Source organism: Argiope bruennichi, chromosome 7, assembly GCF_947563725.1.
Source record: "Argiope bruennichi chromosome 7, qqArgBrue1.1, whole genome shotgun sequence".
NCBI classification, from domain to species: domain Eukaryota; kingdom Metazoa; phylum Arthropoda; class Arachnida; order Araneae; family Araneidae; genus Argiope; species Argiope bruennichi.
The window spans coordinates 61,435,197-62,011,912 of record NC_079157.1 but is presented as its reverse complement, the minus strand read 5'-3'; the positions used below and the strand labels follow the sequence as shown (position 1 = coordinate 62,011,912).

Genomic DNA, 576,716 nt, shown 5'->3' with positions numbered 1-576,716 from the left:
TGAAAAGTATATTGCATAACCCTTTCTTGGGCTATAGGAAGTGTGCTTCGTACCAAATTCCTCAATGTTTGTTTGAAGTTATGCAAGTTCGATTACGTTCTGACAATTTTTATATAAGACAAAAACTTAGATGCTTAATTTACATATCTCTGACAAAATGGTTTGTCTTGATTTTTTACTTAATTGTTAATTAAACGAATTAATTAATTAATAAAATTAAATTTATCGAATTAATTAAATGAATCACTTTTCTGAAATAAATCACAATTCTAAAAATATTTTAATATATCATGACAAGTAAACGATTGCCTTTTAAAGGGTTAAAAGACTAAACGCCTTGATTCGACCATGGATATCGATGATAATTTAGTTTAATTTATTATATGATTAGAATTAGAATATAAAACAGCGCTGCGTTATTTTTGTAATATCTGCAATTTAATATAACTCTCTAAACTACATATACCAATTTATGAAAGGAATTTATATAATCTTCATTTTTTTTTCACATTTTTAAGGTATTTAGTGATCAAGTCCGGCTGGTAACCTTTAAAATGTAATCTCTATATCAGTTTTCTTCAAATCTCATAGAATTTTTATTTAAAAAATTACGAACCATTTATTGATGATGAAAAATTTCATAAAATACATATATAAATACCTTTCTAATAACATGTTCTCATTGTGTACTTAAGGTAATTTTGTGAGCAGTCTAAATACTGAACAGACTAAATTCATTAATGCTCAAGCCCCAGATGTAAATTTAATACCAATATGAGATTACAGATATTACATTGTCATGGAGCATGCTTGATTTAATTCATGTTTAAAATGGCGCAAAATGCAATTAAAATGAGAAGTCATCTTCAATTGTTAATAAAGCAGATTGCAATTCAATGCATGGAATTGTTCTACACAAATACAGCAGATTTCGGTATCTAAATGGAGATAATACTATCATTATGGTCTTTTGTTAAGGAGTACAATACATCATCAATTGGAATTGTAACACAGAATTAGATAGAATCCTGTAAAATATAATTACATCTGCAGTGAAAATGTCATATTGCCTTATTTATGCTCTCTCCATAGAATTTTGGTTCCCCGATTGCTTTTATTAGCCGTCAATACCACGTTTGCCGACGTCCTGGCTTAAGGGTAGCGCTCTTCCCCGTGATCTAGGCGTTCCGGGTTTGAGTCATGGTTCGGGCATGGTTGTTGTCTTCCTTTTTTTCTATCTCTGAGGTGCGTGAATGAGCTACGCCCCCCCCCCCTGTAAAAATGGGCTGTGCAAGTGAGTGTGCGTGTGCTATCTTCATTTGAGCTAGAAGTCAGATTTCTGCCCTCGGGTACTCAGAGGTCTTTACCCTCAGAAGCTACTGCGCAAAATTTGGCTTAAAATAGTCACACGACAAAACAAAATGCCACGTTTTTAATTGCAGGTGGAAAATTAAGCTGCCATTTTCTTTGCTATTTTTTTTTCAAACAAGATTAAAACTAGAATTATCGATGTTAAGTGCATATCTACATCCATCAAAGTGACGGGGTATTGATCATCATGGCTTTCATTGTAACTTTTGGATTAATTTATGTAAACAAAAGAATATAGTTTAACAAAAACAGTATTTAATATAATAATTCATTAATTATTAATTTTTAAAAAACCAAGAAAAACTGTTTGCCTTTTTATTTATAGGATATCAGTTACAGCTTTTAGTTCCGAGTTGAATTATAATAGGAATAAAACTGATCTCGTTATAACGACTGCCGAACACTTTGGATCAATCGATACAATTTCATATGAAAAATGTTATTCAAATATTTCCAAGAAATGGTTGAAACCAATGTATAAAGGAATGTAAATACAAATTTATGTTCATTATTGCATAGATGATCCATAAAATATTATAAACTTAGAAATTCTGTCTAAAACTGTCATTTTGTCAAGTCTTATCATAAATAGATATAGGTCATATGGATTACTGAAGTTAAAATGTCAGAGTGAAAATTGAATAGGAATATGTAGTTGTCCTTATATTTCATTAAAAGTCCTTATAAATTTCTAGAAATACATAAATTATATCAACATTTTTAAGGATGAAATTTCAAAATTATCAAAATGATTGTATTGATATTTATAGTGTTAACATGTAATGCAATTTTTAATATAATTTGTGTAATCTGCAAACAAGTTTTAATTCAGTTAAAGAACGATTGAATGTACTAAGTCAAGTGCATGTAATGTGTTTCCTAATTAACTCAAAAAATAATCCCATATTACAATTATCCCATATTACAATCCCATATTACAATTTCTTATAGCCCTATGACCTATAAGAAATAAGAATTATATGATAACAAAAGGAAACATTTTAATTATTTAGGAAACGGACGTATTTGTCAGACATCGTCTGATTCTTCAAATCATAATCAGTATTAAAATGATCTTCGCTGATTCTTCTTCTATATAAAAATTAAATATATATATATATATATATATATATATATATATATATATATGTTAAAATTAATCGTATTTATGACAACTCTATTATAGTTCTGCTCTCTGTTTCATGCTTTTCTTTCTCTTAGCAAATGTAGTTGTTCAACTGCGCTGATATGTCGTCCACAAACTCGTCAGAGTCAAACTGTCGATTAAGTCAGAAACATTGAAGCTCTTACACATTCACGGCATAATATATCTTATTGTAAAAATATTTCTAGCAATGTTCATGTTTTCTTATTTTCTTCTTTTTCACGGTTTTTCAAATTCTGCATCGGTCTGATTTTTCAATAGGTCAATATAACGCTGTAACTGATATCCTTTAAAGTATACGCTGTAACTGATATCCTATGGATGGTCCATATATTCTACTTATCCTAAAATCCATATATTCTACTTATCCTAAAATCCATATATTCTACTTATCCTAAAATCCATATATTCTACTTATCCAAAAATCTATATATTCTACTTACTCTAAAAAGTCCATAGAGTAGACTGCATATATTAGAGTAGAATATACTGGATGTAACAAATTACGCTTGTTATATAAAAAAAAATCAGTGGGAAGGGTCTCCCGAAATTTTTCTCGCATACACTTTAATGAAGGTGTTATCACAGAGCACACTGGCGTACAATAGTCAGGAAATATTAATTTTTGGGGATAATTTATCATTTTTACTGAATCTATCGTGTCACCATTGGCGACTTATTTGGAGATTAATCCCCGATATGCGTTAATAGTATGCAAGAAACGAATTTATGTTTCAGACACGTTTTGCCTCAACTAATTGAAAAAAAGTTAACACAAAACTACGCTTATATTCACAAAATCTCCTACCAAATTTGATATATTCAAGTCAATGCGTTTTTTATTTATCGCGTTTACATGTTTCTAAAACTTCAGACCGACAATTAGTCAATCCGTTGTTGGATTTGGCTCAAAATTCGACAGTGTAGTCTACTCTATGACAGTCTACAGTCTACTGTCTCTACAGTCTACTCTATGGTTGTTAAATCTACGAATCGAATTTTTTGTAATTCGTTTTGTAATTATCATTTTAGCTTATTTTCGAACAACCGGACAGACGAATTTCTTCAAGACAGATTTTATTCGATTTTTTTTTAGAAATATGCAACTGTGGTGTCAAGATCGTATACCAAATACCAACCGTCTAGTTCAAAACATTTTTGAGTTATTTTCGTCACAGACTGACAAACATACGGACATTTTGCAAACATACTTTTTTCGAACTCAGAGATGTCTAAAGCTTTGTGATTCTTCAAAATCTCGATTTCGAATTTCTTGAAGATTTTTATACTTTCTCTATACTACTTATACGAGAGAATAAAAAATCAGTGTCTGATATAATATTTAACATAAGCCATTTTCTTTCTTTTTACTTACTAACAATAAATATGAAAAAATATTGCCTGATAAAAAGGAGAAATAATTATATTAAAGTACCTGCTAAAATAAGACGGCTACTTCAGACTCGTGACAATGACATTCATGCTATTTCAAATGTATGTTTATCATAAATCCAAATCTTGATACAATGCAGGTATAAAATAAAAGCTTCATTTCTTTTAATGTGGTATTCATTATACTCCTCTTTCTTCTTCATATGCACTGCAGTGGCGACAAAATTAAATGAAATCTTTATTTCTTCTTGGCACAAAGACTCACGCAAGGATTAATTGCCTACACAAACGGGAAAATGACTGACAAATAAAATTTAAAAAAAGGAAAGCGTCACGAATAGCCATGCGTTCAAACATTTCTATTTCACTTACTTGATTATCTCAATGAGCTCTCTTGCACACGAACTGTAGAATTGTTTTCTTAATGTTCATTATTATAAAACTTAATAAATGTCAGTAAACGTCTAACCAATATAGTCATCCAAAAATAATTTTAATTAATTTTATCAATTTAATAATTTAATTAATTTAATTTTATACCCAAATAATAAGTCAAATTCACAGTCACAAAGCTGAATGAAAATGCCAATTTATATTCTTCAATTTCATCTCTTTCCGAAAGTTATTAAAATAAGTTCCAAAAATAATATATGCAGAAATATTATATACATACCTAAAGGGAATGTTTGCATCAAAGTTTAGTAGGAAACAATGTTAAAATTAGGGAATATTTTAATGAACTATGGTATAGTTCGTTTTAGAATATATGAAATTATTTTATAAAATTTAGTAGAAAATCATGTCAGAAATTGCATCAAGTATATATGTGGTGCTTTTTTTATTATAATTTCTAAGGAATATTTTGAGCATTTCAATGATTTATTTTTTGTTCAGGAATGGTAGAAGTTATACTTCGATAATAATATCTTGTATTATCTTCAAAAGGTAAAGAAAATCATTGAATTCTAAAATGAAAGCCATTGTAGTTAATAATATATTAAATGAAGTATTCTGAAAAACTAGAGTTACTGAAATAAATATGTCTCTGACCAAAACTATATAAAAATGCTTTTGAAAATTAGTTTGATATTGACATGTGATTGTTTTTCAGGAAAGTATAGTCAAAAAGGGAAATTTTATTTTATATTTGTGAAGAAAACTCGAGTCTAATAATATCGGAATTTAGGTTCCGAAGAATTAAAAAAATTCAAAATAATGTAGTTCTTTATTTTACCCTCCTGTTAATACTATTTCTTATCTCTATCTCTACAAATAAGAAATTTGAATGAGCCTGTGGTTTATCTCTGCGTGTATATGTGTTGGGCTATATAGGATACTGCTTATTCTATAATTTTGAAAATTGACACATAAATAACTTGGAAGATGAAAATATGTAATTTAAAGAGAGTTTTTTTTGATATTTTAATCAATTAAATATTAAATAGAATATTACTAATTTTCGCAATAATTTCAGAAAATATTGTTACACAAAACTGAATTTTGCACCTTCAAAATTTTAATTTTTTTATTACAATTTTAAAGGCAAGAAAATATTTCCTGAGTTTCGGAAATTATTTTGAAATTATTCTTTGAATAATTTTTAACAATAGATTAGATTATTGCTCTGCAGTTCAAGCCATCCCTTTATAATGTTTCATAAAAATATTTAATCTCTCGATTTTTTTTCCATTATTGAAATCTAAAGAAGAGGAATACTATTTAATATCTGTGTAATTTCCAAGACAAATAAAAAATAAATTTGTTTGATCGCAAATTTTAAAAGATAAATTATTCAAACATTTATGTTCTAAAAGGCTCTATGACGCCATGGGACTGGCTTGCAAAACGGTTCCTGTGAGCAATGAACAAAATATTTCTAAGACAATTAAAATGACACACCTTTAATACCTGTTAATTATAAAGTATCTTGATATGAAATTTCATCTATTCAACTAAAATTTAATGTAACGAGTACCACCAGCGAATCAGTTAATAACAAAAAAATTAATATGATAAGGGAGACTTGCGTACTTAGGACCATTATACAGCGATGGCCGCAGCTCTTTAAATAAATAAATAATGTTTAAGTTTTATTATAAGTTTTATTACTGAGTTGTAAGAGTGGTAATACTAATTGTTACTTTCGAAACCATTTCGAAATCTCGAAGGAAAAAGTTGTGGCAAGTTATAAATAAAAAAAAAATTAAATGTTCTGAAATAATATTCTGCAACTCATCCCTCCTATTGGTTCACGAATTAGTAAATCAAATACTATTTCTTCAATTTTTGTACATACTTTTATTTGTAACATTAAGTATTAATTGAAATATTAAATAAGTCTTTTCACATGTGGGTTTTTTAGTAGAAGATATTTTTATAAGTAATTGCATAGTTCTGTACTTAGGGCCACATATTTTCAATGTACCAAGGGCCATGTATTCTAAATACAATAGTAATAATTTATTTTATGTTGTTAGTTGTGTTATTTAATTATCTTTTTTCATAATAGATGGAAGAAAAGCATTAATTTTCTAAATACCTTTCGAATGAGCAAAATGTTTGTTGACTGCTTTTTAATGGAATGATATCTTTTCAAGAACTTTCAATGTGCTTGACTTATAGAAAAATACGTTTGCTAATATTATTTTTTCATAATATCCATTTATTAAAAATAAAGATAATTATTTTTTTTTAGAAACAAAAATATGATTTTATATAAGTTATGTATCATATTTTAAAACAGACTTTCAGCCTTTGTCTCACTTTTGTACGAAGCATTTCTAACTTATCAGCATAAATCCCAGGAAGTACAACATGTTACACAATATTGTGAGATATTATATAACCTTTCCGATATTTAAAGATGTCATATAGTATTGAGAAGGCGGTTTAATATCATGCAATATTATAGTCTGATTCTTAAAGAAGTCTGCACTTTCTAGACAGTAGTGCAGGTAAAATAGTAACGAACAACGATGCGCACCACTTCACTAAACCGCAGAAGAAAAACTTTTAAAGTTTGTGTCACAGAAATGTCGCAGGCAATACCATTTGTGCCATGCGACCAGTCAGTCGAAATGATGGCGTCTGCATTGGAGAAGGCATTTTGTGTTAATAAAACGGAATCCATAACTGTTGTGTAATTGGATTTTCGATCAATATTCGGAAAAGCAGCTCCAACAGAAAATCCATTTATCAATGGCACGAAGAATTTAAAACTACAGGTAGTTAATGCAAATAAATGTACAAGTCCTGGACAACTCACTGTATCGTAAGAAGTTGCAGATCACTTATATTGCACCGATGAAGCTACATTTCAAGCCAGAGGGAAGGCACGTAAGCACAATGTTCACTTCTGCGGAAGAGAGAATCTTAAATTCCCTCTACAATATGTTCGAGACACTTCTAAGGTAAAAATGCTCTGTGCAGTGTCCAGAAACCAAGTGCATGGTCCCTTCTTTTTTCTTGAGAAAATTACCACGGGAGACACTTTTTTGAACATGTTAACTTTCTAGTCGAGGCCACAGTTGAAGAACGACACTGACAACTTCATTTTCCAATTAGATGGTGCACCACCACAATGGTGGGCCTACGTGCAAGATAACCTCGATAAATATTTCCCTCATCGATGGATTGGACGAGCTGTCGACTGAAACATGCCGCTTACCTAATAGCCACCTTTTGTGATCCTCTATGGGGCTAAATATTGAACAAGGTATTTTTCCCTCCCCTTTCTGTTGTTCTAACGGAGCTGAAACAGCATATCACCGTCACTATCGATGAAACATGATCTCGATACCTTAACATGCGTTAGGATGAAAATGGATTACCGGCTCGATGCGTGTCATGTGATTAAGAGATGACCCATAGAGTATCTGTGATTGATTCTAACAAAACTTAAAATAAACTCATACAATTCAGATACAGATAACATATAATATCGTGCACTGTTCTTGATTTATAGTACCTGTAAACTATATACTTCTTTATGAATCATCCTGTATGATGTATTTGCGTACTACATAAGAGTACTGTTCACACTATCATATTGCTACTTAACATAAATTAACATTCCAACAGTTTAACATAGTTTTTAAAGCTTTTATTGGGTTCCAAAGACAGTAAAATACATGTAGAGAAGAAGTTCTTATTATTTATTGAATTGAAAACCTCCGACATAACTGAAATATCAAAACTGCTGTTTGAAGGATTTTTTTTCATGCGATTTATAATGGCTTGGTGTGCTAGTAATATCTACTTCAGGCATTATAATATAAACAATGATATTTCTTTGTATTTTATTAATATCTTATTAAGGATTTAATGTCATATTAAAGAAAAATAACGTAATGATTTATATCTGGCGAAATTGAAAGCCATGCAAACCGTTTAGGAATCCACTTTTAGTCACATCAAGTTCCATGCAGAGATGGATACAGAAACGTTGAACTTCTTATCTTTCAGGAATGAGAATTGCTTGGAAAAATGTGCCCCATTCCATGTTTATTCAGCTAGTTTTATAATAACAATTCCCTCAGGTCTCAGGCATTCAGTTATGGTTTCATTTTTGTTCCTTCTTCAAAACTGTAAAATAACCCTGCATAAGTGAAGATTGCTCCCAGTGTGGCTAAAATGAAACTTCTTCTAATAGGTGTTATCTTCCAAATAGTAAGGCAGATATCACTTTCAGAATTGCAGCAAAATCTGCTTGAAATTTCAGATTTGAAAGGCATGTTTCGAGCTTTCACGATGAAATTGTGTCCAGCTTCGCCCACAGATATAGCAGAAATCATTGTGAGTGTGAAAGGTATAAAAGTACAAAGAAACAAAAGTGCATTCTGCATTTTATAAGACACATCGATATACGGTTCGAGAAAAACGTGCAAAATCAAATACATAGTAATGGAGTGATGTAAAATAATTAAAAATATTAGAAATCCTACATTCTCATCAAATATTTCCACCTTCGATCGTATGCGGGAATAGAGTTGGAGAATTTCCTTATATATTGTATTATTTCTTGAGCATAATCGTTTTTGTAGTATCGTAATTTCCGATCTTAGTTGCATACAAATCACGACATAAAAACATGAAAACACAATCAATGGCAAAGCAAATGTTTGAAAGAATAAAATAAAAATTGCCACTTCAACAACCAAACTGCCACCACGATAGGGAATGCAATTATATACAGACAAGTTAATGAAAGCCAAAAGAATTCGAATGATTTCGGCACTGAAACTTATACAAATATATCCATGAATAATAGTAACTACTTTTCTGTTCCTTACACTCTTTTCGACAAAGCATTCGAGTATCCTCTTTAGAATGTTTATTTTAAGACAAAGATTACTGCGGTAGCTAATTTGTATGATCATTGTAATCCAGAGTGCAATTATTTTCACCGGATATTCAACGGAAATTGCACAAAATAGAGAGGGTATTATAAATATGAGAATGTTGAAAATCATTAATGATATTTTCATTACCTTTTTCAGCAAATTATCACTCTGTTGTATTTTAGTGAAAAATATAAAACTTATTTTAAAGGACAGAATTAGGAACTTTTGAATAAACAACATTTTCACATCCAATAGTCTTATATAGTAACCACCTTGCGAAATCACCAATTAATTATATTAATAGCTGGTATCTGGCACGTTGCTGCCACAGAAGAAATAATTTTGGAAATACCGTTTGAAATTTGAAACAGGTATCTTGTTTAATTAGGAATAACAGAAAAAGCAATATTTATTTTCAAGTCGACAATGAATACATTCACTGAAATTAAATGAGATATAATGGAGAAGTATAAATAATATTTATTGTATTTTTTTTACTCTATTATTCAAGTATACTTTTGGGAGACTATATATTTTTTCTTTTTACATCTTCAGCAAAAACAAATAAATTTCTTGGTTGTCCAACTCATAAGCAACCAAATTACAAATTTCCATGTGAAATGTATGAATATTCTACGTTCAAAGCAATAAGTTGACAAAGTTTTATCGCCATCGGAAGAACATTTCGACAGCGCATAAAATACGAACAATCAAAAATTCATCTTTATATATTAGATTACCAACACTAAATTCTTATATTTGAGAATTAAATGATTTTCTGAATTTCAAATTATAATAAGAATTTTTTCATCAAGATTGTAAAATATTCTATTCGGAAAACGTTCTAAACTCTGCTAGAAATCACAATCGGTTGAGTCACTCAGAAGTTTTTAACGCCACACTTGCTGAAAGCCCATTTCTTGACCACTTTATGCCTAATATTTTCATCAATAATGAAAAGAATAGCAACTAAATTAATATATCCTATTGGTTTTAATACTGATTTTGATTATATTTACATACATAATATTGAATGAAGTAAATATTTAATATTATATTGATCTTTTGTTTAGGCATCATATTTTTATAAATTTTGAAATGAACTGCACTCAGGTAAATCAACATATTCAATTTTTTTAACATAAACTTGTACTGATTTTTGATTCAAATTATTGCGTGCAGTCTATATTTACTATGGTATTTATAATTATTTCGGAATTTTAATTTTTTGAAGTTTTATTTTGAAATCAATTAACTTCAATTTCTAATATGCAATTATTAAATATTCATAATTCATTTTAGTGAAAAAAGTTTTAGTTTTAAAAATACAATGCAATTTTAATAACTTAGTGTCTTCTCAATGGATTTTCACGAAGTATTTATGCATTATTCATAACTCATATTCATGAAATAATTGTTTCGCTAGACAACTTATATACATGCTTGGCAAGTTTATTTATGTTAATATTCAAAACCGGTATATAAAATAAATGATCTTGGATGTATATCATTGAAAAATATAATTGAGCATTTTATCACAAAAAAAGTTTAAAATAATTTTTTTTGTTAGTTTCTTTGAAAGATATGGTTCAATTTGATTTGAATAATCAATTTTGCAATCTAATCTTGATTAAAAATGTTAGAACAATAATAACTAATTTATTTTTTCGAGACTTTTCTATGCAGTTGCCGTACTTATTACACGATCTGAAAATTTTATCAGTAGAAAAGGGCAAAAACTATATTTGTTGTGGCAAAATAAAGATAACTTGAATTTAAAGGAATAAATGACATGATTAAAATATAAAACAAATGTTCAATTTTAATTCTACGCAAATAATAAGTCAAATTCCCAATCACAAAACTGAATGAAAAGGTCATTTTATATTTTGATTTCTTCAATTTCATTTCTTTACGAAAGTTATTAAAATATGTTCCAAAACTAAAATATGAAGAAAATATAATATACATACCCATAGAAAACGCTTGCAGCAAATTTTAATAAGAAACAATGTTAAAATAATAGAATAATTTATTAAACTTTGGCATAGTTCGTCTTAAAATATATGAAATTATTATATAAAATCGAGTGGAAAATCATTGCTCATCAAATATATGGTGTTCTTTTGATTATAATTTCTGAGGAATATTTTCATCATTGCAAAGATTTATTTTTGTTCACGAATGGCAGTAAATATTACCATAATATATCTTGTATTATTTCCAAAAAGGTAAAGAAAATCACTTAATTCTAAAATAGAAGTATTGTAGTTAATAATATAACAGATGAAGTATTCTGGAAACTAGAGTTACTGAAAAAATATATGCCTCCGACAAAAACTATATAAAACTGCTTTTTAAAATTAGTTTGATATTGATAGGTGATAATAAAATAAGTGTAGCGAAGAAATTCATGTTATTTCTTGAAGTGAAAATTTCAAGACATCACTGACATATGAAAATTGCTGTTTGACGGATTTTTTTTTCATGCGATTTTTGATAGCTTGGTGTGCTGCTAATATCTAATGCCGATATTATAATATATACAATGACATTTCTAAGTATTTTATCAATATCTTATAAAGGATTTAATATCACCTAAGAGAGAAGCAACGTAATGATTTAGATCTGGTGAACTTAAAAGCCATGCAAACCGTTCAACATTAGGAATACACTTTTAGTTATAGTAAATTTCGTGCAGAGCTGGATACAGAAACATTGAATTTTCTTATCTCTAAGGAATGAGAATTGCTTGGAAAAGTACACCCCATTCCTTTTTTAATCAGTTAGGTTTCTATTAATAAGTCTCTCACGTATCAGGCATTATTTTCTGGTTTCATTTTGTGTTCCTTCTTCAAAACTGTAAAATAATCCTGCATAAGTGAAGATTGCTCCCAATGTGCCTAAAATGAAACTTCTTCTGATAGGCGTTATCTTCCAAATAGTAAGGCAGATATCACTTTCAGAATTGCAGCAAAATCTGCGGGAAATTTCTGATTTGAAAGGCAAGTTTCGGGCTTTAACGATGAAATTGTTTCCAGCTTCTCCCACAGATATAGCAGAAATCATTGTCAGCGTGAAAGGTATAAAAGTACAAAGAAACAGAAGTGCATTCTGCATTTTATAAGACAAATCGATATACGGTTCTAGAAAAACGTGCAAAATCAAATACATAGAAATGGAGTGATATAAAATAATTAAAAATATCAGAAAACCTACATTATTATCAAATGCCTCCACTTTTGAACGTATGCGGAAATAGGTTTGGAGAATTTCCTTATATATTGTATTATTTCTTGAGCATAATCGTTTTTGTAGCATCGTAATTTCCGATCTTATTTGGATACAAATCAATGCATAATAACATGAAAATACAATGAGTGGTAAAGTAAACATTTGAAAGAATAAGATTACAATTATCACGTGGATAACCAAACTGCTACCATGACATGGCGTGCAATAAAATACAGACGAATTAAGGAATGCCAAAAGAATTCGAATGATTTCGGAAATGAAACTTATGCAAATGTATCCATAAATAAGTAACTTCTCTTTTCTGTTCCATACATCTTTTGTAACAAAACATTCGAGTATTCTTTTTAGAAAGTTAATTTTCAGACAAAGATTACTGCGGTAGCTAATTTGTATGATTATTGTTACCCCATGCGCAATTGCCTTAACCGGATAATCAAGTGAAATTCCAGAAAATAGAAAAATGATTAAAATGACGAGAATGTTGAAAATCATTAACGTTATTTTCGTTATTTTCTTAAACACACTGTCTTTTTGCTGCATTTTAGAAGAAAATATAAAACTTATTTTAAAGGACATAATTAAGAACTTTTGAATACACAGCATTTTCACATAATATAGTCCTATCCAGTAATAACTATGCGAAATCACTAATTTATTACATTATTATCTATACTAAATTCTCCTATTTGAGAATTCATAATTTTTGTTTTGATACTTAAATGTATTGAAAGGATTCTTTTTTTTCCATCAGGATTGTGAAATAATCTATTTGGAAAACGTTCTAAACTCTTAATAGAAATCGCAATCGGTTGAGTAACTCAGAAGTCCTTGATGTTGCACTTGCTGAAAGCTCTATTTTTTAACCTCTATGCATCATATTTTCACATGAATAGAAACGAATAAAAACTAAATTAAAATACCCATTGATTTTAATATTGATTTAGATTGTACTTCCATATATAATGTTGAATGAAGTATATATTTTATCTTGGTCTTTTGTTTATGCATCATATTTTTATAAGTTTTGAAATGAACTGCACTCAGGAAAATCAAGTTATTCAATTCATTTTAACATACATTTGTATGGGTTATTGATTCAAATAGTTGCGTGCAATGTATATTTAGCATTTTATTTGTAATTATTTCAGAATTTTTATTTTGGGAAGTTTTTATTTGAAAAGACTTAACTTCAATTTCCAATATGCAACTATTAAATATTCATAGCTCGTATTAGTGAAAAGAGTTTTGATTTAAAAAATGTTATACATCCTCTTTAATGAATTACTGTCTTTTGTAAAAATAAATTCAGAATAAATAATTCTCCATGGATTTTCACTTCAGATTTATGTATTATTCAGAACTCCTATTCATGAAATAATTGTTTCGCTAGACAACTTATATGCACGCTTAGTAATTTTTTTCATGTTAACATTCGAAACCGATATTTAAAATGGGTAATCTTGAATGGATATTATTTAAAAAAATATAATTGATCACTTTTTCACAAAAAGAAGTTTAAAATATTTTTTCGAAACTTTTCTGAAAGATATGATACACTCATATTTCAATAATCAATTTTGCTATTTAATTTAAAAATGTTAGTTAAAAAATAATAATATTTTTTAATAAAAATAATTATTATTAAAAAAAATGTTAGAACAAAAATAATTCATTGATTTTTTCGTGACTTTTCTATGTATTTGTCAAACTTATTGCAAGCGCTGAAAATCTTATCAACAGAAAATGACTAAAATTATATTTGTTGAGGCGAGATAAAGGGAATTTTGATTTTAATCCTTAACTAGGGAAGTGCAAATTTAGGACTTAAGTGAGGAAGTGCAGTCTACCAGGCAGCATTTTCTTCACACTCAAATTAAATTTTCTAATGAAAATATTAGTATGAAATTCTGCAAATTCTGCAGATATTTTTCTTGATGTATAAATATGTTTTAGAAATTTATCATTGAAAAAAGTAACTGCGTTTGAACGTGCAATTTCTTCTCAAATTGCATGTTATAACAAATAATATTCTTAAAAAAAACATAATACTCCTTACTTTTTAAACCATATTTAATTTTCGAGTAAACAAAGGCATGTAGGAAACTATAAAGGAAAATTGAACAATGATACGAAAAATAAAAAGAAATGACAAGGGATAAAATTGATTCTTTTTTTAATCGGCACCTATTCTACGCAGAACGGTTTTAGAGGGCAATATAACATAAAGTTAAGTACAGTAAAATCCAGCCTGCAAATTCTGCAGATATTTCTCTTGATATATTAATATATTTAAGAAATTTTTCAAAATATATTATCAGTAGAAAAATTTAATTATGTTTGAACGTACGTATCAGAGACAGTCGAACGCGAACTGTTATCGAAAAATATCTTCTGTATAATTATCCTCATTATTAAAATCAATTTCTGCTTCATTTCAAAGTTTCTGAAGTTCTGCTATATAAAGGGAATTAGTCGGTTGGTTGATATTTCTAGGAACAAGTTTTAGAGCCGTCTGCTAAGCCTTGTATAATACTGGAACATTAAAAGAGAGGTGACGTTTCACAGGTGTTGCTCAAAGAAATAACTGAAATATTTTTTAAAAATTATCAGGCGCGTGTAATGAAGGTCACCAAACAAAAAGCCACAAGCTCAATACATTCGATTGAGTTAAAAATGGAATAGGTGTGATCGAAAGTTCATCATTAGCGGTCTGTGAAACTTCAATTCCACCGTTAAGGGTTAAGTTCTATCTCAGAGACAAAATATTATTGCAACGTTATGAAGACCATAAAATCTACTCATAATCTGTCTATTCTCGGAATGCGAATGTTGGGCAACTACAGATCAATATTTCTTTCTGACTGAATTGAATGGCAGAAGAGATAAACAGACAGGACGAAGAGCAGACGGAAATATAAAAAGACACTGAATTTAATTTTGTTTCCTTTAAAATGAAGAGGTGCCAACTCTGTTCTTTCACATATTATTACTTCTCAATTCTGTATAAATTTCAGAGTAAATGCATTGTAGGAATAAATATGAGAGTCAAAACAAAGCGCCGACGTTTAATTAATAAATCGTGATCGTGAATTATAAGCACCAGCCAAATAAGTGACTATGAAAGATAAAGAAGAAATAATAAAATAATTCGTTCAAGAAAGATATCAGAAAAAATTTTAAACTTGTAAGGACACTTATGATTTGTTAGTAAACGTGATCAATTTAAAAAGTAGAGGACGATGACCTTCGTTTATATCATTAAGAATTTGTTTAATAATTATTCCTCTGTTGATGGTTGCATTTTAGATACGGTGTTAATATATTTTCTGTTTACAGGTTATCTTCCATTTCTGGATATTAAAGCAGTTTATTCGAATTATTTCCACACCTACGCCTAGATAGTCTGATGAGAATGCGCATTCAATCTTAGATTCAACCTGTTCTCTGTTGTTGACATCGGTCGTTTGGCAACTCTGTTACAAATGCCTTTACTGAAGTTACATATGTCAGAGGGACGGGATAAGCTGGTTGGTAGAGCGTTGGATTCGCGTCCCTGAGGTTGCGAATTCGAACCCCGCCGGCTGAAAATTCTCCGCGTGCTTGGTGACTGAAGCGCGTATAAACCTGTCGTGGTCACAAAGTTCTCCATATCGAGAGTAATACCACTAGGAGTACTAGATCAGGCGTGATCGTTCTCTGATTCAGGTCTAAATTAAGATCTGTGGATGTATAAATGAAATGCGAGAATGAAGTCTACCGAGTAAAAAGTGTGTAGTTAAGTCGTATTCTTGGCCCTAGTTGGCTCTACAACAAGCAATAAAACAAGAGGCGCTCTCCCTTAGGCTTAAACCGGCTGTCTTCGAACAGCGGGTTTGACCGTGGCAAGTGCCATAAGTAACAACAACAACTTATGTCAGAAAAAATTCATCTTATAACATTTCACATGATCTGATCTGGAAAATGCTAATTTGAACTATATATTCTACTTAAAAAATTTATTATTATGAGTCCTTCTATAATTTGTATTATTTGGACAGATGTATTCTGTAATTATAGAGCAAGTGTAATGCATTCTATATCTCTTTAGTTTCGAACATCAGATGGGTTTTTTTCTATGATATTGCAGATATCAATGCAATATTGAATAAATTAGTTATGTAAAAGGTAAATATAGTAGAAACCAACATTACCTTTCGATTTTAAGGAATAGTTTCTCAGAATGTACTTGAATTTTTTGTCATTATATTTATTTTGAGACTAAACTCTAACAATTGAATACAGACAATGATGTAACAATGTAAAATTATTTTTTACAAGATTATATTTTAAATAAATTTTTTTTACAAAATTATATATGTTATGGCTTAAATTAGTTCCTTTATTTACCATTACTTACGATTCCCCAAAATCAGTATTAAAAAAAATGAATACCCCGATAATTTCCACCTCTAAATTGTCAAAGCTATATAATAGATATAGATAAAAAAAATAAATAAGGAATAAATAACAAAAATAAGTAATAAGTAATAAAAAAAGGAAATACATTATAAATAATGTAAAAGGTATGAAATAATCTGATAGTCATAATTCTTCAACACCAGAGGTATATCTTTGATCAAAAAGAACAACTGTTTTCAAATACTGAAATCAAAACATAAACATCAATGTACAGGATTATGAGCAAAGAATTATCTGGTAAAAAACTGATATTTTCAAAATTACAAATAAAAATATATCACATCACTGCAAAGGTAAAATTTTTAATTTTTCCTCACCGGGGTTGCTTTTTTTTTATTCACCCGCATATAGCTATGCTATATATACCAGTTCTTTACAAACGCGTTGAAATATTTCAATATTAATTTATCGCAATTAAAGGTGTAAAATGCGTATTTTAGTTCTGGAAAACCTCAAGATAAAAGTAGTATGAATACGAAATCTGTGATATATCCCAATGAAAGAAATCACTTAAGGTCAACTCAGGTGATCCAGAAGTTTAGCTGTATAGGACCAAATCGTTGATAGCAACTGATTGTAACACACACTAATACACCAAACTATCAGTAATTTACAAACTGTCAGTATCTTCTCCTAAATTCAAGCTGACAATGATTATTGGTTGACTACTTACAAATGGAAGCACCCACAAAAAGTTCTGCTAAGACGTCATTTTCACTTCTGTCTAAAATTATCCTGTTAAGCTTCATGGGAACAATACTGCCACCTATAGAGAAAAGAAAATGTTAAAATTGAAGAATTTCCCTTTACACTGACACAGTTATTATAATTTTCTGTTTGTAATTATAAAAAAAAATATTAAATTTTGTAATTGGAGGATTCTTTCCTAATAATCCTGTATAAATTCTAGTTAATAATATATGGGAAATACCTTTGTACCCCAGGGAGCACAGCCTGTTGCACAATATTATACAATATTGTCGGTATTATATGATATTAATCAATATACATTCATATAATATAATATTGCAAATATTGATCAATGATAATACAATATATGCAATATTTATGTGACATAGGGATATATATATGGTTCATTTTTCAAACTTAAAAATGATATGTCTTTGAACTGAATGATATATTTCTGATATATCTGAAAAGAGCATGCAAAACATTAAAAGATAAATAAGTTTTTTTTAACTTTAAAGCCATTTAAAAAAAACCACCGTCAAATGTTGTAAGTAGAAACGAATGATTCCTTATAAAGACAAATGGTCTCTTTGTACCAAAGTATAATAAAACATTTTAAAAGCAATTTCTAACATTTTTTTTCTTTATTTTGTGAAAATGGAATTAATTCTTTCATATGGATTTGAATGTCCTTTATTTTCTGTCAATTTATAACACTAGTAACAAAGGTTACCATAGTAAAGTAATTGTACAGAAAATTTAAAATCAAAACTAATGACTTCAAAATTCTAAATTTGCAAAATTGATTGATTCAAATACGATTTGACAGGTTCTAAATTCGTAAAAAATATCCGCATATATTTCAAAAGAAATCTAACAAAGCATTAAAGTTGAATTTAAAAAACAGAGACTTCTAATAGTCACTAAATTATTATAACTAATTTGAATAAGTGATTGATTTGAAATAAAAAAGAATGTGATATTGATAGAATTAGAATTGTTTATAATACAGAGAAGTTACAGTTGTGATATCACTTGTTGTTCCTCTATGGTAACGAGTTTTGCACTGTATTCAGAAATTTCTTCTTCATCAGATGAAAATAATTTGCAAATTCAGTTATGCTTTAGCATAAACCTATCACATGAGAAAGAATCCTTAAAGCTCTGAAACAGACCTGGAGTGGCTATTTACAACAAATTAAAGTATCTTAATCGGCTCTCTACACTGACGCAGAACGGAATAAAATATTTACGACAAATCATCGGATCCTAATCATAGGAAATATAGAATCTTCATGTTGAGTTCAAAGTGGTACTTGGAATTTAAGTTACTTTAAATAACGGCCAGTGTTCTTATTGGGAGTGCATTGATTGTAACAACATGAAAGCTCAAAAATCGCTTATTTATGATTGCATAATATTGCTTTTCAATATCAGTTTGATCTTTTCCACAAACATGCAGAAAAAAGATGGCATTTTAAAGAAGTCAATGAAATTTTTGCTGATGATTTTCAATTCGATAGTAGGGTTTATGTTGGTTTCGCAATTAAAAGTTGCCCATGAATCTACAGTTATGTTAACAGCTTGTGCTATAGTTATAATCGTAACAATTGGTTACCGTTTTGTTTTGTGTAAAAAAATAAGCATCTTCAAGAAGATTCTTAGACATTCAACAAGTAAAGGCTTAATAAACATTAAAGACAAACTGTTGTTGCATTGTTTTATAATTCTCAGTTTCTTGGCGGAAAGCACCATGATCATCATGAATATTCAACATTTTTTACGTATTGGCAAAGACGTTTCTTCACTTTATCTAGAAATCTTCTCGTTTTGGATGTAATATGTTTCATATTAATATATGAAGCTTGCTATATCCCCGTGATTGCCTTTGCTTTGTTCTACGTTGCGTTCTGTATACAAGTTCGATCAAAGCTTTTATGCATTCTGAAACAATCATATTCCACAAACATTAACGTTTGCAAGCTTATGCTGCAAAAATATTTCTCTATAAAATCGAAAGTAGAGTTTTTTGATTCCAATGTCGGTTTTCTGATGTTTCTGATGACTCTGAATAATTCCATAAACATGTATTTAATCTTACTGGCTCTTTTAGAACTTCACATGGAATTCCGTTTTAAATTGCATCATATGTTCTTATTTCTTGGTTCTTTCTTGCCTTTCATTGGTACAACAGTATCAGCCATATCTGTGAGGGAGACTGCACAGAAATTTATAGATAATGCAAGAACATGGCCTTCATCTGCTTTATCAGAATTTCTACAAAGGCTTAATGCTACTTCCAGTAGCGAAATCTGCCTGACTCTCTGGAAAATTACTCCCATTAAAAGAAGCGTTATTATCAGTACAGTTGGAGTAATATTTACTTACGTTGCTTTATTTCAAAATTTTTGAAATCTAAATATTTTATTCTGCATAAAAATTAGTCACTTCCCTATTTTGCTCAAACATACTTACACGATTCAAGAACATTAATAATATCTAAACCTATGAATATCGTTACAAAAATATTAGCATTATATGTGAGCGAGACTGTACAGAATTTTATAGAAAAGGCAAGAACATGACCTTCACCTGTTATATCAGAATTTCTGCAAAGGTTTAATGCCACTTCCAGTAGCGAAATTTGCCTGACTCTCTGGAAAATTACACCATTAAACGAAACGTTTTTATCTGCACTGTGGTAGTAATATTTACCTTTATTTCAAACTTTTTGAAGGTTAAATATTTATTTCTTTTCAAAAACTAGTCACTCCACACTTTTTCCAAGATATACTTAAAAGATTCTACAACATTAATAAAATATAAAACAATAACCATTCTTACAACAATATTAACAATATCTGTGAGCGAATGTGTACAAAATTTTATTAGAGAAAACATGGCCTTTCTCTGCTATATCAGAATTTTTGCAAAGGTTTAATGTCAATCCCCTAGTGGAATATTACTAATTCTCTGAAAAATTACTTCCACAGTGGGAGTAATATTTATTTACGCTTTTTTATTTCAAAAATTTGAAAGCTAAATATTTTATTTTACTGAAAATTATTTACTCACAGTTTTGCTCAAATGTCCTTATATACTTATAACTTCTGTAGATTTCAGTATATTAATAATATTTAAATCTATAAAAACGTATGGGGGAAATTAAATGACCATCTGCAAATGAATTGCTACCTTTTATGGAATAAATACACAAAACGTCTTGCTTGCCCTACTCCTCCAGTGTTATGAAATTTTGACATTTATTAAGTACTTATTAATACTTTTTTTTCTTAGTTTGGAAATTAAATGTCCCTTTATTGTTGAATTCTTGCTGTGAAATGATGCATGACTACCTAAGTTTGCCTTAAACATCAACTGCTCAGTAAAAATTTCAAGCGTTACGTATTTGTCAGCTATTAATAATAAGTTGATTGTTGCCCAACAAGTTGTTCCTAAAATATTATATCTACGCTTGATATCAGTGGAATACAGTCTGGAATAAAAATTATTTATATTCAGAATCGACAACTGTTTCGTTTGATATTAAATCAAGTTGCCCAAGTGTAAAGAATATTGAAATATCTATATAGCTTAGACAACTTCTTCCTCGAATTTTATCATTAAAGTCAAAACTCCTACATCAATCAATAAAATGAATGACACTTATAACATGTATCATGCAATTTAGTGCTTATTTTTGAATTATTTATCATTATCTAAACGTTATCTAAAAAGTTTGAAATAAAAGAAAAGCACATTTGGATAAAATTATAACTTCTAACAATTCATTCATTGCGAAAACATAATGATATCTAACAATGATGTCGGATAATATTTTCTAACAAATGTGAAATAAAAGTCGATATTTGGAGGAAATTACAACTTCTAACTGCTCATTACATTGCAGAAAAATAAATATGTCTAATAATATTATCTAACAAGTGAGAAGTAAAAGTCGATATTTCGATGAAATTACAACTTTTGACGACGCATTCATTATGGAAACATAATGATTCAAATAAAACAAATAAAAGCATTGATAATACAGATAAAATTCGGTATTATCAATGTTTTAATTTAATTCGGTATTATCAATACTAGTAAGTTATGTAGGAAATTAGGAAGTATTAAAATTATTTTTTATTGAAATCAAAGAAAACGATATTAATGATGTATATTATCTGTCATTATGATAAATAAATACCTAAACTTGTTCTTCAATTAACTTTGAACACTTTTTCGTGTGCTAAAACTTTTATTTTATAATGCGACTTTAGTTTATAATTTTTGTATATTTTACTATTCGTAATTGATTTGTAAAAAATTGTAAGAATTAGTGCAAAAAATATTACATTTACATAATTAAAGATACATCAATCAACTTATTTTTAAATTATAATCAGTGTCGATGCAAATGGCTGGAGCTACCTATTAAAGATTCTTTCAAATAAAAAAAATTACGACTTACAGCAGTTGGCAATACAGAAATAACAGATTTCAATAATATAAATTGACAAACATTCATCAGGATATGCTGGTAATCCAAAAATTTAGTTCATACAAGAGTCGTTCAACATAAAAATCATAATTTTTCAAACGAAATTAAAAAATCATGAAAAAATTAAATTAAATTCATATATATATATATATAGCCGGATAAGTGAAGATTCAATGGCGCTTGTTGCAAGATTATGATGTTTTTGCTTTTACGTTAACAGCCGAACATATTCACTTTGTTTCACTTCCATGTTCACCAAAAAGGTAATGTGATCCTGAAATTCGTTTTCACCTTAAAACTGTCAACTGCAGTCTGTACGGTGCCATCGAAAAATTATGAGCAATCACTACTTTACTATAACACAGTTAAAAAAGTGTTTAAAGTGGAAAACCAATCGATATCAGAGGTAGTGAATCCGATACTGACGTGATGGTTTAACCAATGTTAACACCAACACCAGTATTGTGGTTGTGTTATCGAATCACAATAAGATAACTATTAGAATGGCTATATTTAGTTGTGTGCCTCTTACATGTAATTCAAAGTAAAAATGTTCTATCACGTGTTTGTACTATGTAGGTTCCCAGATTGCTAAAATCAAAATTACTTATCTATCCTTATCCCTCATATAGTGCTGATTTAGTAGCATGTGATTTTTTTCTTTCCAAAAATTTGAAGACTCGTCTTCGGTTTTAACGTTTCCAATTATCAGAAACAGTATTAAAAGCAATGGAGGTTATTTTGAATAGCCTGACAAAAAAATAGTTTACAGGATTACTTGCTCAAAAGTTGTACAAACCAAATGTGGAATAATAGCAACGCATGTAATAAAGAATATTTTCAGGAAAGCCATCAAAACTGAAAGGATAATTACTGGTACTTATATTTTATTCTTTATTAAACTACCTACGGAGATTTCAACACGTTTAGAATAATACAGTAATAGAAAAGGAATAATGGAAAAATAATAATACAATAATAGAAGAAGGTTAGAATAATAGAAAAGGAATAATGGAAAAATAATAATACAATAATAGAAAAAGGTTAGAATAATAGAAAAGGAATAATGGAAAAATAATAATACAATAATAGAAAAAGGTTAGAATAATAGAAAAGGAATAATGGAAAAATAATAATAGAATAAAGAAGAATAATAGAAACAGAATAAAGGAAAAAAAATAATAAAATTAAGAAGAATCTTAGGATAATAGAAACTGAATAAGGGAAATATTTCGTTCAATAATCAGAATTAAGGTAACAATAATTTGAAATAAAATTCGAAAGAAAAATGTAATGAGTTTTAACTAAATAATTTTTGAATAAAAATAATTTAAAAGCATTAGAAATATTTTAAATTTTTCTATTGATAAATGTTAAAACAGAATTTTAAAATATAGTACATTATTAATTTTTTTTTCTTTTTATTATTTCTTCAATTACCTCGAAAATATCACAAACAAAAAGAAAAAAAAATTAAATTGGTATTCAAAATAAGGCTAATTGATGGTATTTCTTAGTGAAGGATGGAATTCACTACGAAATTTAGTCTCATTGATGTCTTAGACGAAGCAAAAAAAGAAGAAAAACAAGGAAATATATTCGGTATATCTATAGAAGTGAAATGAAATTGTCTTTCATTTCACTTGTCATTGTCTTGTCTTTCATTTCATTTTCTGAATTGTCAATTCAGAAAATGATTAATCATAACTCCGAGGGAAAGTTATCAGTTGACAAGAGCTATTTCTACAAAATATTTAAAAAATATATAAAGGACACAGTACACTTCTAAAGCTTGGAAAAAGAAAATATTATTTTTAAAGGAAGAAATTTGAAGAGAGAGAGAGAGACAAAAAGTCCATGGATTCACGAACTGAAATAGATATTAGGAAACCATCGAAATGAGAGAAATTTTGTTGCATCTAAAAATTTGTTTTAACACGTTGATTGCCACGTAGGATTTCTCACAATATAATTCATTTGAACCTGCCTATCACGAGTGATCTCCAAGGCAGTCAGAAAGTGTTAATAATTTATCGATGTATTCTATACTAAATGCTTTTTTCTAAGCAACTGCTTCCAGATTCCCTGCTTCAATTGATTGAAAGTCTTGTAAATTTATGTTATATTAAGTCAGACCATCTTTTTCATCGGTCTGCCCTTCATGTAACTTTGATGCTTTAATTACATTTTCTTTTTAATTCAAATAAAGATTACAATTAAATCGATAATTTTATTTTGTTTATTGAATATTCAAAAACCCGTTTGCTTTTATTTTTGTAAAACGAAAGAGCTTGTTGCAATATAACGGGAGGGCTCCAATTTTTGAAACATTTTGGAAGTCATGAAAAAATGTGAGAAATATTTTTTTCGATAAATTTCCTTAATTCGTCTTACATTACACAGCATTAATGCCCCTTATTATGAACTAGAAGTCACTATTTTGATCAAATTTTTTCAGTCGATGAAGCTTTCTTAAAGTTCATAATAAACAATATTTTTTTCTGAAAAAAATATTTAAAAAAATTCAAATGACGTTCTGAATTATCTTATTTAGATAATTGTGAAGTGCGATCACCTAAGCACTAAGAAATAATTTTTTTTCTTTTTCTGAAATAACGCTTATTACAACGGAGTTTTTTTTTTTTTTTTTGTAACTGCCTCGATATTTGTAATGTAACCGGAATTTTTTTGATATGATTGAATGAGGTTAATAGTCATGAGGTATTAAATATTCTGCAAAAAAGATAAAAATACTAAAATATTCTAATTCTAAAGCATATTCTAATTATTGCTGACTTTTTCTTTTCTTTTTTTTTTCTTTTTTTTTTTGATAATTTTAAAGCAATCTTATTTTTTGATTACTTTAAGATTTACAAACAAAGTCAAATGATATAATTTTATTATTTTGATATTAAATCATATCAGCATGAAAAATCTTCTGATCATATGATATATATATTACAATTACACTGCTAGCACACAAAACTTATTCAAGTACAATTTACTGATATTTTAATTAGAAATATATTTTAGAGACATGGCAGAGCTTTCAGTAATTCCTCATGATGTTTTTTTTTAAAAAAAATTAAGAGATCAGATCACTAGAGATCACTAGTTTTTTAACAAATTCAACTTCTTTGTAACCCAAATTTAGCGGAAGAATTTATCAAACGACTGGAATTATAATTTTGTCACGCTGACATGATTCCCTAATTATAAAAATCTCTTTCAAGAAAATATCTGCAAACTAATATGAGTCTTCTTCAAAAGTACAATAAGTGCAGAAACGTTTATTACTTTGAATTTAAACTGAGGAAAAATATAAGATTTCAGGATCTTTTTTTCTCTTTCAGGAGTTTTTTTTTATGAATTGAAATATTACGCTAAAGCATTTAAAGTAAATTGAACTTTTTTTTTATCATTATTATTTATTAATATTTTATTATTTTTATTAGCTTATTTTATCTAGTCTTTAGTTGATACAGGAAAATCATATTAAAATGAAACTAAGCACTCAAATTTTAATTATTATTTATTTAAATTCTTCATAATCATACTAATATTTTCAATTTGTCACTTATGGAAACCTTGAATTTGGACGTCCACTTTCCTGACTGTTAACAGATTTAAAATGAGAATTAATCAGTTAAAAATTTCAACTTGTTATTTGATTAGAAAGAGCAATATGGATTTAAAGTTGCCAATATATAACAAATTAAGGAGAGTACAAATTCAGTATTGTACATATTGCCAAATAAAACTGGAAATGGGCATTCCATTTTGTAATTATTGTTCGAATTTTGTGATTTTTAATCTTTATTTTAACATTGTCAAAGACATGATTTCGAATGATTGATAGAACAATGTAACTTATTTGATATTTTTTCAGATTTCAAATCATATTAGATTAAAAAGAACTTCAAGATATAAATAAGAGAAAATCATTATTCAAAAAAGAAATTGATATCATTAAAAGTTACATATTTGTGAGTTTTAGACAGAGTAAAAATGATTTGTGTGTGATAATATTTTTGACATATGTAACTAAAAAATAAAAATAAAAACTAAATAAATTTTTAATTGATTTAAATTTGGTTAATTTGAGAATATTGAAAATTTTTAATGGCCTTTTGCTTTATGTGAAGAGTTCTTATATCAAATTTCATCAACATAGGACAAAATCGGCAATTTTGTATAAAAGATATATTCAGATTTATTTATAGAGATGGCAAAAATGCTAAACCACTTCAAAAATGTATAGTAAAATTAAAAAGCACAGTTAAAAAGTATTTAAAAAATTGTATTTTTTTTTTGTTAAAATGAGCTTTAATTCTGTTGGAAATCAATATAACATAATGTAATTTTGGATTCCTTTTTATTAGAACTTCTCTTTAATTTATTTTTTACACAAATGCATTTAAAGTACTTTATTGTGTTAAAAAATAACATGAAATACTAAATATAATATCTAAAAAATATATGCTGAAATTATTTTATCATATAAATCAGAAAAATATCTAGGAATTCCATCTAAACAATATCCACTATACACAAATAAATTAAGTTTTTAAATAAAGATTTGTTTCATTAAAAGCATACACAAATAAATATTTAATATCAGATATCCAGAGAAACAAAACTGCCATGTTGTCGGAAAATATATAGACATTATAAAAATGCAAATCTGGATGCTTTCCCCCCAAAAAAAATTAAAAACTGTAATAATAATATCAAAGAAGGCTTGTTAAATTTTATTCCATAATTACGACACAATATACTCGAGTTTACAACTGCACAAAAAAATAAGAAAAAAGTGATAACGTAATTACTGATATCGGATTGCATGAAAAACATGACCGTCATTGCATATTAAAAAACGAATTTAGAAGGATCCTTTCATGCGATTTAAGACAATTTAGCGTTTTGTTGATATAGAAGTAAGAATTAGAAAATGTAGAAGGAAATATTTTACATTACAATTCAGATTTTAAGGGCAATTGAACATTCTTTTTAGAGATACAAATACGTATGAATCAGTTGTGACCAATTTGAGTTCTAGGCAGCAATTTCAGGTATTCCAAAAGATCTTTGTCCTTCGTAGCGCAAAGGAAGAGATCATCAAGTGGATTCAGACATCAAGCGGCATCTTCAGGTCTTCTAAATTTCAGTCATTACAAATTTACATAAATTTGAGATTTTAGGCAATAACTATCACTTGCAATGATGTCCCAATACAATTCTAATTCTTCTAAATATTTTCAAACAAGTGTTTTAGCTTGTTATTGCGCATTAACTAACGCTTATAGCTAACGATTTAATTTCAATCTGATTATTCAAAACTGTGAAATAAACCTACATAAGTAAAGATTGCCCCAACTACGCCAACAAGGAAATTTCTTTTGATAGGGGTTATCTTCCAAACAGTAAGGGAAATATCGCATTCACAAATACAGTGAAATTCACGAGAAATTTCTGATTTCAAAGATTCACCTGATTTTTTCGCCTTAGATATGAAACTCTGTCCAGCTTCACCTACAGATGCGGCGCAAATCATTGTAAGCATAAAAGACACAAAAGGACAAATAAATAAAACTGTATTTGCCAATTTTAGAGACAAATCGGAATACCGGACTAGTAGAGAGTGTAACACCAAATATGTAGTTATAAAATGTTGAGTAGTCATTAAAAACATAAGAAATCCTACATTATTATCAAATGTTTCAATCTTTGACTTTAAACAGGAGAAAGTTTGAAGCGTATTTTTGCACAGTTTACTGTTTTTAGAACTTAATTTTTTCTGTAGCACGGTAATTTCTGATCGAAATTGCATACAAACTGCGACGTACAAACATGAAAATACAGTTATTGGGAGATAATTCATTCCAAAAAGTAAGATTAAATATGTCACATTGAGAACTACAGAGCCGAGACATATTATGTCACAATCCATGCTGAAATTTTGTGGTGACAAATAAAAAATAAGAAAAATAATCCGAATTATTTCGGAACAAAAACATATACAAATATGGCTGTAAAGAAATAATTTTGCTTTTCTATTAATTGCTCCACTGTTAACATAGTTTCTGATTATCCTTTTATAAATGCTTAAGTTCATGCAAAGATTACACCTGAAACTGATCCGTACGATTGTCGCTATTCCTTGTACCATTGCCATAATGGGATAATGTAACGGAATTCTGAACATTGACGTTAGCAGCACAGCTATGACAACGTTGAAAACCATCAGTGAAATTTTTATTGATTTCTTAAAGCAATTACATTTATGTTGCATTTCAGTAGAAAATATCAAACTAATTTTAAAAAGCAGAAGTAGATAGTTGGATATATTAGACATTTTTACTTTCAATGGTTCCAATTTTCAATAAGCATTAATTTAATGATACTATAAACCACACTTAATATTTTCATAATATTTTCTCAAATAAGAATGAAGATTCCTTGAGAAAAAATGTAATACTTTTCACTAATTTTAATACAAAATATATAGTCATTCGAAGTTTTTCATATAAATAACATTCGATTGAAAAACGATCGTAACCTTAATGTGGTGATTGCAGTTAATGCTTTGCATTAATGTAGATTTGTATCATATTTTCACAAATTTCGAAGCGAACACCATTTTAATAAATTATATATCCAATTCATCTTAATATTGATTATTTTTTATGATACTTCAATCAGGTGGATGCGTGAAGTATGTTTTCTAAATCGTCTATTCACACATGGTACTTTCATAAATTTTGAAACAAACTGCACTTAAGTAAATTAAAATATTGAATTTATTTTAACAAAATCTTTTATGAAGTTCGATTTATAGTATTGAATAAATTGTATATTTATTTTCCTTTAAGAATTTTACTCATTCTAATTTTATTTGAAAAAAATTAATATCAATTTCTAATATGCAAGAGTAGACAATTTATAATTCACAATATTGAAATGATTTTTTTCATTTTGAAAGCAGCTCGCATCTGATAACTTAATACCGTTTATATCAGTGTTTTAATAGAAAATTCAGATTAAGCGATCTTGGATGCATGTTATTAAAATTTTATATTTATACATTATTTATATAAATTCATATAAGTAATTTATATATATTCAATAAATAATTATTCTTTAATTTTAAAGCTTCTGTGCATGGTTCGTAACTGTTTATAATAATACTGAAATCACATAAAAAATAATATTTTATGATATAAAATATGTTTAAAATGTGTATTCAAAAATATTGTAAAATATGAAGTTATTCAGGTTTAAACAATCAACTTAACATAATGCAAAATATTTACCAAATGATTTTTTGAAACCTTCGTGTTAATATGTTTTATATGTAATAATAAAAATTATGCCCTAAAAAAATAACAGAATACATATTTCGGAATAGGATATTAAATCGAGATAGAGAGAGCAAAGAGATTAAAATATAATTCATAGAGATACGTTCAAGCCTTATCAATTGGAATAATGATGTTGGAAAATGTAGGAAAAATTTCTGGAGGACTTTTGAGAATTGCCAGTGAACTTGGACTTCTAAAAGTAAAAGAAGTGATTAGAAATTTTATTGTGACTTTGGTTTTAAATATCAGTAGGATTTCTCCTAACCACTTATGTCGTAGTCAAATAGTTCTTTAAAAAATAATAAAACGTTCGTTGATATAGAAAAAAAATAAAATTAAAGGAAAGAGTAGTATCACAGGAATACTTAACGTGCTGCTGTAAATGTTAATTATATATATAGGATACAGATTAAGTTTCAGTTTTCGAGTGAATGTATAAATGAAGAAATGAACTGCGGAACAGATAATATGGCCTTCCAGGAAGAAAAATATAAAGATATTAGAAGAAATAGATTCAGATAATAGTATGTGAATATAAATATTATACCTGTTAAGTTCTGTACAAAGCGTTTTCACTTATCTGTGTAAATTTCAGATAAATTAATAAACATTGGAATGCCAAATATGGGTGTGTGAGCTGTAGATTACTTAGATTTAAAAGCATTAAGAGATTTGAATTTGTGTTGAACCTACTCTCTATCTCTAAGAGTACTTACCAGGGAACTTGGAGAGAAATAAATGGATGAATGTCCCATTTGCTTGCGAAGCTTAAAGTTTTATGCGTATAATTTATTTGTTAATTAGTAAATTACCAATAAATGAGACATAAAACAGAAGAAGTCACATTTTACGGTCAAAATGAAAATTAAGTTAATGCAAATGCAATATTAATGGATAAAACATCAACTACCATACGTATAATGTCTAAGCAATGGTATTTGTCAAACACTAACATTTTTGGGAAATGTGATGCTAAAAGAAAGACAATACTAAGTCCAATAATCAGCATTTTAAACACTTGTCCCTGTTATGCAAAGCCGACCACCTTGCCACCACTGAACGGAACAGTATCGACGGTATTACATGTTAGGCACTAAATAAATTCTAATTTCATTTAATGCGGTGCCAACTGATGTCAAGAATGGTTTATGTTCAAGTGCTTTATATAGAAGTGCAACTGCACTCTAAGCCTGATTGCTTGTAGATCATATTTCAACGAAATGAGGATATCATAGTAAATAAAATTAAAAAGCATATACCGGAATAAAGCAAATTAACAATGGCATGTAGCTGAGTGCCGTGGTGCAGTATTATTAAATAGATTAGATATATTTCAAAGACATTGTTCCCGAATCATCAGAAAGTTTGGACATATTCATCAGAGGAGAATGAGGAGAGCGTTTTGACGTATTGGAAGATCGGTCATTAGTTTTGATCTCAGATGCATGTCTACAATAAGAGAAATACTATGAGCTTACATCCTGATGGGCTGATGTAATTCCTTATATGAACATTTTCTAAGGAAGGATATTCTTACTGATTGTCCTTCAGTTACAATATTCGTCATACCGATTTCAATAATAACAATTGTCCTGTCCAAGGCTCCACTTTAACAGAACATGCATATCATGTACAATAACTCACTTTGGCAGTAAATTCATCTGACCGTAACATCATTCAGAAATGCTGTCTAAAAGCTAATAAGCATTCCTAATTATTAGTGGAATTTACAGTCGAATTAATAGATCGAGTAATTCCAAGCCAATGTTTCAGCTATGATTACAATATGTATTGTCAGATGAAAGCTTCATTTAAAGCGCATGTTAAAGTAAACAAATACAGGGTAATTCAAAATAAATATAGCGTTTACAAACGGCTATAACTATTTAATGAAAAAGAATTTGTCAATAAGATTAACACAGAATGTAGATGGAACTTCAAAATTTCTTTACGTAAGGCGCAGGTGCAGTGAAGCAAAAGCTTACGCATGCGCGAGTTGAAACTTCGTTACGACAAGAAACTGGTCCATTGGGAGCTCATTAATGAAAATGGCGAGTCTCATGCAGAAAGCATTCTGCATGTTAGAATTTAACAATTGTCATTCTGCAGAAAAGATTTCTGTAATTGTCATTCTGCAGAAATTATCATAGTGCAGAGATGATTTCATTAAATGCTGAAAACTTCAAGAACCCCAAGATTTTTATCTATGAGGTTATGTGAAAGACAGGGAGTATGTGTTTCCCATACCCAATTTCCCATACCAATTGAAGAACTCAAAGAAAGCATTTATAATGCTCTTGCGTCGGTGATTGCAGACATGCTGCTACAAATAGACTACGACCTAGGTATTGTCCGTGTGACCATGGAAAGTCATATAGAATATTTATGACATATGTATACAAAACTTTGAATCTCCGTATAAATTATGTGCTAACTTATCAATAAATTCTTTTTCAATAAATATTTATAGTCGTTTGTTATCGCTGTATTTATTTTGAGTTACCCTGTATAATTGGCTCAAATACTAACTGTGTATGAGACGCTCTTTAACAAAATAAATAGACATATAACAGAACTAAACTTCAGTATTTAACATATTGATATCTCCAATAAAGCTTTACTTCTTCTTATAAAAATAGTCAGTGGTATTTTAGCTTCACAAGAAATCTTAAAATTTTAAAGAATCTGTTCAAAAAATCACTATAAGTTAAATTGCTCAGCTGAAAATATACTCCTTCTGAATTGGAAAGAGAAAATTATCTCACATACGATCATGAATCTTTCATCATGATCATTGACAATCAGCTTCCCTTAGATGATATCATTTCAAAAGTGCAAGGAAACGAAAAATCTTTAAAAAAAAAAAAAGAAAAAAAGAACTACTTGTTCATCATCTCAGCATAAAAATATATTTATCTCCTCGATTTTCCATCAGCTATATGATTCACAAATGGAAGAAGCTAAATGGAACGAAAATGGGCTTGGTAAAAGTATATGCAAAAAGTAAAGACTCAAAACTTAGTCTTCCCCCTCAAAGTGGGAAGCAATAAATACGATTAAATTCGTTAAGATGCATAACCTCCTTTAACACTGCCTTAAGACATACGATTTAAAGACGGATACGAAAGTTGTTAAAAATTCTAGTTTAGATCATTTGTGAAGAAAACTTATTTGAAAAGAGCTGAAAAATTTAGGAAAATGTTTGACGCGAGAAAGAGTCTTGTGTTTGAAATTGAGAATCGAAAGAATTCATTTCAGTAAGTTTGATAGAGCTTGTTCAGATTATTTTTTATGAGACAGGCAATATGCTCCTCGACTTAATTTAAAGGAAGTTTCCAAAATATGTGTTTCAGAGGATTTAAAATTCTTGTATTTCAGCATTTATTCATTCTTAAAGTGCATCATTTTTTTGTCAAAGTTTGGAAATTTATACTACAAATTTATCATTCGAATAGTCATTATGAAATCTTATATAAATATAAGATTCCATGATTTATATATCTCAGAAAATCAGATTCAAAGAATTTTTATCTCACATTCTGAATTATTTTGACACTAATATAGTCAATACTAAATAATGTTAGCTAATTTACAGAGGATTCTATATATACTTTACTTTTTTAAGATATTGTAATTTCACTAACAATAAAAGAGGATGCATACGTGCGTGTGCATGTTTTGGCTCTTTACAAGTCATAATATTAAAAGAAAAGTTTTAAATTTTTTTCCAGAAAATATTAATGAACAAAATTTGTTTTTACTCGACTTTAGGATTCGAAAACTTATTTTCCTAATAATATTTATATCATTGCTATACAATAAGAATGGATAATGAGAGAACGATCATACAATGTTAACGGACCCCCATCATGCCCTAACCCGTCAAAAAAAATCAGAAATACCTATTATTAAAATATTCACTAATCCTAGAAATATATAAAAGAATCAAGATTTACAGATTGATTTTTTTAAGTTTGTGTTATAAATTTATTTTAGCTATAAAATATATTTTAATTCATTTAAATAGTTGGTTGAAAAAGAACGTCTTAAACTTTTATGCGCGTTGGAAGAAAGTTTGATACAATATTTAAAAAAAAAATGATTTATTTAGTAGCAATTAAAATTCTTAAAATTATATTATAAATTTATTAAAATCTTCTAAGATAAATATCTTCTAACTTCGATTCCCAAACGCGAAAAAAATATCTTTTCTGTAATTATAATCCTAACTAATTGCCTCATTCATATTTTCCTACCTCTTGCTAAGCAATGAATATTGCTTGCTTTTTCCAGTTAAATCTGAGCATGCGCATTCCTATTCAGAAAAAAATTGTCCGTTAACACTGCATAATCATTCTCTCTCTATCCGTTTCTCAGTACAAAGTCAATAATATCTTCCTTCGTTTCAAAGATTTATTAAAAATATTTTTGCATAATATTCAACAATAATTTTAACTGTTCCAATAAAATTCATACAGTTTTCATTTATCCGTCAAATATTTAATCGCATGAATTTCGCCCTTTATTGGAAGCTAAAGAAGAAAGAAACAGTTCATTATCTACGAAGATTACATAGGGATTTACGGAAGTGAAGTTAGAGCACCGTAGAAGAAAGCATGCAATTAGAAAATAAATTATGCAAACAATTTTACTTTTATGTGAAGAAAATTAATTCGTTTAACATACTGAACATTTAAACTTCGCTTAATATACTGTGCACACTAAATAGAAAAGGTAGGTTTAGGTATAACAGAATTTGATGCCAGAAAATACCCTGTTGAAGAAACAATAAGGCTGCTCATGAGAAATTGAATTGCAATCAATAATAAATCCGTAGGCGTTCGACGTACACAACGCAACAGGTACGTGGGTGCGAAATGGTATATCTAATGCTTCAGGTGAATTAGACATTAAGCCAAGAAATCACAAAAATACCCAAAGCGAAAAACGTGATTACGAGGATATGAATTAGTAGATCCTTATACAAAGTTAAAAAATAATGTTTGTATATCATCAATATTCTCTAAAACGTAATGTTGGTATATCATCAATAATCTCTAAAAAGTAATGTTTGTTTATCATCAATATTCTCTAAAAGGTAAATGTGGTTTATCATCAATATTCTCTATAAAATAATGGTGGTATATCCTCAATATTCTCTAAAAAGTAATGGTGGTTTAGCATCAATATTCTCTAAAACGTAATAGTGGTATACCCTCAATATTCTCTAAAAAGTTAAGGTGTTTTATCATCAATATTCTCTAAAAAGTAAAGGTGTTTTATCATCAATATTCTCTATAAAGTAATGTTGGTATATCATCAATATTCTCTAAATAGTAATGTTGGTTTATCATCGATATACTCTAAAAAAGTAATGTTGGTTTATCATCGATATTCTCTAAAAGGTAAATGTGGTTTATCATCAATATTCCCTATAAAATAATGGTGGTATATCCTCAATATTCTCTAAAAAGTAATGGTGGTTTAGCATCAATATTCTCTAAAAGGTAATGTTGGTATATCATAAGTGTTCTCTGAATGGAGGAAGTTAAAGAAATTTAGTTTTTACAGCAGCAGTCAATCTAGTGAACGGAAGTGTAGATTCACCACAACCATTATTCTAGACACTCCCCCATGCTTATTTCTCTCAGACAATCAAGTCATTCGAATCTATATAACCATTTATCCGATTGCACACATCTATTCCAATCCCATCATAGCCGAATAGGCTACGGATCAGAAGAGATCACAACTACCCCCCGAGAAGAGGACATTACCATTCTTCTACAACATAGCATATACGCTTTGGTGAGGATTAAAAGATGCAAGAAGCCATCGGGATAAAAGCTAATTGAGTCTAATCTCTAGGGAAGGTAATATCCAACGTAGAGTGTCTGCTGGAATTTATCTGAGTAGCGTGGAATATGACGCTCAGCTTAGGAAACAGTTTGGGAGATTTAAGGTTGGCTTAGCTTGGATATATATGATGGCTAAATGGACTACAGTCCACTCTAATAGAAAGAAATTTCAGGAAGTGGCATAAAATGATGAATGAATTTAATGAAATGAAGGTCAGGTTTATATACCATGAATCAAACTTACTATAAACAAATTTTGTCTAATTTTAAAGTTCTTTGTATAGACTAAACAAGTTTTAAATAATGTTTAGTCTAATAAATTATAAAGAAAATAGGAAGGGCATAATGTGAAAGGTATTTAAATTATTTTGAAATTTTATTTCTTAACAAAAATAAATATTTAGGAGAAAGATGCTTAATTTTATTTTGAAACTAAACAAGTTTTAATGTTTAATTTTATTTTTGAGAGCTAATTTACTAGGTAGTATATTAATTATAACGTATTCCTCTATTTATATAGTAATGACAAAAATTATGGAAATTTGCAGGGAAGAATAAATTTTGGAGATTTAATTGTTTACAATAGATATATTATTTACATTAATGCCCTAATATTGTAAATCATTTGAAAGATAATTTAAACAGAAATATAATTTAGTGGGGTATGTTCAATTACCATTATTTTTTTTAAATTATATCTGAATGACTAAAACAAAGAAGAACATATTGTTTATGTTGACAAGACTAGCTTTTCTTTATTCAAATTGAGACATTAAACATGAGTTTTTTTTAAAAAAAATATATTGAATTTTTATGATTGCTACTGTGTTTTTCATATTCATCCATTTTTTGAGTTGTCAAACCGTTAAAAAAATAAAAGTAGAGCACGGGAAATTGACTGATCACTCAAAAAAGGATGAAAATTTACTATTGTATTAATAAAGTCCTTAATTATTCTGAAATTAGTCAAAAAATCAGTAGAAATATAATTAAATGCTGTATTTTAAATTTTTAAAAAAGTATAAAGGATCTCAGCCACAAGGAAACCAAATAGTTAAAAACAGGAAATAATGCACAGCAACAAGTGATGATACAGTAATTAAAGACTGCGTCTTCGTGATAGAAGAAAAAAATCTTTGACTATACTAAATTTTGACTGCATGAATACACTTAATTTTAAGAACTGTTCATTTGGAAGCTTAAAAGACATCAGGAACGAATATGCATTTTATATGTATAATAAAATACAATATATACAATACAATAATAATATAAAATAATAATATACAATAATAATATAAAATAATAATATACAATAATAATATAATATACAATTTATGCAATAAAATTTTATGGTTTTCTGCATTTAAAAAAATAAACCAAAGTCGTCTTTTTCTTCAATGGTGTAATAACCACGGATCAACCCCGGTCTTTCTCAGAATTCCATTACATACCATTCTTTTCTTGGCAAAAGTTCGCCAATTTGTCACTTGAATAGTCTTGAAATCTTTCTACAGATAATGGGTAAGCCTAAGTTTTTGTTTTCTTTTTCTGGTACCACTCTTATTGTCCTGCCCATTTAATCCTATGTTGCTATAAATTTAATAATATGTAGCTCTTTAAATAATTTAAATAAATCATAATAGGGAGTTCCAATTTTTTTTTCTTTTTTTTTGTAATTTCAAGTCTATCTATTATCACAAATGTTTAAAATATAATTTTATTTTAGAAAGAAAACCCACTTTTAAACGAAAGAGAAATGTGAAAGACATTACATAATATGCTATTCTTATAATATAATAAATTCAATAATAAATAATAAATCAATTTTTTATTATATTTATTAATAAATAACAACATCGTGTAATTTTAATTCATGTTGATGAATATTGCAGCTATTTTTCCCTCACCTTGTATAAGGCATCTGAAGCATTTACAAAAGTTGGAAAATGCTTTTTGGAAAAGCACATTTTTGAAATCTTAAGGCTCATTTTATCAATTTCATTAAGATAAATACTATAACGTTATGCATCATTTTCAAGATAATTTAACCAAAAAGGCAAAACAATAATTTTTACGATGGATATTTGTTTTCTAAGAGCAAATTTGATGAAGTAAAAGGAAGCCTAGAAATAATGACCTATATAAAAATTCCAACTAAATAAAACAGCTATAATAGTGACATATTACAGCCGTAGATATTTTGTTAGGTAGTATTTTGCATCAATTATGGTCTTAAAAATCATTTTATGAAGTGGACCAATGTTTTCGATTCCTCATTTGTTATAATGTGACACCTTGATGGAATTGTTGTTTCATTAAATTGGGTCTTATTATTAGGTTGCTTTTGTGTAACAATGTTTTAAATCATGATACAAAGATTTTTTTTTTCATTTAGTTCGGGGTTACTTTAAGGCCATTCCAGTATTGAAATGCAGTTATCTTTTTGTACAATTGCAAATTGACCTGAATCGCATTCATGAAAACTGCAAATTCTTTATTCCTTGAGAATAAAGAACTGCCAATGGCTTAATTTATTTACTTTTACGGAATAATGAATGCTGTTCGCAAAAATGAAATCCAACTTTTAAAGTTATTATTAACACTTAATATTACCCTACTGATGAGAGCAGGGAGCACCTCGAAATTAGGATGAAAAAACTGGTGGTTGGTTCTTGCCACCCTGGAGGGTACACGAAAATGTGGGAGTCTGGCTCCTCCCATCGATGACGGGACATACTTCCTTAGGGAAAGATTTTACCGTGGCCGGTGATGGCCCTTAGGACTCAATGACAGTTCCCGCCAGTGTTGCTGTTGCGATGGTCTGGTCATTCAGTATTATTTATCCGTGTGCCTTCGGGCGGGTCGAAGAGTCAGCGATATGACTTAGCACTTAATCTTTTTTTTTTTTCAAATACTTAGCTGATAATTTATTACTGTTTTGTGAACATTATATAAAGAATTTTGTACGCTGTTTCATCTCTCCTTATTTACTTTTGAATAAAATATATTTAAATCAAAATGGATGTCCGCTCTGCCGGCCATTCCGACTCAGTGCATGTTTCGAGCAACTTTAATGCCGCTAAGCTGCAAACTGAATTCTTTTTATTCTATTCAACCCTTTTTTAACTTAAAGTAATGAATTCTGACGGTGTAAAGTGTCATTATTGTGTTAATATCGCTATTTTTCATTTTTTTAGAACATCCTTATATTTAAAATTTTTCAATCCCTTATGATCAAGTTTTGATTTATCAAATTCTTGAAAATATGATATTTTTTTATTTGAGTAAAGATGCAAAATATTATCAAATATTTGAATTACACTGGATACTTACATCTATACAAATTCTAAAATCATTTCAAAAATTTCCCCCCAAAAAATACAGTGTACTTCACATAATGCTTCGCAATAATTATTTAATTTCTTTTCTTGGAATTTAAATAAATTTTTCACATTCTGTGATGATTTTCCAAATTTATTTTTTCTAATTCAAATGTTTCAAATATCTTGAATAACAACTTACAAATATGTACTAAATTCTCAAGACAAATTCTAAAAGTTGAAAATTATACATTTTGCTTTTTCAAATTAGAAAAAAAAAGAATCTACATCTTTCTTTTTGATGTGCTGCATTTTTTTTATTAAAATAATAAAGTAGAAATTAAAAAACTATTAATAAAAGCAATTTAAATTGTCAAACTTTTTATTTACCAGTATTATATACTTCACAATAATATAGAATGCATATGAATTTTCCGGTTTTAAATATTCTATTGTAAATCTCCTAAATTATTTTATTAATCTTCTATAGTCGCTTTACTATAATTTATTTCCCTGGCTATACGAAGCACCATTTTGAATATAAAAGTTTTTAAAAGACTTTATAGATTCTTATATATGTATATAAAAGATTCTAAAACTTAAAAAAAATCTAATTTTTATTAGTTTTTGAATACATTTAACCACTAAATACACACTGAACAAATTTAAATTCTAATAGTTAAATTACAATTTCTTAATTAATTTTCACATCTAAAATCTACGGCAGCTATAGAAAATTATTGATTATATCTTTTACATTCAAGTACACATTAAAATAAATTAATCATTTTATTATAGTACTTATAAATTGAATTTCAACTTAATATTTCTGACTGAATAAAATGAATAAATAATAATTTGCCTCTGTTGTCAACTACTCGCAATCTTGAATATTTTCAAGTTTTCCTTTTTCATAGACCAAACTCTCAGTGCTATTAACGCATATTGACTGATTCTGAGCTAAATTATACGAATTCGATACTGATAGACGAATTTGTCTATCAGTACGAAATTCGATAGAGAACATTTTCCCTCATTAGGTATCACGAATTTCCAACAAATATTTCAAAAATGAACTCTTCCGTACATATCTTTTCAATAAGAGCTTAACAAATTGGGAATTTCTTAAGATAAACTATATCTTTTTTTCATCAGTTCGGTACAAAAATCGATGGCTCTTTTTTATTATGTGAGAACATGATGTTGTTTTACTTAGGGGGTTTTGAACCTCGAAATCGCGTTGGCAACGAATAATTGAAGTTCGAAATCGTGTAGGCAATGAATAAATCATAAATGCCAATTTTCATCATTATGTGTTTTATCTTTTATATATCTATCGTTATCTTTTATATATATTTTTACCTGCTTTTACCAGTATTGCATTATTATTTTTTTTTCAAACTGCTTGATTCACTAATGGAGTCTAAATGGAAAGAAAATTAGCCTCACGGTCAAAGTGTATGAAACAAGTAATGATTCATGCTTGAAGTTGAAAAGCGGAGAACTAGATTAAATTCATTAAATTGTATAAATTCGTTTAATACTACCTTATAATTCACGAGAGAAAAATAGAAATGTTGGTTAAATCTCTAAAATTAGTTAGCTTATTCAGACTATTTGTTTGTAAAGATCTGAGATATTTCGAAACTTGGCATGATAGCGATAAAAGGTTGACATGAGAAAGAATCTTTAGTTTGAAATTGAGAATCGAGATATTACGTTTCGGCAAACTTGGATAAAGTTTGATCATACTTTTTTATTTTTGTAAGAGTTCGGCAATAACTATTATAATTGAAGCATTTTAATTGAAAAGATTTTACCGAAACAGACGCTTCGGAAAACAGATGCTATTTAACTATTAGAATTTACTCGTTCTAAAAAACACTTTTCTTTGAAGTCATGTAGCTCTCTATGAAAGATTTAACTTTACCGTACTCATTCCGAAATCTCTAAAGGATCTATCGCAAGAATAATTATGAGATATTTTGACAAAAGGGAAATTAATTTACAAAGAAGTTTATGTGCATTTTTGCACCAAAACTATCTTTAAAATATTGTTTGGATTTTTAAAATACTGTACTATCTCTATAAAATGAAAGAGTTTTTTTTTTTTTTTTTTTTTTTTTTTTGACTACAGCTAACAAATTTAGTATAAATATGTTTTGTTTAAAGTAAAGTGCATTCCGAAAAATGTTTATGAAATTTTAAAGGGAATTTATATAAATAAAAATGAGGGGATATTTTGAAATCTTTATATATATATATACATATATATATATATGGTGTGTATGCAGTACATGGGTAATTAAACGATTTTTGGACATGGCTGTGGGAATGGTCCATAAAAGTTTACCCAATATACTGCATTGCTATCCATATAAAATTAGCCATGTTCAGGTGTTTATTGGCCTGCCAGTAAAATAAACTTTACTCTAGAATTTCTTGCTCACATGGAAGTAGACAATGAATGGCCATGGAATATTTTTAGACAGACAAAAACCATTTTTACATCTAAGGCTTTATCAATACACAAAATTGCAGAATATGGGCAAATGAAAATCCATTCTCACACCAGTACCTCTTTACTCTGCAAAGGTAACCGTGTGGGGGTGGTTGGCACCATCGTTTACTTTAAGGCCATATTTTCCGAAGAGATGGCTCCTGTGGGTCGTGTTACTTACATCGTCAGTTGTAAATGCTTTGAGGGTCTTTTGCGCAACCATGTCATTCCAACTATCCAACAACAACGTACCTGGGTAAAATCATTTTCATTCAAGGTGAAGATCCTCTGTACATTGCAAAGACAATGATGCAACTCCTTAAGAGGCCTTTCGGAAATGATAGAATTATAAGCAATGATTTTCCAACTACTTGATCTTCAATATCACTGGATATCAGTTCTTGTGACTTCGAACTGTGGGGCTATTTTAAACACTCTGCGTTCTGTGGCTCGATTGTAAATTTAGCTGGATTGAAGGCATAGATTAAGCAACCCATTCACAACGTAACTCCAGCGATCTGTTGTGGATCATTCTGTTTATCAGTTTCAATTTCCGTCGGGAAATGGTGGACAACCTATAGAACAATATTGAGAAAATCTAGCAATAATTAACAGGTGTTTTCATTGTTGATTTTTCTGCGAATTTTGGCCGATGGACTGTTAAAAACCGAATTATTATGTACTTTTCATACGGGCTTTGCCTAAGGGCAGTCACAAACTAAATCAATATAAGCTTTTTATGCGTTTTTCGGTTCAAGATTAATTTTTCCCTTCCAATGTGGTAGGATCTTGCCGTGGTAGATGGGCTTTCCACTAACAGTGCCACAACTGTTGAATGATTTGAGAGTCATTTTTCTCGTGAAAAAAACGAAACAGTCATTCACATTGAGCAATATAATCAGTTTAATGTGCAACTAATGCTACAACCGATTCATTTAGATTTAAAATGTCACTTGTAGCTTAAAATGTACACTTTTACTTCGTTAGGCCACTTATAGTGCCATCTATTGATACACTTTGGAACTTTTTATGCTATATCTCTCTCCATTTTTTACAACATTTTGAAACTGAGAGTTTTATTATAATTAAACTGTATTCAAACTTGGCTAATTCAACAAAGCAATTTTAATTTGAAATCGGGATAAAATTTAACAGCATTATTTTAGCCGTTTTATCCTTCCCTCTTCTTTCTGCATGTACATTTTTAATATTAGCGAATAAAGCATCAAGATCATATGGAAACTGTAAGGAGTTTCATTATTTTACATCTAGTTACACTGTGTTTTCTTTTTCTTCCGTTCTTTCAGTCAATCCTAAAGTATAAATGCTATTAAATTAATGGAATGTAGATAGCCATATTACTACTCTCCGAACCGCCCGAATGTACACGGATAAAGAAAACTGTATGACCGGAACCGCAGCAACAGCAACACTGGTGGGAACTGTGATTGAATCTTAAGGGCCATCCCCGGCTACGGTAGAACCCTTCCCGAAGGCAGTACGGCCCATCACCGATGGGAGGATCCAGATCTCCCAACTATTTATGTACCCACCAGGATAGCGAGATCCAACCACCATACCGGAAGCATCTCATCCTCTTTTCGAGGTGTTCCCTTGGGGATCATGAAACGAGACTATTGAGATTACGTTTAGAAGCGTTCTAGTTGGATTAAAAATGCTGAGAATAACATTAAAAATCATTTAAAAAATCATTCAAAATTCCCATTGTCATTCAACAAGCTATATTAATGTCAAGTTTGGTTAGTAACTTTACACGAATCATTAACCCTTAACTGGGGTGGTGAAATTTTAGGAATTAACTGGGGAAGTGCGGTCTACGAGACCGCATTTCATTTACACTCAAAATTGAATTTTCTAATGAATGCATTAGTATGAAAAACTGCCAATCTATTTTGCAGATATTTTTCTTCATATATAGATATGTTTTAGAAATTTTTTGAAATAGATTATCATTGAAAAAAATAAATGCGTTGGAACATACATTTTCTTCTCAAATTACATGTTACAATAAATAATATTCTTGAAAAAACTTATTACGTTTTACTTTTTAAGTCATGTTTATTTTTACAGTATATGAAGATATATAGAAGACAATATAATGTAAAATTCAACAATTATATGAAAAATAAAAAAAAAATTGACCATGGGTAAAATTGACCCTTTTTTTATCGGTTTGTGTGACTTTCATAGCACGGTTTTTTAGGGCATTTTAAACATACAGGTTAAGAACTAGTATAAAAATCAACCTATAAATTATGCATATATATATCTGGGTATATTAATATATTTAATAAATTTTTCAAAATACATTATCATTAGAAAAATTCATTATGTTTGAACATACATATCAGAATCAGCTGAATGCAAACTTTCATCGCAAAACTCTTCTGTACAATTATCCTTAACACTAAAATCACTTTCAGCTTCATTTAAAAGTGTCTGGAGCACTGCTTCATAATAGGATCATTAAATTGGGTGATAATTCAATTTCCAAGGTTTAGCGCTATCCGCTAAGCCTTGTTCATCATTGGGACACTAACAGGGAGGGACGGTCTTAGAGACCGCGCTAAAAGAAATAACATAATTATTTTAAAAAGCATCCACTGAAATCTGTTAAAAAAGTGCGCATGTATTGAAGGTCACAAAACAGGAAGCTACAAGGCCAATCCATTCAATTGAGCTAAAAATAAAATAGGAGTGACCGAAAATCCATCGCTAGCTATCTCACAGACCTCACGTTCCCAATTAAGGGTTAATAGTTTGCTAAATGTAGAGATATATTTTGAAAACTTTTAAGAAATTCGATCACATGGTTACCAAAAATTTTCATTATAAATTTAATTTTAAATTTATTGAGGCTTGTATGCGTTTTTTCTTTGCACATGCAATTAAATTCTTCTATAGTACGCACCAATGTTGTACATTATTACATTTTTGGATGAAAAAATTTAATAATTTATGAAAGCGTTTCATTAAACTAAGAAATAAGTAACAAAAAAGTATCCCCAAGACAGTTCGGCTTTAATATTAATGAAGCTATTAATGTGTTATGACATCTGTTTTTAAAGAATGTTTAAATAAAAAATTGTAGATTTGTCTCGAATTTTGTGTCCAGTGTATGAATGGAAAGAGGTTTAAAATGCGAATACCTTTTTATTCACTACGCAGCAATATTAAATACAGGAAGTTACTAAATTTTTTAGTTAATATTAAAAATTTAAGGAAGAGCATTCCTGCTAAAATGTATTAACCGTGACAAAAGGGGTGTTTATTACTGTAAAAAGAAATTTGCTTAAAACTGAGCGTCACGTCTCAAATAAGGATATTTTTCATTTTACAGCCACGAAATGGTTATTTTTAAGGAATATTTTAATGGCTAAGTAAAGAATTATAATACAAAATATTCTGAGTGCATGTTTAGTACCATTATACATAAGTAGTAAGTACTATTTACTTTTGCATAATGTGGAATTTTTATTTTTGAAGTTTCGAAATTGCATGTTTGAATGTGTCACATAGACATGAACGTTTCTCAGACATATTTCTTTTTCTTTCCCTTATGTAATTATTTATTCTATGTTAATATTTGAAGGCTTTCAAGTAACAATTCCAGAAAAAAAAAAGAATGAATAGAAGTTACTTTAAATGTATTTAAATTTTAAAATGTATTAAGTTTGACAGAAATTCTTGCCTTTTTCTGCAAGTACTTTTGAATTTTATTCAGAGTATTATTGTGAGATGTTACATTGTAATACCTTGTTTTTTGTGACTGTTTATCAAGAGCTATTGCATGATAATTTTGGAGCGCTTACATTTGGACAATCGTTGGCCACAATCGAAAGACACATGAAATTGACATTGTCGTGAGGTACTCAATCGCCATGTTCTTTATTTATTTTTGACGTAATTTGAACAAAAGATTGCAAGCAAGAGATTTTTTTATAACTCGTCGTTTTGGCATGCACACATTTTACACGATAAGGATTGGCTGTTCTTTTAAAGTAAACTTTTAATTGAATAATTTCTCTTAAATTTTCAAAGATGGAATTCTATGACTGATTTTTCACTATCACCTTTTTTATTTGGAAGTTTTTCATTTTTGTATGCATGAGTGCTCTTGATTACAATACGTTATTTTAATGATTTCAAAACCTAATTATCTGGGAATTGATTCATAAATTCGAGTGATGAGGCATAATTGTAAATTTCAAAATAAAATTAATTTTTTATGGATTTCTGCTGGAAAATTAGAAACTAGATGCTGCATTAATTATTTTAATATCCCAATTAATTACATTAATTGGGGTATTAAAATAATTACTCCATATGTGAATTTAGCAAACGCTTTGAAAATAGTAGTTGATTGTTTGCACAAATAATAAATGTGGCAAATCAATGATAATTATTCGATAAAATAGGACTGAAATTACTCAAACAGTCAAAGTGTAATAGTACATTTAAAAAAATCACTAAGTAGTTAGTCTTTTTAAGTATATCGACAAACAAAAATGACTTTAATCTCAAATTAATTTTATAAAACTAGCAACGTGAAGCGTGAAAAGTGTTTCTGCATTTCTCAAAACTTTTAATTTGGAAAAAAACACAGAAAATGAAGTAGCTAAAAACAATTATACCTTTATTTTACTTTTATGATGCACTTAATCTTCATCAATTACAACTATCATTATTTGATATAAATATACTGCATTAACCTTTATTAGGACTACATCTATTAACTTAATATTATTCGACTAACATCCATAATATTTACTGTTAATTTAGAGATATATGATACATTTACTAACATTTCATATAAATGTTCTCTTTAGAAGAAATTCAATACTTTTCATGCAGTACTGAATTTCTTCTTTTAATAATCAAACTCCATTCAAAGACAATATGTATTTTTATGGATATCAACTTAATGTTCATCCAAATTATTTTAAAAATTTAGGGAAAAATAATGGAAAAAGATAAAATTTAAAAAATAAATGGTACACACAAAATTCCTGGTGACATATTTTTCGCCTGATTTGATTTTCATATTAAAAGTCAGAAATCGAAAGTATATTCCTTCAAAATTTTCAGCAGCCTTTAATTTACTTTTTACTTACGCTATTGAACTGAAAAATTGTTGCTGCGCAACGTATTCCTGTTCCTTCACTTCAATTAAAAAATCTAATTTTCTTCATCAGTCAAACAAAAGATCATTACTGATGTCCCTCAAGCATAAATAATTTTAAATAAATATAAAACACACTCTAAGATATTTCATGTTGTTTCAATTTTCGAAAGCAATTTAAATCGTATTAGTTTCAGATGAAATGAGCATCCCTTTCGTTTTCGAATAGAAGGAAATATGATCCTTCGGAAATTCATTCATACGAACGAAAATTCAAGGACATAGTTTTATTTAACTAGGTTCTTTCTTACGAAAAAATAAATAAAAAAAGGAGGATGAAAGCTTAAACAAGAGCATTTCAAACAAAATCTCACACTAACAAAGTTTGCAATGCATAAAGTTCTATAACCTATATTTAAGTTATCACTCCTATGTTTTCACTAGTATAAATTGTTTTAAATTTAACCACGCATAAACAGCTTATTTGCAATTGCAAAAGCCATTGTTTTCTGTTCTTTAAAATTTATTTCCTAAAACAAGTTTGGTTCTCATGTTGAAACTTCTGAAAGAGAAACTTCTTATTTCTAAAATTTAATCGCATCTGTATTCTGACTCAAAGATGTTTAACATATAAACAAACTTTATCGCTTTGTAAAGTGATATTTGTTTATAATATTTTCGGATGTTATGTGACATTCTACTTATATTTGAAGAGAAATATGAGATTATTATTATATTTTAAAAGGAAAATGCATTTTATTGCATTAAGTTTAGAATTTCTACAAAGGCTTTTAATTTATACATTGTGACTGAAATCATCCGCAGTGGATATACGATGCAACAAATCTAACAAGCATGACACCGTATAACAACGCTTTATTTGATATCTTCAACAACAAAAAAAATGCAAAAACACAGTGCTGGTCCACACAAAGAAAGCACTTGTAGACACTAGCAAAACAGACAACAAATCGCTAATTAGTTCTGCACAAATGACTAAACTCACTTTGCAGTCAAAACGGATCTTTACTGCCATGGGAGAGCTTCGCCGTTTTATACTTGTCACAACGAGCTTTGCAATTTTCAGGAAAAATCTTCAAATCTCGGCTCCTAAAACAAATGTCATCATAACTCTTGTATTTTATTGAGCCTTCATTTTTGCTTTTGAAGTTGCAAAACTCTTCACCAAATGGTCATCAAGTTTGTCTAAATTCAAGTGAATCATATATTCGGCACTCATTCTTTATTTATTAAGAATAACTAAAATTCTCATTTCTTGTAATAAAATTATTACAAATTTTAATAATATTTTAAATTTTTAAATATATTACAAATTATTACGTAAACATTATTACAAATTTTTAACAATACTTTTTCATTGATAACAACAAGAACCGCTTAAGCTGAGTGGATATTGCTACCTGATAATATGAAAAAAGATTACTCCACTTAATAAGAAGTTTATCCATGCGCTTGGTATAAATGCGAGTTCAAAAAAAAATTATGATTTTCGAAATAGAAAAAAAGTGTGGCATGTTTTTCTTTCACAGGTGTTTTTTCAATTCTTCTTTACTCAGACATTTAAAAATATAACAATTGCAGAGTGTTTTTAAATAAATTCAACACTTACATAGTCATATACGTTTACATAAAACATGCCATGCCTTGTTAGCGTACAGAAATGTTTGCAGGGGAGAACGGCCCACTTGATGTCTGATAATAATATGTTTTAGAAATAAAAAGAACGGTCTAAATAGACATGAAACAACACATTTTATGAAAAGCGTTTTAAAAACAATGTATTACAAAGAAAGGTTTAAATAGACATGAAACAACACATTTTATGAAAAGCGTTTTAAAAACAATGTATTACAAAGAAAGGTTTAAATAGACATGAAACAACACATTTTATGAAAGGCGTTTTAAAAACAATGTATTACAAAGAACGGTCTAAATAGACATAAAACAACACATTTTATGAAAAGCGTTTTAAAAACAATGTATTACAAAGAAAGGTTTAAATAGACATAAAACAACACATTTTATGAAAAGCGTTTTAAAAACAATGTATTACAAAGAAAGGTTTAAATAGACATAAAACAACACATTTTATGAAAAGCGTTTTAAAAACAATGTATTACAAGTTATGTATGTTTAATATTATTCTGTGCGTAAAATTGATTCCATACTTTTTAATCGAAATAAAACTGGTATGATATAAAAATTACAGATATAAAAAATTTTCAATCATATTTCAGTCTTAGAAACTACAATATTTATCCATTTATTGGCTGAAAAGGAATTCTGCGAAGAAAAAAGATTAATGGTTTAGATCCAGTTATCAAGACAATGTTTGATATATGTGAGGAAATTGAGCCTCTCTCCTGAAATAGATCGAAACAAATAGTAGTCTGAGGGAGCAATAACTGGTGAATATAGCAGAGGGAAGGCAACAAATTTGGCGACGTGATTCTAACGCTTCTTTCACAGATCTTTCTGTATTTGTGCGATCATTGTTGAGTTGGTAATTCACCTTGCTAGGTCTTTCGCCCAGCATAGGCGTTACTGCTTCAATCATTCTTTGAAATTACCGCTGCTGTATGTATCGTTCACCATCAATATTTCTATCAAGTAGTGCTTCCAAGCAGAAAACAGTCTAATGGAAGAACACTGGTTGTATAAAAAATAATTATTTTCTCATTAATTAGATCTTTTACATCAAATTAATATTTTAAAGTACGAATTTTCGCCATACCGGATATACTTTATGTCTTAAGGCAAATAATTTGTCAGTCACAAGTTGGATTAGAAGTTATCTATTATTTTCTGTACATGAATGGTTTTGTTAGAGTTTGAAGTTCAATAGCAAAAGGGTTAATCGGGTGAATTGCTACTTGTGCGCTTATGGCATATCCATTTAACTAAATTATGTATACCAATGGCTCATATTGTTAAGTTATTGTGAGCATAAAAACATGAGTTAGAAGGAAAGGAAATGGACTTTAGCTTTTAGCTATATTGTCAGCATTATCCCAAAAGTGGTATGCTGATTTGCGTTTTAGAAATAGATTACAAACTGCAATTGGATTGCATGCTGAACCCTTCTTAGTTTCCTCCCAGATAAAAAGGAATACAGAAAAATACTAAAATACTCCCAGCAGACAAACATTTCAGCTTAATTGAGTTTTACCTCGGATGTTAAATAGTTTCCTCATGTTAATTTCGTCCAATGCCTCTCTTATCTTTTTCTGCGAGACACTAAATATAAGATTAGCACGATACCGTGATATCGTAGATGGAATTAGATATGACATCAATTCACTAAGCATATCTGCATAAATTCTAAAGTGATATAAAATGCAGTAAGTTGAATTTAAATCATAAACAAATTAGTTTCACTTAATTACTAAGGGCAAAAAAATTGAATTAAATGCAAAAAAATAAATGTTTTTGAAAATTATTTTCAGGGTACTTTATTTTAAGCCGAACAGAATGGGAATTTTAAATTAAAAATAAATATTTTGATTGAATATCGTTGATGCTAAATTTCACATAACCCAAAAATACGGCAAAACTCTATCTACGATGTTGTGTTAAATTAAATAATTACGGTAATAAGATCAACATGATATAAAATTATATATGTTTAAGTAAACAAGATAATGTATTTAATGTCAGCATTAATATAAAATGAGAAACTGCGAGTTGAAAGAGTGATAATGGTTTTGAATCGAAAGATCTTTAAGCAAATGGAAAAAGTACATATATTACCATAACATCTATAAAGAAATATTTATCAAAAATTCAGTTACCGAAGCAACATACAATCCACTGAACAGCAGCATGGATTCTCCGCAACCATCATACTATATATACTCTCCCAAGCTTATCCACCCCAAACAAATCAAGCCGCAACGAATACACCCAACTATTTATCCGCCTGCACACATCTATTCCAATTCCACCAAAGCTAAGTAGGAAAGGGATCAGGAGATATCACAACCACGTCGAGAGCGGACGTTGTCATTCTCCAACCACTTAGCGTCTGCGCTTTGCGGAGGATTAAAAGATGCAAGATGCCATCTGGATGGAAGCTAATTGAGCTTAATCTCCAGGGAATGTACCATCCAACTGCCTATTCCTTGAGAAGGGTTGATGGAATTTATTTGAATGGCGTGGAATCGGATGGTCAGTTTAGGGTAACAGTTAAGGAGATTTAAGAGTGGATCAGCCTTGATACATATGACTGTTGAAATAGGTTGCCACCGATGCTGAAAGAGATTTGATATTTCAATTTATCTTACTATGCTTTTATATATATATATATATATATATATATATATATATATATATATATATTTCTATGGTTTTTATATATTATTTCTAACATATTCTTTTATATGCATCACATTCCTCAGTACCCAGCTTAATGTGGCAGAAGGGTTGGCCCTGGATAGCCCCTCCTCCTTACAAAACCCGGATAGACCGGAGTTCTATGAACTCATTCTTTTTTTGTCCAACATTAAGAGAAAACGAAGTTTTTATTCTAAATATCCATTGTTATAATACGTATTTTCTTACTTCTGATTGAGTACTACGCCATCCTTTTATCTCAAGCCACGTAGAATGTGAATGAGACCGTGGCCCGGTGCCGATAGCTTGTCGAGTTCAAATTAAAGGCTTTGTACTGGTAGTTTATATATGTTTATAAGCTGCACTTCACATTTCAAAAATTTAATTAGAGAAAAAGTGAGTTAAAGGATATAAACACTTCACATTTTAACATAAATTCTGTAATCTTCAATGCGATACATTTAAGAAAAATATTAAGCATACCTCAAGCACAATTTACGAATAGTGTACGTACTGTGCAGTAGTTATTATCAGGAGTAGCTGTAAAAATTGAGGTTCCTTTACGCAGCGACGAAACAATGAACTACGAGCAGAACGCTGCTCTTTTCCTGTCACAACTTGTATTTTGCGTAGGAGAATCGTAGCAGACGCTCTGCTCCAATGCTTTAGCAATATTCCTAATGCAATACCTTACCTTCCCCACTTAATTATGATAAAAGGAAACTAAGCCAAATAGTAGAAAGCCGGATCCGTGAACCGAATTTTTGGGAAAGTTTGGTATATTTATCTTAAAGTCAAGTTTATATATTATTATATTAATATAAGATTTATATATTGGGGTCAATCAAGAAATAGTGAAAAAAAAATTTCTCGAATATAATGAACACAAAAGTAATGTTAGGGATAAAAAAAATCAACAATGTAACGGAAATGAAATAATATAATGGAATTTACATTTTCTTAAACTCTTACTGCATGGCAGAAAATGAAGATGTGTAAGCAAAACTTAATATTTCATCCTTGAAAGCATTCCCTGTATTTTACTATTCGTAGTAAAATATATAAAATGCTTACAAGATGTATTTTCTTCATAGAGAAAGTACAGAATATTTGAAACTATATAGCACATTATATAGAGGATATGTTTATAGTGGAAATAGAGAAATATATGAAACTATATAGCGCATTATATAGAGCATTTTTTAAAGAGGAAAGACAGAAATATTTGGAACTACATAGCCCTTTATAGAACATCTCTACATATAGAAAATACATAAATATTTGAAACTAGCAACAACATGTACTGCAAAAAAATGTGGCTAGAGGAAATACAGATATATTTGAAACTATATAGCCCATTATAGAGCATCTATACATAGAGGAAATATATAAATATTTGAAACTAACAACAACATTTACTGCGAAAAATTGTGACTAAAGGAAATATAGAAATATTTGAAACTATATAGGCCATTATAAAGCATCTCTACATAGACAAACTACATAAATATTTGAAACTGTATAGCCCATTATAAAGCATCTATACATGGAGAAAATACATAAATATTTGAAACTAGCAACAACATATATTGCGATAAAATGTGACTGATTTAAAAAAAGGTGATGCTATTATACTTGAGTAAACATAGTAATAAATTGAATAGACATATTACGTTACCAAGTTAAATGCTATGACTTAAAATCAAATTATATTAAGAAGATAGACATAACTAAATTTGCGACCATAGACAAAATAGACCAAATATGTAGACATCTCCATGTTTTGATACATCAGTACAAAATAAAATTGAGTTCTGCATATTTTTTTTTTTTTTTTGTATAAAAATATTATAAAATGCATACATCTCTTTCAGCTTATAAAAATGGTCATTGTTTAGTTATCATTATTTTTCTTATAACAGACAAAAATAAAATAAAATATTTGGCAAAAGGAGAGTTTCAAAATACATTTTTCTATCCTTTGAAAAACTTCAAAACATTTCGGAAGGAATACTGAATTCAAAAGATTTTCACAACACAAACAAATTGATTGTCATATCTTGACAATTGTTATCTGAATAAGAGCCGTCGTTTTGAATTCAGACACAAAAGATAAAAACATATTCCTGCGAAATTAAGCATTCAAACGTACAAAAGACAGATATATTATTTAAACTCCTATTGTTGTGTAAAACACAATCTTAAAGTTCCAGGAATTTAATTTGTTTACTATCTGGTATACTTTGAAGCACAAGCAGACAAATGATAAAAAAACGATAATGCTAACAATACTACGTGTCACAAAATAATTTAATAACTGTGACCGACAGTGGATAACAAAAGAGTAGCAGCTACTTATTCAGGCCGGTTTTAGTTTCGTCTCGTTATCGAAGGAAGGATAGTAATTGTGTTATTTCCTAGTATTATTATTTTGTTTGCAAGAAATGATGGATAAACTATTTTATTTGTTCACATTCATGTTAATTAGAGGGAATTTTGCAATTCGGATGGTAAACAATTTGAAATGAATACAATGAAGTTATATTATCATTTTTTTTTTTTTTGCCTTGACAATTTTCAATGACTTATTGTCGTTAATTTGCTTTACGGGGTTGAATCTATTCATTTTCCAGAAGAATTCCTTGTGAAAATTCTGTCACTCATAATTTATGTGATCTTTTAAAGAAAGGTTAAGATATAGGAATTTAATAAATTTTGTGATTAGTTAAGGAACGGAACCAATTTATACTAACGTAATGAGAAAAAAAGAAAAGAAGTAACAAAAAAAAACAGCGGGAGTGTACTTTGCAAAGCTTTCTAATATACTCACTAATAAACTTATGCCAGAGAATAACTTACATGTCATTGACAAACCACTGTTACAAAATATTAACAATTGGTGCGAATTTAGCATTTTTACTGAATCTATAGTGCAGTCCTTGGCAAGTAAATTGGCGATTAATCCCTTGAATCCCTACCCAAATTCCTAATTTGTGCTTTATACACATTTTTCTGAAATGATTGAAACACAAATTTGACACAAAACTGCACTACTAGTCCCGAAATCCTATACAAAATTTGATATATTTAAATATCTGAGTTTTTGAAATATCGTGTTTATATATTTCTGAAACAACAGACTGACAAACTTTCAACCAGTTGTTGAATTTGGCTTATAATTTGACAAGTATATAGACTATAGATATTAAATATATGTGCCGAATTTTATCTATCTAGTTTTCTTCGAATTTTTGTGTTGATTTATATTTGAGCAGTTAGACAGAAAAGCTTTTTATGAACATAACTTATTCGAAATTTCATTGAAATAGGCAAGTTTGGGGCAAAGACAGTATACAAAATATCAGCTGTCCAGCTCAAATTGTTTTTGAGTTATATTTATCACGGACAGACAGACGGGCAGTTTTCAAAAATGTGTTTTTCGAACTCAGAAAAATCTAAAACGTGGATATTCTACAAAATCTCGAGTTTGAATTTTTTTACCATACTAAATTTTCTAACTACATTACACTACTACTACAAAATTTCGAGTTCGATTTTTTTTTTTTTTTTGCAAAAACTATTCTTTCTCTATCTGGTCCGGTCCCCATCCATACCTGCAGAATAAAAGAAACAATAGATCATAATAGCAAACAGATATTTTTAACATGGTGTTCAGATTGAATAATGAAATGTAATAAGATGAAGTTAGGGGGTGGGAGGAAATAGTTAACACAACAAGTGATTAAATAATACTTAAATTAAAAACACTTAATTATTTTTAAGCCTAAAAATTGAAATATACCACCTTTCTCCAGGAACAGGCTGAAATAAAGTCGTAGTCATAATTAAATTACATCTATAAAAGACATAGTAATTATAAAGCAGAAAGTATCTAGAAAATTATAGATCTATATCTATCTATCTAGAAAAGTCTAGAATCTATAGAAATCTAGCATTACAATTGTCCATTACTTGTTAGTAAAAACAGCGCCATGGGATGTGTCCTGCAAGGTCCTCCACGGCCCGCCTTTTTCTTGTGTGTGTTTGTGTTTTTTATAAAAATATCAATGTACTCTTGCCCAGTAACGGGCCTTATATGTACTTACTCTCCACATTAGTGGGTTGATACAATATAAAATAATATATATAATGTACCAAAAGTGCATGTAATTAAATACTGTCTTTGTTCTGGCCAATGAATGTAAACATGAAGTTTCTAAATAAATCTGTTCGAGAGACTGTGCTGACTCTGGAATACTTGGCGTACTGGGATGGAACTCATACCCGTTCCTCTTATTGTAGGTTTGACACCCAACTGTGGTAATTCGGGAGGTCACGTGGGCATCAACTATAGTTTCTCTATACTATGTATACGAGAAAGTACAAATGTGGACCATGGCATCGAATTTTAGATTTAATTGCGATTCATCAAATGCTGTACATAATACTAAGGAAAGAGTTTTTCAGTTTAATAAAAATTTATTTTCAGCTTCATAATTTCTATGAAAATATGATTCAGATCCTTTCATTCCAACATGCGAACTTCTTAATTCTACTTCTTATATTTTTAATTTACATCAAAAAGGTCATGCTAATGTTTTAAAAATAAATTGTCACTAGGCTATCAGTTTTTGATTTAATTGTGATACGCCAAATTTTTGTTCATTGTGTTATGGGTCGTTTTTTTTTTTTTTTTTTTTTTTTTTTTTTGCAGTTGTGAATAACTTTGTGTTTTCCGTTTAATACTTTTCTTGGAAAATATATCTTACATTCGAACTTCAAATCATGCTATAGGTCCGTAGTTACGTAGCGGTATGGGCTCGACATCGGGTTCGTAGAATTCTAAGGCGGAAACTCGATTCCATTAAATATATGAGTGTACAATGTTATTTCCACCAGAACTGTCATATATGAGGGCTAACTGCATGCCAAATCTGACGTTGGTTGGTAATGTAGAGTATGGTTGTATATATTGGTAATGCCTTATCAATGGTTTTGTAAAGAAATTTTGAGAGGTGATGATAACTCAGGCGACATTATCATGACTAATAATCCAGCCAAAACTCAAACCAATGAAATATTTCTAAAGATTTAAAGTTATTTACACATGCAAGCGATTCAAAATACTTTACATATTCCTAAAAGTACAGACCAACAGACGGTCATTAATTATATGGGTGTATTATGTCGACCAGAATTGTCATATTTGAGGCCCTAGTGCATGCAAAATCTGACGTTGGTTGTTAATGTAAAGTATATTTAAAGTATATTAATAGTTTTTTTAATGTAAAGTATCGGCAATGACCTGCCAATGGTTTTGTAAAAAAATTCGAGAGGTGATGATAACTCAGGTGACATTATCATGACTAATAATCCAGCCAAAACTCAAACCAATGAAATATTACTAAAGATTTAAAGTTATTTACACATGCAAGTGATTCAAAATACTTTACATATTCCTAAAAGTACAGACAAACAGACGGTCATTAATTATATGGGTGTATAATGCCGACCAGGATTGTCATATTTGAGGCCCTAGTGCATGCAAAATCTGACGTTGGTTGTTAATGTAAAGTATATTAATAGTTTTTTTCAATGTAAAGTATCGGCAATGTTCTGCCAATGGTTTTGTAAAAAAATTCGAGAGGTGATGATAACTCAGGTGACTTTATCATGACCAATAATTCAGCCAAAACTCAAACCAATTAAATTTTGCTAAAAGTTTAAAAGTAAATTTGCCTACGCTATTCAACTTACTTTACATATTTCTAAGAGTACAGATCAAATTACTTTAATTAATTATATGTGTGTTTAATGTTATTTCCACCAGAATTTTCATATATGAGGGACTAGTGCATGCTATATCTGACATTGGTTGGTAATGTAAAGTATGGTTGTATGTGTTGGTAATACCTTACCAATGGTTTTGTAAAGAAATTTCGAGAAGTGATAATAACTCAGGTGACATTATCATGACCAACAATCCAACCAAAATTCAAATTAATTAAATATTGCCAAAGTTTAAAGTTATTTACACATGTACGCGATTCAAAATACTTTACATATTTCTAAAAGTTCGATTCGTAAAAGTTTCAGACAACAGACAGTCATTAATTATATAGGTGCATAATGTCTACCAGAACTGTCATATGTGAGGGTTTTGCGCGTGCCAAATCTGACGTTGGTTGGTAATGTAAAGTATGGTTGTATAAATTGTTAATACCCTACCAATCGTTTTGTAAAGAAATTTCGATAGGTGATGGTAAATCAGGTGACTTTATCATGACCAATAATTCAGCCAAAACTCAAACTAATTAAATCTTGCTAAAGATTTAAAAGTAAATTTGTCCAAGCCCTTCAAATTACTTTACATATTTCTAAAAGTACAAACCAACAGACGGTCAACCCCTTATTGTATTTGGATCAAAATTTGATACATGTCTATACAATAGATTCTGTGTATTCTGTATCGGATTTTATAAATTTCTCGGTATTGTGGTTATCGTGTGGAATTATATGCGAACAACTGGACGGACATACTTTCTCTGAGCGGAGTTTGCTCAAAATTTGATATAAAATTTCCGATTTGGTGTAAAGTCATATACCAAATTTCATCAGTCTACATCAAATCGTTTTTAAGTTATTTTTGGCACAGATGGACAGACATTTTCCAAAAATGTGTTTTTCGAAACCAGGGTAGTCTAAAACGTGGAGATTCGTCAAAATCTCGAGTTCCAATTTCTTGATGATTTCGGTACTTTATATCTCGCATGCGAGAAAGTAAAAATTAGCGATGGTTTATCTTACATATTATTACTTTTTTAAAAATACGATTATTGATTTCAGCAATAGAATTCAGAAACTTCCGAGAAATTAGAAATTTTGAAAATCATTGTTTGACTCATACCTCCATGATTATTTATAACCTTAACAAATTAAGTCTCCTGAATGCTGCCATCTAGTAATTTGCTAGTACACATCTATTTCCACCCTTCCAAAATTAGATAGAAGAGGAATTAGCAGAGATCTTGACCATGTAGAGAATGGAATCTGTCTTCCTCTCACCATTTAACTTCCTCGCTTTGAATAGGATTAAAAGATGCAAGCGACCCGTCAGTTGGAAACTAATTCAGTTTAATCTGCAGGTAATGTACCATTTACCTGTCAGTTTCTGTCATATGAATTGTCTAGAACGAGATTTCCCTTTAGGAAGCAATTAAGGCAGTTTAAACCTGAGTGGAAATAACTGAAATCACTACAATGTCGTCGCTGAACAGAGCCGCATACTAGTGAGGCTTAGGTTTATTGAAGAAAGTGGCAGAAATAGAAAATTTGAAATAAACCAGGGAATATAATTCTAAATTTGCAAAATCGATATTCATAACAATATTGGAAATAAATTGACACTAATAGAGAGACAATGGGATAAACACAGGTAAAGATTTATAATTTAACAATTGAAACTTGCATACTCTCAGACTGATAAAACAATTTCGAAATATCTTATAACTTAAAACGAGCAACTGAAAATGACGTCGGGTCCACATTACAGCGGAAAGGGGGTGCAGTAGCTTCTGATGGTAAAGACCCCCGAGCTCCAGAGCTCATATGAAGATGACACTCACACTTGCACAAACCCTTTTCACAGGCGGGGGGGGGGGAGGCTCTTTCACACACATCACAGATAGAACACAGAGGAAAGATCAACCATGCCCGAACCAGAACTCGAACCGGGGACGCCCAGATCACGTGGAAGATGCTCAACCCCTATGCCAGGACGCTGGCAACCGAACACCTCTTGTACATAACATAAATTTACTTCGTCTATCTCGAAAACTGCTCTGCCGATTTGGATGAAATTTTATTTTTAGGAAACATTTTGTTTTTTAACTTTATCTATTTAGGTGTCTTTCATGAAAAGCGCATTTTTTTTTTATAACTATTAAAACTTTTTTTTTCGATCTGTTTTTATGTTGACAATGTAATATAGGGCCATCTCTTAATTTTTTTTGTGGTGCTTGCATTGTTGTTATGCTAGGATAACTCACTGGTACCTTAAAATTTTGTGAGATGGTACTACTATACGACATTTTCCGAATACGAATAGCTCATCTTGTAGCCAATAACAACAATGTAATTATTATGTTAACCAATTCGAATAACATGTTAAACTAAATGAATTCATTATTATTTTTTTTTTTATTTAAATCACCAGTCCATATGTAGGTTTGAAAAATATTCATATATAATCAGTTCGATTCGTATTTCTCCATAAAGACACGATTAAAAAAAAAAGCCCTTCTAAGCAATACTTAGTTTTTCTGTTACTAATATCATAAATTTAAAGCTAAACAAAGTTGCTATTAAAAAGCCAAGTATGTATGCAAAATTTCGAGCTACTTTCAGGTCAAGAATAAGTAAAGCATTACTGATGAAATCTTAAAGACGCATAAAATTAAATTACAGTATAAACTTGAACAGAGTAAACTTAAAATTTAAATCTCAAACGTGATTTGAAATGGAAATAAACATAGATCTGCAAAGAATATGTTATTAACACAGAGCTTAGAGCAAACAGAAGTTTAAAAAGAATGAAAGAAAATGAATTATCGAAAAGTTAAGTAAAAAAATCTATCAATACTGTAGACATTAACCATTGTATTTCTAAAATAATTTTAAATCAGTTATCAGAGTATTGGAGCACCCTAGATTATAGTTAAAATTCAACAAGGATTCTTTTTTTCCCTTCAAAACCCGCAAAGATAGCTCATGCTTTTTAGATGTTGTTATAGAAAAGAAATCTCCTCCAGCTAACTCGGTTGGACGAGCGTCTCAAGCAAACAAAGTAAGCACCACGAATGTTCAATCAATTATACTTAACAAGGGAGGTAGAGAATTTGACAATGATACCCAGAAGACTCAGGACGGGCGTTATAGCTTCGTGAAATGTGCATTTGTATTCTTTTCACATACAGAGAATTCAAATAATAATCAATGCTTATATTAGGAAAAAAGTTACGATATTAGGTAGAATTATTAATAAAAAATATATTTATTACATAAAATTCTGAATATGCTGATGTATTGGAATTCTTTTGTTAGAATTAATAATTATTTTCAATATTTCTAACAAAACTATCAATATATATATAATCTTGCACCATAATAAGTTACTTATTGAAATGTTCTGGAAAAATAATCAGCGCAAATGTTTTTATTACTGTGACAACCTTTATTACTGGGACAATTTCTTTTTAATTAAAAATATGTATAATTTGTTACTAAATTACTCTGATTCAAAATTGCAGCAAAATATTTTTCTGATAAGTCAATGGAAAAATTTTAATGAAAAGCCCGTTTTTAGTAAATTAAATATAAATAATTTTAAAATTTATTTCCGAAATATGGAAAATGCCATAAAGTTACCAAACCATACAAAAAATACCATAATAAATTATGCGTAACAAATTTTAAATCTGATATTTAGATATAGTAACTTCAATCAGATCAAACGAATTTCCAACTTTTGAATTGCGATTGGATAAAACTGATTATTGATGCCATCTCTATCTCTGAATTTTTGGACGATGAAAGCATTTAAATCATGTTAAATCAACACAAAAGATAAGGGGCAAATATTTATACACTTGGTGGAATTTAATTCAATCAAATCTTGGTTCCATAATTGTCTAATAAAGGAATTGTTTATCTGCAGATAGATGGTCATTATATCTATACACTCTCTTTATAAACTAGTGGCATTGTTTTATACTCCCCTTTAATCTGCGATTTCGCATATTTCCATAATACAATAGGTTTTGGGCTTAACTTCGACATAGTGAATACAATGAAGATACAAATTTGCAGTTTTGATCATAAAGCTACTACCTATCCCTCCCTTTTCAGCCACATTTTTGTATATTTTCATCATACAGTATATTTTGAGCTTCATTTTGTCATATAATAAAGATAAATGAGACAGAAATTTGAGTCACAAATTTAAATGAGACAAAAAAATTTGCTGATAAGGCGGCATCCCAGATTTCGTCTATCTAACTGACTGTAAGTTTAATTTATCATGTTCATCAGCACACAGATGCATGTACTTTACTACAAAAAATTTCATCTAAAGCTTTCTAAATATATATAATTTCAGTATCAAAACAGCGATTTTTTTTCTTCTTCACTCAGATATATAGTTGTAAATTCACAGTCAAATATTTTTTTTTTTTCATTTATGATTGTATAAATTTTTTTCAGCTTTCTAATGAATTTTCCTTCTATAGTTTCTTTTTTTTTAAATTACAGATTTTGTTAACTACCACTGTTGTTTATATACGATTTACTTTTAATGAGGGGGTAGTAGGTTTTGCATTTGTATGGTACGGAAATGAACAAGAAAATGAATATAGAAAATTTAGATCAAAATGCAACTCAGCTGCCTTTCTGGCAGAAGTGGTGGCAATCAGAAATGCCTTGGAGTTTGTCGCTCAACGTAATATAAAATGGGCATTAATGACCCTAGATTTCGTTGGTAAAACAAAAAATTAATTTTGGATATATAATAAAAAGCTGGTGAACTTGGTGTTGAAATGATCTAGATCAAAGCTAATCAGGGATGTAATGGAAATGAAAAAGCAGATACACTAGCTAAGGAAGCTTTAAAGTTAGAAATCCATTTCCATGAGTCCAAAATCCAACTCAGAAATGAGACAAAAAAACTAACAATTAAGAATTGAATAATAATTCCATCAAGAGACGAACAACCTATCAACATTTTAAAAACGTTTCAGTCAACTGAATTGAGGGCGATTTTTATTTTAACCAAGTATACACTGGTCATGGTGCATTTTCCGTGCATTAAAGTTGTTTCTTTGATCAAAGTTCGACTTGTCAGTGTGGCACCGAAGAAGAATCTATAAATCAAAGCCTGTGCACTATGGCTGCACAAGTGATTAAAGCCTATGCACTATGGCGCGAACGTAGACTCAGATGGCCAAGAAATTGAATGTCTCTTGAAGTCGAAGAGCTCATAAAAATTCCAGTCATTAAATCTTCTATTAGTGACATTTTGTCAAAGCTTTTGTCTTTAGCTCTCTCCTGACGTAAAAAGTTAACGCTCATTTAATGTATTTTATGCAATTCTAATGTGTCACAACTTAATATAAGGTAAAATGTAATTTTTTTCTGTATCAATATGCATTTTCTTTATAAGATTCTTTATTATTTACAAGGGTCCAATGTCATCAAGTATAGTTTGTTCCTTTGTACTATGTGGGGTTGCTCTTCGTTGGCCCAATCAAGTTTCCCGCATGGCCCCCGTCTAGGTTGGGGTATCGCAAAATATGTGATTTGCTTAATCTATTCTTTAATTACTCTTCATATACATAAGGTTTTCCAAAATACCTCAGTTAAATTTGTGACTAGCTGGGAATTTTTTCACGCTATTTTAGAATGTGATTAATGGGACTTGAATAAGTTCTCACATGGATTAACTTCAAGCATTAAAACATGAAAGGGGGTGTTACTGTAAGAGTGATAGTAGATGATTGGCTTAAAAAAATGACTACTGGGGAGGGAATCTAATAACATTTCATCACCAATTAAACAATCTTGTAACATTTCATCACCAATTAAACAATCACATAGTTCAAAGTTCAAAAGTTATTTGATAAGGATAGCAATGAAATTTGAACTTTAAATATTAAACATTTGAAATCTGTTTGCTTTAAACAAAACAAAATGACATTTACCGACAGATGCAATTTAATCTATTGCCATTATAAAAATTCATAAGATACATATCATATATTTTCCAATTTGCTATTTTCAAATTCTTGGGGTCTTTTCATCAAATCCCAACAAAAAAAAAATCAATTTTCTCTTCATCTCAAAAATATCAATCACTGAAGGAGAATTTTTCATCAGTGTCCCTCGACTGCTTATTCATCTACTCTTCATGTTCTACGAGATCTCCAGAAATGATTAGTTAAACATGCATTTCCTCTTCAAGGATATCTACTGATGATCATCAACGTTTCATCATCATTGCTTGAGCGGCTTTAGCAGAAAACTCATTACTACGGCCGAGGTTCGTTTGAAACTCATACAATGCTCTCAGAATGGATCAATCAGTGACGGGAATAGGCCACCAATATCGCCGTCATTATACCCCAGGGGATAGCTTGATTGCAACACGGATCTGATAAGGGCCAATCGGTATCATTCAATCTAGCGGTTACACTAGTTCGAATTTCCTGGTTTTGTGTATTCGCCTCGTGTCTATTCTTCGGCGCCTAATAGTTCCTCCTTCAAATAGATGGCATTGAACTTCCAGTTAAAGATGTATTTAAATTGGTTTTCAGGATGATGAAAGTAAATGACATATAAAATACAAAATTTCGGAAATAAAAAAAAAACAATCTTATTAATGCATTTGAATAAGATAAGTGACGATAAATTGTATCTTTAAGAAAGATAACTAATAATTAATTGTATGAAAAATCTACAGAAGCAATTAAAAATTACAAATTGCAAAGCCATTAAAATTTACAAATCAAAAAATAAAGTAAAATTACAAACTACAATGCCAGTAACAAATTAAAAATTACAAAATTTTTCTGATATGATTCGTTTAATGTTTGTAGAAAACAGTTAATAATCAAACCACAAGTCTTTAAATGTCCATCTATTTTACTTATTAAGCTATGTTTTAATAACTTCATTACTCATAAGGAATTCTGATAAGCAGATTAAACAAAATTTATAATTATCAAATGAATTATCCTAGAATTTATACTGGTGCTTATAATAAGAGTTATGCAGCTTTGCCAAGAATCCTATAATAATCAAATCGTATGAAAAGTTCAATCTAGAAATTTAAATTCTTATATTTCAAATTGCAATAAGTTTCTTGGTTAGTTAATTAAATGAAAATTAATTAAATTATTTAATGAATTCAGTTAATTTTCTATAATGACATTTCTATAATTTCTTTTCTTAAAATGATCCGATATTTCCCAAAATATTTCGATTTATCAATACTAGAAAAAATAATCTATAAATGAAAAATGTTTTTTTCATTAATACCTATTCAATTAAACGTGAATGTTATCAACTGTAAACTGAATGTTATCAACTGTTATTCAATTAAACGTGAATGTTTAGTCTTTATATATTTAATATTAATAAATTAAAATTTAATAATTTCAAAAAAAATTAAAATTTAATCTACATTAAAATGTTATTTTAAAATAATAATTTTATTAAGAATTAAGAATGAAATCTTATTTTAATCATATAAAAATTTACTTTAAAAAATCGCATTTATTTTTTTAAAATACATTAAATTACATAGAAATACTTACTAAAATCAAATCTCTCATCATGATGATTCATACAATTTGTTCGACATAATATGGTCAATTCTTTTATGAATGAATGATCTGAATGAATATCCTGTTATGAATATCTTAATATTTATTGTTTTTCTTTACACTAAACATTTTTGTAAAAAATTATCATTTAATAATATGAATAATTGCAGTAATTTTTGATAATGATTATTTCTTACTTGTTTTGAAGTCTTTTTTTATTTCATGTACTAACGCTTTTTGACATCCAAGTCATGGTTAATTAAATAATTTTATTTTATTTATTCACAATAAAATTTGACTTTCTTTGTATTCTTTATAGCCTATTTTGGAAGAGTAAAATATAAATTTAACTAAAGAAAGCATGTTACTTTAAAGTGAAGGATGTATTATATCACTTAATCTTTAGTGATAATCTTTTAATCTAGATAACCAGAGGGCAAAAACTGACATTGCAGAACATATACCATATAATGTAGTATTTAATTTTATTACTTATATGTTTGTTTAAATGCACATCTGTTGATTTTGAAGTTGTTGTTCCTTATGGCACTAGCCATAGACAAGCCCGCTGACGATGGCAGCGATTTTTAAGCCGAGAGAGAGTCTATTATTTCAGCAGCGTCATCTAAGACTAAGCGTACGTCTCAGCTACTCACGCATCACATTCGCATGCGCAACCCCTTTTTACAAGAGGCGGAGGGGCATTCACACTAATCACAGAGAGAACATAAATGAAGAACAACCACGCCCGAACCGGGACTCGAACCCGAGATGCCCAGATCACGGAAAACACGCACTACTCCTATGGCAGGACACCGGTTGATTTGGAAGTAAATAGTTTTAACATTAAATATTCATTTATAAATATTTTAAATTTTAAGTATCTAAGAACGATTAAAAATATTTTTAAAAAGCACTACAAATAAAGCTTTCAATATCAAAACCAAATCATACAAAAAAGTGCTATCAATGAAAAAAATAATCTGGCAATAGATAAAAATCTTTCATTTGATGGAGTGACGAATTTCCCTCAGTGTACATAAGAATTTCGAGAATGATCGATTAAAATAATCTCTTGGCGCCCAACAACCCCCAAGTGGCCAATGAAGCTGGATATTTATTAGGGGTCCCTCGATAGAAATATCATTTTAAAGTTCCTCCTGGGTATTGCTTCGCAAATACAAGAAAACACGAGAAAATGGTAGCATTATTTAGTTGATTATTGAAAGAACTGCCGACTCTTTGGTGACCACAAACATTATTTAGAACAGATTAATGGTTTTTATCATTATTATTTTAATAGTAAAAAGAAAATTAATCATATTTCATGATGTAAAATTTTTTCAAAAAATGATCGAGAGGCTTTATTAAATACAATGGAAAAGGAAGGGAACTGAAAAGATTTCTATACAAGGCGAGAGCCTAGGAAGGCTTGGAATTTACCACAATTATTGATTTTGCTACATACGTAGTGTGATGTTTTGTTATTAAATCTTAGCATTGAAACGACATTGTTAAGGAGTGTTTCTATTATTTTTATGGTCAAATAGTGGTTTTAAATGGTAACATCAGCTAAACAATAGGGTTGTGGTGAATTGCATATAAGCCAGTAACAGCGCTTCTACCCGAACAGCTGTTTTGGTAAAATCGGATCGTTATTGGATTGCTAACCATAAGGTCCCAGGTTCTATCCTTCCGCGCATCCAATATCGCCTCAGGGTTTCCATCATTTAGTATTGGTCTATAAATCTGATGAATGATTTTGATTATAAATAATTTAACCAGCATATAAATTTTGCTTTTCTTCGATTTAGATCTTTGCACTCCTTAGTTTTTCCAGTTCCTGCCATTGAGACAGACAGACAGTTATCCTCTACATGGACGTAGCCAAAAATTAAATAGTAGTCTACAAATTTGGTGTTATGGCAACAAACGAAATCACCTCTGAACTTTATGATTCATCTGAACATATTAGTTGCCTTAATCACCGACAAACAAGCAAACGGTCATAATACTAAAAATGGATTAAGAGGTTGAGAGAAGTTCAAACATGGAAATTCATCAAACAAATGAGATAGAATTACTCGTTCTCTTTGAACAAGAGAAAATAAAACAATTTACTTCTTCTAAAATTTCTAAACACAGGCGATCAATTTGTTGGGATTGAAGCACGACCCGGAAGGATTACAGTGAGATCATTTCCTTTACCCTAAAAGAAAGCGAAATTTCCAACGAAGAAACTCCATCGCCTCCCCTCCCCCTCCTCCCCACCCAGCGTCATGGATGAGCAACTAATGGAATTCAGATGGAATTCTTTTCTTAAATAGTCTCAAGAAAGATGGTTCTCTTAAGAAGGAGAGCGGAAATGACAAATTTAGAACCTTGACAGCTGAACAAGATTCTTTAACAAAAGCAGGATAAAGAATCTTGTCTTTTTCAGAATAAAATAGAAGAAGGATCGGCACAAATTGAGGCCGGAATAAATACTGATTGCTCTTCCGCCAGATTCTGGTTAAGAGAGAAATTGAGAATTTCCATAAGAAATGAAATTACACTTTCATCTTTCACAAGGCATTCAAATTTCAAAGTAGAGCGAATAAATCTTATAGCATTGAGGGAAGAAATTCGATTTGTTCTTTGAGTCCAGTTGAAAATGCATTGCCATTATATATGAAGTGATGCGTTTGATACACATCAATGTTCTTTTACTAGAACAATCCAGTTTTTAACATCCTTAAAATGTATTGCTTTACATTTCATGTTCACTTTTATCTTTATTTTTAGGATTTTATTTTATTATTTATCAATTTAATATATTTTTCCGCTGCTGCTTATCTTATTACATTCAACAGCTACTTCGCAGGAATGTTGGCTGGTCTTAAGAATTCTTGTTCTTGTCTAAGGTTTTGCAATTTGTTACAGATATGTAACTACATTCTGGGCGAATTATTTGAAAAGCGTTCGAAATGAATTATATTTTGATTATTTATATAAAAAGGATTAAAAAATATCTAGGAAACCAAAATATATCAGTTAAGAAACTAAAATTTCTTAAAAATGGGAAAAAAGTATTATTTTTTTGGCTATAAAAAGAACATAAAGCAAAAATCTTTCACTTTAGAGATTTATCAAATGATACTCTTAAAAATTTTGTAAGCAGCATAAGAAGAATATTATCTAGTTTCTGAACAAAAAAAAAATAAATGATATTTCTACTAAATTTTAAATATTGGTGTTCGAAATGAAAGAACATTCGAAGAAATGAAAATTCGAAAACGAAATTTTCATTTCTTCACATTGTGAAGCACTAAGAAAAAACTATAAAATATTTCCAAAAGAATAAATTATTTATTCTCCCGTTCAAGAATTGCAGAACATATTGAGAAATTATTACACCAAATTTCAACAAAAAATGTGCTTTAAATTTTAATTTATTAGGTTTTTCTTAAGAAAATTCTATCAAAGATTCAAATTTGTGGTAAAAGCATCTAACAATGTAAAATATCATTAAAACGTATTTAAACGTAAATATATAAAAAAAAAAACATTTTAACTATAAAAAAATAGAAATCAAATTCTATTGGTTTTATAAAGAAATCTGTTCAAACATTTAGAATCTTTAAAAAAAAGTGAGTAATTTCGTCAAAACTGAACTGTTTCTCGTAGTCACCTACCTATAGTTTTCAAGTCCTTGTCGTGGGAGTCAATCCACTAAAGTTTGGTCTCTCTATTTTCCGATTACCAGTTGCTTTAGCCAAAAAGATCTTTTTAGTGACTCGATTGTCATCCAATCTTATTAAGAATCCTATTCATTTAATCTTTTGTATTGCAATAAATTTAATAATATGAGTTTTTTTAAACAGTTCGATTAAAAGTTCTAAATTCGTTCTTCTTCTCCAATAATTATCACATTTAAATTCTAATAAATATGCGTCTTAAAATCTCTCTCTTTGAAATATATCAAATTTCTTTCTTTCTTTTTCTTTTTGACATTGCTCAGTCAGTTCAAAATTGATAAAAAAAATCTATATTTTAGATGTTAAACATGTGTATAAAAATTTATCTATTTGTAGGGTCGACTACCCCCTGCCGATGACAGGACTTTCCACCTCAGGGGGAGCTGTACAATTGCCTGTGGTGAGCCATATATTACCATAGCTTGTTGAGCCCATGGTTCTCATCAATGCTGTCGCAATGTACCGATCATTCAAATTCTTTTTCATGTACTTCAGGAAGGGTCTGTGTGATCATTTGTGAATCGAAGATAGAAAGGTGGTACCATTCAGTATTTCGTATAATGCCGTAATATATGAAAGGATCAATTATTACAACACAAGCTATAAGAAATTTTAGGTAAAGGTAGTAAAAAGTATTTCCAGATTAGAAATAAAAATTGTGATTTTTTTTATTATTTCAGTTCTATGCAAAGGTCCAAAATATTCTTTTCCACTCAGAATGCAAATATTTCACTCTAGTATACAGTCCAGAATCTTTTTAATAATAATCAATTAAATCTCTTTCTCCTCTAAGAATCGAAAAATTTGCATAAATTTCACTTATTTTATTAAATCTGGAAAACATTGACTAATTTTGGCAGCACAATAAATCAGTTGTAATTTGCTACTATTTTTTTTTTTTTGGAATTTAATAATTTTAAAACATCACATTTCTGATTTGGAAAAATAGTATTCAAAATTAATATAAGGATATTATTTATTACTACCTTAATAAAATATTAATTAATTAGACAGACAAAAAGTTTAGAACTTTAAGACTTTAAAAATCTATAATTAAATCTTATTCGAAAAAATAAATTAAAAAGCTTCATCAAACTGCCGTATAAAATGAATCAAAATCTTCATCAAATTTCTGCATCGTAAATATAACATCATTCTTCAAAACAACATTGTCTTTCCATCGAACCTAGAACGTTTGATGTATCTTTCCACATCGTCTAAATCACAAGCCATGGAAAACATTTCGTTTGACTTCCAGCAAAGAAAAATTCCAAAACTTTCCTTCGAGTTACATTACTCTTTTAGAACCACGATTCCTTATAAGAATAGATGCCAAACCATATGTCTAGAAAGCAGAGTTATGTCACTATATTAAAATGCTCGGAGACCTTCACAATGCCATTAGAAATGGGAGATACTCGGTATAAACAGGGAAAAGTTGTGAGACGAAACTATGCAGGAGATCCAAATGTTTCCCAATAACTTAACTTGGAGGATTCAAAAGCCTTTTGTCTCTTGGAAAGGTATTCGTGATCATAACATTCGATTGTGGGGGTGGATTCTTTTTCGACTTAATCCTGTTGTTATTCGCCTTGGGATATCCTTCTCTAGAAAGGAATACCGTCGTTGCAGCATTTTGACAAAATTGAGAAAGTAGTATTTTCTTCATTGGAACTCGAGTTGATGTCTGTAAATCTCCGATTGCTTTGAAGGAATATATTTTGAATTAAGTTTACCTTGTTACAGATGATATTGTAGAATGTTTCCACAAGAATATATATTTTAAATGCATTTATATATCAAGAATACGCATTGTGATAATATTGTGGTGTTTTTTGTTTTTTTAGCTCTTTTAAAAATAGATAATCATATATCTATAGAATAAACTACTCTATACGAGAAAAAAAATACCGAGTTTTAAATTTTTTTAGTAATAAAAATCGTTAAAATTCGAGCTGACGTCTGTAAATCTTTGAGTGATTTGGAGAAATATAGTTCGAATTAAATAATAAATATTTATTCTGAAGTAGGTAATCTACGACATTTCATGAGAACTATTACAGAAGATAATGTTGTATATTTCCACAATTTTATTATATATATATTCTAGATGCATTTATATATCAAGAAGGCAAATTATAATAATATTATAGGGCTTTTTTTAGTTCTTATGAAAAAAATGCATATATCTTTAAAATAAATCCCTTCACACGAGAAAAAGAAATTGTATTTTAAATTTTGTTATTTATAGAAAATAATCTTTTTAAGCAAAATCCCTTTTTTTTTTATTTATTGAATAGTACTGTAAACATCTAAAATTTGGGAATTCTCTCAAGGAGAAAATTTTGTACTATCTAATTTATAGATTCAGGTATTTTCCCTGAAGGATTGTACTGCAAGTGAATATGCAGCATGCGCCAAAATATACAGTACTGAACCTCGCGCATCTCAAATACGTGGTTACGTTTGTCGACGATTCATAACTCCAGCTACACGTGTTCGCAGTAGTGAAAAGGAAGTTGTGTTATGCAGTTGTTGTTGGAAATGGGTTTCTCGACGGAGGAAAAAGTATTTATAGTTGAGCATTATTTCCGCTCATACAGAAGCGATCGTGACCGAGGTAGACCGAGTTTGAAAAAGATGGCAGAATAATTCCAAGGGAAGTGTAATACGACAGCAGCAGTTAACATTGATATGCTGTCTATTGTTGCGAAATTTCGCTGTTCTGGCAGTGTACTATGTCAACAGAAGGAGATGCCTACTTGTGGGGAATGTTAAAGGAGAGTATGTTCAACTGTGAAGATCCACCAATAACTGTGCCTGCATTACGTGAGAAATCATCTCTTTTTTTGCAAGGGTCGCAAGCAACCTTTGTTTCATGATATGTTTGAGAATTTGCATGAACGATATGAACTTCACCTACAGCGAGGCGATGCACACTTTGAACACTCGTTGTACGCATACCGTGGTACATAAACACTCTAATAGTGTATATGTATGCATGTTAATTTCTTTTGAGGGAAAATAGACTCACGATAGACAATAATGAATTTTGTTCACCTTTTTATTTCAGTATTGTATATTTTGGTGCATACTGTATTATAACCAACTGGTTCTAACGGAAATATAATACACAGAAGTAGCATAATCCATTAATAATAATTCATTGATGAAATCTTAATCTATTCAAATTCAAATGGATGATTTTTGAAAAGAATTCTGACAAAGCAATAAATATTGATTATTCATTCAAATAGCTAACGAGCTGAGAAAAAAAATCAATCTCTTAAAAATCAAAATAGAGAATGGGATTTAAACTTCTTTTACTTCTGTTTGCCGTACGTAATAACAACACCACATTTTATTTCTTTCGTAATGATTCAGAAAGAGTATTTTCATTCAATAATGAGATTTATCGTTGCCAATCACACAATGCTCAATAGAGCGAAAAGATTTCTTTTCTAGACGAACAAATGATTTTTCATGCATTTTCTAGTTTTTCCGTTCATTTGTGTTTTTAATTTTTCGTCTATTTTTTATTCTTTAAAACAACATCTAATTTGCTATTAGCTTATTGTTTAAATTTTCTATAGCTAGTTCTTGAAATGACTAGTTTTTAGAATCTCCAATTACTTAATCAACTTGTTTTATTTTTAATTAACAATACACGATAATAATATTAATAACACCGATAATTTTAAGGCATAAAATGTTCAATCTGAACTCATGCAATTCTGGGGGTAAGAATAGTTAGCTTATATATTTAAATTAACCAGAATCAGTACCACTGCTGAGGCCGGGATAACCTGTTTGGTAGATCGCTGGACTCGTACCCCTTAGGTTGTGAATTCGAACCTTGCCGGCCGAAGATTCTTCATGTGTGTGGTGACTGGTGCTCATATAAAACTGTCGTGGTCACAAAGTCCTCCATGTCAAGAGTAATATTTCTGGGGGCACTGGTTCAGAAGTAATTGTTCTCTGATTCAGGTCGAAATTACAATCTGTGGATGAGTGAATGAAATGCATGAATGAAGTCCACCCCGTAAAACGGGTTGTGACGCGTGAGTATCTAAGTCGTTCTCTTTGTGCAACTGAAAAAAACAAGAGACGCTTACGGGGATTAAATAGCTTACAGATAACTGTCAGTCTGCTTGTAAAATGCCTCAAGTCACAACAACAACAACAGTACCACAGCTACTGGTTTGATTTCCTGCTAACATATCCTTCCTTTTCTTAAGATACGACAAAATATTACACGAGTCGATGCAACTGGACATATTTTTTTCAAATTATTCCGAAAATTTTGAGTACAAAGTAAACTAATTAGGAATGGTTTTTGTTTCTTGTGTAATTATAATTTTAAAAAATGTTTCAATTTAATGTGCTAAATATTGGTTAATTAAAATTGGGAGATTTTATTAAAAAAGTTTTATAATATAATGTGCGAGAATCTTGGAATAAACAGCATTAATTTAATCAAATTAATTTGCCTCATATTTCCATGCAATTATTTCCTATTATATTGCTTCTTAGACAAAGTTCACTAATTACTTTCCAACAAAATCCGATTTTAGATTTGTATTACTGGATTTAATCTTCAAATATGACAAATTAACTTTCCTGTTTTGCTCGTTGATCTTAAAATTAAACTATTCATATTTATTTAAAGATTTTCTGAAGATTTCACATGTAAAATATTCATGACGTTTTAAAACTTAGCCTTCATATTAAATAGTATGATAAAATGATGACAAAATAATTCCTCTTGGAGACTTAATAAACAGAATCTGTGTATATCAAAGCAAGGATGAGAGAAATTGTATTAAAAAATAATTTAACTATAATGTTAATTTTTCAATAATTTCTTTCAATAATAATTTATTCATATTAAATATTATGATAAAATGATGACAAAATGTTTCCTCTTGGAGACTTAATAAAGAAAATCTGTGTATATCAAAGCAAGGATGAGAGAAAATGTATTAAAAAATAATTTAACTATAATGTGAATTTTTCAATAATTTCTTTCAATAATAATTTATTCATATTAAATATTATGATAAAGTGATGACAAAACATTTCCTCTTGGAGACTTAATAAAGAAAATATGTGTATATCAAAGCAAGGATGAGAGAAATTGTATTAAAAAATAATTTAACTATAATGTGAATTTTTCAATAATTTCTTTCAATAATAATTTATTCATATTAAATAGTATGATAAAATGATGACAAAATAATTCCTCTTGGAGACTTAATAAACAGAATCTGTGTATATCAAAGCAAGGATGAGAGAAATTGTATTAAAAAATAATTTAACTATAATGTGAATTTTTCAATAATTTCTTTCAATAATAATTTATTCGTATTAAATAGTATGATAAAATGATGACAAAATAATTCCTCTTGGAGACTTAATAAACAGAATCTGTGTATATCAAAGCAAGGATGAGAGAAATTGTATTAAAAAATAATTTAACTATAATGTGAATTTTTCAATAATTTCTTTCAATAATAATTTATTCATATTAAATAGTTTGATAAAATGATGACAAAATAATTCCTCTTGGAGACTTAATAAACAGAATCTGTGTATATCAAAGCAAGGATGAGAGAAATTGTATTAAAAAATACTTTAACTATAATGTGAATTTTTCAATAATTTCTTTCAATAATAATTTATTCATATTAAATAGTATGATAAAATGATGACAAAATAATTCCTCTTGGAGACTTAATAAACAGAATCTGTGTATATCAAAGCAAGGATGAGAGAAATTGTATTAAAAAATAATTTAACTATAATGTGAATTTTTCAATAATTTCTTTCAATAATAATTTATTCATATTAAATAGTATGATAAAATGATGACAAAATAATTCCTCTTGGAGACTTAATAAACAGAATCTGTGTATATCAAAGCAAGGATGAGAGAAATTGTATTAAAAAATAATTTAACTATAATGTGAATTTTTCAATAATTTCTTTCAATAATAATTTATTCATATTAAATAGTATGATAAAATGATGACAAAATAATTCCTCTTGGAGACTTAATAAACAGAATCTGTGTATATCAAAGCAAGGATGAGAGAAATTGTATTAAAAAATAATTTAACTATAATGTGAATTTTTCAATAATTTCTTTCAATAATAATTTATTCATATTAAATAGTATGATAAAATGATGACAAAATAATTCCTCTTGGAGACTTAATAAACAGAATCTGTGTATATCAAAGCAAGGATGAGAGAAATTGTATTAAAAAATAATTTAACTATAATGTGAATTTTTCAATAATTTCTTTCAATAATAATTTATTCATATTAAATAGTATGATAAAATGATGACAAAATAATTCCTCTTGGAGACTTAATAAACAGAATCTGTGTATATCAAAGCAAGGATGAGAGAAATTGTATTAAAAAATAATTTAACTATAATGTGAATTTTTCAATAATTTCTTTCAATAATAATTTATTCATATTAAATAGTATGATAAAATGATGACAAAATAATTCCTCTTGGAGACTTAATAAACAGAATCTGTGTATATCAAAGCAAGGATGAGAGAAATTGTATTAAAAAATAATTTAATCCAACTCTGCAATTAGAGTGTGATTTTTTTCAATAATTTGAAGCTCCGACAAGATAATATAATTCCATTAGAGGTTTTCTAGAAAATTCAATTTTGTAATTAAAATTTTTGTCCAAAATATAGTGAAGAAAGTGTGCATATTTTACAATTTATAAAATGCATCATAATAGCATAATACATTAGGAATAATTTTATTTAAAAAATAAAAATATTCATTAAGTTGAAATTTAGCTTAGTTAAAATTAGTGCGATAAACCGATTTTATTCATAATAAACAGAGTAATGATTAATCCATTTGTAACATTGACCGTTATTATCAATACTATTGACTTTCACATATATACATAACAATTATTTTACACAATTTATTTTATGTTATATATTTTATATAATAAAACAATATATTATATATATTATTAAATATACATGGATTATTTTGAAAAAGCAGAAACTGTGATACATATTTTTAAATACAGATCAGCATAAGACAAAGTCTAAAATTTTTGACATTTGTTCCAAAAACTAAATTGAAATTATTGGAGTAAATAGTTCATTAGATGTTATTCGCAACCATTATAATGTTACAATTTAATTCTTGAACTTACGTTGACGTTTAAGAGAGTAAAAACAATGCGCGTTTAAGTGGTCGATGGCACGCCCAGGAAAAACAGTTGGCGATTTTTGCAAGTCATTTGATCTTATTCTATAATGAATATTAAGTATTTAATTTACATATCTCTGAAAAAGCTACTCGCACTCAAATATTAATTTTTAACGAGTACGATTTTTCTCTTTTAATATATAGTTATTGTTGCAGCCATAAAATATAGCTGGACATGAAAAAAAAAAATTCTTTCTGTGACAATAACTGACGTTTGAAAAAAAAATCCATCTTTGATAAGACTGAAGAAAGCAATCAATTTCAATTTGGAAATAAGTGTTTTTCTGTTACTTTGCTAATTCCTATATGAAAAGTTCATTTTTTTTTCTAAATTTTCTTTCACTGCCATTATTTTATTGTTATCTTTTCTATTATTTTTTGCTTATCTTTCTCCAGATAGCGAATGATTTCGAAAAACTGAAGAACAAAAATAAAATAGAATTAAATAATTGTTTTTGCTTTCACATTTTTTTCTTTTGATCCCTTCCTGCAAATCTAAAAATGGAAAACCTCTTTTCTTTGAAAACAATTACGGGTTTAAAAAAATTTCATCTGATTTTGAAACTCTCAAGAATGCTCAAATATTATCGGATTTTTTGTAGAATTTATTTCAATTTCTATTTTATTTACAATTTAGAATATATTAATACATTTCAAAATAAGATATTTGTTATGTTTTCAATTTGAATATTTCAAAACTGAAGTAGTTTTGCAGGGTTTCTTTTATTCTTTTGTTCCGAAAGATAAAAGACTAAAACAAAACAAAAAATTATTATGATGATTAAAATATAGTTTTAAATGAATTCTGACATTTTATTTGAATTTCTTATCAATCATCATATTATGTATTTCTTAGACAAGGATAATATTTTAAATTTAAGAATAAATGTACTCCTTTTACTAAAAAATAGAACTGAAAAATCATGATAAAAGAATGCTCAAATATCATCAGAGATTTTATAGAATTTATTATTTTTTTTATATTTTGTTTCCACTTTAGAATATATTAATAAATTTATAAATAACACATTTAGTGTATTTCCAATTTGAATATTCCAAAATTGATCTGATTTTGGATTTTTTTTTTTTTTTGTTTTTATTCTTTTGATTTAAATGATAAGCTTTGTAATCTCACATAAAATTATTTTTTATGATCAAAATATATTTTTAAACAAGTTATTGTTTCTTATGGCACTTGCCATGGACAAGCCCGCTGTTCGAAGACAGCCGATTTAAGCCTGAGGGGGAGAGCCTCCTGTTTCTATAGTAGCGCCATCTAGGATCAAGACAACGGCTTTAGCTACACACAGTTCACAACCCTTTTTACGGGGCGGACTTCATTCACGCATTTCATTCACAGATCGTAATTTAGACCTGATTCAGAATACAATCACCCCTGATCCAGTACCCCCAGTGGTATTACTCTCCACATGGAGGACTTTGTGACCACGACAGATTTATACGCGCGTCAGTCACCAAGCACGCGGGGAATCTTCGGCCGGCGGGGTTCGGACTCACAACCTCAGGGACGCGAATCCAACGCTCTACCAACCAGGCTATCCCGGCCTTTTAAACAAGCTTTGACACTTACTTTCAATTTCTTATCAATAATACTATTATTAGTTTCTTACCAAAAGATCATATATTATTCTATATTTAAGAATAAATGTTCATCATTAGCTAGAAAATGGAAATGAAATGTCAGAATGAAAGATATTTTTCTTCCTTTACATTTAAATAATACTTCCCGACTTTAACACTCAACTTTCCTCTTTCCATCATAATATGGATAACCAAGTATTATCAGGCAATTTTGATGAAATATTTTTACTACACCTAATGAAAATACAGTATAAAATGATATTTACGCAAAAAGAAATAGTATTCTTATTAGTCAATTAGTCAAAGTATAACATTCTAATTAGTCAATTACGCTTACAAATTGTCGAAATCGGTCCAATTATGAAGTTTGAGTCAAGATTTTATTGAGAGAAATTTCTAAAAAATTGGTAGATAGAAAGTAGGTCCCCAATAATGTCTGATTTCATGAGCTTTCAAATGAAATACAAGTTCACGGAATTGGTACATTTGATGCACCTTTAATGCTTTCTCTTTTTTCAATATTGCTTAAACTACTATCGAAAATGTGGTATATTCTGAAGCAAGAGCTTACTGGAGATATCTCTAAAGGCCATTAGTTTTCATTTCAAATAGAAATTGTCAAAACTGGATAAATAATTGTGTCTTGTTGACAGTTTTGCTAGTTTTTCCAATCATGTTAAAAGTATCGATCGTATTGTTAGCTTTATGTCATGACTGGCATCCAGCATGTTTTGTATCACGAAATATATAAATCATATGAAGAAAAGGTTTTGTAAAACAAATTGTCAGTGAAGAAAATAAACGTTTATTGAAACCAGATAAATAAAAACAAGTCCTTAGTAGTTGTTATGTAAATCACTTAAATTGCTGTTGTGCCAATTGAATTATATATGTATTTTTTTCCATGTCGAAGTTCAATTCAATTGGTTTGTAAAGATACTAAAGATCATTGCAGTGAGTTACTTTCTTAAATCTATTAAGGAAATATGCAGTGCATATTATTTATCTATTGCATTCTGAAAATGAATATTTATTATAAGTTCTAGTGCTCTATGTTGCCTACTTTGTTAATGCTATACCATTATGGATACATGGTATAGCATAGTTGTCTCTGAATTCTTTTTTTTTTTTTTTTCTATTTTACAATCTTTACCTATATAAAACGTCTAATTCATTTGTTTGTTTAAAAGGACATTTAAAAAATAATGTTTTTGCATCCAATATTGAAAATGACAAACAAAAAACATTAGATGATTGTATTCTGGTACCAAATATTCTGCACAAAAAGGTAATGTAAATTGTAAATACGTTTAAATCAATAAACTATATATGTTATTTTATGAATACTCTTTTGGCGTATTTGATTTCAAAACTCAAAAAAAAAATCGTTTGCAAGTAAGAAAAAGGAAGAAGATTCAATGTGAGAAATTTTGTATTGGGATAAAAAATCCTTTTTACTTTAATAAAAATTTTAAAAAATCATAAAATAAACAAAGATTATCATTTTTTATTTTAATAATAATAATAGCAATAATAAGTCATATGAATGCCATTTTAAAGTTTGTAATGAAAAGCTTCGGCAAGACAATTTTCATTGAGAAAGAACTTACAAATATACACGATTCTTTTTCTCTTCAAAACAATGTTTATAGTAATTTACAAATTATTTTCGGATTTTAAAAACAATTAAATCCGAAACTAACTTTGAGATTACATAATTGCAGACTTTATTTATTTTTTAAAAATGAAATCCTATCTATAACCCTTTTTTTCTGTTGTTATTAGACTATATATTATCAATGTCAAGAAAGTTACAAAGAAAGGCTCAAAATAGGATGCGTCTTATATATAACTATCACGATTTATTAATTTCTGTGATAAATGGCTGAGGTGGAGAAATGAAGATGAAAAATGCCGTGAATTACTGTGACAGAGGAATCATGGGAACTTTCAGAAAAGAAAACAATGCCTTCATTTCTGAAAGGGAAAGAAATTTGTGAATTGAATAAAAATGAAAAATAGAATAAGAATTTCATATATATATATATATATATATATTTTACATTAAAAAATTATTTACTTTTACTTGAATCTTTAGTGATATAAAGGATTTGAACTTAGAGGTCTGAATTTTAAAGAATATTTTCTTTCTTTCTTTCTTTCTTTTTTTTTTATATTTCTTCAGTTTTTTAATTTTTTAATTTTTTAATTTATTTTTTAAAAACTTTTTTTTTATTTTAAAAATAAGGAAAGATTTTGGAAACATTTTGGCATAAAATATAAGAATTAAAAAAAATATGTAATACATCAGAATTTGAAAAAACCGTTTTGAATCTTTGATGATCAAATTGAATTTCATTCTATTCTTGGTTAGAAAGAGAATTGGAACAGTAAAATATTAGTTTGATTGTTTTCACTTTACTAAAATTGCATTCTCCTTAAAGTTAACTTTAGTCAAAAGATAAATCATCTGTAGTTGATAATTGCTGGGACAACTATCATATATAAAAGACATCATTCGTGAAGTAATCTGTTTAATTTATTCTTATCTACGCTAATGTCTTAAAATAATTAAAATATATGAAATAGTTCAGAACAACCAATCAGATAATAATTTCTCAAAAACCACTATAATTTTTAGTTTAAAAAATCATTTGTGGAACGACTAAGTACTGAAAATCAAATGCTGCATGTATTTTGGATGTTTATTTAAAATGTTACGAACTTAAAATCTGAATTATCTAAAAAAATTTGGAAACGAACTGGATCCAACTTATCGAAACGAAACAGCTCAATTCTCAATTTCATATAGAAAATTGCCTCTCGCATAAAATATTTATCGCTGTCTTGGAAAAATTCCAAACATTCCAACGCTTTGCAAATAAATCGTTTGGATGAATAAATTAATTTAAATTACAATTACAATTACAAACTTGAGCTGATACTTACCATGAGCATTTATCTCTTACTTCTATTTAAAAAATCACGCAAAAAATTGTCAAAATTCAGAAACAAACTATACAAGAAATATTATGTTATTATTAAAAACATTTATTTGAATTTTAAAATGACATCAACATATTAATTGTGTGGTAATATATTATGAGATAACAAAAACAAAAAACAAAAAACAAAAAAACGAAAAAAGATGTTTTAATTTTAACAGATTAAAATTACATAAAAAAATTCTGAAACATTGCTCTGGTGTACATTTTTAAACTCCAAATTTCATTCGTAAATTGAGAAAGTCTGGTCTGTAGAACTCTAATACTCATGCATATATTATATTATAAATAAAGATATTGTATTGTTTTATTTTTACGATTTTTTTTTTATTTAGGCTTCCTTCTTACTGTAACTTACAGCAAAATGATATCTTGAATACAACTTATTAGCTATTAAATATATTCAAGGAGTTGATTGATTTTGTCACATATAATACAAAATATTGAGTAATAATCTCAATAACTAGTACTCTGATTTAAAAAATCGTTTTTCCATTATAAGGACACAAAACAAATAATGAATTGATTGTTCCTCACAGTAACGAATAAAATCAGAGTAGTCATCAAAATATGTTGTGATATTAAATACAGGACCTTCAGATAAATGTAAACTTAAATCCCAAAACTCAAAATATCAGTAATAATAAACTGATTTGTGTGGAAAAAAAGTGCTTAGACATTTATTTTTATCATCTAAACTTTAAAACATTTTTCATGTCTTATAAACTTTCATCATCATTATAATTGTCACCGGGATGGCACCGACATGGTAAATGATAGCAAAATTTAAGAAAATCATCATGCAACAATGAAAACAACAGATATCATTACTACAAATTGAGCTGACAATGAAATAATAAATGGAAAGTGAAAAAAATATCATTTAAATTTTTTTTTATCCAGATGCAAGCTTCATTAGACTAACTAGCAAAATAAGTGTTGAAAGATGATTTAAATTTCATAATTCTGAAATGAAACAGCATAAGTTAATATTTCTCCAAATGTCTCCAAAACGAAGTTTCTTCGTATGGCAACAATCTTCCATACAATGAAACATATGTCATTGACCAAAGTAAATTGAAACACACGCACAGTTGATGTCAGTGAAGTTTCAGATAAGCTTCCAGCTTTTGCAATGAAACTCGATGAGATTTCGCTGACAGAAATTGCAGATGCCAGTGTAACTGGCAAAATGAGTGCTGAATTACGATTTACTATTCAAAACTGCGAAATAAAGCAGAGTAAGTTAAAATTGCTCCAAATGTCCAAACACAAAACTTCTTCGTATGGGAACAATTTTCCACACAGTGAAACATATGTCAGTGGTCAAAGTAAACTGAAACACACGCACAGTTGATGTCAGTGAAGTTTCAGATAACCTTCTAGCTTTTGCAATGAAACTCGATGAGCTTTCGCTGATAGAAATTGCAGATGCCAGTGTAACTGGCAAAATGAGTGCTGAATTACGATTTACTATTCAAAACTGCGAAATAAAGCAGAGTAAGTTAAAATTGCTCCAAATGTCCAAACACAAAACTTCTTCGTATGGGAACAATTTTCCACACAGTGAAACATATGTCAGTGGTCAAAGTAAATTGAAACACACGCACAGTTGATGTCAGTGAAGTTTCAGATAAGCTTCCAGCTTTTGCAATGAAACTCGATGAGATTTCGCTGACAGAAATTGCAGATGCCAGTGTAACAGAAAAGGGAAAGAAAGATAAAACAAAGTAAAAGCTTCGTCTGATTTGGAGATCTGAATGTGAAGAGGAATTTATAAATAAAAACAAACTTTTATATATATTTAAAGAATTAAAGACTATCATCAGAAAGAGTAAGAAAGCAACAATGTTATCGAGTACCTCAACTTTATGCTTTATGAAAGAATAACTTTGCAGGATATATTTCACATTTTTACGATTTCTTGAACACAATTCCTTTTCGAGAAACTTAATTTCCGATCGAATTTGCATACACAAAGTGACGAAAAGTATAGAAAATGCAATTATTGGCACTGAACTTAGATTATTTATTATAATAATGTATATTGCATGGGCCAGTGGAGTACATCGAATTCTAAATCCAAATATACTGATGTTATTATCCGAGACCCAAACTGTCAAAATCACTCGACTTATTTCTACCCATACACTAACAAAGATATAACAATATAAACATAAAGTTAATTTCTTGTCTTTCAAGAAACTCAGATTACCTATTTGTTTTTAAGTATGTTTAATCTTTCACAAAGAATCCATCGATTGCCAACAAGTCCAATAATCAAAATTACATTGCCAATAGCCACAACAGATGATTTTTCTTTATTTCGGAGAACAGAAAACAATAACAATCCTGTAAATACATTGAGAATTATGATTAGACATTTCATTGTCTTTTTAAGAACTCCATCTTTTTTATGCAGTTTTGTCGATGCTATGAAACTTAAATTAAAAAGGAAGAATATACAGTTATAAATACACGATGCTGTTTCTTAATTTGTTGCATAATCTCAAGCCATAAAGCACTTGTCAACGCTTCAAATATTTTTGTTTGGCCACTGAATATTCTTAATTCAGGATAATATTTTTTTTCGGAATATTACTCTGTTCTTATTAAAGAAACTATTATTCAGTATTTATATTTCAACTATAGCAAAAATGTCACTAAAATCTCTGATATATGTTTAGTATATTTTTTGCACTTTTTAATTTGAAATTTAATGATAGAAATAGATCTCCAAGAAGAACTTAACCTCAATGATGTGTGCTGAGTATTTTCAAAAGAAATTTATCTGATTGCGTAAATTATTTTATTCGTTGCTTCGTGTTTTTGTTTTTTAAGCTGGTATCTAATGCTTACGTGATATATATATTTCGTGCTATAAATATTTTAATACATAATTTTTCTGGCTATCACAAGAAGAAATATAAATCGGTATTGAGAATTTAATAATGTGGGTTTGAATTCATTTCCACGATCATAAAGTACTTTTTGAATTAAATTGCATGTTATTTCCTCTCATCAACAAATAAAAAAAAATACAATAAAACCTTTTGATGGATTATGGAGACAAAATTTATTCTCTCAATAAAAGATGAAAAGGAAACTTCTATTATAGAAAAATTCTATGGTTTAAATATGCTATGGATAATAATTTCAATAGGAAATAAAATATTCATCACCTCACTGTAGTACGGTAAGGCACTATTGTTTTGATATTGTTTTGTATCTCCTATGATTAATTTTAACTGTAGAGGAATACGATTTTATCATTGATCAAGGTAGCAAGGTAGCTATTTACCTTGCTACCTTGAAGATATTAACCTTAATCAATGATTATTAATATTATTCTAAATTGTTGTTTTTACTATCCCTAAGCCGGCGTCCTAGAATAGGGATAGCGCGTCTTCCCCATGATCTTGGCGTCCCGGTTTGGACATGGTTGTTCTTCCGTTGTTCTATCTGTGAGATGTGTGAATGTGCCCTCCTGTAAAAAGAGGTTGTGCAAGCGAATGAATGATGCGTGATTAGCTAAGCTTGGCTCTAGTTGGTGCTACTATAAAAACAAGAGATGCTCCCCTCAGGCTTAAATCGGTTGTCTTGGAACAGCGGGCTTGTCCGTGGCAAGTGCCATAAGAAACACAATAACAACAACTATTCCTAAAAAGTTATTTGATTATCTTTTCCTTGTAATGAAAACCTGGTTTCCTGTTTTCACCGAAAATATTTTCATTTCTAATGTAAAACATTGAGTTTATTCAATGTCTTGAATTTTACAAGTTTATTTTGATAATAAAATAAAATACGTTCCAGAATGTTTTGGGTGTTCTTAACTTTGTTTTGGACGACATTAGTTTCTTCCAAAAAAAAAAAAAATGCGTCGTCCATGCTCCAATTTATAGATTTTAAATATACTGGAAATTCCCAGAAATATCTCTAACTTTACTCGCAAAATGCATTATTCCTGCCCCAATGAATATCTTTTAAATTTCATTGGAGACTTTCAGTAACATCTCCCGATTAGCCAAACTTGCGCACCAATATTTCTGAACTGCTGGGGGGGCATATTTCAATGTTGTTAAAGAATATATTTACATGGTTTCTCGTTTCTGAAATTTTAAACTTTTTTGGTATTACCTTTTATTTTGTTATAGTTAAAAGATATGGAATATCAACTTATCCTTTGCAAGACTTTTTGTAACATTATTTTCATACTGCGACATTTCTTTATTTGTTTATTTAAACAAAATATAGTTAGCATAATTAGTAATAATTGTGTTTAAGGAATTAAATATTTCTAAGAAAAGCATTAAATTACTGAACTGAAACTTTTGAATCAAGCTTCATACAGTAATTTCCCGTCTCTTGAAGAGTGTATATTTTCAAAAGTACCATCACCATATTTCTAGATGCTAATTGTTATACAAAACTAAAACTTGTTATAATTTTATGTGATTTCCTGTCAGTGCAAGTTTTAAACTACATTTTTTGTCTGTATGATGTGTCCAAAAATAAAACCGTAAGTGTATAATGTAAATCGATAGATGTGACGCGGATTTTCTTCATTTAGAAGACTTCATTAGACTACATATTTGCCTTATTACAGATCTAATTAATTACTTTTCAGAAAACAAAAATTGTGATTATGAAAGAAAATATTTTGTCTATGATTCACAGAATATATATTGCCGCATTGAAAAACGGACAATCGAAACTCCATGGTATAGCACTGGTCTCATAATCAAGAGACCCTAACTTTGAATCCCGTTGAAAACAATGCGATTCATAGTATGTGTAAATATTTAACCCCCTTGATTTTATGTTTTCCTTTATTTCATATTCCAGAAGATTCTGGACATTTCTTTCGTTTACCAGACAAGTGTTCTGGATTTTTCTTACTGTCTCCAGAAAAGTATTCTGAAACTTTCTCTGCTAGTATAAAAGCAGAAGATTTGTCAGTTTCTGAGTTCAGAGTTCAGTCAATAAATTGGTTTAGCTCTACTTCTTGTGTGTGTCATTGAGTTCCACACTAACGAACCTACGTGACATTATTAAAATCTAACTGAAGATGAACAAATTTCTTTCCATTCACCACAGTGCAGATCACAAATAACAAGTGCAATTTATAAATTCTTGGACTAATTCAAATTTGACGGGTATATTGCAGATACTCGCTATCGCAAGTACCATCTTTCCAACGAGTCTGATATTCGAGGCTACATTTTACTCACAGAAGAGGAAATCCAGGGAAGATCAGATGTCTTAGAAATAAACTGGAAGGCTTCTGACCATCAGTCAATAAGGAAAAGTTATAACAAAGTAACCCCGTACACATCTGCCCATTTTGAACAGGTTCTACAATATATGCATTGATGATGGGAATCCTATTATCTATAAATGAAAGGAGCTTTCTGGGTCTTTTATAATACCCTCTTGAATTTTTCTTTCGTATGAAAAATTAAATTTGATTTTTTGTTAATAAATCCATGGTAACATCACAATAACCTGACAATAAATGTTCTTTTATTTTTGCGACAGTATATAATAGTAATATTTCTTTGGAAATGCACATTATTGATGTTCGCGAAGCTTGTAAAATGTGGTTGTACCATTTGGGTATTATATGTAAATATTCTGTCTCTAGTCTTTGTAATAATGAATCATCTGGTATATGTCCCATTTCTATCAATGGGCCATGTAATAATTCATAAACAACAGCTAATTGGCGAATTAAAGAGATTTTAAGATTGAGATTTTGATTATTTTATTATGCTCTTTTTCCTTGGACGATCTTAAAGGGAGAAGAATTTGCAATTCAAAGATCCTTGCTTCCTTGGAGGATATAAAAATACTGGGGAGCAAGTTAGCACCAACCCAATGAAGGAATGTTCCTTTCACAGAAAGTATTCTTCCATGTAGTCCAGTTGAATTGTACTTTAACAGGGAAAAATATATAGAACATTTTTATTGACTTAAGATATTGAGTTGACCATCAAAAAAATACCTCTTTGTTTGTGGCCTAGATATATTATCAGATAAGGAAAGGAAAGTGTGAAAGTTGAAATATCAATTTTTAAATGTCTAGCAGTAATTTTATTAGTTTAAGGTATTGAATTGAGGATTCACAACAAATTTTCCAAGTTTACATTGCATACATGGTCGAATAAAGGAGGGAGCAGAAAGGGGTATGTGTGGAAGATGATGAGCCAGTTTCTAAAGTCAAAACAAAACTCTATTCACTAAGTGGAAATAAAAAAAAAATGTTTTAGGTACTCTCATTTTTAAGATCTGTAATAATAAATGCAAATACGATGTAAATTTAAATACGACTTTATTAGATATATTTTCGCTATTATTATTACAAATGGAATTTAAACTTCTTAAAGAATTTCAAATATCAAAAAAAAATACCAAAAAGTTTTAAGGTAATTGGTTTTTACAGAACATTGAAAATTGCATAGTACTTGTATATAAACTTTTACTCGAAGTTAAATTTAATGAAAATAAATATGATCAAACAACAAGAAACAGCATTTCTCTAGCCTAAATAAAAGTTTTGAAACCTTATGCACAGTGAACACACTTATTTCTTGCTAATATTTTACATATTCTATTTTTTTTTCTTTTCATATTTCATATTTACGTTTATTCAAAAACGCTTAGCAGACTTCATAACGTAAAAGAATGTTTTGATAAAAATAAAGAATGATTCTACCGAAGTTGTCGAACTTTTATTCGAATGGAGGAATTTTAAAAGAATCGCATTTTCTTTTGATCGAAGAGAAATGCGATGTTCATTTGAACTGGAACTAATGCGATTCAAATTGCATTTCAAAAATGAAATAAAAATAAAAGTTTTGAATCTATTTAATTTCGTTTCGAAAAGATATTTATATTCATAAAATAGCGAGACAAGATACTTTTCGTTTCTTTAATTTACAAAATATAATTATATTTTGAACTTTATGTTGAAAAAATTTTTAATGTATCGTGCATCAGAGTTACTGTGTAATTTCATAAAAGGCATGAAAAATAAATTAGAATTTTAAAATTATTTATCGTTGAATAGACTTTCTACAGTCTTTTGATATTTTTAAGTCAACTGATGCGAAGAAATGATTTTTTAAAATTTATTTAAATTTCCTTTTTTTCTTTGATTCCGGATACATTTATTTAGGTTATAATCTGTTTATACTTATAATAAAGAAGCCTACTGTATGTGTATTAGTGCTTCTACAAACCATAGTGTTAGACTAAGAGCTACGAAATTTAGTGTAAATATACTTTCGAGGATAGGAATCAGAGTACTTTATAAATTTCGTTTAGAATTTTACTTAAATGAGTATTAAGACATTTTCTTCCAAAAATATCATAGTGCAAAGATTATATATTCTCAACTAATATTCATAGAGAAACAATTGGTATTTATTTATTGCTTATATGAATTTTCCTTTATGGTCACATGATGTCATAGTTCCAGGCAGAATTCCACACCATCTAACATCGGAATTTTCTTAGTTTTATGCAGTAAATTCATTCCATATTCTACAGAACATAATAACAAATCAAGGCCATATATATTATTGAAAATATTTACAATTGTAATTTTATTAGAAGGTTTTACTTTAAGTTTACTCAAAAAATATGATGCCTTAAAAATGAAACCAAATTCCATTACCAAAGAATACGAAAATGGATGCACAATTTATTTTTCTCAATTTTGTACAATGGGTAAAAAAAAATTAAATGTGTATTCACAATGAAAACTTAATTTCTTTTCAACATTGAGAAATATTGTTGCACATAACGTGTAAAAATACAGAGAAAATTTTTGAAAAAATTAGGTAAAAAAACTGGACAATAGTTAAATTAGTATTTTTTGAAATAAGCATTTTAATTTTTATGGCCATGTAAAAATCATATTTGTACAATATTATCTCCTGAGTGTGCCTTTTGAAAGCGTTAAAAGAATTACTTAAATCGTGATGAATCGAAACTCTCATATCGAATTCATCAAAAGAAATTTCTCTTATCATAATTCTAGGTCCTGCTCGTAACTTTATATAAAGATCACCCAGAGATTGAGGAAGAAAAAGACAAATTACTTTTTATCATATCTGACTTCCTTTAATGATCAAGAAATTCGCAAATGATATTGTTTTTTTTTATTAATTTTAATTAAATTTTTTACATATAACTTTCAGTTTTCATGATCTCCATAAAAATTATTTTTAGACGTAAAATTGTGATGGAATGTTATTAATATCAGCATATTTTCCTCTTAGAATGAATAAACCTTTTTAAACGATACAGCTCCATGATTTCAGTAAACACTTCGAATGTTATATTTTATGAATAAATAATTCCACTATTTTGCAGCTTAATTTATCTTATTTATCATGAAATTTGATGGCATTAGAAATAATTTCTTCTTTACTTTTAAATAATATTTCAAATTCACACGATTAATTATTCAAATTCACATTTGTAATTATAGTGTCTTCTTTAGTTTTAAATAATATTTCAAATCCACACGATTAATTATCTGATGAAACAGTGAAATCGGTTTGAATTTTGAATGCAAAATTGAAATGGAATGTTAAAATGTATGTAAAATTATTTTAAAAAAAACATTTATCAAAGTAATCAAAGCAATTGTACCGCCAATTCATTGAAAAAATATATTAGATATGTCTCTAAAAATATGTATTTAAAAGATATGTTGAATTCAAATCAATAAAAATATATTTTTTAAATGATTTAAAATTTATTTTTGCTTAGTACCTATATTTTTACAATTTTTTGCAACAAACTTCAAAATTTTTCTTAAATTAATATTTTATTAAACTTTCAAAAAAAATCAACCCGAGCATCTTATTTCGATTCTCAAAAATGTATTTACAGCTTGATGACAACTATACGTCTTAGCGGAAAGTTCTGACCTATTGAGAATCAAAGCAATTATTTGTTTAATTAAATGAGATTAATCTGGTATTAATATGCATTTACATTATTCCCATTACCTCATTACCTCGCATATTATATACTTTTTATAATATTATAACCAAATTGTCGCTTTGGATTGGTTAGGTTTCTCTACTTAGGATAATTAATGGTGGTTATTCATAATCACTATTAAATTTATTGATGAATATGAGTATTCACCAATTATAAATAAACACTAGTAAATATACATAGGCATAAGTTTATTACATTTACAGCAATATATATATATATATATTTCTCTGAAGAACGGATATTCCAAACTATAATTGATATCCTTTCAATAAAGTTATTATAAAATGTAGAATTCAACAATTAAACTAATAGTAAATCAAGAGATTGTAATAGTTGCATAATATAACGCAGCGTTTTTCAATGCTCCTTGACAACTGAGACAGAGTTCTCCCGATATCGTACTATTTATCAAATTTATCTTTACATTAACAGACACAGTTTTCTGTTGCACATATTTAAACCTTAATTATTACCTTTTCTATGATTGAAACCTGTTTCTTTTGTCAGCTGGATATATTAAATTTAGTGAACTTACATTCATTGATTGAAATATTTAAGCAAAAGAATGTAGCCCCTATAAAAATCATACTTTATATATCTTTTTAAGGCCATGTTAAAATTTCCTCACGTTATCATATTTAGAGTAATTGAAACTAATAGAAAAATATATAAATGGTAGAGGGCACTTTAAAATTCCTTTCACTTTTCAATAAAATCCTTAATATTTCATTTTTAAGAAATTTCCTAACATTCGTAAGAAATTTCCGATTCTAAATGAATTTTTTAGAAAATTTGTATTACTTCAAAAAGATTATAAATCACAAATATGAAGCTAATAGTTGAACTCAAACAATTGAAAGCGATTTTATAAGGCTTCTTTCTTTTATAATTTAGGTAAAAATTGGAATTATAGGAAATTAATTTAAATCAGCAATTTAAGTCTTACATTTTTTTGGGTCTATTTTTGGAGAAAGAAATATAGTAAAAGTCCCACTTCATGACCAATTATAACATTGTAAGTATTCGTCAGAAAGGAAATAAGAAGAAAACACCAAACATGTTTGAAACTGGTCGAGAACACATGTCAAAATTTCTGATAATACAGACAAGGTACTCAGACATTATTTTCCCTTATGTCGTTTGCATCGTACTGTATGCATGAGTATATTAACATATTTATATGAGAATTTTTGCCTCGTAGTGTGGTGACGTTCATTCAGAGACGATAAAGAAGAAAAATTCTTTGATGAATTCTCAATTCCTGCTTTCTTCTTGGTAAATTACGAGAAAGAGATTAGCAATTAGACGAGAAAGAGAATTTTTGCCTTGTAGTGTTGTGACGTTCATTCAGAGACGATAAAGGAGAACAATTCTTTGATGAATTCTCATTTCCCGTTTTCTTTATGAAATATATTACGAGAAAGAGAATAACAATGTCATCCTATTATAAATAAAGACTTAACAGTATCAGAAACTATTACTGCAGAATTTGCACTGTCAAGCATGGATATGGTGGTGAAAACTATCATTACATAAAATACTTTTGTGTATCTTATAATTTGATGCAGCACAGACACAATTTAAAAGCAGAAATATGAATTGATGCACAATAAGCAATTCAATCAATGCATTTACACCATTAATTTTAGTAAAGAACGAAGATAAAGGGAAGATAATGCATATTAATGCAATTTCCAAAAATATGAATTCTACAATTCGATTCAAACAGGATTGAAAGATACAACAGGTAAAGTTTTTATCTTAAATATTTTTAAATAATCTGTCAATGAAATTATATATCATGACATTTAAAATTCAAGCTACTTATACATTTATGAAAATAACTTTTACAATTTGAAATCGTTTATTAGTTTCAATGTGGGGATACAACACGTACATATTATAAAATAAGCATCTTTAGATAATCTGACACTCAAATTTTATATCATGGTATTTAGGGGATTAGCTTATACATTATTTTGAAAAGACTCCGAAAGATAAAAACCATATATAGTTTATAAATCTCCAATAATTTCCATCTCATGTGAATGGTTTGCAAAATTCCAAACCAGAAAATAGTTTAAAATGAATTATTGGTAAAATTTATCATAATTTGTTTAATATTTTTAAAACTTCATTTATTACATCAACATAAAAGAATTCGCAGATGAAAAATAAAAATAATAATTTTTTTTAAAAATTCTGATAGGTGGGTATTTCAAAGATTTCTGTAAGAGAATACTGAGAATTACAAAATTAGAAATTTCAGTATCTAGTAAATTTTCAGATTCATTTCCAATATCTAAATTCAATTCATAATTTGATAAGAAAATAATTTTCATGTGATGTTTCTCAAAATATTTGACGAGAAACATTTTTATTGAAAAATAACCATTAAAGAATATGAATAAATTCAACCCGTTAAAGAGCAGTTAACATGCACTTTAATGATTAATAATTTCATATTCTCATGAGAAATTCCATTATATTTTTCTGTTTTGAAAAATAAATTTTACTATATATATAACAAACAAATAATGAAACATGGAATCAAGTATCTGGAATGACATGATCTTCACTTTTCAAAATCAATTTCACCTTTTCATCTATTTCAAAGAAAGCAAGATACTCCAATTTTCATAATAATAAAGTCACAAAATGTTTTCCTCTAATAATTCAAAAGGCGAAAATCATAATATGTTTTTAACAATTTGATATTCAGTCAATTGTGACAATTTCTAATGAAATAGCATTGAAGAATGATTGCAAAGTGATTGATGCTTTGTGCCCATCAAAGAATATACATCACACGTGTGATAGAAATAAAAATGATAGGAAAAACAAGAAGATGGAAATGCTTTTAAATTGACACTTTTTATTTGAAATCATTCGAGTACGTCTAACATTAGAATTGAATATGTTATTGCTGACAGATTCATATATAGAGAGAGTGATAATCCTACAATATAGAAGCAAGATACTTTAGTGGCAAATCTGATGCATGTTGATTGGACTGGATAGATTTTAAATTCTAAATTATTAAATGCATTTTTAATTTCTCAAAAATATAATATTTTCAAAAGAAATTTTGCTTAGAATGTATTCATGCACGATAATCCTACAATATAGAAGCAAGATACTTTAGTGGCGAATCTGATGCATGTTGATTGGACTGGATAGGTTTTAAATTCTAAATTATTAAATGCATTTTTAATTTTTCAAAAATATAATATTTTCAAAAGAAATTTTGCTTAGAATGTATTCATGCACGTAAATTTCTTAAAAGAAATAAAGGAAATAAAAAGAAATTCCTTTTTATAAGTATACAAATGTTTTATATTTATGTTAGAGATCTAACAACAAATTCAAGATATTTAATATTAGATGAAATTATACTGCGATATTAAAAACTTTCTATAAATCAAATTAGGAATATTTTTAAGTTACTATGTGCATTTTTTATTTCTCTGACATGACATATTTTTTCCCCAAGAGGAATTTTGCTTAAGATGTATTCGTAGAAGATAACATTTGACGTTGAACACTTAAATTCTTTAAAAGAAATAAAGAAAATTAGAAGAACTTTAATATAAATATTCAAATGTTTGATATATATCTCAGAGATGTGATAACAAATTCAAAATATATAATTTTTGATGAAAATATATACAATAATTGAAAAAAAAAAATCTTTCTACTAACTAGACTATGGCTATTTTTTTCTCATTGTTAAACTCATCGTAAGAGGTTGTTTATTTAACTGACGAGTATTGATATATAATTAATACTTATAAATTTAAGTTATAATTAATACTATTGACATTTCCTCCTGAGCGGAACTAAGTTCAATATACAAACAAAAGAAGAAAGCATTTTCCTCTAAGTTAACATTTTGCAATACATTATTTATGGTGATATGGTTCAAAGATACTGTGATTATGGTGATATTTAACAGAAAGTAAATTGCAATTCATCATGAAAGGCCTGAAAGGGTAAGAAAGAATTATAATATATAGTTTTCGTTTTCAAAATAAGATTTTGTGAAGAATTATCTCGTGAGTGGATCTTTGTTCAATATACGAGCAAAAGAACTTAAAATTTTCATCTAACATTCCGTGATACATATTTTATGGCTATATAGTATAAAGACACTGTAATTATGGTCAGAACTACTATAAAGCCTATTGTAATTCATCAAGAAAGGGATAAAAGGATAAGAAAAATTTATAATTTTATATTTTTCATCTTCAAAGTAAGTTTGATTTTGTCGATACAGTTGAAGAAAAATAATAATTGTATATGGAAAATATTAAAATATTTATTTATGATGCTTAATGCATTGCTAGTTTTGCCTTTAAACAAAACAAGGTATCCAACTATTATAATTGTTGTTAATTTAATGATTTTTATAACTGCGAGTGCATATCGCTGTATGCTTTGCTTAAAAGTGCATAAATTTAGAAAAATAGCATCAAAGCTATGTGTTTCACATGGAGATGAACGAGAAATAATACCTTGGGATTACATCTGGTTAATAACGAGTAACGTTATACTATTTCTTCATAGTGTTTGGAGCATTTCATTTGAATTATATGTAGAAAATTCCAAATCTGGAGCCGTCATTCTAATATGTATTATTAATGCTGTACTCACAGCACTGCATGTATTGCCGAGGAATGCATTTTCCACATTTTATGTTGCAGCTTGTTTACAATATCGGTCTGATATAAAACAATTGCATAAAAAGATAACCCTAACAAAAGATTTGAATTTCAATGATTTTCTGCACTCATATTCCTCTATAAAATCTGATGTAGAGGCTTTTGATGATAATGCTTCTCTCTTCATATTCTTTTCAAATATGCTTCATTTTTTCTCTGTGTATAACTGGCTGCATCTATACTTAAATCCTATAACTTCAAAAAACAGTTTGCTCATTCTGAAATTCTACACGTTTTATTTTTTAAATACTTTTCTGACTTTTGTCGTCACAATGATATCGGCAACATCTGTCAATGAAGATTCAAGGAATTTACTGACCGCAGCTAGAAGATTAAACCCATCTATAGAACAATCTCCATTGCAAAGATTTACCATAATTTCTGGGAAAGACGTTTGTCTTACTGTCTGGAAAATAGCGCCTATTAGAAGAAGTTTTCTTTTTGGAACAATTGGAATAATCCTGGCATACGTTGGTTTATATTGTAGCCTTGTCAGCAAAGAACAAGCATCACACGTTCTATACGATACAAGTAACATCACACTATGTGAATATAATACTTTTCTACACCACATTGGTACCAAGAACCTTTAGGAAACTAATAACTTTATACTTTCAATAACCAAAGTTAACTTTTTGGAACAATTGGAATAATCCTGACATACGTTGGTTCATATTATAGCGTTGTCAGCAAAAACAACCATCGCACATCCATATCAGGCTAGTACCATCGTTTCATATGAATGTAATACTTTTCCGCACCACATTGGTACCAAGAAACCTTAGAAAACTAATAACTTTATACTTTCAATAACCAAAGTTATCTTTTCGGAACAATTGGAATAATCCTGACATTCGTTGGTTCATATTATAGCGTTGTCAGCAGAAACAACCATCGCACATCCATATCAGGTTAGTACCATCGTTTCATATGAATCTAATACTTTTCCGCACCACACTGGTACTAAGAAACCTTAGCAAACTAATAACTTTATACTTTCAATAACCAAAATTTACTTTTTGGAACAAGTTTAATACTCCTGGCATTGGTTTATATTATAGCGTTGTCAGCAAAAACATTCATCGCACATCCATATCAGGTTATCCATCGTTTCTTATGAATCTAATACTTTTACAAACCACATTGGTACCAAGAAACATTAGGAAACTAATAACCTTATACTTTCAATAACCAAAGTTATCTTTTCTGAACAATTGGAATAATCCTGGCATACGGTGGTTTATATTATAGTGTTTTCAGCAAATACAATCATCGCACATCCATATCAGGTTATCCATCGTTTCTTATGAATCTAATACTTTTACAAACCATATTGGTACCAAGAAACATTAGGAAACTAATAACCTTATACTTTCAATAACCAAAGTTATCTTTTCGGAACAATCGGAATAATCCTGGCATACGTTGGTTCATATTATAGCGTTGTCAGCAGAAACAACCATCGCACATCCATATCAGGTTAGTACCATCGTTTCATATGAATCTAATATTTTTCCACACCACATTGGTACCAAGAAACCTTAGAAAACTAATAACTTTATACTTTCAATAACCAAAGTTATCTTTTCGGAACAATTGGAATAATCCTGGCATACGGTGGTTTATATTATAGTGTTTTCAGCAAAAACAATCTTCGCACATCCATATCAGGTTATCCGTCGTTTCTTATGAATCTAATACTTTTCCGCACCACATTGGAAGCAAGAAACCTTAGGAAACCAATAACTTTATACTTTCAATAACCAAAGTTTTCTTTTTGGAACAATTGGAATAATCTTGGCAAACAATGGTTTATATTATAGCGTAGTCAGCAAAAACAACCATCGCACGTCCATATCAGGCTCGTAACATCGTTTCATATAAAACTAATACTTTCCCGCAGCGCATTGGTACCATCAAAGCTTACGAATCTGATACATTTTGATTTTCAATAGCTATTTTCATCATCTCCATATAGCAAGTCTTATGCAATTAGGAATATATTGTTGGCTGTAGAAATGTTTACCATCTACTTGCACAGAAATCACAAAAGTCTTTGTCGACGCACTTTATCAAATCCCACCTTTTCAATTTTAAATCACGAAAGTAAAATAAAAAATTTAAACATATAAAAGAACAAAGGTATATAGAAATTTATAACTTGCACCAATTTCCTTGGAATATATGACTGCAAATTCTTTTTTTTATATTAATAATTATATCTTATTTGATTGTTATTAGTGAATTTTATGATGGTGTTTTATCTTCTCAATAAAACTATTTTTTTCACAAAAATTACGGAAAGATAAACTTTGAGTTGACATGATTTGCCTTTTTTTTTGTTTTTGTTTTTTTGTACAGTCTATAATGCACTGAGTGGCACACAAATAAAGAATTTATCACTTTCGTTTTTCAACTTCATTTGATCCTTTGCCGGTGGAATGTAATATCTGCTCTGCAAGAAAAGCCTTTTATTTCAATACACTAATTAAAAATTTTCTTTAAGGACTTTTTCAATTCAAAACGATGTACGATTGATCGGATGTACAATTTTCTTTGTTAGATTTTCCTGGGTGCAAATCCAAAAACAAATTATTTTCTGTTATAGGTTTAATTCTAATATTTATAGACATGATCGCTTGAAGATATCGATTACATCATAAATGAAAATAATAAACAAATATTGTGATTTCAAATTTAAATGTTATAATTTTGTTAAATTGTATGGTATATTCATGGCTTCAATGATTATTTCTTTTTCAAGATATATATATATATATATATATATATATATATATACAATCGAATCGAATTGTATAGAAATGTTTAAAATCTTCGTCGTCCGTAACGCGTCCAGAACGTTTAAGAGAAATTTCTGTAGGACGACCGTAATGCGCTTCAAACATTCTTTGACAATTTAACACTTTTAAACATTTTGTAAATGTTTACGTTTTTGATTTTTTTTATATTTTGTTTGTTCTAATGTGACGAAAACAACAAAAGAAAAAAAAACAGAAATTTTCGCTGACAGAAAAGGACGGCGAAAGGGATAATATTAAATAACGCAAATATTGTTCTAGCTGCCATCAGGCAAATTTAATAATACCTTATCTATTTTATCAGCTTTTGAATGATCCTTCAATGAGCTATAATTGTGTTCTGTGTAACAGAAGGAATTCAATTTGTCGTTTTGTAATTATTTTTATGAATTTTAATTTGAAATACTGATAATAATAGAATAAATGATTCTCGGAATATAAATTCTGATATTCCATGGTTGGAATACACCTGTATCTGAAATTTGATACAGAAATATAGTATAACTCTCTCTGGTAGACGAAATGCACAATAGAATAGAAGGTCTCATTTGCGAAATAATTAACTTAGTATTCTTAAATATTAATCATAAAGTTTAAAAAGCTCAGAATAATATCACTACAAAAATAGCCATTTCGACAAGTGTTTTCCCTATATTGTTGCACATTTTCGTGAAAGAGAAATATTTATGGATCTGCTAAATTCTTAAAATTAAAGTTTATATGCATTTGGTAAGTTTCTAATAAGTTGCATACTTCCAAATTAAATTAATTCAAACTGAAAAATTATTGCCTCAATCGTCTAAAAAATTTAGAATAAAACTGACTAAATTCAACTATGCTGAACCAAAGTAGTTTGGTTTCCAATTCCAAATTAAAAACTGTTGCTCACGTCAAGAACCTAACTTTGACGTACCGAAATCTAAATATTCCAGAACTTTGCAAATAATTCCTCTGAATGAGTGAGTTACTTTTAGAAACTTAACACATCTAAAAAAGTACAAAATGAACTGAATAATTTTTCAGAAACGAAACAACTCCATTCTCAATTTTAAAAGGGAACATGCTACTTAAGACGCCCATTTATCTTCTGCCTGTCAAGTGCCATACATTCCTATACTTTTCAAATATATCGTCTGGTTAATTGAGCTAATTTTAGAGACTTTAACTGCTTTTCTTATAATCTCTTAAAAGCAATGTTAAAAGAAATTATGCATTTCATTGAAATACGTTTGAAATTTATTCATTATACAACCAAGAGAGACAGCTTAACATAAGAGAAAAAAAAGAGCGGATTTTATAGGAAATTTGAAAATGAAAACTGTGAATTATTAAAAGAAGTAATATATAAAGAAACAAGTATAGAGATACACAACATAAAAAATTTCATATACAAAATTGAATGTTTGATGCCATAAAAATTTAGTGCAAAACACAGAGTTAAACAAATTTGAAGTATATTATGGATAAGGGTAAAACAAAATTATATACAAATTTCAATTTATATTTTCCTGTATACGAAGTAAAGAGAAATTATTCAATGTTCAGAAAATTTGAATTCGAAATTTTGACGAATCTTTAAGTTTCTGACCATAATCGTATTTTTTAACTATATTCAATAAATACAATTTTAACATTATGTGATATATCAGTCTGCTTGCCTCAAAAACATTTTGAGTTATTCAAAAACATATTGAGTTATAAATTTGGTATTTGGTATTATGTCCAAATTTGTAAATTTTATCAAATTTTGATCGAAATATTTTATCAGAAAATATGCCTATCTGCGGACCAAAATTGTGTTGTTTTTTTAACTGATTTCAAAAAACACAATTTTGACATTATGTGGTATGTCTATCAAATTAATTCAATAACTTCAAAAAACAAATAGCTAATAAAGCTAAAATTCTATTCACAGGGTCTGACATCTAAAATATATATTTTATCACGTTTTTTACCGCCTCTGTTCAAAAGGTTAAATGTCTATTCTTCTATATTTTCGAATGCAATAAACCATAAATTTAATGACTTAAATCAAAAACATTTGGTATATTTTCTTGTGACTACATATCTAGGTATCAATAAAATTTTTTCCTTTGGTCATCAAAATGTTATTCGAAACAGACATTCGAACTATAGATACAGTAAAAATGTTAGACTTGCACCAAATATTTGCATTTTATAACTATTGCTCCCTATTTTGAATGTATTAGATATTCTAAAAAGAATTGTATTTGATAGAATAAACCACTTGAAATTACTTGCCACGTCTTCTGTTATATAATCATGCTACATGATTGAATGATGCAAATGTTTAGTTTGATCCATATTTTAATATATTTCGTTTTTCGCTCTCAAAAACAACCGAAAATCAATATTGAAATTTAATAATTTGGATTTAATTATTTTTTATATTCATAATTCAATTCTCAAATACATTATATGTTTTATTGTCTGAGAGGAAAAGAAAATAATAACAAAAACAAACAAAAAAATTATTAAAGCATATTATGGTTAATGAAGCCAACATTTATCCGAGGTGACCTGCTTTTTAGAAGAAAACGTTAGCTTGAATTTGGTACTGTTGATAATTTCAATGAGAAATGAAATACTCATAATTGCTATTGTTAATCAAATCTATGATATTTGGCTATCATATTCATTATTTGTTGTAGTGTTTTTAAAAAATTATTTTGCATATAAATTATTTATATTAACTGCAGATGAAATCAATTTTATTATCGATCAAAATAGCTATTTACATATACATTATTTATAATAATTGGAGATAAAAAGAAATTTTATTATTGTTCAATATAGCCATTTTTTTGTGTAAAGAATTATTTTTATTACTAAAGAAATTGCACTTCATTTATCATTTTAAGTATTGAATTAAATACTCATAAATACGCATTTCTCATTTGCATCCAAAAATAACAGATATATGCATTGTCAAATGTTGTAAAATGTTTTATAATACATTTATACTTTGAAAATACAAAAATACGTTCCAGAATTTTCTGGAACATTCAAGTCACTGTATATCTAGATTTTTCCGAAACAGTTCATCTCCCCCGCCCGTCTGTATAAATTCGAATTTTACCAGATTGTATGGCTCACTCGTAACCAATTATTGATGCCGGTTTGAATTCATACTGTTGCCTATCACTACGATATAACATGCAAATAAACAAGTCTACAGTTAAGTTAAAAATATTTAAATTATTAAAAAAAAAATTTGGTTGTGTATATAGAGGTAAAACCCATGGCAATACCATGGAAGATTTTAACATTTCATTCTATCTGTCACTATATAGGTTTCACAATTCGAAGCAAGGACTTTTGAATACGATAAAAAAATTTCAGATGTATACTTGCAGTAGCGGTGCCTACCTCGATATGGTATATCATTATCGATTGATTGGAAGAAAAATAGGAGTTGCTTCTGCTTTATAAACACATATATTCTCATTTAAACGTGCTTGCTACTAAGGCAATATAGAATGTCAAGGGCATATAATCCATCCCTCGCTGATTATCCTCAGAGCATCAGTCATTCATTTGCCTGTTAAATTTAAAAAGATCCTAGAATCTATGCATGGATGTTCTGATATATATATATATATATATATATATATATATATATATATATATATATATATATATATATTATTTTAAAGCATTTTGTGATGGAAATCATGAATATGAAGTTCTACATAACACCTTCAATTGAAATTAAACACAACATACATTCTAAGTGCACCAGTAGATTAAAGCTATTAGAAAAGAATAAAAATTATTGCTCTCGATTTCATTTTCAAAATTGAAACGTATCCGCTTGAGTTATCAGTCTGATCTGTCAGAAATAATTTTGTTCTGACATCTTAATCATCCATTCAACCATCCTAATTCCTCCATTCATAACTGATATTTATGTTTCGGATCACAGAACTATATTAACTCTATCAAGACGGAAATGCCACAAACACGCATTCAGTGAAACTACAGCGGTCACCCGAGTCGCCTTGTATGACTGCCAAATTCCTTAGTGTTTCTTTAAGTATGATTGACAGTATCTGTATTTTGCTCGTTAGAGACATACCACCGAGATGAGTTTCATGAATAGAAAGATTTCTGTTAGAACTCGTCCGAGCATACACTTGTGTCCCAGAAAATGTTATTTATATATTCCTAAAGAAATATGGTAAGAAAAAGTCAAGCAAAAATCCTTATATTCCTAAAGAAATATGGTAAGAAAAAGTCAAGCAAAATTCCTTATATTCCTACCGAATATGAAGAAATATGCAGAACTTAATTGTTCCAGTTTAAGAAATACTAGAGACTAATGCAATCAATATTTGTTAAATAATGAAAGCAGTTTAAATTTCATAGCTACAATGAAAAGTATCATTACAAATTATGGATAAAAAATTGGTTTAATTATGGAAAAAATTACATGAGAGTGAAATAAGTATCATTTAATAATAATTGTTTTGAATTCTTTGATATTATAAAAAATTATTCATTCAACATTATTTCGGATGTTTTTGTCTAAAATTACCAAAATAACTATTTAATTTAACTATTAATTAATAACTATTTAATGAAAATTCTGTTTCAGAAAAAATTAATCTGTTGTTAAGATTCTCAGCCTTTTCATCTATATTGACTGTTTTGACTATATTGCCATATATATATTGACTGTTTCATCTATATTGCCAATATTTTATATCCTATGGTCTGTCCAGTACAGCGCATATATGTTTCATATCCTGGTGTCTCTACGATTGTTTAAACAGTATCGTGAATATGATATGAAAGAGTAACCGGAAGGTTCTGACAGTCTGCCCAACTGTCCGAATAATGGTCACGCTTTCTAGGCAAAAGGGAAGGAAGATACTTTAAAAACAATGTCCAACAGTCTCGACCACTTTAAAAAGCATAGTAGTTGTTATTGTTTTTAAACTGTACAAACATCATTTTTTTGTAAAACAATGTATAAAAGATGCATAAATAAAAATATTTGACATGAGAATTGATATACAAAAATGCAACTACAGGAGAAAAAAAATTCAGATTGACGATAATTTAAAAAATGCAGAAAAAAAGAAAAACACATTTGTAACTGCAAAAATCAAGCATATGAAAATGAAAAACTTTCTTACTTTATAATAAAGCAAGAAAGATATTTTGCATTTTCATTGCAAAAGCAATCATTTAACTATACGACTATATATATATATATATATATATATATATATATATATATATATATATATATATATATATTTCTGTTTAGGATTTATAATTTAATAAAAGAATCTTAATCCTAATTCTTTTGGTGAGGAAATTCAGAGGAGAATTCAATATGGACAGTATCGATCAAAGATAATTCAATATTTCAGTAAAGATGACTGAAATATAGTGCAAATTAATCTATGTAATTTAAATTATGATGCTGTTGCCTACTTGTTAAAAAAACATGCCATTTATATCTACGGCCAATCTATTTAGCATCTCCTATGAAAAATTTAAACGTTGAATTACAACCATATTTTTTGTAGTTGCTATCCTGAATATGTGGTTATAATTTCGGAAAAAAACAGGTCTAATCTATAATTCATTGTCTAACCAATAGTCTAGAAATAGCGCGAAGGTGCCTGTAATATACATATATAGTACATCTCTTATGTAGTATAATACATAGTACATCTCTTATGTATTAGTACATACATCTTATGTAATAGTACCAGTCTTTTTTCATTAAACAAAGAATTTAATAACTATAACAATAGCTATCCAGATCAAGCATTCCATTTGGGGCTCCTAAATTTGGGGATTAAAAATAAAGTCGTATATTCAGTGGTAATTTTTCGCTGCCTTGTTGCATTTAACAATAATACTATTGCTCTTAGAATCTTTCGTCATTGGGAATACTTTACGTCGATTCTACAACACGAAATTAATAACTTCCACATTAATTCCACCCGGATGCTAAGAGGTTGGTTGTAAATCTGTGTGATTTACCATATTTAAGCGTCGCTTATCACTTTTTCATTAGATAACGCTTTTACCACTCAAAAGTGTTTCAACAGATTAACCAAAAGACATTCATATTATCAGCATTAAAAAAATGGTTTTGTACTTTAAAGTGATTAAAACGTTGCAAGTAAATCTGGGCAAATCTTTAAATCAAACAAAACTAAAGTAAAAGGAAAACATTTATATGCTATTGCTGAACAACAAAGGTCAAATGTGATATAAACATAAGTGCTTGCAAATTTATTTACTCCACATATTATTTTAAAACAAAAATTGATTCTAACGTAATTCTAAAACAAATAATTATTTGCACAACTGTTCCACTTCCAATTTTGGACAAAACATGTATTACCTTTTTTTTCTATAAAATCAGAATCATGGTCCTCAGAAGAATACGTTTGTAAATTTGATAGGACCCCGATCAATGATTTCGGGATAGAAGTTAACCTAAACTCTTCCATTTATATTTTGGTCACTTTGTATATCCGCATAATATTACTTTAAACATCCACAATCATTTAATTACATGCTTTTATGCTATGAAAATAATGAAAAGAGATTTACTAGGTTTGAAAAGTATTGCTGGTTTTTCAACTGTTTTGACATAGGTGTAGAATCAATTTAAAATGCAACTATGAAACTTCTGCATTTATTCAAAAGGTGTCTGTGTCTGTATTCATTAAATTAAATCAATTGGACTGACTTGTTAATTAGAAATCTATTTAAAAATAATCTTCGATTCTTGAACATGCTTTCATTACTATTAAAGGACAATAAAGGTAAACAATTCAAGAGAAATGAAATAAAAATATGAAAGAATTGTATTTATATTCACATTAAGAGCATAAAAAGTAAATCGAAGCACTTAAACACATTACTCGATTTAAATTGAAAGGACTTGTATTCTGGATTACGAAAAAATAAATAAATAAACTATTAGTTTTTTCCCAAAAGAGGAAAATAGATGTTTACTTCGGGTTGGTGAAAATACAGCAAACAGGAATCCCGAGTGGTTTGAAGGAAGTAATTCGTGTAAAGCACAAATAATTGAAAGATTGCTGAATTTTTAAAAGATCTCGAGGCACCTTTCCTAATCCCATTTTTACTCTTGCCATGTGTGGATTTCAACAATGGGTGAGTCAGTCGGCATTAAAAAGGAAGACAAACTATTCAATTCTTTTAAAATTTCTCTAATCTGTGCTTTCTAACACCGAAACTAGAAAAATGAATGTATTGTTTGCGTAGGAAATCCTTAGAAGCTGATTTTAAAAGTAGAATTTTTAAATGTTGCTTGAGCAAAATTAAAGTATGGCTATTAAATGACGTTTTACATTTCACTGGTCTTTATTTTTAATTTTTTCGAATTAAACAAAAGAGAAAATATCACAACTGTCAAATAAAAATCGACTACGAATTTTTTATGAATTACCACATTTCAAATTTTTTCATCGGAAAAATGTATTTTTGAAGTCTCGTGTATATCTTTTTTATGGATTCTTGGAAGTCCGAATTTTTGATGAACTTCCACGTTTCAAATCTTTCTCCACCCGAAAAATACATTTTTGGAGTATATCTTTTGGAGTATATCATATATATCTTTTCGTGAATCCGAATTTTTGATTATATTTCTTGTTTCAAATCTTTCTTCATCCGAAAAATATTTTTTTTTTTTTTTTGTGAAAATGCTAACTCAAAATGTCTTTGAACTAGAGAAATTAAATTTGATATATTGTCTTTATGGCAAATTTGTAAATTTGTAAATTTTGAATTGTATCCAATGAATGATATTGATGTAAATATCTAGATTAATTTACTTTAATGAGAGGTTTCAATATCTAAAGGATACATTCGTGTCAATTTTTAAACAAAATTCGTCAACGACTTGCTCGTATGAATGTACGCATTATAACGCAAAAGGGCAAAGATTTAGATAAAGAAACATTACTATGTGAAGTTATTACTAAAATTGCAATTTCGAGTGAAATTAGGCTTCCTATTAATTGTAAAATAATTCATTACCGGTATAATTCACTATATTAGGAAGTATGAAAAGTTCGTTTGTGAAATCTGCTTTCCTAGCATGCACTGTTTACTCTATTTTTTGTGTGTTTCCCCCCGGGGGGAGCACCTCGAAATGATAATGATGGTTTGTGGCATGGTGGTTCTTCTCGCCACCCTGGAGGGTTTATAAATATGTGGGGGATATGATTCCTCCCATCGATGACGATACGTACTTCCTTCGGGGATGGTTGTACCGTGGCCGGTAATGGCCCTTAGGATTCAACCACAGTTCCGGCCAGTGTTTGCTGTTGCGGCGGTTCGATCATTCTCCCTTATGTTTTATATCCCTGCTCCTTCGTGGCGGGTCGGAGAGTCAGTTAGCTGACTTTCCCTAGGGTACTCTATTTTTATATGGGAAAAGGAAATAGTAGACACCTTAAAGTGTGTGTAAGAGAGTTTTAGAAAAATCATTGTTACTTGTCTTTATCTTTGTTTTATATTTGTTTCATAACGTATGATGTGAAAATGCTTCAGAATTTCTTTACATAAAACTTACATTTAATAAAATTTTCTTAAGAATAATTAATTTATTAATTAGCACACTAATACAATCATATTAATACACACGAATTCCTTATACTAGTAGAAATGAAGAAATCGTCTGAAAAGATGCCAAATAGAATTTTAAGATTTCTGAAAGAGATATATTCGAATGCGTGACTTTCACGATGTGTTTCTTTTGTACTAACGATAATTGCCCAGTTCCTTCCTATTTGTGTCCGGTCACTTGCTCTTGCGTGAGACTTTCGTTCGCGATTGGGACGAAGATTTCATGCCGTCTTAGCGTCACGGAAGTATAGATATTAACGAAAGGAAGAATTAAAATCGCATTAGAAGGAGTTAATATTTTATTCAGTACCTTTAGGCAGTCGGAGTGTCAGATTTGTAATTCATTGGAGTTTTGAATGGCGTGTATATCATTCGAAGAACTGCAGGTCTAATAAATACATATGTCTTGATTTTCGTGTATCCTTAAATTTAATTATCTTTCCTTATGATTATGTGTGAGTGTCATCTTCATATGATTTAGAAGTCAGACTAGCCTCGGAGCTCAGGGGTTTTTACCCTCTGACGCTACTGCACCCCTTCAAATGGTAACGCGGACAAGACGCCATCATCAACAATTCTACAATTTTAAATCGTTTATTAGTATCAATATGAGGATACAGCACGCATATATTATAAAATATGAGTCTTTATTTAATCTGACGTTCAAATTTTATATCTATATATTCAGGATATTAGCTTATATATATTATTTTTAAAAGACTCCAAAAGTTAAAAACACACTAATTTTGAAAATCTGCAATAATTTTCATCTCATTTGAATAATTTCACAACAGGAAATAATTAAAAATGAATTATTTGTTAAGTTTATCATAATTAGAAAAATCTGTTAAAAATCTCATTCATTATATCCACATTTAAAAAAATTCGCAGATGAGAAATAAAAACTTTAAAAAAATATAAAAAAACTATTTTTTTTTAAAATTTTGATACGCGGATATTTCAAAGAATTTTACAAGAAAATATTGAGTATTAGAAAATGAGAAATTTCAGTATCTAGTAAATTTTCAAATACATTTCCAATATATTAAATTCATTGATCAAAGCATAATATTCTTGAGATGTTTGTCAAAAAAATTTTGCGAGAAACATTTTTATTGGAAAATAACCATTAAAGAATACGAATAAATTAATGAGAATATTTACCTCTAAATTGATTTTAACGTATTAAAGTATTCGAAGCTATCCATTTAGTTTATTGAAGATTATTCTTTCAAGGACTTTAACATGCACTTTAATAATTAATAATTTGATATTCTCATGAGCAATCTCATTGTCATTTTCCGTTTTGCAAAATAACTTTTATTACATGTACAACAGTCGAACAATGAAACGTTCAAATATCTCGAATGACATCATCATTACGTTTCAAAACCAATTTCATCTTTTCTTCCTTTTTAAATAAAACATGATGTACTAATTACCATAATAATAAAGTCACATTTTCTTTCAATAATTGAAAATGCGAAAATCATAATTATTTTTAACAATTTGATATTCAGTCAATTGTGTCAATTTCTAACGAAATATCATTGAAGTGCGGTTGCAAAGTGATCGATGCTTTGTGTTTTTCAAAAAATATGCACCACGCATGCAATGGAAACAAAAATAAGGCAGAAACAGAAAGATGGATATGCTTTTGAATTGACACTAGTTTTAGTAGCAACTCTTCGATTAAATCTAACATTAGAAATGAATATGTTATTGCCAACATATTCATATATATACTTAGTGAGTATTATATGTAAATAAAGCACGACATTTTAGTGGCGAATATGACTTGACAAGAGCAGTCTCTCTAAATTTCAAGTTACTAAATGCATTTTTATATGCTCTGAAGAACCTTATTTTTAATAGGATTTCTGCTAAGAATGAATTCATAGAAGGTGAAATTTCGTTTTAAACAAGCCAAATATTTAAAAGAAATAATAGATATTTACTTTCTTGACAGTTCAAAAGTTTGATGTATATCTTAATAACCTAACAAAAAATTAAAACTATACAATTTTAGATGGGCTTATACTAAATTTAAAAAAAAAACAAACTAGTTATAAAGCTTAAAAGTAGGAAATTTTAGTGGTGAATATGATTTATGTGAAATGGATTGGACAGATCTTCTTAAATTTTAGGTCAGTAAATAAATTTTAAGAAATATAGTATTTTCAAGAGGAATTATACTTAAAATGCATTCTTAGAAGTTTAAACACTAAAATCCTTAAAAGAAATTCTTTTTTTGAGAATTCAACTGTTTGATTCATACATTGTCTGAATAACATGAATTTGCAATAAGAAGGCAAATGTCTGATACAAAGCATCTGATACAATACTTAATACTTACAAATTTAAGTTATATTTAATATTATCAACATCTTCTGTTGAATGGAACTAAGTTCAAGATACGAAAAAAAGAATGACACATTTTCATCTAAAAATATGTTATACATTTTTTATGGTGATATAGTTTACAGAAAAGTTGATTATGTTAAGAATTAATACAAACCCTATTGTAATTCAAGACCGGGAAAAGAGGATGAGAAAAATTTATAAATATATATTTTACGTTTTCAACATAAGTTTTATTTTCTCTACGCAGTTGAAGAAGAGTGATAATTGTATTCGTAAAACATTAAAATATTTATTTATGATGTGTAATGCATTGCCAGTTTTTTACCTTTTTTCTCTAATCTATGCAAGTTATCCAACCATAATAATTGTTGTTAATGCAGTGATATTTATAACTTCGAATGCATATCGCTGGATGCTTTGCTTAAAGTTGCATAGATTTAGGAAAATAGCTTTGCAGTTAAGTACTTTACGAGAAGAAAAAAGAGAAAGAATAGCATGGGATTTCATCTGGTTAATAACGAGTAACTTTACACTATTTCTTCATTGTGTTTGGACCATTTCATTTGCATTATATGTTGAATATTGCAACTCTGGAGCCGTGGAAGGAAATTTTATTCTTATATGTATTATTGATGCTGCACTCACAGCACTGTATGTATTGCCGAGGAATGCATTTTCCACATTTTACGTTGCAGTTTGTTTAAAATATCGGTCTGAAATAAATCAATTGCATAAAAAGATATCCTTAACGAACGATTTGAATTTTGATGATTTTTTACATTCATATTCTTCTATAAAATCTGATGTAGATTCGTTTGATGATAATGCTTCTCTCTTCATATTCTTTTCAAATATGCTTCATTTTTTCTCTGTGTATTACTGGCTGCATCTATATTTAAATCCTATAACTTCAAAATAACTCTGCATCTATATTTAAATCCTATAACTTCAAAATACAGTTTGCTCATTCTGAAATTCTATACGGTTTATTTTTTAAATACTTTTCTGACTTTTGTCGTCACAATGATATCGGCAACATCTCTCAATGAAGATTCAAGGAATTTTCTGACTGCTGCTAGAAGATTAAATGCATCTATACAACAATCTCCATTGCAAAGATTTACCATCATTTCTGGGAAAGACATTTGTCTTACTGTCTGGAAAATAGTACCGTTTAGAAGAAGTTTTCCTTTTGGAACAATCGGAATAATCCTGGCATACGTTGGTTTATATTATAGCCTTGTCACCAAAGAACAAGCAGCACACGTTCTGTACCAGGCCAGTATTATCACACCAAATGAATCTAATACTTTTCCATACCACACTGGTATGAACAACAATTACGAATCTACTTATTTTTGACTTTTAACAAAGTTTTCTTTTGTTACCACATAGGTTCATCAAATCATATGAATCTAACAACTTTTGAATTTCAACAACCAAAGTTTCCATTTTGGAACAATCGGAATAACCCTTGTATATGTTGGTTTATATTATAGCCCTATCAGCAAAGAACAAACATTGCATATCCATACCAGGCAAGTATCATCGTATCATATGAATCTAATACTTTTCCACATTACGCTAGTACCATCCATACTTACAAATCTAATGCCTTTTGATTTTCAATAGAAATTTTCATCAGTTCCATAGAGCAAATTTTATACAAGAATGGATATATTGCTGGTTGTAGAAAAGATTATTATCTACTTGCATAGAAATCACAAAAGTCCTTTTCGACGCACTTTATCAAATCCCACCTTTTGAATTTTAAAACTCTAAAATAGAATAAAAAATTAAAATATATCAAAGATATATAAAAATTTATAACTTTCACCAATTTTCTTGGAATATATGCCTGGAAATTACGTTTTTTATATTAATAATTATATCTTAATATATTGTTATTAGTGTATTTTATGATGGGGTTTTATCTTTTCAATTAAATTATTTTATTTCTGTCAAATTACGGAAAGATAAATGTTGAGTTGACATAATTTGGTTTTTTTTGTGTATAATAAATGAGACACGAATAAATAATTTATCACTGACGTTTTTAACTTCATTTGATCATTTGCCAGTCTAATGCAATATCTGCTCTAGAATCAAAGACATTTTTTTCAATACATTCATTAAAATTTTTATGGCGCATATATATATATATATATATATATATAACTGTGTTCGTGTTCAGAAGAAGTTCAGTCTGCCGTTTCTTAATTATTTTTATGAATTTTAATACAAGACATTGTTAATAATAGAAAAAAGGATTTTCGAAATATAGATTCTGATTTTCCATGTTTGGAATACATCTGTATCCAAAATTCGATACATAAATAGGGCATAACTCTCTCTGGCAGACGAAATGGCCAAGAGAATATAACGTCTCATTTGCGAAATAATTATCTTAAGAATTTTAAATTATTTATCCTAAAAGATTAAAATACTCAGAATAATATTACTAGAAAAATAACCTTTTAGACAATTGTTTTCCATGTACTGTTACACATTTTCGTGAAAAAGAAATATTTATGGATGTGCCAAATTCTTAAAATTAAAGAATACATGCGTCTTGTAACTTTATAAAAAGATGCATACTTCCAAATTAAATTAATTCAAACCATTAATTTAGAATTCAAACTGAAAAATTATTGCCTCAATCGTTAAAAAAAATTTGAAGTGAATTGTTTCATTACAACTTTCCTGAACCAAAGTAGTTCGGTTTCCAATTTCAAATTAAAAACTATTGTTCACTTCAAGAACTTAACTTTGACGTGCCGAATTCTAAATATTCCACAATTTTGCAAACAATTCGTATGAATGAATTTGTTACTTCCAAAAACTTAACACGACTAAAAAAGTACAAAATGAACTGAATAATTTTTCAGAAACGAAACAACTCCATTCTCAATTTTAAAGGGGAACTTACTCCTTTTGACACCCATTTATCTTCTGCCTGTCAAATGCAATACATTCCTGCACTTTTCAAATATATCGTCTGGTTAAATGAGCTAATATCGTTTGGTTAAAAGAGATAATTTTCGAGACTTTTACTGGTTTTCTTATAATCTCACTAAAGCGTGATCTCAAGCAATGCTAAAAGAAATTATTCATTTCTTTGAAACAACGGTTGAAATTATTTCATTTTATAACCAAGAGAGCTAAACATTATAGAAAAAATTAGTGGATTTTTGACAATGAAAACTCCGAATTATTAAAACAAGTAATGTATCAAGTAAGTAAGTATAAATATATATATATATATATATATATATATATATATATATATATATATATATATATATATATATATATATTGAATTAAAGAGTCATTTTGCCAATTTAAATTACTCGATTAAATTTGTAACCTTTGTATTTATCAATTAAATTCAATTTTTATACTGAATTTGAATAAAGATGACCACCAATAATATCATATTAAAATGTTTTTTGCCCAATTTAACACACACACACACACACACACACACATACATACATACATACATACATACATACATATATATATATATATATATATATATATATATATATATATATATATATATATATATATATATATATATATATATATATATATATATATATATATATATATATATATATATATATATATATATATGTATATATATCAAATTTCTTCAGTGCGGCCGCAACGCGTTTCAAGCAGTCTTCTAAAATGAATGCTTCGTGTATTCATTTTAAAACTTTTAAGCATTTAAAATGCTTTGCAAAGGTTTACATGTTTGAGTTTTTATTTCATGTTATATATATTTGAGTTTTTATTTCATGTTATATATATTTGAGTTTTTATTTATTCTAATGTGGCAAAAAAAAGAAAAACATAAATTTTCGCTGACCGGAGAGGACGTCGAAAGGGTTAATATTAAATACCGCAAACATTGTTCTAGCTGCCATAAGACAAACTTAATAATATCTTATCCATTTTATTAGCCTTTCACTATTATTAGCCATAACTGTGTTCTAGTTCAGAAGAATTTCAGTCTGTGGTTTTGCAATAAGTTTTATAAATTTTCATTTGAAATACTGATACTAATAGAATAAATGATTCTCGAAATATAGACTCTGTTATTCCACGTTTCGAATATATCTGTATCCAAAATTTGATACAGATATATGGTATAACTCTCTCTTGTAGACGAAATACCCAATAGAATACAAGGTCTCATTTGCGAAATAATTAACTTAAATATTCTTAAGTATAAATCCTAAAAGTTTTAAAAACTCAGAATAATATCACAAGAAAAATAGCCATTTAGTCAATAATTTTCCATATACTGTTATACATTTTCGTGAAAGAGAAATATTCATGGATCAGCTAAATTCTTAAAATAAAAAATTATATGCATCTTGTAAGTTTCTAATAAGATGCATACTTCCAAATTAAAATAATTCAAACTGAAAAATTATTGCCTCAATCGTCTAAAAAAATTTGGAATGAACTGACTCAATTCAACTTCGCAGAACAAAAGCAGTTTGGTTTCCAATTTCAAATTAAAAACTGTTGCTCACGTCAAGAACTTAACTTTGACTTGCCGAATTCTAAATATCCCAGAACTTTTCAAACAATTCGTCTGAATGAATGAGTTACTTTTAAAAACTTAACACGGCAAAAAAAGTACAAAATGAGTAATTTTAAAGAAACGAAACAACTCCATTCTCAATTTTAACCGGGAACATGCTTCTTGCGACACCCATTTATAATCTGCCTGTCAAATACCATATATTGCTGTACTTTTCAAATATATCATCGGTTTAAATGAATTAAAATCGTTTGTATCAATGAGCTAATATCGTCTTGTTAAATGAGCTAATTTTAGATACTTTAACTGCTTTTCCTTTAATCTCTTGTAAGCATGACCTCCAGTAATATTAAAATAAACTGTGCGTTTTAATGAAACACGTTTAAAATTATTCATTTTACAACCAAGATAGACAGCGTAACATTAGAGAAAAAAATTAGTCGATTTTATATGAATTTTGATAATGAAAACTCTGAATTATTAGAACAATTATTGTATCAAGAAACAAATATAGAGTTACAAAACATGAAAAATCCCATTTACAAAATTGAATGTTTGGTACAATAAAAATCAGTGCAAACACAAAATTAAACAAATTCTGAAGTATATTATGGATAAGGAAAAAATAAAATTAATAGCAATTTCAATTTTCACTTTCTTATATACGAAGTATAGTGAAAGTATTTGAATGGTCAGAAAATTGAATTCGAAATTTTGACGAATCATTAAATTTGTGACCAAAATAGTGTTTTTTAACAAAGTTCAATAAATACAATTTTGATATTGCGTGATATATCAGTCTGTCTGTCTCAAAAAAATTTTTGAGTTATTCCGCTTAAATTTGGCATATATACTTATGTACAAAATTGTAATTTTTATCCAGTTTTGAACGAAATCCTTTTTTAGAATGTATGCCTATTTTCAGACCAAAATTGTATCTTTAAATTGAGTTCAAAAAACACAATTTTGACATTTTGTGGTATGTCTATCAAATGAACTCAATAACTTCAAAAAGCAAATAGCTAATAAAACTAAAATTCTGTATACAGGTTCTGACATGTAAAATATATAATTTTATCACATTTTTTTTGCCTTTGTTAAAAGCATATTCTATTCGTCTGTATTTTCGAATTTTGCGGCAGCCATACAACTCGAAATTACTTGTCTTAGTAACTTGCTATTAATTTCACCCAGATGCTAAGAGGTTGATACTAAATCTGTTTCATTTACCAAGTTTAAGTACCGCTTATCAATTTTTCATCTGAGATCACTTTCAAAGCATTATAATAGATTAGTCAAAATGGCTTCATATTATTAACCTTTTAAGACTGGTTATGACCTTTAAAGTGATTAAAACTTTTGCAAGTAAATCTAGGCAGATATTTATATCAAATAAAATTAAAATAAAATGCTAAAGTTTACATGTAGTTGCTGAAAAAGCAACGATAAATATGATATAAACGTCAATGCTTGCAAATTTAATTAATCCACATATTATTTTAAAACAAAAATTGATGCTAGTGCATTTCAAAAACAAATAATTATTTCCCCAGCGGTACCATTTCCCTTTTTGGTAACATATAATAACTTTTTTTTTTCTATGTAATCAGAACCACGGTCTTCAGAAGAATAGATTTGTAAATTTGATAGGGCCCCGATCAATGATTTCGGGATAGAAGTTAATCTAAACACTTCCATTTATATTTTGGTCACTTTGTATATCCGCATAATATTACTTTAAATATCTACTATCATGCAAATACATGCTTTTATCAAATGAAAATAATGAAAAGATTTTTGTTGGCATTGAAAAATATTGCTGTTTTACATCCGTTTTCAAATAGGTGTAGAAACAATTTAAAATGCAACTTTGAAACTTCTGCACATATTTGAAAGTAGTCAATGTCGGTATTCATTAGCATCTGCGCAATTAAATAATTCTATGAAATGCTAATTAGTACTTACGTAAACAAAGAATTGCCTGAAATAATATTGAGAATAAGTGACACGCCCTTTGTGCCGTTTCATAAATGACTGCAAATAAGGCTCCATATAGATACCAAATATGAGGATACAAATAAAACTTTATAATAATCCTTGGGTGAATAGTTTATTACCGACTTTCAAAGAAAGAGATTAGAAAGTTACATGTGAATGCTTTAAATTTTATTGAGTGTAAGTGAAGATTGTTTTTCAGAACTATTTGCAATTTTATTCTTAAATATTTTAAGATACAGTGATCCTATTTTATTGGTCTTAAAAGCCTTTATAATACTGAGCCATATCTCTTTCAAATCACTTATTTCGCTTTTGATATTTAGAAAAATTTGTGGAAATAATACTTTTGGTAAACACGAGATCTTTTTCCATGTTGCCACATGAGCATTTAGCACAAATTAATTACAACATTCATCTACATATCTATGAATTGTGCATGAAGATTCTTCATGGGTAATGAGAGAATGATGAATAAAATATGATGGTTTATATAACTCCGGATATTTCAAGGATAAATTGTAATATTGTAATTTTAACCGTGTATCATTTTTATGAATTTTGACTCTGCTGTTCTTAAAACAACAGAAATAATTTTAAGCACTGAAAATATTATGTTTCAAAAAATGTATTATGACGATAATTATAAGCGAATAATAAAAGTTTCTTTTATAAAATTAATTTCATTATTTTAGAATATTTCAATGTGTCTTAGATGAAATGTAAAAATAAAATAACTATTATTAGTTAGCAAGAATTCGTTAACCCCAAAGACTTTCCAAATTAGTACGAATAGTTTCCCCAAAAGTCTCACGCGTAATCTTTAATAGAGGCTTTACCTTTCACCTAATCCTGCGTTGATTTCTGATAAATATTTAAAATTTTAATAAAAGAAAGGAGAATCACTCCTAAAATATTATATTGCTAAGACATTTTAGACTAGATGTTTAGATTCATTTCAAATTTTTGAGGTTGTATCATAAAAGCAATTCGCATTTTACTTAAAATACAGTTCAAGTTATTTAGATTGAATTCTTAATTAGAAATCTATTTAAAAATAATCTTCGATTCTTGAACATGCCTGCACTACTGATAAAGGACAATAAAGGTAAACAATTCAAGTGAAATGAAATAAAAATATGAAAAATTGTATTTATATTCACATTAAGAGCAGAAAAAGTAAATCGAAACACCTAAACACATTACTCGACTTAAATCGAAAGAACTTGTATTCTGGATTACAAAAAAATAAATAAATAAACAATTCGTTTTTTTCGAAAGTGGAAAATAGATGTTTACTTCGGTTTGGTGAAAATACAGCAAACCGGATTCCCGAGTGGTTTGAAGGAAGCAATTCGTGTAAAGCACAAATAATTGAAAGATTGCTGAATTTTTAAAAGATCTCGAGACACCTTTCCTAGTCCCATTTTTACTCTTGTCATGTGTGACTTTCAACAATGGGTGAGTGAGTTGGCATTAAAAAGAAAAAAAATATTCAATTCTTTTAAAATCTCTCTAATCTATGCCTTCTGACACCGAAGTTTGGAAAATAAAATAGAACACTAAACGTATTGTTTGCGTTGGAAATCCGAAGAACCGGATTTTAAAAGCAGAATGGTTAAATAGAGATTGAGCAAAATTAAAGTAGGGCTGCTAAATGACGTGTTACATTTCACTGGTCTTGATTTTTAATTTTTTTCGATTTAAACAAAAGAGAAAATATCACAACTGTCAAATAAAAATCGACTACAGATTTTTTTATGAATTACCACATTTCAAATCTCGTATTTATCTTTTTAAGAATTCCAAATTTTGATGAATTTCCACATTTCAAATCCTTATCATAAAAATAAAATTTTGGATTCATATATATGTTTTTGTGAATCTGAATTTTTGATAAATTTCTACGATTCAGATCTTTCTACATCCGAAAAATACAGTTTTGAATTCATATATATTTTTTCTAAATTCGAATTTTCGATTATTTTCCATATTTTAAATTTTTCTTCATCTGAAAAATGTTTTTTTTTTCTGTGAACACCTAACTAAAAAGGACTTTGAACTAGACAAATCATTGTCCTTTTAAAGGAAAATTTGAAAATTTGTAACTTTTAAATAATATCCAAACTCAGGAAATTCGCCTGTCTGAAAGCAAACTGATGTTTTTAACTACAAGACGTAAACTTTAATGAGAGGTTTCGATATCTAAAGGGTATATTCCTGTCAAACATTAATCAAAATTCGTCAACGAGATGCTCGAAACATTGTCAGCATGGTAACTCGAAAACGCAAGGATTTAGATAAAGCAACATTACTATTCGATTTTTCTACTAAAATTGCAATTTCGAGTGAAATTAGGCTTTCAATTTATTGTAAATTAATTCATTCCCTGTATTATTCAATATATTAGGAAGCATGAAACGCTCGTTTGTGAAATGTGCTTTCCTAGCATGCGCTGTTTACCCTAGTGTACTCGATTTTTATATGAGAGAAGGGAATAGTAAAATCTTTAAAAAGTATGTAAGAAAGTTTTAGAAAAATCATTTTTACTTGTCTTTATCTTTGTTTTCTATTTGCCTCATAATGCATGATGTGGCAAGGCTGCAGAATTTCTATTCAACAAAATTGAATTTAATAAAATTTTCTTAAGAATAATTAATTAATTAAATATCACACTAATACAATCATATTAATACACACGAATTCCTTATACTAGTAAAATGAAGGCAATACTAAATCGTCTGAAAAGATGCCAATTAGAATTATAATATTTCTGAAAGAGAAATATTCGAATGCGTGACTTTCATGATGCGTTTCTTTTGCCCTAACTATAATTGCCCAGTTCCTTCCTATTTGTGTCGGTCACTTGTTCTTGCTTGAGACTTCGTTCGCAATTGGGACGAAGATTTCATGCCGCCTTAGCGTCACGGAAGTCCAGATATTAACGAAAGGAAGAATTAAAATCGCATTAGAAGGAGTTAATATTTTATTCAGTAACTTTAGTCTGTCGGAGTGTCAGATTAGTAATTCATTGGAGTTTTGAATGGCGTGTACATCACTCGAAGAACTGTACGTCTAATAAATACATATATCTTGATTTTCGTGTATTCTTAAATTTAATTATCTTTCCTTATGGTTATATATTATATAACTAATTTTCTTTAATGGAAGCTATAAAAAAGAAATGTGTATGTTTCAATTTTTTAAATAATATGTCGGTGAAATTATATATTATGGCATTTAAAATTCAAGCAACTTATACATTTATGAAAACAACTTATACGTCGGCGTCTTGGCCTAGCACATCTCTCCCATGATCTGAGTGTCCTGAGTTTGAGTTCTGGTTTCAGGCAGGGTTTTTCTTCCTCTGTTTTTCACCTGTGAGGTGTGTGAAAGAGCCCCCTCATAAAAAGAGATTATGCAAACGAGGGTGTGAGTGTCATCTCCATATGATCAAGAAGTCAGACTAGCTTCGGTGCTTATGGGCCTTTACCCTTTGAAGCTACTGCACCCTTTTCCGTGGTAACGCGGACGCGACACCATCATCAACAACTTCTATAATTTTAAATCGTTTATTTGTTTCGACGTGAGGACACAGCACGTACATATTATAAAATAAGAGTCTTTAGATAATCTGACACTTAAATTTTATGTCACGATATTTAGGGGGGTAGATTATAGATTATTTTTAAAAGACTCCGAAAATAAAAACCTTACATAGTTTAAAAATCTCAAATAATTTGCATTTCATGTCAAACATTCCCATAATTTCAAACCAGAAAATGGTCAAAAAAATTAATTTGTTAAGTTTATCATAATTTGAAAAATTTGTTAAAAGTCTCATTCATTATATCAACATTTAAAAAAATTCGCAGATAAAAAATAATTTTTTTCTTAAATATAAAAAAAATAGAAAATTAAATCTTTTTTTTAAATTTAAATTCTGATAGGCGGATAATTTAAAGAATACTACAGACAAATACTGAGAATTACAAAATGAGAAATTTCAATATCTAGAAAATTTTCAAACACATTTCCAATATCTTAAATTAAATTCACAATTTGATCAGAGAATATTATTCTTGTGATGTTCCTACAAAGAAATATTGTTAGAGACATTTTAAATAAAAATAACCATTAAAGAATGTAATAAATTTGTTGAGAATATTTACCTCCAAATTGATTTTAATGTTTTAAATTATTCGAAGATATCCATTTATTCTTTCGGACATTAACATGTCATTTAATAATTAATAATTTGATATTCTCATGAGCATTCTGATTGTATTTTACTGTTTTGCAAATTAACTTTTATTATATGTACAACAGTTAAACAATGAAACGAGAAATCAAAATCTCGAATGACATGGTCATTATGTTTCAAAATCAATTTTATCTATTTTAAATAAAGCAAGATATCCTAATTTCCATAATAATAAAGTTCACATTATCTTCTAACAATTCAAAAGGCGAAATTCATAATATATTTTCATCAATCTGATATTCAGTCAACTGTGTCAATTTCTAACGAAATATCATTAAAGTGCGGTTGCAAAGTGATCGATGTTTTGTGTCTGTCAAACAATATGCACCACATATGCGATGGAAAAAAAAATAAGGCAAAAAGAGAAAGATGGATATGCTTTTGAATTGGCACTAGTTTTAGTTGCAACTGTTCGATTACATCTTACGATTCATTTAACATTAGAAATGAATATGTTATTGCCGACAGATTCATATATATACTCAGTGAGGATTCTATATCATAAAAGCACGAGATTTTAGTAGCGAATATGATTTGAGTGGATTGGACTGGAGAAGTCTTTCTAAATTTTAAGTTATTAAATGCATTATTAATTGTTATAAAGTATCATAATTTTAAGAAAAATGGTGCTAAGAATGTATTCATAGAACGAGAAATTTCGTTTTTAAAAAAATATTTAAAAGAAATAACAGATATTAAAAGTATTTGCTTTCATTACAGTTCAAAAGTTTGATGTATATCTTAGTAACCTAAAAACAAATTCAAGCTATATAATTTTAGATAGGATTATACTAAAATAAAAAAAAATAGATATAAAGCTTAAAAGTATGACATTTTAGTGGTGAATATGATTTATGTGGTTTGGAGGAAACAGATCTTCTTAAATTTTTGGTTACTAAATGCATTTTCATTTGCTTTGAAATATCATATTTTCAAGAGGAATTCTACTTCAAATGGATTCTTTGAAGGTTAAACACTCAAATTTCTTTTAAAAAAATATTTTTTTTAAGAATTCAAATTTTTGATACATATATTATCAGAATAATATGAATTTCTTGTAAGAATGCAAATGTCTGATACATAGCGATCCAACAACAAATTTCAGACATATAATTTTAGATAAAATTATACTTTATTAAAATATGCTATAAAAAAGATTATGGATATTTATTTTCTCATTGTGAAACTTATCGTGAGAGATTCGGTTTTTTGACAAGTATAAATATATAAATCGTACTTATAAATTTAAGTTATAATTAATACTATTAACATTTTTTGGTGAGCGGAACTATGTTCAATTTACAAACAAAACAGTTTCTTCTGACTTAACATTCTGCAATACATAATTTATGGTGATATAATTTCAAGATACTGTCATTATGGTAAGAATTAATATAAAGCCTATTGTAATTCATCCACACAGGGAAGAAAGAATGAGAAAAATTTATAATTATATATTTTACGTTTTCAAAATAAGTTTGATTTTCTCGACTCATATGAAGAAGAGTGATAATTGCATGCATAAAATATTAAAATATTTATTTATGATGTTTAATGCATTGCCAGTTTTGGCTCTAATCAATGCAAGTCATTCAACCATAATAACTGTTGTTAATGCAGCGATATTTCTAACTTTGAGTGCATATCGCTGCATGCTTTGCTTAAAAATGCATAGATTTGAGAAAATAGCTTTGCAGTTAAGTATTTTACAAGGAGAAAAAAAAGAAAGAATACCATGGGAGTTCATCTGGTTAATAACGAGTAACGTTACACTAATTCTTCCTTGTGTTTGGAGCGTTTCATTTGCATTATATGTAGAATATTGCATCTCTGGAGTTTTGACAAGAGACTTCATTCTTATGTGGGTTGTTGATGCTGCACGCACAGTACTATATGTATTACCGATGAATACATTTTCCGCATTTTACGTTGCAGTTTGTTTACAATATCGGTCTGAAATAAAACAATTGCATAAAAAGATAACCTTAACAAACGATTTGAATTTTGATGATTTTCTACATTCCTATTCCTCTATAATATCTTACGTGGAAACTTTTGATGATAGTGTTTCACTCTTCCTATTCTTTTCAAATATGCTTCATTTTTTCTCTGTGTATGACTGGCTGCATCTTTTTTTAAATCTTATTCCTACAGAATACAGTTTTGTCATTCTGAAATGGTATATGTTTTATTTTTTACATACTTTTCTGACTTTTATCGTCACAATGATGCCGGCAATATCTGTCAATGAAGATTCACGGAATTTACTGACCGCAGCAAGAAGATTAAACTCATCTATAGAACAATCTCCATTGCAAAGATTTACCATCATTTCTGGGAAAGACGTCTGTCTTACTGTCTGGAAAATAGCACCGATTAGAAGAAGTTTTCTTTTTGGTACCATCGGAATAATCCTGGCATATGTTGGTTTATATTATAGCCTTGTCAGCAAAGAACAAGCATCAGACGTTTTATACCAGGCTAGTACCATCACACCATATGAATCTAATATCAAACCTTACGAATCTAATATCTTTTGATTTTCAACAACCAAATAATTCATTTTGGGACAATCGGAATAATTCTGGCATATGTTGGTTTCTATTATAGCCTTGTCAGCAAATAACAACCGTCGCACATCCATACCAGGCTGGTATCATCACACCATATGAATCTAATACTTTTCCACACCACACTGGTCCATCAAACCTTACGAATCTAATAACTTTTGTTCAACAATCAAAGTTTTCTGTTTGGGTCAATCGGAATAATCCTGACACATGTTGGTTTATATTATAGCCTTGTCAGCAAATAACAACCATCGCACATCCATACCAGGCAGGTATCATCACACCATATGAATCTAATACTTTTCCACACCACACTGGTCCATCAAACCTTACGAATCTAATAACTTTTGTTCAACAATCAAAGTTTTCTGTTTGGGTCAATCGGAATAATCCTGACATATGTTGGTTTATATTATAGCCTTGTCAGCAAATAACAACCATCGCACATCCATACCAGGCTGGTATCACCACACCATATAAATCTAATACTTTTCCTCACCACACTGGTCCATCAAACCTTACGAATATAATAACTTTTGTTCAACAATCAAAGTTTTCTGTTTGGGTCAATCGGAATAATCCTGACATATGTTGGTTTATATTATAGCCTTGTCAGCAAATAACAACCATCGCACATCCATACCAGGCTGGTATCATCACACCATATGAATCTAATACTTTTCCACACCACACTGGTCCATCAAACCTTACGAATCTAATAACTTTTGTTCAACAATCAAAGTTTTCTGTTTGGGTCAATCGGAATAATCCTGACATATGTTGGTTTATATTATAGCCTTGTCAGCAAATAACAACCATCGCACATCCATACCAGGCTGGTATCATCACACCATATGAATCTAATACTTTTCCACACCACACTGGCCCATCAAACCTTACGAATCTAATAACTTTTGTTCAACAATCAAAGTTTTCTGTTTGGGTCAATCGGAATAATCCTGACATATGTTGGTTTATATTATAGCCTTGTCAGCAAATAACAACCATCGCACATCCATACCAGGCTGGTATCATCACACCATATGAATCTAATACTTTTCCACACCACACTGGTCCATCAAACCTTACGAATCTAATAACTTTTGTTCAACAATCAAAGTTTTCTGTTTGGGTCAATCGGAATAATCCTGACATATGTTGGTTTATATTATAGCCTTGTCAGCAAATAACAACCATCGCACATCCATACCAGGCTGGTATCATCACACCATATAAATCTAATACTTTTCCACACCACACTGGTCCATCAAACCTTACGAATATAATAACTTTTGTTCAACAATCAAAGTTTTCTGTTTGGGTCAATCGGAATAATCCTGACATATGTTGGTTTATATTATAGCCTTGTCAGCAAATAACAACCATCGCACATCCATACCAGGCTGGTATCATCACACCATATGAATCTAATACTTTTCCACATCACGCGGGTACAATCCCTACTTGCGAATCTAATACCTTTTTATCCAATAGCTATTTCCATCAGCTACATTTTTATTCAGTAATGGATTTATTTTTATAGAAACGTTTATCATCTACTTGCACAGAAATCACAAAAGTCCTTGTCGGCGCTCTTTATCAAATCCACCTTTTGAATTTTAAATCACGAAAATAGTATAAAATATTAATATATATCAAAGATATATAGAAATGTAAAACTTTCATGAATTTCCTTGCAATATATGACTGGAAATTACGTTTTTTATATCAATAATTATACCTTATTTAATTGTTATTAGTGTATTTTATGGTAGGGGTTTATGTACTCAATAAAACTATTTTATTTCAGACAAATTACAGAAAAATAAATGTTGACATATTTTTTTGTGTGTGCATGCACTCTATATGTAATAACTAAGACACGAATAAAAAATTTATCATTGTAGCCTTTTTATTACATTTGATCATTTGCCGTGGAATGAAGTACCTGCTCTAGAAGCAAAGTCATTTTTCTTAATAAACTAATTAAAATTTTCCTTTAAGGACTTTTTCAATTCAATACTATGTACAGTTGATCGGATGCACATCATTTCTTTGATAGATTTCCCTGTGCGCAAATCCAAAAAGAAATGATTTTCTATTATAGGTTTAATCCTAATATTCGTCGCTTTTTCTCTCTGTGTAGCAAACAACATGTCTCCGATACCGTTAATGAAAATGATCGCTTGAAGATATCGATTACATCATAAACGAAAATAATGGACAACTATTCTGATTTGAAATTTAAATTTTATAATCGTGAAAAATTTTTGGAATATTCATGGCTACAATGATGATTTCTTTGCAAGCAAGTGTAACATTATATAATCATATAAATTAGAGTTTGTTGACTCTTCAAACAGATTCTACTAATTGCCCACAAAGAAACATATGTCAACAGTGTTCTGCTGTCGAGGGAGAAAAAATCGAATTAATTCAAAGCAAAGGTCTTCAAAGCATCTATCTTATAATCCTTCGCAGATACACGTTTACTGCTATGTCTCATCATTATCTCTTTCCCAGAGCGTATCATCCACCCAGGACTCATCTCTGATAAGTCCTGGGTGGATGATAATGAAAATGTAAAAATCTAATTTATAAAAAAAATATGTATGTACTGAAAGTAAAAACAATCGTTAAAATTGTATAAAATAAGACTTAAAAGGAAGAAATTGTTTTTACATTTTATATATTCCGATAAATAAAACAGCAAAATTTTGATAATGACACATATCACATAATATCTTTGCTTCTCATAGAATGTCGCCAAAAGAATCGAGAAGTAACAGTTGTGATATTATTGCATAAATTGAGTTTTAATGCACAGATATTAGGCACAGCGAGAAAATTCAATCGCAATTCAAGGTGAATTTGACCTAAAATGAAAAACAAAATTGGATAATAGTGTGAATTATAACTTTACTCACCATGTTCTCTCTATTACCGTTAATAGGAAAAGGAGAAAAAAAATGATTATGCTATCAGTCGGAAAAGTGAACATTCAAAAAAATTCTGACAGACATTAGTGTAAAATAAGAATCAATTTTCAAAGATTTAAGAAATGCCTATAATACGATACCACTTTCAACAAGTTACATGGATTGAGCAATAAGCAAAACGTCTACGGAATGTAAAATTTATCCAAATGATTAACCTCTTCATTCGTAACGTGTCTAGCGCGTTGAAGTGAAATTTCTGCAGGGTGTTCGTAACGCGCTTCAACCGTTCTCCTACATTTTTAAACGTTTAAAACGCTTTGTAAATGTCTACTTGTTTGAGTTCTTATTTTTATTTGTTCTGAAGCGGCTGAAAAAAGAGGAAAAACAGAAATTTTCACTGAAAGGAGAGGACGGCAAAGGGTTAATATTAAATACAACAAACATCGTTCTAGTTACGATAAGTCAAACTTAATAATACTTTATATATTTTATTTGCTTTTGAATGATGTTACAATGAGTCATTACTGTGTTCTAGTTGAGAAGAAGTTCAGTCTGTCGTTTCGTAATTATTTTTATGAATTTCCATTTGAAACACTGCCAATAATAGAATAAATGATTCTCGAAATATAGATTCTGATATTCCATGGTTGGAATTCATCTGTATTAAAAATTCGATACGTAAATATGGTATTACTCTGTCTGGTAAATGAAATGACCAATATAATAGAAGGTCGCTTTTGCGCAATAAATGACTTAAGTATTCTTAATTATTAATCCTAAAAGTTTAAAAAGCTCAGAATAATATCACTTGAAAAATAACCATTTAGACAATTGTTTTCCATATACTGTTACACATTTTCGTGAAAAAGAAATATTTATGGATATTCTAAATTCTTAAAATTAAAGATTATATGCGTCTTGTAAGTTTATAATAAGATGCATACTTCCAAATTAAATTAATTCAAACTGAAAAGTTATTGCTTCAATAGTCTAAAAAAAAATTAGAATAAACTGGCTCAATTCAACTTTGCTGAACCAAAGCAGTTTGGTTTCCAATTCCAAATTAAAAACCGTTGCTCACGTCAAGAACTTAACTTTGACGTACCGAATTCTAAATATTCCGGAATTTTGCAAACAATTCGTCTCAATGAGTGAGTTACTTTCAGAAACTTAACACGACTAAAAAAGTACAAAGTGACCTGAATAATTTTTCGGAAACGAAACAACCCCATTCTCAATTTTAAACAGGGAACTGGTACTTGCGACGCCCATTTATCTTCTGCTTGTCAAATGCCATACTTTACTGTACTTTTCAAATATATCGTCTGGTAAAATGAGCTAATTTTAGAGACTTTAACTGTTTTTCTTATAATCTCGTAAAAGTGTGACCTCAAGCAATGTTAAAAGAAATTATGCATTTCACTGAAACACGTTTGAAATGTTTTTCATTTTACAACCAAGAGAGCTGAACGTTAGAGAAAAATTAGTGGATTTAATAGAAATTTCGACAAAGAAAACACTCAATTATTAAAACAAGTAATGTATCAAGAAACAAATATTGAGATAGAAAAATTAAAAATTCTTTTTGCAACATTGAATGATTGGTGCAATAACAATCAAGTGCAAAACACAAAATTAAACAAATTCTGAAGTGTATTATGGATAAGGGAAAAACAATATTATATATCAATTTCAATTTTTACTTTCTTGTATACGAAGTAAAGTGAAAGCATTTAAATGCTCAGAAAATTTAAATTCAAAATTTTGACGAATCTTGAAGTTTCTGACCAAAATGGTGCTTTTTAACTAAGTTTAATAAATACAATTTTGATTTTAAGTCATATATCAGTGTGCCTGTCTCAAAACCATTTTGAGATATTCCGCTTAAACTTGGCATATGGACTTTTGGCCAAATTTAAGAATATAGGAAATAGTTGAGTAATTGAAGGAAAAAAAAACTTTTGTATATTGTAAAAACAAGTATTTGGACACAGTGATAATAGAGGGCAGCTTCATAACTGTCAGGGGTGTAATAATTTCCTGACGTATTTATTACCTTAGTCTAATTATCATGTGCCATTAATTATTAAATATATAAGAATCTTGGTACGTTACTTTTTCGTTCACAAGGTTTGTATGCATAACTTTTAAATAATAGATTAGAAAAAAATTTAAAAAACTCAATATTTTAAACTAAAACATATGATATTTTGAATAATAATATAAAAAGATTATTTGCAATTATATTATAATAGAAAAATGAATTCAAAATAAAAACAAAAGTACAGAATCTTGAATTTAATCCGTTGAGTCAGTTGATGGAGGGTTTTTTTTAAACACTAATTACTCTTTGATGAATCATGGCACACTAGGAGTTAGAACTTTTTGAAATTAAGGAGCATAAACACAAGTGGAAATGGAGCACAAACATGTCGGACAGCTGGAACGTCGGATGAGGTCACAGGTTAGGCACGGTACCATCGACGATGCGGTAACAGGACGGAATGCAGGGGATATTGCATCCGTTGGTATGGAGCTTTGTCATGGAACGACGTAGACGAAAGTGCTTCGCCATCGGAGCCAAGCGTGGGTGGCCGAACCAACTTCGATGCACGGCGTATAAAGGAGCCGTACCGTAACATCAAATTGCCTCTCATCCCGGGGATTAATTCTTTTAAAAATTTTTATCACAGGAAACTATCCTTCTCGACTAAATAATATGTAAAGATTTCAAATCCTGTCGATTAAATAATATGTAAAGATTTCGAATCCTGTCGACTAAATAATATGTAATATTAATTTGGTTGAAGCAGAAAGCAGGTTTGAAGATATAGACGAGACGTTGTATTTTTAATTCTCTTTAATATCCATATCGGGAAAGCAATTTATTTACATTGAGACACAGAGTGGCACAGAAGCAGAAGTAAGAAAGAAGAAAAAAAAGAGACTAACAAATGATCACAATATAAGAGGGGATTTCCGGCCACGCGCAGCCAATTCAATACACGTGGTGACCTCTGACACCTTTCAATGGGCAAGGAAATACAACTTTCATTTGATACGTAGTACTGATGGCGCATTGTTTTTACAGAGGAATTAATTAAACAGAAAGTGGAATTGTATCAAGAAATAAGAGAATATTTTAGAATGAAGTTACGATGGGCTAAATAGGGATAAAGTTTTGAAAATTAATTTGGATCAAATTAAGAGTTTAAAATAACATCTCATACATATATCTTGATTTTCGTGTATTCTTAAATGTAATTATGTTTCTTTATAATCATTTATTATAATAACTCATTTTCCGTAATAGCAGTTATAAAAAAGAAATTTATATCTTTAAATTTTTTAAACAATCTCTAGGTGAAATATGTATATAATGGCTTTTAAAATTCAAGCAACTTATACATTTATAAAAACAACTTATACACAGGCGTCCCGGGTTTGAGTTCTGGTTTTGCCCATGGTTTTTCTTCCCCTGTGTTCTGCCTGTGAGGTATGTGAAAGAACTCCCTCGTAAAAAACGGGTGCGCAAGACAGTGTATGAGTGTCATCTTCTAGAAGTGAGACTAGCTTCGTGCTTAGGGGTTTTTACCCCCTGAAGCTACTGCACCCATTTCCGTGGTAACGCGGACACGACACCATCATGAACAACTTTTAATATTTAAAATAGTTTATTAGTTTCAATGTGAAGATACAGCAGCTATATATTATAAAATAAGCGTCTTTAGATAATCTGACACTCAAATTTTATATCATGATATTTAGGGGAGTAGCTTACACATTATTTTGAAAAGACTCCAAAAGTTCAAAATTTTACAAAGTTTCAAAATCTCCAATAATTTGCATCTTATGTGAATAATTTTCATAATTTCAAACCAGAAAATAGTTAAAAATGAATTTTTTGTTAAGTTTATCATAATTTGACAAATCTATTTAAAATTTAATTCATTTCATCAACATTAAAAAAGTATTCGCAGATGAATAATAAAAACAATCATTTTTTAAATATTTCTGATAGGTGGCAATTTCAAAGATTTCTGCAGGAAATTACTCAGAATTACAAAATGAAAAAGTTCAGTATCTAGTAAATTTTCAAATACATTTTCAAAATATTAAATTAAATTCATAATTTGATCAGAGCATAATATTCTTGTGATGTTCCACAAAAAAATATTGCGAGAAACATTTTTATTGAAAAATAACCATTAAAGAATATGAATAAATTTCATGAGAATTTTTACCACTAAATTGATTTTAATGTTTTAAAGTATTCGAAGCAATCCATTTGTTCTTACCGACTTAACATGCACTTCAAAAATTAATAATTTGATATTGTCATGAGCTATCTCATTGTATTTTACTGCTTTGAAAAATAACTTTTATTATATCTACAACAGTCAAACAATGAAACGTCAAATTAAATATCTCGAATGACATGATCATTACGTTTGAAAACCAATTTCATATTTTCGTCTATTTTAAATAAAGCAAGATTTTTTAATTACCATAATAATAAAGTCACATTTTCTTCTAATAATTCAAAAGGCGAAATTCATCATCTATTTTCATCAATCTGATATTCAGTCAATTGTGTCAATTTCTAACGAAATATCATTAAAGTGCGGTTGCAAAGTTATGGATGTTTTGTGTCTGTCAAAGTATATACACCACGCATGCGATGGAAACAAAAATAATAATGCAAAAACAGAGAGATGTGTTCTCTTGAAATGACACTAGTTTTAAATGCAACTATTCGATTACATCTAAAATTAGAAATGAATATTTTATTACTGAAAGATTCATATATATACTCAGTGAGGAATCTATATCATAAAAACACGATATTTTAGTGTCGAATCTGATTTGAGTGGATTAGACTGGAAAAGTTTTTCTAAATTTTAAGTGACTAAATGCATTTTTATTTGCTATGAAGTATCATATTTTTAAGAAGAATTCTGCTGAGAATGTATTTATAGAAGGAGAAATTTCGTTTTAAACAAGCAAAATATGTAAAAGAAATAATCGATTTTAGAAGTCCTTACTTTTATGAGCATTCAAATCTTTGACGTATATCTGTGGAGCCTAATAACAAATCCAAGCTATATAATTTTAGATGGCATATTTTAGTGGGGAATCTGATTTATGTGAATTCGATTTGACAGATCTTCTTACATTTGTGGTTACTAAATGCACCTTCATGGCTTAGAAATATCATAGTTTCAAGAGGATTTCTACTTAAAATGCACTTTTAGAAGGTTGAACACTCAAATCCTTCAAAGAAATTCTTTTTTTAAGAATTCAAGTGTTTGATACATATATTGATACATATTATGTATTTGTTATAAGAATGCAAATGTCTGATACATAAGGAACCGACATCAAGTTTAAGACATATAATTTTAGATAAAATTATACTTCATTAAAAACTTGCTATAAAGATTATGGATATTTATTTTCTCATTGTGAAACTTATCATTAGAAATTTGTTTTTTTGTTGACAAGTGCAAATATATACTTAATACTTATAAATTTATGTTATAATTAATATTATCAACATCATCTACTGAGTGTAACAGAATTCAATATACGAACAAAAGAAGAAAACATTTTCATATAACAATTTGTTATACATTATTTATATTGATATAGTTTACAGATAAGTTGATTATGGTAAGAGTTAATATAAAGCCTATTGTAATTCATCAAGACAGGGAAGAAAAGATGAGAAAAATTTATAATTATATATTTTACGTTTTCAAAATAAGTTTGATTTTGTCGACTCATATGAATTTTAGTGATAATCGTACCCGAAAAACATTAAAATATTTATTTATGATGTTTAATGCATTGCCAGTTTTTTACCTTTTGTCTCTAATCTATGCAAATTATCCAACCATAATAATTGTTGTTAATGCAGTGATATTTATAACTTCGAGTGCATATCGCTGCATGCTTTGCTTAAAGTTGCATAGATTTAAGAAAATAGCTTTGCAGTTAAGTACATTACAAGGAGAAAAAAGAGAAAGTATAGCATGGGATTTCATCTGGTTAATAACGAGTAACGTTACACTATTTCTTCATTGTATTTGGAGCATTTCATTTGCATTATATGTAGAATATTGCAACTCTGGTGTCTTGACAAGAGACTTCATTCTTAAGTGTGTTGTTGATGCTGCACACACAGCACTATATGTATTACCGATTAATGCATTTTCCACATTTTACGTTGCAGTTTGTTTAAAATATCGGTCTGAAATAAATCAATTGCATAAAAAGATAACCTTAACAAACAATTTGAATTTTGATGATTTTTTACATTCATATTCCTCTATAATATCTGAAGTGGAAACTTTTGATGATAGTGTTTCACTCTTCATATACTTTTCAAATATGCTTTATTTTTTCTGTGTGTATTACTGGCTGCATCTTTACTTAAATCCTTTTACTTCAAAATACAATTTGCTTATTCTGAAATGCTATAAGTTTTACTTTTTAAATATATTTCTGACTTTTATCGTCATAATGATGTCAGCAATATCTGTCCATGAAGATTCAAGGAATTTACTGACTGCAGCTAGAAGATTAAACGCATCTATAGAACAATCTCCATTGCAAAGATTTACCATAATTTCTGGGAAAATCGTTTGTCTTACTGTCTGGAAAATAGCACCGATTAGAAGAAGTTTCCTTTTTGGAACAATCGGAATAATCCTGGCATACGTTGTTTTATATTGTAGCCTTGTCAGCAAAGAACAAGCATCACTCGTTGTAGACCAGGCTATATATTAGATCCAGGCACCATATGGATCTAATACTTTTCCATACCACATTGGTACCAACAAACCTTACGAATCTACTTATGTTTGACTTTCAACAAAGTTTCCTTTTGGGAACAATTGGAATAATCCTCGCATACGTTGATATATATTATAGCCTTGTAAGCAAAAAACAACCATCGCACATCCATACCAAGCTAGTATCATCACACCATATGAATCTATTACTTTTCCACATCACGCTGGTTCCATCCCTACTTACGAATCTAATACCTTTTGATTTCCAATAGCTATTTTCATCAGCTCCATAGAGCAAATTTTATACAGTAAAGGATACATTGCTGGTTGTAGAAAAGTTAATCATCTACTTGCACAGAAATCACAAAAGTCCTTTTCGACGCACTTTATTAAATCCCACCATGTGAATTTTGAATCTCTAAAATAGAATAAAAAATTAAAATATATCAAAAGTATGTAGAAATTTATAACTTTCAAAAATGTCCTTGGAATATATGACTGGAAATTACGTTTTTTATATTAATAATTATATCTTAATTCATTGTTATTTTATGATGGGGTTTTATCTTTTCAATTAAATTATTTTATTTATCTCAAATTATATAAAGATAAACGTTGAGTTGATATTATTTGGTTTGGTTTGTGTGTATGCTGTCAGTATGTAATAAATGAGACACGAATAAAGAATTTATCACTGTTGTTGTTTAACTTCACTTGAGAATCAAAGACATTTTTTTTTCTATACACCATACACTATACATTTTCAATACATTAATTAAATTTTTTTTATATATTTATGAGCCGTAACTGTGTTCTAGTTCAGAAGTTCAGTCTGCCGTTTCGTAATTACTTTTATGAATTTTAATAAGAAACTCTGATACTAATAGAATAAATGATTTTCGAAATATAGATTCTGATATTCCATGTTTGGAATACATCTGTATCCAAAATTCGATACATAAATAGGGTATATCTTTCTCTGGTAGACGAAATGACAAATGGCCAAGATAATATAACGACTCATTTGCGAAATACTTAAATAAGTATTTTTAATTATTAATTCTAAAAGTTTAAAAAGCTCAGAATAATATCACTTGAAAAATAACCATTTAGACAATTGTTTTCCATATATTGTTACACATTTTCGTGAAAAAGAAATATTTATGGATGTGCTAAATTCTTAAAATCAAAGAATACATGCGTCTTGTAACTTTATAATAAGATGCATACTTCCAAATTAAATTAATTCAAACTAAAAAGTTATTGCCTCAATCGTTTAAAACATTTTTGTAATGAACTGTTTCAATTCAACTTTGCTTAACCAAAACAGTTTTCTTTCCAATTTCAAATTAAAAAATGTTGTTCACGTCAAGAACTTAACTTTGATGAACCAAATTCTAAGTATTTTAGAATTTTGCCCACAATTCGTATGAATGAATTTGTTACTTTTAAAAACTTAACACGACTAAAAAATTACAAAACGAAATGAATAATTTTTCAGAAGCGAAACAACTCCATTTTCAATTTTAAACAGGAATTTGCTCCTTGCGACACCCATTTATCTTCTGCCTGTCAAATGCCATACATTCCTGCACTTTTCAAATATATAGTCTGGTTAAATGAGCTAATATCGTCAGGATAAATGAATTAATATCGTCAGGTTAAATTAGCTAATTTTAGAGACTTTTACTGCTTTCTTATAATCTCATAAAAGTGTTACCTCAAGCAATGCTAAAAGAAATTATGCATTTCATTGAAACAACGGTTGAAATTTATTCATTTTACAACAAAGAAAGCTTAGCATTAGAGAAAAACTTAGTGGATGTTATAGGAATTTTGACAATGAAAACTCTGAATTATTAAAACAAGTAAGCAATTTGTGAAAAGCACAAATAATTGAACGATTGCTAATTTTTTAAAAGATCTCGAGGCACCTTTACTAATCCCATTTCTACTCTTGCCATGTGTGGCTTTCAACAATGGGTGAGTGAGTCGGCGTTAAAAAGAAAAAAAAATATTCAATTCTTTTAAAATGTCTCTTATCTGTGCTTTCTAACACCGAAAGTGGGAAAATAAAAAGAAAACTAAATATTTTGTTTGCGTTCGAAATCCGAAGAACTGGATTTTAGAAGCAGAATGCTTAAATAGAGATTGAGCCAAAATTAAACTAGGGCTGCTAAATGATGTGTTACATTTCACTGATTTCTATCTGGTTTTGATTTTTAATATTTTTCGAATGACACAAAAGAGAAAATATCATAACTGTAAAAAAAAAATCGAGTACATATTTTTTATGAATTACGATTTTTTATGAATAACCAAGTTTCAAATCTTTCCATCCGAAAAATACATTTCTGGAGTCTCGTATATATCTTTTTCTAAATTTGTATTTTTGATAAATTTCCACGATTTAAATCTTTCTCCATCCGAAAAATACAGTTTTGAAGTAATATATATCCATTTGTAACTTCGAATTTTTCATTATTTTCTATATTTCAAATCTTACTTCATCCGAAAAATGTTTTTTTTTCTGTGAACATGCAAACTCAAAACGACTTTGAACAAAACAAATGAAATTTGATACATTGTCTTTAAGGCAAATTTTTAAATTTTAAATGATATCCAAATTTAGAAGATTTCTCCGTCTGAAAGCAATCGGTTGTTGCTAACTACAAGACGTAAATAACTAGATCAATAAACTTTAATGAGACTTTTCAATATCCAAAGGATATATTCGTGTCAAATTTGAAACAAAATACATTTCCAATATCTTAAATTAAATTCATAATTTGATTAGAGCATAATATTCTTGTGATGTTCCTCAAAAGAAATATTGAGAGAAACATTTTTATTGAAAATTAACCATTAAAGAATATGAATAAATTTGATGAAAATTTTTACCACTAAATTGATTTTAATTTTTAAAAATATTTGAAGCAATCCCTTTATTTTTTCGCACTTTAACATGCACTTTAATAATTGATATTATCATGAGCAATCTCATTGTATTTTACTATTTTGCAAAATTATTTTTACTATATGTACAACACTCAAAGAATGAAACGTGATATCAAATATCTCGAATGACAGGATCATTACGTTGCAAAATCAATTGCATCTTTTCGTCTATTTTAAATAAAACATGATATCCTAATCACCATAATAATAAAGTCACATTTTCTTCTAATAATTCAAAAGGCGAAATTCATAATATATTTTTAACCATCTGATATTCAGTCAATTCTGTCAGTTTCTAATGAAATATCATTAAAGTGCGGTTGCAAAGTAATCGATGCTTTGTGTCTGTCAAAGAATATGCACCACGCATGCGATGGAAACAAAATTAAGGCAAAAACAGAACATGGATATGCTTTTGAATTGACACTGTTTTAGTTGCAACTGTTCGATTACATCTTACATTAGAAATGAATATGTTATTGCCGACAGATTCATATATATACTCAGTGAAGATTCTATATCATAAAAGCACGATATTTTAGTGGATAATCTGATTTGAGTGGATTGGACTGTAGAAGCCTTTCTAATTTTTAAGTTACTAAATGCATTATTATTTGCTATGAAGTGTCATATTTTTTAAGAAGAATTATGCTAAGAATGTATTCCTAGAAGAAGAAATTTCGTTTTAAAAAAGAAAAATATTTTTTAATAAAAACGGATAATAAAAGTATTTACTTTCATGCCAGTTCAAAAGTTCCATGCATATCTTAACAACCTAACAACAAATTAAAACTATATAATTTTTGATGGGATTATACTAAATAAAAAAAACTAGCTATAAAGCATAAAAGTAGGATATTTTACTGGTAAATATGATTTATGTGAATTGGATTAAAGAGATCGTCTTAAATTTCTGTCGTTTCGTAATTATTTTTTTGAAATTTTATTTGAAAAACTGATAATAATAGAATAAGTGATTCTCGAAACATAGATTCTGATATTCCATGGTCGTAATACATATGTATCCAAAATTCGTTACATAAATATGGTAATTTTCTCTGGTAGACGAAACGTCAAAGAAAATTGAAGGTCTCATTTGCGAAATAATTAACTTAAGTATTCTTAACTATTAATCCTAAAAGCTCAGAATAATATCATTAGAAAAATAACCATTTAGACAATTGTTTTCCATATCTCGTCTTTCAGCTTTTGCATCATCTTCGGACTCGGTTTTGGATCTCTTCTTCGCTGTAACGCTTGAATTAGTATGCGACTGTTCAGGAAATTTGAAGGATTACAGACCTGTTAATAATAAATTAAATTTTCAATAAAACATAAATTTGTAAGAAATCTTAGATTTTTAGATAAGATCGAGACATTTTGCATGTCCCATATTATGTCTAAAATTTGCTAACAAAATTTTGCGTTCTACTGGAGCACACTACGAAATTTTCGAAATAATAAAGATTAACGAAATTAATTAACACAACTAATGCACCTCAAATTTTATTGAATTGAATTATTGAATTAATTGAATCTACCTATAATTTCTGCCAAGCAAATTGACTTGAAAACGTATCAACAGTTTTTCAGAAATCTTTTCTTTGCATTGATTTCTGATAAATATTTAAAGTTTTAGTTGAAGACAGAAGAATCACTCCTAAAATATTATAATGCTATGACATTTTGGACTAGAAGTTTAGATTCCTTTTAAATCTTTGAGGTTGTGTCCCCAAAGAAATTCGCATTATACTTGATAAATTAATAGGATTGACTTATTAGAGAAATCTATTTTAAAATAACCTTCGGTTCTTGAACATGCATTACTATTAAACGACAATAAAGGTAAACAATTTATGTGAAGTGAAATAAAAATAGGAAAAAATTGTATTTGTATTCATATTAAGAGCAGAAAAAGTCAATCGAAACACCTAAACACATTACTTCATTTAAATCGAAAGGACTTGTATTCTGGATTACAAAATAAATAAATAAACAATTCGTTTTTACCAAAAGAAGAAAATAGATGTTTACTTCGGGTTATTGGAAATACAGCAAACAGGATTCCCAAGTGGTTTAAAGGAAGAAATTCGTGTAAAGCACAAATAATTGAAAGATTGCTGAATTTTTAAAAGATCTCGAGACACCTTTCCTAGTCCCATTTTTACTCTTGTCATGTGTGACTTTCAACAATGGGTGAGTTAGTCGGCATTAAAAAGAAAAAAAAATAATTCTTTTAAAATGTCTCTAATCTGTACCTTCTAACACCGAAACTGGGAAAATAAAATAGAAAACTAAACGTATTGTTTGCGTTGGATAAAATTTTTTTTAAAGGATTTTAAAAGCAGAATGCTTAAATAGAGATTCAGCAAAATTAAACTAGGCCTGTTAAATGCCGTGTGACATTTCACTGATTTCAATCTGGTTTTGATTTTCAATTTTTTTCCGAGTGACACAATAGAGAAATTATCACAACTGTCAAATAAAAGTCGACTACGAATTTTGTATGAATTACCATATTTCAAATCTTTCCATCTGAAAAATACATTTTTGGAGTCTCTTACATATCTTTTTTATGAATCCGCATTTTCGATGAATTTCCACGATTCAAATCTTTATCATCTGAAAAATATATTTTTGGTTTCATATATATATGTTTCTTTGAGTCAGAATTTTTGATGAACTTCCATGTTTCAAATCTTTCTCCACCCGAAAAATACACTTTTGGAGTCATGTATATCTTTTTCTGAAACTGAATTTTTGATGAATTTCCACGTTTCAAATCTTTATCATCTGAAAAAATATTTTTGGATTCATATATTTGTTTTTCTGAAACTGAATTTTTGATGAATTTAAACTTTTCAAATCTTTATAATCTGAAAAATATTTTTTTATTATTAATATATATGTTTTTGTAAGTGCAATATTTTGATGAACTTCCACGTTTCAAATCTTTCTCCGCCCAAAAAATACATTTTTGGAGTCATAGATATCTTTTTGTGAATTTTTGATTCTTTTCCATATTTCAAATCTTTCTTCATATGAAAAATATTTTTTTTCTATGAGCATGCTAACTCAAAATGTCTTTGAACTAGACAAATTAAATTTGATATCTTGTCTTTATGGCAAATTTGTAAATTTTGAATTATATCCAGTGAATGATATTGACGTAAATATCTAGATTAATAAACTTTAATAAGAGGTTTCAATATCTAAAGGATGTATTCAAGTCAAACATTGAACAAAATTCGTCAGCGACTTGCTCGTATGATTGTAAGCTTGGTAACTCAAAAGCGCAAAGATTTAGATAAAGAAACATTATTATGGGATTTTTTTACTACAATTGCAATTTCGAGTGAAATTATGCTTTGTATTGATTGTAAAATAATTCATTCCCGGTATTATTCACTATATTAGAAAGTATAAAACGCTCATTTGTGAAATGTGCTTTCCTAGTATGCACTGTTCACCCTATTTTTTTGTGTTACCCCCAGGGAGTAGCCTGGAAATGAGGATGAGATGTTTCCGGCACGGTGGTCGGATCTCTCCACCCTGGAGGGTACACTAATAGGTGGGGGATCTGTCTCCTCCCCTCGATGACGGGATGTACTTCATTCAGGGAGGGTTGTACCGTAGCTTGTGATGGCCCTTAAGACTCGACCACAGTTCCGGCCAGTGTTGCTGATGCGGCGGTCCGGTCATTCAGCTTTATGGTTTAAATCCGTGTGCCTTCGTGGAGGGTCGGATAGTCAGTTGGTTCACTTTTCCTAGGGTACTCGATTTTTATAGGGGAGAAAGGAATAGTAAAACCTTTAAAGAATATGTAAGAAAGTTTCGGAAAAAGCATTTTTACTTGTCTTTACCTTTGTTTTCTATTTGCCTCATAACGCATGATGTGAAAATCCTGCAGAATTTCTATTCAATGAACTTATATTTAATAAAATTTACTTAATAACAATTAATTAATTAAATAGCACAATAATACAAACATATTAATACAAACGAATTCCGTATACTAGCAGAAATGAAGGAAAATTAAATCGTCTGAAAAGATGCCAAGTAGAATTATAAGATTTTTGAAAGAGATATATTCGAATGCGTGACTTTCATGGTGTTTTTCTTTTGTCCTTACGTTAATTGCCTAGTTCCATCCTATTTGTGTCGGTCACTAGTTCTTGCGTGAGGCTTCCGTTCGCGTTTGGGACGAAGATTTCATGCCGCCTTAGCGTCATGAAAGTCCAGATTTTAACGAAAGGAAGAATTAAAATCGCATTAGGAGTTAACATTTTATTCAGTAACTTTAGGTTGTCGGGATGTCAGATTTGTAATTCATTGGAGTTTTGAATGGCGTGTACATCACTCGAAGAACTGCATGTCTGATATATATATCTATTGCTTTTTGTGTTTTCTGGAGACTAATTATCTTTTCTTGTAATTATTTATTATATCAACTTATTTTCCTTAATAGCAGCTATAAAAAAGAAATTTGTTATAAGTTTTAAGAATGGTATGTCAAACAGATATTTCCTTACCTGCATTGTTAATATTCCAAAATAATACATTTTTTTCTTCATTTAAGTTGATGATGTGGAATTACTGAAAATCTCTGCTGTAAAATAAGGCTAGTGGGGCTTGATGGTAAAGTCTCTGCTTCGGAACTATGGGGTTTCAAGTTCGAGATCATATTTAATCAAAGAGCTGTTTTGTAAGTGGCTCTGGTGCACGCTAAATTCGTCGAGGTCGAACTTTCTAACGCTGGGGTACTGTGGAAGTTTATAGTGGGTGTGCCAACTCAAGTTTTGTCCTAGACATCTGACCGTATTTCTAAATTACGAGGTCCGTCCGAATATAGTTCTAGTGTTTTTTTTAAACGGGTCTTTAATATAAAACAAACAAAAACAATCCTATCATATAATCTGGCAAGAGTCACGATGAAAACATTAAAAAAATTGAAAAAGAAACCATTTTAGGCTGCGTCTTTGACAGAGCACTATTTATCTGTGTAAGTATGCAAACGAGTTGAAATAAAATGCAGATTGGGACAACATATATTATTATTTTCCCTCCTGATTGATTTTACATTATGATTCAAGGTTAAAAGCAAACTTTGATTAAATCCCCATGAACTATAGAAATAATATATTCAATAGTATATTATTCAATATTTTTACTTCATAATGATTGAATATTCCTCAGAAGAAAAAGACAAGAAATCTTAAGATAAAAAATTCAATAGAATTTTTTTTTATTTCATTACCTTGGGATGTTCTCTGCCATTATTTTCATGAACATTCAAATTAAGACTTATCAAAAGAATGGCATTCAAACAAATACTTATCAACTAACAAGAAAAAAATGAGCTATCAAGTATAAAATAAAAAAAAAACACTGAAAGAAAATAATAAAAAAACAAGTTGCAAGTATCACGTGGATATATATATATATATATATATATATATATATATAGAGAGAGAGAGAGAGAGAGAGATTAAACAATTTTTCAGCGCTTTAAAAATAAAAATATATGAATTAAATAAGCTGCATCTAAAGGAATAAAATATTTATCAAAACAATCGAATTCAAAAGAATTAATTTTTCGAGTCTTTTCTGAATAATGTCATAAAATGTTACTAATAATTTCTTATTCTTTAGAGATACTAACGGCAATTCGTAAGCGAATAAAGAGTTGATATTCTTTTTTTGAACACAAAGAGGCATATTTCCTTTTGTTCAAGATTGCATTTTTTGAAAATTTGCTTTGATTACTGAGAAAAGTAATTACAAAAATCATTCAACCTGATCATAAGTATGAAACAATTCTATAGTGGGTAATATATAGTCTGCTATCCTGAAGGACAGATTAGACTGTTCTCTGTCTTATACATTATTAAGAATTCCACATATGATGTAGCATTTCAAGATGATTTAAGGGAAGAAAATCTTTCTTTAAGCAGTAATTGAAAATTTGTGTTTCGAAGAGATTTTCTCTTACTACATATGCGAGTCAAACAACTATATGTTGTAGTTGTTATTATTTCATTTCATTTCATTTCATTTCATTTCATTTCCTGCCCAGCATTCAACTTACATATATAAATATTTATATATATAAGTCAGAATAGACCCTTCCACAACCATTTTTTAAACTAAAATATGCGTCATAATAGAGTGGTAGAAAAGAAGTCTTCCTTTATTCAAAATTAGAATCACTTAAAAGTAGTTCAATAGCTCTAAATTAGATAATAAAATTTCCAAAACGGTTCATTTTCATTGTTATTAAATAAATAGGTTTTTTCTTGTTCAATTTAGAAAGGAAAATTGGGGTTGTTGTCAGTGGGCTTGTAAAGTGCCATAAGTAACAACAACAATAACAAATTGGGGGTGTTACATTCCGGCTATCACGAGATGGCATCTGATATTCAATTTGCGTCAATCTTAAACCTGAAACCGCTGCTCCGCCCCGCCCGAAGACACGCGGTAAAGACTGAATGACGGGACTGCCACATCACCAACACTAGTGGGAACCGTGGTCAAATCCTAACGGACATCGCCAGCCAGGGTACAACTCTTCTCTTCGGAAGTACGTCCCATCACCGATGGGAGGCAGCCGACCACACCTTTTTCTGTACGCCCCAGGATGGTGAGAACCAACCGTCATACCGGAAGACTATCATCGTCAATTATAAGGTTCCTCCCAGTGGGAGACGATTTGCGGCAAACAAGTTCATTTACTAAGTGGAAAAAGTGTACAAAATAAAGAATAAGTAGCGGAGAAATAACAGGATTGTAATAAATATAACTACGCAATCAAATTTATCAAAATTGACTTCTCTGGTAGCTCTCAGCCATTTTTCTGAGCCAGGTTCAGCTGGAAAAATGAACCTGGTTTCCTCATACCATGTCAAAAAACACTTTTATTATAGGTTCTTAATTATTTTTCTTTTTACTTGCAAAATCTATTCATTTCCTGGTGTTTCTTATCGGAAAAAATATTAAGTTAAGCGTTTTTATATACGTTCATACCAGACAGTAAGTAAAATAAAACTCTTCAACCGAAAGGGAAAAGAAAATCTTCATTTTGCTTCGTAAATTACTGTTGTCGATAATTCATAATTTCCTCGCTTTAATTATCATTGACTGAATTAAGTTCATATTTTATGAATGATTTCGCAAGTACTCAGAAATTCAGCTTTTTCTCCAACAAAGGGAAATAAATTATTTTTATAACAAAACTTGATCCCCCTGGAGGGTGCATCTCGAAATCAGGATGGCATGCTTCCGACATGTTGGTTGGATCCCGCCACCCTGGTGGGTACATGAAAAAGTAGGGGTCTGGCTCCTCCCATCGATGACGGGACGTACTTCCTTCGGGAAGGGTTGTTCAGTGGCCGGTGATGGCCCTTAGGACTCAACCACAGTTCCTGCCAGTGTTGCTGTTGTGGTGGTCCGGTCATTCAGTACTTATTATCCGTATGCTTTCGGGTGGGTCGGAGAATCAGTGATATGACAAAACTTAAGCTAAATTATATAATTGAAAGAAATCTAGATGCTGAATTTTAACCCGTTTACTGCCATGATACACGTTTATTTCCCGGATTTATATGCATTTGATGTTTTTATAGTATATTTCAGAGAGAAGGAGGTCAATTAATTAAATGGTAGGTGTTAATTAAAGTATTGTATCAAATTACGTCAACGTCTGCCAAAATGTTAAGAAAAAAAGATGCATATATTTCAGTCATTTGATATGCGTATTGAATAAGGAATCACTTTTATTTAAGCTGTGAAACATATGTAAATAATAGGCTTTTAATTTATTAGTGTCTAATAAAAAATTGACAGTGAAAAATTGTTAGTGAGCAAAATTCGCTCGAATACAATATTTGTTGAAAAATATTTCTACAAATCCATCAAGAGGGATGGAAGTTTGATTAAATTGTTTGAAAACTCAAATACATTAATGCATTTGTATTAATTCCTTAATACTTTTCTTTTAAATGCAATGATAATAATATCTAGTTCTTGTTTGATTTCTGCAAAGATTAAAATTCTACAATGTTTACTCCTTTAATTCTTAGAGGAAATCTTCGAAAAGCATCTGTAAAAACTCTCAAAAGTTCAAAAAGAAAATGAAATTCCGAAAACTTTGAAATAAATAATTTGTTTCTAGGAATCGATACGGAGATGGTTACATTTTTATTCACTGCCGAATTTCAAACTAATTTATGTCTTCATCTGTTTATCTAGAGAGTTTACTGCTTCCCTTTCAACCCTTTGGTATCTCAATCTTAAATTGCGTCGTCAATACCAACATAAAAATGCAGTTCTACAAATCTCGTCGTTCCCTGTAATGCTTGTTCAGTGAAGTGTTTTTTTTTTCAATATAAACAATAGATTTCGACAATTTCCGCTCTTATAATTGCTTATTAACCTATAAAAACTGTTTACGCGTTACTAAAATTAACAGGTAAATATATTAATAAGTTTGGAAATATTTTAAAACACTCTACCGTTATGTGAACTATAAAAAATCCTTATCTCCGTAGACACTTTGGAAAAATCAAGATATTGTTCCTTTGCATTCTTATTTTCCTTTACAATGCGTTCAGGCCTCCTTTTTGGTGAGAAATACATTGTATAATGTGGTTATTTTCCTTTAGATGAATGGAATTTAAGCTTTAAAAAAGTTCAACAATTTTGGTTGCAACATATTATAATATACTTTAGCTTATAATACTGATTATTCAGATAACTGTTCCTTTGCAATGCGTTTAGACCTATTTTTATGAGAGAAATAAACTATTGTAGCACCTCTTTTTCCCCTTCTGCTGTTTTACAGAAACCCCTTATGATGTTTACAGACAAGCAGTTGAACGGGAGACCTGCATCCTGAGGCTGACTTTTTCCTGTGCGCAATCCTTGCGCTAACGCCGAATGCTTTCGGTTGGAAACGGTGGAATCTCTCCACCATACTGCTTACTTTAACTTACTTGTCTATGTGTGTTTAACTTTTGTAGTGCAGCTGTGTTTGTATAGATAAAAATATTATATTTAAAACCGGGCAGTACAGTAGAAAATCGCAACACACTCACTATACTATAAATTTTGGTTAATTTCTCTTATACGAGTTGGGTTTAACTCCTATAAAGTTCTTTAATTTTGATTGTAAGATATTATAATGTATTTTGGCTTTGTGTCAATTTGTTCATTTATCCATGATTAGACAAATTGGTAGACAGGAGCTAAAACTTTGATGGATATAAAATTTTTCCAATCACCAAACCGTGCTTTTGTTTTAATTCACTACAGGCTTTATTGCGACAATGCCCACATGCTTTACCATCCCAATAATTCATGTATATATCCATATATATTTTTTCACCAATTTGATAGATTTCTATAAATCGGTTTAAAATATGAATGGAAAATTTCACATGTCACTCTCTTACTACTTTCTTGAATCACTATGTTTTCAGGCAGACAGATGAAATTCTAAACAGTAAAGAATGCTACACATGTGTTCATATTTATTATTAAATTTCGAAAAACTATAAAAGAGAAAAATCACTATAAAAGCAATGACATATTTAAAAGAAAAAAATATGCTCTCTCTCAATAAAATATTATCGATTCAAATAACTCCACCATTGCCTTTAGCATGGATTTGTAAATTTAATTTCCTTCACAAAACAAATACAAGAATTTCTATTACATCATTTCCTTTTTTCTAGTAAGTTTTCTAAAAACATTAAACATTTCATTACGTATCAACTGCATTCATTAGCATATCCGGAAGACTTTTCAAAGTAAATATTATGAAATGCATCTCCAAAGAAAGTAAATCTTCTAAATTAATTCATTTATTGAATATGAAACGAAGTTAATTTGATAAATCGAGAAAGAAAGTCAATTATGGAATTCTCTGATACTGCAATATCGAATTCAGATCTTTCAATACCTGGATATTTAAGAGCAACAACGAATTTCTTATATAGAATCCTTAAACCTCTGAATTAATATACTCGATAATGGATTACTTCGAAAAAGGTAAAGGCATAAGATGCAACAGATCTGACAGAAATCCAAAAATCAATATTTACTCATCAATATTCATAAATTCATAAAATTTGCATTTCATTCCAAGGTTAAAATCCTAAAATCAACTAAATTTCACCACATCTCAAATTTAAACAAGCTAATGCATTTAGAATTAAATGAAATAATATTCCTTAGATTTTAAGGAATTTATTGATTCGTTAACATTTTATTACTGGGAAAAGTATGTTTTTTTAATAAGATTGACTAAATATTTTATTTGTTATTAAAATTATGATAATAAGGAAAGGTTTCATTTTTAATCAAATCTGCTTTATTTATATTTTATTGAAAAACCAGATTTTACTTTCCAAGCGGCTTATCCAATTTCACCCTTTTTTTACATGCAGCTCAAAAACATATAAAATTTTATTTGTGTATTTTTTTTTTAAATTCCATCCAAGAATCATTCTTTAGATTTTGAAGTTTGGATTATTCATCAAAAGGTATGGAGATAATAAAGCGTTTAGAAAGTTAATATAATTTGTTTTTTTTTGCTGTTTTTTTTTTAAATTTTAATATATTGCAGCATTTTCAACACATGTTCCGTATTGGATTATAAATAAAAACGTCTTAAAATTAAATTCGGTTTAAAGTAAGGACTTTTGAATTCAAAATTTAATCTCGTTAATTTTGATTAGATGTATTTTTTTGCCATTTACATGTGTTTTTTCATTATATTATTATATTATTTCAACATTAGTTTCTTAAAAACAATTATTATTAAAAATATATCGCAAGTATTATTACAAATACTATATCGCTTTTGCATTATTTTCAATATTCAGATCAGAATTCAATATTCAAAAACTATTTTCCGATGTTACATTCTTATGGCACATAATTTTTGCATTCAAATTTTATGAGCAATTCCATTACTTCTTTTTTTAATTCTATATTATATTGGTTTGATTTAGAAGTGCAATCTCAGCGATTTTCACCCGTTTCGAAATATTACATGAATTAGTCATTTATGCAATCATATTATTGTATTATACATACATATTATTGGATGTATTATAGGTAATTATTGTATTATTACTAATTATATTCTATCTATAATATAATTACCTAATTATTTTTTTAGATACAATACTGCCTTGAAAATCTCCTCTCTAATGCTACTCAACGATTTATTTACAATACATATAATTTATGCTCCTTTATTAATTGATACATTTATTGAATTTTTTGTCAATGTATTGCTATTACTTGCATTCTCAAAGTAAAATACCTTACCATGCAAACAAGAATCTTGTCCTAATCAAAAGCAAAAGATTTTTTTAAAAAATTCAGTGAATTAGTGGTATTAATGATAACTTTTGTGTAATGAGAAGAACCGAATTTAAAGAAGGATTTTTCTTTTTCGCACCACAAATATGTCAACAAACACTACATTAAATGTAACATCATGCTAACTTTTGCATTTAATGAAGATAGCAATTACTAGAATTATTAATGAGTATAATATTTTATGACATGGATAAGTCTCAAATGAATCCTTTAAATTTAGTTTCAAATACAGGGTGATCAGGAAATAACAGTAGGTATTCGTTCTGTAGCGTTTTATATACTGGACAAAATATAACAAAATATGGCCACTATGCACATTAAAGTACGCGGTTTCGATTTATCAAGAAAAAAAAACTTAGTACCAAAAAACGTGGATAGGAGAAATCCTGGCTCTGCAAGCACATAATGTGAGAAAAAAGAATACGTAGCTCTCAATAGAAACAATAAATCACAACATACCAAATGCCAATGAAAAACGTTTATTATATCAACTTACAAATTTCACTGAAGGTGACCACCAGCCTGATGTTCCAGTAATTAATTGCATATGATACACGAGGTTTTTGGCCGTGGCTCACAGTATATTGGCATTTATTCGTCTGATATGAAAAATCATCTGTTCTTTTAAAATAGGAATGTCAGGGACATGTCCTTGATACACAACGTCCTTCAGGGACATGTCCTTGATACATTTTAAGCATTCAAGTAGCCCCACAACCAAAAAAAATCCTCGGCCTGGTTGCACACCAATAATTCTACCATTCTTCTTAAGATAGGTATGGTCATCGGTCCTCTACTTAATTGTTTTAACCACCAATATTCACGAAGAGCGGCACTGGCATTTTCATCTCGCTGATAAAACAGCTTGACTAATAAGGCACGTTCACGTAGTGACAACGCAGAATGACTTAAATTTCTACAAACCTTCGTTTTATCTTCGAGGTCATGTCACAAACTACCCGTATGAGCAAATTACATAGTAAGGTTTTCGATCTCAGAACCAGGATTTCTCCTATAGGCAGTTTTTAGTACTATTTTTTTTCTTAATGAATCGAAACCGCATACTTTAATTTGTATGGTGGCCAAATTTTGTTATATTTCGTTCAGTACATAACACGGTATAGGGCTCTGAACACCTCCAGTTATTTCTTCATCACCCTGTATATATATATATAAAATAAAAACTGAATGGTTATAATTTCTATGGATGAACAGTGAGTGATAACAGCTTCCAATTTCTTGGAAAACAGTCTATACGTCTGTGATATCATGATGTACAGGATCACAGAAGGATATGCGCTGTTGTATTTAAAAAAGTATGTTAATATGCCACTAACGCAATCAGCAATCGACCTCATCTGACTGATGCAAGTATCAAAGCCATATTTCGATGTCAGCTAATTCTAGAAAAATAATGCAGCATCGAAGAATAAAACTATCCGGTATCAGTCTAGTATACACGCCACCAAAATAAAAGCTTATGCTGAATATGATTACGATGAGATACCCGAAAAAAAAAGGAACTAGAGAATCTAGAAACCCATAGCCTCCTAAAATGTTATCATAATTATTTCTGGAATCATTTCTATGAAAATTATACAGGAATACTGGCTGACCCAGTGGTGTGATTGTGATATAAGAAGACTTTATGATAATATGCTGCATAAAATCAACTTCAAATAAGCTAAATGGAAATGGAATAGTATAATCATCATCCAGTTTATAGCACAGTGAATGAGCATGTCTTCTTTACATGTTAGAAAGCCAATGTCGGAATTTCAGCTATTTTTTATTCAACTTCAGAAATCTTTTTTTAGAACCAATTCTAATAGTAATATCCAATGTATACAATGTAATAGCCATCTTTTTAAGAGTGGTTGGAAATTTAACAAGCTCCCAGACTTTTTTATTTTTGATTAAATGCCAATATTATTCTATTTGCTTATGATTTATTACCATCCCTTATATTTTTGAGTAATATTATTTTTTGAGCGATTTTCTTTAGTATATAATGCATAATATGTTCGCTTGGAGTTGATATTTTACCTTCGTGATGATTTGCTTTAATATAAACGTTTCATTTTTTTAATCAAAGACATAATACCTTAGCTTTGCATGAATTTCCTTTTGTAGAAAAAAAGCATCATACTAAAACTAATTCAGCAAATACTTTTAAATTGATATATATATATATATATATATATATATATATATATATATATATATATATATATATATATATATATATATATATATATATATATATTGATAACAATCCAAGCAAGTATCGATTAATTCTTTTATTCCAGGGCAATTTTCAGAGAATTAAAGATATTTGTTCTTATTTTTGATTTTTTCTTGATCTTTGTTTATTTTCCTGATTTAAAATTGTCATATATTTTAGAATTACTAAACTGTTATTATTTTAAAGAAATACAACAGATGGAAAATAAAATACTGAAGTCTTTTTTTTTTTCAAATATTTCAGATTCACAAAAGTACCAGATGGTGCCTATGCAGATGGTGTCGGTTTTGATCGTTAAGAATTCGTTGCAGATTTCAAATACACAAATTGTCATACAGACATCAGTTTACAAAATACAGCCAAATACACTCCTTGTATATAGTTCTGAACTTGTAAAACATTTTTTTCTTTTTGTTTCATTATTATTATATCTTTACAAACTCCCATACAGACACCACTTTACTCAATGCATCCAAACACATTCCGCGTATAAGGTTAGAGATTTGTAAACTTTTTTTTTCTGTTAAATCTTTTTAATTGCAGTAGTAAAACCACTAAATTGCAGCGTTGAAATTCCAGAGGGAACAAAGAGAAATCATTTTTCTCCTTCATTTCTGCGACATCATTTGGTTATATGGAATCGCATGAGATAGAGAGTGATTAGAGTATGTGGTTCAATCAATTGTCAAAAATAAACTGAAATCATTTGTTTCAAATCTAAATATAAGATTCGTGTGGTATGGTGGTATTGGTGTGGTAACGCATTTGTGATATCTTAGTTGTGCCAGTAAGATTAAAATAAGCCAACGTAAGTAAGTACCATTCCTATTGATCCAAAAATAAAGCCTTTCTTAATCGGTGTTACTTTCCAGACAGTAAGACAAATGTCTTTCTCAGACTTTAAGCTCAACTTTTCTAATAATGACTGCTCCATAGAGGATTTTAGTCTTCTGGCTGCAGCCAGTACGTTTCTTGAATCTTCATTGACAGACGTTGCCGATATCATTGTGACGATGAAAGTCAGAAAAGTATTTAAAAAATAAAACATATAACTTTTAATAAAGTCCATGCTGTCCAAGTCAGGATCCGGATGCAAGAAAATATTCATGTAGTGATAGACGAAGAAAAAAGTAAGCGTATTTGAAAAAAATATGAAGATAGAAACATTATCATCAAATACTTCTACTTTGGATTTTATAGAAGAAAAAGAACGCTGAAAATAATCGAAAGAAATATTATTTTTTGAGGATATATTCCTAAGTAAATGTTTTAATTCAGACCAATATTGCAAACAAGCTGCAATATAAAATGAAGAGAATACATTCTTTGGCAGTACATATAGAGCCATGTGTACAGCATAATTAGCATATATCACAATCTTACTTCGTGAAACAAATCCAGGAGTGCTATATTCAGAGTTGAGTGAAAATAAAAGACCCCAAATATTATGAAGCAGTTCTATAGCGTTGCTTGTTATTAACCATAAGTAAGCCCACGGCATTCTTTCTGTTTTCTTTCTACGTGAAATGCTTAATTGCATGGACATCTTCCTAAGTTGATGCAACTTCAAACAAAGTGCCCAGCGATATGCTATGGCAGTTATGGAAATCATTACATTGATGGCAGTTATGAAAGTTGGGGTGTTTGTTTTGATTTGAATCAAAAGAAAAATTGCTGACAAAGCATTAAACATCATAAACAAATATTTTAAGATTTTTCGACTAGTACTGTCTCTTCGACTCAAATGAGTCGAAAAAATCAAACTTATTTTGAAAACAAAAAATATGCACTTATAAATCTTTTTCATCGACTGATTTTTTTCTTTGTCGATTCCATAAGTTTTATCCATTATCCTTTGTCGATTCCATAAGTTATAAATAATAATCACGATTATTTATTATCATGATGATAGTATCATTAAAATACAGCACAATAATGTAGTATTGCGAAACGTTTACGTTGATGAAAACAGAGTATTGATAAAAGTACACCATTCTTTTATTCATCTATTGTATAGAGCTCCTTAAGAGAGGAAATATTTAAATTGTTACGCATACATTAAAATATACATTTTATAAAATATTATCTTCTATCTTTAATACTCTATCTCTTACAGTTAACCAATTATCAAAATTTTTGGAAAAAATTTAACAGTTAATAATTTTTTGATGACATTAAACAGTTCAATCCAATAATATATGTCCAAATTTTTTTCTTAAATTTCACTTGATAATCATTCAAATGCTTCTAAAAAAGAATTTCCCAAAATTAACTTTATTTTACTTGAAGATTTAACGTTGCTTTTTATATGATAATATTATTTAATTTTCATGAATTTATTCAAAATATATATCCACTTGAAAATACATGAATATACTTTAAAGGTATTAGATAATTCCGTTGCATAATTTAGGCCCAGAAATGTTTCTTACATATAAAAATAACACTTGTTAATCATTCGAAGCGAATGCTTCTGAAAAATAATTTCTCGAAATTAACCTTATTCCACTTGAAGAGTTGACGATGCTTTTTATATGGTAGTATTATTTATTTTTCAGTAATTTACTCAAAGCATATATAGTATTTGAAAATATATAAATAGGCGTTAAATGAAAAAGAACAATCGCAAATGCATTAAGTGACATAAAATGTAGTTCACACCAGTTCACAAAAATATAAATGAGCAATAAAATACGGTGTTTTTATGTTCACGTTATTAAAAATGAATCTGATGCTATAATATATCATTTTTTCCTATTTTCTCTTTTTTCAAATTTACTACACTCGTGCGGTTTCATTTATTCATTTCAAATATATTCATTAAATTTTACATTTATCATAAAGAATCAATCATTTTGTATTCATCACATTTAAGATGTTAGATGTCGCCGTCATAGACCGATTGTTTAGTTGTCACTAAAAAATTAACGACCTCTTTATTATTACTATTATTCAAATATTTTGAGGAAAATTGAAATGATGTAAATTATGATGAAAAGGAAAATACATCATTTTGAAATTTCGTTTTATTATTTGGCTGTCTACTAAAATAAAAAATATTTAGAAAATCGATAAAATAAATTATAATTGTACACGAGGATTATCTAGGTGGTCACATTTGCAGCAAAAAAAGAATAAATGATTGATTTAATCCACTTTAAATAGTAAAAAATATTACATCTAAATTATTTTTTCGAATTATTTTATATTGTTCATTGTTAAAATGTCAATCAAAAGTACATTTTCACATAAATAACTTTCATAATAACATTGTTTTTCTTCAATTATAGTATTGTTTTTTATATTTTATGCCTTTTTTGAATATACGAAATCCATATACTGAAAAAAAAACTGAGAACGTAAATTCTCCATAAATTCTTGATCCGATAACATCGACATATTTTCAGAAATCATTTATTTACGAGTCGTAAGGATTGAGAACTTGAATGGTTTATCTTTAATTTCAGCAGAAAATTCTCAATAGTAATGCTGTGATGTAATTTTTCATGACATTTTTTTTTTAATTCTGAAAATATTAATGGTGCATATAGTCTCATACTTTAGTTTAAAATTTACAATACCACTTAAAATACAGGGACATTTAGAATTCTCAAGCACTGTTTTATTATATTGTTGCTCATATTTTTTTCAAGAACTTTTAACTTTCTTGACCGACCTAAAGATTTTCGTCTAGAGTTCCACTGATGAATGTTCTAATGGTTATTAGTAAATTAAAAAAAAATAATTTCTGAAATACTTATTGTAAACTTCCATCATGCTAGGCCTTCCAAATGGAGAAGTACAACTTCTGAATAGGTTCACTTACATATAGTTGCTATGCGTAATTTTTATAATTCATCAGTACTCTGGGCATTTCATGTATTAAAATGCATGATGGGTAAAATGAGAATTGTGATTAATTGAATCTCTGAACACGTTCTGTGTTCTATAAAGATTCTCTCCCAGATGATTTTGTGAGACGCAAAGATTTTCTAAAAACACTCTAAGGATGTGTGAGTATGCATTTGCTTAATAGCCATCAACCAAGGAAGGACGGGGGACGTGCATCTTTTCTATATCAATTCCTTAAGAAAATGGTCTGTCATTTCAGTTTTTGTAGGAGGTAGGAAATTTTTCTTTTTTTTAGAGACACTTTGACATTCCAGTATTCAGAAGTATTTAAACATGGTATCTGTTCTGTAGAATTTTCAAAATAATAGTTTTTTCTGACGTATATTGGCATCATCTGACGTATCTGACAAATCTGGCATCATCTTGGCTTATTGAATGATTCACTTAAAAAGGAAAGTTCAAGATTGATCAATAGAAAAGGTGTAGTATTCCACCAAGATAATACGAGACTTCATAAAAATTTGGTAACTGCTAAAAGCTTTTAATACTTTGATGGGATATACTACCAACTATCACACCTACCATATTCACCAGATCTGGCACCTTCTGATTATTATTTGTTCCGATCTCTATACAATTTTTTAGATGGTAAAACCTTTACTTCAAATGAAGAATTCAAAAATTCAAAATCACCAAATCAGTTTTTTGTCTGAAAAGAACCAAAACTTTTATGGCCGTGGAATAATCTACTGCCAAAAAAATGGCAAAAGGTATTGGATCCGAATGGACAATATATAATTCAATCAAATATTTACTCCCTATAAGAAACTCCTCTCTCATTTTCGTAAAAAAATAAAATTTCTTTCCAAACAAATTAATATAACCCTCAGGTAGCCTTTGGAATGATATCTACTCCGGTCTAGTAGCGAAGAGTTTGTCATTTGAATAAAGTCAGAAAAAATCAGAAAATACCATTGCTGAATTGAAAATAGCCAACTTAAATGTGACATTTTCATCTATGAATAGGATTATCAAATTAGATACATAAAGCTAGCAATAAAGATCATTTCCCTAAGACAATTATGTTCCTAATTTAAATAATTTAAGGGGAAAAGTGTTGTATCTAGTTGCTTACTTATGAGATAAACACTTGATAGGGGTGGCGCGTCTTCCCTGTGACCTGGCCGTCCCCGGTTGGTTGTTCTTTTTCTGTGTTCTATCTCTGAGGTTTGTGAATGTCCTCCCCCCCCCCCGTATAAAGGGGTTATGCAAGCGAATTTGACTCATGAAATAGCTAAGTCGTATTCTTGGCCTAGTTTAAAAATCAAGAGACGCTCATTCGGCTTAAATCACTGACAGATTCGGCTTAAATCAATGTCAGAGGGCTTGTAAAGTGCCATAAGTAACAACAACACTTAATATGATCTCCAATCAAGCACTTTTTCCTTCATCACGAATCACAAGGCTAAAATGGGTAACAGATAACTCCTTTAATTAAAACGCCAACAGTAAGAAGAAAGTCATAAATAGGGAAGAATAAACTAATTGTATCTACTCGAATACACCAGTACTCCAGCACTAGTGTATAGTATGGAACATTGCTTTCAAATCATGATCACCACCGACTTGTACTTTTTAGATGGAAAGTATAAGCTTCTTCCAGGACAGTTTAAGAATTGTAGATTGTAGAGAAGTTCCAAAAAAATTCACTAGAATGCATTTTGAGAAAAAAATTAGCTGAAATTCGAATATCTTATATAAAGGACTTAAAAACATTCCTCAAATTCACCTCCTTTAGGAGAACAAGTCTTTTCACATCTACCAGAATCTTTTTATGATCGGTAGTAGAAGAATTATAAGAAAATGAAAAAAAATTCCTACTCTCTGAGCTGGATGTACCATATAAGAATTCACCCAAGGTTTTTTAGTATGCTTAAATAAGTCTGAGGAAATGCAACGGAGAAACCAACGAAAAAAATAATGAGGTTAAAAAAGAGACAAACTTTATTAAAACCTTTAACACTAATGATTTTTTGTTAACTTTTAGCTTTCTGAATTTGTCTAATAAATCAACTTACCTCTATCATTTATCTTATCTTATTTCATTTTTTTACTAACGTCCAGGCATTCGTAAGAGAAAAATCTCTAAGAAATTATAAGTAATTAACATATTACTGTTCTATAATTTGTTATGGTAGCCTATTTGCTAAAGTTCTAAATGTATTTCAGAATAATCATCTAGAACGAACCAGAACACTCATTTTTCCTTTCAAATTAAGTTAATTTTAGTTAATCAATTCTAAAAAATAAGGTTTTAAGATAATAAGCTAATCTTAGACCATAAATAAATAATAATACAAAATATTATTCTAAAGTGAAATAATAATCAATATCCAGGGTTGAATTTTAGCTGATTCAATCCATTGCATCCAACTAGGCCCAGTCCTAATGCCTACGACATCAGAGATCAGTTTAACTCTTGTCTTGGTTCAGTACCTTAACTAGGGAAATACAAGCGGTATGGGCTCTTTTACAATAGGTTAAAATGTAAGAATTTAATAATAATAAGGCTACGTATGTAGGTTTTTTTCTTACCACAAAATCCTTACAATTTTTACTAAAAAATGGTATCAATAAAATCTGGGCAAAATTTATTCAAAATATTTTTATCTGTTACACAATTATCTTGAGTACCTATTGGTTAGATCAACCTTTTAAAGCATGTTTATCTCTATTCCTTGCAATTAATAAAAAAAATCAAAATTCGATCCGCATTGTTTTTCTTTTTCAAGTCCCTAAATTATGTTTCTTTTTGTTTATTCACTCCAAAATTGTAAATATAAAAAGATGATAGGAAAAAAAACACACTCCACTGGAGATTTTCTCGAAACCAAGATAGTTAATTTTTATTGTTTTCAAGTGGACCCCGCGCTTTCTAAAGGCGCTTCCTAAAATCGACCTCGTGAAAACGGCACTTTTGAAAAAGTTCCAACTTGAACTCATCTTGTCAAATTCAACTGAAAGCGAAAATTTCAGTTATAATTTATAATTTGTCTTCCAAAAAAAAATGAATCGTAAACATGATTAAATTTCTAGATAACCATGGAGAGGTATTCCGATAAGATTAATCCTAATAATTTTTCCACGAAACATTTTAATACTCCTCGCATTTTATTCATAGTATATCCTTAAGCCTCTTCAAGTACCTAATTTTTAAAATTGCTTTATTTTTTCACTTATACTGTACATAATCAATTTCTTTCATCCAGTTTTACTGTAATTTCCAGATATTTTTTATTCTACTTTTTACTATTTTTTGTTATGTTGTATGTATTCGTATTTTGTCATTTGTATGTTTCTCTCCAATTGACTGCAATGGAATTTTTTTAAATAAAGTTCCACCTACATCTAAATCAAACTGGAAAGAGTCCACATGAGCTCTAGAACTGGAAGTGTGGTGTGGTTTTGAGTGTTAAAATCTTTAACCGTCAGTATTTAAAAGCCCATGAGAATTCACCTTCTTCAAATCATCATAAATCTATAGTGTGTAATTCACACACAGCCACATATATCTTACCGGTAACATAAATAATTCATTCTTAGCTAATAACTGAATGGCAGTCAACAATGTTAAATATATTCTTCCTTCACGGAATTTTAAATATCTTTCTACTATTCGCGGTATAAACTCCTCATGTCTCGTAGTTTGACAAGGTAAATGAAACATTAAAAGTTAATAAAGAGATTCATGTCTTGTCGGATTTCATGAATTAGGTTAGATCTCCTGCGTCGCTTAGAAACCTGATTCCTGAGCCGATAATCTACTTATTTCTAACCTGAGTGGCGTCGCGGGTGCTGATCGAAATTGAGTCATTTCATTGCATGCTGATAGAGGGGAATTTTAATTGAAAGGAATTCGAGTAATGATTTCAGGAAGTCAGAATATTCTGATTCGATGGGAACTGGATATGAGGTTAGATAATAAGTTTCTGTGCGGCTTTCAAGGCTTCTGGAAATAACTACAAACCTTACTATAGTATTAAATCAAAATTTATTGTAATTTATTTTACACGAAAGTAAAAATATTGAAATTGTTCAAAACTTAGACTTCGAGATATGAATCACGAAATTTTAAATATACTGTTACGAAATTTCCGGTGGTTCGTTTGGATAATGGGAGTTATATGGTGTGGAGAACGCTCAATCAGCAGGCGGCAGTAGAAAATAAAACAATGATGTTTATTTATACGAAGACACACAGGACAGCACAAAGACGACAACTGTATACAGCACAAAAGACGATTATCTTCAGCCGAGATGTGCAGCATACAACAGTCTCTACTGCAGACAGTAGCGCACAGCTTAGTTCAGCACTAGCTTCACTCCGTCGCTTCTCCGCTTAGCTCTGGAGGGCCAGTTCTTTATCGTCGATCCCGACTACTCTTCGACTCCACTGGTCCACGACTACTCTCTCTGGAAGACTCGTTCTTCCCCGTCGATCCCGACGATTCTCGACTACTACTCAATTCACGACCACGCCCCGGGAGCCGCAATTCCTTTTATAGGTCTCAGGAGGCGGGACTAGAAGCCTCTCAACCAACCAGGAACGTTCGAGGCTTAACTCGGTTCCTACTGGAAGGATCGGGAAAATTCTCGATGTTTCGAGTATAATCTATTTTGGCTCCAAAGTCGCCAAATTCGTCGCCAAGTTTATCGCCAAGCTCTGCGGCCTTCTATGGAACCAACTATGCTGGGAAGCCGCATCACAAGTTCGTAACAATACTTTACCAAGAATGAAGCATGATAACCCGAAACAAATCGAATGTTTTGAAATTTTAATCAAAACTTTAATTAATCACACTGAATTTTGACATTTTTTCTGCTATAACTGTAAAAGTATTATTGGGTAAAAATTAATTTTCCTCAGTTCGAAAATTTCACGTGTATGATAATCAAGAACATGCAAATATTCTTCATTGTTAAATTATTTGAAAATTTATTTTATCGGCGAAATGGCTCAAGTATTCTTTTTAAAATACTTTATTTAAAACTGAAATATTCTGTTAGTGATATTAGTAGCACTTTTATAATAAATATTTTTTAATAATCTTAAGATACACAAGTTACTATATTGCAAAATGTTTTTTTTTTATTTCTCATATGCAAATTATAGAGAAAGTATTGTAATCGTTAAAAACTTCAATCGCAAGGTTTTTTTTTTTTTACTTTAGTTTGAATTTCAACGTTTCAGACAACCTGAATTCGAAAAACACACTTTTGGTATTATGTTCGTTTCTTTCTCTCTGTCTTTATCAGTCAGTTTGGCTCTAAGCACGATAAAAATTCTTTAAGCTAGGCGTAGGAAATTTAGTAAGTCGACTTTCAATCAAGTTTCTATATTTGAACAAAATACATTCACAAAAAATCAAATACAATGTAATTCGATGGCTCCAAAATTCTAAAGAAGTAAAGAACTAGGTAAATAATATTTGATACATTGATTTAACATTTGAAATATAGATTCTTCTCAAATTTTGAGCCAAATCTGATAAACGCATTGATCGTCTGTCGGTCTGTACTTTTATATGAATGTAAACACAATAAAACGTAATCACAATTATTTAAATCAATGGAATTAGATATGTTGTCTTGTGACTACAACGGTAATTACGTGTTAAGTTTTAGCTTAAATTGATCAACCAGAAATACGACCGAAATAATATTCTAATGATAGATTAAAATTAGAGATCTCTGTTTTGTAACTATCGTTCACCAATGCCACCCATATTATCAGGTGACCTCCCGAAGACCTACGATTTTAAGTGCATTGGTTTAGTTATATTGCTGCATTGAAAAGAGGCAGTCGACTCTTCATGGCCGAATGGTCATAGTACTGGTCTCTTAATCAAGAGATCGTAAGTAAAAATCCCGCTAGAGACAATGCGATTCGGAGTCTGTGTAAATATTTAATTCCTTGATTTTATGTTTTCCTTTATTTCATGTTCCAGAAGATTCTTGACATTTTTTTTAGTTTACCAGACAAGTGTTCTGGACTTTTCTTACTGTCTCCAGAAAAGTATTCTGGAACTTTCCCTGATAGTATAAAAGCAAAAGAACTGTCAGTGACTGTGTTCTCAGTTCAGAGTTGAATTAATAAATTGGTTTAGCTCTACTTCTTGTGTGTGTCATTGAGTTGCACACTAAAGAACCTACGTGACAATATCAACGTCCCATTTTTTTTAAAGCAACACTTGGGCTATTTCGGGACCAACATCTTAATTTTGAATCGTGGTCAAACGACGTGGACGATACCTGAGCCGGAACCATTCCTGCAGGGGGATATTTGGTACTGTCGGATTTAACGCTCACGCAGCCCTTTTGCACGACAGCTCGTCGGCGTAATAGGGTCTCGAACCTAAAACCCTCCGGTCCTAAAGCCGGGACCTCATCACCAGTTCATCTCGGCAGAATTTCATGCTAAAGGATAGGGATAAAAAAATTATCTCACAGAATTGTTGAAAATCTCGGGAATATCACTTCCTCTGATGGTTTCAATAATAAACATTAAAAAGTTAAACATAGATATTTCCTCTAAAAATACCGATTTATACAAAAAAAGCAATAACTAGCTTGTTTCAGAATAATATAAATGAAATATGAGCTTTTTACTTCTAGATATATTATAGCAATTAATGGCCTTCATCCGAAAAGGCTTAGAGATAATTATATTTCTAAAATTGCATTTTTAAAACTGAATCAAAAAGGAAATTATGGAATACAGACGATTGTTTTATCGTTTTGATTGTTTTTATCGTTTTGATCTCATTGCTTTCATTTGTTGAGTCAAACGACTATATAACGGATTGGGAATTTTAGATGGTCTTTCCTTTTCCATTTCTTCCTGAATGCAATATAATAAACATTGCAATTCAGTGCAAACGCAAACATTGCGTTTCCTTAACAGTGACCTTGTGGTAAGATCATTGCTTCGGAACTACCAAGTTTTAAGTTCGAGGCCGATTCCACCGAAGAACCGTCGTCTTAGCGGGTATTGTAAGCTTTAAATCCCTCAGGGTCAAGCAACTCCCACTGGTATGGTATTGAAGTTTGAAGAGGGGGTGCCAGTTCAGGTGTCGTCGTCAACTGACCATGGTTCAAATTTATGAGGTCCGTTTCCAAATAGCTCTATTGTTCTTTAAAACGGCACATTAATGTAATTAAACTGAACTCAAAATGTTAGCTACATTTAAAATTTTTCTCCAATTTCTAATCAAAATTTAAAAAATTTTCTCAATGTATTTAGATGATATTGTGGCAAAGAAATTATTTTTACATGATTTTGAGATTAAAAAAATGGGGTTGTCTCTAGCGCCAATCGTTTCCTTAACAGTTCTTTTAATTTTAATTATAATAAATGTACTTTTAATTGTATATTATATAATTCTATTATTAAGTTTAGGTACATCCACGTTATGACAATTACTTTTTAATATATTTTTGTTTGAATGTTTTCTGAATATAAGAGTAAATTTTTAAAAAAAATATGAAAATATTAGTCATACTATTAGTCATGAATCTCAAAATCATATTTTCAGAAGTTTCGGTCATTTCCCTCTAAAATGTCGGTATATTTTATTCATAGCTAATGTTATTTGCATTTTTATAAGCATAAAATAGTATTATGACACAACAATAAATATTTAAGAATTTTTTCACCTATATTTTCACAAATATATTCATATAATTTTAACCGAATAAAGCAAAAAAAAATCCTTCAATAGAACGTTAATTATGGTAAGAGTTGCATTAATACGTTATGCCGGAAATAGTAAATAATTCAGTCGAATATTATACAGTTGTATGATTTTTATAATTGTTAAGTTTTATTGACATTTAAAAGGATTTGCTATCTTGAGTGTATCATAAAAGTACAAATTTAACATACGATGTGGCAATTCAAATATTGAAAAGATTAAATATTTAAGTCAGCAGTAGCTGAAATTATGCATTTGGAAAAGATTTAAAGAATTTAGCATTCACGTATGTGAATCACAAAATAAGAGCACGTATGTGAATCACAAAATAAGAGCACGTATGTGAATCACAAAATAAGAGCACTTATGCGAATCACAAAATAAGAGCACTTATGTGAATCACAAAATAAGAGCACTTATGCGAATCACAAAATAAGAGCACTTATGTGAATCACAAAATAAGAGCACTTATGTGAATCACAAAATAAGAGCACTTATGTGAATCACAAAATGAGAGCACTTATGGGAATCACAAAATAAGAGCACTTATGGGAATCACAAAATAAGAGCACTTATGGGAATCACAAAATAAGAGCACTTATGGGAATCACAAAATAAGAGCACTTTGGTCTATCAAGTATTCAATTTGCATTTAAGAATGTTAAAATTTAAACTGGACTAAGCCGAAACTTTCATTTTACGAAAAAAGTCATTAAAAACTGAGTGGCAAATTATTTTTGATGATTTTTTTCAAAGCCAGGTCGAATTAAAAATACTTTAATGGTTCTAAAAGAGACTATAACATTTATAAAAGAGTTCATTTTCAGAGCTTAAAAATAATTCGATTTAATCTAATCAATTTAGCGAAAACCTAGAATTGGTATTTTCATGCTCTCAAAAAAAGACGGATAATCCTCGATCTTAGTGAAATAACGTTATTTCCTAATAGGCAGAAATGTACAAAGTAAAGAGGAAATAAAAATTAAACAAATAATTTCAAATAAATGAAACTACGTTGCCATTCATAATTTATGAAAATCAAATCTTCTGATATTTCATGGCGCTTTTTTCTTAGCCGATTTCTCCTGAGAGCTTGGGAATACAGACGATTACTTCATATGACGTCGAAGCAAATCATTAACAAACTTTCTTTGCTAATCTTTTGACTTCAATATCTTTACATTAGAGCCGTACTTTTGAAAAAAAAATCTCAAATAATCTTATAATTTTTCCTCATTCCTCTGAGTAATCTAACAATAAAAAAATATAAAATTCTTAAGCCGATAATGAGCAGAAACTCTTCATGATCCTTAGTAAATTATTGTTGTAGTTAATGCATAATTTGATCGCTTTAATTATCTTTAACTGCATTTAAGCTGTTGGGCTCATATTTTATGAACGATTCGATAAATGGTAGGAAATTATGCTTTTCATCTATAAAGGATAAAAAGCTAGTAAATTAAGGGAAAAGTTTCTATTTAAACTTTTGAATCTAAATGAACGATGGAAAAAGTTTCTCAAGCTGGTTATTAGCTAAAATAACAGATACTTATTTTACAGTTATTTAATATTAGATTACTTATATTTCCATTCTTAACACTTTCAGCGCTACAGACGATAAAAACTCCATGAAAAGACAAATATCAATTCTTTCGGATGTTGACATTTTTTATACAAAAAAAAATAAATTAAAAAAGTAAAGGTATGCTTCAGATACGTATTAGAAAGTTCAACCTATATAAACTATCATAAAAGACAAATATTAGCCCACAGAAACCTGTAATTGGAAGTATCTGAAAGATGATATATCTTATCGGGAGCATTGAAAGTGTTAAACGAACATAAATAATGGTTGATTGGCCTTTAAATTTATTGCTAGTTGATAAAAAAAGTAGAAAAGTTGATTTGTTAACAAATACAATTCTTTTGAATTGGACATTTATTATTGAATATTTTTCGTAAACCGAATATGAACATTTGATTAAATCTTCTGGGAAGCGTAGTACAAATATTAGAATTGTATAAAGTTTCTAAAATAGTGTGGGAACTGTTAACGGATCTCATCTCCTGTATGGCGCCATGTTGGCCATGTTGCGTCACGTCATTAATCATGGGATGCTTTCCCGCCATTATTGGCAGACGAGAGTTGGGTAGTGAGACTGCAAGACGTACAGATCACGCTCACGTATCTTTATATGTTCTATGTTAGTAATGTTTGTCCTTTAATCTTAATAAATATATTTCACATATTAATGCTGGTCGTTGCCTTTCCCCACATTTTTGAGGGCTTGGCCTTTCTCGTGAATACCCCTAACAAATCCCGCTAAAATTGTTGAAAAAGCTGTGGACCTTAGTACAATTTAAGACGCTGAATTGATGCTAAAAATTTTGATAAGAGTGTATTTTTGCTGTGGATGATTTACTGGACTGGTGAATGGACGTTAGTCCATGTTTTTCATGAAAAAGTGAAAACTTTCAAGATTCGAGTTATTGTGCAACTGTGCTGACTGTTAACAGATCCCATCTCCTGTATGAAACCATGTTGACCATCTTGCGTCATTAATCACGTGATGCTTTCCCGCCATTATTGGCAGACGAGAGTTGGGTAGTGAGACTGCAAGACGTACAGATCACGCTCACGTATCTTTATATGTTCTATGTTAGTAATGTTTGTCCTTTAATCTTAATAAATATATTTCACATATTAATGCTGGTCGTTGCCTTTCCCCACAATAGTTTGAGTTAAATATTTGTTAAAAGTGAAAGTTTAAAAATATGTTGCTGTGAAGCAATTTCACTAACTGTTGATTCCAAGAAACCACCCGCTCGTCAAAGGCTGCTAACTAGAAATAATTTTGTTCTGAAAAAGTTTATTTCTAACACCCACGTATCTTTTTATTATCTATTAGACTCATTTATTTTAGGGTTATTTTAAGTTCATATAACGTTGCAAATTGCATTTTCTAAGCTAAATCTTCAAACAGTTTGTCGTAACTCAAAATCTTTAACATAAACTTCTGCTAATTAAGGCATCAAAATATAAATTTCATATCAAAAGCCGCATCGAATTTCGTAAAAGTTGTACTATCGATTAACATAGTTGGAGTTGTTTTTCTTGCCAAGAAAATGGGTTTTTTCGTACTAAGCCTTATGGAATAAATAACATTTTGAATGAGATTAACAGCATCATTGGTCATTAGCTTTGATCCATGTAGGTGGCTTCTAACCTTTAATGCTGAAACTACTTTGAGGTTTTAATTTAATTCATTATAATTACGTGCATTAAACGCTAATTATTTAATTAATAAAATAATTAGTTAAATATTAAATTAATTATACAATTAATTCTGCCAAATACCGAACTAGAATTTTACCGATATTACACATAATACATAAATTACATGATAAGGAAGCTCCTTCGAGATGCTGGAACTTTCGTATCGTATGGTTATGCATAATATCTAACGAATATTAAATGCAATATATGAGCCGTTTATTTTGAAAGTGGGGCAAGTCCATTTTTTGAAAGAAAATGGAGATAATGGTAGTTATAGATAAAACTTGTTATGATCTTTTTATGCTTAAACATTGCAAATTGCATCTTCCAAGTTAAATCTTCTAAGGAAAAAAAATCAGAATCTAGTATTTTGGAGATGGAAAATTTAGCTGTTAACTGTATTGAAAATCTGTCTATTTTGAAAGTGGTGCAAATTCATCTTAGATTAAAATTATTTTTGACCGAATATATTACGGCAAAATTTAGCTCCGGTTGCTCTATGGTGAAGCAAATGTGGCCGTTTGATATCATGTCTGAAATCTAGGGTGTTTCTATCTATCTATCTTTGATAATGAAAATCGGTGGTTGTACAGTATTTCATAAATAATAAACAGTGTATCTTAATTTTGTGTTTCGATGATAATATTTTTATTTCCAACACCGATTGATCAGTCCAGTGACAATGAAATAAATATTATTGACCACATATTTTGGTTGTCAGGACATTCAATTTTACGGAACGATGGTGATTTTGGAGTGCTAGAACTAGCAAACAAGTACCTTGTATATTCCCGAGGATTACTATAAAGTAATACGAAATTTTCGAAAATATAATAAATGTTTAATACATGAAAATAAACGCGGATATTTATTTTCAACCCAACACTTGGAGAAAGCGGTTTTAAAAAGAAATACAAATGGCGATGGAGAAACGGTGAATTGTTTTACTATATGCTGAATCAGATTTACAAGGGTTGCACCATACAAAAGGTTCTACAAAACTTCGATAGGACGAGATGCTGAATTTAAAATGATCGATTTGCCATCACAACGAGGAAGACCTAAAATTATCTTTTATGTATGTAAAAAAGGATATCTATTACATCTGAAAAATGCAAGGACATGATGGATTTATTACGCTTTATATATTTTAATATTTTTATCCTCCTCCTATCTATTAAAATTTTTAAAATTATTGAAATGCTAAACTTTAAATATCTCGCAATAACAAAAAATGCACTTGTCCCGTTCCAAAGCAAACGGCTCATATATAAATAGATCAACATCAGGTGTGCATCTCTGACCAGATCTGCATCAATGAGGCCCGAATGTAAATAGATCTGCATCTAATTATATCTCAAGCAGGTTTGCATATAATTAGCCCCGCATCACACCACCATCTAATTACATCTGCATCTATTTAGACCAGCGAGTAACTAGATATATTTAAATTTGCATCTAATAAGGCCCGCTTCAGATTTGCATCAAATTAGATCCGCTTCTAAATAGAACTGCATCTAATTAGGCCTATTTCACATTTACATTTGATTACATCCATATCTAAATAGATCTGTATCAGGTGCATCTAATGAGAATTGCTTCAAATTACTACACCTAATTACATGTGCATCTAATTAGCTCCGCATCTAAATAGAACTGCATCTAATTAGAACTGTAAGAAGTCTGCATCTTATTTGGCTTCTATGAGGTCTGCATCTAATTAGGCCGGCATCAGATCTGCATGTAATAACGCCGCCTCCAAATAGATCTGCATCTAATTAGATCTGAATTAGATCTGCATTTAATTAGGCAACCCTCAGACCTGCATCTAATTAGTCCCGAACGTACTCAGATCTGAATTAGGTCTGCATCTAAATAGAACTGCATCTGATTAGGCCTGAATCAAACGTGCATGCTATTAGATCTGCATCTAATTAGAACTGCATGTAACTTGATCTAATTAGATCTGCATCTTACTAGGCCCGCATTAGATCTGCATCTAAATGGAATTGCATCTAATTAGATCGAATCAAGTTCGCATTTAATTAGGCTAGCATCAGACATGCATCTAATTAAGCGTGCATCAGATCTGCATCTAAATAGAACAACTAATTTGGCCCGCATCTAAATAGATCTTCATCTAATTATATTTGAATCAGGTCTGCATTTTATTAGGCAGGCATCAGAACGGCATCTAATTACATCTGCATCTGTTTAAACTTGCAAGTAACTAGACCTATTTAAATCTGCATCTAATAACGCCTACATCAGATCTGCATCAAATTAGATACACTTCTAAATATAACTGCATCTAATTAGTCCTGCTTCAGATCTGCATTTGATTAGATCCATATGTCAATAGATCTGTATCAGGTGTGCATCTAATAATAATTTCATCAAATTAGGAACGCATATAATTAGATCTGAATCAGATCAAAATTGTATTTGATTACAGCTGCGTGTAGCTACATCTAATTAGATCTGCATCTATTTAGCTCCGCATCGGATCTGAATCTAATTAGATCCGCATCTAATAGGCTGCATCTAATTAGGCGCGTAGCAAGTCTGCATCTAATAAGATCCATATCGAAATAGATCTGTATTATGTATGCATCTAACTATGCCCTCATGAGACCTGCATCTAATTAGGCCGGCATCAGATCTGCATCTAATAACACCCGCATCTAAATAGATCTGCATCTAATTATTAGGCCCGCATCCGACCTGCTCTAAATAGAACTGCATCTAATTAGGCCCGAACCTAATCAGATCTGCATCTAATTAGATCCGCATCTTCATAAAATTGTATCTGATTAGATTTGAATCAGGTCTGCATCTGATTAGCCCCGAATCAGACCTGTATCTAATTAGAATTGCATGTAATTAGATCTATTTATATCTGCATCTAATTAGGTCTGCATCTAAGTAGAACTGCATATAACTCGGCCTAATTAGACATGCATCTTATTAGCTCCGCATCAGATCTGCATCTAATTAGATACGCATCTAAATAAAACGGCATCTAATTAGGCCTGCATCCAGTATGCACCTAATTAAGCCGCCATCAGATCTAAATCTAATTAGATCCATACCTAAATTTGCATCAGGTCTGCATCTAATTAGATCGGAATCAGGTCTACATCTAATTAGGCGAGCATCAGACATACATATAATTAAGCGCACATCAGATCTACATCTAATAGGCCCGCATCTCAATAGATCTTCATCTCATTATACCTGAATCAGGTCTGCATTTTATTTGGCCCGCATCACAACTGCATTAAAATACATCTGCATCTATTTAGAGCTGCAAGTAACTAGATGTATTCAAATCTCATCTAAGGCCCGCATTAGATCTGCATCTAATTAGATCCGCATCTAAATATAACTGCATCTTATTAGGCCTGGAACAAGTCTGTATCTAATGAGACTCGTATCAGATCTGCATCTAATTAGATCCATATGAGCCGTTGATTTTGAAAATGGGTCAAGTCCATTTTTGAAAAAAACATTTGGAGATGACAGTTTTAGCCCTTAACAGTATTGAAAATCTGTTTATTTTGAAAGTGGTGAAAGTCCATCTTAGACTGAAATTATTTTTGACAGAATATATTATAGCAAAATTTAGCTCCGGCTGTTCTATGGTGAAACAAATGTGACCGTTTGATATCATGTCTGAAATCTAGGGTGTTTCTATCTATCTATCTTTGATAATGAAAATCGGTGGTTGTGCTTCGATATCTTTCCCAATTAAATGACTAATTAAATTAATTTAATTTAAATTACAATATTTAATTAATTTCCCAATTAAATTACAATATTTCATTAATTTTGAAAGTGAGGCAAGTCCATTTAATTGTAATAAAACTCTTATTGATTTAGTCAGCACTGTAAACATTATTGGACTATAAACTTACATTACCTGGTACCACAAAATAAAAAAAAAATATGTATCTATTAACACTTACTAATATTTTTAAATTTATTGAAATTCAAACCTTTAAATATCTATCAATAACAAAAAATGGATTTGCTCTATTTTCAAAATAAATGGCTCATATAATTATATGGTGCTGAAGCTATTCATTTCTTGATGATAATAATTGGCTTTATGTGGCTTCTATCCTTTGATCCTGAGAGTGTGCTGTGTTTAATTCTTCTAAGGGAGCTAAATACCCAACAATCATTTAATGAATATTAAATACAATGCATAATCATATAATACGGAAGTTATTCATTCAAGGCTTCATTCCACTGATGAATTTCTGTAGAAGAGCTCTTTTTAGTGACGTTCATATCCAAACTAATGATTGTTTAAAAAGTTTTGGAAACTCAGTCAACATTGGGAATTTTGCATTTAAACCCCATAATTTCCAAAAGGTTTAGTTAAAAAGTCACAAAAATTATTTTTAATACTTTAAAGAAAGTAAAACAAATCAGATGAAAGAATAATAGAAACTTGGAAAAAATATAAATTGGGTTAATTAATTAGATCAATTAAGTCTTCCGTCGTTTTTAAAAGATCACCTTTAGTTATTTGGAGTGCCATTTCATTTATTATTGGAAAATAGACATGGAAACGAAATCTAAATATTTTATGGCATTATATGAAGTTAAAATTCTTGGAGTGATTGCAGTGGTGTCCGATGGTTCTTTTTAAGAAATAATGGAGTTGCAATTTACAATAAATATCCATCTTAGTACTCCTTTAGATTCTTCAAATATTACATATTTGGCTAATTTAAAATGGTAGCAATTTAGAGCAATCCCGTGTATATCTACACACTGATATACACGTGATAATAAAAGGATAAAATTAGTTTATCTGATACCTGAGACATAAGTTGGACTACACCTCTAACATGAACCTTTTGAACCATGGTCAAATGATGAAATGGCACCACAATAAGCATCTAAAAACACAATATTAAAGTGGAGTTTATTTATTGATGACAGAAGGTTTAAAATTCTCCATGCCTATATAAAGTAAAGAATATTAAAGAAACCGTGTCTAGAAAAAGGGATCTTCTATTATCGAAACGTGACTTTACCCGCCAAGCCGTCAAGGCACCGAAACAAATGGAGAGGAATTAATAAGGAATTATGTAAATTAACTCCAAATGCTAAAGCAGAAAAAATATCAGTAGGATCATTTTGATTGGTTAGGAAGTGTACAAGATACTTTATAAAACACTAATCTTCGCAGTTTTACTTCTTGCAGTATTGTTTAGTCGATGTGATTTTTGTTATTGTGGGGATATGTATTAATTAATATGTTATTAAGTTGACGAAACATCTGATGGCGGAGCTGCGTTCTCATTTCTTAGTAAGTCATTTTTCAATGTTCTTATTCTAATAAAGTATGTAATTTTTGAGTACCGCAAGTAGTGGGCATAATCTTTATTTGTTGTTATATCGGTATTGAAACATCTCGGGTAGTTACGAATTCGAAATTATTTTCAACTAGTTTCTTAAGTAATATTCCTTTAATATTTGATTCGAATGTATGAAATACTTGCTTCTATAAATATAGTAATGAATTAACTGCTGTTGAAAAGTTATTGAAAATGCATCGATTCGGGAACAGTTGTTACCTTTGCAAAGAACCATAATCAAACATGTAAAGTACTCTTCTCAAAGCAAATTGAAGATGTTTTGAATAAGCAAAGTAATCGAAGTCTGCCCTATTAAGAGTCCTTCAAAGAAGGGTCCAAATATGTTGCATTCAGCACTTGTAGATTTAAGATGAGAGACCACTTTGTTTGTTTGTAAAATTCTTAATCACAGTTAGTTTAACAAATGGATCTCCTGAACAAATTAAACACTGCTCCAGGATACTTTAAGAAAAATGCCGTATCGAAATGAAAAAAGTGAAGTACTGATTTTCCTTTCAATGTTTCCAAATACATAAAGGCATTTGGGTAACTTTTTTAATAAATATATTTGTTGCAATTTGAGTTGTTCACTTTTTCAACCATGTATCTCTACGGATGCTGTGGATAATAGTGAAATAAGAGTGTGCAAAACAATGTGTATTTAAGTTGACTATCATGTGACTTTAAAAGCAAGTTATCGCCGACAAAAGGCGATCTAGTATATTGTATTCTTGTATTTCACCTCTGCAAAGTAATTAGATGTATAATTAAAGTAAATGTGACTTATTTTATTTCTTCCGGAGGTAAACTCGGTTCAGAAAAACTACCATATTACCTGTCAGGTGAGGTCGAGAAATATCGATGTAACTTCAAAACTGGTTCCCATCCTTTTGATCCGAATGCAAAGGTTAATAAGAATTGTATGTTGGGCAAAGACTTTAAATCTCTTGGAGAAGCTTTCAATAAACGGATTTAAGATGCTGCTCAATACAAATTGAATAGCAATTGATAGGCAACCACTTCATATCAAATCCGAACCACCTTTACCTTTACTACCTTTAGGCAATTTAATTATTAAAAAGAGAATTCTAAAACGTCTCGCCCTTGAAATGTTCTACATAAGTAAGGTATTTGAATTTTTTCCAAGATTAAATATTGAGAAGAGGTCTTCATTTTGCTGTTTAACACACTAAAAGCCATATCAGACGCTTCTTATACTTGTAATTCAGACTGAATCATTATTGACTGATAATTTTCCTTCAAGTTGCTTAAATCAGTAACGACTGACAGATTTAGAAACTTATCGATAATGTAATTTATCTGGAGGTGAAAATAATACAAGTAAATGTTTTATAGCACGGGTCACTCGTTGTCAGCATATGAATCGTATTTCGACGTCAAGAGACCAAAATACGTTTCAAGTTAAGTGCGATAAGAGAAATTTAATTTATAGATTCAAGAACTTACATTTTCACGATGTTTTGCCTATTCCGGGATGAATTTCTTGAGTGCTTTGAAAATTAAAGTGATTTAATAATTTACCTGGGACAACTTCCAGATATTCGCTTCTATATGTCTATATTCTTCAATAGATTCTATTGCCAAAAATAGTCTTCGTTTGGGCGTACATCTAATGAATAGGGTATTGCAGAAAATTATTAAATTATTTCCCAATTTTTAAGAGTATCTTACAGAACTTGATTCTTAAAATTTTATCCCCTGAAATTTGGTTACCAGAACGGGCATCCTTTTTATTCCTGTTAAAAGGTTCAAGTCGTCCAGTTTTATGGGAATGCATATTAGTCTTTTCGTATTTAGTCTTTAGAAATTTTCCCTGGGATGACTATCTGAACTCTCGTTTTTCAGTTGAGATAAAGTAGCGGAATAAATTTGATGTCGGTTAGTGGAATAATATCAAATCTACGAAATTCTTGAAAAGAGCCTCGGAAACTGTATAAATACACCGATGTAAAAAGATTAAATAATTGTACACGAAGCTCCATTTTTATTCTAAGCAAAGCTACTCATTTTCTAAATGTCCTTCACCGAAAGCTTTTGTTGCTCACATTATCTTATTCGATTCGTATGAGTTGGTCATGTTATAACCTGGTCCAAAAGAATCGATCTGATATTATGAACTTGAAATTATTATATTTAGTAACTTTTTGGTGTCTTAGTGATAAACATTTTTCTTTATAGGTTGTACCCTTCAGACTCAAAGTACCTACAGATGAATGACGATTTTCATCAATGGGACTTCCAAGTGTTTCGACCACAACTTGGAGTAGAAGATTGCAATGGTAAGTTTCGGAAATTTTCAGATTTGATTAAATTTCTTCCGCAATTAGTGATGTGTTCACCTGATATTTGAACCCGACTGAATCAGTAAAATTTAGTAATATACATCGTTTGAATTAAATATAAAGGGTATCGGTTTCCTAAGTAACGATCTCTAATCTTTGATATTATAAAATGAAAATAAAGATTAGACATTTCATGCTTTTGGCTTATTTGTTGTAACTAAGAACGTGACGTACAAACGCAAGATTTAGTTTATCAATAGTAAATTTCTTGCATGACTTCTGTAGGAAAGTCTCTTAATCTTAATGAGAATATTCATCCATGAATAAATCTAATAGTTTTGCTAATCCTGTGGGTTGTATTTACTAACGTATAATATATGGAGTATTGTATGTCAGCAAGTACACATTCACATTAAACCTCTAATTTACGTTATTTCCTCGCCTAAAGGATTCTAAACATTAGAAGGTGGCGTAGATGAACAAAAATGGGTTTTGTGCCATAAAATGCAAATTCTAAAAGTGGATATACTTTATATTCGAGTGAGTTTTATAGGCGAAAGGAGAAGGAATTTAAATTTAGAAGCGTTACGAGATAAAATGGATAAAGTGGCAACGTATAATCCAGGAAAAATGCTTCTATCGGAACCAAATATAAATACTACTTTGTAGAATCGGCTTGTTAATGCTGCTAAAACGTAGTAAAAAAATTCAGTTATGCGTAATTCTTATTCATGACAGTTGCAAAATTGTCTTTTAGTAAAATAAAGGGCATTATTGCAGTGTAAATGGTAATCTTAGAAATACATTTAAGAGTTGAAACGTTAATATCAGATGTGAAAAGACAAATTTCGCAATGAATCATCGATTAAGCTAGGTTCGTCCATTTATTCCAGCACATAATGCTCCATTTCATAACTATGAATGCATTTGGTATTGTATTTGATTTATTGTATAGTAAACCAAATACAGTTCATGCTTCGTGCAATGATCCTTATTAGCAGGGATTCAAAATTCCCCATAGGAATTTTACACCGTTGTTAATCTAAGAATAGCAGTACTTGATTTCTATCGACTTATCTTGGAAAGCATTGACTGGTATGTTCAAATTGCTCCCACACTGATATTTTAACAGCATTCTAAACCATTTAAAGCAATTCAAATACGTCTTCTGGTTTGGAATTCGAATCAAATGGTATCTCGGTAAATATTACTGTTGTATTTCAAATTTGTAATTCTATACAATCTTTTCTACGCCTTACATACTGTTAACTTCTAGAAATTTTTGATTCATATTTTACTTCGCTTAACGCGGCTGAATCGGAAAAATGTGCAAAAATCTCCAAGTTTTATTTTATATCAATATGATCATTCCCCCGAGGGGACTTGGAAAAATCGTCAAATTTGATGCATTGTTTGCTATACGTTGCCTGTAATACCATTGCCTGTAATTTGAACCTATTCCATTACACTAAATTAAATAAAATGTAGCTCCGTTTCTATACTTTATGACTTCTTTGCCATCGATTAAATAATTAAATGGTCAGAATGTAAATTGTAGAGCTGAATGTATTATAAAGTTAAACTGAGCTGTAGATATCTTTAAAAAAATGAAACTTGCGATTGGATATTTAACAAGTATCACTTTATTATATCTAAATTTCTAAGAAATTCTTCCGAGAAGAGATTCAATTTTATAGTAGGATTGTATTTAGCCTTTACTAATGTTGATTTATAACTTTATGAATGGCTATCCTTGCTTTAAATATACTTTAAAATATCTCAAATATTGGATACATTCTTCGAATTCATGAAATTCAATTTCTTTCAGGACTCTGTAATATCCGATCATTGAGTTTCTAGAAAGAATCTAGACGCTGATCTTTAATATTAGCAGTGTATCTTGCCAATTCAAGATCCTGGAATCCTACTCATCAACTAGATGGTAAAACTTTCAATACTGAAGTACTTCCATATTCTTGGCTGAACTTGGAGACAAACTTGACATTTCAACTTATTCCATGCGATTCGGCTTAAATACTGAATTTGTACTTTTTAAGTTAATTTGTTATAGGAAATGTTTTCCTTTAAAGAATACTGTTCAACTTTAAATTAGATTTAAGTAATACTGAATGGTTTTCAACCATTAAGCAGGGAAACTTCAATGCATCTAGTAAAAGCTTTATCAAATTTATTAAACTTAATTAAAATTTCTATGCATATAGTTCTATTTCGAATGAAACGGACAAATCTACCTAAAGTTATACCTTTCAAACGTTGTTGTTTCTTATGGCACTTGCCACGGACAAGCCCGCTGGTCAAACACAGCCGCTAGTGGCTAGTGATAAAACGATACAGAAACTGCGTGAACGATCCTGTTCAAAATTTGTATTAGAAGCTATCGATCTTTTGAGGTCTAGACATCCTTCGAATAATGCTTTACTTGCTTCGTCATAATGCCAAATTCCGATTATATATCTTATTAAAAACTTTGTTTAAAGTAGTTAAAGTATTTCTATATTAGCCTCACTCGACTAGTGCTCCGAACTGAAATGCTTAAAGCAATAACTTGCAATAGGCATCCCTGGTAATGATGGCCGTTTTCCAGAAAAATATTTTGATAATTAGGGATTCTTAAAATGAAGGCTCTTCAAAATCCTTCATATTAATTCCCTCTCAAGTTGTAAAAGCTGAAATTTTAATGTCGGTGAATCAAATGTCCTTTTCCCATGCTTGGTTAGAATGGCAAGTTTAATCGACATTTAAGTTTGCTAGGTAATGAATTTCCCTTCTAAGGTTTCATTCTAATTCTTAATGATCATGGAAATGCCTTTTTGAATCCTTTGTTAAAAATCTTCTGAAATCAACTGGAAAATTGATAATAAGCTTTCTAAAAACGTTGACAAATCATTGGATCAGTAAGGAGCGAAATTTTAAGTTCATCCCCTTATTTTTATTTGTCAGTCTGAAACCTTGTAATGATATTCCTACTTTTTTTATTTAGAACAAAAGTACGCCGATAAAAAGCGTATGAATTTCAAATATAAAGAAAAGCTAACTATAATAATATGTACATTGAGTACAAGATTTCAACCGGAACGATAAGAATTTAAAAATAGCTTAAAAATATGCAGATACCAATATTGAAAGTAGAAATTGCGCCTCACTGGCTCATTATAGATAGTGGAATAATTGAACGAGGTGAGGAGTTCGGATAAATAGGAAGGGATGTTAACACGTTAATGCTGGCTCCTGTTTACTTTCCGTCTAGACTGTTAGGGACCGGCGGTCTAAACGGAAAGTTACGGTCCCCAGGATAACGGTACTTAATGTGTTATCACGTTATAATAGTTTAAACCATCGTTAAGTGGGGTTAAAACTACCTTAATTGATTGGACGTCAGTAAAATGGGGAGCAGCTGGAACCTATGAAGTGCAATTTTTATATTTCCGATATTGGTTATGAAAGTTAGGAATTAGTGTTCAGGGTAGGTTGAAAATCTTATACTATAAATTGTAGAGCTGTTTTTCATAGAAACCTTTTCTTAAATCTTGGATTCGAAACGGTGAATCCCAACTTTAAATTTAAACGTAATGCAGTGAAGTTTAAAAGCGACGTCTTTAAAATTGTTTATCAAAAGCAAACTCTAAATTTCTAACTTTCAATTACCTTCCGCTTAGAAATGAAGAATGATTATGAATATCACTTCTCATTTTTTTTTTTTTTTTTTGCTGAATTTAAAGTTAGACATTCCATTTCCAGTCGTAATTTCAATCGCCAAACCGAACATCCAGTTTAAATCATTGATTTAATTTCCCTTTAGCTGCAAAATTTTCGATAAATTCTAAATAGTGTTTTGAAAGCTATATCTCATCTTATGAAATTTAAGAATGAAGAATTTAGGTATTTTAACGGTATTTCTGTCGTTTCCTTCAATTCTTTCTTTTAAATTAACTCGAGGAGCGTTTCGTTTAAGCTGAATTTTAGTTGACGGATCTCTTAATTAAAACCCCATACTAAAATTTTAAACAATTTTCTGCAATACTTTTCATCCATGCATCCTTTGTTGGAGTTGATGTAGTTGCTTCGACTTACGAGAATTCTTTCTTGTCAGGGATCTGATGTTCCTTCCAATTTCCCAAGAATTATAAGCTGAATATTTTGGTAAAATTTAAATCGTGAATTGTCATTACTGGAGTCGAGTACAGTTCCATAAATGGGACACAAGATTTGAATCTTCAGTAAACTCTTATACAACTAGCTTCATTCCTTAACAGTTACAAATTAGCTGTAATTGTAAATGCAATTGCATTCGTCCGTTTCATTTGAGTAAAATTCATTTAATCTCTTGTTTAGTTTCTTTATGTATTCTTTTTATTATTCTTTTCGAGTTGATAGTAATGTCTAGCTTACGTTAAATCGTAATTTTTCGGATAACCAAACTTAAATGATACATGTTCAGATCTTTTCAAATTTGCCACAAATTCATATTGCGTTCTTGCATGTGAATATCCGTAATTCAAGCTTTTCCTGCAGTTTTAAGCAGCGAATTTCGAAACATTTTGCCTTTTATTGAAGTTTCCCTGCATTTTTGAACACTTAATTTCAAACATAAAAATATATTTCAATATATTCTATGAATTTAATGTTGCTTGTTTAATATTTTAGAACTATGAATTGTCTTAAGGGACGATGGCTCAATTGCCTTGTCTGTAACCGTTGGTTATATTCGGATATTTACTGCATGAAATACTTCAAATATTCTAAAAGGAATAGTTTCTCTTTAATGTTATCAGAATTAATAATATAATTACAATTAATGAATATCCATCTAAAGGCTGAACGGTGTATAATTAAAATCTATGCTGTGAAATTTCATTTCAGTGTATTTTTATTCATTGAATTCCAGATATTTAACAGGTTAGAGAATGCTTCAAATGATAGTTCAAATTCAATTTTGAATTGAACGGTTTGTTTCTAGATGTTTCTTAATCTTTAATTTTGAATTCTTCATATTAGTTGCATTTTCCAAAATGTATACTTTTTTACGGAAAAAGAAATTTAACTCGAATTAAATATATCGGATTATTTCCTTAACTAAAAGTATAAGAATTCAAATTTAACAAACGATTCCCATTTTACACACTTTTATAGCAAAGGAATCTACCTAGTAATACGAATATGTAATTTCCAGAGGCAATTCTCTTCTACCCGAACTCCATAAACGGTTTAAAAAGTAGTTTTCAAATCGATACGAACGTCGAAATCTTAATATACTTAAACTGTCTGAAATCAAGGGATTAATTCTAAATCGGTCCAATAAAATGTTATTTTAGAGCAGTTATTGGTGCAATTAATCATACGATTGGCTTTCTTTAATACTCGGTCAGCATTTATTCAGTCTCGAATTCGTAAGCCTTCAGCTTTCGTGCATGCGTAGAATCTTTTTTTTTTTCGAATTAACTAGGGAGAAAGGGTCAATTCGGATTATTAGAGGAATCGGGAGACATAATATCTTCATGGTTCTGCGTACCATCCTTTAGTGAAATATAATCTTCGGTAAGGGTTCCTCGGTATCCTGAATTGAACAATATGTTTAATGTTTTATTGAATTTCAGTTTTTAAATATTACATTAAATAACCCAGTCGTATTTAAATGTAGTTCTTCCAAGTAAACTTCAATATCTTAACTTCATTTAATTACATTTTGTATTTAATTTTTTTATTCCAAGCAAAACTGCCCTAACTTAGTTTGCTTCAATATTTTGCGTGCATACTATAATCTCAATCTATAAATCGAGTTGAGATCTATAACCAATCAATGTGTTTAGTTGTAGCTATTGTGAAGCAAGCATTGATGCAGCAATGTTTCTTCTAATTCCTGATAGCCAATCCAACTTTCCATTCGCCATCTGACAGCGATTCAAAATTACGAGGTCCGTCCCAAAATAGCCCTAGTGTTCCTTTAAAACGGGACGTTAATATAACTAAACCAAACCAACGACCCATTTAAAATGTGTGATCCAGATAAGTCCATTATACCTTTAAGCAGAATTCTAATTAAACTTCATCAGCTTCAGGACTTCTCGCAAAGTTTCTAAAAAGTCTAAAGATAGACTTTTCTGTCCCACGATTTTAACCTTAATCAACCAAATGAAAAGGATTAAGTCATTAAAGTTAATAACCCACTTCAGCCGAAGGTGGCACATGGCTTGCCGGCGAAGCTAATGGGCCGCCTTCTACTTAAAAAAAATACTCGAAGCATTTTGATTCTGATGCTTGGCCAACATCGGATCAAAATATTTCAAACAAATAGAATAGATCGTTTTAAGAAACGATTGCTGTAGTTTAACAATGAAATATCGCTGTTTTTCCAAATTCGAAAATTATTATAATTCTCGAAACATTTAAATTTTTATATTTGTTAAATTGTAGAAATTTACAGAAATAATGACTTGTTCTGAATTTAAACCGATTAGGAATTGATACGTTATCGTATGTTTTGACAAATTCAAAACTGTAGGATTCTGCCGAGATGAGAGATTCTTCCCCCATTTTCAATAGCTGGTCTTGTCTGGTTAACACGTTAGAAAAGTCCTTAAAATAGTTTAGTCTCATGCCCAGTTCCATTTCGTATAGAATTACTTGATCCGATTCTTAGGCAAGATGTTTCTAGAATGTGCCTGGAGAAGATTAGTTTCCTCAGTTGCATGCAAAATACTTGTAGTTCTATTTCAAAAACTTTCTAGATCGGCAGGTTTTCGTACATTTAAATCGGTATGAAACAAATGGTTCTTAATTTGGAAATTGCTAGTTAAAGTCGTTTGATGCGACAGCTACAATTTCTATTGGCCAACTTAAAGTATTTTAATTTCAGCCACATTCTAAGTCGCCTTAAAAATCGTTCATTCAGAACTTTTTGTGTTTAAGAAATTAAATGCTGAAATTTCAAGAAAACTATAAATACTTCTGACAAACTTTGAGTTTAAGAAAATTGTATCAAGTAGGTAAACTAATTCCGGTTGCAATTTGGTTTGAACTGGCATTAAATCGGGAACGAATGCAAGATACAGGTTTCTGTAATACTTTGTGCGTTCAGAAAAACAATGCAATTGCTATAAACGGTAAATTTTTAGTTTGAATACATAGAAGAAATCGGCTATTGAGATATGGAAATAATTCATTTTATGAATCTGTTTCACAGTCGGTTGCAAGCAAAAATGAAAGATAAATATTCAGTCGATATTTCTATTTAGCATTAAGTTTCAAATTTTTCAGAATAAATTCTAAAATAGAACTGAAGTTCCTCACAGAATTTTCGACTTCAAAATTTAATCTAGTAAATGACTGTCGGTGACTGTGCTAGCCAGTTACACGATAGTTGGGAATTCCAGAAGGCTTTTTTGAATTCGATGACTGATCACCATCGAAGTCGAAAGTGTCTTGGAATTTGAAATTCTATTGTGAATAGGTAGCATATATTCGATCAGAAACTCTATGTGTATCTTGATAACGTTCAAAAATTTCTACAGTGCATATCTACTACTTGCATTTTGAGAATTTAACGAAATCGATTATTTGGTAATTAATCGCACCTATTGTATCTTGGTAATTAAACTATACTAAAACTTGGACAGGGTTAAAATTCCATCGTTTATGCTGGTGTCCAAGAATCCTGAATCTTTTTATAAAATGAAAGTATTTTCAGCGCATTTATCTAGAAATTTAAATCGCAATTGAACCAACTAATTGATAATTGAGATAATCCATTCAAAAAGTACGAATAATCCACCTCTTTTCATTAACATATTTCCCTATGGCTTAGCATTAAGTTAATATCATAATTAGGGAAGTGTATATATTGGATCTACATCGTATTGCATTTTGTCTGCTAGCACTTTGTATTCTCATGCGCTTATTTCTCATTCGTATGCGTCTGCTTCTGATGTCAAAAATTATTGCAATCTCACCTTTGAGGATAATAAACTTCAGAAGGTTTTTAGCTTCAATTTCGGTGAAGAAGTCCATACGTACAGTTTACTTAAATATATGTTTATCACCAAAACTTAAGGTTATTCTCAAATTCCACTATTCTAATACTTAGAAACGGTTTACTTAAAGGCAAACTAGCAATTAATCTTTTTACATCGAGGTAATCGCATTCTTGTGTAAATTTTAATCGAAACAAATTCCCAGTGAAACGTAGGATCCGAATAAATCGACTGAAATCAACGTTAGCCCTAAATTGTGATAAATGTTTAAAATGCAACTTCCATTTGCTTTGCAAGTCCAACCGGTAGCGCTTATGTTAATCTGTTCGAGAATTCCTTTGCAATAGCAGAAAATATCTCTGCTATTATGCTTCAGGATAGTTACGGAGTAAGTGAAGATTTTTATTAACAAAATGCATCGTTCAGCCTTTCTCAACTGTTAAATACATAATAGAATTTAAGTTGAGGTGTTCTAAATCTTAAAGCGCGTGTACTTAGCGTCTAATGCTATCAACTTTAAGTAGAAGTGTTCATGCATTTAGTTAAGAAATGCATAATGTCTAATCTGTTACTTTAGCACTCCAGCAATGTTAATCTTGACATTCTGGTTGTGCGGGAGTTTAATAAATTTAGCAATTTAATAGTCTATTTTCTGTACTAAGTAGCATCATTAGCCAAATGAAGTCCTAGTGGATTTCTTCCTAATCCCCATTTACTCAAATTGTTTAATATAAAAATACAGAAGTTTTGTGGAAATAAGAAATTTCAAATCCAAAAAAAATTAAATTATTTCTACTTTGAATTCGAATTTACTCTTAGAGATTAAAAATCGCTTAACATGCAAATATTCACATTTATGTGTATTCGAATGGCAATCATAAGAAGCATAAAAATTGAGCAAAAAAAATCGGTCTCTGTTTTTGCATAATGGATATACATTTTAAATCAATTCATTCGTAAGGACTTGGATGTATGCGCGATTTGTTCTGTTCGTTCCGCTATTGAATGAATTCTATTGAGCTTTTCATGTTAAGTAGACGGCAAGTTTCCATCTACGAATATATTTTAACTATATTCTATATTTTAACATGCTATATTTTAACTTTTGAAATCTAAATGGCATTCTTGTGTAAGGGTGAACTCTTACTTGATTTATTTAATAAAATATTATCGTTTTATGCTCTTGTATGCAATGTATAACTTTTTATTGTATCATTTATGGTCGTATTCAATTTTCTTTAATTAGCGCATTTATGTTTCACTAATTGATTGTAGCCACTTTCGCTTGTTTCTGTAATTCTTGCTTTAATATTCAATGCTATTTGTTTCGTTTGGATTTTGATTAGATTTTAAGTAATGGTAACATTGTAAATTTTATGGCTGGATTTCTGTGAAACGTGTGTAATTAAATTGCTGCATTTCTTTTCCATGTATTTAATTATGTAAAATTGCTTAATGTTGCAAAATTCATTAATAGACTTGATTCCTCATAATTTCGAGTATTTTTTGACTAAGATCCACTTTTTCAGTCTTAATAGTGGGAATATCCACTGCTGCAATTGACATTTAAATTTTCTGCTTATATATTTTTTATATAACTTGCAGAAGATTCCAGAATTTAAGACTTTAATCTAATAACTTCTTAAAATTTAATTCTCTGAAATTGAAGTACAGTGTTTTCAAAGAAAACCGAGTGAAATGCACCAACAGTCGCCGAATTAAATGGCGGAAGCTTCAAGCAACCGTATTCAATTACTTCCTCGTTTCAAGACGCGTCCTTATCTAGTAAATCCCGATACAAGTTTAGTCCAAGTTCACAAGGTAAAGAGAAATTCGGTGTACCATTACCAAATGATTTAGACATTGGTTTCTTTTTAGAGCATAATTTTAAAATTATACTACCTTTTGAGTTAACAAGCATATTGCGAACTATTTAGTTGACGGATTTGGTGTTGTACAAATTTATTCCCTTCCTGGTAAGTGTTAAAATTTGCTTCCCTAAAAATTTGTGGAAGTGTCGCTTCAATATTTGTTCAGAGCCGGTGTTAAGCGATTTTCTGTAAAATTAGTTTCCAAATTTCCAAGTTTTAAATACTTAATAGCGAAAAATATTAAACTATTCAATTCATTTAAGAAAGTTGATGTTGATAACGTTTCTTTCCAATAAACCGAATTCATTTAAAGTTCCGCCGAACCGCTTTATATCGTCCTGAACTGTAACTTCCTAGAAGCGCACAAACGGTTTTTGCCGCCTTTGAATTTTAAAGAATTTTTAAATTCAAATGATCTTAGTACCCCCGTTTAATTGTTCTTCTAGAATGCAAAATTTATAGATTAGTTGATGTTAATTTCATTATCTATTATACAGTTCTTATAAATGTGAATTTTTTTTTCTTAAATAATGAATTTAACTTTCGATATGAACTAAAAAAATATTTAGGGGTATTTTTAATCGAAATGTAACTTTCTTAACTGAATGCTGTGAAACGCCTTCTGAATATTCACAAGCGAGTTTTATTAAATGCATCTTCGGTTTTTGATATTTTATCTCCTCGTCGTACCTTTCTAAATCGTCTTCAAGATAATAAAATTAAGGTTCCGATATTGGTACTTGAATTTTTTTTTGTAAAATATTTCCTCAAATACATTTTTAATATTTCTTAATTTTTTTCCTTTTTGCTTAGAATAAAATTACAGAAACTAATATTCTTCAGTAATGTATGTTAAATGCTTTTAAAATGTTTAACTAACGGAGTTTTTAAAAAGTGTGATGTCGGAATAATGTTATGCTGAATATAAATTATTCTAGAATAAAGAAAAAATTGCGCAATTTTAAGGAAGTTAATTTTTATCATTCATATTATGTTAGGCGTATCTTAAAATTTGTAAAAGTATTATGAGGATTTTTTCCTCTTGCATAATATATTTTTATTTGGAAAAGTTCTAGAAGTTTGCAGAAAGGTATCCAAGAAAGTATGATAATAAAAAAGCAGTTTATGTTTGTGTGAAAACCAAATATCTGCACTAATTGCACAACGGTATATAAAATACCTACAGGGGGTAGTTTTAAATGAATACATTGTTCATGCAATTAGGTATTGCAAATAACCGGCTTTCTTAAATTGACTGTGCAATAAAACTACCTAAAAACTGGAAATTAAGCAGTAGTAAGTTGCTGAAAGCAGTAATTTCTATAGGCTCTTTTGAATACCCTTTCCAGTTTTATTCTTCTGTGTCTGTATCGAGTTTAATCTCTGAATTGATTTCAGAGATGATATATGTACTGTACATAGCGATTTAAAAAAAGGAAGAGAAATTTAGTTAAACATGAATTCTGTGGCTGAACCTATTAAACGAGCACTGTTGGTGTACTGCTGAAACGGAAAGTGAGAAATTATGCAAACGTGTTCCATTTCAATACGTTGGGGGGGGATTTCGTAAATTTTAAGATAAACAATTTAACGAAACCAAGTTTGCTGTCTATATAATACGAACCCTCGGGGGGAGGGCACCTCAAAAAGAGGATGAGATGCTTCTGGCATGGTGGTTGGATCTCTCCACCCTGAAGGGTACACTAATAGGTGGGGGATCTGACTCCTCCCATCGATGACGGGACGTACTTCCTTCGGGGAGGGTTGTACCGTGGCCGGTGACGGTCCTTAGGACTCAACCACAGTTCCCACCAATGTTGCTGTTGCGGCGGTCTGGTCATTCAGTTTTTGATTTAAATCCGTGTGCCTCCGTGGCGGGTCGGAGAGTTAGATGGTCGACTTACCTATATAATACGGTTATTAAAAAATTTGAAATGGCAATTATTAATTCACAAATCTACTTAAATGTCTGAAATCATAACAAAAGTTATAACAAAATATTGCGGCATTTGTAACAAGCGTTTCCCTTGTGTCTTTATGTGCAATCAAATTCCTGCATTAATTGATATCATGCCAATTACTTTAACAACCAGAGAGTGGTCGCCTCCAAACTGTCTGGCATACTCCCAAATAAAGGCGCAAACTCCTTTCATAGCATTGGCGTGCAATAGTTACGAAATATTAACCTTTGGCGAGAATACAGTATTTTTAATTAATAGATCGTGTCATCTTTGGCGAGTTATGTGGCGATTAATCCCTGGCATGCGTGTAATAGTATTCGAAAATCGAATTTTTTACCAAACCGATTCAGATGAGAAAAAAATGGAATCGGAACTACACTTGTAGTCACAAACTTCCATACCAAATCTGATATATTTAAGTCATTGTATCCTTCAATTACCATGTTAACATGTTTTTGAAAGTACAGACCGATAGATGGTCGGTCAATCCCTTGTTGGGTTAGGGTCAAAATTTGGAATGTTCTATTCACTATAGATATCGATCCTGTGTATAGAATATTATCTATCTATCTAGGTCTGTTCATTTTGTAGTTATCGGGATAAATTATATTCGAATAGACTGACTTTCTGATTAGATTTTAATCAAAATTTGATATAAATCTGCAAATTTGGTTTAAATTTGCAGATTTGATATGCAGAATTTCAACCCTCTAGCTCAAAGCTTTTTTGAGTTATTTTTGTCAGACTGACAAACGGACATTCTTCAAAAATGTGTTTTTCGAACTCGGAGAGGTCTGAAATGTTTCTTGAATAACCTTCTCTGACGAGAAAGTAAACTATAAATTTGAATCATTCTCAAATTTTCGCCAAAAATTGGCGAATAGAGGACAAGAAAACAGGGAAACAAAAAAAATATTCAGTGTCTTTAATCTATCCATATTATGTAAAAAAATCAATGCAGTGGCAACATTATTCTCTCACCAATACAAGTGAGTCAATATAATAGAACATACGATATTAATAAGAGAATAGGAATCTTATTTAAATAGTATCTTTTCTACTTTTTTTGTATTTAATTAAGGAATTTTGTGTATATATCTAAATTCTGAATGAGTTTTAATTAAAACTGCTTCATTAGAACATGAATTCCAGTGAATTATTTACTGTTGTCCGCATACAATTTATCAGAAAGCTAAGTTAGTCAGTGACTTATTTGATACGCTTTGACATTCTGAACTCATATTCACAAAAAACACATTTCTTGACTACTGCAGCTGACATGGTTGTAGCAATCCTGCAGCAGTTGCTATTTTAGTTCGCAAATGGTCAGAAGCACAATTCTTTTTTGCTATTATTTTGTGGGTTAAGTAAGCAGAAAGTTTATTAGATTCTACCGGGGAATGAATCTAAGAATTTGAACGATAACAATAAAAGAATCTTTCATCGACTAGCAGTTAGCTCAGTGATTGAAACATGAGAATGTATAGATATGAATTCAGGCAGTTTTTTTTTAATAAAATCTAATTTTTAAGTTTCTGGCAATTAGAAAAATATATGCAGCAAATAACATTTTTATCATCAAATGTACAAATAGGTAATTTTAAAATGTAAAATTAACAAGGTCGAGAAAGGAAAATTGATAGTTTTCAGTCATTTATTCCAGGGAAAATTGATGGAAATTATAATTGCAGAATTATTAAAAATGAAGACGACGATTTAAAATATTTAGTCCTAATGTACCTCAGAACATACGTGCTACGTATCATTGGGGGAAAAAAAGTTCAAAGTTGTATATATGCATTTAACTTAAATTTTGTATGTTATGCTACGAGAGTCAAATTGCAAGTCCATTTCTGGCCACACCTGAAGTAATTTGTTTCTGACTATTAAACTCCCTACTATTCACGCACGGTTCGATTTCGAAGATCTTAAAGCAAAATAAAAGAAGGCATAAATTTTAAGCTAGTATCACACCGTTGGATCCAAGTCTCCCCTTTCATTGCTTGTGAATTTTCTCTATACGTTTCTAAAGTGGTTCGAATAAAATCAACATTTTCATTTGACGTACGAGGATGACTGATGTTCTTCTCTTTACATATGCAACCATCTTCTGCAAATGCTTTATGCTAAATGTCTGTTTTTAACGTGGTTGCTGTTTGTTGAAGTTGAAAGGAAATGCGTATTGCAATGCAAAATGAATTCCCTCTTTACATAATATAATACACAAAACGACAGAGTCATCGCATGTTCTAGTAAAGCCGTTTTTACTGGGATTATAGGAAAGCAAAAAGTAAGCCATAGTATTTCACTGGTACATTATATCTTTTGTGTCTCCTTAGAAATAAATATTTTGAGTCTAATCTGCTTCTTCTTAAATAACTTTATATTTATTTTTCATCCATCGATGAATTTTCATTTTATTCTGAAATTTCTGTATATTTTATTATTATAAAATCGTTGGAATTTTAAAGAAATAAAAGACAAATTTTGAAAAATCAAAGGCATTTCTTACATGACTTAGTTTCAAAAAGTACATGAATTATGACAGGGGATTTTGGTAGATTCTGACTATGCACTAAGGACACAGATAATTATATAAACGATAATACATCTAAAACAACTAAAGGTATGGGACTACGTCCGGGATGAATTTTTCGAAAAATACTCTAAAAAAATTATATCTTGGAATTTTTGCATTAAAAAAACACTGAAAAAAATGCATATGAAATCAAAACATAGTGACAAACGGTCTTTAGAAATTGGAAAAGTTACTTTTTTGCCAAAAAGAGGTATAAATCAAGTCTTCTAGATAACAGATATTCATCAAACGATTTGCTTAACATTTTGCAAAGAGTTGAAGAAAAATGTGATCTATAAATATTGGCGTTCGAATGATCCTAAATTTTTCAATCACTTCCTGAAATATTGAAAGGATAAAATATTTATAATTGAATAAATTACTTATTATCTCGCTCAGGAATAGAAGAACATATTGAGAAATTGTTCTCAATATGTTCTAATATGTTTGTTATACCAAATTTTGGCAAGCATTATGCATTAGATTTTAATTTCTGAGGTTTCTCGTAAGAAAATCCTACCAAAGAATAGAATTTAAGAAAAATAGCATCTAAAGATCTGAAATAACATTAAACCATATTCAACTGAAAATAGAGTAATTAATGTAACTTCCATTCAAAAAAAAGATTTAGAAACGCCATTAAAACGGTTTTTATAAATAAGCCTGTTCGAGAATTAATATCAAACAAAAAAAAATACTTAATTTTGGAAAAAATCGACTTTTTTTATGTGGTCATCTACCTTAAAACTGATCATATTGTGATTGAGAGCAAATAAAATATGTTGTTGGAATTTAAAAGGATTGTCAGGCCGTGACGTTATTGCTTTGGTATGGCTCATGTGATTGTTCTTCATTACCAGTAAGGCTATAAAATAAGCCAATATAAGTAAAGATCATTCCCATTGTTCCAAAAATTAAACCTCTTTTGATAGGCGTAAATTTCCAGACTGTCAAGAAAATGTCTTTTTCCAATTTCAGAGTCAATCTTTCTAATAAGGACTGCTCAGTAGATAATTTTATTCTTGCTGCTTCTAGAACGGTGCTTGAAGCTTCATTGACAGATGTTGCTGATATCATTGTGGCTACGAATGCCAAAAAAGTATTTAAAAACCAAAAAGAATACAATTTTATAAAGTTCAAATTAAAGGATTCGAGATTGTAGTCTAAGAAAAATTGTAGGTAATAATACACAGAGAAAAAGTACAGTGTATTTGAAAAGAGTATGAAGAGAGAAACATCATCATCAAAAGCTTCTACCTTGGATTTTATAGATGAATACGATCGCAAAACATAATCGAAAGTCAAATTACTATTTGTGCATATTTCCTTTTGTAACTGCTTTAATTCTGACCGATACTGCAAACAAGCTGCAATATAAAATGCGGAAAATGCATTCCTCGGCAAAACATACATCGCAATATGTGCAGAATAAATAAAATAAAACGCAACGGAGTTTCTTGACACTAGGCCAGGGGTGCTATGTCCAACCTTTAATATAAATAAAACGCTCCAAATACTGTGGACACTCAGTATTACGGTACTTGTTAATAACCATATGTGAGCCCAAGGTAATATTTCTCTGCTTCTTACATTTGAAGTACTCAGTTGCCGAGCCATTTTTCGAATTCGCTGCAACTTCATGCAAAGTGTCCATCGAAATGCACTCGCAGTTATAAACATCATTGCATTGGCGACAATTATTATACATGAAGCATCTGTCTTGATTTGTAGCATAAAAAACGATGCTGACATAACATTGAGCAACGTCAGTAAATACTTGAAGAATTTTCGCATGCAGTTATCCTTATGATCCACATGAGTCGAAAAAACCATGCTTATTTTGAAACAGAAAAATATATATCCGTATATCCCTGTTAATATCTTATGACTTTCTTTTTCAGCTACTACAGGCATTCTACTGTTTCTAACGATAATCGTGGAATCTTTGGACCACGTCGCCATAAATATTATTGCGGAATGTTGAATTAGATGAAAATTGAAAAAAAAAGATGAAAATTATTTGTTCTTTTATTACTATATTGTTTATAATTTTACACGTGAGAATGGATGGATAGTATAAACCCTTAATTTAAAGCCAGAAATCTACGCATTGACGCTTTTCTATAAGGAACAAATTCTAAAGATACATTGTTTGTAGCAATGATTTTGAAATCTTGAAAGATATCAATCATATCAAATCCTTTAAGCTAGATATAGTCTAATTTAAAGTTTTATAAGTTCTTGAGCTAATTATTTTCTTAAAATATATGTAATATACACTGGAATACTTCCACAAAATATTCTCATCATTCTGAATTTGTCAGTTAAAGATTTGACGTACCGTAAACATAAAGCTCTTAATTATATCAAATCCTTTGAGCTACAGATAGTCTAATCTAAAGTTTTATAAGTTCTTGAGCTAATTATTTTCTTAAAATATATGTATTATAAGGTGGAATACTTCCACAAAAAATTCTCACCATTCCCACTTCGTCACTTAAAGGTTTGACTTATCGTAAAATTAAAGTTCTTAATTACATCAAATCCTTTGAGCTACAGATAGTCTAATCTAAAGTTTCATGAGTTCTCGAACTAATTATTTTCTTAAAATATATGTATTATACGCTGGAATAGTTCCACAAAAAATTCTCATCATTCCCACTTTCTCACTTAAAGGTTTGACGTACCGTAAAATTAAAGTTCTTCATTACATCAAATCCTTTGAGCTACAGATAGTCTATTCTAAATTTTTATGAGTTCTTCAGCTAATTATTTTCTTAAAATATATATTATACACTTCCATAACAAATTCTCACCATTCTCGCTTTGCCACTTAAAGGTTTGACACACTATAAACTTAAAGCTCTTAATTATATCAAATCCTTTGAGCTGCAAATAGTCTAATTTAAAGTTGTATGAGTTCTTGAGAAAAATAATTTCTTAAAATATATGCATTATACATTTGAATATTTCCACAAACATTTCTGATCATTCTGTGTTTGTCACTTTAAGGTTTGACATACCGTATGGTTAGAATTAATTCTTACCTGCTACGAATATATTTCTAGCATAGATCCTCTTGTAATGATATGATTAATTAAGAAGCAACCATGCATCGTGTGCCATAAAATGTAGCATATCCTGTCCAAGCCATTTCACATAAATCAGAGTTGCCAATAAAATATAATGCATTTATGCTGTAGTAAGTTCAAAACATTAGTTATTTTATGACGATATATTGATTTTCATATCTATGAAATGTTAAAAGTACTTGAATCACTAGCATTAAAAATTATATTAATCCATTAACATAACAAATTGTTTTTCTCTTATTTATGTACGCAATTGTAACATTTATGAGTACTTTGCATCAATAGACTTTCGGCTATTATATTAACAAGCCATTAGGAATATCCAAAATTGTCTGTTTCTAAAGAAGAACGTTTACTACATGTTCATGTTTATTATTATTAAAATTTGCTGTCTTATGCTTTGTTAAAAAGATAAAACTGATTATGAAGAAAGAAAATACTTCAATTCAAAAATTACAAAATAATGTTTTATTATGAGACTCTCAAATAAAATCATGATTATTTCGCAATGATAAGAAATAAAATCAATTCGTTCATAAAAGCATCAAATTAACTATTTCAAAAGACATATTATAACAAAAATGAATAAAGGATTTCATACATCTGTGAATATCGAAATAATTCATAGCTAAACTATTTTTTAAGCATATTATTATTTTTTAATTCTCTTTCATTTCTAACTTTTAAACCAATTATATATATATATATATATATATATGTTTTTCATTTTTTCTTAACTATAACATTGTGTGTGATCTTTCAATGAATGCTCTGTGTATTTCAAACTAAGAAAAAGAAAACAATATTGAAGAAGAATATCTCTTTCATAATGTTTTGAATTTTAAGTAATAAAAATTCTTATATTGAAGCATCAAACAACCTCCTTAAAAATTTAATTAAAAATGAATTTCCTAGAAATTACTGTAATGTCAATTTTTTAATTAAACAAGGTATGGTTTCGGATTAATCCTTTGGCTTAAATAAAAATAGAACTTTCCTTGCATATTGGATCACTCAATAGATGGCGCTGGGAGCCTACATCTATTTACATAATTTACCGTTAGTTTATTAAAAACAGGGAATCACAATCGATAGTTTAAAGTTTCCTTGACTGTTGATGGTATGTACTGGCCTTTTCGTTTTTAATTTTTAATTTTAGTGCTATTTTTTGTTTTTATTGTTATTTTTACTTTGTTGTGGTTAATTTCTTCTAATTTGTTGTTTTGTATTTCCTTTCTGTTAAAATGGTATATCTCTTGAGCATAATTTCAGGGTTTTTCGGGTCACGAGGAATCATTATTAGACAATGTCTGTATTTCCTCACAGAAAAAATCCCTTTCTTTGAATCCCTGCCTTGAGGGTGACCCTTGAAAAAGTCTTCAGGCCGGATTCTTTTTTTATATTTTTTATAATTTTTTCGGTTTAATTTTTATTTGATTTTTTGTTTTTCCTATTAACTTGATTTTAATACTTTTGTGTATATATATATATATATATATATATATATATATATATATATATATATATATATATATATATATATAAATTCATGTATTGTTTTATGGAATTAACATTCAAATGATTCAGTCGTCGCCATTGTTTTATAATGAGTTTTGCTCTGAAATTTAGCATACCAACCATATGGTGGAAATAATTAGAGTGATCAAGCTACCTATAACCTTTTAAGCTGCAGATTTCTTTCAGAACATTACATAACATTCATGACTTAAAGACGCAGAATCTATAATTTCAGTGATGGGAAATATTGAGATAATCATTTCATTAAAAAAGAATCTCTACAATGCATGTTTTACTGTCATACCAGTTTCATTTTGCGCATCGAAGAGTTTATTAGAGACAGAGCGCATCGAACTTTTTAATACTACCCCTAAAATGCTTTTTTATCTATAGTTTTTACAATCTACTATGGATCCATGGATTAAAAAATGCAATTTCGTTATTACTCATTTTGAAATGAGTAATATCGAATAGGGATTTTTTAAATCGGTTTCATATTTTGCACCAATTTGCCGGATAAACGGCGACTAAATAATTTCTTTAAAAATTGCCACATCGCCTCATTTAAACTTACAATTTATTTTAGTATTTTGTCATCTTCTTGTTAATGAATATTTATCAATATTCGTCATAATTTTGTTCCTTGCACTGCATTTGGTCACAATGATTATCTGAAAATCGAAATTTATCTTGGATTTTTCTTTCACTATTTTTATTTTCTCGTCTACGAAATATAGAAAAAGTGTAAGCGACAAAAAATTCGAGTTCAAAGCTTTGCACTTTAGACTGTCTGAGTTTCACAAACACACTTTTAATATTACGTCTCTATGTCTATCTTTCAATAAGATATAGAAAAGGATGTAAAAAGTTTCGGAGAGATCTTAGTTTTATTTTGAGGCGAACCTCGCAAGAGTACGATTTTATAAAACTCAAAACTCACATAAACATAGACACAATAACAATAAAAAACAACGAAATCTAGAAAAATCTAGAAAGTAATATGATAACGAATCAAGAAATACTTTGTCTACATCACCAGCATTCTTCAATTTTAATTTATTTCACTACTTACCCGATAACAACTAACTCATAGATTCTTGTTTTAGCTCTAACGAACACTCTCGGTCTCTTGTTTTTCTTTATAATTACGGCTGTTCGTTTACCAGATAGCACGTTCTTACGTCTTGTAGAAAAATAAAGAAAGTATAAAATCTAAATTGCAGGTTTAAACTTTATTTCTTGTAATTTCAATCTGATGATTGATAGAGAATCTTGTAAAATTCTATTTTTTTTTAATACTCGTATTTAATTATTTCTTTCTCGTATTTGAAGAGTAAAAAAAATATTGAAATTATCAAAAACTTCAATTTCGAGAGTTTGAGAAATCTCCATGTTTCGAAAATCCATGATTTAGAGAAACACAATTTTGGTTTTATGATTCTATGCCTGTCTATCTATGGACACTGCAATCCATAAACGTTTTAAGTTAGATGATAAAAACTTTATAAATGTAAATACAACCAAAAATGTGTAGATTTTTGTCAAATTTTGAAAGAAATTAATTCTTACGAAGTCTGTCACACTGTTCCAGTAGAGTTAAACTCGAAAGTTGCAAAATGCAAAGAGTTAGGTAAGAAGAAATTTGGTTCACAGGTTTCACATCTAAAATGTAGACATCTTTTGAAATTTGAACCAAACCCATCAAGCTGTTGAACGTCTGACAGTTTGTAGTTACGCATGAATGTAAACGAAGTAAAACGAAAAGGTAATTCTTAAATCAATGAAATTTAGTGTGTTACCATATGATTACCGCTATAGTTTTGTATCTACTTTCCGAAGAGCAATTAAAATAAATATTATCGCTATTGTTTCAATACAGATACTAAATTCAAGCCATGTGTCTATATTTCGTAACTAACTGTTCATCAATGTCAATGAAGGTCGCATCATTATTGAATGTCCTCAATTTTATGAAGAAGAAGGGATATAAAATCTTTATCGGAGAGTATATGAGAAAACTTCGGGAAGACTACAATCGTTTTTTTTTGGGGGGGGGGTCAATTTTTGCTAGTAGCTATAAAAGTATATTGGAAACTTTATTATATTCAAAAATAGTATTCATTGAAACAGCAGAATACTAAGAATTTTACTTAAATAAGAAGAAGTTACTTAATTTTACTTAATTATGAAATATAAAATTCTTCTATATATCAATTTTATGATTTTCCAAAAGTTAAACTTTCAATAAATAACTCAATACAGAAAAAAAAAAATTTCAAATAATCAGAGTTCATTTTAAAATTATTCAAATATTCATTCACTTTTGTATAAAGTTTCAACACCAGATTATAAATTAAATTTTGTTTAATAATAATTTTTTGTGGTTATCTTGCTGCTTCTAAATTACAGAATCAAGTGACATACCAAACAAAACTAATACAACTATTTTCTTCCTTTTTGTTTTATATACTAATAGATTATCTCCAAAAAAAAAGCTAAAATTTCTGTTTTATCTTTACGATACGAAAATTTACTTTTTGAAAAAGGAATCAAATTTGTTTGGACGAATTTTAAATATTTGTCATATCGGCTTATTCTATTGGTTGTTCCTTTTATCTTTTAATCTACACAGATATCAAGCAGAATCCTTCTTAAACTTTCCACAATGGAAGAAAATTACGCGATTAAATACTTAATGAAACAATGAAGGTTTGATTTTCAGTAAACAATTTATTGTACCTTTGAAAATTTGGCAAAATAAATAATTTTAAAAAGTTAACAAAATTCAGATAAAACTTGTCAGGCTGTTAAATTTGTATCAATAAATATAAATACTTTTAAATTTTGAAAACGGTGTGAAATTCATTTTTATGTAATAATATTTTCGGAATTTATCAAAAAAGAACGGGAAATTTCAGATTTTTTTTAATTAATAAAAATTCTAAATAATTAATTTCTTTAAAAAAATCCCTCTAAGGTACACAGTCCTACCCCCCAAGATATATATGTGCCAAATTTTCCAGAAACGGAATAATTTGCTTCTAGAGTACAAAGTTAATCAGAAGCCTTTATATTAATTATTTATCGAGATAATGGAATATAAAGCAGAGAATAGAAACCAAAATCTGAATTAATTTAAAATAATGTTACATTTTGTTCAGAAATGGGCTTTGAAATGCTTTTTATTTGGCTTCCTCTTAGTAAATTATACATATCTGATGTAAACAAACAGTTTAAAATGAACGTGCCAGCTAACCAAAATATTTATACTAAGATTCCATTTTGGTGTAGAATTTAAATCTTTTAAATACATTACACCAGGGATAATAATAATTTTTTCATAACTAAAATATAACGGTAAAATGAAATAGTTTTTAATTGAATTTTAAAATTATCATATCGAGTGGAAAAAAATCTTCCATAATCCCTAATAACAATTATTATTATTTTTATCATTTAACTTTCAATAAATATTTAAGATATCTAGTGTTAAAGATGACATATATTTAAAATTTAAGCTTTCTAGTATTTTATTGGTAAATTCCTCTGAAATAATTAAATTATGAGTTTAATTATAATTTGCATTAGTCAGATAATTGTGCACTGCCGTTATGCTTGTTTGAATTCCTTCATCTATATGACTCATCAATTTTATGAATTATAATTCAAAATTATGAAGTACAATTTTTAAAAAAGTCGAAAAGTAGAAATGATCAAATAAATGAATATCGAAACAACAGATGCATAAAATATCTGATTTAATTCAAATAAAAGAAATCGTAATGACATTTTTTGCTCCAACTGTTTCATAAAATTAAAGAAAGAGATCGAACATATATTCATTTCCAAATCGTTTGCACTCTTTAATTTATTTTTTGATTACACTATCAAAGTAAAGAATCGTTTGCAACAAATGTAATATTTTCCTCTTCTTCAATTATAAAAACTAATTTTCTTTTGACGTCAAGCAAAAGAATACATTTTTCGATATTCTTTGAACAAAAATATCTTTTCGAAACAAAGATAAGACAGATTCAAAAATGTTTCTTTTTTATTTTTAGTGCAATTTAATTCGCATTACTTACAGATGGAATGACTATCGTTATTCTTTCGGAAGGATGGAAACTATGATCCTTCAAAAATTCGCTCATACGAATAAAATTTCGAAAGTTTCGTTCGCATCGTCTCTGTTTTATGATTTTTTTTTTCGTGTTACAAAATCATTCTTTGCCTTTGAGAGAATAGCATACATAAGCATTAAACAAGAAAAATTTAAATATGCTAAACAGCAACACACAATAACAATGTTCACGGTTCATTAAGTTTTAAAACTGCTGTTCAAACTACCAATTCAAAATTGTTTTCAGTATCGGTGTTTACTTTCTTTCACATCAAACCTGCATAAAAAAAGCTTATTTTAAATCTTGTTCTACTTTCTTTAAAGCGCCATTATTTAAAACCATAATATTGCTGCTTTTTGTAATGAAACTCAGTAAAAAGTTCAATTTATTATACAAAAGATTTTGCTGAATATGTAATATTAAATATTTTTTTGTTTTCATTTATATCTGAATTTTTATTATATTCATCACTTCAGGACACTTGACTTCGATTATAATTTTTTAAAATCTTTTTACCTTTATTCAATCTGCTTTTTAGAACAATTGGATTTTGCAACCTTTAATCTGGTATATTAAATCACTGAAATATAAGATAATTAATGCAATTTATTGTTTTAGCGTTACATCTATGATATCATAATGATTACATTTCAACACATTCATGAGGCCGCAATGACCTGGTGATAATGTCTCGGCTTCGAAGTCTACTGGTTTCAGGTTCGGGACTCTATTTCACTGAAGAATCGTCGTGTAAGCGGGTCTGGTGCATTGTAAATATCCGGGCCAAACGTCCTCCCGCTGGTGTGAAGAGGGGGTGCCAGCTCAGGTGTCGTCCTCGTCATCTAACCGCTATTCAAAATTAAGAGGTTCGTCCCAAAATAGACCTAGTGCTGCTCTAAAACAGGACGGTAGTATAACTAAACTAAACACAATCATATGGAATGCCAAATATTTGTATTATCTTAATATTATATGATTATTACTACTGATAGCAATCACATTAAAGCTTTGAATATAACAATCATATGTCATGTTATTAAAATGATGAGATCTCAATCCATTCTCTGAGAGTGTTCTGTAGTCCTGGCTTCTGGTTGCAGACTTACAACATGTCATGTTAAGGGATAAAATCGCTTTAGAAATCATTTTTCATCTGGGATGAAAATGAGAAATGAAGACAATAAAGCAAAGTGCCAAAATGTTTTAAACTGTGTTATAAAGAATGAAACAGGTGTATTGTAAAATGGAGGTGGGGAAAAAAAGCATCAGACATTTAGAGATGAAAAGGGAGTGGAAGTTGTAGTATTTAGCATTTACATGGGTTAAAATACTTGTTGTTATAAGAATTTCTTTTCTCCTCCTTGCTATTCGTATTCTTTTGTTGTTGTTGTTGTTGTATAAGTTCTCTGAAAAAAAAATTGTGATAAAGTGAAAAGCTATTAGTAAAGTTTTCGAAAAATATAATAGATTAAAAATTCAAGTTGACAATCTAAAAGAAAAGAGAATATATGACATATTTCGAATTCATCTTCAAGAATATTAAAATCTATACAGCAAATTGGATTTTTCAAAAAAACTTACGATCTAACGCATTACTGAATAACATTTTGGTTTTCAAAAAAAAAAAATTTATACGTATTGAAAATGATGTCTGATCAGTAGAAAATACATTAGAAAATTATTTAATTAAAATTTTTTTATTAAATTTAAAAAAAATAAATACCTTTAAAAAAGACGCAATAAGGGATTTAGTTTTAGAAAAAAAATCAGCCAGCTAATTTATATGATTCAGAAATTATTTTATTAATTTAAGTAAAAAAGAATATTTAACATAATAAAATAATAAAGTTAAAAAACATGCAAAAAATTCTAAAAAATTAGTTTTTATGAAAATCAACAATTTATCAGGTGAGCCTACATTGTACTTCTTATACAATTTTTTCTTTGTAATGCTCATCTTTTAATTGAGTTTGCTTTATAGCTATATAATGTTTTTTTCCTATCACAAATAAATAAATCTAATACACTTTCAGAATTTACATGTTTTAAATTACATTTTAGAGTAAGCCAAACATATTTCTGAAAATAAACTAAACATATTTCGAATCGAAGTTGTAGTAACTGCCAGCCTTGTATTGGATGAGAGCATTAACAATATAATTATCGTGCATTTTACACAGCAATCTCTATTTCAAATATTAAAAGAGGACACCAGCAATTTTTGGATAGGGTGATATAATAATAATTCCAATATTCTGATCCATTTTATCTATATCCCCTACACAACGGAGCATCATGCAACATTTGATTGAAAAATGTCATTATTTACTTTTTTAAACAGTGCTACATTTCTCAATGAGTATTTTTAGTTCAATTTGGGCCCATTTTTCTAGTGACATTATACACTTTTTTTTTGTGGATAAACATTAAGTTGAAAAAAAATAAGAAAAGAAGGCCTATAACCTTTATCCGAGTTTACATTAATATCCACACTTTTAAATTTTCATTTAAAAAAATATCAATATTTTTTTAGTTGAAAAATCATTCTAAAACTTCTTTTGAGCTAAATATAGAATTATAGATGCAAACTAGAAAATGACAGAAATTTGAGGGGTCTTTCGTGCTTAGCTTCCCTAAAAAGAGATGATCATAAATTGTTAAAAGAATCCCTAAAAAAAAGTAAACATATATGCAATGTCAAAAATACATAAACTAAATATTTGTTCACGGTAGTGAATAACAACAAATGCAAATCAAATTATCCATCAAAAAGTTTTAAAAATTCCTTTTTCAAACCAAATTTTTTACATCACAATCAGCTTAATTCTTGAAAAACATAAAAAATGGAGTTATAACACATTATATATAATTTAGGGGATGTCATCTATCAATAACAAATTAAAACAAAAGCATAAGAATGGATTAGTACAAATTTAAAGTTGAAATACTTATTTTTGTAAAATTGAGGAGCATTTTTCGAACCGCCCTAAAAAGGGACGCAAGGCATTAATGAATTAATTCCGAAATTAAAAACCGTATTTGTTTTAAGATGTAAATTATAAAGTAAAGTAAAAAATATATTATTATAATTAAATACAGATAACTTATCTTTTAAGTTTTACATATTTAAACTAAATCGTCATTTTTATATGCATCTAATTATTCAGCACCTTCAAATTAGTAATATACGGTCACATTTTCTCATCATATTTTTAGTTACAGCAGTTTAATAAGTATGCCACAAGTGTCAAAAAATTTCGAATTCTCCTTTAATTCTTAAAGCCTATTGTGAATCTTTAAATTTATATTTTAAACGAATAAAGTAATCGATATTAAAAATCTGATAGTACTTTTTGTTTGTTAACCTTTTTAATTCTTTAATTTCATGTATGGACAGTCAAATAAACGTAATTGAAACCAATGACAATCCATCCTAAATGTGACTGAAAGATTTCATTTATTAACTATTTTAAAGCTAATTTTTAATTCCCAGAACATTAAAAATCCATCTACCATTTCATCCAATTCTCATTATTAAGAAAATGATAGTTCGTAGGGCGATGAAATAAATGAAACGATCGAGCCTAAATGAGGAAATAGATGTGTGGCTAGTTGGATTTCATGTACTGCATTAAAGCTTTCACGTCGCTTCGAAACCCGATTTCAGGGCAGATAATCTGTTTATGTCTATCTGATTGGCGCCGACGGTGGCTGATCCAAATTACGAAATTCCATCATGTGTTGATCGGATGGAATTTTAATCGAAAGGAGGTCTTGCAATGATTCCTGATAGAATTATGCAGAATATTCTGATTCTATATGAATATGAATTGGATTTTGCAGATGATAAGGAGGGAGAAATTCGGCGCAGAATTTGTGGTTTCTAGGGATAAACATTAAAGATTTCAAGAAGTGAGTTATAATTTTGTAAATGGAAAGGATTGGTTTGGTTTGGTTTGGTTTGGTTATATAAACGTCCCGTTTGAAGCAGCACTAGGGTTATTTTGGGATGGACCTCGTAATTTTGAACCGCGGTCAGATGACGAGGACGACACCTGAGCTGACACCCCCGTCTCCTCACCACACCACACCAGCGGGAGGAGTAAATGGAAAGGAAGAGGGCAGAAAAGAACTGGATTTCTGGATTTCGGTGAAACTCTCAGCTTAAGATCTATTCTGCTAAAAGAAAAAAATTTCATTGTAATTTGTATCGTAATTTTTTATAGCAATGTGATGATTTCTTTTACTTTCTTAATGATGATGATGTCATGTTCGCTGAACAACAGAAAGAGGGGTGCAGTAGCTTCTGAGAGCAAATACCCCTGAGCACCCAGTCCAACTTCTAGCTCATATGAAGATGACGCTCACATACTCGCTTGCACAACGCCTTTTTACGAGGGGAAGGGTTCTTTCACACACCTCATAGATAGAACACAGGAGTAAGAAAAACCAGACCCAACCAGGACTCGAACCCGGGAGGCCCAGCTCATGGGGAAGATTTTAATTTCTTGTATACAAAATATAGCTTGAAATCCAAATGGAAATTTTGACGCATCTCTACGTTTTAGATCTCCCTGAATTAAAAAAAAAGCCTTTTTGCCAATATATTTGTCAGCGTGTCTTTACAACAGTAGTTATATGCATTTTTACTTCATTATTTTAACTTTTATGCATTGAACTCATTTGTTTGTATATTTTTATTTTCATTTTTGTATTTGACTTCATCATTTTTTTATATCTGTCCTCATTCTTGGAAGCCTTATTTTAGTTATACATATACCATGCATAACAAAAGAAATGCTTGAAAATTTTATTCCACAAAATTTGTCGAATATTTTAAAATTTAAATTGCAATAAAATTTCTAGGAAATACTTAAAATGGTGTTCGCAGTCTTAAGTCTGTCCTAGAACTATACTGCACACAGCCTATTAAACGGGTTTTATATACTTTATTTCTGGGAATTATATCTAAAAATAGGAATTATATATGAATTTTTGAGAGTTTTGATTAACGAGAAACAAAATCTATTCATATTATTTCAAGCAATATTTTGTTATGAATTTGTAACGCTGCTTATATTTCCATCGAAAAAAGACAACTTTATATACAGTTCTGTTAGATGCTGACCGGATGCCAGATAAATGATACCCGGGCTTGCCGAGAAATTTGACAACCATTTTATAACTCGGATATAAATTTGGCGACAAAATGAAGATTCTGAGATTTTCAAGAATTTTGGTGATAGGTCCATTCGATAGTAATTTATGTTATCTTTCTAGAGACTTTCCTGTCCTGCCTACTAGGAAGCTGTAAAAAGTCGGAAGTCCGAACTAGAATCAGTAAAATGCGTTAAACGAAGCTCAAGTGTTGAGCCAGTTGAGTGAATCTCAAGCGATTAGTGAATTGAAGATTGAGCTGAGGGTTGCGTCTTAAGGTTAAGCATTGAATCAACATTAAATCGGAACTCGCGTACTGAGTAGTCAGCCGTATAATTGAGTCAGTAGTGAATCGATATGAAATATAGCTAAAGTGACGAGATAGTGGAGAATAGTAGACGTTTGAGGAACGTGAATAAATGTATGAAATCTCTCTATTTCCTGAATTCTTTCTGCTTGCTTTATAAGGCTGCAGTTGTTAATTACTATTAAGCTAAGGATGTTTTTTATTATAAGTGCTGGTATTGTGCACATATATTTCGACTGCGTTTTTGTAATTCATGTGTTCGACTGTTCAAATTGAATATACGTGTTTATTCGTATTTGAACCTGTCGAATTGTTTCATCACACAGCCACTATACCGAACCCGCTTGATTGTCATTGATTTTGCGAAATTTTGTGGAATTTTCCGTAACACTATTACATTTAAGAATAAAATGAGAAACAGAGTAATATTAGAAAATAAAACTATTTTAATTCGCATCTTAATAAAAACATGCTTCGTTTATGCCAATTCCGCAGAAATGCAGATCTCTTTTAAATGCTTAGAATCTAACGATAGAAGTAAATTTCATTCCTATTTTGTACTTACAAAAGGAAATGGCTTTAAGATTTCTAAAAGATCCAACACAGTTCATTTCATCTATGCACTCCGCCTAATTTTTCCATTGATTAAAGCCTCCTGGTTTCCTCGGAAAAAAATTAAGTATTTGTATGTCCCAGGAAGCCTTTTAGAAATTCATTTGTCTTTTAACTACCTATACTTTCTTCCAACTGTTTCCTATAAATCACGTGGGAATCAATTCTGCTGCATCTTTGCTCCTAAGAGGTAAACATTTTCTTTTTGTAGGAGGAAAGGAAGTGTTTGTTTAGATGGAATTCTAGAATACAACTACTTTCAATTCAAATCAAGTAATGTGGTTAGGTTCAAAGTTGTTCTTTTATTAGATTTTATTCTGAAGAATTCATTTGTTAAAGCTGTCTTTATTTTTCGCTTAAAAACAATATATGAAGTAGAAAAAGAGAGCAATAAAGTCAAAGGGCCATTATCTCTTAACTAAAAGTACCGGATATTTCGTGTTCAGATTTTTATTTTGAATACTGGTTAAAAGAAAACATTCAGCCAAAAAAAAGTTTGATTTTTCTTTAAAAATAAAATCATTAAAGTAACTCTTATAGCTAGTAAAGTGATATTTATAAGCGTATATATATATATATATATATATATATATATATATATATATATATATATATATATATATATATATATATATATATATATATATATATATATATATATATATATATATATATTCACTTAATTATCTAGTACTCTGAATAATTATCAAGATTATCATCAGAAGATATTGTGCTGCAAATATATCTTTATGGAAAAGAATAGAGTAAATAATCTCTGCGTAATTCCGTTTAATTGAATTTTACATTGTACTCTTTGAGAAATAATTATCTAAATAGTTTTATTGATTAAAATTTAAGGATGAATTAATACAAATTGCTAATTTATCTCTCAGGTTCGCACAATTTCAGCATACCTTCCTTTTCGTATATTTCTTGAATAATTTTTGAATATCTTGGAAAACCATATTAATCACCGTGAAATTCGGTGTAAACCTATTAACACCCCAAGATGATTTAATACATATATTCAATGAAAAGATTTTTCATATTTTGAAACACTGAAAATTAAATTAACTGTGAGATAAACTTCCTTTTTTAAAAAATATTTTTACATGAATCTTTTAGAAAAAAAATATTGATAAGAAATAATTTAAAGAAATCTTTTATTCATACATATCATATAAACTTCTTTATATATACCGGGCAATTATGACAAAACTATCCCGATATATGAGATCATAATTATCATAACATTGGGAAGAAAAAAAAATTTGCAGAAAAAAATCATAATTATCAAGCATTTACAGAATAAAATTTTGCTTCAAGGTGCTCTGAGATTTGCGCTTAAAAACCATGTGTAAAATAACAGTTAAAATAACAATTGTAGTTACAAAGGCAAAATTTCAACATTTTCAAATAGCAATACCAACTTTTATTTTTTGGAATGTGTTCTCCGTAGCAAAAATAATAATATACAGCCCCTGCTGCCTGAAAATTACCAGTGCTAGATAGACAAAGAAGAAAAGAGAAGACTGTGATGTGCCTACCAGAGTCGTAAGGTACAACAGATTCCTCTCGGCCTGGCACTTTGGGTCTAGGTACCATAGGCTGCATGCAAAGTGTTATCGTGGTTGAAGTAGGTCAAGTGGAAAATTTTTGAAACACAAGCAAACTATGTTTTTACAACAAAGCTTTCTGTTTCTTCTCTGCTTAACTGGTTGTTTTCTCCTTTTATTTAGTATGTCTACCGTTGATGATTTTGTGGAACTACAGGTACCATTCCAACGCTATATATTGTTTAACGCTATGGAGAAGACATTCCAATAAAAATAAATTGGTGTTGTCATTTATATATATAGTGGCTCAAAAAATTGAGAGTACACCTTACTTTTACTTGATCAATTCGATCAATTCAATATAAATAACTCATTACCGGGAAGTGCAAACATGTTTTTATTTATACACATAACAAATGGTTTAATTTAGAGTAAATATAAAGAAAAATTAACGAAAAACTTCTAAATTGAAAAGTTTCAGAAGCATTTTAAATAAACATACGCAGTATTTTGCCTAAAAAAATTGAGAATACACCAATAAAATTCTTGTAATATCTCGTATAGAAAGAACGTATCAGTATTTAGTTGCATGTCTTTTGGCTTTTATAATGGCCTCTAGACGTCGTGGTACCAATTCGACTAAATTGTGATGGTATCTGAAGATACTTTACCCCATTCTTCTTGCACCACTTATTTTAAATGGGTTTTGTTTCTAATTTTGTGTTTTTGGACCACTGCTTCGAGTGTGGTCCACAGATATTCAATGATATTGATATCGGGGTACTGTGGTAGTGTGTGTAACTACTGTTTACAATGAAAAAGACACCATATTTTGACGTTACGTGCATTCTGTTTGGGGTCTTTGCTCTACTGGAAAATGAAATTTCCATATAAACCCAAATTTTTAGCACTAATCTTTAGACTGCTGCGAAGTATATCCAAGTAAACCATATCGTTTATAATGACATCTATAAAAGTTAAATTTCCTACCCCGGATGAAGCCATGCAATCTCAAATTATGACGGTGTCACCATCATATTTAACTGTAGGACGAAAAAATTTTGGATCCAAAGCAGTATTAGGCTTTCTCCGTACCGTACGATGGCTGTCACTGCCAAAAAATTTGAGTTTTCTTTCGTTACTAAATATAGCTTCCTTCCAAAGGTTATTAGTCTTCAATTAAGGATTTTTACAAACTTCAAATGCTTTTGATGAATTTGCAAGCTAATGAACGGTTTCTCTCTAACAATACGACTTTTATATCCAGCCTGTCTAATGTCATTTCGCACAGTTTCAGCACTTACACTTCTGTCTGTGATTTGAAAAGTTTCTGCAACAAGTTGGATGAACCATATGGTCGCAGCAATCTAAAGGAAAGTGTTAAACATTTGGGTTTAGATGGAAATTCCATTTTCCAGCAAGACAACGACCCCAAACAGAAAGCATGTAACGTAAAAATATGGTGTCTTTTTCATTGTAAACAGCAGTTACACACACCATAACAGTACCCCGACATCAATGCCATTGAATATTCGTGGGCCATACTCGAAAAAGTGGTTCAAAAGCACAAAATTAGAAACAAAACCCTTTTAAAACAAGTGATGCAAGAAGAATGGGGTAAAATATCTTCAGATACCCCCAAAATTGCTCGAATCGGTACCATGACGTTTAGAGGCCATTATAAAAGCCAAAAGACATGCAACTAAATACTGATACGTTCTTTCTATACGAGATATTACAAGAATTTCATTGGTGTATTCTCAATTTTTTTAGTCAAAATACTACGTATGGTTATTTAAAGTGCTTCTGAAACTTTTCAATTTAGAAGTTTTTCGTTGATATTTCTTTATTTTTACTCTAAATTAAACCATTCGTTATGTGTAAAAATAAAAACATGTTCGCACTTCTCTGTAATATGTTATTTATATTGAAAGTCGGATTTATCAAGTAAAAGTGAGGTGTATTCTCAATTTTTTTGTGCCCCTGTATATATATAGGATTTAAAAATATGATTAAATATGAAAAATCAATTTAATTTTTAAAAAATAATAAAGATTTCCTTTATTTCAATGCAGATTTCCAGTTGACCAACAAACATTAGTAAGTGATTACAAATTTTATTCCATCATGAAAAATATATCATATAGAAGAAAATTTTGATTGCAAATTATAAAATATTTAGTGTTAAAGGCTTCGCTTCTCGAATTATTATACTCTCGTTATATTGTTATCAAACAAGTATAATATTTATTTGTGTAAATTTTTATTCCATTTAAAATATAATTTTTTTATCTGTAACAGATTTTTTTCGTTTTATTTAATTATCTAGAAAAGAGATCCCACGATCTGAAGAAAAAAAATAATTTATTCTTGAAGTTTGTCTCATAATTTTAGAAACATCCTGCATTTCCGCTGCGTCCAGATACTTCACTTCTTTTAAATTTCCTTTATATACTATGAATATCACCCGAAATGAGGATTGTAATATATTGTATTTATTACCAAGGTCTTTTTGCTGTAACGTCTGTAGAGTTTAAATTTGGTTCCAACAATGTCAATTCTGTAGTCCCATAATAAAATAAATTCGTAATAAATGTTTCTCTCCATCCACGACGAAAATAAAAAAAAAATGGAAAAAAACAAAAATTTTAAAAAGCATGACTAAATTTCTAAACAGTATAACGATAAAAGAAACGAATTTTATGAAGAATAAAAAAAATAAAAGCTGAAGAGAGATATTTGCAACGTAGGCTCTAAAAATGTCCAGAAAAAAAAATTCGTCTGCTGGCCCATTTTCTGTTCCTTTTCCTCTTTCACCATTTTCAGTTCCGGAACTTACCGATTTATTATAAAATGCAAAAAAGAAATGTATATAACGTTTTTGAAAGAATTTGTGAGCACTATTCAAGTACACAAATAGAGAAAAGGAAGCATGTATATATCTTCACAATTGCACAGAAATCTAAAAAATAGAAAACATATCTGAGATTTTAGGCTATCCAAACTTCTATATCCTTTGTCTTTAGAATAATGTAAAAATCGTTTGACAAATACTATACTACACACTCATGAAAAACAATTATTCTCTAAAGTCGACAAAATTGTAACTACCAAAAAGAATTGCTTTACCATATTTAGAACAATTTCAGTGTTAGTTTGTGCTTAGTATGCATGAATCCTAAATGATGAAATATTTTACGAAGAAATTATCCGTCTATAATTTCGTACAAAATATGTTCTACTGATTTTTTTTAAATGTACAAAAATGGACGCAGAAAGTGTAGTAAAACGAAATAAATATACTAGAACACATGAGAGTAATTAATACAAATATGGCAAGACATCATAGTTGCGTAAACAGTTTAATTTAGAATGTCACAGAATCTTACATTTGCAATTAATACTTAATGTCTCTCATTAACATCTGCCACTTTATTTACATTTTATACAGTCTTCATTAATAGAAAAGCTTCGATACCTTCTGGGGGTTAACAGTCGTATTATGAAATAAAACAACAGCAAACAATTTTCGTAAAGGACATAAAACAATGCTAAATTAATAGACGACGTTCATTTATTTTTTCTTACAACATATTAAAACTTCTATATATGAGCCGGAATAATTTATTGAATTAAATGTGAAACAAAACTAATGTCATTAGTTAAATAATTATTCTTATCATTGCTCGTAACAATTAATGATGATGAAAAGCAGATAAAATATTTTTAATGACTCTGGTTACTTTCCATTAATTATAAGAGCAATAATTGACATCATTAAAAAGACAAATGATTTTCAAATATGAAATGCAAAATGAGCGCACTTCTATAAATATAATAATATAACATTAAAAAGATTCGAATAATTAAGGATATATATTGTTAAAAATGACACATTAATGAATACAGTAATTTTAATCCTATTTGTATTTCTTGTTTCATTTTAACTCCATTGTAAACTTATAATATGAATCTAATTAAAATTCTTGTATATCAGATTATTACAAGCCGCAGTACATTACACGTGTTTGAAGCATCTTCATAGTATGGCGTTAACATAAATGAATAATCAGATGGTAACCCCTTCAATCGCAATTTTTAAAAAATAAAATATTTTTATTTCGTATACTGGTCAGTACTATATAGAATATCTGATAATTTTTTTTAAATAAGTGGTTAAAAAATAAAAAAGTTGCTTCATGTCTGCATACCCAACATCCCACCACAACAGTTGCAGAAAGCGTAATATGGCGAAAGGGTAAATAATTGTTATTTAGGAAAATATTTTATTATTCCTGTTTATAATTTAATATGTTGATTGAAAGATTTATTCACTATATTAATATTTCAAATTGATTTTGTTGATACTATTATTTAAAACTAAAATAAAAATTTATTTACGATAGAAAGTTCTAAAACTGAAAACTCAATTACATTATATCTTATTGTGCAATGTATAAGATTGGCCGATATAATTCTTAATAACGTCTGCTGCTTTAATTAGTATTTCTCATTCTTTATTTTATTCTTTTTTTTCCTAAAAATTGTTATGCTATAAAAAGAAAAATGTTGATTTTTTTTTCAAACATGTAAGTGAAAATTGTATAATTTATAACTTTCAGAAAAATTTTGCTTCTATTTTCTGAATATAGTAAGTATGTTGTTACACTATAAATTCGACAAAAACAATCACAAAATGTGAATTTTCTACGTAATCATCTGAAAAATAAATGAAATGATCACTTCAGAATGAATATGTAAAGTGCATTGTGTAATTTTTCATGAATGTTCTTGAAACGTTTTCTGATTCTTTTTTAGAGACAACTACATTCTGAATTTCAGACATATGATGTTAGGTTTACCTCATTATTCATTTCGGAAATATCACTATTTTCTAGAAATTCTTTCTCAGTGGTTTGAAAAAATCTAATAAAGGTCAACATTCGAGAAAATAATTTTCAAAATATAGTAGTACCAATGTTATAATAACGTTTTAAGTGCAAGAATTTATTATATACAAATAAGTCTTCAATATTTTTTTTAAAAAAAAATACAACATATCGACATTACAACAATTTGAAACATGGACCGAAACGGAATATCCGCTATAACAGACATGCAGATTGATTTAAATATTTCTACTAAAATCATTCAAAACATTATTTATCATTATATTACTATAGTTCACCAAACAGTAATAAATTATTATATATGCATTTAAAATACCAAATAATAGAATAAATGCTAATAATAACTATAAAAAATAACTATAATTCTGTGAACAGAATTCGTGTTTTGAAAAATAAGTAAATGAATCAATTGCAAGAAACCAACGAGAAATTTTTACACAGAAAATAGTAGTATGAAAGCAGAGAATCAACTTAAATAGTTAACATGCAATTTCATCAATTATTAAATAAATAGCAAGTTTTCAAAGTGTATATCCTGTACACAGGACAAAAGATCTGAATATGTATAATAGTCTTAGGAAATTTAAATTTTCATAACTTATTATACGTATTAAAATCACTAATCTATAAAAATAAATAAAAGGAATTCATTTTTTTATTACTTACTAATGTTTGATGTGTGAATCTTCCATTACAAAAACAAGTATTGAATATATATACAAGTTCGTTCCATGAATTTTGAAGTTTTACATTGAGAGTACTTCTTGATGAAACACTGACGCTCCCTTGAATTCAATACTGTTTTTAGAAAAGGGGCTTATAAGTAAGTTCCTTTTTCCCATAAATCACGTTAATTAAGATTACGGGATCTAGGTGGTCATGTGGCGAAGAGTAATTTAGTATTACTTGCACTTCCAATCCAGGGTTGGGGTAGTTGCTCGCTTAGGCATGCTACAAAATTCCTAACCCCTAAGGGAATGGGACTGAATCTTGCTGATATAATTCGTATTATTCACGCGTCGTTGTGGAAATAATCGTATTTCTGGTAAGTCCAGATAACTGTCATCTGTTGAGGGGAATTAAAAACAGAATTTGAGACATTTTACTTAACTTTCACTTATCATAATCTGTATTGTGTATAACAACTTTGAAAATAAAAATTATTAAATTCGGTTATCTATTTGTGCTAACCTTGTTGAAAGGATAAAGAAACTGCGGCGGAACATAAATTTAGACTGCAGCATCTACTTCAGCATTTATAATTACGAAAACGGTATCTAAATATTGTAAAATAAAAATCCTTTAAGTATCAGGATTGTTTACAGCGTCCCCTGGTGGGAAGCTTTCATGATAGTACTGTTAAGTGTTAATACGTGTTAGGAAAAGTCAGTTACATACTTGTAGAGCGTTAGTGATTTGGTTCCAAAAACATTATATGATCATTAATAGTAAAAAGAGAACGTTTAAAATATATATCTGTTTGTTCGCCTTTTCCAAAATAGTGACATCACAACACATTGATAAAAGTATAAAATATTTATTTTTGGACAAAATAAAATTAATTCATTTCATTTTCTTTGTAATACATGGCAAAGAAAGGCACCTGGTGCACATTAAACCCTTTGAGGCATAGTGGCTAGTCCAAAAAACTAGAGAAAAAAAGTTTTCTTCTCAGCCGTGTATGCCGTTAAAATTTGACACAATGGCTTCAAATGAAGACATCCCTAATTTGTAAGCAAATGTACGAAAAAAATTAATAAATTGTCATTTCCATTCCCTTATTGTGTATTTGATTTAATTTAATCACTTTCCACCTGAAATTCAGTAGTTTTATGTTTTGTAACCGAAACAGCTAACAGAAAGAAATATAATCAAATTCATAGGGCAATACATTCAAACGTATATTTGTTTGCTTGCGAATTTTGAAAATGTGATGTCACAAAGCGATTAAAAAGGAAAAAAATTACTAGTAATTACAAGACGCCTTTATTTTTATTTTACAGATTAAGCACTCTCATCCATAACACAGATTTGGACCATTATTATTATGTTATTATTTTGATCATTACTCTATGTCTTTTAAAGCGTATTAGTGGGTATGCAAGCCTGAGAAGTAGTTATATGTTATCGACATTCTTGTAATGGTGGCCGAAAGATCTCATATACTTTTCTGTTTGAATTATTCTTATAGCTATAAGTAGATTATAGTCACTTTTTATCTAACAAATAGCATTTTTTTACTTTTATATATGTCTTGTGATGTCTTAGTTTCAGAAAATGCGACCGAAAACAAAGGAGCATTTTAAACTAACCGTTCTTAATATTAATGAGCCCAAAATATCATTTATACAAAAGTGATAACCTTCAGAAAATTTGACATTTTCTCCCAATTTTTGTTTCATTTTAGAGATAGGAACGCTATCTCTGAAATTTTCCACTAGATGGCGATGTAAGCGGTCTCAAAGCGTAATGCAGAGCTATTCTACTACACCTAGAAACCACTGTCATGACTGTATTTATTGTCTTTCAGAAGTTAAAAGGGGGTTGGGGGGGTCTATAAGGAATATAAGCCAGCATCTTGCATATTTCAAAAGTATATTTCTTCCAACATTATACCTATTTAATGCACATTAAATTGCTTCGCTTTATTTTATTCTCAATTTTTTAATTATCTTTCAAATGCTGTATTTCATATTGTAGAGAAAATTGTTCCTTCCTCTAAGCACCGATGGCTCAGTCGGCTGAATGAAACATCTCATAGCGGAGTGGAAGGTTGCGGGTTCGAATACAAGCGAGGCGAACTGTCAAAAATTGGTTTTTAATTTTAATTTGCTTTATGTCAAATCTATGTTAATTATTCTAATCTGTTATTTATGTAAATTCCCAATTTCCTGCGGGCCTTCAAATTCTAGAAGGTTTTTCAACTGTATATAATTAGTTTCTCAATCAGTTAGATTGGTAATAAAATCTTCAGTTGATCTTGAGTGTGTTCATTTCTATTGGACTTACTACATTCACCTCATCTACGTAACAATATTAATCAAATTTTGTTTTGCAAATCAATATTGAGAGTTGAATCAATTTTCTTCTCAGATTTTAAATCATTTTGTACTTGTAGTAATTGCAGTATTAAATTTCCCTTTACTCTGCAATTTAACTGCCTGCCAAGCTTCTATAAAACATTTCAAAGAATCTTTCCGTGTAAATCTCCGATTCACTCCTTCCTATAAAATCTCAATGTTTATAAAATTAATCATGAAATTTGTGAACTAAACTCTTTACACGATTCGCGTTTTAAAAGTCACTACCGAATTAAAAATGCATCCCCTTCCAGCTATAAATCATCATACATCTTCGAAATCCGTCTATTTGAAAACTAAGTTTCAGTTTTCTGTGAAAGAAAGTACTTTGGGGCAATGTTAAACTCCTATTTGGTTGACTCTTCTGTTTCTACCTAACTTGGCAATATATCACTGTCAAAACGTGCAAAGTAAATCTCCAACACCTAAATAGCCATTAATTACAGCTCCAAAATTTAAGTTCCAGAATGGGAATATTTTAGAATCTAAAAATAATTTGTGTTCTATGCCATCTTTAGTCGGTGGTTTTCTTGCTAGATGTAAGTGAGACTCAGGTGATTGCAAAGCGAAAATAAGTAAGTGATTTTGTTTGAAGGAATAAAAGACAATATTATTTAATGATTCTTAAAACATTTGAAGTTTTATTACCAGTTTACAAAGGAAGATAAATAGCGATACATTTTAATAAAACAGTCTAGCTTACAATTTTTGGTTTTCAATAATTTTTCGACCTGGATTAATCAGCATCTTTTCAGATTTCTCAAATTTTCAAGACTCCGGGTAATTTTTTTTTTATTTTCAAATGCTGGAACTGTATGAAAGTAAGATGAATTAAGTTCTCTTTATATATTTTAATTCACTTCATTAAAAGAATTAAGTTTTTTTATAAGATTTAATGTTAGTCCCCATTTAATCTCTCTTCGATAAAATGATTGTACAAAATGATCAATTTTAACTCATTTAAGATGTGAAAGTTTTAAATTGTTTAAGACAATCTTAATTATCTCTAAACATAATGCTTCAAATGTATGAGACAGTTTAAATTATCTCTAAACCGAATTCTTAGTTTTTTTGAGGCAATTTTAATTACCTTCAAACAGAACTCTTAGATTTTTTTAAGACAATTATCTCTAAACAGAATTCTTAGATTGTTTCAGTCAATCTTAATTAACTCTAATCAGAGTTCTTAGATTTTTTGAGACAATCTTATTTATCTCCAAATAGGTTTCCTAGAATGTTTGAGACAGTTTAAATTGTCTCTAAACTAATTTCTTAGATTCTTATAGGCAAGTTTAATTATCTCTCACCAGAATTCATGTGTTGTTTCAGACAATCTTAATTATCTCTAAAAAGAATTGTTTGAATCCAGAATCACAATTTTCAACGTTCAAATAAATCCAATCTGAATACAAAAAGCATATTCTTTTCCAATTATATCAAGTGTCATTGCAATATCAATACAATACATTAATATCAATGCAATATTATTACAAAAAAAATTATAATTACTTTCAAAAATATTTAAAAACGTATTTTAAATAATTTGCAGATGTCTTGTTAAAATAAAATCATGCCTATTTAAGTTGCAAAATTCATTGAAGAATCCCACAAGAAAATGTTAATGTTCAAAGTTGTAAAATAAACAAATATAAGTAAGAATTATTCGAATGTTTCCAAAAATAAAACTTCTGTTAATCGGTATAATATTCCAGACAGTAAAACAAATGTCATTCTAACCATCTAAAGTCAACCTTTGCAAAACTGATTTCTCCATTGTTGTATCCAGTTTCTTCGCTGCACATATTATTCTATGTGAAGATTCACTTACTCTTGGGGCTGAAGCCATTGTGATTATGTAAAACAGAAATGTACTGCAAAAGTAAAATATACAGACATCGTTATATAAATAAGAACTCGAATGTATAAAAATATTTAATATATAGTATATATTCACGGAATTTATCATATTAAAGATATCAAGAAGGAAACTTTACCATCAATAGCTTCGAATTTGGATTCTACAAAGGAGGAAGCTCTCAAAGATTCATCAAAAGTCATATCTCCTTTAGAGAATTCTCTGTATAAAAATTTCAACCAAAATTTTCATTCCAAACAGCTAGTAACGTAAAATACTGAAGATATATTCAGTGGTAATAAAAAAAAAGGACGTGATTATTAGATGCAGGATTTTTGAATCAATCAATTGATCAATCTGGAAACTGATTTAGAAGTGGTGAGTTCATCATCTGCAATATATTTAATGCTCCAAAGACAGAAGATTATGCCTATAAAGAAACTTCAATCACCATATATATATATACATATTTTTATTTTGCTATATTCTATCCATAAAACACTCTGTTGTTTCGCATTAATACAATCTTGCGCAATGCATCCAGCGGCATGAACATAACAATATTGTTACAAAAAAATTTCTACTGCAAAAATACCGCCAATAAATCGCAGCACATTTAATTACTAGTTCAGCAGCTTCTTGCTGTCTAATCCTCCAAGACCTCTCTGTCTAAATGACTACGATTAACGGAGTTCCCGCCCGAGATGGGCTACCTCCAACTGCTTGCTTTTTTTATAGCCTTCCCACAGGAAGTGATGTCATTTACAGGAAGTGACGTAATCTTGGGAAAGTCCCAGAACTTTCTTCAAGTTTCAAGGAGAAACTGGTCTCGGTGATATAATGTTGGGACCATCTGGAGTCTTCTAGAAGATTCTTTTCGACGCCAAGGTCGCCAAGACCGCCAAATTTCCCGCCAAGTCGCCAACTTTTGTCGCCAAGTTCGGCATGTCAGGGATACGTTTTTATCACTTCGTAACAATATGAAACAAATTACGTTAGACATAAATATGACTGTGATTTTTTTTCGAAATTAGGTGCATGGCATCAGAAACATAATTAAGAATCCATTAAGATTCATAAACAAATGCAGCATTATTTTTGGGCAGCATTATCCTTTTGTTTCAGTTGAGTAGAAAAGATCAGACTTCGGTTGAAAACAAGTAAAATAAAGTTATAAGTGTTTGACATTTTTTTCATAATCTTTCTTTGTCTGATATTATGAAGTTTTTTAATTCTCCCTAAATGTTAATAGTAAATTCAATTCCACAGTAGTTAAATATTTTTTTGTCAAACGCCTTTATGACTTGAGAAATCTAACTTTGCATCAACAGGCATAAATCAAAATATCAAAACTTTGTGTGAAATAGCTGTTTTTTGAAGTTGGTTTTTCATGTTTATAACTTCATCTTGTTTGGCGATTTACGTTCGTGCTATCATAATATATATTAGAGAGTCAATAATTTATTATTTTTATTTTAAACATAATAATTTTAATCTTCCATATGCCTTCCAGTTCCTGTCTGAAGATTGATCACATAAATATTTTAAATCAAATCTTCCATGATTACATCCTGTATGTATTTACTTTTATTTTACTTATGTTATTACTTACATCTTATATGTATTATGCTTTCCAGTTTCTGTCTGAAGATTGATCACATAAATATTTTAAATCAAATCTTCCATGATTACATCCTGTATGTATTTACTTTTATTTTACTTATGTTATTACTTACATCCTATATGTATTATTCTTTCCAGTTTCTGTCTGAAGATTGATCACATAAATATTTTAAATACAATCTTCCATGATTACATCCTATATGTATTTACTTTTATTTTACCATGATTCCCTCCTGTATGTATTTACTTTTATTTTACTTATGTAATTACTTACATCCTGTATGTATTATGCTTTCCAGTTTCTGTCTGAAGATTGATCACATAAATATTTTAAATAAAATCTTCCATGATTCCATCCTGTATGTATTTACTTTTATTTTACTTATGTTATTACTTACATCCTGTATGTATTATGCTTTCCAGTTTCTGTCTGAAGATTGATCACATAAATATTTTAAATAAAATCTTCCATGATTTCATCCCGTATGTATTTACTTTTATTTTACTTAAGTTATTCTTACATCCTGTATGTATTAGGTTTTCCAGTTTCTATCTGAAGATTGATCACATAAATATTTTAAACAAAATCTTCAATGATCACATCATATATGTATTTACTTTTATTTTACTTATGTCATTACTTACATCCTGTATGTATTATTCTTTCCAGTTTCTGTCTGAAGATTGGTCACATAAATATTTTAAATAAAATCTTCCATGATTCCATCCCGTATGTATTTACTTTTCCCGAACATATTTAAAACTCAAAAAATAAATATTTATGTAAAATTGGTTCGCATTTCTCATTTATAATTTAAATATTATATTTCATGCAAAAGTTCTGCCTTCTGATTAAATTCAGATGAATACTTTGTTCTGAAATTACAATGTTCTATAAAGAGACAAAAAGTCATTTCGAATCTTTCGAATGATCAATTCGATGCAATTATCTTCTACTGTATTGATTTCTTTTCTAAACATGCCGAATATTCTTTATAAATAATATATCATTGAATAATAGTTTTTGATTTATTGTCTTTACTCAAAAATTAATGAATTATTGTATGTTTCTAGGAGAATAAATAATAAATGTGACATTTTATTGGCTGTGCTATTGAAAAAAAATATATTGAACGACGATTTTGAATGAATTTTTTTCATTGCATTGCATCATTTGTAAATGCTATCAATTATTTGCGTTATATTTTGTAAAGATGAATGTATCCATTTGGCATAGTTGGAAAATACTTCGCTATGAACTTACTTCTTCCAATTAAACTTCTTATTTGTTTTCAATGAACTTTTTTCACACAAATTCTTTTTTTTTATTATTTTAGAAAACGAATAATGCAGCCGCTGTATTTAACATCGAACGATCAGTTCTAAGTTTATTCCACAATATATTTTAATTTAATAGGGCAAATATCTTCATTTATAAGAATTTATAAATTAAATCTCAACCTCAATGGCAATATATATTTCGATTAATCAAGAAAAACTATGATTAATTAATGACTACTCAAGTGAAACTATGATTAATCTATGACAAATCAAGAAAAACTATGATTAATCTAAGACTACTCAAGTGAAATTATGATTAATCTATGATTAATCAAGAAAAACAATGATTAATATATGACTAATCAAGAGAAACTATAATTAATCTATGACTGATCAAGAGAAACTATGATTAATCAAAGAAATACTCAAGAGAAAATTGAATATTTACACTTACACCAAGACATAAGAAACGTAGTATCGTCAGTTATGGTTCTTAATGCCAAAACAATTTCAACAAACATAAAAAATGCGGGCAGAAGACATTGTAAAATAATGCTTATTTTTCAAGCCAATATATGTTTTTTTTCTCCCAATCGGTGTCCTGTTTTGTTTGAGCACTGTGAATTAATGCTTATTTTTCAAGCCACATATATGTTTTTTTTTTCTCCCAATCGATGTCCTGTTTTGTTTGAGCACTGTGAAATAATGCTTATTTTTCAAGCCACATACATGTTTTTTTTCTCCCAATCGGTGTCCTGTTTTGTTTGAGTACTGTGAAATAATGATTATTTTTCAAGTCACATTTATGTTTTTTTCTCCCAATCGGTGTCCTGTTTTGTTTCGAATTAAGGTACAAAACTGTTTTTAAGTCTCAAGAAGCCATAATATCGTTATGAATGCAGTATGTGCTAACAAAATATTATTGCTACTAATATGTACGGTTGAATTTCCAAATCAATGACCAGAAACTTCATCGAAATATAACTATATGCATTACTATTTGATGCTAAATAATTAATGCATTGTTATTCCCTATATAGAGCCTGCTATTTTCTTAGAATAAAAACAAGTATGAAATTATAATATTGTACTCATTTATTTCCAGTTGCAGTAATTTGCTTTTTTTTTTTGCTTTTATTTATAGATATAAATTCATGATTTATAAATGTTCCAGTTTAACTGCTTTGATTGCTATGTTTAATTCAAATAATTATTCTTTACACTTGACTGGCATATATAACTGAATAAAGTCTATCTGTGCTAATAATAAAGATGAATGTGTGTGTTTTAGATTTTATTTAATTTATATTACCGTGATTAGTGTTTCATTTTAATTTTAAAAAATTGCGAAATTGTCATTTTACTGAAATAATTTCTCCATATATTATTGCAGATAAGAAAGATTTTTACATCGTTTAAAAGTTTTAAAAAAATGTCCTTTTTAATAAATACACCTTTATTAATCGTTGAAATTTTTGCTGAATTTTAGCATTTTTTTAAAAATATTTTTCGAACATTAAATTCTAAATTTAGATCACATTGTTTCGCTGAATTTCAAATCATTTTCATTCTATCTCCAAAAATAAATCAGGGATTTTTTTCCAAAGCTAAAGGTTCCGAGTGATATTGTACAATGATATTATTTAATTAGTGGTTTGCTGTCTTCTTGCGTGTTGTTGATTATTTCAAGTACTACTGCTTGTCCACACCTCGGATGCCTTTTGCTATCTGTAATTTATGTTTTCTTGCAGAATGAAGTGCTATTTTCCGTTATACAGTGTGTTTGATACCTTTCACCAAGTATAAAACATACGACTTCTACATTTATATATAGATATGCAGGATGTCAGTGAACTCATGGGCCAAACTTTAAACGAGTGAGTAAATTTCATGTAAAGAAGGTTTTTTTTATTATTATTATAAGAATATGGGGTTGGAATTGAAAAGTGTAGATGGAAATAAGAAGAAATACTGAGGATGGAGTGGCCCGCATCGTGTACCTTGACATGAAATTAAATGCTCTCACAAGGCTAGTGGTGTAAACATGGAAGAATTTTGTGATCCGGTTTTCTCTTATAGCGGAAACGTTCATACTATAAAACCTTAACGCTCTCTTCTATTCCAATCCCGAACAATGTATATAAGATGCATTTCTACTTTTCCACAGAGCGTAAATCATTGCTTCATGTAAAGATATACTCTAACACCAAAGAATCGTTTAAATCTCGCTTAATGCCGTTCAGATTCAGTAAAAAATGTTTTAAAGAAAATTTTGATTTAAGAAACTAAATTAACCTCTATAACTATTCCATCTTTTTCTTCCCGTCTGCTTTAAAAATAATATGTAAATAAACAACTTTTATTTTATTTCTTTGGCATTTATTGATTTTTACATCTACACTTTTCATTTCTTAACCCATAATGATATACAAAAAGTGATTCTTTTTATGTATTTTACTTAAAGTGTTTATACTTACTTTATCCTTAAATTTGACTCATGAATTTGCAGACATTCTTTATATAATCATTAAACTTCTAACTTTCTAAATAAATCGTTACAGATATTTTGACTTCATTTGAATTAATTGGTTTCACATAATTCTCATTTCATTAAAGAAAGAAACATGCTTTAAATAAATAGTAATTAAAAAAAAGTTAATGCTTCATGGTGACGAGCTAATTTTAAGATTTTTAAAGTTTTCTAACAACCTTAGTAAATTATAAGCAAATATTTTTCTCCTCCATAAGAATTTTAGAATATACTTTTACGTTTCATAGATCTCATCTATTCTAGTTTCATATCAATGCTCTCAAAATGGAAAACGACTAATTTTTAATTAGTGAAAATGAAAACGCTTTTATTAGGCGATGATGGGAACTTAAAAATGAAATTTCTTAATCAGTGAATGGATTAATACTGGATTTCAAGTATTTCTGCAATTTTATCCAAAAGAATGAAGGATAGTTCATTCTTTTACAACTGTGACAGTTCAGTTAATACAATTCAACAAATATTACCATTTCCAATTTGAAATATTCTCTATTTCTACTTCCTTTAATAAAACATATTAACATATAATTGAAATAATTATATGAACTAATTTTTTAAATAAAAATTATAACTGAGAAATAAATAATAAAAATTTATTTAAAAGAAAATACATAAATATTTAAATGGACATTTAAAAAAAGAATTAAATATAATATAATTATTTCTAAATGTCATTTGGAACAATATCTAAACGATTTAGAACGTTTTTTAACAAACATAGTTATCAGTTCTCTTTAAATTCTTATAATTATCATTTCATGTTTTAAAATTCTCGTAACAATTCTAAACGAAACGTATCAATGTTCAAAACTATGAAACAAACCAATATAAGTAAGAATTATTCCAATGTTTCCAAAAATAAAACTTCTGTTAACCGGCATTATCTTCCAGACAGTAAAACAGATGTCTTTTTCAACATTTAAAGTCAGCCTTCGCAAAACACCTTTCTGAGTTGTTGTATCCAGTTTCTTCGCTACACATATTATGCTTTGTGATGTTTCACTCACTCTTGCAGCTGATGTCATTGAGATTATGTAAAACAGAAATGTAATGAAACAGTAAAATATACTGATATCATTATATAAATAAGAACTCGGAAGTAAAATAATTTTCAAAATATAATACAAGTTTGTGGAATTGATAATATTAAACAAAAATATCAAGAAAGAAACTTTATCATCAATAGCTTCTACTTTCGATTCTATAAAGGAGTAAACTCTCAAAGCTTCATCAAAAGTCATATCTCCTTTCGAGAATTTTCTGCATAAAATATCCAACTCTGATTGGATTTCCAAACAAATAATAATGTAAAATGCAGAAAATATATTCATCGGTATAATATTAAGAAGTGACATCATAACATTTTGAAAAATATATAATCGGACGGCCATTTTTGAAACCGAATCGGAGATGGTAGTTTCATTTTTTAAAACAAATATAATGACCCAAATAAGGCGGATTATTTCTGTTAAAATACTCATAATAATTATGATATAGATACACAATTTCACTTTGTAACTTTTTATACAAGATACTTTCTGCTGTCGGACTATTATCCTGAAATAGTTAATTTTAGCACAAAGTATGCAACGGTATGAAGATAATGTCAAAAAGCTAGTTACAGAAACAATAGTCGTTACTGACATATTTGTATACTTTGAGTATGAGATTAGAAATATTATTACCAATGCATTAAACAACATGAGCCCATATTTCAATATTTTCTTGAGAATGTTATCATTTTCCTTCATTTGAGTCGAAAAAATCAAACTCATGTTGAAAATACAGAAAATGAAGTTATAAATTCTTGGCATTTTTTAAAATCTTTCCTTGTCTGATGGTGCAAGATTTTTTTTATTATTTCTTTATAAATATTAAATTATTATTTCTTCATATTAATCTAATACCAATCACAAGCTTATGTAATTTCATATGTCAAACATTTTAATGACAATAAATTGCTTCCATACGTATGGACAAATTTACAACATCGAAACTTTGAAAGTCCGGAATAAAAAAGTTTGTTTGTTTCTGTAGAACTATTATCTGATTGCTAACAAACCAACATGTATCTTCTTTTGTTTCATTCAGTTTTTTCCAACTGGTTTTCCAAAAAAGGATTTGCATATATTACGAAATGCACGTGACAAATTCAAATCACAATTTCATAATCACAAATCTTTATTCCCAGTTTCCTTAATAAATTAATTAGCAAGATGTTATGTATAAAATCCTCCGTGATTTTGGATCCTGTATATTTAAAGCTGAAACAGTTTATAACTTCGAGACAGAAATATATTTAAAGACTGTTTATTTCTTCTCTCCTGTTAGAGTTTAAACACATTTATATGTGAAAACGTTGTCTATTCCATTCAATTCAATGCTTTATTCCAATATCGAATTCGTTTATGCGTTATTCTATGAATACAAATTGATAATTTCATATTTTTGAGTTATGGATTCAATGTAATTATTTCTTAATAAATTGAATTTCATTTAAATCGTTTCGAATAATAATAGCATTTCGTTAATGTATCATATTTCTAATATATTATCATTTCCATCAATACTATTTTCAAATTCATTGTGTGTGTTTTTTATATAAAAATGGATGTATAATATTCCATTCTCTAGAAGAAAATAATTTGCTACTAAGGAAATAAATAATAAGTAAATGGAATTTTATTGGAAGTTTCATTTACATACATTTATTTTATTTTATTTATTTGTAAGAATTTTCTAATTCATTTATAATAAAATGTGTTTGCAATATTTTATGGTTATTTTTAATATTTAATTTTACAGAAAAACAAAATTAATTTAATAATTTTTGAGAAGTCAATATTTTTACAAAATGAAGTATCATTTTAGGGTAATCATAATATCTGAAAGTAGATCGATAATGCTTTATTCATGTGTGAGAAGTTTACGCAAAATATAAGCATAGCCAAATCAATTATGATCTAAATAATTTGAGTGTTTATAATCCAAATTATGCATACCTTAAAAAATAGTTTAGAATTTTTAAGAAAAATTACTTTTTTTATTAACATATGTGCTTGTTCAATAATTAATTAATTTTATTTACTTAATTTTAAATTAATATTCCAGAAAATTCGAATTTTATTCTATAAAACTTTCATTTAAAAATAGAAAACACGATATTCGTTATACTGTTTTTCACTATCAAAACATTTAGAGATTATTGCTTACAAAATGTAAACAAATACAACACGCAGATGCTGTATTTTCGTTGCGTTAACTAATTGTTTCAGCTCTATGTAACCTGTGTCTTTTAAACAATAAAAATCTACCAGTGACAAGATCCAAGTTTATTTTTTCTTTTTCTAATTTCCATCCAGCTTCGTCTAAAAGGAAGTCATTTTGACATACCTAGCAGGAACAATACAATTAGATCTCTACACTGTTCTTTTCCAGAATAGAAAAGTTAGTAAGTCATCAGTGATTAGAAGATCTTCTGAAAGAGCCAATCATTCTATTTTACCTTCGTAATGTAACTAATTTATCCAAATTTAAAAGCCCTTCAGGGGTTTTTGGAAAGGTTTGAGTTGCAGAATGTACCTGAAAATCTTTAAAAACTTCGTTTATTTTTTCAGAACTTGCGTTGTTTCCGAATTGTTTCTATCAAATCAATTCGGTATACCTTTAGCTACTTTCATTTTAATGCCAAGTCAATATCCTTTCTTCCATAGAAAAGAAATTATTTTATTTTTTTAGAAGTCTAGAATACAAGGCGATTTAATTTAAATTGAATAATGTTGTTGTTAGTTTCAAGAATTTCCTTTCTTGGTGCTCAGTTCTACTGTGTTCATTCGTAATAAGGGGTCTTTTTATTCACTTAGAAAGTATCACATATATATGTTCATTAAGAAAATGAAGTAAATATTTAAGTTACATCTAAACAAGCAAGATCAGTTTTTTACATTCATAATATAATCAGGAAAATAAATACAAATATAGAAAAAAATATGCTTCAAAAATCAGAAAGATTCCTTTTTCTCAGATTCTCAATCCTCTTATTCATTCATTTCATTAATTAGCTTATTCATCAAAAGTTATATTATGAGATAGAGGTTACAAAAAACGGCAAATAATAATTTTACTTCGTTTCCTTATCTATACTAATAATAAGGTCTCTCGCTCTCTCTCTCTTTCTCTCTCTCTCTCTCTCTGTCTGTGTGTGTGTGTGTGTGTGTGTGTGTGTGTGTGTGTGTGCGCGCGTGTGTTGAACAGTTCTACGGGCCAGATCGTTTGACTCACTGCTATCAAATATGGTATAACTATTTCTTGAAGAAATGGAATGTGAACATCAGAGCGATTTTCTGAAATTTTTTATCAAAATTTCGATTCATTGAAAATTAAGCAGAATTTTCGCACTTCCACGCGCGGTAAGCTCTAAAAATATTACTGAACAAAAATGAAGATTTGAACGTTTCAAAATTTATAATGTTGTCTTTTTAAAGATTTTAATTTGATAGTGATGCAAATCTTTCCTGAATGTTGACATGTTTTTAAAAATATCTTTAGGCCTAATTTTTAAAAATGAAGTACATTGCTTCCCTGAATTATAACTTTTTCATTGTTTCATCAAATAATAGCATGATTTTCTTTTATTGTTGAAAGCTAAAGAACAAGGCCTTTATTTAATATCAGTGTAGTTTACGAGACCTACGAGACTTGACGCCATGATGTCATGGGACTAATCTCTAGTAGAAAGGTTAACGGATACAGTGAACGGCATATATGTAAGAGACAATTAAAATAATATGACTTTAATGGCTGGTAATTTAAAGGAATCATGGGCACAAAACTTCACAGGATTTTAAAGTAAACTAATTATAGCCAATATTCCTAGCAACTCGTCCTGAAAGGAAGTTTTGGATAAAATGTTCCACTATTTTGCTAATAATAGGTTAAATAATTCGGTCCTATAAAAATGTTCGATTTTAGACGAATTCATCTTTACCTCTCAAAGACATTACACCAATCACCATTCAGAATATCTCCAAAGCTGATTGATTGAAGGTTCTGAAAATGATTTTTTTTTAATTGCTCTGTACAAAAGCATCCTAATTCGTTAAAATTTAATTGCAGGAGATAAAGACGTATTTTTTTAAAGTTCAAATTTAAATTGTCAAGAATAATTCGAAGAATATGATTCCTTAGGTATTTCTGTATAAATTTAGGCTTCAAAATTTTTTGTAGTATATTTATTGCTGGAAACAAAATAAAATATGATTATTTAGGATACATAAACACTTTTGATTAAATACTGAATTTTATGATGTTATCTAGAAAATTTTATTAAATATTTTGTGAGGATTGAATAAAGTATGAAAATATTATGTTGTTTATGAGGATGTAGACTTCAATGCCGAACTATTCTTTTTTTCTATACTCAAAGTAAAAATCACACTTAATTTCAAGAGCAATTATTTGTGTTTATTAATATTTAATCATTTCCACTGTAATTTAAAGTTTAAATTTTAAGGGAGCTGCAATATAATAAGAAAGATACATAATATAATTAACAGAATGTCTTAAGTCAACTATAATAGCAGGAGTTACGTTGCTATCAAAATAAGTATTTTTTTGCTGAAGCTACTATTAAGGGACCGTTTTATGCATTAATGTGATTTTGTATTAATGAGATTTTGTTATTTTTTCGAGTTAACTTTTAAAAATATCACAGCGGAAAAATGATTTTTACAAATTTTTTATCTTAAGGTTTAAAATATCATACTTTCACTGATATTTGACAAATGTTATGACATAAATTAAGTTTCTATTTTTAATGTATTTTTAAATATATTGTAACTTTATTTTTCAACAACTTATTTTCCACAAATGAAAAACTGAATTTTACTTGCACGAACATTTTCCTGCGTACTTAGGAAAAATTAGTAATGTGGTGACGCTTTATAAGCCAGATAACAGGTACGAAACATGAGAAATTTCTTTTGTTTTGTGGTCATGTTACTCGTCTACGAACAATAAGGTTGCGAGTTCGATCCTCACTATCACTAATAGCAACAGATGCAAGAATATTTTTATGTGACCTTTTGAATTAACAATATTGTCCATTATATATTTTAGTTTATTTAAGGCAAACATATTTTAATATTTACTGGATATCCACTAGCTGCTGATCCCATGAGGGACCAGCAGCTAATTTCTAAAACTACAATATTCGACATTTATATTTATTAAGAAATACTCTGAATGATGTAAATTATCTTATTTATGTAGTTTGTATCAGTAAATGTTCTGATAAATTAAGAATTTTAAAATTTATAGACATTCTATGTTCTTTTCGTCGTAATTAATAAAATATTCCTGAGACGCAAATTTTTTTAATTAAAAACATTCCAATCATTTGTGATGATATTTGTATTCTAAAAAGACACGCTATTTTATACCTCTCCATCGATCATCTCGAAGTCAGAGACTGGAGTTTCCCCAAGTGGTTGCTTAAAATATTGAAACTGTTGATTGCCCTCAATTAATAATATTCAAGACTTCATAACTCGGTCAGATTTGGCCGCAGAAAATTGACGCGTTACATTGCCAAAATTATTTTACTGAATATGCTTCACAGAATTGAATGACGGTATTAAATTTAATTTTCGTAGTTATTTCAAAATTATATTTATTGATTGAAATAAAATAATATTTTATTATCCTGCGTGATTTCATTCTATGGGCCCTGGCCGCCCAATATCTCTCAGTTCAACAGGGGCCTGACTCAGGCGCATGGGGGCGGTTAATTAGTTTAAATGAGCGTTCGTCGAGAAATACCTTTCATCCCTAAAACTCATTTAACCACCCCAAAGCATCTGAGTTAGGCCCCTGTCGAACGGGGCGATATGTCGGGCAGGGCTGATAGGGTTAAATGACTTTGAAAGTAAAATTAGAAATTAATATTGAACTTTGACATTAAATGTTTTTCAAACTGCATTTTATTGACTGCTTTTCTTAGCTAATTATTGGAGTTGCAAGAAATATCTGATGAATATTTGTCATTTCAACAAAAATTCAAATTAGACTAAAGAAAAAAGACGGAAAAAAGCAAGATAATAGAAATAAGACACGTCATGTAGTTTTAAAAGAAAAGGTGGCATGAATTTTAATCGAAATCAAAAATGAGCTTAACTATACCCTTATGCCTAATCACTATGACTTGTTTATGGAAATTGATTTTTATATCTTTCAAAATAATTACCTCAAAAGACTGATTTTTTCATTAGCGCCAAACTCAAAGACTTACTATTTTATAAAATCGTTTCATTTGTATACAATTTTTTTATATTGAATATTTTTAAAATTTAATAGGATACACAATCTATAGTAGTGATTTTAATAATATGTTAAAACTCAAAACCATCCATCAAAACTTTTAATCGCAAGTTTTTGCAAATATTAAAATTAAAATAAAAGTATTACATTCTTTGAACAATAATTCCGAACTACAATTTTCACTTTCGCTTTAATTTCATAATATACACCCCTTTTTACATTTATTTTATTTGCACACGAAATAATTTGATTCAATTAAAATCATATTTTTCAATCGTAACAAAAAAAAAGTAATATTTAAAAAATGCATAATATATAAATTGTGTTTGTCAGCAATGTGAGTGAGCAAGCTGGTTACTGGAATATGAGATTCTAGCGGCTTGTCGTCCAGTATAGCGAGAATCATTTATGTTGGAACAAAGCAAATTGATCTAAATATTGATTATCGAAAAGAATATGTTCCGAAGATCAAAGGAGAATCATAATCAACCAATTTCCCATGTTAATATTTCACGAAAATAGGTCGATTTAAGTAGGTTAATTTATTTGAATATTCAGCCCAAAGGAATTTTAGCAAAACTTTTACTACTCGCCAGCTCTTCCGCTGGATTTTCATTAATCATGAAGTTCGAAATTTTCACTGAAGGAATTTTTCTGAGAACTGATTAATTACACACTTTAATCCCTGGAGAACGCGATAGAATGATTGATAGGAAAGCGGCAAATTTGATAATTTTCCTTCTTTTGGAATTTTGACCCTTTCTACGTTGAATATTAAAATAAGCTGGATGAGCTTTTGATATAAATTTAAGTAAATGAAGTTAAATTATTTCTTTGGTATAGAAGTAAAAGCTTTTGTAGCTCCATTTGTAATACAGTAATTTAAATTGTATGAATGGATAGTTTGAATGTCAAATAAAATGTAGAAGATGCCGTCGCAACTAAAGAAAATATCAATCTGAAGATAAAATATTATCTGAGCATTGAACAAACAGTATTTATGTTAATGCAAACAAATGTCTCCTTGCAGTACTTAGAGAATATTGCTTAGAAACACAAGAACTATTTATCACTTAAAAACAGGAATTATGTAGTTGGTCATTATATTGCATTAATTTTCATTTTTTAAATGCATGATTAAATTTGTCCCATGGGGTGCCCCGCGTAATTGAGAATGGGAAGCTTCCGGGAAAGTGGTTGCTTCTCGCCAACGTGATGGGTACATGAAAAGAAGAAAGGATGGGATCTGGCATCTTCCAGCGAATATGGGACATACTTCCTTCGGGAAGGATTATACCGTAGCCGGTGATGCCTCTTAGGCCTCAGTCCTTAGGTCAATCAGTGGTGATCGTTCTCTGATTCAGGTCTAAAGTACGATGAGTAAATGAAATGCGTGAATAAAGTCAGCCCGGTAAAAAGGGTTGTGAGGTGTGTGTAGCTAAGTCTTTCTCTTGGTCCTAGATGGCGCTACTATAGAAACAGGAGACACTCCACCACAGGGCTAAAATCGCTGTCTTCGTAACAGCGGGTTTGCTCATGGCAAGTGCCGTAAGAAACAACAACAATATATTTATATATCGATATGCAGGACGTCAGTGAACTCATGGGCCAAACTGTAAGAGTGAGTAAAATACATGTAAAGAAGGGATTATTTATATTTTTACATTTTATTATAGCAATATGGGGGTTGATCGCATCCTGTACCCTTACCTGAAATGAACCGCTCTCGCAAAGATGGTGGTGTAAACATGGAAGAATTTTGTGATCCTGATTTTTTTTATAGCGGAAGCGTTCATACAATACAACCTTAAAGATCTCCTCTTTTCCAATCCCGAACCCTGTATATAAGATGCATTCCTACCATCCTACAGAGCGTAAATCATTGCTTCATGTAAAGATATATTCTAACACCAAAGAATCGTTTAAATCTCGCGTAATGTCGTTCAAATTCAATAAAAAATGTTTTAAAGAAAAATTTGATATAACAAACTAGATTAACCTCCATAATTATTCGATATTTTTCTTCCCGTCTGCTTTAAAAATAATATGTAAATAAACAGCTTTTATTTCATTTCCTCGGCATTTATTGCTTTTTACGTCTACACCCCATTCTGATATACAAAAAGTGAATCTTTATATGTATTTTACTTAATGGGTTTTTACTTACTTTATCCTTAAATTTGACTCATGAATTTGCAGACATTCTTTATATAATCATTAAGCTTCTAAATTTCTGAATAAATCGTTACAGAAATTTTGATTTCATTTGAATTAATGGGGTTCACATAATTCTCATTTTATTGAAGCAAAAAACGCTTTAAATAAATAGTAAGTTTTTTTGAAAAAAAGTAATGCTTCATGGGGATGTGCCATTTTTAAGGTTTACTAACAACCTTAGTAATTTCTAAGCAAATATTTCTCTCCTCCATAAAAATGTCAAAATATAATTTTACGTTTCATAGATCTCATCTATTCTAGTTTCATATCAATGCTCTCAAAATGTCAAACGACAAATTTTTTCTTCAATACAAAACATTTACCTTTTTTTTATCAATACAATTGTACATATGGATATATCTAAATTAACGATGCAAAAGAAAAAATAAAAAGTAAACTCATTGAATAAGGAATTGGAATAACGATTTTGTAAGTGTTTACTTCTGTTTCTTTTAAGGATCTTAGTGACTTGAAAACTCGGAAGTTTTTCATTAGATAGTCACGAGTGAAAACGCTTTTATGACAAATGACATTACTTAATTATTAAAAATGAAAACGCTTTTATAAGGCGATGATTTGAAATTACAAATGAAATTTCTTATTCAGTGAATGCATTAATACTGGATTTCAAGGATTTCTGCAATTTTATCAAAAAGAATGAAGGATAGTTCATATAGTTTATTCTTTTACAACTATGATAGTTCAGTTAATAGAATTCAACAAATATTACCATTTACAATTTGAAATATTCTCTATTTCTTCTTCCTTTTATAAAACATATTAACATATAATTTATATGATTATATCAACTAATTTTTAAAGTAAAAATTATAACTAAGAAATAAATAATAAAAATTCATTTAAAAGAAAATACATAAATATTTAAATGGACATTTAGAAAAAAGAATTAAAATATTATATAATTATTTCTAAATGTCATTTGGAATATCTAAACGATTATAACGTTTTTTAACAAATATAATTAGCAGTTCTCTTTAAATTTTTATAATTATCATTTCCGGTTTTAAAAGTCTCATCACAATTCTAAACGAAACGTATCAATGTTCAAAACCATGAAACAAACCAATATAAGTAAGAATTATTCCAATGTTTCCAAAAATGAAATTTCTGTTTACCGGCATAATTTTCCAGACAGTAAAACATATGTCTTTTTCAACATTTAAAGTCAGCCTTCTTAAAACACCTTTCTGAGTTGTTCTATCCAGTCTCTTCGCTACACATATTATGCTTTGTGATGTTTCACTCACTCTTGCAGCTGATGCCATTGAGATTATGTAAAACAGAAATGTAATGAAACTGTAAAATATGCTGATATCAGAATATAAAAAAGAACTCGGACGTAAAATAATTTTCAATATATAGTACATGTTTGTGGAATTGATAATATTAATCAAAAATATTAAGAAAGAAACTTTATCATCAATAGCTTCTACTTTCGATTCTATAAAGGAGTAAGCTCTCAAAGCTTCATCAAAAGTCATATCTCCTTTCGAGAATTTTCTGCATAAAATATCCAACTCTGATTGGATTTCCAAACAGATAATAATGTAAAATGCAGAAAATATATTCATCGGTATAATATTAAGAAGTGGCATCATAAAATTTTGCAACATTTTTAAACGGACGGTCATTTTTGAAACCGAATCAGAGATGGTAGTTTCATTTTTTAAAACAAATATAATGACCCAAATAAGGCGGATTATTTCTGTTAAAATACTCATAATAATTATGATATAGATACACAATTTCCCTTTGTAACTTTTTATACAAGATACTTTCTGCTGTCGGACTATTATCCTGAAATAGTTAATTTTAGCACAAAGTATGCAACGGTATGAAGATAATGTCAAAAAGCTAGTTACAGAAACAATAGTCGTTACTGACATATTTGTATACTTTGAGTATGAGATTAGAAATATTATTACCAATGCATTAAACAACATGAGCCCATATTTCAATATTTTCTTGAGAATGTTATCATTTTCCTTCATTTGAGTCGAAAAAATCAAACTCATGTTGAAAATACAGAAAATGAAGTTATAAATTCTTGGCATTTTTTAAAATCTTTCCTTGTCTGATGGTGCAAGATTTTTTTTTTATTATTATTTCTTTATAAATAATAAATTATTATTTCTTCATATTCATCTAGTACCAATCACAAGCTTATACAATTTCATCTGTCAAACATTTTAATGACAATAAATTGCATCCATGCGTATGGACAAAGTTAGAACATCGAAACTTTGAAAGTCCGGAATAAAAAAGTTTGTTGGTTTCTGTAGAACTATTATCTGTATTATCTGATTGCTAACAAACCAACATGTATCTTCTTTTGTTTCATTCAGTTCTTTCCAACTGGTTTTCCAAAAAAGTATTTGCATATATTACGAAATGCACGTGACAAATTCAAATCACAATTTCATAATCACAAATCTTTATTCCCAGTTTCCTTAATAAATTAATTAGCAAGATGTTATGCATAAAATCCTCCGTGATTTTGGATCCTGTATATTTAAAGCTGAAACAGTTTATAACTTCGAGACAGAAATATATTTAAAGACTGTTTATTTCTTCTCTCCTGTTAGAGTTTAAACACATTTATATGTGAAAACGTTTTCTATTCCATTGAATTGAATGCTTTATTCCAATATCGAATTCGTTTATGCGGGATTCTATGAATACAAATTGATAATTTCATATTTTTGAATTATGGATTCAATGTAATTATTTCTTAATAAATTGAATTTCATTCAAATCGTTTCGAATAATAATAGCATTTCGTTAATGTATCATATTTCTAATATATTATCATTTCCATCAATACTATTTTCAAATTCATTGTGTGTGTGTTTTTATATAAAAATGTATGTAAAATATTCCATTCTCTAGAAGAAAATAATTTGCTACTAAGGAAATAAATAATAAGTAAATGGCATTTTATTGGAAGTTTCATTTAAATACATTTATTTTATTTTATTTATTTGTAAGAATTTTTTAATTCATTTATAATAAAATGTGTTTGCAATATTTTATGGTTATTTTTAATATTTAATTTTACAGAAAAACAAAATTAATTTAATAATTTTTGAGAAGTCAATATTTTTACAAAATAAAGTATCATTTTAGTGTAATCATAATATCTGAAAGTAGATCGATAACGCTTTATTCATGTGTGAGAAGTTTACGCAAAATATAAGCATAGCCAAATCAATTATGATCTAAATAATTTGAGTGTTTATAATCCAAATTATGCATACCTTAAAAAATAGTTTAGAATTTTTAAGAAAAATTACTTTTTTTATTAACATATGTTCTTGTTCAATAATTAATTAATTTTCCTTACTTAATTTTAAATTAATATTCCAGAAAATTCGAATTTTATTCTATAAATTTTCATTTAAAAATAGAAAACACGATATTCGTTATACTGTTTTTCACTATCAAAACATTTAGAGATTATTGCTTACAAAATGTAAACAAATACAACACGCAGATGCTGTATTTTCGTTGCGTTAACTAATTGTTTCAGCTCTATGTAACCTGTGTCTTGGAAACAATAAAAATCTACCAGTGACAAGATCCAAGTTTATTTTTTCTTTTTCTAATTTCCATCCAGCTTCGTCTAAAAGGAAGTCATTTTCACATACCTAGCAGGAACAATACAATTAGATCTCTACACTGTTCTTTTCCAGAATAGAAAAGTTAGTAAGTCATCAGTGATTAGAAGATCTTCTGAAAGAGCCAATCATTCTATTTTACCTTCGTAATGTAACTAATTTATCCAAATTTAAAAGCCCTTCAGGGGTTTTTGGAAAGATTTGAGTTGTAGAATGTACCTGAAAATCTTTAAAAACTTCGTTTATTTTTTCAGAACTTGCGTTGTTTCCGAATTGTTTCTATCAAATCAATTCGGTATACCTTTAGCTACATTCATTTTAATGCCAAGTCAATATCCTTTCTTCCATAGAAAAGAAATTATTTTATTTTTTTAGAAGTCTAGAATACAAGGCGATTTAATTTAAATTGAATAATGTTGTTGTTAGTTTCAAGAATTTCCTTTCTTGGTGCTCAGTTCTACTGTGTTCATTCGTAATAAGGGGTCTATTTATTCACTTAGAAAGTATCACATATGTATGTTCATTAAGAAAATGAAGTAAGTATTTAAGTTACATCTAAACATACAAGATGAGTTTTTTGCATTCATAATATAATCAGGAAAATAAATACAAATATAGAAAAAAATATGCTTCAAAAATCAGAAATATTCCTTTTTCTCAGATTCTCAATCCTCTTATTCATTCATTTCATTAATTAGCTTATTCATCAAAAGTTATATTATGAGATAGAGGTTACAAAAAACGGCAAATAATAATTTTACTTCGTTTCCTTTATCTATACTAATAATAAGGTCTCTCTCTCTTTCTCTCTCTCTCTCTGTGTGTGTGTGTGTTCAACAGTTCTACAGGCCAGATCGTTTGACTCATTGCTATCAAATATGGTATAACTATTTCTTGAAGAAATGAAATGTGAACTTCAGAACGATTTTCTGAAATTTTTTATCATAATTTCGATTCATTGAAAATTAAGCAGAATTTTCGCACTTCCACGCGCGGTAAGCTCTAAAAATATTACTGAACAAAAATGAAGATTCGAACGTTTCAAAATTTATAATGTTGTCTTTTTAAAGATTTTAATTTAATAGCGATGCAAATTTTTCCTGAATGTTGACAATTTTAAAAAAATATCTTTGTGCCTAATCTTTAAAAATGAAGTACATTGTTGTCCTGAAATTATAACTTTTTCATTGTTTCATCAAATAATAGCATGATTTTCTTTTATTGTTGAAAGCTAAAAAACAAGGCCTTTATTTAATATCAGTGTAGTTTACGAGACTTATACAAATTTGAAGTTACAGTACAGCGAAATTTAAAAGAAAAATGAACCATATATTTTAGGTATTAATAGCACTGTGATGTCATAGGACTAATCTCTATTAGACAGGTTAACGGATACAGTGAACGGCATATATGTAGGAGACAATTAAAATAATATGACTTTAATGTCTGGTAATTTAAATGAATCATGGGCATGAAACTTCACAGGATTTAAAGTAAACTAATTGTAGCCAATATTCCTAGCAACTCGTCCTGAAATTCAGTTTTAGATAAAATGTTCACCATTTTGTTAATAATAATTTGAATAATTCTGTCCTATAAAGACGTGGGATTTTTGACCATTTCTTCTCAAAAACGTTACGTCAATCAGCATTCAGAATTTCACCAAAGCTAATTGATTGAAAGTTATGAAAATGTTTATTTTTTTTTGTAATTGCTCTGTACAAAAACGTCATAATTCGGCAAAATTTAATTGCAGGAGATAAAGACGTATTTTTTTAAATTTCAAATTTAAATTGTCAAGAATAATTCAAAAAATATTATTCCTTAGGTATTTCTGTATAAATTTAGACTTCAAAATTTTTTGAAGTATATTTATTGCCCGAAAAAAAAATATGATTATTTAAGACACATAAATCCTTTTGAAAATAAAATTAAATACTGAATTTTATGATGTATCTGGGAAATTGTATTAAATATTTTGTGAGGATTGAATAAACTATGGAAATATTATGTAGTTCATGAAGATGTAGACTTCAATGCCGAACAATTCTTTTTTTCTATACTCAAAGTAAAAATCATACTTAATTTCAAGAGCAATTATTTGTGTTTATTAATATTTAATCATTTCCACTGTAATTTAAAGTTTAAATTTTAAGGGAGCTGCAATATAATAAGAAAGATACATAATATAATTAACAGAATGTCTTAAGTCAACTATAATAGCAGGAGTTACGTTGCTATCAAAATAAGTATTTTTTTGCTGAAGCTACTATTAAGGGACCGTTTTATGCATTAATGTGATTTTGTATTAATGAGATTTTGTTATTTTTTCCGAGTTAACTTTTAAAAATATCACAGCGGAAAAATGATTTTTACAAATTTTTTATCTTAAGGTTTAAAATATCATACTTTCACTGATATTTGACAAATGTTACGACATAAATTAAGTTTCTATTTTTAATGTATTTTTAAATATATTGTAACTTTATTTTTCAACAACTTATTTTCCACAAATGAAAAACTGAATTTTACTTGCACGAACATTCTCCTGCGTACTTAGGAAAAATTAGTAATGTGGTGACGCTTTATAAGCCAGATAACAAACAGGTACGAAACATGAGAAATTTCTTTTGTCTTGTGGTCATGTTACTCGGCTACGAGCCATAAGGTTGCGAGTTCGATCCTCACTATCACTAATAGCAACAGATGCAAGAATATTTTTATGTGACCTTTTGAATTAACAATATTGACCATTATATATTTTAGTTTATTTAAGGCAAACATATTTTAATATTTACTGGATATCCACTAGCTGCTGGTCCCATGAGGGACCAGCAGCTAATTTCTAAAACTACAATATTCGGCATTTATATTTATTAAGAAATACTCTGAATGATGTAAATTATCTTATTTATGTAGTTTGTATCAGTAAATGTTCTGATGAATTAAGAATTTTAAAATTTATAGACATTCTATGTTCTTTTCGTCGTAATTAATAAAATATTCTTGAGACACAAATTTTTTTAATAAAAAACATTCCACTCATTTGTGATGATATTTCTATTCTAAAAAGACACGCTATTTTATACCTCTTCATCGATCATCTAGAAGTCAGAGACTGGATTTTCCCCAAGTGGTTGCTTAAAATATTGAAACTGTTGATTATCCTCAATTAATAATATTCAAGACTTCATAACTCGGTCAGATTTGGCCGCAGAAAATTGACGCGTTACATTGCCAAAATTATTTTACTGAATATGATTCACAGAATTGAATGACTGTATTAAATTTAATTTTCGTAGTTATTTCAAAATTATATTTATTGATTGAAATAAAATAATATTTTATTATCTGCGTGATTTCATTCTATGGGCCTTAGCCGCCCGATATCGCTCAGTTCGACAGGGGCCTGACTCAGGCGCATGGGGGCGGTTAAATGAGTTTAATGAGCGTTCGTCGAGAAATACCTTTCATCCCTAAAACTCATTTTACCACCCCCACAGCATCTGAGTTAGGCCCCTGTCGAACGGGGCGATATGTCGGGCAGGGTTGATAGGGTTAAATGACTTTGAAAGTGAAATTAGAAATTAATATTGAACTTTTACATTAAACATTTTTCAAACTGCATTTTATTGACTGCTTTTCTTAGCTAATTATTGGAGTTGCAAAAAATATCTGAAGAATATTTGTAATTTCAACAAAAATTCAAATTAGACAAAAAGAAAACAAATGTTAAAAAGCAAGATAACAGAAATAAGACAAGTCATGTAGTTTTAAAAGAACAAGGTGACATGAATTTTAATCGAAATCAAAAATCAGCTTAACCCTTATGCCTAATCACTATGACTTGTTTATAGAAATTGATGTTTATATCTTTCAAAATAATTACCTCAAAAGCATGATTTTTTCATTAGCGCAAAACTCAAAGACTTACTATTTTATAAAATCGTTTCATTTGTATACAATTTTTTTATATTGAATATTTTTAAAATTTAATAGGATACACAATTTATAGTAGTGATTTTAATAATATGTTAAAACTCAAAACCGTCTATCAAAACTTTTAATCGTATGTTTTTGCAAATAAAATTAAATAATTAAATTAAATTAATAATTAATAAATTAATTTAATTAATAAATTTTTAAAAAAGTATTACATTCTTTGAACAATAATTCCGAAGTACAATTTTCACTTCCGCTTTAATTTCGTAATATACACCCTTTTTACATTTATTTTATTTGCACACGAAATAATTTAACACGTAACGTAACAAAAAACAAAGTAATATTTAAAAAATGCATAATATATAAATTGTGTTTATCAGTAATCTTGGGGAGCAATCTGGTCACTAAACTCTGAGAATCTAGTGGCTGGTCGCCTAGTAAAGCGAGAATCATTTATTTGGAACAAAGCAAATTGATCTAAATATTGATTATCGAAAAGAATATGTTCCGAAGATCAAAGGAGAATCATAATCAACCTATTTCCCATGTTAATATTTCACGAAAATACGATCAATTTTAGTAGGTTAATTTAAGTTTATTTGATTCAGCCCAAAGGAAATTTAGCAAAACTTTTCCTACTCGCAAGCTCTTGCGCTAGAGTTTCATTAATCATGACGTTCGAAATTTTCACTGAAGGACTTTTTCTGAGAACTTATTAATTATCCACTTTAATCCCTGAAGGCCACGATAGAATGATTGATAGGAAAGCGGCAAATTTGATAGCTTTCCTTCTTTTGGAATTTTGACCCTTTCTATACTTGAATATTAATATAAGCTGGCAGGATATTTTAATATGAATTTAAGTAAATGAAGTTAAATTATTTCTTGGTATAGAAGTAAAAGGTTTTGTAGCTCCATTTGTAATACAAGTAATTCAAATTGCATGAATGGATAGTTGAATGTCACATAAAATATGGAAGATGTCGTCAACAACTAAAGAAAATATCAATCTGAAGATAAAATATCATCTGAGCATTGAACTAGCAGTATTTATGTTAAAGCAAGCAAATGTCTTCTTGCAGTACTTAGAGAATATTGCTTAGAAACACAAGAACTATTTATTGCTTAGAAAGAGGAATTTTAAAGTTGGTCGTTATATGGCTGTAATTTTCATTTTTTAAATGTATAATTAAATTTGTCCCACTGGGTGGGCCTCGGAATTGAGGATGAGAAGCCTCCGGGATGGTGGTTGCTTCTCACCAACATGATGGGTACATGAAAAGGTGGGGATCTGGGTTCTTCCAGCGTAGATGGGACATACTTCCTTCGGGAAGGATTATACCGTAGCCGGTGATGGCCCTTAGGCCTCAACCACAGTTCTTGCCAGTGTTACTGTTGAAGTGATCCGGTCATTTCAGTTTTTTCGTGTGTCTTCCGGCGGGTAGTAATAGCCAGTTTGTGGTAGTGGTTATAATTAAATTAATTATTTAAGGATCCTTCAATACTTCTCGACTGAGTAGTTTATAATTGCTTAAGAAGATGTAATTATTAATGCACTAAAAATCTCAATACTTTATGCAGTTCCAGAACTGCAGAATAAATATCAATTGATTTAAAAATGCTTTTTGGTTTTTATTAACGCTACCTAATTCCAAAAATTATTTAAAATTCCATCTTCATTAACCGAACACCAGTATTAAAAATAACATATCTTCAGGCAGGAAGTATTATATTGAGGTAAGTATTATATTTCTTATCCTCAAAATTTTGAACAAGTCTAAACTAGAAGGCTAGATCTTCTTAACTAGATGGCTTTTACTTTGCATAAATGTTTAGATAAAGGAAAGGAATTAAAAGAAAATTAATATTTCTTTTCATTTAAAAAAAAAACTTTATCTTTCAACTAATAAACTTATATTTCATTGGAGGTTATACAATCTATTGTGTGCAGAAATTGAAAGGATAAAACAGTTTTCAAAAATTCACCCTTAAACGTAATCTTTAAACTTAGATATAATAGATAGATATTTTACCCATGATTCGTAGATTAGATAGATACATTCGTAAATTAGATATTCTACGTCCTATGCCGAGAATGTCGAAAACGATCTAAATTTTGGCGAGATGACTTTTCAAGCCAAATAAATTGATTTTTCATAGTGGCATTAAATGTGTTGTTTTATTTTTTTAAATACAATAAGTGGCTTGATAAGCTCTATATTGCACCTTAGTAGTCTTTTCTTATTTTTTTTATGATCAGAGTGCATTTTCGTGATCATAATTTTGGATCTTTTTATAGTAAAAAAACGAAAATTTGCCATGAACTTTGCAGACATTTCATAAAAAGGATTTTTGAAGCACATTTTGTTCATGGAAAGATTATTGTAAATACATTGCGGCTCGAGAAGATTACTTGGAAAAAGATAAAAGAAATCTTCAATTATTATTTGAATTATATTAATCATCCGATATTTATTTATCACTGTAGTAATTTATTAAAAATAAATATAATTAATCAAATTACGTTAGTTTTGCATTTTTTTTTATACTCTACATCAAATATCAAAAAATGAGTATCAAACTAAAAACAGTTTATTTTGAAAATCAATGAAAATAAGAGGAAATTCAAATGATATTTTCTTCTATAGATAACAAACTATTTTAATTTCGCATTGAAATAACAACCAAAAATAAGTACTTATTCTGTTTTAAAACTTCTCAGTTGGTCTGGGACTTTCAAAACCACCAAAATAGGAAAATTTTTACGAGACATTTTTATAAGACCACCGCTTTACTCCATAAAATATCCAATCTTCATAAAAATAAATCTGAAAAGCTAACACTTAAAGCCTCTACACGAAAACACGTTTTAAATTTCGCCGCCAGTATTAAAAATTCACCTCCGTTACGGTCATGAATCATCACCCACCTTCAAAACGCTACCTCTTTCAAAATTGAGTTTTAACGTTCTCTGCAATAAAGCGCTTTAGTGTAATGTTAAACGTCTATTTCTTTGTTTCTGATTCTTTAAGGGAACTCGCTGTTTATGCTACAGTCCATTACGTGTCAGTATCAGAGCTCAGCTTAACCCTGTTGCGGGGAAGTAGCCATTAATTACGGCTCCTGAATTCAAGTCACGGAAGGGAATATTTTAGAATCACATTTCAAAAGACAAATGGGTTTCACCAGGATTCTTGGTTTTTATTTGTTTCCCGGATATAAGTGGAAATTAGTTTATTCTAGTTAGAAATTAATGAAATGCTTTGCCCTGTGAATTAAGGTAAATATTTTCTGAAATTGTTGAGGTTCTACATTGAGCTAAATTTGAACAAAAGAATTTCAGGTTTCATTTTACTTATATTTATGATATTTTGTAAGATTTGTAGATGGTGACGTTTATTAAATTTGCATTTTCTTAATATAAGGAATTATGCTTCTGCTACAATTTAAAACTGTTTCTTAAATATTGCTGAAGTTGGAATTTGGTTTTCGAGTTTAGCTTAGTTTAGTTGTATTAACGTCCCGTTTAAAGCAACACAAGGGCTATTATGGAACGAACCTCGTAATTTTGAACCACGGGCAGATGACGAGGACGACATCTGAGCTGGCACCCCCCTCTCCACACCACGCCACACCAGCGGGAGGACGTTTGGTCATGACGAATTTGACGTGCAACAGACCCCCTTACACGACGGTTCTTCGGTGGAATCGGGACATGAACCTGAAACCCTCCGGTTCCGAAGCCGAGATCTTACCACCAGGCGACCGCGGCCCCATTTGATTTTCGAATTATATTTTAATAGAATGGAGCATTCCAATTTATTTAAGATTCACTTTTTTGGAATGAAATGAAAGGTTTCCCAAGTAAAGTGTTTTTTCTTTTTTTTTTATCATTAGTATTGGTAGCAGTAGTTTTACCTTTCGTATTCTTAGTATAAAGAAAATACAGTAATAGTCAAAAAATTCTAAATCGAAATATTCACGAATCTCCACTTTCTTCCCTAAGTTCGAGAAGCACATTTTTTGGGGGAAATATCTGCCTATATGTGTTAAAGATAATTCAAGAAGTCTTTGAGCTAGACTGATGAAATTCAGTGTATGGTCTTTAAAAACACATTTGCAGATTTCTATCACATTTTGAATAAAATTTGTTCAGAGGACATCAGTCTTCCCGGCTTTTAGAATATAAATGGAAACGATTATTACAAAATGAAGAGAGCTATATTTTAAAAATACAATAAAAAAATTTAACATCATAGTGTAGACATCAAATTTTCAGCCAAATTCAATGACGGGTTGACTGTCTAGGTCTGTACTTTTAGAAACATGTAAATGCGATATTTAAAAATGCAATGATTTAAATGTTTCAAATTTGGTACGGAATTGTGGGACTTCAAGGATATCTTTGCGACAAATATTTGTTTCAATCGGTGGAGAAAGCGTGTAGAAATGCTTTATTCACGCCAAAGTTAATATTTCGGAACTAATATACTCCAATGTATAATCCAATGTAGAATGTAAGACGTTGTCCGGCACGGCAATTTATTAGATACTATGCAACAACGTTTAGGTTAATTTACAGCGTTCAATTAATCCCAATCTCATTACAAAAAGCGTTTTCTATTCCAGTTGTATCATCTATAACGTTGGAATATTTTTTTTATAATTACTCTCAAAAAATCTTTAAAAACGTGTTTTAAATAATTTTTCAATGTTTTGTTAAGAAAAATTCATACCTATTTCAATAGAAACACATATCTTTCGTTTATTGCAAAATTCACGGAAGAATCGTACAAGAAAATATTAGTGTTGAAAGTTGCAAAATAAACAAATATAAGTAAGAAATTTCCAATGTTTCCCAAAATAAAACTTTTGTTCTTTGGCATAATCTTCCAGACAGTAAAACATATGTCTTCTTCAACATTTAAAGCCAACCTTCGTAAAGCAGCTTTCTCAGTTGTTGTATCTAGTTTCTTTGCTGCACATATTATGCTTTGTGATGTTTCACTCACTCTTGTGACTGATGCCGTTGTGATTATATAAAACCGAAATGTACTGCGACAGTAAAATATATTGACATTTTTATATAAATAATTACTCGAATGTAGAAAAACATTCGAGTAATTATTTATATAAATATAGTACATATTCATGGAATTGATCATATTAGATAAAAATATTAAGAAAGAAATTTTATCATCAATAGCTTCTACTTTGGATTCTACAAAGTAGTAAGCTCTCAAAGCTTGTTCAAAAGTCATATCTCCTTTCGAGAATTTTCTGCATAAAATGTCCAACTCTGATTGGATTTTGAAATAGGTAGTAACATAAAATACTGAAAATATATTCAGTGGTATTAAAATCAAGAAGAGCGTAATTATAAGACGCCCGATGTTTGGCACAATGCTCAATCTAAAAATTGATGAAGAGGTTTTAAGATCATCATCTGTAATATATTTAATGTTCCAAAGACAAAAAATTACGCCTGTTAAGATACTTGAAATAATCATCTTATATATATACATATTTTGATGTTGCTATCTTTTATCCATGAAGCACTCTGCTGTTTCACTATTGCCTTGAAATAATGCAATTTTGAGCAAATCATCCACAGGTATGAACATAATAATATGAATAAAGTTACGTAAACAACAAATGTGACTGTGAATTTTTTGGAAATTAGGTGTATGACGTCAGAAACATAGTTAAGAATCCATTAAGGATCATAATTGAAAACTTCATTATTTTTAGAGCAGCATTATCTTTCTGTTTCAGTTGAGCTGAAAAGATCAGAACTGAGGTTGAAAACAAAGAAAATGAAGTCATAAATTCTTGACATTTTTTTATAATCTTTCTTTTTCTGATAAAACGAAGTTTTTTAAAATTATTATTATTCATCTCTTGTAAATAGGAAATTCGATTTTACATTGGTTAAAAAAAGTTTGTCAAACAGCTTTATGAATTCAGAAACATATTTTTGCATTAACGAACGTAATCGAAACATCAAAAATTTATATGAATTCACTGCTTTTTCCTGTTGTTTTATTATGCTTAATGTCTTCATCTTGTTTCGAAATTTACATTCTTTCGTTCAGGATATAAATTATAGGATCAAACATAATAGATTCTTTATTCTTACAGATATATTTCAATTTTCGTCTGAAGACTGGTCACGTAAAAATATTTTATATAAAATCCTCCATGATTCCACCTTTTATGCACTTATTTTTCGCCACATATATTAAAGCCTCGAAAAAAAAGATTTGTGTAAAATTGGTTATCATTTCTCTTTTCATAATCTAAATTTCATATGCTTCATTTCGTGCAAAAGTTCTATCGTCCGATTAAATATAGTACACTGCTTTGTTCTGAAATTGCAACATTCTATAAAGAGAAAGAAATGTATTCTGAATCTTTGAAATGTTGCATTCATTGCAGTAGTTTTCTGAATTGAATTTCTTTCAAAACATGCCGGATATTCTTTATTAATAATAGTTCATTCAATAACAATTTTTGATTTTTTGCTTGTACGCAAAAATTGATGTGTTATTGTATGTTTCTCGGAGAATAAATAATAAATGTGACATTTTATTCATTGTGCTATTGAAAAGAACATATTGAGTGAGGTTTTTGTATTTGTTTTTTATATTATTCCTTATGTTCCTTATATGAAGGATGATTTCTAAAAACATTGCGAAATAATGCTTATTTTCCAAGCCACAGTATTTTTTTCTCCCAATCGGTATCCTGTATCGTTTCGAATTAGTGTGCAAAATTGACAAATCAAGAGAAACTATGATTAATCGAAGTGCTACTCAAGGAAAAAATTGATTATTTATACTTACACCTAGACATAAGAAACGCAGTATGGTCAATTATGGATAAAACAATTTCACCAAACATAAGAAATGTGGGCAGAAGACATTGTGAAATAATGCTTATTTTCCAAGCCACAGTATTTTTTTTTCTTCCAATCGGTATCCTGTATGGTTTCGACTTAGTGTGCAAATTGACAAATCAAGAGAAACTATGATTAATCGAAGTGCTATTCAAGGAAAAAATTGATTATTTATACTTACACCTAGACATAAGAAACGCAGTATGGTCAATTATGGATAAAACAATTTCACCAAACATAAGAAATGTGGGCAGAAGACATTGCGAAATAATGCTTATTTTCCAAGCCACAGTATTTTTATTCTCCCAATCGGTATCCTGTATCGTTTCGAATTAGTGTGCAAAATTGACAAATCAAGAGAAACTATGATTAATCGAAGTGCTACTCAAGGAAAAAATTGATTATTTATACTTACACCTAGACATAAGAAATGCAGTATGGTCAATTATGGATAAAACAATTTCACCAAACATAAGAAATGTGGGCAGAAGACATTGTGAAATAATGCTTATTTTCCAATCCACAGTATTTTTTTTTCTTCCAATCGGTATCCTGTATGGTTTCGACTTAGTGTGCAAAATTGACAAATCAAGAGAAACTATGATTAATCGAAGTGCTACTCAAGGAAAAAATTGATTATTTATACTTACACCTAGACATAAGAAACGCAGTATGGTCAATTATGGATAAAACAATTTCACCAAACATAAGAAATGTGGGCAGAAGACATTGTGAAATAATGCTTATTTTCCAAGCCACAGTATTTTTATTCTCCCAATCGGTATCCTGTATCGTTTTGAATTAGTGTGCAAAATTGACAAATCAAGAGAAACTATGATTAATCGAAGTGCTACTCAAGGAAAAAATTGATTATTTATACTTACACCTAGACATAAGAAACGCAGTATGGTCAATTATGGATAAAACAATTTCACCAAACATAAGAAATGTGGGCAGAAGACATTGTGAAATAATGCTTATTTTCCAAGCCACAGTATTTTTATTCTCCCAATCGGTATCCTGTATCGTTTCGAATTAGTGTGCAAAATTGACAAATCAAGAGAAACTATGATAATTCGAAGTGCTATTCAAGGAAAAAATTGATTATTTATACTTACACCTAGACATAAGAAACGCAGTATGGTCAATTATGGATAAAACAATTTCACCAAACATAAGAAATGTGGGCAGAAGACATTGCGAAATAATGCTTATTTTCCAAGCCACAGTATTTTTATTCTCCCAATCGGTATCCTGTGTCGTTTCGAATTAGTGTGCAAAATTGACAAATGAAGAGAAACTATGATTAATCGAAGTGCTATTCAAGGAAAAAATTGATTATTTATACTTACACCTAGACATAAGAAACGCAGTATGGTCAATTATGGATAAAACAATTTCACCAAACATAAGAAATGTGGGCAGAAGACATTGCGAAATAATGCTTATTTTCCAAGCCACAGTATTTTTTTTTCTCCCAATCGGTATCCTGTATCGTTTCGAATAAGTGTGCAAAATTGACAAATCAAGAGAAACTATGATTAATCGAAGTTCTACTCAAGGAAAAAATTGATTATTTATACTTACACCTAGACATAAGAAACGCAGTATGGTCAATTATGGATAAAAAAATTTCACCAAACATAAGAAATGTGGGCAGAAGACATTGTGAAATAATGCTTATTTTCCAAGCCACAGTATTTTTTTTTTTCCCAATCGGTATCCTGTATCGTTTCGAATTAGTGTGCAAAATTGACAAATCAAGAGAAACTATGATTAATCGAAGTGCTATTCAAGGAAAAAATTGATTATTTATACTTACACCTAGACATAAGAAACGCAGTATGGTCAATTATGGATAAAACAATTTCACCAAACATAAGAAATGTGGTCAGAAGACATTGCGAAATAATGCTTATTTTCCAAGCCACAGTATTTTTATTCTCCCAATCGGTATCCTGTATCGTTTCGAATTAGTGTGCAAAATTGACAAATCAAGAGAAACTATGATTAATCGAAGTGCTACTCAAGGAAAAAATTGATTATTTATACTTACACCTAGACATAAGAAACGCAGTATGGTCAATTATGGATAAAACAATTTCACCAAACATAAGAAATGTGGGCAGAAGACATTGTGAAATAATGCTTATTTTCCAAGCCACAGTATTTTTTTTTCTTCCAATCGGTATCCTGTATGGTTTCGACTTAGTGTGCAAATTGACAAATCAAGAGAAACTATGATTAATCGAAGTGCTATTCAAGGAAAAAATTGATTATTTATACTTACACCTAGACATAAGAAACGCAGTATGGTCAATTATGGATAAAACAATTTCACCAAACATAAGAAATGTGGGCAGAAGACATTGCGAAATAATGCTTATTTTCCAAGCCACAGTATTTTTATTCTCCCAATCGGTATCCTGTATCGTTTCGAATTAGTGTGCAAAATTGACAAATCAAGAGAAACTATGATTAATCGAAGTGCTACTCAAGGAAAAAATTGATTATTTATACTTACACCTAGACATAAGAAACGCAGTATGGTCAATTATGGATAAAACAATTTCACCAAACATAAGAAATGTGGGCAGAAGACATTGTGAAATAATGCTTATTTTCCAAGCCACAGTATTTTTTTTTTCTTCCAATCGGTATCCTGTATGGTTTCGACTTAGTGTGCAAATTGACAAATCAAGAGAAACTATGATTAATCGAAGTGCTATTCAAGGAAAAAATTGATTATTTATACTTACACCTAGACATAAGAAACGCAGTATGGTCAATTATGGATAAAACAATTTCACCAAACATAAGAAATGTGGGCAGAAGACATTGCGAAATAAAGCTTATTTTCCAAGCCACAGTATTTTTATTCTCCCAATCGGTATCCTGTATCGTTTCGAATTAGTGTGCAAAATTGACAAATCAAGAGAAACTATGATTAATCGAAGTGCTACTCAAGGAAAAAATTGATTATTTATACTTACACCTAGACATAAGAAATGCAGTATGGTCAATTATGGATAAAACAATTTCACCAAACATAAGAAATGTGGGCAGAAGACATTGTGAAATAATGCTTATTTTCCAATCCACAGTATTTTTTTTTCTTCCAATCGGTATCCTGTATGGTTTCGACTTAGTGTGCAAAATTGACAAATCAAGAGAAACTATGATTAATCGAAGTGCTACTCAAGGAAAAAATTGATTATTTATACTTACACCTAGACATAAGAAACGCAGTATGGTCAATTATGGATAAAACAATTTCACCAAACATAAGAAATGTGGGCAGAAGACATTGTGAAATAATGCTTATTTTCCAAGCCACAGTATTTTTATTCTCCCAATCGGTATCCTGTATCGTTTCGAATTAGTGTGCAAAATTGACAAATCAAGAGAAACTATGATTAATCGAAGTGCTACTCAAGGAAAAAATTGATTTTTTATACTTACACCTAGACATAAGAAACGCAGTATGGTCAATTATGGATAAAACAATTTCACCAAACATAAGAAATGTGGGCAGAAGACATTGTGAAATAATGCTTATTTTCCAAGCCACAGTATTTTTATTCTCCCAATCGGTATCCTGTATCGTTTCGAATTAGTGTGCAAAATTGACAAATCAAGAGAAACTATGATTAATCGAAGTGCTATTCAAGGAAAAAATTGATTATTTATACTTACACCTAGACATAAGAAGCGCAGTATGGTCAATTATGGATAAAACAATTTCACCAAACATAAGAAATGTGGGCAGAAGACATTGCGAAATAATGCTTATTTTCCAAGCCACAGTATTTTTTTCTCCCAATCGGTATCCTGTATCGTTTCGAATTAGTGTGCAAAATTGACAAATGAAGAGAAACTATGATTAATCGAAGTGCTACTCAAGGAAAAAATTGATTATTTATACTTACACCTAGACATAAGAAACGCAGTATGGTCAATTATGGATAAAACAATTTCACCAAACATAAGAAATGTGGGCAAAGGACATTGTGAAATAATGCTTATTTTCCAAGCCACAGTATTTTTTTTTCTTCCAATCGGTATCCTGTATGGTTTCGACTTAGTGTGCAAATTGACAAATCAAGAGAAACTATGATTAATCGAAGTGCTATTCAAGGAAAAAATTGATTATTTATACTTACACCTAGACATAAGAAACGCAGTATGGTCAATTATGGATAAAACAATTTCACCAAACATAAGAAATGTGGGCAGAAGACATTGCGAAATAATGCTTATTTTCCAAGCCACAGTATTTTTATTCTCCCAATCGGTATCCTGTATCGTTTCGAATTAGTGTGCAAAATTGACAAATCAAGAGAAACTATGATTAATCGAAGTGCTACTCAAGGAAAAAATTGATTATTTATACTTACACCTAGACATAAGAAATGCAGTATGGTCAATTATGGATAAAACAATTTCACCAAACATAAGAAATGTGGGCAGAAGACATTGTGAAATAATGCTTATTTTCCAATCCACAGTATTTTTTTTTCTTCCAATCGGTATCCTGTATGGTTTCGACTTAGTGTGCAAAATTGACAAATCAAGAGAAACTATGATTAATCGAAGTGCTACTCAAGGAAAAAATTGATTATTTATACTTACACCTAGACATAAGAAACGCAGTATGGTCAATTATGGATAAAACAATTTCACCAAACATAAGAAATGTGGGCAGAAGACATTGTGAAATAATGCTTATTTTCCAAGCCACAGTATTTTTATTCTCCCAATCGGTATCCTGTATCGTTTCGAATTAGTGTGCAAAATTGACAAATCAAGAGAAACTATGATTAATCGAAGTGCTACTCAAGGAAAAAATTGATTATTTATACTTACACCTAGACATAAGAAACGCAGTATGGTCAATTATGGATAAAACAATTTCACCAAACATAAGAAATGTGGGCAGAAGACATTGTGAAATAATGCTTATTTTCCAAGCCACAGTATTTTTATTCTCCCAATCGGTATCCTGTATCGTTTCGAATTAGTGTGCAAAATTGACAAATCAAGAGAAACTATGATTAATCGAAGTGCTATTCAAGGAAAAAATTGATTATTTATACTTACACCTAGACATAAGAAACGCAGTATGGTCAATTATAGATAAAACAATTTCACCAAACATAAGAAATGTGGGCAGAAGACATTGCGAAATAATGCTTATTTTCCAAGCCACAGTATTTTTATTCTCCCAATCGGTATCCTGTGTCGTTTCGAATTAGTGTGCAAAATTGACAAATGAAGAGAAACTATGATTAATCGAAGTGCTATTCAAGGAAAAAATTGATTATTTATACTTACACCTAGACATAAGAAACGCAGTATGGTCAATTATGGATAAAACAATTTCACCAAACATAAGAAATGTGGGCAGAAGACATTGCGAAATAATGCTTATTTTCCAAGCCACAGTATTTTTTTCTCCAATCGGTATCCTGTATCGTTTCGAATTAGTGTGCAAAATTGACAAATGAAGAGAAACTATGATTAATCGAAGTGCTATTCAAGGAAAAAATTGATTATTTATACTTACACCTAGACATAAGAAACGCAGTATGGTCAATTATGGATAAAACAATTTCACCAAACATAAGAAATGTGGGCAGAAGACATTGCAAAATAATGCTTATTTTCCAAGCCACAGTATTTTTTTCTCCCAATCGGTATCCTGTATCGTTTCGAATTAGTGTGCAAAATTGACAAATGAAGAGAAACTATGATTAATCGAAGTGCTATTCAAGGAAAAAATTGATTATTTATACTTACACCTAGACATAAGAAACGCAGTATGGTCAATTATGGATAAAACAATTTCACCAAACATAAGAAATGTGGGCAGAAGACATTGTGAAATAATGCTTATTTTCCAATCCACAGTTTTTTTTTTTTCTTCCAATCGGTATCCTGTATGGTTTCGACTTAGTGTGCAAAATTGACAAATCAAGAGAAACTATGATTAATCGAAGTGCTACTCAAGGAAAAAATTGATTATTTATACTTACACCTAGACATAAGAAACGCAGTATGGTCAATTATGGATAAAACAATTTCACCAAACATAAGAAATGTGGGCAGAAGACATTGTGAAATAAAGCTTATTTTCCAATCCACAGTATTTTTTTTTCTTCCAATCGGTATCCTGTATGGTTTCGACTTAGTGTGCAAATTGACAAATCAAGAGAAACTATGATTAATCGAAGTGCTATTCAAGGAAAAAATTGATTATTTATACTTACACCTAGACATAAGAAACGCAGTATTGTCAATTATGGATAAAAAAATTTCACCAAACATAAGAAATGTGGGCAGAAGACATTGTGAAATAATGCTTATTTTCCAATCCACAGTATTTTTTTTTCTTCCAATCGGTATCCTGTATGGTTTCGACTTAGTGTGCAAAATTGACAAATCAAGAGAAACTATGATTAATCGAAGTGCTACTCATAAAAAAATTGATTATTTATACTTACACCTAGACATAAGAAACGCAGTATGGTCAATTATGTATAAAAAAATTTCACCAAACATAAGAAATGTGGGCAGAAGACATTGTGAAATAATGCTTATTTTCCAAGCCACAGTATTTTTTTTTCTCCCAATCGGTATCCTGTATCGTTTCGAATAAGTGTGCAAAATTGACAAATGAAGAGAAACTATGATTAATCGAAGTGCTATTCAAGGAAAAAATTGATTATTTATACTTACACCTAGACATAAGAAACGCAGTATGGTCAATTATGGATAAAACAATTTCACCAAACATAAGAAATGTGGGCAGAAGACATTGTGAAATAATGCTTATTTTCCAAGCCACAGTATTTTTATTCTCCCAATCGGTATCCTGTATCGTTTCGAATTAGTGTGCAAAATTGACAAATCAAGAGAAACTATGATTAATCGAAGTGCTATTCAAGGAAAAAATTGATTATTTATACTTACACCTAGACATAAGAAGCGCAGTATGGTCAATTATGGATAAAACAATTTCACCAAACATAAGAAATGTGGGCAGAAGACATTGCGAAATAATGCTTATTTTCCAAGCCACAGTATTTTTATTCTCCCAATCGGTATCCTGTGTCGTTTCGAATTAGTGTGCAAAATTGACAAATGAAGAGAAACTATGATTAATCGAAGTGCTATTCAAGGAAAAAATTGATTATTTATACTTACACCTAGACATAAGAAACGCAGTATGGTCAATTATGGATAAAACAATTTCACCAAACATAAGAAATGTGGGCAGAAGACATTGCGAAATAATGCTTATTTTCCAAGCCACAGTATTTTTTTCTCCCATTCGGTATCCTGTATCGTTTCGAATTAGTGTGCAAAATTGACAAATGAAGAGAAACTATGATTAATCGAAGTGCTATTCAAGGAAAAAATTGATTATTTATACTTACACCTAGACATAAGAAACGCAGTATGGTCAATTATGGATAAAACAATTTCACCAAACATAAGAAATGTGGGCAGAAGACATTGCAAAATAAGGCTTATTTTCCAAGCCACAGTATTTTTTTCTCCCAATCGGTATCCTGTATCGTTTCGAATTAGTGTGCAAAATTGACAAATGAAGAGAAACTATGATTAATCGAAGTGCTACTCAAGGAAAAAATTGATTATTTATACTTACACCTAGACATAAGAAACGCAGTATGGTCAATTATGGATAAAACAATTTCACCAAACATAAGAAATGTGGGCAAAAGACATTGTGAAATAATGCTTATTTTCCAAGCCACAGTATTTTTTTTTCTTCCAATCGGTATCCTGTATGGTTTCGACTTAGTGTGCAAATTGACAAATCAAGAGAAACTATGATTAATCGAAGTGCTATTCAAGGAAAAAATTGATTATTTATACTTACACCTAGACATAAGAAACGCAGTATGGTCAATTATGGATAAAACAATTTCACCAAACATAAGAAATGTGGGCAGAAGACATTGCGAAATAATGCTTATTTTCCAAGCCACAGTATTTTTATTCTCCCAATCGGTATCCTGTATCGTTTCGAATTAGTGTGCAAAATTGACAAATCAAGAGAAACTATGATTAATCGAAGTGCTACTCAAGGAAAAAATTGATTATTTATACTTACACCTAGACATAAGAAACGCAGTATGGTCAATTATGGATAAAACAATTTCACCAAACATAAGAAATGTGGGCAGAAGACATTGTGAAATAATGCTTATTTTCCAAGCCACAGTATTTTTATTCTCCCAATCGGTATCCTGTATCGTTTCGAATTAGTGTGCAAAATTGACAAATCAAGAGAAACTATGATTAATCGAAGTGCTATTCAAGGAAAAAATTGATTATTTATACTTACACCTAGACATAAGAAACGCAGTATGGTCAATTATGGATAAAACCATTTCACCAAACATAAGAAATGTGGGCAGAAGACATTGCGAAATAATGCTTATTTTCCAAGCCACAGTATTTTTATTCTCCCAATCGGTATCCTGTGTCGTTTCGAATTAGTGTGCAAAATTGACAAATGAAGAGAAACTATGATTAATCGAAGTGCTATTCAAGGAAAAAATTGATTATTTATACTTACACCTAGACATAAGAAACGCAGTATGGTCAATTATGGATAAAACAATTTCACCAAACATAAGAAATGTGGGCAGAAGACATTGCGAAATAATGCTTATTTTCCAAGCCACAGTATTTTTTTCTCCCAATCGGTATCCTGTATCGTTTCGAATTAGTGTGCAAAATTGACAAATGAAGAGAAACTATGATTAATCGAAGTGCTATTCAAGGAAAAAATTGATTATTTATACTTACACCTAGACATAAGAAACGCAGTATGGTCAATTATGGATAAAACAATTTCACCAAACATAAGAAATGTGGGCAGAAGACATTGCAAAATAATGCTTATTTTCCAAGCCACAGTATTTTTTTCTCCCAATCGGTATCCTGTATCGTTTCGAATTAGTGTGCAAAATTGACAAATGAAGAGAAACTATGATTAATCGAAGTGCTATTCAAGGAAAAAATTGATTATTTATACTTACACCTAGACATAAGAAACGCAGTATGGTCAATTATGGATAAAACAATTTCACCAAACATAAGAAATGTGGGCAGAAGACATTGTGAAATAATGCTTATTTTCCAATCCACAGTTGTTTTTTTTTCTTCCAATCGGTATCCTGTATGGTTTCGACTTAGTGTGCAAAATTGACAAATCAAGAGAAACTATGATTAATCGAAGTGCTACTCAAGGAAAAAATTGATTATTTATACTTACACCTAGACATAAGAAACGCAGTATGGTCAATTATGGATAAAACAATTTCACCAAACATAAGAAATGTGGGCAGAAGACATTGTGAAATAAAGCTTATTTTCCAATCCACAGTATTTTTTTTTTCTTTAAATCGGTATCCTGTATGGTTTCGACTTAGTGTGCAAATTGACAAATCAAGAGAAACTATGATTAATCGAAGTGCTATTCAAGGAAAAAATTGATTATTTATACTTACACCTAGACATAAGAAACGCAGTATGGTCAATTATGGATAAAAAAATTTCACCAAACATAAGAAATGTGGGCAGAAGACATTGTGAAATAATGCTTATTTTCCAATCCACAGTATTTTTTTTTCTTCCAATCGGTATCCTGTATGGTTTCGACTTAGTGTGCAAAATTGACAAATCAAGAGAAACTATGATTAATCGAAGTGCTACTCAAGGAAAAAATTGATTATTTATACTTACACCTAGACATAAGAAACGCAGTATGGTCAATTATGTATAAAAAAATTTCACCAAACATAAGAAATGTGGGCAGAAGACATTGTGAAATAATGCTTATTTTCCAAGCCACAGCATTTTTTTTTCTCCCAATCGGTATCCTGTATCGTTTCGAATAAGTGTGCAAAATTGACAAATCAAGAGAAACTATGATTAATCGAAGTGCTACTCAAGGAAAAAATTGATTATTTATACTTACACCTAGACATAAGAAACGCAGTATGGTCAATTATGGATAAAAAAATTTCACCAAACATAAGAAATGTGGGCAGAAGACATTGTGAAATAATGCTTATTTTCCAAGCCACAGTATTTTTTTTTTCTCCCAATCGGTATCCTGTATCGTTTCGAATTAGTGTGCAAAATTGACAAATCAAGAGAAACTATGATTAATCGAAGTGCTATTCAAGGAAAAAATTGATTATTTATACTTACACCTAGACATAAGAAACGCAGTATGGTCAATTATGGATAAAACAATTTCACCAAACATAAGAAATGTGGGCAGAAGACATTGTGAAATAATGCTTATTTTCCAAGCCACAGTATTTTTATTCTCCCAATCGGTATCCTGTATCGTTTCGAATTAGTGTGCAAAATTGACAAATCAAGAGAAACTATGATTAATCGAAGTGCTACTCAAGGAAAAAATTGATTATTTATACTTACACCTAGACATAAGAAACGCAGTATGGTCAATTATGGATAAAACAATTTCACCAAACATAAGAAATGTGGGCAGAAGACATTGTGAAATAATGCTTATTTTCCAAGCCACAGTATTTTTATTCTCCCAATCGGTATCCTGTATCGTTTCGAATTAGTGTGCAAAATTGACAAATCAAGAGAAACTATGATTAATCGAAGTGCTATTCAAGAAAAAATTGATTATTTATACTTACACCTAGACATAAGAAACGCAGTATGGTCAATTATGGATAAAACAATTTCACCAAACATAAGAAATGTGGGCAGAAGACATTGCGAAATAATGCTTATTTTCCAAGCCACAGTATTTTTATTCTCCCAATCGGTATCCTGTGTCGTTTCGAATTAGTGTGCAAAATTGACAAATGAAGAGAAACTATGATTAATCGAAGTGCTATTCAAGGAAAAAAATTGATTATTTATACTTACACCTAGACATAAGAAACGCAGTATGGTCAATTATGGATAAAACAATTTCACCAAACATAAGAAATGTGGGCAGAAGACATTGCGAAATAATGCTTATTTTCCAAGCCACAGTATTTTTTTCTCCCAATCGGTATCCTGTATCGTTTCGAATTAGTGTGCAAAATTGACAAATGAAGAGAAACTATGATTAATCGAAGTGCTATTCAAGGAAAAAATTGATTATTTATACTTACACCTAGACATAAGAAACGCAGTATGGTCAATTATGGATAAAACAATTTCACCAAACATAAGAAATGTGGGCAGAAGACATTGCAAAATAATGCTTATTTTCCAAGCCACAGTATTTTTTTCTCCCAATCGGTATCCTGTATCGTTTCGAATTAGTGTGCAAAATTGACAAATGAAGAGAAACTATGATTAATCGAAGTGCTACTCAAGGAAAAAATTGATTATTTATACTTACACCTAGACATAAGAAACGCAGTATGGTCAATTATGGATAAAACAATTTCACCAAACATAAGAAATGTGGGCAGAAGACATTGTGAAATAATGCTTATTTTCCAAGCCACAGTATTTTTTTTTCTTCCAATCGGTATCCTGTATGGTTTCGACTTAGTGTGCAAATTGACAAATCAAGAGAAACTATGATTAATCGAAGTGCTATTCAAGGAAAAAATTGATTATTTATACTTACACCTAGACATAAGAAACGCAGTATAGTCAATTATGGATAAAACAATTTCACCAAACATAAGAAATGTGGGCAGAAGACATTGCGAAATAATGCTTATTTTCCAAGCCACAGTATTTTTATTCTCCCAATCGGTATCCTGTATCGTTTCGAATTAGTGTGCAAAATTGACAAATCAAGAGAAACTATGATTAATCGAAGTGCTACTCAAGGAAAAAATTGATTATTTATACTTACACCTAGACATAAGAAATGCAGTATGGTCAATTATGGATAAAACAACTTCACCAAACATAAGAAATGTGGGCAGAAGACATTGTGAAATAATGCTTATTTTCCAATCCACAGTATTTTTTTTTCTTCCAATCGGTATCCTGTATGGTTTCGACTTAGTGTGCAAAATTGACAAATCAAGAGAAACTATGATTAATCGAAGTGCTACTCAAGGAAAAAATTGATTATTTATACTTACACCTAGACATAAGAAACGCAGTATGCTCAATTATGGATAAAACAATTTCACCAAACATAAGAAATGTGGGCAGAAGACATTGTGAAATAATGCTTATTTTCCAAGCCACAGTATTTTTATTCTCCCAATCGGTATCCTGTATCGTTTCGAATTAGTGTGCAAAATTGACAAATCAAGAGAAACTATGATTAATCGAAGTGCTATTCAAGGAAAAAATTGATTATTTATACTTACACCTAGACATAAGAAACGCAGTATGGTCAATTATGGATAAAACAATTTCACCAAACATAAGAAATGTGGGCAGAAGACATTGCGAAATAATGCTTATTTTCCAAGCCACAGTATTTTTATTCTCCCAATCGGTATCCTGTGTTGTTTCGAATTAGTGTGCAAAATTGACAAATGAAGAGAAACTATGATTAATCGAAGTGCTATTCAAGGAAAAAATTGATTATTTATACTTACACCTAGACATAAGAAACGCAGTATGGTCAATTATGGATAAAACAATTTCACCAAACATAAGAAATGTGGGCAGAAGACATTGCGAAATAATGCTTATTTTCCAAGCCACAGTATTTTTTTCTCCCAATCGGTATCCTGTATCGTTTCGAATTAGTGTGCAAAATTGACAAATGAAGAGAAACTATGATTAATCGAAGTGCTATTCAAGGAAAAAATTGATTATTTATACTTACACCTAGACATAAGAAACGCAGTATGGTCAATTATGGATAAAACAATTTCACCAAACATAAGAAATGTGGGCAGAAGACATTGTGAAATAATGCTTATTTTCCAAGCCACAGTATTTTTTTCTCCCAATCGGTATCCTGTATCGTTTCGAATTAGTGTGCAAAATTGACAAATGAAGAGAAACTATGATTAATCGAAGTGCTATTCAAGGAAAAAATTGATTATTTATACTTACACCTAGACATAAGATACGCAGTATGGTCAATTATGGATAAAACAATTTCACCAAACATAAGAAATGTGGGCAGAAGACATTGTGAAATAATGCTTTTTTTCCAATCCACAGTTTTTTTTTTCTTCCAATCGGTATCCTGTATGGTTTCGACTTAGTGTGCAAAATTGACAAATCAAGAGAAACTATGATTAATCGAAGTGCTACTCAAGGAAAAAATTGATTATTTATACTTACACCTAGACATAAGAAACGCAGTATGGTCAATTATGGATAAAACAATTTCACCAAACATAAGAAATGTGGGCAGAAGACATTGTGAAATAAAGCTTATTTTCCAATCCACAGTATTTTTTTTTCTTCCAATCGGTATCCTGTATGGTTTCGACTTAGTGTGCAGATTGACAAATCAAGAGAAACTATGATTAATCGAAGTGCTATTCAAGGAAAAAATTGATTATTTATACTTACACCTAGACATAAGAAACGCAGTATGGTCAATTATGGATAAAAAATTTTCACCAAACATAAGAAATGTGGGCAGAAGACATTGTGAAATAATGCTTATTTTCCAATCCACAGTATTTTTTTTTCTTCCAATCGGTATCCTGTATGGTTTCGACTTAGTGTGCAAAATTGACAAATCAAGAGAAACTATGATTAATCGAAGTGCTACTCAAGGAAAAAATTGATTATTTATACTTACACCTAGACATAAGAAACGCAGTATGGTCAATTATGTATAAAAAAATTTCACCAAACATAAGAAATGTGGGCAGAAGACATTGTGAAATAATGCTTATTTTCCAAGCCACAGTATTTTTTTTTCTCCCAATCGGTATCCTGTATCGTTTCGAATAAGTGTGCAAAATTGACAAATCAAGAGAAACTATGATTAATCGAAGTGCTACTCAAGGAAAAAATTGATTATTTATACTTACACCTAGACATAAGAAACGCAGTATGGTCAATTATGGATAAAAAAATTTCACCAAACATAAGAAATGTGGGCAGAAGACATTGTGAAATAATGCTTATTTTCCAAGCCACAGTATTTTTTTTCTCCCAATCGGTATCCTGTATCGTTTCGAATTAGTGTGCAAAATTGACAAATCAAGAGAAACTATGATTAATTGAAGTGCTATTCAAGGAAAAAATTGATTATTTATACTTACACCTAGACATAAGAAACGCAGTATGGTCAATTATGGATAAAACAATTTCACCAAACATAAGAAATGTGGGCAGAAGACATTGCGAAATAATGCTTATTTTCCAAGCCACAGTATTTTTATTCTCCCAATCGGTATCCTGTATCGTTTCGAATTAGTGTGCAAAATTGACAAATCAAGAGAAACTATGATTAATCGAAGTGCTACTCAAGGAAAAAATTGATTATTTATACTTACACCTAGACATAAGAAACGCAATATGGTCAATTATGGATAAAACAATTTCACCAAACATAAGAAATGTGGGCAGAAGACATTGTGAAATAATGCTTATTTTCCAATCCACAGTATTTTTTTTTCTTCCAATCGGTATCCTGTATGGTTTCGACTTAGTGTGCAAAATTGACAAATCAAGAGAAACTATGATTAATCGAAGTGCTACTCAAGGAAAAAATTGATTATTTATACTTACACCTAGACATAAGAAACGCAGTATGGTCAATTATGGATAAAACAATTTCACCAAACATAAGAAATGTGGGCAGAAGGCATTGTGAAATAATGCTTATTTTCCAAGCCACAGTATTTTTTTTCTCCCAATCGGTATCCTGTATCGTTTCGAATAAGTGTGCAAAATTGACAAATCAAGAGAAACTATGATTAATCGAAGTGCTACTCAAGGAAAAAATTGATTATTTATACTTACACCTAGACATAAGAAACGCAGTATGGTCAATTATGGATAAAACAATTTCACCAAACATAAGAAATGTGGGCAGAAGACATTGTGAAATAATGCTTATTTTCCAAGCCACAGTATTTTTTTTTCTCCCAATCGGTATCCTGTATCGTTTCGAATTAGTGTGCAAAATTGACAAATCAAGAGAAACTATGATTAATCGAAGTGCTACTCAAGGAAAAAATTGATTATTTATACTTACACCTAGACATAAGAAACGCAGTATGGTCAATTATGGATAAAACAATTTCACCAAACATAAGAAATGTGGGCAGAAGACATTGTGAAATAATGCTTATTTTCCAAGCCACAGTATTTTTTTTTCTTCCAATCGGTATCCTGTATGGTTTCGACTTAGTGTGCAAAATTGACAAATCAAGAGAAACTATGATTAATCGTGCTACTCAAGGAAAAAATTGATTATTTATACTTACACCTAGACATAAGAAACGCAGTATGGTCAATTATGGATAAAACAATTTCACCAAACATAAGAAATGTGGGCAGAAGACATTGTGAAATAATGCTTATTTTCCAAGCCACAGTATTTTTATTCTACCAATCGGTATCCTGTATCGTTTCGAATTAGTGTGCAAAATTGACAAATCAAGAGAAACTATGATTAATCGAAATGCTACTCAAGGAAAAAATTGATTATTTATACTTACACCTAGACATAAGAAACGCAGTATGGTCAATTATGGATAAAACAATTTCACCAAACATAAGAAATGTGGGTAGAAGACATTGTGAAATAATGCTTATTTTCCAAGCCACAGTATTTTTATTCTCCCAATCGGTATCCTGTATCGTTTCGAATTAGTGTGCAAAATTGACAAATCAAGAGAAACTATGATTAATCGAAGTGCTATTCAAGGAAAAAATTGATTATTTATACTTACACCTAGACATAAGAAACGCAGTATGGTCAATTATGGATAAAACAATTTCACCAAACATAAGAAATGTGGGCAGAAGACATTGCGAAATAATGCTTATTTTCCAAGCCACAGTATTTTTATTCTCCCAATCGGTATCCTGTGTCGTTTCGAATTAGTGTGCAAAATTGACAAATGAAGAGAAACTATGATTAATCGAAGTGCTATTCAAGGAAAAAATTGATTATTTATACTTACACCTAGACATAAGAAACGCAGTATGGTCAATTATGGATAAAACAATTTCACCAAACATAAGAAATGTGGGCAGAAGACTTTGCGAAATAATGCTTATTTTCCAAGCCACAGTATTTTTTTCTCCCAATCGGTATCCTGTATCGTTTCGAATTAGTGTGCAAAATTGACAAATGAAGAGAAACTATGATTAATCGAAGTGCTATTCAAGGAAAAAATTGATTATTTATACTTACACCTAGACATAAGAAACGCAGTATGGTCAATTATGGATAAAACAATTTCACCAAACATAAGAAATGTGGGCAGAAGACATTGTGAAATAATGCTTATTTTCCAATCCACAGTATTTTTTTTTCTTCCAATCGGTATCCTGTATGGTTTCGACTTAGTGTGCAAAATTGACAAATCAAGAGAAACTATGATTAATCGAAGTGCTACTCAAGGAAAAAATTGATTATTTATACTTACACCTAGACATAAGAAACGCAGTATGGTCAATTATGGATAAAACAATTTCACCAAACATAAGAAATGTGGGCAGAAGACATTGTGAAATAATGCTTATTTTCCAATCCACAGTATTTTTTTTTCTTCCAATCGGTATCCTGTATGGTTTCGACTTAGTGTGCAAAATTGACAAATCAAGAGAAACTATGATTAATCGAAGTGCTACTCAAGGAAAAAATTGATTATTTATACTTACACCTAGACATAAGAAACGCAGTATGGTCAATTATGGATAAAAAAATTTCACCAAACATAAGAAATGTGGGCAGAAGACATTGTGAAATAATGCTTATTTTCCAAGCCACAGTATTTTTTTTCTCCCAATCGGTATCCTGTATCGTTTCGAATTAGTGTGCAAAATTGACAAATCAAGAGAAACTATGATTAATCGAAGTGCTACTCAAGGAAAAAATTGATTATTTATACTTACACCTAGACATAAGAAACGCAGTATGGTCAATTATGGATAAAACAATTTCACCAAACATAAGAAATGTGGGCAGAAGACATTGTGAAATAATGCTTATTTTCCAAGCCACAGTATTTTTATTCTACCAATCGGTATCCTGTATCGTTTCGAATTAGTGTGCAAAATTGACAAATCAAGAGAAACTATGATTAATCGAAGTGCTACTCAAGGAAAAAATTGATTATTTATACTTACACCTAGACATAAGAAACGCAGTATGGTCAATTATGGATAAAACAATTTCACCAAACATAAGAAATGTGGGTAGAAGACATTGTGAAATAATGCTTATTTTCCAAGCCACAATATTTTTATTCTCCCAATCGGTATCCTGTATCGTTTCGAATTAGTGTGCAAAATTGACAAATCAAGAGAAACTATGATTAATCGAAGTGCTATTCAAGGAAAAAATTGATTATTTATACTTACACCTAGACATAAGAAACGCAGTATGGTCAATTATGGATAAAACAATTTCACCAAACATAAGAAATGTGGGCAGAAGACATTGCGAAATAATGCTTATTTTCCAAGCCACAGTATTTTTATTCTCCCAATCGGTATCCTGTGTCGTTTCGAATTAGTGTGCAAAATTGACAAATGAAGAGAAACTATGATTAATCGAAGTGCTATTCAAGGAAAAAATTGATTATTTATACTTACACCTAGACATAAGAAACGCAGTATGGTCAATTATGGATAAAACAATTTTACAAAACATAAGAAATGTGGGCAGAAGACATTGTGAAATAATGCTTATTTTCCAATCCACAGTATTTTTTTTTCTTCCAATCGGTATCCTGTATGGTTTCGACTTAGTGTGCAAAATTGACAAATCAAGAGAAACTATGATTAATCGAAGTGCTACTCAAAGAAAAAATTGATTATTTATACTTACACCTAGACATATGAAACGCAGTATGGTCAATTATGGATAAAACAATTTCACCAAACATAAGAAATGTGGGCAGAAGACATTGTGAAATAATGCTTATTTTCCAATCCACAGTATTTTTTTTTCTTCCAATCGGTATCCTGTATGGTTTCGACTTAGTGTGCAAAATTGACAAATCAAGAGAAACTATGATTAATCGAAGTGCTACTCAAGGAAAAAATTGATTATTTATACTTACACCTAGACATAAGAAACGCAGTATGGTCAATTATGGATAAAAAAATTTCACCAAACATAAGAAATGTGGGCAGAAGACATTGTGAAATAATGCTTATTTTCCAAGCCACAGTATTTTTTTTTCTCCCAATCGGTATCCTGTATCGTTTCGAATTAGTGTGCAAAATTGACAAATCAAGAGAAACTATGATTAATCGAAGTGCTACTCAAGGAAAAAATTGATTATTTATACTTACACCTAGACATAAGAAACGCAGTATGGTCAATTATGGATAAAACAATTTCACCAAACATAAGAAATGTGGGCAGAAGACATTGTGAAATAATGCTTATTTTCCAAGCCACAGTATTTTTTTCTCCCAATCGGTATCCTGTATCGTTTCGAATTAGTGTGCAAATTGTCAAATCAAGAGAAACTATGATTAATCGAAGTGCTACTCAAGGAAAAAATTGATTATTTATACTTACACCTAGACATAAGAAACGCAGTATGGTCAATTATGGATAAAACAATTTCACCAAACATAAGAAATGTGGGCAGAAGACATTGTGAAATAATGCTTATTTTCCAAGCCACAGTATTTTTTTCTCCCAATCGGTATCCTGTATCGTTTCGAATTAGTGTGCAAATTGACAAATCAAGAGAAACTATGATTAATCGAAGTGCTATTCAAGGAAAAAATTTATTATTTATACTTACACCTAGACATAAGAAACGCAGTATGGTCAATTATGGATAAAACAATTTCACCAAACATAAGAAATGTGGGCAGAAGACATTGTGAAATAATGCTTATTTTCCAAGCCACAGTATTTTTTTTTCTCCCAATCGGTATCCTGTATCGTTTCGAATTAGTGTGCAAAATTGACAAATCAAGAGAAACTATGATTAATCGAAGTGCTACTCAAGGAAAAAATTGATTATTTATACTTACACCTAGACATAAGAAACGCAGTATGGTCAATTATGGATAAAACAATTTCACCAAACATAAGAAATGTGGGCAGAAGACATTGTGAAATAATGCTTATTTTCCAAGCCACAGTATTTTTTTCTCCCAATCGGTATCCTGTATCGTTTCGAATTAGTGTGCAAAATTGACAAATCAAGAGAAACTATGATTAATCGAAGTGCTACTCAAGGAAAAAATTGATTATTTATACTTACACCTAGACATAAGAAACGCAGTGTGGTCAATTATGGATAAAACAATTTCACCAAACATAAGAAATGTGGGCAGAAGACATTGTGAAATAATGCTTATTTTTGAAGCGCCATATATGATTTTTTTTCCTCTCAATCTTTATCTTGTGTCGTTTCGAATTAGTGTACAAAACTTCTTTCAAGCCACAATACGCCATAATATCGTTTTAAATGTAGTTTAATCTACCAAAACATTATTGCAATTTACATATATTGTTTGAATTCCAAATCAATGACCTGGCACTTTATTGAAATAGAACCATTTACTTTACTATTTGAAGCTAAATAATTAATGCATTAGTATCCCTTATATGAAGGATGCTATTTTCTTAGAAAGGAAAGAAGCATTAAAGCAGCGTTTCTCAATCTTTCAGTATTCACGGCCCAGTTTTCAATCATAATTTTTATCGCCCCCCACCCCGCTTACAATAAAATCTATACAACAATAATGCATAATGAGTGTTTTTTTTTCTGTTTTTAAATAATTTTTAACTAACTGCCAAAACAAGAGTAAAAGCGAGCCAACGTTGGCGAGAAACCACATTTGGCAATTTGCCAAGCGGATGGTGAATAGATGAAGCGAATGAAAGCGGGAAAAATTTCAATATTATATTTGAAATGAAAGCCAATAGGGGGATAACGTTAAAAGAAAATGAAAGTAGAAAAATTCGTTAATGAAAGTTAACCTAGACGGGGTGAGCTAAATTTAGAAACTGGGAATACATTTTTTCGAATAATAAAAGAAATAGAACAGAAGCACGACTAAATAAAAAAGAAAAAAAAGTTATGTTTGTGGAAGGAAATCCACACGACCGATGCCGTCTCCAGCAGGCGCAGAGCAAATGTTTTCTCATAGGAAAAAGGAAAATGTTCGATAACGCAAGTTTCAATTCTTGCCAGTCTCATTCGAGTCTGTCCTTCTATCGCTATCGAATTATATCGCGACTGTGTATGTTATATGTTTTCGTGTTAATTCCATTATTAAATATTCACAACAGTAGATTTATGCAGATTCGTGGATAAATGTTTAAGCGGAAGTAAGCGAGAATTAGACGACAGTCAGGCACCAACAAATACACAGACGGGCGTGGTTCCAAAAATAAAATCAATAAAATATTTTCAAGAATACTTAAATTTTGAGTTTATCAGTACTGAAGTAAATAAAGAAAGGCCCATGTGTATCATTTGCTCAAAAATGTTGGCCGCAGATAGCATGAAACCTAATAAACTTAAACGACGACATTTGGAAATGCTTCATAGTGAGTACAACAAACCCAGATAATTATTCGAATTAAAATTAAAATCATATAAAAAGCAAAAATTACTTTTTAAAGAAACTTTGTGAATACAAGAGCTTTAATTGCATCTAACAAAATTTCATATAAAATAGCCAGATGTAAAAACCCTCACACCATTGGTGAAGAGCTTATTCTGCCAGCAGCAATTGAGATTGCAGAAACTATGTTTGGAGATAATTTTTCAAAACAATTGCAGTCCCTACCTCTTTCAAATGATACTGTTGCTCGTCGAATTGGTGATATAGCTGAAGGAGTACAGTGACAGCTTTTCTCGAAGTTGCGTGACAAATTTTTTTCAGTACAGCTTGATGAAGCAACAGATCGTAATAAAGATGCTCATTTAATTGTCCCACAGGTTGAGAATCGGTGCATTAAAGTTTAAAACTGTACTCATTTGTTTCCATTTGCAATATTTTGCTTATTTTTGTTTTTTGTTTTTATTTACACATATTAATTTATTATTTGTAAAATGTTTCACTTTTTTTTTCTATGTTTAGTTCAAATTATTTTTCTTTATACTTGACTGGCATATATAACTAAATATAGTCTATCTGTGCTAATAATAAAGAGGAGTGTGTGCGTTTAATTTTAATTAATAAAAATTTGGGTGAATTTGTCATTTTTCTGCAATAATTTCTGAATATACTATTGCACAAGAAAGATTTTTATACCTTATAAAAATTTTTAAGATATGACTTTTTAATGATCACACATTTAATAATCATTGAAATTTTAGCTAAATTTTAGGAAATTGAAAAAAAAAAATATTTTTCGAACATTAAATTCTAAATTTAGATTACATTATTTCTTTGAATTTCAAATCGTTTTCATTCTTTCTCCAAAATTTAATCACGGATTTTCTTCCACAGCTAAATGCCCCGAGTGTTATTGTTCAGTGCTGTTATTCAATTAGAAATTTGCTGCAGGCTTGTACATTGTTAATTATTTCAAGTTCATTGTTAATTATTTATTTTCTTGTACATTGTTAATTGTTTACTGCCGAAGCGTCTAATGACACTTCGACTGTGGTTTGCTATCTGTACTTTTTGTCTACATGCGGAGTGATGCATAATCGTCACTTGGGTTGCGAGTTCGTACAGAAGACTCCCGCGTGTGTGGTGGCTGACGCGCATATAAATCTGTCGTGGTCACAAAGTCCTACATGTCGAGAGTAATACCACTTGGGGTACTAGATCAGGGGGGATCGTTCTCTGATTCAGGTCTAAATTACAATCTGTGGGTGAGTGAATGAATTGCATGAATGAAGTCCGAACCGTAAAAAGGCTTGTGAAGGGTGTGTAGCTAAGTCGTTTTCTTGTCCCTAGAGGGCGCTCCTGAAAAAAACAAGAGACGTAACCTTGGCTTAAATCCAAAATTGACTTCTTAAAGTCAGTGGGCTTGTCTAGACAAGAGCCATTAGAAACAACAACACATGATGCCTAATTTGTCTTTATCCAGTGTGTTTGACATCTTTCACCAAATATACAACGTATGACTTCCGTATTTATATATAGATATGAAGAATGTCAATCAACTCGTGGACCAAACTTTAAGGATAAGTAAAATGCATATAAATAAGCAATTTTTGTACAGCAGAATGGGTTGAAAATTAAAATTGTAGGCGGAAATAGCAAGAGTTTCTGAGGACCGATAGATCCAAATCCGATAACTGGACATGAAACTAAATACTCTAGCAAAGCTGGAACCGTAAACATAAAAAATTATAGTTATATCTTTTTGAGAAGCGTTCATGGTACAATCTTCGCGCCTCTCGTTGTTACAGTTCGCTACCTCGTAAATACGATGCACTTTAATTTTCTCAGCGAGCGTAAATCGTTCCATCACACAAAAATATTCTCAAACAGCAAAGAATCGTTTGAAGCTCGCTCAATGCCATCCTTATCCATCCTTAAAATAAAACTGTTTTAAAAAGAGTTTCATGAAGGAAACTAAATAAACCTCTATAACTATTCAATATTTTTCTTCTCAAAATTTCATCTTTATTTGAATTATATCAACAAATTTATACATCGTCTGCTTTAAAAAATCTGTAAATGAAGAACTTTTTTTCTTCAGATTTTCCTAATTTTTTAAGTCTACATGTTTGTTTTCCGTTTCCATATTGTTGTATAAAAATTATGTATGTCTTTTTTTATATGCATTTTATCTTCCTCAAGAATTCAGAGACATCCTGTATTTACACATTAAACTTTTTATTTTCAGAAGAAATCGTTACAGAAATTTTGATTTCATTAGAACTAACGGGCTTACATAATTCTCATTTTATTGAAGAAACCAACATGTTTTAAATAAATAGCATGTGTTTTTTTTAATTTACGGCTTCATGATGAAGAGCATCTATGTGTTATTTTTTAAGGTTTACTGAAAAAAATAATTTATAATCAAATATTTCTCTCCTTCATAAAAAAAATCAGAATACTCTTTTACGTTTCATAGCTCTTATTTTCTCAAGTTTCAGATCATTACTCTCAGAATGACAACTTTTTCTACAATACAAAACTTTTAATTACCTTTACCAATACAGTTGTACTTATTAATATATCTAAATTAACAATGCTAAAAAAGAAATAAAAAGTAAACGCATTGAATTAAAAATAGGAATAACTATTTTGTAACTTTTATTTTTGTTGCTTTTAAGGATCTTAATGACTAAAAAACTCGAATGATTCTCATTGAATAAGCACGAATGAAAACGCTTTTATGACAAATGACATTTCTTAATTAGTTATAATAGAAACGCTTTTATAAGGTGATGATGAAAAATTAGGAATGAAATTTCTTAATCAGTTAATGGATTAATACTGGATTTCAAAGATTTCTGCAATTTTATCAAAAAGATTGAAGCATAATTCATTCTTTTACAAATATCATAGTTCAGCTAATACAATTCAGTAAGCATTAGTTTTCTTTATGAAATATTCGACTATTTTCTTCTTCCTTTTAGAAAATATATTAATATATTATTTATATGAAGATTTGAACTAATTTTTTTAATATATAAAATAAAAAATATGTAGCTAAGAAATAAATAATAAAGATTTAATTAAAAGAACTGATACTTATGATTACTTATATTATTATATAAATAAGATATCTTATAAAATACATAACTTTCAATATATAGCACATATTTATGGAATTCATAACAATGAACAAAAATATTAAGAAAGAAACTTTATCATTAATAGCTTCTACTTTCAATTCTATAAAGGAATAAGCTCTCAAAGCTTCATTATAAAGCTTCATATCTCCTTTCTAGAATTTTCTGCTTAAAATATCCAACTCTAATTGGATTTTCAAACAGATAATATATAAAATATAGAAAATATATTCATCGGCATAATATTAAGCACTGACATTATAATACTTTGCAAAATTTTTAATAGGATGGTCATTTTTTCAACCAATTCAGAGACGGCAGTTTCATTTTTTAAAACATATATAATGATCCAAATAACGCGGATTATTTCTGTTAAAATACTCATAATAATTATAACAGATAACAGTTTCACTTTGTAACTTTTTATCCAAGGTACTTTTAGCTATCTGACTATTATTCTGAAATAGTGGAATCTGGCACAAAGTAGGAACATAATACAAAAAGGCTACTTACAAAAGCAATAGCCGTTGCTGACATAGTATTTGCATACTCTGAGTATGAGATTAGAAATATTATTACCAATGCATTAAACAACAAGAGCACATATTTCCATATTTTCTTAAGAATATTATCATTTTTCTTTATTTGAGTGAAAAGAATCAAATTCATGTTAGAAAATAAAATTATAAATTCTTGGCATTTTTTAAAAATATTTTGTCGTCTGGTGGTATGAGGTTTTTTATTATTTCTTCATAAATTATGTAAAACCAACAAAAGCAGATATAGTATCATTTGTCAAATTTATTTATGATGATGAATTTCGTTCCTACATGGACAAAGTGACGGCATAGAAACTTTGAAAATCCTGAATCAAAACATTTGTTGGTTTTCGTAATTACTATGAAACTAATATTTATCCAGTTTCGTTTCATTCAGTTTTTCCAATTTGTTTTCCATATAAATATTTACATACTTTACAAAGGAAATATTCAAGAATTTGTAATATTAATAACTTATGATTTTTTTCTTTAAAGATATTTCATAATCGAAAATCCTTATTCCCATTTTCATCAATAAATTTATCACCAAAATGTTATATATAAAATCCTTCGTGATTTTGTTTCCTGTACACTTACTCCAAGAGAGTCAAGATCTCAAAAATCCGAAATATTTATAAAAGCTGTTTATTGATTTTTTCCTGTTACAGTTTAAACACATTTTTATGAGAAAAAGTTTTCTTTTCGACTGAATTAAATGCTTTATTCTAATATCGAATTCTTTTATGAGGTGTTCTATCGATACAAAAAAAAATTATTTCCCACTAATTACATTGAATTATGGATTCAATGTAATTATTTCTTAATGAATTGAATTTCGTTCAAAACGTCTCGAATAATAATAGCATTTCGTCAATCCATCTTATTTTCTTGAATACTATCATTTCAATCAATACTACTTTGAAACTCATTGTATTTCTTACTAAAATGGATGTATTCATTCCTTTTCCTGGTAGTAAATAAATTACCAATTTAAAAATAAATAATAAGTAAAAGGGGAAAAATTGAAAGTTCCATTGAAATGTAATTATTTTATTTTATTTATTTATCATAATTTTTCAATTCATTTACGAAAACACGTGTTTAAAATGTTTTAGGGTTTTTTTTCATACTTTTTTGTAGAAGAAACAAAATTAATTTAATAAATTTTGCGAAGGCTGTATTTTATAGGATAATCATAGCATACAAAATTAGAAGATAAATAGCACTTTAATCAAGCGTTTAAAATTTTCACAAAATATAAACTCAGCCTCATTAGTTATACTTACACTATAAGGTAGTTTGTAATTTTAAGAAAATTACATTTTCTGTTTAACTTATCTGTCTGTTCAATACGATCTTGCAAGCAAATTTTTTCATTCCTTACTCCATTTTACGCTTTTTTTCCACAGTAATTTTAAAAGTTGTATTGAATGAAATAAAGGGAGATTCCGATATCTCGTACAAAGCAAAATCGTATGTTGAAAGTTGATTCATCTATTTTTATTTTATTTTTATACTTATTCATACAGCAAGTATAACATGCACTCACACAAAAATTATTTAATGGATCACAAGGTTCATGAATAGAAATTTAGTAACCAAAGAAGTGATAAATGTAATTATATAATATAATTAATAATATTTTGAAAAATTTACTCAAATTAAAACAATTGACTGATATAGATTTTTCCTTACTAGCAGACCAATTTTTCGAATTTTAAAATATTCATATGCAACAATATACTTTTAAGTTATTGAAGAAATGTCGCTTGACATTTTATATATATAATTAAAAAATTTATTAATGTGACAGAAATAAGATAATAAAAAATTAGAACAGACGATTTTCCTTAATATAAACATCTACTTTTCTACAAGTAACTAGGTCCTAGTAAATAATCTGATAGGATTAAATCCTACGGTCATCCTATAAGGAGTTTTTGATTAATTTCCCATATTTTATTTTATATTTTATCACAAATTCCCAATTTACGAATGTTATGCCAACCTAAGCATGATGCTGTCACTATGAATTTTACTTGTACTTGGATGTCAGCTATTCATCCATGCACTGTCCATAAATGTACAATACCTCTGTAGCTATTAAGTCTGAAAAGCACTCTATATTACCTTTGCCGTACATAATGCATCAAACAACTCATATAAACACAAAATTCTCAACAATAACGTTGAGATATCTTACAATAATTTATATAGTTTTTCTTAAATATCGGAAAATCAAGCTGTTAGCTATTCCACCTCAGCAAAGAAACAATGAATATCTAAATCATCATCAATATTCTAAAAAAATGAAGTGTCCTAGAGAAAGAAACTCAAACCTATAAAGCTGCACATTTTACCACTTGATTGACTTACTGATTTCACCACTTGACTGACTTTGATTTAAATTCAAATTTAGCCTTAAAACAAAAGTAATTCAATTCCCAATTCATGATCAAGTTGTAATTACTCTGATTAGTAGCCATCATTAGAACTGTGATCTCAGTAAATATTTGCCTACATTATTGAGATAAACTGATTAATGATTGATGATTTTAAACTGAATTACATGAATTTCAAGTTTAAATAGGTCATACAATCCAATGTCATCATAGCGTTGTCAGTCAAGTGCTAGGAGTTAAATTTTTACATATCTCTAAATATCTCTAGAAAATTTTAATTCTATACTATAAAATTCTCATTTAGAAATAGAAGACAGTAATATAGAGGAATATTTAGAAAATGTAAATAATATATTAATTGTCATGTCACTAATCTAGGCGAGCGGACTGATAGCTCGATTATGACACACTTGCCGATGGTTGGCTAGTATAGAGAGAATCATTTATGTTGGAACAAAGCAAATTGATCGAAATATTGATTATGGAAAATAATATGTTCCGAAGATCAAAGGCGAATCGTAATCAACCCATGCCCCCTGTTAATATTTCACAAAATTACGGTTAACAGTCAACGGGACGAAATTTTTACTACTTAAAAGCAATAGGTTAATTTAAGTTTACTCGAATATAATGCCCGAAGAAAATTTAGCAGAACTTTTCCGAGCTACAAGCCCCTGTGCTGGCGTTTCATTAATCATGTCGTTGGAAATTTTCGTTGAAGTGCTTTTTCTGAGAACTGATTAATTATCCACTTTAATCCCTGGAGGTACCGATGGAATAACTGATTGGAAAACGCCAAAGTTGATAGTTTTCCTTCTTATGTAATTTTGACCCTTTCAACATTGAGTATTAAAATAAGATGACTGGAGGTTTCGATATGAATTTAAGTAAATGAAGTTCAGTTATTTTCTTTGGTTTGAAATTAGAAAGAATTGTAGCTCCATTTGTAATATCAGTAATTTGAAATGCATGAAGGGACAACCACGTAAAATATAAAACATATGATCAAAAAATAAACAAGGTATAAATTTGAATCTAAAATATCTATTGATTAGGCAATAAACTGTATTCCTGTTAACGCAAACAAATGCCTTCTTGCTATGCTCCTAGAATATTGTTTAGAAGCGCATGAACTACTTTATAATTTAGAAACCGAAATCGCGTAGTTGTCCGTTATATTGCGTGAATTTTAATTTTTTTCTATTTGTAATTAAATTAGTTATTTAAGAATCTTCTAATATTTTTCGATTGCATAGCTGATAATTGCTTGAGAAATTATTATTATTACTATAGTGATTTTTAAATCCTTTATGTAGATAAAAACAAATAAAAGTTAGCTCGATAGTTCATATAAAAGCAATACATCAGCAAGAACTTTAACAACTCAGTTTGTACATAAGAAAATATGTAGGGAGACCTTGGCAAAATAAAGAATGACAATTTATAAATATCAAATTTCACCAAATAACTGCTAGTACTGCTAATCTTACACATTGCTCGATACTAAAAATTCACACATTGAATTTATTGTCGCTTTTTCATTGTTTGTTAGATGATGTTCTTGTATTTTGACTACGGTACTGTACGGTACTCTAGGTTTGCAAAATAAGAACTCATTGACTACTAGAGAATCTAATCGGTCATTCTTTGACACACTTTACTGTTGATACAGTCTTTGATATACATACTTCTGTTTTAATGGTGTTTGTACAATCTATTGTGTGCAAAAATTAAGAAAATATATAAGTATTTTTATAAAACTTTTCAAAAATTCACCTTAAACATTACAGACATTATTGATTTTAAGTCCCACTTCGAGAACGTCGAAAATGACTTTAATTTTGGCGAGATGTCTTTCCAAATCAAATAATACGTCTTTTCGTAGTGGCATTATTATTTCCAAGTTTTATTTTTAAAATGGAATTATTTGGCTTAATAGCATTCTAATTACAAATTATTACATTTGAGGATATTTTTTTTTATGTTCATAGAGCTTTTTGGTGATCATTGTTTTGGATCCATTCGTACAATAAATGAAACTTTGAAATGAACTCTGAAAAAGTTTCACAAGACGATTTTTAAACACCATTTTGTGATCGAATGTTTGTTGCAAATATAACAAACTTCTTCAAACGTTGAAGAAGTTTACTTTCAAAAATATGTAATAAATCTCGAATTGGCATTTGGTTTATATTAATAATCCTAATACGTTTTATCACTGTAATGTTCTTAAAAATCTAGAATGTTTAAGCATTTACATGAGCTTAGTATGTATTTTTATAATCTACATCAAATTTAAAAAAAAAATGAATTTCAAACTAAAAACAGTTTACTTTGAAAATCAATGAAAATAAGAGGACATTGAATCGATATTTTCTTTTATAAATAACGAACTATTTTAATTTCGCATTGAAACAACGACCAAAACCTAAGTACGTAACTCTGTTTTAAAATTTCGTAGTTGCTCTGGCAATTTCAAAACAACCAAAATTGAAAAAATTCTACAAGCCATTTTTATAAGCGAACTGCTTCACTCCATAAAGTCTCCATCTTCATAAAAATAAATCTGAAAAGCTCCCACTTAAAGCCTCTACACGAAAACATGTTTTAAATCTCGCCACCAGTATTAAAAATTCACCTCCGCTACGGTCATGAATCATCACCCACCTTCAAAAGGCTGCCTCTTTCAAAATTGAGTTTTAACGTTCTCTGCAATAAAGCGCTTTAGCGTAATGTTAAACGTCTATTTCTTTGTTTCTGATTCTTCAGGGAATTCGCTGTTTATGCTACAGTCCATTACGTGTCAGCATCAGAGCACAGCTTAACCCTGTTGCGGGGAAGTAGCCATTAATTACGGCTCTTGAATTTAAGTCAAGGAAGAGAATATTTTAGAATCACATTTCAAAAGACAAATGGGTTTCAACAGGATTCTTAGTTTTTATTTGTTTACTGGATAAAAGTGGGAATGAACTGATTCTAGTTAGAAATTAATGAAGGGCTTTGCTCTGAGAATTAAGAGAAATATTTTCTGAAATTGTTGAGGTTCTACATTCAGCTAAATTTGTACAAAAGAATTTAAGTTTTCATTTTAATTATATTTATGATATTTTGTAGGATTTGTAGACAGCGACGTTTATTAGATTTGCAAAGATAATGATATAACGAATTATGTTTATCCTGCAATTTCAAGCTATTATTAATAAATTATTTCTCAAATAAAGTTGAAGTGCGAATTTTGCATTTAAACTAGTTTTTTCTTCACATATTTCAGAATTCCAAACTTACTTACTTGATATATAGCTTATATAATAAGTACCAAAAGAGCCGTGCAGATTTCCGTCATATTTACTTCATGTGATCAGTCTAGGAGCCTACATCGTCATTTCTATAATATTCTTTACATGTATATAAAATAATTATCAAAATCAAAGAACAAGTCTCCAGCTATATTTCATTTAATAAAACTATACACTTAAATGTATATTTATACAAATTACACTTCATGTTTATAAAATAATTGGCTAAATTACCTAATATATCTTGATATGGCTAAATTATCTTATATATTGATATGGCTAAATTACCTTATATATTGATATAGCTAAATTACATAATATATCTTGATATGGCTAAATTACATAATATATCTTGATATGGCTTAATTACATAATATATCTTGATATGGCTAAATTACCTAATATATCTTTATATGGCTAAATTAACTAATATATCTTTATATGGCTAAATTACCTAATATATCTTTATATGGCTAAATTACCTAATATATCTTAATATGGCTAAATTACCTAATATATCTTGATATGGCTAAATTAACTAATATATCTTGATATGGATAAATTACCTAATGTATCTTGATATGGCTAAATTACCTAAATCAACGCGCTAGACCCTAGCAACAAACACTTTGGTGATTTTGACCATGCTTATTCCATATGTAAAATTATCATACCTCAATATGTTATGAAGGGTCGGTTGTCCCCCAAAACTCTCCAGTTTTTGAAGTATTTCAATAAACACTATTTCACACTACATTTCTTATGCTGGTAAAAAGCTTCAACAGAATCTTTCAGCTACAATTATTGTATAAATTTTGCCAATCTGTATCCCCATTAAGTATGCTAATCTCACGCCTCCACTACTCTAAATATTCGAGAGATACTGAAAAACATTCTTCTCATCAGCAATAACTAAAGTTATTTCAGCATTTAATTTCGCCATTTTATTATCATAACAAATCAGAATAATCTGTTTATTGAAGAAATATTAATTGCAATAACACTCTCTTTTGTTATAATAAAATGCCATTCCTAAAAACTGATGCCTATGGCTAAATTATCAATACTGATTTAGCGGAAGAGAAGCTGGTTGTCAAGAGCAATTAGTATACATGAAATTAAACAACAGTTACTACAACCCATAAAAATCGAATCATCGAGTGATTACATTTGAACTAATGAGGCTTTATTTTCTCAGAAACTGCATCAATAATACTCACTAATTTACAGCCAAATATATGCTATTTATCAAATCCAAACACTTACATCTTTATTGCAAACTATTAATAACATTTTATATTTTTCCTTTTTCTCAATCCTTTTTTATTGTCAATTATGTTGCTTCATATAAAGAAACACTTGAATAATTTACTCTTTCCACATTTCCCATCATATTCTGAAAGAGATGTAAATACAGAAGAACAAAGCCACTGAAAGATTTGGGAAATGAATTTAACCCAATGCATTGTAAAAGCTGGAATAATAAATCACCTTCGCTGACAGTCTCATTCTTGAAAGAAGTCCAAACTTTAATGAAACTTCTCTTGTTTGAAGAAGCATAGAAACATAGATTCAATGAAAAAAAATTATTTTCAGCTAGAAAACTCGAGATACTTAGGCCATGTGGGTCTCATTAACGGCTCCAAATGAATTGTTTTCGGTTTTCTAATTGAATAATAATTGCGGCACTTTGAACGTCATCACGTTTTTGTGTAGTCACTTAAACGAAGTAAAGATGCTTTGGCAGTGGGTTGTAAAAGTTGTTGGGGTAAATTATTGTGCTTAGTGTTGAATCTGAAAGAAGTTTCACTATGAGATATCGAAACAGAACTGAATTTTCTGAATTATGAACAACAATAATTACTGCCTGAAACGCTCACTGCGCTCAAGGTATTTTATAACAACAATTTAAATAATTTTTGGCGTTAAATGATTTACAATGAATTAAATTTTTTTCTAAATTGTTTTTTCGTGAAATAGATCAATCTACCAAATGGTTTTAAGTTTTTGACTAGTTCATTTGTAATGAAGAACATAATAAGGCTATTTCAATGAAACTGTTTATCCATGTCCAGTGAAATATATAATAAAAAATCAACTTTGATTATTTAATATTAAAATGCCATTACTACTTCGGGCTAAATAAAAGAATATAATAGTTCGGCTTAGAACAGATGATAATATTATCTCCATGAAATTAAGCTTCATTATGGAGATAAATGCTTTTATTTTCGAAGTTAGCTGTGTTATTAGACATGCTGATTTTCAAAATAATGAGTCTTTCTTATATTTATAAAATCATTAAAAATGGAATTATTTGAAGCAGTGCTTTATCTTTAACTAAATCTTTCTAATTAAATGTTCCAGTAATACCCAAAAAGAGCCTACAATGCCGATTAGTAATTTGATTAGCTCAACAATTTTCACGGAAAACTACATTGGAAAACTTCTATAAGCCATTTGTAAACATCATTCTTTGTATTGTTGCGATTCATAAAATTTGTATTTTCGTAAAATTGATTTTGAAAAGTACTTATTTAGAATCCCAATAGGAGAACAACTGGATGGCAATGCAATTTTAACTCGTTTTTTTTTTTTTTTTTTTTTGTTACTTAGCACAATTTTTGTCGTCGTATGTAGTTCATTGGGAAATCGGTTTATAACCGATTGCAAAATCTTAAGAACACACAAATCTAAAGAGCAGAAACTAATTATTTAAGATATGAAAGAGTTTGATATGCCACGTCTTTAAAGCGAACTAAAAAGTATAAAATAATGTTTCCTGGTTCCTTACAATTTGCTCTGGAAATCTACGATAGTTATTTTTTTTAATTCTGAATCTTAAAATTTCAGGACAATATTTATAAAACTAAGAGAAACTATTAGAAAATAATAACTAATTTTATTAAATTTTGTGTTTAAAAATAATTATCATTGTGTTATATTCTTTAAGATATCTATAAAACTAACTAAATATAAATGTAGTAAAAAAGGGAATTCGCATAAAAGTGATTTTTTTTTTACTTTTAAAAATACCATAACATGGACATGCACTTCATTTGATAGTTTTTTGCATTTGAAAAGATAAATCTATGACTGACGGTTTCACTATGTATATAACCTGCGTAACCTAGGAGTGTATAAAAATTAAAAAGATACGTGTAATTTTACGCAAGCTAAATTTACAATTCATGCTACAATATTCAGATTACACACCATTAACATAACAGAAAGCCTTTTGATGAATGTCACGTTCTTAAAAGTAAAAATAAGCTCATTTATTAACACGCATCTTGACAAACATTCAACAAAAGCTTGTTCACTCAGTTCCACAGACACTATAAAAACCCGAATTTAGTCCAAGAGTACCAGTTATAATTTAATTATACAACCGAAAACAATTCATTAGGAGTTGTTAATGAGATATCCACTCGACTTAAGTGTCTCAAGTTTCCTCAACCGAAAATAAAAATGTTCTATTGAATTTAAGGTACAAGAGAGGTTTCATTCAATTTAAGGTTTTTTTCGACAAGAAAAGTGTCAGGCTAAGATGATAAATGTGATTTATTATTCGAACTTTCACAATACATTTGTTAAATGAATCTCTTGAATTTTTAAGCAGCTTTGTTCTGTTTGGTGAAATAACTTGCCTTTCTCATAACAGGATGAAAAATGTAAGGAAAATAAATTACTGGGACTTATTTTGTTCGTTTGAGGAACTAAAACTGATGATGTCAGAGGATGAAAGAAAGGAAATATTTATTAATACCGAAGAATGGTTAATCAATTTCATTCAAACATTATTTGCCTTATTTATAAGAATTATTATTTTAAAATTCTTGGAAAACAAAACATTATACAGAAAGTAATGCATATTTATTTCTGTTCTTTTTAAAATAATTTAATTTCCTTTTAAATAGTTGTCGTTGTTGCTATTTCTTATGGCACTTGCCACGGACAAGCTCGCTATTACGAAAACAGCGATTTTAAGCCGGTGGAAGAGCTTCTCTTGTTTTTATAGTAGCGCCAACTAGGGCCAAGAGTACGACTTTGCTACTCACGCATCACTCATTCGCTTGCACAACCCCTTTTTACAGGAGGGCACATTTACACATCTCACAGATAGAACAACGCAAGAACAATCATGCCCAAACCGGGAATCGAACCCAGGACACCCAGATCACGTGAAAGACGCGCTACCCCTATGCCAGGCGCCGGCCTTTTAAATAGTTATATGAATTGAAGAATGAGATATTTCTGCCTTTAAGCATTCAATTCATCGTTTTCGTCTGTTGAGAATTCTTTTATATTAAAATAAGTGCATTTTAAATGCAATATAAATAGATTTCGCTGTAGTTATAAAGATTTATCATAGAAACTAGTGAGAGGGGTCTCGCCTAAGCTTTCTCGCATCTCTCTAATAAAGGTGTTATCTCAGAAAACGCCTTGAAAGGCAATGGCGTACAATAGTTGCGAAATATTATCTTTGGTGTGAATTCGGCAATTTTAGTGAATCTATCATATTGGCCTTGGCAAGTGTTTTGGTGTTACACCTTGGCAAGTTTTTTGGCGATTACACCTTGGCAAGTTTTTTGGCGATTACACCTTGGCAAGTTTTTTGGCGATTACACCTTGGCAAGTTTTTTGGCGATTACACCTTGGATGCGGTTAATAGTATCCAAAAATCGAATATGAGTTTTAAATGCGTTTTCCCACTCGATAGAATCAAAAATTTCTCCCAAAATTAAACTTGTGATCATAAGATCCCATACCGAATTTGAAATATTTAAATCATTACGTTTTTGAGTTTACATATTTCTGAAAGTACAGACCAACAGTTGTCAACCCTTAGCTGGATTTGGCTCAATCGTTTATTGGTATTTACACTATAGATCTGGAACCCATTTTTATCCATCTTGCACTCTTCGTTTTATAATTATCGTGTTCACTTATATTCGAACAGCCTACTGACAGACTTCTAGACCGTATACCAAATTTCATCCATCTAGCTCAAAGTGGATTTGAGTTATCTTTTTCACATGCAGATACACAGACGGGCATTTTCCATATTCTCAATAGTACTTATACTTTTTTGAACATATATACTTTCTATAAACAATCAGTGCAATACAATTTTTGTACGGCAGAGACATTATTTAGCTAGATTTAGATGAATGTTTACATTACGGACGAATTATTATCTATGTGGTTGTGTGTGTGTGTGCGTGTGCGTGTGCGTGTGTGTGTGTGTGTGTGTGTGTGTGTGTGTGTGTGTGTGTGTGTGTGTGTGTGTGTGTGTGTGTGTGTGTGTGTGTGTGTGTGTGTGTGTGTGTGTGTGTGTGTGTGTGTGTGTGTGTGTGTGTGTTAAAAACATTAACCCTAAAATTGTACATCATTTATACATCTAATAGAAATATGAAAGTTAATAGCATCAAATAACATTGAACATTGAAACTCGCCTTTCTATAAAATACATTATTCATTGACCATATGTTAAACTACAAAAAAATGTATATAATCCAACCTCCATGTCTTTTTTTAAAAGGTGAAGTAAATGATACCTAATTTTCCAAAATATCGACACCAACAAAAATTACTTACTTTATATTTGCTAGCATAACGTTTCTCCATCTCAACGACATGCATCTTCAATCATTATATTAAACACGTCTCATAATTTTCTCTCTTTTTTTTTTTTAGTTCACCCACATCATCAGTTTACTTCTATGAAACAAAGAAAACTTCCAGGTAATTTATTCTCACTACATTTTTCCCCTTTTTCTGAAAAAAGTAGGCAAAAGAATGCGGAAAAACAAAGTTTCAGGAAAATTCTGAAGATTAATTTGGCAATTGCATTGTAAACCAATGTAAACACAGGAATAATATATCACATTTATCATCTTGGCTGACACTTTCCTTTGTAAAAGAAACCTTAAATTGAATGAAATTTCTACCTTTGAAAAAAGTAGAAAGAATAAATTAAATTCAATGGGTAGGTTTTATTTTCTCTCGGAAAATTCCAGCTACTTAAGCCGAATGGATCTCATTAACAACTCCAGAAGAATTATTTCCTGCGGACTTAAAAATGGTAGTTGATGCACTTTTTCCATTTTTATTCGCTATGCAGGATGCAGTGAAATTGCAAAATTGCGTATTGTATCCTCAAATTACTACTGGTAATTCTATTATTCATTTCAGAATCACGGGATTATCATTTTGGGCCGAGTTTATAAAAAATAGGGGTGATTTGAAACATGATGAGCACGTTTCGTGAGTACTTTCTTAGCCTTTATTCTTCGTCTTATTAATAATAATCTTATTTTCTCATATAAAAATTTTACAAAGAAAAAGTAAACTCCAAACTCATGATTTTGCTGAATCCCCAAGTTACAGAATTCCCTGAATCCGTAAAAAACATTTTTGGCATTATGTCTGTCTGTCTGTGAATGCGGTAACTCAAATGAAACAGCGGAGGAAATCTGATATATGGTTTTTCTCATCAAATCTATAGATTTATATTAAATTTTAAAGAGATTTATTATGAGGAAGTTATTCCAGCTTTAGGAATATGATAACAACAACACGTAAAGAGCTAGATAGATAAAATATATCTAACTCTCATTCGTTTACAGTTTTAGTACTTAATATTTTGTTTCTTATGGCACTTGCCATGGACAAGCCTGCTGTTACGAAAACAGCGATTTAAGCCTGTGGGGGAACGCCTCGTGTTTTTAAAGTAGCGCCAACTAGAGCCAAGAGTACGACTTTGCTACTCACGCATCACTCATTCGTTTGCACATCCCCTTTTTACAGGTGGGCACATTCACACATAGAACAACGAAAGAACAATCATGCTCTAACCGGGACTCGAGCCCAAGATGCCCAGATCACAGGGAAGAAGCGCTACCCCTATGCCAGGACGCCGTCAGTACCTAATATGTACAGAGTTATCATATTTTGTCTGAAATCTGTTCAAAGGAGTTTTCATTTGCATGTCAAAACTATCGCATGCAAATACACAAATCAAAAACGTCAAGACTTAAACAAATGAAATTTGGTGTTTAATCTTGAGGCTACAATTGCAGTTCTGTGTTAAATTTTAGTTTTCATTTTACGAAAAGATATTTTCAAAATCCATAATAGATTTTCTGGCACTCATGTAATAAATGCATGCAAGCGATTAATTGCTCCCCAAAATCACCAGCGACTACATTAGCTCTTTCTTCACAATAATACAAAGAACACAATTATTATGTGTGAAACTACGAAAACAATAATTTTAGCACTCATCGTATTCACGGTCTTGCTAAATACTCACAATTTTATGAGGGTGTAGAAAGATAATATTTTATAAAGAAAATGTGTGTCTGCGCCCGCGCGAGTGTCTGTGTGCATGGTGCACGCTTCAATCACATACTCCCTCGATCTCGTATTTTCAGAATGAAGGTGGCAAACTATAATCATAAAATTAGTAGCTAGTTGTAATGAAATTATTATGTGCTACTCGTTGAAACCATTTACAACCCATTCTTGTGGTAAACAAAGAAATCACTTCTCCTATCTCGGAAACAATACAAGATGGTATTGAGAATGGCAATTACAAAACTGTAGAACAATATCGATTTCAGGGGAAAAAAATCACCTTTCGCACATTAATGCTAAGAACGATCATTTAAAAAACGCATTTGTTTATTTGCATTTTGAGAAATTGTGCAGTAATAAGATATGGTGAGCAGAAAAAAAAAATTTTTTTTCCACCAAAGCAATGGTACTTGTCTCCTTTTTCCTATGAGAAATATTCAAACAGCAAGTATATTGGACTTTTCCCGACAACATTGTATTTTATTAAACCGACTTTTAACTTGTGGTCTGTTGTCTCGGTTAGAGGGGAAGATATCAAATCAACCAAACAGCACATTGGTTACACTCGTCTTACCTACAAATATCTTTTGTTTGGTCAAAGGGCACCAATCTTCTCAGATTGCAGTGTTCATCTTACAGTTGTATACATTTTAATTCATTGTCCGAAATTTCATTCACATCCTATGCGATTTTTTAATTCATTAACATTGGAGATGCATGAATTGGTGGGAAAACACACTCACAAAAATATTTTGTAATTTTTATGAGCTAAAAATGTTATCCATTTTATATGAATAAATACCATAAGAAATTTAAACATTTTCTTGGAATTTTTTCCGTAATTGGAGTTAGAATTTTAAGCTCTTTGTCCTTTAAACTTATTGTGATTTGTTTTCATAAATGTAAAATGATGTTTGTATTTTAACCTTGCATAAAAGTTTTCTTTAATAGATCATATGGCAATATACATATATCACTTGTTTTGGCGCAGCATGGTCATCTTTGGTCCTTGCGGCATAAAAATCCGAAAATCGAATCCAATACATCCGAAAACATTGCAGGCTCTTCCTTTTTTAGTTATTGTATTAACTTCAAAGTTAATGTTAACTTTAAGTCGAAGTTATTGTATTAATTTTTAGTTATTGTATTATATTCGAAATGCCGTGCATACAAATTTTCTCTTAACAGATTTTTTTCTCAAAATTTAAAAAAATTATAAAATTTGGTGTAAAGAACATGTACCGAAATTCGTACAATGCATTTTTGAGTCACTTTATCACAGAGAGACAAAAGTTTTTTAAAAATGTGTTTTTTTTTTTATCTCAGAGCTCTGAAACTTGTACATTCGTTAAAACCTCGAATTCGAATATTTTGATGATTACAATACTTTCTCTGTACTTCGTTTACTACAAAGTAAAAATTGCATTACAAAACAAGAAATGACACAGAGGATAAATGTAAGTACAGTTAAATAGTGAAAAAGATAACTATGCATTTAAATAAGTTAAATAAATTACGCATTAAAATAAGCAATGATTTTAAATAAAATTTACATACAGTAAGCTCTATGGTGATGGTGTCGTGTCCACGTTACCACGGAAAGGGGTTGCAGTAGCTTCTGAGGGTAAAGACCCCTGAGCACTCGAGAGCAGAAGTCTGACTTCTAGCTTATGAAACTCACACACATTCGCTTGCACAACCCCTTTTTACAGGGAGGCACATTCACACACCTCGCAGATAGATCACAGAGGAAGAACAACCATGCCCGAACCGGGATTCGAACCCGGAACGCAAAGAACATGGGGAATACACGCTACCCCTATGCCAAGAGGCCGGCTAAGCTCTTTGGTAGGATTTAATATAGACAGAAGCATATTTAATATGCTACTGATTAGTAGCTCGCATCACAGAAAAATAAAAACTTCTGTAAATCGTGCATGGCAACTACAAGCACGCTCTGGGTGATAGTGAAATTTCAAATAATTAATTTGAAAAATGATCTTTATCTTTTTAAAGTAAATTTTGAATTTAAAGGCTGTCAAAAGTGCATTTATAGCGCTCCAAGTTGATCTTTTAATTAATCTTCAATTTGTCTGCTTTACTAATTCAAAAGGTAATTAAAATGACCGAACCCGTTAATCAAATCGAGGTGTCTGCATGTAATCCTGTTGAGAGAATCGACAAACAAGATGAACTGACTTCTGAACGGGCTGATTCGAAACCAGTTCCTGCAAGCAAAGTTGACTCTGAGCAGAAAGTTCACAGGCACAAAAATATAAAGAAAACAACAAAATCAGGGAAGAAATCGTTTAATTCTATGGCTAATAAGCTTAGTGTCGGCAAAATTTTAAAGTCATCCATCAGTGCAGCCAAAAATGTTGTCCAATCTAAAGCCAAAAAATATAAAAGCCCGATTTAAAAGAAAGCAGCGATAAATGAAGATAAGAAACCTAGAAAATATCCAAAGGAAGCTGCTCTAAAGAAGTCAGTTGCAAGAGGCAACAGAAAATAGAAGAGATACAAATGTGTCAAATTTTCTAAAGGACCAAAAATGCAAGATAGTTAAATTGTCATTGTATGTAAAAATTGGAAATTAATTTAAATTATATAAAAATTAATCATTTTTTCATTAAAATATATTTTTTTTGCAGACTTTGGCTAAGCTTTGATATGCAGTCATTTGACGCCTTGCGAGGTTGGCAATTTTCCGGTGGCGCTTTCGATACTGTTACGCTATTGCTGCCCTTCGAGCCACATTTGGCCATTTCACTAAGATTTGGCGATAAACTATTTTTTTTTGGCGAAAATACCTGTATATCGAAGTTGTTCACAGACTTTTTTTTCCTTTCTTTTTTTCTCAAATTTTGGCAATGAAAGGAAAATTGGTTGAAATTTAGGTACTTATTAATAAACGGTGAAGGGTTGGTGATTCGTTGACAAAACAAACAATATGAAAAGTATGATTCTCTTCCTGTAAATTTTGCGTAAATATTTACTTGTTTTTGGTCGTAAGATAGAAGCGCGTTCATAGCATTACAATGTCAATTTCTTTTTGGTGCTACATTTGGCACGTTTTAGTTCTTTTACAGATAATTAATGCGAAATCTACTTATTGTGCCCTATTATATCGCTAAAGATGTCAAATTGAAATTACTAGTAGATTTCATGAGTGTATAGTTTTGAAATCTATTCTAAAGCTCCTTTCGAGTTTTGGGTACTAGTCGGTTTAACTTGACCAAAAAGAGAAAAGAAAAATTTTCATCAATTTGGCAGTTTCAATTCTCAAGCTATATAACATGTGACTTGCATGTTCGAAATTTTTTGTAAATAATGATACACTTGACTACATTTTTATTATTTGGCAAAAATTTTTCTTGCCGCTTTTTGGTCGCCGCTAAAACCGACTAGTACCAAAAACTCGAAAGGAGCATTAGAATAAATTTCAAAACTATACACTCATGAAATTTCAATTTGACATCTTTAGCGATATAATAGGGCACATTAAGTAGATTTCGTATTAATTATCGGTAAAAGAATCAAAACGTGCCAAATGTAGCTCCAAAAAGAAATTGACAGTACCGATGTTTTTACCAATATGGTGACTGAAACAGTGAAGCGAAGTAATTTCGTTAGCAATCTTTCTATGACAGTTTCACTGCACCATTCGCCTTATCTCTTAGGTCATTTGAAGGTCAATTTGAATTATGTTTTTGAAATAGTAGCAATTAGTAAAATTTAAAATGAATTACCATCTTTTGAAATTTTATAACATTGATTATATTATCAGTGTTAGAAAAAAGTACATTTCCAAAGATTCATTTAAATGATTTTTAAAACCAGCGCAAGTGATTATATGTCAAAATTCTCTCACTTATTCCTTAAAACAGACAATATCCCAGAAAACCCCTTCCAGGGTATCGGCGTACACTAGTTATGAAATATTTTTTGGCGCGAATTTAGCATTTTTACTGAATCTATCGATTGATCCTTAGCGAGTGTTTTGGTGATTAATTCCTGACATGCTGTTTTAGACACTTTCTTCCCAACCGACAGAAATAAAAACTTGATAAATAATTAGACTTGTAGTCATAGAATCACATGCATAATTCATTGCTCTTTTAAGGTAAGTTTATATACTAGTTGTTGTTTCTTATGGCACTTGCCACGGACAAGTCCGCTGTTACGAAGACAGCGATTTTTAGCAGGAGGGGGAGCGTCTCTTGTTTTTATAGTAGCGCCAACTAGCGCCAAGAGTATGACTTGACTACTCACTCATCACTAGGGATTGCAATACCGGACCAAAATTTCAATACCGGTATTCGATATTTTTTAGATCTTAATACCGGGATACCGGTTTTAATACCGGTATTAGAAATTTTAGAAAAAGAAAGAAAACACAGATGTTTCTTTGTTTTATTTGCCAGTTTTATAAGAGAGTGTAAATATCACAAAAAATAATATGTAACTTATAAATTATAACAATATATAAAGAATCACAAAAAAAGTAAAGGAACAACTTATTTATTTAAATAAAAAAAGTGTAAATATCACTATTCAGTCTGGGGTACTATTACACATTTTTGAAATGTGATCTTAAAAAACATAATGCATCAATTGTTCTGTCATTAAGCCTGGAACGTAATTTTGTGCAAAAATTACCAGTTGTCGAAAACGCTCTTTCGGCTAGTTGGTGGTATTGTTAGCAATGCGCGATATACTTTTTCCAAATATTTACCTCTAAATCCCTCATCCTCAAATAAATCGATTTCTCGTCGGATGGTTTTGGATATAGCTGATTTCTGTATTTTACTTTGGTTTGTTGAATTTTTTTTTCTCTAATTTTAATTTTTGTTCAAGAGACAATTCCTTTTTCACTATCGACATTAGCGTCATCATAATCTTCAAAACTGTGCCGAATTCTTCTGAAAGTAAGTAGGTTTCTGGGTAAAAAAATTAAAGAAAATTTACTATAAACTTGATCAAATTTAAATTGGTTAGTCTCTTTTTTTTTCATTTTTAAAATCATTATAATTATGTAAATACAGTAAGACATTCTGTATTACTAATTATCTGTAATGTTTACTTCTCATAAAACCGTGAGTCTTCATTGTTAAATGTAAACGTCTCCTCCTTTCATCTTTTCTCTTACCCCTATTTTACCGAATTAAACCCATCCTAACGCATGCTCAAAAGCCTGGAGGGTTTTACAATCCGTTGCCAAACAGTATTTTATCACTTCTCTTGATTGTATGATGCAACTTGGTATTCACAGTCTAATTAATTTCGCCCGTTTAAAGACAGATTAAAAGATTTCTAGTAAATACCGAAAAACCGGTATTTAAACTTGTGAATACCGGTATTACAAAATTGTACAAATGACTCAAAATACCGGTATTCGGTATCCCGGTATTGCAATCCCAACTCATCACACATTCGTTTGCACCTTTTTCGCACCTTTTTGCACCTCATTCGTTGCAACCCTTTTTACAGAAGGGCACATTCACACATGAAACAACGGAAAAACAACCATACCCAAACAGGAACTCGAACCCGGGTGCCCAGATCACGGGCGCTACCCCTATGCCAGGACGTCGGTTTATATGCTAGTTAATGTACAGATCGGCAAAAAAAAAAAAAAAAACAATGCCTTGACGGAATTGCTTCCAAATTTGATATATATCTACACTTTAGACTTTAAATATGGGTACCAATTTTATTCATTTTTCTCTTTTCATTTTGTAGTTTACCTGGTAAATTATGCTCGGACAAACAATTTTCCTCTGAATAGATGTCCTTTAAAATTTCAGAGTAATCTATTATTTTTATGGAAAAACCATATTCTAATTTCATCAGTATAACTCAAATCGCTTTTTATTATCTTTACTAACTGGTCCCCGGCGCGTTGCTGCCGCAGAAGAAATAATTTTGGAAATATCGTTTGAAATTTAAAATAGCTGTCTTGCTTAATTAGGAATGATAGAATGATATTTATTTTCTTATCGGCAGTGGATACATTCATTGAAACTGAATGATATATAAAGGAAAAGTGCAAATAATATTTTTTTTTTTTTTTTACTTCTACACTTATTTTTTTTTTTTACTTACACTTTTATTCAAGTGCTTTAGGGTAGACAATATTTTTTTTATTTTTCTGTCTTCAGCAAAAATAATCAAATCAAATAAATCAAATAAATTTCTTGGCTGTCCGACTCATAAACATCCAGCATGCAATTGGCCAAGTGAAAAACATGGAGTTCAATCTGCATACTTGAAGTGATTAACATTGCGCCTTGTTGATTGTCATCGAGAATGCAAATCGAATGGGGGAATGCAGTCGTTTGAAATCAGAAGGCATGCCGGTGGGAATAATGGGAATGCGTGGAATGATTATATATGACTTTCCGTTAAGAATAGTTGCCTCTCTTCTTGATGTATATTGGTCTTTGGATTCTGATACGTGTGATCAGGTAGGATATAAACGTTCGATTTCGATTCTTGATCATGTTGATCTTGAGATTCTGAAGCACGTGAATCGGTTTCATTGCTGGCTTGTTTGCTGATTCGTTTGTTTGAGAAGCTTGAATTGGTTTATTTCTACTTGCTGAGTTGATAGATTTACTAAGTGACAAATTTTTAGGGATATATTTTTTGCCGAAGCAATCAACACGATATACGCTTGTATAACCGAAATATCGTTTGTTGATTCACTAAATAAATAGAAAAATGACTGTTTGCACTGGAAAATTTGTATTATATATAGCTTAACTTGATCGTCATCAATAATAATAATTCTACTTTGTATGTGTGAGTTAAACTCTGAATAATAAGTGCTGTTTGCCGCAGACAAAATATTGTGCAGGCTGAATGACGTCATCCTATGTAGATGACTGTGCATAATTGAGAAGAATAAAATTAGCGTTTGCATTAAATAGTTTCGATTTCATTTCACTCATATTGATTTCCATCAATCATAATAATTTTTTTTGTTTGATATATGTGCGATCAACTCCGAATGACATGTGCCGTGTGCCGTTAATTGTTTGCCTTTTGTCAATTATCCATTTTAAAATATAACCTTCGCCTACGTGTAAGCAAAAGATTGTCACAGTTTCATCACAATTGATTGAAGGGGATGGCAGCGCATAGGGTACGAACAAACAAAAATTCATTTTTGTATATTAGATTACAGATAAAAATTTCCAAAAAATGTATGTTTCGAATATAGGGAGGTCTAAAACTTGAACATTCTTCAAAATCTCGAGTTAGATTTTTTTAAATTTTTGACAATAGATACAATTCGGTACACAGATTTAAAATCTATAGTGCAGAGATTTATCAAATTAGCAAGGAGTTAGCTATACTCTCAGAAATATGCAAATGCGATAACTGAAAACCACAATGAAAAATATATCAAATTTATTTGGGGAATTTGTGACTACAAGCCTAATTTTGAATTTAATTTTGTGTTTCAATAGATTAATAAAAAGGCGTTTGAAACACAAATTTGATTTTAAGATAATATTAATCGAATGACAAGGATTAATCTGCCGGCGTCCTGGCATTGGGATAGCGCGTCTTCCCCGTGATCTAGGCGTCCTGAGTTCGAGTCCCGGCTTGGGCATGATTGTTCTGTCTGTGAGATGTGTGAATGTGCCCTCCTGTAAAAAGGGGTTGTGCAAGCGACTGAGTGATGCGTACGTAGCAAAGTGAGTACTCTTGGCCCTAGTTGGCGCTACTATAAAAACTAGAGACGCTCCCCCACCAGCTTAAATTGCTGTTTTCGTAACAGTGGGCTTGTCCGTGGTAAGTGCCATAAGAAACAACAACAGGATTAATCTCCAAGGATGGTATAATAGATTCAGCAAAAATGCTAAAATTCATACAAAAGTTATTATTACGTAACTATTGTATGACAATGGCATGCAGGTCTTTCTTTGGGATTAATACCTTTATTACAGAGTATTTGAGAAAGTTTTGGGGTGACCATTCCAGCTCGTTTAACATGATAATAATACTTAAAGGCTTGCAAACTATTCGTAATTGCGCCTTGCCATATACGATCAAAACAGTTTATAAGAAAAACCGTTGAACCTGGAATTACCAAAATTAGCATTAGACACTTGTGTTAATGTCCATTAAGAAAGAGTATTTCAAAATTCTAATATATCTGCATTACATTCCTAACTAAAAATCATAAAAATTTAAGGTATATTTCTTTATTTAGTTTTTGTACTTATGTCCATCTAAGGTGCAATAGCATTGAAATAAATTATCTTTAAATGCACTTTTCCTCTTTTATATAATTAAGAGTAAATTTTGATGATAAAGATTGGCGAACCTAACCTACAGCATTATTAAGATATTATGTTTCAGCCTAAAAGTTCAAATTTTCATTTACAAGTATTTCTTGTTATTTTCTTATATAAACGCAATGAAAACAGTATTAACGATTTTTTTTTCTGACAAGCACAGTTTTCAGATGCTATACACATGTATATGATGCATTAAATGGGGTTTATCAGAATTATGTAAAAATAAAAACAGGTAGCATTAATAATGTTACAAACCTGTAATGTATCTTCTCAGCAGGGTTAGTTCAATCACTAGAAAAACCGTTTTACGAGCAGGTCTGTTGGGTGCTGATCGGGTTCCGCGTCAGTGATCTCATAGCTTGGCGACAAACCTGGCGACCATTTTGCGACTTTGGCGACAAAATAGAATAGCCAATAGGAATAGAAAATCCAATAGAAAATTCAGCCAATTGGAATCTATATATGCTTGAATCGTCCAGAAATTGCCGGCCTTTTCAAGCTGCAGTAATCGTAGTGAAGATATCGAGTCGTCGAGAGGATAACGAAACAATGGCGAAATAGTCCAGTGAAGAACAAGTGTTCTGTGGAGCTCAGGCAATTGCTGAACTGAGCTGTGTGCCGAGTCATGATGTTTATTGTGAAAGCAGCATCGAGTCGTGTGTGGAGTAGCCAATCATGTAATAGTAAGTAGGCAGTTGGATGCAGTTAAAGCGAGGAGACAGTGGTGAATTGCAGACGTTTGGAGATGCCGTAGAGTGAAGTTATAAAGATTTCCTCCTGCTGAATTTTATATGGCCGCTTTGTGTACTGTGGTTGTTATTACTACCGATTACTACTTGTGGGCTACTGTCCGTTGTATTGTGCTGCTGTGTGTTGCCTGAGTTCGTCTCAGCTGTATATATTTGTCGTCTCTGTGTATTAGCGTCTTCGTGTTAATAAAAGTCGTGGTCTGTCACTAAAGGACTGCTTATTTCATTGACCAAAAAATCTTGAAACGAACCCCGACGGAATCCGTAACAATAATAAACAGTAATTGTTAATACTTGACGAATTTAAAAATCTATCATAATTATTAATAATAATCGCGGTTAGTATGTTGTTAGTTATTAGAATCCATCGTCTCAGATAATGAATTATTCTTTAATCTTTATAAGACATGAAAAGGTAAGAGATAATGAAGAATATACTGAAAACGAAAATGTACGAAAAGAAAATATGAAATAGCCTGCATTTTTTACAATGAAAGGAGAAGACTAGAAAAACTATTTCAGGTAACTTAAATTCCTTTAATTAAAAGACCAAGTGCATGAATGAATAGAAAATGAAAAGTACTAAGAGAAAATATGAAACACCCTGTATTCTTTATAAGAGAAGAAAAAGACTAGAAATAATGATTACCTAAATTCACTCAGTCTTCTCAGTTAAAAGAAAGAAATCATGAATTCATTGAAAATGAAAACAAACTAAAAAAGATAAAATTATAAATAAGGAACAATAATAAAAATAATTATTTAAAAAAACATTTCTAATGTTTAAGATTATTTATAATATTAAAGGGAAGGAATTGATTGTATATGATTACAGATAAATGTGACATATTTAATGTTGGAACCTCACATGTAGCTACATCGCTAATAATAATGGATTATAAAGAAAATTAAAAAAAAAAAGAATCTGAAAAAAATTATGAAATTTCAAACAAACGAATAATAAGAAATGATTTAAAACAAACTTTTATGGAATAAGATTTCCTTATCTTTAATTTTACCCCTTATTTTTTATTGCAGTTTTCTTTTCTGCTCAGTATACGTGATTGGTTTCTTTGTACTAAAGAAAAATTTGAACATTATAAAAAAATTAGTCGAACAATGAATAGCAGTATATAAAAACTGGCACTTTTTCCTTTTTATTTTTTTTCTTTGGAACAATACTGATACTTTATTAATTTAATCTGCATTATTCTTAAAGGCTTTGTTACAAAATTTCTTAGCATGACAAGAGTTAATCCTTTGTATAGGTCAGTCAAAGCAATAGTGAAATGAACCGATATTTAGCTAGAAAATACAGTTAAAGCGACGAAAAAATGGTATCATATCACATTCTATTTAGAGATTAATATTACCTTGACCATTCCACTTCATGGTTGTGATTATGTTACCCATAAGGAAGAATGACTTTTTTCCCTTCTTTCTACATTGTCTCTTGTTTTTGATTAACTTCTATTTTTATCCCTTGTTTTCTCTCCACAATTTGTATTACTTGAAGAAATATAAAAATAATTAGCCGGGATGAATATTTTGATTTTCTTTTTCTTCTGGAATCCTTTATTAAAAGTTTGGAGATGCCGCCATTATTTATCCTTTCTTTTATTACTTAAGATTTAAGCACGATGATTGAAGATGAACATTTAAATAAAAGGACATGGATTCGAGGATTCATTTCAAGTGCCAACATGAATAATATCTAGTTGTTGGAAAACAAATATTATAAATGCGGTCCATGTAAAATATGAGAATGTTAAATTACGAATTGTTCGTAATTATTGTTGGAAACAAAAAAGTCATCTTATGTGTGATATATTTTTGTGGTTGTTGCTGTTTTATTGTGAAGAAACTGCTATGAATTTACTTGTATGTATAATTTATTTCTAATAAATGGGGCCCATGAAAACAAAAGAACGGTTTCTTTTGGAATCGGAATAAAGTTTTTTTTAAATACGATATAATGAAATTCAACAAGGATTTCCCGTATATTCAAACCTGAATGCAACAAATATTTTAACTCACGTTTTTTACTGCAGGGAAATTCTTGATTACGTTGGCAAGACGAAATGTCACCTTGAAAAGAAAGAAAGTCAAACACTTCTCACGCACAATCGTTTAGTCTCTGATCTAAAATCAGAGCTCTGATCAATAGAACCTGCTCTGAGAAGAACAAAAGTACCAGCTGCTCTTATATTACTGAAAGACATAATTATAGAGAATAAGGCATAATACAAGGAAAGCGTTATAGACATAATTATAGAGCGAGACATTATAGACATAATTATAGAATACATACAGCCCGATAAAGCGAGCTCGTGAACGAAAAATCTTGAATAGAAGGAGAAGCTTTATGAAAGAAGCAGAACAGGTATTGAAACGGACTTTAATGTATAAAAGAAAAAACGACAATCAAAGCGAACGCAAAGCTCAATCAGCATCTGGGATATCCAGTGTCATAATTACAGCTAGGAGACACCTTCAGAAGTAGAACATTTACAGCTGAGCAGCAATTCCTCCACCATTTATCACATAAGTTATTGCGAAAGCTTGTATGGATTTTAATATCTTTTAATAACATTTTTTTCAATTCGCAATACCTTACAACATAATACCTTTATGTTGGAAAGAAGAGGCAAATTTCTCATTTTATTTATATTCATTTTATGCTGGATCATAGCAAAAGTTAATAACCTGAGGTCTGCTTATTCATAAAATTCTCTATTGAGTTGTTAATTATTGCTAATATTTTCTATCAGCATTTTTTTAAATTTTGTATTTGGCCTTGCTTTTTACGGAAACGAGAATTTCAAAGTTTTCGGGATCGGATTTTAACATTCTTGATATCAATTAATTTTCTTTTATGTAATAATTCTACAACATGTTTAATATCTCAGACACCTTTTGTATAAATTTATTCATTTTATTATAATTTGATTATTTATTTTATTTTTCAGTGTTTATGCTTAACAAAATTCATTATTTTATGAAGTTCACCTTCTTTTATTTTGCTTGAAGTCTGTGTCATGTCTTATGTTTTAATATTTTTCTGTTAGTAGAGCCCATCTAACAGCTCTTCTAAACATGCACATCTTCTGATATAATTTTCACATTAATACGTATAAATTTATTAATAGATACGTATAATTGGTAAATTGGTTTTTGTGCAAATCAAAAAAAAAAAAAAAAAAAACAACGTAAAAACGTTTTCTTTATGAACTGCCTTGAAATTGTGTTAATTCCATTTGCAACCAAACATTTTCCCAAAAGCTTGTGCCTTTAGATTTGTTTGAAATCTTAAAACGCTCAGCAAGTTCAAAATAAAGCAATTATTATTCAATTAGTATACCTAAAACAATTCCTTTGGCGTTGTTAATGAGACCCAGAAAGCTTCAGTACTTGATTTTCCAATGGAAAAATGAAGCTATTTAATTCCAAGTTTTTCTGTTATTTCATACAAACAAAAATACTTTAATTCAATCAAGGTTGTCTTTCAACAAAGCTAGTGTCAGCTGAAATAACAAATGGGATTTATTATTCGAATATTTATAATGCTTTTGCTAAATTAAATCTCTGGAACTTTACATCAACTTCGTTTTACTATATATTTACTACTTTTCTCGAAACGTTGTGAAAAATGAGAAACGAATAAATTATTGACATGCTTACTGTATTTAGAAGAATTTAAATGCCGACGTATGAGGATTAAAGAAATAGAATTAGAAGAACTATTATTAATTAAGGCTCAAAGAACTATTAGAAATAAAAGACAGAAGTTGTTTGTTGGATGCAGTATGTCGGGATATATTAATAAATGTATCCTGTTTTTATCCAAAATATAAATAATTATTAGTTTCTGTTTAGCCATAAAAAGTTATTATTAGTTTCTGTTTAGCCATAAAAATATTATTATTACTTTCTGTTTAGCCATAAAAATATTATTATTACTTTCTGTTTAGCCATAAAAATATTATTATTAGTTTCTGTTTAGCCATAAAAAAATCATAGGGATTTTTTTTTAATTTTTCATTTATATCTGAAAAGTGTAGTCTTTCTTTTCAGATTTGTCTAGAACCGTACACATTCTACAAAAAAGTGTAAAATTTTGTGGATAACCTAATAAGAAGATAGGAAAACATCTACTGAGTTCAAAAATACTTCAAATATGGCTACTAAGCCTTCACATAGTACTTGCTTTTCAATGTACACACCACTCACAATGACCTTGAGTTTATGAAATCGTACTTTGGTCGTTAAATACTTTTCATCAACTGAATTCAAACTAACTATTCTGTCGAAAATCAGACTTTGACGCTCCAAAAAATTTGTGCAAGAACAAACAGATTTCTTGCTAAAAAAAAGGGGGGCATTGAAATTTTAAGAAAAAAAGATACTTTTTTGTTCACACAGATCAGAACGCCGTCTTATATCTCCGTATCTATAACCTTTCTGGTCATTGAGCAATTTGATGGGCATGTTACGGTAATTTTATTAAATACCAGAATATTAACAGAAGACAAGACAAAAATAAATATGTTCAGATTTTGCAAAAATATAAGATATGACAATAATACGAAACCATTTACTGTGGTTTTCTACTTTAAAATATTTCAGAAAAATTACCAAGAGTAATAATATGCAGAAAGATATTATGTACGAAAAAACACACGTATTCTGTGATTATTGTACTTTTTATTAAAACATAGTTGATGAAGAAGAAGCAGTTAATAAAAATCTAATATAAAATCATTTGTTTAATTGTTACAAAGAAAGCCTCTGTTTGAAAGATATTAATGAATGTATATTGTTACAAACCTGTGATTTTGATTTCTGGCACGAATAGTGTCATCGTGGGGAAAAACCGTTGTGCGATCTGCCTTGTGCGTGCTCAATGACCTCAGAGCTTGGCGACGAACTTGGCGACCATTTGGCGAATTGCCGACGAATTTGCCGACTTTGGTGATAAAATGGATAATGCTTTAAAGTACGAGAACTTTCACGATCCATCCACTAAGAACCGAGATACACCCAGATACACCTTCTGATTGGTCTAGAAGTTTCTAGCTCCGTCTCCCGAGAACTATAAAAGGCTGTCACTCTCAAGCTGCGGTGAAGTCGTGTCGAGGTTGAGTAGTTGGAGTCGCCGACAAGTAACAAATCTATGAGAGGATAGCGAAGCAACGGCGGATTGCCAGCGTTGTGTGGAGCGAGTACTGAACTGCTGTGTGCCAAATCCTGTCGTCTACTGTGTTCGTCTCTGCTGTAAATATCTGTCGTCTGTGTGCTGACCTGTCTTCGTGTAAATAAACGTCGTTGTTTTCCTACTGAGGCCTGCTGATTGTGTGTTCCCTTCAACATACACCCACTATTTACACGAACCCGACGGATAAGAAGAGAAATCCGTAACAATATTAATGTGAATAAACTGTCTAGCTTTTCTTCTCTCTTTTATTCCTTGTGGGTATGACACTTGATTGTTCATTCAGAAAGAGGAACCTAATTAGCACAAATACCCCATCAATAATCCATAATACTATTGCTGAAATCCATTCATGTATTACCTAACGTCGCTTCTCCTCATTTTTTCCCAATTTATTAATAGATATTACCAAGTAAAACTTTATTTATCTTAGCACTACCACTTACTAAGTAATATAATTGCCATGCTATTACTCTATGTGCTTGTTATGGCCAGAGGTTAAGAACCTTGAGTTCAAATCTACAAAACCACAATACGCTTAGGAATATTTGAATGCTGCAGAATATTCTTCCTTGGTATTTTCTCGCTGTGTCTTTCCATCTTATCATTCAGCTTTGTGATTTCAAATTACATCACTATCTGCTAAATTTCTTCTAAGTCAACTGGCCAGCTTTTTATCTGAGTTTCCAGTCATATGCCTTCATCAAAATGAAATTTATTATTATATCTCCTAATTTAACATTCTAACATTCAATACCTAAAATTAAATAGCAGAAAAAGAGGCGCCAATTTTTAATGCCATGATGCCTCAAGTGAGACTTTTAAAAAAATGCTATAAATTTCAAGAAAATGTTTATGAAGATTATGGGCATCTTTTGTATAAGGAGCAATAAAATAATAGACAGAAGTGAAAGAAATAGAAGAATAAGAAAAAAAGTTTAACTATTGAGAAATTCTCACTCTAACCAATAAAAGGGATAGTTCTCTTAAACATAAACATCAATATGAATACAGCTCTAAAATTACGATGTCCCAAAAGAGCTTTTAGGTAAATTTCTGAGAATTCTAAAATACATTTATCAGCTTGTACAGTGTAACTAGCATATGATAAAATATTGTTACAAAAATTTTTCTACTACAAAATACCGTCGATCAATCATAATAACGTAACGCATTTAATCGCTATATTTCAGCAGCTTTCTTGCTGTCTAATCCTTTCCAATCTTTTTTACTCGTCTGCGACTCCGACTCTCTCACACACTACTTCTGACGATACACACGACCTCCCTCCAGCTTCAGAGTGTCTGTCTTTTATAGTTCCGGGAGATGGGGCTAGAATCTTCAGACCAATCAGGGCGTACCTGGGTGTATCTCGGTTATTACTGGATGGATCGTGAAACTTCTCGAACTTTCCGGTATTATCCATTTAGTAGCCAAACTCGCCAAATGGTCGCCAAGCTCAGCACGCACAGTACAGATCTTACAAAAGTTTTAACGGTTTTTCCAGGATGACACTATTCGTGCCGGATAGCAAAATTACAGATTTGTAACAATATGCATAGTGTGATCATTACAAAATACGTATGATTGTATAGTGTGTTCACACAAGGGCATTTAAAAAATAGACAGGATTGACGGATGGAAAATTCCATGAAATGTCTTCCATTTTAAACGAAAAATGTTCTATTCACTTAAATAAAACCAGCGATAGGGAGTCTCTTCAAAACTTTCTCGCATATTCTCTAATAAAAGTGTTATGGCAGAGATGGCCTTGGAGTACATACTCTTTAAAAACTGGAAAGCCGGCGTCCTGACATAGGGGTAACGCATCTTCCCCGGGATCTGCGCGTCCCGGGTTCGAGTCCCGGATTGGGCATGGTTGTTCTTCCTGTTCTATCTGTGAGATGTGTGAATGTGCCCTCCTGTAAAAAGCGGTTCTGCAAAAAGAGGTGAGTAGTCAAGTCGTATTCTTGGCCCAAGTTGGCTCTACGATTAAAACAAGAGGCGCTCCCCCTTAGGCTTAAATCGGCTGTTTTTAAATCGGCTTGTCCGTGGCAAGTGCCATAAGAAACAAAAAAAAAACGGAAACTTTTGTGAACTGTTGCTTTTGGCTCTTCCGTTTCAATAGGTTGTCGATCCCTGTCTAGAGGATGCCTTGAGTGACATTGACGTACAATTATGAAATAATAGTTTTATTCGTGAATTCAGCATTTTTATTAAATCTATCATGTGATCCTTAGCTAGTTATTTTGGCGATTATTTCCTGGCATCGGTTAATAGTATCTGAAAATGGAATTTATGTTTTAAACTTATTTTTCCCTACCGATTGTTACAAAAATTTTACACAAAGCTTTACATACAACCACACAATTACATATCAAGTGTTATATACCCAAGTCGTTGCGTTTTTTGAGTTATTATGTTTAATGTTTCTGAAAACACAAATTGACAGACGGACAATCCTTCTTTGGATTTCGCTCATACTTAGATACGTGACTACACTATAAATGTTAAATGTGTGTACTAGTGTGTTTTATCTACTTAGCTCTCTTCGTTTTGTCGTTATCGTGTCAGTTTATATTCGAATAGTCCGACAGACAGACTTACCCTGAAAGGACTTAGCTTAAAATTTGATTTGGTGAAATGACCGCATACCGAATTTCATCCATCAAGCTCAAGGCATTTTTGAGGTATCTTTATCACAGACAGACTTTGATATTCTTAAAATGTGTTTTTTCGATCTGATGGAGTTCTAAAAGTCCAGGAGCTCCGAAACGTTTCTCTATACTACGCATACGAGAAAGTAAAAAATAGCCAAACATACAAACGAATAATAGTACCACAAGAACTGGGAATCCGCCTCATCAGTTCCAAATTGTCTCCAAATCCAAAAAATGTGACCGAATTCCAATTTTGCTCCACTAGACAGCTTCATTGCTGCCACAACAATTCAGTATAAATTGCCTTACTTTATTTTATCCTAACTATAAATTTCTGAAGTCTTTTCCCACAGAACATTGAAGGAAATATAAGGTAAGTTAGAAATCCGGTTAGAAAATTGTCAAAACAATCAGTCAACTATTGAAAGCGTTCATCCCAAAGGACACAGAAAACTGACCTAATAGAGAGCTTCGATTTCATTTCTTACGGATATTGGACGGGGAAAAGACGTAAGTTTAAAATTCTTTCGCCAACTGTCAGAAAGAACTATTCGAAGATTCGGTTGAAAAATAAAGTTAAAGAGTGGACTGCCGAAGGGCTTGAAATTCTCATAACCGGCGAAAGTGTCCCTCAGAAAAAGATTGTTTTGATCAAATTTTTTCAACTGATTCAATTCTATTTTTCTTTTGCTTCTTTAGAGAACTTTTTATCTCGAACAAATGAAAAGTTTTCAAGCTTCATACTAAATTCCTTTTATCTTAGTATAAAATTAAATAGGATTAATATAGAGAATATTAATTAATATTAAAAATCTCTTTTCATGTAAATACTTTGATGAAGTGAAAAGATAAAATTTCCATTCAATTAAATTTCTAAAGAAAAAAAATTCTTTTGTGTGTGTGGTTATGATTGTCCAAAAATATGATTCTTTAAATTCTAGTTGTGAAACGCTGGAAATTTTATAATTTTATAACATTAAATGAGCAATACATATAAAGGTTAATTCAATATATAAATATATATATATATATATATTGTTACAAATCTGTAATTTTGCTACCCGGCATGAATAGTGTCATCGTGAGAAACACGTTTGTAAGATCTGTCCTGTGTGTCAATGACCTGAGAGCTAGGCGACCATTTGTCGACTTGGCGACGAATTTTGCGACTAAACGGATCATACTGGAAAGTTTGAGAAGTTTCACGATCCATCCAGTAGGAACCAAGATACACTCAGGTACGTCGTGATTGGTCTGAAGATTCTAGCCCCGCCTCCTGGTACTATAAAAGACGGGCACTCTGAAGCTGCAGTGAAAAGAAAGTGTGTGTGAGAGTGGTCGGAGTCGCCGACGAGTAAAAGATTTGGAGAGGATTAGACAGCAAGCAAGCAAACTGCTGAACTATAGCGATTAAATGCGTTACGTTATTATGATTGATCGACGGTATTTTGTTGTAGAAAAATTTTTATAACAATATATATATATATATATATATGGATTGACCAAATTTCATATTTCGATAAGGTTTTGATTTTTAAATTTATTTATATCGATGTCTTTTCTGAAAAAAAAGGCGATTTTGCACAAAAGAAAAAGATATTTTTTATAACTAGCTCTTAGAGACTGTTTTTAACTGCTCTCATACTGATAATGTCATACAATGCCATCTCGCAAATTTTTGTGGTACTTGCATTGTTGTCATAGGATGATAATCTACTGGTACTTCAGAATTGTGTGAGGTGGCGCTGATGAACATAAGATGAGAAAAAAATTGCAAAATATCAATATGTAATCCGTATGTGATTCTTATGTGTATGTATCTATACATTTTCTCCGAGAAAAACAAAATTTTACGAAGAAAAAAAATTGCCGAGAAAAGTTCAGTTTTCCACATATTTCAGTTCTAAAACTTATAATTTAATATTTGAAAACATATTCATGCCGGATTCTAAATATATTTTTCCACTTTTTCCTCGATGCCAAAAAATGTATTAAGTATTCATTTCATTCGCTTCTGATATAACTAGATAATATAAAACTATTATTTTTTAATGAATATTCGTTCCTTTGAATCTTTGCAGTGAGTTTATTGGCTACTTCACTGTCAGCCATAAATATGACGGACACCGATGTGCAAAACTAGAACTTCAAAATTTAAACACTAGAACTTCAAAATTTCAATTTCAATTATATTTCCGAAATAATTTGTATTGCCTGGTGTCACTGTGGTGATACTAAAAGACAAATGGACTTCCTCTCCACAGTTTTCATTCAAAACTTGATAGAAATCTGCAAATTTGCTGTAAAGACCATATACCAAATTTTATTTATTTAGCTCAAAGAGTTTTTGAGTTATCTTTGTCAAATATAGATAGTCAGATAGATGAAAATTTTCTGAAAAATTGTTTTTCGAATTCTGGGAGATCTAAAGTGTAAAGATTCATCAAAATCTGGAATTCTAATTCTTTTACCATTACGGTATTTTGTATATATTTCATATACAAGATTGGTTTGAATCCTTATTATTTTATTGATTTGAACAATAAAATGCATTCTTAAAAATATTTTTAACTGCTAAAAGCGCCAAGAAAACAAAAGGCATTTAAAGTAAGAAATTTTTCTACAGTACAAAATGGGAACCTTCACAATATTAACGCATTTATAATCCGCGTTTTTAATTTAAACTATCTGCTTCCTTTCTCACTGCCTTATCAAACTTCCGTCAAACGAAAACTAAGCACAATTATTAACCCACACTTTGACAAACCCTCTCCAAAAGTTTGTTTACTTAATTTGTTTGACACCATAAAAACCAAAAGCTTGCTCAAGGTACAACAATTATTATTCAATTAGTCTACCAAAGACTATTCATTTGGAGTTGTTAATGAGTTTCACTCGGCTTGAGTTCATCAAGTTTTTCCCATCGAAAAACATAATAATTTTCCATTGAATTTAAGTTCCCAGTTTCTTTCAAAAAGAGAAGTTTTATTCAATTTAAGATTTCTTTCAAGTAGAAAGATGTCAGTGGAGATGATAAATGTGATTTATTAATGGAATGTTTACAATGCGGATGTATAATTAATCTTGGAAACTTTTCAGCAAGCTTTGTTTTGAGATGTTTACCTAACTTTTCATCAACACTTTGGATATTGGGAGGACAATAAATTGCGGAATGTTTCCTTTGTTTTGTTTGAAAGAACTTAACTGATGATGTGGAGGGTTGAAAGATCCGGAAAAAAATATCGTGTTATTAATAATAACATTAGATAAAGATTCAATAGAGACATTGCGTTATCTAATATCATTTTATTTTAATGACATTAATGATTTTGATGAAAATAAAGCCTTATTGTTTTAAACAGTTGAAGTTTGTAGTCCACCTCAGATTATGCTCATAAAAGTAATCTCTTTGATCAAATAAAACGCTTCTCTATCTCAAATCCTGTATAACTTATGAATTTTTACCTGATTGTTGCTATCAGTAGACATATGGTTATCTACTACCAGTAGACTATCAGTAGGCATGTTATAAGTAATAAGAATCTGATAATCAATAAGGTGATTAAGATAATATTGGTAGTGGTAAACTATCTGTGGGTGTTATTGAATTATAAAATCTTAAATCGTTAGAAGAATATAAATTCTATACAATTCGTACTATTGATAGAATAAGCTTATTATTGAATATAAGTTTTATTGATAGAATAAGTTTATTATTTATTAAAGTTGCCCAACTTTTTTTGCCCAACTTCCAACAATGAATTACACTGTTGCTCAAAACTTCCAACCGTTTTAATCGTCTCCGTTTGAACCGATGAAACGCGCGATTTTTTTCTATTATTGAAAGCTAAAGAAGAAGGGTTCAGTTTAATATTTGTGTATTTTGCAAGAAGAATAAAATGTATTTGTAATACTGGAAAACTTAGAAGAGAGATGAATAGGACTGTCTCAGGATTTTATTTCATAATATATTTCGATTATGGAAGGAGACGGAGAAAGAAAACCATTGAAAACATATCTAGTGTTCTTGATCGTAGAAATGAAATAACATTGGGTAAAATCGGTACATTGTTTGAAACTGGATGAAATGATGATTCTAGGATTTTATGGACGAATGGTCCAATTGGCACTATTGGTCATTAATGGTTTATTTAGGAGTTAAATTTTTACATGAAAGAAATACTGTCGAAAGAAATGCAATGGGAGGAGTTAGAGGATAATCTTTTATGTATATTACGAGATTGTTATAAATAGAGGGTGATTATATAAAACCATATCAATATATGAGACCGTAGCCATCATTTCGTAAAATTTGGTTCAAGGTATTTTGAGGTATGCACACAAGCATCAAATAAAAACAACAGTTAAGCCAACAGTTACGGTTACAGAGACAAAAATGTCAAAATTTTTAAATGGCTTCATCATTTTTTTTATTGGAATGTATTCTCCATAACAAAACACAATAAATAGCGATGGAACGGTACCTGTAGCTTTTATTCTTAGTTGGTATATAACTGGTGATTTTGCTATGGAGAACACATTCCAATACAAAAGTTGGTACGGCCATAAGAAATTTTTGAAATTTTATCACTGTACCAGAACTATTAGAATTTCTTATGACTGTTGAGGGCGTATCTCAAAATGTTTTGAATCGAAATTTTGTTCTGTTCCTGTGAATGACATAATAGTTTCAGTCTTATATATTGGAATAGTTATTTTTTATAATCATCATATATATATATATATATATATATATATATATATATATATATATATATATATATATATATATATATATATATATATATATATATATATATATATATATATATATATATATATATATATATATATATATATATATATATATATATATATATATATATATATATATATATATATATATATATATATATGTTACCGTGAATGTCCAAAATTGTAAAACGTCAACACTCACCTGTGAATGTCGACATATACCAAATACCTCGGTGAAAGACAGAATATTTTATTATATTCTTATATATTCAAACTCTCAATGGTGTATGTCGACAATCACCGACATGGTCTGGTGGAGGTCGAAATAAGACGCCGATGTCCACGGAGAGGCGACACCTCTGTGCGAATATAAGCCCCTGATGTCGACCGTGGTCGTACAGATGCCCGAAATGTGTTGGCGGTTGTTATTGGAATAGAAGACTCCGACTTTCATATATTAGCAAACAAAAATGGTACCCTCAAGCAGCTTTATACCCGTAATAAGTGTGTAATTTGTAAAGAAAAGTTAATTGCCACAGATGAGATTTCTTCTCAAGAAACGTCACTGAGAGAAGCCGCTGCAGCTAATTTGAGAAATGGATGGCAAGTCTATATATGCTGTCATTGCAAGAAGAAATGTTTCACTACTAAATGCAATTGTAAAAGCAAGGGACTCTTGTACAATTCTAAATGCCAAATAAGATAGTATAGCATTGTAATAAATAAGATAGTATAACGTCAATCACATAATTAAGTTTAATATTATAGCTTTAAGTTTAATATTATAGCTTTAAGTTTAATAGTTTAGTTACTATAATTTTATTAGCTTTAAGTTTAATAGTTTAATTACTATAATTCCATTAGCTTTAAGCTTAATAGTTTAATTACTGCAGTTATTTTAAAGTTTAATTACTATATCTTTCTCCTATTTTGATATATATCATTTATAACATTTTTAATAATAAAGTATGATTTAAAAATATGACAAAAATATTTTTTCAACATTCACCATCAGTGCTTGGTGATTGTCGACATACACAGTTGATAGTCCGAATATACAAGAATATAACAAAATATTCGATCTTTCACCGAGGTATTTGGTATATGTTGACATTCACCGGTCAATGTCGACATTCTCCAGATTTCGATCTTTCATGGTAACATATAGATTAACTGATGATTAAATTCTTTTAAAGTTAAAGTATAATATTACCTTGAGAATTCACAAACATCAAAAATTTAAGATTTCTAGCTCAGCAGGAAGAGAGAGAAAATCAGATTACAATCAACAATTCCATTCGTTTTATTTCTTTTATTCATTTCAAAAATCTGCAAAATCTTTTCTCCTTTGTATTATGCACCTAACAATTTCAAACACTGCTATCTTCTAAGAATGATGCGATGGATGTATGGAAGAGATAAAAACTGCAGTTCACAGTCGCAAAGTTTCCGATTTGGTGCAAAGAAATGTCCAAAAGACAAAGCTCTCTTAAAAACTAGACATAAAACAGAACAGAATCAACTAGAAAATTGGATCGCAGCAACTTTTTTTCTAAAAGATAGTATCTCCACTTATGTGAACTGCAGACCCTTCGGCAATCTACTCTGTAGTAATTTTATTTTCCAAATACATCCCTGAATCTTTCCTTCCGACAATCGTCGAAAGGAACTCTAAAGTTTTATTTTTAGAAAAATATCTGCAGAAAATGAAATCAGAGCTTTCTATTTTCCCTTAGGAGTGATCGTTTTTGATAGAGAATTTGTTACTCAAACAGCACTTAAACGCATTTTTATGTCGTTTTAAGGCTCTTGAATGTGTTAAAAGTAAGAAAATGTAAGCGATTAAACAAATATGTGACACATTATGATCATTAATCATAATTATCTTAAGATATGGTCAAGAAATAAACGTCTTTCATTGCATAAGAGTTTCAATGCATTGTAAGCGATGATGAATTGTTAATAGAAATCACTTGTTAACAAAAACAAATATGAAAATTCATTACATTCAATATTTATTCTCCAGCATAATTTGAAATATAATTTCCTTTGAATGACTAAACCAGTAGATGTCGTCTCCCCAAACTTTAGTCACAAATTTCTATAAAAGAAATTATTGCCGGCATAAATAATTACAAAAAGAACCTCTAACTTAACGCTCTTTAACTGAAACTGAAGAGTTCTGCTTGGCGAGTTTTTCTGGCGATTAATCCCTGGCATATGATTCATTGTATCCAAAAATCGAATTTGTGTTTTCGACGTGTTTTTCCTAACCGACAGAATCAAAATTTTGATACAGAACTACACTTGTAGTCACAAAATCACATATCAAATTTGATAGATTTAAATCACTGTATTTTTGAGCATCGCTTTTACATATTTTGAAAGTACGGTTAAACCATCGTTTGATTTGGCGGAAAATTTCACAGAATAAAATTAGAGATATGTGGTGAAAGCTAAGGCTTATAAGCCACTTAACAACTACGCAACCCGAGCAATTGCTTTTGTATCATGGTCATGTTACTGGACTGCGAGCCACAAGATCCCAGGTTCTATCTTCGGTCAATTCAATTCGCCACATTGGTGACCCGGACGTGATTTGAATGCGCAACCTTCTGATATGGAGTCAGATCCGTTATCTATCTGTTTCCGTTTTGTAGTAATCGTGTTAACTTGTATTCGGATAGCCGGACATACAAAATATAATACAGAATTACAGACATTACATTACAGAATGCATTTAATTCCTCTGAGTGGATTTTACTTAAAATATGATAAAAATCTACAAATTTGTTGTTGTAAAAATCTTGTACCAAATTTCCTCAGTCTATCTCAAAACGTTTTTGGGTTATCTTTGTTGCAGACAGACCAACAATTTTCTTTTCGAACTCAGAGAGTTCTGAAATACAAAGATTTATCAAACTTTCGTGTTTGAATTTTTTTTTTTTTTCGACAATTACAATATTTTCTCTTACTTCAAGTACGTCAAATTAAAAAAAAAAATTAACAAGGAACAAAACTGCTGGAAATATAGATTTACTACGAAACACCAGATATCATGGCTTTTTATTCCAATGGAGATAAAATTAGAAATTTCTAAAATTGTTTCCTTGTACAGTAAATCTCTTGAAAAGAAAGATTGCTGAAAGGTTGCTGAATAGATTATGAATAATGTATATTAGGCTGCTAAATGTATTCTTCCGGTCTTGGCTACTACTTGGCGACGCTGGCGTAAAAATGAACCCAGAATATTTAAGAACATGGACAAGATCTCTTTTAGGAACGGAGTTTCGACATTTATTCTAGAATATAAACAGAACATTTGATGCCGTAGCGGTTTTCGAATGCCGCCTGCCGGAGGTACTCGGTTGCTATAAAAACCTATGGACAATGCTGGATAGATTTATTCTGTGATAAATGAAGATGTGAAACATAGCAAATTACTACGAATTTAAACATCGTGAACTTTCAATTAAATTAAAAAGTATCATCATCAATACAGTAATTGGAGCTTGAGGTCAACATCGTAATTTTTTCCCTATGTAGTGTAATATAAGAGACGGTATTCAGAAACACCCATTCTAGATTTATTTAGTAGTCAAGAACTTTCATATGAAAATTGTACTGTGTTTCCAGATGGAGAATTCTACCTTGGTCCTTTTTCTTAGAAAGGCAACATTTTAGTAGTGAATTCAATAAAAAATGAAGGATCTATTTGAGAATATGGCGATATATTATTTAAGACTCGAGTTCCAGCAGTTTTTCTAGAACATACGATTTTCTTTTATGAAGCCTATGAAAAGCATATAAATAAAGCCGATTGATGATAGTAGTAATGGTTGAAACGAGAGGACTGAATTAAATCTCGCTTTGGAGTTATCTCTGGACTTTTTTCCGTAGAGAGATGACGAATCCAAAACATTTGATAATATTGGTGATAGCGAGTTCCCTCATTTGTTCTACAACATTCGGATGCCTATACAACTTAAATACAAAGGGAGTTCAAAAGAAAAGGTACGAAACGACACTGTGGGTATAAATGAATACTTTATTCAAAGTATACACCATAGGCCTGATCACAACGATCCCTTGTTCCCAGAATTCCTGTGGCCGTGACAAGACCCAGTCCTTCACAGCATCCTTGAGTTCGCCGTCCAAAGTCCGCTACTTGTTGAATTCCTCGAACTCAGAAGTACCATTAAATATGATGTGTTCACACTCTCCGAAGACTATGCAGGTCCATCAAGAGCAAAAGACCGGAGCTACTCACGGAAGGTGTGGTTCTGTTCCATGATATCGCGCGCCCACACTTCTCCAGGGTCACACACGCGGAACTGGGCAAGTTCAAGTGCGAACAGCTCGATCATCCGCCCTACAGCCTGGACATGTCGCCCTGAGATTTTCATGTGTTTGGTTTCTTGAAAAAAACATCTGAAAGGGAAGCGCTTCAACTCAAACGGCGATCTCAAGGATGCTGTGAAGGACTAGGTCTCGTTACGGCCACAGGAATTCTGGGAACAAGAAATCATTCGGCTCGTTAATCAATGGGATCGTTGTGCTCAGGCCTAGGAATCAGGCCACTTTGAATAAAGTCTTCATTTATACATTTCACTGTGTCGTTTCGTATTTTTTCATTTGAACACCCCTTGCAGAAATGCTGAAAAAAATCAGTAGTAGTAGTCGAGTCTAGAGAGTAGAAGGAAATATCTCTTTAGTGTGTTCCCTGTGTACTTTGTTGTATTACCTTTGTTTGGTACTGATCTTCTACTTCTGTTCTGCCATTTATTGCAATTATTGTATTTTTTAAATTACAATAATATTTTCCTACTGTGTATTCGCGTTTTCGTATAGAATAAACCATTGTTACCGTTTATTTAAAATGCGGGATTTTTGTTTTCTTTCACCCACGTAACGGAATTTGGATTTTTCCGAAATATTATCTCTATCCATTCAAATACAGGATCAAAACGTTAGCCTCTGAATTCCCAAGGTGTCATCTTGTTTATAAATAATATCTATCTGATAATTTCCTCTCTAATAAAACCGCAATCATACTGATTTGATTTTTTAAAACTTCTTTTAATGTATATACCTATCCGTAAAAATCAAATATTTGATCTGTAATTCGTTATCTTTTAACATAAAAGTGTTGGATTGATATGTATTACGAGCTATGTATTAATAAGTTTTGACAGAAAAATCAGCTCACAAAAATAATTTTAAAAGATGTTCCTTTCCATGAAATACAAATTTATGAGATATGATTAATCTTCGTTCAATTCAAAAGAGAAAGGATGTCATGTAACAATTGATTTATTATTGACTTTAGCAGAAAAGTTAGCCTACGAAAATTAGGAACAAATAAATAGGAGTTTAACATAGAGGTTAAGTCTCTGAAAGATCAAGTATTGAAACTCAGTTTAAAGTGCATTTGAAGGCATAAAGCTATTCATTTTTGTCATATCGGTGGCTGTCAAATAGTATATTTCTTGTAAAAATAAGGATTTTTTTCTAATTATTCTTATGAAGATCAAGTATTATGAAGAATAAGGAAGAATTATTTTGGGAGAAGGGTTGTGTGAGAGTGTCTCGTCAAGTTTAGCACTGATAATTGCATTTTGAAATTAACGAAACAGCCGGAATTTTAAAGAGAAATTCTATGTTACCTGTAGAACGTTGTTTGAAGGATGGGCAAAAAATAGCTACAGACGTTGGATAATCTAGTGCCTTATCACTTTATTTCTATCGGCAAGAAAATGTTGAAATATTTTAAAGCCTGATGTATTAATAAACTGAAGGAAAAAATAATATTTACTTTTTAGTACATATAATTGAAATATTCTCATTGATCATGCAATTTTATTTCGAGTAGTTATATGAAGGATAGGCATCTTTTTCAGAATTGTGGTTTAATTTTAATTAAAAACTATTAAAATAAATATAAAATACAAGAAATAAAATTAGTATCACTAAAGCCTTAAGTTATATTTTAAAGTATCGAATAATTAAACGCCTTTAGGCGAAAATGAAAACTCGCCTTTTTGCTATAACATACTCCGAAACTAAATTTTTTACAAACTTCTATTTTTTTTAATGACTGGGCTAGAGAATTTTGATGAGGTTTATTTTTCCTCGCATAGAAATATACAATAAAATATTGTTTTGGAAGATTATCTAGGAACTGGAGGATGAGTGTGGAGGCAGGAGATTTCTGATAACATATTCAGAAATCACGAGCTTTGAATTATCGTGAAAAGGAAGACTCGAACATCAAATCATATTTTAACAACATAAGATATTTCTTTTGCTATAATATTGTTGTAATGTGCTTGATGAAGAAAAATGATACATTTTTCAACAAGAAAACAAGAGCCATAGATAGTAAATATTTGTCTGAAACATATACAAAGAAGAAAACTTGTAGATATTTAAAATAGGTAGAATAAAACTCAGATAGATATAGATTTCAACTATAGAACTGGTTCCAAAGACAAAATTCCTTACTCTTGAGAGAACTTAGTTTTTTTATCAAAGGAAAACATAAAATTTTCTTGAAATATCTCAGACCTCGGCTCCGACTAAAGATATCACTTAAATTCATTTATTTTCCGAAACCTTTAATTTTGTCTCCAAATTCGTTGCTAAGATGCCAAAATGTGACCCTATTTATCGCGCAGGTTGAACTAATTGTCTTGTATCTATTAAAATATCTGTAAATATCACTTTTTATAGATAATATTAAAAAGGTAGGAATGCTGCATTACAGATTTGTAACAATATTTTGATCTAAATTAACAAGGTCCATAAAACTAGAGTTTTTTCCGATATGCTATTTCAACCAAATTCTATATTGTTGCAAATAAAATTTATCGTCTTTCATTTTTACATGCGTGTATATATGACACTAATAGAAAATGTTTTGAGACAAGTTAATAAAAGTACTATTAAAAGTGCATGATAAACATCTTTATTGTCCATATGAGAGCAGCTATAACTATTCACAGGTTTCTGTTTCTTATTGGAAAATGTTAACTGTCAATAATTTTGAATCTATTCAACAATTTTCCAACATGAATTTTTCTTTCTTGCTCTCAATAATTAATATATATATTGGTTGAGTAGAGTGCAGGTTCGACAAGCAGTGAAGAGACTTGGTATCTTTAATTTCATTTTATTCTATTCCGAGTGGCAGGCATTATTTTAACAAGAAGGCGCAGCGCTGCAGAAAGCAGAAGGCAAAAAGGGACGAACAAATGATCACTAGTCTTATAAAACATAGGATTTCTGGCCAGGCGCCAATTCAATACACGTGTGACCTTTTGACACCTTTTGAAGGGTACAGAAGATATCACTTTCATTTGATACGTAGTACTGATGGTGCATTAATTTTACAGAGGGATTAATTAAACCGAAAGTGGAATTGGATCAAGAAATAAGAGAATATTTTAGAATGAAGTTACGGTGGGCTATAAATTAAGATTAAGTTTTGGAAATTAATTTGGATTAAATTAAGAGTTTAAAATATCATTACATATATATATAGAATTATTATGAACTTGATGTCTTTAATGAATCTTTCTGGCTATTCAGATTCTTTAAATACAGCTTGTTTATATTTTACTTCATTCAAAAGAATGTTTAACAATGAATTTAACAAATGTTTTCATATACATAAAAAGCACAAAATGAAGCATATCCATTTACAATCATGCCATAAATGTCCTAAAATTCAATCATTACTCTTTATATACATTTCTTGTATCTCATTTATCAATCATTATGGCAAACCACGTCAAACGTCATAAACACAGCCTTTTTTTAATAACTTTTTCTTCTTCAACATCATACTTGAACTTCGGAGGAAGAAAAAAATATGATGGCGTTGATACAAAGTTTGCCACAAAGAAATGGAGAAAGATTATAAAGAAAAAAACTACAGGATTCATCCTGCCTCTTTCATGTCTTTCCAGTGATACAAAGTGTGTGAGAAGTAATGGATAAAAATTGAAGCCAGTCACAAACAAAAACAGAGAAACGAGAGTTGTTGAACGGGTGAAAAAAATGAATCTTTTTTTTTTACCACTGTGTAATCCCTACCATGATATAAAATAAAGACGATAATAATAAAGAGAAAAAATGAGCGACTTTTTACCATAACATTTTGTATTTGAAGAGCTTAAAGAGTTTTGCATGTTTGTAGATTCTTTTTTCCTTTTGTGGAAATGAACAAACCTTGAAAGAAGCAGAAATAAAATGTATTTAAACAAAATATTTTTGATATTTGAGTTAAAACAAATATTTCAGATAGAAATAGTTAGTTGGATACATTGGGCAGTTGATTTTGATAATTGTTGAAAGGAGTTGAAAGGAAAGTCACCAATCATTGACAAAAAATGATTAAGTGCAGCTATTTGGAAACAGTAGCAGCCATTGATGGACTTCAGGTACTGAAACAACGATGGAACTTTTATGTATGGCATTGCATCATATAGCAGGAACACAGTTACTCGCGACTGGTTTGAAAACCCTCTGGATAATTCTAGCGAGTGCTTTGGCCACCTAGATTGCCAGATATGAACCCAATCAAACATTTATAGGACATAATCCATAGATCAGTGCCATCACAAAATCTTGCACCGGAAACACTTTTGCTGTTATGGGCGCCTATAGAGAAAAAAATTGGCTCAGTATTTATGTAGAGGGCTTTCAACATTAGTGTAACATGCCACGCCGAGTTGTTGCACTTCGTCGGGCGAAAGAAAACTCAATTCGGTATTACAACACAACATTAAGAAGTATCCCGCGACTTTTGTCACCTCAGTGTATAATAAAAGATTAAACTAATGTTGAAACGGTCATGGAAGAAACTAGAATCTTATTACACTCGTTTACCTTATATCACACGATGTTTAAACGTTCGCAAAAATATCTAGACCATTTATAAAAAACGTTAAATGAAGTATTTTAATTGAAACGCCTCATACTGACAAAATTAGGAATCATAATATTAGTTTTGTTACCTTCTTTAACAATTTAGTTTTGTTTAACTCAGGACTAAAATCCCATTTATTTATATCATACATTCATTATATTATCAATTATTTTCAATCATTTGGAAAGCAGAGAAATTCAATAGCTTTGAAGTTCGATTACATATCTTGGAAACAGGGTATTAAGGTGTATGTACACACTTGAAACTTCGAAAATCGTTCAAAATATCGAATATTTTTTTTATTGCTTAATAATGTTCTCTGATTCTTTAGCTTTCAAACGATATCAAGATGTTGCCAATATTCAAAATATTTCTCGAGTTATAATTATTTTTCTTGAGGTGCTTTCATTGAAAACTCTAGTTACGGTGTTTTTAAAACTCATTTTATGAAGAATGATATTTTTCCACTATGTTGCTTCATTCAAACAATCATAACTCAACAAGAAATGAACCAAATATAGTTATTTATATATCAAAATAATCTGTATGAAATAGTGGATGTTTTGTGCTTTAATCAAAGTTATATTGATAGAAATAAATTTTTAATAGCTGTTTAAATGTTAAAATGACAGAAAAAATCTCGCTTTTTCTATTGATCGTTGATGAAAAAATTGTAAAAAAAAAAAAACTATGAATTGTTATAACTTTATTGAGGCATACAACATGAAGACTAATATTAGGCATAATTTCCAACTATAATTGTGTGTCTGTACAAATTAGAATTTAAGATATCATGTTTCAAAAAATAGTCTAATTACCTCATTAAATATTATTTAATTAATTAATAATTAGTGTAATATGGTTTTTTGCTCACTGAAATGAGTTTAAACATATATTAATAACCTACTGTGAAAAAACTGGATTTTTAACATCAAAATTTTAAAAAAAATCCTCAAGTGTGTATGTACACCTTAATAAAATTTATAGTATGCCGCTTACATAATAGTTAAAAGTCTGAATATGGAAAATTGTTAAAATTTAACAGGTGAGTTCATAAAACTTCTATTTAAACACATTTTATCCCGATTTTAATTTCCTTAAATTTATTGCTTGTAAGAAAACACGCTTTCATTGGAATACAAACATTGATGGATAAGCTTTAGGATAATACTGATATATTCAGTTAGCTAGTAATAAATCAGTGTCAAAGTCCAAGTTAATGGACAATGCAATTAATAACAGATCAAGCATTTAACTTTTATGATAAGGAATAGAATATATATAAAATATTTATATCTTCTACAAGATATTATCAAGGAATTTCTAATATCTCGAACTCAGAGATAAGTAAAAAGAATAGTAACATTTCAAATACTTCGAAAATCTGTAAAGAATTATTTGATATTTAAATATATTGCAAGCCAGAACTAAAATGAAAATTTCAGTTGCTAAGCATTCATTTCTCAGAAAATAAATATTAAGTCATTCAAGTACATAATCAGAACATTTACCATTTAATTCTAGGAGGAAATAGAGTTTATTAATTCCTAACTGCAATGAATTCATTCTCAATTTAACGAAACCACATCCAGAAGTTATACCGAAAGATTTGCTTCTTAAAGTTTTATTTTAAGTACTTCTCACTTGCCGTACTTAAATCTAAATCATAATTAATTGCTCTTTCAAAGCAACCAAGCTGGCTTCTACTCTAACATTGACATATAATCGAACGCTCTAGAAAACTAACTTTAAGAATAGGAGACAAAGAAATCGGCGTTTAACATTTCCCAAAAGTGTTTTATTATACAAAAGGTTGAAACTCAATTTTAAAGGAGGCAGCGTTTTGAAGACACATAATGATTCATAGCCCAGATGGGATTTATTTTTATTACCGCTGGTGGCTGTTAAATTACATCTTCGTATAGAAACTTAAAGTGGAAGCTTTAAATATTTTTATGAAGATCGAGATTTTATGGAGAGCAGAAAGTGAGAGATTTACTGGAAGAGATTTGAAACCGGTGGTAGTTGCTTTGAAAACAAAAGAATAAACGGATTTTTAGAAAGAAATTTCTAAATCATTATTTCTTCATCTAGTTAAGGAAGGAGAAAATATATGCATGCATGTGTGCATCTGTATATGCATCTGAAAATTTGCGTGCGTCCATTAATGTGTGTGTGCCTGTATATTTATGTTGGCGTACTACAAATAGGTTGTCTTATAATAACTATAAATTGTGATGAAATAAAAATTAGATTGAGCATGCGTTGAGGATGGAAATTGGAAAAATATTAATTGGAAGTTTTATAAATTAAAAGTATAGTATTTTCAAGGGATTAATTCCGAAAATATTGTTGTGCAAAACTGGGTTTTTTTTCTTATTAATTCTATAAAATTATTTGTTCTCATTTTTTCTAAAGTTTGACAATTTTTAAAATATTTTGTGCGATTTTTGTAATTGAATTTTTTTTATTATTATAATGAATATTATAATAATAAACTGATTTCATTATTTTATCAAATTTTTATAACAGAAAACTAAGAAGAACGATTTACATATTTTCAGGCAGTTTACATCAAGGTTAAGAAAGTGAAATGATATTTCTGCAAATTTTAATATGCAATTTAATGATGAGGTACTTAAAACATTGCATCATAGTTACTGTTATTTTGCTCAGAAAGAAAAATGGGAATTATTTGCCTTTAAAATATTTAAAAAATAATAGGAAGAGCAGATAAAAAATATTAAAATATCACTATCTTAGTATCCATCGAAATTTTATTTTGAAAAATATTTTGTAAAGGGAATCAAGAACATCAAATTATGTATTAGATATTTAATTCAATTGAAACACAGCCAATAATATTGATGAACGAGCTGATTGTCAAAGGCTGCTAGTTTGGAAGAAAGATTCAAAATGTTTCCGTATTTGAGAAGAATAATGTTTCATATTCTTATACATTTTTAATATGGAAATTACAACTACTATTTGTTTCGGAATGAGATCTTAAAATTCGATGAAAGATTTTCAAATACACTGATATTCATATTATTTAAAGAGTTTCCCTTCTTCTAATTCTTCTTTACGTAGCTACATTTCTACACTGAAAGCTATAATAATCATTGCAGGGTATGAAAGAGACCAAAGAGTCTTTAAATGATATTCTACACACCACAAATTGTAACAATGGTATTCTCCTAGAAATTGTAACAATTGTATTCTTCTAGAAATTGTAACAATGGTATTCTTCTAGATATTGTAGCAATGGTATTTTTCTAGAAATTCTAACAATGGTATTCTCCTAGAAATTGTAACAATTGTATTCTTCTAGATATTGTAGCAATGGTATTTTTCTAGAAATTCTAACAATGGTATTCTCCTAGAAATTGTAACAATTGTATTCTTCTAGATATTGTAGCAATGGTATTTTTCTAGAAATTCTAACAATGGTATTCTCCTAGAAATTCTAACATTGTTATTCTCCTAGAAATTGTAACAGTGGTATTCTTCTAGAAATTGTAACAATGGTATTCTCCTAGAAATCGTAACGGTATTCTCCTAGAAATTTTAACAATGTTATTCTCCTAAAAATTCTACCAATGGTATCCTCCTAGAAATTGTAACAGCAGTATTCTACTAGAAATTGTAACAGTGATATTCTCCTAGAAATTGTAACAATGGTATTCTCCTAGAAATTATAACGTCCAAGTTTAATTATTAATTTTTATTTAGATACCACTATTTATACTGAAATAAATTTCTGGCAATTCCATTAGCAGGCATAATAAGATGGATCATCATTTTCCTGGATTGCTCTGCATTCAAAAACGTTAGAGCAATAATGAAAGAGAATATATTTTCAAAGGAAATTCCTATCTCTGCCACTAATCGAGACATGGGCAACTTGTTCCTAATCGGAGAAGATGTGACAATTGTTTTGGTCTGGTGTACATTTTACCAGTGCGGATTCATCACTGGCCCTAAGACCAAAGCTAATTTCTTATGTGACGAAAAACACACTTCTTCTGGTGTTTTCAATCTATGTACACATAAAATTAAACTAAGCAGTGATATTTCATACGTGATGACAAATGCATTTCATTCTTCAATCTACTTACACTATCGTTGAAGTAAACATTGAGATTAATTCTTTCAAAGAAAAAACTGACAGGCAAACGATCCGAGAAATACTAAAAAGAACTTATTTCAATCAACCCTATTGATTTCCCTATAGTTTTTCCCTAATCGTAGATGAAACATAGTATTTTATCTATTTCTATGACATTGGAAAAAACATCTCCACAATAAAACATTGTCACTAATCGATAAAAGGATATTGTTTGTGCCTTTCACTGGAAGAAAAGAGGCTAAAAAATAGTGTGGTTTCCTTGAATTAAAATAATTTAATAATTCATGTCTAAAAAGCTAAAAATTCAAATGAGAGAGTACATATAGGTAGGCAACTAAGAACTGAATCTCAAAAGAGCACGAAAATGGAAGAAAAAACTTCAAATATCACAGAACTTCAGACACATCTCAAACATTTCAGTAAAGTATTTTTATGGTTCTGTCCATTCGAAACAATTTAACTTTCTGGAAATTTTTCTATGTCTTAAGAACCAAATTTCGCAAAACTTTGAAAGATTAATCATCCTGGAAAGACATTTTGGGCTAATTTGTTCAATGAATTGCAAAAACGTCTCAACAATATTTTACAGGAGTCATCTATAATTGCTGGTCAATACGTGAAATAATGAAATGACATAATGACATAATAATGAAAACATTATGGAAAGATGAAGTTGATGAATGATTGCTTTTGTGGGTTTAATATAATCAACACGCCCGCGTCCTTGCATAGGGGTAGCACGTCGTCCTCGTGATCTGGCCGTCCTGGGTTCGAATCCCGGTTCGGCAAGGTTGTTCTTCATCTGTGTTCTATCTGTGAGGTGTTTGAATGTGACCCCCCCCCCTTGTAAAAAGAAGTTGTGTGTGCAAGCGAATGTGTGAGTTTCATTTTCATATGAGCTAGAAGTCAGACATCTGCCCTCAGGTGCTCAGAGGTCTTTACCCACAGAAGCTACTGCACACCCTTTCCGTGGTAGCGCGGTCACGACATCATCATCATATAATCAACACGGCAGTAGAAGACATATTAATCAATATTATATGATCAAATATAAGATAATTCAAAATTCACTTCATCAACTATTAAGAAGAATGCAGAATGCCCCACAAAATGCTAAAAATCTCCCGCAATATTAAGGCGATAGTAGGTGAATTAGAATTTCTGTTTCAATCTGTGAATTAGAATCTTTTAAATGATTTTCAGTTTTAACCATTTAAAACTCCGATTGAGTAAAGAGAACACATAATTCATTAATACTCACATAAAAACATAAATACCAACATTGTACCGAATTACCCGAAATCGGAGAAAAGTAAGAAATGGAGGCTATATTGACTGCACTGCGAAAATCTCCAACACAAATACAAATGCTCACAAAATGCCTTCAAATTCAAAATAATTCATACTGACAATAGAAATATTATCTAAAAATTTTCCAATCATCTGGAAACTTTCTTTTCAAATTAACAAAAAAAAAATGAAAGGAAATAATATAAGGAAATCATTATATTCCCAAAAAAACCAAACCAAAACCATTATATTCCATTAATTCCAAAATAACCAATTAATTCCCAATAACCATTAATTCCAATAACCAAATAACCCACTCCATTAATTCCAAAATATCCAAAATCATTATATTCCATTAATTACAAAATATCCAAAATCATTATATTCCATTAATTCCAAAATATCCAAAATCATTATATTCCATTAATTCCAAAATATCCAAAATCATTATATTCCATTAATTCCCAAAATATAAGGAAACCCTTATATTTTGGGAAAGAAGTCGAAATTTATAGCTTACTTAGAAGAAAAGGAAATAGTTGTGCATGGTATAATATATATTGTTACGAAATTTCCGGGGTTTGTTTGGATAGTGGAAGTTATATGGTGGGAAGAACGCTCAATCACCAGGCGACAGTAGAAAATAAAGCAACGACGTTTATTTACACGAAGACACACAGGACAGCACAAAGACGACAACTATATACAGCACAGAAGACGATTATCTTCAGCCGAGACGTCAGCAACAACAGCATTCACAGCAGCATATAACGAGACTCTCTACTGCAGACAGTAGCGCACAGCTAAGTTCAGCACTAACTTCACTCCGTCGCTGCTCCGCTTATTTCTGGAAGGCCAGTTCTTTACCGTCGATCCCGACCACTCTTCGACTCCACTGGTCCACGACTCTCTTCTCTGTCGCTTCCGACTACGACTCGATTCACCACCAGTTCACGACTACTCAATTCACGACGACTCTACTCTCTGTCGATCCCGACGACTCTACTCGGTCGCTTCCGACTACTCTACCACTACTGGATCACGACTACTCGGCAGTGGCAGGACTGCTTCTGTTTATAGGTCTCAGGAGGCGGGGCTAGAAGCCTCTCAACCAATCAAGAACGTTCGAGGCGTAACTCGGTTCCTACTCGACGGATCGGGAAAATTCTCGATGTTTCGGGTATAATCTATTTTGGCGCCAAAGTCGCCAAATGGTCGCCAGGTTTGTCGCCAAGCTCTGGGACCTCCTATGGAACCAACTATGCTGGGAAGCCGAATCATAGATTCGTAACAATATGAAACTACTATAAAAACTAGACGTGCGATTCTACTACTCATTCTACCCAGTGTAAATTTAAAACAAACCAAAATATTCTTCAACATATATTTCTAAATCTTTTAACCTGTTATACAATCTGAACGTCCCTTTCGGAAATAAATTATTCTTATTTTCTCCTGCCTTCTATTTGGCTTTCAATTCTTTCATTAAATCTACAATACATTTTGAATTCGTCTGACGTAATAAAAATTTATTTGATCAGATTTCAAATATAATTTTACAGTCAATTTATATGGCTGGCATTAAGATAAGAAAGATTTAGCCTGGCTAAAAATCCAATTGAAAAAAAATTAACTTAATTCCTTCCAAACTTTGGGAAAAGTATAAAAATTACAAAATTAAGAAACTACAATGTGTATTTTTTTTTTTTCTCAAATTAACAAATAGAAATTAATGGCAAATCTAACAAGGCAATTTTTAGATACGTAAATTTGGTTCAAAAGCTGTCTGACACCTTCTTTTGGCCTGCAATACGGACAAATCCGAAATTCCAAAAGAATGAAACATTCCTCCTGGGATTAAAAGGGATAATTAATCAGCTCTTAAAAAAGGCCCGTCAATGAAAAGCTTCACCGACGTGATTAATGTAAGTTCACGCAGGGCCTGTGGCTCAGGAAAGTCCTGATAAATATCCTCCGGGTTAAATATTCCGGTGAACACAGAATTAGCTCTGGTCTTATGGATTGCTGGATTTTTGCTCAGTAAACGTTCGCCCTTATTTGTTTAAAATATTAATACAGAAATAGAGTTGATTAGGAAGTGTTTGATCTTAGAAATAGGTTTTTTTAAGTGAGTAAATGATAAATGAGATTAATTACCACAGTTTCGGTGCTATAATTTTTTATTTGCTTTCAATGAACTGAAAAGGAATCTACTTATTTTCTTGAAAATATCCTTATGTTATACAACTTTTGAATACATTTATAAATGTTATACATTAACTGTTCTGCCAAACATCCTGAACTATCTTTGCATCCTGAAACATACTGAACTATCCTGCAATATCCTAACACTTCATAATCATTAGGTCACCAGTATTTACTTTTTTTTTTTTTTTTTGCGGAGGATAACTCGAGTCATGATTTGTATTCATGACCCTTTGAAGGAAGCATCTTTTTACTGAAAAAAGTCGAATTGAATGACATCACATAGGGCAATTGAACATATTTCAAATTATATATTATCTTCAGTGATAACACAATTTCAGTATCTGATTTCTAATGTATACCTCTCAGATAATTTATCAACCGTTTATCCGTTCGATTTGAACAAGGTAAAAATTTACTTCATTAAGGGTTTGTCGAAAAATTGGAAACGGTTGTACTTTTCATACAAGAGCAATTAGGGATTTAGAATATCATGTACAAAATATTTTAAAGATTATCAATTGTATAAAATAGCTGATCATTTAAAAAATCTTGAATTTTAATTTGATATAAAATTTATTTTATACTATAGCATTTCGAAAATTATTATAATTTTTGATTATCACAAATTATTTTAATTTTTGATTGAATAAAATTACAATTATAATTTTTAACAAATGCTTTAAAGTTGCACATTCTTATCTTTTAAAGTATATCTGTGCTTAAAGTGGGACATATATGACTGTAATGATCTGCCCTTCCAAAATTTCCAAAACTTCCAAATTTCCAAAAACAGTTATTTTTCAAAAACTTTATCCAGATCAGATGCTTATTTAATTAGAATTCTTCTAATTTTTAGACCGTGACGTTTATTTAATTCTGAGATTTGAAAATCAATGCGCCTCTTATAGCAGGAAGAAGGAAACAATATCATGTGAATATGTTCATAAACATAAATAAAATGTGTTTTTTTAATGTGATTATGATCACACTCTGCGTGCTTTGACAGTGATACTTATCTACTTTTACCAAATTTTAAACGTTATTTTGTTATTCCATTCTCAATCTATTAAGAAAACCCATACAATTACATTGATATATCTTTCATGTATTAATGAAATAATTCGAAACTTTAACAATTGCGTTATATTCACCATTGTTATTTTTCTTTCTTCCTGTGTTTTTATAAATCATATTTTTCAAGTTGGGTAACATTTGAGTCGCCTCTTTATTATATTTTATTTATAAAAACAAAATAACAAAATTCTTTCCAAAATTTTAATATACAGTGTGGTTATAAATAAAATGACCCTATTGAGAATCCTCTAGAACCCGTTCTGTCTATCGGATTTTGATGAAACTTGGTATATATGTTGTATGCACTATGGATAAAAGATTTCTACAATGAAAAAAATAGTTCAAAGTTTGACCACTAGATGGCCCTTTTTAAAAATTCTTTATGCAAGTTAGTCAAACATATAATTTGATTTGCAATCATAGCTCGAAATTAAATCTGCCATTGTTAATCATGTACTTACCTGAGAAAGATCGAGCTTTACTGATAAAAATGATTTATCAAAACGGCAGCAATAGCTTAACTTTACTGCGTGAATACCGTCGTTGAAGGGAATTGAGAAAAGGGCTCATGTCGAAGAAAGGTTTCAAGAAAATGATTATGAAATTTGAAGAGACTAGGCTTAGGTGTGCTGCCAGAGAGAGAGCAGAAATCGATTGCGAATGAAACTGTTGAAGAAGTTGCTAGTGTTGTGGTTGAAGGAGCCTCCAGTTTCAGCAAGTCCTAGATCGATGTCACGTGAGTTGGCGATACTGTGGTTGGCAGTATGAAAAATTTTGCAATCCATTTCAAAATGGCATTAGATCCACGTAGTGAAAAATACTGCAATCTTAAGAACTCCAAACACGTTATGAATTTGCTTAACATTTTTAGCGAGGATGAAAGTTTATGAAGAGTGGCCTTGGCAAATTCTATGATCAGATAAGGCCCACTTTTTTTAGATGAAGCAATGAATAATCAAAATTGCAGCATATGGAATTGCAGCATCACCTCCTAATGTCCTGCACCAACAACCACGGTATTCTGATTACGTGCATGGTGGGGATTTATCGTTGATTTTAACTTGGACCGTTTTTCCTTGAAACTTCCACACCTCAAGGTTTTAACGAGTGCATGGTATAGTGAACGTCTTTGACAACAGGTCATTCTTGCTTTACAGGAAAAACAATATTTGCAGACCACTTCATGTAAGATGGTGCAACAGCCCACATTAGACACCAAGTCAAAGAACTACTTCGTGCTAACTTTGGAGAGAATCGTGTAATTTCCAGAATTTTTCCGGATGTCTTGCCTTCATTCACCCGACTTAAATCCCTGTAATTTCTGATAGTGGGGATTCCTAAAATACCCAGTTTATGGAGGAGAAATTCAGACTTTACCTGAGTTGCAAGTGAGAATTACACGCCATGTTGCTGCAATCTCTCGAGAGTTTCTTCTTGCTATCATTGAACATACTATAAAGTAATTGATGTGAATGGAGCACGCGTTGAGTACATTCTGTTACTAAATAAATTTTAATGGTGATGACAGATTTTTTCTTCCTTTTTTAGGTGCTACAATTCTTCGTGATGGACAAAATTTGAACTATTTTTTGTCCATTCAAACTTTTTTTAGACCTTTTCAACCATTTTTCGACATGAGCCCTTTGGGCAATTTCTTTAAACGACGATATTTACGAAGTGCAGCTAAGTTATCGCTGCCGTTTTTATAATCCAGTTTTACCAGAAACGCACGATCTTTCTTTTGTAAGGGCATGATTAACAGTGACAAAGATAAACAGAATGATTTACGAGCTCTAACTGCAAATCTCTTTATAGAATTAATTAATTTACATAAAAAATTTTAAAAGTGCCATCTGGTGATCAAATTTAGAATTATCTTTTTCATTGCAGAACTCTCTTTCCCATGGTCCATATAACGAATTTCTGATAGGCATGGAATAATTTCATAGATCAGCAATATCTCTTTATCTTTTCCTTATAGGGACTGTCACCCACTCCATTGTACAACAGATCTTAACATGTTCTCCAGTTAAAAAGTTGTTTTAAAAGTTGTTTTTTCTGTATGCAGTAGGGTACAACTGGTAACACGGTTATTTCTAATTTTCACATTAATAAACACTGTACAATTACATCTATCAATAATGAAAAACAATATATATTATGGAGTTTCGGCAGGTACCGGATGCCCCTAAATGTTTTTGTGAAATTCCTCCCTCGCAATTTAAGTGCGTCTAATTCATTTAATACCTGGAGCATATGTCTTATTCGCTAAAAACCAGAGGAGTCAGGAGATGAGGAGTATTAGCTTGGTTTGGTTTGGTTTAGTTATATTAATGTCCCGTTTTCAAGCAACACTAGGGATATTCCAGGACGGTCCTCGTAATTTTGATCCGCAGTCAGATGACGCGGACTACACCTGAGCTGGCACCCCTCTCTCAACACTGCACCCCACCAGCAGCAGGACGTTTTGTCTGACGGACTTAACGTGCAATAGACCCCCTTACACGAGGATTCTTCGGTTTAATCGGGTCCTGAAACCTTAGGGCTCACAAGCCGAGACCTTACTACCAGGCCACCATGACCTGCGTGGGTCATCAGAGATAACATTCAAAGGATACAAATACTATATTACAGATTTGAAAATTACTTTGAATAAACTAAATAAAATTTAAGAAATTTGATGGGTTTTTTTTCAATATTTTATTTCTATATTCCTACAAATAAATTGTACATCTCTCATTCCTACATGCGTGTATTCGAATTATCCTAACGACTTCTGAAAAATGTTTTTTTTTTCGTGTGACTATTTAAGCCAAATTTTTGCGCAGTAGCTTCTGAGGGTAAACACCCCTGAGCACCCAAGAGCAGAAGTCTGACTTCTAGCTCAAGTGAAGATAGCAAACACGCACTAGCTTGCACAACCCCTTTTTACAGGGGGATTCATTCACTCACCTCACAGAGAGAACACAGAGAAGAGAACACCCATGCCCGAACCAGGACTCGAATCCGGAACGCCTAGATCACAGGGCAAGACGCGCTACCCCTAGGCCAGGACGCCGGCTGAAAAACAAATGTGACATAATATGAAAAATTACATTAAAATTTATAAAAGGCATCTTGATTGTGCATAGGAGAGCAACCATAATTATTAAAAAATTTCTATTTTTTTATATATAATTTCTATTAATTATTTTGTAACTGTTCAATAATGTCAATTCATGATTTTTTTTTCTTCTTTTTTTCTGTTGTAATTGATTCATTTGAAAGATTTTTCTGTAAGAAACTGAACGAACTACCAAATTATGATATATATATATATATATATATATATATATATATATATATATATATATATATATATATATATATATATATATATATATATATATATATATATATATATATATATATATATATATATATATATATATATATATATATATATATATATATATGACACAATAATACCATTCTAACATTGTCATGAAAACATTACAACTTGCTATCATATTAGTTTATTAGATAAATATTACATGATTTCCATTTTCATTACAAAGCTCTTATTTTAGTAAAATGGGAGTCAGGAATAATAGAGGTCAAAGTTAAAAAACAAATTTAATACAAGAAATTCAAAATATTTGAAACAAATCACTAGTTCTAGTGAGAAACAGATCTACAAAGACAGCTAGTTAACAATATTTTATTTCATTCAAAATAATGTTCGACATTGAAGCCAAGAAACATTTTCATATAGAAAAAAACACAAAATAAGATGTATCCATGTTCCAAATTTCTCAAAATTCCATCATTATTTTTTATCTAGATTTTTCTTCCCTCATTTATCATTCATTTTGGGAAAACGTGTCAAACTTCATAAACATAGCTGGGTTATCTAAATATATTTTTTTGTCTTTTTCTCTTCGCCATCATATTTGAACTTTAGACAACAAAAAAATTATGGCGGCAGTGATTCCAGATTTACTACAAAGAATAAAAAGAAGATGATATGGGAAAAAACTGGTGTATTCATCCTGCCTCTTTCTTGTCTCTCGTCAAGTGATACAAATTGTGTGAAAACCGATGAATAAAAATGGAAGCAAGTCAAAAGCAAAAACACTGGAAAGATTGTTGATGAAGGGGAAAAAATATTCATCTTTCCGACCACTGTATAATCCTGAACAAGAAATAAAATGAAGGAGAAAAAAATAAGCTTCATATAAAGATAAAAAATTGTCAACTTTTGCCCTTAATTTCTTTATCAATATTTTTGCATTTAATGGCAATTAATTTTAATACTGTTTTGGTGCCCTATACAAATGTTTATTTCAACTTGTGCCCAAGTATTTCATTACGAAGTGCTTTAGAAGTAATATCAAGTAGAACAGAATCAACATTGCATTATAAAAGTTTAAAAATAAGATTTAATTTTTCATGCTTTTCTATTTCTAACTATTTTCTACTTAATATTTTTATGTTTCTTGATTATAAATGTATCATCTTTAAAAAAAAACGTATATCAGTAATTCCAATAACAACATACACTAACTGTTCCTAAATGTTATTTGCAATTTTTAAGAGTACCTTTATTAGTAAAATTGCCATTTTTATTTTAGAATATGGAATCGGAAATTTAAAAAGAATTTATTTTTTAAGGTGTCATTAATTAAACATATTAATTTAGTATCACATTTAATTAAAATGTAAAGGAATGAAATTCAGCAATTGCTCAACAGTAAATTTGAATGTCAACATGCTAAAAGTATATTTTATCAGACGGCGAATACTTTGAAAATGTACTTTTAGTACTCCATTGATTTGTTTTTGGTACTTATCCAATGTGATTATCTCTGTCATGATATGTATTGTTTGACAACGTATTCTAAAACCCTCCGCACGTTTGCGCATGCGTTGGGATGGGTTTAATTCCTTAAAATAAGGGTGAGAGGAAAGATGAAAGGAGAGGATGTTTGCATTTAACAATAAAATAAACTCTAATTACTCACAGATTGAATTAAAGTAATATGGTTAGAAACGACATGCTATTCATATGCACGTAAAAAAATGAACAAAAAAGTATCTAATAAGGCGTAAATCAAGGTCAAAGAAGGACGAAGAATTCCAGAAATGCTCTCATCATTCCGTGTCTTTCCCCTTAATCAGATAGAATCGTCGAAAAGTGGCCGACTCAGAATACTGAAACGAACAGTACGATGTATAATGCTGTCGTTCATACACTGGGTTATTGTAATCTTTTTGTATCTTTAGTGCTAATGAAAACTTTGCAAGTTTATTTTCGTGCTAAATTGCTGATACTCTAAATAAGTCAATTTTGAAAATCATACAAACTCTGATTTTTAGCGCTTAATGGCAATGAAAATCGTTTTTATATTGTTGTTCATAGTTCATTTTCTATATCAAGATGCCACTTTTATGACTATAGCTTTAGTCTTTCTGAAGTAATCACGAATTTAGGTTGGAAATTTTTATACATATGTTATAACTATTCGCGAAATAAAATATTGATTAATTTCATCTTTCCAAGAAATTAATTACTTTTTGAGCAATAATTTTACTATTTGAAAAGTTTAAAGGCTTTTGCACATTTCGAGATATTTTCCTTTCGCAGAATTAAATATTTCTGAAACAAAACCATCCAAAGAAACAGAAATAGAATAAAATAAAAAAAATTTAGATATTCGAGGATAAACAATTATTTTAAGACAAGTTTTCACCAATTATGGAAATTCAAACCTTTCGACAATTCACTGAACAACTATTCTTCTTAGTTGGGCTCTAGGGCAGCTGCTTTTGATAATTGTCGAAAGGATTCTAAAATTATTTTTAAGAGCTATATTCTATGCAGTAGAAAAGGAAATGCGAATATTTAATTTTCTCTATAGGGTTAACATTTTCAACTGAAATAATATTTCTCAAATTGCTACGTCGCATATAACTTCCTGGAACCTTTTAAAGGTAAGAAAATATAAGACATGGTGTTGTGTAAAGAAACGTGTGATGGCTCAAATTTCATTACAAGCATTATTTCATATTAAAGGATCATAAATTGCTATTTTCTGATTGCAACTATATTTTTATTTTTAAAAAACAAATTGAAAATCTTAGATACACATTCTGATTTTTTTACTTTTTTGCCTGATTTCTCCTTTTAATGTCCAACTCAATTTTCTTGAGAAATTTTTTAACTCCATAATAGTTTTAAATAATATTAAAAAGTGTTAGTAATTAAGTTAATAATATTAATAATTCATTAGTATTATTAATATTTAGAGATATAATGTTGGAAATAGTTTTTAATAAAGTATTTATGGTGTTACCCCACCTATATTAAGAAGAAAAAAGAAAGGTTTTCATTTTTGGAAGAGATAACTTTATTTATTTACTAAGATATCTGATAATAATAACAATCTTATTATGGTACTTGAATTAGTAAAGAAAAATAATGAAAAGCACATGGTTCTTTATGATGCCTATTCTCATCGTTATAGTAACTGGAAACGATTTTGACATTCAAATTCAAAATTTCGCATAACATCATAATTCGAAAGTTCCTTTTTTTTTTCTACATTATTTTCCTACTTTTCTTCAATAAATTCGTTTCTGTTTTGTTTTGTATTGATAAAGCAATAATCAAAATAATATCAAGTCTTGGTTTATCTTTATGAAGAAAGCCTCATTATTTCACAAAATAGTTTGAATGAAAAAGAAAAAAAATTAAACATTTTATTAAATGACCCTTCCTCTCCAGAAAAAACCAACAAACGTCAAATGGCCAAGGCATATAAAACAACGCTAATAAAATTCAAAAAATAAATGTATAAATATAAAGATCTTCTAAAATCGATTTTTAGAAAAAATACTAATGAGTTTTTAAATAATAAAAGCACGCTTGACTACAACAAATAATAAATTTACTTTAGAGTTTTAATCTAGAATTTCGAATCTACTTTTTGTATTATGGGTTGTGTGTTCGGATTTATGGCACTTTGCAAGCTTCTGATTTATGGCACTTTGCAAGCCCACTGAAGGTTATCTGTCAGCGATTTAAGCCGAGTGAGCGTCACCTGTTTTTTCAGCAACGCTAACTAGGGCCAAGAGTACGACTTAGCTACTTCATTGAATACTGCGTTACATTTGCTTGCACAACCCTTTTTTGCAATGGCGCACATTCACACACCTCACAGATAGAACCATGTCCGAAACTGGACTCGAACCCAGTACGTCCAGATCACGAAGAAGACACGCTACCCCTATGCCAAGATTCCGGCTCTTCATGTTATACAAAAACCATAAATATTTTGTGACAATTTATCACTGATTATGTAAGACTAAAAAAAAACAACAATTACTCTGAAGTGGAAATATACATAAATTTCATGGGAAGGAAAGGTATTTCAGCTCAGTTAGATGAAATACCTTTTCAGCTAATTAATGTCATCTTGTTAGTCTTTGTTTCAAAATAAGAAATTTTTTAACTAATACTAAAATGGTCACAGGCGTATTAGAATCAAATAACATTTATCACGCGACATTTAATAATTTGTAAAAATATCTAGTTAATTTCCATCTAATAAACAATTCATAAAAAAAAATTTAATAAAATGTCTTAAGAGAATTAACCGATTTTGAGAAATTAAAAGTCATAATGATAAAATTTAGTCACAATCCTTCACAATTAATTTTGATTAAATGAATATTGGACACACGTTTGTTCATATGAAACCTTTATTGTATTATCATCAATTTTCAATCATTTAGAAAAAAATAAATCCAATAATTTTAAATTTCAATTACATATGTTGGAAACAGACTATCGATAACATTTATTATTTATAATTTCCAATTTAATTACAATTCTTTATGTAGTACGTTGAGAACGCGTAGGCTTAAAATTTATAGGAGAGTGCCGAAAAATGATTCCTCATAAATTTACTGTCCATTATAAAGTAGCTGACGCTGGAATTTAAACATTAATAAATAAACAATGAGATTTATGAATTGAATAGTTGGTAATAAATCAGAGACAAAATGCAGTAACAAGTTCAACGGAAAATGCAATTAATAACGACTCAAGCATTCAACTTCTATATCTGGAAATAGTTTGTATATAACATTCATATCTGTCATAAATTTAATTTCATAGAAAATATTTTGAATCAATTTTTTATCATTCGAAATATTTATAGATAAGTAAAAAAAAAATAATTATTACATTTCAAAAATTTTAAAAATTTGCAAAGAATTATTTCAAATCTGAATAGATCTTAAACCAGAATTCTAATGAAATATTAAAATTGTTAAATATCCATTTCTCGGCAAAGAAATCTTAAATCATTCAAACAAATAATCAGAAAATTTCTTATTTAATTGTTGGTGGGAAATGGATTTTATTAATACCTAACCGCAATCAATTCATTTCCAATTTAAGGAAATCACATCCAGAAATCGCACCGAAAAATTTGCTTCTTAAAGTTTTATTTTAAATATTTCTCACCTGCCACACTTGAATCTAAATCATAATTAATTGCTCTTTCAAAGCAACCATGATGGTTTCTAGTCTCACACAGACGTATAATATAATCGAACGCTGTAGAAAACCAGCATTAAAAATAGGAGACAAAGAAATCGGCGTTTAACGTTTCCCAAAAGTGTTTTATTATACAGAAGGTTGGAACTCAATTTTAAAGGAGGCAGCGTTTTGAAGACACATAATGATTCATGGCCCAGATGGGATTTATTTTTATAACCGCTGGTGGCTGTTAAATTACATCTTCGTGTAGAAACTTAAAGTGGAAGCTTTAAATATTTTATGAAGATCGAGATTTTATGGAGAGCAGAAAGTGAGAGATTTAATGGAAGAGATTTCGATGACTACTGGCGGAGTTTCTGTGGTGGTGGTTGCTTTGAAAATTTAGGATTAAATGGACTTTTAGAATCGGAATTCCTAGGTCATTATTTCTACCTCTACTTAAGGAAGATGAATATATGCTTGCGTGCGTGCGTGTACGTGCATGCTTGTTTGTACCTCTGATAGCATGTGTGCTCCATGCCTGCGTTTATACATATGAGTACGTATGTTTGCCTGTGGTTCTGCGTTGAGGCTCTACAACACGTTGGATTTATATCTTTAAATGTTGCTAAAATAAAAGTTAGTATGAGCATGCCATGTGAATAAAAATTAAATAACTTTTTTTTGGAAATTTTATAAATTAAATAATAATAATTTGAGAAGAAAACTTTCTTTATACTCATGAGTTTTTAATTAATATACACAGAAAACTACTATTAGTGTGAGATTTAGCTCTTAAAATTCGATGGAAGAGCTAAAACGAAATTCATATTCATTAAAGTTTTTCGCTTCTTCCTATTCTTTTTTACATAGTTACATTTCTACACTGAAAGCAATCAAAATCGTTCCATTCTATGAATGTACACCACAGATTTTTTTCAATGATATTCTACGCACACTCAATTGGTGACAGACTTAAAAATTTTACCGGCCACGGTGGATTGTTGCTTTGATGAAGTTAGCTTTGATTTGGTTTGTGTTGTTTGTACTGGAATAAACTTCTCACAATTCCATTTACATGCAGTGTCATAATGAGTTGGATCATGATTCCTGTGCATTGTTCTACATTCAAACGGTGGATTGTTGTGGATTCACGGTGGATTGTTGCTTTGATGAAGTTAGCTTTGATTTGGTTTGTGTTGTTTGTACTGGAATAAACTTCTCACAATTCCATTTACATGCAGTGTCATAATGAGTTGGATCATGATTCCTGTACATTGTTCTACATTCAAACGGTGGATTGTTGTGGGTTCACTGTGGATTGTTGCTTTGATGAAGTTAGCTTTGATTTGGTTTGTGTTGTTTGTACTGGAATAAACTTCTCACAATTCCATTTACATGCAGTGTCATAATGAGTTGGATCATGATTCCTGTACATTGTTCTACATTCAAACGGTAGATTGTTGTGGGTTCACGGTGGATTGTTGCTTTGATGAAGTTAGCTTTGATTTGGTTTGTGTTGTTTTTACTGGAATAAACTTCTAACAATTCCCTTTACATGCATTGTCATAATGAGTTGGATCATGATTCCTGTACATTGTTCTACATTCAAACGGTGGATTGTTGTGGGTTCACGGTGGATTGTTGCTTTGATGAAGTTAGCTTTGATTTGGTTTGTGTTGTTTTTACTGGAATAAACTTCTCACAATTCCATTTACATGCAGTGTCATAATGAGTTGGATCATGTTTCCTGTACATTGTTCTACATTCAAACGGTAGATTGTTGTGGATTCACGGTGGATTGTTGCTTTGATGAAGTTAGCTTTGATTTGGTTTGTGTTGTTTGTACTGGAATAAACTTCTCACAATTCCCTTTACATGCAGTGTCATAATGAGTTGGATCATGATTTCTGTACATTGTTCTACATTCAAACGGTGGATTGTTGTGGGTTCACGGTGGATTGTAGCTTTGATGAAGTTAGCTTTGATTTGGTTTGTGTTGTTTTTACTGGAATAAACTTCTAACAATTCCCTTTACATGCATTGTCATAATGAGTTGGATTCCCGTGCATTGTTCTACATTCAAAAACACTAAAGCTATAATGAAAGGAAATATGTTCTCAAAAGAAATTCCTATCTCTACTACTATTCCCAGACATGGGCAACTTAGTTTTATGATGCGGCAGATGGTTTAGGTGATTGTCTTTATCTTACCGCTGCACATCCATAGCCGACAAAAAGACAAAAACAGATATTTTTATATGATGAAAAGCACATTTCATCCGGTGCCTTCAGTCTGCGTACACCTAGCGTTTAGGTGAGCATTAAAGAGAGTTTTCCAGCGAACAAAAGTTCTGAAAAGCAAATTATCCAAGAAATATTTAAAAGAACTTATCTCAGTCAATGACTTCAAATCTTTTTCCTAATTACATATCAAATAACATACTACATCTACTTCCTTTTGAATCCTTTTTTTAACAATATTTTCCCCACCTGTATTTTCGAAAATAGCATCATGCAAAGAAGTCTTTTCAATAGTACGCTGATGCTAATTGACAAAAGAATATTGTCACAACATTTTGTATCTTCTGCTGTGAAATTGGAGGCACAAATTATGTTGCGATTTACTTAAATTAAACTTACAAACGATTCGTGGAGTAAAGAATCTGAAATTCAAATGGGTAAATAAATCTCTCTATATATATATATCAAAGCTGAATCGTAATAGACCACGAACTAGACAAAAAAAAACTGCAAATATCATAGAGCTAATTATACTTCACCACACTGAATAGCTCAACAAAATTTTAAAAAAAGCTTTATAGTCTGCCGAGTCCAGAAATTCAACGAATTTCATTACGAAAAATCCCCACCGCAATTGCAAATGTCTACAAAACACCTTCAAATGCAAAAATGCAAGAAACTTCAAACTGTCAATGAAAAAGATTATCTGAAATTCTTTCGAACTTCTGGAAACATCTAAATCTTCAATCTTAAAGAAATTACAAAATACATTATCGCTGTAATTAACAAAAAATCATTAATAGAAATCCTTACAAAGTGATTCCAAGATATTTTGGAAAGCGTTTGGCAATCTACGCTTTTGTCATGAGAAATGGAGATGGCTATAAAATGTAAAATCCTCTGAGAAATGCTATCGTACTAAACGTGCACCCATAATTTGCAAGTGTAAAATTAAACCAAACGAAAATTTCTCTGCCAAACCAAAATATTCTTGGCTTTATTTCCCAATCTTTACAGCCGTCGGAACAGAAATTATTTTTACTTCATTCTGAATTGTATTGGATTTTCTTCCACTTTTTTCTGCATTTTCAATTCACCTAGTGTAATAAAATAAAGCATACTCGATCCAATTTAAATGTTTTTCTTCATCTCATATAGTTTGCATTAAAACAAAAAGATTTCAAATCGATACAAACCACTATCTGAAATTCCTTCGAACTGCAAGAAACATCTAAAAACTTCAATCCAAAGAAACTATAAAATGCATTTCCGTTCGAATTAACAAAAAGAAATTAATGGAATATCCTTACAACGCAATTTTTACTACCGCAAATTCATTTCGAAAGCCGCCTGACATCTTCCTTTGCCCCTGCAATACCGAGAACTCCAAAACTCTGAAAGAAGGAAAAATTTCCTACCACTCGGTCGGTACCTCCTGGGATTAAAAGGGATAATTAATCAGCTATTAAAAAAGACCCGTCAATGGAAAGCTCCACGACGTGATTAATGAAAGCCCACACGGGGCCTGAGGACCAGCGAAGTTCTGATAAATATCTTTCAGGTTAAATATTCCGGTGAACACAGAATTAGCTCAGGACTTATGGGTTGCTGGATTTTTGCTCAGTAATCTTTCGACCTTATTTGTATAAGATATTAACACAGAAATGGAGTTTATTATGGAGTGTTTAATCTTCGAAATATATTTGTTTTTAAAGTGAGTTTTTCGATAAACGGTACTAATTGCCACGATTTCTCTATGATAATCTCAATGGGTTTTAAAATGTATACTGAATTGAAAATAGAACCTATTTATTTTCTGAAAAATATTCACTCATTGTACAACTTTTGTATACATTTATAAAGCTATTCAAGTAACTTTCTATCTGTAATTCTAACTTCAGATAATTTTTAAATATTCTGTCCTACATCCTAAACCACCTCTGATGACCATTGAATCACAGGTTGTATTTAATTTGAATTAAATCTCTTTTTTGATCACTTGAATCTGGTTTAAAATTCACGATTCTTTCAAAAAAAGCATGAGTTTGCTATATAAAGTCGAATTCCGTACAATCATAGAGTCATTAAATCTTAAAGTAATTCAGTATTATGTTTCAATTTCCATATTATCATCAACAATAAAATAATTTTACATTGTGAATCTATTGTACATTGCTCAAATAATCGACAAAATGTTTTTCCTTTAGATTTGAACAACGGAAGAAAATCGCGCGATTAAATAATTGATTAAACACTGGAAACAGTTGGAGGAACACGAGGTTGTTCTTTACTAGTTTAGTTTAGTTTAGTTTAGTTCAGTAATATTAACGTCCCGTTGTAAAGCAACACTAGAGCTATTTTGAGACGAACCTCGTAATTTTGAACCGCAGTCAGATGACGAGGAAGACACCTGAGCTGGCACCCCCCCCTCTCCACGCCACGCGACACCAGCGGGAGGACTTGTCCTTTACTAAAAGTACCGTAAAATTGCACAAACGTCATTATGCTATGATGACATTTGAGCTAAAATAATTTGAAAAGTGAAACAATTACGCCTTCCAGTAACATCAAGTTTTTCCTTTCAATGTTTTCTCCAATTTTGATAATAATAATTTACCCTATTTATACCCATATGTGTTTCGGCAATTTTAATTATAGTTTTTGTGTAGACGTAAATTGAAATAAAAAATTTTGACATTTTGATAGTAATATGAAACTTATACGTATATCGTATTACATATAGCATTTGTATAGAATTTTTTTAGTATATTTTAATATTTATTTATTACAAATGCCCAGAAAATTGGCTATGACGCCATTAGATCACTAGCCTTCCAATATTTTTGAACTCTACAGCTAAAAACACAAGTGCAGAGAGCGAGTCAAGATCAGTAGCACCAAAACTTTGATGTTAACCACACAGAGGACATAAAGGAGAGTCACAAAGTAAAATCCAATACAAATATGCGGACAAAGAGTCATGGCTTGTAGTAAGGCGGAAAAGTACCACAGCTGCACTTCTTGGAAAATCTGGGATCAACTGTGTATCATCAAGCAGTGAGGCCCGTGGCTTACCGGCAGAGTCACACAGTGCTCCCTTCTTTATCCTGGAGGCATATCTTCTTTTTTATCAGGAGTTTGACTGAATGAAATGAGTAGCCTTTCAAAGGTTTCTGGAGGACTCTTGCACCACTTTGGCCAAAATGTCGGCAGCCTCGTTCCCAATAATGCCATACTAAGCTGGAATCTACTGGAAAGAAACAGAGATTGACGTTGAGATCTCTCTATACGGGTATTACTGTGTATTGTTTGTTTGAAAGAGATTGAAGAGCAGACAAAAATGCATAGCATGAAAAAAGATCACAACACACACCGGCTCCAGCTCCATCTTCATCGTTAAACTTTGATCCCTCTATGTAAACATGTAATCATGAGTTTCGAGGAATTTGTTTTCAATGGTAGATACAGCAAAGGCACGAACCTGTTGTTCGCTCACATGACTTATTCATCTGCCTATCCAGTTTCAGACACACCGAGATCTCTCCATACTCCAAAGGGCAAACAGGTCTACTTAGAAGTTGAGGATTGAGGTGGACATTCATATCAGTGCTTCAGAATAAGCAAATTTTATAAACTCTTTTTGAGTTTTAAAATGTTGTTGTTGTTTCTTATGGCACTTGCCATGGACAAGTCCGCTGTTACGAAGACAGCGATTTAAGCCGGTGGGGGAGCGTCTCTTGTTTTTATAGTAGCTCCAAGTAGGGCCAAGAGTACGACTTTGCAACTCACGAATCACTCATTCGCTTGCACAACCCGTTTTTACAGAAGGGCACATTCACACATCTCACAGATAGAACAAAGGAAGAATAACCATGCCCAAACCGGGACTCGAACCCAGTACGCCCAGATCATGGGGAAGACGCGCTACCCCTATGCTAGGACGCCGGCTGAGTTTTAAAATTTCTCTTTGCGTTGGTATAAATATTGCTGGGCAAGCGAATCAGTTTTTCATAAAGAAAGAGTGCATTTCTTTCCATTATGTTTCTTATTGGAGGTTTCTGAGTTAAACACTGCATTGCTAGAATTATTTTAATATTAACAAGTATTTTTTAAGTTCATATTAATATATTTCTAGTTTAACAGTAAAATTCTTTTTCGGAACCCTGTAAATATATATTTATAATTCTTAAATTCAATAAAATTCTTTTTAATAAAATTTCATTTTATGATCCAATATAAGCTTTTATTCCTGGTAACTAAATCAATTAATTCAAAAGAATTTAGTAATAAAGAACTCCAATAATGTTAATTAATTCTTACTCACAAAAACAAGCACAAATGTAATTACAATTATTCACAACAAAACTATTATTCTTGATTAGACAAACTATTATAATTTTATTAATTGGCTAATAATAAAAATTTTAAAAACGATATTATCTTAAAATTTATTAAAATACTTACTACAGCATAATATGCATATTTTTTCGACTGTATTTAGAATTTTCTTTCATTTCTTAGTAATAAAACTGCATATAGTGCTGTCAAAATATTCCCTACTTATGCTTTAATGTATATGTGTCACATTAATCATCTAATTTATCTGGTTGATTCGTACATTTTATCAAAATCAAACAATATGATTGTATAAATTTTTTCATAACAACTGTTTGATAGTAAAAATTTATAAAATAAAAACGAAGGGGAAATTTTATTACCAAAGTTTAATTTAATAGTAAAATTTTCGCATCACAAATTAATTCATGGTTAACCTAAAATGAACTTCTCCAGTTAAAAAATTTCCTTTCTGTTATTTTTCTAAACGCAAATAATTTTTGGACAGCTGCCAAAATGAAAATATTTTTCAAGGCGCTAAATTCAAACTGCTGTTGAAAACATTTATGTTATTTTAAACTGAATTTACACTAACAAATTTTTACATTTCTTAACAAAATATCGTTTTCAAATTGTAATCTAATTCATCTAGAATTAAAGAATTTAAAAGTTCATGTTGTATGCATACTAAATTAGTTGTTATGATACTGAATGCCTCAAGATTATAGTTTTTAAAGAAAAAATTGTATTCATTATTTTTTCTTTAAAAATAAAGTTAACTGATAATGCGTGGATATCTATAAATATAGAATTCAAAAAAAAAATATATAGTTTAAAATTATATGCTTGTTTTGCAATTGCTAATCTGTTGCATTTAATTTAATAAAATTATATTGAATTAAATAAAATTATATGACATGTATTTATTATATTTTTTAAAGATGAACAATTATATATCACATGATTAATGATTTGATATGAAAATAACAAAAATCAAAGAAGTTTATTATAAGGCAGCTTTTAATAGTATAATAGATATTCAAAAAATATTTGCCAAAATTGTGACGTAAAAGAAAAAACTCAAAGAAATTTAAGACAATAAATAAATTATATTAAATATGAACTACTTAATAATGTTCATTTTTAAAAAAAATTAAATTAGATTTAATTTTCTTATTATATCGCCCCATTTTTGTACTTTCTGTGACTCACATTTCAATTATTTTTTTTCTTTGCCTCACAGAAATGTCATAAAAATAAATATGAAAGATCATGAAAGGAATACCACTACTCATATTTCAAATTAAGATTTTGATAGTATCCAAAATGCTTTTAAAAACGAAAAGCATGGGATTTTTGAGGCTCTTTGTATTTTTGAAAAAAGCTTTCACAAAATATTATTTTTCTCTAATTTTATACTACTTTCAAATAATTTTTACGTATTTTTACAACAATCTTTCCTTGTTTTAGTCCCTACATATATAAACTCCGTTTGGCGTATTTATTAAGAAAACATATTTTAAACCATTATCACCTCTGTATATTTATGTAAATCCCAAAAATAAAATAAATTTATGCCATTCAGACAAAATGCTATAATCATGATATGGTGCAATTGACCAGATGTTCAAATCACTGTTGGATTTTAAGTATCTTCTTTTCTTTATATCAAATTTCAAATACTTCCTAGATGAACTCGAGTAGCTGAATATTGTGATCTTAATCTGAATTATTAATAAGGAAAATGTACAGTAATTAGAATTGTGGATATTTTTTGGAGAAAGTGCATTTTGAAAACTTGATGATTCATGCAACTGTATGAGAAATTATTTTATGGAGTTATATATCATTTAAAAAATAATTTAGTCAAAAGTGTGATGCACTGAATTATGTTCATTGATTATTATTTTTTTAAAAATATATTGCTATATAATCAGAAAAAGGAAGTACACCTTGAGTTCGTTAATAAGACATAGCTTTTTTCTCTTAGAATAGAATTTAACCAATGAGCATGAGTAAGGTGATATCTTGTTATCAGTAGAATACTTGATATCTATCAAGTTGATCATAGTGTTTTTATTATTGTTATCGTTATTCCATTTTGTAAATTACAAAAAATGAAAAATTGCAAAAAATATTGATAAATCACCAAAAATACGTTTGTACCAACCTAGGAGATCTTTTGTGAAATTTTTGAATTATGAGGAAAGTAAGCTACTAGAAAACGAAACTAATGTCTTCAGGAAAAGGTCCAAAACAATAGAAATGATATTATAATTAAAAGACTGCTCTTCATGATCAGTGAATGAATATACATCAAGAGAAATAACATCATTTATCTTAATCATTTCTATTAATATATCATCATTTCTCTTAATGTATATCCATTCTCCTAGAGTGCCAGAAACATTTGATCTAGATTGCAGGAATTTCCTCTAAATGTAAGAATTCCACAGAAAAAGTCACTTTCAAATCCTAAATAAATGATTAATCAGCACAAAACTCATAGTAACTGAAACTCATAGCAGAACATTGAGAGGTAATGATTTGGATTGATGAAACCAAAATCTCACTAATTATTCGGCGGTGGCATAAAATACTTAAGGGGAAGACTTCCATTTAGACATCTTTCCATCCTGATACTCCATTCAATTACTTTTTTAAACGATTAAGCATCTAAGTAGTGTTAAGATCTAGAGATATATGATAACGGAACAGATAGCAGGCAGAATTTATTTGTTTAATGGAAATGGAAATATCCAAAAATAGTTTCTAAGCTTCTACATGTGAACGTATTCTAGATAATAAACAATTTATATTTCAGCAAGATTCATTCTATGTCATGCTGCAACTGTATTCAAAAATTGACTCAAGGACACTCATATTTTACTACTGTTATATCGTGGAATTGCCCATACTTTAACCCAATTGAAAATCTACGAACCTGACTAAGGAAATGTATTACATTTAAACAACCCAGATATAAAAATCAATTAATTAAAACAATAACTCAAACATTATATCACATTATAACAGCGGAGGAATTGAAAGCATTGGGGAACTCCATATAACGTCACTGTAAGGCCATAATTGACTAATTAAGGCATTCAACTAACTTGCAAAAGTAAAAAATTTTTGCATATGTCATTATTCCTATGTTTCCATTTTCTTCTTTATAACTGCTGTTCCTATATAACAGTCAGTCCTAAAATTATTCCAGACAATTCTTGTTTAAATTATTTTGAAATTGATTTACAGCTTAAGGTAATTGCTTTTGTGACCCATCCAATTAAAAAAAAATGCTCTCTTTCTTACATTTTTCTCCAATTTCGGATTCTACTGTTTATAAAAGAAGAAATAGACAAGTTTTAGATTTTTAATCAACAAAATAACGTGAACCATTTCTTTCTTTTCACTTTAAAAATGCGAATTGGGTGTTTATAAAATTCAAAAATTAAAATAAGAGATAACGAAAACGTTGGAGACTTATCACTAATTGCTCTAGAAAAATAATCAAGATATAAATTTTATGATTTTTATAGATCAAAGTCATTCTCATATTAAATATAAATTAAAATACTTTTTATAGGATTTGTTATTCCTGTTTTAAGTCCCAAATTATTTGATATAAAAAGAACGAAACCAAACGATATCAAAACAACGACTAATTAACATAATAAAGTAACGACCAAATTTCGTTGTTTAAAAAGTAACAAATTCTAAGAAGCGAAGATTAGTGTAACGAAGCTAACATGCCTAATTAGTCTTCACTGAAATTTATAAATGTCTAGAATTTTATTTAACTTAATGGATTATGTGATTTAATTAAGCAAGTTGTCAGAATGGATTTAATGAATTAAAAGTATTCAATCGTCAATTAATATCTCATTTTTCTTAATTAAAATGAAATCGGACTTCTTAATTAATTATTGAAATGTATTTGGTTTTAATTAATTCGATGTGTGAAGATTTGAATCGTTTTAATCCTTTTTGACAAGCCTTGTGTTATGTAAGTAGGGGTTTTTTCCGCTGGTAATTTTAATTTAATTACGATTTAAATATTTTATTGATAAAAAAATTTCAATATCAAGTGAACCAATCATTTTATTTCTGCTTTTAAAATATATCTAAGTATATTGGTAATGTAAAAGTGAATATGCTTAAAATGTATTTTTAAATTTTCACATTGGATCATGAAATACATAATTCTTTTAAAAGTTTAAACACGTATCTGTGTTTTAGTTATAGTGCAAAGAAAACGGTTTGAAACAAGACTTAAGATAATTGAATTTAAATACATTTCATTTGTAATTAATTCCATTACACTTAAAAAAGGTTTTATTTCATGATTTCAATTTTTTTTTATCGTCGTGTTTTCATCCTTTTTGTCATGCTTCATTCAGAAAATAGAACAAAAAGATTGCAGTTAAGCAGTGGAAAGACAGTTCTATAGTACAAATCATTGTATTTATTTATTTAATAAACATAGTCATTTTGTAAATCATGAGAAAAAAATTAATACAATGTTTTAATAAATTTCTTTAATGAAATTTTGCAATTAAAAATGAAAAAGGAATACTTTGCATTAAACAATTATTTGTTGAATTTTACTTTCTTTTAAATACAATTAATTAACTAACAAAATTAAAAATTATCATCATTAATGATGAATGATTAACAAAAGTCTACTGTTGAAGAAAATAATGAATAAATTATCTTTATTAATATAAATAAAAAATAAGTTTAATATAAGTTAAGTCATTAAGAAAATGCCTTTCTCTAGCTATAATAGATGAAAAATCCAAAAGTGCTTGGCAAGAAAAAATATTAACAAAAAAATGATTTAATTATTATATTTAGAAGTTGGCTCATTAGTACATAATAAGAAACTTTAATTTGAAAATCTAAACATATTCATTTTTTAAAAAGAAAATATTTTCTTCTTATGTGATCAAAATTGACCTAGTTATGAAGGTTTGAATGTAATCATTTTAGGTCCAATTAACAGACCTGCTTTTTTGAAGAGGCGACATGCAGAGATCCCTGGAATCTTCTGAGACAACCTCAGAAATGATTTAATATCGTCTTAATGATATCGTCTCGAACTTTTACAATATAGTTTCTTGATTCTATATTTTTAGAAGAAATAGAATAAGAATGATTTTTTTAGTGTTAGTGTGTAGCAAAATTATTTTATTAAATACAAATAATAAAAATTGAAAGATTATAGAACATTTTAGACATCAAAATTTTGCCGACTGCCTATTTATTTCTTCAAATAGTATAATAATATAATTCATTACATACTATAGTTTCTTGTAAGTATAATATGTTTTAACTTTACGAAATTCATCACTGCCCCAGTATTTTAGTTAATAATCTACATATCATACATAATAATATTATTGTATGAGTTTGCTTCAATTCGGGTGAATTTGTCTTTATAATTGACTGCACAAAGAAATGTAATCTGTCTACATGAAAAATTTGTGCATTTTCTTGAAAATACTACTTTTATTATTCATCTTCTAATGGCGGCGTTTAAAATTCAAAAGAAGTGATTTCAGCGTTTTTTCATATAGATATAACCTGATATTGGAGAATATTGTTAAGAATAAAAATTTCTTCAAGTGTCAAATTAAATATTTCAAACATTTAAAAAAATCTATTAACTTATTCAAATAAAAGATCAGTTTAGGAATAAAATACTCACTAAATAAATTCTTCCATTCCGTTCAAATGATAAATGATTTTAAAGAGCGAGGAATATCCTTCTTTAGAAAGAGATAGCAAATGAAAGGAAGAAAAAAAAACAGAAGTGGATAAATTATAAAAAACATCTCTTTTTCAAAACACATCCTATGAAAAGACATGCGCAAATAAGTTGACATAAAGAAGAAGATAAGAGATATGCCTGGCTTCAATGACATTTATGCATATACAACAGCATGTCCTCCCTTCTGCATCTAGAGAATAAAAAATACGGATATAGTTGCAACCGGGACATGATAGGTAAATATTGGAATATTGCAAGCCTTTGAACATTCTGAGTGCACATGGCCCAAGATGTTTACTGATATCCTTCGTCTCCTTTCACGTTTTTGATGCTTTATTTGTGCTGTTATTTATTCTTATTATTCTCCATATTCTACATTGGAAAAGAAGCGTATAGTAGTTGCTTCCTCTGTTGCTTTGATCAGTGAATATTGAAGAAATCAATCTTGAAGATTCGTTGTTTTATATTGAAACTGATGAATATAGATATAGATGCAGATGCAAATACAGATATAGATGCAGATACATATATAGATACTGATACAGATACAAATGCAAATACTAATATAGATATAGATGTAGATACTGATATAAATATAAATATAGGTGCAGTTACTAATAATATAGATGCAGATACAAATACTAATATAGATATAGATGTAGATACTGATATAAATATAAATATAGGTGCAGTTACTGATAATATAGATGCAGATACAAATACTAATATAGATATAGATGTAGATACTGATATAAATATAAATATAGGTGCAGTTACTGATAATATAGATGCAGATACAAATACTAATATAGATATAGATGCAGATACTGATATAAATATAAATATAGGTGCAGTTACTGATAATATAGATGCAGATACAAATACTAATATAGATATAGATGTAGATACTGATATAAATATAAATATAGGTGCAGTTACTGATAATATTGATGCAGATACAAATACTAATATAGATATAGATGCAGATACTGATAATATAGATGCAGATACAAATACTGATAATATAGATGCAGATACAGATACTGATAATATAGATGCAGATACAGATACTGATAATATAGATGCAGATACAGATACTGATAATATAGATGCAGATAGAGATACAGATACTGATATATAGATATAGATGCAGATACTGATATAGATTCACATATATATATATATAGATAGATACAGATATAAATATAGATGCAGATGCAGATACTGATATAGATACAGATGCAGATGCAGATACTGATATAGATACAGATGCAGATACTGATATAGATACAGATGCAGATGCAGATACTGATATAGATATAGATATATCTATAGATATAGATATATAGTAAAAAAATAGCAAAGTGAAATTAAAATGTGAAGCATTATGTGAAACACTGCAATTAATGAAATAATTTCTCATCAGGAGACAAAATTAAAGTGGACCAAAAAATAAAGTATAACATTTTCTGTTCAGGGTCGAACAATCAAGTGAAAATATGTTGTCTTCACTCTAAAAGTTGTAGCAGATCAATTTGAAAAGATGGAGAATGCGATACAAAGTTGAGATGCGAAATAAGTAATTTCAAAAATTTCTTATAATGCACCAAGGTATATTTAAAAAATCAAATACATTAGATTTTTTTTAAAGTAAAGGATGTTCCAAAATTAAAGCAAGGTTTAAATTTGGCACCATTCGAGCAGTAAACTGTTGGTAGTCCTATTAAAAAAACATTTGACAGCTGATAGTTTAGGGTCAGTAAAACGGGAGCGTTACACGATAGAACAACGTGTTATCGCACGAATGAATTAAATAAAAAACAGTTTTTTTTTCTTTAAAATGTTATATTTTTATTAAATCGTTAAGTACACAGGATAGGGTTCTGCATGGAATAACATACAGATTAAATGGCCTCCACGGTTTTGCTGGCACATACACTCTTTTGTCGAAATTTTTCATGGCCATTTTCCAAATCCAATGGTGTTAAATTACGTTATCTTGGCAGGAAATTCTCAAATTTTCGTACTATGGCAGCCAAACTTTCATTATTTTTGAAACATTGTTCAACAATGAAAAGAAGTTGTTCTATCGTGTAACGCTCCATTTTTACCAACCCTAAACTACCAGCTGTCAAATGGTATTTTTAATAGGGTTGCAAACACTTAACGGCACGAATGGTGGCATATTCAAATCATGCATTAATTTTGGGGCACCCTTTATATCACAAAGGTTAAAGAACATTACCTTTGTGATATAGAGGGTGGAATACAAAATTCTCCATACGGGTACCAAGTGCATACATACCAAGTCTCCATATCAAGTGCATACAAAATTCTCCATACGGGTGAAGACCGGGTATTTACGGTTTATCAGGTAACGCGACTTTGGCTCGCGTTTGTGAATGTTGCCAGAGGATGGCTAAGAATATTCTTGTAAGCGGGATAAAGATAAGGATAGAAAAATTATATTTGAAATTAAATATTGTAAAATGGTACGAATTAAAGCGAAAAAACTTTTGAAATAAAAGATGGTGGGAAAAAATATGAAGGAAATATGTTATAATTTCGGACCATTGAATTCTTTTTAAATAGAAGATGGCCAAAAAAAATGATGAAAGAAAAGTAAAATTGTTTCAGACAGTTAAATTCTGACGGAATGATGTATTTTCGAAGTTCAATAATAGGCCCTTCAGCTTGGAGGGGGGGAGGGGGGCGTTTAGCAATTTAAAATTGCATCGACGTATAGATATATGAAATAGTTGTTTGCATATATTTGAAATTAAAAGAACTGTTTCTCTAACAAAACATTTGTATCGATTTCCATGCTAAAATTTTTAAGACGTAGTTATTATCGTCGCACAAATAGCATTTCATGAAAATCTGTAATTAGCTGCTAATACAGGGTGTTTATAAAGTCCCGGACCCATTTTGATGTTTAATAAGTCATAAAATAATAAAGATATAAACACACTTATGACATTTATTGATGGAATAACTCATATATTTTCCTTTTCAGGTTTGAATATTTTTACTTTTGTAAATATCGTCTGCGCGTGTGGTTAATTTCAGATAATTTCATTTTCCAGTCTAAATATCTGTACTTTTCTAAATATTGTCTGCTTATTAATTGCATTTTTCTCTCTTTTGTTTTTGTCAACTATTGCAATGTTATGTTTACTTTTGATGTGTTTGTTCTATGTAGTACTTTTGTATGTGATGTTTTATTCGAGCGGATATTAAGGAGAATGCATACACCACAAGAGAAAGCACAGATTTTATGGTGGTTCATAGAAATGAAATCGATAATGCAAGCACAGAGAAATTTCAGAAGAATTTACCAAAAAGATCCTCCATCCAAAAACAGCACCTTGCGGTGGAAAAAGAATTTTCTAGAAATTGGAAGTATCGAAGATAAGAAACGTTCCAGACGTCCTTGCACAAGTGATTTTGATGTTGATCGTGTCAGAGAGACATTTTTACACAATCCTAGAATATCTGTGAGATCAGCGGCAACAGAATTTAATATGCCAATTTCGACGGTGTACCAGGTTATTAAGAAAAAATTAAGACTGCATGCATACAAAGTTCAAATTGTTCAAGTTTTGGAACCGAACGATAGACCTAGGAGGATGGCCTTTGCAACAGATATGCTAAGGAGGATAGAAGATGCTGCTGATTTTCTGAAGAGCATAATGTTCTCCGATGAAGCATCCTTTCATGTTTCTGGCATTGTTAATCGCCATAAAGTAAGCAAATGGCTCTGAGGATGCCGACATGCTTGTCGCTACCTGGCGTGAAATTGACTATCGACTTGATATTCTCCGTGCGACGAAGGGGGCACACGTGGAAGTTCATTGACAAGGGTCATGAAACTTTTTGAGTCTATTTAACCATTTATGTTATTAATTTTAATCTGTCTTTATTATTTTATGAATTATTAAACATCAAAATGGGTCCGGGACTTTATAAACACCCTGTATAATAAACTTGAGAAACTGACATACTGCCTCAAGAGACTTGAGTTACGAAAAAAATTAAATCGCTCTATTTGGTAGATCATGAGAGGTAGAGCTATCAAATTTGGGAAATAGCTATTTGATAGTAGATGCTTCCTAAGAAGGTATATTTTATATTTTAGATAGATTTTTGATTAAGAATTAATCTAAAACTTAAAATTTTTCTTTAATAAATTCAAGAAGCATTATTACAAAAAAAAACTCGCACAGTTTTACAATTCTGAAAATTAGATATTCTGTAGCTGCATTATTTTTTCGTATTTTTTTTAGTAAAAAACTCTAAAATATAATATTTAAATATATTATTAAAATAAATTTAATAATATCTTTCGATGATTAAAATCATTGGATTTCTGCAAAGTGCTTTTGTACCATGTTATTAATTATCTTTTTATATGGGTACTTTTTGGATACTATATAATTTAAAATAATTTTTCTGAAAATAAAGTTAAGGTTCAAGCCTAACACTTTATATCATGCTAACATAGTTCGGATAAAAGAATTGAATCTTATTTATTTTTTAAGAACTATTAGAATAAAAACTTTCCTATAAAATTATGTTTATTATATTGCAAATCAAATTCATAAACAGAATTTAAACTTAGAAACCTAATTTTTCCCAGTTGTTGTTTTAAAAAATATCTATATATTCATTGCAATAGCCAGATAAAAGGAAAAATAATTTTAAAAATTAAAAAGTATATTTTATACATTTATTTTTAAAAAAAGAAGATAATCAATTTTGATATTTTTGGACATTAAAGCCATAAATATGTCCACTAACTAATAATGTACTTAGGAATAAAATAATACAGAACATTTTTTTGTTGTTGTTACCGCAAGAAAAGAAAACATTATATTTCTTGCAAATCCAAGAGGTAAGCTTTCTAAAGCTGTCTTATTTACATTTATTTCTCGAATCCATAAATGCTTCTTCTTATTTTTTAAAAAACTTCATCTTTTAGCTCCATCTGAAACTCTCTTTGACTTTAATAATAATCGATGCCATCTTCATTTTCGCTGGTCTCATTCTTTGAAGTTTCATCAGTTTCGATCTGTCTCAAAACTACTTCTATATCATCCAGCTTCATTTTTGATAAACATCTATAAAGAAATAGTCAAAAGACTTAATTCCAACACCACACCAAGCAGAGGAATTACAGAAATAGAATGGTACAAGCAAGCAGTTTTATTAGCCAAATAATAGTTAAATAAGTTTCATACAGCCTGGAATGCCTGAAGTATCAAAACTGATCACAAAAATAGCAAGATTTTCTTCAAGCTAAAAGTAATTATAAATAATAAACGCACTTACCTCAAAAGATTTTTTTTTCTATTTTTGCGGAAAAATGAAATTCGTTAAAGATTTATTCCACAAAATGTTTTCTAAAAATGTATCACTCATTCAATAGGGCAGGAAAACAAAATGCCATATTTTTTTAACAATTTTAACAGCTGTTTAGTTTTTTAAATTTTGTTCTAAAGAACATTATGTAATGTTAACATCCATACAGCCAGATATTAAAAACAAACAAATTACAAGTGTACAATTTGATTTAAAAGTCCTGTATAAAATTTGAAACATAGGGCACTTAAAGATTAATTCTATTTAAGGGGTGAAAGGAATTGTTTCATGATTCCATGATTTCTTATGATTTCCAAGAATTTTCTACCATTTTATGACCTAGCATTCTACTCTATGCATATTATTGGTGCCATTACTGCTAGCATTCACCCAGGACTAAACTAAAATAGCCTATCGATCCGATGGATGCAGAACATATCGTCGAACGGGTGTTCTCGTTTGGAGGGTCGGAGCAAACCACTTATCACCGAAGTCAATATTCTTGCTTAAATTGATCTCCTTAGAAATCGACTTGACCGGAAATAGATATTTCTCGCCGGATAAACATGGATAGACTAAGTTAATATTCTGCAAGGGAATTGGAATCCACACACAAAGAAATCATGTCCATTTTTATATGGATTGCTTAAAAATATTTGCTTATATAGGAAATATAGGTTGAATCTGTTTGAAAAATTGAAAATGATCACCAATATGTTTATAAATTTCAATTATATGTTATATGTTTCAATTGACATTATATATATTTTCATGTATGAATGTTAATTATTTTTGTCTCAAAACAGTAATACCTCCTATTTATAAGCTTAAAGATATAAAGATAATACCTTCTATTTATAAGCTTAAAGATATAAAGATAATACCTTCTATTTATAAGCTTAAAGATATAAAGATAATACCTTCTATTTATAAGCTTAAAGATATAAAGATAATACATTCTATTTATAAGCTTAAAAAGGCATCTGACTATTTCCTTTGGAATTTGTGGCAAATATTAATTGGTTGAAATGTAGTTTTCTTCAATATGGACAATGTGACCCAAATTAAACAGGAAGAATGTCAGGTCCTTTCCAGGCATAAATTACAGTTAGTATTACAATTCATATTTTGTGTCTGCTTTCTTCTGATTATGTGGTTTTAATTTTAAAAGGAAAAAAGAAATGTTCAAATTTCGTTGAGGGAGCACTATAGCACTGAGCTGCAAATAATTTCTAAAATAGTCAGATTTGTAAATATTTTCTTCTAATAATGGGCACAGGAAGAATTTTTATTTTCTCCTGTACGAAGTTTGCAAAGAAACGCTTTTGAGCATGAGTTCGAATGGGTTTAATTCGACCAAATAGGGATTTGAGAAAAGAGGAAAGGAGGAGTGGTTTAGATTTAACAATAAAATAAAATCTGGAAATGATCACGTCTTTCCACATCTCACCCCTTAGAGAAATATAATCGTCGAAAAGAGCTCGCCTCAGATTACAAAAACGAACAGTACATATGCATTTTCATATTACGTACACAAACAGATGGTTTTTATTTGTCTTATGTACCTTACTTTTTCAAGTGTCAGAAACAAATTTGAAAATATAAAATAAATTTTTGATAATAAGCCGTAATAGAATCTGACCTCAATCGAGCAAAACCTGCACATCATGTTGAAAAATGTTTGCAAAATTCATATAACCAAAAAATTTTTTTGTTATGACAAATGAAGGAAAAAATCATATTCTGCAAAATTTTTTCTCAATTTTAGGGAAAAAAGATGGGAAGATGAGAAGATGAAAAGAGTAAACATATTTTTAATTCGCCAAAGAGGACTGCAGCTCATCTCTGATTTCCAAGTTACGTTTCATAACTAAATTGGAGGATAACGATACATATCATTCTTAATCAAACTATCTACTATTCAACAAAGTATAATGCACCAAAATATTTTTATAATAGCTCCACTATCTTTGACGGCATTCGGAAGATTGAAACACGTCATAAAAATACTGAGTAATATTTTTTGTGTAATGGATTATACCAACTGTTGCTTACGAAAAAAATCCACCCAACATCTTAAATCAATCTGGTGGAATATTATAATGAAAAACAAAATGTCTAAGATCAAAATAAGAAACATGATACAGTTATCTCAGGATGAAGTAGACTTCTAGATCAATGTCCAAAATAATTTCTTTTCTAATATCAAAATTTAATTCACCTGCATGAAGATTTCATCGATTAAAGCTTTATTTGTTTTATCGTCTGCATCAACACTTCATCGATTAAAGCTTTATTTGTTTTATCGTCTGCATCAAAACTTCGTCAATTAAAGCTTTATTTGTTTTATCGTCTGCATCAAAACTTCATAGATTAATATTTCATTTGTTTCATCATCTGCATCACGATTGCGTCTTCATCAAGGAAGCTCTTTCTCCAATATAATTAAGTTTTATATCAAATTCAATGAATTCATTGTCCTCATCAAACACGCTCTGCATTGTATAGTTGCTTCGTAATGTATCGGGTATTGTAATGTAGCTTTTAACGTTTTTTTTTTTGGCATTATTTATTTTTGCATATACTTATTCAACTTATAGAGAGGCCATAAGGCTATACAATCAGGGGTACACTGAGGAGAATAAAGAAAATAAATTAAATAATAATATAATAAAATTTATTATATAAATATAATACATTCAAATTATAAAAACGTAGGTATTATCAAGAAATTGAACATTTATAAAATTAAAAAATCTCTTTAAAAATTTCATCACTAGAGCTTTGGCAAAATTTATAATCTTGACTCTCAATTTGACTGATGAGTCACACTACACCACGCACTGGAGACGTTATATTATGTATAGTTATTATATTGTCACGTAGATGCTATAGTATAGAACTCAATGACACAGACAAGAGGCAAACCAATTTATTAACTGAACTCAGAACACAGTGACTGACAAATCTCCTGCTTTTATACTAGCAGGGAAAGTTCCAGAATACTTTTTGGAGACAGTAAGAAAAGTCCAGAACACTTGTCTGGTAAACTAAAGAAATTTCCAGAATCTTCTGGAACATGAAATAAAGGGAAACATAAAGTCAAGGAATTAAATATTTGCATATACTATGAATCGCATTGTCTATAGCGGGATTCGAACCCACTGTCTTTTGATTACGAGACTAGTGCCTTAATATAATGCTTGCATGTTCGTCATTGATATTAATTCGGTTCTTCATTTTCAATCATACATCTTTAACCAAGCAATACGCCCTAAATATTCAGGAATCTCCAACTCACAAATGAAGCCATTGGATATTATCACGTACAATATGGCATTTAGAAAATTGATTCTAAATCATAGAACATTCAGTAAATTAGTTTATTAGGTCCTAAACCGAATACTTTTGTTCTAAGAGAAATTAAAGGCATTTAGTAACTTTTTATTATAGTTATTTTCGTCTCCATATTTTTCTTCCGGTAATATCATCCTTTTCCAAATAGGTTCCTTATAAAAGAATGAAAAGTATTTACATTAGATTACATTATTTAATTACACAGGGTGCATTTACAGTTCCTACACGTAAAAGACATTACGATGTAATGAGATACATATTTAAAATTACAAAAATAACTTTATCCGGTTCTGGCTATCTAATTAGCAAAGATGGTATGGATTTCCAAATAGACTATGATTACACTAATGCCGTTTATATATATATATATCTATATATATATACAAATGTATGTAAACATTGATTTTTTGACACATAGTCGTGGCCGAAGACAGACTATGACAGACACTTTGACAGACACTTGAATTTTAATTATAGACACTTTGACAGACACTTGACAGACAGGCCGAAGAAAGACACTTTGAATTTTAATTTAGCTTTTATTCTATCCCGGGAGGCATGATTTAGGCACAAGCAGTGCGGACAAAACACGTCCTCTCACAGCGCGACACAAGAGCAGAAAGGGGCAAGAGAGAGAGACATAGGAGCGAAAAAGGGGCAAGAGAGAGAATATTTTTCCCATTGCTTATATACTATGAGATTGTGATGGGGATTTCTTACACATGACGAATTTAGGTAAGGGAGTTATAGGGATCTTTTAAATGAATTTGTTTAATTCAGCAATATTTTATCCCTTTACTCGGAGCGTGGAAACAGCTAACGAAAACACTTTTACAGATCTTTGCGTTGCATTCATTAAATAGAAAAAGTGGAATGGGAACATAAAATAAGAAAATATTTTAGAATGAATTTCATATGGGCTAAATTAAACTAAAAATTAGGAAATCAATTGTTTAAATTATGTTATAAAATATCATTACATGTGTGTGTGTGTGTGGTGTGTGTGTGTGTGTGTGTGTGTGTGTGTGTGTGTGTGTGTGTGTGTGTGTGTGTGTGTGTGTGTGTTGTTGTTTTTCATTCTTCACTCCTTTAATGATACTCATCCACTTTATATTTATTTTATTTTATTCTCAAGGTGCTTTTGTATTATTTGTTTTTTCTCTCTTTTTCTGGAGGGTGGCTGAAAAGTTAAAGATAAACCAAGAAGAATTTTTTTTATTGATTCTTCAACAAAAAGGTTTCTTCTTTTTTTTTTCAAATACCGCTTTATATTTTTTATTTGATGATGACATATTTTTTTATGTATTGCTTTTCAAAAAAAAAAAAACATTCAATATCAGTGTACCTATTTTCTCCAGTTTCCTTATTTTTTTTTTATTTTAATTATTTCTACTTTCTTCATTGTAAATCCCTTTCACAATGAGATGAACGCGTTTAACCTCATAAGAAGTCACAGGTGGAAAAAATAACAAAAAAACACCCTTTTTTTAGTAACATAATCAATATTTCTGCCTCAACAACTTAATAAAGCTAATTCCACTTAACTGATTAGAAAATGCAATTAAAGACGATGTGTTCCTTTAGTTACCACTATTTTTTTAATTCAAAATTCAGTGAACAAAAATTCAGAATGCACGGATCATAAAAAGATTCTTAAAACTAAGCACCCATAGCAGCATTTAAATTTTTTTTTATCATTGCTTAATAGATTAAAAAATGTAAAATTAATGAAAATGAAAAGAATTTGAAAATACAGTAAGGCATCACTTATATGTTTCATATGTGTATGTCATATCAACACAGTCCAAAAAGTACATTGCTCATAAGTCATTTTCCTCACGAAGTTAGAATTAATTTCCGAAAAGCACATGAATCGTGAAACAGATATCGCGATTTTAGAATAATTTTTAATTGATAAACTAAAAAAAGTGAAATTGCCACATACATTTACGGACTTAGACTTGTTGAGGTAGATCCTAAGCTATTCGAAGTAGATGGGACCTTGGTGGCCTGGTGGTAAGGTCTCGGTTTCGGAACCGGAGGGTTTAAGGTTCGAGACTCGATTCCATCGAAGAACCGTCGTGTAAACGGGTTTGGGACACGTTAAATATCATGCTCAAACTTCCTCCCGCTGGTGTGTCGTGGTGTGGAGAGAGGAGTGCCAGCTGAGGTGTCGCCCTCGTCATCTGACCGCGGTTCAAAATTACGAGGTCCGTCCCAAAATAGCCCTAGTGTTAGTTTAAAACTGGACGTTAATATAACTAAACTAAACTCGAGATAGAGGCTCATTTAAGTATTGCATTTTGTAAACAAGATGTCTCAAAAAAAGTGAAAGAAGAATTTATTTCCTTAAATATTGCACCTGAACGCATGCTTCTAATCTCAAAAATTCACAAGATTAAATAAGGGGGTCGATTAAATTAATGAAATTTGGCTTCTGTGAATGTCGATTTTTAAAAATTTTAAAAGCGTAATTTTAATACATCTTCTTTGACGAGAAATGTCAACTAGTAAAATGTGTTTATTACATTTATATATATAAATATGAATTTTTGAAGCATCTATTAATAAAACGTTCAGAGATAATAAAATTCACATTTATTGTTAACCCTTTAAAGGGCCATGTTTTTCTAGTCATATTAAGCTAAAATATTTTTAGGCTTGAAATTAGAATAAGAAAAGGGATTCATTTAGCTTATTAGATAAATTTCATTTGATTACTTAATTAATTTGGTTAATTAATAATTAAGTAACGAATCAAGACACATCATTTTGTCTGAGATAAAGAACTGAAGCATCTAAGTTTCTGTCTTTCTAAAAAAATGTGTCAGAACTTATGCCAACCTACATAAATTCATGCAAAAATTGATGAATTTGGTGAGAAACATACTTTCTACAGCCCTAGAAAGGGTTAAAGCATATTTTTATTTCAAATGTAGTAGAAAAGTGTATTTGGTGGATTAATATATTGTAGCATTATTGTGGGAAATGCTAAAATTCCGATTAATTAAAGACCTGCTTACAATTTGATAAAATCTCTTCATATTTATTATCTCCTAGCCAAGAAGTAAAATAATTGGCCACATTAGTGGCTTTAGACATAAATCAACTGCCAAGACCATTTTACAAGATTTTTTTATCATGAATATCACATGATGGTATAGAAAGTCTGCCAACTAATAAACAATTTCATGCCAAAATCATTTTATGCCAAAGATGGTTTGGCACTCTTATTTGGCGCTGAAAGCAACCAATAATTCAATTTAGAGCGTCTTCACAAAACGATTCCATCTTTCAATTTCTGTAGATTCTAAATTCAATCATATTATAGAAATTTCCATATCATTATCGAACCGAAACGAGTAAAGATATTCTCAAATCGATTGCACAGAAACTGCAAGAAATTCTTTACTGCTGTTGCCACGGCGATTGACAAAAGTCGAGAACTTTATCAATTTCACCTCGAGCAAAATCTTAACGGAACACAAAAAAGGAAAGATATTCTTTTATATAGACCCCTCTGCTGCCATGGAAACGGGGTCATTTAAAAAGGATTGTCGTTTTAAGGTTTTGGAGCCGCACAAAAGTATGAGTTTGGACGTTTGTTGTTGTATAGAATAAAATTTTAACTTTAGAAACTCGTATCTGATTTGATATTATTTTCAATATAAGTTACTTCACGTAGCTTCTTAATGCATTTTTTGAAATAAAATACTTCATATAAAGAAAGGTCATTAACTAGTGTTAATATATCCTTAAATGATTCTGACTAAGCCAAGGTTGGTGCGCTTTATAATTTTTTGAGTTTGACTAATTGAACAACAGTCTACGACAGAGGGAATAAGTCAAAATAGATAAAAACCTATGAAAAATAACGTAGACCGAGAACAGAAATGAATTTGCAAAATTAGTGTCAAACATTCTGAATTCGAAAACACAAAGATGGTGAAGTTATGGGTAAAGATTGTTAAAACAATGGGAAATCATAGTATACAATAAATTAGTTATTTGGAGAAATTTGATATAAAACCAGTAGAAGTGGTCTCTCTAAAACCTTCTCGCATACACTCTAATAAAGGTTTGATGAAAGCTTATAAGCCAGTTAACAACTACGCTACCGGAGCAATTGCTTTTGTATCGTGGTCATGTTACTGGACTGCGAACCATAAGGTCCCAGGTTCTATCCTCGCGCATCGCAATCCCCCAAATTGGTGACCTCAGGAGATGATCCTTCAACCTTCGTACAGATGTTGTAGCACCATCTACCCACAGCAAACCAAAGTCGTCAGACTCACTTGATGCAGCAACTCAAAGTCGTTAGATTCACTTGACGCAGCAACACAAAAAGGCAGCAGCAACCCAAACTCTTCAAACGCACTTGACGCACAGCAACATCATCAGCACCCACACACGCTCGCCATAACGCTTGGCGCTACTCAAATGCTCAAATGGGCACAAGTACATTAGAATCAACAGCTAAAAAACATCACCCCTCAACAGCCATATCGTTCGTCTCACCTCCGACTCACTGGAGGGAGAGTCTGTGGGGAAAGCTTATATGCCAGTTAACAGCTCCGCTACCCGAGAAATTGCTTTTGTATCGTGGTCATGTTACTGGGCTGCGAGGTTCTATCCTCGCGCATCACAATCCGCCACAAAGGTGTTATCCCAGAGACCGCTTGGCATGGCTTTGGCGAGTATAATCCTTGGTGAAATTTTTGGTGATTAATTCATGACAAGAAGTTAAAAGAAAATCGAATTTATCTTTTAAATGATTTCTTCCCAACGTATTAAATCAAATATTACGCAAATCTACGCTTGTAATCACAAAATGTCATCTCAAATTTGGTATATTTAAGTCATTGCGATTTTGAGTTATCGCATTTACATGTTTCTGACAGTACAGACGGACAGATGGTCAAACCCTGGTTGGATTTAGCTCAAACTTTAATTCAGGTCTACACTATAGACGTTTAATATGTGTACTAAATTTTATCTAACCAATTCTCTTCCTTTCTTTAATTATTGTGTTAACCTTGTGGCCGGGTCACCAATGTGGCAGTTTTGGATGAACGAGGATAGACCCGGGAACCTTGTGGTTCACAGCCCAGTAACAGGACCACGATACAAAAGCAATTGCTGGGTAGCGTAGCTGTTAATTGGCTTATAAGCTATTCACCACAACCTATATTCGAATAAACAGACTGACTGACTTACTCTAAACGAACTTTACTCAAAATTAGATTCAAACCTACAAATGTGGTGTAAAGATCCTATGCCATCCGTTTAGCTCAAGGTTGGTTTTGAGTTATAACAGACAGGTACTTGTACAGACTGATAGACATTTTCCAGTCTGTTTTTCTATGTTTTTTCTAACTCAGCTAGTTTTAAATCGTGGAGATTCGTCGAAAGTTTGAGTTCAAATTGTTTGACGATTACAATATTTTCTCTATACTTCGGATAAAAGAAAGTAAATACTGAAAGGAATTCTTATTCCAACCACATCCTCATCTTTAAAATGTAGGCATGACAAACTTTTAATAATGATTTTAGTTACTATTGGATGAAAATCGTTAGTGATTTTAATCATGATCTGGGTTTGAGCGAGAGAAGAAAGATAAAGATGAGCTAAAAACTTATTTAAATGTCTGATTTAAATTATTCAAAAATGAAAATTCTTAAATATTTCTAAAGAACTTTATTCATCAATTAGTAACTGTAGAGATTTAAGTGTAATCTGTAAAACATTTTTCAAATACTAACGAACATGTTAACAGCGTTAAGTAACAACAATGCAGTAAGAAAGCTAGCCTCACAGTCAAAATTCCAAAGAGAAAATTCACGTGACTTCCACACTTCATATAGTCTTTGAGACGGCAAGATAAAAAATTACTAGAAAGATACAGTAATTCGCTTCCAAACAAAGATATTGTCAAAATTCTTATATTTTCTAGAACGTTTCATTTTTTGCCAAAGTAATCACAAAGTTTGAAGTTAATGACAGGAATCGTTGACTGGCACCTAATCAGCTTCCTTTAAGAATATCTCCAAATTTAGCCTCTTTATTATGATGCTAACTGCAAAAGAAAAGTATATGAATAAATTGTAACAATATAAGAATTTACTAAAGTAAGAAAACTTGGAATTTTCATTTTTATTTCTTAGATTCATCACAAAACAAAAGTATTTATCTTTGTAAAATCAAAAGTTGATCACATATATTTCAATACATGATACATACATAACACTATATATGTATAATATAATACATACATAATAATATGTTAATACATACATAATAATTAATGTATTAATACATAATAATAATGTATTAATATGTACATAATAGTAATATATTAATACGTACATAATAATATCCATAATTTCAATAAATAATAATACAATCGCACAAAATTCATTTTGTAATAAAAGTTCTGAAATAATTGTGAAATATGAATTTATATTAAGTTTCTGAAGCAAAAACATTTATTATTTTATAAAATGTTACGAAAAATATATTTTGTTGTTTTCACCCTCAATATTATTATGAGATCAAAACTAATAAGCCCGTTTTAAAAAGAATTTACATTGGCTGAATTTATTAAGATGAGTATTCGTTGAAAACAAAATCATGCATCAGAATATGTGCTTGCTATTTATCTTGTTCGCTTTACTTTTAAACTCACAAAAAAAGAAGAGATTAAAAAAAAGTTCTTTGATAAAAAAAAAGAACTTTTTGACAGCTTTTAACTTCTCAGTTACGTTGAAGCTTCAAAAAAAACCAAATTCAAAGAATGAGAGGAAATCTCATCAAAAAAATAAAATCTAATGCATTAAAAAATGAGGAGCCTTAAAAAAACTCAGTTGATAAAACCATTCACCTATTATATAAGCTAAGGTGATCATATATTTCTTTGTTAGTATGAATTTAAAATAAGCTTGTATCTATTAGTGGGAGAATAAAGCATCAATCCATAATATGTCTTTTGCTTGTTTATTATTGCAGGGAATATCATAATAACAGTATAATATCCTTGATATGTCGAAAACGAATTACTTGTTGAAAGAGAAAGCAGTGATTTCATTTTATTTTTTAGAGAGAGAAATAGGTGGGAAAACTAATATGAGATTTTTTAAGTTTGTGTTTGCATTGCAAACATAATTTCAATTTTCTAGAAAACAAATTATGGAAATTCGTATATAGGTAATAACTGGAAGAACCTACTCATCAATGTATCATCAATAATAATAAAGGAAAAATGTGTTTCTAGATATATATCTCTAGCGTACACATGCTTGTTCTAGACACAAATAGTAAAATGTAAAACTCGAATCAATTTTTCAATTTCTACTAACTGATAATTTTCTTTACCACAATATAATGTGGTAAAGTAAAATTCAAATCAATTTTTTTTATTTTTATTAGAATTAGATTAAATAAAAATTAATCCATATTTTGACCTTTCTCTGTGATAACTTACCATAATATTACTATACATATTAAAATTTTAGGCACTTTGGTAATTGGAAAAAAAAAGTATTTTCCATGATTGGATTTATTTTTTTTTTCTGATCTTAATAATTTCGTAAAAATATTGTTCTTTATATTTTTCAGCAAAACATTATTTCATATAAAATTCCTTATTTTATTAAATCTTTTAATCTCATTTTTTTTAATTTTAAAGCATGGTTAGTAGAATTTACACTCTTTAGTATCTATTCCAAGCAGCATTAGCAACAACAACTCAAAACTAAAGTTTCATCTTCTTAAAGTTTGATGTTATTATGAATATGTAACAGTTACGAATATGTCATATTGCTTTCCTTCAATGTTAGCATCAACAATTAAGAATATAATAATTTAACTGACTATAGATTTGGCATTAAAACGAATTAGTGAATCGACACGTAGTTAACTTTTGATGGATTTCTTTCAAAATTTGATAAAGTCTAAAATTGTATGCAATTAACTTTGTAATATTGCTTCCCTGTGTACTTAGTATATTGTTACGAATCTGTGATGCTGCTTCCCAGCATAGTTTGTTCCATCATCAGAAAGACCGCTTTACAGTCATCTGTATTGGACGGAGTCCGGGTGTCGCGTCGGAAGTCCCAGAGCTTGGCGAAGGACTTGGCGACCATTTGGCGACGACTTTGGCGCCAAAATAGATTATACCCGAAACATCTAGAATTTTCCCGATCCGTCCATTGGGAACCGAAATACGCCTCGAAAGTTCCTGATTGGTTGAGAGGCTTCTAGACCCACCTCCTGAGACCTATAAAAGGAGGCAGTCTTCAGCTGCCGGGTTGTAATCGGAATCGACGGTAAACAATGGGTCCTCCAGAGACTAGCAGAACGGCGACGGAGTCAAGCTAGTGCTGAACTAAGCTGTGCGCTACTGTCTGCACTAGAGTCTTGTTGTGTGCTGCTGTGTGCAGTCTTGGCTGAAGATAATTATCTTCTCTATGTCGTATATAGTTGTCTTTGTGCTGTCCTATGTGTCGTAGTGTCAATAAACGTGTTGTGTGTTCGTCTACTGAAAGGACTGATCATCGTGTTGTGTTATCTTCATACCATACACAACCACTAAATACACACAAGTAAACGAACCCGACCGATTGATAGTGATAGAGGAAAATCCGTAACAATATAATAAGGAAGATAGTTTGACTCATACATTAAGGGATGCTGAATGGACAACAAGTTAATGATCCTCGATATTTGGCAACTTGATGGCGAATATTGGAAGTTTGGCGATAAAATAAAGGCTCGAGATAATATCAGAAATATGGCTATATTTCTATTAGAATCAGCGTTTTAGAGATTCTCCTCGATTTTTTGATGCCCTGTAAGAAGATCTATATAAGAGGGACTAAAAAGAATCGTATGACTTTCCATTTCAAGAGTAATCTCTCTAGCTTTATTTTTAACTTCATGGTGCTGTTGTGCTTGCGTAACATTTACTCAGTGATTATGTATGTGTTATCGATTTCTGTTAGTGTTGTTTCTTTGTGTCACATCAACTATGTTCCACTATCTAAGTTTCACGATTTTTTATGGAATAAAATGTCTGCATTCATTATTCAGCTTATGGGATATTCCCACCATATTGTTACAGATTTATTTCCTCCGCCGATACTTGTCTACGACTCCGGCTTCGATTACGATTGATTGCAGCTTGAGACTGACGGCCTTTAATAGTTCCCGGGAGACTGGTCGAGGTAATTCTGGACCAAACAGGCGTATCTCGATTTCTATTGGCAGAATTGCTAAAATTCTCGAAGTTTCCAATAATATCTATTTTGTAGCCTAATGATCGCCAAGTTTGTCGCCAAGCTCTAAGATTCCTGACGCGGAACCCTATCAGCACCCAACTGAAAAAAACGCAACTAAAAAAAAAAAAAAACGTTCATAAAAATGATCTTTCCAGTGACTCAACTAACCGTGTTGGGTTGGTTGGTTGGTTAAGTTTTCTGGCACAAAAGCCAAATCTGGCCATGCTGCGCCAAACCGTGTTGGGAAGAAACTTTATAAGTTTGTAACAATATATTCCCCAAAGAACTTCTATAAGAGTCCTCATTAAATTTTATCATTGATTGTTATATTTTTGAGATATGGTACTCATAGAACAAAATAATATCATTTTTTTCTAATTTAGAAATAATCGTTAATCTGTTAAATGACTAAATTTTGTAGGATAATTTTAAACATAAAACTAAATTAAAAGTATATCATTTCTATTTTACTATTATTGCTTCTTTCTGTAGTATAATAATAAATTTAGTTTGTTTTCTTTAGGAAAAACATTTTTAATTAAAAAAGTAAAATGTCACATTTATCTAGGAACACATTCGAAAAGATAATCATTAGTCAATTCGATTTAAAAATATCTTCATATAAAAGTAACATCTTTCTTTCTAGTTTACGAAACAAGTGCGTAAATCGAACTCATTAATCGAAATCAGTTCATCTAGATCGAATCTAAACGATTTCGATTATACTTACAAGCGTTTAAAATATAATCGAGTATTTTTGCCAAGGCGATTATCAAAAGTTTAGAAATTTTATCAATTTTTCTTCCAGGCAAAAGAAAAAAGGTAAATGAATAAGATTCTTTCAAATAAACCCAACAACTACCATGGAAAAGTAGATTTAAAAACAGAAATTGTTTCAAATCTTGCAACTATATAACAATTAATAAATAAAATTTAATTGTGATATTCTGTGCTGTTTTGGAACGATTTTTTTAATTTATTTGACAAGAGTAAAATAAATTAGCTTCAAAATCTATTTCAATTTTAAATGCATTGTTTAATCATGGTTATTTTTTTTCAGATTTGGAAAAATGGGATTTTATAATGAATCATTCACTTACTTTCTTATACCTTTGAAACATTACAATATTATTTTAAATGATAGCAATTCTTATATTATCACAGCAGAGCTGCAGCATATTCTGTAATTTTTTAAGTTGTCTTTTCTTATTTTTTATTCTAATTATTAACTTTCTACTCAGACAGTTCGGTGATCTTTACTTACTTTATCTATCTGAGATTCCAATAATCAACAGAAAATCATTAAAAAGCAATAAAAAGGTTAAGAAAAGACAAAACAAATCTTCAAACAAGAAAAGTGCATTTTGGTGCTGACAGTACAACAGCCAACACCATTACGCAGACAATTAAATGACGGGTTTGAAAACTAGAGCTAACATTTTTTGCCTTTGAATTTCGAGGTATCTGAGCTGCAATCCCACCACGTCTACCTTGAAATGCTGTCAACTAATCTGTCATTCAGCCAAAAAGGGCAATCACAATTGACTACCCCGACCAGCCTGAAGACACACATATAAAACTGAATGACCGGACCAGCGTCACTGGCGGGAATTGTGGTTGAGTCCTAAGAGCCATCACCGGCCACGGTACAACCCTTCCCTAGGGAAGTACGTCCCATCATCGATGAGGGATAGATAATCCTCACTTTTTTCTGTATCCACCAGAGTAACCAACTACCATACCAGAAGTTCTCATCATTTTTGAGGTCCCTCCTCAATGGGAGACAAAAAAGGACAAATTGACCCTTAACTGGGGTGGTGAAATTTAGGATTTAACTGGGGAAGTGCGGTCTCCAAGACCGCATTTTCTTTACACTCAAATTAAATTTTCTAATGAAAGTATTAGCATGAAAATCAAGCAATATATTATGCAGATATTTTTCTTTATATATATGTTTTATAAATTTTTCAAAATATATTATCATTGCAAAAAGTAATTGCATTTGAACATGCATTTTCTTCTCAAATTGCATGTAATAACAAATAATATTCTTATAAAAATATATTATTTTTTTACTTTTCAAATCACTACCCTCGTTGGGGGGCACCTCGAAATGAGGATGAGATGCTTCCGGCATGGTGGTTGGATCTCGCCACCCTGGAGGGTACAATAATAGGTGGGGGATCTAACTCCCCCCACCGATGACGGGACGTACTTCCTTCGGGGAGGGTTGTACCGTGGCCGGTGACGGCCCTTAGGACTCAACCACAGTTCCCGCCAATTGCTGTTGCGGCGGTCCGGTCATTCAGTTCTATGGTTTAAATCCGTGTGCCTTAGGGCGGGTCGGAGAGTTAGAAGGTTGACTTACTTTTCAAATCATATTTATTTTTACAGTATACAAAGGTATATAGAAAACAATATAATGGAAAATTCAACAATTATATGACAAATAAAAAAAAATTGACAATGAGTAAAATGGGTAAAATTGAACCTTTTATCGACATCAGAAACTTGTTAACGCAGAAACTTGAGAACATTTGTAGCACGGCTTTCGAGGGCAATTTAAACATACAGGTTAAGTACTATAATAAAAATCAGCCTATAAATTCTATAGATATCTCTCTTAGTATATTAATATATTTTAGAAATCTTTCAAAATACATTATCACTAGAAATCTTAATTATATTTGAACATACATATCAAAATCAGTCGCCTGCGAATTTTTATCGAAAAAAATCTTCTGTGCAATTTTTCTAAAATCTTTTCCTGCTTCATTTAGAAGTATCTGGAAGTCTGCTTCGTAAAGGATTCAGTAGGTTGGATGATGTTTCGAGCACCAAGTTTTAGAGCCATCAGCAAATCCTTGTATAACACTGGAACACTAAAAGGGAGGAGCGGTCACACAGACGTGGTACAAAGAAATAGCAGACATATTTTTAAAAGCATCCGCTTAAACCGGTTGAAAAAATACTCGTGTAATGAAGATCACGAAACAAGAAGCTACAGTGTCAATCAATTCGATTGAGCTAAAAATGGAATAGGGCTGACCGAAAGTCCAACCTTAGCGGTCTGAGATACCGCATTCCCCAGTTAAGGATTAAATTTTAAAAATGAAATTAAAGAATTAAATCAATGAGAAACACACTAAATAAAATATCATTAAAAACAATTGTACAATTTTGCATGCGAGAGATTTTATGTCATTAAAATAATTTTTTTGAAAATAAGTAATAAAGAATTTAATTAGAAAATTTAGTTTAGTTAAATAAAAATAGTTTAATAAAATTAACTTCTTCACAGCAAACAGACCACTGCTGATAGACAGGGCTACTGATATCACCTGCTCTTTTATATATAGATATATATTATTATTGTTTGCTTTTATTTGAAAAAAAAAACCGTTAAACAAAAAATAAAGCCATTCTGAAAGGAAAAATAATATAAAAAAGAAATAACAGACTTGAAGAAGCCATAACAAAAGACCTTACTGACAGGAATATATTTTCCTAGCCACATGGGGAAAAAAATTGAAAAAAAAATATTTAAAATACTAAAGGAAAAAACACATGCAAAAGTAAAAAATCTTATCAAACTGTGGAAAAAGTAAAGAAATAATAACATCTTTAAAATGAAGAGCCTTAAAATAACTCATTTAAAAAAACCGTTCACCTCTGAAATGGGCTAAGATGATTACATACTTCTTTATTAATAACGATTTAAAATACATCGGCGTGTGTAGCTTTAAGAAAATTGCCAAAATTAAGTTTCATGGGAAAATAAGGCCCTTTGTAAGTGTATCTATAAAAGGAATAACGAAATAATGGCGTAATGGCTAATATGAGGGAAAATAAATGACTTTTTAAAACGGTGTACCTCATTCTTTTCTTTTAATTTAGAAAGAATAATGGATAAAAAAACCCAATCTAGACCTTTTGAATTAGTTTTAAAGATACGAAAATGTTTTTGGGAACAATGCTTTGCTCTATTATTAAACGTTTTATGCTTTCAGGCTATTTCTAAAATTTAAAATTCTGAAATGTGTCAATTCATTTAAATCCCAGCTTATTTAATGATGATAATGAAATGCAAATCCCATTGTGCAACTAACGGAATTAATTATCATTTTTTTTTCTGTTTGAAGTTAGAAATTTGCTAAATACTAATATTTTTCATGATTAACATTAGATTAAATTCATAAATCATTTGAGAACAGATTTGTAAAAACAAAAATACATTCATATTTTCTTTTTTTCGCAGACAGCAATAATCAATTTACTATACTCATATTATTTATTTACTCTATTTAGCCAGCTTTGAAAAATTGTCTTATCAAAACAGAACGAAAGCACACATTTAGATTATAAAGGGTGTCTCAAAATAAAAGCAATATTTGAATTTTCTACCATTCCTGCAGTCAAGTGTTGGCAACCCTATTAACCCCTTACCTGCCGAGGATAACTTGCGAGATTCAGTCCCCAGTGCCACGTATATATACGTATATGGTTAGTTGCGAGACCTATATATACGCCAGGGGCAGTTAACACATTGACTTAGGGAGACGTATATATACGCCAGGGACAGTTAACACATTGCATTAGGGAGACGCATATATACGCCCGCGGCAGGCAAGGGGTTAAAAAAATCATTTGACGGCTGATGGTTTAGAGTTAGTAAAAATGGAGCGTTGCACGATAGAACAACGCGTTTTCATTATTGAGCAATATTTCAAAAATTATGAAAATCTGGCTGGCACAGTCAAAAATTTGAAATTGCCCCCTACATCCTGTGATTTAACAACATTGGATTTCTTTTTATGGATTATTAGAAGTCAAATATCTATGCCACCAAGGCCACAAGAACGTGTGCATTGAAGGAGAAAATTCAACGTCGCATCAAAGAAATTCAGCCACATTTACGCAAATTGATCATGGAAAGTTCAACAAAAGAATGCGTATGCGCCAGTACAGGCGTAGAAGCCATTTGCCCTACATGCTATTCGATACATAACCCTATCCTTGTAATTTATGATTCAACAAAAATATAACAAAAAGCTGTGTTTTTTATTTAATTCAAATCTTACGTTAAATACTTTGTTCTATCATGTAACGCTCCATTCTTACTAATCTTAAACTATTAGTTAGCAAATGTTTTAACAGGGTTTCCAACACTTTACTGCACGGATGGTGGCAAATTCAAATCTTGCGGTAATTTTTGGACACCTTTTATCTGCACATTAGATATAAATGCTTGTAAAGCAATCCAAGAAAATTTACAGCATTACCGCTCCTTGCAAACTAGCAAAATCAATAGCTGTTGCATGAGCGATTAGATTTAAACAATTAACCTCAACAATTTCTTTTAAAACCGCAGATTTTAATTTAAGGAAATGCATTCGAACTCTTCTTGTAAAATCTTAGTTTCATTAAAATTCTGCTCTTAAAACTGTAAGCAAATTCGCCTAGTTTCACATCAGTTTTACGTATTAAAAGAATCTATGCTCCAACATTTTGATAATTAGAGAAATTTAATTTATTTAGTTGATACTGAATGCTGATGAAACAATGGCTGAGCTCTCTGCAAACGATTGATATTGTGATATTTTTCAAAAAGAAGACAGGAAGAGGACAAGTGATAACTGATGATTTATTTTTCATGAAGAATACTTGATTTTACATAAAGAATATTCATATAAAATAAAAAAAGTCTCAAAATCGAGTAATGGCTGGGTGATACTGGCAAGATTTTATCCTCCTAAAAAATATGGAGTTGTTTTTGAGATTGCCCTCAAAAATGATAGGTGATAAAAGGAAGACCACCATTGATGACATAATCAAGGGCCATGAGGTTCTATATAAAATAAAAATGGGAAAAGGAAAATCGATATAACGATTGCGATTAAAAGATTATCTAGTATGAGTAGCTTTTGTCAGAATTCTAGAAGACTGTATAAAGGAATAGAATCTGTCGAAGGTTGTATTTAGTGAGTCGTGGGGGTTAATATTCGTTGTATATTCTCTCCTTGAATAAAATACAGAGAAGAAAGGCTTTTTAAATTTCTATCTAAAATGGGGTGAAGAGATTACATACAAAACAAATTGAAGAAATCAAATAAATAATTGAGGCTTAAAACTATTTTCTGGTCTCTATTAATTACTTTATACATAGATACATATAGAGATATATTCTTTGCATGAGTATGTCCAAATTAATTAATTGAAACAAATTTCTAATTTCTGTAAAATAAGTAATTTAAATATTTTATTTTTAATGGAAATTTTGATATAAATCTGAATTCAACAGAGAATTTGATATTAGCATCTGATTAACAATCCGATCTTCTTTCGTTCTAGCAACAAAGAATCATGCAATGTTCTGCATTTTTATTTGAGGCAAAGCCATTTTAATAAACGACAAAAAAACAATGTTCCAGAAACAAGTTTGAACATTTTTTTAGAAGATTGCATTTGCATTTACTAATTCATTTTGCTAAGAATGTATTTTCTTATTCTTCTACGTTATACTCTACGTATTTTCTTATTCTTCTACGTTATATTCTACACATTTTCTTATTCTTCTACGTTATATTGCAATTTTCTCTTTATTATCAGATTAATATTTCACTATTCACTCCTATTTAAAATTAGAAAATAATTAGAAATACAAATATAGAATTACACAATACACAATAAGTAGAAAATATAGAACTTATTTTCGCATAATAAATTATAATTCAAAATCAAGCATCTTAAACAAAGTGTAATTCCATCTACAGAAATAAAAAAAAATTTGTCACTTTTATATTTTTAAAGCTTTAGAATTCTATCTTAATCCGCTACTGTCTAGAAGACAGATTATTTCTATATCTATGGCTTTTATTCTCAATACAAGTGGCATTCTTAGCAATAAACTAAAATTGCTTGTTGATCTTTAGGAGTATGAGAATTTATCATCGGAGAAGTATTCCCATTTGTTCAACCAATGCAACCCACTTATTTCTGGAATCAATATTCTTTTGACTAAATAGATCTATTCTAACACATACCATCGAAGAAATTCGTGAATTTAATAGATCTATTCTAACACATACCGTCCAAGAAGTTCTTGAATATAATAGATCTATTCTAACACATACCGTCCAAAAAGTTCTTGAATTTAATAGATCTATTCTAACACATACCATCCAAGAAGTTCTTGAATTTAATAGATCTATTCTAACACATACCGTCCAAGAAGTTCTTGAATTTAATAGATCTATTCTAACACATACCGTTCAAGAAGTTCGTGAATTTAGTTATGTTATCGTCCTGTTTAAAAGAAGTATTGGGGTTAATTTGGAGCGTACCTCATAACTTTGAACAGTGGTCACATGATGAGAACGACGTTCAGCTGCCAACCCCTTCTCCAAACTTCCACATCACACCAGCGGAAGGACATTTCGCCTCTATGGAGGTATTGTGTACCAGACCCACTTACATGACAATCGAAAAGAATTGAATCTCGAACCCTCGGAGCACAAAGACGAGACCATTCCACCAGGTCACCGTGACCTATTTTTTCGAAGAAATAAATATGTGAATAAATATGGTGGAAACAACTTTATATTCTAGGGAAAATATTTTTTGAGGGGGGGGGTAATATATCCACTTATGCGGCGTTAGGAAAAAAACAATTTATCATCACCCTGAAGCATTCTATGGGCACATACTCTCTATTTCAGCCTGGAAATAAAGTAAAATGTTCAACACACTATAAAGAATTAAAAAGCACTTTGGTATATGATGCTAATAGCACAGATTTGTTAAGATATGAATCGACTTAGTTTCGTTTGCTTATATTAGGTGCTTGCATTTATTCTGATAATTTTTTCACTTTAAAAAGGCATTTATTAAGAAAAATTGGTACAATATATATCAATCAAAATATTTTTCATCCTTTTCTACAACTTTTTCCCATTTCCTTCTTTGTCATTGACATCGAAATCACCATTCTTAAATCGTTGAAACTTTTGTTGCTGTTTCTTATGTCACTTGACAAGTCCAAGTCCGCTGTTACAAAGACAGCGATATTAAGCCGGTGGGGGAGCGTCTCTTGTTTTTATAGTAGCGCTAACTAGGGCCAAGCGTACGACTTAGCTACTCCCGCATCACTCATCCGCTTGCACAACCCCTTTTTTACAGGAGAGCACATTCACACATCTCACAGATAGAAAAACCATGCCCAAACCGGGACTTGAACCCAGGACGACCAGATCACGGGGAAGATGCGCTACTTCTCTGCCAGGACGCCGGCTCGCTGAAACTAAAACCGCCAATTGGGATATGTCGGAGCAACAGCACCATAAGTTTCTAAAATGTCTGATGAACTTCGATAGCATATTTCTTCATATCAAACAAAAAAAAAACGGTGAATGTCTAAAATATAATTTGTAACATTCTATGATTGGGTTCTTTATAAACTGAATAACTCAATAATACTAATGGAAATACTATAATAATAATACTAAATGGAAATATTTTAAATGATAACAATAAAGTAATAGTAAATTGGCAAAACACAAAAACATTGCCGTTTATATAGATAATTCGCAGTTTAACTAATAGATGTCGCTGATTAAACTACATGCTGCACCTAATATTACCACCCTGTTTGGAAATAACACTTGATCAATTTCGTGACGAATCACACAATTTTGAATTCCTCTCATAAAACAGTGAGATCAGGAGAACATAGTAAGCAGCTATCAGGGCCATCAAGAAAATACGATTTCACGGCTACAGACGTAGAAAACAAAATTAAACCGAATTCGGTCTGAAACTAAATTTTCGCTCTTCTGTAAAACTTGCAAATTCACAATTAATGAATTGTTCACTTCCGGGCTTTTTCATTCTGATCCAAGGATGCGTTGAAGAGACACTTTTAAACTCCAAGGATATTGCTCCAAATTTCTATTTCAAAAACGGTGAATTAATATAATTGCAAAAAAGGAGAAAATATATTTTTCCTCATCAAGTACATAAACCCAAATGCAGTGCATAATCCCAAATGTAGGATTATGTATATTTTATATGTTCTAAGTAAAGTAAATCTTCCCTTAAATGAATATTTCTAATTCTCAACAAATTATTTCATTCCGAGCTTTAAAAAAAAATAAAAAAGACGAATTCTGAAGATGATCCTTTTCTATCAAACCACAAGGCGTGAATCGTTCTTTATACGGTCTCACATTTTACAGTATTATCACAAATATACAACCTTTTAGACTTAGTTACGAATATAAAAAAGATCTTTTCCCTGAAATTCAAAACCTATAACATAAAATAAATAAACATAAAAAATTCCCTACCACTGCTATTCAAACCAAAATAGCACATTTCCCATCTTGTTATATATAGCATTCGTATTTGGAATTCGGTTTTCCTCGCTAACGTTACCAACAGAAAAAACGACTTTTAAGCAGATACTTATACGGTGTGCGTGGCAGCATTCCGATACCGATATCCAATAGATATATATATTATTCGAGCGAAATATACAGAGTCTTAAGACTTTCCTCCGCCAGTAACTCTGACATGAGTAAAGCGATACCCTTTCGAATCCATCCTGCTATAAAATCTCTCTCCTTCTACCGGGTGTGTTTTCAGATTTCCATGAGTCGAAGCAGCGGCGTCTTTGGAATCGGGTGTAGGCTGAAAGGAACTAAAAGTAACGACAAAATGTGAGGAAAAAGAATTCCCGACAACAACAACAAAAATCACTTCTAAGATTCCCATATTCATCTAGTTTCGTGTTAGTGTTATTATTAGCTTAAAAATTTCAAATATTCTTGAAATTTTGATTTTATTACTTTCTTGCAAAGGCTGTTCCAAAATTAAAGCAAGATTTAAATTTGCCACCATTCGAGAGGTAAAGTGTTGGCAATCCTATCAGAAAAACCATTTCATATCTGATAATTTAGGGTTAGTAAAAATAGAACGTTACATGATAGAACAACAAGTCTTCATTCTTAAGAAATATTTCAAAAATAATAAATGTGGAGGTCACAATTTCTACTTAAATGTGTTATTCCACGATTTCAATTAGCTTCAAAATAATTCATTTTCAAAAAAAAAGGGGGGGGGCTGTGCAAAATTTAATTTAATGATAATATTTTAGGTGGATTATCAACCATAAAATCATTTTCCAAATGCCATAAAGCTCTTTAAATCTTTTTCAGCAATCGGTCGCAAGAAATAACTTTTTCAATAATAGAAAATTTATAAATTGCAATAGAATATATTTTCGATCTGCTAATTCTTAAATTAACTGCAGGCACTTTTTCGAAGGTACTTTTTGTCTAAGTCATAGTTTTCAACAATAAAAGCAGATATTGATCTAAAGCCCTTACCAGTTACTGCTTTTTATGTCATATCTGTGTAAGTAAGCATAAAAAATATTTCTTCACGCCCGCGCTTTTTCAATATATTTCTGACATAATTAATCTATCATAATATTCAACAGCTCATTTCTTAGATCTTTTTAATGTCTAAAACATTTTATTAACTTCTCTTTTCATATTAAAAACATTTTATTTAAGTATAAATAACCGTATCTCAGTTTCCACATCATACCTTCTATCTATATCTATTAATCTATTTAGACGCAGAGAATTATTCCAAACTGCCAAATTTAACAACATAAATCTCTAAAATTGCAGTTGGATCATTTTTTTTCTATTACAAAACACAATTCGACTGGACTAAATGTGTAAAATTTGAAACATGTCGGTTTGAAAAATATTGTTGGTTGAAGGTTTGTATTTAAGCAATGATTTTTAGTCATTAAACCAGTATTCAACCAACCACACACAACGATGTTTATTTTCTACGATCATACGATTACAGAAAAGAATGGATTTCTAGATCTTTTAATACTTCTCGTTCTGATATAATGGATAAAAAGCAATGCGTTGGCCCAGAATCTATCTCACTATATAATTTTTCGAAAGATTATTCTTTTACTTGCATAAATTATTCGTACACATTTCTGGCCACGTGATACACTTCAGATTCGAAGCACTAAAAATATATTCCCCAAAAAATACATTTAATAAAAACGGATCTTAAAATTTAGTAAGAGTGCATGTAAAATAATGAATCTAGAATGTCTATTAGTGCAATAGCAATCCGTCTGAAATAGTGAGTTTATTAATGCAACAGTAATCCGTCTAAACATCTTAGGAAATTGAAGATAGAGTTCTAAGACTACCATTAGTTTTTGCCCTACCCCTCTTACGAGAAATGTATAGATTCATTGGAATGGAAGTTACTCGACTCCAAACTATTACCTCCAGAAAAATCTATAACCTTCTCTCTTATCAACCAACTTTTTCTAGTGGCGTCCTCTGGTGGGAATTTAACAAAATATTAAGTAAAGAATGCTTATATTTCAATAATTTTTAAGTCACAAGCATGTGACATTATTTTTGAAGTACAATTCTGGTAAATAAGTTTTGAAAATATTTCCAATAAATTCTCAATAATTTTTAAATAATCCGGAATTTTCTTTTCCCTTAACTCACTTTTGATATAGGATAGAAATTTTTTTCTTGTGTGAATTACTGCTTCATCACAAAGAAATATTTTTGATTAAAAGTTTTGGAAAGCTTCAAATTGTTTAGAAATTTTAACTTTTAAGTTACGCTATATAAGATATTTTGATAAAAAGCTAAAAGAAACTCTAGCACTTATTATATTAGACGCAGAAATGACAGAATGTAATATTTCCTTTTCCTTATATCTTTGAAAAAAACTGACCTACTTACGCCTTCTGGTTTGGCGTTGGATTTCTGAATATATACACGGTGTCCTGAAATAGACTGATGGTTTTTAAAAAGGCATAATTGGAAGAAGGCTAAGTTTAAAAAAAATAATTCTTGCTGCAAATTCACGTGACAGGGCATAGTTTTTTGTTTTTTTTTACACGTTTTAGTTTTAATTCAAAAATTGTCAACAGATGGCGCTGAAAGTCTCTTTTACCAGAATGTAAATCATCAAAATAGCTAATCATCAAAAATAACAAATCATCAAAAAGCCTCAAAAGAGATAAATGCTTCAAGTTTAAAACTGTTTCGATATTTTTCGAAGGCTCAGTGACTCGAAGAGCAATAGAGACCTAAATAATAGATTCTGTGGGAAAGTTTTAAAAATTATATATTAGTTTTATAAAGGATTTTTCTTGTATTAGAATGCCATCTATTGGGGAGATGGAATCGGATTGTATTTCTCTAACAATAAGAAGAGTTCAATGCCAATTTCAAGTTGCTAAGGTCTGCAGCCGAATGTAATAAAACAATTGCACCAGAAATTCAAATGAACAGGTAATGTTGCGAACGAGAAAGACGGAACAGTTGGACACCGTTCGATCATTACAGAAGCAAATGTGGACGCTATTCAGAAAACAATTGCAAATTCCCCTAGAAAATCAGTACAAAAAAAACTGCAGGCGCAGTCGCATGTGCAAAACGGTTAAGATAATGCTTAAAGCTTAGCCTTGTTCCCTTCCAAAATTCGAACACAGCAGCTGCTTCATACCATATCCGTAGAGAAAAGTAAAATATTTGCATGTGAATTGCTGGACAGGATTGACGACAACAATATTGAAGTGAACTCTGTTTAATTTTCAGATGAAGCACATTTCCATCTCGATGAATTCGTCAATAAGCAAAATTAGCAAATTAGCAAAATAAGAACCCTCATATGTGTATTCCAGAATCTCTCTATTCTCAAAAGGTGACTGTATGGGATGTTGTTTCAATTAGAGGTGTATTTGAACTTTTTTTTATATGAGACAATGACTTCAAAATGACACATTCAAATTTTGAATGATTTTGAGGGCATTGAAAATGTTTTAGTCGAACCATCCAGTTCATGCAAGATGGCACGTTCCGTTTTTATAGGAATAATTTGGCCACCTTATTCATCAGACTTAAATCCTTGCGATTTCTTTCTTTGGGGTTACTTGAAAGATGTGGTGTATCAGACAACTCCGCGAACACTTGAGGAACTTGAAAAAATAATCAGTGATGCATGCGCGATCATTTCATTGTCGACTTGCCAGAAAATGCTTACCAATTTCGTCCTCCGATTTCAACATGTGATTTGAGATGATGATTTCGAAAACATTGTACTGCGATTTTCCTTTATTAAAAGATTTCCAAAAATTGTGATGTAATTTTCAATTATTTCTTTATTTACGTGTTTATTGTTTATAGCGTTATCTGTTGAAAACATTTTGAACTAAAATCAAAACCTGAGTGAGGAAAAATGTATACCCTGACACATAAATTTGCTGCAAGAATTGTTTTTTTAATCTTAACCGTTTTCCTGTTATACAATTTTGGAAAATCATCAGTCTATTTCAGGACACCTTGTATATATTTCATGATAAAGAATAAAAGGAATCGAAAAGCAATAGGGATACTTTTTATTAAAATCATGCATTAATCTTATTGCCAAAGAAAACTGCAGCAGAATTGCTTTTATAAATACATTTAATGATCTCCAAGTATTTTAGAAATGCCAGAACTTAACAACAGTTAGAAAAATCTGTGTTATCCTAATTTATTACTTCAAATTACATAAAATACCACATTTATTATCATGATGTTTATTAAATGTGAAATTATCGGATAATAAATAAAATTTTATCTAAACTAAACACTAAACTAATAAACTAAACCTCACACTAAAATAATAAACGATCAATTAAATATAGTTTATGAGTCTATTAAATCTTGAACTATCCCACAAAACTTTCAATAATTAAGTGCAATTCTCAAGTGAGAATTGCACATAATTGACCGATCTTATTGTATAAAAATACATTACAAGAAAATATAATGTCCCTACAAATATACAGCAGTTCATTTATTTAAACGTACTAGTCTGCATTGAATGCCAAATACCCCTGAGTAAAATTACCATAAAATTTAGAATAACTTAACTTACCGAACCAAGTCTTAATTAATTGAAAGTCGAGTAATTTAATAACGATGTTAGTCCCAAATTAGCACTAAAAATTGACTTCAGTTCCTTCTAGATAAAATGTGTTTATAATAATGGAATTTTATGAAGTAAAGAATCGAGCGACCCTATATGCAAACAAAACAAATGCAAAATGAATGTTTTCCTTTTCTAACTCCGAGCGTAGATTTAGCTTCCAGTAAAATCGTTTGCACTTAACGATTCCTATACGTTTTCTTAAAAGTACCAAATAAATCCGGTTTGTTGTTAAAGACGTTAAAATAAAAACAAAACTAGAAGGCGCGCCACAGGGTTCTGAACTCTATTTAGAAATCTGAGATTCACCATTGAACAGGAGAGGTAAAAGCAAAAGTAAAAGGAATCGGAATTGTTTTCGGCAGATGGCATTTTGTTTAGTTAATCCTTCTCTTCATCGCACCAGAACGCTTCTGGTAGAACAATCGCAAATTTGTCTTTTCACGTAATTCTGTCGCAATGCTATTCACTTCACTTCTTTTGCTGCAGTTTTATTCACGAAGTATTTATTGAGACTCATCGTTTGGAAATTGCTCTCGCTCGAAAATCGTTTGCTTCTGTTTCGGAATGGGCGAAAATAGACTTTCCAAACTGTTCTTTTCAGAAAAGAACATTGTATAACAATATACAGGTTGGAAAGATGCAATTTTTTATTCGATCGATCTTTATTGCTTGCGAATTTTTTTTTCTTAACTGAGTTTTTTGTTATAAAATGTCGCACAATGATCGGTATATTAAACTGCCCATGCCAAAAGGTATTTTACCTTTTCATACTTCGTAACATTCAGTTGAATGTTATGCCATTAAAATGTTTTTCAAAGTACTTCTTGTTTTTGGTTTTAAAACACCGTTTTTATTATCTTCCAATATTAAATTCTCTATATTATTCGTTTAGAAAAAGAATTCTTTAAAGAGAACAATGTAAAAGTGAGAAGAAACAAAACTGGATTTCAGTTTTTTACGTTCAAATTCTTTAAAGTGCGAAAAGAGAAAAATTTATTTTAATAAATCTTTCTACAGCTTGAAAACTGTGCTTATATTCTATGAGATTGTGATGGGAATTTCTTACACATGTTGAATTTAGGTAAGGGGGTTATAGGGATCTTTTAAAAGAATTTGTTTAGGTCAGCAATTTTTTATCCCTTCACTCGGAGCGTGGAAACTGCTAACGAAAGCACTTTTACAGAACTTTCCGTTGCATTAATTAAATAGTGGAATGGGAACAGGAAATTAGAAAATATTTTAGAATGAATTTAATATGGGCTAAATTAAGCTAAAAATTAGGAAATTAATTGTTTAAATTAGAATTTAAAATCATTACATGTGTGTGTGTGTGTGTGTGTGTGTGTGTGTGTGTGTGTGTGTGTGTGTGTGTGTGTGTGTGTGTGTGTGTGTGTGTGTGTGTGTGTGTGTGTGTGTGTGTGTGTGTGTGTGTGTGTGTGTGTGTGTGTGTTTTCAAATGTATAATGTAAGATCCGACGCTCACATACACATGCGGGAAAAAAAATCAAAAAAAGTAGCTAATGGCTCAGAAATCAAGGTCAAAGAATGACGAAGACTTCTGGAAATGCTCTCATTCTTATGTGGCTCACCCTTTTGAGAGGCAGAACCGTCAAAAAGTGATAGTCTGGGGATACCGAAACGAACAGTACCTATTACGGATTTCCTAATAATAATTCTATTAAATTCCGAATATTTGTTAAAGTCATATTTGATTATAAGATGTAGGGTTTCGGCCTTTCTAATTTGATCCAATATCTTGTAAACCACTGGAATGAAAGTGGCTAATCTATTTCCTTAACTTATTGTGAGGCGATAACATTAAAATTACTGTAGAAATCAGGGTCAAAGAATGACGAAGACTTCTGGAAATGCGCTCATTCTTACTTGTACTTGTACTTACAGGTACTTGTCAGGACACACACACAAACTCTAGTACAGATTGGAGAACAATACATGCTTCAGTGGACGTTGTTGAATTTATGTGAATAATTTGGTTTCTGAAATAAATATTTGTTTTCTGATTGCTAATAAAATTTTTTAATTAAATGATCTTGGGATCTATTGTTGGAAAAAATGCACTATGAATATAAAATATTAAAATATATATTAAGTGTTTTGACACTTAAATACAAAAAAAAATGTGGAGTTAAAAGGTTTGGCTCAGTTAATAGAATCTCTCGGAAACGTCATGCATTCAAAAAAGCAGGGATTCTCTAAGTTCTAAACATCGCAACGTACTATTTAGAAACCGATTCTGTGGCGAGCAATTTCATCCTAAGCGCTCAGAATTTTTTTAAAGACGAAAATCGTATGTTCTTTCAGAAAAAAGTTTGTAAAACAAAAAAAGAATTTTTTTATGAAAAATATTTAGAATTAATATAATAAATTTCCATACAAATGATATGGAACCGAATTCACAAATCATTATGGGTTTTTTTGAAATCAATATGTACACAAAAAGAATCGAATATTTATATCAGAATGGATTTTCTAATCAAGCGGGAGATATCTGAAGTATTGCATGGAAATACAATTTCATATAAAAGTGCAGATTGGAATGCAGTATATATGGAGTGGGAAAAAAGACGTTCTTTATTTTCCCTATAAACGCAGGAAAAAGCAAGCTGTTTTTTTTTCTTTTTTTTTTCATTTCTTTTTATTCAACACTAGTTGATTGTTTGTGTATTGCCCTATATTTTTTTTTATTTATTTTATTTTTTGCATCTTGCTGTCATGTGAAAATTTTAAGCTTACATTACGGTTCAGCAAATTGTGGAAAGATAATTTCCATTCTAAATCTGTCCGTGACCTACAGTTTATGAACCCTTCAAACAAAAAATCTACGAACAATTTGTTGAATTATTCTAAGATAGGGAAATGCTAAGCTTCCTAATTCGATCAGCTTTAGTTGCGAGAGTATGGAACTTTTTTAACCCTTAACTAGGGACGTGCGGTCTGTGAGACCGCTAGCGATGGATTTTCTGTCACCCCTATTCTATTTTTAGCTCAATTGAATGGATTGACCCTGTAGCTTCCTGTTTTGTGACCTTGAATACACGTGCACTTTTTCAACCGATTTCAGCAGATGCTTTTTAAAGTAATTCAGTTATTTCTTCGAGAGTGGTCTCTAAGACCGCATCTCCCTGTTAATGTCCCAGTGATAAACAAGGCTTAGCAGTTGGCTCTAAAACTTGGGCCCCGAAATATCATCCAGTTTACTGATCCTATTATGAAGCAGTACTCCAGACACTTTTAAATAAAGAATAAAGTGATTTTGGTGATAAGGATAATTGTACAGAAGAGTTTTACGATGAAAGTTTGCATTCAAATGATTTTGATATGAATGCTCAAACACAATTATTTTTTCTTGTGATAATGTATTTTGAAAAGTTTATAAAATATATTAATATACCAAGAGATATATATACAAAATTTATAGGTTGATTTTTATACTATTTCTTAACCTGTATATTTAAAATGCCTTAGAAAACCGTGTTATGAAAGTCACACAAGCCGATAAAAAAAGGGCCAATTTTACCCATTGTCACTTTTTTTTTATTTTTTATATAATTGTTGAATTTTACATTATATTGTCTTCTGTATACCTTCATATACTGTAAAAATAAATATGATTTAAACAGTAAAAAGAAATATGCTTTTTCAAGAATATTATTTATTGTAACATGTAAGTTGAGAAGAAAATATATGTTCCAACGCATTTGCTTTTTTCAACGATAATATATTTCGGAAAATTTCTAAAACATGTCTATATATCAAGAAAAATATCTGCAAAATATATTGGCAGTTTTTCATACTAATACATTCGTTAGAAAATTTAATTTGAGTATAAATGAAATGCGGTCTCGTAGACCGCACCTCCCCAGTTAAGTCCTAAACTTTCACCTTCCCAGTTAAGGGTTAATACAAAATGTTAAACTGTTAATAATATTTTACTAAAAAGAAGCATTGAACTTATGGGAATATATAAAATTAGGACATAGTATTATTTTTACCAGAAGCTCTTTTATTGACTCAAACATTATAGTTTTTACAATAGTGATCTGGAAATATTTGCATTCAACAGACGTATATTTCTGACTGTGTATTTATTAGTTGTTTGAATGCTATATGAATGGACTGTAAGTGTTAAATGTTGCAGCAAGTCAGCTATAAATTTTGCACAATCCCACTAATCACGTATGAAACAAATATGAAAAGTAATTGAAGTTGTGAATTTTTTTTTATCAAGCATTTTAGACAAAATACCAAGAACACTACGTAATTTGCAGTCATTCAAGGTAAAATAATAAATTAAACTAATCATAATTGGATCCTTAAATACGGAAAGAATAACCTTTGTCAAAGCAAGAAAGAAAATGCATATGCTTTACTCATTTACTCCTTTATTTATTTTCTCATCTACTCCAGTTTTAATGCCAGAAGATTAACTCATAAATCTGATGCTGAATATTTTAACTAAACAATTTTCTCTACATGGGGTAAAATCTACTGGGTTAAGGCTTAAGAAACTTTTTCTTTAGCTCAGACTTCATTCGAATGTAATATTCATGGTAATTAGCTAAGTCGAAGAAACAAGTAAAACTCTCATTTTAACTCCTGCATTTATCTTTTGCGCTTATTGTAGAGAAAGATTGTTTTTTATCTCCCGGTCTATTCCTAATAAAAATCCCGTCTCTTGTAATTAGTAGGTCTTTCAGGAATTTTAATTAAGAAAATAATTATCTATTCTCTATTTCGCAATCATAGGGGGATTAGTATTGAGATAAATCTGCATGAAACATAAAAATGTCTTATCATTAATAGATAACCTTTACGCTTAATGATTTTTCTAAATTTTTAATACTTCATTAAACCTCTCTAAAATACGAAACACTTCATTTTCTTTATTTGGATTTAGAAAAATGTTGCCAGCTAAGTAGTTTTGAAATATGTAAATTAAACAAATCTTTTTGTTACTCCTAATTGGTCTTTTCAGTTTTTCAATAAATGGATTAAAACATAATTTTCTAACACAGTAATGATATAAAAAAAATTAGAAAGACAATTATTTATATTCTGTAGAGATCCGAGAAAAACAAGACCTTTTCTTGAAATTTCTTTCACAAATTCAATAAAGCATAAAAGCACGTTTTTATCGATTTTTTTTTTTAATTTTTCATGAATCAAAAATTATATTTCCATCGGCACATGCGTAGAAACGAATACATATAAAGCATCGAAGCTGCCAAGACTTGGTTAATAAACTGTATTTGAAACAACCGCAGTAGGGAAAAAAGAGAAATTTAAATAAGATTTATTTTTACTTTTTTTATTCTGAAAATATCTCATTAATCTGGAAATTGTATCTAGGTTTCCAATATTATAAAGATTTGTTTCAATTTGTTTTGTTTGTTTACACTTGCTTTTCATGATCGATTAAGTTTACTTTTGAAAGTGGTTGATTCACCATACCGTAAATACATATTACAATTTCCATCCACAAAGTTAAAATAAATTTTTTATCATTGCTTGAAAATTATTAAAAATTTGTAAATTGCTAGGATTTCGAATATTTCAAAACTTTTTGGTCTGGAAGCAATTTTTATACAAATCACAAGATTTTAAAATTCTTTTATGTAATATTTTTCTTTAATTTTAACTAAAAAATTAAAAATACAAAAGCATTATAGCTTGATAATTTTCTCATGCATTAACAATTTCACTGTTCTCAATTTTATGATGATGTTTTGTAATTATTTCTTACTGTATTTGCAAATTCATAAAATATACAAAAATATTAAAATAAATATATCTTGAATCTGAACTAAAAAAATAATTAAAAATCTTGAATATTTAATGTTTTTGAAATGTGAATTCAGTATTTTTTTTTTTTCAATTATAAGACTTCTTGACCTTAAAAGCTAACTTCATAATTGTATATATTGATGAATATTTTCGTGGCATTTATGTGAATAATTTCGAAAAACATATTGTTACAAATTTTTTTCTACAAATGCCGCCAATCAATCGTAATAATGCAGCGCATTTAATGGCTAGTTCAACAACTTGCTTACTGTATAATCCTCTCAAAATCTCCCCGGTCTCGAGTGCTTGCTTTTTTTATAGTCTTCCCACAGGAAGTAATGTCACTTACAGGAAGTGGCGTAATCTTGGGAAAGTTCCAGAACTTTCTCCAAGCTTCAAGGAAAAACAGGTCTCGGTAATATAATGTTGAGACCATCTGGAGTCTTCTAGAAGATTTCTTTCGTCGCCAAGGTCGCCAAGATTTATCGCCAAGATCACCAATTTTCGTCGCCAATGTCGCCAAATTTATCGCCAAGTTGCCAACTTTTGTCGCAAAGGTCGGCATATCAGGGATACGTTTTATCACTTCGTAATAATATTTAAATTAATGGACGGATTGCATGTAAATATAATTGACACCACCTAAAAGCCAATATTTTTAAATTTCAATGCGTTTAAAATTACCTTTTATACGATATATGCTTAAAAACGTTTGAAAATAAGTGTTCAAAAATATTTTTTTAATTAAACTAATAATTTTTGGCAATCTAATTAATATTTTAAGTTCTTACTTAGTAAATTTTATAAAAATTCATTTTTTCTTACTAAACGTCTACTGTTTAAAAATTAACTAAGAGTCAAATTTGACAATTCCAAGTCAAATGTGTGGAACATATTTAAACAATATTTACATCTCTATTTTGTAAATATTGGAGCAGCTTAAGTAATTATAATTTTAAAAATAATATGACATTAAAATTGTAAAAATGTATAAAATCTTGTATCCTATCGGTCCATAAACAACTAAACTCAAAATGTATTAACAATTGTAAGGTATACGTAGTGAGAATTCTCTCGCATATACGAGTAGAGTTTTTAAATTTAAAAATTAATTTTTTAACAATATTATTTATCAGATAATATTGTACTGGCAATCATTTCAGAAAATCTTCAAAACAATAAAAGCATCATGCAATGAAATAGAATCGTTTGTTAAAAATGAATTATTTTCCAAATCATCTCATTTTTCCTGACAAGTAGTACACAACGGGAAATCGCCAAAAAATCGCCAATTTGTAATTTCCAAAAAAATTTCAACTCACCAAAAATAACTTTGAGATTTTAATAAATCTCCATATTTCAGATCTCACCGAGTTCAAAAAACATACATTTGGAGTTATGTTTGCCTATCTGCACGTCTGTTATCACGAAAATTCAAAAGCATATTGATCCAAAAGAATCAAATTTGGTATGCAGGCTAAACAAATTTTAGATTTTCAAGTTTTGAGAACCGAATCCATTCAATGGAAGTGCGTGTGTTTGTGTAACTGAGAGTAACTGAACATGATAATTGCAACACGTAAAACGCTAGATGAATAAAATTTGGTACTCAGCTTCAAAATACATGTGTATTTGTTTTAAAGTTTGAATTAAATTCTTCTAGAGGTTGACCTTCTGTCCCTTCCTATAAATTCGCAAACGCATAAAAACGAGAATTCAAAATTGAAAAGATTTAGATAATTCAAAATTTATGTGCAATCTTATACATAATATTGTAGTTTGGTGTCAAATTTTGATATCAATTAATTGAAGAAAATGCCTTCCAAAATTATTGTAATTTAATATTTCAATTTGTTTACTGTATTGAAACACTTTCAGAAAATAAAAATCTAAACATTTTGATGAGCCGCGGTGGCCTGGTGGTAAGGTCTCGGCTTCGGAACTGGAGGGTTTCAGGTTCGTGACCCGATTCCACCGAAAAACCGTCGTGTAAGGGGATCTGTTGCACGTTAAATCCGTAATGACCAAACGTCCCTCTGATGGTGTGAAGAGGGGGGTGCCAGCTCAGGTGTCGTCCTCATCATCTGAATGCGGTTCAAAATTACGAGGACCGTCCCTAAATAGCCCTAGTGTTGCTTTAAACGGGACGTTAATATAACTAAACCAAATCAACCTAAATATTTTACTCAACTCAAAAATAAACATCTAGACATTTATGGCGTTCACAATCTTCCGGACAATCTAAAACTGTTCTGCTTGGGGGGAGGGGGGGAGGAAGGATAACATGTATGAAAGGAAATTATGTGGAACAGACGATTTTAAAACAAAATCAAAAGATTTTTTTTTAATTTAAAAGATATTTTCCCACATTATAGGCTGATATTATAGGCTTAATTCTAGACTTATATGCTATCGAAAACTTCTACACAAAAGAAAATGTATTTAATATGCAGAAAAGTGAATGAGTTAAATGCAGCATTGAACAAAGAAAAGTATTTTTTAATTGACTTTGAAATATTTTTTAAAAATTAATAAAATTAAAGAAAATAACTTCACGGAAAATTTTTGCTTTTTTTTTTTCAGTTTTTAAAATAGTGCAAAAAAATTTTTTTTTGTTATATTTCCCGAAATTGTTAAAGAAATCGGTTGAATTATGATTATTTTTTTATTAAAATTCTAATTAAAATAATGAAATAATTTTTCTTGGCGAGCATCTCTTGTTAAAAAAATAACTAGATATTAAATTTCGACTGCTCTTCTTTAGACTGCATGCCCAATAGAAAGTTTGAAATATATATATTTTTTTAATATACATGCCACATAGCACAATTTATAAATGCACAATTATTTTCATGATAAAACTATTGAAAATCATTGTTTAAAACTTACACTATCTTTTGCTGTCATGAAAGCCCGTTATTTGAAAACATTTATCCGGGTTTTTTTGCAACATATCGGTTCAGTCTTGTCATCAAACTTGTTGGACTTTTCTCCAAAACATTCGGGCAGCGGTGGCTTGGTGGTGAGGTCTCGGCTTCGGAACCGGAGGGTTTCAAGTTCGTGACCCGATTCCACCGAAGAACCCTTCTCGTAAGGGGGTCTGTTGCACGTTAAATCCATCGTGACCAAACGTCCTCCCGCTGGTGTGGTGTGGAAGGGGTTCTCAGGTTTCGTCCTCGTCATCTGACAGCGGTTCAAAATGACGAGGTCCGTCGCAAAATATCCCTAGTGGTGATTTAAAACGGGACGTTAATATAACTAACCAAACCAAACCTCCAAAACATTCATTTAGCTGTTAAAGCTCTTACCAGATTTCAGAAAGTAGAAATGTAAGAAACGTATTATTCTAATAAAAATTAGAATTTATTAAAATTCTAATTGAAATAATGAAATAATTTTTCTTAGCATGCGTCTACTTCTCAAGAAATAATTAGATTCTGACTTTTGGTAGCTCAAAGTTAGACTGTCTGCCTTACAAAATGTTTCAAATATATTTTTTTTTCATTATATGTATAATGAATGGTATGCCAAATGGTATAATTTACAGATATATAAACATTATCATGATAAAACTATTAAAAATAGTGCTTTGAAAATTAAACTGAGAATTATTTCTGCTTCTACTATGAAGCATTGATGTATTTAGACCATTTTTAAAATACATCGGTTCAGTCTTGCCATCGCACTTGTTGGACTTGTCTCCAAAACATTCAGTTACCATCTAAAACTCTTATAAGATTTCAGCCAGTATAAATAAAAGAAACTTATTGTAATCGATACTTTTATTCTGGTGCTTTCTCACTTCCTACCACCACTGTTTCATCGATATTCATCGATTCATCGAACCAGGTTTCATTGCATCTCATAAAAGGAATACAAAGACAGACTTTTACTTCCCACCATTGTATTTATTGCCACCATTGAATTCCCTACAACATTTATCATTCCGTTCTATTGGCCAATCGCATTACGGTTACAGTTAGATTTCGTGTTGAAGAAGAGGCAGGAAACCTGAAGACAGAATAAATGGGAGAATTCTTCTTCCTTCTAAACTATCTATCTCACTAGGACTTTTTACTCTTCATTTGTACCTTATTCTAGGATTCACCTGTGGTGTCTTTTAAAGCCCTAGTAGAGGAGTTAGAGAAAAGGATGTATTTATTTTCTAGAAATCTCCTCACTCCTTCGAGGAATAAAATTGTTTTGTGGAATAGGATTTCTCTCTAGAGAAAATAAAAATGAGACAGGTTTTGAACAAATGAAATGCTAGTATGCTTTTCCAAAAGAACTAACTGTATTCAAAAGACTAAGGATTTCAAAAAAGGACTAGTTTCAAAAGATTTACAGTTTTATATTGATAAATGAATCGTCACAATCTTAAAATCTAAAATAGAAATAGAATTTTTTCAGGATATCAAATAAGAATATGGAAATCGTTCGGTGGGTATAGTCAGCCATCTAACTCTCCGACCCGCCACGAAGGCACACGGATTTAAACCATAAAACTGAATGACCGGACTGATGCAATAGCAACAGTGGCGGGAACAGTGGTTGAGTCCTATGGGCCGTCACCGGCCACGGTACAACCCTACCAGAAGGAAGTACGTCCCGTCATCGATGGGAGGAGTCAGATCCCCCACCTATTAGTGTACCCCTCCAGGGTGGCGAGATCCAACAACCATGCCGGAAGCATCTCATCCTCATTTCGAGGTGCCCCCCGGGGGTTGTTCGGTGGGTATATGAATAATTTAATATAATATAATATGCTGGATAAGGGCAAGGTCACTTTATACAATAATACACAACAATAATAAACACAAAGCACATGCAGCAAAGACACAGCCAATGTGTAGAGAAAGAAAATAACAGTACATGTTGAAAACAGGCAAAACTCGCCTTTTAATCACAGCAATAGCACAATTGTACTCGGGTAATAGCTTATATGAGAGCTTCGCCTTTTATAGTTTACCAATAGTGCACAAAACTTTCTAGAAGGGTCATCAAATCTCAGTTCCGTATAGATAGCCTCATGAATCTTGAATTTTTCAGAACCTTTAATTTTCTCACCATAATCGCCACATTCGTCACAAATAGCCCAATTTGAGAGTATGTCTGTGTTGGCTCTCAACAGATCAGACCTTTTGTCCTAAAACTATCAAATTTGGACATATATATTATGGAAGGTGCCAATGTAAACCTAAAAGCTAATTTGTTTGTTTGTTTTTACAACATTTTAACTAAGCAAAAATTAAGCTCAATTTCGGTGATTTTCTACTATAACTTCCAAAGATATAACTTCACAAAATTGATTTTAACGTCCTCTTACGATTCAAAAATATTTTTTCAATTAAACCAGTTGAATATTCGTGCAAATGTTTCTTGAATCTTCTACATTTTTTAAAAAATATATTCTTCCTAGTTTCCTAGTTGCTTATTCTGAAATTTAAACCTTTTTCATTGTTTCTTCAAATCTATAATAGCATCAATTTCTTCCTTTGTTAGAAACTAAAGAAGAATAGATCTATAATGTCATGAGTCTGATTTTCATTAGAAAATTTCATATACACATTGAAAAAACATACAAAACAATTAAAATTCCACGGTGTTAATATCTTTCAGCATACCGTAATCAAAGATATGAATTTCTATCTAGACTAATTGAATGAAAATAAATATAAACAAAGTCATGGCAAACAAGCTGGTTGTCAAAGACGACTAATCCAAATGATGATAAAACATTGAAATATTGCTGCAATTACAATATGTATTCATGTGTCTTATTTGTTCCGCTTTTGAGTTATTGTATGAGTAGATAGACATAGACAAATATGATTTTAAACAAGCGTTAGTGGTCCCCAGAAAATTTTCTAATATACTCTGTTATAAACTTGTCATCCCAGAGAAAGCCCTAGATGACATTGGCATACAATTGTTACGAAATATCAACTTTTGGCTCGAATATAGCATTTTTACTGAATATATTGTCTTTTCCTTGGCGAGTTAATCCCTGACGTGAGTAAATGGAATCATAAAATCGAATTTATGTTTTAGACAAGTATATCTCTAACGATTAAACCAAAAAATTGACACAAAATTGCACTTGTAATCACAAAATTATTATATCCACTTAGTAATATATTAATATATGTATATATTAATATATGTATATATTAATATATTCACAATAGTAATATATGTATATATTAATATATTCACAATAGTAATATATTAATATATGCACTTGTAATAATTAATGTAATCTCCAAATTAATATATTTAATTTAAATATATTAATATATTAAATTTAATTATATATTTAATTAATATATTTTAATTAACTTTTTAATTAATATATTTAATTTAAATTATTGCGTTTATTTATTTCTGAAAGTACAGACAGACAGAACAGTCAATTTGTAATTGGATTTGGCACAAATTTGATTGGTGTCCAAGCGAGAGATGCTAGATCTGTGTACGGAATTTTATTTATCTAGCTCGCTTCGATTTGTAATTATCGTATTAACTTATATTCGAACAGCCGGACAGGCGGATTTCCTTTGAAGATATTTTACTCAAAATTTGACAGAAATCTTCAAATTTAGTATAATGAGCGTATATCAAATTTCAATAGTGTAACTCAAAGTGTTTTTGAGTTATATATGTCGAAAACAGACAGATGGACATTGTCCAAAAATGTGCTTTTCGAACTCAAGAAGGTCTAAAATGAGAATATTCTTCAAAATCACAAATTCGAATTTTTTGACAGTTACTATAATTTCTCTATACTATGAATACCAGATACTAAAAATGTTATTGTTAAATTTAAGGAAATCTCAATTTAAAAGAACTACCATGCTTCAAAATCTAATTTATTCGATGAATATTATCTTCAGGAATATTTCATATAAGTGAAAATATAACTTATTCCGTAAATATTTAACTTAAATATCTACTTTAATATTCTCACCATTTTTTTTTCTTTTAAAAACTCCCGACATTGAATAATCACAAAAAGCATTATAAGTCTCTTTCGATCTCAAACACGAATTTTCCAAGAAACGATTATTGTATCGAAATTCCCGAGATTCAATTACTGCATTTGGTACATGGAAATAACTCATATTATGCTTTAATATATGACAAGAGTAACGTCTTTGGGATTACATTAACTTCCTTCCTGGTGGGGAATTACCGGATTTTAGAAAATCCTGCAATCCATGGAAATGACATAGAGAAAGGGTTCGCATTATCTTTTAATTTCTCCAGTTTTATTTGGTGACATAATAGTCAATGGCGGATTTTCTGAATGTAAGAGAATTGGTGACATTCAGTTTTCAAGCTACATTCTGATAATTGTCATCATTACTCTATCTGATATTTTTCTAGACTTCCTATTGAATTAGAACTATTTAAGAAGCAAACTTCATTACTGATATACTGATTAATTAATAATTCAAATTATGCATTAATATATCACAAGAGTAAGTGACTAAAGAGTTAACTTCCTCCCTGGTAGGGAATTAACGGATTTCAGAAAATCCTGAAATTCTGGAAAGAATGACATAGAAAAAGGGTTCGCATTATCTTTTAATTTCTCCAGTTTTATTTGGTGACATAATAGTCAATGGCGGATTTTCTGAATGTAAGAGAATTGGTGACATTCAGTTTTCAAGCTACATTCTGATAATTGTCATCATTACTCTATCTGATATTTTTCTAGACTTCCTATTGAATTAGAACTATTTAAGAAGCAAACTTCATTACTGATATACTGATTAATTAATAATTCAAATTATGCATTAATATATCACAAGAGTAAGTGACTAAAGAGTTAACTTCCTCCCTGGTAGGGAATTAACGGATTTCAGAAAATCCTGAAATTCTGGAAAGAATGACATAGAAAAAGGGTTCGCATTATCTTTTAATTTCTCCAGTTTTATTTGGTGACATAATAGTCAATGGCGGATTTTCTGAATATAAGAGAATTGGTGACATTCAGTTTTCAAGCTACATTCTGATAATTGTCATCATTACTCTATCTGATATTTTTCTAGACTTCCTATTGAATTAGAACTATTTAAGAAGCAAAATTCATTACTGATATACTGATTAATTAATAATTCAAATTATGCATTAATATATCACAAGAGTAAGTGACTAAAGAGTTAACTTCCTCCCTGGTAGGGAATTAACGGATTTCAGAAAATCCTGAAATTCTGGAAAGAATGACATAGAAAAAGGGTTCGCATTATCTTTTAATTTCTCCAGTTTTATTTGGTGACATAATAGTCAATGGCGGATTTTCTGAATGTAAGAGAATTGGTGACATTCAGTTTTCAAGCTACATTCTGATAATTGTCATCATTACTCTATCTGATATTTTTCTAGACTTCCTATTGAATTAGAACTATTTAAGAAGCAAACTTCATTACTGATATACTGATTAATTAATAATTCAAATTATGCATTAATATATCACAAGAGTAAGTGACTAAAGAGTTAACTTCCTCCCTGGTAGGGAATTAACGGATTTCAGAAAATCCTGAAATTCTGGAAAGAATGACATAGAAAAAGGGTTCGCATTATCTTTTAATTTCTCCAGTTTTATTTGGTGACATAATAGTCAATGGCGGATTTTCTGAATGTAAGAGAATTGGTGACATTCAGTTTTCAAGCTACATTCTGATAATTGTCATCATTACTCTATCTGATATTTTTCTAGACTTCCTATTGAATTAGAACTATTTAAGAAGCAAACTTCATTACTGATATACTGATTAATTAATAATTCAAATTATGCATTAATATATCACAAGAGTAAGTGACTAAAGAGTTAACTTCCTCCCTGGTAGGGAATTAACGGATTTCAGAAAATCCTGAAATTCTGGAAAGAATGACATAGAAAAAGGGTTCGCATTATCTTTTAATTTCTCCAGTTTTATTTGGTGACATAATAGTCAATGGCGGATTTTCTGAATGTAAGAGAATTGGTGACATTCAGTTTTCAAGCTACATTCTGATAATTGTCATCATTACTCTATCTGATATTTTTCTAGACTTCCTATTGAATTAGAACTATTTAAGAAGCAAACTTCATTACTGATATACTGATTAATTAATAATTCAAATTATGCATTAATATATCACAAGAGTAAGTGACTAAAGAGTTAACTTCCTCCCTGGTAGGGAATTAACGGATTTCAGAAAATCCTGAAATTCTGGAAAGAATGACATAGAAAAAGGGTTCGCATTATCTTTTAATTTCTCCAGTTTTATTTGGTGACATAATAGTCAATGGCGGATTTTCTGAATGTAAGAGAATTGGTGACATTCAGTTTTCAAGCTACATTCTGATAATTGTCATCATTACTCTATCTGATATTTTTCTAGACTTCCTATTGAATTAGAACTATTTAAGAAGCAAACTTCATTACTGATATGCTGATTAATTAATAATTCAAATTATGCATTAATATATCACAAGAGTAAGTGACTAAAGAGTTAACTTCCTCCCTGGTAGGGAATTAACGGATTTCAGAAAATCCTGAAATTCTGGAAAGAATGACATAGAAAAAGGGTTCGCATTATCTTTTAATTTCTCCAGTTTTATTTGGTGACATAATAGTCAATGGCGGATTTTCTGAATGTAAGAGAATTGGTGACATTCAGTTTTCAAGCTACATTCTGATAATTGTCATCATTACTCTATCTGATATTTTTCTAGACTTCCTATTGAATTAGAACTATTTAAGAAGCAAACTTCATTACTGATATACTGATTAATTAATAATTCAAATTATGCATTAATATATCACAAGAGTAAGTGACTAAAGAGTTAACTTCCTCCCTGGTAGGGAATTAACGGATTTCAGAAAATCCTGAAATTCTGGAAAGAATGACATAGAAAAAGGGTTCGCATTATCTTTTAATTTCTCCAGTTTTATTTGGTGACATAATAGTCAATGGCGGATTTTCTGAATGTAAGAGAATTGGTGACATTCAGTTTTCAAGCTACATTCTGATAATTGTCATCATTACTCTATCTGATATTTTTCTAGACTTCCTATTGAATTAGAACTATTTAAGAAGCAAACTTCATTACTGATATACTGATTAATTAATAATTCAAATTATGCATTAATATATCACAAGAGTAAGTGACTAAAGAGTTAACTTCCTCCCTGGTAGGGAATTAACGGATTTCAGAAAATCCTGAAATTCTGGAAAGAATGACATAGAAAAAGGGTTCGCATTATCTTTTAATTTCTCCAGTTTTATTTGGTGACATAATAGTCAATGGCGGATTTTCTGAATGTAAGAGAATTGGTGACATTCAGTTTTCAAGCTACATTCTGATAATTGTCATCATTACTCTATCTGATATTTTTCTAGACTTCCTATTAAATTAGAACTATTTAAGAAGCAAAATTCATTACTGATATACTGATTAATTAATAATTCAAATTATGCATTAATATATCACAAGAGTAAGTGACTAAAGAGTTAACTTCCTCCCTGGTAGGGAATTAACGGATTTCAGAAAATCCTGAAATTCTGGAAAGAATGACATAGAAAAAGGGTTCGCATTATCTTTTAATTTCTCCAGTTTTATTTGGTGACATAATAGTCAATGGCGGATTTTCTGAATGTAAGAGAATTGGTGACATTCAGTTTTCAAGCTACATTCTGATAATTGTCATCATTACTCTATCTGATATTTTTCTAGACTTCCTATTGAATTAGAACTATTTAAGAAGCAAACTTCATTACTGATATACTGATTAATTAATAATTCAAATTATGCATTAATATATCACAAGAGTAAGTGACTAAAGAGTTAACTTCCTCCCTGGTAGGGAATTAACGGATTTCAGAAAATCCTGAAATTCTGGAAAGAATGACATAGAAAAAGGGTTCGCATTATCTTTTAATTTCTCCAGTTTTATTTGGTGACATAATAGTCAATGGCGGATTTTCTGAATGTAAGAGAATTGGTGACATTCAGTTTTCAAGCTACATTCTGATAATTGTCATCATTACTCTATCTGATATTTTTCTAGACTTCCTATTGAATTAGAACTATTTAAGAAGCAAACTTCATTACTGATATACTGATTAATTAATAATTCAAATTATGCATTAATATATCACAAGAGTAAGTGACTAAAGAGTTAACTTCCTCCCTGGTAGGGAATTAACGGATTTCAGAAAATCCTGAAATTCTGGAAAGAATGACATAGAAAAAGGGTTCGCATTATCTTTTAATTTCTCCAGTTTTATTTGGTGACATAATAGTCAATGGCGGATTTTCTGAATGTAAGAGAATTGGTGACATTCAGTTTTCAAGCTACATTCTGATAATTGTCATCATTACTCTATCTGATATTTTTCTAGACTTCCTATTGAATTAGAACTATTTAAGAAGCAAACTTCATTACTGATATACTGATTAATTAATAATTCAAATTATGCATTAATATATCACAAGAGTAAGTGACTAAAGAGTTAACTTCCTCCCTGGTAGGGAATTAACGGATTTCAGAAAATCCTGAAATTCTGGAAAGAATGACATAGAAAAAGGGTTCGCATTATCTTTTAATTTCTCCAGTTTTATTTGGTGACATAATAGTCAATGGCGGATTTTCTGAATGTAAGAGAATTGGTGACATTCAGTTTTCAAGCTACATTCTGATAATTGTCATCATTACTCTATCTGATATTTTTCTAGACTTCCTATTGAATTAGAACTATTTAAGAAGCAAACTTCATTACTGATATGCTGATTAATTAATAATTCAAATTATGCATTAATATATCACAAGAGTAAGTGACTAAAGAGTTAACTTCCTCCCTGGTAGGGAATTAACGGATTTCAGAAAATCCTGAAATTCTGGAAAGAATGACATAGAAAAAGGGTTCGCATTATCTTTTAATTTCTCCAGTTTTATTTGGTGACATAATAGTCAATGGCGGATTTTCTGAATGTAAGAGAATTGGTGACATTCAGTTTTCAAGCTACATTCTGATAATTGTCATCATTACTCTATCTGATATTTTTCTAGACTTCCTATTGAATTAGAACTATTTAAGAAGCAAACTTCATTACTGATATACTGATTAATTAATAATTCAAATTATGCATTAATATATCACAAGAGTAAGTGACTAAAGAGTTAACTTCCTCCCTGGTAGGGAATTAACGGATTTCAGAAAATCCTGAAATTCTGGAAAGAATGACATAGAAAAAGGGTTCGCATTATCTTTTAATTTCTCCAGTTTTATTTGGTGACATAATAGTCAATGGCGGATTTTCTGAATGTAAGAGAATTGGTGACATTCAGTTTTCAAGCTACATTCTGATAATTGTCATCATTACTCTATCTGATATTTTTCTAGACTTCCTATTGAATTAGAACTATTTAAGAAGCAAACTTCATTACTGATATACTGATTAATTAATAATTCAAATTATGCATTAATATATCACAAGAGTAAGTGACTAAAGAGTTAACTTCCTCCCTGGTAGGGAATTAACGGATTTCAGAAAATCCTGAAATTCTGGAAAGAATGACATAGAAAAAGGGTTCGCATTATCTTTTAATTTCTCCAGTTTTATTTGGTGACATAATAGTCAATGGCGGATTTTCTGAATGTAAGAGAATTGGTGACATTCAGTTTTCAAGCTACATTCTGATAATTGTCATCATTACTCTATCTGATATTTTTCTAGACTTCCTATTGAATTAGAACTATTTAAGAAGCAAACTTCATTACTGATATACTGATTAATTAATAATTCAAATTATGCATTAATATATCACAAGAGTAAGTGACTAAAGAGTTAACTTCCTCCCTGGTAGGGAATTAACGGATTTCAGAAAATCCTGCAATTCTGGAAAGAATGACATAGAAAAAGGGTTCGCATTATCTTTTAATTTCTCCAGTTTTATTTGGTGACATAATAGTCAATGGCGGATTTTCTGAATGTAAGAGAATTGGTGACATTCAGTTTTCAAGCTACATTCTGATAATTGTCATCATTACTCTATCTGATATTTTTCTAGACTTCCTATTGAATTAGAACTATTTAAGAAGCAAACTTCATTACTGATATACTGATTAATTAATAATTCAAATTATGCATTAATATATCACAAGAGTAAGTGACTAAAGAGTTAACTTCCTCCCTGGTAGGGAATTAACGGATTTCAGAAAATCCTGAAATTCTGGAAAGAATGACATAGAAAAAGGGTTCGCATTATCTTTTAATTTCTCCAGTTTTATTTGGTGACATAATAGTCAATGGCGGATTTTCTGAATGTAAGAGAATTGGTGACATTCAGTTTTCAAGCTACATTCTGATAATTGTCATCATTACTCTATCTGATATTTTTCTAGACTTCCTATTGAATTAGAACTATTTAAGAAGCAAACTTCATTACTGATATACTGATTAATTAATAATTCAAATTATGCATTAATATATCACAAGAGTAAGTGACTAAAGAGTTAACTTCCTCCCTGGTAGGGAATTAACGGATTTCAGAAAATCCTGAAATTCTGGAAAGAATGACATAGAAAAAGGGTTCGCATTATCTTTTAATTTCTCCAGTTTTATTTGGTGACATAATAGTCAATGGCGGATTTTCTGAATGTAAGAGAATTGGTGACATTCAGTTTTCAAGCTACATTCTGATAATTGTCATCATTACTCTATCTGATATTTTTCTAGACTTCCTATTGAATTAGAACTATTTAAGAAGCAAACTTCATTACTGATATACTGATTAATTAATAATTCAAATTATGCATTAATATATCACAAGAGTAAGTGACTAAAGAGTTAACTTCCTCCCTGGTAGGGAATTAACGGATTTCAGAAAATCCTGAAATTCTGGAAAGAATGACATAGAAAAAGGGTTCGCATTATCTTTTAATTTCTCCAGTTTTATTTGGTGACATAATAGTCAATGGCGGATTTTCTGAATGTAAGAGAATTGGTGACATTCAGTTTTCAAGCTACATTCTGATAATTGTCATCATTACTCTATCTGATATTTTTCTAGACTTCCTATTGAATTAGAACTATTTAAGAAGCAAACTTCATTACTGATATACTGATTAATTAATAATTCAAATTATGCATTAATATATCACAAGAGTAAGTGACTAAAGAGTTAACTTCCTCCCTGGTAGGGAATTAACGGATTTCAGAAAATCCTGAAATTCTGGAAAGAATGACATAGAAAAAGGGTTCGCATTATCTTTTAATTTCTCCAGTTTTATTTGGTGACATAATAGTCAATGGCGGATTTTCTGAATGTAAGAGAATTGGTGACATTCAGTTTTCAAGCTACATTCTGATAATTGTCATCATTACTCTATCTGATATTTTTCTAGCCTTCCTATTGAATTAGAACTATTTAAGAAGCAAACTTCATTACTGATATACTGATTAATTAATAATTCAAATTATGCATTAATATATCACAAGAGTAAGTGACTAAAGAGTTAACTTCCTCCCTGGTAGGGAATTAACGGATTTCAGAAAATCCTGAAATTCTGGAAAGAATGACATAGAAAAAGGGTTCGCATTATCTTTTAATTTCTCCAGTTTTATTTGGTGACATAATAGTCAATGGCGGATTTTCTGAATGTAAGAGAATTGGTGACATTCAGTTTTCAAGCTACATTCTGATAATTGTCATCATTACTCTATCTGATATTTTTCTAGACTTCCTATTGAATTAGAACTATTTAAGAAGCAAACTTCATTACTGATATACTGATTAATTAATAATTCAAATTATGCATTAATATATCACAAGAGTAAGTGACTAAAGAGTTAACTTCCTCCCTGGTAGGGAATTAACGGATTTCAGAAAATCCTGAAATTCTGGAAAGAATGACATAGAAAAAGGGTTCGCATTATCTTTTAATTTCTCCAGTTTTATTTGGTGACATAATAGTCAATGGCGGATTTTCTGAATGTAAGAGAATTGGTGACATTCAGTTTTCAAGCTACATTCTGATAATTGTCATCATTACTCTATCTGATATTTTTCTAGACTTCCTATTGAATTAGAACTATTTAAGAAGCAAACTTCATTACTGATATACTGATTAATTAATAATTCAAATTATGCATTAATATATCACAAGAGTAAGTGACTAAAGAGTTAACTTCCTCCCTGGTAGGGAATTAACGGATTTCAGAAAATCCTGAAATTCTGGAAAGAATGACATAGAAAAAGGGTTCGCATTATCTTTTAATTTCTCCAGTTTTATTTGGTGACATAATAGTCAATGGCGGATTTTCTGAATGTAAGAGAATTGGTGACATTCAGTTTTCAAGCTACATTCTGATAATTGTCATCATTACTCTATCTGATATTTTTCTAGACTTCCTATTGAATTAGAACTATTTAAGAAGCAAACTTCATTACTGATATACTGATTAATTAATAATTCAAATTATGCATTAATATATCACAAGAGTAAGTGACTAAAGAGTTAACTTCCTCCCTGGTAGGGAATTAACGGATTTCAGAAAATCCTGAAATTCTGGAAAGAATGACATAGAAAAAGGGTTCGCATTATCTTTTAATTTCTCCAGTTTTATTTGGTGACATAATAGTCAATGGCGGATTTTCTGAAGGTAAGAGAATTTGTGACATTCAGTTTTCAGAATACATTCTGATAAATGTCATCATTATTCTATCTCATATTTTTCCAGACATCTGATAGAATTAGAAGTTTATCGGAAGCAAACAATTTCTGATATGCTTGAAGAAGTTAAATTTTTATTTTACATAACATATTCTGTAAATAAATTATAGTTGCTTTTCGTGATTACACAATAATTTATTCGAAAGTGAAGATTGTTGCATGGGTGAAATGACTTGAAGACACGTGTTGTCTTTTATGTGGTTTATTGGTAACATCAACAACAAAAGGCACATGATTACGCGATAGTGTAGTACGCCTAGAGAACTGCACTTAAAATTTCTCGGGAGAAAGAGCCAAGATCACACTCCCCCTAGTACATGAGTCAAGTTTGCTTCTGCTCGAAAAAAATATATACTAAACAACAACAGGGAGACCACGTGCTACATGATTGGCAGCTAGCTCCGCCCAGGAAAATCACGTGGTTAACTGAATTCTTAACATATTCTTCTATGAGAAAGAATAATTGATTTTTAAAAATGTAAAACTTGGAGATTTAGATGCGAGTAAATTCTTCAATATGATTTCCATATTATAAATTTTTAAAGTACATTAAAAATTTAAAATAACTGAAGTTTTTCTTCTATAAATCTGGTATTACAATAATTGAAAGATAAATTTAAAAACTAAATAAACTAAAACAAAAAAGAACTTTATTTTTATTTTCTCGCATACGAAATATACCAAGGACAAATACTATTTTCGTCGAAACATTCTGCTTTCAGATTTTGATGAATCTTCACGTTTCCTACCTACTTGAGTCCAAAATACACTTTTTGAAATGTTGTCTATTTATCTGTGCACTCAATAACCAAAACCTCTTTGTGCAAGACAGATGAAATTTTGTAAAGGTTTTAATACCAAGTATGTAGGTTTTTATCAAATTTTGCAAAGAAAACCACTGACAGAATTTCAGAATGTCAGATTACAGGTGAACACGAAACAACAAAATGTTAAAAAATTAAATTAATAAAATTTGCTATACAGATTAAACATCTAACTGTAAATTTGTATCAAATTTTGGTCTACATATATCAACGAATTGACCATCCGTCAGTCTGTACTTTCGCATGTATGTAAACGCGATAAATCAAAAACACAACTTATATATGAATTTAGATATTTTATTTAGGATTTCTGTTGTAGATTTTGTTTTTATTTAATATGAAATATGTCAAAAGATTGATCATTTATCGTCTGCCTTTTTACACACATGTAAACAAAACAACTCATGAACGTAATGAATTAAGTGAATGAAATTTAATATGTGATCTTACTAATAAAATTTTGTTTCAATCGTTTAATTATAAAAGATTTAAGGTACAAAAACTTTAGATTTTTAGTAAAAAAATCTTACAAAATTATATATAATTTTGTAAGCGTATATACAAATCTACAGTTTTTGTAAACTCTTGATATATAAATGACCGGTTAGTTTAAATTTAATTATATATGCGTTCATTCACTTAAAAAAAGTAACGAATCTCCATAATATTTTTGGAATCTGAATGTCAATCTTTTAAATTTTCAAAAAAGGGGATCCTTTATCTGTCAAAATTGGACAGAAAAAGTATCAAGAAATTATGAACAACATATCTTTAGGCGTATCAAAACAAAAAGCAGCAAACACCCAATCAACGAAGCTACGAAGGCTATATATCATTGTCAAATATTTTCCTCTTCGGTAAGTGTGATTGATTAAATACCCTCGGTGCATGTTTTGTTTATTGCAGACGCTCGTCCAGATGAGTTTGGGAAATAAAGAGGTGTTCTATGAACACATAAATTATATCCAAGCATGCATTTGCTTCGTAGCAATCAACTAAGCGGAAGCCTCTTTTGTATATCAATCACTTAAAGTCTTTACAATTTTTGAGGGCATGGACAATTTTTATTATTTTTAAAATAAGAGCTAGGTATCCGAACTAAAACTCTCTTAAAAAATTTAATGTTCACTTCACACAATAAAACCCAAATTTTAAGTCTAAAACTTCGCAAGCAGATTCAAAAGGGGCTGAATGGAAAATTCTTGGAAGTTAACATTGTCTGAAAGATCCTTTTCGAAACCTTTTTTGTTGCCAATTTAAGTTCTTTTCAGCCAACCGTCGATCTCAGGAAATGGTGCCACCATGACTCATGGAAAGCGGAAAACATATTGGATAAGAGAGAGAGATTTTATGGACGGACGGAGACTTTTGAATAGAGTATCGCTTTTCTCGCATCAGAGTTATGGGCAGAGGAAGATCTTCACGCATATTAGGCCCTTATATTTCGCTCGAATATATATCCATCTATTCGATATCTGTATCGATTCCGGAATGCTGCCACGCGTATTGTATAAATATATTCTTAAAAATACTTTTTCTTGTCTGTAACGATAACGCGGGATGCCGAATTCGAAATAAGAAAGCTGTATATGACAAGATGGGAAATGTGCTACTTTGGTTTTGAATAGCCGAAGTGGCGGGGATATTTTTATTATTTATTTGATACTGTAGATTTTGAATTTCGATGAATAGATCTGCTTAGAATTCATTATACATGTTGAAAGGGAAAATGTTTGTGGTATCACTTTAAAGTGGTAAAGGGATAAAGAATTGTTTACGTGTTGCGGTTTTATTCATAGAGATGACTTACAGATTTTATGCTTTTTTATATATATAAGAATCGAATATCTTGTTGAAATGTGGTGACGTTGAGTTAACTGAACATAAACTCTGCTTGTTATTATTCTTGTTTACGTCATAAGGAACTTTCAATTTAACGTTATTATTCTTGTTTACGTCATAAGGAACTTGCAATTTAACTACAATTTAAAATACAAGATTTTGCATTTAAGAAGAAAGACGATTTACGCTTCGTCAATCCTTGTAGTAGCAGAACATGACCAGCGTTACTACTATCATACTACTTTAATAGTCATTAAAATTAGTGAGAGTGGTTGCCTTAAAACTTTCTTTCATATTCTCTAATAAAGGTGCTGTGGCGGTTTGTTTTGAGCGAGGATAGAGCCTGGGACCTTGTGATTTGTAGCCGAGTAACGAGACTACAAGACAAAAGCAATTCGTGTTTTGTAGCTGTTAACTGACTTATAAGCTCTTCACCACAGTACTCTCCCTCCAGTGAGTCGGAGGTGAGACGAACGATATGGCTGTTGAGTGGTGATGTATTTAGCTGTTGAGTCTATGTGCCTGTACCCATTTGAGTTGCGCCAAGCGTTATGGTGAGTGTGTGTGGGTGAGTGATTGCTGTTGCGCCAAGTGAGTATGACGGCTTTGTGTTGCTGTGACCTTTTTTGTGTTGCTGTGGCCTTTTTTGTGTTGCTGCGTCAAGGGAGTCTGACGACTTTGGTTTGCTGTAGGTTGATGACGCCACAACAGCTGTACGAAGGTTGAAGATTCATCGTCCGAGATCACCAATGTAGCGGGTTGCTATGAGCGAGGATACAACCTGGGACCTTCTGGTTCGCAGCTGAGTAACAAATCCACAAGACAAAAGCAATTTCCCGTGTTTCGCAGCTGTTAACTGGCTTATAAGGTTCACCATAGTGTTATACCAATGAATGTCTTGCATGGCACTGGCGTATAATATTAACTTTTAGACTGAATTCAGCGTGCGTACGGATTCTCTTGAATCATCTTGACGAAATATTTGGCGATTAACCTTGGCATGCGGTAAATCGCCAAACGGCCAAAAAGTGGAATTTGTGACTTAGATGCTTTTTTCCCCCAACCGATTGAAATCAAAATTTGACAAAAAAAACTATACTTGTAGTTACAAAAAGACTACACTTGTAGTTACAAATACAAATTTAATAAATTTAACTCATTGCGTTTTTGATTTATCACATTTATATGTTTCTGGCAATACAGATCGACAGACAGTTAACCACTCATTGGATTTGGTTTAAAATTTGATGGGTATCTAAGCTATAGATATTAAATCTTTTTACCGAATCTTATCTACCTAGCTCTCAGCGTTTTGTAGTTATCGAGTTAACATATATTCGAGCAGCAGGACAAACAGACTTCCTTTGAACGGATTTTGCTGAAAATTTGAAACAAATCTACAAATTTAGTGTAAAGATCGCATACTAAATTACCATTCTTTTAGCTCAAAATGGTTTTGAGTTATCATTGTCGTAAACAGGCACACAGACGGACATTTACCAAAGATGTGTTTTTAGAACTCAGGGAGATGACAGGAAGGCCGAGATTGTGGTGCCAAGTACTGTTCAGCAACGAATTGTAAAACCCTCCGCGCTTTTGAGCATGCATTAGGATGGGTTTAATTTGTCGAAATAGGGCTGAAAGGAAAGATGAAAGGAAGAGATGTTTACATTTTCTAGTATCTAATAGGGGAAATCCAAGGTCAAAGGGAATACCGGAAATGCACTCATCGTTGCGCATCTCACCCCTTAATGAGATGGAGTCGTCCAAATGTGGTCGTCTCAGAATCCGTTGACGAACAGTACCTCCCTTCTCGCCATTGAGCAGCGCCTCTGGCGGAAGAAACGAGAATTGCTGGCAGTTGACGCCAAGACGCGGCAATGTGAAAACGAACTATTACGATGTGTTGCTTAAAAGACTAACTGTCATATTAGCTCTGAACCTGATTATCGTAGTTTCATCCTGTAAATTATATATATATATATATATATATATATATATATATATATATATATATATATATATATATATATATATATATATATATATATATATATATATATATATATATATAGATAGATAGATAGATAGATTAATAAATATATCAATATTTTTCAAAACCTAATTTAGATAAATAAAATGAAAAGTTTGCAGAAATTATTGATGAAATTATTTATTTTCAATTAAATTGATTTTCAGAAATATATTTGACAGTATTGATCGTAACTATATATACGAGTCATTTCTTTTTACACCAAAATTTCAGTTGTTAAAAATTGTTTGTGCCCCTATAAAAGTGAGTTTAGGCTGAGTGAGCTCTCTTAATGACCACCATCGGCTACGGTACAGCCCTTTCCGTAGGAGGTATGTTGCGTCGAAAATAATTCGAATCGACAGCGTTAATGTAGCAATCGAGGTAGCGAGAACCAACCACTATACCTGAAAAGCATTTCAATACATTCTATATACCTAGTGGAATTGCGAGAAATATTAATTCTAATAAACCATATTGCTATATAAGTATATCAGGATAACAAAGGGAGGAAAACGCTAACTGGTTTATGTCTATTTATTCTTTCGCAATCACTTTACTTCCTCTATTCCTATATTAACCGAATTATTTACTGTATATATGTTTACATTCTTAACGATTGGAAATAACTTCTATTTATGATATCCCTCTAGCAAAGATGGTCGTTATGAATCAGAAAAAAAATAAACATCTACTTGGCACTAGATTGGAGTAGGAGATGGAAAGCAACCAGTCCATTGAATATTAGGTTACTTCCTCCATATTTATTCGCATACTTATTTCCTGGTGAGCTGATTTATAAGTAGATCCATATAGGCAAAAGAATATTGACTCCAGAGATAAGTGGTTTGCTTCAGTCCACCAAACGACAACATACGTTCGATGATGTATTCGGGCCCCCACAGGTCGATAGGCAATTTCAGTTTACTATTTGGAAGAAGTCCCCGGTAATGAGAAATAAACAAGTTAAACGAATAAAAATGATCTCAACCAGGTTGTAGTAGGAAAATATAAATTTTTCACCTCAAGTTATACATTTTTTGTATTATCAGAAAAATATTTGCTTATCACAGGGTCTCAAAGTTAGATTACATACTACAATTTACATCAGTTTTTTTTTTTTTTTTTTTTATTTGAAGTCTGCTTGTTTAAATTTCCGCTCGGCTTTGAACACTATATTTCAATGTCTTCTGTTAATTTGGATTTTATAATAAAGAGCAATTTGGAAAATGATATTCTGTAATGAAAAGAAAACAAAGGCAATTTTAGAACAAATATTTATTACGTTATGAACGAATATGCTGTTTTTAAGATCATAATAGCTCATATTTAAAGGTGTATTTAAAATAAACTACACTCATGTCCAAAATTAAGGTCACAAACATAAAATCTGTGAAAAATAAAAAACTATTCACTGTGTTGCCACGAAATTTGGCACAGAGGTACACTATAATGGAATAAAGGATATAGACACATAACAACACGGAAAAGATTTTAATTGGGAATTAAGAAACAGGGTATATCAAAAAGTGTTACATTATAAATCAAAGATAAAACATTTATCTCGGAAAAAGCCTGTCTAATATGGAGTGTGACAACAGTGCACTGCTATACAGGCTTCACAACGAGCTTTCATACTGTTTATGAGGGTGTCAATAAAGGCTTGGGGCAACAAGGCCCAATCTTCCAAAAGTGAGGCTTGTAAGTCTTGGAGGGTATTAGGAGGGGGTAACGCTGTGCAATGGCTCTTCCGAGACCATCCCAAACATGTTCAATAGGATTGTGATGCAGAGACCTCGACACCAGTCCATACGTCAAATATCCTCTTCCTTAAGCAAATCATCAACGATCTGGGCTCTGAGTGGACGCGAGTTATCGCACATAAATATGAAGTCTGGGCCAAAAGCACCCCGGAACAACCTCACATAGGCTTCAAGGATCTCATCCCTATAGCGATATGCATTGACAGTACCCGCATCGAAGACGTGCAGTGGTGTACGACTGCCCAACATTATGCCACCCTAGACAAGGATTCCTCTACCACCAAATCTGTCCATATATTTTACATAGGAGGGATGATAGCGAGCTCCTCGCTCTCTAAAGATGAAAAATCGACAAGTGTCACACTATGTGATAAATAACGACTCATCACTGAAAAGAACACGTCCCCATTCTTGCTGTTCCCAAGACTGATGTGTTCGGCACCACAACAACCGGGCTTTTCTGTTGGATACAGTCAAAGGGACACACTCAACTGGTATCTGGGCATAAAGGTCCTCTCTGCTAGACGTGTGTATACTGTTCGTCTGGAAATTCTTATTCCAGACGCAGCATCAAGGTCACGAGCAAGTTCAGGAGCCGTTGTCAGCCTATGCGTCGTGCGCTTAATGCCAAATAGCGATCCTGTGCAGGCGTCGTTGCTCTGTGACAGCCTTGGCCGGCTTTCCTGGTTACAGCGCCACTTGTTTGGAATTGATTCCACAACCTGGATACCACTTTCTATGCCACTTGTAACCATCGAGCTATCTCCGCTTGAGACTGCCCAGCTTCAAGCCTGTCAACGGCTCTTCATCTTAAGGAATCGTCTAAAGAATTATGAGAACTCATTCTCACAAGAAACAGGCTAAATTTTTTGTTTTAATGCAATATTCACAAAATTTCAGGCAAAACTCCCAGATGCCTAAACGGTCTAATTTCAGTAGTTCCTCAATAACTAATGCTAAACAACATTTTTCCCCCAATAAAGGTTAATATCGTGTTATCGGTCCTTCACGATATATAAAATATAATTTGTTTAAATTTTACTGGTAGCCATTTAGAATTACTTTGAAAAACATTTGTGTGACCTTAATTTTGGACATGAGTGTAGATTCTTAGATGTAAGAATGACTGAAGAACTCGCTAATGCAATTATTAATTTATACCAACCGTTGGACATGATCCATAAGTATGGAATAATACACCGCAGGAAAATGGAGCATGATGCTATCAGAAAAAATATTTTAAATGACTTAACAAGAGGTTCAGAAAATAAATTTCAAGGGCGGCCCCGCAAAATTATTCCCTTTTTCCAATGCAAGGAAACAAATATCTTTGTAAAACTATTATTTAACTTTTAAGATAGAAGAACTAGCATACAAAGTTTGCATCTTTCTTTCTGGGGGTGAATTTCAGACGAACTCTTCCTAGAATTCTTCACCGTTGTCTATATTAAAAGTTGAAACTTCTGAGAGCTAATGCGTCTAATTTGGATGAGATGATCATCGTTTTCACAGCAATCTGAAGATTAAAGTTATAAAGTGCCTTCTGCTTTGTATGTGTATGCTCATGATTTAATTCATAATTCTTTTCCGGTAAAACTACGTCATTTAAATTAATTTAACATTTTTTTTTTCTTCAATTTCTTCAATTTAAATATTTTTTTTCTTCAATTTTAATGCAAAAATAACTTAACCTATTTAACCTTAACCTATTTCTTAATTTCACTAAGCTATGTACAGAAATTTTATTGATGCAACAGCATAAAACAGATTAATGCGATGAACTAGGAAATCCACCAGAAAAAGTCCCCTCAAAACTTTCTCGTAAGCTATTTAATGAAAGTATTACCGCCTCCCTCCCCCAGCATAAAATTCCGGACATTGAGTAAGATTGTATAAAACTTGCATGGCATTATTGAACAATAGTTATGGAACATAGATTTACTGTATCCATTGTATGCCATCTTTAACTATTTATAGTTGATACGCAGTTAATACGCAAGTACCAGTAAATAGAATATGTATTTTTGGCGCCGTGTTTCGTACCAATAGAAGCCACAAATTGGCATACAACTACAATTAAAATTCATATGATCACGTGCCAAATTTCCTTTATTTAAATCATTGCGTTTTTAAGTCGTTAGGTTTGCTTGCATGAGAAAGTACAGACCGACAGACAATTTTCTTCTTTGTTTTGTCAAAATTTGATACAGACATACAGTTTAGGTGTTAATTCTGTATGACATATTTTATCTATCAAATGCTTTATATTTTACAGTCATTTTGCTCACTTGTATTACGACGTCCAGACAGAGATTTCTGAATGAACTAAGTTTTAAATTTGAAAGAATCTAGAATTTTGGTGTAAAATCCATACACCAAATTTCATTTATCTATTTCAAAGTGTCTCTTAATCATCCTGTTCACAGATAGATAGACACATAAATTTAAATATATGTTTTTCGGACTCGGAGAGATCTGAAAAGTAGAGATTCGTCAAAAACTCGAGTTCATTTCTTTTGACAATTACAATACTTTCTCTTTATTTACTTAATAGATGAGACAGTAAAAGATGGAAATGTTAAGCAAAGAATAGCAGTATGTCCTAGTATACGTATTCGTCATATCTGCTAAGTTTCGCGTGACCTGGTGGTAAGGTCATTGCTTTGGAACTGGAAAATTTCAGGTGCGAGGTGCAATTCCACTGAAGAACCGTTGTGTAAGAGGGTCTGATGCACGTTAAATCCGTCGGGACTAAAAGTCCATTCGTGGCGTGGAAGCTTGTAGAGTAAGATGTCAGCTCTGGGTTCGTCCTCATCATCTTGCCGTGGTTCTAAATTATGAGGTCCGTCCCTAAGCAGCCCTTGTGTTGTTTTAAAACGGGACGTTAATATAACTGAACCTAAATTTCGCTGAATTGGCAGCGCCACCAACGGAGAGTAATCGAATATCTTTATACAAATATATATATATAGTCATACACTTTTATGATTCCAACTTTTTTTTTACATTCCTCTTATCTCAAATAAAATAATATTTTTTTTCTTTTTCTTTTTCTTAATTTTTCGAACAGGTTGCTGAGTTAATAGGAAGATAATTGCTTCAAAAGTTTTAAGTCATCAATGCAAATCTTAAATTTCAGTGTCAATAACACCAAAGGTTTCAAAATTTAAGTTATTATCCTGAATTATATATCAGTTGGATTATTCTGCACTTGACTAATCTGCATTTTGATTTCAATTGCAATTTATTAATGTAAGATAAATAAACTAAGTCATAAACGTTTAGGTATGACAATGATTTTTTTTTTACTATATGACTTGCACTTCGTTAATATCAAAAGACATCTTATCACCTGGGTTGCGATAAGATAAGGAATAATTTCATATTTTGCTAGGATGTGGTGTGAGCGTAAATCTTTAGAAAGCCACATATTACAAAAAAAAATTTGTAAAACAGTATTCCAGAAATATTTTTTTTTCTTTTCTAAGTTCTTTTGCGCCCCATTAAGTCTCGTTCGGAAAGTACGTATGATATTTGTCTAAGAAAACATTCAGCAAGCGGAAAATAAAGTCAGTCCTTATAGATTTATTTTCTAAAGCATGATCCTTTCGAAACTTTCTCACACAATTCGTGATAAATGTACTTGTGTATTATTAAATGTATGTCACTGGTGAATAATAGTAACAAAACAGCCAATAATGTTGCCAAAGATTGTTTTCGATATATTTATATTTCATTTCATACCTTTTTTAATACTATTTCACGAACGCCTGCATTAATTTTCTGTTTTTCATTTTATTAAGTAAACAGGAAAACTCTAAATATTTACAAAAAAAAAATATTTTGCTTTTCCCAGTAGAAGCTGTTACGTTATTATTATAATAATCACTTTATCTAATAAACAGTAAAAAATCTGAAAACGTACAAAAAAATCGTTTGCTTTCCTCGATAGAAGCTATTAAGTTATTGTTATGATATTCTTTCTATTAATAGATCAACAAAAGGTTGGTTTTCCCATGATGTTTCATTTTTAAAATTTGATTCCAGATTCCCGCGTATTTTAAATCCCTATTAATAAGTAATCATCCTATCCCATTTGACAGGTGAATGGTTTTTAAAATGAGTTATTTTAAAGCTCTCATTTTCAAGCTGTTATTTTTTTTACCCTCTTCGATTTTAATGAGATTTTTACTTTTTTCATTTGTTTGTTTTTTACACTTTTTTTGTTATTTTCTTTACTTTCAGATTTTTTCGACGTGACTAAAAAAATATATTCCTGTCAGTAAGTCCTTTTTTTAATTGCTTCTTCCAGAACTTTTTTAGAAGCTTGTTTATTTTCTTTCTTACGTTTGCCTTGAAGTTTTAAAATGCAAAAAAAGTAATGGTCATATTCTTGTGTTTTTTTATTAATGTAATGAAAATTTTTGATATGCTCACAATTCTAAATTTGTATACTATTTGTAAATTGTAATATGCGAAAAATCAACTTTCGTGACGTGAAATGCATGATTCAAAATCCCTTGCACCTTCTTACAACTAGATCTATCTCATTTGACACTTAATTACTTCTTGAGTTCTAGAATGATCACTAATAAAGAGTTTTTCAAAATTTTGTATAAATCTTAGTTTAAATCTAATCGATACAATACTGTTTCTTCGCTTAATAACTTGGAAGCATATTTTCACGAATAAGTAGATATGATAATAAATGCAAAATTTTTATGCATGTAATCATTGTAATTTTTAAAAGTAACTTTTTAAAATAAAACAAGGTTAAAAGTAAAATCTACGATCGCAAATTTCAAGTTATCATGTGAGAACATTATTATTTTTAAGTCATTATTTGTCTTAATTAATTTAAGTCAATAGCCAATTTAAACTGGTTTATGAGAGCTCCAAAACTTTTTGCCAGCCAAGAAAAATTTTAAATGAAAATTGCCATATATACTTTATTCATTGCTTACGCGATTTCGAGCTTCAATATTCATTGCTTACACGATTTCGAGCTTCAAAACCTATTAACCAAAACAACATAATGTTCTCACATGATAATAAATCAGTTCTATTACTCTCTTACGGTTCAATGTTTCAGATTAGTACTTCGAACCTTTTTTATTCTATTCACAGGTATTTTGCATTAAATTAATATTCCAATCACTTTATCCATTTATCAGTCCATTTTAACTTTCTAAACAATAAAATAAGTTCTATTTTCAGTTCCTTTTTGTTCAAAAACATATAGTTCGTGATTATATGTGTTTATTTAAATTTCACACATAAAGTGTTCTTAAAGCATTGAAAATCTTATCAGATTTATGGAGTCCAGGGATTTTTTTTTTTAATTTTAAGGGTTAATTTTTTGGATCTCAATTTTTCAAACTAACAAACCAAAATAATTTATAACCGAACAATTAGAATCAAAAGCACGGAAAATAATTAAATGATTTTAATGACTTAAAAATCTAAAGCGAAAAATAATAGAGATAAAACACAATAGTGGATTAAATTGCATGATGGTAACATGTTTCTCGATAAGATTTCCATTTCTGCTACTTGCTGTGTGTTTTTAAAGGAAAGTAATGATCCAAATGTATGCGCAAAATATTATCAAGAAATTCCTACCTTCTGTGGTCATGTAAGTAAAGATGAGAAAACTGATATTTTATGCGCTCTTAGTTTCAATACTGACATACTATATAAACAACAGGGTTACCATGACGGTTTCGTCATTTTTTGCTTGAATAGCGCTTGTCATTCTATAAAATGCCTAAATATTACATGCAATTCCTAAGGAAAGTATATGATAGTTCTCTTATTACATATTTTCCTTGAAAGCACCCGGCATTCTATGTATTCTGTAGAATGGTGGCGTTTCATACATTTCAATGCATAATTTTTTTTTTAATTTATCAATGCATTTTTTTTTTTTTTTGTAAATGTGTTTGTTGAGTATTTTTATTGTTAAAAAATAGCAAAGGAGACGTTTAAAATTTAAAAATTAACGTTTTAGATATAAAAAAACTGTCTAGATTAAACAGAGATCTTTAGTTTCTATAAAAGTTAACTTGAACTCTTCAAAGAATGAGTTTCTTAATTCAGATCGTTTGTATATTGAGATTTATCTGTAAAAAATAATGAAATCTCTTGAGGAACTTCCTTTTATAGAAAGTTGATAGTTGATAAAGTACTTCTTTAGATTTGTCCGTTATTTTTTTATTTCATACAAATCCTTAATAATCTTTAATTTATTATGTATTCCTAGCACTTTTATTTTAATGAAAAAGTCATCAAAAAAGTGATAATGTGAAAAAATATGAAGTTTCTTAAGTTTCAGTTCAATTATATTTTATAGTAACTACTTTAATAAAATTTATTTTAGATATATTTATGTAAACCTAATTTTGCAGATGCGAAAAGAAGAAATTTTTGAAATTTCGGCTCCGATTTACTTCAACATGGGAGTTGTAATTTGTACATAAGCGGGGAGATGATAAGTAGAAGTATGTTATACATAGACGTCTGATAATAGACAAGAGCAAAAATCCTGAAATTTTTCCTTCAGTGATTTTAGTACGAGATTTTGATAGGGATTTCTTTGGGACGTTTCGATTTTGGCAAGGGAATCTTAAGTATCTTTTTTTTTAAAAAGATGGGCTTATGTTAAGGATTTTTATCCCTTTGTTCCTGGTGTGAAGTCAATAATTTTAATAAGAGCGTTTTAGAAATAACTAAATGAATAAGTGGGAATTGGATAAAAAAAACGTAAACTTTTTAGATTGAAGTTAACATGACCTAATTTAAGATAAAAAGAATTAAATTAGATTAAGAAATATGATTTTATCTATAGGTATAGATAGATAGAAAAATATAGATAGCTATCGATAAAATATATAGATGTTTTGTACCTTAAATGCGTTAGCTTGGAGGTGTTAAAACGGGGGAATCACAATCGATAGCTTAAAATTTCTTTGCCTGCTGCTTGTATGTATTCTTTCCTTTTTGTTTACATTACTGGTTTGAGTGTTATTATATGGTATATTTGTTATTGTATTTTTGCTTATTAGTGGACGTATGCTTTTAATTTATTATTTTGTATTTTCCTTTCTAGTAAAATGGTATATCTCTTGGGCCTAATTTCAAGGGATTTTCGGGTCACGAGGAATCATTATTATACTGTCTAGTCTGCATTCCTTTACAGAAAAAAATCCCTTCTTTTGAATCCCTGCCTGAAGGTAAACCTTGAAAAAGTCTTCAGGCCGGATTCTTTTTTTATTTGATTTAATTTGATTTTCCTATTAAACTGATTTTTATTACTTTTGTCTCAATTCATCTGTCTTTTAGAAGTAGCTGCATTTGCGCTCTCTAAATACTATGATGTTTTTCCTGTTCCTTTTTTGGGTTTTAGTTTGAATAAGAAATAGTTTTTAGTTGCGATTCCGAAACTATTTCGTTTCGTTTTCAAAATATTTCTTACTTTAGATAGCAATAGATAAATGTAGATATAGATATAGATAAGCAAAGAATAAGTGTTTTTGATGAAAAACTTGGTTGTTTGCGCTTATCACACAAAACGCGATAGATAAGCCTGCACATATTTACATTTAAATTTTAAATTACTTCCTGGAAAATAATGTTTATGCTCCTTCATTATATTCATCAAAAGATATTCTATTATAAATTTTCTGCAAAAATGAAACATTGTAAAAATTCTAAATTCTAAACTAAAAACTTTTTCGAAGTAAAAACATTACGTTGTATATAAAAATTTTGTTTCTTTCGTTTATTTAAAATTAAGATGCTTACTTTCAAAATTCAATTCTAACAAAATTAGGGGAAATATAACATTATGTATGCACAGATTATTTCACAACGCATTAAGTATACCTAAAACTGTCTTAACTTTGAAATCCTTTATGAACGAACGTCATAGACGTCCTGTGAACAAGGGAGTGAACGTTGACGAAAATGTCACTGAAAAAGAACCTGGAAAACTGAATAAATTAAGAGTTAATGCGAACCCTCTTTCCGTTCTTTCCTTCCCACATATTACCGGATATCCTGAAATCCGGTACTCCTGGAAAAGGAAGGAAGCTGGTGTCACGCCAAAAATATATATCTTGTCTTAAACTGATGCATACTTTATGCCCTATTCAAGTTTTATTAGATGTCAAATACTGTGACAGAACCTCTGAATACTTAACGAAATAATCCCCTTCTCGGGAAGACGCGTTGTTTGTGTTCGAAATTTAAGTAGCCTTTAAAGCCTCCTTCAGTTATTCAGAATCGGGAAATCTGCAAAAGAAAAATGGTGAGAATATTTTGTAGCTTCGAAGATGAAGCATGTAAATCTTTAGTAAATGCCTGTTTCAATTTTATTTATTAATTTTTCGTAAATGGATAAAGAGTAAAGTAAAGTAACCTCAAGTAAATTCAATTTCTATCTATACAATTATATTCTATCAAATATATATATTATATATATATTTGTCAATTGGATAGATATACACCATATATATATATATATATATATATATATATATATATATATATATATATATATATATATATATAAATGAAAAATGAAAATGGAAAACCTCTGTCCAATTGCTTGTAGTGGCGGATTATGATCTGCACAAATTATAACTTAAGGGTCCTGTTTTCTTATGGGGCCCAAATAACGTTCGCATTATAAAAAGTCACATATATTGTAATGAAAAACTCTGAATGTCGCATGCTGAGTAGCGCACAGGGATTCTTTTATCGACCCATAAACAAGAAAACCTATTTGTTAAAAACAGACAGAGCGAAAATAATAACATTACAATAGATATAACAACAAGAACAATAGATATAAAAATATAAACATAAATTCTCTATTAAATAATCGGAATATCACAGAATGCTTAGATAACTCGCGGGAAATCAACACTCCCAAGAGAGGCTTTGCTCAACTACTCGATTGAGTTTAGCTCAATTCTCTCTCTACACTACTGACTCTGTTTTTTGGGTTCCATGTTATAGCCTCTGTGCTAGAACATGGAATATTTTAGAACAATCGGTAGAAATCGAGTCATAAGGAATTGCTCTAAAATTTCAGTAGTTTCTGGGACTTTTATTGTTATCGCCAAAAACTGACATATTCATCGTCAATTCCCCAAATTCGTACTCAGTAAAATATCGAAATCGTACTAATTGAGAAATTTGAGTTTCGATTTTAAAAGGAATTTCAATACTTCTGAACTCAAATTTTATTTCCCAACAGATGAAATGAAATACTGACAGCAAACTTACAAAAACTTTATTTAAAACACGCCTTAATCAGAAACATATCTAATATGGGAAAATATGTCCTATCTTCATTAACTTTTTATTTTCCTAGTTTAAATACTTTTAGTAATATTAAAAGTGATTTGAGTTTCGTCTCAACAAAGAAATACATTATAGTAACGTAAAGTAAAAAAAAAATTTTTAAAAATTATTTAATTATATAAAACATTGTACAGTTACAATTTTAAAAGTATCATTGAAAAATATTTTTTTTTTAATTTTAAGATGATATAATTATCATTTCTTAGCTACAGAATTTTAAGAGCTGTGTTAAAAAAATTCAAAAATTCACTTCATTTTTAATTAATTAAAAATCGCTCTGGAGGGTACATTCCCAACTCTATCTTTATGAGTAACAGAATAAAAGAGAGAATTCAGACCCACCCACTCGTTAGATCTTTGGCGAAATAGGATCTAAACTTATAACTGTACAAAAATATTCAAACAAAAACCTTTACATTTGAAAAGGAAATTAGTAGAATTAGCAGAACCAGAGATTTCAAACAGCTTGAAATAATCATCGTTTATTTTGAGCACATAAATGTAAAACAATTATAATGACACAGATATAAAAACAGTAACAAGTACATGGTTAGAAATATCTTTTAACAATTATCGCTGACTATAGAATCATGGGATATAGATGATGTAATGCAGTGGCGTATTGCAATATGACATCTTTGTACGTATGATATCATCCTAATTGCTCGTGATTGGTTGAATATTAAGTGAGGAGAAAGAAGGAAAGTAAAAACCTTATTTTTATTTCTAACAATATTATTACATAGTGATATATAATTTATTTATAAACTTAAAGCTGCAGATTATTTCTGAGAAATTACTCTAAATACTCAACGTCTGATCAATGCTTGGATCACACACAGTACAGTTTTCAATCATTCTAAACATACCGCATTTTGTTCTTCATGAAAAAACAGTTTATATCTCACCAAACAATTCGACTTCTTACTCAAGAGCATGAACTACTAGAGAATAAATGCATCACTTTCTTTTACTTCGCCGTAAGGGCTTTAAAAGACTCACAGGTGAATTCCAAAGAAAGAAACAAATGATGAGTAAGAACTCTTAGAGAGATACTTTAGAACGTGAGGAGTTCCATGTCTGAATCTTCTTTCCATTCCTTTTTCTCTCCTATCCCCCCTCCTTCCACCACAGAACCTAACCGTAACCGTAATGCAATTGGCCAATAGAACGGAATGATGAATGTTGTTGGGAATTCAGTGCTGGCAATAAATAAGATGGCGGCAAAGAAAAGTCTGTCTTCGAATTCTCTTTATGAGATGCGAGAAAAGCTTTTTTTTCCAGTTCGCTGAATCGATGAATAACGATGGTTGGAATCGAAAAGCTCCAAAGAGAATGTATTGATTACAAAAGATTTCTTTCATTCCAAACTGGCTGAATGTTGTAACATTTATACGATAATTGGACGCTTGGGAGAAAAATAGAAATCCTGATTCTAATCAGGTAGTAATGAAGTATTCATTCTAAATTATAGAAAAATGTATGTAAGGTTTCTTAGCAACGGCATATATAGTATCCCTTTTTAACATTTTAATACCACCTGAAGGAGGTTTATGAAATTCCTTGGAAAAAATTGCTTGAAAACAATCATTAATTATTTTTTTTAAAAATTACAGATTTACTTGCTAATGTTTTACAACCAATTTTATTGTATAACGTTATTTCTTTCTTCATAACTTTCTGACGTCGCTGTTAGAAGATGCTTTGATTTATAAACGACTAGCTGCTGCACATACAGCTTCGCCTGCGTCTTATTGTCTTTCGTCCATTTTTAAAATCTGAACTATTATCTATATAGCAAATTTGATTCTTATATAAATCTTTCATTTATATTCGATTGGTTTTATTGTTTTTTAAATAATTTTTGATATGGTTTAGCTTCAAAAGGAAGATGACAATGAATTTTTTTATCAACCGATTTTAAACTCCATTGTCCGTTTTAAGCACACACTGTCCATTTATAACTTATTGTGCCAACATATTATCGCTCTGTAAGTTTAAAATCTAATTTCCTCATAATAAAGCGGTTTTCTTTTAATCTGTCATCAAAGTCTCTTTAGGATACTGTAATAAATAAATACTGTAAAAAATAATGAATAATACACACAAAATTGCAATATTGTAACATTTTACTCATTATTTTAACTTGCAATACGATTAAATGCTCACTGAATATGTTTCAATTCATAACGTCTGTTATTTTTTTATCGAATTTCTTCTTTTAATTACAAAATCAAAGATTCTGCACGAACTGTACTTTGATGTAGAGAAAAAGATGCATTGAAAATATTTTAATTTTATAAGTTTTTGGTTGATCATCTGGCCCTCATCATCAAAATATGCCCTTATCTCAGGCAGATAAATACCAAATTTTGTAAGGGAAGGCGGAAGTAGAATCTTGATTTCTCGTGCTTAAATAAACTTCTATTTAATCTGAGATAAAAATGTTAGGTTGGAATTTTTTAGGCATTTAAAAAAAATCTATAAAATGAGATATGTAGTATTAAAATACATTAATTAAGACAGAAGAATTTTCAAAAATGCATTTAATATTAATATTTTTAATTAGAGCAAAATTTTAGAAACTCTAATAAAGTACATGTTTTGTATAAGCTGATATCTGTTAATCTAAAACATTTCCTGTTGGAGAAGACACGTTTAATTATAACAATTGAAAAAAAAATTCAGTTCAAAATATTCCCATGTCTTTTTTCCTCAAAAATTTGCCATATAAGAATTATATAAAATTGGGAAATAGCACTTTTGAAATAACTTCAACATCGAATAGCTAGAACAAGGCTTATGGGCATTTTTTGACAAGGGTCGGAAAACACGGCACTGCTGACCGTTGTCTACCAATGTCTATTTGAAAATGCCTTTTTCGAAAAATGATGCAAATGTCTATTAAGAATTATCTGCCAGATATTTCCTCTTGAATAACTCTCTAGCCTTATGAAAATTATAAAAAAAATTCTCCATTTAAAATACAATTTCCTTTTTTTGCAAAATTTGCTTTTTCTGTTACTTTATTCCTTATCTAAATAGGATATATTAGAATTCGATGATTCAATTTGTATTTGAATGTTTTTATATCCATATTTCTGAATATATTTATCTTTCTTATATATGTTACATATATGAAAGCTATATGTATCTTTCTTTTCTCTCATTCTAATAATCTTTTATCTGCTTTTTTTTCTCCCTAACTTCCTTATATCCAGGTGCACAATATGATGGTATATTTTGAATAGCAAGCCCAGAAATTTAAAGTAATAAAACTAGAATTCTATATTTATTCCACATTTTCATACATTTTATGCTAGTTCTAATGTCTAAAATTTAAGATGAACGCAGTGTGTTGTAATTCCAGAGGATCATCAGTGCATGAAACAATGCAGGTGTACAGCTCCTAAGGATCAAATGTTTATCTCGATTTGATATTTAAATATTATGAACATAAAGTTCCAGATATGCTTAAAATAATCAACTGAAATTAATTGCGACTAATATTCACGGTTAAAAAAATTAAAAAATTGTTAGGTGATATCAATGTAATTCAATTTTTAATTAAAAGAAGCAACATTTAAATCGAAAAACTGTGTTTAATAGAAAGATTTCAAAACTCAGCTTAACACGCAGATTTTTTTAGATACACTTTTCTTTTAAATGTAACTGAAACAAACGCATTTTTTTTATGCTTTTAACGTTTTCTAAAGATTAATAGACATTTTTTAAATCATTAAACCTAGAGATTATCGATTCAATGCCATCAATTTTCCCGCTAATAGTTGATAAATCTCTCTAATAATCCTCTTAAATTATAAAAAGAAGCATAATTAGTATTTTACCCAAGAAATATTCTGCGTGACTTGCTAATTAGGAATTTTTCTTGGAAATACATAGAAAGATTTTTAAAAAATCTCATTTAGAATGTTTACAGATAACTAAGGAATTAAAATAAAAATATTCGAAGGAAACGGTTCTTCTTCCTTCAGCTTAGAAAAAGATCTTGAATATTATATTCGAAGGATTGTGAGCTAAAACGTGCTTAAGTTTCATCAATTTGGAGGCAATCATATCAAGCACAGAAAAGAAATGGCTTATTTAAAATATTCAGGATCAATTTTTCGAGTGAACTGCTTCATTAAAACTAGAGTATATTTGCATGTAAGATTATCAGTCATATCTATTACTTTAATTTTTTTTCCAACTTATGAGGGCATATTCTGTAATCATAAGCTCAGTTTTCTTAAGACATCCATTTATTTCTTTAATTTAACAAATATTATAATATAGTTATCGTTGTTAAATATCACGTCTTATATCTGCGAGATAAATAAATCGAAAATATATGAATGAAAATAAAAATTATCAGTGTATTAAAATTATCAATATATCAATAATTAATTATCAATATATCAATTATAAATTATCAAAATTACCAATATATCAATTAAAAATTATCAAAATTATCAATATATCAATTATAAATTATCAAAATTACCAATATATCAATTAAAAATTATCAAAATTATCAATATATCAATTATAAATTATCAAAATTATCAATAATTACTTATCAATATATCAATTATAAATTATCAATATATCAATTAAAAATTATCAATATATCAATTAAAAATTATCAATATATCAATTATAAATTATCAATATATCAATTAAAAATTATCAAAATTATCAATTAAAAATTATCAAAATTATCAATTATAAATTATCAATATATCAATTATAAATTATCAATATATCAATTAAAAATTATCAATATATCAATTAAAAATTATCAATATATGAATTAAAAATTATCAAAATTATCAATATTCAATTATAAATTATCAAAATTATCAATATATCAATTATAAATTATCAAAATTATCAATATATCAATTAAAATTATCAATATATCAATGTATGAAAATAAAAATTATCAAAAAATGTATCCTGTCTTAGTTTATCACTTTTTTAATGTAATTTTTGAAAATTTTAAAAAACTATGTTATACATATAAATATTTCTCTTTTAGATCGTATTTCTACATTTGTGCGTGTGTTTGTTGCATTCTAAATTTCATATCTTTAGAGCTAGAATTCCCCATTTGACCCTAATACACTTTGAAAGATGGATATCTGATGTATCTCTGGTCTGATTTCTTTAAAATTAAATTACATTTATGAAGGAAATAAATATTAAGAGGGGTTGTGGTGAAGTTTTTTTTTTTTTTCGATATATTCTGGAGGAGCAAAAATAATTTTTACACCATTTAAAAATACAAAAGATTGTTAAATCAATAATCTGTTGCAATTTTTTTCCTAAATATTGCTAATTTAAAAATTTTATGCATAATTTTCAAATCTATTTGCGAAACTTGAAAATTAAATCCAAATATTTTTTTAATATTTTGGTTATCCACCTATACTTAAAAATTTTCTCTTTGTGAAAAATGGATACTGAGAATTTTAAAATTTATTTTAGATAGCATTTTGTTAATCATACTATCGGAAAAATTTCTTTTATATGTCAAATTCAATGAAAAAATAACTATTCAAATATTCTATTTAAATACTATCCGCCTTTGGCGACCAGCCGGTTCGCCAATCTTAATGTTCGTTAAAATTTTGATCATTAAATATTTTATGCAATTCCTACTTTAATAGCTTCTTCATCAAAATATTTTAAAACTTCAAATTTTGATAGTCATATAATTCACTCATAATATTATAAAGGCCTTCAGTCATAACGTAATATGCATCTCTCTAAATTTCTGTGAGCTCTCGTAGAATTTAGGCTTTAAATTAAAGTGGAAAAAATTAAACTGCAATTAAAATAATAATATTTTTTACTGAAACATAGCATTTTTTTTTATAATATGATTACTTAAAATAGAGTCACGGAGCGTTTAAACTTTATGGGCACTAATGAATATCTTTCTTAATTTATGTAATATCTCAAGAATTTGTCAACAAAATTTTCTCAGATTCATCATGAGCAGATCGATTCATTAACAATGTTTAATTTTAAACAAACACTTTAATCAAACACTAAGAAAGTAAATAGAATCGTTTAAAATAATCGGTTAATATAAAACAGGTTAAAAAAACTATTTAAAAAACGATGTACTTAAAACTATAAGCTTATACAAAAAAATATATAACCAACATAAATACAATTTAATTACAAAAGCATACAACTCACCTAAAAATAATTTAAATAAAGTCCGCATCCGTTGATAATAGTTGCCAACAATCAGAACACAATGCGCATGCGGAATTTTGCGCGCCAGTTATGGTAACCCAAATGCGTGAATTTTTCTACGCCATTTGGAGTAACGCTATGCAGATTACAAATTTTTAATTTCATTTATTCTGTTTTATTTCAAGTCAAATGTACTTCAGAATGAATCTGAAAGATCGATTCATTAACAATGTTTCATTTTAAATGCATCAAACATTATGAAAATAAACAGAATCATTTGAAATAATCGGCCGAAAAATGTTAAGCCTAGCCTCATTAGCGTGGGGGGGGACTGAGAACTTACTCATTTGGCGGTGAGGAAAATGAAAAGATTTTTTGGCGGGAAAGTTAGTTTTTAATTAATAATTAAAATTCTAATTAAAAATACAAAAAAGGGACCCCAGGTGCACATTCGCGACCTCTAAGGTATACATATACTAAATTTGGTAGCTGTAGGTCAAACGGTCTGGCCTTTAGAGCGCCAATACACATACACACACACATTGAGCTTTATATATGTATAGATATTCTTTCAGTACAATATCTATAATTTAAACCGGTTTTGCATATAAACTAATAAGCTTTTTCTCTAAATTTGGACAAGGGAAATGCATCATTTCGCATGGAAGGATTTTTGGAATTATGAAATAATTTTTAAAAGTCATCAAACATAGTGATTGTTATCTTATATTACAGAGAATATCACTAGCAACAGTTTTATTAATTCTACAAAGATCTACAAAATTCTACAAAGATCAACTAAAGGGGAAAAAATTCCTTTTTAAAACACATCAAGAAAAAAATATTATTTCTTTTCAACAAAGATAAAATAAAAAAATAAAAATTTTCTAACTTCTTTTGCTTAGTTAATTATATTGAATAATATATACATATATGAATGAATGTGAGTTTAAAAAATTGTTTTATACCTTTTGTAAGCTTTTAAAAAAGAAAGATATTAAATTTAATTATTCAAAACCAAATTTATGAATTAAACTGTTTCATTAATAATATAACAGATGAGGAACAATATTAAAGATTTCTCAATGCCCGTGTATTTCCATTAACGAAGTTTTTCTATTCAAGAAATTTTCTATAGAATCTTTACTTTCGATGGCAATTACATTTTATTTAGTCTCCATACTGTAAAAGATAATTTCTACAAGGGGTGTTCAAATGAAAAGGCACGAAACGAGACTGTGGGTATAAATGAAGACTTTATTCAAAGTATACACCATATGCCTGAGCACAACGATCCCATTGATTAACGAGCCGAAGGATTCCTTGTTCCCAGAATTCTCGTGGCCGTGGCTAGACCCAGACCTTTACAGCGTCTTTGAGTTCGCTATCCGAATCGAAGCGCTTCCCTTTCAGATGTTTTTTAAGGACCAACGCATTAAAATCTCATGGCGACATGTTCGGGTTGTAGGGTGAATGGTCGAGCTGCTCCCACTTGAACTTGGCCAGTTCTGCGTGTGTGACTCTGGAGACGTGTGGACGAGTGTTATCATGGAGCAGAACTACACCATTCGGGATTATACCAGTCTTTTGGTCTTGATGGACCTGCGTAGTCTTAGGGGTGTATCACAGTACACATTGGAGTTAATGATTCTTCTGTGCTAGAGGAATTCAACATTATTAGTCGATTGGACGACACTCTTTATAAGAGCCTCTGTTCTCTCCTGCGCTTTACGTTGTTGAGACGTTTCGTACCTTTTCATTTGAATACCTCTTGTGCATAACAAAGTGTAAATCCCTTTTTTTCTGCAACATTCTACGATTCACGTTTTTCAAAATTCCGAAAAAATTGGCTTCTGAAAATGATAGCAGCATCTGAAAGACAGAGAAATTTGATCAATTTACTTTAGAACAGTTTTCAATTGAAAAAAGAGACTTCGTTAAACAAATATCAAACTGTATATTTTTAGTTTTTGTAAAGATAAATGTAGTTTTCTGTGTACATGTGACCAGTAATTTGACGCATATATAAATTTTTATATAATGTTACTCAGGAATCTTTAATGGATATTAGATTATTAGAAGTGGAAATGGATATTAGAAGTGGAAATGGATATTAGAAGTGGAAAAATCTAATCAATTCAATAAAGAATAATGATGTTTTATTTTGCACGACACTTGTAACAAAACACGGATGAAACTTACATAAATTAACACTTCCAGAAATCAACAACACGTCAGAAAAAATCGTTATTAAACAACCGCAAAAGCACAAAGCACTCAGACAGAATTCGATGCAGATCACTATTCCAAGATTGAATTCACTCGACTACTCCTTTAAACTCAATAAAATTATTGATTCATATCAATTTTCTCTCTCGGCATCTTATAATTTCCGAGACAACGCAAGGAAACTTCTAGCAGGATATCGTATCTTCTCTCCTAATTGAGATATTGTCAAAATTTTAGTAGTCTCTAGGACTTTCATTTTATCGTCATATTTGTCTCCAAGGCCACTAATCACTGACCCGGCAACCATTCAGCCTCCTTTAGAGCAATCAGTGTCATCTTACCATGAAACTAAATGCAATATTAAAAAATTGTAGTAATAGTTTGTGTAAGATAGAGCATTAATAGCTTTTAAAAAATTTTTATGGATGAATATTCTTAAAACAAAGCGTTGCTGAAAAATGTTGCTATTTCCAATTGCAAATGATCATAGATATTTTTTTCTAAATTTAAATTGTTGTGTTGCCGAAAAACATATATATCATATAAAATAACTGACGTGGAACAAATTTCAAATGAAGCATTATTCAAATTAAATCTCATCAACTAAGAGGTCTATGGAGGATGCTCTATTAGCGGAAAATTTAAATAACAGGTTCTTCAAATTATGAGTTTCGCCATTTGTTGTGTAAAAAAAAATACAAAAAAAGCAAAAAGATTTTAAACAAATAGAAAAAATGTAAAAATGAGAACAAAATTTTAATAAAAAGAAAAATACAAAAAAGGAAAACTTTTAAAATATAAAGAAAAAATTAAAAACCCGAAAAAAATTAAAAATAAAAGAATACAGAGCTAGATTATGGTAAATGATTACAACCTGAAAGAAAAAAAGAAGGTTAAAAGTTCTGGTAATATTATAATAAATTATAGAACCCTATTCTAGAGGATATGTTTCTACAGAGATGTAAACATGTTCGTTACTGGATATTTGTATGATGATTTATTATGAGTTATGATATATGTTGATACATTATTTGATCTCAGTACTTCGAATTGCCAATGCATTCATGGAAAATTGGACATCCACACGTACTTCGAATTGTTCGAAATTTATTAAGACAAGTTCGATATTTATAAACAGCTTTTATTTGGCAATAGCTTAGTCCCATAAGTAATCTGAATCTATGTGAAACTGATTATAAGACTCTACAAAAGACTAGATTTAGAGTAGAAGTTCTGCTATTTATCTTTTTTTAATATATGTTTATTTATTTTTTTCATATATTATAATTTTATTTGAATAATTTTATTTAATTCAATATTTTTTTAAATCTCGTTTCATTTAAAATAATTGAGCGTCTACCACTGCTCTCTGAATTGATGAAATACAATTTGAATCATTCCATTTACTTTAAGAGCGTTATGACAAAAGATTTAAAAATTACATTCGAAGACTATATTTTAATCAGTTTTCTAATGAAAGGAAAGTATCAATTATAAATGTATAACTAGTTTATTAAATTAGAATAATTTTTAATTAATTCATTTCTAAATATTCAAATTTAATAAACTTTTGATGCTTATAATTACTGCTATTTGTCTTTTTTTGATTTATGTTTATTTTTTTCATATCTTATAATTTTGTTTGAATAATTTTTATTTAATTCAATATTTTTTTAAATCTCGTTTCATTTAAAATAATTGAGCGTCTACCACTGCTCTCTGAATTGATCAAATACAATTTGAATCATTCCATTTACTTTAAGAGCGTTATGACAAAAGATTTAAAAATAACATTCGAAGACTATATTTTAATCAGTTTTCTAATGAAAGGAAAGTATCAATTATAAATGTATAACTAGTTTATTAAATTAGAATAATTTTTAATTCATTCATTTCTAAATATTCAAATTTAATAAACTTTTGATGCTTATAATTACTGCTATTTGTCTTTTTTTAATATATGTTTATTTATTTTTTCATATATTATAATTTTATTTGAATAATTTTATTTAATTCAATATTTTTTTAAATCTCGTTTCATTTAAAATAATTGAGCGTCTACCACTGCTCTCTGAATTGATGAAATACAATTTGAATCATTCCATTTACTTTAAGAGCGTTATGACAAAAGATTTAAAAATTACATTCGAAGACTATATTTTAATCAGTTTTCTAATGAAAGGAAAGTATCAATTATAAATGTATAACTAGTTTATTAAATTAGAATAATTTTTAATTAATTCATTTCTAAATATTCAAATTTAATAAACTTTTGATGCTTATAATTACTGCTATTTGTCTTTTTTTGATTTATGTTTATTTTTTTCATATCTTATAATTTTGTTTGAATAATTTTTATTTAATTCAATATTTTTTTAAATCTCGTTTCATTTAAAATAATTGAGCGTCTACCACTGCTCTCTGAATTGATCAAATACAATTTGAATCATTCCATTTACTTTAAGAGCGTTATGACAAAAGATTTAAAAATAACATTCGAAGACTATATTTTAATCAGTTTTCTAATGAAAGGAAAGTATCAATTATAAATGTATAACTAGTTTATTAAATTAGAATAATTTTTAATTAATTCATTTCTAAATATTCAAATTTAATAAACTTTTGATGCTTATAATTACTGCTATTTGTCTTTTTTTGATATATGTTTATTTTTTTCATATCTTATAATTTTGTTTGAATAATTTTTATTTAATTCAATATATTTTTAATCTCGTATCATTTAAAATAATTGAGCGTCTACCACTGCTCTCTGAATTCATGAAATATAATTTGAATCATTCAGTTTACAGTTATGAGCGTTCTGACAAAAGATTTAAAAATAACATTCGAAGACTATATTTTAATCAGTTTTCTAATGAAAGGAAAGTATCAATTATAAATGTAAAACTAGTTTATTAAATTAGAATAAAATAATTCATTTCTAAATATTCAAATTTAATAAGCTTTTGATGCTTATAATGACTGCTTTCAGAGATTCTGAATGCATTTTATAAATCTATTGCAAAAAAGATGCTAAATTGCATTTTAAAGAAGTATGAGGAAAGTGTAATGCATTTGAAAAAATTATTGAATTATTTCGCTTGCTTAGGAATTCATTTGAAAGATAATCTTTCTAAATTGCAGTGTCGTAAATTGACAATTCTTCTCCTTATTAAAATCTTCAGAGATATACTAATTAGGATAGAAGGAAATTTTGCTACGAATACATGCAAAAACTAAAAATTCTGTCTTTTCTTCAAATTGTTGATAAATGGGAAAACATCAAGCAGAAATGATTTAAATATTATTTTCCTGCACTACTGATAATAATCTTCGCATTTAAATGAATTTTAAAGAAGTTGAAATGAGCGTTTGAAATTCGTTTCGTTTGAAGCATCAGATTTTTTTCAAAACCTGAAGAAAAAAATGTTAAGAGGAATAATAGGAAATAGATTTCTGAAATTAGAAATTACCATTAAAACTAAAATAATAGTTATCAGGTCAATAACTGTTGTTTTGAGTTAGATTAAGCAGGCTCTTATTTTTACCTTCTCGTGCACGTAGAGAACGAACTCACTATTTTGACAAATATCCACATTTCAGACCCCCCCCCTGAATATATTTTGTGAAAATGTTCGTCTATCTGTCTGTGACCAAGACAACTCAAAAACGCTTTGAGCTAGAAGGTTGAAATTTAGAATATGATCTTCACACCAAATTTGCAGATTTTTTTTCACATTTTGTGTAAAATTTGATCAGAGAAAATCCGTCTGTCCGTCTGTTCGAATATAAATTAGCACAATAATTACTAAGCTAAGAGAGGCAGATAGTTAAAATTCGGTACACAGATCTAACATCTGTAGTGCAAAAACCTGCCAAATTTTAACCCTTTCTAGGGCCGTGGGAAGTATGCTTCCCACCAAATTTATCAATTTTTGTGTGAATTTATGTAGGATGGCATAAGTTCTGACAAATATTTTTAGAAAGACAGAAACTTAGATGCTTTAGTTCTTTATTTCACACAAAATGATGTGTCTTGATTTGTTACTTAATTATTAATTAACCAAATTAATTAATTAAACAAATTAAATTTATCTAATAAGTTAAATGAATCCCTTTCCTTATTCTAATTTCAAGCCTGAAAATATTTTAACATAATATGACTAGAAAAAAAAATGGCCCTTTAAAGGGTTAAGGCAAATCCGATTACGGGTTGATTGTCTTTTCGGTCTGTACTTTCAGAAATAAGTAAATGATAATTCAAAAAAACAATGACTTAAATATATCAAATTTGGTATGGTAATTTGTGTCTACAAGTGCAGTTTTGTATCAAATTTTTGTTTCAGTCGGTTGGGTAAAAAGTGTCTGAAACACAAATTTGGATACTATTAATTTGCCAATTCAGGATTTTTGAGTACTATTAACTGCATGCGATGGATTAATCGCCAAAAAACTCGCCAAGGTTCACACGATAAATTCAGTTAAAATGCTAAATTCACGCCAAAAGTTAATATTTCGTGACAATTGTATACTAATGCCATATAAGGCGTTCTATGGACGACAAGTTTATTAAAGAGTTTGAAAGATAGTTTTGAGGTGACCATTCTTGCTGTTTACATTTGTTTCCAAAAATTTCTATGAAATAAATAAATATTTTAACAAATTATATTGCATAAAATATAATGCTGCATTAGAATACTAGCAAATTAGTAAACTAGTATTAGTAAATTAGTGGTGCTATTGTCATTTTACGTCATTAAAAATATAGCCGAAAACATACTTCAAAATACCTTCTGTAACATTCCCCGTTTCCCAGTATTGGTAAGACATTTACAGCCAGCTGTGTCGTCGCTGTTACTTACTAAACTCCTCGAGATAGCCATATGTTTGACCTTTTCACCTGGGTGGTCTCGCATCTGTTCATTAGTGACTACAGTGAAATACCACATGTGGAATTCCTCGTCCAAGAGGTATTGATAGTATCTTTAACGAGAAAGGGGTGTCCAAACATCTGGATGTGGATGCTAGATGTTTCTCTTTGTGAAAGGACCTTCCCTACGACTCACTGGCGCCGCTGAGAGAACATATTGCTGCACCCCGATTGGCCGAAAGAGAGCTCAAATGTCCAATGTAAATTAAAAGGCGGAGATTGTCGCCAAAATAAAGTGAGGAGATTTTTTTAGGAGGAGAAAAAAAACGAATTGCAGGCGGACTGTTGGACTACGTCCACGAGTTCGGAGTCCGAGAACCAACTGTGTTTCAAGAAATCCTTCGACTTTGACTGTTGTATCTCCTACTACAGGTGTAAATTATTTATTTAACCAAGATTAGAACAAGTTGTTCTTTGTATATATAGAGCTGTAAAATAAAGAATTGTCTGGAAATTCTGTTTCGTTATTTCATCAGTATAAATCAAGACATTACACTGCAGATTCTTCAATGAGAAATCTTGCAGTAAAATTTCAAAATACTCATTTACTAGAAGTGAGTACACAGCATCATTTATTTGAAGTTTTTTAATGGCAAACCATCGAGGGAATGGAATCAGGTCAGATTGAATGTAATGATGCTTATGATGGAATATGAATCTTTTTGTTTATATATTTGATACGGATTTGATTCAACTACCGTTATATTCAAAGACATTGTATTCGGAAATTTTGTATTACATTCATATGCTTCTCAGGTTTCGTCTGAAGTTTCTCAGATGTCACAATCACTTGTTCTATGTGTATTTCAAGTAAAATTGATCTGAACTTGAAATTCTATATAAGCGATCTCAGCTAGTTTCAAAATCTACTTGGTGAGGCTAGATATTGCATGCAGTAGCTGCATTCTAAATGTATACTATTCTTATATTAAATCTCATCCCGAACTCAATTTTAAACCTCGTGCCCTCCCCTTGTTAGCAAGAAACGCATAAAATTGAAATAGATGGTGTTAACAGAAACTGCAATTTCGATATAAAAACTAAAAGCATTCTCAAAAACACTTTAATGGTTCAACATTCGGTTAGCAAAAAAAAGCATTATACCTCTTGTAAAGAGAGTTAAAGCAGATGTCAGTCTGCAAAATTTTCCAAAAACGGCACACTGTTATGAAAAAAAAAATCACTCGCAATAAAAACGGGCCGAAAAATATTGTCCTGTCCTAAGTTTTATATAACCCAATTCGATCTACGATTCATAAAAAGAAAAAAAAAACTGCCTCAAAACTATCTTTATGCATATTTCAAAAAGAACCAAAGGATATTCAAAGGAGAGCAATTTCCAAACAACGAGTTTCAATAAATGTTTTGTGAATAAAATTTTAAAAAAGTGAAGTGAAATGCAATGCGACACAATTACTTACGAAGACGAATTTGAGATTATTCCACTAAAGCGGTCTTTCACTTCAAGAGAAGGATTAACCGAACAAAATACCATCTGCAGAAAGCAATTCCGATTGCTTTTTCTTTTTCTTTTACGTGTGTTCTTTTTTAGAGAGTATTACACTTCTTAAAAGAATTCAGAAGTCTATTGTTCTAGTATCATTTTCATTTTAACGTCTAGAACAACAAACTAGATTTATTTGACGCTTTTGTGAAATGTGTAGAAAATCTTATGTGCAAACGGTTTTTCTCGGAGTTAATCTCAAGCCGGACGTCAGAAATGAGAAACATTCGTTTGGAATCGTTTTGTTTGTTAAAAGTAACTCTTTCGATTCCTTGCCATCATAAAATTATATTATTGCAAACGCATTTAACTAGAAGAAACTAAAGTCCATTTCTTGTGCTAATTTGAAGTTGACTTGATTATTTAATTAGTAAAAATTTAATTAATTAAATTTGTGTAATGGTTATTCCGCTAAAATAAAATTTAATTAAAATTACTAGTTTTTATGCAAGTTAGCTCATTTTAATTTATGAATGCTAAATAACGAGCTGTATTATATCATTATCATCATATATATATTACATCATATGTCATATCATCACATCATATATATTATCATCATACCAGTTGTATACATACTGTATGTTTCCGTTAGTATGTGAGCAATTATGTTTTATTTTTTGTTTGTATTTATGTATTTTCTTGTCCCCCCCTTTTTTTTTGCATGTGTGCATTCGTTCTTTATATTTGAAATTTCTTCTCTTTCACTATCAATTGTGTATAAGCTTATATTTGCAAACCTTGTGGTATACTTGCTGACACACAAGAAGTTTATACATCGAAAATCAAAAAAAAAAAAAAATGTACACAGAAAACAAAATATATATAAAACTTTTAGAACAACACCAATTTAATTTCTTTTACTATAAATGGATTTAAAAGAGATCAAATTCGATCAATCAGCTCTTTTCCAGTAACTGCTTCACTGACTCAATAATGACTTGGTTATTAAAGAACAGCAGTTTTGAATTTAAGAAATCTGGGAATTAATTTCGTATTTTAGACCCGGGAATTTCATCTCTTCTAGAATCTTTTATTACAATTCCAAGGAAATTAATATCGTCTTTCCTTTCCTTCGTGAACGAATTTATCTCCAAAGAAAGTTCTGCTATTCGGTACAAGAAGGAAAATGTCGATTCAATCAATGCACAAGGTCTCTGTCGCCAGATGCTACATTGATAGAATTGTTACCCTCATGTTTCCAAGAATTTTATTTGGTTTAGAGGAATCCAACAATCTAAATCGCACTATCTCGGAGGTATAATTTCATTAGTCTCCCTTCATACTCGAAAGTTCTGAGCTAAGCAGAAATTCGTTAGATGAATTTAAGTAGGGCGTGGGCTTCCGCAAGTGCTATACTACTAAATGAATGCTGAAGAGAATATTTATGCTTAGGAATCGATCCAGGCACTTCAATTCTAGACGAGAATGAATAATTCGTTTTCAATATATTGTAATTCATTTTCAAATTGGGTTGGCTTCTTGGATATTTTCTAGAGCAAAGGATATATTTGATTTTTCTGTGGTAAATTCATGATTAAAATAGATGTCATACAAATATTGAATAATGATAAACTTCTAATTCTTAAAAGATCTGAAGGTAAAATAATGCTTATAATAATAAATATTTGAATTGTATAAAAATTGTTAGATTCGTGTAAAATCATGGGAAATTAGAATTTTATAATAAGAAATGCTATTAGTAAGATTTGAGACAAAGAAGATTCAGAAAATTTGAAGCAAATAGTTTTCAAGAAAATTGCTCCAAATTATAGTCAAACGTAGTAGATATTGGACTAATGCCAACTTCAACACAATTACCTTCACACATACATTCATCTTTATTATTAGTAGAAACCCATGCAATAGTAGTAGTTATATGTAATCATGCAGTGCCTTATACTTATGTTTATTCCTACAATTAAATTAAACAGAAAAAAATTTAAGTACGGACACTAATTAAATTATTGAGCCTATTTCTCTATAACAAATTTTTTAAGTCATAATTTATAGAAAAAATATTTGAGCCGGATTTCTACTAAAAGCAGAGCCAGTCTTAAGAGGTCCAAAGCCTATTTGATGTGTGTTGTGATTTACGGCACTTTACAAGCCCGCTGACAGTTACCTGTCAGCTAATTAAGCCGAATGAACGTCTCTTATGTTTTCAATAGCACCAACTAGGACCAAGAGTATGACTTAGCTACTGACACGTCACAACCACTCTTTTACGGGGCGGACTTCATTCATGCGTTTCATTCACTCATCCACAGATCGTAATTTAGACCTGAAACAGAGAACGATCACCTCTGAACCAGTACCCCCAATGGTATTACTCTCGACATAAATGACTTTGTGACCATGACAGATTTATACGTGCACCAGCCACCACACACATGGAGAGTCTTCGGCTGGCGGGGTTCGAACTCTCAATCTAAGGGATGCGAATCCAACTCCCTACCAGCCGGGCTATCCTGGCTTGCCGGCTTAAAAACAATATTAATTAACCTCCCTAGCTTCAATAAGTTGGTACAAAGTGATTTGTTACCCTTCTTTTCACAGATTAAAATTTAAAATCAATTGCAAAAAAACGTGGTGACAGAAATTTTCTTTCACATGTTTATTTCTTTAAGTTATAAACACGGGAACATTTATTTTATTTTATTTTTAGTCTGTCTGTTTTCCTTATCTATCAAAAATGGTTATCTGTGTTTTCACGACTTTTGGTTTTCCTTTAATGATGCGAAAGTAAATTTTAAATCTGATTTCTTATAAGTAATCTAGATAAGATTATAATAAGATTATGCATTAATTTATTCCAGAATAGGATGGAACTATTTTTAATGACTCTAAGGACTCAAAAAGAAGTAGAAGAAGGACAGCTTCTTTAAATTCTTCACAGTTTTGAGTTTATTATGATGATACTCAGACGTCGTAACCTGACTGATCCTATTATGAGCCGAAAGGTGCTCAAATGCGTTTAATTGTTTTAAACAGCTAAAGCTAAGTCCTGATAAAGAGTTCATATAATATGAATAAGCACTTTTTACTTTCTCATATAGTATAGAGAAAGTGTAATAATCGTCAAAAAATTCGAACACAAGATTTTGAAGAATTTTAGATCACCCTGAGAATGAAAAACACATTTGTGGGAATGTTCGTCTGTTTCTATATCTTTGGCAACGATAACTTAAAACCGTTTTGAGCTAGATGGTTGAAATTTGGTATGCGATTTTTACACCATATTTGCAGATTTCTATAACATTTTGAGTAAAATCTGTTCACAGGAAATCTTTCTGTTAAGTTGTTCTAATATAAGTTAACACGATAATTACAAAACGAAGACAGCTAGATAGATAAAATTCTGTATAGAGATTTAACATCTATTGCGTAGACGCCTGTCAAACAGGTTGACGGTCGGTCTTGCCGTAGATACCTGTCAAACTAACAACGGGTTCACTGTTAGTCTATCTGTACTTTCAGAAGCATGTTAAAGCAATGACTGAAAAACGCAAAGATTTAAATATATAAAATAAGATTTTGGATTTTCAAACTACAATTTTTTGTCAAATCTTTGTTTTAAAAGACCGAGAAAAACGTATCTAAAGCACAAATTTGATTTTCAGATATTATTACCCGCCTGTCAAGGATTAATCGCCAAGTAACTCGCCAAAGATGACACGAAAGATTCAGTAAATTGCTAACTTCACGCCAAGGGTTAATATTCTGTAACATTTGTACGCCAATGCCATGTAAGGGGTTGTCTGGAATCTCAAGTTTATTAAAGATGTGCGAGAGAGTTTTGGAAAGACCACTCTAGCTTTATTCTTTTTTTAATAGTATAGGTTATTTAAAATTTATGAATTTATAATAACTTCGGCCTATTCGATTTTTTTGTTAACCTTTCTTTCCTTTCGGTACTTTAAGGATTATATTATAGAAATATCTGTATAAGAAAATGAAACCAAATTAGATATTTCTTTCTTTTTCTATTTGTTCAGAATTTCTTTCTTGGCTCAAATCCTTTTTTAGAAGAATCCTACAAGAGAATTCTTTTTTTTTTTCAAATACTTTATTAAGATCATGCTTGTCACCCTGTTAACACGTCTTTCTATCTTGACAAGAGAAACTTCCATGTGAGAGTTTTCACTCCTTTTAAACTCTCTTTAGTTTCAAAATGTTATATTCTCTTGTTTTAAGTGCACGAAGCAAGACAGGCGTCAAATTAAAAGATTGAAGAACACATTTTAAATAAGGATAAAAGAAAATAGAAGAAAATATAGAAAATAAAATTGCTGTCTATCATACTTGGAAAAAAGAAAAACTATCTTAATTAAAAGAGTATTGAAATAAATAAAAAATTGTTGTCCTATTTTTATCCTTTTTGTTTTGATTTTTTACAATGTTGTAGGGTACATAAAATTACACCAATGAATTTTCAATTGAAGCAAAAAAATTATTCTCTGGCTATGAAAAAGACATTTATTTTTTTGTATGTATATAATGCATATATTCTATGCGTGTGTGTGTGTGTATATATATATTAAGATTGTAAATATATTTTTAACATGATGATATATCCAATAGTGTCTTAGGATGAGGTTATTTTCATGCTTTCACTTTCTCCTATACGAAATATAATACACAGTAATCGTCAAAAAATTCGAGGTCGAGATTTTAACGGATCTCCACGTTTTAGATTTCCTTGAGTTCGAAAAACACATTTTGGGTTTAGTTTAGTTTAGTTATATTAACATCCCGTTTTAAAGCAACACTAGAGCTGTTTTGGGGCGGATCTCGTAATTTTGAACCGCGGTCAGATGACAAGGGTGACACCTGAGCTGACACCGCCCTCTCTACGCCACATTAGACCAGTGGGAGGACGTTTGGCCTGGACAGATTTAACGTGCACCAGACCCTATTGCACGCCGGTTCATCGGTGGAATTAGGTCACGAACCTGAAACCCTCCAGTAAGCCGTGGTTACCACCAGGCCACAGAGTCCCAAATACATTTTTGGAAAATGTTTGTTTGTGACAAAGATAACTCAAAAACGTTTTGAGTTAGAGTAATAAAATTTGTCATATCGGCATAAAACCATATTTGTTCGATTTCTATCAAATTTTAAGCAAAAGTTCAGAGAAAGTCTGACTGTCCGTCTGTTAATAAAAATTATCACGATAACTACAAAACAATGAGATCTAGATAGGTAAAATTCAGTACACAGATTTTACATCTTTAGTAGTATAGTAGTAGTAGGAATACCAAATTTTGGGCGAAATACAGCAAGAGATTAGCCGTCTGTCGGTCTGTACTTTAAAAACATGTAAAAACGATAACTCAAAAACGCAATAACTTACATATACCAAATTATATATGTGATTTTGTGACTTTAAGTGTAGATTAATGTCAAATTTTTGTTTCAATCCGTTCAATCCCTCACCCAAGTTTACAGGACAGATTCAGTAAAATTGCTTAATTCTTGCTAAAGGTAAATATGTCGAAACTATTTTACGCCAATACCATGCAAGGCGTTCACTGGGATGTCATATTTATTAGAGTGTATGCGAGAAAATTTTAGCGAGACCCTTCCGATAGTTTTCTAATGAAAATTGACTTTTTAATTAATTCTAACATGCCCTTCATTAAAACTGTTACTACATTTCACTATTTGTCGAAATGTTTAATAGATGTTATGCCAAAGTTTGAAGTTCTCATCTCATATGAAAAATCACATATCAAATCCTCTGAAAGCGAAATGTGTGTGAAGTATCACGTCCGGGTCACCAAGGAAGCGGTATGAGATGTGCTAGGATAGAACCTGGGATTTTGTGATTAGCAGTCCAGTAACTAAATCATTTTAGTAAAACGATCGTTCGGGTAGAAGAGTTGTTAACTGGCTTATATGCTATTCACCACATGTGCATGCAACAAAGCAAAAATATATTTTAAATTAGGACTCGATGAAATACTAATGCCTAATTAATAAATACTTTATAAATCATATACATATTGGTTTAATGTAAAATATTCTTTCATATGAAAAATTATAATGCTTAAACCCTTCTATCTCCCTACAATTTTATTTGCAGTTAAAACAAAGTATCTGTGTTTTTAAGTATCTGTGATTTTAAAGTATCTGTGATTTTAAAGTATCTGTGATTTTAAAGTATCTGTGATTTTAAAAATTAAAAATCTAGTGGATTCTCGAAAAAAACACAGATAATCAAAAATGATTATCAAGAAGCTTTAAATACTTAACCTTTTCATAAGTTATTAATAACTTTTAAAGAAAGGTTTAAAATTTAACTTATATGAATAGTAACTTAAACTCGTGTTTACAGCATCAATGCGATTATTTTAAATGAAATGTTTAAATTTTCATTGACTGACTAAAGCAGGTTAAATTTTGAACTAAATTTACAAATTTAGCGGGAATTCTGAAAATAATTTTCATATTGAAAAATTCTTTTTCGATATCAAAAACGAACAAATCACATTTAAATACATCTCTCTTTTCTTCCAAATTTTCGCTATTTTAGATTCAATTTCTTAAGCATATTTAGATTTAAAAACTTATCTTAGATCTTTGACAATTTAAATTAGATATTAATTTAAAAATTAATCAACATCTTTATGCTTTAGTTCTATAATTCCTGTGCATATTATTGAAAAAAATCCATTTTTACATCATTTATAAATATTTAAAAATAGGCTTTTTAGAAAAAGTAATCTTATTTTTGTACTTTTTTTCTCTAATTTCAAAAAGAAAATTTGTGGTACCTTAAATAATTATATAACAATAATTTTCTTTAATTTTTTTGCTTTATCGTGCAATTCGCATTGGGTATATATTGAAAACGCTTTTGTAACATAAATCACTGCAATATTATTAAGAAGTAACTTTAAAAATAAAATAAAGATAGATAAAGTAAACTTGAAACATTTTCATCTGACTATATTTCGGGCTAGTGTAAAAATAAAAATACATTTAATCCTACTCATAATAAATTAAACTAAACTAAATAAACTCATCTAAAATGGAAGCATACTCATAATAAATTTATTTCAATTGACGAGGAAAAGATTTGCATATAAATATTTCAACTCTAGGACTAATTATAATATTTAAGTTTCTGTTAAGGATATTTTTGTTATCCTGCCAACACTTTTCTCTAGATTGATGGGGAAAAAATGTACATTCTAAACTTTCTACTCTCTGTTACTTTTTTCTATGCTTCACGGCGTTGAATTATGAAGATGAAAGAGGTCTCCAAATTAAGAAACCTATCGGACACGCTTCAAATAAGGCGAAAAAAGAAGAAAAGAAAAGGTTGCAGACAGAATGAAAATTACTGACTTTCATGGACGAAGAAAGAAAAAAATATTTTTAATTAAAAATAAACACTGTTAGCTACGGCCGGTGTGAAAATAATTACTTTTAATCTTGACTTTTGGCAGTTTTTATCGTTTTTTTTTTAACTTTTTAGCATTTAACTTATGACCTCGCCAATGAATTTTTACACGGCCTAAGAAGTTCTAAGAAGAATTTTAAATTCATACCCCTTTTCATATCCAATTAATCTTTTGACGAATTGCGTCCAAACTTTGAAGCAAGTATAGTTTAAAAATTATACATCGTCTTAAAGAGCTTCTATAGTACAGAAGAATTTTTTTTAAAAAAAGACCAGTTAGTTATACTATTGTGAGTTTGCGCTCAAGATCTTGAGCAAAATCGCTTAGCATGCAGAACAAGCTGGCTTATGCTGAAGAATAAGCCGACATTTCTAGGATTTCGATAATGTTACAATAAATCTTTTTTCTGGTCAACAAATTAACTATTTCTAGAATTTTTAGTTCACTTTTTACTTTCTCGTATAAGGAGTATGCAAAGAAAAAGTGTTATAATTGTCGAAATATTCGAACTCTAGATTTTAACAAATCTTGGCGATTTAACCCCTCTCCCTCCCCCTACGAATCCAAAAAAAAAACTTTTTTGGAATTATGTCTGTTTGTATGTCTATGAATTCAAAACGCTTTAAGCTAAGCAGATGAAATTTAGTGTCTGGTTATTTTACGGAATTATCAAATTTCTATAAAATCTTGAACGGAAGTGTAAGTTTGTCAGTTTGGCTACACGAAAACAGTTGAACACGAGAATTGCAAAACGAAAAGAGCTGGATAGATAAAATTTAGTGCAGAAATTTACTATCTAAATAATAGACATGAATGAAGTTTTGAACCACATTTGTCAAAGCATTGACAATCTATCGGTCTGTACTTACACACGCATTTAAACGTGATAACTCAAAGTCGCTAGTGTTTAAATAAGTGAAATTTACAGTGATTTTGCTATTACAATCATAAGTCTGTGTTAAATTTTAGTTTTAATTGGTTAGGAAAAAAATGCATTTAGTATACACGTTCAGTTTTTTTATACGTTTTATATTAAATCAGGCCAGCGATTAGCCGCCAAAGTTAACACTTAAATAGGTTTTTTTCATCCATGATATTCTATTCATAATTTCTGAATTAATTTATTAAGCATATAACTCTCATGAGCGAGAATCTGAAAATAAGTAAATAAGTTAAGTTCTCTATTTGTTGGTTCCACTATTCTATAATAATGATAAAAATAAGTGTGTGTGTTCATTCGTATAAAGGGGTCCTTTTATTCACTTAGAAAGTATCACATATATAAGTTAAGAAAAAGAAGTAAGTATTTAAGTTACATCTAAACATACAAGATGAGTTTTTTGCATTCATAATATAATCAGGAAAATAAATACAAATATAGAAAAAAATATGCTTCAAAAATCAGAAAGATTCCGTTTTTCTCGGATTCTCAATCCTCTTATTCATTCATTTCACTAATTTGTTTATTCAGCAATTTTTTTATATTATGAAATAAAGGTTACAAAAAACGGCAAATAATAATTTTACTTGGTTTCCTTTATCTATACTAATAATAAAGGTCGTGTGTGTGTGTGTGTGTGTGTGTGTGTGTGTGTGTGTGTGTGTGTGTGTGTGTGTGTGTGTGTGTGTGTGTGTGTGTACTTTTACGGGCTAAATTTTATGAGCATAAAGGCTGTAAAGTATGTCTTCTCTATTTGGTGTCTATACTATTCTGTAATAATAATAAAGGTGTGAATTTGTGAGAGAGAGACAGAATAAACAATGAAATAATTTCTAATCTAATAAATAATCAAACAAATCTAAAACTTTTGATTAATAAGATTCTAAAAGGTTTTCTGTGTATATGTATCTTTAAAAAATTTAGCTATTTAATTTTTTCGTTCCTGAAAATTGAAAGTTTACGTTTGGGAAACTGCTCGATATAACAATATACTTCCGGTCTGAAACTTTAAATTTTGTAATCACACTTATTTAATTAAATTTTAAATCCTATTGAGGACAAAAGAAAACACTAGTGAGACGAAAAGAAAGAAAAGGGCTAAATACTTGTGCATTTTCATAATGCTCTTAAAAAGCAAGAATTTTGTGTTTTAATTAATTTTCGTAATAATTATACCGTCCTAATAATATACATAGATATGAAGATAGATTTCATGTATCTAGCATATTTCCATAGAATACGAAAAAACTTGAAACTTCTTGTGTTTGAAAACATTTTTAAAAGATTGTTGTAAAATATCACAATGAAATATTTAACAAACTAAACAATAGAAAAAAAACCAAGAAAATTAATTTTTGAATAAGACCAACTTTTAAAAAATATATTACCAGTTTGAAAAAACAGAAAATATTGATACACAGAAATATAAATTCAAAAATTCTACAAGATTTGTAAACTTCTAGATTTAAAATTTTTGTGAACAAAACAGAATTTTTCTCTGAATTCAAATATAAATATGTCTAAGCAAAGATGCAAAATATTTTTTTTTAAAAAAAGACATTTTGTAGAAAAGGACTCAGCAAAGAAGGTGAAAATAAAAATAACGAAAATTCCAGAAACAATACATAACTAAAACAGCGAGAAAAAAGAACAAATATGAAAAATTGTGACAGGTTTGAATTTTAGTAAAAGAAACATTCTTTGTTGCCATTTATTTTCTATTGAAAGTTATATTTTATGTCTGTGATATTTTAGCTTTAAAAAAAATGTCACCCATTCAAGCTAAGTTAATATTGAAACTATGCGATATTTTATCTAAAAATTTGCTACAGAAAGATCTGCACAAAGATTTTATTGAATGCTTGGTCTGGGTATTCTTTTAATAAAAATTGTTTCGACAAATTTAAGTTCTTTTAACTTTAACCGTTTCGTATTTTCCCCTAGAAAATTCGAGACAACGATTTTATTGAATGCATAGTTTCTGCATTCTTTAAGGAAACTTGTTTCTGTAAATTTTAGTTCTTTTAACTTTAACCATTACTTATTCTCATGCTTAGATTTCTTTCTACCGTTTTACTAGCCAATGATATTAAACTTGAAAGTGGATAGAATTTTCCGTTGAAACTATCAGCGTCCAAGCTTATTAAATAGAATAAAATAAAATATTATGAATTTCAAAATGAAACGAAACACAGAGGTATTAAATGTGCTATTTATTACGATAATGATAAACCGTTAAACATACACTTACACTGTACATGATAAATTCGAAATATTATTAGAATTTGTAGATAATTTGCATTTTTCTGCTCCTTTGAACCTTCTATTAAAATAATGTTAAAATATCGTCAGTTATTGTCATTTGTTTTATTTAAGACAAAGTTCTAACTAAAAAAAATTTTTTTTAACTTTTATTTATAATTGTTTTTGTTAGTTAAAACTGTCTTAATTGGTGTTCTCAACAATCTAAGTCAATAATTTTTGAGGCACAAGAGAATATTCTGCTGTGCTAAATATGCAAATAGAAAATTAATATATTTTTCTAAACTTTTTCAAAGTTTTTGAAGAAACTAAATGCTAATTTTATTATATATTTTAAAGTTTCATGATACAGTAGCTGTTTTCGAAGCGTCACCTTTAAAGCTTGTTTGTTCAAAAATTACTTTCTTTTCATCACGTGAAAACATGATGTTGTTTTGGCTTGGGATTTTTGAAGTCTCAAAATACGCAGGCAGAAAATTAGCGATTTATTATTTTTGAGGCATCAATTTTTCACTTCCAGAGTTATTAGAAAATGAAAAAAGAAGGTGTCACATTTGGTGAGATATCGCCAACAAAAAGCTGCAACTTAGCGCGAATGTCCGCCAGGAATCTGATTCTTCTGTCTGGCTAATAAAGGACAAGATCGTAAGAAGTTATCGTCCAGGAAGCATAGAAGAAAGTGCGAATGAACGCGAAACAGCGAGGAAAGATATCGAAAATTATACATAGAGAGAGTAAAAAAACCATCGTTTTTCCAAAAGTTGACGATTGTGCAATACAATAGACTCGTGAAGATCCGAAACCAGTTTAAATCGGATTATCGTAAAATAAAAACTTCTGGCCTCGAGATAAAGTTTTGGGGCTCGGGCAATTTTAAAATGGGATTTTTTTTTTTTTTTTTTTAACATCGACGTATCCGTAATTTGATAGTCGCGTGATTGCTTAAAACTGGTTTAAACCGGCTTTTCAGGGGAAAAAATGTAGAACTCGATTGATTTTGATATAGTTAAAAACCAACGCTTTTCTTAATGTTCGTGATTGCGAAATATGAGTCACATGAGAACATAATTTTTTTCTGTCGGATTGATACCACGTGACTTAAAAAAAGAATGTTCTCGCATGATAACAAGAAATTTGTGAAAGCAGGTTTCATTTTTTTAAAATTTATTATTGAAATTATACACTTCTTCCTCAGATGATTATTAATATATTCTTCTTCTGATTCAGACTGCTAAAAAAATCTAATGCATTAAAAAACAAATTAGATCATTATAACTCTAAGTTTTATAAACCAAAATCATCTTTATACTTACTAAAAGATTCTTCATAATATTTCTTCAAAAAGAGCGTTATTCCGAAAACCAATTTAGCGCTAGGTAACTCTTATACCAACCGTTACAAATGTTCACAAAACATTCGAAGGCCAAAAAAAGGGAGATAGAAACATTCCAGAGTTCTCTGCAAAGAAAACAGAAGAACCACTTGCTTCTCCAAATGTCATGAAGGAGACAGTGATTGCAGCAGTTAGAAACGAACAATATCCATGGAACTGGAAATTTCATCTGCTCCGAACAGTCAAAGTCCGCGAACATTCGAATACAGAAATTCTTCACATGTGAAACAACCTTTTAGTATTCCTTTAGCTCTGCCTATATCTAATTTGATTTTTTCATGTTTGAAAGATTTTCTTCGCTATTTTCTGTTGGTAAGAAATCAATTTTGAAACGAGGGAAAATATTTTTCCCCAATTTTTTTCCCTGTTTGTTCTGGATTCGTCTTTCTTCAACTGATGACGTCAATGCTTAATGCTTCGTGCATATATATATATATATATATATATATATATACCAACCGTTACAATATATATATATATATATATATATATATATATATATATATATATATATATATATATATATATATATATATATATATATATATATATATATATATATATATATATATATATATATATATATATATATCCTTTCGTTTTGTTTGAATAAAGGTATTCTATACATTTCTGTTTGTTCCTTAATTTTAATCTTATTTTCCATTCCAGATCAGAAATGGTTGACTGCAATTTTCTATGTATCGAGACGTTTCCTAAACATAACATAATTCTATTTTTCCATTCCTCTCCCATATAAAGGGGTCCTAATTTAATTCAAGATTTGAATTTACCACCATTCGGGTAGAAAAGTTTTAACATCCCTATTAATAAACCCATTTGACAGCTGATAGTTTAGGGTTATTAAAAATGGTAGAATTACGATAGAACAACGTGTTAAAGCAAGATTTGAATCAAATAAAAAACACAATTTTTTTTCTCTTTAAAATATTGCATCTTTATTGAATCATGACGTACATAGGATAGAGTTATGTATCAAATAACACATAAAGCAAATGGGCTGCACGGCTTTGCTGGCACATACGCCAGTCTTTTGTAAAAAATTTCCATGACCATTTTGCATAAATGCGGCTGAATTTCGTTGATGCAGCGTTGAAATTCCTCCTTCAATGTATGCGTGCTTGTGGGCTTGTTGACATAGACCTTTGGCAATGGTGTTAAATCATGCAATCTAGGGGGCCAATTCTCAAATTTTCGAACCTTGGCCACCAGACTTTCATTATTTTTGAAATATTGTTCAACAATGAAAACACATTTTTTTTAATCTTGTAACGCACTATTTTTACTAATCCTAAACTATCAGCCGCCAAATGATCTTTTAATAGGTTTGCCAACACTTTAACTGCATGAATGCCAGCAAATTCAAATCTTGCGTTAATTCCGGGGCACCCTTTAGTCTGATTTGTATGCGTGCATGAATTGAAAATAATAACAGAGCATATATGAAGGTAAATTTGGAATTATAGAGCTTCAAATAATGATTGAAAATAAAAAATAACAGTAATAATTCTCTACAGGAGTGTTATAATTCCTCTATAAGTATAATTTCCAATTTCTACTATAATTATAATTTCTCTACAGGAGAGTTATAATTCCTTTATAATTATAATTTCCTATTTTTTATTATATCTGAAGTGAGTGGTTTTAGTTATTCCTATTCTCTAATTCCTAAATTATTTCCTAAAAGAAAAAGAAGCTGGTATTTTCCTTTTGCTGTTTTGATTTTGTACTCACACATCGACTGAACAGCGTAACAGTGCATATGTGACGGCGAATTTCGCATTGTAAAGTTTCAACCAATGAATGTTTGATTGTAACGAATTATAGTTATAGTTTCCTATCAAATTGTTATAAATCCCTATTAATTACATTTTTAACCCTCCCATCAAAAATTTATAATTCTTTATTCTCCTAATGCTTTTACTTTTGCTTTCCAGATCTCAAATGGTTGGTTTCAACTTTCTATACATCGGATATTTTTTCTAAATTAAGCATAATCCGGAATTTTCTTTCTTTTTCTGTCTTTTTTTCCTTTTAATTTCAACCCGAGCATCCATTCATAATCATTACAGTACGCATTTGATAGCGCTTTTGACTTTATCGACTTTCAAACAGTGGCTGAAAGTATGGAAGTAGTTACAATTCCCCTATAATTATAATTATCCACTTACTTATTTCATATATAAAATAATAAGCTTCAACTTCTCATGTATATTTTGCTGTTTCTAAAATGAAACAAAAAAGATGTTTTCTCTTTTTCCCTATAATTTTTTATTTCTATTCGCCCATGATTCAAACTCGTAACAGTGCAAATATGATGTTGAGTTTGACATATCTTTCAACATATCTTCAACTTTGACATCAACAACTTTGACATATCTTCAAAGGTATCTTTCTTCATCTAAGAAACAAGCGAGGGTGGAAAAAAATATATTTTGTAAATTACATCACATCGTATATTCGTTTATTCTTTCCTAAGCAAAAGGCTTTAATTTTCAATGTCATATAAATCATATATCATTAAATTACAATTATTAATTATCCTCATCTGAATAATTTATTAGTTATAAATGAAATTATATACATTGAGGAAATAATATTGCTTGAATATTAAAGCTAGACGGTTAAAAAATGAAAAAAAAATAATAAAAATAAAGCACTCCCAAGAGGGGAAAATTATAATCACATTTTTTTCAGTTCGACTTTTTCTTTAAAAAATCCCTTTCGTTTTTTGTATGCATCATATAGAAATGATAATTAATTAACTAATTTTAAAAACATTTTATACTTTGTATATATCATCAAAAAATGGCAATTAACGATTTTTTTAAAAATTAATCTCTTACTATGCATACGTCATCTAATGATGGTAATTAATCAATTTAACGAAAAAATTCCCTTTCATGTTTTACATATACTATAATCTTGTAATGGCAATTAACCAATTTAGAAAAACCACTTTTCCATTTCATCTAAATGTAATTTCATTGCTCCTTCATTTTGCAATGATAACTAATCAATATTTATAAAGCACATTTCTATTTTGTATACAACATCTAGTTGTTGTTTCTAATGGCACTTGCCATGGACAAGCTCGCTGACGCAGTCAGCGATTTTAAGCCGAGGGTGCGTCTTTTGTTTTAGTAGCGCCAACTAGGGCCAAGAGTACGTCTTAGCTACTCACGCATCACATTCGCATGCACAGCCGATTTTTACAAGGGGGCACAATCACACATCTCACAGAAAGAACAGATAAAGAATAACCATGCCCGAACTAGGACTCGAACCCAGGACGCCCAGACAACGAGGAAGACGCACTACCCCTATACCAGGACGCCGGCACAACATCTAGTAATATCAATTAACCGAGGAGAAAATATTACTTGAATGTTAAAGCTAGAAGGTTAAAAACATGAAAACAAAATAAAGCAGTCCCACGAGGAGAAAATTATGATCATTTTTTTCAGTTAGACTTTTTCTTTAAATAAAAAAATCCCTTTCCGGTTTTGTATGCATCACATAGAAATGATAGTTAATTAACTAATTTTAAAAACATTTTTTACTTTGTATATATCATTTACAAATGACAATTAACGATTTTTGAAATTAATCTCTTGCTATGCATGCGTCATCTAATAATGGCAATTAATCAATTTAATGAAAAAGTTCACTTTCTTGCTTTACATATATAATCTTGCGATGGCATTTAACCAATTTAAAAAAAGTCACTTTCTCATTTATTTACTTTATTTTGTAATGATAACTAATCAATATTTGAATATGAATTAACCAACCTCATTTGAAATAAGGTAGGGTTTTTTTTTTTTTTTTTTTTTTTTTTTTTTTTGATTTGAGAAATTTTTTTGTCAATCCTTTCTGTGCTAGAAGTCTGGGTAACGATGCTTTCATGTGTATATCACAATAATGACAGAAGATGTCGGCGATATTTTATAAATAATATTTTATTATGGAAATGAAAAAGCGTTCCTGGAATAATTGCGACAAACGATATCGATCTATAATTTCAACAGATGAAGCCCTGGCAGAATATTTATTGAAACATTGCATTTGTCATAAAATCGGACATGTAAAATAATTAATAAAACTATAAGGTAAAAATTTTCTTATTTTCTTATATGCAAGGTAAATTTATCCAACATGCATATTTTTTAATCATTTATTTAACTTAACTAATTTCCTTTTTATAAAGATGAAATTTTATAATAAAAATTTCACTCATTTTAAAATATCTTCAGTTTCAAATTTTGTATAATTATGTGTTCTTGATGTTTATATATTATAATCAGTTTTTGATTAATTTGAATGAAATTTGTATCCTAATTCAGTGGTGCCATCTGGTAGACAAACTGAGATATTCCTTTTTAGAGAATAATTTGAATATTTTAACAGGGATAAACTATTTGCCCGAATTTACAATAAGAATTGCCGTACTTTCAAATTTCAAAAGAAGAAGAATTTCTCATATAAGATGGAACAATTCAATATTACTATCACAAAGTGACTTCTCATTACTAGATAACTAAGAAAATGGATTATGATAAGACATCATTAAACTTCTCCCCCATTTCCAAGATTTTAATTCAAAATATTTCTTTGTATGGTGCTACATAAAACATATTTTAGGAAGCATAATTCTGAACCAATACACAAATAGAAGGCAAATAGAAGACATCTATTTGTATTCACTGGAATAGAAGGCATCTATAAAATTCACTGAAATGCCTGTTTGAAGCCTATTTAGCACAATGACGTTGGTCAATACTATCCATAATTCTTGTCTAAAAATGATCGGTGATTAGAATATTTCAATTATTGAAAAAAATTTATATCTTCGTAAATAAATTTGTGTCCAGAAAGTTTGATATCCGATTCTAATAGTTAATTTGACTCTTATGTGAATGCATTTTTCAGTAACTATGGAGACCATTTCGTATAACTGATATTAATAATTTTTATCAATATTTAAAGAACCAGGAAGATTATATCTTTGATAATAATCTTTAAAATTGATCCTAAGCTATGGATATGAAATGAATCGCACCACTTTCGGTAGACCAATTTCTTCTATCGCATTTTGAAAATATGACAAAAAATTTTTTGCCTTTCCATAAATACTTGGAGGGGGCCACCTTTTTAAACAGTTTTTTATTGGCCAAATATATGAAATGACCAAAGACAATGAATATTAAGATAACTAAAATAGAAACGAATTGAAACATGTAACAAAAATTGGAATTTTAAAACAAACCAATGAGGCTTCTGTTCTTGATTTGGTCAATAACACTTCTGAAGGCTTTAATGAATAAAATGGATTCCCTAATTTCATTTAATTTTCTTTAAACGTTCGTCTCTTTATGAATATATTTTATCACATCAACCCTTCTCGTGCAATTAAGTACAGTTTCATTTTCACTGAGACAATTTCGAGATAAAACAAGGCACGTGACCCTAGCAAAAATCAAGGTACCAGTGAATGTATCAAGGAACTCAAATGTGCGGAGAAAAAGTAGAACGAACGGAGGTCCAATGCCCACTACCCAGAGTTTCAAACGTCTTAGTGTGTGCGTTCTTCAAATTCACATTGTCAAGAAGTCGACTTCGAAGAGGATCACACTTCTTTTTATTGAGTGTAGAACTTGTTCAATAATCAATGCAAATAGTCAATTTGAGGAAGTGCCATGGAGTTCTTGAACTCAATGTTCTTAACCTCCGGGGAATGAAGTAATGGTGTGGCAAAGATATTTAGTACGTGTTATGCTTAGATAATTAAAGGTATTACTAAGGAATACATTTAATAGTAAATATTTAATAGTTAATACCTTAAAAGTAACTTATTACTAATATATCAGAAAGAGTAAATGCAACTTAATTCTCAAATTCAAATTAGCATTTATTAAAACTAGCTTATTCCTGGCTAATTTATAATTTTCTTACTTAATTAGTAAAATTATGTTCAGTTGTATATTTTTAAAATGCAAGATACTGGTCCTATGGGAAAGTATTAATGGATTTGTAGCAATTGCAATGCATAAGCAAAAATAAAAAGGTGTTTAAAAATTAGTAAATAAGAGATTTTGGGAGATTTTCTTATTTATGAACCATTAAATACGCACTAAAAGAGACTTTAATTTTTTACTACTGTTAAAATTTGTCTCTACAATTAATGAAGGATCTACAAGTAATCTGTATTTGTATAAAATATTGTTGATTTTCTCTGAAATACATAGTTAGAATTACCAAATATGGTACAGATACATTTTGGAAAATGGAAATTGGCACCGCAAAGCCAATCAAAATTCAAATTAATTCAAAATTAGGCCAACATTTCCCGAAAATATGCTTTCACAAAGCGTTTAACATTTAAAAAATTGTCTTTTGCATAGTACCAATTTAGATAGCCTGCAATGTTTTTCTAAATTTCTATAAAGTTTTTAAAACAATGGTTTGCAAAATTTTCCACTATAATAGCCATTATTGTACTGAAATTAAAATCACTTTCATTGTTTTATCAAATATAAAATCCTGAAATTTTCTTCCATTGTTGAAAACAAATAAAAAAAGTTATTCTTAATATCTATGTAGTTTGCATGAGGAACAAGAAAGTGAAATTACAGTGTTTCAAATCGTAGAAGAATGACGAACAAATAGTTACATTACTATGTCATGGGATTTAACTCATTAAGACAATTCAAGTAAACAATTATTAATTAACATGCAAAAAGAGATTCAAGGCCATTGAAATAACATGACTCTAATGTTACTCACAATTTGAGGTATTAGGGAATAAAGAACAGTAATGAGAGTTTTGAATGAAATTAAATGCAATTAATATTTCCGGTGAATCACCTGATTGCCAAATTAAATGCGACTAATATTTCCGGCGAATCACCTGATTGCCAAATTAAATGCGACTAATATTTCTGGTGAATCACCTGATTGTCAAATTAAAGGCAACTAATATTTCCGGTGAATCACCTGATTGTCAAATTAAATGCGACTAATATTTCTGGTGAATCACCTGATTGCCAAATTAAATGCAATTAGTATTTCCGGTACCTGATTGTCAAATTAAATGCAACTAATATTTCCAGTGAATCACTTGATTGCCAAATTAAATGCAACTAATATTTCCGGCGAATCACCTGATTGCCAACTTAAATGCAACTAATATTTCAGGCGAATCACTTAATTTCCAGATTAAATGCAACGAACATTTCTGGCGAATCACTAAATTGCCAGATTAAATGCAACTAATATTTCCGGCGAATCACTTAATTGCCAGATTAAACGCAACTAATATTTCCGGCGAATCACCTGACTGCCAACGTCGCCCAGTTGATATTTAACTATTGAATTTTAGAAGTCTTTGGAAACATTCTTGGAATTCTCCTATTAAAGATTTTTCTTGAAAATTCTTTCAGTTCAAAAATATATCTTAATATTCCGGCCAAGAAAGTTTGTTCTCACCTGAAATCGGATATCCTGAATGCATTACGGGTAATAAGAATTCTTTTCCGGATTAACTTAGGAATGCCTCGTCTGCTTCAGAAGTCTACCCTGACCTAACTCTCCTTCCAACAAATTTCCGTTTCCTTCAGCCCTTCTCCCTCCAACCCTTCTCGCAAAAGTAACGAAGTTACGCCACCAGACGGGCGATCCAAATCGTTACCTTCCTTTGAACGAAACAGAAGGCAGAAAACTTGAGAAGAACAATTGCATCAGCGCAGCATCTGGCGACAAGACCCCCTGCATTGATTCGATCGACGTTTTCCAGAATAAGAAAGAACTCCCCACACGTTCTTCGGGACCAGACTCGTGAAAGAAGAGGAAACGATATCCACTTTCATAAGATTCCGTTGAAGTAACCCGGTAAAGATGGAATGTTTCCGATAATAGTGTGGGAAAATAAGTCAATTCACGCATCTGGTAATATCTGTTTTAAAATTGCTAGCTGTGTGTCTATGAACAAGGCAGTGTTTAGAATTTGAATATGTACTTCAGTTCGAATTATGTACTAAGATAATTGTTGAATAAAGGTGCTTAACTTCATGATTAAGCACACTATTCTAAAAGTCATTTGAATTTCATTTGTTGTGTTTATAAGCCTGAGAGTCCGAATGACGTTATGATTTTTTTTTAATAATCAGAATTTTTATATTGTAGATTATAAGAAGTTTTATAATTTTACAATACATAATGAGCTCTAATTACTCATAATTTTATTGTTACATAGAATGAAAGAAAATGACATTTTCCATTAGTATAAAATTTTAAACAATTTTTAAATTACATCTATATTACATACTACTGATCTCTGAGAAAATGTACTAAATTCGTGATTGTAGTCAGAAAATTCAATCATTTTTCTTGCAAAATAATAATCTTTTTGTTACAAATTTATAATTTTTCTTTTTTGCAATAAATAATATCGATGAAAACAGATATTAATAGAGATTCTTAAATGATACTAAATGGACATCAGATGAATGGCCCCGACAATGATTGCCTTTGGTGTCCAATTTGGCTTCTTTGGCGATCGAAATTAATGTTCAAAAAATACAAGAATTATAGAGATACCGTTATTAATAAACGAGATCCAAAAAATTCTTCTAGAAACTCTCATAGCATTTTAGGAACTAAAAACACAAAGAGTATTAATTCTCTTTTCAGATTGTCAATCTCAGAGTGAGGCCTCCAGGTGTTTTTGCTATGCTGTTTTTTATATAAAAATTTGTTGTCTGCTGGAGTTATTAATATTTAGAAGTACTGTTCTTTGTGTACGCTTCAGCTGTGTGTTTTGATATATGTCATTCAGGTTTTAAGTGGAATAAGGCGTCGTTATCCATTACTAAACTGGTTGTAATTCTGGCACTGTACTTTCCAGTAATTTCCATAAAAACATTTGTAAAATTTCTCCTTTAAATAATGCTTATTTATTAATGAGGTAAGAGAAAACAAACAATTTACTAAGAATGGTCAAATTCTCCTAATAAAATAGAAACAACCATTTTACTAATTGTGCAGGATTTTTAGTTTTTCAGAACTATTATGTGCAGAACTTCAATATTCTGACACTTTTTGAATGTAAAATATATTTTTTGTGGAGAAAATTTTCCAATGAATTCGACTGCCTTGGTGGTTCATTCTAGGTTTTTAAATTGAAAATCTGGGGATTGTTACGAATTAAATAATTATTCCAAATTCTCTTGAGGATCTCATGTGATTTATTCAAAAAATGATATTCATTAATGTAACACGTCTTTGCCGTTATCGTTTAACATCCTCAGTTCTGAAAAATCCTCCCCTGCCGAACAGTATCACGAGCACGTGCACGAGAGGTCACCATTTAAGTTACAATAATGGTTTGGAGTCAAGTCACCATCATTCCGATTATGAGACATTGCTCATACGCAAAGTAATGGGTATATTTAATAGCTACATTTACATTCCACCCTCATTTTCAAGCAGCAACCCCGAAATAAAAATTGCAATCAAATCCCGAATGTTCAGATAAAATAGGTGTTTTGTACACCACTCAAATCTTAATTGATTGTTGATTACAAGAATGAAACATGTAAAATTAAAGATAAATCAATTCAATAAAATAATTTAAAAAATAAACCTATACTGATATACAAAAAGGCAGAAATTTTTTATTTTATTTTCATTTTTCATTCATCATTATTAATAAAAATAGAAAAAAATGCAAAATCTATCTTTAAAACATGAAACAGTTAAAGTTAAGGAAAAGGAAGTTAACCTCTATCTTTCATTTTTTTATAACAAGGTAGGGATTTAAGGGAATTGTCGTATATGGAAAAAAATTCGTTTAGAGTTCCAAACGAGTAGATTATTTTAGAATACACCAAAATATTAGAAAAAAAGTGAGAGGTTTCAAATAGAAAATGGCAGAAAGATACAACACAGAACAAATAAAGCTGTTTTCACAAATTATGCTGTTCTCCGTGTAAAATTTCTGTTAGAATGAAATTATACACTTGTAAACAATTTTTCTTTTTTATTATTAGTGTCTGATTCATAGCAACAGAAATGTGTGGCTTGTAATAAAAGCTGAACCATTTCCAGTCAATTGCGCAACATATTTCTTGTAAAGCAATAATCTGATTTAGAAAAATTCAACAACAGATAACTATAGAAAAATCTTCTCCAAAATACAATAACAACTGAAGAAGTGTAATTTTATAATTCTTTCTAGATTACACAATTCTAATTAATTATTAAATATTATCTCTATATTTGACCATTACACAAATTTTACAATTCCTTACCACAAGGAAAAAAATTCTGAAGTGGTATAAAAATTATTAAAGTTATCTAGGCTTGGTCATACGTAAGTACTGTTGAATTGCAACTTCTCCAATTTTTTCAGACTATAAATATAAATTTATCAGGTCTGAATTCATCCATAGTTTACCAGTACTTCTTTTAGAGATTTCGAAGTTAAAAAGAAAACTTCAAAGTTAAGCAAAAAATGTTATACCTTTCTTCGCAGACATACAGAATTGCAATAAATCTTTGCCGTTTGAGCGTGCGCAGAAACAGAACGCATCCATAGTTTCAAAATCTAAGAAGGTGCCAGTCTGAATGCAGCATCTCCTTTCTTCCAGGAACAAATTAGAAAGGTTTATTAAAGAAAGAAAAAGAGGTGGAAATGTTTCTCTACATGGCATTTTTTGAGAAATTTATAATGAATAAAAGTTATTGATACACACAAACTAATTAAAATTATTGTATGATTAAAAATGTTTGTAAATAAATAAGAAAATGTCAATGTGACATATATATTTATTTTAACTTTGAAGCTTTACGACTTCTTAATTATTTAACAAATCCCACCACGAGGCACCTGGTATATGGAAATCAGAACTTGTTCAATAAGTAGGTTTTCGCTTCTCTGACAGAATCGACGATCTAGTTGCTTTGAATCTCTTCTACTCCAATGACAGGTTGAACTACTGTTGTTGTTGTTGTGATGTGACTTATGGCACTTTACAAGTCCGTTGACAGCTATCTGTCAGCGATTTAAGCCGAGTTATCGTCTCTTTTTTTTTCAGTAGCACCAACTAGGACCAAGAGCACGATTTAGTTACTTCACGCTTCACATGCGCTTGTACAACCTCTTCATACATTCACACACCTCACAGATAGAACACAGAAGAAGAACAACCATGCCTGAAGCGGGACTCGAACCCGGGACGCCCAGATCACGAGGGAGACGCGCTGCCTAATGCCAGGATGCCGCTTGTTGAACATCTTAATAAAGGAAATTGCGCTGGTGAAGCGCCGTTATTTTGCGTCTTGTTCAATGTCAGATTTCCTGCCTTGAAGTTTAGTCATTTGTTTACGTCGAGCTGGATAGTTACATCTGGGGCAATTATTCAGCAGTTGAGTAAATCTTTATAACGGACCGTAAGAAATGCACGAAAATAACAGGAAACTCTTATTTTGAAAAGTTTTTAGTTAAAATTAATAAAAAATTATTCATTTCATTTCTAAGTTTTACCAACATCAAGCCAAAAACTCTTTTTTTTTAAATTTTTTCGATTAAATTTATCAAAACTGATTATAAAATGCGAAATTAAGGCTGAACCAAAGGCATTTTTTTTGGATAGTATATACCATTTAAAGCATCCTTGTAGTTACAACATAGTCACCAATGACGGAATTTATTTAAAGTTAGACGCCAGTAAGTTTTGAAAAAATTATAATCAAGTTTTCAAAATAAAAAAAAATAACAGCTTGAGAGAAATTATTTTTCAGATGACCTGAAAGCTGTTTGTTTTTAATTAAGAAATTTTGTTCGTTTCTCGTGTATGAAGGGTAGCAATTTTGAATCTGCCATTAATTTTAGCTATTTTTTTTCTGCCTTGCTTGAAGCGTGTCTTACAGTTTTCTAATTTGAAAGCCTGGTTTTTTTTCCTTCCTCATCTGATTATCAACATAATTTCATGCACTGAAGCAGAAAAAAACAATAATGTAAGAACTTTACGATAAAAGTTAGACAAACATGGCAAATGTGCTCTTAATAAAAACTAGGGAAAACTTTATAAATATATTTTAAATATAAAAACATAAAAAATACAATTGGCATCATTAGTTCTTATAGTCTGTTCTTTAATTCTTTTTGCTTTCTTCTATACGAAATTATATAAACAGGAAGTACTAATTCGTCAAAAAGATCAAACTCTGAATTCTGATTCTGACGAATTTTTATGTCTCATGCCTCTATGAATAGGAAAAGGACATTTTGGGAATTATATTTGTCTACTTAACTCACAACTGCTTTGAGTTAAACGGACGAAATTTGACATTTGTCTCTGCTCTAAATTTGGGGATTTCTAACAAATTTTCAACGACATTCATTCAGAAGAAGTCTGTCTGTCCGAATATAAGTTGACATGATAGTTACAAAACGAGTTATTAGGACATAATTTAGTACATAAATTTCACATCTAAAATGCAGATATGTATCAGGGTTAGAGTCAAATTTTTCAATGGACTGACCATCTATCAGTTTGTACTTTCCCAAACATGTAAGCGGGATGACTAAATAAAGTAGGGATTTAAATATCTGAAATCTGGTACGTGGTTTTTTTTATTACACTTGGAGTTCTGTAACCTCTATAAACTATATCATGCTTGTTTTGATAACTTTATGTAGACAGCGAATGGCAACATTATGAAAAAAAGACATTCTTAGAACAATAATGTTGAAAAGAGGTGTTCTTAGAATAATAGTGTTATAAAAAAAGAAAGTGTTTTTTGAAAAGTTATTCTCTAACAGAAGGAAATAATGTTTTATGATGTAACAACCGAAACAATTCTGGGCCATATTTTTCTTTCAGTAAATCGAAATTATGTCATTGATATCAAAATACGCATTCGATTTTCTGATACTAATATGTATTGCCAAAGACGCAAATTCTGCATCCTCATAATTAATTGCCAAAGACGGCACTCTAATAAGCTCTTTCGTAACTATTGCTCGCCAAAGCATACGTTTAATGAAGCACAAATACATTTATTGGCGAGCATACCAGAAATTTTGGGGAAGACTACTTCTTCGGGTATTCACTATTGGAAAATATCCTGAATAAAAACGCGTATGCAAAAAAGCGATGATCACACCTGTATTGTTCCAAGTTTCTAAGTTTTTCAAATTCTCATCCACTTCCTGATTTTCAGTAGAACTATTTAGAAAGGTATTAAGGTAGAAAGGAAAAGATTAGAAAGGTAGAAAGGAAATTGTAGAAGTATAAAATTATTACATGAAAAAATATAAAAACAACATAGATTTGATATTTATCCCAATCTCATTTAATTTTAGGACCACGGTGGCCTGGTGGTAAGATCGAGGTAAGGTTTCAGGTTCGAGACCCGATTCCACCAAAGAAGCGTTGTATAAGGGGGTTTGTTGCACATTAAATCCGTCAAGGCCAAACGTCCTCTCGCTGGTGTGGTGTGGTATGGAGAGAGGGGTGCCAGCTCAAGTGTCGTCCTGACCACGGTTCAAAAAAACGAAGTCCGTACCAAAATAGCCCTAGTGTTGCTTTAAAGCGGAACGTTAATATAACTAAACTTAACCATTTAATTTTAAGTCTTTTTTCTTCTTTTTCTGTTTATAAATTCTATGCTTCTAAAGATAGAATTTAGTATTCAAATCTAGGTTCTGATGTTGGTTAAAAAATTTTGTACAGATGTTTCCTACCCAATCGCTGTGTAATAATTTAAAGTTACATAGTAATTGAATAGAATTTAACAATCAATTGATTTTAATTAGAATTTGGTAAGTGACATCATCATGTAAAGTATCTTGGACAAAAATTTACATTCGTTATAAGGAATTGTGGCATATATTAAAGTATGAAAAACAGAAAAAATCGAAAATAATTCTTTAAAAAATACTTTGATTATCACTAGATTGTAAAATATTTCATTTTTCATTTACAGATCTAAAGGTCTAAAAACTAAAGTATATTCGCACGTCGAGTCAGAATATTATAGCATCACATTATAAATGAATTTGCATATCTTTAGTTTCATTTACAATTTTCTCTAAAAAAAAATAATGGCATAATTAATTATATGGCAGCCACTATGTACATGTTAATGAATATATTTAAAATCGTTGTAATATGCGCCTACATTTTGTTAAGAAAAAATCTAAATTCCTCTGGTTGGTGTATGACGAAACATCCATCAGGCTCACTAGCGGCTAAACACTTATTATTCAGAACGAAAACAAACGTAGCCGAAGAACACAAGAAAGCACTTGCAATGAATCGCAATATACAAGCAGCAAATCAGTAAGAAATCACGGTAATAACACATAGCACTCAGAGAGAAATAACGCTGCAAGGATAAACTTGCTTCAGTTACCCATATGTCTCGATTCAACTGACTGCTACTCTTTTCATTTGCACGTCTCTGCTTTTGAGTTCCCATAATAGGTCAATGAACGTTTTAGAACACACATTGGGACTCCAATCTTAATATAGTTAATATCAAGATTAAATAAGTCCTACATAAGTTAATAAGTCCTACATCTTTGTTGTCAAAATCGCCAAATTTATCAAAAAATAATAGCCATGTTTGTCGCCAAGGGTAAGGTTACTTACCTAGATTCCATTCAGTATTCATTAGAGCAATTTGCAAAACTTTCTTCCTTACCTTGAAACTAACTATGTAGAAAAGAAATATTATAAATTCGCCGCAATACACACAATTATTTATATTTTCGCCTTCAGAATTTTCGAATATTTTTTATCATCTTGAAACACATTCTTAAATGCATGATTTGCTTAAAATTAGAATTATTGTTTCTTCGCCTGAAGTTTCACTTCAAAGTAAAAATTTTGTATTATAATTTTCATCGTATGTATATATATATATATATATATATATATATATATATATATATATATATATATATATATATATATATATATATATATATATATATATATATATATATATATATATATATATATATATATATATATATATATATATATATATATATATATATATATATATATATAGAGAGAGAGAGAGAGAGAGAGAGAGAGAGAGAGAGAGAGAGAGAACATTCACAACCAATTATTGAAGCAAAAAAGAAAGAAATTCTTTTATAGTTTATATTATGTTATTACAATTTTCGCTTAAATTGGAGGTTGAGATTTATTGTTTTATTTCTGTAAAAAAAAAGGTTTATCTCTACGACCTCAATTTCAGGGGTTTTCGGGTCACGAGGAGTCAATATTTTTGGACAAAAGTCAGACCCCTCACAGAAAAAATCCCTTGTTTGAATCCCTGCCTGAGGGTAACCCTTGAGAAAGTCTTCAGGTCGGATTCAATGATATTAAATTGATTTAATTGATAAAAATTATAATGCAAAATTCTTATTTTGATATATATATATATATATATATATATATATATATATATACAAGATAAAAATAAATAATTCAAAATTTATTTCAACAATTCACATTGAAATGCCAATGGAAATTGTAAAAATTGTCACGAAGACTGGAAATTACAGCTGGCAAGTTAAAATAATAATCCTTAAAAACATTCATTCTACATCCTTTGCTTTATAATTTGAAATTTTATTTGTTCTCACAACTGAATGAAACCCCAAAATCGAGTTCATACAAAAGCTATGAATGTAAAATACATGTATTTCAAGAATATCGACATGTCCTTTTAAGTATATATTTAGAACTTCCTTACACAGAATCCCGAATACGGACATCCCGATGACAACAACAGCCAGAAACCAATAACACCAGCAACTAGAAATCTCATCCGTCACATCAAATGTCTCAAACAGACTTCCTCTACAAACAGTCGCATATAAAGAACACGAATCTCCTGTATCTGATTTTATTTTTTGTGTCCTGGGAAGTTTCCGTCTAGAGATATTTTGTTTGACAGAAATCAATTTCGACCGGGGTCAAAAGATTCCGTTTTGATTTATTCCTTTTTCAGATCCTGACCCTTCTATTCCTTTTGCAAACGTCTTTTAGTAGCAGAGAGCATGAATGGTTGACGTTCGAAAGATGGAATTCTGCACCCAAATAGTCTTGTTCTATTCTTTTCATTTCTTCTAACCCGCTTTAGAAAGTTGTTGTTTTCAAATTCTAACTTCTTAAACGAAAATAAAGTTATATAGTTATACAGGGTGGTTATTATTAAAGTTACCATGTTTAGACCTACGTAGTGTCCGCTCTAGTGGAAGGATGCCGAAGAAACTTCATATTTGGATTGTATGGATCACGGGGAAAAGAAATCTGCAATTAAAAAATAGTTTAAATTTCGGATAGATGGCGGTTTTCATGTACGATAAAGGCCGTTATGTAAATTTAGAATAGTTTAAAAAGCCAGTACTCACTGCCGCAAAATCATTCTTCGCCATGCCGTTAGAGAAGAAAGGAAGAGCTTTACTGATAAAGTTGTCAGCTGCAATGCGAGAATATCGCGCTTGAAAGACTTACGGAAGGGGCCTATGTCCAAGCAGGTTTTGAAAAAGATGATTATTAAATTTGAAGAGACTGAAGAGTTGGCTGTGGTATAAGCAAGAGAACAGAAATGGATTGCAAATGAAACTGCGGAAGAAGTCGCTCTTGCCGTGGTCTAAAAAGCTTCTGATTCGCAATATTCTTCATCAACTGCTCGAGCGGTGGCACGTGATTTGTCCCTCCCTTGGTCTACAATACGAAAGGCTCTTCGATCCGTTGCAAAGTGGTATCTATGCAAGATCCAACATGTGCAAGAACTGGATCATGCAGACACGGAGAAACGAAATCAATTTGCTAAAATGTTTTTAGCCAGAATAGCCGTTGACAATTCATGGCCTTGGAACATTTTGTGGTCGGACGAGGCTCATTTAACCCTAGGCGGAGCAGTTAATACTCAGAACTATCGCATATGGGGTACTGCAAGTCCTAATAATGTGTATGAACAGTCTCTAGATCCTGATTACATTACTGTATGGTGTGGTTTTACTGCTGACTTCATTCTTGTTCCTTATTTTTTTTAGGTGAATCTCAAAATCATAGCCCTCAAAGGTTTTCCGTTATGGGTGCCCGTTACCGCTATCTTCATCAGCAGCAAGTTATTCCTGCGTTACAAGAACGAGAATGCTTGGGACTACTGTCTTCATGCAAGATGGTGCACCACCTCACATTGCTCGACCAGTAACGGCATTGCTTCGAGCCTACTTTGAAGATCAATGGGTAACTTCAAGAAGTTTCCCAACTGCCTGGCCTCCACGTTCTCCGGACTTGAATCCCTGTCATTTCTAGTTGTGGGGATTCCTGAACAATCGTGTCTATGAAGGAAGCATACAGAATCTGCATGAATTGAAAGCAAGCATAACACGTCATGTTGCTGCAATTGATCAAGAAACCCTTCGTGCCACTGTTGAACACGCCATAACATGCTTTGAACATATGCTTGACGTAAATGGAATGAACATTGAACATATATTGTAATTAAATAAAGTTTTTTAGTTCTAAATTGTGTTTTTTGTTTTTTATACGCCGCCTTCTCACCTGGCGGTTTGAACTAATTTTTTATTGCAGATTTCTGTTTCCCATGATCCATATAACCTAAATATCAAGTTTCTTCGACATCCTTCCACTAGAGCAGACACCACGTAGATCTAAACCGGTTAACTTTAATTATAACAACCCTGTATATATATATATATATATATATATATATATATATATATATATATATAACCGCCTTTAGTGTCCACTTGCTTTGGAATTGGCTGATAAACATTTGAGTTAAATATTTTGTGTAATTTGGTTTAATAAGATTGTAATTAAAATATTTATTTTTAAACTTCAAATTTTGATATGCATAATATTAATACCTCATATTTTAAAAATTTTATGTCTTTCATTTAGTGTGGATCGAATTTTTATATATCCAATTATAGCACGGAAAAAAAAGAAATATTAAAAAAGGACTCACTGAAAAATTGTCTAATTTGTTTAGTTTCGTATTAATTTTAAGCTCGGCAATTGTTTTTAAAATTATTAAAAATATACTTTATAATGAAAATACTCAGCAAGGAAAAATAAGCCGAATCAAATAAAATAGCCAAGATGAAATATTAGTAATTATAAAACATGAAATATATTGTTATAAAATATATTTAAAATGTTAAAATATATTTTAAAAATAAATTAAAAATAGAAAAAATTACAACAGAAATCTAAATCACTGACAATGTAATTTATTTTTTGAATGCTAAGGTGACATTAAAAAATTTGCGCTATAATATTTTCAGAAATTGTAATAAAAGGACTTCAATATTTCGACTAATTTTTCATTAATCAAAATTTCAATTTCAACAACAATTACTAAAATTATATATATAACACGTTTGTAGATCAAGATATAAATAACGCCAAATTCATATTTATGATGAAATGGAAATCTGTTTGGTCTCTGCTTTCGTTCAATGCATCAATTGAAAGTCTTAGTGATGCATATATGAGTGTTACGTTCGCATTTTTAAACGAAACAACCAGTATTTTGAACAACAAATGCAGTTATTATTTACTTCACTGATTTTTTTTTTCGATTATTGTCACAAACTGGCGTATATATCTAGTGATATCTTCACAACAACGAACAACATTCAGATCAGGGATTATGATAGATAAATAAAATTTGACAGATTATATTTAAATCAAAATTTTTAATTACTTTCAATATTTCCAGTCAAACAGTATGCTCTCAATTTATCTACCTGCTTCTTTGTAAATTCTGCAACCCTCTATACGAATTATATTATTTTTATCCGAAATATTTCTATTTGTGTTAAATATTCAAACAAATGGAAAAAGATCAATTTCCAAATTCTAATACCCAAATACTAATAATTCAGGATCCCAATTAACAAAAATCAGTTGAAATCCTGGCAGTTTTCTCTTTTCATTTGTATACCTAAAACACAACAATAACTTAGGTGGTTTACTTTCCGTAATTTTAACGCCTCTTTCTAAGCCAACCTCTTGACTATTACATAATGCTCTTGTAACATTAATTCATTTTCAGGTAATGATACCGACAACTGTATCTGCAGTCCCTGCGCCTGCAGATCGTCAAGGCTGCAACGTAAACCTCAGGCCCGTTCCATGGTAGGCCATTTATCTTATGGAATCCTACAGCTCTGAAGCCGAAATCTTAACAACAAATCACTATTGTCGCTAGAGAAAATATTCGTTTAACTCAGAAACGAATTCTACAAGAAGATATTTTGAAAAATTTTAATATAAATGTTTGCACAAAGTTTTGTGTGATACATGTTCTTAAACATCGGAGCTTTAAAACATTAACATGAAACATTAGAGCATACATTCAGAAGCGTCTTCATCAATTTCCAGTGCATAAAACACTGAAGAATAATTACGTCTCTGATTGTCTGATTTCTGTAAAGTACATAAGTAAAATGAAAATCCATTCAGAATCTTAAGTAGTCTTCAGTATTCTCCTATAAATAAAATTTGAAGAATTCCTTATATCTCTGAATGCCTGAGTCACATGTTGTTGCTTCTTATGGCACTTGCCGTGGACAAGCCCGCTGTTCGAAGACAGCCGATTTAAGCCTGAGGGGGAGCGCCTATTGTTTCTACAGTAGCGCCATCAAGGGCCAAAAGAACTACTTAGCTACACACACGTCACAACCCTTTTTACGATGCGGACTTCATTCACGCAACCACAGATCGTAATTTAGACCTGAATCAGAGAACGATCACCCCTGATCCAGTACCCCCAGTGGTATTTCTCTCGACATGGAGGACTTTGTGACCACGACAGATTTAACGCGCGTCAACCTCCAAGCACGCGGGGATTCTTCGGCCGCAACCAAAGGGACGAGAATCCGACGCTCTACCAACCAGGCTATCCCGGCCTCTAAGTTACATAAAGTATATAAGTAATCAAGCATGGAAGACATGCAGAATATTGAGGGTTCTTCAGAATTCTCTGTTGCTTAGAAAGAGGATCAATATCTCTTTGAATGTTTGATCTATATAAAATAATATGTACACAGACAGAAGACATGCATAAGAGGTATCCTTTCAACAATTACCCCATCCCAACTCATAGAACATTGAAGAATTCCTTACATCTCTAAATGTCTGATTCACAAAAAATGCTTAAGTAAGCAGATAGAGAAAGTACATTCAGAAACTTAAGGATTTTTTTCAACATTCTCCTATGCTTGGAAAGTGAAAAGTACATCTTTGAATTCTGATTTATATTAAGTGCATAAATTAACAAACAGAAGAAATATATATTAGATTACACATTCTTGAGCCTCGGAATTCTTTACATCTCTAAACACCAAGAAAACTCGTGATTACAAGGCTACAAAAATCAACAACTTGTCTAGAACTGAGTATCTTATCTGCCAAATCAAATGATTTGAATAGAGACAACGTGGATTCCCTTTTCCCAGTTTTATTTTACCGACATAAAAGGTTTCTCTCGCAGTATTTTGTTCGACAGAAATCAGTTTTGACGAATGGAAAGTTATTTCTCATTTTTTCACTGGTCCTGTTCTATCTGGATGCCTTTTACTACAGTGGATTATTCGGATATTTGGTACTCGTTGGTACTATTCGGGCTCCGTTGCAATGGTTATATTCTGTTTCAAAATCATTCGGTTTTCTTCGTTCTTTTGCCTTCTGTTTCTTTCGCATCTAAAACGGTTTGCTCCAAATTCTATTACATACAAGTTTTGCTTAGTCAAAAATCTTGGATTCATTTTCATTTTTATTCTTTGCTTTTTGAGTATGGTTTGGTTAAAAGCTGAGCAGCTTTTGTTATGTAAAATTGAGAATTTGGATTATTATTTTCTCGTATATGAAACATTGTTGCCTAGCTTTTGGAAAGATCTGCATTCCCATTTACAACTTGCGTACTTATCTTTCAAAGTACAAGGACGCCGTCCTGTAATTTGCACAGAAGTTGCTTTCAATTCTGCACAGAAGTTGCTAGTCAAGACAGGCTACAATGAAATGTCCAAAGTTTTGGCAGTGATAACATTGAAGATTTGATATAATATATTCTCTAACAAAGCATTGTATATAACCAGCTTTAACAGATTTTGGTAATTTGAGATAACTATATGTTAAAATAAAAATGAAGCTAGAAGAAACAATTAAGCAGTTTATTACCTTTTTGTGTAATGATAGCCAGACATGGGTCATTAATTATTCTTTGAAATCCACGTTAATCTGGTCTGTTGTTTCTTCGAATAATTCTATTATATAAACTAACATATAGGAATTAAGACCTCTGTTGGGACTAACTGATGTTGGAAAAGTGACGGACTTTTAAGTTTTGATAGCTTTTGCCCCTATTTCTGTGTTGAGACTTCTATTAATAAACTTTCAAAAAGAAGATTTTGCAGACTTCATCTCATTCACATAACTGGTTAATGCCTTTTCCACAAGAAATGGGACGACTGAATGGAAACGGGAAATTGAGGCATTGAGAAACACAATGTACCACCTTTTTAATAAGTCGCCATTGAATGACAACATGTTGAGATTCTAGCTGTCCGTGAGGAAAGAGAAGTAATTAGAGAGGCAACAGCTTCTCAAAGAGATAGTAAATATAAATAAATAAGTTATACTCATAAAAAAATTTATGTGCGTTTTTTTTTCCCCTACGTTTATTTTTCTTAAGTGATATGAAATTCAGTAAAAATAAATTTATTTAAAAAAAATAGGAAAGTAGACCAATTACCTCCAACAAGGAGAAGAGAAATTTTTGGCATGGCAATTGGCTCTCGCTTACTTCGTGGATATGTTAATACTGTGGAATTAATATATCCATGATTAATACATTCCACTTTCATGACAGAACATACTTCTTACAAAAGGAGCTGCAGCATGACTATGATTGCTTTAGAATGGCATATTTTAGCCGCCGTTTTGTTCGTAAATTTCCAACTTAAAATGGATTTTGCGCAAACTGTGCAGATAGCATCTGTAACCACCTGTTTCAACTTTACCACATCCATTAGAATTCCACTTTGAAACAAGAATATTTTCATTACCTTAATGTAGATTCCATGAAAGGTGCGTCTCAAATTGAGGATGAGAAGCTTTCGGCATGGTGGTTGGCTCTCGCCACGCTGGTGGGTACAGAAAAAGTGGGTCTTTAGGACTTGACCACAGTTCCAGCTAGTGTTGCTGTCACGGTTCAGTCATTCAATTTGTTTTGTTTTCTTCGTGAGTCTCAGAATGTGTCGGCATGGTGGTTGGTTCCCACCACGCTGGTGGGTACAGAAACGGTGGGTCTTTACGACTCAACCACAGTTCCAGCTAGTGTTGCTGTCACGGTTCAGTCATTCAGTTTGTTTTGTTTTCTTCGTGAGTCTCAGAATGTGTCGGAGTAGTCAACTTATGAATACCTTAATGTAGCTTACGTAGTTTCTTCTTTTCCAGTAAAAATCGATGTTTATTTATGAAATGATAGGTGGACTGCAATTTAAAAACTACCATTATCCCTCTAAAATAAGAAATATGAAAAGGAGGGAAAAAGAGAGTACAAGACGTTTGTGATACAGAATACCACGCATCGATCGAAAGGAAGAAAAAATGTGTGTCAAACATCCATGTTATTCCTTATCGAAAAAGACTTTTAATAAAAGCAGAATATTTTCGATAAAGAAAAAAAAATGTCTCTACTCAAAATCGACAAACAAAATATAGTGGTGAAAAGTTCGTATACCTGGGCAAAAATATTGTATACTAGGGATACGTCTTCTTTAAATGCGACCGTCTGACTATGTAGCCGGTGTTTGATGTGACAGATGAGATTTCTAGTTGTTGATGTTTTTGGTTCTTAGCTGCTGATATCACAGGATTTTTGTCAGCATTCTGAGAAATAAGAATTTTTCCAGCATTCGACACAAAAGAGGTTTCCAATATATACTGAGATAGAAATTTCTACCTCCCGGATTCTGTATATTCAGCTTTGAAACGTTCATATCAGTCTCCATGAAAGAATTTCTGGCTCCTAAATTTAATTTTGAGCTGTCGTGCTTTTTATACGAATGCAGAAGTTTTAATGAAAATTAAAAATATTTGAGTTTTTAATATTCTTACGGGGATTTTTTTTATACACTTGTTTGTAATTACGAGTGTTATTCGATAAATAAAATGCGATTTCTTACAAAACATAAAATATCACAGGTTTTTTTCACAAAAACTTTCTTTAGCTCTTCAGATTAATTTTGTACCTAGTTTCCATATTCCATAACGGTGTACAAGCTTTTGTATAGATAAGGTGTAGAAGTCTGCCACCTGTGAGAATTATTAGTCTTTAACTGCTTCTTTTATCTCATCACCTGTGGCGAAGCGCTTGACACTCAGAAATTTCTTTGGGTAGTGGAACGAGTGAAAATCGCTCGGCACTAAGTCTGGGTTGTACAGTAGTGGGTCAGTTTGTTCCCACCCAAAAGATTGAATTCAGATTTGAAGTGGGAATGACAGAATATGATTTGGCACTGCCATGCAGTAATAAAACTCCGGAATTCAGAAGGCTACATCGTTTGTTCTCTATTGGGAGTCGATGTTTAGATTGAATAGCGCAGTTAGCATTTTCATTTATTGTTATTCCTTGATGTACAAACTCGATTAATAAGACTCCATGTCTATCCCAAAACACAGTTGCAATAACCTTGCTTGTTGAGATTGTCTGCTTGGTCTTGATTCTGATTAATAACCCTCATCCTATGTAGATCTCATAAAAGACTAAATACTGTTATGAAAGTCGTCTGATGGATGTACAGTAAATAAAATCCAACTATTTGTCAAACTGAAAAATGGCACTTCACTCTACAAATATTCTAGAAAAGTAGATACTCAGATAAAAAAATCTTTACACTAGAAGTACACTAAGAAGTACACTAGGTAATAGCGCTACTATAACAGTAATGTCGTTCGGTATCAACATGTCAGTAACCACAGTTTCAGAGTGAGATCAACTCGTCTCAACATCTCTTTTTATATAGTTTTCCAGTGGAGTAAGGAACCACATGGAATTCTGTGGAATAATTCAAATCTTTGTTCCTAATAAAGATAGGGCAATAAATCTTTTTAAATTGTTTCATTTCAAGGAACCTACATTTTTGACACCAAAGTTGACAAGTTAGTTCCCAAATAGTCAAAAAGGATGCGGACTTGAGGTCCATTAAGAATCCTTGTAATTCTTTTTTATTCCTTTCAGAAGATTAAAATGACGGGGGGAAACGGTATTACAGATTCGTAACACTACTGAAATTGCCAAATAATTCCTTTTCCCATGAACACGTTTTTTAACAGTTTCAAAACAAAATGAACATATTAGGGTGTATTTTTTTTCCTCTAAATCATTTACCAGAATAGTTCATCTTTTCGCAAATCCTTTAAGAGAATTTTAGGGAAGTGAAAATCGTTTTCATCTTGTTTATTTTCCTTTGTTACAAACCCTGTTTCCGACAAAAAATAATTGGATATTTTGTATTATTCTGGAAAATGTCAATCCAATCAAAGTATTGGATCGTGTCACCATATGCTACAGTGAAGTAATGTTTCGTCATCCTGGCTTTTATTTCGTTCAAAAGAATCCAGAAATTTGAATCGCAGATTGCAGGTAGCTTAACTTTGTTATATTCGTCGCTTTTTTTTTTGGGGGGGGGGGGGGAGAAGAATCGTTGGGTAAGTTTGGGTCTAGATGAAATTGAAATGTGGAGGCGCAGCTTTAAATGAGACGGAGTAGAAAATTTTGTAACCAATAATACCTTCTATACTTTTTCCTCAAATAACAAAAAAAACTTTTACGTAAGAAATGTTATCAGAAAAACTATATCTTAAAAGTATAGAGAAGTTTCTTTTTTTTTTTTTTTACTTTCTCGTATGTAAGAGAACAAAAAATTAATTTTTTTCAAAGCCCAAATGATACAAAAGACTCACTCGGATATTAAATGAACGGAATGAAAGTTATTCAGTCGTCACAAAATGATACTAATGTGAGAAGCCTCCAAAAAACTTTCTTGCATACTTCCTGAAGAAGGCTTTACCCCCCCCCCCCATCCCTCCAGCACAAAACTCTAATTTAGCCATGACCATGGACGCCATGAGTATTCAAACTTTTATTTTTAGAACTCAACACATGAACGTTTTATACTTCGTAATGCAATAAATAAAAACGAGTGTGTAAATTAGACGCATTTTTGTCAATTGATTGAAATCAAAATTTAAAATTTAAATAAAATTTTAGAAACTAGATTGGAAATTAAATTTTGTTTATTTAAGTTGTTAAGTTTATGCGTTATAGCGCATTTATTCATCAAAAAGTACAAACCGACATAAGATCAATCCCTTTAGGAATTTTTTTTTATTTTTTCAAAATCTAATATGGATCAATATCTTTAATGTCAAGTCTGTGTTTCAATTTTATCCGTCTGGCTCTTTGTATTTGAGAATTATAGAGTTTGCTTATTGTTTTTGTGTTATCAATCAGCCTGACAAACAGACTTCCTATTAATAGATTTCTATCAAAATTTAATAATAATCTAATTTTTGATTAAAGACCACATACAATATTTCAATCCTAAAAAATCAAAGCTTTTTTATATCTAGAATAATTGAAGTTTCTAGTTTTTGAGTTACCTCGCATTCACATATAGACAAATATAATAGCAAAAATGTGATTTTTCGAACTCTAAAAGGTCTGGAACAAGGAGATTCTTCAAAATTCGAATTTATTGAATATTGGGTACTTTTCCGTTAGTCAGGCGCAAATGTCGCCAATTGTGAACCAAACGCGAATTTGACGTAAGAAATTTGGCGGAATTCTACATTATTTGGCGATTTTTCGCTTGCGCTCGGCTAACGGAAAAGTACCCAATATTGTAATACTTTCTTTTTTCATATTTCATTTACAAAAAAAGTAAAAATAAAGATTTTTTTCAAAAAATTTAGAACTTGATATATTATCTTTTAATCTCTTCAATTTCATTTTTCATTATATTTCAGCCGATTATGCTTCCATTAAGACCCCATTTCCCAATTCAAGATTTTATCATGGAATTTAAGGTATGAAACAATTTTGTTCTCGTGATAAACAGGTATTCATCTATAATTAAAAATTATACATAGATTTGTTGACTTCAATAATTTCAATACAATTTGTTGACTTCAATAATTTCAATACAATAGTTGATCCCTTTCTTGCACAAGAGACATATATGCATTGCGTGGCGAGAAAAACATTGAAATGGATTCTAAGCGTCTATTCTAAATCGCACTTTCACTTAAAGGGCTTAGTTTAGTGAGAGCAGCACTGCACCTAACAGTAAAACCCTATTTACATTTGGATAATCACTGGGTGCTAGAAAAAGCGACGAACTCCCTGAATTTAACACTCTGGACATATTAAACTCCACTATTTTGCAACCAAAATTGAATAAACTTATGAAACTTTGAATTTCATTATTTTAAACTATTTCCGACAAATATCACCCGTTGATGGCTAACATGCTGGTGGCATCAATTTAAATTTCTTAAATACTGCTCAAGCTTCATAACTCGGTTTGATTTGCCCAGAGAAAACTGAAAATTCTTTTCTTTAGAAGTCTTTTACAAGTATTTAGTATTTAGGCAACAAGTATTTAGTACAATTTTATTTACAAGTATTTAGTACAAGTATTTAGTATTTACAAGTATTTAGTATTTACAAGTATTTAGTCTTTTACAAGTATTTACGTCTTTTACAAGTATTTACGTCTTTTACAAGTATTTAGTCTCTTACAAGTATTTACAAGTCTTTTACAAGTATTACAAGTATTTAGTCTTTTACAATGCCAGAATACAGAATATATTTTATGAAATATGATTCATAGGACCGAGATATTTTATAAAAATCTAGATTTTGCTATCTTTCTTATGGTGTTTTGTTGTTTTACATTTATCGATACTTACATATTAACGACATGCTCAATGATTAATAATCTAAAATGTCGCCAAATGTTTCACGCTTATAGGTTTTGTTCTGTTGTCAAATTTTGATTATGTTCGTAATGGTTATGCGGTTGACACTAAAGTTCGCCAATGGCATGCGATTAATGCATGCATAAGCACTGATTTAACGACCGAAATTGTATAATACATATTTTTATGTAATTTATAGTAGTTTTTGAATAGAAAGTATGGATGTGTTGGATGGGATGGTGAAATAGATGTATGGATTGGTGCGAATAAATTTATACATAATATATAAGTTATGTTTTACATCACAGCTTGTATCTAAGGTGAAGAAAGTTTGAAACTATTATTTCCATTTGCAATCCCTGTTTGTAATCCTTAAATTCAAAATTAAACATGATTTATGTATTGTCACAATCTTCAATCTATGCGGACGTACAAAACTAAAAACAAAAATCAAACTTATTTTTTATTTAAGATATAACTCTCTATGTATATGGGAACTCGATGCCGACCTTTCCAGATCTGGAATGGAAAAGGAAAAAGAAAATGGGTACATAAAAAAAGAAACACATAGAATTCAGCCATTCGATCGACAAGCGAAGAAAAGAAGAGGCGTGCCGAACATTGATGTCACCCATGGCAGAAAGACGCTCCCAGGAACGAACAGAAGGTCAGGAAGGAAAAGAGAGCTTTTTCCTCCTTTTGAAATTGATTTCCAACAAATGAAACATCAGCAAAAAGCGTCCCGCACAGAAAAGTAAAATTAGATATAGGTAGAGTTTAAGAAATACTATATGGTTGTCTATAAGAACAAGCTATCTGTTTACATGTGTTTCCAGACGATGACTGTTCGGAGCGCTTGATTTGACAGAAGAGATTTCTAGTTTTCCAGATATTGTCCGTTCCTGGCTTTTGCAATCACTGTTTCTTTCATGGCATTGGAAAAGTAAGATGTTCTGCAGCTTTCTGTGAAGAAAATCTTTTGAATGCAATTCTTTTATATTTTCTCGAGCCTTCGAATTTTCCGTTTCAGACCTTTCTAAGGGTTGCTATAAGAATTTCTTTGAGGTAAATTCGTTTTGAAGTAAACTTCTTTCTGAAGAAATCCGAAGCTTTTAATAAGATTTTCAGAGGTTTTAGGCCTAAAAAAACTGAAAAGAAAAGTATAAGATGTGATTATGATATCGTTTGCTTCCGATTATAATTTCGCATATGATGTAAAATAATTTTAATTCAACGAATAAAAAAATTCTAATATATAAAATGTAAATAAATTTCGACGAAAAAATTCATAAGAATTTTGCTATTAACTGTAAATGTTATTTATGGTTCATGAAATAGAATGTAACAATATCTGAGAATGTAACAAATTCTGAATGTAATTTCATTATCTTTGCTATTAATGAAAGCTAATATGTGTGTGTGCTTTTATTGACACTCTTCAGGAAGAATTGTTGGACATACAGCAACCAAATTTATCAGATATATTTGAAAGAATAGAAATTCGCACCATGTAATAATTTTTTTTAAATCTTAATTGAAATTTCAATCTATTAAAAACCAAATAAATTTTATTGGCGACTTTTAGAAATACTGTCACACACAAAAAATATTGCAACATCCTTTAATGGTTATCCTTTAATGATGGTTATCCTTTAATGATAGCAATTTCATAGGTGTTAAAAATCCTCCTTTTAATTTCAAAAATATTTTTATTCATAGTTTTCAATATTTTTCATTGCTGTAATAACTTTCTTGTCGTTTTTATTTTTTATACAAATATTTAATTGATTGGCAATCTTCTTCCGTAGTTAAAATTATGAACAAATTCTATTGGGTATTACTTTCTATTTTCATTTCATAAATTTTTTTTGTGAAATCTAAATATAAATTACCTCTAAATTACTATGTTAAACATATGTGATGAGTTTAAAAATTACGGTTGTTAAAATTTTTATCGGCATATTTTAAAACAGCTAACATGCTGCTGAATATAAAATATCCCACACCATTTTATTGTTATTATTCTTTTTTCAAGGGACATACATATAGAAAATGAACAGGTCGTATTTTAGACCACTAAAACTGCGTTCCGAATGCACATGTAGCCAATGAATAGGATGTGAAAGGTTACTAAAAAATGGATTATATGTCTATCACAATTCAAAGTTTAAAACTATGTTGTTGAAAAAAAACATGAATACCAAGTTATGTATGAGAGATTCAAATGAATTCAAACACTATCAGTATTTTCGGCGAATAAACTGGTCGCCGAAGGCAACTAGTTTATAATAAAGAAGAATCTGTAATATAATAAAGGTACTACTTTATAATAAGTGACAATAAGCATTTCATTAATTTAAAAATTGTATACTTTTAAAAATAATCCTGTGAATCCATTAAAATTCTTTCTCCCCCCCCCTCAAACAACTAGCATCAGCAGACCTCTTTAGACGATATTTAATTCAAGCGTTTGAATTACTCAGATTTTTAACAAGGTTTTTTTTCCCGTTATTAATATGTTTTTTCCGGAAAACATCATTTTCCTAATTCGCATTGACTCTAATAATAAATTCAACTTGGAGAAAATTTTATATACTATAAATTTATAAAAATATATCCTTAACATTAAAATCATTCTAGATTTATAAACATCTTTCATAACAGTAGATTTTATACAAGGGGTGTTCAAATGAAAGGTACGAACGGACACTGTGGGTATAAATGAAGACTTTATTGAAAGTATACACCATAGGCCTGAGCACAATGATCCCATTGATTAACGAGTCGAAGGATTCCTTGTTCCCAGAATTGACGAGCCCAAGTGCTTCACAATGTCCTTAAGTTCGCCGTTCGAGTTAAAGAGCTTCCCTTTGAGATGGTTTTTCAGGGGACCAAACACATGAAAATCGCACGGTGACATGTCCTTGCTGTAGGGTGGATGGTCGAGCTGCTCCCACTTGAACTTGGCTAGTTTTGCGTATGTGATCCTGGAGACATGTGGACGCGCGTTTTTATGGAGCAGAACCACACCCTCCGTGAGTAACCCCGACCTTTTGTTCTTGATGGACATACGTAGTCTTCGGAGTGTCTCACAGTACACATCGAAGTTAATGGTTCTTCTGTGCTCGAGGAATTCAACTGCCACATCAATTGGACGGCGCTCTTTATAAGAACATCTGCTCTCTCCTGCGCATGCGGGCACCCGCGCATGCTCCGATCTGCGCCGGAGACTCCAATCACATCCCTAGATGTCTCGCTATGTTCTCCCATTGCAGCATAGGCAAATATGTTAATGGTTACGTTGTTGTGACGTTTCGTACTTTTTTCATTTGAACACTCCTTGTACTTCATGCCAGAATTCTAGATAGTCCAATGATTTTATTTTTCTAATCTTTTGAGATTACAAAAGAATGAATGCGACATCCTACTTCGTTTTGTGTAATTTTTTATGGTTTAAGTTTGAGATATCTTTAACTATATAAATAGTTTTAGTATAAATTCTAAATATAATTTTAATATATATATATTTCTGCCAACTTTTATTAACGGTACATACTAAATTTTCAATAAATTTAAGACATCACAAATGTAAATTTTCGTGCATTTGTTTTTACCTTCAATTTACCAATGCATTCCTTTATTGTTCAAAATTGTGTTTTCAGACTATTTCTGCATTTAAAAGATACTACGCTAATTTTTAATTCAATATCATCAACAAATGCAAAATCTAGGTATGCGGAAAATAATTAGTATTTGGCAGCAAAATAATTTTATTACCCATAAAATATCAGTAAGTATTGTTTGGGTTAACATTAGAAATGTCATTCATTCTTTTTCATTTTTGTCCAGCTAATTCTTTTTTTTTTTTTTTTGAGGCAATTTTTTTTTTATTTTGAGTCCCAACTTTCTGGCATCAATTTATATTTTCATATGGTACAACCAATATCTCTTTCAGTCATTTGATTCCATTTTATGTATTGGAAGTGCCTAGCAATCAAATCTATCCATTCAGGCTTCTCCTAAACTCGATGCAGACCCAGCTTCTCTTATACGCGAACTCAGTCTAAGAAAAGGATGCTAGTACCATTATGCATGAACATAATTTTTAATAATTTTTAAAATTTCTGATTATGTATAGTTATTAATAACAAAAAATTTCCCCCTAAAGTCAGAAAAACTATCAATTACCGCAGTTCAATCGGCAGATAATCTGGTTAGTTGGTCCACTCCCATTGGTTGGTCCATGGTTCAAATTTCCAGCTCAAAGACCCCATAACCGAAAGAGTTTTGAAACTTCGAATTTCATTATTTTAAGGCAATAAATTACTTACAAAAGTAAGTGTGCGAATTGATTTGAAGTCTTTCTCAAGATGGTTATTAAAGTGGTTTAAATCGTCTAAAAAAGAAATATTAAAAGCTTCATAACTGGGTCAATTTTAGTTGAAGATGCGTGTTCAGAAGGTGTTATTAATATAATTAATAGTAAAAAAAATTTAATGTAGAAAATTTCATAATTTAAAATCAGTATTTTATTAATTAAATGAATCAAAAATATAATCATTTCTGTCATTTAGAGATTTTTTCCAACTAGAAGTTATGTTGATATCTTATCGTTTAATAATTAGCTCTTGGGCAAAGAGTAGAGTGGACAGCTTGTATGGAATTGCATAATATTGCCGCACAAATCTGCATCACTAGCATTCGCCGTAGTTCAATCAGCAGAGCATCTAATTTTTGATTGTTTGACCCGTGGTTCAAATAGCCACCACGAGGTTTTACACAAAGACTGAAATCCTTTTATTTAAAATATTTTCTATTGTTTATCTAAGATCTGAAAGGTTCTAGATCTTTCTTAAATATTCGAATTGGGTTGTTCTTGAACATGCTATACATGTATAAAAGCTGAACCTCATCAGTGATGGGTAAGTTCTTAGTCTTCTGTTGTTGTGAATTACTTCATTCTAATAAATCTTATTATTTGTTTGAATTAATGGCGTAGTTCTTTACATCGTCTTGATAATAAAAAATCTCACAGTGACCATTTACTACTCTAAGACATCGAAATATTAATTATTTTTCAACCAACAATAGCGAATATCTTAGGAGCCAAAAACCAAGAATGTCACGTAGGTACTTTAGTATGGAACTCAGTGACACACACAAGAAGTAGAGCTAAACTAATTTATTAACTCAACTCTAAACTCAGAACCCAGTGACTGACAGATCTTCTGCTTTTATACTAGCAGAAAAAGTTCCAGAATACTTTTCTGGAGATAGTAAGAAAAGTCCAGAACACTTGTCTGGTAAACTAAAGAAATGTCCAGAATCTTCTGGAACATGAAATAAAGGAAAACATAAAAACAAGGAATTAAATATTTGCACAGACTGTGAATTGCAATGTCTCTAACGGGATTCGAACTTACGATCTCTAGATTAAGAGACCTGGGCTACAACCATTCGGCCATGGAGAGTCGACTGCCTCTTTTCAATGCGGCAATATATTCTACTTTCTAAGATTTGTTAGCAGTTATACAAGCATTATTGAACCATATTCAAACGGAAATAATAGAAAAAATGTGCTGTTCAGATTTAAAAGCAAAATTCAATAAAGTCCAGACGCTTGAGTAATTTCAAATGTTTTCCATGTTCGAAAATAATAGAGAACTGGCATATGAAATTATTTATATATTCGGTGGAATTACAAGCAATGATTTAGATCAGTGGTTATTAACATTATCCTCAAGTAAGTTTTAAGCCAGAGATAAGAGAGAGATTAAGAAAAAAAATGACGTCAGAGTTGCCAAGAAAAAAATATCATCTATGCCGTTGTTATTTTTCATTTTCTACCAGGTTTCAAAATAAACCTGCTTTTTTATAAAGACAGTTATTGTTGTTTTCAAAATATAAAAAGCCAGACATTAGAATTAAGTAACGGTTAAACTTTAAGAGATTCAAATGTCTAGAAAAAGTTTTCCTTAAAGAATACACAGAGCACAAATTTGAAGAAAAAAAATCCATATTCTAATCTTTCTCGACAGAGTTATCAAATAAAATATTGGAAATAACTTGGTTTGCATTGGCGATTTTTGCTTGAGATAAAATATCGCAAAACACCAAGCTCAATTGAGATAACATTTGAAAAGGAAAGAAATATATTTTTTACCAAGTAATCCATTCGCAAGTCGTTTTATCCTAAGTTCCAATAAAAAATAAATATTGAAAAAGAATTTTTTTATATTAAAATTCAAATCCGTGTCACAATTTTCCCTATTCGCACATTTTTCTATTTATATTTATGTATTGTTTGCAAAAATCCCTGTTCTTTTCATTTTCACTTGTTCTATTGAGTTGAGTTATTCTTTTTTTTATTATTTAATATTTTGCATCTACCAAAAAAAGACATTCATATTTGAATCGAGAAAAATATTTATTCTGTTCTTAGTTCAAGAATTGTTTGCAAATCGGACTATAAATTCTTTCTGATAAGCGTCTTTTCTTCTTTAATTTCTTTTTTTTAAATTCTTTGAACGTTTTTCTTTTCACACGGTTTTTCCCTACTTTCTGTGAATAGTTTTTCGAATAGTTCTTATTTAAAACTTGGACGCCTTTTGCTTTTTTTTTTTTTTTGCTTCTTAAAATTCTTTTCTGGTATTAAATTACAATTTTTTTTTCCCCAAGAGATTTTTTTTCTATTTTTGATGTTATACAAATACGAAAGAGACATAGAAATTATACAATAACTATTCCTGAATAATTCTAGCACTAAATAATAACCAAACAGAAATATGCCAAATTTATTTTCTTTTAATTTTTTAACTATATTCCTTTTATTCTTATTAAAAGAATTTTACTTTCGATGATAAGAAAGATATCGAATATTAATATTCCATGAAGATTTAAAAGAATTTATAATAAACTTTTTTTTAATCTTTATAAAAGATATAAAGAATTAAAAGAATTTATTTTCTTTTAAATCTTTTTGAACTAAATTCCTTTTATTCTTATTAAAAGAACTTTACTTTCGATGATAAGGAAGATATCGAAAATTAATTCATAATTGTGAAATAAAGATGAATTCTCACAATTTAATTGCATGGAAGGAATTTTTAATTACATTTTTATATTCAGTAGTATTAATTTTTGTCTCCCTTTCTTAATTTTCCCCTTATTCCTCCCTTTCTTGTTGTCTTTAGGTATATAAAATTAAATTAGTAAAAAATAAAATAATGAACCTTGAAGCTGCAGCCTAAAAGAATATTCAATTAAAAAAAATGTTTCTCTTTGGCACACTTAGAGATACGTTTGGCAATTCCTCGCTTTTAAGGAAATTTGTAATAGTAAATCTAGTAACAGGTTTTATTGTCCAATATTCAATATTCATTAAATACAATTATTTATAGTAAAGTAAGAGAGATTTATTTTTGCCCAAAATAATTTACTTGTTTTTTCAATAATCATTTTTCGGAAAAGCTCATTTGTGTGGCATCGTGTAAGTAATTCTACACACTAAATAAAGAAATACTGCGCATGCGACTATGAGCTAAAATTTTATTAAATTGAAATAAAAGCTTCGTCATTTTTCTAGGATTCCGATAAACATAAATGTAAATATTAATCTAATTTGATCAAAAATTTGCATAATTTACAGGAAGAAAGAACATTATTAAACGAATTTAAAGGAACACAGTTTAAGTTCACATAGGTTTCACACACACCAAACATTCTTTATGAGTTTTTCTAGAGGAAATAAACTCGTTACCATCTTCCTAATTTTCTATAGCAGTAAAATCACAAACCATTGTGATCCTAATTACACTTTTCAATGATTCTAAGGCTAAAAACTGAATGATCCCTTTTTGTCCCAATAATTTCACTGGTTTTGAACTGCTCATGTTTGGTTTCGTCTACATTATAGATTCTTTTTTATTTATTTATTTATTAGTACTTTTCAAAATAGGCTTATAAATTTTTAAAATACCTTTTTGTTTTATTTAATTAAAAACCCGACACGGTTTATGCTTGTAGGCTAGCCGTTTTCTAATTATTTTTGCCGAGTGCGTTTAAGAAATAGATTGATTCACTCCAAATTGGTTATTTACATGATTTAATTGAAATCAGTTTGAGTGGGTTAGATTCAACAAAATTGCGCACTTGCTTAAGAATGTAAACAAAACAGCCTGGCTAACCGAGTTCTTGTTGCTGGAGATTGGGGAAAACATAATTCTTTCTAAAATGGTTTTCCGAAAGATTAGATTGTAGAAATTAATTTCGAATAAAATTAATTAGGTATCCCAAAATATCTTTCTTTGCCCCTGACTTTTCAGTTTTCTTGTAAAATAACTTCAGTAGCTGGTTTCGGTTGAGCATACAAGTGATGTTCAAATGAAAAGGTACGAAACGACACTGTGGGTATAAATGAAGACTTCATTCAAAGTATACACCACAGGCCTGGGCACAATGATACCATTGATTAACGAGTCGAAGGATTCCTTGTTCCCAGAATTCCTGTAGCCGTGACGAGACTCAGTCCTTCACAGTGTCCTTGAGTTCAGGAGCTTCCCTTTCCGATATTTTTTCAGGAGACAAAACACATGAAAATCGCAGGACGACATGTCCGGGCTGTAGGGCGGATGGTCGAGCTACTCCCACTTGAACGTGGCCAGTTCCGTGTGTGTGACCCTGGAGACATGTAGACGCGCGTTATCATGGAGAAGAACTACACCCTCTGTGAGTAGCCCCGGTTTTTTCTTCTTGATGGACCTGAGTAGTCTTCGGAGTGTTTCATAGTACACATCGGAGTTAAGGGTTCTGAAGAAACATCTAAAAGGGAAGCGCTTCAACTCGGACGGCGAACTCGAGGACGCTGTGAAGGACTGGGTCTCGCCACAGCCACAGGAATTCTGGGAACAAGGAATCCTTCGGCTTGTTAATCATTGGGATCGTTGAGCTCAGGCCTATGGTGTATACTTTGAATAAAGTCTTCATTTATACCAACGGTGTCATTCCGTACCTTTTCATTTAACAAACCCTTGTAGTTCCAAAATTCCTTATTAACAATTCATGTATAATATGAGAGTTATTTAACGCAGTGACACTTCTAAACTATAATTATTATATAGTGCGTATACCAAATAGTTTTGTTAAAATTATTGCCTTTTTTACTCCAAGACTAAAACTATAATGGTAGCAAAAATTACAATTCCTTATTACTTCAATGAAAATTTGCATAAAAGTTAGGCATTGACGCTATGCATACGCTAAAGTTGCATAAGTAGCATATATAAAGTATCGAATACAATTCCACTCTTCTCATTGGTTTGCCAACATTTGCAGCACTCTTACGGTTTCTGTAATTAAAAAAAATTGCACTATACTTACACTTTTTCATATCTATTCGGTGAAATTTTATAATAAGGTCCACCTGTAAATAGATAAAACATTTTTAAACAGAAAATACCAGTGAAGAAAACGATAAGAACTAAATTATACAATTAGAAATTTAATTAGAATTTTAATGAAAATTATTCTACATTTTGTTAGCAACTAGAATTATATAAAAAAAATATAAATAATGCAGCAGAATGGTCTCTCCGAAACTTTCTCGCATATTTTTTAATAAATTTTCTATCAAATAAATTTATTATTTCTTTTAAATTTCGCATAAAATTATGAACCGTAGGTTTGAAAGCCTTGAATGGATTAGTGAAAGATAGCTACGAAATATATCAAGCATTTTTATTGAACCTATCTAGAAAATATATATTACAGACTCCCTTTTGTCGACGTATTGGCACCAAAATGGCATGGAACTACAGTTGTAGTCACAAGATATCATTCCGAATTCCATTGATTTAAATCACTGTTTATGAAATATTTAGTTCCTGTGCATATAAAAGATCCTTTCAGACCGATAATTTGAAAAATTTGGGAAAATTGAATCAAAATTTGATAATAATGTATATTTTAGATTCTAATTCTGTGGTCGAGATTTTATATACCTAGTACTTAACATTTCAAAATTATAGAATTTACTTATAATCGAACAGTCAGAAGACAGACGCCTTGTGGATTTTGTGCAATATATTTAATAGAATTGTACTAAATTTGGTACAATTCTGTGTACCAAAATTGGTAAAATTTCTGTGGTCGAGATTTTATATACCTAGTACTTAACATTTCAAAATTATAGAATTTACTTATAATCGAACAGCCAGAAGACAGACGCCTTGTGGATTTTGTGCAATATATTTAATAGAATTGTACTAAATTTGGTACAATTCTGTGTACCAAAATTGGTAAAATTTCTGTGGTCGAGATTTTATATACCTAGTACTTAACATTTCAAAATTATAGAATTTACTTATAATCGAACAGCCAGAAGACAGACGCCTTGTGGATTTTGTGCAATATATTTAATAGAATTGTACTAAATTTGGTACAATTCTGTGTACCAAAATTGGTAAAATTTCTGTGGTCGAGATTTTATATACCTAGTACTTAACATTTCAAAATTATAGAATTTACTTATAATCGAACAGCCAGAAGACAGACGCCTTGTGGATTTTGTGCAATATATTTAATAGAATTGTACTAAATTTGGTACAATTCTGTGTACCAAAATTGGTAAAATTTCTGTGGTCGAGATTTTATATACCTAGTACTTAACATTTCAAAATTATAGAATTTACTTATAATCGAACAGCCAGAAGACAGACGCCTTGTGGATTTTGTGCAATATATTTCATAGAATTGTACTAAATTTGGTCGTAAAACCATATACCAAATTTCGATCTCTCTAGCTCCAAGCGTTTTTGAACTGTCCCGTTCACAGATAGACTGACAGACAAAAAAATAATGCCCAAAATGTTTTTCGACTCTTAACTCTGAGACAAGATTCTCAAAAATATCGAGTTCGTAAATTTTGATGATTATAATACTTCTTCTACACTTCGTGCACAAGAAAGTAGACATTCGGAATTTTGAATTAAAATACATTCTATTGTTGTATTGCAGACTTTCAGAATTTTGAATTAAAATGCATTCTATTATTGTCTTGCAGACTTTCAGAGTTTTGGATTAAGATACATGTACGAACAAAACCAAAATAGTTTTCCAAATGTCTGTCCAAAAAAAAATGTCTATCCGTTAGAATCGTTTGACTTTTGAAAAAATTTACATTTTACCAGCTTTTTATTACTGCCAAAAGAAATTTATCATCTCATTAAAAAATATTATTTATCTGTTTTACAGATATAATGTTCCCAAATTTTTGATGGAATCGTTCGCCATTCAAAATGGAAAATCTTTTTGAAAAAGAAAAATTCCCTTTTTCCCCCGATTCAAATATTGCTCAACAAAATATGTTAAGTCGAATATGAAAATGAAATGAAATGAAAAATATGTTAAGTCGCTTTCGAAAAATGTGCGTTTTTTAAAGTAACTCTTTTTCTTTTTGGTAAAAATGCCTTTTCTTCTTAGATTAATACTCTTAAACTTCAGAATAGAGGGTTTTTTTTTTTATCGAAATATATTCTTTTTTTTTTATCTCAATTTTCAAAAATTATTATTTCATTTAAAAGACAAGTATTTGTAAAGATTCACTGTAATAAAAAAAGTAAGCTTAAAAATAAGGTTCAAAAAGATCAAAATCTGATTATTTGATTGTAGCACATTATGCTTTTGCGAAATTATTACTAGAAAAAAAAATTCATGAAAATATCATTTGTTGTGGCTTATCTTACTTGGTCGGCAGTAACATCAAGCCAGGTCCATGAGCCCGAACTCCTTCAAACAATGTAGCACAGCCTAGGGACTCGAAAATAGCTGACTTTTATTGAAACTAATGCATTAAACCTGCGCGAAGCACGATGCAGTGTGCTCACCGTTTCTCAATCGAAGAATCATGATAAAAGGCTTAAAATGCAGCTTCAAGAGATCAAGGACCTAGATGCACCAAAGGCTGAAGTCTGTCTTTCCCTCATGCCTGCATTGCATTTAGCTGAGCATAACGGAATAGCCTTCACGCCTTGGGTGACCCTACCAGGAGAAAACTCTCCCGATGTACTTCGTCCATTCCGCCCAGGAACACTCCCCCGCTGCGATGAAGCAGCAATGCAGGACTTTAGGGGAGGGAAACAACATTTACAAGATTTATATATATACATAATACTAAAGAAGAAACAAACAAGATGCTCTTGTTTCTTTGATTTCTTCAAGAAATAACTTAGAAAGAAGTAACAAAACTCTCGTCACTGCTTCAATAAATAACAAGAACAAAAGATGTTCAAGGCATGAAATCTTAAAAACAGTTTTTATGAATTTGTCATTTTTCTTTTCTATTACATGAAAACTGCTTCCGAATTCAAAACAAATGGATAAAAATTTCCAAGAATTTTTCTTATTGATGTTATAATTTTATTCAATCACCTAATCCAAAATATTTTTGAGTAGGTTAAACGGGTTTTTTTCCCCCTAAATTCAACAGAATCTATTAGAGAAAATTTATTGTGAAATACAACATAAACATTTAATTTAAATTAACTATTTTCGAATCATGTTGTCTGTTTATTTGTACGTGAGAACGATAACTCATTAACGCTTTAAACTAGATGGATAACATTTGATACACGACCTTTATATTAAATTTGTATATTTCTGTCGAAATTTGAACGAAATCCATTCACAGAAAGTCTGTACGTCCGGCTGTCTGAGTACAAGTTAACATAATAACTATAAAATTTAAAGAGCTATATAAATGAAATTTGATACACAGTTTAACACCTTAAATGTACATACGTATTGAATTTCAATGAAAATTCAACTAGGAATGGATCATCTGTCTGTCCGTACTTTTGCATGCATGTGCATGGAAAAATTCTAAATCACAACGGGAAGAGAGCAATAAAATTTGTCAAAATAATTTATCATGTAACGAATAAAACTTTGGATTAGATAAAGAGTTGAGAGTTTGTTGGTATTGTTGGCTTGTACATTTGCATTTATGTTAATGCAATTGATCGAGGAAGCAATGATTTAACTAAATGAAACTAAGTATGTTATCTTGTGACTACAGAAAAATTCTGTGCCAAATATGTGTTTCAAGTGATTGAAAAAAAGAATATCCAAAATGCATATTCAGTTTTCTTTAACATGTCATTTTGTACTATATGTAGCAAAACATCCGTCATATAAAGAAAACTGAAGGTAAAAATCGAAATTTTCATGACTTTTACGGTCTTGTTCAATACTTATAGTTATTTTTTTTTCACAAACCATTTGCTGATTTGAGACTTTTCTGTTACCCACATGAAAAAACACAGCTGTAGTGGTCTTTCCAAAATTATCTCGCATATTCTTTAATATAAATGTTATCCCAGAAAACTCCTTGCATGGTATTAGCATACAATAGTTACGAAATATTAGCCTTTGGCTTCAATTTAACATTTTTATTGAATCTATCGTGTGATCCTTGAAGATTAATCCCCGGTATGAGGTTAATTATATCTGAAAATCGAATTTGTATTTCAGATGTTTTTACCAACCGATTGAACCTAAAACTTTAACATAAAACTACATTTGTAGACAAAAGTTCTCAAACTAAATTTGATATATTTAAATTATCGCGTTTATATGTTTCTGAAAGTACAGATAGACTGATAATCAACCATTTGTTGAATGTGCCTTAGACTTCGGTAAATATCTACACTATAGATGTTAAATCTATAGATGTTATGTTAAATCTATAGATGTTATGTTAAATCTATAGATGTTATGTTAAATCTATGTTGTTATTATAGATGTCACTACTATATTACTATGTCACTAAAGATGTTAAATTTATTAAATCTATGTTAATCTTTACCTGTCTAGTTCAATTCGGTTTGTAATTTTCGTGTTCTTTTTTGTTGTTGTTGTTGTTGTTGTATTTTTTTATTCGAACAGGCAGACAGGTGACTTTCTCTGACCAGATTTTGCTCGAAATTTGGTGTAAAGACCCTATACCGAATTTCTCCGTCTATATATCGGTTTTTGAGTTACTTTTGTCACAAACAGACAGACGGACATTTTCCAAAAAATGTATTTTTTTTTTCAACTCAGAGAGATCTAAAACGTGTAAATTCGCCAAAATTTCGAGTTTTTCGAATTTTTCGAGGATTACATTATTTTCACTATACTTCGTGTACGAGAATGTAAAAAAATTCCTGTCGGCGAGCTGGAAGGTTAAGGTAGATTACTTTACATCTAAGTTACTATCTGGCAACATAAATTGTTGATGTTAGAAACAGTCAAAATCAGGGTGTAAAAATCCCTTTTCAGTCCCTAACTTCTAAGACAATGCAGTTACGAAAAACTTTAAATGCAAAAGTTGTTCATCTTAATGAGGAGCTAATTTAACATTCTATATTTATATTTCCATTTTCAATATTAAGAAAATTATATCGAAATGAGAATTTCAGACCCCACTATTTCCACCCTTTTGGATCTAGATGGGCCATTTACGAATTCTTCAGAGATTTTTACATCTCTAACACCATATGAACTTTTGAACGAAGGGTGTTTTTTGAGGGGGTTCTCTAGGGACCAGGATTGGTGAAGAACTGAAGAAATTTTCATGAAGTCTTGCCATGAGAACCATCGCAATAGGGAGTTTTCCTTTAGGAACCTACCTGAAAAGAAACATTACGTATCTACACACAAAAAAACAATAACAATCTCGGATTTTTATTTACTGAAAAAGTCAATTCAAAATCTATTCTTATAGATATTTTAACTCTTATCTTTCAATCCTTTGTCTCATATGCATTCTCTTTAAGTGATATGAATTCTCACTTTCAGCTGCGTCTTTGTCGTAAATCTACCTGAACTGCATTTACACTCCACCATCTTTGCTATAACAAGGACAAAAGTTTGAAACGTGCAAAATTTCGCATGTGAGCTCGTTACTACAAGTGCATTTCAACTTCGATTGCAGTTCAGCTTTGCTTTTTGGTTAAAAAGTAAACGACTAAAATACATTCGGTTAAAAAATATATAAAATATATTCGGTTTTCTTTACTGTACTATGAAACATCAACGTTAGTGTGTTTCATAGTACAGTAAAGAATGTGGAACTCTGAAGTAGTAGAATATGTGGAACTCTGAAAAAGATTCGGCAGTCGAGCTGTTTATAGCCTTTTGCAAGTTATATAATTCTTGTATCGGGAGGAGGAGCTAATATAAGAGACGTTTGAGGAACCCAATCTCTCTGGTTTGTATTTGCTTTGAAATATTTCATACTTAACCATAATTATGAGCTGTAGTCAAAAGAAAAAGGCAAAACATAAAAGACATCCAATTTTTCAAACTTCTATTGCACAAAAATAGGTGGACATTTAATTCTTGTTGGTGATTCGAAGTGAGCAGTGGACTGTACTTTTGCTTAAACTTCTTTATTTACACTATATACACTCCTTTTGCGGTGAGTAGATCATATAATACATGGCTGATTGCGGTATTGCATTGCGGTGGGCTTTGTTAAGCCTTACAATCTGACGTTGTTTACAGCTTCTGCGGGGACTGGGGAGCCGATGCGCGTCAACGTTCTAATGAACCCCTGAAAGACTCGACCGGAAGGGCGGGTAAAGGGGTTGACGTAATTTTAAGATTGCCAAGTTTGGCGTTAAGCTACATTCACCTGAACACTTGTTGATAGATTGAACCAAATATTGAAGTATATCTTAGACTGACTATGACTACTCCGACCCACCTGAAGGCATATGGAAAAACCTGAATGACCGGATCGCCTCAACAGAAACACTGGCGGGAACTACGGTTGAGTCCTAAGGGCCCTCATCGGCCACGGTACAACAATTCCCGAAGAAAATATGCCATGTCATCGATGGAAGGTAGCCAACCCCCACCATTTCGTGTACCCACAAAGATGGCGAAAACCAACCACCATACCGGAAGCTTCTCATCCTCAATTATGAGGTGCCCCCCGTGGGACAATATTGAAGTGCATGGTGATCAAGAAATAAAAGGAGGTGAAAATACCAGTGCTGCTCTTCGTGAATACCGGCCGTTAAAACAGTTACATAGAGGACTGGTTATCATAACTAACTTACGAAGAATAGTTAAAAGATTTGAAACAACAGAAATTCTTGTTGTGCGAGAATTCAAGGCAGAGGGCGTAAATGTATCAAGCAGGAAACAAGTTGAAGAAGTTGGAACTGCCGTTATGGATCAGACGATAGCTAATAAGCAGGGTACCAGCAGTGCACGTTCAATATCACGACAAACAGATATCCCGTTCTCGACGGTGCAGAAAATATTGCATACGATCCTGAAATTTTATCCTTATAAGATAACACCCATTAACTGATAACACTGATCTGAATCGTGGCAATTTCTGGTTGTTGGGCGTTCTGGTTCACTTGAAATGTCGTGTTCCTGACATTCCTATTTTAAAAGATCAAATAACGTTACATGCTAAACGAATAAATGTCGATATGATGCGAGCCACCGTCGAAAACCTCGTGTACCGCACACATTATTGGAACATCAAGCTTGTGATCAGCTTACCCTTATTTGTAAGTTGCTATAATAAGCGTTTTTTATTGGTATTTGATGTATTGCTATTTACTGTCTCCATTGGCAGTTATGTATTCTTTTTCTACACATTATGCGCTTGCAGCGCCAGGATTTCCCCTATCGGTGTTTATTGGAACTAATTTTTTTTTCTTGATGAATCGAAACCGCATACCAAATTTTGGTGACCAAATTTTGTTATATTTGGTCCAGTGCATAACACGCTACAAGACTCCGAACACCTCCTGTTATTTCGTGATCACCCTGTATATAACGGTTTAATTTATAAAATAAGTTACAAATAAAAATAGGTCTTCAGGCAAAAGAACTCCAATTTCCTTTTCACTCTTTCTTCGCAACTAGCAATTTTCTATCTTTATGCATCTGCAAATTGTCAATTTCAAAATCTCCGAAAATGCTGAATCATTTCATATTTTGCCAATTCATCTTAAGATTTGCAAGGATTTGATCCAAAATTTAATTTACGGCAAAAATTTTAGTATTTGCTTTCATGTAAAAATACATACATTTTGTTTGTCTTTTACATGCAGGAACTAACATCTGTTAGTAGTTCCTACAGGTATTATATTCAAAATTTTTAAAAAAGCATTTTGTCTCTGAGCTCTAAAAAGAACAAAACTTTGAACTTAATAAATATACTTATAGCTCTACTTATTTCTTACATGGGCAAATAAAAAAAAAACTGAAATTTTCTGATCTCTTTTAAAATTGCTTAGATAATAATACCAGAACTACATTCTTATGTTCAAAAATAATAACAAGCGCATGGAGAAAACAATTTTTTAGTTATTCCCAACAAAATGCAGGCATTCTTATTTTATTTATTTTCATTTTGAAAAGAAATCGTGACATTTCGCCATTCTCGATGGAAGAAAGTCCACTGAAGGAATGGCCTTGAGGAATGGGGCATTCTATGAAATTTCACTTTCCTAAACCTCATACATCTATTGTTCAAACTTTACGCATCATATCATTTTGATCTGAAGAATACGTTTTTTTTCCAGTTTGAAGTAAAAGAAACTTTTAATTTGTTTCTAGTTCATAATTAAAAATTAAAAACAGAAAAATATTTTTTCTTATATACTGTTTGATTTCCTATCTGTTCTGTATGCTGCCAAACAACATACATTTCATTTTTTTTTTAATTTCAAAATGAAACATTATTAGAATGTTAACATACTTATTACGTAATTTTTTGCTAAGTATCATTTTGCTTTTGGAAATATTTTCTTAGAAATTTCAATTTATATTATAAATATTTGACGCATAGATTCGAAGTAGTAGAAATGCTTTATTGTTGTGATATTTAAAGCAATAACCCATTTTAAATGGTTGCAATACTTCAAATTATTACATATAACAAACAAAGAAAAATTCTAGCAACGTCTAGAATATTCAAAATATCGTTCCAGACTCAAATTTATCTATGAAATCCTAAAGTAACGCTTAATTTCATGTCAATAATTAAGTGTAAATTATAAATATAATTTTCTAGAAACGGTTAAATATATATATATATATATATATATATATATATATATATATATATATATATATATATATATATATATATATATATATATATATATATATATATATATATATGTATGTATGTATGTATGTATATATAGAGATAGATAGATATATATAGATATATATAGCTTTCTTATAGCTTTCTATGCCTCCCCTCGCTCATTCCCGTTTTTTTTTTTTTTTTTTTTTTTTTTCTCTGTGCTTCTTTAAGGGCGATAACTTTTTACGATCCTGTCCTTTATTGGCCAAACAGGAGAATCGGTTACATGGCGGACATTTTTATCGATAACTCGCCAAATGTGACAGCCTTCTTTATCAGTTTTTAATAACCCAAAAAGGAAAGCTTAATGCCTGAAAAACGATAAATCGCCAATTTTCTGCCCATGCATTTTGAGGCTTCAAAATTCCCAAAACAAAACAACACCATGTTCTCACATGATAATAAAATTGGAACTTTAATTTTCCTATCATCTCGGGTCTCCTATCATTTCATTAGAACTATAGAAATAGATTTGAATGCAATGGATACTAATTATTTCGATTTTTTTATATGAAATATATTTTTTTAAATCGATCTGGTGAAATACTCCAAGTTCATAATTATTCAATTTCATTTTTAATGTAGTTGCTTATGGGAGAAGGTAATTTTTATAGCTGGCAAATGCAACAAAAAGTAATTAATTTATATCAAATTTCAGAAAAAATAGTATCTTTCTTGAAAGGATAGTTTATTGTTCTCGAATAATCATATTTCTTTCCTAAATTCGGTTAACTTTATCAAATTGCATAACTTCATTTATAATATAACGTAACAAACAACTATAACTAATACACGCATTTTTTTTATTACTTCTGAGAAAAACTTCTTTTAAAAGATTCATTTTCGTTAAGAATTTGAAAAATTCTTAACTTGTTAGTTTTTATCGGTATTCTTTTCTTTTAGTTGAAGACTTACTCCCTTAGAAAAAATGACATTGGTTGGATACAAGTCATATATATTTAGTACATTGCCATATATGTTTTTATATTATAACCAACCTTCGATAGAAACAGAAAATATAAGGAAAATGTCAGACGATAGGATTTCTCTATTCTTCTTGTTAGAAGGCTTGCTAAAAATATTGGGCCTGTAGAACAGTTCTACTAGCTAATATTACAAAAGAAATATATATTTCAAAAGAAACATAAACATACAAGGTAAAGAAACTTATATTTAGAATTAAGCAATTTATTCTTACTGTAACTTCTTATTTGACATAAATATTTTTTATCGTCTGCTTCGTTTTTTCATGTTTTGGAAACAAACTATTCCCAGTCTGCTACTGTAAAAAAAGAAGCAACATTCTTTTCTTTATATAGAAAAATTAATTATATTGTATTAAAATTTATATATCTCTAAAGAGAAAAACCATTTTCAATTACTGTTAGAATTTCAATTTTTCTCCTACTATTTCATACGTTTTTACTGTAAACGGAGAAAAAAGCATTATTGTATTTTTCATTATTAACGATAGTCAGAACAAAACGAATTCTCAACTGAAATCCTTTAGTAATTTTTATTAATGAGCAAACATAATTAAAATTTATTTCATTAAGCTTTTAAATTTTTCAAACATTAACAGATAATTAAATGCATTATATTTGCACGTTATGAATTTGTAATGTCGCTACTTTGTCCATAATGTCACCTGGTAAAAAGATAATTTTAAGATAGCTCCAATGAAGGCTGAATAGATGCCAGATCTTGAGCTCTGGCGATGACTGGCGACAATGTGGCGATTTTGGCGATAGAAAGCGAAATCCCCGAAAGAATTAGAGTTTTGGCGATATATCTATTAGGAGTGAAGATACGTCATCCTTCCAGAACATTCCACGTCTTGTCATGACATAAAATCAGATAGGCGGAGAGATACAATCAGTAAATGAGCAATGCAGGGAAAGTAGTTGAGTTGATCTCAAGCGATTAATTCATCAAAGTCTCTGTCTAAGTGTTTTGTGGCATTACCATTATTTATTACTTGTATGCATCCATTTTAGCCATGCTCTATTCTTGAGCATTCTCTGCTGTGTTTCGCTATTTTGCATTCTTGGCTTCGTATAGAATAAAACGTAGTTATTTGTTATTGAGTTTGTTTTCCTTTCCACTATACTATCCACACGACCCTGCTAGCTATTTTTCATAATAATGTATTTTATAAAATCAGATTTTAAATATTCTTGAAGATATCACATATTTGCTAGCCAAAATTAGAAATAAATATTAAGTTAATAGCCAAAGAATCGAATCAAAAAGAAAGATTAACTGAATCCGGCCCGAAGACTTTCTCAAGGGTCACCCTCAGGCAAGGATTCAAACCAGGGATTTTTTCTGTGAGGGGTCTGACTTTCGTCCAACAAACTGACCCCACGTGACCCGAAAATCCCAGAAAATTGGTATCACAAGATTAAAACAAGTAAAAACACTAGCAAAAAACAATTCAAATAATACCACAGCAAATCAAACCACAAAATACATGAAAATAGAACCAAAAAAGTAATATAAAAATTGTCCTGCATAAAATTAAAGAGGAAAATAATTTTATTATCAATAGTAACAAAAATATTTTGGACTTCCTAAAAAATAAAAATATTAATAAGCTTAATACTTATGATTTTGAAAATTTATACACTAATCTACCTCATGAAAAGTTAATAGATGTCTGTATTAATATATATGATGAATATTTAAATAGAGATATTATTACAAAAACTAATTGGTTAGAGTTATATAAATTTAATATTAAAGAAAACTATGTTTTTAACGGAATAAATTTTTATAAACAAGAAAAAGGAATTCCAATGGGAACAGCTTTTTCAAGTGCGTTAGCCAATATTTTCCTACATTATTATGAAAAAGAAATAATTAAACTTAACTTAATAATAGGCTGGAGATATACTGATGACTTAATTTTGTTAAATGTGGATAATCCTAATGATATTATTAATTGTTACCCAAAAGAATTAGTTTTAACTCAAACAAACGAAAATCAACTTAAAGCTAATTATTTAGATTTAAATATAGAAATTGATAATGGAAAAACTTTGATAGGTATTTATGATAAAAGGGATGAATTTAACTTTAAAATAATTAAACTTAGTAACTACCATTCTAATTTAAACTCTAAAATTTTCAAAAATTTGATATTTTCACAATTTAACAGGATTAAAAAAATTTGCAATAATAAAAGGTCTTATATCTTAGCAACAAACAATCTCATTAAAAATTTAACTATTAACGAATTTCCCAAAAACTTTTGCAATATAGAAGTTTTGGTAAGAGAGGGTCTGTTTAATTTCTGACTTCCTCCGGTTTGTTAGCTTTGAGTTTTAATTCAATAGATGGCGCTTCAAGTTTGATGACGATGCATCATGACGAAACGTGGGAGGCGGATATAGCTGTAAACGTGGAAAAATTAAATTTCAGTTTAGTTTAACTAAATGCATCTACAATAGCACGTTTTAACCTCAAGTAGTTTTCTTCAGAATTGTACTTTCAATTTGTAAGTATTTTGCCTTGTGTTTATATTACTTTTTTGGTTCTATTTTCATGTATTTTGTGGTTTGATTTGCTGTGGTATTATTTGGATTGTTTTTTGCTAGTGTTTTTGCTTGTTTTAATCTTGTGATACTAATTTATCTCTAAAACCTCAATTTTCTGGGATTTTCGGGTCACGAGGGGTCAGTTTGTTGGACGAAAGTCAGACCCCTCACAGAAAAAATCCCTGGTTTGAATCCTTGCCTGAGGGTGACCCTTGAGAAAGTCTTCGGGCCGGATTCAGTTAATCTTTCTTTTTGATTCTTTGGCTATTAACTTAATATTTATTTATAATTTTAATTTGGTTAAGTTCATTTGTGTTTTAGTTGTAGCAGCATTAGCGCTCTCTAAATACAATGTATATTTTATATTTTATTATATAGATTCAGAAAAATTATATAAGTGTTTTTGCACATTGTTTATTTATGGATTGATAGTTACATATTTGCTAGGTGCAAGTTGATACCAAATTCACTACAATTACTCTTCGAGAATTATTGTAATAAATTATCTTATTTTCGTGATCTCTTATCTTGTGACGGATTTTCTGAAGTAGTTATTTATTAACATTATTAATTGCACATAAATATTCTCATGAATGACAGATTCTACATTTTGTTATTGCCAAGGTATTATAGTACATCTCCATTTCAAAGGTTCATGCATTCACGGAACATATCTTAGATAAATTAACATAGTTTTTATATCTGATGATTTAACGAAAACATGGACATACAACTGCAGCTGAGAGATTTAACTGAGCTTAAATATAATAATATATCCGGCGATGCATCTGGTCTTTAAAGGCGACGATTTAAAAATAAAAGTAAGAGAATACACTGGATTTCATTACTCGCAGTATTTAAATTTGCCCGTAAGAGAATATTAAAAGCACAACTCAATTCACAGTACATGCGTCATATTCAACTTATGAAGCGCTAGAGGGGTTTTTTTTCAATAATCTGCCCTCTTTTTCTTAATAGCACAATAATGGAATAATTTTAATTCGGTATAAATCGAAGAGTATTAAGCAATAGAAGGAATGAAAACTTCCGATTAGTTCAAAGATGCGTCAGCCAGTTCAAAGGAGTTGGGCATGGTGGGAAGGTTCGAAGTTTTTTTTTTCTCCATATCTCCTTTATTATTGAAAATAGATAAATAGTTCAAATTAGACGTAATATTATCAGTGATATTTGAAAATAAAGAAAAACATTCCAATTTATTTGTTTTATCAGTTAAATATAGAGTAAATAGAGTAAAAAATTATTGAGCAAATGAAATCTAAAACACTATTACTAAAAGTTTCCTTCAGGTGAGTGCACGAAGTATATAAAAAAAGGCATGGTAATATATAAAGGGCTCAAAATTTACCTAATACTCTCTGATAAGCGCGGCTCTGCTTTTATTATTTTCGTAATAGGATATCGAATGTTCTAGAACAAACGCTGGAATTCCAAAAAAGCTATGACTAAAATTCTAAAATATTCGGGATCGTTCTTCTGTTGACAAATCCATTTTTACGTTTGTCACCAAAAACCAGGGTCACTGACTCGATATCTTTTTAGCATACGTTAAAGCTATCTGAATACTCTCTTCCTTAGTATGAATCTTATTGCACAGAAAAGCAAGATTATAAAATTTGTAACAATATACCATTGTTTTCCCATTCGTAATTTTTAACCGAATAAAAAGATCCTTTCTCAATATAAATTTCATCGAAATTCGCTTCTTAACAGTTTCAAGATTAAACTCTGTACTATCAGCAACTTGAAACATTCTGTGACATTTTTCAATAACCTGACATTATTCAGAGCGGTGCCATTTAAGACCATATATCATAGGTTTCTGTACCAAAAAAATATCGAAAAGTTATAAAAACAAAACCTTTAGTCAAAATCCGATTTAAGCTCCTCTGAATTCGTTGTGTTCATGTATGAAACACAGTAAACCTATAAAGTCTTCTAAGAATTTAAAACCAGTTTCAACCAGTTCTCTTATATGAATGTTGCTGTTAGAAAATATTTTCTGTAAAAGCGCTTATATCCTAAAACACCATTTTTCGATATATTTTGTTCCTTTTATAATAAATATAAATAGAAGCTATTTATTATTTAATAGCAGAAGTAAGAGGAAATGCAACCACATGATTTCCATTTACTAAGGAAACAAAATAGCAAATCCTTTTTCCCATAGACGATTTAAATCCTTTTCTCCCATTTTTTTGTTTAATGTACGGTTACTATAAGCATTATAAATGTGCACTTTATACAACATTTTTGTTGTAAATCTAGCTGAAAAGTATCTATCCTCCGTTTTCTACAAAATAAGAACGAAATTCTAAAGAAAAATGCAAGCATAAATGGAAATGAAAGATGTTAAGAAAGGTCTTCCATGAATCATTCATAATCTTTATCTTCTTAACCCTAAGGATAGAAATCAGTTGTTCCTTAAAGGGTAATGAAAGCTCGGTATGTAACAGAGATCACTATTCCGGCAGGTTCAAATGGCAAACAAATAAGAAAAAGTTTCTTCTACCAGAATTATTGGAACATATAACTTCTCAACGTTGGATTCTATTGCGAAGAAAACTAAACTGTATATCAACAGTAAGGTTTGGCTTGGTTTGGTTTTGTATGGTTTATTGGCGCCACACCTGGCCATACTTCGCCAATTAGATGGTAAAATTAGAATTGATTTAAAAACATATTTATTAAATTATGAAGTATAGATGTGAAGATAAAATATCCTAAAATATGACAGTGTAAATAAAAGATGGTTTTAGCATTTTAAATTATAAAATAAAAAATTTATGTTTAAAGCAAATTTAAAAATCTAATTAAATGTGGAAACATAAAGAGAATCGTTAAATATCAAATGTAAAAAAATACTAAATACAAGTATAAAATCCAATCGTTTTTAAAAATATGGGGCGGTATATTTCAAACACCAAGTCTTTTAACGTTAAGGAAGACGAGATAATAAAATAAAAAAAAACGAACTCGATAATAACGGAAAACAGAACAGTCAATTAAAATTTGGTGAATAATAGTAAAATGTACTCGACATATGTTGCATGTAGGCGCATTTTTGACAAATATTAGATGTCTATACATGAAACGAATGTGTCCTATACGAAGACGAGTCAATTTAATATCCATCTCACGTATAGGATGAACTTACCACAAAATAATGTAAGCTCTTACAGAATGTAACATTTTGAATCTGCAGATCCCATGACTTTTGACAGTTAGGAAAAATGTGATGAGAGATGAACGTTTGGTGCTGATTATAATGACACTTACCATGGACAATCTCGCTGACGAAATCAGCGATTTTACGCCAAGGGAACTTCTCTTTTTTTTAGTAGCGCCAACTAGGGCCAACTTAGCTACTCACGCATCACATTCGCTTGCACAGCCCCTTTTTACAGGGGGGGGGGCATTCACACATCTCACAGCTAGAACATATGAAGAACAACCATGCCCTAACCGGGACTCGAACCCAGGACCCGGGAAAGACGCGTTACCCCTATGCCAGGACTCCGGCGATGAACGTTTTAATATTATGAACGGGAAGTCTTGTGATCAAAAACTATACTCAACAGTAAGTGGTAATTTAAGAAAAAAGATTGTAGGATTTATTATATCTGGCTATTTTGTAATCTTCCACTGTTTTTAGTTTCTCTTTTACTAAGTATAGAAGAAGTATTGTAGTCGTCAAAAAATGCAAACTCGAAATTTTGTCGAATCCCAACATTTCAGGCCTCCCCAAGTTTGAAGAATCCCATTTTTGCCATCATGTCTGTTTGTCTTTGAGCACGATAATTTAAAAACGCTTTGAGATACAAGTATGAAATTGGTATATGGACTAACATCAAATTTGTAAACCCATAGCAAATTGTGAACAAATTCCATTCATAGGGAAGTCTTTTGGCTGGCTTTTCGTTACAAATGAACTCTACAACCCCAAAAGAGTTCGACAAATGAAATTGATGCACAGGTTTAACATCTAAAGTAGCCGGGATAGCTTGGTTGATAGGGAGTTGGATTCGCGTCCTTTGGGTTGCGAGTTCGAACCCGAATACTCTCCGTGTGAGAGGTGGCTGGCGCACGTATAAATCTGTCGTGGTCACAAAGTCTTCCATGTATAGAGAAATACCACTGGGGGTACTGATTCAGTGGTGGTCTTTCTCTGCTTCAGGTCTAAATTGCGATCTGTGGTTGAATGAATGAATGAAGTAGATTTAATTAAAACAAACTGCAAAGGCATTGAAAAATAAAGTTTTTTATGAGACAGAACCCTACAATATTATTATTCGTTTAAAAAGGTGCAAAAAACTGCAATCTGTTGCCTTTAACACAATGTAGTTGTTAAACATGTCCACTGACCACACAAAAAATTTATGTATTTCTTTGTTTTTACATGAAATAATTCTACATTACAAGGCGTTGCAGGATCGCCTTGCATGGAATTGGTGTATAATAGTTACGAAATATTAATTTTTTGTGTGAATTTAGCATTTTTACTGAATTTATCCTGTCATCTTGAGCGAATTATTTGACGATTAATTCCTGGCATGCGGATATTAGCATACGAAAATCGAATTTGCATTTTAGATGCGTTTTTACCAATCAATTGAAACAAGAATTTAAAACAGAACTAAAATTGTAGTCACAAAATCAAATCACAAATTTGATATATTTAAGTCTTTGCGTTTTCATATTCTAGCATTTACATGTTTCTAAAAGTACAGACAGACAGATGAAAATCCTCTTGATGAATTAGGGGCCAAATTTGGCAGATATCTATATTTTAGATGTTAAATCTGTGTACCAAATGTTATTTATGTAGTTCTCAGATAGATTTCCTCAGAATAAATATTGTTCAAATTTTGATAGAAATCTTCATTTGGTATAAAAGTTATATATCAAATTTAATCCGCCTGCCTAAAAGACTTTTTTTTAACTTTCGTGTTCACACACAGATAATCAGAATGACATATGTCAAAAGTTTTTTTTACGAACTCCGGGAAATCTGAAACTCGGATAAGTATCAAAATCTCGAGTTCGAGTTTTTGATTATTCGAGTTCTTCACTCCGTATTCAAGAAAGTAAAAATTATACAATCGAATTATACTAAGTACCCAACGCATCAAGTAGAATGGGAAAAAAACTAACAGAAAACAAAATCCATTTTAATACATTCCATATTTTCAATAACTATAGTAAGAAAAGTTCCCACTTCGTCAGTCAGGAAAAAAAAGAATAACTCTTCTCAAGATTAAAGAAGACCGATGGACAGTTCGTTATACAAAGTTTGGACATTTGATATAAAGTCCAAGGGGGAGAAATTCCAAGAACTGTCACATACCTTCGGGCAAGTCAATGGGCTTTCTTCCTTCTTCGATAGTGAAATGTCACGATCTCTTGAAAAAATGATAAAAGTAAAAATCGTCTGAGCCCCTTTGAAATTTATCTAAGACTTTTGCTTTAGATTCCTCTTATTATTTTTACACAGAAAAAAAATCTAATATTATTTCTTCTAGCATGTATGCTTTTGAAGAGAATGATAACTGTTTATATTTATTTTAATAAATTTTCCTCTTCATAATTTTTATCTGAATTATTTGTAGAAATAGATTTATTTTTAAATTCTTAATATGTTTTGGAATAAAATATTTTAAAATCCTTTTTTTCTTGAAAAATCAGTGAACGGTGGTGATGATATTTATGGTGCCAAAGCTTTCAACAATTAATTCTGAGTGCAATCGGAACATTGCTAAAATAATCTATTAATTGGCTCAGTGAATTATTTATCTAAAATCTAAGTCTGTTTCCTAATTTTCAATAAACAAATATCTTTAAACAAAAAAGGGCATTTATTGGCGCACACGAAAACACACACGAACTCAAAAATATTCAAGGTTATATCTCTAATTAGACATTACAAATTTGAATAGCTAAGCATAAAGAAATCGAATCAAGGTTTTAGAAAAACTGCGCATGCGCCGGTTCCCATGGCAACCACAGCTGTAAAGGCATCCCTAAGACGGAACAAGTGATTTAATTGATAATATGAAACAAAATATGTTCAGTTAATACACGTCTGCACGTATCGAGCCAATTTGATTTGGAACCCACTCTGCAATATACAGAAGAATCAGCAAGTGCCGGAAATAGTTTTGTGTATTCTCTAATAATTGCACTTATCTTTTATAAATCTTATGCCAATGGTCAAAAATAGTTAAAAAGTAAATAACTTTGAGATCTTTGGCTATTAATTTCTTGGATGCTGTTTATATATAAGTAGTAGAAAACGAATATATATTTTGGATGCCTTTTTTCCTGACGATTGAAAAGAAAATTTGATTCAAACCTAAAATAGTAAACACTAAATCACGTACCTATTTCATAAATTAAATCGTGGGGCATTTGAGTTATATTTACATGCTTATGAAAGTGCAGGCGGACAGACAGTCAGACCTTTGACAAATTTAATTCCAAATTTGATGGGTATCAACAGTTTAAATGTTAAATCTGTAAATAGAATTTTATGTCTTGCTCTCTTTGTTTTTATAATTATATACTAACTTATATTCGGTACAGGCAGATTCTTCTGAATAGATTTTTATCAAAATTTGATACAGCTCAATAAATTTAAAGTAGAGATCGTGTACCGAATTTCCTCCTTTTAGTTCAAAACATTTTTATCGTATTCGTTGACAAACATAATTCCAAGAATGTGTTTTCTGGACTCAAGGAAGTCTGAAACGAGAATTCGCCGAATTTTTTAACGACGACAATACTATTTTTTTGTTTACTTTGTATAAAAGTGAAAATAACGTGGCCTTATTACACAGCATCACATATTTGAAGTATGATTTTAGAGATACTATTCTAAACACGGTCATTTTGCTTTTGTTCAAGAGAAAAATTCTTATACTCGGGACAATTTTTATGCGAAGGATCTCACTTTTTGCCTAAATTTGATCATATCTTAAAGATAAATATTTTTCCTTGGATATCTCGATAACAGAATTTTTATACTAATGCTACATTGAAAAGAGGCAGTCAACTCTCCATGACCAAATGGTAATGGCACTGCTCTCATAGTCAAGAGATTGTGAGTTCGAATCCCGCTAGAGACAATGCGATTCACAGTTTGTAAAAATATTTAGTATGATTTATTTGTAAATATATGATGATTTATTTGTAAATACATGATTTATTTGTATTGTGTAAATATTTAACATGAACATGAACTAAAGAGAAACATAAAATCAAGGAATATTTTATGTTTCTCTTTATTTCATGTTCCAGAAGATTCTGGACATTTCTTTAGTTTACCAGACAAGTGTTCTGGACTTTACTTACTGTCTCCAGATAAGTATTCTGGAACTTTCCCTGCTAGTATAAAAGCAGAAGATTTGTCAGTCCCTGTGTTCTCAGTTCAGAGTTGAGTTAATAAATTGGTTTAGCTCTACTTCTTGTGTGTGTCATTGCGTTCCACACTAAAGTATCTACGTGACACTAATATAATACCGAGAAAAATATCTTTTTAACAATGAATCAAATATTTGAAGACATTTTTATGCTCGAATAGTACGTTTTAAAATGTCTTATGTTTTAATAATTGTGTACTTATATGGATGACATTTATTAATGATTTTTCTTTAGCAACTTTTCCAAAGCACCAATTTTTCCAAAGCAACTTTTCTAAAATATGATAACTGTCATAAGATACCAATTTTATTACTTAACTATAGATAACATATCTAAAAGACTTGTGAATACTCTGATGTGAAAAGGGTAAGGTTTCGTTTTTGGAAGATCTTTGGCTTTACTATCAATCAGAATTCTTCAAAGATTTTTCGTTTGCGAAATGCACAATTGCAGTCAAAACTATCCTATTTCGTGCGATGGAGGAATTTGAAGAGTGACTGCCATCTGATGCGCAGATTTTACATCTGAGTCACGGTTTAAATTTATCTGGTTATTTATAAATAATTCTGTTCTAATACAAAATGGGGGATTCTATTCTAGTACATATAATATCTTTATGATTGGAAGGTCAATAAAAATGCATATATACAATTCCCTAGGCTTTATTATTGGAAGGTCCAACTATTTACAATTTGCTAGGCATCTGGTAGCTTAAATAATATTTTGAACAAACGATCTTTAAATCAAGAAAGGGGAAATTAGCCAAAAAGATTAAAATTGGAACTCCAGTCCTATTTTGCTGAATCTTATTCAGTTTATGAACTTAAATGAATGGATCTTAAAGAATACTTGAAATAAACGTAACATAATTAGTGGCAGTGATCTCAACAAAATTTTCTCCAATCTCTCCAATGTACTTATCCCATTCCTCCCATCATAGAATTATAGATAATGTCGCCGCTTCCTTGCGGGTATTAATTACAAAATATATATCTTTCCCGTGAATTTCACATTTTTATTCAATCTATCGTTTGAATATGTATTTTAGGCGCCATTTTTACAAATCGAATGAAACCACATGAAGCAGCAGTTGTTGTTATAAGATAACATGACGAATTTCATTGATTTGAGTCATTCTATTTACTCTAATCAAAAGATTTTAGATCCGGTTAACAATACAGTCAATATCCTTAATTAACGGAATTTTAGTCCAGTTTATTTTAATTCGTCCGCACAAAATCTCTCTAAAATGTCAATTTCTTTTTTCAGATAAAATCTATCAGTATATGGTAAAAATTTGTTTTTATTATGTCGTGCTTGTAATATACCGCATTGGTTTTTATATCTTTATTGATGAATTTCAAATTCAATTATCCTTTTTTTGGACCTAGAGTCCAAAACACAGTAAAATTGCTGTTCTGAAAGACTTTAGCCTTTCAAAGTCTTTTAAGGTATAACTTCAGAGTAAACTAAATATGCGACATCATTTATAGCATAATCACACAGTGCAAAATAGCTTTTCATCGGCAAAAATAACTATTTGATCCTTTGAGGAAGAATCAATAAATATTTTTATATAAATCTAATATTCAATAAGTAAATTCCTTTTATAACTATAATATATTATACGTTATTTTATTGTTATTTGCGACATGCATGTTGAATTATTAAAATATTCAATATATTATGAAAGAATGGAGATATTTTTTTGATGTTCTGTATGCAGTATCGCCCATGAGTAAAATATTATAATTACCTTAAAGTACTCAGAAAATAAAAGTTCTCCTGTATTCTTTTATTTAAAAACATTAAATTTCATTATGAAATAGACGAAATACAGAAAAGTTAAGCTAACTTATTTTCTTCTCACTTCATAGGAGAAGTAAATAAAGCTTATAGATAAATTTAATCTTTTAAAATATGTGCAGACGACTTTTTATACCATCTAAATTTTCAGAAATTGTAACACTATTTACGTAAATAAATCATGCAAAAAAAATGATATTCCAAAATTAATTTTTCCCTAAAATTTCTAAAATCCTATTATTAACCATATATGTAACGCTTTTCTTCAGACTTTTGTATTTTATATTGAAGTTTTAAACTGCATTTAGTGAGTAACTTAGTAAAATACGTGCGGAAATTCCTTGAACGTAACTTAAATAATTCAAGATGCAAATCCAATGTGTGAAAGAAAAGACTTTTAAAGAATTCTACTTTGCATGGCGCCGTAACCATGTGAATAATTCATACACTTGATTTCAAATTGATACGGAATAGGTGGAGACTTATCAGAATCTTAATCGATTTTTTTTTTCTGCGTTGAATAAGGTTTAAAGAAAACGTGTATTTTGTTCAAATTTAGGATAGAAAAACTCGAAACTGATAAGATGCTGTTTTAAACAGGAATTTGTTCTGAGAATCGAGTATTTTTTTCAGCGCTTAGTTGTATAAATGCAATTTTATGGGAATTTTAGCAACAGTTTCGAATCCTTTGTAAAAAAAATATTCTAGAAACAAAATGTACATTGTAATAAAAAATAATGTATAATTAAGATTTAAAATATACAGAGTATTCACTTAGATCTTTAACACTACTTACCTTTTACTTCAAAATAACGGAAGTATGGTCATGAAAATGGTGCCTAGATATAGCAAAATGGCCATGTCCTACATTAGGAGATACCATGCAGGGCCATCTGCTGGAAAAATTCGAAACTATTATTCCTATTTCGAAAGTGATGTGAGGAAAAAAATGTCAACTAAAAGATTATTTTTCTGATTTATTACAAAAAAAGCACTTTTTGCACATTAGTCCTTATAAAACAACGTTTAGAACACACATTTCATTACTCCCATTTTCCAAAATTCTCGGGTCACAAAACAAAGCTAAAAGGAGGAAATGTTATTTTTTGAATAAAACGATGACCCCAGTATTGTTTTCTTTATAATAGTAGCTCAAACAACAGGTGTATGCTACCTTTCATCCAAAATACAGGACTTTCAACAATGCATTGCTGCTGCTTGTGGTTTTATAAAAACTTATATATTAAAAAGTGTTATAAGAGAAATTCAAATGAGCTCACATGTCTGTGATTTTGAGAGCAATCTGAACATCGAAAATGAATGTATTTTGTAATAACTATTTTATGGGAAATTATTATTTTTCCCTTTTTAAAATACAGGGTGGTTATAATTAAACTTCCCCTATAAACAGTTTCATACAACGCAAACGGATGAACGGACGAAATTTGGTATATAAACTATACACGAGATGCGCTCACGGAATTTAGAAAAAAAATTAGTTCCAAAATGTCCACCAGAAGGCGCCTTTTCCGGGAAAACATTAAATTTAACACAATAAATGACCAAAACGGAATACAGAAAAAATATTAACAATCCAGAACAGGAATTATCTATACTTATAAAAAAGCTCGATGTGTGTGTGTGTGTGTGTCTGTGTGTGTGTGTGTGTGTGTGTGTGTGTGTGTGTGTGTGTGTGTGTGTGTGTGTGTGTGTGTGTGTGTGTGTGTATGTTTTGGCGCTCTACAGGCCAGGTCATTTGACATACAGCTATCAAATTTAGTACATGCATACCTTAGAGGTCGGGAATGTGCACCTGGGGTTCCTTTTTTTGAAATTTTAATTATTAATTAAAAACTAACGTTCCCGCCAAAAAAATCTTCCCTTTTCCCCACCGCCAACTTTTCCGCCAAAAAAATCTTCCATTTTCTCCACCGCCAAATGAGTAAGGCTTCAGTTTTTTTTTCTCCCAACAGTAATGAGGCTAGGGTTAACATTTTTCGGCCGATTATTTCAAACGATTCTGTTTATTTTCTTAATGTTTTATGCATTTAAAATTAAACATTGTTGATTAATCCATGTTTCAGATTCAATCTGAAGTACTTTTGAAATAAAATAACACAGAATAAAGGAAATTAAAAATGTGTAATCTGCATAGCGTTACCCCAACTGGCGTAGAAAAATTCACACATTTGCGTTAACGTAACTGGCGAAGAAAATTCACGCATGCGCATTGTGTTCTGATTGTTGACATGACTACCAACGTATGATTTAAATTATTTTTAGGTTAGTTGCATACTTTTGTAAGTAAATTGTATTTATGTTAGTTATATATTTTTTGTATATGCTTATAGTTTTAAGTACATCGTTTTTAAGTAGTTTTTTTTAACCTGTTTTCAATGATTTAAATTATTTTTAGGTTAATTGCATGCTTTTGTAATTAAATTGTATTTATAATAGTTATATATTTTTTTGTATATGTTTTATAGTTTTAAGTACATCGTTTTTTAAGTAGTTTTTTTAAACCTGTTTTCGACCGATTATTTTAAACGATTCATTTTATTTTCTTAGTGTTTGATGCATTTAAAATGAAACATTGTTAATGAATCGATCTGTTCATGATGAATCTGAGAAATTTTTGTTGACAAATTCTTGAGATATTACATAAATGAAGAAAGATATTCTTTAGTGACCATAAAGTTTAAACGCTCAGTGACTCTATTATCAGTAATCATATTATTAAAAAAAATGCTTTGTTTCAGTAAAAAATATTATTATATTAATTGCAGATTAATCATTTACACTTTAATTTAAAGCATAATTTCTACGAGGGGTAACAGAAAATTAGAGAGATACATACCACGCTATGACTGAAGGCCTTTATAATATTATGAGTGAATTATATGACTATCAAAATTTGAAGTTTTAAAATATTTTGCTGAAGAATCTATTAAAGTTGGAATTGCGTAAAATATTTAATGGTACGACCGGAGTATTCCGGTTCAACCTATTTAATTATTAAAATTTAAACGAACATTAAGATTGGCAAACCGGCTGGTCGCCAAAGGCGGCTAGTGAGTAATAAAATGTAAAACCGGGAAAAGCTGTCATTTCTAGGAAAAAAATGTCGAGATTTGCATGCTTGCGAAGAAGAGACTCTTTATGCAAAACAGGTTACCGTAAGAAATCTTTGCAGTCGTTGTCGTGTTTTATGTCGATGTTTCCGGCTGTAATGATGACAGTATCTTGTTGCGACGTTGAATGACTTAAAGAAATCCATAACTCTTCAAGTGCGAAGCATCATAACTGATCAGTTTACTATCTGCTGTTGAACACACTGTCCATCGACTTGAAACTTTGCAGGTGAATGAAGATGGTCTCATGGAGCACCTTTTCCTACATCGTCCTGGACACGATTAACAACTACTCCTCTTGTGCAGTTTCGTTCTAATCTGATCTTGTTTCTGCAAACTGAACAGTTATTTTTCTCACACAGCTTACAGTTATTTTTTCCTCACCTTTAATTAATGTGGTTCGATGACAAGGTGATCAGTAAACAAATATTAATATTGTTTCTGTATTCCGTTTTGGTCGTTTATTGTGTTAAATTTAATGTTTTTCAGGAAATGTCACCCTCTGGTGGACATTATGGAACTATTATTATTTTTTTTTTCAAAATTCCGTGAGCGCATCTCGTGTCTAGTCTATATACGAAATTTCGTTGCAATCCGTTCATCCATTTGCGTTGTAAGATGCTGCTTATAGGGGAGGTTAAATTATAACCACTCTGTATTTTGTCAAGCCACAGTTCCGGAAGATGTGGACTGTGCATTTTGAACATTTTATTCTCAGCAGTAACATTTTCAAAATGTCTTTTGGTACCAATTCGATAACGCTCTTAGTAATTGACATTTTCCCCTTTTCTCCGAGATAAGAGTGCTAATTTCCGAATTTATCACCATGCTGGTCTTATTGAGTAGCACAGAAACATTTTACTATACTTAGACGCCATTTTCATGATTATAGCTGGCGTCATTCTGAGGTAAGTAAGAGATTTCAGTGTGCATTCTTTATATAGAGAGAAAGAGAGAATGCATGTGGCTACAGATAAATACAATAAAATTCTATCAAGCTAATTATAAATGCTAAATTGGGTAACTAACTGTTCTGAGACTCAATGTATCTTTGTATATGCTAATTTAAAATCAGTTCATTTTTTGAATTTTATTCTTTAAAAGTTAAAGTTCGTCGAATTCTTTACATATTATGGAATTTTTGTATGATGGAATTTATAAAAAGGGCCAAAAAGAGAAGTGACTGAAATGTTGAACAATTTATGAGACGAAATAAATAATACAAAAGTAAATAATCAAAAGTAAGCAATACAACCAATCATAATTTTTAAAAAATCCTTATACAGAGTGGCTCCGAGTTGGAGGCAAAATTTTGGACAAATTAGATGAAAAAGACATTTAATGAAAGGAAAAAAATATTAACTAGACAGCGAAACGAAGTGAAATAATAAGTTTACAACAAAAACGATTTTTTTTTTACTCGGCGTATATTTTCCTGCTTCTCATTATTGATATATCTTCAGTCATTTGTAGTGAAGAAGCGGAAATGAACGTGAATCAGCAAACATTGATTATCCTCCGTCTGTTAGCTCATCAGAACAGACTTGTCCGATATTACTCATAGCTAATGCCAAACTCGCCATCACATCAGAGTCAGACTATATAGTATTAGGTAATTAAAACTCTCCCATTGAGCCAGAAGCACCCTGAGCTAACATTCATCGATTCACTGGTAATTCATTCATTAACAGAGACAATTCTTCAGTTGGAATTTGAATTCGATATTCCATACAAAAATATGTTCAATGTTTTCTCAACAAAATAAGTACCAGGGATTTCAAAATGTAACTAAAGTTATCAAATGTTATATTTTATTCTAACTTCAATTTTGGAAATTTGAAAAAAATATTCCGCATACTTAGATTTGATGCTGATACATATAATACCTGTTTAGGTTAGAAGTAAAATATTTTGCATTTAAATTTGTAGTGTAAAATGAAATAGCATAATTTTAATTCAAAAGAAAATTAATTTAATATCTAAAATGAATTAGAAACTATTTACACTTTTAATATCGTCCATAAAATAAACATAAAGTCAAACCATTTCGATTTCGTTCATAAGCATAAACCAGTTAATTAATCACTTTAATTAAATCTTATGCAACCAGTGAATAATTTGTCAAACTGGCACCTAGAGTTAGAGCTACTCTATAATTATCTTAAGAACTGACCTCTCAATTTCAAATCAATGCTCAAAAAACAAAAAACAACTGAATTGATATACAGCCCTATTAACTTCTAAACTGAATCAAAAAGACAAAAAAAAATGTATTTCTATTACAGATTTAATTCACTGGTAAATAAAAAATGCATGTAAGGATTTTTAGGGGAAACACAAAATTTTCCAATAATCTCACCGTTGAGTGACAACAATTTATCGAATCCGAACAATAAATTAAAGTGATATAAACAGTATTTAAAATTCAAGCGTGAAATTTAAATTTCCAAAGTTTTAACCAAATTCATTCGAGCATTAAAAAAATAAACATTACAATCTGGAAAGCAAGCACAAATTCTCTTCTGCAAAGGCTTCATTGGTGTTCCTTTCATTATATGCATTACAAATATATGTGAAATCATGTATTCAATTCCAGACATAATGCAAAGCATAAAGCATTCATAAGACAAACATAAAGCAATCGTAATAAAAATTACAATCTGCGTAAACCGTTACCGATTCTTAATTTCTAATGATTGACAGATATCAAACCAAGAAAAATGTTATCCCACAAACTGTCTTGCATACGCTCTAATGAATGTTATACCATCTCCCCAACATAAAATTGTAGGCCTTTATAAAGGCCATTAATGTCTTGGATGGCTTTGCGAACAATAATTACGAAATATTGATCTTTGGTGTAAATCTAATATTTTTACTGAATCTGTGTCTACTCTTTTCCTATTTTTAATACTTCAACAGGTGTGCGCTGCCCTTAATGTTCTTGCATATTCCTTACAAGTCATATCACTGACTCTCCGATGCTCCAGAAGGCACACGTCTAAATAATACTGAATGACCGAACCTCCGCAACAGCAACACTGGCGGGAACTGTGGTTGAGTCCTAAGGGCCATCCCCGGCCACAGTGCATCCCTTCCCGAAGGATCTATGTCTCGTCATCGATGGGAGGAGTCAGATCCTCCACCTATTAGTGTACCCTCTAGAGTGGCGAAATCCAACCACCATACCGGAAGCATCTCATCCTTATTTCGAGGTGTCCCCCGGGGGTTAGCATATTCCTAATAAACGTACTTTTCTATTATTAATCCCATGCCATGGTGGGGGTGAGGGGAACTAGAGATGAAAGAGCTTATTAGCGTATCATCCTTGGCAATCAATAGGTTGCGGTTAATGCACAAGTACCATAAAACTGAATGTGTATTTTTGAGGCATTTCTCTGATCAAATGAAAACTAAAATTTCTCAAATAATTACAACGTTAGTCGCAAAATTACATATCAAATATATTTAAGACATTGTGTCTTTGATTTATAGGATTGACATGCCCGTTAAAGTACAGATCAACAAACAATTAATCTCTTAAAGAATTTCGTTCAAAATTTGGCGCATATCTTCACTTTAGATGATAAGTCAATTTGTGAAATTTCATATATTTAACCCCCTTCGTTTTGTAGTTAGCATGTTGACTTGAAATCAGACAGATTTCCTCTGAATCAAAACTGAATTAATAAATTTGATCATAATTATACATATAATAAACTACAGAAATCTAGCTCAAAGCAGTTTTGAGTTATCGCGTTCACGAATAGACAGATATAATTCCAAAAATACGTTTTTCAGACTCGGGACATCTGAAACGTAGTGATTCGACAAAATCCTGAGTTCTGAATTTTGAAGATTTAAAATACTTCGTAGGCGAGAAAATTAAAACATTTTATATATAAGATATTTATTATGTTTAAGACAATTATTAACCTCATTTGAATAATATTTATATCTTTTAATATTAATTAGTAATTTGAAAATGAAACTTACAGAGTATATATGAACTTGTCAGAGACCTTCACACTTTATGCTGTTGTGTTGTGACTTATGGCACCTACAGTTATCTGTCAGCGATTTAAACCGAGTGAGCGTCTCTTGTTTTTTCAGTAGAGCCAATTAGGCCAAGAATACGACTCAGCTACTACATGCATCACATTCGCTTGCACAACCCCTTTTAACGGGGGACACATTCACACATTTCATAGATAGACCACAGAAGAAGAACAACCAAGCCCGAACCCTATGTCAGGACGCCGACTTCACACTTTATACAGCACACTTGTCGTTGGCTCATATCGAATCAAAATTGCTTTAGTTATTGTATTTTAATGTTAGGCTCTAGTAGTCATGATATAAGAAAACATTCAAAGATTTTCTACAAATTGTATCATGACGAACTATTCCTAAATACTTATTAAACCAATCTATTTAAACCACAAAAAAATTGTTAATAATAAAAGTTAAATTCTGGCTTTTTTTTTCTTGTGTTACTTTATTCTTGTACTTATTATTATTCTCTTATTAAAATCTTAAATCACAACTCAAAACTGTTGACAATTATCCATTCTAAATTATCCAGCCTTTCAAAAGGTCAATAAGTCACTAAATACCGTAAAACGATAGACTTAAAAGAGCTTAATTCACGATACAATTTCGTAATCTATGCTAATCCTCAAAGTTTTTGTGCTAAAAAGGGTAGAAAATATCTCGGGGAAAAATTGCAATCAACCCTAATAGCGTAATCCTGAAAAATTCATAAGGATTAAAGGCGATGAACTGAATTACTTGAAAATAACACGTTTATCGCTGGGTTTTCTTCCCCCCTTCGCTCGAACTTTATCTGTTTGCCAGACGATCCAAGGCATTAAACATAAATTTTTCAGATCCATTCTTTTTATCTTGTATTGTTCGAAAAAAAATTTGAACTTCTTAGTGCCTCTTAAAAAATGGCTCACATTTCAGAGTCTATAAATGAAAAAGAAAGAGGCATATTGACCCATTCTAATTTATTTTTAAAAGTGATAAATAATAATCTTTTTTAAAAAAATTCGCTGTATATAAAGAAAAGTATATTACAAATTCTAAATAGCATCGGTATATTAAGAATCTTTTTATACTTAATTATAAGAATAGTTTAATAATTAACCCTTATCGTGGCAAGTTTGCTTTTTTGAAGAAAAGCAAAAAAAATGTATATAGGTAGTTTCTTTACGCTATAAAAAACATCAAAAAATAAATTTAAAAAATCTAGAATGTCATGTGTTTAATAAAACTAAGTTAAAAATTATTTTATAGTGGTAGTATATTTCTATAAAGTTGTATGTATGGTATACTATACAAAATGAACATGAGGGGTAATATAATTATAGGAATAATTTATAAACTGTTAAATAATATGGTTATGCTCAAGAAAATATAATCCAAAAAAACATGTTTTACTTTTTTAATGAAATCTTTTTAAGAATATACCTAAAAGCTTTCAATTTCTAAATAGAAATATTGTAAGATTATAAGATTTTAGGCTTGATTCGTCTACATTCTCTGCATCAATGGTTAAAATCTGTAATTACTAGTTTTAACATAACACAATTTATTAAAAATGCGCAAATTAACCCTTTCTAGGGCCGTGAGAAGTAAGCTTCCCACCAAATTTATCAATCTTTGTATGAAATTATGTAGGTTGGCATAAGTTCTGACACATTTTTTTAGAAAGACAGAAACTTAGATGCTTCAGTTCTTTATCTCAGACAAAATAATGTGTCTTGATTTGTTACTGAATTATTAATTGACCATATTAATTAATGAATCAAATTAAATTTGTCTAATACGCTAAATGAATCCCTTTTCGTATTCTATTTCAAGCTTAATAATATGACTAGAAAAATATGGCCCTTTAAAGGATTAAAAAAAAAAAGATAATTATATTATAACAGCATAAAAGAAAATGTGCGTTGACATTAATATCCAAAAAAACAAATTTTTACTTTCTCGTTTACTTAGTATAGAAAAAAAAAACTTAGTATATTGCAATCGCAAAAAAAAAAAAAAAAAAAAAAAAATCGACCTCGAAAGTTTGATTAATCACCACGTTTTTGACCTTCAGGAGTTCGAAAAACACATTTTTGGAAAATGGCCTATCTGTCTATCCGTCCGTGGCAAAAATAACTGAAAAGCGCTTTGAACTACACAGTCCAAATTTAGTACACGTACGGTCTTAACACCACATTTGCAGATTTCTATCAAATTTTGAGTAAAATCTGTTCAAAGGAAGTTTTACTGTTTGAATACAATTTAACTGTTTGAATATAATTTAATTGTTTGAATATAATTTAATTGTTTGAATATAATTTAATTGTTTGAATATAATTTAACACTATAACTACAAAACGAAGAGAGCTGGATAGATTTCATTCGATACATAGAATGAACCTCTTTAGTATAGGCATTTATCAAATTTTGAGCTAAATCCAACAACGAGTTGATTGACTTTCAGAAACATGTAAACACGATCAGTCAAAAACGCAATAACAAATACTTGAAATTTGGTATGAGATTTTGTGACTACAAATTATTTTTTTTTCTTTGTCAAATCTTTGTTTCATCCAGCCAAAAAAAGTGCAAATTTGATTTTCGAATACTTCTAACGGCATGCGAAGAATTAATCGCCAAAACACTTGCCAAGGATCACACAATAGATTCAGTTAAAATGCTAAATTTATGAGAAAAGTTAATGTTTCGTAACTATTGTACGCCATTGTCCTGCAAGGCGTTCTCTGGCATGACAAATTTATTAGAGAGTACTTGATAAGGTTTTGGGTAGATCACTCTTGCTGGTTTTTAAATCAAAATGTTAATACGGACAACATCACTTGAGGGATGCATTTGATTAATGGTTTGAATTTTATTAAAATCAAAAATAGCCATTTTACAAACTAAGCCAAAGGAAATTTTTTTAAATTTACCAAACTGAAAGATAAAATAGCACAGAAATAAAATTGGTATTGAAATCGCTAATATTTTAAGAAGCAAAAGTATCATTCGAAGCTATTCCGAAGAAAGTAAAAATTTAGAATAATAGTTATTTAATTATATATCTGATAACAATTTAAAAATCGAATTCTCAGTCATCTCTTATTACGTGAAATATATTGCAGCCTCTAGATTCAATAGACAGTTATGTAACAAATTTTTCGTCTAGCAGTTTGCAAATAGTAAGCCATTCTAAAATCATCATTATATTATTTTAAAACGCCAATTAAAGAAAAATGTATGACTTCATCTTTGTGACTGAAACAAAACAATATTTTATCTCCTCCAGAGAAGTGTACAAAAATAATGAATTTCGTTTAATAAGAATAGATTGAACTGCATTTTTATTTGTTTAGACGAAGTATAATGTAGTGAATAGCTTATAAACCAGTTAACAGCGACACTACCAGAGCAATTGCCTTTGTATCGTGGTCATGTTACTGGGCTACAAACCACAAGGTCCCAGGTTCTATCCTAGTTCATATCAATCCTCCACAATACAAAGGGAATGTATTAATATCGTCAAAAAAGCTCCACCCGAGATATGACAAATTTACACATTTCAGTTAGTTTTGTGTCCCGAAAACACATCTTTGGAAGTATATCTCTCTCTGTGAACACACTAGTTCAATATTATTTTGAGACAGAAGGGTATAATTTTGTATATGCTCTTTACATCATAATGAAATTTCGAATGAAATCCTTCCAAAGAAAGTATCTTCATCCGACTATGCAGATATAAATTAATACGATAAATACAAAACGAAGAAAAGCTTGATAAATGCAATTTTGTAAGAAGATTTAAATTTAAAAGTAGATACATATCAAATTTGAAACAAAATACGACAAAAAGGTACTGTGCATCAGGCTGCACTTTCAAAGAACTTAAACGAAGTGCATTTATATTCGGTTTATCGTGTTTATAAACGGACATGTTGTTGCTGTTTCTAATGGCTCTTGTGTAGGCAAGCCCACCGACTTTAAAAAGTAATTTGTGGTTTAAGCCAAGAGTACGTCTCTTATTTTTTCAGTAGCGCCATCTAGGGCCAAGATAACGATTTAGCTACACACACGTCACAAACTTTTTTACGGGGCGGACTTCATTCATGCATTTCATTCACAGATCATAATTTAGACCTGAATTAGAAAACGATCACCCCTCATCCAGAACCCCCAGTGGTATTACTCTCGACATGAAGGACTTTATAACCACGACAGATTTATACGAGCATCAGCTACCACACACGCGCGGGGACTTCGGCCGGCGGGGTTCGAAGTCGCAACCTAAGGGACGCGAATCCACCGCCCTACCGGGTCGCCTCACACATAAATATCTTCTATTTGGTGAGCGATGCCCAGTCTGTAATGCGTGTCATGTTAATTTAACTGTCATTCATATTTTATCAGAATGTCCAATTTTTAATTCTCATCGATTACATTTATTCGGTACATCATCTTCAAACATTCGTGACTTGGTGGGAGAACATCCCCATCCAAATATTTTTACTTTCTTGAAAGAAATTGGTTTTCTCCATTTTATTTAACTAGTAAAATTTTATCTCCACATTTCTTGGTTTTGCAAATTTTACTTTAACTTTTTAGAACTTCACTGAATATTTTTTATCTTCAACCATATGTTTGGCGCAGCTTAGCCAGATTTGGCTCTTGTGCCACAAAATCCAAAATAACTAACTAACTAACTAACCACCGCCCTACCAACCAGGTTATCCTAGCCTATAAAAGGATGTACATTATCAGGGAGTTTTGAACCAATAAAATTCGTCAAAATCTCGAAGTCTCACTTTTTTTTTTTTTTTTTTTTTTTTGTTGACAATTAAATTAGTTTTCCTTTGAATACCTCGTATACTAAAAAGTAAAAAAGCAAAATGCAAAGCTTTTTCCTATACAATTCTAAATCCTTTTCCCGTATTCTTTGTTAGATACACATTCACTGCAAACATTAAGAATCCCCATTTTGTTCTATAACCTTTGTCCCAAATCCGCCTGAAACGCATTTACCTTTTGTCTTCAAGAAGACAAGAACGAAATCCTATCATACAATACAAACACAAGTGGAAATGAAGGAAGTGGGGAAAATTCTTTTTACAAATCGTTTATAAGCACTCTTCTAAACCCCCCAAGGAGGGAAAACAGTTCTTTCTTAAGTGGTAAAGTTAGCAAGGGATGTAAAGTGAAGCTGTCTTCCATTGTTCCCGAAAGACATCTAAAAAGAAAAATTCGTGTCTGACAGAATTGTTGGCACAGATGCCTTTGTGTAGAGGGTTATATTTAGAAAGAAATAGATAGGTTTGGTGTTTGTTAAAGGAGAAATATGTGTTTATCTTATGTCGGATTTATTATGTTTAATTACTTACTAATTTTTCATTATCTCCTTAATATATTTGTTTAATTACTTTATGGGTAACATGAATTGAGTGAAATCTTATATTTAACTTCTTTCATTTTTGTCGGATGAAATTTTATAATTTATTTTTCTCACGCTACTTGATGAAAACAGATGTTCAGAAATTAATAAAAGATCAGAAAAACAAAAAGTGTAAAATTTATAACCGAGTAGAATAAAATTTTCATTCTATGAGAATTTAATAAAATTTGACAAATGCAATTATGAAAAGGTAAATAGATATCGTGTAAAGGTCTATTGGATGCAATGTCTATTGTTTGTATGTGTCGAACCATATAAACGATAACTTCATCAAACAAGTAATTCTACCCTAATTGAAAATTCTATGAAGTTCAGTATCATCATCTTATATTATAAAGATCACATCCTAAGCTAGCTGTAAGACGTAACCAAGGAGAGTGGTCTTCTTAAAACTTTCTCGCATACTATGTCATAAAGATGCCATCCCTGAAAACGCCTTATATGACACGGGAGTACAATAATTGAGCCGTTTATTTTGAAAATGGAGCAAGTCCATTTTTTGTTATTGCGAGATAATTAAAGGTTTGCATTTCAGTAAATTTAAAAATATTGATAAGTATTAATAGATATATTTGTATTTTGTGGTAAAAGATAATGCAAGTTTATAATCCAATAGTCTTTACAGTGCTGACTAAAAAAATACGAGTTTTATTATGACTAAATGGACTTGCTTCACTTTCAAAATTAATGAATTATTGTAAACGTTCATTTCATTGGGAAATATTTCAGTTACATCAGTCTGTTTTTTTAATAATAAAAACAAAATACTATTAAAAAATTAACAATTATTTATTCATTTGATAAAAAGGGAAACAAAAAAAGAATATTCTTGTAGAAAATATAGCATAACAAAAAATAATTCAGTATTATTAAGAATTTCAATGAAATAATACATTTTCAGTTTATACGTAGGTATAATTAAATTGAATTTTATTCAGGATTTAACATTTCAAAATTTCCATGATGGACAGGAGTTATATATGGTAATAAATCCATCCTTCCCTTGTATTTTTCAGATGTAATAGACCTCCTTTTTTCATAAATAAAAGATAATTTTATATTTCAGAAATCACTTGGTCTTAATAGTTGTGGTAACAAATCGAGACCTCATCATCTGACAGCGGTTCAAAATTACGAGGTCCGTCCCAAAATAGCCCTAGTGTTGCTTCAAACGGGACATTAATATAACGAAACCAAACGGTAACATATCGATAATATTAAATTCAGCATCTCGTTCTATCGAAGTATTGTAGAATATTTTGTATGGGGCATACCTCGTAAATCTGATTCAGCATATGAGCCATTTATTTTAAAAGTGGAGCAAATCCAATTTTGAAAAAAATGGAGATAATGGTAGCATAGATAAAACTTGTTATGCTAAACAATTTAAAGTAGAAAAAATAAATCAGATTCTAGTATTTTGGTGATGGAAGTTTTAGCTCTTAACAATAATGAAAATATGTTTATTTTGAGAGTGGTGCAAATCCATCTTAGATTACAATTATTTTTGACCGAATATATTAAGGAAAAATTTAGCTCCGGTTGCTGTGAAGCAAATGTGGCCATTTGATATCATTTCTGAAATCTAGGGTCTTTTTATCTATCTATCTTTGATAATGAAAATCGGTGGTTGTGGACTGTTTCATAAATAATAAAAAGTATATAATTTTATATATTTTATATATAAAATTTAAAATATCTTAATTTTGTGTTTCGATAGTAATAGAGCATCATGTGTGCATCTCTGATCAAATCTGCATCTAATTAGACCCGCATCAGATAGGCATCAAAATAGAACTGCATCCAGTAAGACCCGCATATAAATAGATCTGCATCTAATTATATCTCAATCGGTTCTGCATCTAATTAAGCCCTTATCGAAGCTGCATCTAATTACATCTGCATCTATTTAGACATGCAAGTAACTAGATATATTGAAATTTGCATCTAATAAGACCCTCATCAGATCTGCATCCAATTAGATCCGCTTCTAAATAGAACTGCATCAAGTCTGCATCTCATTTGGCCTTCAGATCTGCATTTGATTAGATCCATATCTAAATAGATCTGCCTCAGGTGTGCATCTAATTAGAACCTCATCAAACCGGCATCTAATTAGGCCGGCATCAGATCCGCATATAATAAGGCCCGTCTCTAAACAAATCTGCATCTAATTAGATCTGAATCAAGTCTTGCATCTAATTATACCCGCATCAGACCTGCATCTAATTAGAACTGCATGTAACTAGATCTATTTAGATCTGCATCTAAGTAGAACTGTATATAACTTGATCTAATTTGATCTGCATCTGATTAGGCCCGAATCAGACCTGCATATTATTAGATCTGCATCTAATTAGAACTGCATGTAACTAGATCTATTTAGATCTGCATCTAAGTAGAACTGTATATAACTTGATCTAATTTGATCTGCATCTAATTAGGCCACTATCAGATCTATCATCTAAATAGAACTGCATCCAATTACACCTGCATCTATTTAGAGCTGTAGGTACCTATATTCAAATCTGCATCAAATAAGGCCCACATTAGATCAGCATCTAATTATATCCGCACCTTATTAGGCCCTCATCAAACCTGCATCTAATTACATCTACATCTATTTAGACATCTAATTAGGCCGGCATCAGATCCGCATATAATAAGGCCCGTCTCTAAATAAATCTGCATCTAATTAGATCTGAATCAAGTCTTGCATCTAATTATACCCGCATCAGACCTGCATCTAAATAGGCCCGAACCTAATCAGATCTGAATCAAGTCCGCATCTAAATAGAACTGCATCTATTTAGATCTGAATCAGGTCTGCATCTGATTAGGCCTGCATCAGACCTGTATCTAAGTAGAACTGCATATAATTTGATCTGCATATAATTAGGCCAGTATCAGATCTATCATCTAATTAGATCCGCAACTAAATAGAACTGCATGTAACTATATCTATTTAGATCTGCATCTGATTAGGCCTGCATCAGACCTGCATCTAAGTAGAACTGCATATAACTTGATCTAATTTGATCTGCATCTAATTAGGCCAGTATCAGATCTATCATCTAATTAGATCCGCATCTAAACAGAACTGCATCTAATTAGGCCCCCATCAGATCTACATCTAATTAGGCTCCCATCAGATCTACATCTAATTAGGCTCCCGTCAGATCTACATCCAGTTAGGCCCCCATCAGATCTACATCTAATTAGATCCATATCTAAATCTGCGTGAAGTTTGTATTATATAAGATCGGAATCAGGCCTGCATCTAATTAGGCCAGTATCAGTCTTGCATCTAATTAAGCCAGCATGATATCCGCATCTAAATAACATTGCATCTTATTAGGCTCGCATCCAAATAGATCTGCCCTAGTTATATCTTAATTAGGTCTGCATCTTATTATACACGCATCAGAACTGCATCCAATTTCACCTGCATCTATTTAGAGCTGTAGATAACTGTATTCAAATCTGCATCAAATAAGTCTCACATTAGATCAGCATCTAATTATATCCGCATCTAATTTGGTCCTCAACAAACCTGCATCTAATTACATCTGCATCTATTTAGACATGCAAGTAACTAAATATACTTAAATCTGCATCTAATAAGGCCCGCATCAGATCTGCATAGAATAAGATCCGCTTCTAAATAGAACTACATCTAATTAGGCCTGCATCGCATCTAATTGGAATGCATCAGATCTGCATTTGATTAGATTCATATCTAAATAAAACTGCATCAGGTTTGCATCTAATTAGATCTGAATCAGGTCTGTATCTAATTAGGCCGGCATCACATCCGCATATAATAAGGCCCGTCTCTAAATAAATCTGCATCTAATAAAATCTGAATTAGGTCTGCATCTAATTAGAACCGCTTCAGACCTGCATCTAATTAGCCCCGAACCTAATCAGACTGAATTATGTTTGCATCTAATTAGTTCCGCATCTAAATAGAACTGCATCTATTTAGATCTGAATCAGGTCTGCATCTGATTAGGCCCGAATCAGACCTGCATATTATTAGATTTGCATCTAATTAGAACTGCATGTAACTAGATCTATTTAGATCTGCATCTGATTAGACCTGCATCAGACCTGAATCTAAATAGAACTGCATATAATTTGATATAATTTGATCTGCATCTAATTAGTCCAGCATCAGATATATCATCTAATTAGATCCGCATCTAAATAGAAATGCATCCAATTAGGCCTGCATCTAGTCTGCATCTAATTAGGCCCCCATCAGATCTAATTAGATATGGATCTAATTAGATCCTACTAATTAGTTAGATATGGATCTAATTAGATCCTACATCTAATTAGATCCATATCTAAACCTGAGTCATGTTTGCATCTAATTAGATCGGGATCAGTCCTGCATCTAATTAAGCGCACATGATATCCGCATCTAAATAACACTGCATCTTATTAGGCCCGCATCTAAATGTATCTGCATCTAATTGTATCTGAATCAGGTCTGCATCTTATTAGACCCACATCAGCACTGCATCTAATTACATCTGCATCTATTTAGAACTGTAATTAACTAGATATATTCAAATCTACTTCGAATAAGGCCCACATTAGATCTGCATCTAATTATACCCACATCTAAATAGAAGAGCATCTAAATAGACCTGCATCAAGTCTGCATCTAATTAGGCCTGCATCAAGTCTGCATCTAATTAGATCAATATGAGCATTTTATTTTGAAAGTATGGCAAGTCTGTTTTTGAAAAATATTTAGATATTGGTAGTTATAGATAAAACTTGTTATGATCTATTTATGCGTAAACAATTTAAATTTTTTTTTAAAGTCAGATTCTGTTATTTTGGAGATGGCAGTTTTAGCTCTTAACAATATTGAAAATATGTTTATTTTGAAAGTGGTGCAAGTCCATCTTAGATTAAAATTATTTTTGACCGAATTACGGCAAAATTTAGCTCCGGTTGCTGTGTGGTGAAGCAAATGCGGCCCTTTGATATCATTTCTGATATCTAGGGTGTTTCTCTCTATCGATCTTTGATAATGAAAATCGATGGTTGTACTGTGTTTCATAAATAATAAAAAGTATATCTTAATTTTGTGTTTCGATAATAATATGTTTACTTCCAACACCGATTGTTCAGTCCAGTGACAATGAAATAAATATCATTGACCACAAATTTTTTTGTCAGGACATTCAATTTTCGGAACGATCGTGATTTTGGAGTGGTATTACTGGCAATCCGGAAAACCAGTTTCTTGTATATTCCCCAGGATTAATATAAAATAATACGAAATTGTTGAAAATATAATAAATGTTTAATACATGAAATGAAACGCGGATATTTATTTTCAACGCAACCTCTGAAGAAAGCGGTTTTCAAAGGAAATAACAATACCTATGGAGAAACAGGGAATTGTTTAACTATAATATAGTTATAATATTATTATTATTATCGAATATAATAGCATCGATTATATTATTATTATCGAATATAATAGCATCGATAATATTATTATTATTATTAAAAAACAAAATTAAATATACTTTTTATTATTTATGAAACCGATTTTCATTATCAAAGATAGATAGATAGATAGAAACACCCTAGATTTCAGACATGATGTCAAACGGCCACATTTCCTTCACGGTACAGTAACCGGGGCTCAATTTTGCCGTAATATATTCGGTCAAAAATAATTTCTATCTAAGATGGACTTGCACCAGTTTCAAAATAAACATATTATCAATATTGTTAAGAGCTAAAACTTCCATCTCCAAAATACTTTAATCTTAATACAATTGTTTACGCATAAAAAAGATCATAACAAGTTTTATCTATACTACCATTATCTCCATTTTTTTTCAAAAATGGACTTGCCCCACTTTCAAAATTAATGGCTCAATTACGAAATATTAAAAATTTGCTTGAATTTAGCATTTTTACTGACTCTTTCGTGTCATCTTTGGCGAGTTTATTGGCGATAAATCCCAGATATGTGGTTATTCCGAATTTTGTTTTAAACACGTTTTTGTCCACCAATTGAAATTGCACAAGTGATCGCAAAATTCCGTACCAAATTAGATATATTTAAATCATTGCGTTTTTTAGCTATCGCTTTTACAGGTGTCTGAAAGTATAGACATACAGACGGTCTATTCCTTGCTGGAATTGGCTTAAAATTTGATTGTGTCTACTCTATTGATGTTAAATCTGTGTACCGAATTATGTCTATCTGATTCTTTCCGTATGAAATAATCGTGTTAACTTATATACGAACAGCCGGACAGACGAATTTCCTCTGATCAGATTTGATACATTTGAGTAAAATCTGATCAGAGGAATTTATATATATCTGCAAATTTGGTGTAAAGACCTTATACCGAATTTCAACCACGTAGCTCGAAACGTTTCTGAGTTATCTTTGTCATAGACATACAGATGGACATTTTCCAAAAATGTGTTTTTCGAAAACAGGAAGGTTTAAAACGTTGAGATTCGTAAAAATTTCGCTTTCGAAATTTTTGACGATTATTATACTTTCTCTATACTACATAGACGAGAGAATAAAAATTGAATCAAAGATTTAAAACATCGAATAAAATATAGATTCTAAGGTTTTTATTGGAATGCTAAACGGAAAAAATCTACTATGCCAAAATATTTTTTTATAATTCAATTAATAAACTTAATTTTAAAGTAAAATTTAATTCACTTATTAAATTATTCAACGTTTCCACTAAATGAACGAACTATTTTTTTTTATATTTTTAAGATGCCTTTAAATTACTTAAATTTTCCAAAAATATGAAATAATTTGGTTCAACACAAATGTTAACAGTTTTAATATCATAAATTGCATAAAAAATATAATGCGGAAAAGTTGACATAATTGGGATTCTTAATATTTCACAAACTACATAAATAAAGCTCGTAATTAGAATTCTATCTATAAAAACAGAGCAAACGATTTTTAAAATAATGAATTTATTAGCGAACATCGGACAGAAATTCTCTGGAACTTTCCATCCAATTACGCAAATAAATAACATGGAAAAAAAATAATTTACCGTAATTAAATTTTCAATGAGCACTTTTTTTTCAAATCTTGATATTAATCATAACTTTAATGTTCGGTTTTTTTTTTTTTCGATAAAATGCACTACATCAACTTTCAACTGAATTTTGCGAATAAGGTAGTAAAATAAGTATGGAAATTCTTCGAGCCCAATTTAAATTATTCAAGATGCAAATTGAACATGCAAAAGAAGCGAGTTCTTAAAGAATTCTTTTTTATAGAATTTCGAAGCCTTGTGAATAATTCAGATATCTGATTTCAATTTGATAAAAAAGTGATGCAGACCTACTTTAATCTTAATCGAATTTTTGCTGCATCAATCAGGATTCAGTGGGATTGCGAAGTTAGTAAATATTTACGATAGAAAGAGTTTCAAATTTATAAAATGTCGTTCTGTACTTGAATTTGTTTAAAACTTTTGAAACTTGTATCAAAAATTTAAATTTTATTTAATTTCTGAAACTTGTAATTTGAAGTCTCTTTTCTATTCAAATTATTGTAATCATTCCGCAGTTTCCATATAATATTATTTTAGAGAAGAGTGTAATGAAAAAGTATATTGTTCTAAATATGGATGTTAAAAATACATGATATTTCAAAAATAATGTATTACTCAGCAATTTTAAGGCATATGAAATAGTTCTACTGAGGCCAATTTAAAATTTTTAGTCATAGATTTTAAATTATATTACGATTTGATATTACATAATACATTATGTTTGTATTTATCTTAATTTTAAATTAATGCAATTTTTAAAGTATATTTTTCTTTGAATTCTAACATTTATTCGATCTCAAAGACCAATGCATGGTTTGGTTCCGTGGATTTTTATCAATATTTTCATGTATATCTCACATGCTGAAATAGATATAATATTCATTTTCACTCATCGATTCTTATTTGCAAAATATGATAGCATTTATTATACATGCCGCGGTGTTACGCATTAAATTAGATTTAAGTATAGACTCATAAAATTTTCTTTAGGGATATTACAAACATTTTAATTATATTTAAAAAAACTATCAGTATCCTTGTAAGCTCATAAAAGCTTGATTAATAATTATAAACAAAAAGAATAAAATAGAAAGAAAGTATTTTCTTCTACTTCTCCGAAGATTTCTTTTGTTTGACAATCTAGAGTGAATTTTATTTGCATATCGTCTTTGCAGCCTCCATCAACTATGCGCCATCATATAAATATCCTATCTATCCTGGTATCGGTTCACCATCGTAATTTTATCTTGGTGAACTCTTTCTCTAGTATCACCCAGACTTTAGGTAAATTATCTAATACATGTGAAATAAATCAGCCTCTTTGTTCATATTACAATCAGAGTGACTGAAATTGTAAAGAATTCTGTTAATTGATATGATTTTCAGCCGTATGGTTGCACAGAAAATTTTTGACAACACTTTCAAATGAGATCCAGATATTGCTTTTATTTTCAGTCATATTATCCACTAAATGTAGAGGAATTAAGAGTTGTCTAATAATGTAGATATTGCTTTTTATCAGTCGCAGTATCCTGTAAATGTGGAGGAATTATGAGTTGTCTGATTATCCAAATATTGCTTTTTCTCAATCGTAGTATGAGCTAAATGTAGATGAATTATGAGCTATCTGATTTTTAAGATTATAATATATTTATATCCTTTCTCTGTACCTATCCTAGAAAATTTAATACTATTTTTAGTACTATCTGTACAAGGAAAGGGACAAAATCACATGATCTCTTCAAACATTTTTTGGACAGTTTCATTAGCATTAGTTTTATATGTAGTGAAGTCAAGATAATTCTGTCTCTTTAATTTCAATAACGGCGTTTCTTTCTCCAATAGCTAAATTTGCCTCGTAAGGTTCACTCCTGATCGAGTAGAATTGTTTGATTCTGATATCCTACAGATACCAGAAACAAAAATATTTATTGTGGCTCTCTTGCTTACAAAGGAAAATTTTTTTTAATAAATCATTTTTAATTTCTCCTAAATTAGCCGCTGATGTTTAAGAGAAATTTAATCTCTTCAATGACCAAAAAAAATACAATCCTATACAATCATTCTTTATACTGTAAATAAAATGCATTCTATATATCATATATTATCTTTATGTCAAAAGTGATGCAATATTGTTTTCATGCGATTCAATTACTCGAGGAATAAATTTTTCTTTCATTGTTTAGTTACAATGAATCTCAAAAAAATAAATCTGGTGGTGAAAAACTGTTTACTTATTTAAAACCATCAAACTATAATCAAAATCAATTTTAAAAATCCCAAGAAACAGACAAAGAAATTATTAGACTGCGATATGTTTTTCTTTTTGTGAAAACAATTTGATATAAATAGAGCCCAAGGCATTACAAAGTCTTTTAGGTGGCAATGTTGTCGAGTAATGCTAGTTTCGAGAGTATATTTTCCACCATTTTCTAAACTATGTTTCTTAAAGTTATATACATCTTTTCCGAGAACTTTTTTTATACAAAAGTATAAATACTTTTTGCTGATTACATTATTAAATTGTGATTGTCATGTGATTAATGTTCGCAGATGTCAAACTATTTGAAATTGATTTAAGACAAAGTATTTAAATTCAGAAAATTTAGACTTCTGTTTTAAATCAAAAGAAATTAAACCCAAATTAAAACAAAGAAATTCCAAATATTTACAAATTTCGTTAAAAAAGAAATTCCACAAAACACTCAGAAACTTTTAATTATTAATTATATGGCGATAAAATACTCAGAAAAATATATTTATTACTGAAGCATCGCGCTCAAATATAAACTCAGAAATGAAAAAAAAAAAAAAAAAAAAAAAGATGAAAAGAAATAAAAAATATTGGTTTGGTTCTTTTATTGTTTACCAGCGCAGCAAAATATTCTAAATTATATTTAGAACCTCCTTAAAAATTTCTTAAATTCAGAGAAAGATCATAAGGAAATGAAATTGGTGTCATTGGAAAAACTTTTCTTTATTTTAAATTGATTTAAGGGTAAAAATGATTATTAACACTTTGTTGACCGGTGACGAGATAACTCGTCTTTTCATGCCCGAACGTTGTTGACCGGTGACGAGATAACTCGTTAGTGAACACCTGCTACCCAAGGAAAAACCATGTGGGAAATGTAGCGGTTAGAAATAAAAGCAGAAGTAAAATTCTATTTCAGGGATAATATACAAAGAAAAAAAAATTATCTTGTTTTGGCATTCTCAAAATTAAGCGGTTGAGTGGTTTGATGGAATCTCAAATTTTATCATTATAACTTAAAACTTTGTTACGGATTAAAGACTTTGTTCAATCTTAATATTTTTAAAAAATAATAAAACACCATAGAAACAATTCCACGAAAATTAAATTGGAATTTTTTTTAAAAATTATAATTTAAGTTTCAAAAGTTTTTTTTTTGGCAACATAGTATTGTTGGAAGATATAGCTTAAGAACACCACAATCTTATATAATTTGAATTAATTTGAATTTTAACTATCTTTTGAAGTTATAAAAGTTAACTGCAACCTTCCTCTTCTTTTGAAGAGAATGTAGGCCTAACTTTAGCAAAATAAGTTAAAAACTATGATTACTTTGCTTGAAAAAAATATAACAGAAAAAAAAAAAACATTTACAACAACATTTTTCAAATTCAAAAAAAGTTTTTCAGATAAACAACTTGACATCACAAATGGAAATTTCATTTATTCCAGGATGTCGGCGTGTCCTTTACTTAAACTAATCATTTAGCAAATGTTTATTTCATGGAGAACTGGAGCCATTGAATTTTCTAAATGCGAACTATTTCATGATATATACGTGTTAAAGACTAAAACGGTACAAATTTGATATTTACCGGAACGTAAATATTGTTATTATGCATCTGAAAATGATATATTCCTGAACGTTACGTGAAATTCAATTGCAAATTTTTCGAAAATTATCCTATAATTGATGTTTAGAAAATAGATTCTACTGACCTACAGCTAGCAATCTGCTTCATAAAGTTGGTCATAACCATTCTTTTCCTTTGTGAAATGAAACATTTTTCATAATGCAAAAAGGTTTTGTTCATTAAGATGCCTAATGTTATTTGAAAAATAAAATTTAAAATAAACTAATATGCAACTTTTCAGAAATAGATTATTTTTGTTTTATAAAGAACTAAGATAATGATGAAACTTCTGGACATTAGATTTTTTGCACGAGACAGCAAATCTAAGTAAACATCCGTTATTGTTCTACTTTCAGAAGAATATGAACATCAACAGCATTTGATAAAACATTGCAATCACTTTCTCATGTGCCTCAAGAACTGAATAGTAACTCCGAAGTAAGAATTAGTGATCACAAAATCTCGAATAAAAAGCAATTACAGAAATAGGGAATATTTCAAGACGCATTGTATTCATTGGCAACTGAAAGTATTCAGAATAATGGTAATTATTTTGAAAAAGAATCGAAATTCACAGAAATAATGATGAAACTTCTGGATATTAAATTCTTGCACAAGACAGCAAACATTGGCCTAAATCTATGTAGATTTGTTCAGACATTCGTTAGTAGCACTTGTTCTATGGTTAGAAAAATATGAGCATCAACAGCTGTTGAAGAAAGATTGCAATCACTTTGTTATATGCCTCAAAAACTGAATAGTAATTCCGAACTAAGAATTATTGATACCATAACTTCAAATATCATTCTAGTAGAAATCAGCTGCATAAATAGTGAATATTTCGTAATACGTTGTCTTCATTGGCAACTGATAATATTCAGAATAATGGCAATTATTTGAAGAAGAAAAGAAATTGATGAAACTTCTGGACATTAGATTTTTGCACGAGACAGCAAATCTTTGGCCCAAATCTAAGTAAACATCCGTTATTGCTACTTGTTCTATTTTCAGAAGCACCAACAGCTGTTGAAGAAATATTGCAATCTCTTTCTTATATGCTTTAAGAACTTAATAGTAACTCCGATAAAATAACGATCACAGTATCATTCTCATAGAAAGCAGCTACAGAAACAGTGAATATTTCACAAAACATTGTCTTCATTGGCAACTGAATGTATCCGAAATAATGGTAATTTTTTGAAGGAGAAAAGCTACTAGAAGAAAAAAGAATCATGGAACAACATCCGAAAACAACAGTTGCTATTTTTCCATCCCCGCATGTCTTATCCTTCAGTATCTCAGAAACTGGAGCTGTGGAACTCGGTAATTTCGAAGGAAAGTATTTACAGGTTGTCCTTGATAATTTATCAATTGATTATAAGTTCGTATTTCCAAAAGAGAAACAACACGGTAAATTGCTGCCCAATGGATCTTGGAATGGTATGATAGGCATGCTACAAAGAGGGGAAGCTGACTTGGCTTTTACATATCTGACCGTTACAGAAGAAAGAGCAAAAGTGGTGAATTTCAGCACTGTGTATACCATGGATGCTTGCATATTTGTGTCAGTTATGCCAGAAGATGTTAAACCGTTATCTGGTTTCCTCCATATTTTTGATATGACTACGTGGATTGCTGTATTTATAACTTTCTTTATAATGCCAATTTTGTTTGTGAAATTTCAAAAAAGAAAATATTCTCTGTTGAAGACATTCTTCAAGCTCTTCGCAAACTTCTATGGACAAATCCCGATGCGAGATAATAATTCATTGAAATATATCATTTTGCTGGCAACATGGTTGTTGATTGCTACCGTGTTATCCTTCAGTTATTCTGCAACCTTATTGTCGTTTTTAATCCAGCCTATAAAAGAGCCTATGATACTGACATTCAAAGAGCTATCCAAAGCTGTTCAAAGAGGTACACATAAGGCGACTTTCTACAATTTCAGTATACCATTTCTTCTAAATTCGGAAGATGAAGACCTGAACATTCTTGGTGAGATAGTTAAACGCAACAATTGGTTTGTACATAGCTCAAAGCGTGGAAGTTTTGCATATGTCAAATATCATTCAATCCAAGCATCGAACAGAAATGCAGGAAAACTTGTATATAGTAATCATAAAGATTTATATATGTCAGAGGAAACACTTTATGTTTCTCCCATGGCCTTTACATATGGTAAGAACTTCTGCTGCCCTACAACGTTGAATTCGATCATTCTAAGATTATCTGCTGCAGGACTCTATGATAAATTTCTCCGAGATAGCTCACTGAAATATTTCTTAAAAACTCACAGGAGATCAGAGACATTAAGGGTGACGGGTTCTTCCCTTTCGATTTCCGATTTACTAGGAAGCTTTATGCTATTAAGTGCCGGCTTGTCACTTTCATTTTGTGCTTTGCTTGGTGAAGTGGCTTTTAGTAGAATATATCCCTACGCAAAAATAGATAAAGAAATAATTTATTTGCATCCGTAAAAGTCAAATTAGTTCCATCATAAGCAAATTTATAAAGTAAAATATTTTATAACATGACTATAAAATAGATTTTATAGCATTTATAATGATGTTTTATCCAGTATATCTTACTTGCAAAAAATATCACCTTAAACATAATTTTGTACTTAATATTCGCATTCATATTCTTATTAAGTAGATCCATCATTTAATGATGTAAGTAATGATCACATAATTTATCCAAAATGCACCTCTATGAGGAATCATTTAACAAGATAATTATTCTTATAATAAATCATTTATTAAGAACGAGGTTAACTTTGAGAGCAATTATTTAATATCATCAACCATTCCTTTAAGAGCAATTTTTTAATTACCTAGACTATTCTTCTAAGTGAAATAGACTATTTTTTAAAGTGCAATAATTTAAGAATATGAATTAAATATTCCACAACCAACAATAATTTAAGAGCATAAATTATCTCTTGTATAGCAATAATTTAAGGTTTTGTTTATATTTAGTTCAATAAGAGATTTTTCTCTTTGATGAATGTCGCATTCAGAATATAAATTTTATTGTATTCATTACAGCGGTAATAAATACAATCAAACTTCAGTGAATGTAAAGAATAATAGAAATAAAGATTTAAACCTTTAAAGGGCCATTTTTTTCTAGTCATATTATGTTAAAATATTTTTAGGCTTGAAATTAGAATAAGGAAAGGGATTCATTTAGCTTATTAGATAAATTTAATTTGATTAATTAATAATTAAGTGACAAAATGAACTATCAAGTACAAAATAAAAAAAGTATTGAAAGAAAATAATAAAAAAAACAAGTTGCAAGTATCACGTGGAGAGAGAATCTAATGAGTCAGCATAATAGAAGATAATAAAAATTGTAGTTCATCGACCATTCTTACTGTTCAATTGTATATATATATATATAATATGAAGATCTCTTAACTAATTAATTAACTTATTAACCTTCTAAAGAGCCATTTTTTTCTAGCCATATTATGTTAAAATATTTTTAGGCTTGAAATTAGAATAAGGAAAGGGATTCATTTATCTTATTAGATAAATTTAATTTGATTAATTAATAATTAAGTGACAAAATGGACTATCAAGTACAAAATAAAAAAGTATTGAAAGAAAGTAATAAAAAAACAAGTTGCAAGTATCACGTGGAGAGAGAATCTAATGAGTCAGCATAATAGAAGATAATAAAAATTGTAGTTCATCGACCATTCTTACTGTTCAATTGTATATATATATATATATATAATATGAAGATCTCTTAACTAATTAATTAACTTATTAACCTTCTAAAGAGCCATTTTTTTCTAGCCATATTATGTTAAAATATTTTTAGGCTTGAAATTAGAATAAGGAAAGGGATTCATTTAGCTTATTAGATAAATTTAATTTGATTAATTAATAATTAAGTGACAAAATGAACTATCAAGTACAAAATAAAAAAAGTATTGAAAGAAAATAATAAAAAAAACAAGTTGCAAGTATCACGTGGAGAGAGAATCTAATGAGTCAGCATAATAGAAGATAATAAAAATTGTAGTTCATCGACCATTCTTACTGTTCAATTGTATATATATATATATATATATAATATGAAGATCTCTTAACTAATTAATTAACTTATTAACCTTCTAAAGAGCCATTTTTTTCTAGCCATATTATGTTAAAATATTTTTAGGCTTGAAATTAGAATAAGGAAAGGGATTCATTTAGCTTATTAGATAAATTTAATTTGATTAATTAATAATTAAGTGACAAAATGAACTATCAAGTACAAAATAAAAAAAGTATTGAAAGAAAATAATAAAAAAAACAAGTTGCAAGTATCACGTGGAGAGAGAATCTAATGAGTCAGCATAATAGAAGATAATAAAAATTGTAGTTCATCGACCATTCTTACTGTTCAATTGTATATATATATATATAATATGAAGATCTCTTAACTAATTAATTAACTTATTAACCTTCTAAAGAGCCATTTTTTTCTAGCCATATTATGTTAAAATATTTTTAGGCTTGAAATTAGAATAAGGAAAGGGATTCATTTATCTTATTAGATAAATTTAATTTGATTAATTAATAATTAAGTGACAAAATGAACTATCAAGTACAAAATAAAAAAAGTATTGAAAGAAAATAATAAAAAAAACAAGTTGCAAGTATCACGTGGAGAGAGAATCTAATGAGTCAGCATAATAGAAGATAATAAAAATTGTAGTTCATCGACCATTCTTACTGTTCAATTGTATATATATATATATAATATGAAGATCTCTTAACTAATTAATTAACTTATTAACCTTCTAAAGAGCCATTTTTTTCTAGCCATATTATGTTAAAATATTTTTAGGCTTGAAATTAGAATAAGGAAAGGGATTCATTTATCTTATTAGATAAATTTAATTTGATTAATTAATAATTAAGTGACAAAATGAACTATCAAGTACAAAATAAAAAAAGTATTGAAAGAAAATAATAAAAAAAACAAGTTGCAAGTATCACGTGGAGAGAGAATCTAATGAGTCAGCATAATAGAAGATAATAAAAATTGTAGTTCATCGACCATTCTTACTGTTCAATTGTATATATATATATATATATAATATGAAGATCTCTTAACTAATTAATTAACTTATTAACCTTCTGAAGAGCCATTTTTTTTCTAGCCATATTATGTTAAAATATTTTTAGGCTTGAAATTAGAATAAGGAAAGGGATTCATTTATCTTATTAGATAAATTTAATTTGATTAATTAATAATTAAGTGACAAAATGAACTATCAAGTACAAAATAAAAAAAGTATTGAAAGAAAATAATAAAAAAAACAAGTTGCAAGTATCACGTGGAGAGAGAATCTAATGAGTCAGCATAATAGAAGATAATAAAAATTGTAGTTCATCGACCATTCTTACTGTTCAATTGTATATATATATATATATATATAATATGAAGATCTCTTAACTAATTAATTAACTTATTAACCTTCTAAAGAGCCATTTTTTTTCTAGCCATATTATGTTAAAATATTTTTAGGCTTGAAATTAGAATAAGGAAAGGGATTCATTTATCTTATTAGATAAATTTAATTTGATTAATTAATAATTAAGTGACAAAATGAACTATCAAGTACAAAATAAAAAAAGTATTGAAAGAAAATAATAAAAAAAACAAGTTGCAAGTATCACGTGGAGAGAGAATCTAATGAGTCAGCATAATAGAAGATAATAAAAATTGTAGTTCATCGACCATTCTTACTGTTCAATTGTATATATATATATATATATATATAATATGAAGATCTCTTAACTAATTAATTAACTTATTAACCTTCTAAAGAGCCATTTTTTTTCTAGCCATATTATGTTAAAATATTTTTAGGCTTGAAATTAGAATAAGGAAAGGGATTCATTTATCTTATTAGATAAATTTAATTTGATTAATTAATAATTAAGTGACAAAATGAACTATCAAGTACAAAATAAAAAAAGTATTGAAAGAAAATAATAAAAAAAACAAGTTGCAAGTATCACGTGGAGAAAGAATCTAATGAGTCAGCATAATAGAAGATAATAAAAATTGTAGTTCATCGACCATTCTTACTGTTCAATTGTATATATATATATATATAATATGAAGATCTCTTAACTAATTAATTAACTTATTAACCTTCTAAAGAGCCATTTTTTTCTAGCCATATTATGTTAAAATATTTTTAGGCTTGAAATTAGAATAAGGAAAGGGATTCATTTAGCTTATTAGATAAATTTAATTTGATTAATTAATAATTAAGTGACAAAATGAACTATCAAGTACAAAATAAAAAAAGTATTGAAAGAAAATAATAAAAAAAACAAGTTGCAAGTATCACGTGGAGAGAGAATCTAATGAGTCAGCATAATAGAAGATAATAAAAATTGTAGTTCATCGACCATTCTTACTGTTCAATTGTATATATATATATATATAATATGAAGATCTCTTAACTAATTAATTAACTTATTAACCTTCTGAAGAGCCATTTTTTTCTAGCCATATTATGTTAAAATATTTTTAGGCTTGAAATTAGAATAAGGAAAGGGATTCATTTATCTTATTAGATAAATTTAATTTGATTAATTAATAATTAAGTGACAAAATGAACTATCAAGTACAAAATAAAAAAAGTATTGAAAGAAAATAATAAAAAAAACAAGTTGCAAGTATCACGTGGAGAGAGAATCTAATGAGTCAGCATAATAGAAGATAATAAAAATTGTAGTTCATCGACCTTTCTTACTGTTCAATTGTATATATATATATATATAATATGAAGATCTCTTAACTAATTAATTAACTTATTAACCTTCTAAAGAGCCATTTTTTTCTAGCCATATTATGTTAAAATATTTTTAGGCTTGAAATTAGAATAAGAAAAGGGATTCATTTAGCTTATTAGATAAATTTAATTTGATTCATTAATTAATCTGGTTAATTAATAATTAAGTGGCAAAACAAGACACATCATTTTGTGTGAGATAAAGAACTGAAGCATTTAAGTTTCTGTCTTTCTAAAAAAATTTGTCAGAACTTATGCCAACTTGCATAATTTCATACAAAGATTGATAAATTTGGTGGGAAGCATACTTCCCACGGCCTTAGAAAGGGTTAAGTCAGAATGCCAAATTTTATATGCATCAAATTACTGAATTACAACACATATTAACAACAAAGTATTACAAATTTTTACATTCTTATAATGATATATAGAAAGTAAAATTATCGTAATCGTTTAAAAATTCAAACTCAAAGTTATATTGCATACGAAAGTCACTGTTTATTTCTTTAAACGCAGATAATTATAAAACGTTTTGAGTTGGAAGAATGAAATTCTTATATGGTTTTACACTAAATTTGTAGATTTTTTATGAAATTTTGTTCAAGATTTATTTAGAGGATATATGTCTGTCCGACTGTCTGAATACGAAAACAGAAAGATACATAAAGTCTGGTACTCAAGTTTAGTGTCTATAATATAAATTCAAATAATATTTGGAACTAAATCGTCCTAGAGGCTGACCGTTTACCAGTCTGTACTTTTACAGACATGTCAACACGATAATACAAAAACGCACAACTTAGGTAGATAAAATAATACATTTGAAATACAGCGTTAATTGTAACACGTGTTCCGTCTTAGAGACGCCTTTCCCCTATTCCAAGCTGTAGTCATCAGGAAACCGGCGCACGCGCAGTTTCTGTTGAACTTTGATACGTTTCTTTTTTATACTTTTACTTAGCTATTCAGAATTTGTAATGTCTAATTAGAGGTGTAATGTAGAACGATGTATCTTTGTTTTCGTGTTCGTCAATAAATGTTATTCTGTGTTTTATGATATCTTTGATTCATTGAAAGCTAGAAATAGATTTTAGATGTAGATCCTAAATAATTAAAACCATATAATAGAATTATAATGGCACGATTACATTTAGATTTATTTGATGAAAGTTCTCGCGCCATATACATTAACCAACATGCATTTTTTCATGTGATTTTAAAATGTATGGTTTTAAAACATAATGTTAGGAAAACTTTCGCAATTTATTTTCCGAAGAAAGATAATTTACCATCTTAATTTTTTTTTTATTGTTTCACGTGCGCTTGGCTTTCATATCCGATATCGAAGCGCATCTCTTCTTAGATTTTTTACAGCACAAGTTTTTGTCAAAATTAAACCAAGGAAAACTAAAATGTTGGGAAATGTGGGAGTTTTAAAACTGTTCGCTAGTTTTTCATTGAGCTAGTCTACACATATTTTACTTATTCAAATTTTATTTACTTTAACCCAAGGAAACAAAAAAAAAATATTTTTTTTTACTACGCCAGTCAAATCCGCGTTTGAAAAGAGAGGCAAGAAATTTTTTTTCTTTCCAAGTTTTTCTAATTACAATTCGGATTAGACGTCTCTCTCTGCATCTATCTTTCTCTCTCTCTTTGTAATTTATTTCTTTACAAAGATCAAATATACCTCGTAAAATGAAAAATCTAATATGTTTCTAGGAAACTTTTGGATTTTTAGAAAAAGTTCATTGAAAAAAATTTATGTTTATTCAGAGAACTGAGCTGCATTCAGTAAAATATTAAAATGCTCCTATTTATGTTTTTTTTTATTTTAAAATGTACAGAATATACATAAAATCATATGTACATATTTGATAAATTTCATATTTTGACAAAACTTCATATTTCAGACGTTTTTGAATCAGTAAATAACATTTTTGAATTTATATCTATTTCTCTATGAATTTGATCATTAAAAAACGCCTTGATCTAGACTAATGAAATTTGGTATATGATCTATGCATCTCCATCTATAGATCTCTATCAAATGTTAAATGGAATTCATTTGCGGGAAATTTATCTATCTGGATGTCCATGTAACATTGAATACAATAACTACAAAACGTTAAAATCCGATTAATAAAATTTATGACACACACTTTAGCATCTAAAAAATAGATTGTTATCGCATTTTAAATCAAATACATTGAAGTTTGTACGTTTGTATTATCTTACATATGTATACAATATAATTCAAAAATATAGCGACTCAAATAAAAGAAACACAGTCTATGACCTTGCAATTAAAATCATAGTTTTGGATAATATTTGGGTTTTAATTAATCGAAAATAGCGACTAAATGCTTTTTTTTTTATTTTTACTTATCTGCGCAGTCTCGCACAAAACTCTCAGACGCAGAATCGTAACCGAATCGTAAACTTTAAATAGAATATTTTTTTCATAAGTTTGGGTTTTTATGGGTGATTTTTCGCACTTGTTTGTCAATAGTATCGTTTCTGATTTTTGCATTTAAAAAATTCCATTCTCCAACCAAAACCAAAACTCTTGTCATTTTTAAGAAATTGGTTTTTGCCTCTGACATAACTTACTGAATCTATATAAATTAAACAGGTGCTCACTTTCCTTAATAAATTTTAAATATTCTAGCAAAACAAATTCTTAATCCGTTAGCTTTAGAATACTTTTTTAATTTGATATTTGATTAACTCTCACTAATATAAAAAAAATGTTCAAATTCAAATAACATTGTTTGCAACAAACTTTCGAATTAAATCGTCTGTCTTATTCATTAAGTCTTTATTTTCATATTTGTTTCGATTTTTATCGTCTGCTAGTTGAAATAACTTGCGTTTCTCGGAATTTAAATATTACTTTCATGTGTAATATTTTTAACATAAATGAATACTTATATTATGAGAATTATTATAATTCACAGATTCTTTTTATCACACCTTAATATTTGATAGATTATAATTAGGCTTTGGTCACTTGGAGACTAATTGTATATCATTTCTTTCTTTCTTTCAGTTCTTATAAGCACTGTTAAATATCTACTTTAAAACAATAGAAATTTTTTTTAAACATATGAAACAGAAATTTCAAAAAAATAGCGGTAGATTATACCAGAATCCTATCCTATTTCAAAACAGTCTGCATCAAATTTTTAAAGAATTATTAACAACTGAAGAAAAATTATATAAAAGAGTTTGTCATCAATGAGACGGTCATTTTAAGATGGTATTAAAATATTTCAAATTAAATAAATTGCTTTAAAATCATTGCAGAAAAATGGCAAAATTTCAATTATTTAATAAATTGAATATTTAATTAACTTCCATAACATTCTCAGAATATCAAGATACTGATATGCAGCGACTGAGAATGTCTTAAATCCTGTATCAATCACCTGTTCAAAAAAATGCGGGACAATAATCAAAGTTGCTGCGTAACCGCATCATATCGTGATCTTTGATAACTACGATGGCGCTAGATGAACAAGACATGGATTTTCTATTGCCCAAGTGCGGCACTTATAAGTATTTGTTCTACCATTTAAGTGAAAGCATAATTCATCGTTACACAGAATGTTCCACGGCTAAGCGACATCAACTTCCAATTGTTGAAGAATCTCCAGCATCTCCATCAGACAATTCATGGATAAACGATAAAACGAATCCTGGATTATTAACCTTATATAATCCACATTTTATAAGGTTAATAATCCAGGATTCGTTTCATCACCTTTCGAATAGATGAGTATGGCATAACAACAGCTCGAAAAATAGTTGATAGACTCATAAAACAGATGCCTTAACGACAGCCATAGTCACATTTTTTAAGCGTGTAGGATAAACAACATGTTGTTTTTTGCCAGGGTAAAATATCCAATTACTCTGTTCTTTCAAATTTTTTCATCATGTCACGTTTAGTGGTTGTGTCACTGATCAATGAAATATTGTCTTCGTCCGACGAAATGCTCTTAACACAGCATGGGAGTACTTTCCATTCCTGTGAAAAAGTGTCACTGATACAGCTTTGTCCTTTAGAAGAAACATAATGCAACAGCAAATTGAATTACAGGCGTCTATGCATTGCTTGTTTTGCACTATTTAAAAGTTCGTAACTGTCATGACTTTTTGAAGTTGCTTTATTAATACAAATCACATTTAATCAATGTTGAAGCGCAACTATACGTGAAGTCTTATTATTATCATATGAGAACATGATGTTGTTTTTGGTTTGAGGTTTTTGAAGCCTCAAAATGCATTGGCGACAAATTTTTGAAGCCTCAAAATGCGTATGAAACAAATTGATGAAACCTCAAAATGTGTAGACAACAAATCGTTGAAGCTTCAAAATGCGTATGCAACAAATTGTTGAAGCCTCAAAATGCGTAGACAACAAATTCTTGAAATTGCAAAATGCGTAGACAACAAATTGGCGATTTATCGCTTTTGAGGCATCAATTTTTCGCTATTAGGGTTATTAGCAAATAATGCAAAAAGTTGTCACATTTGGCGATTTATCGCCAACTAAAGTTAGAACTTTATTTCCAAATTTTTATTCTTTATTTTTTTTAATCTAGAGCGGATAACATTACTGTCATTTTTAGCGCTTGAACTCTATTTGGCTTGCAGACTTCGAAGCTCTGTGCCGTTTGGAAATGAACTTGCGAACTTTTTGATCTTAATCCAGTAATTTATCATGGTCACACCGATATTGAACACATGATTCGTAGTGTTTGCTATCCACATTCTGGGTCATAATGACTTGTAAAACGCCCTGCATCACCACCTATCGGCATTTTTATACTCATTTTTTATTTAATAAATCTCAAAATTCTCAAATGTCTGTTGCTCAAATTTCATGCCATTCTGCCTCATAGAACTCAGCCCTCTAAGTATGGAAGATATATTGATAACAACCCTAAACATATAGATTTAAATATTTTGAGCAGCTTTTTTTCATATATTTTACGTTCTCACAGGTCAATACAGTTAAAAAAGATAAATGGTAGCTTTTCCTTCACCAAATGTTGAAAAATGTAAATGTTAATAAGTAAGTATAAAATAAAACTATTAAAGACAGTTCATTAAGAGGATAAAATAAAATAAAATTGGAATTTAATTGGACAAGATCCAAATCGGATTAAATATTTAACTTAATGAACCGACTTAAATGACAAAAAGACAACGTTGATCATCGGTATATCTTTTTCACCAAGTGCAACAAGTGATTTTTATTATAATCTCGTGTTAAGAGACTTGAAGTGCGATTATTTTTTTCAATACAATAAATTCTCAGTCATCAAGGGGCTTTTATAATCCAGCATTTTCAAGATGGCTTAGGTTTTAGATTTCAATAAAATCTCCAATGGGTAATTTGTTAATCCTTTCTTTAAAGTACTTTCACGCGTTAAATTATGATAGATATAAATGCCTTGTTATATCAAAAGCCTTACACCTGTTCTTTTTATTAAGTTCATAAACTTTCCAACTGGAATCATATCCCATAACATCGTAGTATCATTAAAAATTTAAGTGTTTAAGTAATCAATTTTAAATTATACTTTGTTTTTGCAGTAATATAATTTGGCTTTTTGATTCTTTATACAAAATGTATGGATAATTAGCTTAATTTTTCTTCCTTAGCTTTCAGCAATGAAAAAAAAATCAAGGAATTAAATGCTTGATAAAACAATAAAAACAGTTCGAAATTTCAGTACAACAACGAAATATATTGCTAAAAATTAGATTAAAAAATATTTTAAAGAAAAATTTGCAAAAATTTAGGAAGAATTTATAATACAAATAAATTAGTATAATTAAGAATTTCAAAATAGTATAAAAATCACTTTTGATCTATTATTTTCGATATTTATGATGGAAAACATAGCTCAAAATTATTCTTATTCAATTTTGAAAATGAAAAATATATAATCATCGCTTAACTTTTAACAAATTAATTTTTTTTAATTCACTCGAAGATTCACTTTTTTTTTTCTCCTAATTATAAATATTCTAAATTTGATAGTTTTAAATCTAGTCATATGTCCTTTAGAGTACCGATATATGCACAGAACCATGCAAAATCTCTATTTTATTATTAATTGAGGTAGCATAGTTTTTTTATATAATTTCGAAGAGTTTATACTATTTTTGTGAAATTGACAGAAATTTTATCATTAAAATAGTTTTTTTAATAAACATCCGTTATCCAGCGCATTTGTTTATCCGATATTCCTCTGGTCTGATATGTACCAAATTATGGAGAGTCTACTAAAAAGTATTTTATTCTTAAAATTCTAAAATTACAATCATATATGCAATTGATTCATAGATCCACACTAAGTACTCTCTTGCTGTGATAATTTTTAAGGACTAAAACAATCGTCCAATACAATTCCATTTTCACTTAGAAAATAACTCAATATATCGGAATATGAAAACAACCATTTCAGATCTCAATGGAAAACGACAGCAATCAAGGGAAGAAAAAAGAAGATAAAAATAAACCGGTTTGGATGCTGAATGCCACCATTTGAAATAAAGAAAAGAAAAAAAGTGCATCAAAAACATCCATATCATCCTGGAAAGGGAAGGTCCTCGTACAAAAAAATTCAAAATGAAATCCTTTTCCTCAGTTCGAAATTGATTTCTGTCAAAGCATCGCGGTCAGAAGTTCCCAAGATAGAAAAATAAAATAAGATGGCGAGGATCCATGTTCTTCACATGCGACTGCTTGAGGCATTTGATTTGACAGATGAAATTTCTAGTTGTGGATGCTATTAGAACTTGGCAGTTGCAAGCACATGATTTTTGCTGGCATTCACAAGAGTGAGTTCTTCAACATTCAATATACAGCATTTTCCGAAAGTGTGCCAAAGTGGATGTCTTCACCTTCCTGGCGTTTCCGCGTTTAATATCGACAACCTTCAAGTAAATGTTTGCCCTGGATTTCCCCGATGCTGAGTTCGGTTCGGGAACATCCAATGGTTTTGGTAAATTTCAGTTCCCTTAAAAAGCAAAAGATTTTGTATTTTGAGTGTTGGCATTAATTTCTTTTCTTTGGGGATTATTCCTTTAAGTTGTCACTTTTCTGTATTCAAATATATGCCATTAGAGAATAATCTATAAGAAATGTGTTTAAATATATTCATATGATTTATAATATTGTTTCTCTGCTCAGTCAGCATTGTAAGGAAGAGATGTTTACAGATAGCTTTAACGCATGTTGAAAGGATTCTAGATACATGATCAGCAATTTGGCGATCTTTTCTCTCCAAAAAAGACCGAAGAACATTCCAGAATTTTCGTGATATATATCGATTAAGAGCGAAAATACGATATCTTTCTAGAATCTTCTTTATCCTATCATAAAAACTGTAAAAGGTTGAAAGACAGAGATGTAGTCAGTTGTGTTCATGTGAATAGTTGAGCGAATTTTCCCCTTGCTGTTATGTTTTTTTTTTTTTTCTTTCTTTCTTTCTTTCTTTCTCTTTTTTTCTTTTCTTTTTTTGTTTCTGCTTGTGGGCTGCAATTTATTAGAAGTGGAATTTTTTGCATGCTTTTTTTATGTTTTTCTGCTTGAATTCGGGCAAAGTAAAACCTTTTTATCCAATTTGAGTCTCTCAAGTTCTTTTCACGGTTCACTTCACTTCAGATTTTGGATTTGCCATAACAGTATACAAGATGCTCACTCTAATCCTGATCAAAAGTAACTCATTTCTTTCTCTAATTAAATATTAAATTATTCCGTGATTTCATAGTAATGTTAAATTATTTTTGATTTCAAAGTCTGTAAGTTTTAGATAAAGAATTGAATTATGTATATATATATATATATATATATATATATATATATATATATATATATATATATATATATATATATATATATATATATATATATATATATATATATATATATATATATATATATATATATATATATATATATATATATATATATAATTGCGATTTGCTACTTGTGTACTCCTGTTTACTGCCAATGCTGCCTTGAGTATCTTTTAGATGCGTTTTGTGACAATGAATTAATTTTTTCAATTAGAAATAAAAGTAATATATTTTCATTTAAAGTGATATCTTTATGTCAATATATTAAATTAGTCTAAAGGCAAGATATAATTAAGTTATTGAACAATTTATTTAATTCCAAAAAGATTTATTTAAATTATTTAATTTCAAAAAGAATAAAATACCAAAAAAAGACACAGATTATCAGTATTTGAATCCATTTTGGTTCCCCGGAATAAAATGAAGTAAAGAAAAAATTTCAAGTTCTTTTGATCAGAAAAAATAATAAAAGAGTTTAAGTTAACTGTAAAGCATTTAATATTTGGTTGATCTGCTTCTAGCTTCGATCACAGCAGCCACTCTGTTAGGCGTGGAATCCACAAGGTTTTGCAACACTTCTTTCAGCATTTCATGGTGCCAAACTTTAATTATTGTTTCCTGAAGTTCTCGTTTTGCTCAGTTATTTTTTTTACCATTATACTGCATAAATTCTCAATTGGGCTTAAATATGGAGAGTTTCCTGGCTAAACGAGAACATTAATACCATGTTTTACAAACGCAACCTTAAACTAAAATAATGAAAGTTTTGATATAGAGGTCAGATCTGAACTGAAATGAAATTTAAAATTAATTGTAAAGTTTGTCTTACTTTTCCCGATGTATGGCAGGGTGCTAGATCTTGCTGAAATATCCATTTTTGCCTTGGAAACATGTTGCGTGCACTACGAAGCAATTGATCCTTCAGCAAACCAACATACTTGTCATCATCCATGGTTCCCTATGCAAAATGAAGTCGTCCATTTGACTGATATGACATGCACCCCCCACCATTAGGCTTTCTGGGTGTTTTGATGTACGAACCAGGAATTCTTGCCTCGTGCTCTCCTTTGCTTTACGCCAAATGTGGCCAGGCTTGTCAGACATTAAAGAAAAGTTACTTTTGTCACTGAATATAACTTGTTTCCATTTCGAAATACACCAATTTTTGTGCAACTTGGCCCACTCCAATCGTTTTTTCCACATTGTTTTCGTTAGAACTGGGTTTTTTCTAGGTGCTTGTGCCTTGTAACCAGCTTCACAGAGCCTCTTGCGAAATGTTCTGGGACTGGAAATGACAGACCTGGACTCATTCCATTCTCTTGCAAGCACGTAGCAGAACTCGCAAATATATTTTATGGCATAATCCTTTTAATGTATCATCAGCACGTTTAGAAGATAACCTCAGACGACCACTTCTAGGCATTTCATCTACGCTTCTTTCGGTTGAATCTCTTTATGAGGCGTGAAACAGTCGACTCACTGCAGTCGTACCGATAAGCAATCCTAACATTTGAAAGGTTTTCTTGATGCATTAAAATAACAGCATGGGAGTACTGATGATAAAAATAGGAATCATGAATTCAAAAACTGATCATCCATTTCCAACTATCAATTGGTTTCGATTATATCTTTTACATGGAAATTTGAACTATTTATCTCATTATTTGCTTTTCTTCATAGCTTGTTCCTATTTAGTATCTCATTTGAGCTCTGGATATTTTAAATTAATTGTTCAAACTTATGAATCACAGACTCGACAAAATGGAAGGAAAAATACAGTTCCTTGATGCAATCGCAAATGGTCTAATATAGTTTAGAAAACCTATTTTCAAACTTTCATATGCTAATGAATATTAGTAGCAAAAGTTGGTCTTTTTAAAAATATTAAAGTTAATGAATGTTTACCTAATAAATATGACTTATCGGACAAAAGGGGACTATATAAAAATTATATTTTGTAACTTTTAAGGAAGTACGTTTATTAACAGACACAACAAAACATTCTTACACTTAAGAATTTTTCTAGCTAGAAATATATATTTATAGCTTATGATTTAGAAAGTATCATTTGGACCACCATTTGAATGAATAACCTGTTTATACAGGGCATACCTTTGAAATGTATACAATGGATATCCTGTATAACAGCATGGACTCACAGCAATGTAAATGAATTTAGAGGAATTGCTTTGGTACATTATTTAAAAGCATTTTGCCACAGAAAATATACTTTCTGTTGTATAAAACTACACTTTGAAATTTTCATAAAATTTCTTTCTGTACAATCACAGAACCGCCACTAACAATATCGAAGTAGAAATCTCCAGAGTGCCACCATATTTATTGTTCAAGTCTTCTGCGAAAAGATTCCCTCTGTTCAAGATTCCTTTAACAGAATTTCACCAAATTTATATCGTTACCTCTTATTTATTTCCTTCTTCCACTAATCTGCTCTCAAAGAAAGTGGAAAAAATCCCCTGTATTGCCCTGGAAAGTGTCGATCCAATCAATGCATTGGGTCTTGTCACCAGATGCTGCGCTGATACGATTTTTCCCCATCAAGTTCCCTAACTTTCTTTTCATTCAGAAGAAAGTGGGGATTTCTTTCTCCCTTTACTGGTGACATAATTTCGTTATGTTGCCATAGGAGTTGGGGGTTTTGTTGGGAGAGAAATTTGTCTCAAGCGTTTGATTCGAAACAGACTTCAGAAGTAAGAACTTCTGTAATATTTCCTTATTAAGTAACATGCTGTGTTTTAGCAAATATATTTTAAATCATTCATTGGCATTTTTTCAAGATTCAGCTGCATTTGAAACTGGTTAAGGATGATGATCCCTGTAATCACATCAGAGTTACCTTTACCCTGTTATAACATCTGGGTTAATTGAATTACCAGTATCACCTCCAAACAGAAGCAAAAGTTATACTTGTTTTCTAAGACCATAACCAGACATGATTTTACTCTTCCCAACGAAGGTAAATGCAATCATTTGAATAGAATTAATTCGACCCCTCAATAATGCTATGCTGACAGAAGTAAAAAACAATCATTGAAGCGAAAGTATTTTTTATATCTGGGGTGCTTCCCAATGGAAGAATCATAATCAGTATAATAACAATTAAAAGGCCAATGAAGAAAATGCCAATTTCTGGATACTGCCAGAAAGTGGCATTTTCTTCAGTAAATCTGATATTTTAAAAAAAAATCGATGGCGACTCTTTTGGTGGGATCGGCAAGTATTTCTTTCTCCTCTAATGAGTTGTCAACCTGCGAATAGTTTTAATGATCATTTATTTTTTAGATTCCAGTGAAGTGAATATTAAATCTTTAATAAATATTATTTATTTTGCAGTAAATAAGTAATTTCTATTACGGCAATCAATAAATAAAAGTGCCGCCGTCCTGGCATAGGGGTAGCGCGTCTTTCCCGTGATCTGGGCGTCCTGGGTTCTAGTCCCGGTTTGGATATGGTTGTTCTTCCGATGTTCTATCTGAGAGATTTGTGAATGCGCCCTCCTGTAAAAAGTGATTGTGCAAGCGAATAAGAAATACGTGAGTAGCAAAAGCGTACTCTTGGCCCTAGTTGGCGCTACTACAAAAACAAGAGACGCTCTCCCACCGGCTTAAAATCGCTGTCTTCGTAACAGCGGTCTTGTCCGTGGCAAGTGCCATAAAAACAACAACATAAATAAAAGTGAATGATTAATTGCGTGCAAACGAATGTAAGAATTATTAGTTTAGTTTAGTTATAAAAATGCCCATTCTTAAATAACTTTGACTCTATTTCGAGATGGGAGACAGTAATTGTAAATTACAAAAAAACAAACGACTACGACAGCACCTGAACCAGTACCCTTTCTTCAAACTTTCCCAATACGTCATGATCATTTGATCGCAAGAGAGTTTGTTTACTGTTCAGGATATAATTGAATATAGGTGAAAATTCGAATCAAATCGTTCAGATTCAAAATAGAAAAGAATATAGCGAATGAATTAAAATGCCATGGAACGCCACCATACGAATAAAATTTTCCTCCGCGGCAAAAAGACGCTTTCAGAATCAGTAGAGAGGCAAAATTGGGGAAGGGGGAAAGAATCCTTTTTCTTAAATCGAACTTGGTTTGTAAGAATTAAAAAAAAATTTTATTTTGAAAATTAACGCAGAAAATATTGCAAAATATCAAAAGCATTTATTTATGCAGCAGCAAACACACGAAGACATTACTGTAAAAAATAAACTAAGAACATGAAAGAAGGTTAGCAACAACAATGGAAGGATTCTCAATTATGAAGAATACATGTGTCATTAAATGTCTAGCATCAGGCACGTGCTCAGCTTTGACAGCAATGGCAGATTCTACTTTTAGATAAAGGAAATTAAAAAGGAGAAAATGAGATGAGGATTTAGAGAGGAAAAAATAGATATCTAACAGAAAATGAATATCGTAGGAATGGGCTCAAATTTTTTTTTAAATGTATATTTTGTTTACATAATTAGAAAAAGAAAAACTAGATGGCGCCAGGTTCAATTATGACTTCGTTCCTAAACGAATAGCGTAAAGTTGGCAATCACAAGCCTTAACATCAATCTTTATTTATGTTCTTTACGGTGGTATCAATGTACATCATTAGTTATATCAATCAATCGAATGTAAAATATACAAAAAAAGAAAAAATTAATTTAGAAATATTTTCTATTATTTATTCTCCACGATTAGAAAAATAAATATATAATGCTTGTAAGCTTTTTGTTTTAATATATATATATATAAATGCGTTTTGAACGAAAATCCGTAGAACAGATAAGAAAATAGGATTTGAAAATGAAGTTTTTTTCTTTGACTGCGATAATGTTTTCAGTTTTCGTCTTGGTCTCAGTTTCAAAACCGAGATCAAGATGACAAACGAAATATATGTAGGACAATTAAAATAGCACGGCGTTAATATCAAATAATCTAACGAAATCAGGAACATAAAGCATTATTTATTATGATTTAAATGAAATTAAATATATTTATTATCAAAATATTTAAACTTAAATATACTTGTAACAGTTCTTTTTTTTAATATTTTTGCAAAACTATTTTCAATATTATATTATTATTTTAAATAAGCGCTTTTTATTATTTGTTGTTCATTTTGCTTTAAAAACTCATTTTCCTGGCCTTTTACTTATTTTATTCAATCTCCTTTCCCGCAATTCCAACCGACAATTCTATCTATATTCTAATCTGAACCACCTGGAAAACCAACAAACAGATCGTTGTCTCAAAGAATAATAAAAGAAAACCAAGCATAAGAACAGAAAGAGGGTTAAAGTTTAAACAACTCGAATTTGTCGAAACAATTTTCCTCAAAGAATTCACAAAGCACACGTTCAATAAAATCCTTATTCCGGTCTTCCTCGAAAAATTGCTTGAATAAAACATCGGAGGCTCTAATAATAACTTGGTTTGCATCGGAAATCTTTGCTTGAGATAAAACATCGCAAACATCAAGCACAATTGCGATAACATTTGTAAAAGAAAGAACGATATTTTTACAATGTAATTCATTCACAAGTCGTTTTACATAAGTTCCAAAAAAATCCAGAGAAAGAATTTTTCTTTTTCAAAGACTCAAATTCATGCAGCACTTTTCCCCCTTTTCCACATTTTTTTTTTTTTTTTCTTATGCATTGTACGTGAAAATTTCTGTCCTTTTCATTTTCACCTGCTCAAGTGAGTTGTTCTTTTTTATTTTTTTTTTTAATGTTTCCGATCAACCAAAGAGACATTCATATTTGAATCGAGTAAAATATTTTTGTGTACTTTGTTCAAGAAGCTTTTGAGGCAGGTAGTTTGCAAATCGAACTGTAACTGCTTTTGAGAGAAATATAATTTTTTTATTCGCTCATAATATTATTCTTTTCTTTCTATTATTTTATTTTGTGCATATAGTATTTTTTAAATAGTTTTCTGATTCAAAATATAAGAATCGTCTGCACATTCTTTTCCGTTGTGAATTTTTTTTGTATTTAATTACTAATAAAGTTGGGCAATGGTTTATTTATTTTTGAAGAAAAGATTTGTCAAAAATTCTGTTTTTATCTCTGAAAAACGTCTGAATAGGAAAAAAATATTCTTATTTAATTTCAATTTGGTACATTAGGGAGAAATATATTTTTTTCATAACTGCCGAAGGAAATAATGTGAAAAGCTCGTTTTAAGTGTGTTTTGAATTATTTATGAAAAATATAGGAATAAATATCTACTTATAATTATCGATAAATTAAAAATTGCAACGATAATCTGATAGTTGCATTTTTATTTGGAGATTGTTAAATTTTATATTTTATCTTTAATTCTTTATTTTTGTACTTTAACATTTCAACTTTGCATGTAATTTCAGAATTTTCAGTTAGATTTCATTTTTCGTCATAAAGAAAAAAGATTTGTTTTCGGAAAAAGGGAAACATTTAACCTCTTGAACTATTTGTCTTTTTAAAGAAAGAAAACTAAATATATTATCATCCTTTCATTACTGCCCTCAAAACCTCATAATCCGATTAAAATACATTATTGGTGATTTTACTCATAATGTATGCCCAAATCTCCAACATAACCATTCATTCAAAGGAAAAATCCTTTTTCTTTCTTGATTTCTCCCTACAAAAAGGGGAAAATATCTTTAGCCTTTTTTAAAAAAGAATATTGCATTAAGAAATAATCAAATAGAAGCACTTGTTTCGGTGAGGTGTAATTCTTTTTTTAATCTAATTCAGCCAAAACATAATTTTTTACTATATTTAAATCCTGAAATCCGAAAAGAACAGCTTTATCAAAATGAAGAAATTTTTGAAAGATTTAGAAAAATGGAAAAAAAACTAATATGTAGAAATTTCGTGTAAAAATTGCTGGCAAAATTTTTCAAAATGAACTGTTTGAAGTGTTAAAAAAAACGTGATTTTTTTTAATCAACCTGTTCATTTAAATTATCTGTTTCCCAATTTTATCATTGATTTTTATATCATTTTGTACAGTAAAATTTAAAATTAAGTAAGAGAATTTTTTGGCATTCTAGATTCTAACGCCTTTTTCCCTTCATAATCATACTTTTATATAAGATACATGAAATTCACGTAAAATTTTACCAAAATCTTGGTAAAAGATTAAAACTTAAATGTTTCTAAGACTTTTTGCTTTGTACATTGTAAGCATGAAGGGTTTGTACTTTTAATATTGCACCTCACGCATTTCAGTATTGCTTGAATTTTACCTCATTTAGTTCATTTTGATTACGTAATAGAAAAATAAATCATATATTTACTTGATGTAGGTACGTTTTGACAAAAATTTGTAGCCAAACAATGCTTATATTTAAGGAATTTTAATCAAAAAGTAAACTTTAGAATAAATATTATAAATTCTTGCATTTCCTGAAATTTTTAATTTAGTTTATAAAAATTCAAGCAATGCTGATTGAATCATAAATAAACATGTAAGTAAAATCAGTATGGTGATGTTTTCGTACTTATTTGTAAGAAAAAAATTTATAATCTAACATTTCAAATCAATTTTCATTTATTATTTATTATTTTGCATTTCTTTTTTGAATTACAATATTCCGAAAAATCTCTCGTAATTAAAAAAATGGTTTAAAATGTCTCTGGAACTTTTTGGAAACTCTTCTAATATCTCTGGAAATGCATATACGATAACATCGTCTTTCCTTCGAAAACTATGCTGTGGCGATGAATGTGCCTTGTTTACAGTGTATGCTATGAGTTAAAAAGCATTAATTCGAGAAATTTTTCCTAGAAAGAAAGTCATAGCATCTTTCCATAAGTTTCATACGAATATGTAAATTCCTAAAAGAAATTATTGCATTTAATTATTTGTGACTTTTAATATTATGTGCATAATTAAGTAAAGCCATGTCTATATTTATGCGTTGGTAATATTAGAGAGAATCTTAAGCTCTCCGCAAAATCTATGCAGGAGCCTTCCCTGATTTAAACTAAAGTGAAATAAGACAACCTCATATTTACCTTAGCCTTAAAAAAACTACCTAGCCATTTTTTCAGATTTTGGAATGTTAAACAATAATATGAGCATTATACAAATTCCTGCCTTAATAATAATAATAAATATTCCACCTTAAATTTTCAATTGAAACTTCTGCATTTGCAGAGACTTATAATACTATCTCGCACAAAGCTGTGTGGTGAATTGCATATAAGCCAGTAACATCGCTTCTACCCGAACAGCTGTTTTGGTATAATCGGTTAGTTACTGGACTGCTTACCAAAAGGTCCCTGGTTCTATCCTCCCGCGTCTTCTACCTCTAAAGCTGGAAAATTACAACCAATATTTCCATCTCTCAGGAATTTACTTATATATCAATTTACAAAAAACTCTGTAAGATTATTTTTCAATAACAATTTTAAAACTTTCTTTATTTGGGAAACATGGAAGTAAAAGACTGTAATTAATTTACAAAAATCCGGTCTTATTAAGTTTCGATAATAATATCAAAGCATTCGTCATTTGATAAACTAAAAAAAACTATCCAATGATTCCTTTCTCAAAGACAAATTAATTTTCAAACATTGTTTGCGATTATTTTCTAATAAAAAATATTAAAGTATTCATCATTTGGTTGGCTGACTTTATGGTGCTTATTGGCGCAAGATCCAGTTTAGGCTGTGCTGCACTAAGCAAATTATTAAATGAAAAACAAGTACGTTCTTCATTTGGAAAACTGGTACAAATCATAACCACTCTTTTCATTCTCCAAGAAATCATGTTTCTATTTTCCATAACTTATAACTTATAATGATTTTATCATGAGAAGATTGTTTGTTTACATTGATAATTTCATAATAAATATGATTAGAATGAAATATGTTCACCAATTTTTAGTGACCCTTTATTAGGCATCAGAATCATTTGGGCATCAGATAATATGCATCAGATATCAATATGCATCAGAATCATTTATATTGGCAATTTACGTATTTCGTAAAACATTAGACATCCACAAATTTTACTTTTTAATGTTCGAATGTTCCTTCATTTGCTTTCGACCTGCATTTGGACTTCTTTCACTAACTTATGATATTAAAAATTCTACATTATTTATCTGCACAAATAAAAGAATATAAAGCATAAAGACATCCATTTATCAAAGCAGCAAAACTAAAAAACTTATTCCCTTAGATATTTTAAATTACTGTAGTCTAAAAACCATTTACTGCAATTCGATCTTTTTTATTAACAAATAATACTAAAAATTATACAGTATTTTCCTGCGCAAATAAAAGGATATGAAACATCCAAGTATCCATTTATCGAGTATGCAAAACGAAAATCCTATTGCCATAGACGTTTTGAATCATTTTTCCGCTTTCTTTGTTTGATATACATTCACTATAGACTTTACAAATCCTCACTCTACAAAACGCCTTTGGAGTAAATCCACCTGATATGCATTTTCCCTCTATCTCCGCCCAGACATGAACCAAATCCGGATGAAAACTTCAAATACGAGTGGAAATAAAGGAAGAAGAGAAAAATCTTTTCACAAATCGTCTGTAAACAGTATCCTCAGAACCCCAAGGATGGAAAGCAATTCTTTCCTAAGTGATAATGTTCGCTCGGGTTATAACATGGATCAGTGTGTTCTATTGGTCCCGAAGGATATGCCAGTAAGAAAAATTTTGGTCTATCAGAATTGTTCGAAGAGAATTCTCGTCTGCCAGAACTGTTTTCGAAGTGGGTAATATTTAATAAGGAAATAAAATATCGTCTGCCAATAAAAAGTAGAAGAGCGTTTGTTGAAGGAGAAATGTGAACTCTACTTTCATCAGATTTATGTGTTTAGCTATTTTATCAATTTTTCATAGCATTATTTACAACATTTATTTCAATTATTTAACTTGGCGTATGTAATTTTACAAAGCACTATTTCTGTATTAGAGGCATACAGGATCAGAATTCTAAACAAAATATTCTTCCGGTATTATCTTTTCATTGTCACATGTCTTTTAAAAGCTAAAATCTTAAAAATAAAAGGCGTTAATAGTTTCATGTATAATGTGTATGATTTTCTGCACATTGCACAAATCCTTCCAAAATTTAATTTAGTTACATTTTATTAGATTATTATTAAGATTTTAAACTACGCGAAGTAGTTTCCTGGACAAAAGAAACCGTGAAAAATAGTCAAATAATGATGATAAAACATGAGTGTCACAAATTCTCGAAGCTTTTATAATTCATGGGTTGTGAATATGAGTAAAAGAAGGCAAATTTCCCCAACCACAAAGCCATTTGATGGTTTAAATTGTAAATTACATTACTGATAAACGGATGTTTTGTGGCAAAACTGCCATGACATTTCCATTCTTTTTAGCCAGACCCTCCTTCTATCTTCATCCATTTGCAAATTATTGATCTTAAAGACCTTACACAATTGATTTGATATAATATTTTTAAATGTTATGATGGAATTAAAACTCATCCATTGAAATATTCAATTGCTTGATTTGTCCAATTATTAACTTTGCAGTAGGACTTTCTCTTCCTCTTTTATTTCGAAATCTATACAATTTTTTATTTGTGGTGAAGTGATTCAGTTAATGCTTTTCAGTCGTATCATATAGCAATGTAAGATTTATATATATAACCATATGCATTCTATGTGAATCATTTAACACCCTAAAAAGTCAATAATCTGGCCGAGCAAACTAGTCGCCAAAAGTTGCTAGTTTTGTGAATTTTTCATCTGAGAGTAAATTAGTAATTTTCAGACTTATATTAACTGATTGCTCAAAAATGTCAACTAGTATTTATAATTAAATTATAAATAATTGATCGTTCTAGTTTTTTGCAAAAATTTTTTAAGCAAAAGAACATTGATTTTAAGAACTATTTCAAATTAAATTTTAAAATTTGTCTACCAAAGTTTAAAAAATTTAGCTAAGCCTTTTATAATGAATCATTAGAGGAAATGAAATTATGTCAATGCAATATTGAATATGAATTTTTTTACAACTAAATCACATTTTTTTATTTATAAAATAATAATATATAAGTATTTGATGCAATATTCAGATGAGAAAAAAATTACTTTCATTTCAAGTTTCCAAACGACTAAAATTCTCCTCCTGAAGAGTGTCAAGCATATTTCATTTAAAAATCATTCATTCCTTTAAAAAATGTCAATTTTCATTTTAACTAGAAAAGTGTGAAAAAGTTAAGCTGCTTAGTTTTCTTATAACACCACAAACAGCATAAATTAAGTTTAAACTCAGTTAATAATGTCAGAACAATTTTAGTTTTAAGAATATACCCAACTGGTATTTTAAGAAAAAGATATAACACGAATATCCAAATTCATTGAAATATTTCATCCAATTATGTAAAAGAATGAAAGATAAAAAAAGAAATGCGTTGTAATTGAATTTTCTAAGACGTCATAAGAACTTTTATACTCTTGGCTTGCATAAATTAAATGCATTTTTTATAAACAACTATTGTTAACAGCAATACTTTTGTTCTTAATCTACATATTGTGACTTAATACAATACCCAAGAAAATTCTTTTATTTTATTTGAAAATTCTAATGCGAATCCAACACATTAAGCATAGATTTTTTTAAAGAAATTCTTCTTTGAAGGAGCCGACGCCTTGGGGATAGTTCAGATCCTTCATTGCAAATTGATACGAATTTAACAAATACCTACCAAAAATTCAATCTATATTTTCTTCATTTATTTCATTAGAATTTCGTGTAGTAAAAACATATAGTTTGCGAGGATTTACGATGGAAAGAGTTTTAACAATAGCTGAGGTCATTCCTTCTAAGATGAATCTTATACGAAAACAAATATTTTTTCCTTGATGAAACATACATTTTTCTAAGTCAATTATGGTTATATTGCTAAATAGTTAATACACAAAAAAATGTATTCCCATATAACAATGTATTGCAATGAAATAGTAGTTAGAACATGAGATAAATCTGTGGAAAAACTATCTCGCATACCGTTTTTTAAAAGCGTTATCCAAATTATTATATATTTTCAAAACAATTGACCGCATATTTTTATCTTCCAATGTTTATTTCCATTCTATTTATAACTCTAGATATAACAGTAAATCCTATAAAAAAACCAGCAAATACATATTCTCTTTTATTATTAGAAACGTTTTATGCCTGTATTATTATAAAATATTTCAACTTATTTTTCTTTTAAAATCTAGTCCCTTAATTTATGGTTACCAATATAAAGCATAAAATATAAAGCCGAAAATAAAATATCAAAATTTAAAGACAGTATCCTTGTTAAAACTGCGCTATAAAACTGATTTTGAATCCTATCTCCAAATCCATAAAAATAATCCTACCTTAACTGTTTAACCCTTTAAAATGTTAACAAGTCCTAAATATCAGTTTAATACCATAAGAGGCTTAATTTGCGAGGCATTTTTGTATTCTCAATAGGTTCTTACAATTTTTACATTCAAAAAGAGAAAAATATATCCAAAAAACATAATCAACTCCGACAGCGTAATCCTTATTAATTCATTCGGATTAAGCAAAGATGAACCCATTCATGTTAACGAATATGTTAAAGCGTCTTTTTCTCCAACTAAAAGTTTTTCTGCAGGTTATTTTTAACTCCGGAGGATTCAAGGTTTAGAGAATAAAATTTTTATTAGTTTTGTTTTATTAAGAGATTTGCATACCTCAAAAAAATTAACAAGGTTCTAAGTCAGCAGAAAGATAACTAATAAAGTTATCAATATGAAAACACGAAGATTTAATCCAGACTTTTTAGTTATTTTTAAACGGATAATCTGCCTGTCTTAAGGAAGCTCGTCGATTCTTAAATATGTTACAGGTTTTAACCAATTTTCCTGAAAGTCTTAACTGACATATGACCCCGTCATAGCCACTTAAGGTTAACAACATAAATGTTGTGTGCGTGTGAGAAAGAGAGAGAGTGGAAGTGAGTATGTGTGAGAGAGAGTGTGAGTGATTGAGTGAATGTGCGAGAGAGAGTGAGTGAGTAAGTTTGTGTGAGAGAGAGTGAGTATGTGCGTGAGAGAAAGAGTGTGTATGTGCGTGAGAGAAAGAGTGTGTATGTGCATGCGCCCGTATGCTTGTGTGAGAGGCGAGTGAGTGAGTATGTGGGTGAGAGAGAATGAGTGACTGTGTGTGAGAGAGAGAAAGTGTGTGTGTACGTATGTGTGCACGCGCGTGTGTGTGTGTGTGTAAGAGAGAGAATGTCTGTGTGTGTGAGAGAGAGAGAGAGAGTGAGTGAGTGAGTGTACGTGTGAGTGGGCGCGAGTGTGTGTAAGAGAGAGAGAGAGAGTAAAAGCGTGTGTGTATGTGTGTCTCTCTCTTTGTGTGTGTTTATGTCGCTCTCTCTCTCTCTCTCTCTCTCTGTGTGTCTGTGTGTGTGTGAGTGTGTATGTGATAATTTCCAATTACTAAATGTGTGTGTGTGATAATTTCTAATTACTAAATGTGTGTGTGTGATAACTTCCAATTACTAAATGTGTGTGTGTGTGATAATTTCCAATTACTAAATGTATGTGTGTGATAATTTCCAATTAATAAATGTGTGTGTGATAATTTCCAATTAATAAATGTGTGTGTGTGTGTGTGATAATTTCCAATTACTAAATGTGTGTGTGATAATTTCCAATTATTAAATGTGTGTGTGTGTGATAATTTCCAATTACTAAATGTGTGTGTGATAATTTCCAATTATTAAATGTGTGTGTGTGATAATTTCCAATTACTAAATATGTGTGTGTGTGTGATAATTTCCAATTACTAAATATGTGTGTGTGTGTGTGATAATTTCCAATTACTAAATGTGTGTGTGTGTGTGTGTGTGTGTGTGTGTGTGTGTGTGTGTGTGTGTGTGTGTGTGTGTGTGTGTGTGTGATAATTTCCAATTACTAAATATGTGTGTGTGTGTGTGATAATTTCCAATTACTAAATGTGTGTGTGTGTGTGTGTGTGTGTGTGTGTGTGTGTGTGTGTGTGTGTGTGTGTGTGTGTGTGTGTGTGTGTGTGTGTGTGTGTGTGTGTGTGTGTGTGTGTGTGTGTGTGTGTGTGTGTGTGTGTGTGTGTGTGTGTGATAATTTCCAATTACCAAACCATTACATATATATCGCTTGCATTCTAAAAATATTTTTTCTTATCGCGTGAGTTCAAATTTCACTTCAAATCTGCTCTCTTCTAAACTGAGCACGTTTTTCTTTCTCACGGCCTTGTATCTACGCGCGTTTAAAATAAACGCTGTCCCTTTGAAACTCGGGGGGATTTCACTTTTTAAACCTCTTAAGCTCTAAATGAATTTCCATAATTCTTTTTCCTGCTTTCTGTCTTCCTGTTCGGAGTGTGCTCATTACTTGTCACGAATTTGTTCTTTTTTAAGTTAAAGAATTAATTTTAAGAATCCAAATAAGTTAGTTAAAGAATTCAATTTTCAGGAGAGATTAAGATTAACAAAGAAAACTTAATCTCTTCTAAAAATTGAATTATCTCCTCAATCATGCAGAAAAAAATTCAATCACTTGCTTTTTCACCAGAAAATATATTTCATATACTCAGGAGTGACTACGGTCCTATTTTGAAAATCTGGAATGATGTCGTAAAAATCTGACAATTCCTTTTAAGTCAGATAATAATATTTTTAATATTTTTAGGTTTATACATTCTTAGAATTTAAAAATACAAATAAAAAATAAAATTTTCTCAAAAAACATGCACCAATTCCTGAAGTAACTTACCTTTTTAGGCTCTTTAACATTCAGAAAAACCGGCAAAATTGGTCTCCCGAAAACTTTCTCGCATACTCCCTAACAAACTTGACATGCTAGAGAATTCTGTGGCGCAAAATCGACATTGACGTACAATTGTTACGAATTATTATGCTTTAACATGAACTTAGCTTTCTTATTGGTACTACTGCGTCAGACTTAGCGAGTTTTTCCGCGATTCATCCCTGACATTCGATTATTAGAATCTGAAAATCGAATTTGTGTTTTAGAAACGTTTTTTTCAGCCGATTGAAACATCAATTTGACACAGAATTAAAATTGTAGTTACAAAACTCCTAATTTGAAATATTTAAGGGATTGCCTCTTTGAGATAATCCGTTTACATGTTTCTGTAATTACAGATTAACAGAAGGTAGATCCCATGTTGGATTTCTCGCAAAACTTGATAGGTATCCTTATTATAGATGTTAAATCTTTATACCGAATTTCATCTGTCTAGCTTTCTTCTCTTTATAGTTATTGTGCTAACTTATATTCTAAAAGCCGGACAGATAGACTTCCTCCGAATGGATTTTGCTCAAAATTTGAGAGAAATCTACAAATTCGGTCTCTCGACTGTATACCAAATTTCATCTATCTAGCTCAGAGCGTTTTTAAATTATCTTTGTCAAAGACAGGCAGTCTATTTCCAAAAAGGAGATCTGAAACGAGGAAATTCGACGAAATCTCGAGTTCCTTTTTTTTTTTTTTACGGTTAAAATACTTAATATTTATGTTTTGTATGCGAGAAAGTAGAAATAACACTGAATTGCAAATTGCTTTTCTTTTTTAAACGGAAAATTAACATCCGAGAATTGATACTTTTAATATATTTTATTATCAACGAAATCAGAGAGACATTTGGATGTAGATAGTATTTCTTCTCCTTCCAATAGTAGATAAAATTTTCGTTAATTAATAAGTATTGACGCATATAATTGCAATCAATATTCTTAGAATATAAAAATTTTGGCTAGATGTTTAAGCGTTCGCTAAGAAGTTTTTTAAAATATTTTCTATGGGCGACGGTGGCCTGGTGGTAAGGTCTCGGAACCGGAGGGTTTCAGTTTCGTGACCCGTTCCACCGAAGAGCCGTCGTGTAAGCGGATGTGGTACACATTAAAACCATCCGGGCCAAACGTTCTCCCACTGGTATGGCGTAGTATGGAGAGGGGGTGCCAACTCAGGCGTCGTCCTCGTCATCTGACCGCGGTTCAAATTAACAATGTGCTTCCAAAAATAGCCGTAGTGTTGTTTTGAAACGAGACGTTAATATTACTAAATATTTCTTAAAATTTTCTCAATAATCGTTTTTTTTTAATGTAAAAAGTTTGCATTCATTTTTGATGATGAAAATAAATAATCTTTTTTTTCCCCAGCTCTAAAGTTTAAGGATTTTCTGCAGTTGATTGAAGCATCATCATTTCAATTTATGACTGCATTATATTTGTTCATTTCATGAATCCACATGTTCTATATTTCTGAATATAAAAAATCTGGAATTACTGATTTATATGCATTACATTTGACTTTAACATATGTATATGGATAATAAATATTTAAAACAATTCATAAATAAGAACGGAGTTTTACATTAATTTATTATATAAAAACTTTTTTACCAAGAATAATGCAATGTATCGCATAATTCGTATTCAATCATTCTTGAGTTAGAAAGTGTCGTTTTACAAGAGAACTTTTTTAGATTAAAATATCTACCGAAAAATAAATGAAAATATACACCTCGAGCAGAATATATTACAAACATAGAAAAAAAAACTTAACTTTATTTTTAAGGGGGTAGTATCTTGCTTCGTATAGCAACTTGTTTTAAAATATTTTTTCAGTAAATTTACTACTAAAACTTGAAGAGTGTTTATTTTAAAGAAAAGCATCAGTGAGAATTTGGTGAATTTTCTATTAAGATTGAATTTAAACTTTTTCGAATAGAAGAATTTTAAGTGTGCAAATGATTTTCAATTTAATTATTTTATGTGTTTTTAAAAAAATATTTCTTAATCAGATACAGATATCAGAGAGATATTTTTAATCAGAAGGCAGTTTCAAATATAGTGAAGGGACTTTCGATTTTTTGACTAAGTTTTATTTCATCCCGGGGAGGCACGCATTATGTACAAGCAGGAGCGATGAGCACACAAACGGCACAGAGCGAAATTGAGGGAAAGCTCATGAAAATGTTATCCTTTGTCTTATATAACGTGAGATATTGATTGCGAAAATATTTCTACACAGTGCTTAAATACAATGAGATTTCGATAGGGATTTTCACTACACTCGCCGACCCAAGCAAGGGAAACACAGGGATCTTTTTTAAAAGAATGTGCTTGCTGGACAATTTTCTATTCCTTCAGGCGGAGAGCGGGAACCACTGACGAAAGCAATTTCACGGAAATTTTGTTGCCTTAATTAAATAGAAAAAGTGGAATGGGATCAGGAAATAAGAGAAAATTTTAGAATGAAGTTACTATGGGCTAAATTATGATAAAAATTTGAGAATTAATTTGGATTTAAATTAAAGTTTAAAATATCATTATATATATATATATATATATATATATATATATATATATATATATATATATAATTTTTTTTTTAATTTTTAGTTTGTGTACCTATCAAAAAAAGTTTTGGAGCTCAAACGATTTTAAGATGGGGGGAAAAAAAAAAGAAAAAAAAACATCATTTTTCTAAAAGTTAACGATACGATGCAATACAATGTCACATGATCATTCCAAACCACTTTAAACCAAGTTTTCGCAACAAAAAAAAAAAAAAGAAAAAAAAAAATTAAAAAACCTTTTTTTTTTTTTTTTTTTTTTTTTTTTTCTAATCTGGCATCGAGATACAGTTTTGGAAATCACCCTATTTTGAAGTGAAAAAAGCATCTTTTTAAAATATAGACGCATGCGTAAACTGGTAGTCACTTGATTGCTTAAAACCGGTTTAAACTGGTTTTTCATGGAAAAAGTATTAAGAAGATAATTTTAGAACTCGATTGATTTTGAGATGGTCAAAAAATATCGCTTTTCTAAATGTTGGCGATTGTGAAATATGAGTCATGTGAGAATATGACTTTCTGTTTGATTGATGCCAAGTGACTTAAAAAGTGACTTGCGATAGCAGATTTCAAATTTTTATTTTGTTTTATTTATTTATTTGGATTAGTTTTTATTTATTTGGATTAAAAGTGAGAAAAAAATTTCGCGATACAATTTTCATCAAAACTCGCTAAATTATGATTTAAAGCCATGACGTCACAGATTCTGAAAGATCTAAATACACTATTTTTATAAAGGAAAAGCAAGCAAATCCATTTAAGTCTTTATTCCGCCATTTTGTTCCATTTACGAAGCTCTGCAAATCATTCGAAATTTTGAAAGAGCTTAAAACTGATTTTCACAAATGTTCTCAACACATATATTGGATCTCAAAAAATCTTTTCAAAAACCATTTTTTACCCTCACCCTTTCAGAAAAAAATCTCATCTTTTCGGGGGAGGGGGGGATTTCCTATTTAAGTTGTAAAAAATGGAACAAAGGCTCTACATTACTTACCGGAATAAGAAATTTGTAATAAAACTTTTGGGCTTCCATTAAACCAACAAAAAAAATCAAAAACTGATTCCCACAGATATTTTAAATCTTTTTTTTCTTTCAGGCCATTGTTTGATGTGCATTCACGCTAGGTGTTATGAATCCTTACTTCATCCAACATCTTTGTCGTAAATCCAGCTGAAACGCATTTGCCCTTTTTCTTCAATAAAAGCAAGAAGAAATCCTGACGAAACACTGCAAACATAAGAGGGAATGAAAGAAGTAGGAAAAATCTTTTTTTTTTTTTTTCGGATTGTCTATAAAGCACAATCTTTTGAACCCCAAGGATGGAAAACAGTTCTTCCTTAAGTGGTAGTTTTAGCTTGGGATGCACCGTAGATCAGTGTTCCATTGCTCCCTAAGGACAGGAATGTAAGGAAAATTCTCGTCTGCCAGATCCTTGGTTCATATATCTTTTTGAAGTGCATAATTCTTATACAGTAGTGGCTGCTTAATGTGATCTCTTTGGGGCTTAAGAATTTTGATAACATTGCACGATTGATGACAATAACTGAATCGGGTAAAATCGACTGTATTTTTATCATATCAAAAAAAGAATAAGAATACTTAATCATTGCTAGCCGTAATTTATTTAAAAAATGACTATTTAAAGAATTCCTTAATTATTATTGATTATTCTTAATAGTTAATTTATATGTTAATCGTACTTATTCTGTTTTGCTTTTTTTTTATTATTTGCTGAACTACGTTGCCAGCCGAGTTTCAGAATATTAAAGAATTTGATTCATTTCGGCGTCCGTTAGAAGATTTTCTTCAACACATTCATCACCTTTCGAATCATCAGCATTAATTAATGATTATCCTTTTATGAGGATTATTATGAAACAAATAATAATTCTGGAATAAATATAATGATGAGGAAAATAATAATTATAAATTCTGAAAAACCATTGTTGAACGAATTTACAATGAACAGACTGTGAAATTTTCAACGTTGTGTTGACTCATTTTTGATACTCATTTCATAACTAAGAATTTAAATTTTTCTAGCTTAATTTAAGTAAAAGCAAGCCGGCGTCCTGGAATAGGGGTAGCGCGTCTTGTCTGTGATCTGGGCGTCCCGGGTTCGAGCATGGCTGTTCTTCCGTTATTCTATCTGTGAGGTGAAAATGAGCCTCCTGTAGAAAGGGGTTGTGCAAGAGAATGAGTGATGCGTGAGTAGCAAAGTCGTACTCTTGGCCCTAGTTGGCGCTACTATAAAAACAAGAGGCGCTCCCCTTTAGGCTTAAATCGGCTGTCTTCGAACAACGGCCTTGTCAGTGGCAAGTGCCATAAGAATCAAGAAGAAGAAGCAAAGAATTTCAGTTTTGTTTTTAACATTCAAATCAATCTTCTTTTTTTTTTTTTTTTTTTTCTTTTTTTTTTTTGCTGTTCGATTTTCCTCCAATGTCTGACAGCATCTTTACTTTTAAAGCAATCCAGACTGCTCTAGTTTAGATAAAAGAATATAAATCCCATAACATGAAGAAACCGAATGTCAGACGTCTTCTTACAAGTAAAAAAAGAGAGAGAGAATTTTCACAAACATTAATCGTAATGCTGATTGAAAAGGAAAGATCTGTCTTTACTTTAAAACTAATAACATTTAACGATATAACCAATCACATTAAAGAAAAATTTTTGAGTACATTTGAATATGTCAGTACTGGACCAGAATATTTTGATAATAGAAAAGAGAATGATAACATTATCCGCGTTCATATTAAGCGACATCAACTGTAATGAAAGAAAAATCGTATCTAATATTGCATCTAATATTCAATTTCGTATGAGATATTACTTTGCAAATTATTTCATAGTGGCAACAAAGTGATGCAAAGGCAAATATATGAGTAGCTATCCAACTCAGTGTAAAGATTGAGAGATGTATTGGATACCTCATACAAGATGTAACATCATCACAATCGATGTCAATATAGTAGATTAAAACTGCCCTAAATCTTATTTTTAAGATCTAATAAATAGATGGTTACTATGTCCAATTATTTTTTCATTAACCAGTAGAAGTGTTGTTATTGTTTCTAATGGTACTTGTCATAGAAAAGCCCACTGACATTAGAAGTCAGTGATTTTAAGCAAAGAGTGTCTCTTGTTTCTCAGTAGCGCCATCTAGGGCCAAGAGTAAGACTTAGCTACACACACGTCACAACCCTTTTTAAGAGGCGGATTTCATTCATGCATTTCATTCACAGATCGTAATTTATACCTGAATCAGAGAACGATCACCCCTGATCCAGTACTCACAGTGGTATTATTATCCACATGGAGGACTTTGTGACCACGACAGATTTGTAAGTGCGCCAGCCACCACACACACGAGGAGTCTTCGGCCAGCGGGGTGTGAACTCGACACCCAAGAGTTCACGAATCCAACGCCCTACCAACCAGGTTATCCCTGCCCACCAGTAGAAGTTGTCTCCTCGAAACTTACTCTCTAATAAAGATGTTATCCCAGAGGGCGCCTTGCACGGCATTGACGTACAATAGTTACAAAATATTAATTTTTGTTTCAATTTTTTAAAAATATTTACCTCTTAACTGGTATATTGTGGTTTGATAGAACTTTTTTCAATATTTTTTATCCAAATATTCATAAATATAACTATTTGCGAACGTTTATCAAAACATTTATCCCTAACGTAATCACACACCTCAAAATGAAGATTTTTTGAAAACGGGCGTTTGAACGAAAAAACTTTTTTCTCGAAAATTTTTAAGTCAATTCAAAATCCTATTAGCGTGGAACTCTAAATATAATGCAGTAAGAAAAGCAAGTCACAATGAATATCATAAAAAAAAAGAAATGAGTAAAAATTTATTACATATAAAACGTTCACTACTGGCTGTCAGTATTCCGCGGTTGCAGCATCCACCCCTTTTTATAACCCGGCTAGTTTCGCAGACTAAGTTATCCAAAAATTCTCTCCTACAAAAGTTTCTTAGCATGAGATAAGTATATTTAAATTAATATATCTTTAGGAAAATTGTGAAATGTTTTATTTTTAAGTCTTTGATTTTCATCTTTGAAACATATTTTAATGCTCCTGAAAGAATTTTTGCACCCTGGTCTTTTTATGAAGATGATTGGTCCTGCTGTACGTAGTATTACCGAAAATTATTACTTCTTTGAAAACAAAATAAGGAGGATGACCAAATAGATATATATTTCGATTTCTTTCAAGAAAAGAAAAATAGTTTTTACTCTTATCATTTTGACAAGAGATCGTGACATTTCACGATCTCTTACCGCAAACGGAGGAAAGTATGACATTGATTGAGCTGGGGATACGTGACAGATCTTGAAACTTTTCTCTCTTGGACCCCATACCAAGAGTCCAAAGTTATCATAACGAAGAGTCCAGCAGCCACTTGGATCTTGAGAAGAGTTATTTCTTTTTCCGATTGAAATATGAAAACTCGTTTTTATTTTCTCGTATACATAGTATACAGAAGGTGTGGTAATAGTCAAAAAATTCGAATTCAAGATTTTGATGAATCTTTACATTTTAACCCTTTCTAAGGCCGTGGGAAGTATGCTTCCCACCACATTTATAAATCTTAGTATGAAATTATGTAGGTTGGCATAAATTCTGATAATTTTTTTTAGAAAGACAGAAACTTAGATGCTTCAGTTCTTTATCTCACACAAAATGATGTGTCTTGGTTTGTCATTTAATTATTAATTAACCTAATTAATTAATGAATCAAATTAAATTTATCTAATAAGCTAAATGAATCCCTTTTCTTATTCTAATTTTAAGCCTAAAAATATTTTAACATAATATGACTAGAAAAAAATGGCCCTTTATAGGGTTAAACCATCCTGAATTCAATAGGGCCATTACATAACCTTTTGAGGAGAATCAAATGAGAGGAAATATGTGTGTCCAACTGTCTGATTATCAGTTATCATGTTAAGAACAAAGCGGAAAGAGCTACATGAGTAAAATTTGGTACATAGATTTAACATCTAAAGTGTAGATGCCTATAGAATTTGGAATCAAATCTATCAAGAGGTTGACTTTCTGTCCATCTGTTCTTTCACGAGCATCTAAAGGCGATAACTATAAAACGCAGTATCTTAAATATATAAAGTTTGGTCTGTGAATTTGTGACTACATTATAGATTTGCATTTGTATTTAAATGATATATCCACACAAGAGATCAATATTTCGTAACTATTTTTGCATTCATCCGATTTTCCTGTATACGTGTATTGCAAATACTAATAACAAAAATGAATAATCAAACGACAAGATATTTAGTTATATAATAAAAGTAATTCCTTCTTTTTACGAAGTGAAAACAACTAGTGTTATATACGTTTCAGCTGTGAAAGAGAAGTATAATGAAAAGATTTCAATGTATTAATGTATTAATTATATAATAAAAGTAATTCCTTCTTTTTACGAAGTGAAAACAACTAGTGTTATATACGTTTCAGCTGTGAAAGAGAAGTATAATGAAAAGATTTCAATGTATTAATGTATTAATTATATAATAAAAGTAATTCCTTCTTTTTACGAAGTGAAAACAACTAGTGTTATATACGTTTCAGCTGTGAAAGAGAAGTATAATGAAAAGATTTCAATGTATTAATATTGATGGAAGAAGAATGACTAGCTGCAAAAAGAAGTATTCTCTGGCCGAATATGTAATTCTTGTTCGTTGCATGAAGGATCCGTTATCATCAGGATACTATCTCCTGAATGATGGAAAAAATAAACTATCTGCTTATTATGAACGATGAGAGCTCATGGAGATGGTAGAATGCTAAGCCGTATACCCGATCTAAGTAGAGGGAGACAAGATTTGATAAAGTCTTAAGAGATAGTGATTGATTTCGAGTCTATGGACTATAGCCAATCAGAGAGGAGAGTTGCTTAGTTTATAGAAGAGAAACAGAACGATCAATACTACTTACTGTCCTTGTGAAAAATTTGGTTGATGATGATGGATTCCCGAGTAAAATTCAGTAACCAATCAGAGGGAAGAATTACTTGAATAGGTAAAAGCACTCAACATGAGTGATTAAGAACTTTGGTTTGAGTCATATATTTTATTGGGTTGACAGAAACACAGTTATGTAGATAAGTATTAAAACCTCCCGAAAATAAATTTTTAAATTACGAGAATCGTATTCTTGCATTAAAAATAAAATTTCATACCAATTCGGCTAGAAATCTAAATTTGCATTTAACCAACATTTAGAATTTAGTTTTCATCCTGATTTTTTGCATGCTTTTTGAATATCGGGATTCTTTTTAATTGCTTAACTAGATTTCGTTTTAAACATCAAGAAATTTATAAAAGCTTGTTCCAATTGTAAAAATAAAATATTAGATTTTAAACTTAATACTGAGATAAAATTATTCAAAGCGAATTTTTAAAAATTTCTCATGTTTCTAATTGGTTTTACTGCATCCTTTTATATTTAAACATTATTTTTCATAAAGATCACTATTGCAACAATACGGTCATAGTTCGAATATTCCTCTAAAAGCCATTTTCTAGCAAGTACAATCGATATTATAACTTGAGTTCGATTCTTTCCATTTTTTTTTTTTTTTGCCTCTGAAATTTTTCCATTTTATTTTCAAATATCAGTTAGTTTCACAGTTAAATATTTTTTTATTTTGTTCTTAAAATTTTATCATATTTATGATAGGTTAGACAATAAAAGTTCGCTATGCTCACGATACAACTATTTTCTACATCAAGACAACATGTAAACACAAACATTAAACACACATCGCAAAAAAATGCAAACGGATATACATAAGAACTCTACACGTGCGCCTAAAGTTATAGTAAATGTCATTAGAATGGCAGACGATTTTTTAAACATTCTGCCAGAAATATTTATCATACATAGCAAAGTAAATAAATGCATATCAGTTATAGTAAATGCCACTGAAGTGGCAGACGATTTTTTAACATTCTGTCAAAAATATTTATCATACATAGCAAAGTAAATAAATGCATATCAGTTATAGTAAATGCCACTGAAGTGGCAGACGATTTTTTACCATTCTGTCAAAAATATTTATCGTACATAGCAAAGTAAATAAATGCATATCATTCTACAGAATCTTTTGTAAATTTCTTTTAAAAGTTTCTTTATCAACACGAACTTTAAGAAATCTCTTCAATATAAAAATGCCTTTTGAGAAATTATTCATAATTAGTCTAACAGAAAATTTAATTAAATGGAAACTTTTTTCAGAAACAGACCATCTTCTCATAATTAACTAAATCAATATAATATTTTTTTTTTCTTTGGAAATTTCTTTAGTTAGAATAACGGATTTTGATATAACGTTAGTGGATTTCATTCATATATTTAGTATAAATCGGGCATATTTTGGTACAAATCAGTTTCATATTACATTATGAAATATAGCATTCTAGTTCGGATATTAATTCTTCATGTAACTTTTTTACTTTCTCGTATACGTAGTATAGAGAAAGTATGATAATCGTCAAAAAATTCAAACTCGAGATTTTGACGAATCTCCATATTTTAGACCTCGCTGAGTTCGAAAAATGAGTTTTGGGAAATATTCATCTGTCTGTCTGTGACAAAAATAACTCAAAAACACTTTGAGCTAGACGGCTTAAGTTCGATATATATTCTTTACACCATATTTTCAGATTTCTGTCAAATTGTGAGTAAAATCTGTAAAGTGGAACTTCGTCTGTTCGGATATCCGAATATAAGTTACCATGATAATTACAAAACGACGAGAGCTAGATAGATAAAATTACGTATACAAATTTAACATGAATAGGGAAGATACCTGTCAAATTTTTAGATAAATCCAATTACAGGTTGCCTATTTTCCCATCGATTTAAACAAACATATGACATAGAACTACAGTTGAAGAATCCAAGATCCCATATCAAACTATTTACATTGAGATTTTTGAGTTATTACGTAAGCATGCATGCGAAAGCGCCGATCAATAGAACGGTCAACCGTTTCATAGATTTGATTCAAAATTTGAAGATAATCTGCTCACTCGCACTCGAACAGCCAGACGGACAGACTTCCGGAATAGATTTCTTTCGAAATATGATAGAAATCAACAAATTTAGTCTCAAGTTCATATACCGAAATTCTACCGTGTAGCTCAAATTTTCTTTGAGTTACTGGATTCACAGATTGGTTTGGTTATATTAACGTCCCGTTTGAAGCAACACTAGGGCTATTTTGGGACGGATCTCGTCATTTTGAACCACGGTCAGATGACGAGGACGACACCTGAGCTGGCACCTGAGCCCCCCCCCCTCTCCACACCACACCACACCACACCAGCTGGAGGAAGTTTGGTCATGACGGATTTAACGTGCAACAGACCCCCTTACACGACGGTTCTTCGGTGAAATCGGGTAACAAATCTGAAACCCTCCGGTTTCGAAGCCGAGACCTTACCACCAGGCCACCGCGGCCCACCAGACTCACAGACATAATGCCAAAAATGTGTTTTTCGAACTCAGGTAAATCTGAAACGTGGAGATGAGTCAAAATCTTGAGTTAAAAGCTTTTGAAGAAAGCAATAATTTCTCTATTTTTCTTACATGAGAAAGTATATAGACATTCTACAATGAGATTCAATTCACTGACTTTATTCAGTATCAGTGAACTGCAATACAGTTCTCATTTCAGATGCGTTTGAATTGAAATTCCATGAAGTGCAGGTGTGTCATTTAACAGCACGAAAAGTCTGCTATATTCTTTTAAAATAAACTATTGCTTTTGATTTTATGCTATGATAACTCTCAGTTTTTTTTCTTCTTCTAGTATTATGCAGAATTGACTATGACATTATGTTCCATTTAGAAACACCAACTTGTCTTTTCTGGTCATACAGAGTCGTATTCAAAATCGAAGTTTCCACCTGTAAAATTTTTAAAACATTACAGGCGTTAAACTTTATCTAATAGCATTTCGAGAGATTTATTAAAAAATTCAAAAGTGCATTCATAACTCTAGTTTAAAATATCTTAGCATGGCAATGGTATAAGCTTAATTCGTGTATCTTTATTTTATTTTTAAAAAGGAATCTTTAAATATCTTTCTTTCATTCAGGCATAAAAATGTATGAGTCGAAAACATCACAATACACTAGAGTATTAATGCAGTGATTCGAACAGCAGAAGACAATGTTGTGAAATATATTTAAACTGGCTAGAGTTGCCTCTACGAAACTTTCTCATATATTCCCTAATAAATTTACTTGAATATTATTAAACGAATGCCATTGGCTAACAATATTTATGAAAGAATATTTAGCGATTTCTTCTTACCGATGAATCTCCGAGATGCGGTTAATGCACAAGCATTAGAAATCCGAATGTGTCATTTGGGCCCCTCTCTCCCACAACTTGAAACCAAAATTTAATAAAAAAAACTACAATCGAGTCACAAAATCGTGTATCAAATTTCACATCTTCAAATCATTTCATTTTTTGAGTTATCGCGTTTGCGTGCTTGTGAAAGTACAGAACCGACAGATGGTCAACTCTTTGACAGATATCGATCCAATTTCGATACATATTTAAAATTTAGATGTTAAATCTTTGTACTAAATCATACTATCCATCTAGATCTCTTTGTTTTGTAGTTATCTTGGTAAATGATATTCGGAGAGCTGAAACTTCCTATGAATAGATTTCGTTTAGAATTCATAAAAAAAATCTACAAATTTAATATAAAGAGCATGTACTAAAGTTCATCCATCTAATTCACAATGCTTTTTAATTATCGTGTTCACAAGCAAACAGACATAGTTCCAAATATATGTTTGTTTGTTATTTTGACTTGGGGGAATTTTGAAACTTGGTGATTAATCAAAATCTTGAATTCAAATGCTTTGGCAATTATAATAATTCCTATTAGTTTTCATATACAGTGGGTAAAAAAAGTTTCCGTAAGGAAGACTAAAATAAAAGTTAACTAGCATAATTTCTTATCTTTGCTTTTAATCTTTATAAACTACTTATATATTGTTAATATGAGTCTTTAAAAGGGAGTTTCATAATAAGTTTCTCTCTTTTACAAAACTCAGCAAATCCGTTTGCAATTTTTAAGATAAATGACGAAGTATCATGCAAAAAAAGCTTCCGTACGCAATATACAAATTCCTCCTGACGTGCTGTACAACTAATCCACAGTAAATATTCGAAGTGTGATGGTTTGTCAGAGTGAAGAATACGACTTCAGTGATCTTCACTCTGACTGAAGAACAGTTGTTTAATTCCACAGTTTCGCTGATCGTCTTAAAATGGAAATTCAGAAATCCATTCGTGAGTTAGTGATTCGGTTGCGAAAAAATGGATTATTTATGAAATAAATCAGTGAAATGACTTACAAGCCAAAGCCTACAGTGCAGTATATTATTGAAAGATACCGTGATGTGTAAACATTTGAGGATAGAGATCGATCTGGAAGAACTCCGAAGTTAAATCGCTTGCATAAAATAAATATCATGTGTAAGGTACAAGATAATCCCACGGATTAGTGCACCTCAACTTGCATCTGACTTAACGATTAGTTACAACATTAAATTCGCATCTTAAATTGTGAGAAATGTCATTTAAAAAAGAGATTACAATGGATGTGGGGCCCGTAAGAAGCCTGTTATAAGTCTCTGCTACAGAAAAAGTGTCTCGAGTTTACAAAGAAGCATATAAGCAAGCCTCCATCTTTTTCGGAATCGGTCCTTTTTTAGTGATGAATCAAAATTGAATATCCGTGAGTCAGATGGTCGAGTTATGATCTGGAATAAATCAAAACAGCATATGTTACTTAAGAATTTATGTGGAACTGTGAACCACGGTGATGGTTGGAATATGGTATGGGGGTGTATAAGTGCTGCTGGTGTCGGATATTTATGTTTTATAAATGGAAATATGGATAGGTACATACATCTTGACATTCTAAAACAAAACGTTTTAACCAATGCAGATAAACTGTCCCTTGGAATTTACTTTACTTTTCAACAGGACAACGATCCTAAGCACACCTCCAAGATTTGTCAAGAGTAATGTCTCTATAATATTAACAAACAGCTTCATAGCCCTCCCCAGTCTCCCGATTTAATTCTTTATTTATTTGCATTTATTGGAATAAATCGGTCGTGAACTAAAAAAATATGACACAAAGAACAAGTATGAACTCAAAAGGGTCATTCAAGACATTTGAAGTAGTATTTCTCTAGAAACAACAAAAAACTGATGGGGGTTATGCCACAACATTTGAGAGAAGTGATAAAGGCCAAAGGAAGGCCTACCGATCATTAAATGCAAGTTGGTCAGCATGAAAAAGGTCTTTCACGTACTATGTAAATTTCGTACGGAAACTTTTTTGTTCCTTCTTAGTGGCATTTTTTTTATTCTTTCAATTTAAGTATTTAATTTTCTTCATAGTTTTTCCTTTATACTATTCATAAATAATAAATGAAATTGTGTTAAACCAATTTTAAAATTTCCAATTTCATAACAAAATATTTTATGCCAAAAATTAAACTTTTATTAATAGTCATAGCTGCGTAAGGAAACTTTTTTTACCCACTGTATATGCGAGCAAAAATTTTTAAAAAATTATTTAAATAGCTGAAAATTGTACGAAATATTTTTTTTAGTTTTAATGTGGTGTACAAATAGTCATTATATGATAATATGTTCCAAAATTATTCAGAAAATTGTCACCATTTTCTTAATTTCTAAATAAAGGTCTAAGAAAAATTTTCAAACTCACTATTTTAGAGGAAACCCATTACTCGAGAAATAACTGAATATTAAATTTAGTGGATATATATTCACTATCATAGCCTCTCAAACGGTTTAAACGATTTTTAATCACTCAGTTTACAGATAGATAGATTACAAATTTTAAATACTATCATACTAGAACCCTTTAAAAGCTTCTATTGCAATTTTATGAAATTAAAATTCACTAAGGCAGCTCTATAGCTTTAAAAGACATAATTTGTCTGAAAAATAAAAAAAATTAATTATATAAAAGCCCAAACTATTAAAAGTCATTTAACTCTAAAGAAGCAATTTATCAAAATTAAATTGTAGAGTTGTACTTTTACCGAAAAATCAGTCAAAACTTTTAATAATTTATAATTATAACCATATGTTAAGAATTTAACAAATTAATTTCATTTCACATTTGCTGATTAAATTCTTCAACGAAATTCGGAAGAATTAAATTAGTTTTAAATATTATCGTGATGCAACTGATGTGGAAAAAAAACCCCAATTAATTCAATTTCTGAAAAGCACGAAAATTTTGCAGCAACATTCAAAGGAACACAAAGGCATTAAATTTCGCCATAAACCTAAAAGAATTTCGGAAAGTTAACCTAATTGGTTTTCATATTACTTCACAAACTACGTAAATAAAGTTCATAATTGGAATTTTATCTTTAAAAATATGACCAAACGATTTTTTAAGCATATTTATTAGCGAATATCCATCAAAAATACTTTGGAACTTCCCGTTTAATTACGCAAATAAATAACATAAAAAGAACAAAAACAAACTACCGTAATTGAATTTTCCATCATTTTTTTTCAAATCTTGATATTAATCATAAATTTAATGCCTTCTTTTCCGCAAAAAATATTCCTTGTCAAGTTTAAATTGCATTTTGGGAGTAGTTTAATAAGTATGGAAATTCTGCAAATCTTACTTAAATAATTCAGGATGCAAATCGAACAAAAGGAAAAAGCCACTTATTTAAAATGATTGTTTTTATGGATCTAAGACTTGTTAATAACTCATACAGGGTGTTTATAAAGTCCCGGACCCATTTTGATGTTTAATAACTCATAAAATAATAAAGATAGATTTAAATTAATAACATAAATGGTTAAATAGACTCAAAAAGTTTCATGACCCTTGTCAATGAACTTCCACGTGTGCTCACTTCGTCGCACGGAGAATATCAAGTCGATAGTCAATTTCACGCCAGGTAGCGACAAGCATGTCGGCATCCACAGAGCCATTTGCGCACATTATGGCGATTAACAATGCCAGAAACATGAAAGGATGCTTCATCGGAGAACATTATGCTCTTCAGAAAATCAGCAGCATCTTCTATCCTCCTTAGCTTATCTGTTGCAAAGGCCATCCTCATAGGCCTATCGTTCGGTTCCAAAACTTGAACAATTTGAACTTTGTATGCATGCAGTCTTAATTTTTTCTTAATAACCTTGTACACCGTCGAAATTGGCATATCCACTTTCGTTGCCGCTGATCTCACAGATATTCTAGGATTGTGTAAAAATGTCTCTTTGACACGCTCAACATCAAAATCACTTATGCAAGGACGTCTGGAACGTTTCTTATCTTCGATACTTCCAATTTCTAGAAAATTCTTTTTCCATCGCAAGATGCTATTTTTGGATGGAGGATCTTTTTGGTAAATTTTTCTGAAATTGCTCTGTGCTTGCACTATCGATTTCATTTCTATGAACCACCATAAAATCTGTGCTTTCTCTTGTGGTGTATGCATTCTCCTTAATATCCGCTCGAATAAAACATCACATACAAAAGTACTACATAGAACAAACACATCAAAAGTAAACATAATATTGAAATAGTTGCCAAAAACAAAAGAGAGAAAAATGCAATTAATAAGCAGGCAATATTTAGAAAAGTACAGATATTTAGACTGGAAAATGAAATTATCTGAAATTAACCACATGTGCAGACGATATTTACAAAAGTAAAAATATTCAAACCTGAAAAGGAAAATATATGAGTTATTCCATCAATAAATGCCATAATTTTGTTTATATCTTTATTATTTTACGAGTTATTAAACATCAAAATGGGTCCGGGACTTTATAAACACCCTGTATAATTAATTTTCAATTGATACGGTAGAATAGGAACGAACTCGAAAACTATAAATCATTAAACGTTTGATCGAAGAAATTTGGTAAGCAATCTAGCATCTAAACTGTAAATCTGTATCAAATTTTGTACAGAACCCGCAAAAAAGTTGTCCATCTGTCGTCAAAGACATAAGTTAAGTTTACATAACTCAATATTACGCTTTTGAGTTATATAAAAGCAATAACTCAGAATATATAAATCTTGCTATTACAATTGTAGTTTTGTATCATAGTTTGATTTTTATTAGACAGAAAAAAGATTTCCAAAATGCAAATTTTATTTTTGGATACATGTGTATTGGTCTCATATCAGACATTAATATCCAAAAAAAATGTTAAAGTCAGCACGATGTATTCAGTAAAAAAAATTTATTCGCACTAAAGATCGATATTTTGTAAATATTATTACGAATTTTTAATTTTGCTTTCCAGTACAGTCATTTCCATTCGTAAGAAAGACAATTTCGCGGTCAATTTTATTGGATGCTGATAGGATGTCGGAACAATGATCCTTTGGCCTTGGCGACAAACTTGGAGACCATTTGGCGCCTTCGTGACTAATTTGGCGATTTACAGCCTAATCCATATGCCTAATTTTATGCAGTCAGGGGAGAATAATAGCTTTATTAGAGAGCATATGAAAACATATTGGAGAGATATTAATCCCGTTGACAGTTTTACAATGTTTATCGGCTCGCATGCTATATATAAAATACGTCATACTATAAGTGCATGGTAAATATGGTATGAATGATGGCGAAATTTCATCAAACCATGGAAATCAACAATTAATTGTTATTTAAAATTTTGTATAAAATTTCTGTAATCCTGAATCAGTTAAAAAAACCTAAATATATTCTCCCCTCAACTTTCTCCTATAGTTTCATAAGAAGTTATTACTCATAATATGTGAGTAAAAATTAGTTGTGCTTCAATGGGCCTGGGCATCAGAACTACAAAAAAATACTCAAAATTGTCTTTATTCGTTGCGGTTTAACTTGGAATTATTGCTCTTTGATTTCTAAAATTTGATATATTCCCCAGTAACTTAGAAGATTTATTCAAATAAGGATTTTAAAGAAATTTCATACTTTCAGAAAAAAAATCATGCACTGAACAGCCATAACAGTACGACTATACGTATGAAAAATGCTTGGCGTTATCTTACATAACAGCTTTCCAATGCGAGAAAGTATGGATTCTGGTTGCTGTTTGAAAGCAATGTTTATCCCGTAAAAATACGTTGTAAAAATCTGCGAGCTTGCTGAAGATACCCTAAGACATTCTATAAATGCTCAATGAGATTAAGATGCAATAAATCTGGTACACAGAACACTTAGTATACTCTAATCCATACTTGCAACATGTATATGGATAAATTCTTGGATAAATTTCTCATAGGGATACACTCTTGGTCTAGTAAAAGAAGCTGGAAAAGTCAGTCGTCATTTAGAAAAACATATGCCATGTACATATGTAACTGGTCTGCAATGGCATTCAGATACTCCAAATCTTTCAGTGTACTGGCTTCAGGAACTAAAAGTTCAATAGTTAACCATTGATAATTTCGAAATAATCTTTAGGACTCAATTGTCGACAAAGGACACTATAATGTGTTAGAAATAATTATATTTGATAACTTTCATTAGATGAAGAGAAAAGGCATCTGTAAATAAATGCAATACTTGAAAATGAGCATAACATTTTCAATAAAGGATAATGACAACATCAGGTTAGTAAATATAATAATTAAAAATTCATTTAATATTTTCATTTATTCTGAATGGCAATACCATGTTAAAAACATTCGAAAATACATGCCTGGTGAGATGTATTTTGTAGTTTGCGAAGGTCACCCTTTATTTGCAGTTGAAAATAGCATATTTAAGACCCAAAAACTTTCAGAAATGTAGTAAAAATAGTAATCATTTCAATTAAATTACTTTTCATCATAAACGGAAAATTTTATTTATTTCAGAGTATGGATTCACTTTTACAAAAATTTCTCATTTAGAAAATGTTTATTACTTTGAGTAAACATTTTACCATTTATCTGAAAACTTAATGTATCATGATATACAAGTATACAAGCTTCATGCATGTAAATCTATGCTTTCAGTAAAATTAATGCTATTATTGAACATTTTCAAATATAATATATATAATATTTTATACTTCAAATTACAAATATAGCGAAATTGATTTTCGAACTTTCAAAATATTATCCTCTAATTGATACTTCAAGAAGACGTATATGATGTACAACTAGCAATTTCTCTTTCGTGTTATTGGCTAATTCTATTTCCTCGAAATGTTTTGGATAAAACAACTGGATTCTATTGTTTATTTATATAACGTTGGATTTATTTCAAGAAGAAGAAATAACTAAAAAAGTACGATATGTTTCTGTTACAAAATGACAAAAAATTATAATTTAAAAAAAAATTTAAATATTGGTGAAATGTTTAGACAGAAAGTTATTTCTTCTAAACTTTTATTATTATTATTTCGTCGACAATGCAATTTTCAAAAGAGCACGAAAGATAATAAATATTTTCAACTTTTTCTTATCAGTGCCAAAAATTGAATTTGCAACTCAGAATTTACTTTCTAATAATTTCATATTCTGAAATGTTACTGCAGTTAGAAGCGACTCTCAAAACAGAAGGCATTTCGTAAAAAAAAATCATTTGCAAGTCACGATTAAGGAATAGCAGCAGTTTTTCAAAAGTAAGAAAAAGAAACAGAAAATGGAACATCATTCGAAAGCAAGAGTTACTGCTATCCCATTATTGGACGTCTTGCATGTTAATATATCTGGAAATTGAATTCAGGAATTCGGGTAATTCGAAGGAAAATTTCTACAGGTGGTTCTTGATTCATTATCAATTGATTACAATATCGTACTACCAAAAGATATGCGATACGAAGAGTTGCTGTCCGATAGATCTTGGACTAGTATGGTAGGCATGGTTCAAAGAGGGGAAACTAACTTGTCTTTCACATACCTGACCGTTACAGAAGAAAGAACAAAAGTGGGGAATTTCAGTACTGTATATAACACTGATGTTTACACATTTGTGGCTGTTAAGCCAGGAGATATCAAATCGGCACTCGCTTTTCTCCATATACTTGATAAAGCTTCGTGGATAGCTATTCTTATGATTCTCACCATAATGGCGATTTTGTTTCCGAAATTTCTCAAAAGAAATTATTCCGTATTGAAAATATTCTTCAAACTCTTTGCCAACTTTTGTCGACAAATTTCAATGCCAGATGATAATTCATTGAAATATAAAGTTTTGCTAGCAACTTGATTGCTGTTTGCTACGCTGATGTCCTTCGGCTTTTCAGCAAATATGTTATCTATTTTAATCCAGCCTGTAAAAGACGCTATGATACTGACTTTCAAGGATCTGCCCAAAGAACCAGTTTCTACAATTCAGTTTGCCGTTTTTTCTAAACTCAGAAGAGGATTATTTGAAATTTCTGGGTGAGATGGTTCTGCTCAACAAGTAGTTTGTACATTCTTCCAAACGTAGTACTCATTTAAATATCAAATCTCATTCTTCCCTAGCAACGACTAAAGATGCTTTAAGACTGCTATATCGGAATCGTGAAGATTTGTATATATCAGAAGATGCACTTTATGTTTCTTCCATGGCATTTGCGTACGGGAAAAACTTCTGCTGCCCATCAAAATAGAATTCTATAATTCTGAGATAGTTCACTATAATATTTTTTAAAAATTTCTAAGATATCAAAGACATTAACTCCTTACCTGCCGAGGATAATTTGAGAGATTCGGTCCCCAGTGCCACGTATATATCCTAATACGCTAGGGGCAATTAACACATTGACTTAGGGAGACGTATATATACGCCCGCTGCAGGCAAGGAGTTCAAGGCTGATTCTTCTCGATCTCTGATTTATTTGGAAGATTTATGCTGTTAATAGTCTGCTTGGCTCTCTCATTTGGCGTATTGCTCAGAGAAACAGTTTTTAATAAGTTTATTTCATTCGAAAATAAATAAATGGGAACTTCATTGGAAAGGGCACTTTTTTATGAAAGTCAGAATTCTAAAGATATTCTAGAATAATTATTTTTAGTAGTGCCCTGTCAAGTAAATATGCAAAACTATGACATTTCTTGAGATTATCTCAAGAAAGTTATTCTTTCAATTACTTTAACATGATACCATTTATAAGTGGGAATATATTAGAAGATTCATTCTTATGTGCTTAATCAACCCGACTATTGGACGTAAAGAACGTAGTTTCTTCCTTGGAGGTAAATGCCATCTAAAAGTGAGTTTTTGGAATTTTAATTAGTTAAAAATATCGATATTTTAAAGTTTTCACCCCGGTAAATACGCATCATATTATAATACAAAAGCTATTTTTATGCCATATTAGATTCAGCAAATAAAATGTTTAATTATATCAATTTTTATTCAGTACAATTTCTCTTTAAATTGTATAAGTTTTTAAAAATATTTTAAATGCATTTTTCAATATTTTTCAATGAAAACAAAGTACATAATTTTACAATGTGTTTTAATACATTGGTCATTGCAATGTATTAAATATATTCTTTTTGTTTGTACGCCATCAATGTAAATACATAATTAAGAATTTTAATTCAGGAATCGAAAGTCAAATGTATTTCCAGCATTGATGAAAGCAAACTCTCGTGGAATAAATAAAATTTGGCTTTATTATTATTTGTAAAACGTATTCGTAGTCAAGGAGCGTAAAAATATCATGGAATGCTCAAACGATACAAATATAAAATGAATTTTTAAAATGGCAATATGTAAAGGCTTGTAAATATTAAAACTATTATTTTTATAAACGGCTACCAAATAAATTTAAAAAATAAAATGAAGTTAATGTATCAAGCCTAAAATAATATTATTCTACGATGTTTTAGATTCCATGTCCGAAATTCCATAAAAACATATGTATTTAAACATATGTAAACAATTGATACTTGTAAATTGCAGACGAGTATCAATTCCTTGAGTATCAATAATTTAATAGAACAATTCCTCTAAAATCAGCAATTTAATAATTTAAATATGCCAACACACATTTAATGGCATGAATTGCTTCTCTTAGGGCAATAGCTTCAAGAACTGTTTACATTAGTTTAATTTCATATACTATTATTACAAATCTGTAATTTTGCTACCCGGAACGAATATTGTCATCGTGGGAAAAACCGTTGTAAGATATGTCCTGTGCGTGCTGAGCGGATGCCGCGTCAATGACCTGAGAGCTTGGCGACCATTTGGCGACGAATTTGGCGAGTTTGGCGCCTAAATGGATCATACTGGAAAGTTCGAGAAGTTTCATGACCCATCCAGTAGGAACCGAGATACACCCAGAGACGTCCTGATTGGTCTGAAAGATTCTAGCTCCGCCTCCCGGAACTATAAAAGACAGGCACTCTGAAGCTGGGAAGAAGTCGTGCGTATCGTCAGAAGTTGTGTGTGAGTGTAGTCGGAATCGCTGACAAGTAACAGAACTGGAGGATTAGACAGCAAGCAAGCTGCTGAACTAGTGATTAAATGCGCTGCGTTATTACGATTTATTGGTGATATTTATAGTAGAAAATTATTTGTAACACTGTGTTAAACTTTTATTGAAAAGGAAATAGACTTATGATTTGTGATAATGTATACTGAAAATAGATTCGTTGATATTGCTACGTTGTCTGAAAATAGATTCGTTGATACTGCTACGTTGTCTGAAAATAGATTCGTTGATACTGCTACGTTGTCTGAAAATAGATTCGTTGATAATGTATACTGATAGACTTATTAAAAAATAATAAATGCTGAAAAGGATGTTTTTAAATTTTCATCATCATCTAATTTATGTAACAGTTTACAGGCGTTTGGTGCAGTTAACGATTAGAAACGCACTTTTTCTATTTCCTTTTTGTAGCCTCCAAAAGATTCGAACTCGAGATTTTGATGAATCTTCGGATTTCAGACCTCTATGAGTCCAAAAAAAACTTTAATGGGTTATGTCTGTGAGTCAGTCAACGCAATAACTAGGAAACACAGTGCACTAGAATAATGAAATTTGTATTTAGTATTAACCTTGAATTTGTAAATTTGTTGCGACATTTAGCTGAAATTCTGCGAAGGGCATTCTGTCTGTTATCCAATACATATGTGAACACGATAATTTAAAAACATAAAGAGCTATATAAATGAAATTTGGAATGTAAATAGATTATCAGTATCACAGATAGGAATTCAAATTTAGATTAAATTTATCTAGATTTAAAATTACAATATTTTTCTTTTGAATACTTCCTATAGGAGAAAATTAAAAAATAAATACTTTAAAAGAAATTTCTTTTATATATATTCGGTAGACGCGTTTAAGAACAAATTATGGCAGAAAGCCAATCTCATGTCATTTTCGATGTGGATTATGTCCCATCGTTTAAAATTAGTTGCAAGAAATATTCTTCTTCAGAAAAATTTTCAGAATTATAAAAGAATTTTTCTAGCTTAAATGCTCCACTAAATTAAAAAAAATTACATGCCTTTTCTGTAATAACAAAATTCTACATTTTTCAAACATAACAGTAAGAAAACTTCATATATTATTTTCCAAAGAAAAAAGTTATTTTATTTTTATTTTTAAAAAAAGGTTTTTCCGTTTTTTTTTTTTGTTTTTTTTTTTTCTACTTTATTCGGTTCTAGTCTTAACATCACATGTCAAACCTTATGTTTTCTTAATTTTTTTTAAACGGCAAATTATTTTTTTCAAAATCCAACTATGTAAACTCGAATATTAAGAAAAGTTTGAGTTCTAAAAATATTCGCAGGTTTTTCATTTGGAAAGTCAACATATTTTATTTATTCAAATTTTATTTACTTTAAGCCAAAGAAGAGTAACATGTTCTTTCTTCTTCATGCCGAGCCAGTCTAATCCAGTTTTAGTTGAACTTGGAGGAAAAAAGAATTTTCATTTCCAAGTTTTTTTTTCTCATTATAATTCGGATTAGACGTCTCTGTATAATTTATTTCTCTGTAAAGCTGAAATACACTTTATTAAATGAAAATTCTAAGATATTTCGGACAAACTTTGGGATTTTAGAAAGCATTCGTTGAAAAAAAAATGAGATTTTGGAGTTCCAGAAAGTGTACGTCTAAAGAATGAAACTAGGCTTAATCCTATTCATTCCGAGGTACCAATTTGAAATGAGAAAAACATAAAATGCCCGAATTTTTGTCTCTTTTTTTTTTTTTTTTTTGAATATTTAAGTTGAGAAAAAAGCGTTGTGAGAGAGATAAAGTCCAAATATAATAAAACCATTTTAATACATATATGTGTGTATATGTATAGATAGATAGATAAATAGATATATCTTAAAATAAGTAATTCTTATATACATGTTTATTTCGCGCTTCCCGGAAATGGCTACAATAATTTGGATCAAATTTTATATATATATATATATATATATATATATATATATATATATATATATATATATATATATATATATATATATATATATATATATATATTACACACAAAAAATCACATATTTTTTATAACTAAAAATTGGAGCTTTTTTCTATCTGCTCTCATGCTGACAATATCACGTAGCGCCATCTCAGACTAGATTTCTCCATAGTAAAACTGAATGCAAGTTCAAAAATATAAGTAATGAATAAATAAACTGTAAAATGAATACTGTAATATAGCAGATTGTTTCGAATAACATATTAAACCAGGTGCATTCATGATTTATTTTACTTAAATGACCAGTTCATATGTAATTGAAAAATATTCCATTCAGCATGTATTCGAATTCAGTATCTGTTTCGTATCTAAATATTTTCTTAAAAACAAAACACAATTTTACAGAAGAAAAAAAGAAATTGCCAGATATTATATAACACAGAAAAAAATTTAGTAATAGAAGTACCAAATAAAATGAAGAACGAAAGTAACCAGAGTAAAGAAAAAATGGTGCTTAAAAAAGCCTATGAAAATGTTAAAACACATGCGAGGCAAATGCTCAGAATACTGAAATTCAATTAACGCTGTGAAATAAGCAGTAAATCAGTATTAAAAACGAAAACAGAATGTAAAATTAGCAAAATAACACATGAATTGTTCATCAGGGGATGAAATCAGTGTGGATCGCTAATGGAATTATAGCATTTTCTGCAGACAATATCGGACAAATTACTGGAGTGTTTCTGTTGGTTCATATTGTTACTGTTTATATATGTTTTTATGATGTTGATGGTGTCAATCCATTCGCGCGAACAGAGGAGTTTTTCCCTATTCTCAACATCTGCCTTTTAAAAAATTATGTAAGTACAGGTATTTAATTTGAAATTCAGAATTCCTAATTAAATCTCTCTATTTAAATTATTAATAACAGTAAAAGATTTGCTTTCCGCAGTTTTTAAAAATCGTTTGGACAATCAGTAGATTTGTGAGCAGTATCGCTTTTTTACACATACGAGCTAAAGATTTTTTTTCGTTGTAATTAGAAACAAATTTTCAGACGATAGAAAAATTCCACGTATTATAATTATATAAAAAAATATTTTAAAATAAAAGCTTCTTCATAATTTTAAACTTTGCTCTAAGAATTTTATTATATTAATAATTAATATTAATAATAATTATTATAAGTATTTCAAATTTTACTCACACAAGCTAAAGTATAAGAAAGATTCAATGACAATTAATTAAATAATTAATTTATCACTAATTTATCTTTAGTGATAAAACATGAAAACATCCTATGCAACACTGGGTACATCAATCAGTCATTAATAATAATATTGTGCTGCTGTTCTCAGACTTGTAAATAATTTTTTCCTACTTATAGAATTTGAAGCTCCGCACATAAAAATAATAGCAAATCTATAAAATATGAAATTTTAGGGGGCTACATTGCAATAATAAAGGAAAGTGAGGTATCACTAATAGACATAAATGATAGATTTTTGCAGAAAAAAAAAAGTGTCAGGAAGACAATTCCATTGCAATGGTGTTGTGGTCCACACAATATTTCATTCTAAAAATATAAGTTACAAATATCTTGGGAAATGGTGCAAATTTCAAATTTTCGTAATTATATTGGTATTCAATGGCAAACCTGCAATAAATTATTATTTTAATCTCAGATATTATTGAAATAATTTGTCCTGTATGATATAACAATTATTGCTAATATTATTATAATAATATCATTGTTAATGAGGATTCTTGAATAAAAATAAGGTGCTTAATTTACAGGCTGTAGAAAAAAATTAATAATATGATAAATATTCCAATTTTATGATAAATAACCGAATGTATAAAATTTACTTTTTATCAAAGCATCATAATCATCATAAAGCACAATTTTAGAATATAAAAGAATTGAAAAGTGTATATTAATTTTTTTCAACATCCCGCTTTTAAAAGTTAAGAAATTCATCTTAAAAAGTTTTCCAACTCAGATTGTTGCGTTAATTAAAAAGCGACGCAAGGTTTGTTTCTTTTTCTTTTCTTTTTTTTCTCATATATTCTATCTACACATATTTTTTTTAATCATTACATTGCGAAAACTTTTGTATTTTATTTTGAAAGAAAAATAAATTACTCTTTTACAAAATAATATTTTTTCCACAGTTTCCTGTGTTTTATTTTTATTCTCTCTTTATTTTCACACCTGTTGTCGAAATGCAGCTTTCTTTAGATAGTTTTAAGTGACAAATTTTTATCAGAATTAATCCAAACAATTTAAAATGTTGTTAAAAAATCGGAATTTTAAAAATATGCTTAGTTTTTCATTCGCAGAGTTGACAATTTTACTTATCGAAATCTTTATTTATTTTAAGCACAGAAGTAGTAAAATCTTTTTTTACTGTGCCAAAATAATCCAATTTTACTAGACTGAAAGAAAAACAGATTTTCTTACTAAGTTCCTTTTTTATTATTATTATTTTTCGCATCAGTTGTTACTACTCATTTTTTCCACAAAATAAAAAACTTTTTATAATGAAAATTCTAAGATATTTCGAAGTCCTCTTTGAAATATTTTCTTTAAAAAAAAGCCAAACTCTGTTTATTCGAAGTATCAAAAAGTAATCAGTAAAAAATCAAAATGGCAGAATTTCGAACTTTTTATTAATTTCTTTTAATAATATGTGTGTTGAACGGAAAATACTAAGAAAATATATCGTACATATAATAAAATATGCCTCAGAATTCAAAATGGTCAAAAATAAATTTAGAAATATCTTCTTTCTTTTTTTTTAAATGAGGAAGTGTACAAATATAATCATAATATTATTTTCTTGAAGTTATCAGCTAATGAAAAGGTGGGTAACACAGTTATCAACTAATTATAATGTTTAAATTAAGTTAAATAGATGAAACATTTCATGAAATATCTCTCAACTAACGAAATTAACTAGGGTTTATTTTGCCATGTAAAGTATAAAATGTTCCGGCGTCTTCCCCTTGTAACTGCAGCTGAACTCAGCAGCTTCGCCCTGCAGTCATCCATGAATTAATTTTTAAAAACTTAAGCATTGACGAGAAAGAAATTAGACTGAAAAATTATTACTTCGATTCTACGTTTAAATTATAATTTATTGGTCTCCTTTGTCGACAATCTGGTTCGTCGAGAATATTGGTTATATTTAATTATCTTTAATTCGTATAAATATAACTTATAGATATGTTCATGATTCCGTAAAATTATCAGTCATTAAAGCTGTATTACTTTTAATTGTTTTATATACGGTTAGTTTATTATGTGAATGAACCTTTTTAATGGATATCAATCCCATGGCATCACAACCCGATAAAAAGTGTAAACTTCCAGTTCATCTAGTTTCTAAATTTCACGGTACTGCACCTTCAGTTATTTTATCAGTCTCTTAAAATGCACGCATAATAAACTAAATCATTCTTCTTTTAGCTTTCAACATTGAAAGAATATCAGGCGATCAGATAGTAGATAAAACAAAGAAAAAACGATGCGAAATTTATAGAACCAATGTAATCTGTTTTTAAAAATTAGACTACAAAATAGGTTTTTTAAAAATTTCCAAAGTTTAGGAAAACTTTGCACGAATATTAAATTGGTATCATTAAAAACACAATTTTTAAGATTTTTGAACATGTAAAATTCATTTTTATGAAAAATTATTTTTAGGAGTTATTGCGGAAAAACGCCAAAACTCAGCAATTTTTAATTAATTAGAATTGTAATTAATTTTTAAAAAATCGCTCCGAGATGTACATTCTCTCTCTTCAAGGTATATATGTGCCAAATTTGGTAGTTATAAGCCAAACGGTCTAACATGTAAAATATCAGCAGTCGCATACACATAGTTTCCTCTTTATTATTAATAGAGATAAAATTTATTCTAAATTTTCATTCTTATTATCAACTGCAACATGCTATTTTAACTTCATGAATACTCCCTGTCCCAAGGATGATTCATTTTTAACAGAAACTAAATAAATATTTATGTTGCATTATTATTTAAACAAGATTACAAGAGCTTAAGCAAGATTTACAAGAATCAAATACGCAACGTAGAAAATTCCAAAATATTCTGCTTCCTTTTCGCGCCAATATGTCAAATCCCATTAAATCCTTTGTGTATGAAAACCCAATTCGTCTTCGAAAAAAACCTCTGAGAATAAAATCCATCCATCCTTCTTACGAAGAGAAAGAAAACGATCTAAGGGAAACAAAACAGCTCTTTATTCCATCTTCACCCAGCGCATTGTTTTCGTCGTAGACAAATGGCGCTCTTTTCCTTTTCCACAGGTAACAAAGTGGTCGGCGAAGGCGTTTATTTATCAACGTACCCCAACCACCGAGCTTCTAGATGGAATATTATACATCACGGCAGATGTTTTGGAATTGAAGGTTATTGGGAAGTGTTTGCGATTCGCCGAGAATAAATACGAACAATTTATCTTTTTTTGAGCTCCATTCTTTTCTGTTTTAATTCAAACAGAGTACGAAAAAAAAGCATATGTTATGGGTTTAGATTAGAGCATGTTTCGAGGGCAGACGATTTTTGAAAAAAAGTACTAAAATGAATTGGCAACCTGAAAGATGTTTTGTTGTTGTAGTAGAAAAGTATTATTTTGTACTTTAGCTTTAATGCAGTTTTTTTTTTTTTTTTGAAATATGTGATTTAAAATCACATCGCTGAAATATTATATTGGCGTTATATTTTAACTACAAAAAAGCTACTACGACGCTAATGCATAAATAATTAAAGATAAAAGTTTTGACACAGATATTTGCAAATTATATAATTAATTTTTTTCGTGATATATTTGCTGTTGAGAAATGTTTTAAATAACATATGAGAAGAAATTTAAATAAACAGTATACTAGCATTAAAATTATCAAAACAAAATTTTTGAATTATTAATTAAAAAAATTTAATCATATTTTTATTACATATGATTATTATATAATTCAGTCAGATAATCTTGCAATATTCTGCAAAATTATAAAAATTTAAATATGAGAAAGTAAGAAACAAGCAGAGAGCCTGTTTAACACGAAATTCACTTGCAAAATGTTTACAATCAAAACTTTTTGATTGTAAACAAAGCCATCTTATCTATTAAGCCATCAAGTACAAGCAATATCATATTATAAAAATGGATTATTTTTTTCAATAAATACAAATAGCATACCTTTTTTTTAACAAATAAATCTTTTTATTTTTTTTTCAATTAAAAATTTTTTGAGACGATAGTTTTAAACTCCTTCTATTTCAACAAATATAACCAAAGGATTGTAAACTTCGTTACTTACTTCATTAAAATTTGATTGCAAAAAAGTTATTAAATAAGAAGTTATAATTATTAACTGTGATGAAAATCATTTTTACCAAAAGCTATGCTATTGCCTCTAAAGTCAAATAGTAAAATTTAAAATGTAAATGGATTTTTAAGTCTTCTATATAATGACCATCGTATCTCAAAAGCTGCCTTCATCTTCTTTTTAAAACTAATGTCTAAAATTTTTGCTGAATAGAAATTTTACAATCCATACCTTAAAAACATCAGATAATAATGCAAAACAAATATTCGTATTTTGAATATCTTTTAAGATGTTATTTTTAACGCAAAATGCCAAAGAAATTGTTCGAAATCACCCGCATCTATTCTTTCAAGCAAAAAAGTGTATATACATATATCTAATACTTTTAAACATATAGAACAACAATATCTTTCCATGATTTATTTTCGGCTTTAAATGAAAATCGCCTTTTTATTGCAAAATATCTCTTTGAAAGAAAAGCATTATCTCTAGTTTGAAAAATGTTGCCACAGGCACACATATTAAATAAAATAAGGATATCGTTTGCGAAGCTAAATTTACCATCAATTGTTATTTGACTTTTGAGTCACTTGTGACGGAGAAATCTTTTTCACATTAATAATAAAGAAAGCCTGAAACCACAATAAAATTTTTTTATACTAAGAGTTATCCTTTTTGAAATTCAAAAATTATGAGAGTGCAAAAGCAAATCAAAGAATAGCGATTTAAATTTTTCTTAAAAGCCTTGCTATTCTTTGATAAGTCTTTCGGTAAAAGTTGTTTAATCTGATAAGAAAAGTAAAAAATGAAAAATAAAAGGCTTAAGTGCTTTATTTCTAAGAATATGAAATAATAAACATGCTTATTTTGAAAGCATTGCTTCTTTCGTTTATTATTCTGGCATTTTAATTTCTTATAACATAATTTTGTTCTTCAGTAAACAGTTTCTAAAAGAAGCATCCAATTAATTCAGAATTTTTTAATTATTTCAAGAATTTGATAAGAAATGAATTTTGAGATAAAAGCCTCAGTGAAACATAGAAAGCAAAAAGAAAAAAAATTTTAACTTCGTAAAGCATATTTTTTAACATTTTATTAAAGATTCTTATTCCTAAAGAATATGTCTAATATTTGTCTTTAAGGGACTTTTTATTTCCCTTTCTCTAATTCTTAAACGAGAATCTTCTAAAACATGCAATAATTTAGATCAGCAGTTTTTATTAAAATCACTTCATTTCAGTTAGCATATAATGATAGCAATCTTTGACGGTGCAAAAATAAAATTCAGAAAAATTTTTAGAAATGAGCATTTTCAAATATTTAATCAATAAGAATACGAAACAAAGAATATGCTTATTCTTAAAGAATAATTTTTATTGTTTATCATTATAAGGCTTTTATTCTTATTTAGATTTCCACATCTTTCATTTTGTAGGGCATCCTGTTCTGAAAAGTAAACAAAAAAAAAACTAAAAGTAGTCAAAAATAATTCAACCTGAAATTCAAACGTACATTTTCTAAAATACAAGCAATTGTAACCTCCTTCCTCTTGTACGGTAACAATAAAAAAATAACCTTCTTCCTTTTTGAAAATCCACAGTTAAAAATTCTATGCACGTTCTTTTATTCCAGCGAGTGAGTAATTTTTCAGATGAGGTAAAAAAAATTCACGCCTGGATGCTTTCGTTTTACCTATTTGTAAATGAGAACATTCTCAGGAAAAACCTCTGCTTTTCGTGAAACGACTGCTCGTATTTCTTCCCATTCTTGTGTTTTATCCCATTTACTTTCCCTCGTTGAGAACTTCTTTTTCCTGAGGAAAAAAAGAAAAAACAAGAAAGTTTCCACTTCACTGCCGCAAATGAAATATAAAAAAAACGAGGTATATATTGTACGAACGAACAAAAGAAGAAAGAAAAAAAATTCGCCGAAGAGCTCTGCTAAGTCCGATTTTGTGTTGCCATTAGCTGGTCCTAAAAGAAAGAGATCTCGAATCGTCTGCAAAAAGATAAGTTTCGCCAGCCATAGATACATCTTCTTCAGGGGATTTAATTGCGGATTTCGGATGTTTGCGTCCATTTAAGCATGAATGCTAAAACAAACGCATATTTTCTTTTTATTTCGGAGATCATTTTTTTATGACATAATTAATCCTTTTCGCGAATATGCAAACGAGAAAATAGAAAGATAAGAGTATTAAAATGGCGATATTCTTCAGCAAAATGAATCTGAAAACGGGTACACCTGTGTCTAGTTATCATTGTTTAGTTAAATGGAGAATAAACATGAAAGTAAATGCATTTTTAGACATTTTTCATAATAGTTATTTTAAGAAGCTATTTATTAAAGCTATTATTTATATTATTATTTTATTTATTACTAAGATATTTAAAGAAATATAATATGTAATAAATATAATATATAACTATATATATATATATATATATATATATATATATATATATATATATATATATATATATATATATATATATATATATATATATATATATATATATATATATATATATATATATATATATATATTCTTCTTTTATAAAATAATCCAATAATAAGAAATTCCACAAAAAAATTCTACAAAAAATAGCAGTTACATTCAAGAAGAAGAAAGTTTAAAAGTTTGATAAAAAAAATTATCCACTT

General features: G+C 30.0%; 2 protein-coding genes and 1 long non-coding RNA gene across 3 annotated transcripts; all 3 read left to right on the top strand.

Moving 5' to 3' along the window:
• Positions 1–167,093: 167,093 nt before the first annotated feature.
• On the top strand, positions 167,094–173,217 carry LOC129976041 (uncharacterized). The gene is made up of 3 exons (XR_008785070.1): positions 167,094–167,190; positions 169,439–169,539; positions 171,371–173,217. It is a non-coding gene; the product is annotated as an uncharacterized LOC129976041 (long non-coding RNA).
• A 164,509-nt stretch (positions 173,218–337,726) lies between these two features.
• On the top strand, positions 337,727–338,392 carry LOC129975396 (serine-aspartate repeat-containing protein I-like). The gene has a single exon (XM_056088460.1). The coding sequence runs from the start codon at positions 337,727–337,729 to the stop codon at positions 338,390–338,392; it is 666 nt and encodes a 221-aa protein (XP_055944435.1).
• A 177,970-nt stretch (positions 338,393–516,362) lies between these two features.
• LOC129975395 (glutamate receptor 2-like) lies at positions 516,363–517,610 on the top strand. The gene has a single exon (XM_056088459.1). The coding sequence runs from the start codon at positions 516,363–516,365 to the stop codon at positions 517,608–517,610; it is 1,248 nt and encodes a 415-aa protein (XP_055944434.1).
• Positions 517,611–576,716: the final 59,106 nt, after the last annotated feature.

Coding starts and splice junctions, on each gene's coding strand:
- LOC129975396 (XM_056088460.1), top strand. CDS start 337,727: ATGAATATAGATATAGATGCAGATGCAAATACAGATATAGATGCAGAT.
- LOC129975395 (XM_056088459.1), top strand. CDS start 516,363: ATGGAACAACATCCGAAAACAACAGTTGCTATTTTTCCATCCCCGCAT.